Consider the following 474,043-nt stretch of genomic DNA (forward strand, 5'->3'; position numbering starts at 1 on the left):
GGAGCCAGTGAGTGTCACAGACTGCACAGGTCTGAGCAAACGATTATATGGATCGCTCAGCAGCAGCCCAAAGGATTGAAAGCAGTGCAGCTCACCATACAGCAGCTTCCAGGCACACTGTCGAAGCAAAAGCACAACGTTCAAGGTCAGGGCAACCAGATCACACTGCAAAAACGTGATCCCTGAAGACGACAACGAAAATTTAAAAGGGGCTGTTATTTACCGTTGAAGGTATCGCAAGATTCATCACCACAAAGCGGCTGCCATTGATAGTGATGGGCATATCTCCTTGTGATAAGCCTGGGAGTTGAAATGGGATCCAGCCCCGTTGATCCAGGCTGCGGGACAGCGTATTCCATCGTTGTCTGAACTATAATATTCTGTTCAGATCTACTAGCATTTGGACGTCAAAGAGATCGCTTTCCATCTCTTGCTGCGCTTCACATAACCTTTGTGGTCAGGTCCAAGAAAGAGGATAAGGATTGGTAATAGGGGATGTGCATTGTGCTGAAGCCTGCTTCCATTCCTTGATATCGTTTACGTGTTTAGCTTCAATATCTTTTCTTGGTCAGATCGCCGCACTGCATTTGCCTGCATTGGTGAGCGCAGCTTCAGGCCAGTCCATGCAATTTGCAGCACTTTCATGTTGTGCTGTTTGCATGCATTTGCTAGTGGATGTCCATGGAAAAGTGTGTGGGCCCACATTGACTGGTACTGGTATCAGTAAAAAAATAGAAGAGATTTAGACGCGCTGGAGCTCTCAAGGGATCTGATTTATTCCTGGACCTGTCGGGGACCTATCCTGGGGGAGCTCTGCTGTACTTGGGCGCCCTGCAGCGCAACTTGCGCGCCTTGACTCCTATGGCCTTTAGGTGCCTATATTGTAGGGTTGTGCTGAATGACAGATATTTAAACCTCACTGAATGCCAAGGTGTGAAATGGTGTTCTTAGTTGTGCATGTCACATGTAAGGCAGGCAGTAGCCTATAATGGCAACCGTGCATTTTCGATTACGCACGGCTCTAGTACACCTTATGCAGATAATAACCTTCACTTCGACCAAGTTTCATGACGCAAAACCCAGTAAAAAGGTGAAATCTAGCTACATGGTGAGTTTGTCCCAAAGACAGAGATATGCAAAAAGGTCTCTGGGAAGTTTATCAGTGCCACTGCGTCCCCCTACTCTCAACAACGATGATTGCTGCATTTCAGTACACCAAAGGAACAATGCGGTACTTCACAATTGCACAATATCTGTCCCAATCCTTGCCGTACTTCAGAGCGCAGGCATGCCCATCCCTCAAATCTCGGTGCACTGCGCAGCCACAAACACACATCAAACCGGTAACCCAAAGCTATTGCCTGCATGGCTTGACGAAAGGTTGAGACTCTCTCCAAAGCAAAGAGCAAGGATGCCAGCAAATCCAGGATCAGATATCTACATGACATGACAAGCACGCAATTTGGCAGTTTGATCTTCCGGCTAAATCTTCCAGCTTGCACAGAGCAGTCGAACGATTGAATGCAGCAGCTCACCTAGCAAAGCCCCAAAGTAGATGACATAAAAGTATGGCACGATGTGGTCAAAGCCGCACGGCAGACACCAAGCCCACCTGCGCAGGAGAATGACTCAACTCTCAATCCCTGCAAGATGTTTAATCGAGATTATCTCGCCCGGTGCTCTGCAGCCTGCCGAGGGTTGTCAAGACACTTGAGGCAGCACATATATCTGGTGAGCTTATGAGAGGACCAGCTGCCAATGATACATACGTGCACTTCACTTTTGCCGCTACTCTGCTGGAAAATGCAAGTACAGGAGATCTCCCGCTGCAAGAGCGATCCCCAGCAGAGAGATTGTTTGCCGGAAAATAAAGGACAGGCAGGAGCTGCATGCAGCGGCAGGAGTTGAAGTACAATTTGCCACATCCTGAAATACACATCCTACAACAGAGACTGCATGGGGGATGCTGTGAGGAGAATGAATGCGTGCCATGAGCCAGTCTTATACCCTAGAATGAAATAGCAGTTCCCTAGGATTAAAGAGTGCAGGGGAAACGATAAAAGAGAGGCCACGCACGCCATGAGCCAGTCGCCAAAGTAGTTGATGTGGCGCGCGATGCCCCACCAGCCGCTCACGATCAGCCGCCGCCCGGACGCAGTCGTTATCGTCTTCAGCCGCCGCACGCTCGGCTGCTCCGGGTTCTGCCGGAACGCGTTCTTCTGTAAAATCACCATTGAAAGTGCTTCAGACAACAATTTGCTATCATCCTTTTAGATGGTGAGGTGTGCACTTTCAATGCACATAGGTATGTGGCTGGAAGCTGCATCCTTCAGGCCACTTCTTTTGTATAAAGTGAGGCAAGAAGCGTCTGCAGAGGAGGTGCAATCAAGGGCTGCTGCCAGGAAGTACTCCATGTTGGGCTGGGTAAATTCAAGTACAGCTTGATGAGCAGGGGCCATGGTGCTGAGTGGTTGTACCTGCGAGTTGGAGCCTCTGAAGATGAGGTAGCCCAGCGCCTTGAGCGCCAGAATACCCGCCACCGCCCAGCTTGACAAAGTCTGTCACATAGCAAAGGAACACAGTCACGACAGCAGTGGTCTTCTGGAAGGTGCAACTCAAAGGATGTTGCTCAGCTGTTCAACACTTGAAACGGCTGCTCCTCCACTCCCCCACTGGCAGGGATAAGGGTAGAAAGCATGTAGTTTGCTTGTTCTGCAAACCTCTAGCTGCATTTAGGGGCCGATGTTTCAGGCCCCCACAACTGGCATGCATGGGGATCACAAGAAGCACCACTTCAAGTGAATCTGGGCAGGCAATCATAATTGGCAGGGGGTGTACCCTGGGGTGATCCACCAGGTAGCGCGCTTGGAGGCTGTAGGTAAAAGGCACCCAGGCCAGGTCACCAAAGGCCAGCATGAAGCCAAAGCCATCCGTGGTGATGTCCATGGTGGTCAGAATTGCCTTTTCAAGCCACAGAGCGTCCAACACATACAGCCCCTGGAACGCGCACACCAGCAGCAGCGGCGTGCTGATATAACCCAAATCCTGCGCGTGTGACAAATGCATTAGTAACCGCCACCCCTGGTCAGTGAGGCACGAATGCATGGCCGCTGCACACATTCAAAAGATGCCTCGTTCATGCATGCCCTTCGGAATACATGCTGGCATGTCCTTTTAGTAACATGAACATTCTGCATGCCATGTAGCACTCAGATGCAGGGTCATAAGTTTGCCGTATGCTGCTACTGCAGCAATACAGTGCTGGAACAAGAGGTGTCAGGGAGGCATGTCTGCCAACAGCTCATGCTCGCACAAAGTAAGGAAATATGCTGCCACCATGTGAGATCCCCTTACCTGCCACTGCTTCTGCAGCATGCCCAGGTCAACCACCAGCCAGCCGATGAGGCCGGGGTACAGCTCGCAGAACTCCTTCAAGTCGAAAGAGCCGATGCGGGGATTCAATTCTCGCCCAATGAAGAAGTCATATAAGTGGTTCCCTGCAGAGCATGATGCGTCATGCTCGCGCCTTGCTGGTGCAATTATCACTTGAATGACACCTGATGCTTTTGGCAGTGTGCTGCAGAGTCTCAGCATTGCATGCATCAAGAATTCGTATGAATTTGCTGGCAAGAAGCAGGGTATTACCTGTGTTTCCACCCTTTGCAAGGAGGGCTCCTTTCCGGAAGGAGGTCACATAGAGACAGGCCGACAGGGCAAAGCTGAACAGCACAGCGGCTGACAGCAGCGGAAGAAAGTTAATGTATACCCACGCCAAATTCAGCTGCTGTGTGTAGAACCCAAAGTATCCGACCACTGCTAGTGTCACCCCAAGATTCCTCACCCCTGCATGAGGCACAACATCTGGGTTCATTTCTCAGCTGAAGGTGGAACTTTACTGGGCGCACACCCAAATAGACAGCTGTAAAGAGCCTTGTCATGCACTTGGTGCAGTAAATGCTGCAGAGTGCTGCAGCAATGTCCAGAGAGATAAACCTGTGAGCTTGTATCGCAGTCGTCTATTGTTGGCCAGCAGTACCCCTTGCTCCGATGGTCCTGGCAAAAGCAGATGCAGTAGCACCTGCACCAGGAGAAGGTCTGTCCTGCTTCGTTCTACGAGCAAGTGAGGACGATCTGCTTAGGCGAACAAATTGCTTGGAAGCCTACCTGCAAGCAGAACCAACCTACAAAGACTGCCAGCGCTTCTGCCGTGAAGAGCTTGGTGCCTTCTGGGAAAACAGGCCATGCGGCTGGGCCTAGAAGGGCTGAGCATCCCTTTGCATTGCAAGTGTACACCAGCGCATAGCACACCGCTGGTAAACCTGCACAGGTTGTTTAATATGTCAGCAGAACGTGTGGACGTGCTCACGGACCTGCTAGGCTTGCCCTATACACTGCAAAGCTGCAGCAGCCGGTGACACCGAAAAGGTACGATGAAGAGATTGCATGCCTGCCATGATGCCCAGGGGACCAATCCATGGTCCCATGAACTCGTACTCTAGTTCATCTTTGCTTCCTGCAGGCTTCTTGCCCTCTGACTTGCCTGCCTGTGGCCTGCAATGGTACCCCAAAACAAGCGAATATCAGACAGATTCAGAGACCTGAAAGAAAGTAAGTTACTTGCAGGAGTTACACATAGATTCGACGAATGTCAGAATGCGCATGTTTGTGCTGAGGGAGAAAGACGCCTAAACACAACTTCAGGATCAACGTCTTCAGGATCCCCATATCAAGTCACCCGACAGTCGAGCCCAGTATTCCGTGAACACTGATTTTGTAAAAATTGTGTTTCATACCTGCACATACTTAGCTATTTCAAGATCGGTGATTGACAGTTCAAGACTCCATGGGTGCTGTGCCCATGGGTCTGTGGCCGGGGAAGAGTCTCAGATACTTCAACTTTGAATGTCGAAACGCTCTTCCTGGCACGTTGAGTCGATCAGTGTTCTTGTGAAAGATTCATCTGCCGTGAAGGAAGCAAATTTATTTCCTTCATGCAAATCAGTAGCGGGCAGACAACAATAACATGCACCGGACCACGAGATTTCCTGCACCCTGCTGTGAGTTTTCTGCATGTTATTCGTATTCACAAGGATTCAAAAATTCCAAGAACCATCAACAATCCCACTAATCAGTACCCGCATCTTGATCGTTGATTCTGGAAGGAACGTGCGCATGCCGTCCAATTGATTCAGCGACGATACAGAAGATAGGCCAGAGGATTCGTAACACGACAGACGATGCTCGAAAACATGTCTATCCTTACTCAGCGTGGACACTTGAAGCGCATCTCCCTTATAGGTAAAGACTTATTCGGCTGTCTTTGTTCTTGAGATTGTCGAGGGCGCTCAAGACATTACCTCTCTTGTGTGTACATTGTTCACCGTCAACTTAATAAATTCAGTTTACCGTATTCAGGGGTTTGCGCTTGATTATTTAATCTGCTCACTCGACGAGAAAGTTTTCCGACAACCCCTGTGGTGGGGCATTGGCACCCCACACCGCCTCACCTGTTTCACCATCTTTTTAAAGCACAGTGTGTTCGATTTGCAGTCTACGAGCCGGCAATGGGCGAGACCTGAGCTGAGTACACCCGACCTCACCGCTTTCAAAGAGCCATCAAAGCATGGCGAGCTCGAGGGTCCAGGAGCCCACCATGGAAATCACTAAGGAGGTCTCGATGTCGGACTCGGACTCCGACCTTGCCGAGGAACTGCGCTTCGAGAAGCTAGGAACGCTTAATTCCGGCAGTCTCGACGCTGATATCGCTGAAGAGGGATTGTCAGGCGTTCTGGCCGCCTGCCACGCAACCAAGCTTGCTCCTGGCAATTCCATCCTCGCCTTTGCCAAGCAGATAATCCAGCAGCATGTGCGCTTTCTCTCCCACGGACCCCTCAATCTGCTTCAGAAAGTGCGTGCAACAGAGCACCTGATGAATCTTGTGCAAAGCTGTGTTTCTTCTGACCTGCTTGAAAACTGCCCAGCAGGGTGCCACAACACGTTTGTTTCTTCAATTAGCCTCAACAGTATAAGCATTCTCAGAGACAGCTGCCGGACCTTTGCAGGAGTTGCTCCTGCCAAGAGCTGCCCAAACTTTGCAGATGGCCTCTAAAAGAAACTCTTGTGCAGGCGTTGGACGACACATTCTATGTGATAGATCTGGGCTTGCTGGCGCGGCTGCACGCGCACTTTGTGGCTGCGATGCCGCGCGTGACGCCCTTCTACGCCGTCAAGTGCATGCCCGACCGCGCCATGATGTCCACCCTCGCCGCGCTTGGTGATTGCCTTTGCCCACTTTGCCATTGCTGTGTCCCATTTTGAGCCTCGAGGGAGTGTGCCAGATGCGCCATCTACCAGAAACCGCCATTTGGAATTGTCCTGAGGTGTTCCCCAAATCACATGCAAGGGCTGCCCATCTTGTCAGACGGCCAGACCCAAGGCGTTTCAGGCCACTTTCCTGGAAGAGCAAATATCTTAGCAGCCCTGGGAAACAAGGCCACATGTCTGCATTGGGTTGTTAAACGGCACTTGCGTGTGCAGGGACGGGCTTTGATTGCGCGTCACCGGCAGAGATAGACGCGGTGCTGTCGCTGGGAGTGCCGCCCGAGCGCATCATCTATGCGCACCCCGTCAAGAGCCCCGCCCAGGTTTGCAGACACACGCCCCTCTGCACACATCCACCCTCAGTGGATATAGCCAAGACTGATGACATTTTCCAGATGCTGAAGGCCTTTTGAGAGTCACAGGGAATCTCTTGACAAAGAACGAGATAATTGCAGCACAGCGCAGCACAGCAATGCCTGAGTAAAGTGACAATAATGAACTTGAGCTCTTGCAATCCCCTGCACCACCCTCGGTCAGTATCATCCTGCTAATGCAGCCAACTAGAATTCCCAAGCCCTGACAGCCATTGGCCAAGCTTACTGGTGCCACCTCTTCCAATTGAGATTAGCTAGAGAGAGAAAATCAATCAGCGCTTTGTCATCCATGGCATGGTTACCGCAGATCCGGCACGCGGCCGCGAGGCGCGTGGCGATGACTACGGCTGACTCATCAGGAGAGATGGAGAAGCTGGCGCACTGGCACCCGACAGCTAAGGTGCTGCTGCGCATCCGCGCTGACGATGCCAGCGCCCTCTGCTGCCTTGGTACCAAGTACGGCGCCGAAGTGGCCGATGCTCCCGGCATCCTAGCGGCTGCGGCGGCTCTGGGCGTGGACATTGTCGGCGTTTCTTTCCATGTGGGCAGCGCTAGCCGTGACCCCAAGGTGAGATGGCAGCATTTCTCCCCTGCAAATTTGCCGGTAAAAGTGAGAATACGGTGCACAGATTAGGGCCAGAGTAGCAGTGCATGCAGGAAGCAGTGCTGTCCAGCATGCTGCGCATGCTGAGTGAACAGTGCTGCTCTCTGTGCAAGTCTGCAGGACCTATTCCCTCCATGCATATGACTGCTTGGCTACCTCTGGAAGAACAAACTTCGTCTTGCAGAAATAGATTTGATGCTTGCCAATCTGGCGCAGGCGTTTGAGGTGGCGATTCGGCTGGCGCGGGGTGTGTTCGACGTGGGTGCATCGCTGGGCCTGCACAACATGCGTATCCTTGACATCGGCGGCGGCCTCACAGCACAGGTGCTCAAAAGTGCACATCACTTTTGTCAGTATACTGCCATCTTGCTTGTGCTCATTTCTGTTGTGTACTTGGAGGAAACATACCTTGCCTCTGGCAGGAACAGCGTGTACCAAGAACAACCTGTTAGGCACTGTGAAAAATACCGCGAGGGGGAGTCGTGTACTGTCAGAAACAAAGCATGTAAACATGCTAATATTTTAAGTTCTAATTAGAAATGTATTTGTTCATGCAGGTGGACGTGGCATGCAGGGAGGTCACGGGCATCTGGGACGTTCCTGGCGTTGTCAACGCTGCGTTAGACGCGCACTTTCCCCCCGGCTGCGGCTATGACATCATCGCCGAGCCTGGCAGGTGACAAGAAGCTCCATTGCTGCGGATGCCGTGCCAATGATACAGCTATTCATCCCTGCGGCCGGCAGAGCCAGAAGGAATTTTATGTAGGGTGCACCTTGAAAGAGGCTATCTGCTGAGGCATGAACGTGAGCAGAGAGAGATGGAGAGGACTGTCCTTGTCTAAAATCAATTGAGTCGGCGTCTACACTATTTATAACATCAGCAAACTGGCAGTATTTCCCCTTGACCATTAGGCGCATCAACATTTCAATGCAGGTACCGATGCATGTGTTAGTTTCACAGCGGAACGTGCGTGGGGTCATTATAGGAAATAAGGGCCTCAATGGCAATTCTTGAAGGACACAAAGGCCTCCATGCGCATTAAGCATGACACTTTGACAGAGCAGGTTCTCCCGTGCATGCAGGTACTTTGCCGAGGCGGTGGGCACACTTCTGTGCGCAGTCAACGGCAAGCGCGAGCGGCAGACACCCACCGGCCGCAGCGCCGACTACTGGCTCAGTGACGGTGCGATCTTAGTCATGCCCCCTTACAAATCATCTGACATGATGCTACTGTCAGCACACACACTGCAGTGCAGGATATCCTAGCATGCGTCTTTTCTGCTATTGCAGTGTCTTCCTGCCGCTGTGGCTTGTCTCGGATAATATGTCTTAATACTATCTTTCTCCTCTCATTGGGGCTCATTCTGTCTTCCTGTCTGCATGCTAGCTTGTCTTAAATACCAGTACTGCACAGCATCCTTGGCAGCAGCCCATTTCAAGCTTTAATTTTTGTGCCAGAAGCATCTCAGCAATTTGCAAGTGTTGAGATCCACTTACTGGAATGTGCTGGTTACAGTTTTGCACATGTGCTTCTGTGCTGACGGCTGTGTGACGCCTCTCCTGATGCAGGACTGTACGGATCGTTCAATGGCATTCTGTACGATCACATGGTGCCCACTCCAGTCGCGTTGCCAATCAACAACATTCCCCATCACAACGAAATTCCAAAGGGCGCCACTACTGCAAGCCTGTTCGGGCCGACATGTGACGGCGCTGATGTCATCTGCCGTGATGTCAGCCTGCCTAATTTGGACGTGGGAGACTTTGTGGCGTTTCCCAAATTGGGTGCCTACAGCTGGGCAGGCGCCTGCAACTTCAATGGCTTCGAGGCCATTGGTGTGCATTTCTTCTATGTCACAACCTGATGACGCACAATTTGTCAGCTGCTGAACACGCAGCAGTGGATCAATCTGTCTGTGTGGGATCATGCGCAAGGAGCCATGTGCATACATGAGACATGGTGACTCATCACTGATGAGGGCTGAGCATTGATGCTGCAAAGTTGACTTCTTACTCGAGAGATCTGAGGTGCTGCCGGGAGGGCAAGCATGCCATTCACCATAGTTGCACCATACAGGAGAAAATTATTTTGAGACCGTACATACGGCATTCGGGATACGGCCGTGTATGTATGGTGCAACTATGCCAATCACCCAATATCATACAGCAGTTGCCAAAGGCTTTGGCCTGAAGCAGAGAATCTCTTGTGTATGTACAGAGGTCACACAGGCTGCTTGGAAGAACAGTATTGCACAACTTCGGAAGAATGACATGGATGATTGTGCGTGAGAAAGAAGCCTCTCAGTGATGTTGAAGTGGACATTGATGCATACTTCAAGGATGCTGAGAGACCGTCTCTGAGCGTGACGTTGTATCAACAACTGTGACATAACGGGTTCCTTACGAGCTCTTTTCTTTAACAGCAAATTTGATTGTTTTAGGCCACACTTTTGAAAGTGGGACTTCCACATTGAAAGGCATTTTTGGACACTTTATGGTATGATGACCTAGGCTTGCAAAGGGAAGCACTTTTTTCTTGTGTCGCCATAAGGACACGTTCATTTAAGGTACCGGGGGTGTGATATGCATGATAATAAGAATATAATAAGAATTAATTTTAATAATAAGGAGTGGCGAACCCAGAGCCCATAGGGCCATAGGGCATACACAGGTCCGTCTGCAGCCGGAACCCGGGACCGATATGCACAGGCTTGCAGCCTTGTCAACTCGCAAATGCACCCGTGCAGCCTACAGGTCTACACGTGTGGTGCACCCCCTTCTTACACAAATGCTGGGAGCCATCCCTAGCAAAACGCTCGAACTTCGGGACGGATTTCGACAGCGACGATGCGGGTGTCTCAGGAGCGGTGCATTACAATTTACTTACGGATTCCGCATAGTAATCGTCTGAAAGAGAGCAGAGCACATCTGGCCCTCACACATTTATCAACACCTGGACAGGTGTGAAAGAATTTTCTTCGACAATAAGAGATTCTCCACGGACTCGCACATTCCATATCTGTAACCAACCATTTGCCATCACTGAACTCAGTGGACAAGTCCTGATGTGCCTGTGGGGTCACCACCAGGTAAGGGTTGTCAGTCCTAGCTTCAACTGCAGAGCCAATGACATTGCATCGCTCATGCATTCATCATCACTAAAGCATCCTTGACATTTCACTACAATCGAAACAACTCAAGCCACCTTCAAAGGAGGGCTGCGGTGTGTCCCGTTCATGTGGTGTTGCCAGCATCCCTGAAACAATCCATCTCGAGAGAACTGAGCTGGCCTGATGGCATCTGCCCATGAGTCCCTGGACATGATGAATTGGGCTGCTTTGTTGCTATCCTATAACCCCTTGGACCCCCACAGCAGTGCCAGGTGGCAGTCTACCTACACACCCTGCCACGCCCTGAACCTGCAGACTCTCTGCACTGCTCGCTTATATCAGCAAACCCAAAGTCCTGCAAGATGCTCTGCATGGTCACTGCGTGGTCGCCTCTTTTGGCTACGGCGGCTGGGGGCGCCTGTTCAGGCGGTGCGCCTGGTTTGGCCGATGACTTAGCCACACAGGGTTACTCAACCTGGCGCCAGATCAGGCCGCGCAGGCAGCCATGCCTAATCAGGGCGGGATAGCGCTCAGAGCTGGGCCTTGGCGGCTTCCACGGCGGCTGCCTTTGTAATGCCATACTTCTCGTACAGGATGGGGGCCGGGGCGGAGGCGCCAAATGAATCCACTCCGATGGCCTTGCCCTTCTGGCCCACGTACCGCTCCCAGCCGAAGGTCGAGCCGGCCTCGACCGACACCTGGAGGCAAAGGAATATTAAAACTTTTCACCGGTATAAAAAAAGTTCTTTAGCTTTTGACAACAGGCTGCCTCTATGTCTAGAGTTTCACAGAGCTAGCACCGGGCTCATAAGCAGGTACTGGCAAGACAAACCAAGCTTGAAGAGCAGTTCTACTTGCTGCAGCAATGCTCTGACATCTGTCACTTATGCTGTTAGCAAGCGGAGGTCCACAGTGAGAAGCATGTCTGACCGAGAGACGCTGGCATGCACTTCAAGATCGAGGCAGAGGACGACAGTGAGGCGATTGTCACTGCCTCGTGTGTCTTGCCCTTTCTTTGTTCCAAGAAGCCCACCCAGAGGTCATCTGGTTACTAAAGGCCAGAGAGTCACAAAATGAGGTCATCTGGTTACTAATGGCCAGAGAGTCACAAAATGGCGCGTACCCTGGCGGTGACGTCGGGGGGCAGGATGGAGTTCTTGTAGGACTCGTCCTGGTCCTCGAACAGCTCCCAGCACACCATGGACACCACGCGCGCCACCTTGCCGCTTGCCTCAATCTCCTTGGCCGCGTCAATCGCCAAGCTCAGCTCAGAGCCTGCGCGCAGGACATCATTTCCACGTCAACTGCAGCCCTCTTGTGTGTGCTATAAATATACCCCATCACACCTACCACCACGAGCGGAACACACAGAAATTGTTGGCTTGCAAAACCTCTACAGCAGTCGCTGGAATTTGGCAGTGGGCCAGTGGGAGCTTTGGCCCACTTCTTGCTTGCGCCATGCTTGCGGCCTACAATGCAGTTGCCAAGGAGACACTGGCATGCAGTTCCCAGTGCCTACTTGCAATCATTTTCTTAATTAGTGCTGTCTGCATCTTCTCATGCGGCCGTACATCCCGGCCGGCCCTCTCTACTCACTGCGCCGGGTTTGCAGGAGTCTCGCAAGTGAGCCACTCTGGGACGCCGACTCCAAACAGTGCTGGATCAGTCAAAAATGCTGTACTACCGAGATGGTCAGGGCTCGCACCGGTGGCGATGAAAATGACATCGGGCTTGGCGTCGCCGCCGTGCACGATGTAGCCTCCCTTGAGCACAGCCTCCTTGGAGGTGGTGGGCAGGTTGGGCATCCCCTGCCTTGACAGCGCCAGAATGCTCGGCCGTACCTTGCCGGAGGGGGTCTTGCCCTTGGCGTTCAGCACGGCCGCCTGTACGCACACATGGCAGATACACTCTTCAGCACGCGCCGCATACGCTGACAGTGGGGGCGACTGATGGCATTGATGCCGCCATGAGGCACACACATGACCATCTCACTGAGGCTCACACAACCATATGACAGTGAATTGTTGGTTGGACCATCCCCAGTCTAGCAAGTGTAGAGACAAAGCAGCCAATTGAGATCACTCGTCTTGATGTCCCAGAAAAGTTTGATGCAAGTGGTCCTCAGGCTGCTGATCACTTGGTGTGGTTGAACTCCGCCAGGATGATGGATTGCCTCACAGAATGAAGCAAAGCTGCTTTGCTCGGTCATAGGGGCGCATCGTGCAGGCATCCATTTTGGAAGAAAATTGCAGAAGAGAACAAATTCGATTGGAAGGGCGGCGCACCAGGTAGGCACCGGCGGTCTCGTTGCCGTCACCGGGGCGCAACATGAGGATGTTGGGCATGGCGCGGAAGGAGGCCAGGTGCTCGATGGGCTGGTGGGTGGGGCCGTCCTCTCCCAGGCCGATGGAGTCGTGAGTCATCACGAAAATGGTGCCTGCCTGGCTCAGCGCCGCCATGCGGATGGCCGACCGCATGTAGTCTGCGCATGCATGCACGGGGATCAGTCACAAGCTATACAAATTCTTGCAAAACGCAGCTTCACGGCCACCCTGAACTGCAGTATGCGCACACGTACACACCGTCACATGGCAACAACAGGACACTAGTCCAGCAGACGGCAGGAGGACAAGCCATTTCTGAGTCACAACAGAGACAAGAGGCAAATTCAACACCTGTCCAACCCATGGTGGACTTCCTGTGAGCAGCGCAGACTTACAGGAAATTGTATCGGCTAGGAGCAGATACTGAAGAACTAACGTCATGCTTCAGTTATGCACTTTACAGAGAGCGGGCATGAATGATGCCTAAACGCATGCATGCATCGCACTAAATGCCGAGGTGAATTATTTTTCAGATGCCAGAGTCCTAGTCCCTCACTGAGGAGGGCAATGCAGCGGTGCAGCCAGAGCAGTTGTGAGGTGTCCACGCAGCGATCAAGCACAAAATGATTGCACAGTTCCCCGAGGACTTTAATGCAAGTCTGCGCGCACCGGTGAAAATGAAGAATGTGGCGCAGTAGGGGATGAAGCCGGGGGAGTGGAGCGCGATGCCGTTGCAGATGGCGCCCATCGCGTGCTCGCGCACTCCAAAGCGCAGGTTGCGCTCCTCGGGAGTGTCCTTCTGGAAGTCCCCGAACTGCTTCATCAGCGTCATGTTCGATGGCGCCAGGTCGGCCGAGCCGCCCCAGAACCCTGTGCATGCGCAGTGAATGCGTGAGTATTCTGCACTCACCCCGAAAATCCCTGCGTCACGTAGACAGATTATGGTGAGGCACTGTTCATGAAATCCTTGCCTGCACGGCAAGTGCGACACGACACACTTCAATATCTATTCCCAGGACTGTCCAGGACTTCGGGTAACGTTCGTGCTTCTAGCAGCAGTCCTAGTGCTAGGGCAAGGACAGATACCTTATGACATGCTCGACACTTCCAGCAAATGTCACAGGACCCGGTGTCATGTGCAGAAGGACCCACTGTGTCCAGAATTGACACTGCTGGTGGACGACGGCACTGGGGGAGTTGCGTGGTGGAACGCAAAGAAGCAAAAACAAGAAACACCCACCTGGAAGCACGTTGGCGAGGGCGTTGAGCATGGTCTGGGAGTGCAGGCGGGTGGCCAGGGCCTTGTCCTCGGGGGTGAATGTGGGCAGCGCATCCTCCCAGCCAGCCGGCAGCGCTGAGCTGTAGATGGAGTTCAGCTCGGCGTACTCCTGCGATTATTCCAAGGTATAAATCCTCAGTCACCATTTGCATGCCAGAAAGACCCCGCACAGCTGTACAGCAGGAAGAGAAGATTGCGCAGCGTTGGCCCCCAGAAAGTGCAGGGAAAGCTACCGCACTATTTCTATCAATCGACAGCTCATCGGCAGCTCTTTACAGCAGCAGAAAAGCTTGCCCAGTTCCGTCAGGGCGCAGCGCTCTCAGCCGAGCTGTGCTGCCCCAGTGCAGTGATGAAGCAGAGCGCGTTGTCAACAACCGGCAAGAGGTCGCATCACACATTCAGTGCATGTGTGGCATGCGAAAGAATACAGAAAGTGCACCTCGGGGTACTTGTCCTTGTAGGCGGCGTAGGCACTCTTCCACTCCTCCTCGGCGGCGGCGCCCTTCTTCTGGGCGTTGCTGAAGAGCTCGTAAACCTCAGGGGGCACCTCAAACTCGCCGTAGTTCCACCTGGCGAGCATGCATGCACGTCAGCACCTGGCTCCAGGCAAGTGACCTCGCAGAAGGTATTAGAAGACGCCCTGCATGTATGCCCTAGGCCCTGGCCTTCAATCGTCCCAACTAATGGCTGGTATAGTCACGCAAGCTGAACCTACCAGAGCATGAGCCCCATTCTTGCCAATATAAAGCACAATCTCATTCATGGTAGATAGGGCAAATTGCCCAGGCTAAATCACTCACGGGCTTGCCAAGTCAGTGCCACGACTTGCACATACTAGAATTCCCCTGAGCATGCCCGATATCTTTCGGCTCCTCACTGAAAGAATGGTACATCCTGGTGGACTGCTGGTTCATTTTCCGCAACATAGATCATTTGTAGTGAGCGCTCACTTTAGGTTGGCACGGGTGGCTGCGGTCTCGTCCTTGCCGAGAGGCGCTCCGTGCACATCGTGGGTGTCGGCCTTGTTGGGCGATCCGTAGCCAATCAGGGTGGACACCTGCATTATGTCACAGGGCCAACTCAGCACATGCCGTTCCGGCATTGCATGTGACAGGGCCAACTCAGCACATGACGAGCCGGCACTGTGTAATGACGCCCCATGGGGTGCTTCAGCCAGAGCACAATAATGTCCACAAAGGGCTCAAAGTTGAGTAACTTTCTCTTGCGACACGGAAGCTTGTAAGCATGCCCATGCAGCCCAGAAAACACATGCCGGCATGCACATAGCCCCAAACGCACTGCTTCATGGAACAGCACCTGCTCCACTGGCTTTGTGCATGACAAGCGTTTTCTACCCTTCTCCAATCCAGTTGCAATTTGCGTCGAGGTTTCAGTTGCAAGGCCACCCTTCCAGTGCTCAAGACGCTGCATGTCTCGTTCTTCCAAACAGAGCAGGGGTTCTGTTGTTCAGAGAGAGAGCAGGGGACTCGAGATTTATTCAGAGTCCTCTGAAGGGAGCCGGGGGCCGCGCCTTGATGAAGGATGGGCGGGGGTCCTTCTTGGCGGCGTCGATGGCCGCGCGGAGGCCGTCAAGGTCGGTGTTGCCGTCCTTGACGTGCTGCACGTGCCAGCCCAGGGCCACGAACCGCGCCGCCACATCCTCAGTGAAGGAGATCTCCGTGTGGCCGTCGATGGAGATCCTGCATGACCAATCATTTACCAACTAGCACAGCAATCCAAATGGTTCTATGTACACTTGGTCCCCCTTCTCATCCTCTTCTCTGCCTCTTGCTTGGCAGACAGTATAATGGTATTTTCACTGAAAGCTTACAGACATGTAGAAATGCGCGTTTGGGAGCCATTTGAGGCTTATTGGCCTTGTGGGCAGTCTTCCACTGCCCATCTTATATCTTATCTATAGAGTAGATGATCGCTGAGGACCCGCGCTTGGGTGCTTGGTGCGGGTTTGAACATGCAGCCCAGCCCTTACATGGCCTCCCAGACTGATTCACAAATGATTGCACGTGATACGCGGCTTCAAGCAAGGAGACAGGACTGGTCAACCCAGGCTTCTGGGACGTTCTTGGCCAGTGGCACGACTCAAACTTTGTGAAGCGCTTGGAAGACATGCATGTATGAAACACCTCTTGAGATCGCCTGAATGATACTTGATGTCTGTTCCTCTGAAGGGTATCTGTTGCCCCGTGGGGAACGTGGCATGCATGTCTGGTGGCAAAGGAACCTTTGACGGCAGAGTGCAGCACCTGTTGTCATCGTACAAGGCGATGAGCTTTCCGAGGCCCCAGTGGCCTGCCATGGAGGCGGCCTCGTTGGAGATGCCCTCCATGTTGCAGCCATCTCCCAGGATGCAGTATCTGCGCACACACAAAACCAACGTAAGTTACGAAACAGAATCTCTGCTCTTCTCAATGCAGGGTGCAGAAATGTGAGATGGCAGTATTCACAGGGCGATATGATCTGCGCAGCGATGGCTCCTGATATCAGACAGCAAGTGTCTCGCCTAGCTACAAGTAGCTCCCCAAAGAATTCATCGCCATAAGACAAGTCAACAGACTGCAGAGACTGTACTGTACTGGTTCCACAGCCACAAGGTCAGGCAGAATGATGATGTGAAGCAGTACAGCACTGGTGATCAGTGACTCACGTGTAGTGGTCGACCACAGTCGCGTCAGGCTTGTTGAAGCGCGCAGCCAGGTGCTTTTCAGCAGCTGCCAGGCCGACTGCGTTGGCAATACCCTGACCCAAGGGGCCTGCACCGACAAACAACGTTTCGGGTCAACCAGAGAAGAGATTGTCCATTGCCAGGTTGGCGGTGCACCCCTGACTTGGGTTCTATTGGATATACTCAAATGCTGCACAGAGTCAGTGCAGGGTGTTTCTGCTTGGGTTTTTCTTGCTTTTAGTTTCAATGTGCGGGCCAAGTCGGTCACAAAGGCAATGTTGCAGCAGTTGACTGCTGCTAGCACCAGCGCAGCAACCCTAGAAAGCAGGGATGGAGAAAGCACCTGTTGTGACCTCAACTCCCAGGGTCTCGAAGTTCTCGGGGTGACCAGGCGTCTTGCTTCCCCACTGCCTGAACTGCTTGAGGTCCTCCAGCTGCAACCAAGAGAGGGCAGTCAAGATCTCTAAAGATCCAAACTTCCTTGAAAAGTAGATAGGGTAGATAGAAAAAGCCAGCACGGCTGATTAAGGGCGTAACAGATCCATGCGACAAACTCAAATGGTCCATAAGCCTCACCTGCACGCTTTCATAGCCTGCCAGGTGCATCAGGGAGTACTGCAGCATGGATCCGTGCCCAGCGGACAGCACGAAGCGATCCCTGTTGGGCCAGAGGGGGTCCTTGGGGTTGTACGTCATGTACTCATTGTAGAGCAGGTATGCCATAGGGGCGCAGCCCATGGGCAGCCCAGGGTGGCCAGAGTTGGCCTTGTTCACGCCATCGATTGACAGGAAGCGGATGGTGTTGATGGCCTTGAACAACTCCTCCTCGCCAGCCTTCGGAGGGGCAATTTCAATAGTGGCCGCGGGTGCAGATGCCCTGATCACGACATCACGGGCAGCGCGCAGAGCAGCCCGCCGTCCTTGAACTAGCCTGGCGCCCTTGAAAGAGGAGCGTGCTGAAGGGATGCTGGCAGCCTGCCTGCTACACGTGGGGCTGGCAAGTAGTGCCTTGCTCATGGTTGCGGGCATTTTCGCAGATTCTCGGAACAAGAATCTGCTAGAGAAAATTGTGCTTCAGGCGAATGCAGCTCTCACACCTTGTGGTGAAGGATAAAGATCAAGAGGCGGGGCTTTTTGTGTGTGAATCTACAAAGCGAATCCTGACGAGGCAGGACCAAGGTTGCTTCTTCTTCGGTTTCGAGAGAACGCTTTGACAGCTTGTGAGCGGGTATTTTGGAGAGCATGTGTGTATCTTTTTTTGTCATTTAAAACGCTGGCGCTCAAAATGGACTATGCGAGAAGGCCTGTGTAGTTGACTTGAAAGGTACGAACGATGTTTAATAAGAGTATTTTTTGAACAGTAATGGGGAGCATATACTCTCTGACCAGAGGCCTCGTTAAATTGCTGATGAATTGCACGTACATTTCCAAGATTGTGATCGTGCTGTGCTGCTGTCCCTGACCATATTGCGACATCGAGAACCACTTGAAGCTCATCCTGTCTTGGCATCCTCCTCTTGCAGGCCATCAAGAGCCTGCCCATTCAACAGAAATCCGGCAAGAAACGTCTACAGTCTGTCCTCTCTCAGCGAGGGGCCGGCCTCGCTAGGCGTGCACGCCGAGAGCGTAATGCTCGCTCTGACTGAGGCGCCCCGAGCGCCATCCCAAACCGATACACCTGCAGGCTACGAATATTCCGGTGAGGAAACTCCTGAGCTCATCTGTTTTCGCCATAGATCTGCCTATTCTCAGCTGAGACACTCATGTGCCTGCTGCCCCCTGGCTGCATACATTGTGCCTGCACTTTAGAGCAGCTACCGTATCTTTAGAATTTGCCTTAATGCAACTATTGAGACAGCCTTTCAAGTCGCTAGTGCTCAAACCTCTCTTGTGCTGCAGTGACTGGCTGTCACATTGTGCTTGGTGCGGAAATGTCTCAATGTCATATTTTCTGGAACAGAGAGCACTACAACCATTCTGTTGTATTAAATCAAGCATGACCGAATCTGAAATGGATTGACAACGAGCTCAAACACGTCAGTATGCTACACTCGTCACAGCAAAGGTGAGCTTCGCTGTGCCTGGTTTCGTGCTCCAACACTTCAGAGATTCTGTGAAGTGCAATATAACAGGATCTTGCCCTGTAGTTTGGGGCAGGCTGGCTTCGCCGCTGCATATATCCGCTGCATATGCACCCTCCTCCGCCCTTCCCAAGCTGCCCAGATCTGCCCCGGCCCTTCGGCCCCGCCAGCACATGCAGCAGGATACACTCACATCTCCCTAACAGCAGGGGAGGCACGCGGGAGTCCCCCCGCGTGCCTCCCCTGCTACAACCATCCTCGCCACTGCGCCCACCACCGCAACTGCCGGCTCCTTCGCAGCATACTCCCATGCGCTGGTCTGCCTGGCATTGCTTGCGCAGTAAATGGGAATCCCCCGCCCGCGGCGGCCACCGCCGCGGCTGCGCGGGGCCCCCTCTGCTGCGGCAGCCGCCCTTACGGAGAGTACAGGAGGCCGCGCTGAGAAGTATGGCTGCTTGAAAGCGCGACAGCTTCCGTGCCGCGGCCGCGGCTGCCGGCATTGGGCGTCGCAGTGTCTTGGCTGGGCCACGTTTGCTGAAATGAGCGCTGAGAGAGAAGGGTGTGAGTTTGTGACGATACACAACACCGCTTCAAATTTGCTGTTGTGGCAATTGGGAAAAAAAGGCAAAGCCTGCTGCCTGCCGCGGCTGCTCTGCTGGCTACTTGGCCTCACAACTGTCACACACCCATCACAAATTAATCTTCACAGCTGCCATGGCAGATCGCAAGCAAAGCAATGACATGCACAAAAAGATGGAACACAACTGTACAGAAGTTGCCACAGACCTCAATCCAAACACCGCCATCCAAAGTAAACATATTGATCTTGTTCTTGTGCATGTGTATGCCACCTTTCAGGGAAAATTACCGCATATTTCATAAAGCCGCGAGTGGCCTGACTCTGCATGGCGTCAGGGGGACCGCAAGGTCCAGGATCTCCCTGAAGATGTGGGGGTCCAGCAATTTAAAATGGCAAGATTTGCCCTTGACCCTGCACCATTTATACTGGCATACTGAGTGCTGTGCCAGCATTGCAGCTTGTAACTTTGATCCTACCTATGGCACATGACCTCCAATTTTCTACCACCTCCTTGCGATGTCTGCTGTCCAAGACTGATAATAACATATTGGCATTTATGTATCGGTAGACACCCTTTCATTCAAGCTCAACCATCACATCATGCCCTCTGTCCATGCGGAGTCCTCTTTCAAAGGGTGTTCCGCAGAACAAGGCAGAAGGTGCGCGCATCAAGACATGTCTGCAGTCACTGGCAGTGCAAAAGACACATGCAGCACATCCTGAACCCATCCAAACAAGATTGCATGATAGCATGTCCTTCTCATTAGGACATGCTTCTGGTAAGGACATGCTAATATAAGCGTTGCCATCAAGTAGCTAGCACACCAATCCACATGTAGAAGCATCACACTACGATGGGAATGTGCGCAAAGAGGGTCACAGGATCTCTGCAACAAAATCTTGCATTTTTGAATGGTGGTGAACACGTGTTATATGATTGTGAAAATGAACCACTGGTAAGGAACTCTAAGCCTCTTTCACAGAGTCTGTGGCATGCTTGGTGCTTGCTTGCATCAATTGATTTCTTGCGGCCTGTGTTTGGACTACAGTACACTGCTCTATCTTTGCAAAGAACTGAAAATCGTACAGTGATGGACTTGACTACTAAAGCGAGGACCCCTGGGGGGTGCAAACAGAACGCCTGAGACACACACCAAAGATAACTCCTCAGAGCTGTGCGCTTTCAAGATTGCTTGGAGTACGGTCGGCACAGTTTTATTGCAGCGGCAGCCTTCCGAGCACCACAGAGCACTCTGAAAGCACTGTCGCGGGACCTGGTGCCGCGACTGGAAGCACGGGTTGCAATGCTTGGCGAGCCCGCAGCGGTGGAGCATTGCAACTTTTGATGGTTTTTCTGCGCCTCAAGCGGTCCACCTCCTAGCTGTTTCTGGATCTTCACACATAGCAGACTCTCAGTCACTCGTGTAGCCCATCATGCAATCTTGAGCCTTGCTGGTGCCAATTCAACTATTATCAACATCTGCAGCGCAGATCCTTAAAATGGACATCTACTATGAGGGCAGATGCATGTGGCCCACCCGTCGGCTTGCAGCTGCTTGTCTTTGGAAGTTTGCTCCCCACCATGCTCTCCCCGCTCTCTGCACAATCGCTTGAATCGGAGAGTCCATATGGCGGGGGCTTCTGGAATGTCTCTGCATACAGAGCTTATTGTGAGCACACAGAGTGAAGCAGGATCCTTGGCAATCCAGCTGCACCCATCAATTGTTGGATGCACAATTTCTGCCATTGCCTGACGATCCTGCTTCACTTTGTGTGCTCACAATGGGCTCTGTATGCAGAGATATTCCAGAAGCCCCCGCCATGTGAACTCTCCGATTCAAGCGATTGTGCAGAGAGCGGGGAGAGCATGGTGGGGAGCACAACATCCAAAGACAAGCAGCTGCAAGCCGACGGGTGGGCCACATGCACATGTATAGACCTGCGAATACTTAAGGTTGCAAGAGTCAGTTCATTGGAGGTCTTATAAATTATATTGACACATCTTTATTTTCTGAAAAGTCAAGTATCTTCTAAGGTCCTCCAGGGCCTCCTTCTCATCGCCATTACCCAAAATTTCGCAAAAAACCCAGCTTGACTTAACATGGTACAGAGAAGGACACGCGAGTGCTTCGCAGATACAGAATTCGCTCAACAACACATGATTGTAGTGCAGAAGGTGTTCTGGAGCATTGCAAGCCGAGCGACACTTTCTTTCGAGGCGGGGCTTCGCGCGAAGCTGCGGGAAGCTGGAGCGGATACTTTGCAAGTTTGAGGCGTGAAGGTGATATCTCATCTGTACATTCTGAATCGAGATACTTCAATTATTGTAGCGTTACAGGTATCATCTCATAATTACTGAAGGGATGGCCCTCGTGAATTTTCTGATATCAATAATTCTGGCCGCCCTGCAACTTGATGCTTGCTGAGCGAATCCAGTCAGGTCCTTTCCCCTTGATGTAAATCTGCTCTTCCTCATAGGCTGAATGGATACACTGTAAATGTCAATGCAGCTATTAGGGCCTCGCTCAACCTTTCGCTTTGGAATTGGTGCACTGCAGAGGTAAATCCCTTTGTTTCATATGGATGCTGCGACGTACTAGTAGTGTACCCGATTATCATTGGAAGAAAGCGATCTTCACAAGAAATGCTTTTAAACTTCCCTGCCCTCTGAAATGTAAGTACGTCTGCCAGGTTGTTACACAGGAGTTCTGATGAGAAAGCGGCTGTCCTCCTTAGAAATGCTTCTCATGGAATTACGAAGGCTAGCCAGAGACCCTTCCAAAGGGCTGTGCGCCCCGTTCCTGTAAAAATCGTCACAATCAGCAAGAACAACAGCGCAGGGGCAGAACTCTTGGCAGGTAGGTCAGCCAGAACATGCAAAACACAATTCCACAGTACCAAGGAAAAGAGAGATCATTAGAGAAGTGATGCTGGATCATTGCACCAGGTCTTGTGGAACAAATCACACGGTTTCATCAGGGCATGTTGATTCTAATTGATGCGCCCTGAACTGGCAGGCGAATGGATGCAAAAGCTGCAAAGATATACAGAGGCATCGGAAATGGTCATCCGGCCAAATCCAAAGAAGTCGTCAGAACCTACAGTGGCCATGCAGGCGGAAGGGGAGAAGGTCCTGAAAGCAATCAGACCACAGGTCAGCTTCTGCCATTCTGTTCTCCTAGCCATTTGATCTCCACTCTCTTTTCTTGTCATCTGAAGAATCACCAGCCAAGGATGGCCAGCCGCATGGGCTTCCTTTTCTTGCTTGTCTGGTGTTTTAAAGCAGCTGTGGCGCAGGACAGAGTGATTGTGTTGGATGAGAGGGGGAAGGAAGCGACCTCAGAGCAGTTTGCAAGCATACTTGCAGAGGTGAACATAAGCAATATTTGAATGGCAGCGATGCAGCATGGGATGATAGAATGTGCATGGCTGTGCTTCCTCAGACTCCATGCAGTGGTGCATTGATTCCAGGCACATCACCATAATGTGGCAAAGAAGTTTTGGACAGTGCTGTCAGGGTTCACAGAACGGAGATGTCTGCATATTGCGTCAGATATGGCAAAGGCAATGCTATAATGGGGGCTGGGGGTGTCTGCCAGGACAGGCCGGAGATGAGGGAGTGGGGGCAGTAGTGTTCTGCATAGGCGGACCATATGGCCACAGCGATGCAGTGCGCAAACGAGCATACTCCATGCTGAGTCTCTCAAAGTGTGTGCTGAATCATCAGGTGCGCTGCGATCGCCATGCCTCCTCTGCTTGTGGACGTGCCAGAACCTTGGAGTTACGTGCACTCGCTAGATTTGCGTTTCATTGCACAGGCCATGAGGCTCCTGTGTCGAGTCCTCCCACGCCTAAGAACTGATCTTTGGCTGCAGATCGCTCGGCTGGTATTGCTGGAGCAGCTGTACAGGGGTTGGACTATCATTAAGGGCGAGCCTTATCACCACTGAATCCATTCAATTAAGGTCTGCAGTAAGCGCTGAAGCAGAGGGCCTCATCACAAGCAGAACAATGCTGCCAAATGCCAGTGGCCATCGAAAGATGAGCTACAATGTGCTCAGGGAGATATGGGCAGGCTCCAAAACCTTGGGGATATGGACATGGAGATCGATACATGTCAACTAACGATAGTATCATGCAACCGTTTGATGTCGGTCATTCTGGTGTGCATCTAAAGATAGAATCCTCCTCAAGATAGGATTCTCCGGAGAGGTCACTTGGACCAATATTTATTTATTTAATATTCAATATTCTTTTGGGAGCACTGGCCACACCATCATATATATCTTGGATACTGCTGACACTCGATCGTGACAAAAGAAAGCTTTGAAACGCACGAGCCGGTTGGAACAAAAAACAAGATGATCCTATTGGACGACCGTTCTCTTGAACACAGCGCGCTCAACTGATGCCGGCAGGCTTGACATGGTGTAACCCATGCTGCGCAGCAGCACAGTGTACAGCACATGCATGAGGAAGATGTACAGCACTGCATTCACTATCAGCAGGGATGCCAGCACCACAATCACCACTGTTGGCGGAGGCGCCCCTGATGCCCCGATGAAGGCATTCATCTGATCCTGCATTTTCCAGTACCAAGACACATCAGATGCAAACATGGTGGAAAATCTACGCATGGTCAGTACAGTATGTTTCCTTTGCAAGTGTGCCGAGATCGTCATTCAAGCACTGCTGATGACAACTCTGCGTGTGCAAACCTTTCTAAATGCACAGCAGGCACAATGCCAGCGAATTCTGTCCTTCAAGACTCCTCAAAAGTGCAGCTGCCACCAAGGCTTCAAAGACACCGACTGGTTCACACGGTTTGGAAGATTAGCTCACCAGTAGGGAGTAGATGTTGGTCATGAGGATGGAGAAAAGGTTCTCGTTCATGATCCAGGACGACACAAGCACATACGCCATCATTCCACCCACTCGCACGAGCGCCCCAGCAGCCACGCTAAGAGCCCAGTGCATGCCCAGGGACCAAGATGCGCCTAATGTGGCCGCTAGGAGCCCCTGGTTGAGCAGGAATGTGAGGCTCTGCAGCGGTCCCTGCAAGACTGCACAGCAACATCCTCCATGAAAGGCCACAAGCAGACAATCAGGGGGTGGCTTTTTTGTTGCACACAAGGAGTTTACATGGCAAGGCAGTCGTTTGTCCTTACTTTTGGTGCTCGCTCTGCATTGATGTCTGCATTCCTCTTTCTAATGTGTAGAAAGCACAAAATGGCGAGCTGGTCACTAATTTCATCGAAGCAGTCACACAACAGGTTGTCAAAAGCTCTGCAGCCGTGCGAAGCACAACATGCATCCTGGCGGGTGCTTGTGTTCCCAAGAGCTCTGCATGCTTCTGCATCTGAAGGGATAGCTCTTGGCAGAAGCCTGCATTCCAAGAGCTTTACATGTCCTCAGTGCTGAGGGGGAAGTTCTCACCAAGGAGCAGGAAGCAGGTGGCTGTCATAGTCTTCCGTCCAGCAGCAGGACCCCAGCGCATGGCAGAGACAACTATGGGCATCGGCTGAAAGTACCCCAGGTAGGACTGCAGCTTCAGGATGGTTGCTACCACGTACACAACGCCGCCCACTGCTGCCAGCATCGCTGTCTCCACCAGCCTCTACGTTGCATGCATTGATCAATTCCTGCGATCTGGATCATGCGAGTCCAACCAATATGTGCACGCCCTTCTCTTCAAGCACGTATCAAAACAAATGAGACTGCAAGGCACCATGTCAGAGCGAGATGGCACCCTCCTACCTGCGTCCGTTCAAGATCGTACGTGACGCCTCGTTCCTCTGCCTGATGCTTCCTGAGGGCGACAGAAAATTTTTCTGCAGCATTGCTTGCATCAGGTTCGGTCGCCTGGGTTCCTGATGTGCAGGCTGTCTGCAAGCCCGAGCTCCTCAGATCAATATTTTCACCGACTCGAAAGCAGCGTCGCTGGCCATCCAAGCCAATGCCTGCATAATGCACCTTGGAGTTTCTCACCAGCGATTCTAGTTGCTTCAAATGTGTCCCAAGGTCTCCAATATTGCTCATGCTACAACAGAGTTGACAAGCTGCATCCCACCTGTCCTGCACCAATTCTTGGCCTTTGCGCTATGTCTGATCACTTTTGATCGAATATTTCGACCAAATCCACCGCATTTCACAAGATGACGGCCATACAGATGATTGACAGACATTTAAAGGTTGTCATCTGATCTGCAAGGTGTCTGAGGGAGCGTCGCCGCTCAACGATGTTGACATGGGATCGATGTGGATTCTGCGCATCTATCCAATATTGTCTAAATAATGTTGTCGCACTTGTTGCTGAAGTCTGATCTATTTGGCGCACGTGCCACCTGCTGCTCGCACATGTTTCCATGCCGGCCCTAGCACTGCAACTGCAGGCATCTGAGCGCCTCTTGTGTCGACTTCATTGATTTAAAAAGAAAACTGAGTGGCAGCCCTCAGCATGAGGTATGTATACACGTCCTCATGCATTGCCGGTGTATGGGCCACCGGCATGCTTCTATTGCCCGTTGCTTTGCTGATCATGGCTACTTGTTAGCTATCAAAGACGTCAATCATAAGACTAGTAGATCACATAACATCCTGCAGGCTCCTCTGACCATGCATCATCGCCATAGCTGAGGACCATCCATGTCCTTTGCAGCTATTTCATGCATGCATTCCGTGCCATATGGTGCCACCGTCCAAAATGGAACCAGAGGATCCCACAACGCAGTACATCCTTGCCACATTTCCAACCACCGACAGCATACAATAATATATGTCACGCTTATAAATCCGTAGTCATGTTCGCCAGGCAACTGGCTTGAGGGAGGCAGCGGCTCGCTCCCCCTTGACCTCAAGGGAGCCGGTTGTCAGACCCTCGACCGCACCAAATCTGGTGGGCAGAGTGCCCAGCCACTTCCATGCTCTGCCTGGGGAGCTCTCTCCAAGCAGCACATCCCTGTAGGCCTCCAGAATAGGCTCCACCTGATCTGCTGGCTCATCCACGAGCTCCACCCTGAAGCAGCCAATACCCGCCGAGGCCAGGTCTCGGGCATGCCACAGCCCTGCGCAGCGCACTGCCTTCGCTGAAAAACAGGGCATTTATGCACCCCTCTTGCATGCGCCCACCCCATTATCATTGCACACTTCCTTTGTACAGTTTGCAGCCAGCAGAGGTGCCTTAATGCCAGCTCTCCATATTTCAGAAAGTCCTTTTCTCTCCTCAACGTTCAAGAAGCAGAACACCCGTAATACAGCTGGCTGCTTTATCGCGCACAGCCAAGTCAGCCGTAAGGGCTCACAAAACGGGTAATCACATGTGGATCTGCACATGTGACATTTCTGTATGCCATAAAATTATTTGGGAAGCATGCCACGAAGAATTGCGCGCACCGGACTGCGCCTGCGCGTTGAAGACGGTGTTGCGGCAGCCCTCGTCGGCCAGCACGAGGTGGTCATGTCCTTGGCCGTCGCGCAGATGCAGCGCATTTGACTCGCACGGATGCCCGCAGTCCAAATGCGAGTTGCCGCTGCACGCAGTCACCATCAGAGATCAGGACTGTGTGGACTGTCATAGGAATAGCAAAGGCAACAGTCACAAACTCTGCTCAAGGGGAATGTCACTGGAGACAGAAGATATCAAATACAGCGCAAAGGGCATTGTAAACATGATCTCCGTTTGCCGCCGTCCAGGCATTTGTTGAGGCAGTTTGAGGAAAAGATCGGATCAGGATACATGTGCTCTGCAAGATTGTGGTAGCACACACCTGGAGAGGAAGCGGCAGAAGACACAGTGCTCCGTGTGGAAGATGGGCAGGTGCTGATGCACTATGGCCTCCAGCTGGCCAGCCCTGCATAGAACAAAAACTACACATTGAACTTTTGGGAAGACAATGAATTCAAGCAGTCAACCAGCTATAAAGCAGCTGGAACAATCCGATTCTTTGACTGGGCAAACAAATAAGACAGCCTGCAAGACGCAACACAAAGGCACTTTGACCCCCATTCGAGAGGTGCATGCAGCTCGCTCACATGCAAGAGGCCCCAAGAGGCATGCTGCGCTTTGCAGTGGCCCACATCCTAACCCCAGCTCATATCCCCCAAATACCAGGGAATAAATCCAAGGACCCACCTCTCAGGCCCCAGGTTCCTGGCCAAAGCGGCCATCTGCGCAGCGTTGAGGTCGTGGGTGGGTGTGAGCCGCGCGAGGCCCTGGCCCAGCAGCAGATCCGCGCTCAGCACGTTGGCCGCATTGAGGGAGAAGTCTCCCTCCAGCACCGGCATGTGCGCTTCCAGGGACGGCAAGTAGTCACCTATTTCAGCACAGATCATATCAATTCCCTGCTAGGCACTTGAATTACTGGCAAGAGGGCCGTGTGCTCTGTGAGCTAAAAATCTCAGGTACAGATCACTTTTGGATCCCCTTGGATCCCATCCCCTGGCAGGGGGTTCGAACACTTTGTAAGCAACTTGCACTAAGTTCTGAATGTCTTCAACTTCTTCTGGCGGACCTCTGGGCCCTCGATTTGGTTATTCCATTTGAGGCCTTCATGGTTATTTCATGAAGGCCTCAAAGCCCAGAAGATGATATGATTTGCAGAGTGAGCAGAAGAAATATCCATAAGCCATGATGCCGTAGTGACTATACTGCTCACCTGGCTGGCCGAGCTCCCTGAGCTGATGCAGCAGCCCCGAGCTGCGCAGCAGCAGGGCGTCCGGCTGCAGTTTCAGATAAAATCGCGCAAGCCGCTCCTCTCCAGGCTTCAAAATTCGAGGTGTTGCCACGACACAGCGCTTGGCCGCTGCCCTGACCAGCGCCACTGCCTGTCGCAGGCCGTGGACTTCCAGAAAGTCCAGAATGACCTCCTGCAGCCACTGCACGCTGCAGGCCACCTCTACCTGCACCCCAAAGCAACAATATACTCAGAATTCTTCTGAAACATTGTTCGGTGCGCAGATAGGCCTTCTGTGCCGAACTGAAGGGGTCTGTTGGTTGCTTGTAGCCTCGCAGGGCATGGCATAGGGATTATATCGTTTATTAGACCAGCTCAGGCCTGAGGAGATCTGGGAAATGAAAGTTCGGTGAATGTGTGAAAGAGGCAGGGTGCTGCCTCACATGAGCCATTCGAGTCTGCCAAAGCCACAAAAGCTTCTTGAAATATTGCGGGGAAACAACTGTTACTGCGTCCTCACAAGCTATCTATATGGATTGATTCCTCACCTGCGCCATGGATCTGCAGAGCACGCGAAGCTGCGGCTCCGGCTTCAAAGCAGCCGCCTCTCCGCTGGCATGTCCGCCGGCGGCGGCGAGGAGGTCAGGCAGCACTGTGCCGGATGCCATGCTGTCTGCCTTGTTATGCACTGATAGCGCTCTGACACACTGCTCTGCCGCGGCTCTCCGCACGGCCTTCAGCTCGCTCAGCGGCAGAAACAGGCCTGCGCAGCGCATTAAATACCCTCAGAGGGTTCACACCAAGGGGGAGAAAAAGACAACATCTCTCAGCATGAGCGGGGGCGGGTATTTTGTAGCTCTTGACCAAACATCAAAGCAATACCTTCATTAACGCCTGATCCATACCAAGTTGTGATGTAGCTTAAAAGGCATTTGTGGCAGATATTTACGCTTGTTTCTTGCCCAGTCGTTGTCCATGTGATTGTTAGCACATGTGTTACAGCTTCCAGGAATCCTGGCTGCTAGCTCAAACTAAATGTTACTCTCCAGCGCCGTTCTGCCGGATCACATGTTTACTCCTTTACATTTGTCCCCCAATCTTTCCAGAGATCAGCTTCTTCAGCTGGCATGGTCAATCAGGTCAAATATAGCTCTTCAGAGAGTGTGGCATGCGGCGGCTGCGCACCAGCACCGAGGTCCAATGCAGACGTGTCCAGGTCACCGAGGCAGAGAGTGTTCTCGCCAAGTTGGCCCAGGGCGTCGCGCAGCGAAGACTCATCCATCGGCCGCTTGGCCGCCGGCTGCAGGGGTACCTGTGAGAGGGCGTGCCCCACGCGGCGGCCGCCCATGAATAGCTCTAGCTCCAGCGCCTGAGATAAGCATGAGCAAACATTTAGCAATCTAACCAGGAGCACTTATCCGAAAGTTTGTTCCAGGCGAGCGAGTATGCCATCGTCACCTGTTTCTTAGTTGCAGTTTCCACAAATGTAATAATGAGCTTCGCAGCGCCCTGTGAGGATTTTCTTCCTAAGTTCAACCAAGCATGAAAGAATGTGTGCATGGCAGTGGGAGCGCCAAGTCAGGAGAAGGGCTGTTTCCCTCCAATGGGCTCCCCTTGCCTGAGGTAACCCCCCTGTGCCTTGGCGCGTGCCCCCGAACGAGAGTCTAGTGCCGCGCTCCCTCCAGAAACCATGTTCAAGCTTGAAAGTGACAAATGCGAGCGCCGCACCTGGCCGAGGGAGCCGGACGCGCGCGCATCCACGGCCACCTTGCGCATCTGCGCGCTGGGCAGTGAGTCATAGGACGCTCGCGCCTGCGCCTCCACTGCCGCGTCCTTGTTGCGCCACAACAGATCTCCCACCTGGTCATGTCAGCATACAGAGTAAAATTACTACCTGGAAGGTAAAGAATAATAGATCATCCTGTTGCATGCCACCACACAAGCGTGCAGGACCTCAGTCCTCACACAAGCCTTCAGCTGGCTGCACGCTACATTTGGTAGCGTGCAGCCAAGAGAGTCATGGCTTCTAACTTAAAGAACCCAGGCTTCCGGCAGAGGAGACACGGAGTGTTTTAGGGAAAAGCTTGTTCCAGCTACCGCTCACATGACAATCCATGCAATGAAATCAGACCCACCTTGATGTTTCTGAGGTCTATCTGTCCCGGTCCGAATGTCAGCTTTGCCACTGCGCCGTCGCCCTTACTGCGCCCCTTGGCAGACTTTATGTCATATATTGTGCCGCCCTCCTCATCTTTGTCGGGTGCCCCCGCATCAAAGACCACGCCGTCTCCCCTTTTTAAATCCCCTTCCTGCGCTCCAGAAACCCCATATCCACGTAAGAAACATGCTTTGACTCCTCCGCCGTGCACGCCATGCATGCATGTTCTTTGGTACGGTTCCCAAGAAGCAAAGCAAATCATGCATGGTTTGCAGCTGCGTGCAAACACGAGGTATATCACATGCAGCGATGTCACATGCACCCCTGCGCATGCAGAAATGAGACGTACAACAAGAAAGAGGCGCGCACCAGAACTTGGATGCTGACGGTGCCTGATTTGGCGTCCACAAAGGCCACCTTGCCCACTAATACACCCCTGTGCCTCGGTGCACGCCCGCGGACGAGTGTCTGATGCTGCGGCCCCTCCAAGAATCCTGGCGTAAGACCCCTGTGCTCCTCGTCCTGCCCCCTGGCAAACACCTGACACACCAACCACAGCTCGGACTTGTCTCCTCAAAGCTAGTTTTTAGTCACTCCTCATTTTGATACCTCAGGACTGTGGCATGCAAGTGAGCTCTGCATATGTGCCATGTCATCAAGACAGGGGTGCAATGGCACGCATGGCTCAAGATAATGCTCGGTATCATGTATCAAAGTTGCAAGAGACCCAGCAGAGGCTAGTTGCCTCCCTGAAGCAACACAAACGACTGCAAATGAGCTGGCACGGTCAGGAAGGGCCAAGCATGCTTCAGCCACTTCAACACACCTGGTGGAGTGCCTTCCGCTGCTGCTCTGTGACGAGCTGTGTAGCCTTTGATGATGCGCTGCCATCTCCTGCGTTCTCCAGCTCAAGCTGGTCCCAGGCAGCATCGACAGCTTGCCTGTAGGCCAGCGTGGTGACTGCCACGTACTCCGGCCCCTTGAGGCGTCCCTCTATCTTGAGGCAGGACACACCTGCCTTGATGAGGCTCGGGATGGAGTCCAGCGCCATCAAATCCTGTATAGGGAACCACAAGCGCACTGTCAGCATAGCTGCATCTAGATCTCGCCCGCTAGCGCTTATGGCATTTATGCATGAAGGTCCAGTGCAGGCCCATGGAGGTAGCGCACTTCTGTAGCAGATATTAGAGGAAATAATGCAGGGACGACTCAAGAGGCCGGCTTGTATCCTGCAGTACTGCCGGGCAGGCTGACACTTCCAATATCAGCACACATGACCAGAAGGATGTACTATGTGATGTAAGCAAGCTTTGGAGAGCCTGCGTACATGCAAGTCCCAGGAAATCAGGAGTACCTGTGATTTTCAGGGAAGCTTTATCTAAAACTGGAAGGTCTCATTCCAACTCTTACCTGGGGGCTGAGCAGATATTTGATATCGCCCAGGTCTCGAAGGGCGCCGTTGACCACGAGGCCATATGGCATGCGGCAGGCTTGCGCACATTGACCCCTGTTGGCAGACCGGCCGCCCCAGGCCTCTGATGAAAAACATTGTCCGCTGCACCACAGAAATTACAAGCAAAGCTTCAGAGCTGTTTTCATCCTGTGAGCGAAGGGCAAATTACTGCTGTTGTACGCTATCGCGCTGCTAGAGGGCTGGCAGCGAGCATGGGGAATGAGTCAGCTGCTTTGAATGACTGCTATGGCTTGTGCATATATCAATGCCGTCCACCATTCTCAGGGTCCCTGTCAGGGACCTAGATCAAGGGATGCCATCATGTGCATGAGGGGTGCAAGCCGATTCAACAGCAGAGGGCGGGCAGCACCTGTAAGAGACGCAGAGTGCGCCGTGTACGAATGCCTCCACCTCAGCGGGTGACTCAGCGCCGACGCGCGCGATGTCGCCCACGCTCAGCTCACGGCCCACCACGACGCGGTCAACGCCCAATGCACGAGCAAACTCCGCGCCCTGTGATTGCACCTTCCGTTGGCTGGAAATCTACAGCATGTCCTTAGTCCGCCAGATCTAGAAGATCACCTCAGTGTAATTGGGGCCATCATGGATATGGCCTGCCCACATCTGAATTGAGCTGCAAGATCAGGGGTCGGGAAGCTCAAAATAGCAGCGAATTTACACATAGCTGCAGAGCAGAAACTTGAAATTTCTCAAGCAAGTGCCACGTGCGGACCACTCTAGTTACAACTGTGGGGATATGCTGATCTGTGCCAAGACATCATAAGCATACAACTGGCCCTGCTGGCTGGGAAGACTGACCTCTGATGACGTAATGGACATCTGTGTTGAGCCATGTATCGGCAGCGATGGCGCCACGCGCCTGATCAGGCGAACAACTCCCACATCCTGCAGACCATGCAAAGCCTCACAGAATATCATTATTCACCAAGAAAATTTCTACGCACTGATGTAGGGGCCAAAATCGGAATATTATTCCCACCGATAATGAGGCACCAGGACCTGCTTGTGTAGCGAGCTTTTGATGTGATTGTGAGCTTATGGAGAAAAGAGACTCCCTCTGCAGAATGCAGAGGCATGCAAGACTACATCAAGTGGATAGTAACTAGCTGGCTGGTCGCAGCAAATGTGCTCATTTGAAATGCCATACTGAGCTCTATATTGTGAGGATCCGAAAAAGGGGTAGGCTGTGGAGAGAGGGAGACTGCCTGCACAATGACGGCATCCACGCCGCATGCTGCAATGTGATGGATGTGCTTCTCCACCGAGGCGAGCTCCTCGTCAAACACCAGGACGTTGACTGTGACGAAGCCTTTCACTCCACGCTCATGGAGGTACATCATCACCTGAGCACAGTGATATCGAAGTCAATACGGTATGCGATCCAAATAAAGGTTTGTATTTTCAGAGTGGCAGTAATGTTGTCTCCTGATGTCTGGTTACAGGATGTAATACGGCACCAGAGGCACCGAAGGGCAGTTGGAGGCAGTGAGTCTAGCATGCATGCAAATTAACAACTAGAGTTGAGCACCTCTTCCAGTTCCTCTGGGGTGAAGTTGGCGGCTCGAGCGCGGGCGTTGAAGGTGGAGAGGCCGAAATACACAGCGTCTGCTCCATTCTCCACTGCTGCGCGCAGCTGGGGCCAGCCGCCAGCAGGTGCTAGCACCTCTGGTTTCCTGAGGGGCTGAGGGGCTGTGCCGCCCGCCAAACATTGGGATCGCCCTTCGAGATGATCTGTGTCTTTTTGGACATTTAATGAGCTCGCCACAACTTCGTCCCTTGTGTCTTCAGTGGCTGGCTGTGCCACTAGCTGGGGAGCAGATCTGCTCACAAGGGATCTCTGGGAGGCTGCAGTATTGCAGAATAGTGGGTTGCTGCTTCTGTATTTTTTCGATTCGTAAAGACAATGACAGGCTAGGCCAGCTGGCCAAAGCTTGCCGCTAGGACACGGCGTGGATGTAAAGGCTAGATTCTGCATTCGCTATTTTCGTTCTTATCCCCGCAATAGCGGACGCTCAGTATAAATATTACTCGTGAAGTAATGTTCTTCCCATTAGTATAAGCATCCTCCAAGGTAGTTTAACACACACATCACGGTGGCAAGCAGGTGTTGCAGGAGCTGCGAGCGAAACAGTTCCCAAGAGCCCAACTCTTTTCTATAGGGCCTGCAGTTTGCCACCAATGGGAAGTATTGTGGAGCTTCTACTGGTTGTTGTGGTGCTTCAGGCAGAAACTTTCGGGTTTACGGCACGTGATCCCACGTGCGCCAAAACACCAAGTTCTTGACCTATAGCTTCCTTTCATGCACATCTTTCGATCGCAAATCATTTTCAAGGAACATATAGAAGATCTCAAATGCAGACGCACTCAAATATAGATCTTTGACTTAAAAACCACCATGTTCGGGTGTTATCTGCCCTTACCGGAAGCAAGATGTTCGCTTTACTCGTCTACTAGCCCGCTGATAAGCACATCAGATCAGCGCTTGGCTCATAGTTTGCGCTTTAATCTGACACAGAAATTATTCCAGGAGCTTCCAGCCCACCCGCGTCTCTTCCGGCGGCACAATGCAGTGTCGGAAGACTACTGGCTCCCTCCTGGAGAGCTATCAGAAATAGATAGAAACGCTGGCCTTGATGCTCCAGAGAACATCTTCAGATGTTTTGGCTGCACAGAAGCAGAATGCCAGGTCTGTGTGCTGTGCTACCGTGAACCCCATGCCACAGAGCATCCCACGAAGGAATTCTTGCCACTCAGGCCTCATGTTCAGATATTCCAGGCGCTCAAAGCCACCTGATGGTCATTATATCGTGGGTTGCACCAATACTGAGAGCGTGCGGATTTTCTGTTGTGCTGCAGGGCCCAAAGGGCTGCGCCAAAATTCCTTGGAGGCTGGAACCGGGTGGCTACTTGAAAAATATCCTTAACGCTCGTGTATATGATATAGCGGTGGGTGGCATGACACCTACTTTCTTGAATTGCAGAGTTTGCAGTATTCCAAACTCATCTGCGAACATTCAGGGGTCTGTGGGTTGATTCAAGATGCAGGATCCCACATCCATGCTGGCTGCATTACTGACTTTGTTCACTGGCTTACAAAGTGAGTAGAAGCTGGCTGGCTGCAGATTGAGACTCCTCTTGAGGAAGCAAAGCAGCTCAGCGATGAGCTGGGGAATACCCTGCTGCTTAAGCGGGAAGACCTGCAAGCGGTATGCACATGTCCAATGCCTCTGTCATATCAACAGCACCTCACTTTCTGCGTTAGGATGACAAGCGTTTCTGACCAAATTGGGGGAGCGCTATCAAATGAAGATACCGCATGTGGAGCATTCCATGCGGCACCACTTCTGTCGTTGTCAGAGAGCCTCTTATTTGTGGTGTTGCTAGTATCCTGTAACAAGGATGGCGTCCCGTGCCAGGTGTTTTCCTTCAAAGTCCGGGGCGCGTTCAATAAACTGGCGCAGCTGAGTCAGGAGGAGCTGGACCGAGGTGTTATCTGCGCCTCTGCTGGCAACCATGCTCAGGGAGTGGCGCTGGCAGCCCGGACTCTGGTGAGAGTCTCCTTTTGCACTGACACTTGGATTCTCCTGACATTTCTCTGGCAATACAGGCTAACATAATCAAGCCATTCTCAGCACATGTGCACACGTGCTGCTGTTGTGGAAAGCCGATGAGACCTCCAATGACACCTGGCATATTGCTAATGGCCCTCTGACGCACAACTTGCATGCGTCACTTTCTCAATGTTGATGCCATGTTCCTGTTTCGATACAGGGCTGCCACGCAACCATCTGCATGCCCCCCACGACGACAGCCATAAAGATAGAGGCGGTCAGGCGCTTGGGCGGTGAAATTGAACTTGTTGGGCAAACGTACGCAGAAGCCCAAACGCATGCCAGAGTAGGTCATTACATCTTGCAAAAAGCGTTTGCTGCTCCCAGAAAGATCTGTCATTCTCAAAGCCTCACACGTAGGTGGCTTGTTGCAACACACCGGTCCTTGGACCCAGATATTACAAGGCGACAAAAGTGGACTGACACTCGTGTCCGGTGTGTTTTCCTTTGTAGGAAAGGGCATTGAAGGAGGATAAGATCTTTGTGTCGGCGTTTGACGACCCGTACATTATTGCAGGGCAGGTGATCCCCAAAATACCTTCTCCACTTTGCACATCGAAGCACGGGAAGTATGAGAGGATGTAGCAAGACATCTTCACCGCCTTTGATGCAGCATTGAACTTTCTGAAATATTACACTGGTGTGCAGAGGTGTCAGCGCAAAGGGCACCCCTTCTTAATTGTCTATTTGAGGTTGCATGAATGACATCTCAAGCTCTGAGCTCTTACATATTGCTGCAGGGCACGATGGGCTTAGAAATCCTCCGCCACTGCCCTGCGCATTTGAGGCGAGACTTGCACGCTATCTTTGTACCAATCGGCGGGGGAGGTACAGTTGCCTGCCACATAAAACTTTAGAGCCACAGTCCATGCTGTACTGTCTGCACCGCTGTTCTGGCACGCTTGGGCGCCTCAGATAAATTAGTAGCACAACTGGCCCCAGCTGTTCTGGCATGCTTCGGCGCCTCAAATAAATCAGTACCACAATTCGGCACAGCTGTTCTGGCATGCTTCGGCGCCTCTAATAAGTTCGTAGCACAACTTGGCACAGCTGTTCTGGCATGCTTCGGCGCCTCAAATAAGTTAGTGGCACAACACTCAGCACGGCTGAAATCGCCATTCAGGGATCAGATCGAACAACATGGGTGCAGGTATGGCGGCGGGTATTGCAGCTCTGGTGAAAGAGATCGACCCCGGCATTTTGGTCATCGGCGTTGAGCCCACAGGGGCCAACAAGATGGCCATAAGCCTGAAGACTGGAAAGCGGGTCTCCCTCGACAATGTTCGCCTCTTTAAGCACCCTGTTCATGAGTTGCATTTGCGAATGTGTTAATTGTTTTAGTGCCGGTATGCTGAGACAGTGGCAAGGTGTCCTGCACGGCAATAGTTGCAGCCTCAGTACTGCTAATTACAATGCAGAACATTTGCCTGTTTTTGTCAGTTTATTTTGATTTGCATGCGCAGATTGATGTTTTTGCTGATGGGGTGGCCATCAAGGAGCCCGGGGCGGAGTGCTTCAGACTACTGCGCAAATTTCTTGATGGCGTCCTGCTGGTGACACCCCTTATTTCAGCCTTGTGCACCAGTTACAAGCAAGCATGTCTAGTGCTGTGCGATTGTTCCACCTTCCCTTAATCGTTAAGGAGAGCTGACAGCTGGAATGGGCACGATTGTCTGGCTTGTTCATAACTGTCTAGGTCTTGTCAGCCCATGTTCAAAGGAGCACCTTGTGTCCAATGTGTCTGAAGTGGTCATGAATGTCAGAAGATGTCTGATATATATCTGATACTTGTCTAGTGCGTCTGGTGAGGTCCTGAAAGTCTCAATATGTCTGATCAATGTCTGATACTTCTTTGCCTGTGCCTAATTTGTCCAATGGGGTCCAGAGCATGTCCAAAACATGGCCAGCTGGTTCTAGCTAGGGGTGTAAAAAAATCTCTTGTGTGATTGTGTTGCAGGTAGACAATGCCTCAATTTGCGCAGCCATCAAGGATGTCTTCAATGAGACCCGCACAATCCTTGAGCCGGCCGGGGCAGTTGCCGTCGCCGGCGTGAAGGCATACTTGAAGGCCCGGCCCGAGATTAAGGTGCAGCTCATTTGCAGCCCAAATCTTTATGCTCCTCAGGGTTGGAGAGCTCCAATCCCCCTGCTTTAGAGTTCTCTGTGCTCTCGGGTCCGGGAGAAGATTGCATTTTCAATGCATGCATGTTTACTCAACGAGGCATGCGCTTCTTCCCTACTTGGCGCTCGCACTGTCTTGTTTTTTACCTGGTTTCATCCACCGTCATGCGTGTGCATGACTTGCAGATTCTTGTGCTGCTGTGGCTCATGCCTGGCTGTGTGCTGTGCAGGGCAAGACGATGGTTGCTGTCACGAGCGGCGCAAACATGAACTTTGACCGCCTGCGGCTTGTCACGGAGCTGGCAGACCTGGGCGCCAATGTAGGCATCCAATTTCCACTCCCATGCTGTTATAACAGGCATCACTTGTCCTTTGACAGCTTTGTTGTCACAGCCCTGATTGTTGCCAGAACAGACCCATCCGTCAATTGGATGTTTTCCTCTGCTTCCTCCCCTTGTCCAAAGAGAGCTTGCTGAATGTGAAAGTCAATGTGTCTGTTCTGCAGAGAGAAGCAATGTTGATGAGTACAATCTCTGGGCGGCCGGGGACACTGCGCGAGTTTGTCAATATGGCCGTTCCAGAAGGCACTCACCTCAACATCACAGAGCTGCGCCACAGGTAGGGCCTTGAAGTGTCTGATCCTCACCAAACTTTGTTCAATGCTGCTTTTCTTGAGAAGGTCTACGCCAGATGCCAAGGCACAGGAGGCATCTGCAAGTGCTTGGCAATTTTTCGAGATCCAGGCACTTTCTTTTGATCCTTTATCTAGTTTCCCAGTGTTTACCACCCTCCCACGGTGGGGCTGGCTTGCCAGATTCCTCAATGCCACCCCCATCAACTGCAAAGTGATGAACGCATATTCGGAAACTGAAGTTTTGAATTTTGAATTTGAAATTTTCATCTAATGAGAGAATGTGATGAATAAAATTCGAGAATGAGCTCAAATAATATAACAAAGAAACTTGAATATCATTTCAAATGTCTAATTTTAAATGTTCGAGATTTTTAATTTGGGGCTCATTGGGGCAGGTACACGGAGGACCGGGACTGCCAAGTGCTGTGGTCGGTGGGACTGCGCACAGAGTCAGACCTGACATCAGTGCTTGAGCGAGTGACTGCTGCTGGGACGCCCACACAGGACATCTCTGGCATCGAAGAGGCACAGGTGTCCATCCCTGTCACTCTCTTACCGTGCACATGCGCCTAAATGATATTTTCTGCCTGCTTAAGCTTGGAATGACTTCTTTGGCAGCATGGCAGGGATGGCAATCCCACCAATCACCATTAAGACCTGCAAACACACCTGCCTTGACAGTAGTTGGCGCAACAACAGAAAATCCAAAAGCTTCAAGGATGTGTTGCTCAGCTGTCATAAGTGTAGGTGCATGTGCGCCATCTGGTCGGGGGAAGAGCCAGAGGGGACCAGCAGCTGAGCAATGAGCAGCTGTTCACCGTGGCGGGCCCTGAGCGCGTTGGAGCGGTGAGTAAAGCGTCTTCATAATAGCGCAGAGCTCAGAAATGATCTGCTTTCAGGATTGTGGTGCTACATGATGATGGGTGCTGGATGGCTTTTGATCACCTCAATCAAGCAAACCTTGGATCATTGATGTGTCACTGAGTGCACGCTGGGCCAGAGTTTTAGCGACCAGGCTGCAGCTGATATATAGTAACTTTTGCTTGGCTGCTGCAGGTGCGGCAACTCCTGAACGCACTGGGCACTACCTGGAATGTGCGCTCCTAATCAGACCCATTGCTATTGAACCTGATAAGAATTGTCCTGAGAAATAGATTACTGGGAATCCTTGCATTGCCAGGATCTCGCGCTCTCTTTCGTGCTGAGACACACGCGGGAGATATGAATTTTACCTAATAAAAGTGAGATTATGTGTTGTGCAGGTGACACTGTTCCATTACAGGAAGACGGGCAACAGGAGCTCGCCAATCCTCCTTGGTTTAGAGGTCCCACCCGGCTCTGCAGAGAAGCTTACTGCCACAACAAAGGCAAGCATTGATTTCATCCTGCTATGAATTTGCGAAGTGTGATGCACTGACGTCTCTCCACTCTTGGAGCCTGAAACCATGAAAATGTGTAGTGTAGTGCAGTGTAGTGCAGTCTAGTGTAGAATTGTAGCCAAATTTTGGCTGCACTGATGGCAATAGCCTCATCTGCCGCAATTTTGGTGGCTGGCCATTTTGAGGATTGGCGCTGCAAGTGAAAATCATAGAGATCTGCTATCTTGTCAAAGACATGATTCTTGCATGATGTGGTTTCTTGGCATCTTTGAAAAGGTGAATTCAAAATGGTCCATGCGCAGGCACTCGCGCCACAAGGCTTCACTTTCGCTGAGGTCAAGCCGGAGGCCAGAGCTGTCTTTGACCAGTTCCTCTGATTGCCTCGCTTGCTGAAGCACGGCGTGACCTGCATCTGTTGTGGTGCTGTGTGGCACGGAGGGCTGTGAAGGAAATGTCAACCTAGTTTGTCCTTGCAGCTACCACTGTTTCGGTGTGACAGACACGAGATGCATTTGATTTAGCATCTGCTACAATAGGTACTGACCATAGTTGGGACATTTGAAAGGGATTTGTTTTTGTCAGAACTGATGCAGGCCTTTATGCTTACACTGTACACTACTATTATCGCGGATGTTACGGCATTGAAGTTGGGCTGCTCAATTTACGTGTGCAGCATTAATTGAGAGAGAATTTCTTCTTCCTCTGTGCTGGTGGACTGGGTAATTTATCGTCCTAGAGAGCTGCCTTCTGCCTTTTATATTGCGCGATGTCACCAGGACAGCATTGAAAATTTGGGTTTAGAGCGGCCCGCGGTGTTTTCGAATACACTTTTTAAATTCGATTGCACAACTTGCATGCAGGCACTGCACGGCCCTGCATGCTCTGCCATGTGGTTTGTCCCTCGGCCATCAAGTAAGTGAAGCTGTTGCAGATCTGTAATTGCAGTCTCTGGGGCCCTGGGAAGGCCTGAAATGACATCAGGTGGACCTCAAGTTCTCAAACAACGCCACGTTGGACACCCCATCAAATTCGAAATTGAGTTCAACATTTAACATCATGGACTTTCAAGAAAAGCTGCATCCAAAAGACATTCTGATTGTACAGCCTGCTCACCAAATAAGTCGATTCCGAAACACTCACACCTGTTCAACGTAGTTACCTTGATACCTGACTGGCTGTGATGGCCATCAAAGTCATCGTGCAGCACGGAAAGAATGCGTATGAAGTGCTGGCAGGTTTGTACACCAACTTTCAAAGTATCAATACTGCAGCTTATTTGGAAGGCACATTTGGTGTGCAGTCGAAGCATGTCTACAGCCATCTTGGGAAACAATCTTGAATCAATGGGATCTAGAGGACAACATGTAATCAATAAATTCGTTTCATTCGTAGAATTGAATATATTTTTGCAGGCTTTTGAGCACAGTGTGCACTGTCTTTATATTGTCCATTTTTTAAGGTTTCCTGTGGATGGTACAGAAACCGTGGATGACTTGATTCAGAAGGTGGAGGATGCTTCTGGGGTCTTTGCTCGGCACCAGAGACTCATTTTCAGAGGAAAAATGCTCGAAAGAGGATCAAATATGGATGAATCGAAGCTGAAAGATGGGTCCAAGGTCATGCTCATGGCCTCTTCAACAACTGCCACTCAGGTGGGGTTTCAATGGGTGTTGAATTGCTGCAATCATGACGTTGTAGATTCCCACATAATAAACTATTATATCAGAGTAAGTCTCACGTCAGAGTGAGCTTGCAGGGGCAGGTAGCTGCACAAGACCTCGCGAAAGCCAAAGCTGCTGAGGCACGACGGCGAGCGCAGCAGCAACTCCAAGAAAAAGACAAGAAAGCTGCTCTGTTGCGCGCGCCAGCGGGTCTCCTGCAGAGCTGGCAGGTGCAGCATTCCAAGGCCTTGCCCCCACACATCTATATACACAAGTTGCTGCTAGGTCTTGAATGCTCACCTCTCCTCCATGTTTCGGAGCCTTGCGAAACAAAAGGTGTGTTTGTGCTTGCAGGAGCGGGCAGCAGTCTGGGGGAAGACCGGCGTGGCCACAATTCGAGATGCAGGGGTGGCAGAGGTTCCCAGTCAACTCTGGGACTTGGGTGAGTCATTGCGCGCGGCGGACTTGGGCGGCAACCGGCTGACATGCCTGCCATCAAACATCGCATCGCTAAAATCCCTCACCCGGCTGCGGCTGAGCGGCAACCGGCTTGTCTCAGAGGGTGTTCCCTGGGCGCAGCTTGCGGCGCTGACCCAGCTTACTGTGCTTGCCTTGGACCACAACAAGTGAGTACCAGTTCACTCAATGTGAAAGTACCAATGTTGACACCTTCCATACCCCTACTACGCCACCATGGCAGTAAGCACGTGATGCAACAAGCAAGACAGACCATCCATGTTCCTGAAGAGTTGCTACCGCTGTCCAATGCATTCACAAATAGCCCCGGGACTCTCAACTGAGGAGTGCTGTTTGCTTGCAGGTTGACGGACATCTCCGATGGCGTAAGAGCTCTACAAAGCCTGCAGAGCCTCAATCTGGCTCACAATTCTCTGACTCAGCTGCCAGCAGCGGTGGGGCAGCTAACTGCACTGAGAAGACTGGACTTGAGGAACAACCAGCTACAGAGCCTGCCAGATCAGCTAGGCAGCTGCAGCGCGTTGAAAGAGCTAGATGCAGCGGAGAATACCTTGACGGCGTTGCCGGAATCAGTGGGACGCCTGCAAAAGCTTCGCTCCCTTCTGCTGGACAAGAACAGGTCCGGCCTCCTCCAGAATGACCCTCTTTCCTGGCTGAATGCCCATATGATCCCAAGGAATAGAACACCCTTCTGGTGATCCAAGTTTGTTGAAGTGTCATCGTACATCGGGCCAAAATTGTGTCTGTCTATGAGGGGGTGTCTGACATGTGATGGTGTTATTGACCAGGCTGAAGGGCGTGCCAGCAGCAGTGCTGAGGAATTGTGGCGCGCTTGCCACTCTGACGCTGCACGGCAATCCCATGACTGTGGAGCAGCTGCGAGAGTCGGACGGCTTCGCGGAATTCAACGCCCGGCGCTGCGCAAAGCATGACAAGCAGGTACCTGGCCCCTGGCAATTCTGACTATCTGTGTTCATCATTTGTATTTGCGGATAGGAGCACTCTGTAGCTCTCCTCTGCTCACTTCTATGGAATAAACCATGATGCTCAGCTTGACAGGTTCAGTGTGTCTGAGAAAGGGTGGTGTTAACGTCTGCATGTGGTGCGTTGCAGCTGGAGATGCAGGTCTTTGCGCTGTCAGGGGGGTTTGATGAGGGGGCAGACCAAGTACAGTGGCAGAGCTGGGGAGCAGCGCCCAAGAAGTGATCAGCTTGGAGCGCCAAAATGCCAGAGTGCTGCCACAAGGGTCCAGGCTTATTATTGTGTGAGCTATGTTTATGGTCCCATGTCATGAGGAGATGTGTTCCAGTGAGTGGTAGCCAAGGCCCTGAACGTTGAGATTAATTGCAGATCGGTTGAGGAAACATGAGGTGGTAAAGGTTACAGCGACAGCTGAGTGCACTAGGAATTCATGGCTCAATTGAATGCATGCTGACTCAGAGACAAAGCCGTCATACTCATTAACGAGACATGCACATGCATCACATGTGCGAGCGGCCAGCAGTCATAGATCTATAGAGAACAACAGACATTCGAAATTATAGAATGGGACCATGAAACTGTGTGAATTCGAATCGAAATTTGAATTTGAATACTAGACGATTAAACAAGTCTGCCACTCTCCGATGACCATATGATCCAGCAGCAGGACATTCCTTGAAGCAGATTCAGCCTCCTCTTCTAGACTACCACTCCATGCATTAAAGATCCACATGTCTTGCTGCAGCCCTACATGGGTTTTATTCAACTGATCTGATTCTACTAATTAGATTATAACGATGTCTCCTGGCAAAATCTTGGACAGGGTTGAACAGAAGAGCACAAAGCACAGAACAAACAGAAGAAGGTAAAGGATTAATTAGTAATAGCTGCGAGGCCGGCCTTAAGAAGTTCCACTACCCATGCGAAAAGGGCAGCTTAAGGGTCGCTCGTGGGTTTGACATCTTCTTCAATATGCCGTCTGACTCTTACCATGGGCTTGTTGAATTTCAATACACCTCTGGTCCACCCAAAATACGCATTGCCAGCCAAGAGTGGAAGGCAGGTGACAAACTAACTGGAGTGGATCAAAAACGCCCACAAGGGGTCTGGCAGGACGCCCTTGGGCCTTTCACACAGCCCTGTCAAAGCACTATTACACTGCAGCACTCATGCAGAAGCGCCTCAGCTTGCCCTCAGGTAGAGGTCAGTGATGGTGATCGCCCTGCAAGGCACTGAAAACGATGGGCACAATACTGCCCAGCAGCACTGCTGCCAGCTCCCCACGACTCAGCTTGCCCTTATTGCCCATAATCTCAGGGAGGATATGGATGCACGCCGCGTACAGGAATGTGCCTCCCGAGAAGAGCACGCAGAGCGCTATGTTCTCCTGTGCATGCATACATGAATTTTGTTAGTCATCTGCACACTGTCATTCTGCCATCCGGCCACCGTGGCCAGCCGTGAAGTCCCGATCAAAGTTCTAGGCTGATGACGCTTCTGTCAACAGTGCGATACTGAGTCTGCAGTATCTTTGATGCTCCCAAACGGATCAGCTCTGGCCCCATGACCGTTTTCAGAGACCCCAATTTTTAAATGCCGTGGGAATCAGGCAGCTGAAAGGTCAGATCACCATGCATCTAACAGATCGTCCCTGGACACGGGTTCATACCTGGGAGGAGAGCACGGGAGCGATGTTGATCAGGATGAAAGTGGCTACTGCGACTATAGGGGAGGCTCCGGCAAAGAGTAGCAGGGCGCCACGCGTGCGCAGCCAGCTCCAGCGCGCGCTCAGCAGGTAGGTGGACAGACCAAACGCCACCGGTGCCTGCACATTACACAAACACATAGTTGCATTTCTCAGACGGGCAAACCATACTCCATGCAGAGAAGATGACGAGTTCCATTTAAAAGACAACGTTTCGTAGGACAGCAGGCCTCTTAGTCCTTCCTACCGTAAACTTGATTTGCAAGACTTGAGCAGGTAACTTGTGTATATGATATGTCAGAAGATGATCAGTCATGAAAAGATGAGACAACTTCTGGCATGCATTGGAGCAGGGAGCAGCGAGGATTGTGCAGGGTAAGCACCTTGTGAAGAACCATGGCCACCGCCACCAGGAAGGACAGGGATGCGGACGTGCTGACGCTGGAGGCACCCACTGCGAAGCCGTCCGCCGCTGAATGCACCAGCAGGCCCACAAACGCCCTGCTCGCTGCCTCGCTCTGCCCCTAAATGCGACAGAAGTGAGCCTCAGTCGCAGACATAATCCCGGCGAGGATTGGTGATTCTAGGAAAACAGGCGAGACAGAACCACAATGATTGTTGGTGGTGCCCTGTGATGTGTGCATTGTGTCATCATGGCCCCTTGTTGTTCATGCATGTCATTGGCAAGCTCATGTGAGCAATGATCCTGCTTGCCCATCATGAGGTGTCTGTGACTCACTGCTTGACTGCAGGCCAGGGTCACATTCATTTCAGAAAGGTGATGCAACGGAATGCTAGCAATAGTGGTGAATTTTGGTTTGCGGACTCTCTCACCCTCTGGGCATGGGTAGTTTCATCCTCAGGATCCCCATCGCTGAGGTGGTCATGCTCGCGACGCAGCGCGTGGATGTTGCCGCTGCTGCTTACAGGAGTGTGCGCATGTGCATGTGCATGACCCCCTCCTACCATTGCCTGCTGCACATGGTCCAGCAGGAGCATAGTCAAGAAGCCAGCCACTAGAATGGCTCCCACGGACCAGTCGGGCAGATCAACACCTGCAAACAGGCACACCAGATGTCCTGCCATAATTTCCAGAACTCACAGCAATAATGCATGCATGTCTCTGGTGCGGACCGTCATGCAACTACAAAATGTGTCCTTGAAAATGTGCACAAGCATGGCAAAATGCATGAAGATGTCATGCATGATGGCTTCCAAATTATTGGGCTGTTCCATGGCAGCTGTATGCCAGCCTTGTGAATATGAAGAAGCGAGCAGTTCACTGTGACATACCTGGTTCGTGCTGTGCGGACTGGAAAGCATGGAAGCCTTCGGGTATGATCACAGACAGAGCTGTGCCCACCAGCAGCCCAGCACCAAGCGCTCCCATCACAGCCAATTTCCCTTCAGACACCTGCACCAATGCAGCATTATAGTATCAAGCTGGGTTTTCTGCGTCAGACACAGCAAAAAGGTGCATGGTTCAAGGCAAATTTTGCATGCAGGGCATGAAATCAGTGGCATGGATGTCCACCAACAGGGTCAGAGTGGCTTGCCTCCATTAGTAAGGGCACCATGCCAGATCCTAGGGCAGCCAGAAACATGACCACGCATGTGACCCCAAGGTGCCACACTGTGCTGAGCGCCATTTTGCTGCTGGTGGCTGGCGCAGATGAGTTGCAGATGCTGTTGGCAGCAGCTTCGGGGCCGGGGACAGGAGGGGTCCTGGGAAGGTTTGAGCCCGTAGCAATGTGATCCTTTCAGCTTGGAGTGAAATCACGCCCAGAGCAGTCCATTGTTGGTTGCATGGCAATCGAATTGCAGATATCAGTAGATCTAGGAATAGGTGGCTTAAGATAGAATTTTCCTCTGTCTATCCTGCGAGGGCAACAAGCAGAAACTTTCACTGCACTGAATTGCTCTAGGGACCCTCCACGTCCTGCAAGAACGATTTCATGCTCCAAACACATAACTGGAGGAAATTTAGCAATGAAAGATAGAGCGTGCCAGATATAGGAGGGCCAAGACGTGTTGATCTGGCCTTGCTTGGAGCGGGTCCTTTGGTTACGATGGAGTTTAGACAATAAGATCTGCAAGGCACAAGACAACACAGTTTTGCACCGATGACGGTTGTAATCATACTAGATTAAATACTTGTACTGAGGAAAAAGCGTAAGAAAAGATCCAAGTAGGCATCCTCACAGACGTGTGCTTGGGCCATTGACCATGCCAAACACAAAAGTCAGTATAGACAGATAAAACTGTGTGAGTATGATGGAGGGGGGCCTACAAATAATTCGTTAGATTATAGTCTCGTTGACGAAGACTGCGCTGGTCTCAAGAGCGTGATTTTCAGAGGGCATGCTCCGGGGAGGATCTCAAAATGTCAGTAGATGAACCAGCGCCGTTCGTCAGGATTCACTTGAAAGATTACATGCAGGTTTCATTTTGTCTTTATGCCTGTAAATGTGCACAGAACGGTTTGATCTGGGTCATCAGGCGAGGTGATGAACGACATGGGACCTGGCACGCCCCTGCAGCCGCAATCTGACTAGATCGCATGCATGCACAATCCCACCTTCCATCTCTCTTTCAATCCATATTGCGCTTTGGATCTCTCCCAGTGAGATCCGGTCTGAGTTGATATTTGTAAGATGAATCAGATGTTTCGTTTCCATGTCGCCCCAGGCGAATTCACACAAGCATCTACACTAACTCCTCATGGCCTCTCTTTGCTTCCATCACTCACCTCTTGGGGCGCAATTACCCCATATTATGCTTCATGTCACAACAAGAGAATGATCGAACAAAATGAAACCAGCCTTTCGAAAGAAACTAGCCAACGACGAGTTCACGGCATCGGATTGTTCAAGTCCATTGCAAAACATTTAGCGGCCGCTGCGCTGACCGCGTCCCTCTGCAGTACTGCGTTTGAATCGGGAGCAGCAACGATTGGGCAGCAATCGATCAGAAGCGATGTACCCGTGGTGTGGGGCTCTTCCTGCCCAACTCCCTTCCTTGTCTCTTAAGGCCCAACTTGGGCTACAAGAATCGCGGCTTCCTATCCTACTGAACCCCACGTGTACATGCAGTTAGATCTTGCAAGAGTCGTACCTTCCGGACGGGAGCAAGAGCTGGAAGACAAGCTCAGAAATCTGGAGGAGTGAGCAACACCCACCGCTTCCAGTGGCTTTAAAGATTCATTTATATGATCATGTATGGGTTCTTGCAATGGGGCTGATGCATCATGCCTGGGGACAATGGATCCTGATAAGGTGCTGCATATACGCAGGCGTTCAGGATGGAGAGTTCGACTCCTCACTCGGCCAGGACCCAAAGCTGGGCCCTCCGAAGACGAAGTGGGGATCCTGTTCTGCAATGACCACTGACACAGCACACTTATTCTGCACGCTGCCATGCAAGAGGGTGAAATAGGGCAGATACCTGCCATTCATTGAAATTGTATGCTGGTGCAGATTAGAGCAGGCTGGCAGCTTGACTCAAGGTCTTCGCTGATTGTCGTAGACCCCACCAGCCCCAACATCTTGCAATTTCGGAGCGGCGCAGAGGTGAACAGATTGCTGTCCCGGACATTCTTTGTGGAGCTCCAGTCGCGCTACGGCAACCTCTTTTATGTTAGGGAAGAGGTGCGCTGATTTCCAGAGAAAATTCCATTTGTGTATCGTAAGTTGCCGGCACTAATTGTACCTAAGTTGCCCTGAGCTCTGCTCGAAAGTGCCTGGAGCTCATGTGATGAGCTGGTCCTACGAAGAGTGCCCCCCAATGAAATTTCGTCTTTATTCCACGCTGGCGACCAGGTGGCCCATATTCACATCAAAGGGTCTGGTGAGAGAGGGAAGATTTGGGGGTGCAGGGGGAGGCTGCAGCAGTAATGAGCACAGTGGATGCTCTGGTGGAGTGTCTGGAGAGGCCGGGTGGGTGTGCAGTAGTGCCCGGGCTGCCCCCAAACCAGTACCAGCTCACGCTCATCACGTCAGTCATCGGCGGCTTCATTGCGGGCTATGCTTCTAGACTGCAGCCTGAAGGTTTGTGTGCCATGCCAGTCTGTCCTTGGATACTTCATCCAACCTAAACTTTGGTGCCCACACTATTTTCAGCGACATGCGACATGCGACAGCGTGTCATGTCTGTACTCTAATGCACCTTGTGTGCGCACGCTAGCACAGTGCTGCATTGCGTCTGCTCTGCAGTCTTCAGACCTGGGGTGAAGTTTGATTGCTGCATGTGAAAACTGCACGAGATGTAGAGTTTGATGACGGTGCAGGGATTGTGCAAAGGAAATGGATTTGGATTTTGCTGTTCTCGCCATTGTGGGGGACGCTGTTCGTTAGCTTTGGCATCGGTCCAATTGTGACCAGGACTTCAGACCGGATACCAGTGCTCATGAATACGGCTGCCTTCCTTGCGGCTGCGCTGGTCTTCCGGCTGTCACCGCTGTTCAAGCAATCTGCCATTGACACGTCCATCCTCAAACGCAGCTCCCAGGAGCGCGATGACGACGGCTGACTATACCGTTTATATTTACCACATGGGAATGTCGCATGCAGCATGCATTGGTAGGATTGTACTGCACGCTGTCAGTGGTAGTTTCTGATCCCTAGCTGGACTGTGCGTCTGAATGTAATTCAGACTTCTGAAGGCCTGAGTCAATACTGCGCATGCGGTGTGTTGCTAGATCAATTTGTAACGCTGATTAGTTGTATCAATTACAACAAGGTATTACATTTTGTAGATCGAGATGCACCTGCTGGATACCATCCTTGTTATATGATCTGAGACTGGTTTGAGTAGCAGACACTCGTGAGGGCCAGGCTCATGTGCCTCCACCTTCCTTTTTGCTTCTCCAGTTATTGTGGCCTCCCCATTCTATTTTTTGGCAGCTTCCTGTGATGCTGGAAGTCGGCGCATTCTTGTCGAGTTCCACAGAAGGCGAAAAGAACATTACAACTCAATTCTGTACAAAGAGAGAAGAAACCGCAAATATAATAAGTGCTATTTGATCGTCGTGCTATTTTTATCGTCGCCCACAATCAACGAGCAACATGGTGGCTTTGTCAATGACTTCCAGCGCGTTGCGCCTTCCTGGCAGCACCAAGGCAGCGTTCCTCCCCGCCCGCACAACAGCAGCTCGCCGAGTCGCATTCACAGTTCGGGCCGAGCAGGGTCTTGGAGAGAAGATCGAGGAGAAGACGAAGGTGCGTTTCTTTTTTTCTTTGTGCACCGAGTCGGCATGTGCGTTATGCAGAACTGTCATTCGATGCGACTGACTTCTTTGCATATTTTCAAAAAAGGATATTGTCTTATTATAATCCGGAGTGTTGTGTATGCTTCTACTGGAAATTGCCGTTGCCTCTTGGAAGGGATCCTTTAATTGTCGGCCCCATCGGGTTACGAGACGAAGCTGGACCTTGTTGTTCTTTAGAGGCGACATCATTGAAGTCTCCTTATCCACTGAATTCTGATTACGGTCAATAATTGCTGAAATACTTTCCAAGGCTCAAGCCACAATGGTGCGTCGCTATTTTGCAGGAGTTCGTCGAGGCAACAAAGGAGAACTCCGGACTGGACCTCGGGAACCTGAACGAGCAGCCCGGGAACAGGTCGAAGCAGGCACTTGGAGAGATCAAGACTCCGAAGGGGGACGTTTCAGGTGAGATTTTGCATGACTCTCAGTACCTTCTTGCACTTTCACATCTTGGACACAGCAACGTTGTTGCTCCAGTACAGGTTCCCTTGATATTTGACGAATTTTCCGATTTGTGCAGAGGTCCTTTCCTTCTCTGGCCTGCTCCCAGAGTTGATCAACTCTCGTGCAGCCATGCTCGGCATGCTCGCTGCCTTTGGAGCTGAGCTCTCCACCAGGGATCCAGTCTTCATCCAGGTGACAATTGCTGCACTGTCAATCCTCCATCTAATCCTTTCCAACACTGCTCCTCATGATATAGATGGGTGCTGATTGCCTTGCGGCCTGCAATGTCTGGCACACCAGCGGTTGACAAGCCTTTGCAATGCTGTGTCCACCCCACCCCACAAAACTTGGCACTTCGTCTGTCCCGTGGCAAGCAATGAATTGTCATAATATCTCTCTAAGGTTTGCGGTGCTGCCTGCAGATCCAGAAGGCTCCAGTGCTGATCCTGGGCACCTTTGCCACCATCGTCATTGCTTCCCTGGCACCCGTGCTGAGGAATGCTGACTTGAACATTGACGGAGCTGGTCCCTTCACACAGGTGTGATACGTGTCACTCTTTGTCCTCGGTAACACCAGTACCAAACAGTACCAGCTTTGCGCAATGCTCTGCCGCTTTGCAGTCAGTAGACAAGTGAAAGGTGTTGCTGTGAAAGCATTTATCAGTGCAATTGGTGCTATGCCGATGGAATGCTGATGCTAGCGGCTCGTGTATTGAGTGTATGTTGTCTTCTGCTGCGCAGAAAGCAGAGGTTGTGAACGGCCGGATTGCCATGGTGGCATTTGCGCTGCTGATTGCTGTGGAGACATGGAAGGCAGGCCCAGGCCTGGTGCCCTGAATGGTCTGGAGCGAGTCTTGAAACTTACAGATGAATGTTTGGGAACAGAACTGGTGTCTGAGAAGATAAATTGAGTGGAGATCAATGCTGGTTTTGATGCAATATCTGATGATAGAGTGTGAGAGAAGACTGATAAACCATTTACGCTTGATTTTCTGAAATGTTTTGATGGCTGGAAGATTTATTATGATGAATGGTTTGCCAATCTGATCAGCAAAGACAATTTGTGCCAACAACAATGGAATGGGTGTATGTGCAATGTATTGTAATTGTTGGTGATGACTCTGGGGTTTCAGAGTGTCACCCTATGTTTTCCATTTTATCACACATTTACATCTCTTTTGGACCTGCTCCAATGTGCAGCAAGGTCTGGCACAGAAATCATCATCAATGGATTTCCAAGCTATTTCAAGACCCTAGTGTGGTAAAGCTGCTTCAATCAGTTCATAAGTAATCACCACTCTGGCTCTTCATCGCTGCTTGACACACCCTCTCGCTTGCCTGCCACATCATCATCCTCCTCACTCTCCATGGCCTTGTCCCAGTCTTTCAGCTTTGTCCCAGTGCCTGCCACTCCCACCAACTCATCCTGCAACACTGCCCATCCACTCCCTGTGTTTGCAGCTTCCACTGGCTCCCTCGCTGCAGGCCCTGACTGTGAGGCCTTCACTGGAACCAGCTTCTCTGATACCTGCACCGTATCATACAAACAGCTGTCTAACACTCTTGATATCTCTTCTTCTCGTACGCATTATGCATATAAATCAGGGAAAGTCCAAGCAGTATGAGGCAGGGCATAGCGCCCAGTAGGGCCACATGGATGCCTCGGGGTAATCAAGTCACAGCAAAACAGCAAAAGGCATGAGCAAGCTTGAACGTAGAGCAATCATGTTTATACAGCACAGAGCACAAGCATCATGAATATACCGGGATGGCAATAGGTCTAAACTGCGCACCTGTGACTTTGTGGCCTGGCCTTGCAGCTCTGCCAAGAAGCTGGCCTTGCTGACAGATGCTGCCTTCCTCTTTGTTCCCTCCGCCGCCGCCTTCTGCTGCTTCTGGGCTTTTGCCACAGCGTTGAACAGGCGCACCACTCCCCTGCAACCATGAATTTCAAGTTGCCATGCTGAATACTGTAGTATTATCCATCAACTACCAGCAGATTACCCTGGATGGAGGGCGAATCATGCTGCACCATGTTAGAAACATCCCTTCGTCCTCACAAGTTGCTTCCAGTCTTTGTCGGTTTATATGGGGTATACCTGGTCCCTATTCGGGCAAGAGCTTTTTCCTTAATGTCGTGCTGCGGATCCTGGCCCTTCTTTGGAATGACCTGCATAGACAAACCCCCACCACATCAGCATGCCTCACAACTCCATTGCTCTGCACTCCTGCAAATCGGAACAGGGTATGTGCAAACATCGCACTGGTGTTAAAGCTGATGTTGAGGACAAGCATCTCACCGCATGCCCTTTCTTTCGCATCTCCCTTTTCAGCACCTTGGCCTCCCTGTCAGCCTTTGCCGCCTCCACCTCTTCGGCTTTGCGCTTCTTCAAAGTCTTACTCGCCTGCGGAAATGCAGCACACACGATAAGAAAATACAACTCAAAGGGAAACACATCACTGATCGCCTGAACCACCTGATATGCAACACACTTGGATATCACCAGTGGGTGAGATATTTTGTGGGCACATTTGCAGCAGTACGCCCACCGAGAGAATGCCCTTCTGGGTGCCCCCAGTCGCCATGATTTTGGCAAAAGCACGCGCAAAGGAGGCGGCTTTGTTATCCCCTGCCGCTGCGCCCTCGGCTCCCTTGTCTCCCTCGCCCTCGCTGTCACTGGCGGAGGCATCGCTGTGTGACCTGCGCCGTTCCTCCGCAGCAGTTTCCTCCTCAAATTCATCGCCCATCTCTTCGTCGGCCTCGCTGTCGCTCCCATCATCATCCCCAATGTCCAGGCTGCCATCTTCCACACCTGCTGCTTCTGCCCCGTCATCTTCTTCGCTGTCCTCTCCGCCTTCACCTGTAGAGCAACAGAATTCTCTTGTCTTGACCGTGCCACCTGCATCTATCAACAGTCCCGTGCATGGCTCTTCCGAACTCCAAGCTGCTGCCCCAGCTGAGTTGGCGATTGCGCTGCAGAAATTCAGATGTCCCATAATTTTGAGGTGCATGTCTAGCCAGGAGGGTCCTGACAGAGGGGACAACCTTCACTGGCGTCATCATGGGGGGCTTGTTGGCGCCCGCTGCTCAAGACACCAGCATGTTGTACGCCCGTTTCTTGTGCCAGATCGTCCCTCTCATCACCTGCAACATGTTAGTTGCGCTCAAATGCACTACTAGATACGAGAGGCCACCCAGACATTTACACGGTGTGTCAGCACTATCTCCACGTCAAGACCTGTCAATTAAAGGAGTGCATTGACAGGAATATTTTCTCGAAGTTTTGACTTTTACTGTCCTCTTTTATAGCATCCTGCGATACTCTTCAGCAGCAAAATTTGCAGCGCACAAATGTACCAAGCCGAACGTACTAATCTGGCTACATTTCGGATTTTTGTGCTCACCAGATGTGTCCCAGCTCTCTGGATCGCTTAGATCAGGGTCGATCCTTGGCATTCTCGCTGCAGCAGCCTTCATAGTTCCGAAATAAGAATCACCGCGAATACGCAATGGCTGAGCTAGGATCGTGTTATGTGAATACTGAGATGAACGCTGCTATGCACTGGCAGGCTCAGGAAGTTTCTGAACAGCCCATTAAAGCAGAAATTGCTTGCCTTCTTCCTGCTGAGAGTTGAGGAGGAGACGTCTGGGGGGCGGCGTTCCTTATAAGCTCTCCGAAAGCCTGATCAGGTGTAGTGTGGAGTGTCTTGGCTCCAGCCTTGTGAGCTTTGAGGGAAAAACGGAGATTGAAAAGTTGTAGAGCTCTGAAGTATTGGTGTTTGTGAATTGCGAAAAGGCGTTCGCATTCCGACAAGTTTTGTCTGGTTCTTTGACTGAACAATCCGTAGTCAAAACACAGGTCAAGCTTGGTATCTGCTTCTGGTCGGATTTGCGATCTATACATTGAGATCTGTTGCGGCAAAGGGGCACCGAACTTTATCATAGATTTTGAAGGCTCCCTTCAACTCGCTTGTATCAGCAAGACAGTTCTTAGGGTTGCCAGCAAAGGTATCAGCTTTGGAGCTGCAAGAAAGCACGCGAGGTGCTGATCTGATACACAGCCACGCAAGATGTGTGGACCAGCAGGTTCGTGGCAAACAGCTCTGTGTGCTTCTTCGCTCTGCGCCCTACAGATGTACATCAGTGACATGCAACGCATATCCCTCAATTCTTCGATGATCTGTCCCAATCCCCGCAGGAGTCAATCCAAAATTTACATCGGCACATTTTCGTTACTCTGAGTAAATGCCATTCTGACGATGGGTGTAACTGCTGCAGGCACTATGTTCTGCCTGGGCATGTCCATATTCGGTTCCCTCTTCATGGGAGCCATGGCCCTTATGCTGAAGAATGAATACCAGTGAGTCTCCTCTACTCAATTTCATGCCTGCTACATTGGACATGCTTGGTGTTCTGTTGTGGGCGCTCGATCAAAGATCTCTCCTTGAGCACAAGCTGTGACTGCAGGTACCTGGGTGAATGGTATGACACCTCGGAGCCTGATCACCCTTCATACCAGGAACAGAGAGCAGCAGCCATGCACAACTGCTGGACTGTCGCTGCCATTTATGGTGCCATTGCTGTCCTGTGCGCCGTGGGTACCTGCTATCACAGCTTCAAGGCCAAGCGATCCTGAAGCCAGCGCCACCAAGAAAGTGGAGAAGTTATGAGAAATCTGAGCATAATTTCGGCAGGCATGATTGCACACATGCTCAGCAGCTGCACATTGATTCCCAAGCAGTACAGCGAGAGAACATGGTGTTTTGGGACCTTGAAATTTCTTGGGATTTTTAAAGGGTGCCTGCTTCCATAATTCAAGAACAGAGGAAGTTGCCAGTCGAAATTGTAGGGCTCTGCCTGTATTGCTTGTACGCAATTGAATGATAAGGTCAAAACATCTTTGAGCTCTAGAGCTGCCGGCCGGCGCCGTGCACAGCAATGACAGGATGTGTTTGTGTCCTTCAGCTTTCCACACTTTTACTGTAACAAAGTAATTGCCCACCATAAGCAATCTGTAGAATATCAGTCGCTTGTATAGATTGCATGTGTCATCCTGCAATCAATCACCTCTGATATCCAATGATACTGCGTGCAACTCGGAGCCGTGTGTGTCATTCTCAGACTGTTGATCAACACGTCTCTGCAGATGAATGGACTTAAAAGTTTACAGCCGCTTTGTGACGGCATGCAGTATGCCTCTCCAACTCAGCAGTGCGTGCTAAAGCTCAAGCGTCCGCATTGCAGCTGCAAAAAGTAATCATGGAGCCCGTCACACGCGCGGTGCTCCTCCCATTGTGGCTTCTGGGAGGCGCTCAATTGTGTAGCGATGCGACTGGAGGTACATGATCGGGACTCCAGGAATCTGCACCATGCCAGAGAAGCAAATCAGCTGTCTACCACCGTCTATCACACTTGCCCAATTTGCACTGCTCAAAATCCGTCGGAAAGTCAGTAACAGCATGGCTTTGGTGACATGCTGTGGCACCCAGTGCTGCTGCTCACTTCCATACACCCTTGGACAAGATATCCTGTCATCACACACGATGACCGACACATGCTGCCACCCATTGACTCACCTTCCTTATGCGCCTGCGAAGGTCTCGATCACAGGTAGCCACGATGTAACATCTGTGCTGCTTCACCTTCTCACAGATGCAGTCATCTGCATATGTGCCGCTGTGTGTGCAAGGTATCCGCTCTATCCTGGGATCCTGATAAAGCAGACAAAGCTTGTAAATTAAATTGCCAGCGACACAAAAGTCACCCAGCCTGGTCAAAGTGGCATGCCCCCCTTTCTGGACAGGGCCTGCATGATTGAGACCAGGATCAATTCCCTCACCTTGGCCACTTTCAGAGCCACTCGGTATTTCTGGCCCAGTTTTTCCAGCTCAGCAATGACGCAGTCTGTGATGCACGGTGTGCATTCTGCATATAGGCAATCCATCATGCCAGCCACCAAATCGATCTGCGAGCAAAATATGATAATTCAGCACACATCACCTAACTCCCTCATTCCTGGCCCTGCATGTAAATACTACAAGCTCTACTTGATGCATCATTGCAATTGGCATCAAAGCATGAAGGACAAAACATTACCTTATTTTTGATGGTGAAGTTGATGAAATTGGTATCCAGGAGGACCTGGTAGGGGGGCCCGAGCTGGGTGTTGTACTTGAAGAACAGGGCCGTTGGTGTCTTGTCCCTGTGATGCAGAAAGGATTCCTCAAATTCAAAATTCAACGCCTGCAAGTGAAAAAATTAGGCACAAAAGCACCTGAGGGAGCACTGCCAACATTCTCAGCGTGCAAGTTGGGAGTCCTCAGGCAGGGCACTCACACATGGCGCACTGCCTTCTCTGAGTCCTTCGTAATCTTCTTCTCCGGCCTGCGATAAATATAACTGCTCAACAACGGTAAGAATAATCTCGACCTCAAAGAACATACCTTATCATGGCGTCAGTGAAGAATTTCTAGTACAACAACATCGTACAAGTACGGCAATACTAAAGATTTCTACAAAGGCGCCATCGAGTAAGATATATACTCACGGTTTAATGTCCTTTGGGTTGAGTAGCCGCTTCATCTCTGCAAATTTCCTAGTCTTTTTCTGCTTTCCCATCCTGAGAGTCTGGGAGGGATCTGCCTCACAAACTGTCGCTACTGTATTCTATGCAAAACCAGTACAAGATGATACAGTAATAAAATGTGAGTTCAACACTTCCTTTATCGAGGCTACAAAATGGGTGCTCCTCAAACGACAACAAAGACTGCGTTCTGTGCTCACTCCTAAGTCAAAACTGAATAAGGCTGCGATCACAGCTTAGAGACTCGATTGCCTATTATCCGAAGATCACCAATTGTAATTCCACCGATCTGTGCTGAAGGATCTTTCTCTTCTAATGTCAAGCGCGAGCCATGTCGGAGTTCCAGGCCATAAACACGCAAGCCCGAAAGTGGCTGGAAATGTCGAATGTAAGAAACACCACTGGTGTCACACCAGAGGTACTAAGTAATACATACACTCGCTTGATCTACTGTATTGTTGTTAGATCTGGTGTGTCAGTTTATAGAAGGTGCACTCAAAACTTGCGCGGCGCTATGAAGGAATTCTCTGTCTGGTGACATAGCTGTGTACGGCGCATCGCCCTCTTCCAGATAGCTTCATAACTCGGTACATGCTGTAAATCTGATCGAGATCACGGTTGAAAGTGAGACCCGCATCGACGAGCTACCCAGCTGATCAAGCATGGAAGAAGAGGGCCCTCAGCCTTGGATGACTTCGCGCATCTGCGTTAAGGGCCTCCCGAAGCAGTGCTCAGACCAGCAATTACGCGAGCATTTTTCCGAAAAGGGAGACATAACAGATGCCAAGATCATGCGCACAGAGTGAGCCTCCCTCCTTGGACTCTGAGATGTCCTGGCCCAACTGTCATACAAGACCATTGGTTTCGGCAATAATATTGGCTCTGGCAAGCCTTTGCACGCTCAGCTTGCCATGCTGCTCTGCAGGGATGGGCATTCCAGGCAGTTTGGCTTTGTGGGCTTCCGCTCAGTGGCTGAAGCGCAGGCGGCAGTCAAGTATTTCAATCGCTCCTTCATGGGGGCACAGCGCCTGACTGTGGAATTCGCTGAAAAGTTCAGAGGCAGCCATCTGCCCCGTGCCTGGAGCAAGTACACGGAAGGAAGCAGCCGCTACCAGAAGCTGCATCAGGTGCATGTTTGACTCTTTGCGTGCCCATCACTAATGCGCGATCTAATATCAAGTCCACCCTTGCACCAACGCAGTGCAGAGAGCTGTTGTGTGTGTCAGGTATAATGCGCAATACTTTAGTGGCAAGCAAGGCTGATGTTCATTTTCAGAGACCAGGATCTACCAGGAACCACACAGGCAGCCTGGCAGTTGAAGGTGTATGCGCACGCTTTAATGTAAAGTTATGTTGACAGGATGAGGAGAATGAGGAGAAGCCAAAGGGCGTCCGGGAGCTGAAGAAGCTGAAGAAGCAGCAGCGCATGGGGGGCACAGCACCCGAAGAAGGTGCGAAATCAATGCCTCATTCCAGGAACAGCTAGCTATCAAAACAGCAGTACTTGCGGATGCAGTGAATGCCTGTGCAGTGGCTCTCGCACCCTTAGGCAAGATTTAGATTGGCGCCATGCAACTCAAGATCCTTAAGATGAGACAGCGTCATTAACTTCCTCACCATTCGAGCTAACCTCTGCCTTGCCTGGGGTTGGAGCCCAGGCTTGAGAACACGCAGATGACTTGCATAATGTAGCAAGACCGGCTTGTATCAGGTGTCTTCTGGCTGAGGCGTGTACTTTGACGCGTTTCTTTCTGTCTGCAGAGGATCCAAAGCTGGCGGAGTTCCTGCAGCTGATGCAGCCGCGGCGCGCCGGCGCAATCTGGTCAAACGAAGATACTGAGCTGGCGGCGGCGGCGGCGCAGACGCGCACCGCCGCCGGCAAGGCTGGCAGCACTGCCCCTGAGGCATCCAACGGCGGCGAGGCTCTGGCAGGGGATAGGCGGCAAGCAAGCAAAGGCGGAAAGATGCGTCCGGGGAAGGATGCGACCGAGGAGGAGGCAGGTGAGCAATGCTGAAACAAAGCACCGCATGCTTCAGGTCAAGAAAACAGCACCTATCAAGGCCCTCAGCTCATGCAGAAACAGCGAGACTTTTTTGAAATATGAATTTTGGCAATGCAGATTTGCACAGTGCTGCATGTGGGTATCAAACGAGGGTTGATTGTGTTCGCAGAGGAAGGCAGCAGCTCAGAAGAGGAGGAAGAGGAAGAGGCTGTCCCTGCCCAGAAGGATGCAGCGGTGGTGGATACTGGTGTTTCAGACATGGACTACCTGCGCTCGAGGGTGACCGGCAATTTTGACGAGTCGGCCTCAGATGAGGACAATCTGGAGGATGAAGACGCAGGAATTGAAGGTGCAGTGTCTATCACCTATGCTATTGTTGATTGAATTGTTTAGTGAGAGGATCAGAGTGTTCTTGCCTCACCAGTAAGTAAGCATCAGCGTAGTTAACATCAAGCCGCAGCGGGCCCACACAAGGACGGTATCAAGGCGACTGAGTCCTTCTGTGCATTGACTTCTGCTTGCTTGGAAGACCTTACCAAGGGAGCAAACTGCTCACATGCTCTTTGATCTGTTTTACTCATGTGTCAAAGGGAAGGAAAGGAAAGAAAAGCGGTGCATGCAGGGGATGTTGCCGCTCAGCAGGCTGGCGCTGAGGCGTCCGATGACAGTGACGGGGACGAATTGGACCTTGATCGCATGGGCAGCCATGGCAAGGCCGGCACCAGTGCTGCGCATGGGCCACAAGGTGTGTCTCACTTCATCTACACGCTCCTGAGCCGCTCTTTCTGAGCTAGACAATTGTTAGGAGTAGGGGCAGGCGTTGGGGATGCCAGCAAATAGCTGCCCCGGCCCTTCAAAGCAGCTGTCATGTGCACTGCTCTGAGTGATGATGCTTCTCAAGCATGTGCACCCAAGTCTTCGGTTCATTGCAGCGAGATGCCTGATGGGTGTCGAGTGTTGCATAATTGTATAAGCATGCACCAGCAGAGGCAGCAGGTATCTGTCAGGTCATAGTACAAAGAAGTCCCGTTGACACGCAGATATTGGCGGAGAAGGGAGCGCAGCGGAGGAGGTCAGGGCGCAGACGAAGGAGGCAAGAATCGAGGAGACCGGACGGCTGTTTGTGCGGAACCTGCCGTACTCAGCGACCGAGGCTGACCTGGCGGAGGCCTTTGGGCAGCACGGGCAGCTCTCCGAGGTGCACATCGTTGTGGACAAGTAAGGACTCTGCCCTCCATTCCAATCCCTCAGTGCTGGTTCTCCTTGCAGTCAGTATATTAAACACAGGGTCTGCATGCCTGGTGCAGCGTGCCTCAAATGTGTGCACTGTTTGCAGAATATAAGAGTGCAAACATCAAAGCTTCCTTCTACATGACTGCGCTCATCGCTTCGTTCCTTTTCTTAATGGAATAGTCTGATTGCCGGGTATTAGGACAGCAAGGTAGTAATGATCAGTCACACTGACAATCAATTTCTGGATGCGCACAGGGCGACGAGGAAGTCCAAGGGCTTTGCCCTGATACAATATGAGGAGGTGGCTGATGCTATCACAGCGAAGGAGGAGCTGGATGAGTCCATTTTCCAGGGCCGCCTGCTGCATGTGCTCCCCGCGCACCGGCCCCCGCCGCAGCGCAGCGCAGCGCAGGCCGAGGCACGCCCCCGCACGGACTCTTTGCTGCGAAAGCAGCTGGCCTGCCTTACTTCCATTTGCGTGCTTCCTCGGTTAATGCAAGACTTTTGTGCTCTCCAAAGGGCACGGACAAAAAGAATGTCAAACCAGCAATATGCAGGCCTGTACAGGTCGGGGAGAAATTGCAGAATTTGTGCCTATTCCAGCCAATAGAGGATATCAACAGACATATAGAGGATATCAAGAGCGTTATGCACAATCATTGGCGCAGATGGAATGCCCCCTAAGGCCATTGAGACAATTCTGAATGCACCATTTGTGTCCGTGATGCCACACATTTGCCACTCATGACTTGTCCACTCAGAGGCTGCCCAATGGTTTCTGGCGCTTCTCACCAGAGCCAGCGAATGTGTGGTGCGGCTTGTTTCACTCCAAATGAAAGGGCTGGCCCATTTGCAAGCTGGACATGCACCTTACATTGGAGCCATGACATGACAGTCAATTGGCTTTTCAAGTGAGTGCCAGTCACAATGCACAGGGCGAGGAGGATGCAGCAGGAGGGAAGGGCGCCAGCGGCGGCTTCAAGGCGCAGAAGGAGGCAGAGAAGAGGGAGGGCGCCGGAAACCGCGCGGCGTGGAATACTCTCTTCATGCGGCCGGATACGGTGGCGGCAGCAGTCGCGGAACACTACGGCGTCTCGCGGGCCGAGCTGCTCGACCGCGATGCCTCCGGTGCGTGCCTCTGTTTTCCGCTTCACCTCGCAACAGGGTTACTTTAGGATCCACTCAGTCCATCTGGGCGCAGCTGCAGCCGCATGCACTGAAATAGGCATTCTTATGTTGGGCACCAGAGAACATGCTGGATGTGATGAACATGGTATTGCAAGTGCTCTCATGACATGGCAAGCACACCTTTCAATTCTGAGAGGACAAACGAGAGCTGGAGTACAGTGATGCCCACAATGAGCAGCAGCCGCCCAGTCCAGATGTGGGCAACACTCCAAGTCCTGCGGTAGGGGGAGGCCTTGCCTGGCTGCTTCACCATAGCCGACAACACCTGCAGCAGCAAATGTGAATTGAAAGTTGAGCCATCTAGGGTAGCGATCTGGCAGCCTTTGATGGACATATACAGTAGTATTCATGTTGTGCGTATAGTATCGTGTGAACAAGGGCTTGCCCGCAGACCAAATGCAGCCAACTGCTTGCTTGTGCAAATCCAGGGACGCTGTCAGCTGCATGTATATTGTGGGCTGTTTCGCTAGAGGAATGCCTTTACAATAATCAGACCAAAGGGGTGACCTCGAAGACCGAATAAATCCTAATAATATCCCTTTACTCCAATCTAAAGGGTGTGTGGGTTCTGGCTGCAGATCTGCCGGTGCGCATGGCGTTAGGCGAGACGCACGTAATAGCAATGACTAAGCGCGCGCTTGGCGAGGCCGGCGTTGACGTGGCGGCGCTTGAGGCGGCGGCTGCGGCCGGTGGCAGGGCGGCCGCAAAGACAGCTGTCGCTCGCAGCCCAACCACACTACTCGTCAAGAACTTGCCGTATACTGCCAGCGAGGCCGAGCTGGAGGTGTGCACTCTCCTAGGAGATCTAGCTCTGTGGCTTTCATGAGTCCTACAAGAAGGAAAAAGTGTCCTGCTGAGCTCCTGGTTTTGTGCCTCATGTCAGAAGGTTTTTGGTATTTGTGCCTGGCCATCTTGATGTGAATGTAGTCAGGAATAGTGGGTACTATGGGGGATGCCAATGTGCGATCTGGGCACCGATTAGCTCCTGCTTTTTGCAATATATGCGCGCATAGAAATGCATGTGCATTGGCCATCTGAGCTGATGCATGCTGACAATCTTGGCCCTGCCCTGTGGCGAGCAGGAGACCTTTGGCAAGCTTGGGGCAATAGCACGGCTGGTGCTGCCCCCAACGCGCACACTGGCGCTTGTGCAGTTCGCAGAGGCGGCCGACGCGCGCCGGGCATTCAAGGCGCTGGCCTACAAACGTTTCCAGTCTGTGCCGCTCTATTTGGAGTGGGCACCCGCCGATGTCTTCAGCCCTGACGCGCCCCTGCAGCCTCGACTCCAGGTGAGCTCGCGGTAATTCATCTTTGTAAACAATTGAGCCATGGTAATCAGAGCCATGGACAAGGACCTGGCTTCCAAGGAACTGGAATGTAATTACCAGGCTGTGCCCTGATGGGACACCATCTTGATGTGTCTAGACTTCCTTGCTGTCCAGCCCTGGACTTAGCTGTTTATGTTCCATCGTTATACAGCCATTGTGGTGTGTCTTTCTTGGTGTGTGATCGAAGCCAAGCTGAGCTGAGCCTTGTCTTGAACGATGCTTTCATCTTTTGTAGCCTATTGGGTTCTTATGCCGATTCTTCCGGTAGCCCACTGCGCACTTTTCAACAACGGAGCTACAGAGGATCTGATAGAAATTCCCGCTCTCTGTGTGAACAGGCGCAGGCCGTCGTTGCCAAGAAGGCCAAGAAGGTTGACACAGATGAGCCGGTGGAAGTGGCTGACCTGCCAGCTGGCGATGACGAGGCAGAGTCCACCACCATCTATGTGAAGAACTTGGCCTTTGCCACCACCGACGCCACACTCAGGGTGAGTCACCTCAGCACAGCGGGGCAAAATAAGATGCTCATCCTGGACTTTGACACCATTCAACCCAGCCATGCTGAGGGTGAGTTGCCTCAGGTCAGCGGGCCATGTTACCATGCTATCATTCTTTGACCTGTGATTTAACACAACTCATCCCAGCCGTGCCCCTTGTGGTCAATCTGACCTATCTTTTTAGCAGTGTCCATGACTACCAAGATGTATGCTGGACACCTAAGGGATTGCAGCTGCCAGTGCTTTAACCACTACATGGAAAGGAAAGGAGTGTTAGGAACCATCTGGTAGCATTCTTTCCTGGGGTTGTACTGTCTAGTATAGGTGCAGTCCAGTCAGCAGTCCACTATGACCACAAAAGCTGCACTGCAGTACTGATCTTCATCCCTGTGTCTGGGCAGGCGCATTTCGACGCGGTTGTGAGCGCGGCGGGAGGCAGCATCCGCGCAGCCAGCGTGGCAAAGAGGAAGGGCCCGGACGGCAAGCCGCTGTCGTCGGGCTTCGGCTTCATCGAATGCTCCTCTGAGGACGTCGCCAAGATTGCCATCAAGAAGCAGCAGGTGATCCCCTGGCTGGCGTAGCAGACTAGGAAAAGTGCAGCCGCAGGATGAACAGGGAAACGTGAACGTCGGCATTTGCATTCTTGACTGTTGGTAACCCTATCCTTAGGAGGGGTGGGCTCCTCTAATATGTTATTTCCCCGACGTGTCTGACTAAGGTCCGAGTAAGGTTCCGTCACATGAAGAATATCTCTTGAAATAGTGCGGAGCCATCTAATCCTTTGTGGCCCCCAGGGGTCCTTGACAAGCCGTGATTGTGGCACATGGTGGCATTGTCAGTACAGCGATAGTATCTGCTCCAACTGTCCTCTGCCTCATCCTTTGAACTGCTCCTGGTACTTGCTGCCTCTGCACAGAATGTTGCATGGACTCATCCTTTCATTCTCCATGAAAGGCTGCTTCTGCAGATGAATGCACAGGAAAGAATGTTGTTTCCTTGTGCCACGACAGGGGTCCATACTGGACGGGCACAAGTTGGCGCTGCAGCTCAGTTTGCGCAAGGTGGGCGGCAAGGCTGCAAAGCCTTCTGCCAAAGAGACGGCGGCCGCTGCCGACACCGGCAAGGCCAAGGGGACGAAGCTCGTTGTGCGGAATGTGGCGTTTGAAGCCACGCGCAAGGACGTGGCCGCCCTGTTTGCGCCCTTTGGGCAGATTAAAAGCTGCCGGCTGCCCAAGAAGTTTGACGGCAGCCACAGGTGCGCTCTAGTAACCCTCTGCTCTCTGCAGTCAATGGGTGCTGCATTCACTCTTCCAGTGTCCTGCTTCATGAGTTCAGTTTTCCCTGTTTAGAAATTGCAAAAAAAAAATTGAACACTTTGCATGCAGCATGTTTGAATGACTTGGAGTCCCTCTCTTTCTGTCGCATGTGCTCCACTTCAAGCAGAGCTGCAGACACCAGTCTGAAGCACGCTCTGCAAGCAGGATGCAAGCCAAATGACATGCATGTGTGCCCACCTGCAGGGGCTTTGCGTTCGTGGACTTCCTGACAAAGCAGGAGGCCAAATCCGCGGCTGAGGCGGTGGCTGGCACGCATCTGTACGGGCGCCGGCTGGTGGTGGAATGGGCGGAGGCTGACGAGGCCGGCCTGGATGAGCTGCGCGCAAAGACGGCCGCACGCTTCCGGCCGGACGAGGACGCCGCGGGAGACCAGCACCCGGCCAAGAAGCAGCGCAAGAATCTGGACTTTGTCTAGGGGCTTGGCATTGGCAGAACAGCGCAGTGACCTGGAGTTTGTGTAGGGCACGACAGTGGCAGAGCACAGCTCGGACAGCAGCCGGTCAAGAAGCGGCGCAGGAAAGTTGACTTTGTATGGCAGAGCAGTGGCATGGCAGTACCGTAGCAGTGGACGAGCAGCGCAGGACCCTTGACTTTGCGAAGAGCATGCGAGGGGCAGAGCAGCCTTGAAGTTTCTCTGGGGCAGAGCAGGGGCAGGAGTCAGGCAGCCTCGACGCTGTTAGGCCATGGCAGAGCTTTGGAATTGAAGAGTCTGGCGGTGACAGAGCAGCAGAGGAGCCTTGACATATTGCGTAGAGTCAGGCAGAGCAGCACAGGAACATCAGCTCTCTAAGCCCAGAGCAGTGGCAGGACTCCCAGTGGCAGGACTAACTTGGAGTCAGGCGGCCAGCCGAGCGCGTGCTCTTGCATGAGACCAGGGCAGTGTTTGAGTCAAATGGTCTGTGCCATGCTCGATGTTCCAGTGAAGGGCTTCGGCAGAGCCAGGAAGGGAGCAGAGCACATTTGAAGATTGGGGGATAGGCCAGCAACATTGGGAGCAAGGTGTGCTCTTGGGATTGAGGGATGTTTCATGCATATGCAGCAGTGCTAGCTGGCTCCAGTATGATGTCAAAACCATGCTGATATAGATGATTATAAGCACTGTGATGTAATGGATTGATTGAGTGGAATAGTTGATAAGTGATCTAATCATGGTGACTCAGTGGCTCTCCGAGACTGCGCCTGTTAACGGCATGCTGTCTCCCAGGAAACCTTTGATATCTCGAGCTCAGCTATAGCTCCCCTACAGGGGTGCTCGCTCAACCTTGTCAAACCTTGAGAAGATAAATGGCCACTTGAATCAACTGACACCAAGCTTAGGTCTCAATAAATCACAAATGTCAAAATAACCCCTGCGCAAATTAGGTCTGGGGTCTGTGAAACCCAACCTTGGACCTCGGGCGTTACTCTTGGTTATTCGTGTCCGACAAGGATGCATTTCTTGCATATTCGCCGTCCATATCAGAAATTACAATCGGCCGCAATTGCATCCCTGCTTTCGCGGGAACGAACATGTATGTCTGTGTCCTCGCAATGAGGTACTGGATTGACACTTCTTATGCACAGAAGAGCTCTTCAGATGTTCCTAACATATCCTTACCACATGTTTCTCAAACCTTCAAGGTCTGTGAACTCCGTAAGCTGTTCCCTACCTGCAATCGTTTTGGTACAAATTTACGGAAGCCTGCTTCCGTGACCTAAAGCCTGCTCTGTGGGTGCAGGCCTTACAATATATTCCCCTTTATGTCTAATCTTGGACAAATTTGTAGTTTCAGGTGGGTCCTTACAAAGTCCAGATCAATCTCAAATGTAGTGAGCGCGAGGGTCTTTGCCCATCACCATACATGCCAGATCAGAACCTGGCAGCAGTATGATGGAGAGCTTATTGCCAGACCTCAAACGTTAAGGGAATTTTGAAATGATGGCGCATCCTTGCACGGTGGGTTTCACATAGTTGAGAGTCTTCAGGTAAGCTCTGCAGGGCAAAACTACAGGGCACCTCCCACCAAACCAGTGAATGTCTGTACACCCTCTCCAGAGGCCACCGGCTCTCAACCTTGCCAGCACCACAAAAGGGGATGGCACTGGTGCTCGGCACTGCTAGCTGGCACTGCTGCTGCCGGCCTTTGCAAGCAGAACTTCTGACACCGGCTGGCCTAGGAAGGTGGGCGCGTATGCCCTGCTAAACACCTAACATCTGGTCAAAATGCAGGAGATTAATATGTACATCCGTTGCGTTGCTAACGCCTTTCAACACAGTACAGGCTGGGGTATCAAAACATCACATCAATTTTTTTTCGGAAAGCTCCGCAATGTAATCTAGTTTAAAGAGTACAAAGAAAGTCTCTCAAAAACATTCAAAGAATTGCTTGGTATACACGCTGTTCAAGCCGGCGTGCAAGGGGTGTCAATTAGGGCGCAGCACAGCTTGGCACAATGCCTGCGCCCCGCTGGACAAGCCAGATGTAGGACTCAGTCTCTGTCCTGCAGCAGTGTTGCCCAGGGAGGACAGCTTGCTCATGAGCTGGCTCCACATCTCGGGAGAGTAGGCCTGCGCCCGTGTTAATCAATATTCAGGCTGGCATAAGGCAACAGCCTCGCTGCGTCATTGAGAGGAAGTGTGCGTGCAAAAGGTAAACCTCTGCATCACCTCGCCCACGGTCAGCGCCCAGGCAGTCCTGCACAGCCCCTGCCGGCTGTACAGGTTTGTAGCCAGCAGCCGTTGGATCTCAGTGATGAGCACTGCAGCCCTGTCAGGCGTCAGCTGCCGCAAGCATGCGTGCATGTACACGATGTTGCTGACCTGCTCGAGGTCTAGATCCTGCACACAGCACGCATGGTATATGCCGGGCTTGTTTTGGTTGAAGGGGGGTTCCCCCGGAATTTAAAGCGCTGTGGGAGTCACCAGCATCCAACGCTGGCATGCACTTCTTTATTAGTGACTTGGCGGTCAGGTCTGCTGTGTGCATGGGCAGGTGACAAGGGGCGAGCAGCGGACAGCAGAACACCCGAGATATTGGAACCTGGACCATCTCCGACCTCGGACAGGTCAGCCTGTGGCACTGCGGCTGTCCATAGGAGGCAACATCCGCCACGAGACAGGTGACGGTCAAGAGATCGCAATGAAATGTGTAGCGCACCTGCATCGTTGCACCAGCACAGCATGTTTGTGAGGTGTTGAGAGCGCCCGTGCACTGACTGAGAACACAAGAGCAGCAAGCGAACATGCCAGCAGCAGATCAAAAGTTTTGACATACCAGGCTCTGCTACTGGAATTCCACAATCCGGATTGCCCCCACAGCAGCAAAGCTGTGGGCCACCTCCTCCTTGCAGACGCCTACACAGCATGATACAAAGAGTTCAGGCGACGGCAGCAGAACCTTACAGGCAACACATGTATGCATGGGACCGGGGAGGGGCGTATACTATATACATGTTTGGCTGTATGGGTGTTTACCCAGGTGCACAAGCGCTCTGAAGGTCGTGGCGAAGTCTTGTGGGCTGTAGTCCATGAGCATGCCGAGGGAGCGCTGTGCCACACGCGCCAGCTGTCGTGCAAGACTGCGAGTTTCAGCAGCAGCTTTGCCAGCGAAGGCACAGTCAGCGCCCGCAGCGGGCCATGAGAGCGTCATCAGCAAAGGGTAATTCCCCTTGCAAAGTTCCTTAGACTATCAAGCACTGAAAAATCAGAGTCGCCAGACAAGGGATTACCAGGGGATGCGGGCGAAATGTGTCGAGGATCTCCAGCATGCGCGTGATGGCAGCGCTCTTAACTTCCATCTTCCGCCTTTTCAGCTTTGCCAGGCTCCACAGGACTACAGAGAGCATTCACTTTGGGTGTTCTCTGCAAGCGAGCCTTGTGAAACTTCAGCTGATTGCAGACTGATTGCAAGTTGTGGAAAGACCCGTTACCATCGCCGATTTCGTTATCGTGAAAAGTATCCATAATGCCCATGCTTCTTTGATCGACAGCGTCCCAGAAGTGCTCGCCAGGGTTGTCTGAAGCCATTGCAAAGCCACATGCCTGCACACACACTTTGAAGTTGGTATCGTGCAGAGCACAGGATCATCAGGTGTTGCAATGTTTATGTGCATGTCTGCAGATCATGAACCAAATCTTGTTGAGGGCGTACCGTCTGAGCAATGTTTCTCGGCCCAAGATTGCTGATCTGGCTGAGTGTGCGGCGCGAGAAGGCAGTGGAGAGGGCGCCACGGAGGGCGGCAAGCTTGCCGAGAGCGTTAACGCTCATCGCGATGTCCTGCACCACGTACAAGGTAAGTGGCTCTGCACAGAAAGGCAGACTCTGTCGAGGGAAATGAACTGTGAGCATGTCCGCGCCAGGCAACCATTGCAGGGCAGCAACAAAAGGGACAGGCTGTTCTCACCCTCGGTGCAAAGGTGAACACGCTGCTCTCTGCCCTGGCCGTCAGCTGCTGCACAAAGCTCTCGGGGCAATACGATGCTTTTGAGCATCCAGTGAGGAAGGCGCTGGTGTTGTAGGGAATTATTCTTCCACTGCCATGGCCCAACACCAGCGCCTTCTTGACTGGATGCTTAAAAGAATTTCATTGCCCCGACAGCTTTGTGCAGCAGCTCACAGCCACGGCCAAGAGCAACATCTCTACCTTTGCACCTAGGGTGTGAACAGCCGACACAAAATGTGATTTTGCTTTCAGGGGGGTGGCCGAGGGAACTGAACCTGCGGGGGCTTGACCGCAGGACATGGCAAGCAGGCCTTAATTATCAAACCGATGCAAATACCAGAAACGCGAGATGGCAGAAGCCTTGGGACACTAATCTGAATGTCATGGCTTTTGGATGCAGACCTGCCGGTGCGCATGGCGCTTGGTGAGACGCATGTTATAGCGATGGCTAAACGCGCGCTTGGCAAGGCCGGTGTTCCGACGTGGCGGCGCTCGAGGCAGCGGCCGCGGCCGGTGGCAGGGCGGCCGTAAAGAGGGCGCTTGCGCGAAGCCCAACATCGCTGCTTGTCAAGAACTTGCCATATACTGCCAGCATGGCCAAGCTGGAGGTTTGCACTTTTCTGCCCGCACTTTTCTGCCTCTTAGATCTATGATTATTAAGTCCCAGCGCACAAAAGAGTGTCCCGCTCAGCTGTTTCTCTTGAGCCTGGCATCAGTCCCTGGCTGTGAATATCATAAGGCATGGTGGTTGGGAAATTGGGGAACACTTGTGTGCGATCAGGGTAATCATCAGCCTCTACTTTTGCACATCATGCGCGCATGGAAAGCATGTCCATCACCCGTCTGACCCGGCTGCATGCTGACAAGCCCGGTCCTGCTTTCTGCCGAGCAGGAGACCTTTGGCAAGCTTGGGGCAATAGCACGGCGGGTGCTGCCCCCAACGCGCACACTGGCGCTCGTGCAATTCGCAGAGGCGGCCGACGTGCGCCGTGTCTTGAAGGCACTCGCGTACAAGCGTTTCTAGTCCGTGCCGCTCTCTTTGGAGTGGGCACCCGCCGATGACTTCAGCCCTGACGCGCCTTTGCAGCCTCAGCCCCAGGTGAGCATGGGGTTATCCAATTTTCAAGCAATTGAGCCATGGTCATCAGAGCCATGGTAGAAGATCCTGCTTCCAAGGAACGAGATTGTATGAGGGACATCATCTTGATGTGTCTAATCTTTCCAGGGGGTACTAAAGACTACTCTTTAGTACCCCCTGATCTTTCTTTGCTTCACAGCCCTGGAATTGTCTGTCTTGTCTATGATTATTCATCCCTCATCTAGCTTTTGTGTTGTGTCTTTCCTGGTATGTAATCGAAGCCCGGCTGTTCTGAGCCTTGTCTTCAATGCTGCTGTTAGCCTTAGCACCCCTAGCAGCCAGATGTTGTCCTATGCTGGTTTATCCAGCTGTGCAATACGTCACTATCAAACAGTAGAGCTGCAGAGAACTGATAGAAATTCCTGCTATTTGTGTGAACAGGCGCAGGCCGCCGTTGCCAAGAAGGCGAAGAAGGTTGACACAGATGAGCCGGTGGAAGTGGCTGACCTGCCAGCTGGCAATGACGAGGCAGAGCACACCATCATCTACGTCAAAGATCTCGCCTTTGCCACCACTCACGCCACACTGAGCGGTGAATCACCTCAGCTCAGTAGGGCAAAATAACATGCTCGTCCTTGACTATGACACCATTCAACCCAGCCATGCTCAGGGAGAGTCACTTCAGCTCAGCGGGGCATGTTACCGTGCTATTATTCTTGGTCCTTGAATTGACACCACGCCGTGCCCCTTGTGGTCAATTTGACGCATAATTTTTGCTAGTGTCCATGACTAGGAAGATGATGATGGACACCTTATCACAGCTGCCAGAGCTTTATCCACTACATGGAGGAAAGGGAGTGTTAGAAACCTTTAGGATTCTTTGTTGGGGCCAAGTCAAAGACTGGGGACAGATACTGGAGCATGCTTTGCTCAATCGGTTGATGTGGAAACCCTTTCACCTGCGTAATTGCGGCAGATCCCCACCATTGCAGTGAATTCTTCTGATATGCAGCAATGCCGAGCCTGTCATTTCAATCTCAGTGACATAAAGGTAGCGCACTAGGCTATGCACAAGAAGACTGTGAAGCGCTCATGTGACCGGGTACAGAGCAGACATGTTTTGTGTGTGGTCATGGGCTGCATGCTGAACCTTTTGCATGTGCTAACATTTCTCTGCTAATCGATCCCGTCGATGCTCACAGTAGTTGCTTGCAAGTCTTCAGCTGGGCTTGGACACCTCAGCCAATGGACTGGGCGCTGAGCTTTTGCATGTGCTGACATCTTCTCATGACTGACTCACCGTAATTCTATTGCATTTCGTCTCAGCTGAGGTGACATGCTTCTATATAGAACTGTGGGGTTTCATTGGGGTGCACCTGCCCTGTACTGTCGACTATAGGTGCAGTCCAATCAGCAGTCCCTTATGAGGCAGACATCTCAATTCTATGAACTACAGTAATACTGTCCATTGACTCACAGTCAAATCCTGTCCCAATGCGACTGAATCGAAGCATCATGGATGATCCCTTCAAGGGCCTTGGTGGATTGTAAAGGATGCAGGTCTCATCATCCCATGATCCATCCTTGCCATCATGTTTTGCTGATGCTCACCTCTGCAAGTGTGTTTGCAACCTTCTCTGAGGTTGCTCCCATCCCCCTCTCATCCAACACAACCACTCTGTCCTGCCACAGCTGCTTGTGAACCCCAGACAAGCATGAAAAGCAATCCCTTGCGGGTGGCCATCCTTGGCCGGTTGTTGCTCAACTGACAATTTAAGGTGGTGGAGATGAAACGGCTAGCAGGGCGAGGTAGCAGAAGCTGACCCGTGATCTGAGTGCTTTCAAAACCATCTCCACTTCAGCCTGCATGGTCACTGCATAAACCGCTTCTGATGCATCTGCATATCTTTGCAGCTTTCCAACCACTCCCCTGTCAATTCCAAAGGCACACAGATATCGATTGGTTGAAAAATGCATTCCCAACTCCTCAAACAGGTTCAACCAATGTGTTCACTGCACTTTCGTGCCTCACAACATTGCAACAGCTGCTCATGAGCTGCACTTGCGATACTCAGGGCTCACCTGCCAGCAACTTCGCCCCAGGACTATTGCCTTTGCTAATAACGAGCATTTTTAGTGGCACAGGGCACAATGCCCTTGTGTGAGGCCTATGGGCAGCCAGGAGGAGAGCTCCATGAGACTTCCTAGTCAGCGGTTCTATAATCAGGGGCTTCCTGCGACGGCCTGCCAGCCAACAGCATTGTGACAGCGGAATGACTGCATGAGAGTTCTAATACAAAGGAGTGCCTTGAGCATAGGACGCATTGGACTATGGTGCACAACCTTGAGAGAAGAGGATGCACCTCAGCAGCGCAGCAAACCTACAGGGACCCGCAGTGCAAGACATCCAACGGGTCATTGCTCCTAGAGGATGGCTTGATAGAGCACAGGCATCTATAAAAAGCCGGAAAAGTCTGCCCTTTTGCCCTTTGTAAAGCTGCAATCTGCATTGGTGTACTTCAGGAGCACGACAACGAGAACATATCGGCATTCTGCGGGTAATTCGCTCTAAAGATATAAATAAATAGGAGCCCAGAGGTTTAGAAGTGTAAGCCCCAGCAACCGGCATCTCAGGCAGGGATGCAAATCAAACCCACAACGGTCTACATGGTTCGCACATGAAGCGCTCTGCCTGACGTTCTCACGAGATGCATAAGTATGATTCCCAGACTGAGTCTGACGTTCAGTGGCCCTAGTAGGCCACCCTAGTCTCTTCCAAAACAAAAAAAGACACAAAAGGGTGATTTTGCTTCATGGGGGTGGCCGAGGGAAGCGAACCTGCGGGGCCCGGGGGCTTGACCGCAGGATTCCAACCCTCGGCGTTGGTAGATGTAGTTCGACGCCTTGCTTGCAATTTGATGGCGTACCTGAACATTGGCCATTTTCTCGATCGTATATTCCATTCGGTGCATGACCGCAAGCCCGACTTAGATCATTCCTTCGCATCATCCGAACCCTTCAAGATGACAAATTTCGGTCTGCAAAGTCTTTGAGTATCAGATGATCGCTTTATCGGACGAAAGCTCTGGCAGGTCAGCCATCACCAATGGGATCACCTTGGGATCTGAGCTTATTTTTGGAGGCGTGAGTGGATGACGATTACGTTTCTTAGGTAAGAGCAACGTGAATGAATTAAAGCAGGAAGTTGAGGGTCGCCCCCTCAGATTCGAGCAATGCATGATACTTGCACCCTTCTGTCCTTCTCAACTCCATCTAGGCTGCGTGTACCTGGCAGGGTTGGTGGAGGGTAGAACACAACCAAAAGGAAACAGCAACCTGTAGCATGACCAGTGGCCTTCCCTAGATCTGCTGCTGCTTCCCAGTTGGTGCCAGCACCGCATGAACATGATCTGAGAGCTGCTGTTGTGACATGGCAAGCAGGCCTTAACTATCAAACCGACGTGAATACCTGAAAGCCAGGATGGCAAAAGCCTTGGGACTCTAATCTGAACGTCATGGGTTTTCAGTAATTCTCTGCTCTCTGCAGTGAATGGGTGCTGCAATCACTCTTCCAGTGTCCTGCTCCATGAGTTTCACTTTTCCCATTTTGAAAATTGCAAACAATTTTTTGAACACTTTGCATGCAGCATGTTCGAATGGCTTGGACTCCTTCTCTTTCTGGCGCATGTGCTTCACTTCAAGCAAAGAAATAGACACCAGTCTGAAGCACCCTCTGCAAGCAGGATGCAAGCCAAATGACATGCATGTGTGCCCGGCTGCAGGGGCTTTGCGTTACTGCGTCTACCCGCAGCATGCTGGAAAAAGTTAGAGACTGGAATTTGTCAATGTTTTTACGGGGTGTCATATTGGCACTGATGTGTCTCGTCAGATGGGTGACATTTCCCTTGCTGACAGTGCTGTTGACATCAGCATTTCTGTGTGAGGGCTCCTGTCCTAATTAGAAATTTGTCAATTATGCAGGTGTCGCCAAAGGCAGAAGATATATTTCACATGCGGCCAGGACAGCGGCCATGATGTATTGCATGTGTTTCCTGCCAGCTGTGCACTGGATGTCATGGAGTGGGCATTGCTATGGAGATGGTTTGGAGTCGCAGGCTGAGCAGACCGCCTGCGGTGATTGCAATTGATCCTGAGGTTGATTGGGTCCTGCCAATACGTATAGGTGCTTGCAAAATTGCGCACCAATCCCGGCCTTGAGGGAGCTGGGTTGCTACAGTTCGTGATTGTGAGACATCATCTCAGGTCACTAACGGGTCCGCTCACCGTATCTGCAATTTGCACTCTAATGGGCCGTGTGCATATGGCACACCGGTGTAAATGCTCGTAGACATGGGGGGGAGTTGGCAATGCTAACTTCATGCTCAGGGACAAATTCGTTTCTGCAAACGACATAACGATGTGTGCCCTCAGAGGCTCCAATTGTTGAATGCATGTGATTTGTAAGGCCCAGTCTCTCTCATTTGTCTCAGAAATTATCAGGCAGGCCTTCCTCTTGTGAAATGCAACAAATTGAAAAAAGGGCAAGAAAAATTATCCCGATGTATCTTCGATCGGGGAGGCATTGAACTCCCGAGGCTTGATTGATAATGCACTTGCAATCAACACGGTCGGGTGTCGGCCTTATTCGCTGCTCACCTTGCTGACGTCATTGGCCATTTTTCACATATTGTCATGAATGCCCAATAATAAAAGTTTTCTGGCTGCTTCATTTTATTTCAATATATACAGAGTGCATCCCCATCGATGTTTCCGACATGCCTTAAAAGTATTTTTTTAAAAATTCTTGGGGATGCGGAAGCTGATGACTACCTCGATTGAAAGTGTCAGGACACTATGCTGACATGCAACAAAATGCAATCAGTATCAGCTCGTCTGGGGAGAATTACTTGGCTGCGCTTGAGGCATTTTTCGATCGCAAAGGGCCAGAGATTATGTCAGGTGCTGCAATTTCCACCATCGGTGTCTTGATGGTGTCCCCGCTGTGTGCCACGGATATTCTAGCATCTCAAATTTTGAAAAACCATGCGGTACCGTTGAGCTCCTCTGTCCCACATCATGATTTTCCTGGGAAGGTTTGCCTTTGGTTTGAGGCGCGCCATGTGTCCATAAGGACGTAGTTGTTCCACATGAATTTGATAAGCGCTATTTTGCGATGTGAAGGAATGCAGTGATGAAGTATATTGTGCTGAATGTAATTGCAGGCTCCCTGACTCTGAATCTGCACCCACGTGGCCTGGAGTACATTGCTGCCAGGCTCAGCAGTCTGGGCGAGTTGGAGAGCGCCAAGCAGCACTCCCCAGTGGATTTCTTCAGGGGCTGTGTGAGCGATGTCCAGGATTTCAAGCGGCTGGAAAAGATCCAGCATGTGCTGCACAGAGTGCGCACACTGCGGGTGCAGTCATCCGCCTGCAAACTCAGGTGCCCGCCCCCCTCTGCCATGGCCTCCCTCTTTGTCAGTCAAGCTCCGGGGATATTTGAAAGTCCTGCCGGGCCCTGTGCATACCACAGTGCGGACAAGAGAGGCACCAGCCTGTAAGCACCACCCAGATTGCCCTCTTCTCAGATATTTCCCTTCTCGCTGTGTCTTGGGTGCTGCCATGTGCGGCAGGAGTCTGATGCGGTGTCCAAGGCCATTCTGTCAGCACGACAGCCAAGACTCGTCAGAGCCAGATGTGATCATCTCGAACATTTGCGCGCTGTTACGTACTGCTGGCCTAAAAGAGGCAATTGTTCCGATGCCAGGGATCCAACGCGTGTCAACTTGAGCCCGCTGCACTCACTCACTCACTTGGAGCTGAATGGGTGCGACCTGTCGACATCTGCATGGCTGGGCCTGGAGGCTGTACGCGGCAGGCTACGTTCCCTCGCCTGCCACAACTCCCTTGAGGAGCTGTGGCACCTGCTGGCACCTGCCTCCGGCCGTGCCAGAACCCCCGGTAAGCGCACCTTTCTTTATTGTTGCCTGCCTTTGGGATGATGGTGGGCATCTGAGACTATGAAAGTCTCTTGCATCCATGATTGCATTGAGTAAAATTGACACCACCCTGCACTGCAATTGACAAGTACTATAATTCGAGATGCTACATGCCTTAGCTAGGAAGGATCGTACCACAGCCTGCAGCTCAGCGCTAGTGCGGCCTACTCATCTGTGCCGGATCATATGGGGATATACCAGAAGGAAGCAGCTGCCCACTGTCGATGATAAAAAGAGTCTCGCATGGATGGGCATGAGAGTGTAGCTTTGCCGGGGCGCAGGCGCGGCCGAGGCGGCGGCGGCGTGGCCGAGCCTGACATCCCTGACATGCTCCGCAAACTCCTTCCAGACAATGGACTCCTCCCTGGCGCTCCTGCCGGCAGTGGGCCGGCTGAATTTGTCAGGGAACAATATCGGGACGGTGCAGAATCTGACGGCATGCGCCGCCTTGACACAGCTTGATTTGAGCAACAATTGTATCACATCGCTCGCACAGGTCGGCCTCTGCGCAGGGCCTCTGCGCCGCCTCGTTCTGCAGGTGAACTTCCCCTTTATGGGCCCCGCTGCTTGACTCAAAGTGAAGAGCGATCTTGCTAGTAAAAGAGAGGATGTGGACTCCATTTGAACAGTGCAGATTGTCTCGCGTGGCTGCAGACTGCAATGCCAAGCCTGCCTGGTTGTGATCCGCTAATATTGTATTCCCGGCCTTGCTTTTAAAAGCAGAGTTCAGTCTAATAACACTGCATGGCTGAGGCTAATGTGAGCAAGCCTTCCACTGATGGGGGGATTGCTGCTACCTTTCAGGGGAATGTGATAAAGAGCACCAAGGGCTTGCAGCTGCTGAGGGGCCTGGAGGAGTTAGATCTTCGGTGCAATCTCATCGCCAGCATCCACGAGGTCGTGCGGCTGTCAGGTAATCACCGCAGACAGAAACCCACCATGCATTCCCTTGCTGCAACACGACTTTTACTGATGACAGCACTAATCAAGCCGTTGGGACCAGCCTTCCAGATCCTATCATAAATGCTAGACGTGCCCAGGTAGAGCACACAGGTATTCAGACCGCTGTACAGCGCAGAGCTATCAATGTTTTTGAGATGAAGGAGAGTTCTGGAGGCTGTGGCAGCAACTCTTCTAGACAGCAAAGAGCTCCAATCAACAAGCATGCAAGGAAAGATGCGGCGCTAGAAAAATTGAGGAGCCTCATGCATCTAAAAATGCAGCGCTGGGGATCTTGAGGAGCCTCTGCAATGGCAGTTGCAGTACTTGGAATGTTGGTGAGGTTTAGATCATATTAAGCAAGTGATCTAGATCTAGCCTCTGAATAAGTGATGGTGTCCTGTGTGGTGGCAGGGCTGAGCACGCTGCGCGCGCTGTGGCTGGAGGATAATCCAATTGCATTCGCGCGGCTGTACAGAATAGATGTACTGGGGTGCTTCCCGGAGTCCCAGCAGCTACTCCTGGACGGCCGCGCCAGCCAGCGCTCCGAAACGGAGATAGCAGCCCTTCGTGCGCAGGTGGGCCATAAGCTCGTATACTGCTCATGATCCTTCCACAATATTCCTCAATTTCCTATTCTAGCAGCCAGGAACGCCGCACTTAAGTAAATAAATCATTGCTCCCCTTTAAGAACATGTGGACCAGTATTAGTCTGCTCTGTGTCTGTTGTTTTCTTCTTGAAGCAAGTGCTTCAGGGTCTATGGAAGCAGAATGAAGGCAGACTGTCCTTTGGAGTTCTGAGATGCAGTCCCGGCAGTTGCATCTGCGCACATGTGAGCGCATGTGCCGGCATGTGCAGGGGAATGCGCCGCCGGACAGCTGGCGGGTGATGGAGCGCTTTGTCGCCCAGGCCAATCACTTCCTCCCCTGGGGCCCTCCTGTGTACGGCGAGCACCCCCTCTCTGAGGAACTGTGGGCGCCCGAGTCCCCCACAGGCTCCTCCATTGAGCCCTCACACTCGTCTGCTGCCTCACACAGTGGCTCCAGGTACTTGAGTGCTGCTCATATAAAAGTCATCAGCCTCGCTGTTGATCTGTTGTGAGTATACCTGCCATTTGCCATTGCCTTGAAGACAGACATGGAGAAATATGATCTCAAGACGTTCACCCTGCAGCTGTGCAAGTCTGTGAGAATATGACCTATGGCAAGCTATATCAATGGAAGCTTAGTAATGTGAAGCATTAGTGAAGCATTAGTAAGCTTCTGTGCTGCACCACTGAGCGCGCCTGATTCTGCTGCAGAGGCCGAAGCGGCAAAAGAGCGCCGTCGAGGAGAATTGTGGAGTTCTCTCTGGGGGGTATCCGCACTGGGCAGTCAACCACATCGCAGGATGAGCCGGGAAGCCCTGCAATTTTTCCTTTATTGCAGACCCCTGGGAACAGGGGCAGCGAGGCATCAGGCAGCGGCCGTCAGGGGATGCGATCCGTCAGGCTCGCGAGCCATCAGTCGTCGGTGAGTCACAACCCATATGCAACAGCTGACTCAGCGTCTTGATTTGCAAGGAGCCTGATGGTCTGCTGTGGGGTTTCAGTGAAGAGCCTGCATCACGCTGCAATCCTGTGGCTGTATTTGGAAAGCCTTGTCGAAGGAGCCTTGAATATCGAGCCTTGACTGAGGTTCCTACTGAAGGCCATCAGGCTCCCTGCTGTAGGATTGAGGCTTGAACGGCTATCTTCTGTATGGTGCAGAGCTCCCAGGGCGATGACACAAAATACTACGATGTGAGAGAGCGGCAGAAATCGCCGCCGCGCTACGAGCGCGCTGTTTTGGAGCGGCTTCACGAGGTAATTCCCCTGTGCCAACCTGACTCGGGGGACTCTACATTCACTTAATTGAATTAGAGTCCCCTGCCTGACTTTCACCTTAACACTGAACATGGCAGATGGGCAGGCCTACCCATTCTGCTTCAGTAGTCGCTGCATCATTTGCCCTTGCGAGAATTGCAGAAGCTTTGAAATGTCATCGTGGAGGTTGGCACAGTGCATGCGCACCCGAGGTTGTGCTGCACATCCAGTGCAGATCAATGCAGGCGTGACAGTCTGCTGAAGGTCGTGCAACCTGGGCATACGCCAATTCTAACAAGCAAAGCGTCACACTGAAGTGAGCGTGTCTGCACAGGTACTGCCCATGCCAGGCAGGGAGGTGGTTCCGCCGGACACAGGGTGGGAGTCGGGCTCAGAAACGCCCTCGAACGCATCCTCAGCAAACTCGGATGACTCAGTATCCCCAGAGCTGCAGCGGTCCACTTCACGGCTGCTCAGTGGGAGCCTCCAGCTGGGCCTGGTCAGCGCCAGAGGCAGCCTGGCAACCAAGCAGTGACGTCCAGAGGTTTGGATACAGTCAGCTTGTACTTGATCTATGCTGACGGCCCTGTGGCGCTGCGTATCTGTGGAGTGAATTCTCTGCCCTGTATTTGTTGTGGAGCAAGGTTGAATGTGTGAATTGCTTCAACGTATGAGTGTTACTAAGATGGCATGAGCGCCACGTGGCATGCCACCACTGGAGCAGTGTGAAGTGTGAGCCAGAAATCTTCAAAATGCACCTGCTCAGTATTGGTAGGTGCAATCAGACTTCACGCTGTTTGTGACTGATCATGGTGTTCAGCTTGAGCTAAGCTTGGCATGCACACGGTACTACTGGGTAGTATCCGGTACCGGGTGGCCACCCCGGGCCACCCATGGGGCCAAGGGAATGAATCACATCTGGGCTATTGCCACAAGTGCACAGTCTCTGCATCCACTGCAACAGCACTGCCCAGTGAGTCACTTTCTGTGGAAATGGAATTGACTCAACTTAGCCGGGCTGACTTGCAAGTGCAATTGCAATTGGAGCCTCCCCATGCGCGTGAGCGCGCTTGCAAGCCGCAGACTGGGCTTTGCAACTGCAAGCACCCTCACAGCCCCGCCCCGTCGCAGCCTTGCAATCAAGGAATCTTACAAAACTGCACACATGCGTTCGCAGCTGGCTACTTGAGGGGTGACTCATCCTGGGTGACACCAGGCTGCTCCTTGGCAGTTGCCAGATTTGGCAGCACATCTCAAAAGCACTTGTCGATGTATTTGGGGCCCAAGAGCAGCAAAAATTGCATGCCCAGATCAGACGAGGCACGCTAATACATTGCTGTGCTATTTGTGTTATTTTCGTGCGAGTGCCGTGCGCTCAGGTGCCTTGATTGTCCATTCCACTGTACAGCCAGCTTCAAGGGCAGCTTCTTTGTGAAAACGGTCCAGTGACACGCGGGTCAGCCTTAAGAGCGCTTGTAGGGCATAATTTTGTTCACTGACTCCTCCCGAGGCCGTGCTGAAGGGATCTTTTGACCCGCCAACCCAACCTTGAGGTGGCTTCATATAACGATGCACACCGCTTGGTAGGGACTCTTTGTCACTCTGCCAATCCCTTGACAACATCGTACTCAAAGGGTGATGTTGAGTAGCTGTTCTACTCCAAGTGGCGAATTGACAGGCATTCAGACGAGCTATGGGGGAAGATCGCGAAAAGCACAAGAGCAAGGACAAACACAGGGACCGCGACCGCACTGTCGAGAAAGCGAGACGTGACGATAGGAGCGGCCGCGATGACAAGGATCGCAGCCGACGAGATAGAGACAAGGTGCGCGTCCAAACTATGGTGAGGGCTTCCTGATGAGGGCGTTGGGGTTCATGGCAATCCCTTATGGAATATGCGAATTCTCTGAAGTGGTGATATGCGTTCTTGCTCATCAATATCTCTATGGTGCAAATGTGGTTTGCCTCAATACAAAGATATTGCATTGCAGCGGTTTAGTGGACAGTGGCGTCTGTTGGGTGTCATGCTGGCTCTTCGCTTTTGTTGTATTGACCACCTGACATTTCTTGGGCTATCCTTGTCATGCAGGATGCCGACCTTAAGGATAGAGACAGGGCTGGAAGCGAAAGGAGGGAGCAAGAGGAAAGGTGAAGCCCCTTACACCCCGCACTTTTATGGAGCTTTGCTTAAAGTTCATTGTTAAATCTTCAATGATTATTCTGCTCTCAGCCGCCATTCATGCCTTGGAAGTCTGCACTCCCAGCTGTGGGACCACTTACGCATGTTTGCGAGACTTGACAAGACCATCAGAGTTTGTGCTGGCCCATCTGCAGGGAGCGGGCCATGGCTGAGAGGGCCAGATCAGAGAGGGATGCGGGGACATCAAACGACCGGCACAGGGACAAGGAGAGGCGACGCGAGTCGCGGAGGGAGTACGCCGACAGCCGCGGTGTAGACTATGGTGCGCTCCCCTTTTCACAGGACCAGTCTTACTCCTCTTGCTTCACGGTGACGCAATGCAATGCGGACTAGACTTGCATCTAGACATGTCTGTTGTGGAGGCGAACAGGAACCATGCGCATGTGCCAACGACGATGTAAGCTGCTCATGCATTATGCTCATGGGGTGAATCAAGCAACCTCTGTGCCTGCAGATGGAAAGAGGGAGGGCAAGGAGCGCAGAGACAAGCGGCACAGGGATGAGGATGAGCGCGGAGATCGAGATCACAGAGGAGACCGTGACAGGGACAGGTACCCCCCCCTGCTGTCCCTTCCAGATCACTTTCTAGTCGGCATGTCTTGCTGTCTTGCGCCCCTTTGACAGGCATGTATGCTTTGGCCGACCCCACTTAGTGTGACAGCATGCTGCGACAGTCGAGCAGTATTGAGCGGTGTCTGTCTGGCTTCAGGGAGAAGGACAGTGACGGGCATAGGGAGAAGAAGAGGCGCTCGGAAATCCCAGAGACCCGGGATGCAGCCGACGAGCGGCAAAAGGCCAAGCAGGTTTGTGCCCATCTCATCCTCTTTGTTGCAGTCGCTGCCTGCTCTTGCGCACATGCAGGTACATGAGTAGGATTCTTTGAAGACGCCCAACATTGCATTAAATCCTTTAAGACAGGGTGGGAGCAGTGTGATGCGTACTCCGGGAAATCTCACCGTCTTCATGTGTGCTGAGCTGAAATTGTCATGATCAGGCGGCAGGAAATCAAACTTTCCTTCACTCCTGTCAACTCAGAATTGCGGGCTGATGTTTTGTGCTGCACTGTGGGCACAGGAGGAGGAGCAGGCAGCACTAGACGATGAAGCAGAGCGGCGGCGCAAGCGCGTGCAGGCGTGGCAGGAGCAGAAAGCCAAGCAGATGGCTGAAGAGGAACAGGCCGTCAAGGACGCCGCTGAAGAGGCTGTCCAGTGGACCTTTGAGGACGACTCCGATGAGGTGCGCTCCTGTGACTTGCTGATGCCATGTCTAACTTGCCTGCCACCTCATCATATTGTGGCTTCTTGAGACACCTCAAATTTTTGCCTGTGTTCATCTTGTAATTTAGCTTTATGTAAAGATATTTCGATGCCTGGAGGCTTGAACATGCCATTGCTTCTACCACTTTGCTGTCTGCCAGCTGCTGTGTGACAAATCGTGTGCACCTGAATGGTACTGCAAAATCATACCCAGTTCAACATGCATCAGTTCCTGGCGCTCATACTGATGCAAAGAGGGGTTCGCACATGCCCAGGAGGACACTGCGGCCGGAGGCGTGCGCGCGGCAGACGGCGCGGCAGACGAGGCGGCGGCCGCACCGATGGAGTTGGACGACGAGGTCGATCCGCTGGACGCGTTCATGAGCCAGAACGATACGCACGTGACGGCGCTGATCAAGCAGGCGCAGGAGAAGGTCGAGGAAGTGGAGGAGGAGATTGACCCTCTGGACGCCTTCATGGCAGCTGAGGTGCTGCCAGCCGTGACCCAGAACGGCCTCAGCAGAATGCCCCAGGCCCAGGTGCGCTGCCTGCCCCTTCACTCCCTCATGCTGCCCACGCCTCTTACTCTACATGTTTGCATGGATCCACACGCCTTGTGGGTGAAGCAACAGTGTTCAGCACTTGCGCATGTGGCTTGCAGTGACCACAGCCTGCCAATACATGCCTAGTGCGCACATGCTGGGTGCTGTTAGTCTTCGAGTCTGGAACCTCAGAAATGGTCTCTTCATGTGCATGCACATGTTTGCTTCACCGCGCATTCAGCATGCAAAGGCCCCAAAAGGATTTTGACGGCATGATAGTCCACATCTTTCTTGACAGGAATTGGTGCTGGTGCGCAGAGCACGGGGGCGCTCGTGCAGTCCAGCGAGATGGTGCAAGCCGAGGGAGCGGGCGAGAGCGAGGCAGCGCTGCCGCCGCCGGCCGCAAAGCGCCGGGGCCCGGCCGCGCGGCGGCGGTCGCGGTACGATTCCGAGTCGGACTCTGACGACGAAGAGGACTGGGACGTCGAGGAAGACGACGCGGTGCGCTGCTTTCTATGCCCTCTTACTGCCTGTGACAAGCACACCAGATTTTCTCTAGCAGGCCCCCTGTAGCTCAGGATCAGCTATGCTTGCTTTATGGTTGCAAAGCAGCTGCCTCCTTTCATACTTCACTAGTGCCATCCTGACTCCTGTATGCATACAGAATTGGCAACTCTTTGTCTTTGCAGCGTGCTTGGCATATAGCATACATGCACATGGCATATTGGTAGAAGCTGTAGCTTTCATGATGAACAGCGCCGAAGAATGGTTGTTAAAGTGGCGATCCTCTGTGTGCGCAGGACTGGGCGAAGAACACGCTGGCGGGCAAGCTGAGCAAGAGCGACAAGCTGGGCGTGGTGGACCACAGCACCGTCAGCTACCCGCCCTTCCGCCGCAGCTTCTACACCGAGACCGGCGCCCTGGCCAGGATGACCGAGGAGGAGGTGGCAGCCTACCGCAAGGAGCTCGAAGACATCAAGGTGACCCTCTTGCCTCCCTCTTTCACCACGGTCTTTGCAGGGGCTCTCATCTTGGGAGATTTGCGTCCTGGCCAGCCCTGTGTGATAGAAAGGCCCTTGCACTAGGACGTGACTGGAGGAAATCTCTTAAAGATGCGCTACCTTTGTTTTAGCATCGAGGCGCTGGTGCATGCATGCTGTGGGCTGCCATCTCCACGAGAGACATGTGCGGTGCTGTTGGAAAGGGACTTACTCATCCAACACAGGTTCTGAATGTAGTGTCATGTATTTGCTGCGCAGGTCCGCGGCAAAGACATACCCACGCCGGTGAAGAACTGGAACCAGTGTGGCCTGAGCAGCCGCGTGCTTGACGTCCTACAGAAGGGCGGCTTTGCGCGGCCAATGCCTATTCAGGCGCAGGCGCTGCCGGCCATCATGAGCGGTCGCGACTGCATCGGCATCGCCAAGACCGGCTCTGGCAAGACGCTCGCCTTCGTGCTGCCCATGCTGCGCCACATCAAGGACCAGGTCAGCCTTTTTTCTCTTTTCTATGTCTGCACGAAAGGGGTGCTCAGTGCTGGTTTACTACACCAATATCCTTCTCTGTGGAACAGTAGCGTCCATGAAAGTGTCGGTCTGCTCCATCCTGTCCTGAATGTTCTGCATGATGTGAGCTACATGGGTCTCTAGCTCAAGCTGTAAAGCCTATTGGAATGTCTGGTGATGATGTGTTGAAAGGCATATTGTCAAATTCGGATCATTGCAAAGCCAGGGATTGATGCGAGTGTCTGTTGCTGCTGCAGCCGCCGCTGGCGCAGGGAGACGGGCCGATATCGCTGGTAATGGCGCCCACGCGCGAGCTGGTGGTGCAGATCGGCAAGGACATCCGCCGCTTCTCCAAGGCCCTCGCCCTCTCCGTCGTCTGCGCCTATGGGGGCTCCGCCGTCGCCGGCCAGATTGCCGACCTCAAGCGCGGCGCCGAGGTGCGCTGCTCTCTCCATCTCTCCTTTGCTTTGCACCTGTTCATACCGTCGCGATACGCGTGCCTTATCTTACTGCAAATGCCAGACTTGATGCGCCAGACTTGCCCTCCTATTGCTGGTCCACGTCCTGCAGATGCATCAGCATTCAAATTTACCTGGCTGCAGCGCCATGTGAAGCGGGGCATGGATTTGTGTGCCGCAGCAATCTTCTTGGTCAATTAAATTACATCAGCTAGACAAGGCGATGTAGGGAGGAGGGGAGCCAGTGATAACACTTTGTCCTTCAGAACAAGGGGAAAAAGTAATTTTGATTTCCAAGATTGTTGTCATGACTGGGTGTGTCCGCCTGTGGTTCAGGTGGTGGTGTGCACACCCGGGCGCATGATTGATCTGCTGGCAACCAGCGGCGGCAAGATCACAAATTTGCGCCGCGTGACGTACCTGGTCATGGACGAGGCGGACCGCATGTTTGACATGGGCTTTGAGCCGCAGATCATGCGCATCGTCCACAACATCCGCCCCGACCGCCAGACCGTCATGTTCTCCGCCACCTTCCCCCGCGCGGTGCGCTTTCCCTTTCATCGTCTCTCCCAGGGGGCACGAAAGACCACTCTTAGTAGTACCGGTGTTGGTAGTAATTTTGGTAATCTTTACTACCTTCTGACTCTCCCTTGCTGCATTGTGCTGCAAGTGTGAGATAGTTGCGCGGCCTTGCCTGCAATGGACTTTATCAGACATGCACTCCGCCAGGGATCAATAGCTTGCATCACTCGTGCTAGCCGGTGCCAGCGTGTGTCATACCATTGGGTTGCAAGTGAGATCCGCTGCAGCAGCAACCATGTTTCAATGCGCTGCTACAACTGGCGGGCGTTGGGCGTTCAATGGCATGACAATGCACGAAGTTGGCTGGCTTGGGTTCAATGTGCGCAGCACCCTCTATCTTGAGCAGCACCGTGCAATTTGCTTGCAAGGGGTATATGGCCAATCGACTTCAAGTCAATTTGCCTTTGTGATCACTTGGCTTGATGAAATATAGATCACAGCCCGTGAGACATGGGGCGATGAATGAAACCAAGGGTTTTTGGCAAAAAACCCATCAGGGTCCATTCGCCTCGCGGCCGCTGCGGGCGCCACTTTTTTATTACAGTGGATATTTTTGTCTCACATTGCACATGCTGCCTGCAGGTGGAGGTGCTGGCGAAGCAGGTGCTGGAGAGCCCGATAGAGATCCAGGTGGGCGGCCGCAGCGTGGTCAACTCGGACATCAGCCAATCGGTGGAGATCCGGCCCGAGGAGGACCGCTTCCTGCGCCTGCTGGAGATCCTGGGGGAGTGGTACGAGCGCGGCAAGATCCTCATCTTCGTCTCCAGCCAGGACCAGTGCGACAACCTCTTCCGAGACCTCATCAAGGTGCGCTCGCTGCATGGCCTCCCGTCACTGCCATTGCGGCAGTCTCCTATGTTTCACCTGTAGAGGGTGTCCCCTTGCACTTTCCCCCCTCGTACGAGTGATAGCAACGGAGGTGTCTTGTGTATTGTGCACCCTCGATGTAGATTGTGAGGCTGCCCTTTCTAGTGCCTGCTTGGCACTCGCAATGCCTTGCATGTCTTGATTTCTATCTCAAATCGGCGCTCCTGCTCATTAGCATTTCTTGTGATTGTGCTCTGGCTGGCCCCTCGCTGGTCCGGCAATGATGCAGGAAGTTTGTGAAATCAGCCATGCTCAGTCGGTGTGGCTTGATGAGTTTTGACATGTCAGATATTTTCAGCAGGCATGTTTGTGGCTACGTTTCCTATCCTATTGTGATTTCCTATCTGTTGAAGCCGCTTCTTGAGAGGCTCCTTGAGAGGCTGCACACACTATTTACAACAGCAGCTATGAGTGTTCTGAGCCCATGTGCAGGTAATGCACAGCAATCTTCCCCTTGCACATCTCTGGAAGCCGAGGCGAGAGTGATTGCAAAGTCGTGGGCTGAATTCTTGCAATCCTGCGTCCAGGTGGGCTACCCGTGCCTGTCGCTGCACGGCGGCAAGGACCAGAGCGACCGTGAATCCACCATCAATGACTTCAAGTCGGACGTGTGCAACCTGCTGGTGGCCACCGGCGTGGCCGCGCGCGGATTGGACGTCAAGGAACTAGTGCTGGTGGTCAACTATGACACCCCCAACCACCATGAGGAATACGTGCACCGCGTCGGCCGCACCGGTGCGCAGTTTTCTCCTGTGTACAAGTCTTCAAGCGGTGGTTGTTTTTCCTGTAGACTTGCGTGGTTTTTCTAGCATTTTTCTAGCTATTAAAGTGGGGTGCAGAATTCTTTCACGGCCGCATGCCCATGTGTATATGGCCCTTCGGGTGGTGTTTTTCTGCTCGACGCCCAGCGAGCAAGATCAAGCCATCTAATATGACCTGGCTTACATGGGCATGCATGTGACCCTGCCAACACAACAGCACTCGGGACATGTGCCTGGTGATTCAGCAGTATCAAACCTGCTTGGGGTGGATGCATGCTCATGTGGCACCTGGGAGATATTTGGATGGCCTCTTGCTGCTCGTCGCCCTGCGAGCACCATCTAGCCATCGGGTTGACAAGGCTTTTATGCATATGCATGCATGTGTGACATGCTGACAGGACCGAAAGCTCATGGCACGGGATGAAACAATTTGCCTGGAACTGTATCAGCCTGAATTAGTGCTGCACATGAGCTGTCATGCTGTCAGTCGTGCTGAACGCAGACATTGAAATGGTCTGATCTGTCCTGTGCAGGCCGCGCGGGCAACAAGGGCACGGCGATAACGTTTATAGCGCCCGACGATGAGAAGTACGCGCCCGACCTGGTCAAGGCGCTGCGCGAGTCGGGCGCGCCGGTGCCCAAGGACCTGCAGGCGCTCGCCGACTCCTTCGCGCTCAAGCGCAAGGCCGGCACGGTGCAGGCGCACGGCAGCGGCTACGGCGGCTCGGGCTTCAAGTTCGACAACGAGGAAGAAGAAGAGCGCAAGGCCCTGCGCAAGGTGCATTCTTTTCTCCCTGCACTGGCCCTTTTCACTCAGTGTTGCTTCCATCCATTTAAGTTCTGTTTTACAGTACCTGTCGTTCCAATTTTTTTGTGCTTGATTGGTAGAGGGTGAGATTTGGGCTGGTAAGTGCATGTAGGGCAGTGTTGAGAAGCGTCACCAGGAGGGGTCTTTTGAGGGGTAGAGGGGGCAGAGACTGGGCGAAAAGAGCATGGATTCTGGGACATTAACTTGGAACTACCCCCTTGGATTTACACTCTTCAGAAGTCTCTGACATGGATCTGTTGTGTGCTGTGCAGCAAACGGCCAACCAGGTGGCCAAGGAGGCGGGCATGTCGAGCGATGAGGAGGAAGCGGACGAGAGCGAGGTGCGCAAGGTCATGCCCGGGGAGGCCGCCGCGGCCGCCCTCGCCGCCGCCAACGCAACCGCCAATGCACTCAACACTGCGGTGCGCACAGTCCCTGCTCGATGTGCACCGTGGAGTCCTGGACCTTTAGGGCACCTGCTAGCAGACAACATATTGTACGACAGGCCATTCTCAGGCAATATCGTTGGGCATGGGATGTCTTGCATCCTTTGTGCCCAGCTTTCTGACTCGAGACTTGTGCAGTCGTAATCTTTATTACCTGGGCGGTGTGTCATGCGCCCTAGCATGCATCAGATCCAATCTGAATTCAGCTCGTGGGCGCTACGACTCACCAGCCAACTTGAGGGAGAGACGCATAATTTGTGTGATTGTGAAAGTCAAACCGCGCTGATGTGTTTGCTGGTGCTGTGCAGGATCTGCCCCCGGAGGCGCAGGCGCGAGTGCGGCATGCGCAGGAGATGGCGGCCAAGCTCATGGCGCAGGCCGCAGCGCAGCCGCAGCAGCCAGTTGCGCAGCCGACCGCCGCAGCGCCCGCCGAGCTCAACCCCATGCTCAGGGCCGCGCAGGAGATTTCGCGCAAGCTCGCCGAAAAGGTGGACCCCCATGCTGCTCCTGCTCTTTTGTGTTGCTACCTCTTGTCAATTGCATACCCACTCTCGGAGTGGTCTCGGTGTTGATGCGCGCTGCTGGGAGCGCTGGTTACTGTCGTGGGAGATGTGCACCTCTGAGTGGGGTGCATGGCAGCGGCAATGCACTTCCAAGACCACTTTGTAGCCTACTTTCTTCGGAGACTTCCCTGTCAAGTTGAAACGCACACTGCTTCCTGGGAACATTGGATACTCTGACTAGGTCACATGGACGAAGCTCCTCCTGTCCTTGAAGAAGCGGCACAGTTCTCTCTTCGTTTAGTACTCTCTGCAGGCAAAATGGCTAGTACAAGGAAGGTTGCTGAATGTATTCGTGTGTGTGTGCAGCATGGCATGCCGGTCACGCCGATGCAGCAGATGCCGGCGTACCCTCAGGCGCCCAGCATGTGGGCCGCACCGGGCAGCCAGCTGCCGGCCGGGCCCCACTTCGAGGCAGAGCTGGAGATCAACGAGTTCCCCCAGCACGCTCGCTGGAAGGTGCGCGACCCTTCCCCCCACCCCCTTTCTACTCTTCTTTTGCAGCTCCTGCATTCTCCTACTTCTTGCCTTTTGTCCTGGTCATGGACTAATCTCTGCCTAGCTGTGTCCCGGCAGGCTTCCATGCTCTATTGCCTGTTGAGTGTGTGGTTCATTGAGTTGCATGGTGATACTGAGGAGATGCCACACGTGTTCTGCTGTGCCGAGCCGTCATGTTCGGGCCTGTACCGAAGAGGATGGTGACATTAGATTTGAATGAGTCCAATTTTGGCTGTGCAGTCTCCAACATGTGCTGGCATGTGCGCGCAGGTGACGCACCGCGACACGATAGCGCAGCTGAACGAGTTGACGGGCGCGGCGGTGACGACCAAGGGCTTCTACGTGGCGCCCAACCAGCAGCCGCCGGAGGGCGAGCGCAAGCTCTACCTGCTCATCGAGGGCCCCACCGAGGCCAAGGTCCGCGAGGCAAAGGCCGAGATCAAACGCATCCTCGAGGAGTTCACCGAGAAGGCCATGCGCCGCGACGCCGCCCCCCAGCCGGGGAGATACACCGTCACCTGACCGGGGAAATGATGCGATTCCCGACCCCATCCCACGGCGTCTGCTCTTTCGCATGGAGGAGCTATACGTACCTTTGCGGAGCTTCCTGGAGCTTCTCTTGGATGGCACGCGGCGGAGCATTGTGCGGCAGCAGCTGCGAAGCTTCAGAGGAGGCCAGATGCGACGGAGGGCGGAGATTTGGAGGGGATATGTCCTCCGGAAACCATGCATGCAGTTTTGCCCTGTCGCGCCCTGCAGTCGTTGCCCCCCTGCTAGATTGGGAGCAGGGCTGACTGGGTGGAGGTGTGTGCCTCACAGGAGGGCTGCCCCTGGCACCTGCCGTCCGCGAACTGCAGGGGACTTGACCACACCCCCTCCGGGCGAATGCCCGGCCACCCAAGCGCCCATGCAGTATGTGGCTTGCTTTTGGTATGCCTTTGCATGTCCACAGCCTCTGCAAATCTGGCAGCCTGACCGTCCCACTATTGTGCTCATGTTCTCATCAAGAGCAGCAGGCTCTGGGATGGTAAAGGTCGCTTTTGGGGCTCTGTGATTGCACATGCGGCAGGGAAATAACTGCCCGGGGAGCAGAACCTGCAGCAACTGCACCGCTGCCGCGCAAGCTCGGCATCGCTCATTTCACAAAGTGAGTTCCAACATCCTGCCCAAGATGACATTGAAGGCTATGTAATGTTTGTGTTGTGAGACGACTCTGCCTCCCGCAAAGAGGTCTGAAGTTGTCAGGCTGCAGCGCAGAGGAGAGGCCGGCCCTTACCCATGCTGCCTGTCCCAACAGCATGAAGGGAGGCTTTACCACCGGCCGTCCCAAGGTGTGGCGAGCAGACTCTACCCAGCAACTGGCACTAATCAAGGCACCAGTGAGGATGCTTGCCTGACCACTTGGCCTGTACCTTGTATCTGCCTTGGAGCTTGTAGTGAAGAAAGCTGGCTCTTCAAGCAGCATCCTCACATTGTGTTAGCTGTGATGGATGGCAGCGCAGGTCCTTGCAGCCTCCATTCTTGCGAGGCTGGACAGCTTGATGAAGGGGCCTTTGCACCGGATCACAGCCGGCTGAAACGCAGTTTTTGAAGGGACGTCCAAAATTGTGAGCATGGGAAACGATTGCGATGTAGATAAGGACCCGGATCTATTGTGGCGGTTGATGCCAACTTATTTGTGGACATTCAGAATGCTTGCTTTCTTGCTTGCTGCTTGCGCAAGTGTGCGCCAGGCTATAATGGGTGAACTCATTATGTTTGTGCCCGGTAATATATATTTCTGCAGTTCACTTTACATTCTGAGCAGGACATAGTTCACCATGCACACCTTGGCCCAGCAAAATTCATTAAGCAGCTCATACCAACAAGCAAGAAACTGCATGCACGTGCACAGTGTAGTCTGCTTGACAAAGGGACCGATTGACTCTCAGAGTAGTCTTAAGAGCTTGAGTCCCACTGGGAACTTGTGACTACATTGCATGCATATGCCAATTGTGCAGGCTTGCAAGCACTGCGCATGACGTTCATGGTAATGCCAAGTTATGCTCATCAAGAAGAGAAACAAAACATCTGAGCATGGCAAACACCTGTGCATGTTAAATGGCACCAAACTCATGTGCATGCAAAAGCCAAAATGGCAAAAGTTAAGAAAGGATCCATGGAGCATCCATCACATTGCAGGGTGCCCATCAGGATGGTTTCTCTTCCTCCCTCACGGGATCAAGGCTCAGGCCTGACACGTCAGCTGACACATCAGCGGGTCCCTCGCCCTCAAGGGTGAATGTCTCGTCCTGCCACTCTGCACCCAGCTCAGACAGCTTGATGTGCGCCGCAGTGTAGTCCTTGAAGAAGGCGTCCTGATCCTGCTCGTACTTCTCTGCAAACGGCCTGCAGCACACAGCAACCCCTCGCCTCTGTCGTCCATTAGATGCTTGCAATCGGCAGATTTCAGCATGCTGAGAGCATGCACAGAACTGCTCAGCTCTCTTGTTGACTGCCAGATCCGATGGCATGGGTCATTAATCACTGCAGAGAAATGATCACTTGGCTATGCGTTGCTGTGGGTTCGCACTCAGGAAATTCGATCATGTAGAGTATAGCACAGCACAGCATGGCCCAGCCCAATGACAGCGCATCACAGCAAACCACAGCACAGGTGATCAGGTGTATGAAAAGAACACACCTGAAGCCAGGGTCTTTGAAGAGGACGTCGTCTGTCTCGAGGACCACCAGATCTGGATCATCCTGCGCCTTCACCTTCTGCACAGCACAGGAAAGCACATGCTAAGATCTCCTCCACAGCCAGATGAACCAGTTAGCAGGCTGCAGTGCTGCCGGCTCCCTGGCGCGGAAAATGGTGCACAGGGTTGAAAGTAGAGGCAACAGAGGTCAGTGGCATGTGATAGCACGTCGGGGCATACAAGACACAACAAGTCAAATGGCGTAACAGCTCCCCTTAAGCCCAATAGCGCCATATGGGGGGTGCTCTTGGTGGCTCCTACAAGGGTTTGACAGGAGACCTAGAAAATCTCAGGCCAGCCCCCAAGTAGGGCAAGGGCGGGTGGAAGCTTCGCCCCCGCCCGCCATGGTGTTAGTAATTGAAACTTCGGGGCTTCCCTGAGGTTCCAAATATTCCTCAACAGGTACATGCATGCTTTCCCTTGAATTTGGCCTCCAAGTGGTTCAAGTTGCCTGAAATGTCTAGGGTGCCCCTGTGTCACAGCCATATGGCTTTGGGGCGTTGCCCTGACGCCAATTTGCCACATTTGAATCTATTCCCTAGCCCTGGCCCAGGTCGGCCAATCCCTTGGGGGCTGTTAATTTGGCCAGGGTTTGACAGTGTCAAAAACCCTGGCCCCTACCCCGTGCGACTTGTGTGCCCTGACCCGTCACAACCTTATGCAACAACATGCCATCTGAGTATTTTTGCTTTGGGACTCAAAACCTAGAAGGTGGCATGGAGTTGGCAGCAGCTGCCGGGCGGCCACCTGGAAGTAAGTGTTGTCGAAGGTGAGCCAGTCGGGGGTCCAGGGGGATCCGCCGGGGGCGCCGGGGCCGTCGCGCGTGTACTTGGTCACCGGCTTACCGAAGCCGCTGCGCTCCGGGTGGCAGCGGCCCAGCGTCTGGCCGCCTGTTCTGGCGCGCAGGGCAGCCCACAATCACTCAGTCTCACTGTCACCAGTTTAAGGCACAAAATTCTGGCATTGCTTTTTAAGTGGAGTCTGTCCACATGGGCTCTCGCCATGCGGAATGCTTGTGGGAAAGACGGGGATGCTGGTCACTCCGTCAGGATCAAAGGAGTCCAACAAGAGTCTGAGGAGTGTAAGCACTGAAGTGCTTGGTGCAACAAAATATCATGTCCTTACTTTTGGCTAGATTACTGCACAATGACACTCAAAGGCGAGCTGCGTCCAAAAACACCATAAACCTCCATGATGCAGCCCTACTACATGTCCACCCCAAATTCACCATATTCTGGGCAGATATGTCATGAGTGCTGGCTCCCAGGAATTGTGTGCTGCCCCAAAGCTTGCTTGCAGGCAACCTCAACAAGCTGGCATCCAGCTCCAGTACCAAGCTAAGTCACATGGAGCGCCAATTTTGCTGCGGCATGACACCCCGTGTGACCTCTTCTAGGCAGGAGCTGTACACCAGCTGCATTGTGGAAGGTCCCTCTCTACTACTCCTGTTCTTGTTATTATCAGATGCACTTTGTGCCAGAAGGCAAAGTGCATCTGAAGACAGGCTGCAGTGGAACGCTGCCAAAATTCCCGCCCCGGGCAAGCAGGACCCTCATAAGGGTAAACAATTTATGACAAACACCTCTCTTTATAGGGTAAGTGAGGTACGATAAATACCTGACAGCACCACAATCTCCTGGTCGTTGAGGCCCATGCGGTGGAAGATGTTGCGCAGATGCTCCGCAGGCCCGGGGGCCCCGTCATGCCAGGGCGGTCCCCCCGCTGCAGTGCACCAATACAAGCAGCCTTAGCATGCATGCAGATACTGTCCCCTTTAGGTTCAAGCATGGCACGTTCAAGCCGGCTTAGGTTGTGTATGCGAGGTGGCTGGTTGCAAGGCAAATAACTAAATGCCCTGATGGTGTACTTGCCCTGATGTTGCACTTGACAAAGTCAATCTGCATGCCTGCTGATCGAGCCCACTAGCTTGGTTGACATTTCAGCAGTTGCCAAATGTGCAGGGCAGTGTGCTGCAGGGCAAGCAGTACTGTCCCCTGCGGGCTTTAGTTCAAGCGTGACTAAGACTGATCATATCAGATAGCTGGGTGCAAGGCAAGGCAAAGCTCATAATGATGTACTGATGATGTATGGAGATGTCCTGATGATGGACCGAGAGAGACAAATTGTGATGAGCAGATGGGAACTAGAGTGGTACGCACATGAACCTTATATCCCGTGGGAAATGTCTTAATATTCCAGCCTACATTGCTATGTGAAGTTGCTCGTGCTCCGAATTGCCCAGCATCAATTCAATATTTTGATTTGGATTTGGGCCGGCTACAAATCACTGACACACTTTGGCGAGCACCTCTGTAGTAGTGGGCGTACTAATGACTGCCATGGTATTTGTGTCACCTGCAACTGGCGCTTGTTCACTGTTTAGACGCCTGTCAAGGTTGCAGGATGGAGACAGGGATGCATGGCCCTGAGAAAGGCCGGAGGTTCTCAGGAAAATCACTCCAATCCCAATTTTTGCAAGCTTCAGCCATCATTGATCCTCGGTGCACTGACTGGCAATACAGCAGTCTGAATAGGCTGGAAAGTTTCACAGCTGGGAAGGGAAGGTGAAAGAGTCATCTTACAAGGCAGACGGCCGATTGGGATTGGGCTTTCTGGCCCTGGGGCATCCTTGCGGCCGTAGCGCAGTGAGATGTGGGGCCCTCCTGACATCTGTTGCCACAAGAGCAATTTTATTTTCAACGAATGATTAGAAGGAAGACCTGATATCACCCGTGACCAGGTGCCTCGGAAGGGCATGCCCAACGAAGGTCACCTGCACAAAGCATGCTAACACCATTTTGACTCTTCTGGCCGTAGCACACCTCAAGGAGGTGCTGCATGACTTGGATAAGGATTCAATGTGTTGAACACATTGCAGAGGAGCAGCAGCAGCAGGGAATGCAGGAGGAAATGAGCAGGGGACTATGGCACACTGACGTGTCTTCTAGTGTAAAGCTCACCTCGATGGCAGTGACAGAGGCCATCTGGTACAGATCAGCATAGGAGACGCCCTCATACTTGTCTGCGATCGGCTGAAGCAGGTTCACAGCAATGTCCAGGCCTACACAGAACATGCACTTACTCAAATAGGAGATCACCTTAGTGCGCTGCATGGAGATGTGGTGCAAGTGAAGCCGCCCATGTGCCCACAGACACTGCAGGCTTGCGCATTCCTTAGGGCATTGCAGGATAGCAGGCCACCCATATGATGGCAAAGCGCAGAGAATTGGCCTTAAGAGGACAGAGCCTGACCCTTGTTGACCTTGTGATGGAGTTCTGGTTCTAGGCGAATGGAAGCATTTGCCCCGCCGCGCTCTGGAAAACCTGAAATGTCCTGCGAGCAAACGTCAGTATATGCGATCGATCATGTGGTCATGCACTCTTTGACGCACTCATTCTCATTCTCATTCTCATTCTCTGCCAGGCATGCTTGCAACGGCATGCTGAGCAGCTTGCGGGGCTGCAGATGCCGTTGCACAGTCATACCTTGTCATGCGTGCCGCTATCGTGCCACGCGAGCCGCACAATGATTGGATTGCAAAACTTCTCAGAAATCAGCTTTCTAACGTCTTGCCTTGCAAGCTCCAGCTGGTCTTTCCTAGTGGTTCTACAGTGCGCAGCGGCATTGGCCGATGGTGACTCATCAAGCTGGCTCCCGGTAGACGTAGAATCCGCCATTGAACATCTGACGGTCCCCAAAGTGCTCTGAAAACGTTTCCAACAGTAAGTTCTCACCAATCAATCGTTGAGTGAACCGGACAGCTCTGAGCATGCCACGACCGGACTGTGCCCTGTTGTACAGCCGCCCTGTAAACCCTGGGAAAGCGAGCTGTTGCGACAAGTTGCTGCTTGGGCACTATGTTCGGAGCATCTCATCGGATGCCAAGATCAGATGTATTCATGCAGGAAGGAGTTCGCTTCCAAGAAACAAGCCTTGTTGGATTTGATGACGTCATCCCCACAGATGTCTCTCATCCAAAGCAAAAGGAAGTGGAAGAGAGAATGCAGAATTGAGGCGACTTGCATTGAGGCATGCTAGCAACACAGGTATGTATTTGGCAGTGCATAAAATACCACATCCCAGATAGTCCCAGGCATTTGATTCTTTACAGAGACCATGTTCAAACCAAATTTGGTGCCAAGCCACAGCAGATCCTAGCAAGTCCAGCACGTTACACGCGCATTGCAGAAAATATTGGAAGTGATCAACTTTGGCATGGTCAATGGTAAGCTCAATTTTCCAAGACGCGCTGACACCCAAAATGGTGGTGCAGGTTCTCAAGAAATGGCGATCCAAATATTGGGCACATGCATAATCCGACATCAGAGACCAGATGCAAATTGCGCACATTATGCTTGTGGACAACGCAAAATAGAAACTATAAGAATCCATGTCTGTACATCCTAATTCTGATGCTGCAAGACAACATCCTAGATTGACAGATGTGGCAGAAAGGTGGCAGAACCCGCCAATGCCTGAGGCAATGCCCTGTATTCAGTATACTTTCTATGCCCACATCGATGCTGCTCTGTTGACTATGCACACACTCCCTAAATACTGCCTCCTGTAATATGGCGACATTCTCATGAGCAGCCAAGAAGGATGCTGCTCACGCAATATCGGTAGTTGCACCACAGGACTAGCCGATGAGTGCACATCACGCTGCCAATGTGACACCGTTCAAACGTGCATCCAGGCATGTCCCTCTAGAAGGTGCTGCTTCAGAGCGCGAACTCAATCGGTGAAGGATCCCACTCGACTCCCAGCTCTGACAGCTTGGCATGCGCCTTGGCATAGTCAGCAAAGAAAGCATCCTGGTCGGCTGCGTACTTCTCTGCGAACGGCCTGCGCATAAGAAAGATGCCCTGTCAGCACGATACAGCACACCTGATTGGCACAGTACAGCACAGAATGACCCAGGCCTTTGCCAGGTCACAGCGCCAGACAATCAGCAGTTCTGCTCATGGCAGACGCCTGCTCCAGCAGCCATCTTTGCACACAGTGCATCACTATATAACAATGTGAGAGAGCGCACTTCCTCACGCATGCAGCAAGGAGCACGCTCAGATTCAAGCATGCGTGCAGTGAACGCTCGTGTGCATCAATGTGTGTAGGCTCATAATGTGCGGCTCAAGAACTTTAGGGCCTGGTGTTCTCACCTGAAGCCCTCGTCCTTGAAGAGGACATCGTCAGTCTCCAGAACCAGCAGCTCCGAGTCAAACTGATCCTTGATGTACTTGTAGTACGAGTTGTCAAACACCAGCCTGCACCCGATCACATAATCACAGGTCAACTAACAGCAAAACAGATTGCAACTATCGGACATTCTACCACCATCCTGCCGCCACAACTAGTGTGCCAAAGCTGTCATTCATGCATGAAATGCATCAATGCCAATTTAATCACCCGAGAGCCAAACGCAAGGTCCTCGACATGTGTACAATGCGAGATGCTTTCCAGGGCATCAACATCTCGATGTCATGTTGAGAAGCTGAGAAACCTGCATATGACAAGACTAAAGAACTTTGCTGCTCAGAAGTGCATGCTTGAACATATTCGTCCCTTGTCATTGAACGCTTTCCAAGGCTACAGTTCTTATCAGAGCGGGTGCGCACCACTCAGGCGTCCAGCTGGAGCCTCCCTTGGTGCCGGGGCCGTCCTTGGTGTACTTTGTGGACTCCTTGCCAAAGCCACTGCGGTTGGGGTACGCACGGCCGACCGTGTGGGCACCTACACACCACATGCACCCCTGAGCATGCATGTTGCACATCTGCTCCACTGCTGCAATATTCTGATCAGCTCACACGCACCATATCAGGCAATGCTGCTACAGGCGTGTAGCAACAGAGATACAAAATCGCCACGAGCTGCAGCAAGAAGCACTGAATATTCCCATAACCCTACCCTACATCAGGCAATGCAGTTACAAAGGCTGCAGTAAACAGGCACTGAGGTTCCCCATGGCCCCAGCTGACAGCAGGATAGAAAATATGTGAAGAATAAGGAACTCCCGTCCCTGCCACATGCATCAGTGCAACAGCTATCGAGATAATTATTGCTTATGGGCATCAGCCGGATTGTGGGTCCCATCCTGCAACATGCATCACTACTGCAGCTCTCGAGAGGTTGCAGATGGGTGTCAGCTGAAGCTGTGGGTCTCATCTCCACTGTACGCATCACTCCATCTCTGCCACGTGCATGGCTGCAACAGCTCTTTAGAGATTGTACATTGCACGGTAAAGTTGTGGGCTCACCGCTCAGCGCGACAATCTCCTGGTCGTTGAGGCCCATGCGGTAAAACACCTTGCGCAAGTGGTCGCCAGGGCCGGGCTCGTTGTTGGGCCAGGGAGCGCCTCCAGCTGCACGCAGCCACACGATTACCCATCACTCTCTATTACCCCTTGCACAATGCGGTATACAGACACCACTCCAACGCCGTGCTGCTTTAGTTCAGTGTAACTGAACCAGCACAGGACAGCCATACAATACCAGTGAAGTCGCGTCGAGCGAAAGCTTGTACATGCATAGTCTTAACGCAGGGGAGAATGCATACATGAAAGTCAGCGGCGAAGCAGGGATGGGTTGCCTGGTTGTGTAGCAGGAGTGCATCGGCAGTGCAATATTCTTCGGGCCAGAAGCACTACCGTAATGATCACAGAACATACATCATGTGCTTGTCCCGCCCCTAAGGATGATGTTGTTTGACATCTAATTTGGCCCAAGCAGCCAGCGCTTTTAGCATTTTTGGAGGAGAGATCAGAAGCTGCACACCTGGCAGGTTGCCCTCGGGCTGCACGCTCTCGGGGCCCTGGGCATCCTTGCGGCCAAAGCGCATGGGGATGGTCGGGCCGCCAGCATCCTGTGGGGGGAAAATAACAGCTGTCAGAATAATACCCAGTGGCACGCGCTGCACGCACTTAACTTGCCATGCCTGCACTACTAACAGGAGCTACTGAAGCCCAGGGACTACACTGATGACAGCTGATGTATTCAAGGTGCCACATATACAGTAGTGAAGTGGCTGGTTATGGGTGGGACAAGCATGCAGGAGAAGGCGGAGATGCACCTTCACGGCCATTGCTGATGCCATTTGGAAGAGATCGGCGTAAGACACTCCCTCGTACTTGTCTGCAATCTCCTGGAGGAGGTTGCAAGCGTTGACCAGACCTAGACAGACACATCAGGCAACCTTCAGGATCAGTTTGCATGATCAGAATAGATGTAACAAATCGTTCTTCTATGCTACCTCAAGAAGTCGTTTCAAGGGAAGATTACCGAGAACCACGCACCTGCGTTTGCTCCGTGGTTGATCTCAGGGTAGAAACGAATGGAGCCGTTTGCTCCTCCACGGTTGGGGAACTCCTTGACATCCTGCACCAATGAAGAACGTGTTAAGCGAGAAATACATATCAGCAAGCTCTGCAGCGAGCCACCCGCTCTCGCCCCCAACTCACGCGCTTTCATCTTCACACGATCGCAAATATCATCGATCTCCGGGTCGTCCCTCAACAAGACATTCATACACAAATCAATTGGCAAAAGTAGTAATCGAATTCCAACATTCAACAAAAGGAACTTGTGAAGTCAGGCGCAAATACTAGCCTATGACAACTGGAGACCAAAGTGCCTCAGCAGGCTCACAGGGCACGGCTGAAAACGTTCCAGTGCCTCGAACAAGGCTAAAGGCAGCACTCTTGCCACTGCAGGAGGCATGCGAAAGATTGTTTCTCTCTGATGACCTCTTACGTCATTCCACTATCTAATAAGGTGCTGAAGGCGGCACGAGCTGACAGAGATGAGTTGTTCTCACCTTGTTGTAGGTGCCAGCATCATGCCATGCCAACCTGTGCACATACATGCAACTGTCAGTAAACCACAGAGATGAGGGGTGACATCCACGACTTTACAACAGAACTCCAAAAACGTGCTCCTAGTTTACGACAGCATGGAACCTGAAGAAAATTCGGCATGAAAATGCAAACAATACCTGATCAAGATTGGGTGGCATCTCTTCTCGCTAATGAGCTTCTCCAAATCCCCCTTGGCCTGCTCCAAGCCCTCCTTCTTTGTGCGCCTCACTGCCTCTGCCATCACGGATGGTCTCCGAGAAATAGAAAGTCGAAGCTTTCGCTGTTTTTCTCCCCGGAACAGTACCGATGAACCCAGTACTCGCGAGCTGTGCAGGTGTGTGCTGTAGATCATGATTGATGTCTCTCTTTTGGGGACGTGCCTCTTTCTAGCCTCTTCTATACCGTATTACGGTCTCCACCCTCGAGGGTTTCAGATGAAAGGGTGGTTGGACCCCAGCTGCAGCCCTCTCCAGTCTCGGATCGGGAGAAGATTCTATAAAACCTTGGCTCTCGATGCAAAATCGCACGAAAACACTCAAGCGGCATTTGCTCTGTACTGATATTCCGATCTTTCTTTGTTTACGTTGTATGCACGCGCAGGGCGAGGTTTCCTAAGCACTGAAAGTTCGTCATGCGCGCGATTGTGTCCAAAGGGATGGACTTAAGAAATTCACCGAAGAGTGCGTCGTCCGGGACATCTCCCAGGGATGTTCTGGTGAGCATGCAAGCCAGATGTGAAACGCTCTGAAACTTGGAGCGTTCCGATGCTAACGTTTTGGAAATTCGCAGCTCGCAAAGGTGTTGACCATTCGAAAGCTTCTAGATTGGGCCCCCTTGATCATAACGACGGCGCTGGGAAGCGATTACCTTCATCTGGCCCTCATTCTGGCAACAGCCATCAGCGCGGGCAACATAGTCCTGGACGGCCTCTTCCGTTGGTGGAAAATAATCAAGGTTAGCTTTTTCTCACCCTAATGCCAGGTTGAGCTGCGAAAATAAACTCAAGCTTGCGCTCTGTCCTCCAGCTGCTAATATGAGCGTCACGGTACCTGTACCAGGTCTGGCCTAAGTACCTGGACGTATGCTTCTTCATCACGTTTGGCGTGACACTGATCCTCGCCTATACCATCCCAGATTCCTTTGTGAGACGATGGCTCCAAGTGATCACCATGGGTGGCATCACAGTGCTGATCACGGTGAGCACATGGGCAATTGCAGCCAGGGATGTATTGTGCCGCTCTCGAGGAAGTTTCTGCACTTGATCTACAGGACATCTGATGAAGCTCTGTTGCAGCATGTTCGATGTCCATCATGCACTCTCTGAGCGGTTGATGAGATGTGCAGCTGGGCTTCCTTATTGGTCATCCTTTCACGAGGGATATTGCCAAGGAGAATGTGCCGGAGGAATTCTGGGGTCAGCCTGTGTTCAAAAGGACCAATGTCCTCATGACCAGCCTTTGGATCGTCATTTTCCTCATCATGACTGTTTCCTACGTGGTGAGACCCCCTTGAAGAATGCTGCATATTCTTGAGCATGCCTTCCGCATCTTTACAGCTGTCTTGCTGATTTTCGAAACAGCATCACATAAGTTTGCAGCCATGAGGTCATGTTGCTGTTGGTCTGCGCAGATTGTGGCCGCCACGAATGCTAATGGGAAACATGACAATGGATTGTTCATTGCCTTCAACTACGTGGTTCCACTCAGCTTCCTCTTTGCCGGCCTGATCTTCTCAAAATGGTGCGCTATACTCCTTTTCTGCTATCTCTCAACGACGATGCCAGATCACCTACTGCATCCTGCTGTAGCAACCTTGTCTTTCAATGCGTGGTCTCACTACACATGCTCTTCTCAAGAACTCAGCCTGCATGCCAGCGGCGGAGCATGCACTAGGCCTGCACACTGACCAATCAAATTTCAGACGAGGTCCTAAGAATGACGCTCATTGAGTTGAATGACCTGACATGGGGTTATGTCGAATTCAAACTCAGTTAATTTCCTGCTCCTCTTCAGGTACCCTGGGCACGTCAGGCAGAAGCAGAGAGCAATGGCCAGCCCGCAGGTTGCACAGCAGCAGACCACACCATCAAGCAACACCGCCTTCAAATCTGATCTCTACAGTACCACTCGCATCTGATGTCACCACAGAGATGGGAGCTGCGATGTATTATCAATGGATGGGAAGACGTGGCAAGGAAGTGGATGCCAATCAGAATTGGAGGTGAATGCTCCGGAGCTTCAGAATACAAGGTCCAACTGCAACTGGGCTGTGTAAGTCGAGCCCTATCCTGAGATCCCTAATAACATTTCAAGGCACCCTGTGTGGTGGAAGGGGAGATTGTCTGCATTACAATTCAGCACTGGAATATACTGTTGAAGGGAGTCCTCATTTTGGATTCTGAAATTGACACTGAAGTGGCCGTTCGTTGCAGAAAGCTCCGCACTGTTTCAATTTTGGCTGTGTTTTTGCGAACCTGGAAATTTATTTGATGCTTTGATGTTGTCATGTGCGCAAGAGTGTTGTTCCTGCCATCAGCTGGAGGCTAGTGGTGAGCATTGCAATGTACTGAGACAGGACAGTATACAAAGTCCTCTGTCGTCATTTTCTGGTGAGCAATTGGACATGTACAACACACCCTTCTGTGGGCAGGAGTGGGTATACCTGACAGTGCAAATCAGTCTTATTTAGAAATTTTGCACCCCTCCGAACTCGAGAATTGGAAGATATCTGACACTACAATGGTTGCTTGAGCTCTTGTGACAATAATGTTTAATTTTGCGATTCGGCTAGAAGGCCTTCTGTACATTGCGCACATGCACAGGGTGTGTCTTCCTTGGCTTTGCAGCAGGTCTATCAGAAGCAGTATTTTTGGAAGTGGTAGCAAAATAAGTGTGCCTGTTGAAAATCATGGATTTGGAAAATTGTACTGTCACTGCACTTCAGCTGCTGAAGATAAGGTGGTGAATTTTACATTTTGGCGGAGTTCTGACTTCCCGACCAACACAATTTCAGAGTCAGTTTGTCTGGGGCATGCTTTGCCCAGATCTCTAGAGGCATCCGGTGAATAGTCAAGCAGGGAGCCATCCAAGGGCTGGGTAGTCTATGGACTTTTGTAATTGGAATTTTGTGAGGCAAATGCCATTCAAGCGCGCATTATACAGAATTTGCTGCCAAGCTCGTCATGTTTTCTCAGTGCAGGCTCATGCATACGCAGGCTGACAAGATAGTCACCTTTTCACGTTGATGGGATCCATATGTCTGTTATACAGCCTCTGTATGGCATCTACGTCCCAGGCCAATACAAGCAGCAGCTGCAGCTATTCAGAATCAAGATCTGGGGATGTAGACTTGCATGTAACATGCTGAGCCACTGTCTTGGACAGCCCTTGTTCTGCTGACAAATCCATCAGACGAGCATTAATCCAATCGTGCCAATCTATAGGGCAGCAAGCATTAAGAGCTGCTTCCCTGCGCGTCACATAAACCACAACTGAGACAATTGCGCGTGTGCCGGGCCAGTACACAGGGCCTTTCCAGCAGTTCAGATACAGACTCAATCAAGGAAAAGATCTCCTTCTGGGCATGCATGTGGCTCTCTAAAATGAGAACAGGGAAGAAAGGATACTTCCCCTGCAGATGAGAAACATGACTCACCAAGGAGGGACCCGCCAACAGCAGACTCAGACTCATTGAGGACACCCTCTTCATTTACCTCCTCAAAGCCGCACATTCTGTACAATGCAAGGGCTGCCTGCGCACATACAGTGCAGTGAGCTTCTGGTGAGCAGATCATGCGCATGCAGCTTCCCAAGTGCTTTACGGCATCTTCTTGCACATGCGAAGTGTAGTGCACGAAGCCATATCCAGTGGTGCAATCTCTGTGTGCCCATTGCAGATTGAACAATCCTGTGTTTGTGTCGTGCCTCATTTTGAGCGGACACATGGGTGCACATGCTGCCGGAGCCCCACTGCTCCTTGGCCAGCTTCCCGGCAGCTGCCATCAGCGCCCGGCCAATCCCTCGCTTCCGGTGCTTCTGGGACACCACCACGTTCAGCAGGTACGTGGCCCCCTGCCAAATAAAATAAGCACTTCATGGACAATCCGCATCTTGCATGAAGCAACGAGCTCTCATGTCTATCCAGGACACCTTTCCTGCCGTCTGCTTATGGTATAGGAACTTACCTAGCAGGGGCAACAGGGGCAACTTGTCCTGAGATCTTTTTGACCATCACAAGGTGCCATGGTGATGTGGGGTGTTTACAGAGACTAGACACTAGACACTAGGCACTGGCTGTCTGCAGTTCAATGCTTGGAGCAACAGCGATCCTCACACCTCCAGGGTTTTACACCCCAGGGGGGTGCCCACGGGATTGGCATATGCTCCAAGATTTTGTGGTCTAGGACAGGACTCTGATCCGATTGGAATCTTTGGCCACACTGACTGCCACAATTGCTGGGCAGATCGTGATACCTGGGATGCCCTGGTATCACGATCTTGCCCTGAGGCATAAAGAAGGTAGTCCGCTGAGGCACTGTCAAAGCTTGCACACCTCTGGTATATGCCGGTGCTTGGGCGTGGGTGGTCCTGGGGGCTCTGCATCCAGGGTGCCCATGACAGTCCCACTGTCCCCCTCCTCCTCCACAGCAACCAAGCAGACACACTCTGGCGTGTCACTGCCAGGCCGGCAGCGTATCCTTTCCTTCAGGGACCGGGCTTCCTGCTCTTTGAACTGCCTCTTGAATGACCCCACATACCTAAGGTGGGGTTGGTCCTGCAGTAGGCACAAGATAGCCTTCGTTATAGGCGGGTCACATTGGCTGTAACTGCGCAATAGGGACGAACAGATATCTACCTCATAGTACGCCTCTGCTCGGAGCCAGGCAACCTCATCCAGTTCTGAAGGCTCCACAGGCCTTATAAGGACCCCACTGCTAGCCACTGATCGATCAGGGCTGAGCCTTTCCGATGTGTCACTCTGTGTTGCAACATCGTTCTGTGTCAAATGTGCGACGCTCTGGCATCGGATGGCTGACCGCCTTGAGCAGGCATTGCAGATCAGGTCAACTTCGGGTTTCTTCTCGATTTGCCACCCTCTTTCGGACGGAATCAAATTTCTCCTGAAGCTGCATAGTTTATTGTCGCTGAACGTGCGAAATTGATTCGTCAGTGTACTCCCACATGGCATAAGAAGCCCCATAGCTTGTTCTACTGCTGTCTAGTCGATCTGGATCTGTGTGGAAAGGTATGCTTTTAAACGTGCAAGATGCTGCTTTAATCCAATATTATGCGATACAGAGATCAAATTTAAAAGTTCTGCTCTAAGCGAGGGTTCAAACACGAGATTTGTCCTGGCATGCGAATTTGAATGAGATCAAGATCTGCATGTCCTAAATAGGATATAGCACAAGTTTCAATCCCCCAGGTTTAGCAGTGTGTACAGAAACTGTCAAAGGCTGACTCACAGCGCGGGCAGTGCTGGCACCAGCTGCTGAAGTCAACAGCCACCGCCTCAGAGACACTGTGTCTTTACCCGCAGCAATCGACAAAGTGCCTTGCATGCATTGTACTACTCTGCAACAATTTACTTTATGCATGCACTACTCATAGACTCCGTGCACCAATACCGCTGTTAACTTCCTTAGAAGCTGAGGAGCTTGCTCAGTGAGGCTTGATAAAAAATTTTAACTTGACCGCCAGTCGACTGCACAGTGCAGCTTCCTGGAATCCATGAGTGACCATGGCAATGCATAGGCGTCATGAACTGGTCAATGAATGCAGATGCAACTGCTGCACGCATTGTGCACAATGCTGCGCTGTTTAGCGCGCATGAGTCACATTATCGGATACCATTCATGTACTACATTCAGCAACTGCCTCGGATGAGACTCACATGTACAGCTTCATGCGAGGATGATTCCAATTTGGTTGCACCTGTACGCCCCAGTACGCGGAGCACAGAAGTACCACAAGGCCCTGAGCACCCAATGTTGCTAGCGCCAGTACATCACTGCGCCCTCCCAGTACGAGTACTTAAGTACTAACTTCATGAAAATAGGAGCACTGGTGATACCCAGCCTCCGAGGGACCAGGTGTCATCGCCCCTGCAGTGTAGTTGGGGGGCCATCGAGGCTGCGGTCAAAGTGCACACTGTGGCGCCTTGAAGTTCCCGACCCCTGCTCAGGCTGATCCCTGGAGCCATGCTTGAGCGCTGACGGCACAGCTGGGTGCTGCACAACCTCCCTCGCCAGCATGCTCACCTTTGGCTTCGAGGCAAAGCTCGAGGCAAAGCTCCTGCCCACGGCCCTGATGCTGCCTGCGCAGAGAATCTCTTTCTATCACTTCCACTAATAAAAGTAGCATGCTCATCCACACTTCTACCTTCAGCCAGTCACCATGCACCTTCATCAACAGTCACTGGACCAACTCCCACAGGTACCCAAAATTGTTTGCCCTGCTACTCCTTCAGTCACGTGTGCATGTGGTGGGCAACCAGATCACATGACGGTGGTGTGATATAACCAATCTTTCGGTGCTAGGGAGCATGAAATAGGTGAAATACAGTACGTAGGAACAGGAGGTAGTCACATGCACATGATGTCCGTGGGGGTTTTGCAAAACTAAGCGGAGCATCTAGGGGGGAAGGAAAGAATGCACACCTGAGACCTGCTGGATGCTCTGTCGCCGAATGATGGCTGAGAAAGTGGCCCTCCTCGCCTCCTGCTTCCGCGGGCCGCCGCTGCCTCCGTAGTGACCAGGGTCAGCCATGCTCATGCGCCGGTGAGTAAGGGTGACACTATCGACCCTCTGCAACAACACTCTGTCAGTTATTATACATTGCTCCCAGCCATAATAGGATGGCCAATGCCTGCCTCTGATTTTTGGAGTCAGCGCCAGCAAAGCCGCCCGGTGTTGTTGCAGCAACAGGCTTGCACGGCAGCTACTGCTCAGGAAGGCGCTCTCTGCATGCACTGCAAGAGCAGACATCTGCAGCTTGTCTTCAGGGCCCGGGTGTGCCGGGCTGAGGTGGCTTGCAATGAGAGGAACGCGTGCTGTTTAATGGCTGCAGGGGAGAGGGGGCATGCCTGAGGCAGCGATGATGGTACTGCCTCCTCCTCATGATCTTCTCTGGCTGCTCCATTAAAGAGGCCCAGAGCAAATCTATCTCGCACTTTGCGACTTGCCTGCACAACGCAGCACACAAGTCTGCTGACAAGCCTATCGTGGAAGCAGGATTTTGAGGCGTTGTGATTGATCTCAATACCACCCTCTCTTATTACAGGCATGCAATGCGCTTCCTTGATCATGATATCCTTCCTCGTCCTCAAGTTGAAACCAGAATTTTTAGGCTGCCCTTTCTTCCTAGCAAACAGTATCCCCAAGATTGTGTAAGGACACAGCAACTCACCAGGGTCTTTGTCTCGATGCCACTGGCAGGCTCCGCAGCATCCACTCTGATAAATCTTACGCGCGCATCAGAACTTTTTCGCGAGTGGCTCGGTAAGGCTCCATTGCTGCCCGGGCTTTCTGTGTGGTCACTCGGCAGTGGCTCCTGGTAAACCACAAGTAGATTCGTCAGCCTCGTCAGATGTCTGACCAGAAGTTCCACACCTTAAAAACCAGTCTTCATGCAATGTTACAGAATTGAGAGGTTGAAGGGACTTACAGTGTGGATGACGCCACCGGACCCTTCATTCTCAGGATCTACGCTGCCCATCTGGCCGACTCCAATTTCATCTGGGAGGCCCTTCCTGGCGTGGATAATTGCGGCATAGTCTAGATCGCTTTGGTCGCTGTCATCGGACGAGTCTGACACCCTGTGGTGCTCCTGATCCACATCAGGTAGTAAGTATTCAGTGCTTCTTGAGACCAAACAGCGGCATGGATGAGAGGACATTTACTGGGTGCTCTGCACTTTGACAGTAGCCTGCTCACCTCGTTCCTGCTTCTTTCAATTCTTGCATGATGTACAGCCACACTGTCCATGCTTCTAAGCACCTGTATGTCAAATCACAGCTAGTCACTTAGTCTGATGACCTTCGGAGGTGTGGGTTTGTTTTCTTGCAACTCTTCCCACATGCATAAATACCTGTCTCGTGGTGATAGTGCGGTCAGTGACTTCATCATCAACATCATCAGCTTCGTCATCGTTCCTATTCTCCTTTCTGCGGGCTATCCGTGATCCAACACTTACTGCAGAATCCAAGGTTCGCTGAAGCACTGCAGGCACCTTCATCGGAGATTTCTTTTAGACTGTTCAATGAAAGAAAAGTACGCTAATTATTATTCCTATTCAAATCTGTTAAAAATAAACAAAGGCTCTTCTTCAGAAAGCTACTGCAACACGACATGCCGGTTGAAACGCCCGAGGGGCTCAGGTCACAGGTGCTGTCGATGGCCAGCAGCGTGCGCTTAAGTCATGGAATTCATATCTTCAAGGTCTCTACAGTCCAGGGAGACCGTGCATTGAAGAGTTTTCTTTTATATTTTAGCTCGAAGAGAAGCCCCGCGTGCAGGATACGCGCGACTGCCTCGGGCTCAAATAAAAAAAAAGAGGAAGGGGAAGGAAATACTGATCGGTGGGCAAATATCCTTAATTTGGAAGAAGTACTCGAAGGAGAAGAAGACCAAGTATAGTTGGTGCGAATTGGCTGCATTTTGGGGCCAGTCAGATCTGCTTGAGAAGGGCTTCTGGCTAGTATGGCGAGTGCAGACCAACTGGAAGCATTCAGGTGCTCAATTTATGCACACCAGATTCTTTCACAGCTGCTTGTGATGTGGCAGATTAGAGTTTGGTCAAGTTGCCTATGCTGCAGAGCAACAGATGGAAACTTCCAGCACCGATTTGCCACTTTCCTGTGGTCAAATCGGTGCTACGAATATCTAGTCGCATTATTCATTGCCCCGTCATGTTGCTATACCCTACTATACCAGGGTGCTGATCGCGTCCTTCCTTGTCTGAGCAGGGCTTTTTACTTTGAGGGAGATGAGCTATGGAGGAAGTACGAGATGAACCTGGAGATTCCTCCTGGAAGAGACAGAACCGCAGTCATTGGCCGATTCAAGGCTAAATGGTACAAAAGAGAGATTGTGAGTGCCCTCCTCCTACCGCACCTCGAGCTGTGTTACTGCAGAATTCCCTAGTCAATCATGCATTAGGTCTCTGCCCGTGAGTCACAGTTCTAGGCATGTTCTCCAAGCTCCTTTTGACCATTATATACTCGAAAGGAGAAGCCATTTGGGCATGGTCTTGATTTGCCAGGCAGCCGATGTCCAGACTTTTGCTGTCAGTTTGAGGTCACTTGACTTCCTGCAGGATCCTTCATTCGATCCAAGCTTGGTTACACCCAGCACAGCCTTTTCTGCTTCCCCAAGCACACAAGCGCCTGCAGACGAAGCTGGCGAGAAGCAGCACACAGCATCACCGTCCAGGCCTGCAGCTGATGAACCTGCCAGCACCGCCGGGAGTGGGAGCTCTAGCAGCAGGCCAGCAAAGAGCGGCTCCACTGCAAAGGTGTGTGCGGCTTAGGCTGCAAAGCAACAGACCATCTATGTGGCAGTTTCCCTAACATGACATGCCAAGTGCCCACCACACTGGAGCAAGAACCATGGTCATAGGTAGAATTGGCACAGCAATGCTCCTGTCATTCTTGAGCACCGGCTGTCTCCAGAATGCTCAAGAGGCGGTGCAATGCTGCTACATGTTGCGCTGACAGTGTACTCAGAGCAGGACTCTGCACAGGCTGAACGCAATTCATGTTCTTCACAGGGGGATGGAGGCTTGAAGGGCTTCGGCTTGCAACTGCTGGGCTCGTCTCAGACGAGGCTTTTCATACTGCACAGTGCCCTGCTGTTGCTAGGCCTGGGCGTGGTGCAGCCTCTGAGCGGGCTGCTGTCATACCGCGCGTGGCGTTGGTTCCTGGCAATATCAGTGCTGTCCCACGGATACAAAGTGCGCCCCTTTCAGCTCTGCATACACTTGCTTGCATTGTACATCTTGCCTGAGGGCGCATGCAAGCACGGCCTATACCATGCACCTGGTAAGCACATGTACACCTTCCCGTTCGTGCAATGGAACGGCACTGTGCAGCTGTGCTGACATTGAAGCTGGAAGTTGTATGGGTGAACCCACCAGTGTCCTGTTCCATCAGGGAGATGCTAAATACTGATCATCTCATATACCCCTGGATATACCAATGTCAGTAGGGAAACACGGATATAGTAGTGGGGAGAGCCTCTTCCGCAACGATCTGTTAATTTTGATAGGCCAGGATTGTCTGATCGTGGGAACATGTGGGGAACATGTTCAATGTGACACAGTTATTCTGAGTCCACCTGACATTCTGGGTGTGCTCTGTTGATGCAGTTGTCCCTGAAGCATGGGCGGCCGACGCTGCGGCCATTTCCGGCGGCTCTGAAGGCCTGGTTTGTACCGGTGGCCACCAGCACCGATTTCCAGTACCTTCTTCTCAGCTTCATGTTCCTGCAGACGCGCCCCATGACCCTGGTGAGACAGACCCCCCATACCCCTTCTTCTACCCTGGGCCCACGCTGCATTATACCCTTTCCAACTTGTTCTCTCAGTAGCACTACAGTGAAGAGGCAATCTAGTGAACTGACAATCCTAAGGACAGGCATCCAAGGGTCCGGGAGCGTGTAATGGACCGTGGGCTCTCCCACAGTAGACGAATGAATATATTGTTTCTGGCTTTGAGCAGGAGCCTTGCTCAAGGGAGTTAATTGCACGATTAATGCGGTCTACTGCCACTGCGGAATTAGTCAGTCTAGTGACAGACTTGTGCCGCTGCAGGTTGTGGTGCCCATTTGGGTGCTGGCCCTGTACCACTTCTTCGCCTACGCATCCCAGCACTTCAGCAGCAACCCACTGTGGGTCAAGTACGGTGCTGATGCGCACAGATTCCTGTCTGCCAACCAGGTGCTGCTCCCACACCCGCTAGCACCCATGGATCCCTCCAATATGCTCCCTTTTTGCTGGTCTCTGAGAGTCCCTTCAGTGCTGCCGAACACAAATACAAAATCCAGCAAAATGGTCGAATGAGTGAATGAAGGAAGAACATCGGAGGGGATGCAAGGAAGGGGTACTGAGCAAGTCCAAGTTGTGGTAGCCACCTGTGATGCTGGTGATCAGGCACGGACAGCTAGTACGTGGAGAGCACAAGAATACTTTTGACAATTTCATGCAATTCATTGTGAGTTCCCGCCAAGTCAAGGGCCTCCAGTTCAGGCCACACGGTGTCCATGGTCGGCTGTCTCTTGAGCGAATCAGAATTGGTGCTCCCACCGCATCTCTTTTCCAGCTGTCATCTGACTAATTCGAATCTGGGTGCAGGGCCAGGCGCTGGTGTTCAATGCCGGGGCGGAGATTGGCGCGGGCCTGCTGCTGCTGCTGGGCCTGCTCACACCGGCGCGCTCCATAATGCTCACCTTCATCTACTGGCGCAACTTCCTGCCTGCCCGCTACAACACCCCCGACTCCTCTGCCTACCACCGCCAGGTGGGGCACCCTCTTTACGGGTCATTTCTCTTGCTTCTGGCCCCTGGGCGGGAGCGGTTCATCAACGCTGAACCCCTGTGAGGCCTGCTCCTGTGAGCCTGCAGCTGGTGATGCAAATTTACCTTTATACTTTGGCGCCTGCCTTGTCAAGGGACTCTTGGAAGGTTCTCATGCATCAGGGCGATGGATGACAGAACAGAGGGACAAGATGTCACTAATGGATAAGACCTCATGAGCAAATAAAGCTTTGAGGCGGCAGCAGTCGCTGGTCTCAGCATCGGCGTATCTGTAATTTTGCAAATGGACAGGGGTGTTTTACTGTAGGCCCTGCTTGGCTGTTGGGGCTGTATGTGTGCTGATCGACAGCTGTTTTAATGCCTAGGTGGTTTCTATGAGAAGGGGCAAGAAAAGCGTCTGAGGCTGAATTTTTGCATGTCCTGCTGTGCAGGCTTGGGGCATGCTGGCAGAGAGAGCTGCACCGGTGCTGCGAGCGGTGCCCATGCTGCAAGTACCCATCAGCTACATCAAGAGGGGCTTTGCTGCGCGATGAGATGGATATGGAGGTACAGAGCTGTGAAGGAATTCATGGGCAAGGGAACTTAAATTTCCATATCAGCGACGTCTGTTGCGTGCGCAGTTTTGCAGCTTCAATGAAAGGTGTTTGTCTGGCATGCATGCTCTGACAGCTTGTCGTTTGTGCTTGATTTGGGTTTTATGTTGAGGCGCTGCCCTTGGCGTGACTTGATGCGCCACGTGGCATGACATGCATGCAAATGCAAACCAGTACGATAGCGAGATATAATGACATGCATGTGGATAATTTACCTGCAGCTGTAACAACCAATTTGAGTGAAGCTGAACCAGTTGGTCTGGTGACATCCCAGGCCCATGCCAGCCGACCACGCATGCCAGTGCCTGAATGCACGTGCACATTCTAGTATCCAGGCCAATAATCAAGTCTGCAATGAGCACGGACCAAAGTCTGCCTTTTATAATCAGAGGAAGAGGTATCTTGATTATCATTGGAATGAATATTGGCGGTGCAAGTGACGCAGGGCAGCGAGTGACTATGCCCCAAATAAGCCCCATCATTTGTCCTGCAGACTTCTGGAGATTGTCGCCTGCCCTCTCGGGGGATGCTGCACTCAGGGCAATTCTGCGAGACGGAAGCCCACTTGATAAGCGATCTCTGCCCCACAGGACTTGGGAGCAGGATTCCTTGCAGTAGTGCAGCAGATGTGCTTATAGCAAGGCATCGTAGGGAAGGCCGGGGTTTTTGCCCAGCTCCAGGGGACCATCGGGCGGCCTGTGCTCGCAAGACGACAGGGTCATGCAGCAGAAACAGGCCAGGACTCAGTCAGGCGCGCTGCGTGAGCGCGATCCAGACAGGTTCTACTGCCCGTATCCCAACTGCACGCGATCTTTCGCGGAGCTATGGAGGCTCAAGGTGCACTATCGGGCTCCGCCTGATGCGAGAGGGAGCGGCAAGGAGAGAGGGCACGGCTGCGAGCTGCAATTCTGTCCAAAGTGTGCCAAGGAGTTGAAGGCAGGCAAGCATCATGTCGGATGCTTCGCAGGCAGGGCTGGCGCGAAGCAGGCAGCGAAGCGTTCCAAGGTGGGGCTTGCCCAACTCCGAAAGCTGTCGGAAATTGCCTAGCGAGTTTGTCAGGCTTCTCAATACTGGCGTCTTTCTGTGCGATGGTAATTGCGATGACGATGATACCGTCTAAGATAGCTATTGTAAGCATTGAATTGATAAAAGGACTCCGTTTCAAGTCTGTGACGTGCTGGACTCTGGTGATGAACGTGCCGTAAGTCCAAGTTGTCAACAAACAACGTGCACTTTTCCAAACCACTGCGTTGCAGCGTAGTATCACCTAATTAGAAATACATCGATCATAAGAAATAGTCGCAGGTGCGTTTTGTGAAGGATTTGCGACCTCCTTCCCCTACCCCACAGGACTTGTTCGCATCCTTTAGAGTGTCTGCTGGCACGCAGGCACAGGAAGATTTCGGGAAAACCCAAACAGTGGAGATAGACATGAAACGGCGATGCAGCGCACCTGTCGGGGGCGACTGGAGATTACCACCGGCACTGCCAGAGGACTTCTCCGCAGCGCTGGACGCATGCCGCCCCAGCTATCCGCACCCCATTCAGTCGCAGAGCAGAGGCGCCTCCTCGCAAGACAGCGAGGCGTCGCAACCCCTGCAGCCCAGCCAAAAGTGCGTACTAGCATTGTTCTTTTCAGGGACAGATAGACATGACAGCCACTTGCACTCGGCAGGTCATGCGTAGCAGCTGAAAGCTCGTCTGGCCTACCTGTGGCCCAGCCTGGGAGTGGCAGTGCTCATTTAATACACAAAATTTATGCTTTGCCATTGCATTCGAAGCTCAGTAGCTAGAAACTGCTCGCAATGCCGCACCCAATTCAAAACCTACTACCTAGCAGCAGGCGAGCTAGGTGTCTTGTCGGGCTGCGCTGGTCCCAGACAGGATTCAGACTTGTCCGGGAAGCCTGTCACAGCACAAGATCCTTTCTAGTGTGAGCAGACTGCTTTCCATAGGCATCTTGCCCACATCCTGTATCAGCACAGGCGCCACCAAATCTTGGGTCAGGTCATCTCAGCGGGCAGGATGGAAACCTCCAGCCTCTGCAGTTGTTGCATGCCTTGGAGTCCAGGAAAGCAAGAATAAACAGTGATGCGGTGAGCAGGGCAGAGGACGCCGGCATGGCTGCTGTCAGAAGCAGCAACCTGCACAAAATGTGACCGAGCTCGATGCTTCATGTAGGGCTGCATTTGACACGGCAGAGGTTAATTGCATTTCTGAATGTGTACACGGCGTGCTGCTGCAGGAAGCGGCGGACGGTGGACGGGAGGATACAGATTGGGGAGGAGGAGGGGGGCCTGGTGCGCTGCCAGAGCACGAGTCTGGCGGACCTGCACCTGAGCGGCTGCGGCCATTTCTCTATGGACTCCTGCGCCGATGTTCTCCTGCCTGAGCCCCACCCCTGCACCTCCGGCTCTGAAGGCACCCCGGTGCGGCCTTCACCCCTCAGAAGAAGTTCCTGAACTGCTGTAAAATCTGTAGATGTCTCAAGGTGGAGGCACATCACTTGCTTGGAAAGGCATTAGGGGCATCGCATGGGAAAAGTATTCATTTGAAGCAGGCTGGAAGAAGGGAATATGTACATCGAAGGCACTTGTTGCTCCCAGATTGGGTTGTGAGAAACCGAGAGAAACCTGGCAAAGCCAGGCACTGGCAAGTGCATGCCAGCAGACCTTTGCAGGTCAAGGGAACGCTGCCCAAGCAGGATTGCCTTGGGCCTGACAGGGCGCACGAGACACCTTTTTTGGAACACACTGCGCTCTTGGAAGACGAGCCCTCAGATGAGGGAGGAGTGTGTGCATGCACCTATTGATCAAATGGGCGCAGTGCAGCATTGCACACCGAACCACATCCATATACAGGATATTCACAAACATGGGGTGTAACGGCGTTGAGGCTTTGGGTGTGTTCACAGGGCGGGCCGCTACACCGCACAATATCGGCGCCACCGCTGGCGAGTGCCCTGCCGCAGCAGCGGAGCATGAAGGAGTCCCTCTTCGACTTCACCAGCATCTTTGACGGGGACGTGCTTGCCGACTCGCCGCCGCCGCAGCACAAGCGGCCGCCCGCCGTCTGCAACATCCACGCCACCTCAGCCTCCGACGTGAGCTTTTATCTCATCACTGAAATGCACACTTTGTGAAGAGAAAGTTGACAGTGAAAACTCACAAACGCCCTGGAACAACCCATCTTGGAATGTATCATACGGGGACCCTTGCATGTGGCCTACCATACCATAATCTTCATCCTGTGATGCGTACAAGGAAGTGCTCTGCGTCTTGCCGCTTGAGCACTTGCAGATGGCTTCTGTTTTGGCAGGCTTCTTGTGAGTGATCCTCTGCTTGAGGTTATTCGCAGGTGCTGTGGGTCAGCTGCCTAGCAATGCCACCCTGGCTTGTAGTTGTGTCCTTAGATCTGCACCCTTTTCAGCTTTTGTCCAGGGATGTCAGCCCTGAAAGATCTGATGATGAAACAGGTGTTGCTGGAGCTGCCGGGCTTCTGCGGGCTGTACGACGACGACCACATAATGCGCGCCATGATCGTCGAGCTGGCCGGCACCGCGCCGCAGCCGCCGCAGCAGCCGCACCACCGCCGCTACGGCAGCGCGCACCCCACCTGCTGGGATCATGACATGCACGCCATGGACTCGCAGGTGCGTGCACCTGCTGCCTGGCTGATGTATCCCTTTACTTGCCTTGACAGGAGGGCCTTGGCATACAATTCATTCATTGCGCAGCACCGGCCTTTCCACGCCAGCTAAAACTTGTTATCAATAAATCCTATCCTATCTGCACCCTTTGTTCTCGTTGAGAATTTTGAAACCTGTTGGATTGACACGAAGGCTGCAAACAAATGCGCTTCCCTCAGCAAATCCCGTGCTTGGTGGTGACAGTGTATCTCTAAAGCATTGCACTTTGAGATTGTTGCAGACATTGTGGCTCTGACACAGCGCAGATGTAACGCTGATGTGGCATGTGCACAGGTGGCACGCGATTCGCACACGCTGACATCAGCGCACAGCGCGCCGCACCGTCACACGCCGCCGCTATCGCCGGCCGGGCCGCTGCCGCTCGACGCGCTGCTAGGATTTTCTGGGACGTCCGGTGAGTATCATCTCAACTTTCCAGAAAGCGCGCTTGAGTTGCCACGCATGAAGGTTGTAACCACACTAAGACAGGAAGAAAGGGTCTAAGACATGCAAACTGCTGCAAGCGCCAGGAAGGGAGAAAGAGCTGCATGGCCTGTGTATCTGTAGTGGTTTGGCAAGACAACCATCACCCAGTCCAGAGGAAGCTGCATCCATCTGCTGCCCAGGTCTGCTTTTCTCATAGACCTGGAGCTGGTCTGAGGTCCGCAATGATGGGTGTGATGAACCTTGCTCAACGCAAGATGTGCTGGCTGCAGGTGAGTCATCGCCGCAGCACAGCGGGCCCAGCATGGCGGCATGCGGCAGTTCGGCGTCCGGCCGCGGAAGTGCGAGTCTTCACACGCAGCCGCACTCGCCGCCGCTGCCGCAATTCCCCAGCTTTGGGGATGACCTCAACTACCTGCAGGTGCACACTGAGAATTTTCTAAATTTGAATTTCAAATTCAATCTGAATTCCAAATTTGCTGCACTCTTTGAATTGTCGTCCATATGGGCGACGACCTCAATCATCTGCAGGTGCACCCTGGGGAAACACCCAACATTTGAATTCAAATCTTGCTCTATTCAAAATGTCATTGAATCTCGTATTCGAATCCTCGTCCGTATGGCCGATGAGGTCATTAGCTGCAGGTGCGCATGAGCAGTATCACCGATCGGATTCAACGTCTCCATGACTCAAACCCACTTTCACGCCATTCCGGTGGTTTTCTGGGTCCTAAAACTCGACAGCTGAGGAGATTGGATGTGATTCCTGCAGGATGGGCGGTTTGGCTGGCACGACAAGCACATCCTGTCGCCGCCGGAGCACCCCTACTTCTCCCTGGAAGCCTACTCCACCCACAAGCACCGCAGCATGGTGACTAAACCTTCCCTGCCTGCGGAAATACCCAACCCTGCCCTGCAGATTACACAAAACATGCCTTCCTGACAGCCGTGCCAACTAGGCAGCAAAGCTCTTGTAGCAAACTGTCAAATGGGAAGTAATGACCGCAATAGATCCAGCGTTCAACTTGTTGCTCTGTTCAACGGCCACACAGGGATTCAAATGCATGACATGTTCTGCAGCTCTGAGCAGCCAGGGAAAGGGGGCCAGCTGATTGGGGGCAGTACATCTCGGTAGGAACTACTTGGGGAGAGTGCTGAGTGGTGTGCTGTTACTGGGGCTGCAGGATGGGAGGGGAAAGCAGCAGCACCAGTCAGGGGGCTACATGGGAAATCTGGAGCCAGCCCCTCTGTCCCCAGACACCCTCATGCACCCCGCTGACAGCGACTCCAGGTCAGCACCCTTTCATCACCCTTTTGAACACCCTGCCTCAGGTGTGATACTGAAATAGTAGATTACATTGCTACATTTTAGAGACCTGATGGGAGCCACCTGACCTGAGGCTCGTTGATGCCCACTAAAAATAACGTGGGGAGTTGATGAAATACAAGAGTTGCATGCATTTGTATCCCCATGGCTACATTACAGACCTGAGTAAGTTGTCATGTGGTAAATGTTTGTGAAGGCTGCCAGTTTTTAGCCTCTCCTCTAGACCAAAGGGGAATTGGTAGAATGCTGTTCCACATGAATTTGGCTCCTATTCACAGATCTACAGCAGAAAGCAGAGCTCAAAGTCATGCTGCTGCTGTTATTCCTGTCTGACAGTACAGCTGTCTGTCATTACAGGAGGTGGAGTCCCTTGTCGGAGCAGACTCAAACCTTCCGCCACTGCTGAGGCCGGAAGCCATACAGTACCGCCAGCTCTCTGCAGCAGAGCTGAAAACCTGCAGCAAACAGCCGAGCACCGCATGCAACCCATCACATCACAGCAGCTGGTGAAGGAAGGCAATAAAAATGTCCGGCCAGCCGCGCTAGTGCATTGGCTGTGTCTGACAGGCGGTTGAGACTGCAGTTTAGACACCCAGCTGGAGATGTGAATTCTATCTATGTGTCATAAGCAGTTCTCCGTGGATGTCCGATGAAACAGCCTCTTTCTGGGCAATCAAGAGAATGCCTCTTTCAGCTGCATTGCAGCAGAGAACGCATGCACAAAGGGTAGCTAACAGGCGGGGCCAAGCCTCAAGAGCTCTGCAGCTTGGCACTGACTGTGTTACCAAGTTCAAGACGGCAAGTGTCATGCTCAAGAGTTTCACTGCTTGATTTTCGCTTGATTTTGCTCTATATATACAGTGTAGATGGGTTGTACTCAAGATAAATAGGGAGGTAAAGCATTCTGTAGATTAGGACATTCCAGGGCAGCTTATGCAATAGGTGGCATCCTGGCCAGCATGACACCTTTGGCTGTCGCAAACGGATATAGGCAATAGAACGAGGAATCTAGGTTGAACTCAAGATGAAAGAAACTGAGAACTGGGGAAGATACTCAAGACGGGGGAACACTGTTCAAGATTATTCTGAACTGCATTTGAACTCAGAACTGAGTCACTCAATGTTCGATGAATGTGAGATTCAAGAATGAGAAATCTGTGCCTGAGTACATATTGTGGATAAATACAAGACTTGACTTTTGACCGGCACATGCGAGAAATGTAACTAGGAAAAATTCAGCAGGCGATTTGAGCAGGTGTGATCTTACTGTGATTGCCATTGTGATCTTGATTTTGGCGGAGATCTTTCTGGAGGTCTATGTTTACAAAATCTCCATGTCTACAAAATCACAGACCAGTCTGAGGTCTTCAAGAGAATACTTGTAAGTGCTTAAGTACCCCACCTGGTGATTTTCAGTATAGAATATCCTGCACACATCAATTCTAGGAAATTTGCATACTGCAAATCAAAGGTGTGGCATAATTTGTGGCCCACTCTCTTTGTAATCATGGCATCCGTACCACCAGAGAGAGACTTGCATGACATCCCAATAGTGCCTCCATATTTCTATATAGCTAGCCGGGGTGATTCAAAACCTTTACAGATCTCACAGCTGCAGAGCAATTGTGCCACACTGAAAGAGCGACAGCTGCGACAGCTTTGGGCATCCCTGGCAGGCAAGACACTGCTCTGCTGACTGAGATTTCACCCTGAAAGGCTGGACTAAGTCCCTTTAAAACACTGGCCTCAAGGTGTAGGTCTGCAGGTCAACACTGGCCTCAAGGTACATGTGTACTTTGAAGCTCCACTTAAGACTGGTTTGGGCCTATCTTGGTAGTTCCAAACAGCCCCCAAGCCAGCCTCCAGCCCAGTCTACTAGAGGCCAGTACATGTCTGTTGGGGCCAGTTTGGGCAATCATTCATCATACAGATCTTGGTTCCAAGAGGCTGCGGTGGCAATTTGGGTCAGGCATGCAACTGGTGTTCTGCCTCTTCTTTTACTTCCTCCTCGATCTCTTCCACAATGTGCAGGTTCTTGATGTAGGCCGGAATGTTGTGCCTGCGGCAAGGTGCACCAATTTCTCATGAACTAGCAGTCTCAGGCATTGGCCATGGCCTACAAGTTGTAGAGAGCCATTACGAGAGAATTCCCTCACTTCAGTCCCTTAACATGAACTGTACTAACTCTGTATAATTGGCAATTGATTGAACAATAACTTGCATCATAATTCCTTAATGCATTGCCAAAAACTGATGAGTCACGAAGGAAGCACCTCATCGGGTTGAGGACGACAGGATCGTCTGGCGCCGCTTCTCGGGGCCACTCCCACCACTTGCGGAATGTTGCCAGCTTCCAGCAAGGCGACAGGGTGTGCGGCTTATACTTGCCGTACGTCTTCTCGCCCCACAAGTAGATGGCGCCGGCAAGAGCCGATGCTGCAATCGCCGAGGGTACTATGTAGTACCATTGACGTGTGTGATACACCATATTGGCTCACAGCACGTTGCACGAGAGTATATGGAATCCCATCTTGGGCCTGGCTGCTCCAGGGAGCTTATGCTTTGTTGTTGCCCAAAATAGAACCCTGATATAAATGGATAGGGTTTTTGAACTTCAAAACAAACACTCTGCTTCCAGCACAAAAGTTTTTCTCTCGAAAAATTCTTTCTTGAGATCAGGATCTCAGCACCTGTGTTGTGGCGTATATCTCAGAGTATCATCGCTTGGGCCAGCCGGGGACAGCTCAACGTTGGATCTTCCATCTGAAGTGCATGTCTTTCGGCAGGATCCTGCAAAGGAACAGATCGGTGCACATCGCCATTACAATAGCGTGAGTGATACGCCTTTTTCGGTGTAAACACAGAAAATACGCATTTCGCGTGGCAGCCTTGAGACTAGTGATCTCATTCGTGCAGGGTGGGCATCACCAGTGGAGTGTACCTGTTTCAACCACCACTTCGACTTTACTGGCAAGAACAAGCAGCAACACAGGAGGAAGCTGCCAGAAAAGCGTGCACAAGTGACCTTTCTACAGGGAGCACTCCCAACCCTCTGTCTGGAGCCCAGCCACAGCCCAAGGAACAGAGGCAGGAGTAGTTTTATCTATCAGTGGACTACGAATATCTGCATGTGATCTTCAGGAAGAGCAGCCATATGGAAAGGAAGTGCTGAGCTGGAATAGCAGGGCAAGAAGCAACCTGGGAACCTACATGGAAATTAAACACTCAATTGTGGATCGCACTACCTTGGCATTTGCTTATTAATATGGAGCAGTATGCTTGGTAGACTGTCAGACAAGGCAGTAATGTGCGGACAAATCAGCAGCACTCCTCAAGATCCAGTTTGGCAAATCCGCTTCTAGACCGGCTGGTTGATCATGACCTGAAGGGCATGCAATACCTTTCAAGACTTGGCAGACTTTGACTATTTTTTTGAATTGGCACCAGCCATGGGCTTGTGAACGCGTACCATCAAAGGGGTCTGGCAATGGCCTGTGTGGTGCACTCTAGCGCTGCTAGCATGCTCTAGCGCTGCGCAGTGATTACTGCTTCAAGCGGAATTTCCAGTGGTAATTTTGTATTCGATGCATTATGGGGTTTGCAGACCGCATCTTGCCTGCACAAAAGTGTCCATCCGTGTCTTCAGTATCTCCAGAGTGTAATGAACTCGAGGGCTGTGTTGAAAGCTAAACAGAAGGGTGTTGCTTGCGATGCAACTGGCAACTTCCTCAAGATGAGAAGCTAGACATTCCTGCTGCCACGTTCACGTCCAGAAAGCTGGTAGAAAGAAAGTGCCATATGTTACGTGCAAATTCTCTGAATGCTGCTAATCACTTGAGCAAACTGAAAGTATCTAGCATCGGTATAGAAAGTTAGTCCCGATGTTGACGCGTAATAATTTTCTGGCTTCAGATGCTATCTCCCACTCACTCAGAACTCCCTCAAAGCTACACGTATGCCCATCTCGTTCAGTGAGACAGACAATTTCAGCAACTGTAGATGCTTTTGCCCCCCCAAAGGCATCTCAGGACACAAGAGAGCTAGGAAAATCCGGTGAGTTCATCCTCCGGCATGTCTTTGCATGCGCTCGGCAGGACTCCGTGTTCTGTTATAGATCGTGCCATGGAAGCCTTGTAATTAATTGAAGGTGGTGGGCAGGACTAGAAGTGACATCAATCGGCGTTGGGGCTTGGAGCTGGGGCGATAGAACAGGTACAATCCTCCTGCATCCTATGTTTATGACGTGTCCGCTGTTGATGAAATATGTATATTTGTATACACCTTCATGAGATTGGTTGGATTTCACATGATCTCAATCTCAGCTTTGCAGGCTACTGGGGATACAACAGCTATGGTAATTATGGGTCTGATGAGAACAGGTAACTGCTCCTCCTTTTGCAAGTATGGTGATCGTCCATCAATCTTTTAAGTATCCAGCCTCTAGCAGATATGTTTCTGCATGACTTTCTTGTGGAGTAAAGACAATTGTTGCGCTGCACTAGGGCTGCGTTTGATGCGCTCATCGACAGCGGCATTGGGTTCATCGACACTGCAGAAGGTGGGAAATGTCTCCAGACAATTCCCCCCTTTGAAACAGCTCATCCACCTATGAAGCTGCTTCCAAGCCTGAGTTCAAGGCTTGGAAGCAGCTTAAGTGCTGTTATCAGGAGCATATTCAGGAGCATATGGAGTCATTCGCTGCATGCCTGCCTTTGCATGGAGGCGTGGAGAGCAGTGTCAGACAATGTGGCAAAATGAACATCCATGTGGCTGGGTGCAGTGTACGGATTTGGGAAATCCGAGGAGCTGACTGGGGATTTCATGCGGAGGAAGGGTGCCTCCCCAGTCATTGCCACCAAGTTTGCACCCCTCCCCTGGAGATTCACATCAGGCTCAGTTGTCAGCGCTTGCGAGGTGAGCACTCCTCATGCAAAAATGTCTTGCAGCCTGCTATTGAGCCGTATTCTTTCAGTCTGTGAGCGCTTCAGTTGCTGCCATAAAACAAGCTCTTCTGTCTGGCAACATTTGAGTCTCTGCTTACAGAGAACCTGCCATGATATTGCCCTTGCTCGTGCCCTCAGCTGACAAGCTCCACTGCAGCACGCCCCAGCAAATTTTTGAAAGCTGCATCATGAGTTTCTGGCTTTTGTGCAGGCGAGCCTGAAGAGGCTGCAGGTGCCCTCGGTGGGTTTATACATGATCCACTGGCCGGGCTTTGCGCTGCAGTCCCTGGCGAACGATGCCTTTGTGGAGGGACTGGCGAGGGTGAAACAAGCCGGTTTGGCACAGGCCGTGGGAGTGTCAAACTTTAGAGAGGATCGGCTGCGGCGAGCGCATCAACTCCTGCAGGTGCGGATGAAAATTTCGTGTGTAACAGCATGGTGATCTCAGCATTAGTAAGTCGCAGCCATGCGTCACTAATTCACATGAAAATTTGGATCTTTCATGGCTGTGCAGAGCATGGGATTTGGTGTTGGCAAAGTGTTGATGTTGCCAGCCCCTTACAAAAGTGTCACAGGAAGTTCTTCAGGTCTTCATTGAGTATCAGTCAGATTTTGATGCTTCTGGACACCTGGAGACCTTGTTGTGACACTTGCTTGTGGGGAGAGAATACTCGAGAGGTGAGCTTCACTAAATTTGGATTGATTTGCGTGCAGGACAAGGGAGTGGTGCTAGCAAGCAACCAGGTGCAGTACAGTTTGTTGTACCGAGCCCCAGAGAAGAACGGCGTGCTTCGCGCATGCAACGAGTTGGGCATCACATTGATCGCTTACTCACCCCTGGCCCAGGGCCTGCTCACAGGTATGCCTTTGTGCCATGCAGCTCACAGTAGATAGCATCTCATTACACCCCTCTCCGGCGAGCGTTCCTGGTTTTTTCTGTGCTTGCCATGAGGCCGTATGCACTATCTAACCTCAATATCTAGTTAGGAAGCGGCTGCATTGACTGGGGATGGTCCTTTGAGAATGTCCTGTGCTTGCCGTGAGTGCATGCCGTAAGGGCATGGCGTTTTGACATTCAAGTAATCCCTTTATCCTTGGAGAGAGTTCATGCTTGAAAGTCAGTGCGAGCACCGAGGTAGGAAGGACGGGGTGCCTCGGTGTGTGAAGAGAAATGCATCGCCAATACAATAGGTTCCTGGCGAAGGAGCACTCTCTTTATACTACACCAAGTAGAAAGCGGCCGCAAAAATTGGGAGGGGTTCTTGAGAAAATTCCTGCTTGTCATGCAGGCAAGTACAGCCCAGAGAACAAGCCTGGCGGTCCCAGGTCCGGCATCTTCACAGAGGAGAGGCTGCGGGGAGTGCAGCCTCTGATTGGGCTGATGCGCGACATCGGCAGCAGCCACGGCGGCAAGTCACCGGCGCAGGTGGCCATCAATTGGACCATCTGCAAAGGGGTGCTGCCCATTCCAGGTGGGTGCATTTACTCTTTCTCATATTCCCTCGACAAATTTTTGATTGTATTATATAGATATTGTACTGAGGTGCTTGGCAGTCTCCCAAGATTACAGCATGCACAGTGTAGCCTATACCACAGCGGGAGATCCCGGCGCTTGGAAGGTACAGATTGTGGGTCCAATACCATCCTGGGATGTCCTATAATTTCTGAAGCCTGACTGGCGGGAGGCGGTATCATTCCTGCGGACTGGGCCCACGGTTGATTGATCCTTGCTTGGATCTGGCGTGTGAATCAAGGGGTGTGCATGAGGCAGCGAGCTCCTGCAGCTTGTCTGGACATGCACTCTGCTTCTGGCAGGAACAGAGTGCGATAATAATATTTGCAGCATAGAGAAAGCAGGAGCTGCAGCAGCGACACAGAACATTCCCAATTGACGATTGAGAGGGACATTGTGGGGAAGATGGAATGCAAGGGGACATAGGAGGCTAACCATTTCTTGTTGTGCAGGCGCAAAGAATGCGCGGCAGGCGGCAGAGGTTGCTGGAGCCATGGGCTGGTGAGCACTCCGCCTGCTTTGGCGCCAGTCATATCACTTGGCAGAACGTCTTCGTCTCCTCTTTGCCCCGTACTTAATCTACTTTGTTGCCGTTGGATCACAAGGAAAACAACTTGCAGCTGCTCTTTATTGGGTGCGCTGACCTGTTAAGCCACCAACTGAGCCACCAACGGCCGCTGAGATTATGGTTCTAAATTAGAATGAAGAGCAAGTGCTTGCAAGGACAATGTGTGACATTAGCAGCACTTCTATTTTCTTTGTATGCAACGCAGGCGGCTAACTACAGATGAAATGGCAGCGTTGGACAGCGCCAGCAGCCGGTCAGCTGCTGAGTTGTTTGGAGCTCCGTTCGAGACATGGTGAACGAAGCTGTGTACTTTGTGTCGCTTGAGTCACTTCAAAAGTACATGTATGATTATTGTAACAACTTTTGAAGATCCTCAGTATTCAATTCTGGTGCGGTTGTACAGCAAATGCTGCCTGCCAGGCAGTGTTTGGAAGAAACACATGGCAGAGTAACGATTAGTTGGTAGCAATTTCCAGTATATTGTCCAAGGCTGCTGGCAGCTCACTTGCCAAAGTATAATTTTCTTGGAGGGTTCAGAACGTTCTGTAAGAGTATGATTCATGCGGCAAGTCAATATTATAGCACAATGTCATCGGGCATCCTGTTTCCTCTTCTGTCCTTGCTTCTCCTTCTTCTTCTCCCGTTTCACTTCTTTCTCAGGAGCCTTCGCTTGCACTGTGCCAACAGCGACTGGTATCCCCTTGTCAACCTGCATACAAAGGAAGTCTCACCACTTCACTCTGATTTGCAATAAAATGTTGTAATACATCTTCTTGCTTGCGTCCAGTTGCATTTCCTGGCAAAGCCAGGATGAGCAATTGTGAAAGAGTGCAATCCAGCCTGCTCTCACCTCTGACAAAGCAAATTTTCCTGGTTGTAGCTGAAATGTACTCTCCAGAACATGCGCAGTGAAGGGCTCCAGGGAAGGCCTCTGTGCTGATGGGTAGCTGTCAGCTAGTTGAGCTATGTCTGTTCCCTGACTCCTGCGATATGCCCAAAGGTCAGACACAGTGACAGGGCACGGGATCTGCTTGCAACTAACATCCTTACAATGGAGCAACCGACAGTTTCCCGTACATAATATTTATTCTTCGTTGTGGAGAATATAGAATACAGATCACTGTATCTGGCCAGCTTCCATGGACAGAGTTTCATGCTTGCCTCCAAAGCGTGGTGTCGCCAGGAACTCCTTTTAAATAATTTGTCGGCACAAGAGCTGTTTGCGAGAACTTGTAAAGTCTCATGAGCTGAAAATACTCCATGAGATCGCTTCCCGCCCAGGCCTCATCCCGATTTCCTGCAACCATGTGATTGTTGTCAACATCACTAACAAGTCTTCTTCGGCACGATGTTGACAGGAATGACAGATCGATTTAGGATTGAGTACTGAGAGTAAAGCTTGGGTTCTCACTCTCGCCTGGTTGCAATAGTACAAAAGGCGAGGACATCGCTATCGCAGATGCAAATAACGGTGAACAATCATTTGCAGCGAGTGTCACTCCGCATGCGGTGCTTCGATTGCCCAGTGTTGTAAAAATTCCAGATTCAACGTCTTAATGCTGCTAGGATCCATCATTGCGAGTAATTCATTGGCCATTTTGCCAACCAAGCTTTTGATAACCTAAGGGTTGGTGACAGAATAAGCAAACCCTTGTAGGGGCCAAAAAACTTATAGACGCAGTGTCCTGCCGAGTGTCCAGGATGGCGCTGTAAATATTTTGGTCACACCGCACTTAAAAAAGCCATTCAGTCTGTTCACGCTATAATATGTTCGTTGAAATTGTGAGGATCCCCTAATTTGGTGTTTGGCGGCCTCACCGTGGCCGGTCCTCTTCAATTGTTTCCTGGCGATCTCTGCAGCCGATATCGATTGATCAAGGGGTGGATCAGATATCCTCCATATTTGGGTGAAGCAGATAACATTCACTGCTATGTCCGCCGATAACGGGGCCGCCCTGCCTCTCATCGAGGAAGAAGAAGGGATCCGTCAGTATGGGGATATCGAGGCCAGCGATCGGCGAAGAAGGAAGGACATCGACAGGCAGAGCGCCAGAGCGGTAAAGGGCGGAGCCACGAGAGGTAGGACATTGCCCCTTTCGCCCTGCTGGTCGAGCCATAAACATCGCAGGAAATATAGGCAGGCAGTATCTGCAATGCCCACTCTGCAATGGCCTTCCTATGTCTCTTCACTGCCCAGAAAAGCGATTGCTGCATATGAATATAAATCATTGACAGCAAGATGCTCTTGATCGTCAACTTGCAATCCAGATCTGCAGATCTTGCAAGTGTACTGCTTCCCACTGCTTGGCCTAGCCAGCACGTTCTCTGCCCCCACATCGATTCCAAATATCAAGAAAACTGCGCTTCAGTCGTCGACAGATTCTACGGAATTGCAATGATCCCTGCTTGTATTGTCAGGCTCCTACAGGAAGCTCGCGCTGGCAGCTACAATGCTGGCCACGGTAGGCGTTGCCTTTGCGCTGCTGATCACTGCAGTTGAGCTCTCCAAGGAGGATGACACCCCCACCTATGACCTGGGCCTGGACCGCAGCAGCCCCCAATATCTGCTCTTCCTTGCGGTGAGTCCCTGATTGCCTTTTATTTCTCATGCTGCTACCTCGCCATTGCATCTGCTCTGCAGCAATGGGGGATGCCTGCACCATTCTTGCCGGCGTGGTAAGCATGCACAGGAATTAAAGTAAAGACGAGGCAAATCCGAATAATGGTTGTCAGGGGCTGAACCTGCTAGCTGCGTCACCCTTGAAGCTTGCACCTGCACCCTGACGTGGTCCTGACATTCTGGCCGGGCTGCTCCACAAAGCGCCGGCACATTACCATCGCAGACTCTTCTTTTAACCATGTGTTGTGACCAAGAGTGGGGTGTGCGAAAGAGTTCCGGCTTACAAACAGTGCAGACTCTTCTCTTCATTAGTCACTGTGTGTCAATGCTGACATACTGGGTGTGTGACTGTGTGACACAGAGCGCCGGCAAGCTGCTGCCCGGGGAGGTGCATGCGACACTGCCGGAGGACGCCATAGGCCCCGGGCGGCTGATAATAATCGGGGATGTGCACGGTTGCGTCAAGGAGCTGAAGGAGCTGCTGGAGGAGGCTGAGTATGTGGAGGGGGAGGACACTGTCGTGCTTGTGGGAGACCTGGTGGACAAGGGCCCCTACCCGCTGGAGGTGAGTCACCGTGCTGCGCCAAGAATGCGCTGCAATTGCAAAAATTACAAAAATGTTCTGAGGATTGCCCCATCGTATAGTTTGGGACGGCGCAGCTCCTGGCCTCCAGGGTGCCATTTTTAGGTTTAGGATTAGGTGAATGTTTAATGGAGTGCAGTACAAATGCAAAATGAACTGCTCTTTATACCAGATAGTCTGGGGGAAATTACTGGTGAAGGCAAATTGCATTGGATAGTCAGCATTGATCAGCAGGTGAACTTTGACGACCTCCATTTGACAGATAAGGAGGAATCATTTGCACTGCTGAATTAGATCCTCAACATACTGCTGATTTGCGCTCAGTCTAAACATTTTTCTCGGGCATCTTCATCTATCTCTGAAATATAAACTTTTTTTTCAAATCACCAAGCCTACGATTCTGCAGCCCGATTCACATATGGGCAGGCCCTAACACACTCCTCTGCCGGCTGCACGCAGGTTCTGGCAGAGGCGCGGCGGCTCAAATTCCACTCGGTGCGCGGCAACCACGACGACGAGGTGCTGGCGGCCTACGAGGCGTTGGCGCGCGGCAAGCACGTGCCGGGCGGGAAGAAATGGGTGAAAGACTTGCCGGCGGCTGCCGCGCAGTGGCTGCACGCGCTGCCCTTCAGCCTCCGCATCCCCTCCTACGGCGTCACCGTCGTGCACGCCGGCATCGTGCCTGACGTGCGCCTCTGGGCTCATTTTTTATAAAATTGCATCTTTGTTTTCTCTGCCTTACAAGGGATGGGTTCTCTGCATGAAACGCTGCAGCCAGGCGCCGAGATGTGTGATTCCAGGATGCACTTGCATGTGCAACCCCTCCTCCCGCCTCACCATTGTTCACGCCGGCAATGTGCCTGACGTGCGGCCCCCACCCATCAAGACTCCCAAATGACTGATTGTGGAACACGATCTTTGTACCTTCTGCACTATCATTGTGCCTTCTTGTGGGGGAAACAGTGACGATGGCGCGGTAACTAATGACGCCCCATACGAGGCCCCCGAGCACGTTCTTTCTCTTGCACTTGTAGTAGCACATGGTATGCGTTGATGAGTGCATTGCCTGGGATGGAATCGCATTGCGGCCTTCGCGGTTTTCTTCAGGTGGGCAGCGACATAGGCCCACATCAATGCTCCCATGAAAAGAAACAACAAGCCTCAATGCACATGACGTCGAGCATCTGCTGCCCTGTCAACTCCCGTTTTCCCTCACACACCATCAGCGCGCATACCGACACAGCATGTCTTGCAACGCTCTGCCGCCTGTTGTGGGGCATCTCAAATGAAGGTGCCCCGCACACAGGAACAGCGCAGGTGAACATGCACAATATCTTGCAGCGCAGTGACGGCTACTGTAGGGCATTTCGGTGCAGTTGTTCCGCACAAGAGCACAACATGTAGAATGTCTTGCAGTGCAGTAACGGCTGCTGTGGGGTTACTAACACAGGTGCCCCTGGAGCGGCAGTCGCTGGGGGACATGTACCTGATGCGCGAGGTGGTGAACGGGACGAACGGGCGGTGGCGCGCCGAGGAGGCCAAGTGCGACAGGGGCCATTTGGGACCCCCCTGGGCCGCAGTCTGGGACGGGCCCGAACACATCTACTTTGGGCACGACCACCAGCGCGGCCTCCAGGTATGGCAATTCAAGTCTGGCGTATGAAAGTTGCAAGTTGAGAATTGAAAGATTTTCATTTTGATATTATTAGCACAAGCTGTTCCTGCTGGAGACGAGGTGGCGCCTGCAGACAAGCCGTGGGGGCAAGCTCCAGGCGCGTGCCGCCACATTTTCCAGCGCTTTATGCCTCTTTGTAGCACTGTTGTTTTCAGACTCAGAGGGTGCACACATCCAGCAATTGCGACAAGCTGCAGTCCGTGTAGGATAACAGGAATTTCAAGGCTTTTCTGGTCGGCTATTTGGGGGACAAGTTGGGCTTTATTATGGTGCTTGGTTGGTGGCCATGCCACCAAAGTGAAAGTTGCTACAAAGACCTCAAGGATGCCCGTTTCCAGTCAGCAGCCTTGAGGTTACCTGATATAAACTATTGAATGCACCAGCAGCTTTTGTGTGCCCAGCCACGTGGACCTGCGCAAGCCCCTTCCGAGGCAAGCTTGTGCTTCTGAAGGACCTTGCGAGGGTCCACTTGAGGGGGCATGCATCTGTGGGATCATGCATCCATTTGAGGGGAAACAGTTTGTGCTCCACCTTTCATGCAGGCCATTGCAGCTCTGCATATCCAAGCTATTCCGAGTCCAAATTGATGTTTGATTCTTTGCAGGAGCGGCCATACGCGACTGGGTTGGACACTGGATGCTGCTATGGAGACAGGCTGACGGCTGCAGTGCTGCCAGCCCTCAAAGACTTGAAGGCCCTGGGCGATGCTTCCGGCGGGCGCCACCTGGACAAGCTTGGCGCCAAGATAATCTCTGTACCGGCTCATGAGAAGTATTATGATGTGGATCCCTGCGATTAGGGCTCTAAGTCAGCAGGAGACGTGTGTATTTTATATCTGAATTGGAAGCAGTTCAAGCTCCCCTCAGGCAGCGGTGGGGCGTACATCTATCTATAGCTGGAAGGAAGTGAAGCTCAGATAGATAATTTATGCACCTCTTGAGCTGGTAAAAGTCCAGCCGGTTGGAAACTGGTCAGGCATTAGATGCCTTTTTTCTCTTTCAGGTCTCCTTCGTGCCTCTGAACTGAAGAGCGTCCCCGTGGCTTGGAAATATTCAGGGTTGATTTATCAGCAGGAGTATCAGAAGGCGAGAAAGTGGCACACAGCAACTGATGAAGCAATGCCTTAATGGTTAAGGAGGCCTTGCAGATGAATGTCAAGAAAGCCAAATGCTCTTCAAGTTCCAGGAAGATGAGTACAAGCAGTCAGTGCACAATGCAGGCTGCTTTCAAGATGCAATACTTACCTCTTCTAGCCATACCTCGTGTAGGTCTGTCACCCGCGAAGTGAGGAGTATTTTGTCAGGGAGTGTGCATAGAAGCGAATTGCTTGTATGAGGCGGTGACAGGCACGCACCTGACAGGCGCCTTGGTTGTGGAGTGGGGTCACTAGTATTGTCCTGATTCGGGAAGCTCCAAGATGCGAGTCTATTTGCTGGATCTCCATCTTCCCAATGCTCGGTACAGATCTAGTATTGTGCATGTGAGCAGATGCAAAATCACCTGACTGTGCCTCTGCAATATATTATTATTATTACACGCTTTTCCTGCTAGAAGCAAGGTGCGTCTGCAGACAAGCTGCAGTAAAGGCTGCCAAAATCCTACCCCTGATGAACTCGCCAGATCCAAGCAAGACCCAATCAACCGTGGGCACGGTGCTCAGTATTTATACCGCCCCCTGCCAGCCGGGGCCTCTGCAAGGCAATTGTCGTATTTTCTACCTTTCTCAATCTTTAAAAAAAATGCTATGAAGCCTCCTATGCTTTCAAACCATCAGACCGTTTTCACACTATGTCAATCTGTTGTTGACAGCACCAGTACAAATCCCATGTCCCTATGACTTAACCACACGCCCACATCTCAGATCTGACAATTGCCTAGAAATGACGAGGTAAGTCAAAACACCCCGCTGTGGGCATGTTCATGTCAAGCAGTACAGCTCGCGTTCCTACCAATCGTGGGCTTCAGGGTAATCGGCCAATCTGTTGCAGCGCCTCTGAAAAGGGTGTCAGTCTGAGGCCCAGCTCTGTTTCAAGCTTCCGGCTAGTCATGGATATGTCAGCGGGGGAGGCAACGCCCCGGTTGACACTGCTGGAGGGCGCAGAGACTATGGCATCGGGTGAGTAACCCCACACTTCTGCTACTTTTGCGGCCATGTCGACCCTGCTCAGCCTCTCTGGACCCCCCATATTATACACCCTGCACCCACATGCATGAGCACTCTCAGAATACTGATATTGACAGTGAAACAGCTTGTAACCACTGCAGCACAGCAGATATACAAGGGACTTGCAGCATGACAAGGTGGAAGTCTTGCCTACTTTCTCAGTTAAACTCATGTCCAGGCAACCTTGAGCAATCTTCATCAAGGGCGGGCAAATGCAGAGGTCACATCTGAGGAATCCATTGGGCATGCCATCTTGCCAATAACAAGCCCTGGTCAACAGGATGCATGCCCACCTGCCAGACAGTACAGTGCCAGGCTGCAGCAACCGCAGAACAACCGACACAATGTCATCCACAAAGACCGGGTTCCTGAACTCGTCGTTGAAGAAGCTGGTGGGGGTCCCCTCCTTTAGCTGTCGCGCGACAAACTGCAGGAACAGCGCCCGCGATACGGGCGTCGGACTCTGCGGCCCGTAGATTATGCTGCTCCTGAGAATGACGCAATTCGGCCATCGCTCCTGCAGAACAAAATAGCGCCGTCTCTTCATTGGGCATTTAAGGTGTCATTTCCTTCTCACAGCTAGGAAGGGGACTGGTGAGAAGTCCTGCTGGGTCCAGTAGTGCATGCCATTGTGCACGGCAGGTGAGACCTAGTTGACCAATAGATGAAGTCCTGCACAGATGTGGATTGCACTTCGCACCTGTATCAGCTTCTCTGCTTCCAGCTTTGTTTTGCCGTAAGCGTTCACAGGATTGCCGGCTTCCTCTTCTCTCCAATTACTTCTGCTACCATCGTACACCTGCGGTAGATAAGAGAACAGATGTCATTTGGTGGCAGACTTAGCGCTGTGCTGTGCTGTGCTTGCCTCCAACTAAAAGCTCACAGCATGAGAATAGGAGTATGTTGCATATTTACAGGCAAGTCTGGGGTTGAAAATTCGACCATATCTCTGCACCTGATCCGTCGATAGATGGATGAAGAGAGGATGGCTTCCATGCTCTCCGGCATGCACAGAGAGCGCGTCAAGAAGCTTGCTTGGGACATTGACAGCCCTGCGAGCACTGGAAGTTACATCTTTCGTTCCCCAACCAAGTACAGCCCAACACATGCACAGCATAATGCGCATACCTTGCTGTGTCAGGGTCTTTTTCACAAGCTCCTGGAGATGAGATGGCTGCAGTGTTGATAATTGCGGACAGTGATGGAAGACTGGAGATGCATTGCTCCAAACCTTCCCCACTCACTAGGTCCACCTGCGCCAAATACAGAAGTCCGCTAGACTAGCGCCATGCAAGCCATATGAGAATTGTGTCAGAGCATCAAGAGTCAGTGCTGCAAAAACCAACCAATGCAAGGCAGACCTCCAACAGCTTTGAGGTGTCTCACCCAATATGCTGTGACGTCTCCTCTGAGAATTGGTGCTGCAGTACTGTGATGCGTGAATGCTACCTGCCAAGCAGAGAGGTGTTGAGTTGTCTACCATCGATCAATGGGGACATGGATGTCAAGGAGGGGCTCTTTGCAAAAGTTGAATACCTGAAAGTTTGCTTTTGCCAACGCCTGCACAAGAAACTGTCCGAGGTAACCAGATCCCCCGGTTACCAATACAACAGGCTTCCCTGATGAAGCCATCTTTATCGTGCTCACAACATCCACCAGTTCAATCGTGCCCACGTGTGAAGACTCCCAGCAAATTCTATACAAGCTACCTTACACTGATCCTTCGACTACTGCTTTACGCACTTAAAATCTTGCGAGAGCCATTTCTAAGAGTTGCTACTGATCTCAGTAGATTTCTGTGAAGCTGAGGTGATAAGGTATTGCAACAAAAAGTGAAGAAGAAAGCCCTTAGCGTCTGAGAGCCTGTGAGTATCGCTTGCAATTGTTTGTCACATTAATTCACCTAATGATCGTCGTTTGAAAAAAATGTTTACCTATATAGCTGTTGTGACAAGGTTTTGTAGCTGTGTCTGTATGAGTGATTCCCCTCGAGTCAGTAGGGTTCAAGGGCTTCAAACCTGCAAGTTTTCAATGTTTAAGAATTTCTTGCTCAGGCCCCACATTTTTAGCTCTGAGCTCCTCAGTACACTGAGAATCTTTTTTCTCAAAGGATTACAAGTGATGTAACATTGCCAGCGTGTGCATGCAAGGGGCGCACGGTTATTTATTTTATCCCACGATCGCGAGCTCAAAATTTGAGGTGCCACTAGAAATCAGTGATCCCAAGTACTCAATAGGCTGCCGTCATCACGTGGTCATGCCAAGTGGCACATGTCATGTACAGAGCTCCCGCGCATGATCTCATGTCCCACCCATAAGTCATGAATAGGGTCATTATCAACCTTATGCAACACATGCAATAACCCCAGCAACAATTTGAACCATCCAGAAGCCCTTCCATTTCATGGCCAGCAAAGTTCTGGGCCACCTGATGCTTGACTATGCTAGATCGACCCTTCTGCATTTATTCATACAAGTACAGGTGCAGCTTTCTCTAGGGACTGCACCAACGGGATTCACAGTGTCACTTAGTGTAACACACATTTCTGTGGCATAATTGCTGTTCTGGAGTGCTGTCTGGTAAGTGCCTTATTGTGGTACATGCTGTTCCAAGGGCGCCAGATATCACAGCAGTGTCAGCAGCCCCCCAGACATGCAAGTCCCCTGCCAGCTCCTCACCCGTAGGGATTGTCAAACTGCAAAACAGACGAAAGTCCCGTCAGTAACCTATCGCTTATCAACAAATTCATGAACTACCGCAGCAATGAAAAGTCTTATCAGCACTGAAACCCTGTGCTGATTGCCTGGACGCATTTGTTCTCCAATCCAAGCGCTAGCATTAGAAAAGATTACAGGGCTTGCCACTGGCACCAATGTAAATGAAGTGCATCGCAGACAGCCAATAATACAGAACACTTGTGCTTCCTCGCAGGAGATGACGGCCGCAGATCTCGACAGAGGGCCACAGCAACCCAACAACACATGAAAGCTTATGGTGCTTTCCCTACAACAAGAGTGGAAGGGGAAAGGAGGGGAAAGGGACGCCAGTGGCACCTGCTTGACGAGTGAGGGGATATCCAGGGAGAGTGCATCCTCCAGCGCCTTCACATCCTTCTCCTTGAGCTTGGGGAAGGTGGACAGGTCATAGCCGCCCAGGATATCCCGGTACCTGTTCACGTCCGGAAAGTCCCCTGCAACACGCATGACCACATGTTAGACACAGCTTCCTCCACTCTCGAGGCATCGCCAATCGCCCCTTTTCATTGCCATCCTGCAGGTGATTTGCCAATGCCAATCAGATTTCTCAAAAGCATGACAGCTCTGAAGAACTCGGAGGATTGGAGACACAGCAGACAACCCCCAAAAAAATTACATTACAAGCTTCATGATTGCATGCTTCTGGATTATTCTCATCAAGATAAGCAGGTGGCAAGGAGGTATAAAAAGAAATTTATCGCAGGTGAGCACCTGCCGGCAGGTGGTGCTCGCGTTGCACATGGGCGAAGTGGGTGGGCAGGTCGCGCAGAAGCTTCTCCTGCGCCTTCTGCTTGCCCATCATGGCCGGCATCTGCTTGCGCAGGTGGCCGATGATGAGCGTGTGGATCTTTGCCGCACGCACCCGCTTCACAAACTCGTTCACCTGCCGTCACCAAGCTCTACTCACGAACGGCAGGCATGCCCACACAGCAATATTACATTAATCACCATTCAACCCTCGATGGATTCCTCTCTTGCTAGGCAGCGGGTGTGACTAAATTGGTGCAGAGGACTCGTGGCAAGTTTGCTTTCAAGTTTGATTCTGATCCCAGATCCCAGTAAGAGGTCACCAGAGCTGAATCCACAGAAGTGGCTGCAACAAAGATGAAGCGTTCAAGGCCCCTTCACAACCCAAGATCTGCATCAGAAGAGCTGCACGCACATTGTTGCGAGAATCTGCACACACAGGTATCATATATGCACCTTGCGGTCGCATGCGCGCTGGGGGATGTCAAAGAGGTCCTGCAGCAGGTCGGCCTGCTCCTTCTCAAACAGCTCCAGGCCGGCCGGGTTGAGGTCCGTACGGATGGGCTTGTCAGCGTTGAAGGAGCCAATGTACACCTTGCACACCTGCAAGCCAAGCCTTCATTCTGTCAGAAAGTGACTTTTAGAGAGCCCTTGGTGTGGCTTACAATACAAAAATATGCAGACGGCAACTGATTAGATCTCGGTGTCCCTCTCTCAAGCAGGGCAGACACTAGGACCGGCCGGCGGACAATGCAAGGCCTCTCCCAAATAGGGGGAACAAGCAAACAGCAGTTACGAGTCTCAAGATTGTCCTCAAGAAAAACCAAACAGAGTGAGGCCATGCCCTCCAAGTTGAAAAACTACCCAAAAAGCTTCCTTGCTATTACGTTGTAGTTTTCAAGACATTGGAAAAGCCTCAGCAAGGGAGAAAACGGCCCAACCAGCAGATCAGAGCAAGGGCAAATATACATATAAAGTGATTGGTCTGTCAGAAGAATGCTGGCTCTACCTCTGGGGATTTGAAGACTTTGCCGAGGGACCACATGAGGGCGCCGTAGACGCGCATGAGCTGCTGCATGTCCACCTGATCGGCCTTGTTCAGCACCACTCTCACCTTGTCATCGTGGCCCTTCAGCGACTGGATCACCTGCGCTCACATCCATGCACACGTGCCTCCTCAGCATTGATAATAACAATAAGACTTATTATTGGTGACCTGTTACTGGGATCTGGGATCAAGAATCAAAGTCGAAAGCAAACTTGCCGCGAGTCCTCTGCACCAAAGGAATTTCTGCCAGAGGTAAGGTGCGTCTGCAGACAAAGTGCAGTAAAGGCTGCCACATATCCTACCCCTTGATGGACTCGCCAGATCCAAAACAGACCCAATCAACCGTGGGCACAGTGCTCAGTATCTATACATTCAAAATCTCTGCAACCCTCTCCTGCCGGTCTGTCAAACGATGAGTGATTTGACAGACGTGATCTAGAAGATCTGAATTGCATATAGCATGCAGCCTTCCTGCAATGTTTTTTTGCTCAAACTGCCAAACTGGGCACTTCAAGTCTTCAATAACCATGCAGGTTATCAACCATGCAGTAACCATGCAGTCTCCTTAAGCACCTATCTCGTTAATGTGCTAACGGGTTGTCAGTTGACAGGCATGATGCACAACATCCTCATGCATTACGACTGCATTACGACTGCTTTGGGGTCATTGAGGGCTCATGATTCTGCGTCATGCCTGCCAAAGAAATAGCCCTTTGGCAGACTGGGAGGGTGAGTGAGGAGGGCCCCACCTCCTTCATCTCGTCGCTGATGTCCAGCTTGGCAGGGTCGAAGAGCAGCAGGATGAGGTCACAGCGCGCAGCAAACCAGCCGCACACCTCTATGAAATTGTACGTGCGCTGCAGTGCAGACAAATCACATCAGCAGCCAATCTGATGAGGGAAAAACGTGGCCATCCCACTCTGGAAATTAAATTCACGGCAATTTCCCTGATCAGTGAGAGGTACATTTAAAAGAGAAAGACTGTTGCCATCATACATTCAGTTCCAGCCCAGTTCATGCCAGCAATTGACGAACATTCCTTCCTTCATCATTCACAATTTAAGGCACTCTACATGCGTTTTGCATGGCAAAGGGACCCTATATCAGTTATTTTACAGCCCCTGCATGGCACAGAGAAACGGAGAAACGAAGGAAATAAGGCAACTGTGGCGCCAGGCTGACCTCGATGCGCTGCTTCTCGCCGGAGAGCACACCAGGCGTGTCTACCAGCGTGACCTCCTCCAGCAGCTGGTTGGGACAGGCCGCGGCCTCAAACTTGGCCAGGAAGCCGTTGCCGTACTGCGACAGGCCCTGCACGCATGCATACACACATCGCATTATCATTATCATTATCATTATTATTATTATTATTATTATTATTATTATTATTATTATTATTATTATTATTATTATTATTATTATTATTATTATTATTATTATTATTATTATTATTATTATTATTATTATTATTATTATTATTACACACTTTCCTGCCAAGAGGCAAGGTGCGTCCTGCAGACAAGCTGCAGTTAAAGGCTGCCACAATCCTACCCCTTGTTGGACTCGCCAGATCCAAGCAAGACCCAATCAACCGTGGGCACGGTGCTCAGTGTTTGTACCGCCCCCCGCCAGCCGGGGCCAATCGCATTAGGCCAGACAAATCTTAGCCCAAATGCGCGCGTTAAGAACAAGCTTGGGGCACCCCAGTGCGACGGAGTGATGCTTCAGAAGGCCGGGCTTACCAAGAGAGCAAGAGAGAAGCTGCAAGTTCTGCGGGTGTGTACACACACTCACACAGTCTGAAATGCACACAAGACATTTGCAGATGTCAATGTGTGTGTTCTACCCAGAACAGTGGGGAAGCCAGAATTGGATGCCACCAAATTTGGGAAATGGTACAGCTGTCAAGTCCCCATCACTGCTTGCACCAAAGGACTTCTATTCCCTGTGCACAGTCTCCTGCAGGTAAGTTTCTGTTCCCCGTGTAGAGTCTCCTGCAGGTCACTTACTAGTCCCTCTGTAGGATTTACTGGGAGCACCATAATATAGATGCAATCCAAAGGGTGAATTTGATGCAGCACCTGGTAGGGCTTGTCTGGCTGCACGATGAGAGTGTTGCCAGGCGTGCGCCGCTCTTCCAGGCCATGCATGACCACCACAAATCGGTCCGTAGTGGGCTCCGGCCCGATGTGGATGCCCGGGTACTCCCGCCCCAGCAGGTGCTTGATGAACGTCGTCTTGCCTGCACACAATCACAACCGCCCACATCTCAGCAATGCTTAATCTTAAGGTACACACTGCGATTAGACTGTGAGGAGGCTGATCAGTCCTCAGCCATCCCACAGCTAGGTGGAGATATCACGACAGTGATTCTTCCATTGATAATCCCTGGAATCTGCATGAGGCTTTGTTTCTGCACTGTGCGCCTGCCACAAAAGTGTGTCTCTTCTCTCACTCAGAGCCCAGATTTCTTTTCTAATCTCTGTGTGATTAATGTGCAAACTGCAATTTTGTGATTGTTGGAGGCAGGTTTGCGTTGTGAAGGGGCAGGACCTGTCGAGTACTGGCCGAGGAGTAGAACGGATGGCTTGGCGTAGAAGTCGCTCTCGTTCAGATAGGAGGAGAAGAAAGCTCCAAACTTGTACATCTCTTCCAAAGGCCGGATCTGCAGGCAGACACGTACTTCAATTGCAGTGACATCCGCCAAATTTTGAGGAATAATCCATGTTTGATGTCTGACAAAAGAGCTGGTAAGCTGGAAAACGAGTGCTTGTCAGCCTGCACCATGTACCACGAACGAGCACTTCCCAAAAATCATGACACTGAGCACTGTGCCTAGGGTCTCGCATGGATGCGGCCATTTGAAGAAAGGGTGGGATAATTAAAGCCTTCACCTGCAGCCTGTCTGCAGACGCACCATGCCCAGGAGCCTCTATTGAATCCGGGGACAGGGACATTAGAAGCACCTGTCAAAATGGGGCAATTGACGCGCACCTTGGTGAAGTAGATGAGTTTGAGGCCGTCCACGATGGAGGTGCACTCCGCGGTGGACAGCCGAGACTTCTTTGTGGTCCTGGAACGGCCCCAGCCAGACTTCCTCGCAGACCCAGGGGTCATCGAGGACGGCGTGGACGCCTGCAGACGTTCAAAATCTCAGCCAAGCAAGTAGACAGTGCCCTTCTGAGCAAGAATATACCTTCCAGACGAAAAAGTTGAGCCCATATTATGAGAATCATTGCTTGCTACCCTCCCAGACGGGCTTCAACCTTTGTAAGCCAAGCACAGGCGCAGCGCCTGCAAGAAATGTGAAGCGCAGCAATGCATGCAGCCCATGAAGGACAGGCACTGCATTCCTAGGATTGTCTTGGCTTTGGCTTTGGCATTGGCACAGGTGCGCTTGCAGGGCAAGATTAGGCCCAGAAGTCAAGAATGGTGGGGAGTGCCTATTCCGACCACGATCAGGCAATCCTGTTACAGGTCAGGACACTACAAACAAATTGCATCACTGGCAAGAGTGAAGTTGTGAAGTGCATGCGGTCACCAAGTGCAAAGGGAAGGGCTCACCATGGAGCGCGCAGGGGAGGGGGCCGGGGGAATGATGGCTGGCGGCCGGAAGGGGGCCGCGCCGGGGGAGGGAGCGCCGCTGTATGTGTCCGCGTCAGCGCCCGGGCGCGTCGGGGGGGCCCCGTTAGCCGCAAAGGGATTTGACTCGGCCTCTGATATGCGCAGCTGCTCCACCTGAAGATGACTAATCATGTTAATTGATGACTAGTGGACTCTCTGATTGGCTGATTCTCTTGTTTTTCCCTGCCTTTCTGCCCCCGGGGCAGGCCTCAATGGCCCCACATTCTGATCATTGACTGGGTGACTAAGCCAAAACTTTTCCTTTGACGTGCATCTCTGGCTGCATGTCTGACTGGTAGCATCCACGTGCCCTGAGTATTGTTGTAGTCTGCTGCAGGTGAATATCAATGAGTTTCGTTTGTGGTTACCTGATCCTCAATGCCCACCATCTGGGGCGGTGGCAAGATGCCCCCGACCTCGTTCCACGCCTGTGTGTATGCCTCGGCAGAGACCTCGCCCGTCTCCTGCGCGACCGATATCAGGTCCATTGCCTGCAGCCACAGCCACAGCCGCTCAGGGGTCAATAGCAGGTACATTGCCTAAGCTTCATAAAGCCGCTCAGGAGTGGCTGCAGGGCAAGCAGCAAAAACTATACACCGCATGGCAGAAGCTAATAGTGCTCCCATGTTTGGTAAGAATTGGTTGCATGGCAAGACAGCTATGTGCAGACCTTGCTGAAGCCCTTCACATCGAGGTAGCCCCTCCTGCTGCTGTCAGCGAGGCTCCACACCTGCAGGCATGCCCAACGCACTGATGATGTTGCAATACCCCTCATGGCAAGAGAAGACCACAACTTCACTGATACTACAGTGCATCTTCATTAGTCATAGGGAAGGATGTGCAGCACCTTTGCCAACAAATCTCGAGGGAGCCCAGACCGCTCAAAAAATCTGACTGCATCGGCGCCTGTCAATTTTCCATCAGCATCTGCAGGACATGCATTGCTTAGTATCTCTGTCTTTTGCAATGAGCATCAGGCTAATTGCACTTGACAGTTGTATCAAGGGTGAAGAACCCACTACCATATCCACAAAGCACTCGAGAGAAGACAAAAATCTGTGTAGTCAGGGGAGCGAAATTTCAGGACATTTATATATTGGTCCTACGCTGTCTATATGAATTCTGGAAGGGCATTCGAGAGAATGATATGACTTCAATATGTACCTTGATAACAGATCCTGTACTATGCTTTCTGCATAAGAAAGAGATGGGAGACCACCGAACTCAGTGAGAACACACACCTTTATCGGCAACACGAAACCATTCGGCGAACTTGTGCTCGTTGTCGAGGTTTCTAGGGAGGGTCTCGTGCGAGCCAAAGGGATTTCTCGCCATGGCTTGGTTTGTACTGTTCTGTGGAACGCTTCACCCCGTATGAACTGGCACCCCTGGCAAATTAGAGTTCATTTGCACAGTCCAAAGTATGCCTTTCTTTTCAGCGTGGAATTAGCTGCTTCCTATAAGGGTAGCAGCTGCTTGATCACCCCTGCGTTCCAGATCTGAACAAGTTGCCTCTGCCTGTGCTGTGAAAGCCGTTGTTAGCCTTCGGTGCAGTCGAGTCCCTATCTAAAGGTCAAATGCAAGTATTGCGTGCGACTGTTGGTGATACAGGAAGGTGCTTTGCTTGCTTGATCTAATCGGGGTTGTCCAAGAGAAGATTACGTAGACATGAGTAACGGCCAGGTGGCAAATGGCTTTCTTGGAAGCTGGAATCAGCTCCTCGATGAAAAGGCGTCAAATACGCCGAAATTTTTTATCCTTTGCCACGGCAGTCATCAACACTTTGACAAGTGGCACTCTACTTTCCAGGACAATTGGCTGACCTGCCTCTGAGTTGTGGTGAAAGGCCGTTTTCAAGGGTTCAGGTCGACCAATAGCCTATGATGAAACCGTGTGCTGGCCTGGCTCGAGGGGTCCATAAGCAGCAGGAATGACCACCACAGCGCAGGATGTGCCCGGGCAAGCACCGCATGCCAGAGCTGCAGCCGGCCATACACGGCTGGAGACGACAGTGGACGTCGTGAAGGGGGAGTCTTTCAAGACCGACTGGCAGCCCCCACCTACCCTCACGTGGCCTGTGCCTGAAGGTGTGCACCTCGAGTTGCCTCAGATCCTCGAATCAAGCGCATGCAAATAACCGAGTGCAAGCCTTTCGTGATCCTAAAAGTTCCCCCTTGGGTTCACAGGAGATTACAGGGACCAGCTCCCTCCCCTCATTCGTGAGGTGGCTGAGCAGTATGCGCCAGTCGTGCGCAATGGCAGGTGGACACACGGCCTCTTCGAGGTGTCACAGCTCTGCACTTCTCAAACACCATACAGCATGCATGCCTTTTGCATGTGTGTGCCTTTGGCATGCCTTTTGCGTGTGCGGCATTTTTGCAAGAACAGCTGGGGATATGTTGTTCCCTTCTGGAGTCTGCTTCGCTCTGATGTCTCCGCACAGATTGGTGATGGCCATCTGGTGAAATGAGTGGCTGATTGGTTGATGTACAGTCTTTGTTTGTGCAGTGCTGGGCGCCAAAGATGAGGGTGCTCAAGGCCGGTGTCCACATCCCCTGCTGGTGAGAGCTTCACATCTATGTCAAGATATGCTCCTTATGTCATGCAAATGCTCTGGACTGGGGTTGGTGACATCCCCTTTTTATGCTGTCTGCCCTTTGTGCGCACGATTATGTGTTTCACTGTCTATTGTCCTGCTGGATTGCCTTGGAGTGCCTTGGCATGCCTGGGGTGAGGGAAGTCAAATTTTTATTATTATTATTATTACACGCCCATCCAAGCCACAGTAGGCTTAGGTGCGTCGCAGCAGCGTTTCTATGACAGCCTTCCAACTCGGCCTATCTTGGCACCTTTTCCACCATGTCAAGCTCAGCCCAAGACTGTCCAAGTCTTTCCTGACACAATCATTCCAAGACTTTATAGGCCTACCAGTCAAATAGTGTCTTGAATTTGCAATGATGGCAGGGAGGCATACAGCCTGAACCCCTTCAGGTGGCGCGGCGCATGCTTTGGGCGCACAGTGGGCGAGTGCTTCTGGGTGGGCATACACCCCACGCGCTGGGCGCGCTCTGCATATGGAGGCGACCTCGGAGCCCGCTTCAGGGGCAAGCCACAAAGCCGTAGGTGTGCAATCTTGACTTCTCAGCTGCTGTGGCTCGCAAATTGTGCAGATATTGGGGCCGTCCACACTAGTGAATGCGGGGCCAATTTGGCATCTGGTCGGCTGAATCTAGCGGGGGGCCCGTGGTTGGACCCAACGAAGAGCCCTGCTCGTGGTTGGGGCCAACGACGAGGATTTCTTAGGAACGCGGGGCAAATTTGGCGTAAATGTGGACTCAAAGCCCTCCGTTCGGGAGATAATGAGGAACCAACCACGAGCTTGACTCTGTTAAGTGTGGACGACCCCATTGTTCAAAGCCGTGCTCAGTGTCCAACATTTGCAGAAATCCGCTGTCAGTTTGATCTTCATGTATGCATCTGTTTTACTGTTTCGTGCAGTGATGCCTGCGAGATTTAGGATCGCATCAGTGAAATAAATTTCTGTCCATCAGGATGAACCTATCATAGGCTACCACAGGCATGTGCTATCTTGTGGCAGCTTGTGCGGTTCACGTCCGGATGGACATGAATTCACTGTGCAAACATGTAAAAGTAATCACTTAGAACAATTCACTAACAATATTGCGCGCAGAACGTGGAAGGAGGCGATAGCGAGTTTGTCAGCGCTCTACTGTGGGGCGTCGGTGGCGATCGGCTGCGGTCTGGGCCACATATGGAACGCCTGCGGCAGCTACGGCCTCAACACCATGTCATGGTATGCACAAGGGAACTCAGCAATTTTGAATTTATTTGGTAAATAGGGCCAAAATATCCTCCTGCTGGTGGTGTAGGCAATGCAGCATGCACATAGTGGACTTTCACATGCATTCTGCAGAGGCTGATCTGCAGCAAAAGAAAACATTGAATTCGTTTTTTTTTTCTTTTCTTTTTTTTTGTTTTTCGAGCACGTTTCAGTCATGACCGCCAAAAATACTCCGCTCACTCTGATCTCCATGAGAACCCTTTCCCTCAAACTGGAGTCTTCAAAGGTCCAGTTTGAGGACCTTTGAAGACTCCGATTGGGCACTTTGCTGGGCCCCCCTCTGCTCACAGCAGGCCGCTTGTGCAGAACCAAGCGCTGTGCTCGCATTCAACCTGCGCGCATTTTTATTGAAATTTCAAGGATTCTGTTGTGATGCCGCACAATGCAGGTTCTCATGCGTGTCGCGGCAACACCTGCGGCAGCGGTTTGCGCTGCCGTCGACGTTTGGACTGCCGGCCGGCTGCGATGACTGCGCGGTGCACACCTGCTGCATGTACTGCGCCAGCCACCAGGAACTGCGCGAACTAGCCGTCCGCGGCATCGGGGGGCCCGGTGCGCACATTTTTTTTCCTTCGTAAAGTCTTAACAGATACTCAGCTACTCTTCACTCTCCAGCGTTCTGTCCCATTTGGGGGATTTGGATAGCTAGATTTCTTGGGTGGCGCCCTTGTTGGAGGGCACCAAGCTCTTGTTGAAATTGCGCGCGGCATCGCCAGGCCAGATGAGCCCCTGCTTTCCGTTTTTTTCTCTTTCTAACGTAATAATCTAAGAAGTTGAGCAGATTGGCTCTCCAGCATTCTGTCCCCTTTGTGGGAAATATGTGCTCGGCATCAGCGGGCCTGCTGCGTTCCATGGGCCGCTGGCTCTTAATTTTGGGGTTCTCATGTTCTTTCCATGTTGCTGTCCTGGTGGAGACAATGCACAGACCGTGAAGACTCGACAATCGTTGTTAGACTGGATGTGTCTAGATCGGTGACCTACACCTCCAGGAGTCGGAATCAGTGTGGTGGTAAAATCAAATCAAACAAGCATATACCCTCTTTGGCCCCGGCTGGCGGGGGGCAGTACAAATACTGTGCACCGTGCCCACGATTGATTGGGTCTTGCTTGGATCTGGCGGGTCCAACAAGGGATAGGATTGTGGCAGCCTTTAAGTGCAGCTTGTCTGCAGGACGCACCTTGCCTCTTGGCAGGAAAAGCGTGTAATAATAATAATAATAATACCCTCTTCTTGGCTCTCCAGCATTTTGCCCTGGAAGATTTGATGGAAGATGGTCTCAGGTTTGTTGTGCGGCGGTCCTGTTCAAGGCAGCTAGCTCATCCTAGGATTGTCAGATACTCAAAACTTGTTGCCTTAGACAGTGATGCCAGATGGCCCTGGGGTGGAGAGAGGGCCCTGCTTCCTTTGCTTGCATCATAGTTGTGCGCACTTCTTGCGCAGTCAGTCAAAAGGAAACACGGGGAGTTGCCATGGCGCCTCCCCGTGTTTCCTTTTGACTTTCCGTGCAAGAAGTGCACATGGAAGTGCAGGTCCAAGGTCATAACTGTATGTTCTCCTCAAACTTAGTCCTCACGTGATTGCCTGCCTCTTGAGCACCTGCGTGCACATATTAACAAGTCCTTGTCTTCCGAGCACATGCCCGCGCATGCATGCAGGCATCCACGTGCTGGACGTGACTCCGCGTTCGTTCAGCCACGTGCCGGGGATTGACGTGCGGCTGCAGGAGAGCACGGCTGAGCTGGCAGCCATGGAGGAGGCCCCTGTGGCGTTCCCTCCCGCCGCTGCAATTCCCCCCGCCGCTGCAATACCCCCGGCCACTGCCATTCCAGAGGAAGTGGAAATGCAGCGCGTGCCCTGAAGAATGTTGCCCTACACCATCAGAGGAGATCTACTATACTGTGGCATATCCCCTTGCAACAGTGAGCTGTTTAGAAATCCCCCTGATTACCAATACGGGGTGTTTTGACTGGCAGAAGTGTGTTCAAAGGCCAAGACAAGCTTTCCGTGTGCGCATCATGCTGGCAGACTGCGGATCTGGGGATTGATTGAGATTGCTGTGAAGACACTTTGCAGATGACTTGCAACTTGTCATGCAGATTTATGCTGCGGCTTAGGGTCCAGTGGAATACAAAATGATACGTTGTGAAATGACTGACGGTTGCTTGGCAAGTGGTGTGGCGTGCTTCGTTGCGCATGCAGACCTTGAAAAAAAGTGCACATGTATGGTTTGTGCAGACTTTAGAAGTGGATCATTGGTTGACCTTTGATGTCAAGAGATGTGCTGAAGAGATTTGACTTCATTCTAATATTTAGTACAGTGGCTGCACAATGTCACCAATGACATTGTGGGCCATGGATTTGGTTGAAGAAACATTCCGGTAAGCTCATACCTGCCACAAGAGTTCAACTCTGAACGCGAAGAATTCTTTGCATATCACCTGCACCAAAGCATTCAACAAAAGTAAAGCAACAAAAGTAAACATAGTCTACATCCTGTTCCCAAACCTCACTCCACACAACGAAAGAAGCCCACAATCAGTGCACTGCCCCTGCTATGGGCAAGCTGCAATTGTAACCTCCACTGAAGACTCAGATGCTGATTGCATGGATCTGCCGCAGCAGCGCTTGCGTCTCAGCGCTAAACTCAGCTAGCTCGTCCTCCTGCAATGCATTCTGGACTCTGCTACCTTGCTGCTGCAAACGCTCTGACTCCCCTCTTTCCAGAACATCCCTACTCATCTCTGCTGCTGCCAATGCGCTGTCTGCTTCTGCAACGGGCCCCTGCTGTGCATGCTGAGCTGCCACAGTCTCTGGCAGTCCTTCTGGTAGCCTGCTCTGGCTTGATAGGAGGGTGGGAGGAGGGGCTTCTGCATCCAGCCACCCTCTGTTGGGCCCTGCAGCCGCCATGAGCTGCTGAGGGGAGAGGAAGGTATGCTCGAGAAGCTGCGCACTGTCAGAGGCGGCTGCACGCTTCATCTGCTTCTTCAGCTGCTCTGTTGCCTTCTGGAAGTCCCCCAGCTGCTGAGTGATGTCCTCAAACCTGCGCATGGGCATACATTTAGATGCAACCTGTGACTTGGACAATGTATGCTAGTCCTCACAGGTTCCACAAGATACGATACAGTAGATTGGCACACACAAACAATGAGGAAATCATGGGCATGACTTTGCTACTATTTTCTTCGCATGCCGAAGCCCTGTTGATTGCCCCTGTTTCAGTAGTCTAGGGTCTACTGAAAGCACCTCTGTTGAAAAATAACGATGAGCGGTAGGGGGATACTTGAATCGATAGTGACTTATACTAGCATGCAACCCATGACTATTGCAAAGTCTGTCGCTCATCACAACCACCACGCTCAAGATGTTTGATACTTTGTGCACACAAAGTGAAAGTAGATCGTGCATGCATGGCAATGCAGAGAAAGTGGTTGAGGCATGGTGCACTATTGTTGCTCGACAGTACTTGCAGGAGGTATTGGCAGGAGGCTCACTCTCTTCTCTGGGGCGAGCTCCATCTGCCTCGCTGGCGCTCAAACTTGTCGATGACCTTGTCCACCTCCCTCTTCGCAATCCTCTTCTCCTGCTGTTGCTTTTCCAGCGCCTGTGCAGGCCCACATCAAATCTCTCTCAGCACTGATTACTGCCCGTCCAGTGCATCTCTGCGAGTGGAAGCTTGCTCACATCACTGTTTTCAATGGTACTTCAATCCTTAACCATGCGGTCCTTCAGATATCACTCCCCAAACAATCGAGCAGATATCAGGATGATGTGGAAGCTTGTGCAGACCTGAAAGCTTGAGCTTCAAACCAGAAATTCCTGAATGAGGAAAATCTGGAGACGGCTTGTAGAGACATAGACATCCACTGTGTTGAATAGGGGAAAATCGTAGGTCAGCTGCAGAGGCAATACAGCATCAAAGCGGCACATGCCGGCATGCCGCGTTCACCTGCTCCCGAATGCGCTGCTCGGCGGCGCGCAGCCGCAGCTCCAGTTCCAGCGCCTTCTCTCGGCAGGCGCCAAGCGCAGCCTCCAAAGCCACAGTGCTGTGGGCCCCCCGCTCCCTACCGCCGGCCCCCCAGTCCCCACTGTCAGCCCCCCCGGTTCTCCCCACTATGGCCGGATCCGCACGCGCAGCCGCGCCGGCGCTCGCGAAGCGCATGTGCGTGCCCGCCAGCACAGCGCCTGCAGCATGGCAGCAGCCGTCCTTTATTTCCAGACTTTGTGTTGGTTTGCCTGATTGTCAATAAACCTGTGATGCTGAGTGGGAGCTCATCACTGGAATTACTGAATCTGACCTCCTGTTGTTATAATAAGTGTGGTGTTTGGACGCGTAGAAATCCCTTCCGGGGCCAATCCCTTGACATTGTGACAAGACAAGAACGGGCTGCCGTCCTCAAAGAGCGCAATCAATGGACTGTCAGAACATCAGCATCCTGCTGTGTGCCTGAGCCGTCTCTGAAGTACATAATGCTCTCTGGCATTATTAAAATCTGCTTCCAAGTGCAACACTCCTGCAGAATATCTGTATGGGCTTGCATGCACCAAGAGGTGCTCACCTCCGCTGTGCTGGTGCCCGCTGGTGGGCTGGCCTCTGCAAGAGGATCCGGCCCTGGGGGCTGCCCTGGGGCTAGCAGATCTGCGCCAGGGCTCCTCCAGCCTTGGCAAATTTCTAATCGTCTCCTGCAGAGCCGCCCTCTGCGCGTGCCTGCCACAGTATGCCTCCAACGCCAAGCCACCCCTGCCTGCATCGCCAGGCACAGCCTGAACTTACTTTTTATTTAGCTGCGCTGTCCTCAACAACCTGCCCTTTGCAGACTAACCTGTTGCGGTGACTTTTGTACTGGCTTCGCAGCTGCGAAGGCAAAGGCAGGGGGGTGTAACAAGCGTATGGGCTAGCATCAAGAGAGCCTGCCCCTCCACACCCCAATGAATGCACCAGGTGTTGAGGACCAGAAAGTGGTTGGCACCTGATGTGCTTGCGAGTGGGCTGCATCTCTCCAGCGCTGCCTGCAACTTGGCGGGGCAGCTTGCTGCGAGGGCCATGTCTGCAGCAGTACGCTCCCTGCACAGCATTGCAGATCCCCTCGAGACTGAGGTTCTGGGTCAAGACTGCACGCATAGGTGCACTTCTGTAGAGCAAGAAGAAACACAATTCATGCTGTGACAGGGTGCTCCACCCGGAGGATGGGTCATCTGTTACTAATGCGCAGACCCATATGAAGATAATAAAGTGGCTGATGTCAAGTGCGAGAGGTAGTGACCTGGGGGCGGCTGGCTTTTTCTGGGGAGTCAGGAAGGGAGCGAGCGTCCAGCGGCCCAGGGTTGGCAAGCAGCCTGGGCCGGGCAATGAGGTGAAGGGGTGAGTCAGCCTGCCAGCTCGCAACTGCTCCAGCAGCAGGCGAGCATGGGTGTTGCGATTGCGCTTCCACACTGCATTGGCTGTCTCCTGCCTGAATTTCTGCAGCCACTGCTTCACGCGCACGCGCGCATCCCTCCTCAACAATTCCAAATGCTGCATTATTTCGAACTCCACCTGTGCACGACAAAGTGAGGATGTGGTGTCTCAGTATGTCTGACTGCACTTGGTGATAATGGTTCATGAGCTGTGGTATGAAATAAGACTGGCTCTTGATGAAACATCGTAGTGTTAGCAGACCTTTTCGTAAGTCGCATCAAGGGAGTTCGCTGTCTTTATCTCATTGTAGGCAGCGTTCCAACTCTCCAAAGATCCCATCCAGGGATTTGTCCTAGTCCGTGGGCACCAAATGATGCAAGCTAACCCCAACTACATATACTGTTCTTGACAAGAATTCACAAGCACAGTCGTATTGCTGATGTTCAACGCCTGTTGTAGTGAAAGATGTGTGAAGGGGTAAGTTCAGCGCACTGAAACAGCTGTGGGTTGTAAAACTAACGCATTACATTGTGCTCATCGAGGTTGAAGACAATAAGTGGCATGCATTGACCAACTCGTGGGCATGTGACGTTTCAGAGCTGTCAACGCTATTTTAAACCCGTTGAATGTGGGAACGGGGTAACACATGCAATGTCTATTTTTAGACGACAGGTCATGCCAAGTGAGCTCAGATGTGAATCCATGTGCCCTTGTAAAGATCTGGATTTCAATAGACACATGTGTCTGCAACCAACAAAAGCTCACTGCCGGTGGACACAGTAGCTTCAAGTCAGAATTTTATCAATATTGATTAATGCAAACTTTAAAGATTTTGACTGGCCGAGAAAGGCCTTTCTGAGTACTTCGAAGAAGGACTTCCTTCAAGCTTGAGCGCTTTCTTAGCTGGGATACCCCAATTGAGCAACCGGTTACAACCGGTTGAGTCTTACATTAACAGGACTCGCAAAAAACTCGAGCTCGCAAATACTTTTAATCATGATGTGAACAGATCACATGCATGATGTGAACAGATCACATCATATGAAGCACTGCTGGCAGCGGCATGATTTTGACACCACAGCAGCTAGCACCGTAGCTTGCACTTGGATTCTTTCTCTCTGCTGCTTCTTTTACCAACACCAGCTCCCAAGCGTGCTCTCCTGGCTGCCTGACACTTCCACTGCCATTCTCCCACACACTGTGGCTGAATTTGCCCCTGCCCTAGTCCCCCACACAAGCTTGGCCTCGGCTGGCCGCATGTATTCGTGACTGCCAGACTCTACACAACATCTACCCTCCTGCACTGCTCTGCAGCTGCCAGATTCTAGTCGACATCAAGCCTCCTACACTGCTCTGCCACTGCCAGACTCTGCAAAATACCAGATTTCCCGCAATGCTCTGCCACTGCCGTGGCCTAGGCAAGACCGAGGCTTCCTGACTCCGCCACTGCCCCGGTCTCATTCTGTCTGCTGCTCAGCGCGTGCGCATTCTGCACACCTGCTCCTCTCCTCCTATACCTCCATAATCTCACGCTGCCATCATCCCCTGCCGATGCCAGCAGCGTGGGATCTGCCGGGTTCCATCTCACGCAATTCACATCCGCTGGGTGCGCCTCCCTCTGCCTGGCCGCCAATGTGAATGAGGGCTTCTGCAGTGGGTCGATGTCTGCGCTGCTGCTCGCCTCTTCCTCGTGCACGCAGATTGTGTTGTCCCCCGAGCCTGCACGAACACGCCAAACAGCTGACTCATCTGCCCCAATGACTCAGCCTTGCCTACAATGACTTTGACAGCTTGATTGCCCCAATGACAGACACTGCCCACTGACAAAAGCAGGCGCACTCTAGACTAATGTTCATCACCCCCTAGACATACCCGTTAAATGGGTCCTTGAAGCATGCTGTTTCCCAACATTCCAAATATAGAAAGGCTCCAGCAGAGATGTAGCAGGTGCGAATGAATTGACCTGAGGCGATGGCGCCTGAACTGGACCAGTCAACGCTGAAGATGGTGCGTTCGTGGGAGCCGGAGACGGTGGTAAGCAGCCGCCACCAGGCCTCGCCATCTTTTGATGTACAGCTCCACACGCGAAGAGTGCAGTCATCGCTGCACGACACCATGCGCTCCCCGCTCTCCTCGAAAGCCAGCCCCCACACTGTTGAGGTGTGCCCTATTCCCGGCCCTGCAGAGGCATGCGATGAGTCAGGATTCCCCCCTTCTCTTGGCCACCAACTGGGGTGTGATGGCCTCAACGAGGAATCAACACGCTCTGAAATAGAAAACAACACCATAGGTGTCGTGGGGAGAGGATTGGGTAAGAATGCAGCACCTGACAGAGTCTGCTCGCAGATCCATTCGTCATCTGACTCCCGCCACAGCTTGATGGTGTCATCATAGCTGCACGAGACAAGGATCTCCCCCTTTGGGTGCCATGCCACCGCCTTCACATCCTGCAAGCCATGCACACAGCCATTGATCGCTTGTTTCCACCATGCTGCAATCAGGCAGGGCCTTACGCATGTGCCAAAGCATGTGCTGCAGGACTGGTGGCAGGATATATCAAATATTGTTGATGAGTTGCCTCGTTGCCCCAGATACAAGCAGCATGCCTGAAGGAGACATGTTGCAGTGCAGGGCAGCTGCACCTGGGTGTGTCCCTGTTTGACGTCCACACACTCATACTCGTTGCCAGGCAGGGCCTCCCATATCCACACGCTCTTGTCACGGCTGCAGGTGGCTATGAGTGATCCTGATGGGCTCCATGCAACCCCCTTTACCTCATTCTCATGCCCTTCTAAAAGCGCCACTTGCTCCCATACACCCCCCTGCATATGTCACTCTCCGTGAGCAGATGTTCGAAACCTTACAGGAATTGATGCAGGCAAGAAAAATATGCCCCTTTCTGCATTCCTGGGTAAAAGCTTATTGGTGATGATGAAGTAAGTACGGCACATAGCATAAGGAGGAGTGAGCAGGGAGCTTGGGAGATGGGCCTGAGCCTGCGCCATACCTGCACCTCCCAGATTGCTGTGGTAGCATCAAAGCTGGCGGTGGCAAGGGATCGGCCATCAGGTGACCAGCTGCAACACCTGATTGTCCGTGTCTGAGCCTCCTCCAGGGTCGCGCTGCACACCCATTCTTCGCTGCCGGGCTGTGTCCTAGTCCACAGCCGCACTGTCTTGTCCCCACTACAGCTCGCCAGGGTCTCACCTGCGATATTGACATTTGCCAGGCTCTCAAAAGACTTGTCGCGAATCCTAAATTATTGCAGACGTATTACTGCAGACGAGGAGACAATCTACACTATTGTCTGATCTGATCTGCTGCAAGGCTAGTCAAGTTGCAAGGACGCCTGACAACATCAAGCAAGAAATACTGATGAATACTGTGATGCCTCGATAGCAACATTGAAACGCTGTAATTTATTATGGATCGTATTCACGAAGAGGTTGCCTTTGTAAAAAAGGTGCACAGTACAGAAGCCATCTGCAGGCATGCCTGCAGAGAATTTTGATATTTTGGCGTCGATGGGATTCTCGATTCATGCTTTGAGCTATCGGTATATTTTCCACACCTGTAGGTGACCACGCGACATGCCACGCTCGATCTGTGTGCCCTTCAAGTACCTGGATCTGAGTGAGCTCACCCATCAAGTGCGTTCACAGGACGTCGACGATTTCACAAAGTTTCCTCCTAGGAATTGTTTCACGACCTTCGTTTATTGTACAGTTCCAAACCGTTTTAAGACCTTCGTTTATTGGACAGTTCCAAATTGAAGGTTTCTTCCAAAACATGCACAGCTTCAAACAGCTTCAAGTAGGTCCAGAGCCAAAGTAGGTATGCATGCCACTAGTCCATCCAATGTAGCTGCATCTGTTCCTCCACTTCTATTGTGCAAGTTCATCCAAAACAATCCGGGACAGCTCATGCTTTTCACATTTCGTGGGCGCTTGTTGAGAAAAGTCTTGACCGCCGCCGGCGTGGCCGCTGCATGCGCAACCAGCTCAGCTGCAGCCAACTTGGTTGAACCCTTGTCAGGCACCGAGCCTGTGTCTTGCCAGAATTCACAAAGCCAAGGCGCTCCCTCTCAGGCCACTAAAAAACTATTGGTCAATATGCAGCGGCCACACGGACGCTGGCAAGTCTTGATTGGGCCATAACACTGCCACGCATGAGGTTGACACTGCTCATGGAGCTGCCCAGGCGGCTGCCCATGCGGCTGATGCCGGTCATCTCCGCCAGGGGATCCTTGCCCTCTAGGATCCTTCGCAGCCGCTGCAGCTCCACAATGCTGCTGTCGCTGATCATGCCAGACCTGCAGTATGCAATCTGCCCTCAACACAGCTGTCAGCAAATGAAGGCAACCAGTACTTCTTTCGACAAAGCATGGCACATACACCGCAGGAATAATCGGCATCTTGCATTAGCTCACTGGCATGAAAGGATAATGCCATTGTTGTGTTGTGAAGGGAGGTTGCAACTGGAAGCCTATGTTGCAGGAATACGCGTGACATATACTCCACAGGAGACTTACTACTCAGCAGACATGCTCACCTTTCCACGCTGACTGGCAACAGGTCTTCAGGCTCCAGGGGATCCAGCATCAATGGGGGCAGAGTGAAGCCCTCCAGGCCCGAGGTGGAGGCCTTTTGAGACTGACTGCCGGCCGCATGACCCACTTGCGGCCGCTGTGCATGTGGCAGGAACCTTGACAGGAGCTCTGTCGTGCTCTGGCTTGCAGCCTGCACAATCAGAAGAACTGCATGACTTTTCTAATTCAGACATTGGTTCTGCTCGACTGGTGCCTTTTCATTTAAACACCAAGAATTGTCCGCGAGCAAAACAACGTTCCTAGTACTGTAAGGTCAGCAGGGAGTGTGATTGATGTTCGCACCTGCACAGGGATGGAGTGGGGCTTGTCATTTAGAGAAGCCAGAAGCTTTGCTGCGACGGGCCCAGAAATGCTCTGGGACGTGCCATTTTTAAGGCCTGTCAGGTCCAGAAGGGTAAGCGTGTCCACCTCTCTTATTGCTTGGTTCCTGCAGCCCACAATGTCGAGAGTAAGTCTCCGTCACGCGCCTGCTTACAGAACTTGGACCTGCTGGACCTCCAATGTGATCTCTTTTATTTGAGATATGCCTCATCCATCCATCGTGCATGCTTCCCCACATGCAGCAATCCGGCAATCAGGATGCAGGCAAGAAAATTCTTATTTTCAGGTGCCCTTGACAGAAAAGCTGGAATCAGTGCCCACATTTGACCAGGCACGTTGGAGAATGCGGTCCTGAAGAGCTCTCCTGAATGGGTCTCAATGTCTGAACGCGGGCGCTGAGGAAAAGCTTCCATAATCAAATCCACCAAGACCTGGAGCAGCACTGAGGGTCTTCAGAGCTGTTGCCTGTGTTTCATCCAGTAGGGACCTCATGATGTTGTGCGATAGTGTAAGTCTCAGCAGCCCACAAAATGAAATGTACACAGAGGGGTATGCTTCATACTTTATAGAGGGCCTCAAAGAACAAAGTATCCTGATGAGGCTGCCTGAAGGTGGCATTGTGTAGCAAGGTCATTGCATAAGAGGGGCACATGGCCTCCAGGTGAGTCTGCCCTTCTTGTTCGAGCTTTGATAGCTTTGACTGGATCATAACAGTATCCACTCCATCCAAGCGCTGTCTCCTTGCCCTGTAAGCTGCCTGGCATGCACTGAAGTCTTCTCACGACATATCCAAACAATGCTTGCCTGTATGGGATCGTGCAGGTGTAGTCAGCTCGATTGGGGGGCTGCTCACCTTGGACAAGGCGTCATGCTCAAAGCGATCAAGGAAGTGGTAAATACAGGCCTTGGCAAGCTTGTCAAACAATGCTGACTTGTAGTACCGCCTGAAGTGTCCAGTGATTGTCCCATCAAATGCCTTCTGGACCTTCGATTTTGCAGCCTGTGGGCCCAGGAAAAACACAAATCATCGATGAACACAACACCATTGCGCAGCTTACAGTCAATCCACCTGGTCATAGATGCAATGGCGCCCTGGAGGTGCATTCAATCACGGCGTGAAGAGCGCATTTGGCAGTCTGTCTTGCCTCGAAATTGAATGGAGTGTATGGCAAGGAGAGGATGGCAGCTGTTCCCCTTTTCTGCATGGAACTGCTTGAGCTATGCGTGCTGGCTGCAGCTGAAACAATGGATGTGCTGCCAGACGATTTTCTGTATCTCGTAGAAGTCTTGCCAGCTGACCTCTGTGTGGGGAAGTCCATTGCGCTGCCCTGCACGTTGTCCTCTTCCTCTCTTGTCCCTCTGCAAGGATCCGGGAACCTGAACAATCAATCAAAAGGGATATACACAAAGGATATAAATGGCGGATGCAGGCAAAGTGGACAGGGTGTATCTGCGACGCGCTCACTCCTAGGTTTCATAATATATTGAATACAGCAGTCAGGCAATTTTGCACCCCTCCTAGGTAGCGCATTGCCTTGGAATATGTAGTTAATACCTTATCACACCGTGATACACGCTCCGACTGCGTTCAGTTTCTTGGATACGACCTCCATGCCGTACTATGCCAGTCCGTTTCTCTATTACTATTGTCAAGCTTCCCGACCTCAGTCCTTCTTTGATTTTGCACCAACTTCTGATGCAACCTTGTGCGCTACAACAGCTATTTTATGAGCTGCGCTGGAGGAGAAGGCCTTGATATTCGACCTCGAAAAAGCGACCCGAAACGCCCTAGTCCCCTTGGCCTTCTTACCGGCCTGATCTGCCACAGCAAGTGGCATCCCTAGGTCTTTGACATTCTAGCAAGCCTCCTGCTGCAGCAGAACACTTGGTAGACGAGGTTGCATCCCAATCGGTCAGCGATGGGATCAGTCACTCAGATCAGTAACCCTTATGCGACTGATTGGCCCTCAATACGAACTGAGCTGTGCTCCTAGGATCAAAACCTCTATTTTCCATCAGGAATAAGATCCGGAGATGTCCTAGGTAGCAAACTCCATATACTCCATTTGTGCCACCGTTTGACCTGGTGCCATAGTCCCGATCGGCCAACTGTGTGGTGCCAGTGTTGAGGCTCTTTCCTGGATGGCAAGCTTCTCTACTTTCTGAAGTCCAAAATACGTTATGGAGGAGTTGAGGAACCGGATCACTCATCTGATGGAGAATGAGCTTTACAGCTCAGCTGAAATCCTGGTGAGTTGTGAAAACACGAGGATGCTTGGATGATCATGTTAGATTGAACTACGACTATTTAGACTGGATGGTTGGCAAGTGTAATTATCGCGGTTGGCAGCAAATTGTCAAGGATCTTGCGTTACTCACCAGTGCTGGCAGCTGTGATCCCCTCTTTTCGATTGTTGAGTCTGTTCTGTGGCAGGGAGGCATCCTACTTTCGCCATCAATGCAGGCATTGCATTCGGAAAGTCTACATGATCGAGCGGAAAACATGGTGAGCCACCGATCCATGCAGAACTTTGCAAGCTACAATGACTTGTTGGCGCTCTGTTACTCAGACATGTTGGTACTGCAGGTGCTTCTTGCAGATGCCCTGTCTGGCATGAAGGAGTACAAACGGGCACTGGTAAGCAACTCGACATCCACGTGCTATATTAACTCCTCATTGTTGTCTCTCTATGATTGACAGCGCGTCAGCTGGCTAAGACTCCTGCGTGTGGCAACAGAGGTATTACCGACAAGCGCAACAACTCTTCCAAATCTCGTCTCTTGGTCAGGTACCTTGCCCCTTCACTCTCTTCTCTAGCATCTGCGCATGACACCTGCTGTGCCCTGGGAGTGCTGAACACCAGAACAAAAGCTTGCGAGGTAGTCTCATGAGTGTGGAATAATTGCAGGGGAGAGGGCGCGGTAGTCAGCCAGAGCTGCGCGTGAAGGTAGCGCAGTGTTGTACAGATCTGCTGATGTACAGTGATGCCCTGGCTGAGCTCGAAGCCATTGAGAAGCCAGCCCGCACTCTGAAGGTGCACAGCTCAATGGCCTGCCTCTACAAGAGGCTGGGCAAGAAAGCAGCAGCGGTGGCTGCCTACCAGGTAAATACCATGATCCAAATCTCAATTGTGCATGCATCAATCGTCATCTGCAAAGAGAAATTCAGCATCCAGGGACTCCAAAAATTGTTATAATGCAGCAAGTCTGGAAGGGCCACTTTGATTGATTGGCTGCTGGTGTCATGCAGGAGTGCTTGCGTCTGTGTCCTTACGCAGTGGAGGCATTGAAAGCTCTGACAGAGATGGACTGCTCCCCACCAGATCTTGTGGCGCTGATGCCAAAGAGCCAGGTCTGCCATGCCCACATTCATGCAAGCTCATCGCACAACGCAACAACATCTGCCCAGCGATGCACCACAATTTTGGTGCTCCTCACATGACTAATGCCTTGTATAGTGTTCTGTGGGAGGTCAATTGGGTAATGATCCAATTGTTATGCTCGCATGGCACCCCTTTCGCTACTGTCCTCGCATGCGGCAGCCACTTGATAATTTCCCAGTTGAGGGATTCAATGAGTCTGGATGCAATGTACATGCTTTATCAAAGATTTCTCACGGCTTTGCTGCAGGCCGAAGGGGCAGCTGATAGCAGTGAGCGGCAGGCGGACCTGGAGGGATGCATACACATCATGGTGTGCGGCTACGCGGCGCTCGCAGCGTCGGATTATGCGGCAGCAGCGGTGCACTTCACTTCGCTGACCGGACTGCTCCCGGACAACCTGCATGCGCTGCTGTCTGCCGCGCAAGCGCTGGCCGGCAAGGGCGACACCTCGGCTGCCTTGAGTAAGTGACCTGTGCCAAAATGCCCCAAATTCCCAGGAAAGAATTCTTACTCTGCACTGATCTGCGTGAGTGAACTTTGCACCACGCGCTTTTGGGGTCAGAATATGCGTGAGACGCATGCTGGTTGCTGCGTATTGCAGCCGATTGGATCTGACCCCCTTCAGCCAGAATGGATGCGCTTGTGACATCTATTTTTAATTGTGACATCAGCTCTACTGCCAGCGGAGTCTTTTTAGAATCTCTTGACAGGCACGATTGATTGCAGCCTCACAATGCTGTCACTTGTGCATGTGCAGGTCTGTATCTGCGGAGCCGAGCGTTGGACCCGTCAAACGCAGAGGGCATGGACCGGTACGCGCTGCTGCTGAGGGACCGGGGGGACCGGAGTGAGCTGTCGCGCCTGTGGCAGGATCTGCGCGGCTGCGCCGGCGGCCGCCCAGAGACGTTTGTCGCCGGGTCCGCCTACTGGGAAGCCAACGGCGACTCCGCACAGGTATTGCACCCATAATCTTGGCCAATCGACTTCAGGTGGATTTGCCTTAGTAATCATTTGGCTTGGTGGAATATATGTGATAGCGCCCCTGAGAGATGGGACGATTAATGAATCCAGGGGTGATAAGCAACAAAACCACCAGGGTCTATTGGCCTCGCGGTCGCTGCGGGCGCCACTTCTTCCAGATACTTGCCCAGGAGATTGCTGTGCAACAATAAACGCATGCTGAAATGCAACATTATCTTTGGACATGCATACTTGAGAGCCTTACTAGGGTGAAGGTGTACAGCTGCACTGCCTTCCCACCAAAATTGTAATGTGGTGGGAAATCTAACATTTCTGAAGCAGCATGCTCCAGAAATATAGAATCGCACACTCCTGTATCTCCATTGCCCATGCATTTCACCGTTCACAAGACAAGCAGGCAAGATGGCATCTTCCCTCCTAGGACAGACCCAAAGCACAAGATGCGTCATTCGCTGCAGAGACGAGCATGCACCCACGCGATCTGTGCTGCGATGCAGGCCATGCAGAGCGTGCAGGAGGGCCTGGAGCAGTTCCCCAGCGATCAGCTGCTGAACATTCAGAGGGGTCATCTGCTTATGAGGGGGAATGACGCGCTGGCGGCCACCAAGTGCTTCAACCTGGCTTTGGGACCCCCCATCGAGATGGCGGCCTTCAACGGCCTCGTCGCAGCGTATCTCCAGCTCAAATGGCACAAGGAGGTACGCAGTGCATTCCTCTTTTGCCCACATCCGATGCCATACCATTGCAAGCCCCCGTACCATTGCAGTCCTGTGTTTGGATCGCCCAAACGCCTTTGTCCAAACCAAGCAATGACTGTTGCACCCTCAAGTGCATGCTTCAATTGCATTCTTTGACAAAAGGGGAGCCAATGGAAGTCCCGAGGACTGCTCCACCTCTGTTGCATGGTTGAAGGGTGTCTCAGACTGTCTCAGGCGTCATCTATGTGACATCTTTGTGACATCTGCAGGCGCTGAGGGTGGCAGAGTCAGCGACCAAGGTGGCGCCGCACAGCGCGCAGGGGCTGGTGCTCATGGGCAGGGTTCAGGCTGCCAAGGGCTGCCCGCAGGATGCCCGGCAGTGCTTTGAGAAGGCCGTGCGCTCCGACCCCAAATGCGCGCAAGCCTCCATCGCCCTAGCGGACATTCACCGCAGGGTGCGTTGCTCTCTCAGTTACTGGCTGTCCTGTTGTGCAGAGGTGCTCACCTGCGTGCCACAGCCTGCAAAGTGCCCGCTTACGCCCAATCCTTTTCAGTGCACCAATCAGCTACCAGATCAAATCCTTTCATGAGTTTGTTCTTGTACATGACTTGGGCCCTAAAGAGAGTTGGGGGTTTGTTTGAACCTTGGGGACATTTCATGGCTGCTGTGCGCAAGCATGTCTGTTGTAGTGCACATTGCCTTCACATTGGGATATCACCTTTCAGTTGATAATGAGCTATGTGCTTGTGGAGCAGGCGGGGCAGCCACAGCAGGCGATCGAGGTGCTGAAGCAGCAGATGCTGACAGTGAGCTCAGAGGAGCTGCAGCTGCACCTGGCGCACGCCTACAGGGACTATGGCAGCGCGGCAGCATACCCCCAATACGCTCCCAGCCTGCAGATGGCCATGATGATGTACCAGGCAGTCCTGTCTCAGAACCCAGGTTGCTCTGACGCCAAGCAGGTCTGCTCCACCTGCCTCCTTGTACCGACAAGCTTGCTGGTTGCGTTACGACACCTTCACCAAGCCTCTTGTCCCTTGTCTCACCATCTCAATTTGGACTTCATCTCCCGTGCACATTGCTGCCTGTCAGAGCCATGCCTCCTCTTCACTGACAGAATTGTTTGCTCCACACCTTGGGCAATTTACAGCCAAGCAACAACGTTCCGTGGTTACATGATTGATGCTTGTTTGGTCGTCTGGCTGTGACTGATGGCTGTTTGGCATCTCACTGTAGATGCAATCATCAGAAGTGAAGTATGTGCATACTTATTGGCCTCGACGAAATTCATTCATTTTATGACGTGGCTGTTTGGGTGGGGCCGCAGGGCATCCAGACTTTGGAGCAGGTGCTGTCAGCCGCTCAACGCAGCTCTGTCTACCCACCGCCACCGCCGCCAGGTCCCATTCCTGAGCACCTCCGCGTCCCTCAACATGTGCCCAAGCCCGGCACAGCCACCGACGCGACACTGCTCGCACAAGACCCCCCTGCAGCCCCCCTGACAATCGCAGAGGCGCCTGCAGCTGGGGTGCCTGCAGTGTCACGCTACACCACGCCGGCCGAGGCGGCTGCACCGGCCAGAGCAGCCGTGCCAACGAGCCTGGGTGCTGCCGCGCCGTGGTATCCAACCCCGGGTCCTGGGATTTCCGTCTGGAGCCCCCCGGCGGCTGACAGGCTGGCAGCTACGCCACCGCCGCCGGTGCGCAGGAAGGTGACTCCCCAAGGGAGATTATGGCGAGATCTGCCGCCGCCCACGCCAGTGTAGCGGACCTGAGCCACCATAGGTACTTTCTTGCAGATGGCACTCCAGGTTTGAGCCATTTTATTGGGCTGGGAAGGCGCGGAGGTACAGAGGCTTTTGAGTTTGTCAAACGCACGAAAACAAATTGGCTCTTCAAGCTTGTAGAGCTTAAGTAACAAGAGGGCTTTGCCAACCACAGTCTTGTGTTTATATTGTTTATAGCTATAGGGAGCCCAGGGTTCACAGGGTTTGAACCCTGGGTGGAAGTTCACGGCTCAAGAGGGATGAAGATCGTGCTCAAACATCTGTGGTTGGTCATTTTGCAAAGTGCTTGCAAGTCCTTCCCATGGTGTGCCTGAAGCAAAGCGTAGAACCCTGCTAGAACATGCTGAAGAGTGGCTGTAATTCAGCCGCTGTGTACATTGTCTTGAGCCGCAAGTAAGAGCTGAGTATGTACATTACGGTAAATGGCGTCTTTGCTTCTCAGTGCTGTGACTCTGTGAGGTTCTAGAAGATCTTCCAAATTACAATTTTGGAATGTTGATGAGACGTAGACGTCTAGACTATCCCCACTGAGGGGTCCAATAAAGGATTCCTTAAAAAGATGGACCCAGATGGTTTGGACTTGCAATCATTTCACACTGTACACTGCATTGGCAATCCATTGTAAATTGAAGTCGTCTGGAAGCACAATGTACTTTCACAGTACGCTTTGCATACTCACTCTACCAACTACTAGTACTCCGAGTCCAACCCTGCCATACGTGACATACATAAATCATCAACAAGCATCCGTAGTCTTACTGCAACGAACAAAGTCTCCCTGGATCTGGAAATAATGGCACATGGTTCATAATTCTACAGTTGTTGGAAGTGATTAAGGCCATCCCAGCACTGGCACACGAGCAGACCAGAGAGCAGTCTAGTCATGTCTTGCAGTGAGACGTCTCACAGACTAACTTGCAGCTATGCAACGTTGCAGGCATCATCCAAAAAAGCACATCCTCTGTGCACACAAATGGCTATTCCGACCAGGCTTGCGGGCCAGGAATGTGGTGAATATCTGCCAGATGTGCAGTCGGGATCAATCTCTCAACATTCATTTGCCTGCTTTCACTGGGCCACCATTCTGAGCGCGTGCTGGCGCCTAGGAGTTGCGCAAGAGCTCGCAGAACTCGGCATAGTCGATCTGCATGCCACAACACTTTTCAAGAAACCTTCACAATTGCCAGGCCATTTGGCAAAAACCGGCCAGGTCCATTACGCATCTCTCAATCTTAGGAATGACCCAGAAGAGGAAGCAAGCAAAGGAGGAAACGAAAATTTCCAAGAATTTGCAGAAGCAAAGGGAAGGTTCATCCACCTTGCCGTCCCCATTCTTGTCAGCAGCAGCAATCATCTGCTTGACATCCGCTGTGTTGCCAAAGCTCTGCTGCAGGTCATGTGCGTCAAGGAACCCATCATCTGCAGCATCCCAAACGCGCTCAATCAAATAAAAATTCAGACCTGCCTTTGCATGGCAAATTCACTTTTCACCAAAGCTGCAAGGATCCACGATGAAGGCTGAAGCCTCACTGTCTTTGTCAAAGTTGTGGAAAATCTTCATCCTCTCCCCCTTCACCACATGATCCCAAACCTGCAAAGACACCTTCATGTTCAATACAAGCAGGGCATGGAGTGCTGCACACAAACACCCCAGAGACATGCCATGCCAGGTTTGCAGTACTGCAGAGTGCGTCTGACAGCTAAGCAGAGCGACAAGTCCAGACACGTCCATCCCTTACCGAGTACTCGCCCGTCTTGTCGGGGACGTGATCGTAGTACTGGTTCCCCATATTCTTGTAGTTGGCTGACGTGTTCATCCTGCACATCGGGTGAAAGCATCGTTTTCGAGTGATTCAGAAGCAACTGCCGCGTGAAGAAGCAGGATCATAACTTTCCTTCAGCTCAATGTACTTTCAATCCAAATGTCGCCATGCATGAAAAAGGAAGAAGAATGAACACGTCGTTTCCCAAACGGAAAGCCCTAGTTCTGCATTATCTGCAGATCTCACCGTGGGTTGAATGTCCCCTGCCAGATGTTGGTGCGAGTCGGAGATGAGCCCATGACTGTTTCCTTGGGTGTCTTGGGTGTTTCAGGGTGCTCCTTGCCGAACTCCTCTTCGGCTGCATGGTGACACAAAATAACCTTCTCTTCTTGCTTGCAGGCATGGGTGTGTCCGCATGGACGCAATCATAGCAGAGCAATTTCGAATTATAAATGAGCTCGAAAACATTCAGGTTTTCTTGTCCTCTCAAAGCATCGATCTTGACACCGCTAGGTGCCCGGCAACGTAAGAAGCTGTTGGGTGCCAACATCAACATCGACATCAACTTTCGACACGTACAAACATCGACAATACTTCAAGAATTTCCTTGCCCCGGAAACGCAAACGCACCGTCACTGGAAGCTCCCATGCTCAAGTCCGAGAAGCTAGGACTCTTGTGCACCCCACCGCTGTTGTGGCTCAGAATGGACTTGAGGAGCGACGTCATCTCGGCGTCCGCTCTGTGCTCGATTCACGTAGATAAGTGGTCAAAGATGCGCAGAAAGCCTTGATGTGATCTGGGCCAGCTCAGCTGGGTCGAAAGTATCTTGGTCGCTTAGATCTTTCTTGCTGGGCTGACTGTACTGCAGGGCTTATAACCTTAAGGGGAGCTGCTGCTCTATACTGTGGGGTTGGGTAACCTTGGGTTGGCTTCAGGGCTGCTGTGAGGGTTGCAGGACCTTTTAAATTTAGGACTAGCACATGCCCCATGTTGCCTTATCTGAGAAATCTTTTGAGCATCCAACGCCCATGTCCCCCATCCTGATGTTACTGCTAACTGCCAGTGGCCATGGTGGCAGGCACGGCCCAAGCAAACCGAGCATGCATAGGATGCCCGGCATGGTATGCCGACGGGCCGTTAGTGGTTCACATTCAGTCACAGTGCTGTGACATATGTGCACAGCACAAAAACTCGATGTATTTCAGGCGCACAAGCAGGTTGATCAGGGTAAATGTGACCATGACTGACAGCGCATGTGCAGTCGTCCTCTGTGTCCCGCATCAAAAACCAGTTCATATTTCACTGAATGCCACTGGCATTGACAGTCCAATAACAATCAGATCCGTGTGCCTCCAAGGCTCCTCTCTAGATCTACCCATGGGAGCGCTGCATGCCACCAAATGCCTGCTGATCTGGTTGTTGTCCCATGCATGAGATCGTCACAATACCGGGGCTGCTCATGTTGTACAGGATTGAAGACAGCTCCTCACATATTGGTCGGTGCGTCCTCATCGTCAGACAAGTCCTGGAGCGATGAAAAGCTGGCAAAGAGGTCACATGGACTGCAGCTATCCTTGATACCATTGGTCTCGCCTGTTCAAGCACAAACATGATCACCTTTCAACGCAACTGGGATTCCTCAAGATTGGAACGCAGTCACTCGAGCAGCACAGACGCACACACTGCCATCACGATGCTCACAGATCTGGTCTAAACTGGACTAAAAATATCTATATGACGCTGCAATCAAGTCATTGATTTAGTTAGGAACATACCCTTAAGAGAGGGTGTGTCGCGCTGCATTTCTGTCTCAGACATGCGAGGCTTCTTGGCTCTGGGTCCACTTGGAGCGCTGGATTGCTCCTCCCCCGTCTGATGTGCTGTTGCTGTGCCCATGGCACTCTGCTCTCCTGCTGCTGCGCTCACATGTACCTTGCTGTCTTCAGTACATTTCAGGCCAGCTGAAGGGGCATCTGCTGCCAAAGAGGATACCCCAGCCCTATTGGGGAGATCCTCGGCATCCAATGACAAAGAGCCTTCCTTCTTGCTGCTGCTGACACTGCGCTTTGCCGGCAGGCCTGCTGAAGGCGTCTCTGCTGCGGCCAGAGGGGATGGCTCAGCCCTTTTGGGACCCTCCGATGGCACAGAGCTGCCTCCCTTGTCCTTGTCGCTGCTGACACTGGGCATTGCTAGCTGATCCCTGCTGAAGCCCATCCCCCACAGCCCACCATGCATCGATGGCTGCGCAAGCTGCGGCAGCTGCAGCCGCTGAGGCATCTCTTCGTCGCCATCTATCTCCAGCTCGTCAGGGGTGTCCGCAGTGGACACTGGAACCTCCCGCCTCGAAGGACAGTCCGGCTCCTTGGGCACGCTCTGTGCTGCTTGCTGAAGCACAGACAGGCACACCGTCTGCGAGATGCTAGCTGGGCCGCTGGAGTAAATGGTGTCCTTGTTGGCATGGTCAGGCTTGGCTGCTGGTGCATTTGGAGCTGAGGCTGCAGCTGCGTTGGCACTGCGCAGTTCAGACTGAGCTGCGCTGTTACGGCATGATTCCTCTCTGTGGTCCTCGTCCATATCGATTGCTCTGCGCCCTGTCAGCTGCGAGGGCTGGAGCAACTCGTGCATCTGCGCTTCTGACACTTGTCTGCATTCCTCGCCCTTGCTATGTAGAGCAGGCTGAGCTGCTGCTGGCTGGGCGGCCGGGTTGCTGTCAAAATCTGCAACACCATTACAAGGTATCAAATGACAGAGCATTATATGTGCCGAGACAAGACTCACAAAAGAGCGATTGGCTGCTGTATGCAGGGTTTTTCTGCATCTCTGCTGGCCATCCATGGAGGCATTGGCTTGCCTGCTTCGTTCTGGGCTGCAAGTGTGGTCATTAACTTTGGGGCCTCCCGTATGATGGGCACCTCGCCTTCAGGTGTAAGAGCAACAGTGAGTTGCCCCCGCAGTTTCTCCACCTCAAATTGCAGTGCTGCAATCTCCTGCCCCTGTTCACACAACGCAAAGATAATGCCACCGGGGTCCGGTTGCTGCCTTGTTTAGCAAAGACAAAATGGACTACACGAGTGACAGCATACTCAATGCCAATGTCAGTCCCCTTGCACACTTATAAGAGTGGGGCCTGAAACCTGCTGTTTGACTGTGGCAGCATCGCTGGCGGCCCGTCCCAGAGCCTCGGCATCCAGGGCTCGCAGCTTCTGGCGTAGTGAGTCCAGTGTGGCCCTATGCTGCTCTGATGCACTGTGCGCCTCTGCCAGCAGTGCAATGCTCCTCTGCACCCACCCATCAGACCATCAAAATCACCAAAAGCTGACGCATGCATTGCTTGGAAGATGCAAAGAGCCTCAAGCGGTCCCATGCTGGCAAGACACATGAGCAATGGGGATTTGGTGCATGTGTGAGTGATTGACCTGCAGGCTGCGGTGGAGGGTGTTCTTTGCTGCAATCTGCTCCTTTTCACTTGCACCGAGCAATTCCACAGTCCTCCTCAAATCTGCAGCCTCATTCTTGCTGCGCCACAGAAATCCAGTCAGGCATAGGCTCGTCACACTCGAATCGATGTGCTGCACATCACAGAAGATGCACTGCACCTGGATGCAAGCTGCCTTGCTGCTGTGTCATGCGCAGCTGCGAGCTCCTTGAGGGCTTGTTCCTTCTCTTGAAGCCTTGCTCTCAGCGTTTTGAATCCAGCAGCCTGCCTGTTGATCTTGCCTGTACACAGAGCCTTATACTTGCACAGAATATGAAGTACAGACGTTCAAAGTACTGTTGAACTCAGCCAATGATGGTGCATAGCACATTGTCTTTCCCGTACCCAAGAAGCGATCCTCTGCTACAATGACTTTCTGGAGCTTCTCCTCTTGCCTGGACACTGCATGCATAAAGCTTCTATTGTCAATTGAGGCAAAAGACAATACTTTTGGTTTCAAGTAAAGGGACTCAAAACATGCCTCACCAAGCCTGCAGTTCTCTGAGACCAAGGCCTTTGCATCTGCAAAGGCTTGGCGTGTCTTCACGAGCTCTGTCTCCAGCGCACTCAGAAGTCCTGCGTATGACTTCAGCTGCTTCTGCATCCTGTCGCACTCGTCCCTTTTCAGCTCCATCTCCAAGTCCGCCTTGGAGTGCTTCTCCTGTGTGTGTGTGTGTGTAAATGAAGAACTTTGTGTCCAATGTTTCCGTGCTTGACCGAAATGCTGCTTAGAAAAAGTGCATTTGACGTATGTGATTACTGGGTGCCCACCTTCAGTGCTTGATAATTCTTGTCACGGGTGGATCTCAGGCTTTCCAGCTGCAAAGCAAGCGCAGCAGCCCGCTTGCTGCTCTCCACTTTCTCACTTTCATCTGCCTTGGCCTTCTTGTCACAAATAATTGATCAATATCTTGATAGTTCGTTCAGATCGCCAGTCGTTTAACTCATAGGGTGCTCGGCTAAACTTTTGCACGTAAGCGCGGTGGATTGGACTGACGCTGGCCTTGACAGACCTGACGCGGCCTCAAGCTCACACACATGACTGATGATCTAAGAAATTCATGCGTGTACAAATGACTCTTTTGCCATCGATTATAGAGGACATGGCTACTACCTGAGCAGTCCAATGTTGCATGTGATTCTGCAGGTCCGAGACCGCCTTTTGCATCTCGGATCTGCAGCCTGCAAGCTCACTCTCAAGCCTTTTGGCTTTATTTTGGGATGCATCTCGCTCTGAAATGGCTCTCTTGGCGCTCTCCTTGGTGCCAGCCAGCTCTTCTTCTAACGTTTGGACTGTGAGCAGGACTTTTGTAAAGGAGCCTTCCAGCCCATCGGAGGCTTCGATCGCGTCTGTAGAAGTCATTGAATGAGCACAAAATTATCTCTCATATGTCAAATTCGTTCTCAGAGGCAGAGTCTTCCTGCAATCGTGTCAAGGAATCACGTGCTTTCACGTGCCGTCGAGGACACTTGTGAAGCCCTGAAGCCCCAGAGCTCACAAAGGCCGTGGGGTGCGTGTATCGTCATTGTTTTTCCACTTTTGTAATGTTTACAGGGAGTTCCATGCGTTGCGAAGTATAACACTTGTTGCTCGGGCGTCGTGTGACCGGATCTAGGACATCTAAAAGACAGATCCAGACTCATTTCACAGCATACCGAAAGGTGATCACGCCACTTTGCATCATGTTGAGCTATTGCTGTGGTGTGGCGTTTCACAGATACCTTGGAGAACGCAATATTGCACGTAACCGCTGATCTGCAGTGTTTTTGTATTTTTTACTAGAGTGAAATTGTTAAGAAGAAATGACGGTGAGCACCTGAACTTGCACTCATCTCAAGTTTTACCAGACAAGTTCTTGGTTGGCAGGGAAAGGGCCCATGTATATTTAGCCCAGTCGAATTGCGTATCTTGGGGGAGGATGGACTTCCTAGTTGCAGCGGTATCCCCTGCCCTCTTTCCAGCATTGGAAAGAGCATTGGAAGTAGCTTTCCTGACTGGATTTGCTCAGTCATGGAAGTTACAAGCCACACAGAGGGGTCAGCCCCCCAAAGGTCTCCCAAATCTTACTCGGCGCCGGCAACCTGTGCGAAAGCTCACAGTACGTCTCCCCTCTCTGCTAAACAACCCCTGAAATGGGAAGGTGGCTGCTGTACATGCACTGGCACGAGGGGCCGAACTTGGATTGGCTGCTGGACATGGCAATGCATGCCCATGCCGTTTGCGCTCTGTGCTGGATATGACGTTCTTGACGTGCCTTGGAATTGACTGAGACACTGCAGTAGCAGCATGTGCCTCGAATCTGCAGATGGCAGTCCCTGTGTGCACTTTTACAGAGGATCGGAGTGGGAGGTGTGAAGAGTGCTGTTGTCATGCAGAATGGGGAGACCCTCCCGAAGGCGCCACCCAACGATCCCCAACGCCAGGGGAACATCTGGCACCGCTACGAGCAGCTCGAAAATATGACCAAGTCCCTGGCAGGCGTTAACCAGCAGATGGTCATGGAGAAAGCCAAACACCAGAGGGTGCGCCCTTACATCGCTGTGTCTGACCCAATTTCAGAATCCCATCCGATCCTCTCAGCATTTGGCGCACTGCAACCCCCCAATAAGGGGCTCGGCAAGCATGCCGGTGGAGGATCCAGGATAGCATAAGCCAAGCCTGGTGCAGTCCATTCACATCAGAGGAAATGATGTGGCTTTCTCAGGCATCGACTGACAAGCTGTGCAAGGGGTTAGATTGCAAGAGGGAGGCTTCAAGCGGTACAGGGCATAAGCCTGAAAGCAAAGGGTATGGATTTGATTTGACAGAGGAGCCATGCACATTGCTGCAGGAGAAAAAGCGGTTGGAGGAGGCCCTGCTGGAGCTGGAGAGGGTGAATGGGGCGCTTTTGAACGCAGCGCAGGACAGCGAGAGTGGCAAGGGGGAAGCTGCCGTATATTCGATCTCAGCAGACTCCGCGCAGCTGCTGGGGGAGCTTCGCAGCCGCCCTCGCTCCTCCTACTGCCCTGTCAGCGGCCTTGAGCGCTCGGCTGTGCCCCTGCTGCCAAACCCGGCGCCAGAGACCTGCACCCTGCAGGTGCGCACACCTGCTGCCATGCTGCCCGCGCTGTTAGCTGTTCAAATGACTCATCACTGCCCACGAGGGAATGGGGACAGCTGCAGGAGTTCAATTCTTGCAGGGCTTGGAAGAGTAGTTGCATGCACGGATGGAAGAGAAAGCAGTGCTGCGAATGACATGTTATTTGCGAGCATTGTTGGTCTAGCGTGGCCAGTGGTTGTGGAGAAGGAATGTAAGTGATGCTTCTGTGGGGGTATGATCAGAGCAAGGATCAGGGGAAGGATGCGGTGGAGCATGCAGAGGCAGTGGCTCGGCTGCAGGGGCAGCTGGCGTCCACCCAGGAGAAGGCCAAGAAGGCCGACGAAGAGGCTGCCCACCTCAGGGCAGCCATCAAGCAGATGCAGGACGACCTGTACTCGGCGACTGCCCAGCTGCAGACCAAGGTGAACCCCAGACTGCTCTTGCTGCCAATTGTTTCCTGCCAGAACACATCTGATGCGCCTTGCAACTGTTTCGTGCTATATCAAATCAAAGGGATTAGGAGAGTATCTGATGCCCATGTCGCTCACACAGGTGGATGCACTCCAGGAGGAGAACACTCAGCTAGAAGACAAGGTGAAGGAGCTACAGCCTGCAGACATGGTGATCTCTCTGGAGCGGCAGGTGCGCTGCAAAGTTGCCTGCATGCATGCACAAGTGCCGTTTACCACAACATTTGCATAATGCCTCCTTGGCGGGGTGCGTGTCTGAGCAATGGCCTATAAGGAAATGGTGGGTGTGGCAGGTGCACGCACTGTCAGCAGAGAATGAGGAGCTGCGAGAGGGGAAGCTGCGAGGCAAGAGCCAGGCACAGGCGGACGACATGGAGGCAGCTAAGAAGCAGCTCCAGGACAAGGTAAGCATCATCTGCATACCTTCACCTGAAATCCCTCTATCTCCATGTATTGCTTGCGAGGCAGCACGCACTTCTCGCCTCCTCTGCTCAATACCCAAGCCCTCCATGTGAAAATGTGGGCCTCATGCTGTCCATGTCTGCTGCCCAGCTGCACGATTCTCCTCTGTCAAACGTTGGGAAGAAGCAGTCAGGGACCCGAGGCAGGGAATGATCAGGATGGCCCTGCATGCGCAGATCGTGGAGCTTGACGCACAGCTGCAGGACATGAAGGAGAACAGCGCAGAGCAGGCGACGGCGCTCGCGCGTGCCCGGTCGGCCGCGGCTGCCGCAGCACCGGAGGCGGCGTTGGTGCGCAGCCTGGGAGAGCAGAACCGGGAACTGACCGCGCGCGTCGCTGAGCTGGACGCTGCCCAGGGGGCTGCCCGGCCGGGCAGCGCCGGGCGCCGGGCCGCTGATGAGCGCGGGAGGGAACTCGAGGAGGCGCACGCAGCCGCCGTTGCCGAGAACGCCCGGCTGCAGGTGACTAATGCGCATATAATCTTTTGAAGTACCTTGTGAGGATGACGGAATAGCGTGTGGTTTCTTGCAGAGTGTGCGCCGTTGGGCAAGCACGCAGGGGCTTGTCATTGCACCCAAGCTGCATCAGGCTTCTGCGCCTTGGTAGATGCATGAAGCTGAACAGCAAACACAAGACGCTGCAGAGCATTATCCAGGATGTCTGCAGAGTGGAAAGACACCACTAATGCATTCTCAAGAAAGGAGTGTGTAGAAGGGAGGAGAGCAGACGGTTCACATTGTACATGTTGACCATGCAGGCGAAGATCATGCGACTGAGCGGTACGGCTCCGGCAGTGGCGGCTGCCGGCGAATTGCTGGAGCAGTTGAAGGCGGAAAATGCCACTCTACAAAGCGACAATGACCGCCTGCTGTCCTACGTGGACACCCTTACCTCCACTGCAAGTGGCGGCCTCAATTCTGGTGTGCGCATGCCTGAGAGAATCTGTGCTCTCTCAGCTTGTACGTACCCATGATTGCTTCAACAGAATTTGTTGTTCTAATTCGAGATCTTTAATTGGCAGAAGTCATGGGACTTTTGTGATCCTGCAATGCGCCAGCATCATCTCTTGTTGTTGGTTCTGGAAGGGAGGTGCACGGTGTTGAAGGAATACTGTTGCCAGCAGGGACTCCCCGGGGCCACCGCAAGCTGCTAGAAAATTTCGTGCAGCTGAAGAGTGACAACAAGCTACTGGCAGAGGAAAATGCGCGGCTGGAGGCTGAGCTGGTCATCGTGCAGCATGCGCGCGGCGGCATCACTACAGTGCCCGTGCCAGGTCAGCAACCCTGCATGCTTCCCTGGTAAATGCACCATGCAAGACTCACTGCACAACTTGCCTGCCGCTTCCGCTCAGGATGCAGTTGCTATCAGGTATGTACTATATTGTGTGAGAGTGGTGCTGCGCTGTGTGAGGCCAACCTGTGCCTGTTCACTTGATTTCTGATGTGGCAATAAGACGAAAATTTGAAAAAGGTGAAGCGTGGTGTCAGCTGCATGTTCTAGCCGGGTGGACACCCATGCAAGCTGGCGCTGCCTGGACAGCACCTGACAAGTAAAACAAGGTGGAAAATTCAAATGCGCTGGTGGGGTGTGCAGTGCGCGTGGAGAATGGAGAGGCGGTGGACCGGGAGCTTTGGGTGTTGTTGGAGGAGTTGCAAGAGCGCAATCAGGCGCTGGCAACCGAGAACACTGCTCTGCGCGCGCGGCCGCCCACCGGCTCCTGGGCGTGCGTGGCCGTTCCCTCTCGCTGCACCTTTGCTCTTTGGCCATCCGTCCAAAAGCCGATTGGCCTTACTAGGTCTCATCAAGTTGGATCAATTTCATACATCCCGGAAGTGTTCAGGGTCTCTTAAGTAGATGTGCAGTGTGTTGGATCAGTAGCACTTCCTGATCGAATGGCCTCGCGGCCGCTATGAGCGCCTACATTCCCAACCCTACGTGTGCAGGCCATTGACTGAGGGAAGCCGCTTGCGTGATGCATTAGTCAGCATGCGTGCAAGTTGCTGCCTCTGAACATACGCTGCTTTGATGGGGGGGTGTCATGAAGCTGAACACATCATAAAGGGGTTGCAGTAAGATTATCAGGTTGGTATGGCTCACTTGTGCGCACTTGATTGGGCCTGGTCCAGGTGTCAAGAGTCGTGCTAGAATGTCTTTTGCCTGAAGATAGAGTGAAAGAGGCATCTACAACCGCTGCAGTGGAAAGGCATTATGATATACAGGTGCCCGCTGCCTGATGAGGATTCAGATTTGAATTGCGATTCAAATTCCAATATTAAGGGAGTGTCCACTTCCTGTGCAGGCCGTCAGAAGTTGACCTGGCGTCGGAGAACGAGCGGCTGCATCGGCAGCTCAGCGCGGTGATGGAGATGCGAGCCGCTGAGATCAATGATGACAATCTGCGGCTCGTCAGCCATCTCACAGAGGTGAACTGCCCGCTGAAGCCATGCTCCTCAAAATCTTGTGGAGTTGCTGAGCATGTATTAGCCAGATCACCCAGAACGTCTTGTTTTCTGTCCAGTGTGGATTGATTTTCCACTTGATGATGATCCACTTGATGATCGTCCCCTTTTGGGCGGGTAGCGTCTCTGTTAAAGGGATTTTGTAGGCTCTGATAGTGACAGGATCAGCCAGACGGGACAGCAGTCAGATTTTGTATTTTGACAAAGATGCACTAGTCTGTGCCTGCGCTTCTATGGTATAGTTGTGACAGCGAGCTGTTCACCTCTTGTTTCCAATGAGATTGCTATCCTCTATGCAGGAGAGTAACAAGTGACATGTGGGTGCCTTTGCAGGACAGTGGGAAATTGGAGCAGGAGAACGCGCGGCTGTCGGCCTGCCTCGCGGCTGCAGCCAAGGGCGCAGACCAGAGCGCTCTGCAGGATCTACTTACCAACATGGATCGCCTACGCAGTGGGAAGTCACAGGTATGCCACACCCTCAACAACGGTCCCTGCCCTGTCCTGCACATCGACTTTCTATGAGTGCCAGATGTTTCCAGTAGCCAAGATGTCCCATCACTTGCATCAATATGACTGATCATCTTCCCTCACTTGTTGGCTCGTGTGTTTGTCGTGCCCCCATTCCATTTCATTTTTATGTATTGCAGTGCATGCATGCACGCCTGATGGATTCTAGCATTCTAGCATCACATAAACCTCTAAGGTCTATCTGGATCAATACATGTGAAAATGCAGTGCTTGCATGTCCACAGATGGCAGCCGAGAACGCTGAGTTGGCGAAGAAGAACACTCGTCTCATCGAGGAGAGTGAGGGCATGATTGCGCGCATGAGCGGCAATGGGACAGAGGCTGTGCAGGAAGCCTCCAGGAAGACTCGCAGAGCCCTGTTCAGCTTCCGAAGGTGCTTGCATCAGCTTTGATCGCCAATACCAATGGTTGCTGCATGTCATGCGATGCGTCTTTGCTGCAGACATTTTTTCTTCTGCTCATTTCCACTACACAATGCGCCTGTGTCTTTACCAGATGGTTGTGGTCACCATCGTGGCAGGACTCATCCTGCCTGGAGCTTCTTCGCAGGCACATGCATGGGATTCACCAGTCCTTGTCCGCATGCCCACCGGCCAGCGCATGCTGTTGAGAGGTCCCAGTTGGGCAAGAGGCTATACAAGTACTGGTCTGCAATGTGCAGGACTCCCAGCAGGACCGTGCTGCCGGTGCCGCTATCTGAAGGCGAGGAGTGGCAGGCCGGTGACTCACCACACTCCCAGACGTCCTCCCGCAGCAATACAGGTCTTCTAGGGACGCCCAAGGGGGGCAGCTTGGGCAGCGAGGCGGATCTCTTGGCCTCCGAAAATGGCCGCCTCGCCTCGGAGAATGCGCGCCTCGTGGCAGATAACAAGCGCCTCGCCGAGCAGTGAGTCGCTCTAGCCATTTTCCTTTTCCCTTGTCCCCTTTGTCAGAACGGCTGCAAAGATGGGGTCATGTCATGGGAGTAGCAGCGTCAAAGAATGGAATTTAGATCTGCCAAGTTGTCTTGATGTTGGCTTGTTTGCATCCTGGACATCAGTGGTATCCCAAGGCACAGCATCGTAGTGCATTCAAGTTTACTGGTTTGCAAGGATCCAAATGGCAGTGGTATGTGTGACTTGAGATGCTCAAAGCAGCGGTGAATCTGATGCATGTGGGGACTGCTCCCATGCAGGGCAAGCACTGTGGCGGACTTGACCAACACGAATGCCCACCTGACCGCTGAGAACGCGCGTCTGAATGACCGGATGGCGAAGCTGGTCAAGGACTTGACCGTGGAGAACAAGCAATTGTTGGAGGAGAACCAGCGACTGAACCAGACGGTCAAGAAGGTGCGCCATCAGCAATCTTTTCCGGCTCATGGAAGAGCTTTGCGTTCCCAGTTCCAAGAGGTGTTGCAGGGATGCCACTCTGTAACATTCTGCACAGCGAGCAAATACTTCTGTGCCTGTCATTTTGAATGCAACAAGCGCGCAGCAAAATGGAATTTTACTCATGGACGCTTTGGTCGTGATAGAGGTGCTCTGTTGTGCAGGTGTTGGAAGGAAATGCCGAGCTTACTAGCCGGCTCATTGACGTGGCGCTTACGTCATCCCACAACGACGTTTTTGATGCTGCGTTCGGGGCAGAGGGCACTCCCCACGCCGGCCCCCTGGCGCGCCTGCCACTGGGCCACTGGAGCCAGGAGGAGGTGCAGCGGCGGCATAGGGAGGCCACCGAAGAGGTAAGCTCACTCTTCTGAACTCCTGACTGTCAACCTGAATTTCTCCAGGCCAAAGAACCTTTTGAGACTGCAGACGTTTCCCACGGTGACACAACACACCTTGTCAAACTCAGCCGGAATGCTCCAGATCAATCATGCCTCGGTTTGTTCTTGATGAAGCTTGATTGGGTATCCTGTATCAGATGTGATGTGGATGAGACATAAAAGCCGAGGGCTACTTGATTAATCCACTCGTTTCCAAGTTGCTCTGCATCGAATGTGATGTGCTTGAGGCCTTACATGATGTACCGTGGCATTGTGCAGCTGCTGGCGGTGGGCAGGCGGCAAGCCATGCGCGCACAGCAGCGGGTGGAGCTCAGCCGCCGCGCCAGCACAGAGGTCAGTCATTTGCTCTGCCTCCTCTGTCCTACCCTTATGAGTGGACATTCCGAAACCCTGTGCTTAGGGAGCCAGCGCCTGTCAATCCCAGGCAGCATGCATGGCATTGCCACATGTGCCAGACTGGATGCCGGCCTGCCTGTGCTGTTCAAATTGTACTTAGCTGGTGTATCTCATTGTCGCTCATTGAAGCCATTTGATAATTTAGGATGCTTGGGAGGAAGTGTATATTACCGAGGACTGAAAGAGTGTGATGTGCACATCTTTCCCTGGTCATGCATGCATCATGCATGATGTATCGTCTGGCATGGCATGACATGTAGAGTTCTTGCTGCTGCGCAGCTGGAGGCTTATGAGAGCGCGAAGAAGAGCGCAGAGAATGCGTACAGCAAGAGCAAAGCGCTCGCGCTGCAGCGGCTGCACTCGCGCAACAGCCAGGCTGCACAGAGCGCGGGGGGCGCGCCCCCCGCTGCCCGGCCTGCCCAAGCCGGGCAGCCTGCGCCGCCGACCACCCCCGAGCCCGCTGACCGTAGCGCTGCCGTCGAGGACGGTGCGCTGCCGTGGATGCTGTCGAGTGCTCTCCTATTTTATGCTTTGATCACAGGATATCTGCAGCGCTGCAGTGCTGGTGCTAGCTGTCTGTAGCAGCATTGCTATGGACGTTGAGGCCTTCCTTGTGAGGTGGTCAATTTGGGAGGCCAGCCTCATTTCTTAGCGGTTGGCGCACCAGCTTAGCATGGTGTGGCACTCTTGCAGGGCCGTTTGACGAGGCAATCCGGCGGCGGCGCGAGGCGGAGCTGAGCCGAGCTCAGCTGCAACAAAAAATTGAAGCTTTCAAGCGGCGCCGCAGCCGTGAGGGGGATGTTGAGGTGCAGCACTCTGTGGCCCTGGGGAGTAACGCTGCTAGCGAGGCAGCCACCGCCCGGGCGCGCGCCGAGGCCGCGCACCGCCGAGAGATACAGCGCAAGGACGCTGAGGACCGGGTGAGACATTCTATGCTGAGCATGCTTTCTAGGATCTGCATGACATGATCAAGCGTCATGGAGGCCATGGAGTTGCAAGCACTGCTGTCACAAGGTCCAATCAATGCTGACCCCCATGCAACCTGCATGTCTTGCTGTCTTGAACCCTGATGGATGTTCCTCAAATCATGTGCAACCTGCATGGTGGCGAACAAGAGCCTTGTAGCTGATGGAGCATTTGCGTGTTGCTTGCAGGTGAGGGCGGCCTACTTCCGCTACGCAGGCAATCACGACGTCGCGGCCTTCATGAGAGCCTTGGGCTTTGAGATGCCGGCACAGTTTTTCTTGAAGAAGGACCTGAGCCCCTCTGAGGTGGCACGCATCGCCATGCAAGTGAGTTGTCATCATTGATGCAATACTGTTGCTTTCATGAAGCACCCAAGAATGCTTCGAATCCCGCCCAAGGGCAATGAGTTCGTGATGTTGCATCTGCCCTTCTCAGCTTGGTATATTTTCGACAGCATGAACAACATTGCGTTATACTCAGAAATAATCGTGCCACGCAGGTGCTGTCTTCCAAGAAACAGAGGAATGGGACACCCGAGCAGCAACTGCTACTAGAGGCTACTCTGCTCAAGTTGCAGCAGTGGACTTTAGATGTGCCGCACACATGAGCTGAGACTCTTAGGTCTGCTCTTTCTCCATGTGCGGCTTTCCGCTTATGGCTTTTGAAAGCTCCATGATTCACAATGGTTGGCATATGCATGGCATGCGTTGGCAGGGTAGAGGCAATCGATGCTACTGGCAGACCGTGTGTAAGATTCAGTCGGGATGCTCTACACTGCTATAATGCATACTGCGCAGTCTGAGACTGGCAGTGCCACTGTGCCCTCCTAGGTAGCAATAGCCTGGTCAGTGTGCGGGAGTCTTTTGCAAGGACTCTAGGACGTAATGTCACCTTTTCCCTGCAAAGTAACCTTTGTCTGCATGCACCTTTGTTTCTTACAGTAATTTCCCTCCCCCTTCCCATGCATTTGGGGGAAGTATAAAATGTTTTACACGTAAATGAGATAGAGGAGAGCCTACACAGACGCAATCCTGTTACAGATCAGACACATGCAGACAGATTGGACACAAAAGGCAAACAACATCACAGTGACAAATGGATAATGATGCCTGGCTCGGTATGAAGAGGAACACACAGTGAGTCAAGGCAAGGCAAAGAACAGGAGAGCAGGCAGACACCAAACACTACCTGCAAGGAGTGGAAAGGCGATCAGCCATGTAGGAAGGCAATCCCCATGAGCAAATGCAGAACTCCGAGCCACGAGCAGATGCTGGTGATGGGAGAGATGTAGAGGGCAGAGGTGCTGGTGATGCCTGGTGATGGTGATGGAGGAGGCCAGGGGATAATATGCAGCAACTTACAGGGAACCCACAGAACAGTCCTAAAAGAGTTGTGGCGGGACCGCCTAAGAGCAGCTCTTATAAGCAGCATATGGCTCGACCCGGACCTGGAGATCAAGATAGGTATCAGAGAACCACTTTGTTTCATCTCTGAAGATATCTTTGAGAGGTTTAATTCGCTCGCATAGCTGCTTATAAGTATCTTCACTTTGCATGTTACGTAAAACTTTTTGATGTACCTCTAATATTGTGACACAGAGCGCTTTCAAACTTCTGTTTATCCAATCACTTGGCTACGTGTTCACTCCCACACGCCCTGCCGTGGAAGGAGCACACGACTGCCGCTGATTCCAATAAATTATTCGACTCGCTACCACACCATCACATTTGCCAACGCACAATTGCGAAAATTTTTGCCCCACTGGGCCAGAGGTAGGGATAATCATAACGTCATTCTTGACTACATCGTCACATGGGTCCTGGAGTGTGTCAATGTTTCCACACTGGATCACATCGACACTCGTCTTCATCTTGTTGTTGGTACGTCATTGAAAACATTCAGCGGTGGCGAGCGAGTGATTTGGATCAGGTCCGAGGAGACGGGGGCGTCGTGCGCCTCGTGGAAGGTCAGTCGTAATGTGCGTGCACGGCTTGCTCCGGGCGTGTCGGTCCATCGATGTTGCTAGACATTGACGCAAATGTCAGTTATAGGTTGCTTTTGCTTAATCATATGCGTTGCGATGCAGTGCCTGATCCGTACTATTAAAGGAATTGGCCTCTTCACTGGCCGACATTCCACCCGTCTTGAGGTTGAAGTGTCTCTTGTGCCCACCGGCGCTGTAAAATGCTTTTAGATATGTGAGGTTTTCTGTTTGTTGTCTGGAGGATCTACCCTTTGAGCTCTGAGGGGCGTGTTCACTCGATGATGATCTAACCCCAGGACAGCTGCAACAGAGAAGCTGACCGGTTTTTTGTCGGATCAACATTGTTCAGAGAGAGAGTCTTACAAGCTTTTGATGTAGAGTGGATTTAATTCTTGGGATGACGTGAATCACGAGCTTAATATGGGTGCCGTAATATTAGAGAGGGTGAAGCTGCAGGTAGTATACCAAAGCTGTGCAGTGTTAAGAGTCATGGGCTCGAAGCAAAGTGGCCATCGCAAGGAGTTTGGGTGTGGAAGTGTGGATTGCAGAGACATCTCAGGTCCTCAATTGAGCTGGGCAGTACTGTTGCAGGTACTCTTGCTCCAATGTGAGCCTGCATAGCTTTGGAGACAGGATGGCCACTTTCACCTAGAGGAGCTGGAGGCAGTCAGCAATGTCAGGCTTTCGAAATAGCTCCATCAATGCAGGCACCCTGCACCTGCAAGCTGCCAACAGGATTAGGCGCAACTCCATCACTGCCCTCAGTGAACGAGGTGAGCCTGCTTCCCAGAGGCTAGACAGGTAAAGGAGACAAACTGAAGGTATGGAGTATCCCCTTTCTCAGATGACACAATCAGGACGTTGTAAGTGCCTCCCTGCACAGCCAGAGGATGGGGAACGTAAAGCCGGGTGTTCTATGTGATTGCAGAGTCAGATTATGGGCGCTCCCCAAGCGAGAACCACTATGGGAGCGGGGATGTCAGGAAGAAGATTGATGAGGAGAACCCTGAGTGTGGGTTGGCCGGGCAGCCAGACCAGCCCTGCAAGTATGACTGCGTGTCCAACCCCGCTCCCTGGTGGCACCAGATCACGGTGCGTGCCTGAGTTGCCACATTATCGCATGGCTACGGCAGCTGAGAAGGACAGCCCACAGGCTCTCACAGTGCAGCGCTTCTTCATTGTCCTGTTCCCCAGAGTGCCTTTGCGAATGGGGTGCTCACATTGCAAGACCCTGTTGCACGGATCTCCTCGTTCTAAAGTCATTTACACTAGGCAGGCGTTCAAATTGAACCTCAGAAGCAGAACATCCTGCAGGAGCATCAAATTGAGCTCTGGAATGAGGGACGGGTCCCTTCCTTGCACTCGCAACTGACTGAGCCTGACACTATGTGCAATCTGTGTCTGCGCAGCTTCGGGCGCTGTTTGTGGGGGCCATTCTGGGCACGCTGTTCAGCATTATCATTCACAAGCTGAGCCTGACGACGGGAATCATCCCTTCGCTTAACATCGCAGCGGGTCTGATTGGCTTTGTAGCCATCAAGGGATGGGTCTCCCTACTCAAGTTCTTCCGCTTTGACCCCCATGACTTTACACCCCAGGTGCTGTCCAGCTCACCCTTGATCAAGCACCAGTGCCAGAAATTGGCCAGTGCTTTCCCTGAAGTCACCTGCAATGTGCGCTGTCAAAATGATGGATATGCTTTGCCCAACGTATTATGCTGGAGAATGATTCCCCACTTGAGGGGAATCAGGGGCGCAAATCTAATGAGCAAGATGCAGTTGCCGCCCTCGCATGCATAGAGTAGCTCTGTGCAGGGGGGAGGCTCTGTGAAATTTTTTATTTCCAAGGATGCTGTCTGCATGAGTTGCAAACTGACCGTGATATCTCCTGTAGGAGAACACCGTTGTGCAGACATGCATTGTGGCGTGCTCCAGCCTGGCGTTCGCCGGTGGCTTCGGCTGTTACCTGCTGTCGATGGACCATCAGACGTTTGAGAACCTGGGCGACATAGCTGGCAACCGCGCAGAGGTGACACCCTCTGTGTCTTCCTCTTTTACTATGTGCTCCTTTCTGTGATTTTGCCGATGCTATATTTTATGCTGAGCTCATCCGTTTTTTCCTGCTGATTCAAGCAAGTTTTGAGGTTGCCACGCAGTGAGCTGCAGGCAAATGTCTTTCTGTTACATGCCTGATCATCATTCTGTCCTTCCCCCCGGCACAAGCCCAAATGTCATGCTGACCCCAACGCATGTTGCGGGGGCCATGCTCAAATTGAAAGTCCCTTCAACATCAAATGCAGGATGTTTACGAGCCGAGCCTGGAGCGCAGCATCCCCTACCTGCTCTGCGTGGGCATCATCGGGATATTCACCCTGGTCATTCTGCGCAAGCGCTTTATCATTGACTATCGCTTGCAGTATCCCTCTGGCACAGCCACCGGAATTCTCATCGCCTCTTTCCACACCCCCAAGGGTGAAGCCGCTGCTCGAGAGCAGGTGCAACCCACGCTCTCCTGGCCAGACATGTGTCCCTTCTCAACAGTACTGCCAAGCATTGCAGCTTCTGCAAACACAGGAGCAGATGGCGACGCTGTTGAGGCGTGCATGTCGCAGCACAGCATGCAAAGAATCTGCAAGAGTGCAGTCGGATGGTCATTATAGAGCGGCAGGCAGACAAGTAGTGTTTAGCAATTGTGCATTTTTGAGTTCCTTGAAGGTGGTATGTGGGGGTCCTGTGGGTGTCCTTTGGGGTTTTACGAGTGTTATTCACGGGAAATAATATGCTTTGTGCAGGTGAAGACGCTGGGTTACTGGGGCACGACGTCCTTCCTGTTCAGCTTCTTCAAGTGGTTCTTTGGGGGCAGCAGCACCAGTGGCGCCTCGTGTGGCTTCTCCTCATGGCCCACTTTCGGCATGGCGGCCCTGAACTACCGATGGAGCTTTGACTTTTCGCTGACTTACATTGGTGTAGGTGTGTCGTCGCTGCCCTCTCAATGCAAAACTTTTCTCCTGCACATCTTTCAGGGATTGAGCATTTTACAGCAGAGCTTTACTTGAATTTGCAGACTGTCTCCCACTATGACTGCCAAACCCAAAGGCCTTGGCGCTAAGACATGGCTCCTGGCAAGGAAATGTCTTTAACAATCTGGGCAGATGATGCCTTAATCTCTAGTCCCGCTGCACATCTACCGGGACATGCGTTGGCATCCTGGCAATGCAGCATGAGTGTTTGAGAGTGGCTGCCAATGTGAGTGCAGGCATGATCGTGCCTTATGTGGTGGCATACTCGATGATGTGGGGAGCTATAGTGTCTTGGGGCATCATGTGGCCCTTGCTGGCCAAGAAGGAGGGGGATTGGTTCCCTGCCGGTCTCACAGATGGTGACTTCAGGGGGCTATTCGGCTACAAGGTATCGCATCTTCTCCTTGTGTTGTTCAACCCTCACAAAAGTAAGTGCTACTCCTGCCGCAGTGGGATAAGCAAGACATTTGACTGGGAGTGGTCTCTGCATATCTTTGCGAGTTGTATGTGGTGGGAACTGAACAAGTTGCTCTGCCTGTGCAGAATTTCCTGGCCATTGCAATTTTTGTGGCGGATGGCGCCTACAACTTTGCAAAGATTGGCATCCTGTCGCTACAGGTAAGACCTTGGATTGCCCTCAACCCCAATAGTTGGTCAGTTTCTCTACCCAGTCCTAAATGATTTGCTCAAAATCTGGTCTTGGCAGCTGCACTGGCCTTGGTCAGATCCAACATGCAGAAGAGGTTTTGCCAAGAGCTCTTTCTATGAGGCTCAGTGCTCCTGCTGATGGAATCCTGGCCGGTTCACAATTGCTTATGTTCTGGCTTGAACACGGGAGATCGGCATGTGCAGGTTTACCTTGACACCAAGAAGGCGGAGAAACGGGTGCGCGAGGCGAGGCATCCTGTGGGGGGACCGTGCTCAGAGATTCCTGCGACGAGCAATGGCCACAACATCCAGCGCAATTCTTCAGGTCTTTTACTTCTGCTCCTTTTTTTTCAAGCCGAGGAGATTGTAAAGCACACCATTGTCATGTCAGCTGGTTCAACTGTCAGTGCTGCCATGTAGCCCAGGACCTCGAAATTCCAGCATGCGGCCTGCAGCAGTTTGTGCGCCTTCATCATCACAGAAATGAAGGCTGCGGCCTCTGAGGCGGTTGCTGCTTTTCTTGTGGAGTGCTCAAAGGACATTTCAGCAAAAAATCAGTTTAGAGTCTTGGTTTCTGGCCCTTCTCTGCCACATGCACCCGCCTGGACGACAAATCGTGACAAGGTTGTGACAAACGCTGACAGGGAGTTTGCCTTCGCATGTGCAGGTCAACAGGTAATGACCCTGGCTCAGGTCTGCGATTTGGACCGAGAGGCTCTAAGGCTTGAAGCGTTGAGAGATGAAGTCTTCCTCAAGGGCTGCATTCCCTGGTGGATTGCCGCTGTGGGCTATGGTTTCTTCTCCATCCTTAGCATTGTAGTCATCCCCATCTTGTACCCTCCAGCAAAATGGTGAGTAGTTGAGCGCTTTGTAATTCACTTGTACCCATTCCTTGCGGCAGGCATCTTTCAAGAAGGATCCATTGCAATCATTTAGTAGCCCTGTATTCTAGGTGCACCACTGAATTTACAGGCAGGTGACCCATTTTGCAAGCCTTTGTGACTGCCATGACAAATTTGCCTTCTAATTTATCTGAATCCGGACTTTTTCTTGATTTTTTGGTTGCCCTGCAGGTATTACCTGCTCGTGTTGGTGATAGTGTCCCCGCTCTTCGCTGTGGCCAATGCGTATGGCGCAGGTCTCACTGACTTCGACATGAGCTCCATTTACGGCACGGTGCGTTTGCTGGCTCAGTTTACTCTTCTTTATACACACATATATATATATATGTGTTTGTTGTCCCTATGGGGCGTGCCACACACTGCTGAAACTGCAGGCCCACTGTTCTGTTTTAGATCTGCATGCACATTGTCTAGGGGAGCCTGCCAATGCGCCGTGGAGCCTGCACCAGCTCTTGGGCACTCTTGAAGCCAGAACTTGGTTGCCCTGCAGGTGGCAATCTTTGCATTTGCAGCCTGGACTGGCTCTCAAAACGGTGGTGTGATCGCTGCCCTGGCTGTGTGTGGCCTGGTGATGGCGTCCACGTCATCTGCTGCACTCCTCATGCAGGCACACCCTCACTCCTCCCACGCAGCGCCGATCTGTATTTCCTGGCGCCAATTCATGCATGATGATTTTGATGGTGTTAGGAGGACACACTTCCCAGATGCAGGTGCCTGTGGGAAGCTCGAGCTGCTGGAGGGTGACTTTGGTAGTTGAAGAGCCTTGCAATCCAAGTGCAGTTCCGTGTGACAGAGGGACTGAAGCTCCAGCTGCTGGCGTGCAGGATTTCAAAACGGGCCACATAACTATGAGCAGCCCGCGCTCCATGTTCCTGTCGCAGATCGCAGGCGCACTGATGGGTATGTCATCAAACTGCTCCCTGCAGGGTCATCTCTCCCCCAGAAAACCTCATGGGCTTCCTTTCTGACACCTCCAAACCCACACCCCATTATGCTTTGAACATGAGGGTCAGTCATGATGAAGCATCCATTCATTTCAAGCTTCACATTTGAAATGACTCGATTGGTGGTCTGCTTGCGTGCAGGCTGCTTCATAGCGCCGCTCACGTTCCAAATGTATTGGAAGTCCTTCCCCATCGGAGTTCCCTCCTCCGAGTACATCGCCCCTTACGCCAACATCTACCGCGGCATGGCCATCATTGGCACGCAGGTGAAGCCCGCACCTCGCTCTGTTGGCAAAACCAATAGTCTCCTCCAAATGTCTTGCTATCACATACAGACACGATGTGATGGATAACTCTCTGCTGTAAAGGGGGACGGTATTACTTGCACTGCTATTAGAGGTTTCTTGTCATGAGCAGCATGCATTCTGAGATATGCACGCGTGCTACACCATTGCAGAAGCCTGAGTGGTCGGTGAAATCTGTGCAGGGGTTCGGCATGCTGCCGCAGCATTGCGGCATGATGATGGCGTGCTTCTTCGCGGCGGCGATAGTGGTCAACCTCATCCGTGACGCGCTGCCGCAGCGGTACGCGGTGTTTGTGCCGGTGCCCATGGCCATGGCAATCCCATTCTACATTGGCGCAAACGTGGCCATCGACATCTGTATCGGGGCCGTCGTCAAGGCCTACTGGCACTGGACCTCTCCCGGCACAGCCGAGCTCAAGGTGAACCGCAGCAGAAGAGAATTCTTATTGCAAAGAAGTTTCTTAGTGCTGTGGTGCCCATTTGTGAGTTGTAAGGAGCTGAACTCCTCAGTGAGGTGCCCTGTTGCACATGAAGTATGTGGAGGCCTGACTTCATACCGCCCAACAGGAAAAATCCTCTCAAAAGGGACCTTTGTATGATTGAGCCCACCCAAGGAGGGTGCTACAGGACTGGGGTGCACAGCATCATGCGCCTGCAAGGCTTAGCTTGAGGGCACAATGTTGCGCCATTGCAAATGTGTGCTAGGCCTCTTGTATGCACTGGAGCAACCTTTGCAGATCCAGTGACAAATGCTGGACTTCTTTTTTTGGGTAAAGAAATCAAGGGTGAGCGCAAGGGTGTTTGTATCGCGCAGGTGCCGGCAGCTGCATCGGGGCTGATAGCAGGAGATGGCATATGGACCGTGCCTTCGGCGATCCTGTCTATATGCAAGGTCAACCCGCCGATCTGCATGTCTTTCACAAGCTCCTGAGATGCCAGCCACTGATCGGAACAGCGTGTGAGCACGCAATGTCACAAGTCAGCAGTACTAGCTACTTTGTGGTCCATTGCAGATGTCTTGTTACAGCTCCACTAGGCATTGTTCATACAGCAGGTCTGAGGAAGTCTGAGATTCAGTGCTGCACCGAATCAGAGGGCCAGGTGCCACTTTGGCTCAGCAGTGCTCAGCAGTGCAGGCGCGTGTACCAATTTATATTGATACCTCCAGAAAAGGGCAAAGACAGGAGGTCGTCTTGGACTTATTGACAGTCTCTTGCTGATTCTGGGTCTGGCTGTCTTGCCGAATGTTGATATTGCAGTATTGCTCAGGGTGGCCGCACCCGGGGCCAAACTGTCAGATGCATTGGCAATTGTGTCAGGCATGGTTACTGTCTGTCTGGACCAAAGATCAGGAAGCAGAGGGTACTCTCTTGAGCCATTTCTGCTCAACAGACACAGTTCGGCCCGAGGGGAAGGCTCTGTGGGCTGTTAAGCCTGGCAGTGTCTCTGGGGTGCTCCAAGCCCTTGTCAATGTGTCCTCCGCCATATTGTTGTGGGGGTTGCAGCTGCAATAATTTTCTGGTGTGGATTGCACGCAGCATGATCTCATCCAAGCAGCCTATTTACATGCTGCCCTCTTTACAGCGACTTGGAATATGATAGCTGGATGTGTTGGCCTCACCAAACTATGCAGAGGCTCTTATGTTGAAGAGAATCGAGGGCGTTTTCAGAGGGATATATTATGAATGTTACGGGGTATCCCTCAATGTATCAGTTCTAGATGCCAATATCTTATTGGATTAGGTCATTTCATTTCACACCAGTTATTTGGTGGATTGCAGCGCTTTTCAGAGGGGCTCATGTCTTCTCTGGTGCTTTAAATTTATGTGTTGTTGATAGAAATATGAAATGTTCAATTGACGGGAAGCTCACAGGATTTGTTTTTGGGTTTGGGGTTGGCTCTGAGCTGTTCATGTCAGAAACATGCATGTATTAATGCATGTCAAGAAAGCTTGCCTGACAAGTGCCCTAGTGTGACAGCGTTGGATACCAAGATATCCTGCAGACGATGCCTAAAGTGCTTTTAATGGAGAACTCATTGAATGTTTTTGACTTTTCTTGTTACTTCTGCGCATGTGCATGTAAGCAAGCTTTGCTTTGCGCACTCATCATCAATAGGCCCATAAGCCAGTCAGCTACAGCTGATCTACAATACATGAGCCCGTCTAAGAGAATTTTTTGCACAGAATCACCAACATCAGTACCCAGAATACGAGACAGAAACAGTGTGGAAGGGATAACTGCGCCGGACAAGGGCAGCTGTGATATCATGGGGCGCTTGGTCATACGCAGAGGAGAACCCGTAGATATCAATTGTCCTCTTCTCTTCGTCAAAAGCAATACGCCCGCCACCTAAGGGGACCACCTGCACACACCACAGTGCAAGCGCTTATGGATCCTAAACATCACTCCTTTTCACTTTCCTCTGCAGAATTCAGGGATGGCTGTGCAGGTCTCTTGCCTCCTTGCAGGAGCCTTCATGTGCCGCAACACAGGACACACTGCCGAAATGAGGAGGCCTGCTCAATGCATCTTGCAGGGTGCCGATGAAACACAGCCATACAGTGCCCGAGGACAGCACTTCTTGCTCTGGCTCATCCTTGTTCTTCATCCCTTTCACAGCATCACATGTAATGCTGGGTGCGTACTTGGGAGTCGTCATCTGCATCCACTTCTTGAGCGAGCTCCAAGATGTCCTGATGGTAGCCAGCTCGCTTGTTGCCCCTCACTAACAGTCTGCTCATGCTGTTGCTCTTGCTTTGAAGCCGCAACAGAACGTACTTGTAAGTTCCGCTCTCATCAATATCCACTTCCTTCACATCCTGCAGTTGCATTTTTATCAATCACTTCGAGTGAATAGTATGCACATCATTCTCAGTAGAAGATGTCTGCGCCAGCCTGCAAAGCTTTCAGCATGCAGGGTTCGGAGCCAGCGTTGCACTTGCACTACTAACTCTGGAGAGTCGTGGTGTGCGCACAAATCTCCTGCAGGCAAGACCGCTCTCGAATGACAGGAACAGCATCAAAGGCCATGACGCAATGACAGGTCTGGATGCGTGCCTGTCTCCAATGGCGAGCATCTCCTTTGGCAGGCTGCTCCAGCGCCATGAAGGTATGTATGAGGCGGTGCGCCAGAGCATAGCTGCCGGGGATTGAGAAGCTGACGCTGGCTGCTGTGCTGCTACTCGACTCTGCCTCGCTCGTGTCCCACCCGCTCCCATCAGCTGCGCGCAAAGAGATAACACCTCAGCCTGACTTCTTTAGAAAGCAAAGCTTGTGAGAATGCACTCTGATAAAAGATTTTCATGCCATAGCAAGTCCCCACAGATACAAGGGGGAAGTAGAAGACAAAAGGATTCAGGACACAGAAGCATGCCTGTCATCTGAGGAAGCTTGACTTGACTTAAAGATAATATTGACTTAAGAGCGGTGGGCTCCAGCAGGGCCACGAGGCAGCATCATGCCACCCAGTACACTACACAATCATGGCGCCGGCGGCAGACACCGCAATTTCATGTCTGGGCTTGAGAGCCACTATGGTTCACATTAAGGATGGGAGATAGTGTCGAGGCATGGCCGGAAGCCATGCGCACCTGCGTGGTGCAGGTGCCTGCGCAACCAGGAGCGGTGAAACCAGCGCGCATCCTCAAGCTCTGTTATGTCCACCAGCGGCTGCTGCAGGCACAGCTCCTCCACCAGCGTGAACCCCACCTCCTCCTCTGTGCACCCGTGGTGCAATCCCTACCACCCCACACACACACAGAGACCGCCATGAGACAGCGCACATCAGATGTCTTTCTTCCCCACGCAGCACGCTGTGCTGGCTGTACACACTGCAGTGTGCCCCAAGGTTGGCATGCTGCTGAGTAGTAGGAACCACTCCCTGCAAGCTTCAAAGCACGGCTTGAGGAAACAGGGGGCAGTACTTATTGAGCAGCTCAGGTCACATTGCTGATTCCCTTGCATCGCATTGCTGCATATGCCTCAAGGTGTGCCGGGTTGTACTGCTGCCAAGGGCCTGGAACTCTCCATGGCATGCAACCTCCCTGACATAGGCAGCAGGAAGCAGGTGAACAACTCATTGTGAACTCGAGCACACCTGTAGCCGCTGGCGTGCCAGGCTCCAGGCATGGGACCGGTCAGGCGCTGCAGCGGTGGCCATGAAGCCGATCATGAGCGACTGGGGGAAGGGCCACGGCTGACTGGCCACGTACTGGATGCTGTGGGGGTCCACCGCCACCCCAGACTCCTCCTTCACCTCCCTCCCCACTGCCAGCTCCAGCGTCTCCCCGACCTCAGCAAAGCCTGAACATCGGCATATATAATAAGCCTTAGTAATCACTAATACAGGTGGATCGATGTGCTTTTGGTGATTTGTCCAGGATTTGCAATCCAAGTGACAACAGCATTCTCTTCTCCGGCGAAGATCTACTTTGGGTGCGTTTTGCCTGGACTGCCATCTTTGTCGAGGACAACATAGCTTGCTGATTGCTTGGACCGGCCCCTGTCACTCCACGGTTGCTTTATTGAGACATCACAGATCAGGGAAGATCTTGACAAGAGAACCAGGGTACAGCTGGGAGCATATTGATTGTATTGCTGTCTGCACCCACCTGCCAGGCAGGAGTAGCGGCCGGGCGCCCACCGGGACTGGCGCCCGAGCAGTGCATAATCGCCGCAGTACACAAGTGCGATGACCGCTGGGTCGATCCTGGGGTACACTACCCTAGCCCGCGGCGAGGCTGCAACCCTGACAACACACCCCTCAGAAAGCAGACCCTTCCACATCAGAAAGTCCCTTTACAACCACCCACTTGCAGCCTAAAATGGCCATGTAAGAGAGGGTACACAAGCACAAGAGGATCATAATCCAGCATGGGGTGACTGACCGTGCATGGCCCCCTTGCATGGCCGCAGTGGGCGCGCCCGTCCTGCCGCAGAAGGCATTGTTCTCATTCCAGCGCAACAAGGCCTGGGCCAATGCCAAAAGCGCAGCCTGGTCCCCCGCCAACTTTGGCCCCTCCTTGCGCAGATCCACCCACCTGGCCTGCAGCAATCCACCCTGTGTCTGTTCATATTTCACCATTAATCATCTGTGGGCAAAGATCCACGACGCTCGACCACATGTTTCAGATCCCACTGAGATCCACGCCGCAATCAGATGATCTGCTCTTCAATTGAGATCTCTTGTGAGCAGTTTAACAGTGTGAGGCAGGTGGCTGGCCTTGCAGGTACTGATCTTGAACACTCAGCAGTCTGCTGCATGGATGAGATTAGAAAAGCTGGTTCAAGGGCGCACCCCTGCGCCAGCTTCTGCCACGAGGGGGCTAAGCCATTCCTCGCACTCCGGTCTGCAGGCAGCGCCAAAGACAGGCACCCCTCCGGGCTCCAGGCCCAGGAAGACTAAGCTGTCTGGTATGAGGTACTGCTCTGCATTCTGCAAGGGCAGGACGGCAGAGGATAGCCCTTGGCTGTGTGTCACGAGGTTCTTGCCCTCGAAAACAGGAACTAACTTCGCGTCTGAGCGACCGGCAAGCTCCTTGAGCTTCGCTTCATCATTCCTGGTGCCACAACAAGTGTTGCCAAGGGCTGCAACAATGAAAAGTGGCTTGCACAGTGCCAAGAAACTGAGACTTGAGGACAGAGTACCTGATGTGCGTTGCACGGTCCAATCCAAGACCAGCATAATGTAGAGCCGCAGCATCCCCATCATTGATCCTTTCTAGACGAGCTGAAGTGGCAATCCTGCACCCCACGTGTGTGCCGCGAAGGGATCCTGAGCCGATATAAAGACGAGTGGACCTGGCGAATTGACCGAAACGCAACAGCATATCTGACATTTCGAGATTATGTCAAGCCTTCGATCGTCATCGGCAAGAACAACAGGCATCGGCTTGAATGACGAACGCTTTCTCTGCATGCCTTTGCGAAGAATCACAGTGCCTCCTACACACACATCTAATTTTACTTCTAATTTGGATGTCCGAATTTTGATGTCTCTCAAATGACTCTGGAAATGGAAAATGCTGGGCATTGGTGCCAACTTGGTGGTCCTGCGTCCTGATATCTCAGAGACCCTGGTCAGATAATTCAAGTCCCTGAACCTCAGGCAAAGGAGTGCAACAGCACAGGCCTCTTCACACGCGCCTCTAGACCCTGTACTATCACCTAGTATTTAGCTCTGCCCTGTTTACACCTAACTTCAGGCCTTGCTGCTGCCAGCTCGGGGCCGCCAGGTGCAGCCCGCTCCTGAGGTGAGCTTCCTTCCTGGGGTTTGGCCACCGCTTTCAGCTTCTTGCCCTCATCCTTGAGCAATTCTTGTGGCCACAAAGCCTCTCGGTTGCCCTGAGTGCACCATCAATGCAGTCTGCGGGGTGATCAGTGCCAATAGATTGTTGCAAGTGTCACTCTGGAAGTTGAGTCTGTGATCTGCCTGTCCTCCTCGTTTGTGTGGTGAAGCATCAGCTCAAGTAGGTCTGCATGTGGAATCATGGATGATTTTTCAGGATCAATCTATAAATGTTCAGTTATACCAATACTGATGGCGGGACGCTGAGAAGTCGGATTGTGGTGTCTTGTAGCCACCGCAGGTCAGACGTCTTTTCTGGATAGAAGTTGGCAAGGAAGGCCACATCGATAGTTACATAGAAGGATCGAACAAAATGCAAGGAACTACTGGAGCACGGTACGTGATCGATAGCTGCAGCCTTAAGTCTTACTGATTGGTGCATCAAGTGCTGAGCTTATTTCTCTTCTGGTGTGCACCTAATCGATTTAAGTAAGTAATCTACGTCTGGGAAGAATTGTAGATCATCAGGCAGATGATGCATGTTTTCTTTTCTGTTTTGGTCCTTCCTGCCTGCATATCGGGAACACCAGGCTTGGAGTGAATTCTCTTGCACTGTTTCCCGCAGCCATTGTTGAGGCTTCACGTCGTTATTTTACAATGTTGCGTGCAGGCCTGGGCGCCGCATGGTTTCTTTGGGAAGAGTGACTGCTCCTAAGCCTGTGAATTTGCCAAGCCAAAAGTGAGTCGGGTTCCTGTATCCTTCCTTCCTCACGGGTTTGCGCTCATGTTGCGAGCCAGAAGTTTCCACACAAAATTAACCTTTCTGATTAATGCTGCATGTGCTGGCCAACAGGCGCGAGAACAATGGATTGGACCCGAATGTGACGCTAGTCCCAAAGTACGCCAGTTTGCTTGATCTCCCTCCTACTCACCGCACGAAACAGCTTGTCCACATCCGTGCAACATTTGTTTCTTAAGGCTGGCCTACGCAAAGCAGTCCCAGAGGCTGCACACCTACTGATAGTGTCGAGGCTCCTGTGCAGGTCGAGCTCTGTGTGGGGAGACCCGAACACTGGACAAGGTGAATCAGCGCCGCTGCCAGCTCCCCAGGCGCCAGTTCAGGCTCCTCAGCCCGCTCCTCAGCAACAATTTGGATCTGCTTGGGGTGGTGCTGCCATCTCAGACAAACGCCAGGCAAGCAGCTGGACATCAGACTGCTCACGCTAGTCAATCTAAATTCCAAGATGTGCTCTCTGAAATGATGCAGAAACATCTGACATGTGGCGGATCTATGTTGCAGGTGAGTGCGCTTTTGAAGCAGGATGAGTTTCCGACGCTGGGTGCAAACCCGCCTGATGGCCTGCCCAACGGAGGCCCCTACAATGGTGGGCATGGCTATGAATATCCCCAACCACAGGGCCCCCCACTGGGTCCCCCGCAGGGACCACCCCAGGGCCCGCCAACCGAGCGCAGCCCCTGGGATGCGCCTCCGCCCGCCCCCTATGGCAAACCCGGTAGGCATCTTGCTCTGCCTGCCTGACAGCTCTCCTTTTTTCCTCTTGCTATTCCTTGCTCAACAGGCTCAGGAGGCTTCTCAGAATCACCAAATTGGCGTTTTGCAGGGCCGGCATGACTTAACATTACCATTTTGGTGTCCGCATGCTTGGTACAGTCCTCAATATTTACAGGGAGTTTCAAGCTGGTTTTGAGAATTGCAGGATTGCGCGCAGGTCCGCCTCCCGGCAGTTTCCAGTCGTGGGGAGGTCCTGCAGATCGTTGGGGCGGCGGCCCTCGTCCGGCCGGCCCTGGCGGCTATGGCCCACCCCCTTCGGGCCAGTTCCACATGGAGGGCCACCCTGGACCGCGCTTCATGCCGCACCCAGGCCCTGGGTGAGAATATTTGCCTACTCCGATTGCCTACAAATTTCCAGGACACAGAACATTGGAATTGGAGACAGTTGTGCAATGAAAATGCTTTGGTCAGGGTCCATGCATATCTTTTGGGGTGCAAGATGGTACAATATTGACTCTGATTGAAGCATGCAATAGTACAAGAGCCCATATTTTGCAAATCATGTGGTGGGAGCTGCGGCGTTATAGATCCTGTGGTTGTTGCTAATGCAGGTTCATGGACTACCCGCCTCCGCCGCCCCCGCCGCCGCCGCGCAGCCGGCCTCAGCCTCAGCCTCAACAAGAGCCGGTCAGAGGCCCGCCGCCAAACGCCCCTGCGCAGGCTTTCACGCAGCCGCCAGCGTATGCCGCAGACCGCAATGTTGCTGGCGGAGGTTACCTGCCGCCGCACCTGCGCAACCGCGACAGGGTGAGGCATTGTTTTTTCTAGCGTGCATGGCACAAGATACAATACGAGACGGAGCTTGCATACTTGCATGTCAGTGCTCAAGCTGCTGCAGATCAGCTTTCTAGCAAGTCGATCTTTCACCTCCTTCGACATTAATGGACTACAGCTGAGGAAAGGCCCAGGTTTGGAAGTATCCTTTAGGCATGTCAGACATGTCACTGGATGCCTGAGACGTGAGTATTTGGCCTGGGCAGAGGGACGCCGATGGTCAGATGGAGCCGCATGCAGACTCGAGCACTCCGCGCCAGATCTCTGAGGCGCAGTCGCAGCAGGCCGGTGGCTGGGGAGGCATGCTGGCCCCCACACAGCCCAGCGAGGCTGCCCTGCCGCAGCCGTCCCCTCCTAAGATCCTGCGCCGCGATCCTGTCGCTCCCATCGCTGCTCCGGAGCCCTCGGTGCAGCCGCAAGTGCCCCCGCCACAGCCACCACGCCAGCCGCCACCTGCGCATCAGCCCATTGCCCAGCAGCCGCCACAGCACCATCAGCGGCCACAGCAGCCGGAGGCGTACGCGCCCCGTCCGCTGCACGCAAACATCAGCCAGCACTCGCCGCCGGAGCAGTCGCGGGTGCTGCCACAGGGGCCGCTGCAGTTTGGGCAGCTGGAGTCGCCGTCCGGGCAGGCCAAGCAGATCCTCGGGCAGCACCTGCAGGGCAGCTACCAGCAGCTTCACCCGCAGCTGCCCAACGGCCAGCACCCGCTGCACAACCACCCCATCCAGCAGCAGGTACATATTTCAGTTCAGGTGCATCTCAGCGTCATGGAGTTGAGAGTTGAAAATTATGACACCGCCAGGTCGTTTGTGAGCAAAGGCAGATGACAATTTTCGGCCGGGCCAGTTTCGGTGTAGATAGAGTTGTAGGGGATGCCTTATTGCTCAAAACTACTGAGGTTTGCCTCCTCGTTCCTGTGCAGCGGTCCCACAGCGGCCAAGGCTTCTCGCCAAAGGTGCAGCAGCAGCTGGGCTTCAGCCCTGTCCCGTCGGAGCACGCCGGCCATGAGCCGATCATGACCTTTGGGCAGGCCGGGCAGGGTGGACCCACTGGGCGGGCGCACGAGCTGGTGCCGAGCGAGCACCGGGATGCTGCGCGCGAGCTGGAGGCACAGCAGGCGTTCATGCGCCAGAAGGCCCTGCAGCGGCACCAGGAGGCCATGGCGCACCAGCAGCAGCAGCAGCAGCAGCAGGTGAGCTGGTGGAAGTGTTCCTTCCTTGGGAGGATTCTTTCCGCTACTGTCTTCAGATGTTTGTTTGGATCTTTAGGTATCGCCATGGTGGACACAGGCTTGTCATTTGGGTCCTTTACTCAGGCCATCTGAGGTGCTTGACAACAAATAAAGGAAGGCATCATCTGTTGCTGAGGGCTACCTGGTGCTGAGGGTCAGACGTGTCCGCTGTATGTAGGAGCAGCCTCGGCGCGACAGCGAGGCGTCAAGGAGAAGCCTGCCGCAGAGCACCCACTCGCACCAGTCGCAGCAGCAGGAGAGCGACAGGGAACCCGTATCTGACCTGCGAGCCGCCGGGGGACGGGGCCGCAGCGCTGGCGCTGTCCGCGGCCGGGGCCGAGAGGGCGGGCGAGGCAGAGGCGTGAGGGACGATAGGATGGGCGCTGAGGGGCACTTTGGAGTACTTCATGCTCCACCGCAGACGGCTGCCATTCCCCCTTCCGAGCAGCTCATCATGCAGGTGGGGACCTATGATCAGTCCTGTGGTCCCCTTCGAGTTTTGAATATCAGACTGTTGCCTTGGGGCAGGCAAGGCTAGTGCTTGACCTATGCAGATGCCTGAATACTGTTAATTTGCTTTGCAGGCCAAGATGCGGGCATTGAACTTGGGGGCAAACCAGTCAAGCAGCCAAGGTCCTCCGCCGCCGCCTCCTACACAGCAGCCACCAATACAGCAGCCGCCATTGCTGCAGCAGCAGCAGCAGCAGCAGCAGCAGCAGCAGCAGCAGCAGCGTCGAGCACCGCACCCAGAGCGCTCTGCCGCTCCGCAGAGGGAGGCCCCACGTGCGGAGCCCATCCAGCCCAAGGCCCTGCCGGTGCAGCGGCTGCCGCGGGAAGATGCGCCGCAGCGGCGCGCGGGCGGCCCGGCGGCGGTGCCGGTGACAGCGCATGAGCGGCCGGAGCGCGCGCACGCCGTGCCGGCCGAGTCACTGCCGCAGAGGGAACGCCCTCCGCGCAGAGAGAAGCCGCGGCGAGGGCCGGCCGGCGAGGGCCACGGCGACGCCGTTGCCGTTGCGGTGCCTGCCGAGCCTGCCAGGCACGCCGTCGCAGCCCGGCCAGCCAGCGATGTGCGCGGCGGCAGGGGCGCGGCAGGCCACAACGAGCAAGGAGAGCACGCCCGCGGGCCGCGGCAAGAGCGCCGGCCGCCGCGCCAACCACGGCCGGAGCGGTCCGGGGAGCAGCACCCGCAGCAGCAAGGAGAGGGCACAGACGAGCAGCAGCAGCAGCAGAGGGAGAGGAGGGTGGCGGCACCGCATGGAGGCCACCGGCTGGAGAACGGTGACGTGCGCGAGCGACCGCCCCGAGCGCCCCGGGCAGAGCATGGCCCCCGCGCACCCAGGCGTGAGCCAGGTGAATGTACCCTCTGCAAGCTTTCTCATTATTGAGCACTGTGACATTCCTCCCAGTATGCAGTGCATCACTGCTGTCTTTATTGTCCTCCCTTACTGCAACATTGCCTTTGCAACCTAACAAGTGATACGAACTGGATGCCTTGAGAAGGATTGCTGACATTGCGGCTGCCTGGTGTGCGCAGGTGAGACAGGGGACGTGAAGGGCGTTGACGGCATGCATGAGGAGGGAATGCAGGGGGCGGGCGGTGACCTAAAGAGGCGCGGCAGGGGCGAGCGAGCACCCAAGAAGCCCCGTAATGTGGGCGGTGATAACGGGTCCGGCATCAGTGCCCCTCCTGGGCTGGATGCAGTTCCCAGTGGCAGCAACGCGTCAGCAAAGAAGCCGGAGAGGGCCGAGCGCGAACTGTACCACCCGCCTGTCAAGGAGCCTACAGCATCGGAGGCCGTGGTGCGATTCCCACTTCAATCTCCGTTTTGCTTGGTTCTAGTATTTCTCAGAAGAGCCTGAGACCACCTCAGAACCACCTGGGAGTGCGATTTCAGATGAGAAGAACCATGTCAAGTTGTGCAAAGACAACTGCAGGCGTTGATTTTGCGTGCTGCTGATGCAGGAGGCCGGTGGTGAAGAGATGGAACAGATGACTAACGACAAGCCGCCGGGGCTGCGGCCGAGGCGCGCCCGTGGCGGCCGTGACCGCCGGTCAGGCCGTGACAAAGGCGCGGAGGAATTCACAGACGGCACCGGAGATGGCCCGGAGGCAGCAGGTGTGCAAATGTTATCTTTTGAGTTCATGCGAACTCTTCACAGCCGATGCAATTCGCATGGCAGTTGATGTCCTTGCTTTTGCAGGGACAGCGCTGTACTGAAGCCCATGCATGCATTAATGTTGGCTTTGTAGGAAATACAGTGCTTTGCTAGGTCTCATGTATCCGTGGTTGCATTGAAGCTTTGGCATGTTTTGAAGCTTCTTGTTTGTCAATGTTCAGGAGAGGGCGGAGGCGAGGCTGGCCAGGAGCCCAGGTCAAGGCCCCTAAGGGCAAGGGGCCGGGGCCGGGGTGGCAAGGGCGGCAAGGCCGAAGGGGACGACGCCACTCCTGAGGCCGTCTCAGAGACAGCCAGCACCAAGGCAGAAGAAGGTGCGTTTCTTGTTAGGCATTTTTGCTTTTGTAGTGCGCCACCGCCTGTTGTGGGTCACAGCGTCCGTGTGCCCTGCCTGGCCTGTGGGCGCCGGTTTTCACGCCCCTTTCAATTCTGGATCCTGCAAGCTAGCTGACAGGCACAGGACATACAGACGGTGTACTGATTGCTCAATGACCATCCAGCTCTTAAGAACGCTGGCTTATCTGTCAGACCTATTTCTGTCTCTGGGAGCTGTCAATACCGAATCTAAGAGGCATTGCATGCGCAACAGGGGAGGCAGCCGGCGAGGGAGAGACCGGGCAGGGCAAAGGGCCGCGCGGCAACCGCAGCGGCCGGGGCCGGGGCTCGCGCGGCGGCAGCGGCCGCGGCCGCCGCGCCAAGGAAGGCGAAGCCGCAGGTCCCACCGCCATTCCCATAACCACTTCGGTGAATGGCAATGGTCCAGTAAGCACGGAACGTCCGGCATCGGCCGCCGCGAGCGGGGAAGACGGCAAGCCCAAGACGCTGGAGGTGGCGAGGGCGGCTGTGGACGCCAAGGGCAAGCGCGTGTGGACAGTGAAGGACGGCAGCGCTGACTCCGCGGGAGGCCAGACTAGCGGCAAGGCTCGTGAAGGGGTGGCAAGCGTGCAGGCCGCCTCTGACTGAAGAAACAGCAAGGCTGAAGGGGCAGCGAGCGCGCAGGTGGCTACTGAGGGAAGGAACAAAGCATCTGTTGCATGCGCGCTTCAGATGCAGGAGGACAAAGGAAGATGGTGGCCTACAAGGACAGTGTATGAGCGCTACACCCCTGAACAATATTTCCAAAGAATGGCCATGTGCTGGAGTTTGGGGATGGATTATTGCTTCCGTCGGACCCTTTTGATTGCTTGCAGTCTGGGGAAGGTCACAGTTGCCAAGGAGCAGTGGACAAACAAGGTCTCAGATCAATTAGGCTTTTCCATGCAGGCTGCAGAAGTCATGCAGTGCAATGCTGCCCTGGTCTGTGGCAAAGGTGGACTTGTGTGTAGCAATAGGATGAGGATGGAGGAGGAGACAGGTGTCTCAGGTTGAAGCAGGAAATCTGCAGAAGAAGTGTAGGGCCTTTAAGAAAGGGACAAGCATGTGACAGGGAACTCATCAGGAACGCAAGATACATAATGTTTCTTGCAATGATGCTCATGTGACTGAGGCACACATCCCTTTTGTTATGCAATTTTGAGTTCAGCCATCGGTCTCCTGTAAATACAATGCAGCATCTTCTCACTGGTGGCTCACTTCATTTTTACCAAGCCTCAACTTTGATGTGGGATGTACCATTTGCAGAACTTTGGATGGCCTCTGAACACAGCAACTCGTTGAAGCATGATCTCTTCCATCAGAAGGGCCACACCTGAGCACACATACAAGTCAATCAGCGTGCATGACCTCCATGTTTTGCAGTGAGATACAGCAGGCAGGGACTGTCTCCGGTCATGAGAGTAAGCTTCATGTGCTACACGAGGATGCATCATGCAGAGCATTACCAAATCTCTTTGTGTCCCAGGAGAAGGTCCCATAGCCACAGCAATCGGAGTTGCCGTCGGTCTAGGACTCATTGAACAGAGCCATGGCCGCTGTCAGGAATGTGCCATCCTGTGTGGCCTTAAACAGCCAGACAGCTGCCCAGGCAAGCTCATCATGGAATCCAGTGGAAGGGTACAGCTTGGCATGTGTTTTCAGACCTGCAAGATTGAAAGCCTGACTGACACTGGCTCATGCATGAAGTTGTACATGCATGCATCAGGGACTTGACTGGCACAGTTTATCTTGACAAGGCAGAATCTGCATGCATGGCATAAGCTCAAAATGACAGAGAGCAAGAAGATCTCACCAGGGTCCTTGGACGTCATAAAGGAGCCAGGATACAGAGATGCCAGGTCAAACAGCTGAGAGGCATGCTGCACCAGGTTGGCTGCATACACAGGGTCCGTGGCATTGAATGCGAGCGATGCAGCTGCGAGAGCTGCTGCTGCTTCTGCACTGACCTCACTGGTCGGCGCTGTTGGTCCTGTGTAGCTGACTGGCCTGACAGAGCCTGTGCAGACAGATCATCTCTGCTCCCATGACAAGCTCAGTATTGCAGTAATATATTCATGCATTCAGAGCTGTTTGGAGGGCACAGCATGACACCAGTGCACATGAAGATAGCTCAAGAAAGCATTGCGATTGGCCTTGGGCAAAGGCATGCATTAACAGCATAGCAGGAGATGGCAGCACCCACCTACATAGCGCTCATAGAGCTCTGGAGGCCCATAATACTTGAAGTCTGCCTCGCTGTCGCCCATGAGTGCAACAAATGTGTTGGCAGAGGCATTATGGCATTTCAGCTGCAGGCCACACAAAAATTACATCAGAGTAGCAAAGATGTTTCACCTCGTGCTCGTCACTGTCCTGCACATTGGTGCAGCAACATCTTGCATGCATGCATGCATGCAGTTGAAGGGAAGTCCCTTTTGGATTTCATGTGAGGAATGCATGTCCTCACCAGGTAGTCTGACCCCCATTTCAGAGCGCTGAGGGCCTCATCAAGCAGTCCCACTCTGTACAGGGCAGTCCTGTGGCGCACAATGGTCCAGGCCAGCTGGGTCACAGGAAATGCTTCTGGCAGTCCCACTTTGAGAAAGCTGCCACCAGCCTCATAGTAGCCTCCGCTCAAGTCCTCTCCCATAGGGCCCTGCATGCACAGCATGTCGGAGACTCTTGGATGTTTGCCTGCTGCACTTCTATTGTTCGCATCCCATGCAAGTCCATTGCAGCTTGTGAGTCATCTGCCGGGGTGATAATCAGTGTGAGAATGTACCAATACATGCAACGCTGCTCTCATCTCTTGCAGAGTAGGTACAGTCATTGCACACCTCGCATGCAAAGCGGGAGTCCGAACGCCAGGCAATGTGGTGGTCAGGGGCAGTGATGTTGCCAGAACGCTGAATGCGCAGGTAGATGAACGCCTTGTGCAGGGCTTCAGCATGTCAATTGCCGGCGAGGCCTTGGAAGGAGGAGGCCTTGGGCCATGCAGGTGTCCAATTGCGGCCAGGGACTTGCAGCAGGAAGGTTGCTGGATCTATGCTGATGTCTTCAGAATCCTGTGAGGCAGCCAGGCACAGCAGAGTAATGCTGCACTGAGCACAATGCACAGTCTTCCGCAGTTATTGGGAGGCTGGAAATTCGCACAGGAGTGTTTCATGTACATCACTGACCAAGGGTGCCAGTTTGCAAGACGACAGAAAGGAGACTGATCGCTGTTGGAAACCACACCTCTGTCGAAGCCAGGAACTCTATCTTTGTGTCTGGTTTGACAGTTCAGGTGGAACTTCCATCAAGCTTAAGCTTGTACTTTCGAATTCGAACGCTGGAATTTTTGCCTTGCTTGGCAAACAGTCCAGGATGATCGCCTGCCACTTACGTCCACGCAAATAAAGTCACAATGGTAGTTCGAAACCATCCTCACTATTGTCGCTTGCAGCTTGCGTATCCCTGTGTCTGACGCTGACGATGACGGGATACTCCCCAGCGATCAGAATACCCGTGAAAAGCTGGTATCAGATGTCCTAAAATGTACAGATGAGCCCAAGTCATCTGAAGCACACCTCATAATCAAGCGCAAAATGGACAATGAGAAACACTTCGGCTTCGCAATTCCGCAATTGCATGGATCCATGCAACTTAGGGGTCGAGATGAAATATTCAGCAGCCGTCCATGGAAGCCTTCACAGAGCGTTCATTTCAGAAAATATCTGATGTAGATCCGATACTCGTTCGGAGTTCGAGAGATTTGCACCTCGCTTTCTGTATTATCGTATCAGGAGCACGGAATGCAGACCAGACAGGAGCGTTCCATCAAACTTCCGGTGCGTTAAAGGACACTTTTCTGTATGTGCCAAAGATGAACCTATTCTTGTGTATTGACCTGGGCGATCCTTCCTGTCTTCTTAAGGGTGCGGGCTTGTGGCAGGCAACCAAGAATGCTCTGCCAGTGGGGCACTTGCGCACTTTGTGCCAGAAGCACCCATTCGAGCCGAAGATGGGACCACAAAACAGCACAGCCTGCGAATTGGTGACCACTTTTGACCATCATAGCTGATGAAAGCTGTTTTGTCAAACAGTCAAATTGAATGCTCACCAGTGACGCAAAAAAAACACAGATCACTTTGCCAGCAGGAGCTAAAGTTGGTTGTGCTTTAACAGTGCTGTTGCACTGTGTGCGACTTTGAGGCAAGCATCTGCACGAAATGGGGACAGGTTTGTGCCCGCTGATGCTTCTCTAGCAGTATCTATATCCTCAATATGCTCCAGAACGGCAAGTGCGTTGCACGGATATTTTTTCAACGCTGATTCTGCAGCCCGATGCACAGGGGTGTCTGAATTGGACCACTGTAATGCCCACCCACACTGGAGGGAACATTACGCAACGGAGCACGGTGAGCCTCTTTGAACTACTTGCAATATTTTGCTGCCCCCGGTGGCTTTTACTATGCTTGCCTTTCCGAACTTGCCAGCTGGAAGTGCCAAGCCCACACCAGCAACCCTCTCTCTTTGCGGTTTACTTGAAATTAGGTCTCCTTGCTGTGTACGGAAAATGACTTAAATGCAGGGTTTACTAATTCCTGTATTGCACTCGGCATTCATCTCTGATGTTTCCGGAATGCACATCATGCTCGTGGCACATCTCTGGACTGGTGTAAGGAGTGTTTGACATTGCTGCAGAGCCCGCAAAGCCTGCGACTGAGGCTGCAGGCACATTGCAAGGACGGCCAGAGCGCGCCAATGCCGGCTGCCCACTTCCCGGCAATTAATAGGCCCCAAGCAGGTGAGCTGCGCACTTTTCACCTGTTGTCAAAGGGGCTCGACAGTATTATTCACTCTGCTATCATCCAACAGAAGCTGGGATCGATGCATGTGATCCATGTGTCATCACACAATGTCTGAGGCCCATGATCTGTGACTGTCCCTGCTAAATCCCACCAGACCTGCCTTGTGAAATCCAGGCCAAAACCACAGCATTTTGGACGGCTGCTCAATGCAGGGCTGAATAATATTTGATGGCATGTCCTAAATAGCCAAGCACATGCACCCTTAACAGATCTGAAAATCATCATTGTTGCTTCAAGGTGCAACACTAGGATGTCTGCTGCTGTCAGAGAAGGGCCCCAACGTTTGAAAACTGTTGCATGGATGTTGCAGGCACGCCACAACAGCCAGCTGGAGCTGCCCTTGAGCCCAGGGCTGCGCCAGGAGGGAAGGAGCCGGCCGCCTTGGGCGGCACTAAGGACGGCGCTAGGCAGAAGCCGGCGCCCACTCAGTAGCCACCCAAGCCCTCCCAGTAAGCCCCGAGATTTGTGATATCAATTTGCCTTGCATGCACTGGTCTTTGCAAGCTGCATGCATGCTGCAGTGTGTCACAAGTCCAAGTCGGATTAATTAATAAGATTGGACACCTGCTATGCATCATCGCTTACCATACTAGAAGCTGATGCGCGCACTGCGGCGCAGGTTGGCTACACCATCGGTCACCCAAGGGGCCTCAAAAAAATTTGCCTCGAAGATCAGCCTCAACCCTTGAGGAGCGGGAAGAAATTGTTGTTTGCCAATCCACCTCTGGAGAAAATGAGCGCCCGGAAAATCTATTGCAAGACTGCAACAAGGCAGGTAAGGATACATTGGCCAAAGTTGTGCACATAGACAAGGTGTTCTTATGAAGATCCGGGACGAGTGCTGAAAAATACTAGAGGGCCATGATGGAGAAACCTTACAGTCAATGCCAGAAGGCATCAAGCCTCTCGTAGGTGACACATGACATGTCCTCTCTTGCCTTACGCACCTTTGGTCACACTGGGATTTGAAGGAAATGGTATGACAGGCGCGACAAGCAGCAATGATGGACGTGTCAGCCCTGTATTAAGCACACGAGCTGGGTCTCCTCTTGCCCACGCTGATGCTCCCAAGAAGAAACCTGAGGTGGGCAAAATGATGACTTTTTAGGACCAAGCTTTGCAAGGAGGCTGAATCCTTTGTCTGGCACCTGACCTAGGTTACTATTATTGTCATCTTGAATGTGCGGTTTCGTGTGCTACTCTCCGCTTGCTCACTTGATGCCTTTTCAAACTTGTAGGATCCCGTGCGTGGGCGAGAGGTTGACCATTCTGTGGTGGTCCCCGAGGACGAGCCTGCCCATGGGCCACTACGCGCATGTAAGTTGCTTGCACAACGCTTTAGTGTTGAACTTTGGTTGACTGGAGTGTTGTGTGCGAAGGACAAGACTTGCAGTTGAGACTAAATGTGAGTACTTTCCGTTGTCCCTGCAGGGTCTTGAATTCTCTGGTAGAATCCTCCTAGGACACCGAAAGTAATATTGCCAGCTGCCACGGCATATGGCATAATTTTGGGCTTGAACAAGCATTTTAAGGGCCGGACGATTAATCAAGACAACATACTCAATGGCGCGCAATTGGCGACGCCCACAACAGGTGCACTCCATTTGCTCTTATATTGAGTCCCTTGTTCTTTCAATCACCCATTATTCATCAAGACCAATGCATTTGAAAGGTTTGTAAGCATGAGTAATCTACTCGTGTCAAAAATAGGATATCTCGCCTCCCGGTCTCTTGACTCTGCTTCCAATTGAATCCCTTCCAAATTGTGGGGTTCCATGCATCTGCAAGATCCGTCACCTTACAAATATTGGTACTTCTGTCTACATAGGGGTCAGCTTCAACCAGCAAGGTGGTTAGCGCACTGCAGCCAATAGAGACACAGTGACTGGACATCTGAATTCCCACCAGAGGCACTAGAAGCTCTCACGTGCCTCAAGGACCTGCACCGGCGGAGCCGTTGGCGGCGGGCCTAGCACTTGTGGCACGCACATCGCCTGCCAATCAAAGCTCTGCAACAATGGCCTTGCCAGGCGCAGGGGAACGACCAGGCACTTTTGGCTGGCCATGGCCAAGCATACGTAAGCCCCCACTGTCATCCAAAGACATGCATGCATACTTTAGAACATTAAAAGGCTCAAGGTGCATAAGGACAATACTTCTCTGAAATATTTATCTGGGAACTCCTGTTGTTCCATGCAGATTTCACAAAACCTGAAGGCCTATACACCTTAGACACGTTTCTAGGGACGTGCCAATTGGTGTACACCTCCTGTCAAGCAATCTACATGTACTTTGGTGCCGCGTCCGGCTATGGCAAACAATTTAATGAAACGGACGGTGTGGTGTGCCGATGGATCCCCATATCAAAGGTGAAGTTCTTTGCATTGGTCCATGTGGGGGTGGTGCACGACCTCGTGGCCGCCTTTTACTAGAGAACCCATTTGGGGTCTTACCTTTGACCGTGCGCATCTGCTGCCTTGACTGATATTTGTCCATCATTGATGACAGGATGTTGCATAAGATGCATTAGTAAAATGCATGCAATTTAGAGCTCCAGAGAGAATGACTGGTTGCCATGTATTGCAGAGTGTAAATTTGTGGTTAAGGCCTTCTCTACAGCAATCTTGAAGCCAATGGAAGGGTTTCTAGCACTAAAGATCAACAAAATTGTGAACGGGATTGTTCAAGTGAGTGGGTGAAGAATGTGAATAACAATTTTCTGGACATATATTGGTTTCAATGCTTGGCCTCTTGACTGTTGGAACAATTCTGATTTTGGATTAGAACTTGGGCTGCTCTTCTTATGCAGGCCTTGACAGTTGCTGCCTTCCTAGCATTCGCTTTTGGTGGCTACACAACTTGGGGAAAGGCAATTTTTTATGTGCTTGGCAGCATTGCATGTATCAATGCTGCTATGGGCAAGAACGGGGCTTACTAGCAATTTTCATCAAAAGCCCCTTGGCGCGGAACTCACTGAGCAGCTTCTGCCTTGCCGCCTCCTGCTTTTGGCGTTCCTCTCTGAGCGCCAAGGGGCTTTTGATGACATCTGCCAGTAAGCCCCCGGGCCCGTTCTTGCCCATAGCAGCATAGATTAACGCAAAGCTGCCTAGCACATAAAACAGCGCCTTTCCCCATGTCGTGTAGCCACCAAAAGCGAATGCCAGCAAGGCCGCAGCTGTCAAAGCCTGCAAAATAAAATCAGCCCAAATTCAAATCCAAGATTAAAATTGTCCCAACGTTGTTAACAGTCAAGAGGCCCAGCCTTGAAACCGATCTTTGTGTAGAAAATTGTTTTTTACACTTTTTACCCACTCACCTGAACAATCCCATTCACAATTCCGTTGATCCTTAGTGCTAGGAACCCTTTCCATTGACCTCAAGATCGATGTAGAGAAGGCCGCTACCACAAAGTTACACTCTGCAATACAAGGCAAGCAGTCATTGAGCTCTAGATGCATACATTTTACTAATGCATCATGCAACATTCTGTCACCAGTGAAGGACAAATATCAGTCAAGGTAGCGGATGCGCACCGTCATAGGTGAGACCCCGATGGGTTCCCCAGTAAAGGGGGGCCACGAAGCCGTGCACCAACCCCACATGCAGTGCCCAGCAGCCCAGCGCACCCGAAGGAGGCAGCAGCTTGGATGTGCCGTCCTTCCCCGGCAGACACACTACTACCGCACCCTCGGTGCGTGGCCTTGTGGGTGTCTTCAAATGTCTTCTTCCGATTGCAGTCCCATACAAACCAGCTGCAAACAGATTATTGCCTTCCTTGCACTCGGACCATGCACGCCATGCGTGAAGTATTAAACATGGCTGAATTCCAAGACTAACAACTTGAGGCTGGAAACATAGTACAATGTTGCTCGCAGGAGAAGCTCTATCCTAGGCTTATGAGACCCTGTTGTCCCGACAGGAAGCACAGGATCCCACCATGAAACGACGGATCGTCCCAGAGGCTGTCTCGGCGCCAGAGCGGCTCACATGCCAGTCTGTAAATGATTTGCGCCCGCTGCAGATTCAAGGGACTCGCTCAGAGGGCGGAGCGGTGCCGGCAGGCAGCAAATGTGCAGGCTTAGAGCGGAGGGAGGATGGAAACAGTGAAGGGGACAGCGGGGAAGAGAAGGAGGCTTCACCTGTACTGCAGAGAGATCTAAGGCAGTTTATCAACATTGCTGTTGATGCGCTGTGCATGCATGCAACGGCAGAGTGCATGCAGGAACTGCTGTTGTGCGCTTTGCTTCGCACTGTGTGCAGGAAATGACAACATGACTGCTCAACCCTTGCATGAATGCTGGCTGATCAAGAGCCGGAGGCATGGGTCGGAGCACTACATCGCAGTGACAGTAGCTCGAGACCGTATTTAATTTCGAGACGAAGGTTGGCATGTCTTATCAGCATGCAAACCGTCAGACCCCACATTCTCACTTTCCACATGTATTGCTCAGTTTTCTCTGATGGTGCCCCAGGAGACAGCCTTGAAGAGCGATTAGATGCTCTTGAGTGCTTCTATGATGAGGAACACTTTTGGCTTGAAAGCCATATGGACACCCTGGCGGCCAAAGTTGAGCCATTCGGCCTGGTGATGATCTGGCGCCTTTCAAACTTAGTGTGTTACTGCAGTTGATTCCCTGTGCACATTTGTTTGGGTGTTTGAGCACTGATGGTTCTCCTGTGGTTCTCCTGTGTACAGTCCCGGATGCATTGAGCATAAATGCTATCTTTGATACACCTGACATGTCGGACTATCTTCAAATTTGTCTTTAAAAAGATCTGCTGCGGGCGTGGAGGGTATCTTTGCTTGCCTATGAGATCTTTCAGCTGAAGGGCAAGATTAAGGAGAAACAGAAAGGTATGTCACTCTGGCGGCCTAAGTATGGTCACAAGAAACATTGAATCCTCACTTGGTTTCGCTATCAAATACCTTTCTTCCAGGACTTGCCAATGCTTCTCATGGGAAGTTGCTCTGCCGTCACTGACTGAATCCTGGTGCAGGCCGCTGTGGGGCTGCACAGCAAAGATAGTGTGGTGGCCGTGGTCAGGTTTTGATCATTCTGCGTCGGGACACTCTGTTGTTCCCCCACCAGCTGGAGTAGATGACCTCAAGACTGCCATAGCACACCTAGGAGGTCCCAAGTTTCCGGACTACGAGCTGTTCCCATCCCTACATGATGACTAGGCCGAGGGATGTCCAGGGGAGTACAGTGCTTTTCAGGTTAATAGAAAGATCCTTCAAAGGGTCATGGTCTGTAAGCTGCAGAGAGGCAAAACAAAACTACAGAAGCATAAGATGATGGCATCGCGAGTGCAGGAATAAGATTCGGGCAAATGGTACAGCATGGTTGAGAAGTATCTTCTCATTGCGCCAATCCCTTGCTCAGGTGCACTCTTGTAGGCTATGTTGTTCTTAATGGGGGTTCCCACTACAGTTATTGCCCAGAACTATTGCTCAGCGGTCCGTCAGCAGTTGACAATGCTTTTGGAAGACATATAAATGGGTGGAGACGGCTTTGCAAGTGCGTATGCATGGGCCTCAATTCAGCCTAAATACATACGCAACACAAGTAGCTACAGCCTGCAGCCTCATGATTTAATATCCAGCACACCGGACCCGGCCGCTTTCTTGTTCCAAAATTTTCTTGTACTTCCAATTTTAGACTTGTAATTTGCAAGACATTGAAGAGCTGGGTAGGCAGCATGCATCTGCACCACCACAATGCATGAACTTCCAATCTTGGTCTTTCTTCCAAAATGTTAATACAGGATGCCCAAGGCCATTCATCCCCTATAAAACACATACAACGTACAGGCCCTTTGACTCGTACATCAGTCTAAGCTCAAGTGCATTGTACAGGTAGCCCCATCCTGCGATGACTGTCACCCAGCTGAGTCTGCGTTTTGAATTGAGGAAATATCATTTACTACCGGTCGGTGCCTTGGACAGATGTGTCAAAGCTCCTGCCGTTATCACCAGTGCATCAGGTGCTCCTCAGCCCCCCACAGGCAACACAGCTGACACATTGAGGACAGTGCGGTGGCCGGCAGCGATAGAGTTGAGTCCGCAGGCGGCCACGAGGGCGTTTGGCGGTGCAGGCGCGCCCGGGAAGGCGTAGCCAAAATCCAGGCCGCATTCGTTGTAAGGCCCCAGGCCGGTGTGGTAGTTCACAAGTGCTGACAGGGCCAAAATGAGGCCGCTGCTGTAGTCGATCGCGGGCTCTGTGTACCTATTTGATGCACACCACACCACACACTTACACCCCAGACACCACAGGACAGTGCATGCAAAATATTACGCCCAGCAAAACATGAAAATGCATGCCTGGGACAGTAGCAGTACCGCGGTAATTTTTTTATGTGGGCAAGTCTGCGTGTAGAAGAATTCAGGGCAGAACATGCCTGAAGGTTTGGTCCCTGGAGTCCTGATAGGCTGTCCCTTTGATGTCCATGGGGCCACCCACCATCGCCCCATATGCTACAAACCTGCACCCAAGCGCTTTCCAGGGTCATTGGATGCCGGAAATGAGCAACAATCTGACAGGGATGTGACAGTGCCTTTCATGAAAAAAACACTTTTCAAAAGAACATACCCACCTGTTGGGCTGTGGTGAGGCAAGAAAGTCATTCCTGATCTGACCTTCTGTTGCGGTGCCTGGCTTGTAGTTGAGCCAGGAGTTCCAAGCATTCTGCAATAGAATGACATGTGTGATTTTAACGCTCCAACCTTGGAGGGGGGCAGTTTGGCAATGTGCACGTAACAGTCAATTGGAGAACATAGACACCTTCTGGAAGGGGCTCTTGGGAGAGTTCTTGCCAAAGCCAACCAGGTAGCTTTGCCCCGTGCTGCCCAATGCAAAGTCTATCTGCGACTTCCCCTGCACATGCACGCATTGGCCTCGGGATGCATGACAGCTGCTGGCATGTTCTCGCACCAAGGGCTGCAACGAAGTCCATTCAAATGCTTAAATCAAACCATACAATCCCTAAATCATTGCTGTTGCGAGATTATTGAGCCAGCTCACGTAGTTGAAGAGCTGGGCAGCGTATGCAGTCACATTCTTTGAAGGGGAGGGCTGGGCCATCAGCATTTCTGCATAAAACAATGTCATCGCAGCGGCGTTGCTTGCATAGCGCAGCGCTCCCCACCCCTGCATGCAACCCCGGGTAATCTGCCTTTCAACCAACTCCAAGGAGTCGCCTGATCCAGGTGCACAATAGCCTCGTGTCATGAGCTGCAGCTTACAAGAGCATTTTTGAGCGCCGCTGCAGTGTCACACCTAGCAATGTCTGGTTGCCATGGATACATGCAGCAATGATTTCATTTCAGGGGGCCGGTGCATGTCACCTTGTAAGGAAACGCGAGGCCGTTGGCTGTGTGAGGCACAGAGCGCAGAGGCGGGATGTACCAGTTGCAGAACTTTTGGATGGCCTCCGAATACAGCAACTCATTGGGCATGATCTCTGCCATCAGAAGGGCCACACCTGAGCACACACACAAGTCAATCAGCGTGCATGAGCTCCATGTTTTGCAGTGAGATACAGCAGGCAGAGATTGTCTCCGGTCATGAGAGTAAGCTTCAGGTGCTACACGCGGATGCATCATGCAGAGCATTACCAGGGCTCTTTGTGTCCCAGGAGAAGGTCCCATAGCCACAGCACTCGGAGTTGCCGTCGGTCTGGGACTCATTGAACAGAGCCATGGCCGCTGTCAGGAATGTGCCATCCTGTGTGGCCTTAAACAGCCAGACAGCTGCCCAGGCAAGCTCATCATGGAATCCAGTGGAAGGGTACAGCTTGGCATGTGTTTTCAGACCTGTAAAGTTGAGAGCTTACTGACAATGGCTCATGCATGAACTTGTACATGCATGCATCAGGGACTTGACTGGCGCAATACATTTCAACAAGGCAGAATTTGCATGCATGGCATAAGCTCAAAATGATAGAGCAAGAAGATCTCACCAGGGTCCTTGGACGTCATGAAGGAGCCAGGATACAGAGATGCCAGGTCAAACAGCTGAGAGGCATGCTGCACCAGGTTGGCTGCATACATAGGGTCTGTGGCATTGAATGCGAGCGATGCAGCTGCGAGCGCTGCTGCTGCTTCTGCACTGACCTCACTGGCCGGCGCTGTTGGTCCTGTGTAGCTGACTGGCCTGACAGAGCCTGTGCAGACAAATCATCTCTGCTCCCATGACAAGCTCAGTATTGCAGTAATAGATTCATGCATTCGGAGCTGTTTGGAGGGCACAGCATGACACCAGTGCACATGAAGATAGCTCTTGAAAGCATTGCCAATGGCCTTGGGCAAAGGCATGCGTTAACAGCATAGCAGGAGATGGCACCACCCACCTACATAGCGCTCATAGAGCTCTGGAGGCCCATAATACTTGAAGTCTGCCTTACTATCGCCCATGAGCGCAACAAATGTGTTGGCAGACGCATTGTGGCAGTTCAGCTGCAGGCCACACAAAAATTACATCAGAGTAGCAAAGATGTTTCACCTCGTGCTCGTCACTGTCCTGCACATTGGTGCAGCAACATCTTGCATGCATGCATGCATGCAGTTGAAGGGAACTTCCTTTTGAATTTCATGTGAGGAATGCATGTCCTCACCAGGTAGTCTGACCCCCATTTCAGAGCGCTGAGGGCCTCATCAAGCAATCCCACTCTGTACAGGGCAGTCCTGTGTCGCACAATGGTCCAGGCCAGCTGGGTCACAGGAAATGCTTCTGGCAGTCCCACTTTGAGGAAGCTGCCACCAGCCTCATAGTAGCCTCCGCTCAAGTCCTCTCCCATAGGGCCCTGCATGCACAGCATGTTGGACACTCTTGGATGTTTGCCTGCAGCACTTCTATTGTTCACATCCCATGCAAGTCCATGGCAGCTTGTGAGTCATCTGCCGGGGTATAATCAGTGTGAGGATGTACCAATACATGCAACGCTGCTCTCATCTCTTGCAGAGTGGGTACAGTCATTGCACACCTTGCATGCTAAGCAGGAGTCCGAACGCCAGGCAATGTGGTGGTCAGGGGCAGTGATGTTGCCAGAACGCTGAATGCGCAGGTAGATGAACGCCTTGTGCAGGGCTTCAGCAAAGTCAAATGTCGGCGAGGCCTTGGGAGGAAGCTTGGCCCATGCAGGTATCCAATTGCGGCCAGGGACTTGCAGCAGGAAGGTTGCTGGATCTATGCTGATGTCTTCAGAATCCTGTGAGGCAGCCAGGCACAGCAGAGCTGCTGCTACAAGTGCTGATGAGAAGGCATAAGGCAGGTTCCTGCAATAGAGCAAGTGACAGTATCGGTTAGCTTATTATACCGAACTGCATTGGAGGATCTTTGGTTAGATGAAGTCACAGGGTGCCAATCTCAACAAGAACAGATCAAGATGGACCGTAGTTGCAGTACACTTCAATGCCTGCAATGCCTCGGACTGTCTGAAATTCCCAAAAAGTAATACAGCAGACTCAATCACACTGTCTTGAAAATTATGTATATATACAGCAGTGGTGAGCAGTGAGTGGTCCTGATGGTTTCGCATCCCGGCAGATGGTGGTTCTCACCGCTTTCGGCTGCTGCACGTCTTAGAACACGCTGTCATGAGGATGAGTTCAAGTCACAATCGCTCCAAAGATGCATCACTTTATTAAGTCTGCGTGTCCAAGAAGCACACCGTTCTGTCTGGCAGAAGCAGTCACTTGGGAAGCAGACACAAAGATTCCGGACGTGCACGACGGCGCCTACAACAACAAATACCAGCTTCGCTACAAGGAACCAGATGATACCTCTTCGATCAAGCCCTGGCATTTTCAATTCTGTTGCCTTTGCAGATGCTTTGCCTGCGTGTCAGCTGTGGCAGCTAGGGTTGTCTGTGAATAAGCAACGTAATCGACACTCACCTCAGAGATCAATTGCTGCTCGGTCCTAAATGAAATCAATGTGACTCTGGTTGTTAACACGAAGATTCCAAAAGTGCGATGTGGGCTTGAGGCCGACATCGGTGAGCAAGACAGATCTGGATGGAATGCGCACATCACAGGCAAAGAGAAACATTCTGGCTCGAGTTCTCTACCTTCTGGCAGTATTATTAAGTCCTTTCCTGGTTTTAAGTGTCCATCCGAGGCACATCGCTTCCTTACATATCAGGCAAGGCTCTCCAGTCAAGAAGCAGACTCATTTGCAAGACGCACTTGCTGGCTCCAGCAGATCTTGAACACCCTGTCTGGAAGGCAGGTTCAGGACACACAATGCAACTGATCTGCAGCTGCCAGTCTTCCTGATATCATTGCCTCAGTCTTCTGACCGGCGAGAACGAATCATGCCAGCGCTGCTGAGGCATGCATCAGGTGTCACACAGGTCCAGGCCCTTGATGGCAGGAAGGTCAGTTCAATTGCTGCAGTACATGGACTTCTGATTACAGCTGCATGCACTGCAATTAAAGCAGAATGATGAAAATACTTTAATCTTGGCATGCATGGTGAACAGGGAGAGCTGCAGAAGTTCAGCATGACATTGCCGCAGTCTTGTGGCACCACAACGGAGGCGCAGCTGGCTGTTACCGCATCCCATCTGAAGGTTGCACATGTCCATGATTTTCTTATGCAGTCATTGTGTCATGCCCAGCATTGCTGTCAGATGCCAGCACTGCTACATGGGATCAGGGATGGCTTGGCATGCATGCTCAGAAATATGTCCACATGCACGCATGGAGTGCGCATGCCAGCAAATCTTGGACATGTCTGGCAGTTCACCGCCTGTGGTTGTCAGCTGTGCTGCAGGTCTGCCACAACCTGATGCATGCAGACTGAATTGATGCCAGCTGGTTTCCAGGCCATTCATGAGGCGTACAGAGCAAATGTGGACATGGCTCTCATTGTTGAGGATGACATGAAGGTGCTTCGGTGGCCTTCACATGGTCTGCTGTACACTGCGCCGCCCGACTGGGACATCCTGCTCCTCTACATGATGGGTGCTCAGGCAGACAGCATTTACAGGTTTGCATAGAGGACGCATGCGGGAAGAAAATTCCCACTCACGACCCGTGTAGTCTTTACTTGGTGGATCACCACACTCAGATGAAGGTGCTGTGCTTTGCAAATGCAGCATTGATCTGCGGCAGCATGCATTGCCCTGCTGGACATTGACTGGAAAATGCTGTGCTCCAGGTCGCCACCAAGCCTCTGGGTTGAATGGGGACCTTCAATTTTCTCAGCCGGTGCATACATCATTCACCGAAAAGCCATGCAGAGGATCCTCGACGCTTATTTGCCTGGTGCGTCCTTCAGACTCTGTTTGGGTGTCAATGCAAGCAGAATCTCTACTGAACAGTGTCATGCAGCTTCAAGAGGTATGTTGCAGGAGCCTCTCAATCAGAGCACTTCAGTGTTGTGGATCTGACAGCAGTCAGCACAAACTGGGAGCATCCATTGGCCTGCCAGTCTGAGCGGGTTGTCTTCTCACTGGTATGCTTCTCAGGATGCATTTCCTAGATTTACTTGCAAATTTCCCTTGAGGAGCTGTTCTGCCAAATGGCGCCACATTCGTTTGACGTACTTGTGGTGCAGGGGAAGACCTTTGTGTGCACAGACTTTACAATTGTGGAAATATCGGGTGAGAGCACTCTTGAGAAGAGTCACCGGCCCCAGCACGATGCCACAGCAAGGCTGGTTGAGCAGCTCATCGAGCAGCACGGGTACACACTGTACTCCTGAATTACCCAACAGGAGGGCAAGATACTGTGAGGCCAGCAGTGTGCTCTCACACTGTGCTCGAGGGGGTGTGCCAAGCATCTGCCTCTGCTGTGTACCACTGATGCCGGTGTCCTGAACGTTGTAAACATCAGAAAGAGCTAGCTGGTTCTGCAAAGACCCTTGGCAACTCACACGTACAGTCAAATTTTGTCGGCCGTGAATGGACACTCTTGGTCTTGTTAAGTACTTAAGTACTTAAGTCTTGTTGTACAAGATGGCCCACAGCAACGAATGAACCTGACTCAGTATCTGAACAGGACATGCTGCAGTCCTATAGTTTCTCATGCTGATCACATCTGGACCGTCCCTGGTGGTCCCCTTTGCTGAATCCCCTTTGTTGATTACTATGCATGCAACGGCTGACAAGCCCACAAGGTCCAAATTATCTTCTCAATTTCAAGTAGTTCCATAGCTATCTGATAGTACAAGCAGGAGGCGCCCCAGAATATACAGACGAAAAACCTAATACAAAGTTGTGATCTTGGGTACCAACATCAGCAAAGTCTGCCGCTCTCATCCTGTGGCCAGTGTACAGCTCCAGCAAATCATCATAATTGTTCAGATCCATCAGTAATCCAATGAATTTCACGCTCGGATCCTACTGAGGCATCCTACTGAAAGTATGCCACCCGGCCCTGCTGGTCGCTGTTTTCAGCGACAAAGCCGGGCCAGCCCTGCTCACGGATGTGATGCGGCAGAGCCAGCCATGCACGCGCCATTGCAGCTGCTGTCTCCTCCGTCTGCACATGTCATGTAGCTTGATCAGTGACACCAGACTCTCTGTGTGAAACCCTGAATGATACATCGGACATCAGACATAACTTATGATAAAGCTAAGCTAAGAATATTGCAAGACATGTAAGAAAAATTGCAAGACATACAAGGAGTGCGAGCGCCATGTAGGGAGAAAGGGCTACTCGCTGCTTATATGCAATGTGTGCAACATACAAGACATCATACTGCATGCATGGGCCGATGAACATCAAGTCCTGCAGAGGCTTGCAGCAAAGCCATGGTGATGCGGCTGGCAGAAGTAAAGCATGGCCTCATGCGCACAGGGACAGCGCCTGGGATGTTTTGCATGGCAGGAAAGAAAGGGCAAGGTGGGAAGATTATCACCAGAAGGGATCTGGCTGAGGAGTCATGCGCGTCGATCTTGGCATCCTTGCGCTGCCTCAGCCACACCTCCGCCCTGCTGAAGGGGTCCTGCTTGGACGGCTTGGATCCCATGTTCCCGCTGCGCCTGTACTCGCCCCTCATGCATCTCAGGTCAATCGAGGTGCATGCACGCATTCAATTTGACGTGCCCAAGCCTTGGACCCAAGAATCGTGTGGACTGAGCTTCCGCCCTGCTAAATGAGAATAGCCAAGGCACGATTGCCCCCTCTCTGAGAACATGGCCCGGCAACTCATTTAGGACAAATTTAACAGTAATCGGGAGAGATATTTGAGCATGCATTGGGTGGGAAGCACCTGCGAGCCATGATGGCGGTGTCTTCGCGGGGGCAGGCCTTCAAGACAAACTCCAGCAGCACCAGTTGCTTCCTGTTGACCTGCAAAACGCTTGCAAGTCAGATGCCTGACTCCCTATTTGCAGCGTTGTGCACTTCATGTTCTGCCATATCCCACATGCGGCCCTAACAAAGGTCACACCTCAGATTCCACATGCAGACACCTCAGATTCCACATGCAGCCCGAAAAAAGTTCACATCTCAACAGAGGAAGGGGGTGTCTGTGTGTGGTGCGCTTACAAAGCTGATGCAATCAACGGGGCACATGTCCACAGCCTCTTTGACAGCATCCTCATCATCGCCCCACTGCGTGTGCACTCGCGCCCGCCCATAGTGCTCCTCCTGTGCAGTGCAACAATTTCCAAGCATCAGTGCTCTGTCAGCCCTACAGAACACTGTATATAAAAGCACAATTGCTGTTCTTCCAATATATACTTGGTGTCCAGTGTAGCCCGTCGGGCGCCAGGGTGAAATGACCATCCGTCTGTCCAAACAAGCTGACACTGGCTTCTCCATGCAGTTGACATTCACGGTAAGTTTGGATCCAGAAATCAGGAAGCAGTGGGTGGACCATAAGAAGCCAGCAAGGCTTTTAATGCAACAAAACAATGAAAATTTTCCACACCAACTTTGCAGTGCAAAGTGCAGAGAGCCGATGCGCGCCATGCCAAAGGTGTTGGGTGCGCAGTAGGTGCAGTGGCGGCATCCCACGCAGGTGGTCTCATCCACAAACACAGCGCGGTGCTCGTGCTCCTGCCCCATCCACTTGCTCACGGGCCGCCCATCGTACGCATGGCCTTCCTTCCTGAACCGCTCAGCCTGCCGCACACCAGAAGTGCCCCATAGCATTACTGAATAAACTGCTACAGAGAATTGTACTACAGGGGCCCCACTGTGTGAGGGACATAGCTTGAGGGTGGTTCAAATTAGGACATTGTGCGGTGAGGAGTAAACTAGAATGGTGAGTGTAAGGGAGGGTGGGAGGGTGGACGCACGTCTTGGAGGTAGATGTCTCGGGCGTTGTCGTCCATGAGGGTGGAGTAGGCAATGTTCAAGATGACAGCCAGCTCATTAGCAGCATCACCTGCAAGGCATGCGACTCTGTCTTCGCCACCCCTAGCTGGAAACATATTCCATGGTCTGAGGTGTGCTGACAGAAAAGAGGAACAAGCTGCAGAATAGAGGTGTCATGCTGCTGGCACTCACCAATGAGATCTGGATGTACAAGGCGCTGCAGTGCACGATAAGAGGCCTTGACGTCCAATGGTGTTGCACCCAAGTCGAGATTCAGGAGCTGGAAGAAATCACTAGGGGCTGCCACGTCCAGATACTCCGCAAGGTCCTTTCTCACCTGGGACAGTTGGCACCAAAGCAGGAAGACATATTACCTACTTGGTGTTGTCATCTGCCAGTCAATCGGTACACATCAGGGCTAGAAGCAGGAGACTTTCGTAACCAGCACCGTCAAGAAGGAGTACCTCTCGGTAATACTCTCGCTCAATGTCGCTCAGCATGAGTGAAAGCTCCTCCGAGCTCTGGGCCAGAGTTACATGATTGCCAGACCTTGGCAATGGACGTCGATGGTTCTCGCGCAAAGCACTTCGGCACCTGAATTGCCACTCTAAGGGCGGTCGATGAGAGGAGCACCGCACGCTAAAACGTGATATCATTGCCTCGACAATGAAACCGCGTGACACACAATCTTCTGCTGGTACCAGAAAGTGAGGATTCCCAGCCAGCCAGCCCTTGCACGTTACAGGGAAACCTTCAGCAATGTTTTGCTTGACTGGAGGTGAAGGACAAAATGCGCTTTTTGGCTCTTTTGCTTTTTTTTCTGTAGATCTTTAGAGCGAGCTTGCCACGGTGTGCAAGTACGACACGGTGGCAACCTGCTGAAGTCAGCTGCAGAGCGTCTCGATGACATCCCATAAATACCGCAGGTGTGTTTAACGCCACGATTTCATTTTGACATTCGATCTTTGCGTTTTCTCGTGCGGGTGTATGTCGAGTACGTGGTCCGAGGTTGTGAGGCCGTGACAATAGATCACGGCCTTGGTGAATGCACAGTTTGGTCAATGACCGGTCCAGATCATTGAATGAATCCATTCCGTTGCAACTTATCATTGCCAGAATACTTTTCTTTCAAATTAGCGGCATCACAGGCGAGCGACTTGCTACGACTATCCGCCTAGCTATCATGTGGGATAAAGGGATCATAGAAGGAACGAGGTCCTGTTCGAGCCAACTCTCTGTATCTACTTCTACGGTGAACGTCAATTATAACATGCAGCGGCAGTAGAAACCAGTAAACAAATCACAAGATGAACACCTTCACGATCCCTCACACCAAGACACCTTAGTGTTTTCCTCCACAAGATAGTCTAGTGTGTCAAACAACACAGGCATTCTCGACCAAAAACGAAAGCAAAGCCCCAGATCACCCTTCTCTTCTTGTTTTCCTCAAGGTGACGAAGATGACGTCACCATCCACGTGCACACTCCATGCGCGGTCCGCCTCAGGAAGGTAGGCCCCAAAGTTCTCCCCCAAGAACAACAATGCTACTGTCTATGGAGTTGATCTGGCTCACTGTCAAGAAGCAAAGAGGTATGGGCGAATTCATCGTGGTCACATCATAGCCAGTGGCTCTGGAAAGTGTAATGGGATAGCAGGGGAAGTCTCCTGCCATTTACTGCAGCGGAGAAACGCCACTGATGCCGATTTGTGGCCCTGGTGCGTGTTTTTTGGACTTTTGTGTTGTTTTCTTGTGAGGTGACCGCAAACCTGCAAGTTTTTGTTTTCTTGGGGTCGCCCCGGCGAATATTAACGCTTGACATCTTCCCAGGTTTCGTATCTCTTTTAGTTGGCATGCACCACTCCTTTGCAAACCAAAGTGATGTCTGCGCCGGGAAGGATAACGTTGAGGTTCTTCCCAAAGGTCTCCTTCGTCCTTCGAAGAGCTTAACTTCTTTATTTGCACTATCGCAGGATGCACCAGTTAATTACTCGTCTAAACCGATACAAGAGCCACGCCCACAATGACTTATCGACAGCTATTGTTGCTGCTGATATTTTTGGGATCATTCTGTTCTTGCTGGCTCAGCAGTGAGGCAAATAACAGGATGGTCACCAGTGCCAAAGAACTTGGGGAAGCATTATTGGACGAGTCCGTTGAAATCATCACGATCAGAGGCAAGGTTTCTGTTGGGTCCTATATACTGTTTTGATCTTACCAGCAGCCTGGCAATGGCTGTCATAAAAGAGATTTAGCAGTCCCCAGCTTCCTCTCACATCTGGGTAAATTTCTCAACGCAGGGAGAGTGCACTTGACAAATAAAAATTGGATTGCCCACACCGGAGGAACTGCCGTCATCAGGCCTGGAAGGCATGTCATCCTGCAGTCAGGTATGGTGTGCCAGCTCGTCAGCACTTTCTCCCCCGCGCCTGGGACACAGATAGCACCAACGGAGCTTGACTAGCAGCTGGTGAGTTGCAATGCTGCTGTGCTGCAGACAAGGACACACCTGCGTCAGCGGTGCTGGATCTTGGGACACTGGTAGATGCGATCCATGTGGCATCTGGCGCACATCTGGAGCTGTTGCGGCTGCACATCCCCAACAGCGGCAACCGCCAAGTCAAGCGGCCCTCCGAGCGCGTGCGCCTGAACGTTGCCGGCGCTTTCGCGCTGTGGCCCTCCGTCACTGTGGCCCGGGACTCCAAGGTGATTGGTCATTCGCGCTTCATACCCCCTGTGCTCCTGCAAAATGTGCCCCCCACTGCTGAGAGCTTATTAAAAGAGGCAATCAGCGGGCGGCCCATGCAGAAGGTGGGTAGTGTGCAAATATCAAGAATCTTTTGCTAGCATCCCGTGCAGCCATCTGTCCGTCTGCCATCCAAAGATCTCCCTCTGCTTCGTTTTCTTGGGCCATTGCATGCTGGGGAGCATGACAGTGCAAAACCTGAGGAGCACCCCGGAGAAAAAGCTAAAGCTCAGCCGGGGCGGGGTGCGCGCGCAGATGAGCTTTCAGGACTGCTTGTATACCTTTTACAGGACTTCCAACTGAGGTTTTGAGTTTAGAGGTGTCCATACATATACTTCTTGTCAGCGGGCTATTCTTTGACATGCAAGAGTTCTGCACATTTTGCGCTGTCTATTCTATCTTGCACTTTTTTAGTCTGAGCCGGGGCTCTTGCCAGCAGCTGCAGTTATCAGTGGTAGAATCAGCTTCGGCAGATCACCCTTCGAGGTGCTGTAGAAGTTGCTTGATCTCTGCAGACCTCAAATGCTCAGCCGGGGTGTGGTGTGCGCGCAGATGAGCTTCCAGTACTGCGTGTTCTACTACTGGTCGGATGAGGAGTGGGACAGCTGCGACAAGTTTCGCGAGGTGGCCACGCCAATCCTGAACCCGGAGGAGGTCCCCGACAAGCTGGAGTGGCGCGCATCCGACACCCAAGTCTTCATGAAGGGCCGCCAGCAAACAACGCACCGCCTCATTAACATATTGAACCGAGCAGCCTTCGGTGACAACCTCCTCACAGAGCTGCCCTTGTCAGCTCCTGCATACTCAAAGCTTGGTCATAGCTTCGAAGGCTCATAAAAAATTGACTGTCCACATCGGCTTGTAGTGACAACGAGGGAACCACTGGTCTGGTTTCCACGGATTCCTTGGGATCGGATTGAGATTGGTCGCATGCATGCTGCCATGCTCGCCCCGCATGCAAGACGCTGTCTTTGTTGTGGCGCGTTAGAATTCAATGGGACTCACTGGCATCTGCTCCTTTGCAACGACGAGTCAAGTTACCATTGCACTCGTGACAGCAATCACGAGCGAGGGGAGTGCATGCTTTCCTCATATGCACAGGAATATTGCATTTGGGGGCAATGTATTGAGCGGAACCTGGGGCTTGCCTGACGTAATTGACTCTATGTGGGATGCTTGCAGAGGGCACCATGCGCACGGAGCGAATCAATCACACCTTGGTGTGCGTGCCCAACATCTTCCGCCAAGAGGAGAAAGGTGCGCTGCTGCCTGCACTAGCAACCCACACAAGCCTCCAAATGGCTCTGAAAAGCCGCAGCGGTTGCTGTGGGGCCTGCTTTCCACCCTCATGTCGAAGCGTCTGTTCCCTGGCAAACCTGATGGGTTTTTATTGTGTCATCTTGTCATCCCCTGGACCCTCGGCTGCCAGCTTGACCTGCTTAACATGAATGGACCTTCAGGGGTGTGCGGAGGGTAGCAGTGCCTCTTCTTCTACATCTTCTTTGAGAGCGTTCTTATACCAATGGTCCTGATAGTTGGGGTGTGGGGCTCACGAGAAAGGAAGACATAGCAAAGCCAGGGTGCAAATTCCTGATCATGCCATGCAGGGCATGTGTTGCTGGTCTTGATGTCCACGCTGACGGGCAGCCTGCTGGGCGCCGTTGCCATAGCGCAGTACTTTGGGACACTCCCCATTCTGGGGTCAGCTCGTGGGAGGCGCCTTGGGGACAGCAGCGACACAAGCGACGGCTCCAACCGCCGCTCCCTCGGCTTTGGTGAGATGACTGTCACCTTCTTAAATGGGCCCCACCCTGCACCCTGATATTGATGATGCTGCAGACAAGATAGACAGTTACTAATTATTCAGCAGCACGTGAAGCTGCATGTGATCTCATCTGGAATTTATGACCCATCTGTGACTTGAGCCGCAAGTTAGGCTCAAGAAAGACATTTTTGACAGAACCCTCACCTGCACCGCCAGCTGCCATGCAAATCTGTTAGTCATGCATCTGAGCGCCTGTGGCCTCTTCCTCGCGCAAGCACGTGAGCTTGCCATGTGTTTGTCCCACCGCATGCACTGAGCCTCCGAGCTTGCCATGTGCGTGTCCTATCCGTATGCACTGATGCGCATGGAATGCAACAGCGGAGACTCGCTGGCGGATGGTGCTTCCTAATAAATGCAACTTTGCTATCACAGGGCCACAGACGTCTGTGGACCACATCACCATGTTGGTGAGGGAGAGGCAACGCGCCACGATTGATGGCCTGGAGCTCGGGGAGATGCTGGGCCGAGGCTCCTTTGGCAGGGTGTACAAAGGTGCGCTCTGCTGTATGTACTTCGCTTTAAGCCCTGCCTGGCGGGGAGCGGTATGAATACTGTGCACCGTGCCCACGATTGGTTGGTTCTTGCTTGGATCTGGCGAGTCCATCAAGGGATAGGTTTATGGCAGCCTTTGACTGCAGCTTGTCTGCAGGACGCACCTTGCCTCTTGGCAGGAAAATCGTGATGTTGTACATCAGTAAGTTGCAAGGCATCAGCTTGATGACCTCTAGGTGGGGCCAGCGTCTTTGCATGCCAGTGAGAGCAGGGCTGCAAAAGACATGACACGCTCGGTGCTACGGAAATGTCACCTTCATTGCACCCTTTGAGGAGAGACTTCCGAATAGCAGGAGGGGAATAGACATTGCTGCTGTCCGACTTCTTGGGAGGATATTACGGGTGCAACAGCTGAAAGCATGCCATGCGCATTGTTCATGGCCATCCCTGGATCGACACTCCCTGGGCTGACGGCTTCTGCATGCCCCAGAGCTCGCATCATGAGGATTAATCCCCTTTGGATTGCAGGGAGATGGAGGGGCGCGCTGGTGGCAGTGAAGGTGGTGGCGCATGACTGCAGCATTGCCAGCCTGGCAGAGACTCTGCGCGAATCGGCGCTGTCAACCTCCATCCAGCACCCCAATGTGGTACGCCCCTCGCCTGCATCCTCCTGCAGGCACATTGCAGGAAGCATCTACAGGGACCGCCTGCAAGGGTCAAAATTGTGCTGTCCTCTTACAAATCAGGGCAGCTGCTTTTCATATAGCACGCAACAGGCATCAGTGGATTGTAAGATGAGTGACCGTTTAGCACTGACAAGCTCGTAACACATTGACGTTTTGATTTCACACACTGGCATGTCGGACTGTGGCCTCCTTGCACCTGCGCTTAAGTTCCTCAAATGGTTCAGTTGCTTGATCATGGGTCAAGTTGAGCGTGGGTGGCAGGCCTTGTAAGTCAGGCACGTTCTCGAGGTGTGGCACCCTTGCAATTGCCCGCAGCTTGTTTGTTAGGGCCAGCAGAGAACACGGAAGGATCAGAGCAAGCACTGCACGTACGCGCAGGTGGCCACGTTCAAGGTGAGGACGGTGCGCGCCAAGCGGGAGATTGAGTGCCTGGCCAGCCGCTGGGCCCAGGGGTCCGACAACAACCTGGATGAAGCTGCCGGCGGCTGCCGCGCCCTCCTCGCGCGCGCTCTCTCCATCTCCGCTGCCAGTGCGCATCCCTGCTCCCAACTGTCGCTCACGCTCCCCTTCCCTCACCTGAGCCAGCATCGTCTCTGTCTTGCATTGCTCTGTGGTTCTTGTGGGTTCATGCGTAATGGTTCAGGATGTTATACCAGAAGCCAATCGAGCTTGCAGGGAGCGCAGGCTGAGGGGTTTGAGCGCGAAGAAGGATGTGATAAGGGAATGCCGGTCCCTCACACCCTGTACTCTTTGTGAATGCTAACAATCTGCACAACAGGCTTGAGGGGCCTACGGAAATCAAGTTCTTTCCTAAATCAACAGTCGGGGTTAGACACACAAGGCTGAGCGAGGGTTAGGTTGGGACAATAGGCTGTCTCGCTGTGCACATGTCGTGCCTGTGACATCCAGAACACTTCCCGGTCAGGGGCACAACAGACCACGTTTGGAGCAGACTGAGCGGGGGTTTGCATGCATGCAGGGCACGCGAACGGAGCCAGTGCACACCAGCTGAAGCAGCGGTGCGACTCGGCTATCGTGCCGAAGGGGCACCTGCGGTCGTTCAGCCTGGACATGGCTCGCTGGCCGGGATTCTCGCGGCGCATGTTCTGGAACCGCTCCTCCGCGCCTGAGGGGTTGAGAGAGGACGTGGCGGCTGCGACAGCGCCCCTGCCTACAAACTACGGCTCAGGTGCTCGCCGTTTCCCTTATCCCGGTGTGATGTGTGATTTTCATGAAGCCTCCCTGTTTTGCTGGTCATTGAGGGACTGTGCCCCGGTCCTAGCATGTGCTGGTCTTGTCAGGGAGATACCTAGTTTCAACGGATATTAGTTGACAGCACCTTATCGAAGAGTTTTAGACTTGAGGATTAGTTGGGGTTGTAAAGCACCTAGCGACTGCATCAAGGCAGGGCAAATCAAAGGGATGATCTGATACGTGTCACGGTTTTCACGAGGCAAATCTGAGGCCTGTGTTGTTGCAGGGGGCACGCCTGTTGTGGTGTTGGACTCCGAGGCAGAAGCGGCCACGGCGCTGGCGCACGCCAAGAGCCCCGAGCAATCTCCTGCCAAGGGCGCTGATCCAGAGGTTGGCGACCGGTTCGATTTCATGCCCCCGGACGATGACGGGGCGGCTCCGGTTGATCAAAGTGCCGAGCTTCTGCAGGAGGGGGCCTGGATGGAGGGGCCAGATGAGCAGCCCATGCAGGTCAGTGCCTCGATCAAGCATTTGCTGAAAGACTGACCATGTGGATGATTCAATGGCCTCGCAGGGAGGTAAATGCCACATGTACGAGTTGTACCTTGCGAATTGCCAGTATCCCTCAGCCAACAATACTTCCCCTAAGAGTTGTGGCTGAGTGGCAAGCGGCCTTTGGTCTGTTACAGCCACATGAATCTCAGAACAGCTGTAAGGTGCCCCAATCAGTTGGAAGATGCAAGATTGGCATTGCTGCAACGCACGTAGACTGAGGGCTGGAACAAGCGTGTGTTGTTACCGTACTACAATATAATCAAAGATTATTGTCAATATTAATTTGAAATGATTCGCAGGTCGCATCGCTCGTGCATCGGCCGCGGCGCGGCGGCGGGGCGGCGGCCGCCACGGATGCGCGCATCGCAGCGGCCGATGTCTGCTCCTGGGATCCGCCGGCGCAGATTGCGGCTGCGCTGCAGGCATGGCACGAGGCCGCCGGCACTCGCAGCCCTCCCCCTGAGCGCACCTCCCAAACCCATGACTCTGCATTCGAGCGCGAGCGGCAGAGGTATGCCTTTCCTGCTCCACAATCATGAATAAGGCTCTTCCCTTGCGATCTTTCTGAAGCATTCTTGCTGCGGGAAGGCCACTGTGTGATTGTGAAACTGCTGAGCAATCAGTTACGAGCATGGCGCTTACTGCTCTGAGGACATCAAACCTCAAGTGCATTCATTTAATTGTCAGACGTTATGCGTAAATTCTCTGTTGTGGTGGAGAGTCTTTGGCTTCTGTTTCTGACTGGGACAGCGCATGCAGGGGTGAGTTCCGCGGAGCCATCACCCGGTCGCATATGGAAATGCTGGAAACGTGGCTCATACTCGAGTATTGCGACCATGGCAGCTTTGACAATGCCATCCGCTCAGGGACATTCTTGAACGACCTGGTGAGACATCTGTCATGTTTTCTACAGTGCTTTCAAGCTTCTTTTTATTGCTGTTGTATCTTCCCTGATCTAGCACTCATCAAACAGATTATGGCTGAATGTTCAGTGGCAGGAAATTTCAACTGCTCCTGTAAAAGTCAAAGCTGTGCTAAGTTCAGCTGTAGTAACTCATAAGATTCCATTGAGGTTGGGACTGATACTTTGGCTCACATATAAGTCTTGACTGTGCTGCGCAGACATCCGGAATCCTCTGTCTGATGGACATTGCAGCTGGAATGGAGCACCTGCACTCCCTTGGAATCCTCCATGTGAGTCTCAACCTTATTCCATGAGCACAGTAATTTTAAAGTTGCTCAGACTCTACAAAAAAGCATCAGACTCTACAGAAATGCATCAAGCATCTCGCTGCATGCTTTGCAATTAGAGCCTTGAGTCACCATGTGACACTGTGCAAATAGAGGTCATTTGCTACTAGTTTAATTGCTGTTGACTTGAACAGGCGGACCTGAAAGGAGCAAACGTGCTGCTCAAGTCCGGAGCAATATCAAATTATGATCAGAGGGGCTACATGTGCAAGCTGGCCGACTTTGGGCTCAGCCGAGTGATGGAGAACAACTCAACTCATGTCTCCACAACCACATTCGGTACAGCAGCGTGAGTTTTTTCGTTCCATCTTTGCATCACTTGCCCTCCCATGCCAGACTAATCTCATGGCAATGAAGACACTGCAGACAGTATTCATACGGTAAGTTCACAGGATATCTAGGTGCCAGCTTTACGTGCAACCATGAAGGCACCTGATACGTCAAAGTGCAGGTCTAGGATCAAGACCATGCAATTGCTGCTGAGACAATTTTGCACAGCATGATGTCCTTATGCTACAATAGGGGTTGGGATAGTAGTGAAGGGTCGCTGCTATGAATGTGGAAGGCATGCTGCAAAGATGGGGCTGAATGAATGCTCTGCTCTTTCTTGTGGTGCAGGTACATGCCAGCAGAGATGCTGATGGAGGGCAGGATGACCAAGGCTGCAGATGTGTACAGCTTTGGAATGCTCATGTGGGAGCTGCTCACCGGCAGGAAGCTGTTCGAGGGGCTGCGACAGTCACAGGTGCTGTATCAACCCTTGCCTCATGCATGCATGCCATATTTACGGCTGTTTGGGATGTTGTGCTCAAGCAGGTCTGGTCTTAAATGCCTCCCATGCCTACCAGTCACAGGGGGACGGGGACAATGCGTATGGTACATCATTTGTTGCACGAGAGAGTGCCGTAGGATGAGGACACTAGGTTGCGTGTCATCTGCATTTGTGCGAGCATGCATGATCTCTCGACAGCCTGAGAAATTGTCGAATCTGAAGTGTGGTATGCTGTGCGCAGATCATATGCAAGGTGATGACAGGCTGGCGGCCGCCTGTACCAGAGGACTGCCATGCTGGCTACCGGAGCATCATGGTGTCATGCTGGTAAGTCATCCAATGTGTCATGTCCAGATTCTCAGTAAATGCTACGCCTCTGTGGGCAAATTGGACTTCAATAAATACACCTTTATTGACGCTTGTAAGGGCATCTTATATTAAAGGAGCGCTCCCTGTGGTTTTTATGCATTAATGCGGTGGTGGGTATACTGTTCCTGTGCAGTGGCCGTGTCCTGTGAGGGCCTCCTTCAAAGAACCACCTCCAGTGCTTCTACACAAACCAAGCTGCTGCTCCTTGACATGGCTGTGTGCGGCATGTCAATGAGCCGCTCTTAAAAATCTGTGCATGGCATGTTGAGTTGCCTGCTGAGATTGTGCACTTCCTCTGCTGTGCAGGCACGCGGACCCTGCCCAACGGCTGGCCTTTGAGGACATACTGCTGCGGCTGAGGGGCCTCTGCAGGGATCTGCGCATGGCTGCCCTTTGACTTTGCGGCACCTCTGGGGCCGCGACTCAGGCTTCCAGTCTTGGTCTCTCAAAGGATGCAGAGCAGAGCGCATCCTGGCAGCACATTGAACACCCCAAGAATCCTTAGAGCTAGTCGGGAGGATTTCTTCTGCCCCTGTCTGCAGGCAGGTGCAGCATCCATTGACTACTATTTCTCCAGAAGAGGCAGATCACAATTTTGTTAAAGCTTGCATAAATCCTCACCAGATGGCGGCAAGGAGTGGGGGTATGTGAAATTCGATTCCATCCTGGAGTCTCCTCGTTGCGGTCTGGTTAATGCGTTGCACATCAGCACACTTTGGCCTATTAGCATCATCAGGCCCCTGCAGTGGCAATACTTTTGCAGCCGCATATGTGCTATACTGGAATCTAGACTGCGGCCAGGTGTATGCAAGCATTTTTCTGCGCAATATCACCTCCAGGCAATTGCAGTGGTTCCAGTGTTTTCGCAAAGTACTGCCAATCTTCTTTCTTTTGTCAGCAAGGCGGCTATCAAACCCTGAGGTTTGTCAGTCACAGTACCCAATTGGCACTTCTTCGTGTCCTCATTTTCTTACATATAAGAGGCGCACCTCATCTGTCATTGGATCAGGTGCAGCGCGTTTTGGCAGCTGCAGACAGAGCTTTCAGTTCAATTTGCACCTGCCTCACTGGTCAAGGAAGGTTCATGTCGGCTTCGGTGATCTGTGTCCATTGCTGCTGCTGCTGCGACACATTGATCAAGGGTCTGCGTAGAGCCATGAAAATAAGAGGGGGAAAGCAGCTCGAGTTGCCACATTTTTGGCCGGAAGTGACACTGACCTTTGGTTGGCTGTCCCTCCGTGTCGGCTCCTTCTGCTTATCCCACCGGTTCTGATTGGGTTGCATGCTGGGTTCTTTTTTTGGAGGGTTGCGGTGGTTTCACAGTCTTTGCATGTTCAGAGGCCAGTGCACAGCGTCAACTTGCAAGCCTTTGTGCATGTGTCTCAGATGGCCAGTGTGTTGACTCTGTGCGTGCCTGGGATCGGGTGCATCGCCTTTTTAAAGGCACAGCGCTGTTTATCCCAATGAGCTGCCGCAAGAAAAGCAGCTCCTGCTGCGAAATTCTTAGTCAGACCAGTCCTCCATTGCATATAGCCAGTGCCATTCAGCATGGTAAGCCGCACGTTCGCAGCTGCACCTCCATATCAAGGCAGGGTGATAAGAGGAGAACAGGGCATGTGGCGCCACATCAATTTGATGCGGCCTACAACGTTAGCTCTAATGAATGTTCAGGGTGTAACATGGCAGCTAAATAGTAGAATCCTATAAATACAATACCACTAGTGTACGTAGTAATAGTGGGCGGAAATCGAGATCTACTAAGTAGGTGGGAGGTAATTTAGTAGTTTGGGTTGTAGATGGGTTGCACGTGCGGGAATGACGTGCCACGTGACTCGGTCGGGTTACTCGATATGGGCAGCGGAAGTCGAGGCAGATCCGTGACTTGCAGATGTATGTGAAGTGAAGAAGGTGCGGAACAAGAAACCATGGCGTTCGCAAGGTCGGTCATGCCAAAGCCAGTGAGGCTGGGAACTGTCACGCGGATATAAGGAAATACTGAACGCGGTGGTCTGATGATGGTTCAAGATTTTGTGCAAATAGGCAATGTATTGATGCAAAGTCAAGTGGGTGCTGATGCCTGCAAGTTGCCATAAAATTCTATGTCAGCTGTCTGACCAACCCAGAGCATGCCCCAAACGGCAATGATTGACGATGACTTATTCTTTGTGGATCAAACAATGTCACTCATGTTGGTGAGCCCCTCAGGAGTGCGGCGCAAGCTTCGAGGGCCTCCCTGTTACTCATATACATACCACCGATGTAAAATCACCATGCTTGAAGAGTATGCGTTAAAGAGGGGTCAGGCCCAGCAAAGCTCAAGCTGCACCCAACAAAGATACAATGAGTCCCATGTCCACTTTCACTTCAAAGCTTTCGAGAGCTCTCATGTGCCAAAGGGAACGCCATATTTCGCTGATCCACGTGCCACCTCCCATGTGATCGGTTAAGCGCAACGATGCAGGACGCAGCCCAGAAACGAGGAGCACCTTCTGTCTCGTCGGAGGACACCATGATAGTCTTCTCATAGGTACCTCTCTGTCTGAGGAGATGACTGTCGACAGGTTTGGTCAGGGAAAACAGGGCCGGTTAGAAAAACACAAACCGTACGCACGTCCGACAGAGGGGAGGATGATCAAGATGAAGTTGTTGCTTTGCATTTTCCTTTTGTACGGCCGTCTTGCAACCAGTGACTCCATTGCAGAAGACACAAGGCTGGTGTCTAGTGCCAAAGAGCTCGGTGGTGCTCTGCGAAACGAGAGCGTCACGAACGTCATTGTTAAAGGTTTGTCCTACGCAAAGCTAGATACGTGGAGATGGCAAATCACTGCTCTGCGCGTTGCCAGCTTCCTGCCCTGGCAAAGATTGTTGCAGAGCTCAAAACCCTTTTGACTTCCGTGATGGTCGGGTTGCTGGTTCGCGATTTTGCAATATATGCTGTCATGAAGACTAAAAAGCTTGCTATTTGAAATGGTGAGAGTAAAGGTGATGTTCGGTGCTCCCTCGACCTTTTTTGTGCTCGTTCAGGCAAAATCCGCTTAACGAAGGAGACATGGGTGCCTGGAGGGACGGCCTTCATCAAGAACAACAGGCATGTCGTCCTACAGTCAGGTGAGTGGTGCACGCCATCTCCCATCCATCTTGACTCAGCGGCCTTTCAAGCTGGGAAGAATGTCATATTTTATTTAGCCTACTATCAGTCAGACTGAGCCCAAAGAATACAGTCTCGCCGCTTGCCTCTGAACAATATGTAGCTTTGGGATAGAGAGATTCTGGCAACAAGTGACAAATAGCATCTGCACTTTGCATTTCACCTTGACTCTGCACCTCCTCAGTCTCTGGGCACCAGCGCGCAAAGACTATTGTTACACACGTTTCCTGCCAAAAGGCAAGGTACGTCCTGCAGACAAGCTGCAATTCAGCGCACAATGCAGTTCCATATTCGCACCTTCACCCAGCCATGTCTCTGCAAATCTGCCTTCACCTCTTCCCCGGCTGCCTGCAGACCAGGAGGCTCCTGCTTCAGCGGTGCTGGATGTTGGGACACTGGTGGATGCAATCCACGTGGCTGCTGGGTCGCACTTGGAGCTGCGACGGCTGCGAATCCCAAACAGCGGCAATCGGCGCCTCTCGCGGCCGTCCGAGCGCGTGCGCCTGCGCGTTGCGGGGATCTTTGCCCTGTGGCCCTCCGTCACCCTCGCCAAGGATTCCCAGGTGCGACATGGCCCCCTGTAATTCTCTGGCCTCTGGTCTCTGGTTCCCAGATGACCTCTGATTTGGGGGATCCTGTCACAGCACCTGCCCATCAGATCCATCAGCCTAGCCAGACATCCTTGATGATGATCTTCTCTTGGTTCTTTGTGTTGCTTTCCCACAGCATCACTCGGGCTGCTGGCATCTCTTCTCGGGCCTGTGGCTGTCTCCTCCTGCACCGGGCGGGAAGGAGACATGTTTGTGAACGTTGTGATGACAAAACTTACACAGTATTTTCATAGCAGCAAAGCTGATCCAAATGAAGAGCTCCACCGATCCCAAGGATCCACGTGGTGCTGAAAGCTGTCCCCTTCTGGGAATGCATTTCCAAGCCTGACCATTCCAATCACAACATTGTACACCATGCAAGTGAGCGCAGTTGAGGACCTGACGAATTATAGGCCTGGCGCGCAGATGAGCTTCTCTGACTGCGTGTTCTATTACTGGTCCGACAAGGAGTGGGACAGCTGCGACAAGTTCAGGGACGTCGCCACAAATATCCTGAACCCACGTGGCATCCCAGACATGCTTGAGTGGAGCGCATCCGACACCCAGGTGCCAAAAGATGTTGATATCTTTTATTTGTCTTAATTCAAACGATGCCTGGGTGTTTCATGAGGCTCATCTTGCAAAATCAGGAGTCTTCATAGGCTCCCATTAGTGTCTGTCACATGGGCGCCTTTGATTTGCCAGGGATATCGATAACAAATGCCATCCAGAGGCAAAACTGATTTGTGCGCCTGATCCTCAAAAATATGGCCTCTGCTGTGCGCAAGCTTGCATTCTCCGGATCCTGCGTTGGGTCTTTTGGCTCTGCAGTCACAAAATGTCTTGGACAGCTATTCAGGGGACATGGGAGCTGCCGAATTCCAAGAGTGGGACGAAAAGTTACCACTTGCACGTGAAGAGGCTGGTGATCTTGTGCAGGTGTTCATCCGAGGCAGTCAGAACACGAGCCAGGCGCTGGTCAACATCGTCAACAAGAAGGTCCACGGTGCGTCGCCTCAACCTGCTTACTCTGCACCAAACGCATATAAAGCCTAAGGATGCACTGACCTGGCCGAGGGGCTGTGCATGTAACGGCTTGTACATGCCCTTTCCACATGTTTGATTGGCAACAGGTTGTTTGCTTATTTGATTCCATTTTGCAGCTGACAAGTTTAAGTTTTTCCTCCGCAGTGGGTGGCTTTAACACTACCAGGACAAACCACACGCTGGTGTGCTTGCCAGACCCTTTCCAGGAGGACTCAGTTGGTGAGCAATCTTGACCCCCCGTTCCTACCGCATAATCCCAGCCATGTTTATGTTGCATGGGTTGCTGCCGATATTGCTGTGAAGAGACCTGGCTGTGAAGAGACCTGAACACATGTCATACATGCTAAGTATGAGGATCACACCCTCCTTTCTAGGAACTCACTTACTTCCCTTGGCTACCTACCTTCCTCTCATATACTTTATCCTCTTGGGAAAGGGAAGTGTCTAATGACGATGGCAATGTTGATATGCAGGTTCTGTGTCGCTACTGGCAGTGTGCGGAGGACTGGCCACTTTGATGGCGGCTGCGGTCATAGCGCAGTATTTCGGCGTGATCAATATTCTTTCAGGCAAGGGTGCAGCAACGAATGACTACACCTCCTTAGCAGGGCATGTGCAGAGCTCCATGGACGGCAGCCACTATCACAGCAGCGGTGGGCACCCCTTTTCACCATGCAGTGGCCAGTCATGCTCAGTGGTGTTTGCATAAATTCTGCATCTCTGCTCTGCAGGGCAATTGAAACACTATGGCGACAGGTCATCACAACAGCTGCCTTTTCTGGTCCTTGTAAAAGCTTGGTTTACATGTTTGCAGAAGAGCGGCTTGATGTGTTCAGTTTGTTGCAGAGCTGTGTAGTTCTCTGAGGCGCAGCTCCGTGATCTGGGCGGAATAGTGAAACAAAATTAAGCTTCGGCTCCCATTGAAGTGTGTAATCAAGATTTTGTCCTGTTGCTGCAGCGGGGTCGCATCCCAGCCGCTCTGGTTTTGCGGAGGAGCACATATCAGGGCTGGTGCGTGATCGGCAGCGTGCCAGCATCGGCGGCCTGGAGCTCGGGGAGATGCTGGGCCGCGGTTCCTTCGGCAAGGTCTACAAGGGTGCGCCCTCCTGCTTTTGGCATGCCAACCTGAGCTCAATCGTATGTACTCTAGTGCGTGCTGGGGCCTGCTGCAAATCTGTCTTTGATAAGTTACACTCTGTCGTGTGCTGGTGCCTGCCTCAAAGTTGAGCTTGACCGTATATACTCTGTTGGAAGCCGTCTGTATACTAACATACCTTTGCATGCCTAATCATGCGCGTGGCGCCGTGGTAAAAACACCGAAGCATGGCACAACCAAAATTCAGAAGCAAGACTTGCCAGCAGCACTCCCCTTTTAATTGGCTTGTGGGTCAGGGGTGTCTTTTACTGCCATATTGCTTCTGCAATCCCTGAGTTTGAATTTGGAGTGTCTGCCAGGGAGGTGGCGTGGAGCCATCGTGGCGGTGAAGATTGTGGCGCATGACTGCAGCCTGGCCAGCCTGGCAGAGACACTGCGCGAATCAGCGCTGTCAACCTCCATCCAGCACCCCAACGTGGTGCGCACTCTTTGAAGATGCAGGACCACTTATTCACCCTGCAAGAAATGACAGCATTGCATGTTATTGATGTGTCGTCGAGAGGCAGTACAGCTCTGCAGACCTCAGGCCACTATTGACGTATGACATGCAAGGCGTCTTGTGGATGTTGAGGGCTGTGAGTGTACACTTCTGATTCCCAGACACATGCATTCTTTGCTTGCTATTCACAAGCACATCCGCGGTGCGCATTGGAGGTATGGCTGCACTCTAGGTGTATTCCATGGTCAGTACGGCGCTCAGTAGGGCGCTCGCCGTGGTGTGCTGAGCCACCGCTAACGAGGCGATGCTGGATGTCCGCCGAGATGGCCGATGCAGATTCACCGCTGATGTGGCTGTAGCTGAGTCACCGCTGATTTCACCGCTGCTGAATCACCGCTGATGGCTGATGCTGGCTCTCCGCCGACAAGGCCAGTGCTGAGTCACCGCTGACATGACCGCGCGCAGGTGACGACGTTCAAGGTGCGCACAGTGCGGTCGAGGCACGGCTCGGACAATCCCAGCAGCGCTGCTGCCACGTGGGCCGAAGGGGAGGAGAACGGCTTGGACGAGGCCTCCGGTGACTCCGGCCGTCTGCTCATGCGCGCGATGTCCGTCGGCGGCCCAGGTGTGAAAACATACCGGAGACATGCACAAGACTGGCAAAATGCACAAGCCAGACACTGAAAGGCAGGTGCAGAGCGTGTGCTGCCGCATTTGCGGGCCTGCAATGGTCTGCAGCCTAGCACTGATGCGCCTGCAACATACATTGAGTATATTAAAGTATATTCTTGCAATCATTGAGTGCCACTTGGTGTGCGATGCCTTTGGCCTGCCAGCAATGCAGCGCCATGCGGAGAAGTGCATCTCGGGGGTTGTTCTGCTGGCTCTCTGCTGGCAAGATTGTTGTGACTGGGCATGACGCAGGCCAGAGGCAATCAGGCAGCCGTGTGCATGCCTCTGTGTAAATCAATCAAGCGATTGCTCTTTCGGGCTGCGTTAAGAATTTTGCAAGTTGTGTGATGCGTTCTGGCATGTGCTTGCAGGCCGCGGCAACGGCCGGAATCAGGCAATCAACCGCAGCAGCCTCGTGAAGTTTCCCTCCCCTCTGCGCCCCAGCGCCGTCAACATTCCGGAGGGCCTGCAATTCCGCGCTGACTCAGGTGTCCAGTCAACCCTCGCCCTGCCGCACAAGCTGCCCCTAATATCCCATAACGTTGTCCTCAATTGTGGCCCCTTCTCCCATTGCTCCGGTTCCCACTTCTTGCCAAACTAGAGAATTGCTAAGTCGACCAGACCTACGTGGAGATGCCGCCTGCACTCGGCCCTGAATTGTCATGGTGGCGGTGACAAGCGCACAAGTTTGCATGGGCGCTTCTTTCTCTATGAAGGAATGCCAGAGCTTGCGAGCAGTGGCAGGCCAATCCACTACTGTGCGTGATTTCCCTTCATGCATGCAGCATCTCATTGGAGCACATCAGTGAATATAAGTTTTTGAATGCGCAGGTGTTGCTCTGGAGGGCGTGGTAGAAGAAGATGAGGAGCCAGAACCCCTGTCAATGGCGATCAAGGCGGGTCACGGCCAGCTGTCTCACTTCACGCTAGAGAGCGGCCCTGCTGCCAGAGAGCCTGAGCCGCTGTCCAGGGCAGTCAAGGCAGGCGCCTTGTTCCCTGACAGCACAACAGAGACAGACATTGCTGAAGATAATGAGCCGGAGCCTCTCACCATGGCGATCAAGGCTGGCAGGAAGCCCCTGCAAGTGCAGCTGCAGCCCAAATATGACTCAGACGACGAGCCTGAGCCGCTGTCAATGTCCAAGAAGGCCGGCAGATCCATCCCAGCGCAGGCAGTTATTGGGGCACCACACAACCTCCCTTCACCTTTCTCTGCCGGGAAGCACGTCGGCGCACAGCACGACTCCGCGATCGAAATGCATGACAAGGCTGCTCTACAGTCTGCTGGCTTCAATGGCAGCGTGTCCGTGCCGGCCTCAGAGGCTGAAGCGCCACAGGAGCTGATCTCCCGTGCCAAATCTGGCGTGCATGTCCACGTTACCGCGGACGCTGATGTGGCGGGGGAGGGAGGGAACGTTGCCGGAGAGGAGGACGGCTGGGAGGACGAGCCCGAGCCGCTGACGCGGGCCGTCAAGGCCGGCGCCGGCCGGCCAGCCGTGGTGCCGTATACGGAGCCGCCGGAACGGATTGCGGAGCCTGTACCCGGCGGATCGCCTGTAACGCCGCCCGGACGCGGTAAGCACGGCAAGCTAATCAGCTGAACAAATCTAGCGACTGTGATTTCCTGTAAGTGCACTTATAGATTGGCATGGGACCACTCTCAAGGTTTGGTTAAAGACAGTGACTGCGTGCTGCAACGAGATCAATGCTTTATAGTCTAGGTATTCAAGATGTACGCCCACATTCAAACTTTGAAATTAGGGCGTTGCATAATGTCACAGGCACCACGGAGGGCGGCGGCGCTGCACTGCCAGGCAGGATGGCGTCAGTGGCAGGGCAGGCCATGAACAGGCTGCTGAGCTTTGGGAGGGCCTCGATCTTCGAGGGGAAGAAGGCGGACGAGTCAGGAGAGGGAACGCCCCGTCCCGTCGTGCCATCAGCCCTGCTAACCCCAAACGACAGCAGGTACCTTCAATCCTACAGACCTGAGCATGTTTTGGGCCTTGATAAGATTGCGCGCGTATATGTATTAAAGAAAGCAAGTGCTAGCTGTTCTTTGTGGGGAAATTCCCATTCACGGGCGCTGGCTTAAAGACATGACTGAGCACGAGGGGCAACAATGTGACCTTCTGTTCATCTGCTACATGGATGGTCATCAGGCTTGCGGGGATTCTATTGAATTCCACGCACCTACAGGTTTTGATCACAAGCTTGCCATCAGAATGATAAAACAATACCTCAATGTTCCCAATGTAAACCAAGTGTCGTGTTAAGTCCAGGGATCCTTGAGGACACACTCAGCTGTCAGGTTTTTTAATAGATCCTAGATTCTAGATTTTATATAGATCCTAGGGTTATTGAGGGAAATTTCGTGCGCAGGGGGTCAGGCGGCAATTTTGCAGCGCAGATGCAGCAGGCGGCTGACAAGGGAGCGGAGCTGTTGGAGACATGGCTCATCCTGGAGTTCTGCGACCAGGGCAGCTTTGACCACGCCATCCGCGCCGGCAGATACGCGAATGACTTGGTGCGAAAGTCACCCAATCAGTGTTTCTGCCGATGTAATTCTTGACAATCCAAATGTGACTGAGTGCCCCGGTAAGCAAGCCAGGACCGTCCTGACTTAGGTTGAGTCAAGACTGTCTTGAATTCCTGCTTTGCCTGTCATGTCATGTGGTATGGTGCCAACTTGAGGCGTCATCTGAGGCCTCAGGTTCCGGAGGAACACACACCAGCGCTGAGCATGCGTGTGCACTTGGCCGCTTAATGGGTGCGCCGTGGGTTGCTTGCAAGCTTCAAGAAGGAGCAAAGATGGCTTCTTGGGGCACATGCTAGTGATTTGACCATTGCTGAGAGGACACGAAGCACAAGGTGTGAGAGGAGTGGCTGTGTGTGCAGCCGAGCGGCGTGCTGTGCCTCATGGACGTGGCTGCGGGCATGGAGCACTTGCATTCTCTGGGCGTTCTGCATGTGAGCATCCCCTTATCTCTTTGCGGCAAGTGCGTGTGGATATAAACGGCACAACAGCCTTCCCCCACTTGACGCTTGCACTGCCTGGTTTGTCTTGCGTTCTGCCCTGATTGATGCCTCACAAATGGAAAAGTACCTTCTGAACATGTAAATCATGCATGTTCAGGGCTGAGAAGTGCGCGGTGTGTTCGGCGCAGGCGGACCTGAAGGGGGCCAATGTGCTGCTGAAGTCAGCGGCGGTGTCAAACTATGACCACAGGGGCTACTCCTGCAAGCTAGCCGACTTTGGGCTCAGCCGAGTGATGGAGAACAACTCGACCCATGTCTCAACTAGCACCTTCGGCACTGCTGCGTGAGTATCTTACTCCTATTTGCATTCCCATGGCTTCATATTTGCTTGCTGCTTGCAGACTGTCAGGCCTCACAGCTGTGCAGCATGCAAGACTTCTGACATGTGCTGTTCACAATATATCGGACATTTTTAGCATGCAGCATGCACGAATGCGATCCAAACATAGCAGTCCAAATGGATGATATCCTTTTCAGAGGCATGCATGGGCTCAGGAATATGATGTTTGAGGCAACGCAAGTCGTGTGTATTAAAAAATTATGTTAACACTATGGAGTGTTTTGGTGCAGGTACATGCCGGCAGAGCTGCTGATGGAGGGGAAGATGACACGCGCGGCTGATGTGTACAGCTTTGCCATGCTCATGTTTGAGCTGCTGAGCGGACAGCAGCTGTTCGAAGGCATGCGCCAGTCGCAGGTCCTGCCGCTCCTGAGTCCCCCGCTGCTGTCACTAACCTTTATTTTTAACAATCCGTTTGCTTATTTATTCGATATTATTCGATAGACCCATCGGGAGAACCTATTACCTTCATTTCTAATTTGATAAATTTAACTAGACTCCATGTTCGTCTCTGTTGTCCACCAGTCCTTTCATTTTGGCGCTTTGCAGGACCATGTTTGTCTCGTGGTGCCACTCTCAAAACTGCCTCTGTATGACTGTGGGGTCGCAATGTGAGAAAAGGTCCAAGGTACTTACTGTTTAGTAACGCTCAAAGCAGTGTGATGGTTGCCGTGAGGTGGGATCTTAAGTGCACAGCAGCCATGGGTTTTGCAGCTGCAGTTGTCACTGCAAGCATGCGTTGACATGTGGGGATTGTGTTGATTGCAGATCATTTGCAAGGTGATCACAGGCTGGAGGCCCAGCGTGCCAGAGGGCAGAAATCCATCCTACCTGGCGCTCATGACTGATTGCTGGTGCGCAGCCAACTTATCTGATGCATACTGTAGCCTTTGCAGCTGCAATTCGTTTGCTCTGTGTCAGCATCCAGGCACCATTGCAGGAGCATATCAGCTGTCAAGTGCCGACAGAGTGGCCAAGATTTCCCTCAGTCTGATATGACTGCTGTAGTCTGTTGCAATCGTGCCTTTACTGAGGTCCAGTAAGTTGCTGTCCTTGGATTTCAGCAACAGAAAAGCCCATGAAGCACAGTTGAGCAGTTTGTTATGCTGCGTGCCTGCCAGTGCCTTACGAAGCTGCGTTTCCTGTTGCAAATGAAGTTGACTCAGTCTGCACAGATTATTCAAATACATGTGCGTGAGGTGTGTTTGAGGCTTCGCATTATCTGTTGCAGGAATGTTGACATGACGAAGCGACCGGTCTTCTCTGACATCCTACCTCGACTGCGCGCACTGTACAAAGAACTCCGCATGGCCGCTGCCTGACTGGCGATAGTGGACCTCCAGGTGTCTAATTGGGTATTTATCAAGGCATTGGGGTATTACAGTATTGGGGAAGCCAGATATTCTTTGAAGGCGGCACTGCTTGCCTGAGCCAGGCTCCGCTTCAGCTAGATTCTGGCCCAGCAAAGCCCTGCCACAGCCGATCAAAATCTCCATTTAAGAAATGTGTACGGCATTTGCACTTCTTTCTTCTGCAATCAGAATAACAGGCACAAGAGGATGGTGCGATGATTTGCCCGGTCTTTTGCTGCTCAAAACTGACTGTCTCCTGCTTCGGGGTAAGCGCCGACCATAGGTGGCTGCTGGTGCAATTTGCACTGTCTCAAGGATAGAGGGAATGAGGGACCCCCTGCAGTGCACATAGCTGCAGGCCGTTCCGCCAAATGGCTGAGAATAAGCACTCCTGTCAAGAGCGTGCATCTTTACAAATGACTTCACCTCTTCGAAGCCGGGACAGATTAGGAGGCAAGACCTTACATGCGCGTGTGCATGCTATAGAGTCTTGCTGAGTCACACTGGCCTCTGCGACCCAATCAGATATGGTTCTGTGCTGACTGGCAGCTGTGCCGTGTGATCCTGGACTGGTATAGGATGGTGAATGAGAATAAAATCTTGCTTTGAAGTTGGTCACAGTATCTTGCGTTAATGTTGATGAGTGTAGTCTCAGTTGTGATGATTTATATGCAGATGTACCTGAGAAGCTGAGGATTGGGTTCGGGCTGTACAGACATATGTCTCAAGACATATGTCTCACATACATGTTGAGAGTGTTCAAGCATTGGGCTTTCTTGCAATTGTGGTCATTCGGGGTTCTTGCATCAGTATGTGCATGTCTTTTTTTTGTACCTGAGTCAGTTTATTTTGGCATTCGTGCTCCTCTGGACTTGTATGGGTTGTTCTGTATGCATCGCTCTTGCATTTTGATGCAGTACATGAGGAGAAAATTCTTTACCTACAATTCAAGGTAAAGGAGTTTGTTTCACATTGTAATTGTGGCCTTCTGTAGACTCCTTCATGTATACGGTTCCATTTCACAATGGCCTGCTTTCAACATGTGTCACATTCTTAGCGGACAGCAATGGCGTCAAATGTTTCATTGCTGCCTTTGACCAATTCAATCAGAAACACTTGCCTGCAACTGTGTTTGTTGCATGCAGAGTGAAGCTCGACCCCTCAACGCCATGTTCAGATCACTGTTTCGTTTCCAAGCATACTTCTTGCACCGGGTTCCAAGCAGAGTTTGCCATCCCAGGGAATCCCCATCTAAGATCACGCTCATGCTTCTTGTTTCTGGGATGGGTTCTGGTCCGCCCAGAGCCTCTTGCACATCAACTTACTAGGCAGATCAAAAATTCCTTGGGATTGCCCAGAGATGGATGAAAGTGCTGTTTGGGCAGTTTTGGTATTTTGGAAGATCTGATTTCAAGAAGTGGTGACACCCTCATCGCTTCTGGTGCTTGACAAGGCATAGAGCCAGCCATGCAAGTATGAAGAAGACCACAATGAAGATGGCTTCGTAGCCCACAAACGCCCACTTGTTCTTGCCACGCAAATCATAGAAGGTGAGGATCTGCACCCAGTACACGTTCCTCTTAGAACAGCTTATATGGCCTCTACACATGCATGCTGCTTCCATCGAGAATAGCTGGGCATCATTGCAGTGATGCATTTCGAAATGCATGCCATCTGCCGAGTGCAAGCACGTTGCCAATTTCAGTGAAATGCTTTGCATGCAAACAATCATCACACTGAAATTGACAACACTCTTTCAAATGGCAAAGAGCTGTACGAGCAAACTGAAATTGGCAGGTGAGCACCTCGAGGTTGAGGAAGATGAAGATCTGGGTGTTTTCAAACTGGTTGACCATCTGGGCGACCCAGGCATAGTGCAGAAAATCAATGTACTGGAACCTGCGCACACAAAGACGGCTGCGTCAGTAAATTTCACACAGAGAACATGCGCCAATGCAGCCGGAAGATGCAACAGTAACGCCGCTGCAGCCCCCTCTGATCGTGCAGATTTAATCCTAATAACAAAAGTTTAAAATGAAAAAAGAAGAAGTGGGTACCAGTGCCAGTAGGAAGGCTGATCCTGCGGCCTGATGAGGAGCCCCACGAAGAACAGCAGGATGACCACGTAGGCAGGCAACGCCCCATTAGCCACGTCCATGTTGGGTGACAGCGCTGCGATTATGTATGCCAGCACTGCACAGCACATGCCAGCTCAGCCCTCAAAACATCATTTTGGACAACATGCACAATGCCATCAAATGCTTAGAGAACGGCTTGTTCCTGAACTCCGATGAAATTCAGCACTTGCGTAGCACAGCATTCGCATGTCACAGCGCCTGGAGCCTTTGGACTGCTATCCTACCTCAAAACAGGTCCAGCCAACATCCAACAAGCAATGAGATTCTATGAATTCGAATTCACCCTCTGTATCAATACCCGTGCAGAGGTGTTCAATTCTCTGCTCTTTGGCCGGGAGACTGGCATCATCCAGCCAGCAGATTCAAGAGACCCAGAGTGAGCTTCTGCATCGATAAACTTGCAGATTAGTATTCTTGCTGGGTTGCTGTGAAGGTGAAGAGGAGGGAACAGGGACGTACGGATACCGATGACGGTGGTCTGGAAGTAGGTGTACCAGAAAAGCGACCAGCTGCCGGCCAGGGCCAGGGGGAAGAACACGATGCAGCTCATTATCAGGCTCTGCACCAGGGCCACTATGACCTCCTCCAATAACTTGGCCACTAAGTACGTCACTGACTTGTACAGCCCATCACTGCGCTCCCTGCACAGGAGCAATGCACAGATGCAGACCTTGCCAGTTTTTTTTTGTTTTTTAACACATCGAGAGAGATACACGGACAGGAGAATCACTCTCTTGCCCCGTGGCAATGCCAGCAGGAACTGCTGGGTGCATGCTTGTCTTGGGTGACAAGTTTGTACACTCTCAGCGGGCTTTCCCTGGGCAGAAGTCCCTGGGCTTCCTGACTCCATATTTCTCAGGTGAGAATATTGTTTATCCATGCAGTCACCTTGGAAGGCCCCCGGGCAGAAGCTTCTCTTCTTGACAATTCCACTCCATCTACTGCATTGGGAGAGGGCAATCATATGCAAGCGAAGCAGCATGTGGAATTTCTGGCAGGACAATAATTGCATTTGCCAAAATTCAATGGCTAATATCTAAAATTTAGTAGAATAGCCACGTAGAATAATATCTAAATTTAAGACAAAGTTTGTGGATCTCATGCTTGGTGTTGAGTCTGCACATCAGCCGGGCATCAAATCAGCCCCAAAGTTTGCTGGAACCTACGTAACATGATTAACTGACCGATTCAAGGGGAGAGGGCACCTGTAGAAGAGGGGGCGCTCCTGCACAAGCGTGGGTGTGTAAGCGGCCGCGGCAAAGCCCGGCAGAATGGTCCACATGAACAGCGCTGCGCCGATGTTGACCGCGTTGGGGCCGAAATTCCTCTTGCCGATGTGCCAGTACAGGCTGCACATGCACAAGTTGCCCACATTTCAAATGTCACATTGATAATTTTGACAGAAAAAAAGCACCCCCAAGATGATGGTGGTGTATAAATCCCTCCGGGATCCAAGACCTCCTCCAAATACTGCTGTATGAGGGCAGCCTTGATGGGCTTTGTGAGGCTGAGAGTCTACAATCTGACAAAGCCGACAAGGCATTTTCGCACAACAGTTTGTCGACATTGAAGTCCCTGGCAGGCTTGGAAGGTTTGCGAATGGCTGCAGGGCGCACCTCATGAGTAGGAGGGCCACTGCGAGCTTGTCCATCACACGAGGACCCAGGTAGGCCGGATCCCTAAAGTCCCGCCCCATCCGGTACTGCTTGCACCAGACATGTTATTATTATCAATTTTCACACGCCTATCCAAGCCACAGTTGGCTTAGGTGAGCCACACATGTGGTGTCAACTAATCTCAGCAAGCACGCACTCTTTGCAACACTCTGACGCTGTTGTAGGCCCAGCTCAATCAATCACAAATTGCACCCTGCTGCATTCTGCAGGTGCCCTAAACATCTCTGCAACTTTCATAATAGGTGAACAATAATTCCGGTAAACTCATGGGTCAATTGAGACATTCAGTGCCACTTCCTCATAGCCACGGTGCATATCTGACAAGCCGACTGCCTGCAGGGGGCGGGCCTGCACCTTGAGGATGGTTTTGACGCCCCAGTAGAACGGCGTGACAGTCGCGCGGCGCGTTTTCAGCTCCTTCAGAATCTGCGGTGACACCTGCGCAACAGCGGAGGCTACTCCTCAGAAATGGTGGTACAAAAAAATGTAATTGTAAATATTGCTGCTGCTATAGGACACGCTACTCCTGAAAATGGAGGGCAAGGTGCGTCTGCAGACATGCAAACGCTGGCACAAAGCCTACCCCCGACAGGAAATAATACAACACTTGGTCTCTCCAGTCTTGCTTCAAGGAGCCTGCCATGCAGACACGTGGCCTACAGGTTTGCAGGGTGGATTTTGCGGGGTATGTTGTCAACCTATACTCACGCATCAGTCACGATGACTCATGCATGAGATAGGAAATTAGTTATGAACTTGTCACTGACCTGCCGCTCGGCCATGTCGCGCGCCAGCACCGCCTCGTTTGCGGCGCGCAGATCGCTCTGCGCATAGCGCGTCGCAAACTCGTCGGCCAGGCCTGCCCGCTCCGCCTGGGGGTGCAGATCAAAGAATTTTCTTGCCTTCTTATGATCATTGCAGAACATGCAGGAAAGTGACCCAGTGCAGGTTTGCTGTAGGCCAATCTTGCAGGAAAACTGAGGAGGTGATTTTGCTACATGCATGCAATGACAGGCTGGCTCTGCTGCACAGCCACAAAGAGTTCTCCACATGGGGTTCTAAATGGGTACAGCATGAGGAAAGTGCAGTCAAGATTGGGAGTTTTAGATGTGCAGGGTTGCTTGCATGGCAGCAGGGCATTGCCGGTGGCTGCACCTTTGTGGTGAGGTCCACGATCCACTCTGCCTGGTTGTCTGCCACGCCCTGGTGCCCAAAGTGGGGCACGCCAGGGTTGGTCGCCTCAAAGAACTGGATCGCGCTCAACCCTGCTCACACCAACACATAGACTTACATTATGTATATGTAGCGCAGGGTGGTGTGCTTGTGCATGGAGCCAATACAGGTCCTCTCTGCAGCCCTTTTAGATTGGGCGAAATCGGGAAAGACAGACTGCAGGCCAGCAAATTTTCAGATAAGGATCTTGTTGGCTATCCGGCACAATCTTGCCCCAAAGGCTCAGCGCGCTCTAAGAAGGAGGTAGTGCTCCGAAAAATATGGACAGCGTGATGGCCACATATACAGTATTCAAGTTCTGAAGAAAGGGCTCTGATTGTACTTCAAGGAAAGTAGTTGGGTCACTCTCTTCAGCTCAGCCGCAGTGCATGAAATGACAGGGTAATTCACTCGAGGTCAATTGCAAGGCACTTTTGTGCCGTGAAAAAGGCAGAACACCGCATGTGAGGGGCTGCATGCTCACCATTGGGCCCGGCATAGACGACCTTGCCACGCAGCAGGATCATCATGCAGTCGAAGAGCTTGAAGCAGGAGGGCGTGGGCGAGTGGATGGTCGCGCAGATGGTCATCCCAGTCTTCAGCAGAGCCTTTATCACCACCATCACCTGCAAAGAAATGCTGACATCAACAAGGAACTTCACAGTATTATGGAGCATGCGCTCCAGCTCAATTGGGACAGAGTCCTCCATTCTGCGTGCTACGCCAGTTGAGAAGCTGTGGCACACCCAGTCAGCCCTAGATGTTGGAATGATGCAATCTCTGTCTCTCCTCTCGACAAGCACATGCTGCCAATAAGCGGCACCTACAGTGCATGCTCATGATGTTGCACGTCTCAGGCAGGTATGACCATATCATGTATAGCATTTCGCTTGAACTCCCTTCCCTTGGCACGATTCGTGTGGGAGCAACGGCAACAGTTCAACGGCTGATGCATGTGATACAACACCAGGCTGCAGAACTTTGTAGGCCCCGCAGACGTGGCTGCAGACACCCTGCGTGTATGCCAGCCGACCTGTAATAATGATAATGGGATGAGTAAGGGGTGACCTCATTGGCTGTGAAGGAGTCGAGGCCGGAGGTGGGCTCGTCCAGGAACAGCACACGCGGATTCGTCACCAGCGCAATGCCTATGTTCACACGCTTGCACTGCCCGCCTGCAACATTGTTTCAGTGCCCATCAGTACACAGCATGAGACACACACATTGTGTTCAGGCAAATTGCAAGGGGAAATTCTTGGTACGCCGAGTCTCACGCCGAGCAAAGAGCGACTCAGTCTCATGGGGCCAGACCAGGCACAACACGTGCCGATGTCCGTGCATTTGTAACAAGCGTGTCACTCGTCCTGATAATGCAATGATGATGAGGTCGCCTACAAAGGTTCTGTGATACTTCTACACAGTAGAACCATGCATAGGCGTCCACATCAATCGATATAAAACCCATGCATACTAACATGCTTTGACACAGCCTCAAGGTGTTCATACCAACATTCAAAGCCGCGCATGCAACCCAGATGCCACAGTACAGATCAGGCACCACACAATCTCACGTGCGCGCATGCAGCTGTTTGCACTCAAACTCAAAACTGCACGTGCACTACAGATGCAGCGCTTCAGACCATAGAGCCGACACCAAACATTCTGCGCGCATGCGGGCGTTCAAAGAGACGTTTGAATTTGAGCATGCATCGGAGATGCGGCGTTTTAGACCAGCCACGACACGTCCTCAAGCAGCTCTTTGAGTTGGAGTTCAAAACCGCATCGCGCAAAAGAGACGGCGTGACCTTTTTGGGGTCTAGGGTATGTCTTGTGCAGGCGTCTGAACTTGAATTCAAATCCACATGCGCGCACCGGAGATGCCGCGGTTGAGGCCGTTTCCGATGCGGACGCCGCGGCAGCCGCCGAGCGCAAGCTGGTCGATGATGGAGTCTACTTTGGCGCGCTTGGCCGCCAGCTTCTCGCTGAGCGCGCACTTGAGCTCCGCCGTGTACATCAGCATCTCATCCACGGTGAGATTGTCCAGCAGCGTGTCTGCGCGCGCATTCCCACCAAGTCACAAAAGTTATTACAATCATTTGTACTATTACACATTGTTCCTGCCGGAGGCAAGGTACGTCCTGCAGACAAGAAGGTATCCCTTGTCGGACTTGCCAAATCCAAGCAAGACCCAATCAGACGTGGGCACGGTGCTCAGTATTTGTACCGCCCCCCGCCAACCGGGGCCACCATTGTTTACTATATCATTAATGGTCTGGGTTCATGCATGCCAAGGCATCAGCACTCCTCTTCAGCTGAGGAAACTCGCAGCGTCCTCAGCAACCGCTACAAGTGCTATAATTGTGCCCTTGTGATGTTCTCCCTCCCGCTCAGAAGGATGGCTCAGCCTGTTTCTGTGAGCCTGTGAGGGGCTGCTGAAGCATCATCAGAAGCTAACACCATATATCTTTTGCACAGCACATGCCCAGAGCTGCCCTGCTTCACAGATGTTCACATCACGAGAATCCAATGAGACCGGGAAGGTGCCAGGCGCAGGGTCATCACCAAATTGCTCCACGTAGCCGGTGTAGCGCCTGAGGAAGGCTTGGGATGGCTTGTGGCCGGCAAACAGAATGTCTCCATGGATCTGCCCCACCGTCTTCCTGCCCGCCAAAACATCTGCGCTACACACGCCCTTTTATACAAGGCTGGCATATTTTAAGACTCAAGAAAATAGAACAAAGAAGTCTAGCACTTGGAACCGTCAGCTGTTCTTACCTAGCAGAGTTGTTTTGCCGCTGCCCGAAGGGCCCATCTGCGCAAACACCAGTGATACAATGCATCAGGTAGTTGCTATGCATCTTTATGGCCTGTTCCCATCAATTGCAGAGTTGATTTCAGCAACAGGTCCTGCACAAAACGAGTTTGCTCACCAGGGCTGTCAGCTCGCCGGGATATAAGGACCCGGAGACTTTGGAGAGAAGGCTTATTTTCTGCCGTCGGTTAGCGCTGTTCTTGACGATGTATTCCAAGTCCTGCAGCATGGAAGCAAAACCTTAGTAAAGGCATCCATCCCATCCCTTGAAACATGCATGTCCCGCCGTATGCTTTCCAAGTCCATGAGGCGTTTTGTGTCTTCGCAGAGATCATGGATCTGAATTCCGATGAATAACATGCAACAATGAAGGCTGGTCAACGCCCAAAATATTTTGTATCCTCGTCCAAGGATTGTCGACGTCTACGAAGACAGAGACCCAAACCTGGCGAAGCACACGATCGAACGCACCTTGAAAGCGACAGTCATTCCCCTGACTCCCATTGCAGACGCATTTTCTGGATCTTCTGAGAAGTCCACGCCTTCTATAGCTGAGTTAGACGAGCTGGGAGCCCGGCTGATGTCTACCTTTACTTCCGTGGCTCCATCTGCTTCGTGAGAGTGGTGCCTTGGGGCCACCAATGCCATCTCTTGACTGGCAACATACTCCATAGCAGCAAATTCGTTGACAATCTTCTGTGAAAATCTCTGCATTTCATCGGGCGTCCGAGGTCACGGCAAAGGGCTCAATATCCCTAAAACCTACTGTAATTCAGGGGCATGATCAAATTGGAGTCTCGAAAAGGAGACAGCCAAGCGGAGTGATCCCGTACATTTTTCCAATTGAGGTGTTGAGACTGTTTCCAGCGGAATCTATTGTATTTTAGAAGTGTTACCATGAGCGGCAAGGACGGCAAGGTGCAGGAGTTGGTAGTGACTGGCAGGCAGGCAGCACAGGTAAGTGATGCTCCAAAATCACGACTATACTCATGCAATCAATTGTATTGCATTGTTGATATCACAGTTAATCTGTTTTTTTGTGTGCAGGAAATTGCGGATGAGGAAGCCTCAATCAGCGGATTATATGAGCAAGAGAACGCGTCACAACTTCCTTGCATATTGAATGGGGCCATGGCTGGCTTGAGCGGCGGTGCTTTGGGTTATGTATTTGGATTTGGTGCGGAGACACGCCCCGACATCATTATAATCCCGCCATATATCTTATTGCTTGCCATCTCTATTCTACTTAGTGCCGATGCCTTGTGATTTTGCATATAGCCTGCAAACAGGGTCTGCTAATGTCCTTGTCCTGCTGTTCTTTGCCAAATGAAACAGCCATATATGTGAAGCTGGGCCTTTTCTGTTGTTTCAGGAGGGAAGCTGATCAGGCATCGTGGAAAGGGACGCTTTCAGGCGTGCAAAGCAGAGGGCTGGACTTCTGCAAAGGTGCTGCTTTCAGATTCCAATTTCCATGTACCGTGCCTTTCAATATCGAGATCCAAATGGTGCCCTTTCAAATACCCAACATGCTGTGTGTTTTGCTGCAGAGCTTCGCTATTTTTGGAGGCGTCTATGCATTTGCAAGCTGCATTGCACAACGATTGCGCCAGAAGCAGGATGGTGGGGTGCCCTTCAATCTCTCCTTGGCAAGAAACTTTCCTGGGTTGCTGGATGCAGAACATCTGCTTCTTCTTTGCCACCAAACGCTGAATTTGAGGAACCTACTGGGAAGCGTTGTGCATGCAGCCATCAATGGAGGCATCGCTGGATGTGCTACAGGGCTTGCCCTGGGCTGGAGTGGTGTGCTTACAAACTCCCACTAAATTTTCTTGCCTTCATTCATTGGCAGGCCCCACAGATGTCACTGCTGCTTAGTGGGCAATGCTTGCAGTGACTGATGCACTGTGTAATGTTGCCAGGTGGCCCTGCGGCAGCACTGCAGAACGCTGTCATGCTTGGGCTGTTCTCCTATGTGGTGGACTACTTGCAGATGCAGTCAGCAGAGGCTGCCAGCAGGACAAAGCCATCCACTCTCATTGCAAGAAAGGTGCTGTCGTTCCCAAGCTGTCCCAGATGAAGGCTATGAAGATGATGTCAACAGCAGGCAGACAAAATTCAGTAGTGCCTGCTCATATGTGTGTTTCTTCTGATTGTTGCACTTGCAGTTTAGCCTGGCTACTGTGTACTGTTATAATTTAGCGATCTATGATCTCTGCAGTGTTGCGCTGAGGCTCTGATGATGTGCAGGCTGTACGGAGGAGTCAGCCAAAGCAGATGGATGCTGTCAGCATGCTGCTGTCTCCCTCGCTGCCCTGGCTGAGGCCTCCATGTGACGCCTGCATGGCATGCCCGCTCATCCTCCCTTCCGCCTTGCAGCAAGCGCTGCCCGCACTAAGGAGGCGGCTGCAGCAGTGACAAATGCATGCGTGTAGTAGTACGCCTCAGGCATGAAACTAAGGGCCCCTTTCACTCAATGTCATCCGTGATCCTTTGCTCTGTAGCAAGTCCATTGTCTTAAAAAGTATCCTGTGAGAGCCTATCCTGAGCTGGCTCACTATCCTCGAGGACACTGAATTGTTGTCAACAGTGTGTACAATAGATCATTGTCTCAGGCAGAAGCTTGGGCTTGTCCAATTTTCTGTATCATGCATGATGCTCTCCTGGATGTAGGATGGATTACTCATCAAGAAGTTTTTTGGCTGCTTTACGTTAATTAAGCAAGCAGGCCCCACAGATGTGGCTGCAGACACTCTGTGTGTATGCCCTATGGCCTTCGGGCTTTCAGTTTGCCGACACTGTAATAATAATGATAAATACAATGGCATTCATGTAATGGCATTTAAGTTAAGCGAGCCCTGCGGGCCGCGCCGGCATGACTCACTCAGTGGCAGGCTGCCAGTGGCATGCATGGGGCATGCTAGGCTGGGAGGCCTCCTTGCATTGCATGCATTGTGATGATAAGAGTGACGAGTGAGCAACCCAACACATTCGAGGCACGCTCAGCTCAAAAACGTGTGCTCGCGGTTGGCTTCTTAGTCAAGGCGGGATAATCCCCGTTGAAGCAGTCACGGTCTGGTCCCCTTGCCAGATGTCACCGCCGTGAGGCCGCTGCCCGACTGCCCAATCTCCCGCCAATTATCGGTGTCCTCCGACTAGCTACTTGAGCCGTCACCTGCATCAACTACACCACATTCTCTCACGATTTCAACTTCACCTTTCGTCGCCAACAGCCTCCCACCAAGTTTCGTCAAGCACCAAGCCAGTTTCCAAGGTACACACTCACGTGATCGACTGATTTCAGGCGCATCTCGGGCAGAGTCTGGCGCCTGCGCATTCTGTATCCTGTGCAACTAGACTGAATTGAAGTGAATCGCGTTGTAGAAGGCTACAGGGCATCCAGAGAGGTTTGAGGCAATCTTAAACAATCTTAAACGGGCCGTCTTGAGAGCCCGTCCGTCAAAGCGATTGCCCCTCCTTTTTCCTTTCGTGGTGGCGTCTGGGAAAGTATGTTTAGTACTGAGATGGCTAGTAACTTTGTTTTGATTGGTGTGCACTGATCGCTTCGCGCGACGTAAGTTGCAAGTCGCGACTAAACAGGTGGCATTGTATTTTCAGATTGATCAAACGAAGTTTAATTGCCTCAGTTCAAGCTAAACATGTCCTCAACGATATCATGCATCTTAGATGACATATGTGGTTGTCTTGCTCCTGTTGGAAATCGTGATTGAACTTGCCGGATCAGGGTGACAGGATCCGCTCTTTCGGGACTGTTTGTCGATGCCCGAGGAAAGAAGGGGCACGTTTCTGGAGCTGCTACACTTTGTACGTATTAGCGTGTGGAGCCATCGTCGCCCAAGTGACTGCTTGGGGTGAAATGAGCAAGTTGGGCTGGTCCCTTGACATCAGGTCTGATCCTTGTTTGCAGGTCACTGAACAACATGAACGCCATGGCAAGGACGTCCATTGCACTTGCACTGCTGCTCTGCGCAGCTACCATCATCTCAGCACAGCCAGGTGGCGGCAATGGCCCCTTTGGCAACCGCAACAATGGAGGCGGCAGCAGCAGTGGATCTAGCAGCAGTGGCAGCAGCAGCAGCAGTGGCAGCAGCAGCAGCAGTGGCAGCAGCAGCAGCAGCAGCAGCAGCAGCGGCCAGCAGCGTGAGTGCCATGCATCTGTTTACCAGTCATCTGTGCACAACACTTTGAATATCATGTATCTTGTGGTGTTCAAGTAACACTGGATATATGTATAGCATGGAAGGGAGATCATTGAGATGTGTGTTTGGTGCGCAGAGTGCAACACCGGCTGCTGCAACCTGGGCAACACCGTGTTCAAGGGCGCCTGCGCTGACTTTGTGAGTGCCTCCTGCCCCGAGATATTTCCCGCTCACCAGCGCCTTGTTCTCTCAACTCTCCACCTTGACTACTCCCTGTAGATGGTGCACATGAAATTGATCTTTGACTTCGTTGATTGGGGCATCGGGTCTATATGGCCTCTGGCTTGTAGAGGGTGGTATAAGTACCATGAGCACCAGGCAGTGTTCTTTGCGCGTGCACTTGATTGGGTCATGCGTGGGTGTGGCGAGTCCTGCAAGGGGTAGGACTTTGGCAGCTTCACTACAGATGCAGTGTCACCACAGACGCAGCTCGCCCCCTTGGCAGGAAAAGTGAGAATAACATTGATGATCTGTTCTGTGCAGGCCAACTTCTTCAAGAGCGATGCTGACACCGCCATCAAGGAGGATGACACCACCTTCCAGGCTCGCGTCGACCGCGCACCCAGGCCCAGCGACAGGTCAGCTCCCGTTTGCTACATTCGTACTCCCATTCAAAGCTGAACACAGTTGTTTGCAAGCCATTTCAAACCCTCCCAATTGTTATGGGTGATGATTTTGGCGGAGAGTACTGAGTTGTGGCAAAAAGATGTGCAAGAGGCCCCTAGAGGGGTGCTGACCACCATCACAAAATCTTGACCTTGTGCATAATGTTTACTGGGATTCTGTTGCGCAAATTGGCCATTTGGAATTATTGATGTAAATTCAACTGTGCAGGTGCTGCATCGATGGCCGCTCCTTCACCCAGTATGTGAGTGCCCCCTCATTAACTTCCTGTCCACTATTATTTGCCTGCATGCCCCGCTACACACCTATGCAACATCTTACAGCAGCGGATCAAATGCTTGGTTCAGCAGTGTCTGGCTCTTTGCATCTCTGGCATGCCTCTTCCTGTGCTGTCTGATGATGGTGTTCCCTTTCAGCTTTAGGAGTGGCCTGAGTGCCTTCCTCTTGAATGCACAGGGCTGCTCTTGCAACCAGTCCCTCAAGGACGCCTCTGCCCCCCAGGGCTTCTCTGCCAACGCAATCTCAGTCAGTGAGTCTCCTTCCTCCATGTAGGCCATGATGTGGCAGCCACACCCGATGCATGCTTGGGGAACCCTTCGAAACACACAGTGTGGTTTTGGTTTAAATCAGAGTCCTCGCTGCATGTATCATGCTCATGCTGCAAGAGGCTCTTCAAGGACCATTCTAATCAGGGGCCCCAGAGTCCTACAAAGTCCAGCCCTAGCCAGTGGTCTGTGCCCTGCAATTATTTCGCCTCAAATGATGGCCCCGTAGCAGCATTGAAGGCCCCGCATCAGCATTGAGTAGAGGATCAAATGCGGGTGAGCTCTTTTATGCATTGTCCTCTGACATACGTTTTGTCTGTGCATCTGCAGTCGGCCGTGCTGTCCAGAAGTCCATCTGCGCTGATAGCTCGCGCGGAGGCTCCATCGGCTCTGGAGGTTGCTAAGCGCTGGGCGCAATATTTTCCCGCCATCACATCTTGCAATGAAGCGGCTTCTAGAGTGCACAGTGAGGCGGCGTGTGTTGAACTTCTTGTTTGTTAAGGGCTGGATCATCAACCGAAAGGAATGAATGATCGAATAGAGATCAGGCAAATGGCAACGAACCTAATGATGCTTTCCCCTTGTGGGCCTGAGTCAGTTGGATGCCCCAACGTTGGCTGATTTCATTCTTACTTACAATAAACGCCCCCACGGCGTGGGCAGGCCGCGAAGTAAAGTTTGGAATGTCCTCTGGGAGTCAAGCTTCTTGAGCTGACATGCATCAGTTCTTGCTTGCTTGCTGTCATGCCAGAAATTGTATTTATCAGTCTCCCTCGTGTAAGTGTTTTCTGAAAGTGCACCTCCTACCTGTGCGCAATAGTGACGTATGGATCGTGGCTTGCAAGAAACCCATTGGCACGAAAAGGATCCTTAGAGTGCAGGCATCTCTGGTGGTCATTAGAAAATCTGGGGCCATCAAAATTTGCAAAGCACAGAGCCAGAAGCAAAGGGATGTTCTGCCTTGGACCTGACCTTGCTCGAGACCAGTTGTATTCATCTCAGCGCTTCACTCATCTATGTATTCCCGAAAATCTCTGGGTTGCATGTACTGGGCACATGCATGTGATCAGATCAGCAATGCCAGCTGGCAGAGCTAGTCTAACCACTCGTGCTGGCACCAGGAATCACGGCGTGGTTTAGAGACAATTATCTGGGAAGCGTGTCAAAAATTTCCAAAAGAACATTCTGTACGCTAGCAATCTGATCAACAAAGTTTCCATCTTTTCGCTCAGCCCGCACGCACGCATCGCTTCTCGCCACTTCGATCTGTCAAGTCCGGTTTTTGCAGGCACGTTCGTACAGACTCTACTGCTTGACAGTCGACTCATAACCAGCATCTTGTAGTCCCCTGAACATGCATCCTCGGTTTAGTACACGACGAAAAGATATAGGGACAGCCATTCTTGTCGTAGCTTGTTAGCAAGCTGTCTTTCAAGAGTCCGCGTTCATAGCCTCGGATGCTACAATTTTGTATGTATTAATGTTTCCTGGTTATGTATAATCTTTCAGGGGTGTAGAGATGCTGTCACACCGTCGTGCACACCTGATGTGGCTCGATGGACAGGTGCAGGACGAGTCAGGGGCGTCTTGGTGTGTGTATGATGTCACATCTGGCTGCATGCCGGCAGATCAGGAGATCTCACTGTTCTCTGCTCGATGTGCAGGTTCAAAATGCAGCAGACAAGCTTCTCAGTGTTGGCAGCCCTCCTACTGTCTCTAGCGCTGATTGGACCCATGTGCGTGAGGGGACAGCCAAGGCTGCCTGGACCTCCAGGGGGAGAATGCCAAACGGGCTGCTGCAACCTGGGCCGCACAGTCTTTGAAGGGTCCTGCTCCAGCTTTGTGAGTGCTTCGCTCGCAGCTCCCATCTATGCACCCTTTTGTTTTGTCGATGCCGCTTATTTACACCGCCAGGCAGCCATCCCTCCCTTGTCGAAGCTTGCTTTGCCTTGTGTCTCTTGCCTTTCCACCTTGGTGTCACGAAAAACCATGCATGCAAGCTGCCTTGACCTTGCTTTCAGGACGTGCTTTTCGAATCCCTGCCAAGCAAGCAGTGACCAACATTTCCAAGTCTATGCAGCAGCTCCTACCTGAGCCTGTTGCCTGAGTTAAGAGAGAGCCTTTGAGTTCAGCCATTGCAGCTAGCAGGCCCTGCATGGACCATCCGTTGTGTAGCACGCTTCTGAGGGCTGTGCTTATTTGTAAATTCTGCAGGCGAATTTCTTCAAGGCAGATGCTGACACAGCCGTCAGCGAGAGTGACAGTGATTTCCAGGCGCGCGTGAATAGGGCACCCACCCCAAGCAGCAGGTATTTGATTTGCCCATTGGTCAATTGTTAGCGCATGCCTGCATGTGCTGTCACATGCTACATCGAGACACCCACACACTGCCGTAGATTGCATGCAGATTGCAGCTTTGCAGAACTGTTGAGTTCAAGCTGGTTTATTAGCACCGCATTTATGGGGACTGCTGTTCGACAGGTGCTGCGTTGATGCCCGAGCTTACACCCAATACGTGAGTGAACCCCACTCTGATCCCCCTGAAATCCCGAGTGGCTACATTAGGACTGGTAGATCTGCTGTGGATGGTGTTTCATGCGCCACGTATTGCAGTTTTCTTGAAATTGCACAAACATTGCAAGACCCCACTCGAGCCATTCAGTGATGTCCTTGACCTTTTGCTTGTGCAGAGCTGCTCTTGCAACTCTGACCTCGTCAATGCAGCATCAGGACGCGGCATCTCTTCCAACGCCGTCAAAGTTGGTGCGCGTAACACACCACATTCCCCTTCACATTCTGGCTTCTGACTTGCAACAGTCGCATTGATTCCAGTTCAGGGAAAAATGTCTGCGGACATCAGGCAGTGCTTCCGCCAGACATGAAAAGGAAGGGCCGCCTAGTGAGTGAACATCATGCAGCAACTTCAATGATTCTGTTGTCCTTCTGGTAATACACGCATTTGCAACAAAGCCACTTGTCCCCTTGCCATGCGCAGATTTTGTATGGCGCTACATTACAGAACAATGGTGTCATCAATGTAATGGACTTCTGGGGAAACATGCATGTCATACAAAGGTATTCGTCCCCAATCCTTGCGCAGATCTTCAATGCAGCTGCATGACTCAACGCTGATGTTTGTGTGTGCAGTGGGGAGGGCGACTCGCTTCTCCATCTGCAGCAACAGCCAGAACGGGGGGTCTCTTCAGGGCGGCTGCTGAACAGAACAGAGTCCCCCCGATGGCAGCCCAAAAAATGGGCAGCTGTGGCCAGAAGCCACCTTCAGACACCTGGCAGACACTGTCTGATTAAACACCAAATATTGGGTCAATTGCGGGGAGTAGGGAATAGGATTTCCTGCTTACCTGACTGACACACCGACTGGTCAAACAGTACCGCGCATGCCATGCAGGCCATGTGCTGGCCTGCAGTGGAGCATGCCAGTCAGCTAGAAATAACCATCATTCTTTCAGACATTTTTGGGGTGGGATGCGCGCTGGATTGGAGCCTGCCCCTCCCTTGAAAATTCCGCTGGTGGCCATGCATGCACTACCTCGAATCTCCTCAGTTTTTGCCGTCCGGACTGACAAGCATTTGATGAATACCTGGTCCTGCATTCATTAATAGGATGTTCCCCTTTTGAAAAGGTGTGTGTGTGGGGCAGAGGGCTTCTGTTATCTGGCAATTGCTTGATGCGATGTCATGGTGAATGTCATTTTCTGCAAGACATGGGGCATTCCCGGTTGCAGTGACCAACAGTTGCACTGCAGATGCAGAGTATGAAGCTCTTCACACTAGTGACCTTTGCAGAAGGAGCTTGTTTTAGCTGTGTGCAGAACATTTACAGTTGAGTTGGTGCTTGTTGCAGAGACTTGGGAAGCTCAGTGGGAAAAGTGTACAGCGCGTTTTGTTGGGTCTATTCTGTTTGAGTGTGCCATGATTGGTGCATCCAGTGTGACGATGCTTGGGTTCAATTTTGCACAGAAAGGTGGTCTACTCTGACCTATATTCATAGTTGCACGACACGGCTGGTCAAAATTTGGACACGCGTTTGCGAACGTTCGCGACACCGCGACACCGCGACACGCGTGTCCAGACCTGAGGACGTTAGTAACCATGCAATCGGGTGATGACTACAGGTTACTAAGGCTGACGGAACCTCAAAAAGCTGTTTCCGGACCCGACAACGCATCAAAACACATCGGAATTGTCGCTAAACACATTTACAAGCATGTTATATGTGTTTGGGGTGTTGTTGGGTCATTTTCCGGCGTCCAAGCGGCCAAAAACGGTCAGAAACGGTCAAACGTAACCCTTACATAACCCGGTGTCGGAGCGGTGTCGGAAATAGCCAAAATCTCGACACGCGTTTGCGAACGTTCGCGACACTGCGACACCTGACACGCGTGTCAGGTGTCGTGCAACTATGCCTATATTTCTGTAATCACATGGTGGATAGAGAGCCACTATAGGTGGGGTATACAGAGGAGCCCAGCTATCATGCATGACAAGCGCCGCTTATGAGACTTCATGCCAGAGCACACCTCCATATCCCAAATGCAACAGCATCAGTGTCACAAAGCAATCGTGCTCCATATTCCAAAAGAGGGGTAAATCTGAAACTGGATTGCATGCACTGATGTGCAATCGTTGCACAGATGCCATGCACTGGTGCCAGCACTTTAAGAGGCTGCAGCAATCATGACACCCACAAAGACATGCCCAGTGGGGACATGGTAGGCATGCGCATGATGACTCCTGTAGAGGACAAGGAATCCTTTGCAAGTAGACGATTGGATTGCATTGGCAGTTGCAATTCACCAGATCGAGCACCCTTTACAAATGTGTAGAAGAGCGGGCCCATTAAGGAAAAAATCGGCACCAAAAACAAAAAGGCCTTGACTCTTATTGGGCTGTCGGGGGATCGAACCCCCGAACGGTTGTTCATGTTAGCAAATCCAAACCACTATCCTAACCCGCGCCGTCTGTCGCTCCACAGTCGTACCTTGGACATGGTTGCATTGATGCATACATGCACCTAATACCACTGGCAGTGACTTGGTGGACCAAAATTAATATTGGCTTTGTTGACACTGTGTCGAACAAGCCAACGCGAGTGGAGGCCGAGTACAGAGCTTCTGTATGAGAGGTCTGGCACAAGCAGCTACATGCAGGCTGTGCAGAGGCCTTGAGAACCACTGATGGGAGCACAGCTTGATGGTGTGATGAGCAAACCCTGCTCATTCACCCTTCCCAATATTGTATTAACAGGCGCAAATCCCTTGCGTTCAAAATTCTCGGTGCAGCAACAATTGGTTTCTCGGTCCGCAAATTCCTCGCCGACAACAATTACAGAGTGTAAATTCAGTCAAATTATAAGGACTCTCTCTTCTGCGTCCACTTTGAGGGCTTGCATCGACACAAAGTGCGGGGGTGAGTGTTCTCTGTCAAGTTGTTCCGATATACTAAGATTCATGCTCTTTCTCTTTCGGAGACGACACACAGACAATATCGTGATTAACGTACCCCTTGAATGTTTAGCAGCAATCCTTCCGCTGCAGCAATTCGTCGAGGGTCCATTTGTTGCATAGTAGGAACGGCCAATACTATCTCAAGTACATCTGCAGAGGCAATATGCTTGCTGCACAGCTTCATCAGAGAAATGTTTTTGTTAATGTGTTTATGTACTGTAATTGCAGGACTTCAACTTTGGGATATTCACCAAACTCTGGGAAGGAGCTTGTCAGAGATCGTGAGACTTTGGTAAACCCAGATCCCACATCTCGTAGTAACGAAACAGCAATCATTCCCATTGCAGACCTTTTCTGCAACCATCAACTGCATCCAATGTCCTTAGTGATCTCCTCCACTTGGCAAGCAGAGCGAACCCTCAATATCGTCTTGATGCCCCACAGGCGATGAAGTCCAGTCTCCCAATTGCTCTGCCCCTTCTGTACTTATGCTGGGCCACCTTGGCTAGTGCTGCAGCTACCAGCGGATATGGAACAAGTGAGTCCTCGTCACTGTGACAACGCCTCACCTTGACATCAGGCAGGATCTGCTTGCCCAGCCCACGTCTTTCACAAGTGGCAAGCCTTTCAAGTCCTCAGCATGTACATTGTGCTGCAGGCACCCCCGGCAGCGGATCACAGTGCCAGTCAGGCTGCTGCAATCTTGGCCGGACTGTTTTTGAGGGCGCCTGCTCAAGCTTTGTGAGCGATCCTTTTGGCACTGCTCTTATTCAAATTATTTGTACAAGTTGTCAGCGATGGAGGCTGCTCTAGGCACTTGATCAGATGTGGTATTCGTTGCACTCCAGCTGTGCTGCTTGTTTGAAGGCGCATGCATGCCAGCTGCGGTGGTTGCTTACAGGCGCCTGGCTCAAGCTTGCATTGCACGCTGGCGATTGTGATTGTGTGGAGGCAGATACAGAGCTGAGCAAGCTTTGATGCCTGTACAGGCAAACTACTTCAAGAACGATGCAGATTCAGCATTGGCCGAGGATGACTCAGCGTTCGCTGCAAGGGTCGCTAATGCGCCGGTGCCCAGCAGCAGATGCTGCATCGACGCCCGCTCGTACACCCAATATGTACGCCCAGATCTCTGCATGCAAAGCCTTGCACGGGAATAGATATTTTAATTTTGACTCTGCTGGCATGGGAAGAGCAACACATCTCCTGACTTCACAGCGACCTGCAAGTTTACCTGTTGATTTCTAGGTTGAGGTCACTCTACCGGGGAGAAAAGTTGTGTCCTTGCAAGGCAGCAGGAACAGGATCCTGGAGAAACAGGAGGCAGGCACTGCGCAGCACTAGCGTGTCAGGAGCAAAGCAGATAAAGCCCAAGCCTGATATAGTATTGCTGACATTTCTCACAGGGCTGCGCATGCAACTCTGACCTGATGAATGCTGCGAGTGGGAGAGGCGTGTCCAACAATGCAGTCCGAGTGGGTGAGTACACGCACCCCTCTCATGCATGTTGCGAGCTGCATTTGCAGATGCTTGCCGACTCGTGTATATAATATATAATATAATAAGCCCCTCAGCACCGCATTCTCAGCACCGCAATATGCTGCACAGCCCCTTGCGCAGTGATTGCAGTACAGCAGAGCAGAGAGCAGAGCAGTACAGTAAAAAGGGCATGTTGTATGTTATGCTGCAGTCTTGCAAGCTCAAGAAGGGTTTTCAGACCAGGTGCATGCGCTCACGTGAAGGTCCTTTTGCTCAAAATTGGTGTGATTAACAGAATTCAAAAGAGATCTCTGTGCTCTGTGCAGTTGGGCGTGCCACAAGGTTCTCAATCTGCACAAGCAGCAACAATGGAGGCGCCATTCAGGGTGGATGCTAAAAGACCTTGAAAGGCAAGCAAATTTTGGCAGCTTTGGCGAGAACTGCAATTCTGGACTGTGTTCCAGAGGTTTCACTGGGTGGTTCTATCCAGATTCTTTAAAAGACTTCTTCTGCACTGCATTTAGCGTAGTATGAAGTATTGGAGGCGTCATGCATGAAGTCACAGTAAGGTTCAAGTACATATGTTGACCCTGGCAGTCATTCAGAGGGATCATTTTTGTGCGAAGGTGTTCTGTACTGCTGATGCATTATGGCACTGATTTGAAAGGGTATCTAGATATTATTTATGGTGTGAGACGGCTGAAGTTGCATGCATGAGGCGCTCGAAATGGGCATGTACCCTTCAGGGCTAGCAATGGTGCCAGCACTTGCTCAGGAATGCTATTCCCGAACCAAGCTTACAAGCTTTTTAGAAGGTCAGTAGTGCAAGCGAAATGCGGATGTAAGCAGAGTTTACTTTCCAATTCAGGCCGCGCCAGCCGGTCCACCTCATTTTGTTGAGATCATGATCAATATCTCGCATCAAGCCACCTATGGTTGATGCTATGGGTATGCCAGGGTACACAGCTGCTTCATAACGGCCAGAAATCCACTCACGAACAAGTTCATGCGACCAACAACCGTACTTACAGCTCTCAGAGAAGGTTCCATGATGTTGCCAAATCAGGAACGGCATGTGCCCCGTTCGAATTGACAGCCTTGCAAATCTGGATGATGCCGACCTCGCGCATCAATGAATGGAACCGGTCGTAGTAAAAGATACAAAGGACGACTTCCATAGTGGCGAGTTTCTGCAGTCCTAGGTGCGCACCACAAAGAACTCGTCTCCGATCGGTCGTAGGTATCTTTCGGAACATACTTTATGGGAATAGACAAGGCGAGCATTAGAAAGCGTTCAATCTAATCTTTGTTATTGTGACAATGTTCCTATTGGTGTGACTTCCAGCGTCTGCGCCCCAAGTTGTGTAGTGTGCCAACATCCCGCAGCCAATGTCAAGATGCTTGATACGCTGCTTTGCTCCCAGCTTGAGATGACTGCCTGGTGTGATGCAAAGGGTCAAAGGTAATTCCTTTATAGTATAATTGAATATCGCCCATGACCAGTTGTCCTTTCTGCACCAACAAGATTCCTTCTCTGTTTGTTGTGCAGGTCTCAAATCGGTGCCATGGCTTCAATCAGGGCCACGTACTATCTTCTTGGCATTATTATAGTACTTCTCATCAGCGCAGCGACAGCGCAAGACACTGATATCTATGGCAACCCAGTCTCTTCAGATCAGGGATCATACGGTAAGACACCTCTTTATGGGGCCGCTGTGAAGAATCTTTCGATTTGAACTCCAAAGTCACATTCTCATAGGTGAACACCCTGAACTCCAAAGAAGCATATGAGCTATTGCCTCAGATGCAGAATGATATTGAAACCTGTAGCTCTGAGGCATGTTTTTTCAAACAAGACAAGTGATGTGCCCCAAAGCAGCACAAGATCCAATTCCTGAGATGCAGATGGATATTATTTTCCGCACTAATCCTGTGGAGCACAGATTTGCAAATGTGACTAGTGATGTGCCCCATGCAGTTGGTGGATGCAGCAGCCAAGGAGACAGGCTGTTCAATGGCAACTGCGGCAGTTTCGTGAGTCCGTCCAACCTCCTCATTATCTCCTGCCTATTTGATTACTAACTCCACCAGCTTCTATGCCCTGGCAGCAGCTTTTACTTCTTTCGATTGGGCAAGGGAGTCTTTTGAAAAGGTCTCATATTTGATTCACATATGCCTATGCAGGTTGAGTACTTTCGGGCCAGGGCTGACTACGCCATTAGTCAGAGCGACGCTGACTTCAGAACAACAGTGAACTCTTCACCCTACCCATCTGACGGGTGAGCCTCGCTCTGGCAAAAGACGAGGAAGTATTTGGCATCACAAGAGGAAGGGACCCATACATTCAAATGATGTCAGTCTGCTGTCCCAATTGGCCCAGTTGTGCAGAAAAGAGCATGGTGTTGACTCGTTGTTGCTGTGCTTCAGGTGCTGCTATGATGCGCGCAGCTTTGTCCAAGGGGTGGGCTCTAATTTCAAACATTCCAAGCTTTTGCTATGCAGAGCAGTCACAAGCCACACATATGCAGCATATCAACGCATGCCCATTTTGTTTCAGTGTCTGCAACTTGCAACTTTGAAAGCCTGTGCAGTGAAGATTCAAGGAGAGTATCATGTGCTTCGAGGATTTGTTTTGTTCACTCTGAACGGGAAGGGGTGGCTCTGAATATAGATCCAATCAAGGAAGTTCACTGCGCAATCCGTGCAGGGTTGCAGCTGTGACCGAAATCTGCTCTCCCAGGCCGCACAGCGCGGTGTGTCAAACAACGGCATCAGAATCAGTGCGCTTCTCCACCCTGTACTGAAGAATGAGCTCACTTCCAGCTTGCACGCCTGCTTGCTCCAGATATAAACGCTGGTTGACCAGCAGCTGATGAGATGCAGAAGAGGGATGTGCTGTTGCGTGATACCGGTTTCATAGCAATGACTGTTTGTCTACATGGTGTGTACTTGGGCCTATGGGGGACGCTGGTATGGGCTGACAGACTTCTGTAAGTGCAATTGTGCAGTTGCCAGGGCCACCCAATTTTCCAGGTGCACCTCGAGTCAGTTTGGGGGCGGCATTGGGACTGGCGGTTGCTAGGGCGGCTGACAAGGAGGCGCCAGCTGGCGCGTGCATGGGGGTGACTAAGCATTAGTGTCAGCAGTGGTCAGCAGTGTGCTGCTGCATTGATGTGGCGGGCAGTTTTCTGACTGCCACCGTTGAAGTCTAGAGGGGTTCCTCGCAAATATTTTTTTCAGAGCAGACAGAAGTTAAGGCCAAGCCTCCAATGGCCAATATGAGGGGTTTCGCAGTAATTTAAAGTACTATGATCAGTTTGCTGTGCACTCTTTCTGCCATGATTCAGGTGTGAAGTATGCAAGATTTTTTTCTCTGTTGATTTAGCAGCTACTGTCGTTCATGTCTATATTTAGAGTAGTGTCCTCCATTGTGTTGCTCTTGACAATGATAGGAAATTACGGTGATTTCCTTGTAAATGCTTATGAGATTGCAAGAAAGCATTACAGAGTCAGCATTTTGAAATACTCGACACCGGTCCTTGAAATAGTACTTTGCTGTGCAACTTATTCTGCTAGCGCTATGGCTTATGCTTAAAGTATGCAAGAATATTTTTGTCCTGTTGTTGATCACCATCATGAGGAGCTACTGCGGTCCATCAAGAGTCTGTATATACGCTGCTATATACAATACTAGTATAGTGCAGCGATTTCCTTGTGAACACTTTGACAACGCAAGGATTGATTACAACAGCTTGCAATTTTAACACACTCACAAAGTCTGGCACTCACTTTTCACAACTCAATGCCGACCTTCCCATGAATTGACAAGACAGACAGCAACAGCCAACTCACACAATTGGCAAAGACAATGTTGGGTAGCGAGGCAACAAGCTTTGCTCTGCGAACAATACGCACAGCGGTCTGCGCGTGTAGATTCACTTGCATCCTGTTTGAGGTGCGGTCCAAAACCATCTAGAGTTTGTCAGACCTATACTGCGGCAACAGTGCAGACAAGTTCAAAATGAGCAATGTCACATGCAATTTTTCAATATGACACACAGGCCTGACAGGATATAATTGTTGGGGACAGCAATTTCTGTCCCATATAGAATGCAAAGAGGAAGCAGAGAGGGGCCGCAGGGGCTCCATGCCCCTGCTGCCTCTCTGCTGCCACAAACAAAGAGCCGACCTTCACGCATCCATTTATGGACATCAGGAGAGAAGAAATAAAAACGCTGCCTACCGCCAAGCGTCCAAAGAAAACAGTGATGAGCAACCCAGCAGCAACCTCACATTCGGCAGCGCATCTGCAGCTGCATCTTGGGAGCGTGACATATTGCTGCTGCTCTGTGTGACGAGGTATCTGGCACACGATAGTATCCTGCCCTCTAGAAAGTGTAGCTGGCTTGCAGTGTTGTCATGGCTGACACCGTGGTCCAGGATGGCATCTGGCTGGTAAAGTCATGGAGCTGGGTTGTGTTCGCATGGTTGATGGCTGACAGCTCCACCCGAACCTTCCCCTGCCAGTCACCCTGCAGCAGGGAACACAGATCAGAATATCTCCATGCAGAGGCGCTGCTTGCTGCTCATGCCATGCCTGCATTTCAATTTTCCTTAGGACAACAAGAGGAGCTTCAAATCTCCAGGGATTCATGCATGCAGGAGGCCCATTCTTCTGGCTGCCAGGACCAAGACAAAAGAGAAGCTGCAGATCATGCAAAAAGGCATGCATGCAAGGGGAAAGGGGACGGTACCTCTGCGTCAAGCCAGAATGGCCAGGAGTCACTGCCCTCGTTGCCAGAGAAGCGGGTCACGCGCTCCTTGGTCTGCACAGGGATGCGCTAAATCAAGATCTGCATACGTGTGAGATGGTTTTTACACCAATACAGCTAAGACCTAGCAGTGACTCGGTTCTTGTAGCCGCAGCCTCTGCCGAACTCAGTCCAGCATGCTCTTATCATTGGTTGTCATGAGATCCAGATACCAGACAAACAGGGGTGCATCTGCATAGACATGTATCATGTCTTGTAAGAGGCAAGACCTGCGTCTACATCTCAGCTTCAGTGATGTCCATGCTCAGAACATACCTCTGGGTTTTCCTCTGCGAAGGACCAGCCCACGACAGGGCCGGTCACATTGAGCAGCCCCCAGCCAGGCCAGGGCAGCTGCATGAGGAGTGAGAGGCGGCTGACATCGCTGCCGCTGGGAGAAGGCTCGGTGCCGGTCAGAGAGATGCGCATCTGGCCTGGCCTGTACATGCTGCTGTCCAATGGTGGTGCCGGCAAGGCAACGCCGCGCAACAGATTGCCCACCGGGTACATTGCCTGGGCAGACAACAATACTGCTGACATCAGCAGATTTGACCCCTTCTTTGAGTCCACATGTCAAATTGTAAATTTTTTACTTCAATTCTTGCCCTGCCCTGGAGACAACTCGATTGCACAGGAGCAAAGGAGGTGACTGAGTGCAGATGGATAGCAGGTGATGAGGGCTGCACAAGGCGCCAAACAGTGATGTCAGGAACTGTGAAGACGGGGACTTGCAGGGATAGGCGGAGTGGAGATTAGTCACCTGCCAGTCACGGTCATAATTGTCCAGATATGTGCTCTTTTCTGGCAGAGCCATTTCCACAGGCACAACATCCAGCGTTGCCACTGCCCACCTGCTCTCCTGCAGATCGTATTACCACCATCATGCATGCATTATACAGATTACTCGCCTCAGCAAATGCACAACGCGTGTGGCACGCTCCAATGAAGAGCAGGCCTTTAAAATACGGTGTGCAGCCCCATTCTGGACCGTGCCTTTCTGTGTGTCACTTTTATCAGCAGACCCAAAAGCCTAGGCGCAACCAGGACACTACACGTGGGCAACGCACTCTGTAGTGCTATGGCTGACAGTGGGCTTTTAGATTTGCTGGCCACTCAGGAAACACATGCTTCGAATTGCTTCAACCCATGCATCTGCAGGGGGGTGTATACAGTCTGCAAGAACTCAAATTCAAATCAGATTGAATACAAAATAAAACACAGGGAGAGCATGTGGGGCTTACGTGCACGCTCCCATCAGGTGCAAGCAGGTGCAGGTGCTGCAGCATGATGCGCTTGGGGAATGCATCGCTGTAAGGATGATCCGCGCTCGACGCATACACGGCCGCCGCCGCCGACGCCAGCAGCAAGCCCAGGATCACCCTCTGCGCGCACACGCATATCACACTCCTAACTTTGTGACCAATTTGCTGGCCAGTTCCTGCCCAATGCAGAGCAGGCTGGAAGGCTGCCATAGAAGTTCTGCTGCGTCACACCTGTTCTTTAAAGTTGAATGCTTACTGACCATTAATGCCAGTCATGCACGCGCTCTTGACTGGACACGCATGGGTTAAAAGGAGCTGTTTCAGCAACAGAAATCTGGCCACTTGATCGACTTCAGGGCGATCTGCACTTCTGCTGGGCAGCGCATTAAACCTTGAAGACGACCATGTAGCCAAGCTCATTGCATGCCAAATGTGATTAGGACGCGCTCTAGGTTGTATGTCCTGGCGTCAAAAGCTTGTTCACTTGGAGAAGTCACCGGAGCTCTTGCTCTTGAGCAGGACAATCTGAGCAGTGCAGAGAGTCTGGCGATTCATGCAAATGGCCAAGCTTGTTCAAGGCTGTCTACGTTCTTTGCCAAGTATATTGTGCAAGTATCAGGTGCTGTGGGCAAGTGCACATGATTTTCTGATGAACAAAGATATCCTTCAACGCTGCATCATGAGTGAATGGTCTCAGTGCTCACCCAGATGAAGGGGCGGACGCTGTGGGCCAGCCAGGCAGCAAGGTGGCCCATGACAAGGGCAGCCACCAGCCCAAAGAGAATCCCCACCACCACATCAGCCGCCAGGGTGCCCAGAGGGGGCTTGCCAGCCCCGCCGATGGACAGGTGCTCGATGACAAATAGGGGCATCGTCAGCATGGAGGGCGCCACTCCCAACAGCGCTGGCAGCGCTGTGATCACCGCCCATATCAGCTTCTTTGTGGTTGATACCTGCAATTTGGCACACACAAACTTGCTCAGCGCTTTGGATATGCCGTGCCTCGACGCATGTGATCACAAGCATGGAGATCTGCAAGCAAGGTTTTATTTCTAGACAGCGCGTTTGCATCAGTGTGGGCATGTTTTATCGCAGGGCCATGCTGGAGCAGGCAGGGCATTGCATGCCCTCTGTGGGACCTCAAAAGCAACCTTCTTGAATGAGCAATCATCCCATGCCAACAGGCACTTCACTGCAGTGTGGTCCAATGTAAGTCTGTGGTACAAGATATTATTCTTATTCCACGCTTTTCCTGCGAAGAGGCAAGGTGATCCTGCAGACAAGCTGCACTTAAAGGCTGCCACAATCCTCCCCTTTGGACCCGCCAGATCCAAGCAAGACCCAATCAACCGTGAGCACGGTGCTCATTATCAAACAGGCCCCCGCCAGCCGGGGCCAAAGTATATGGCTGCAGAAAAACCTTGCGGGGGATCATCAGGCTGGCAACGCCGGCAAAGGCCCACACGGCGAAAGCAAAGCCGCTCCTCATTCCGGAGAACGTCAGAGCAGCCGCCAGCGCCGCATGCACAAGTGAAGCTCCCATCACGGCTGTGTCCACATTGGACGCTGCTCCTTGGAAAAGCGCAAATGGCAGCAGCAGACCCGCCAGTGCCGCCGGGCCGTACACGGCGTGCGCCAGCGCATTCCTCCCAAAAAATATCATGGGCTTGCCTGTGACATGATTGCTGTCATCAACACGCGCCCAAACAGCTCACAAAGGAATATGCGGTGCTGGCAATAAGTCAATGCGACATTTGTAGCCCTTCATGTGCAAACAAATGTAGAAGTGCATGCCACACTTCCCTCGCGTTTGCATGCCAGGCAAGGTGTGACTCCTCTTGAAGCACCACCTTCCCAAATAAGCAAAGCAAGGGGAAGTACACACTGCATTCTACACCAGACATGGCTAGCCACTCTGCGTGTGCCCTTCCAAGGGGAAATCAACAAGGCTCAAGCCGGACGGCAGGCTATATCACACCCCACATCATGATCAATTCCTTCATCAGGGAGAGATGCGCGCCTGTCAGGAGCACCCTAGCAGCGCCCAGCGCAGCGGGCACAGCAGCGGCTGAGATGGCGGCTGCAGCCCGGAGTGCTGCACCGCGCAGCGCTGGCAGAACTTGAGGTGGCTGGCCCTTGAATGCGCGGGGCAGAATTAGAATTGCCAGCACGACAGCTGGCAATGCCTGGGCGTGCACGAGGCTCCCAAAGTGGAATGGGTACCGGATCTGCATATTCATGACCCCTAGTGAGTAAAATGCCCCCCATCAAGAATTTGCATTATCTTATCCAATCGTCTCCAAAAGGGGTATGTCAGGTCCAGAGCAGAGGAAGGAGAGCCAAAGTGATCCTTTTCATGGACACAGTTCAATACCATGGTTGCCCAGTACATGACAGCAAAATGCTTGCGGCAGACCTGGCCTGGACCTGCGCCTTCATGTACAGCTGGTATCACATGCATAGCGACTTCGTTGGAGTATAAGCATAAAGGGTGCGGGACGCGCACCATTTTGATGCCGAAGAAGTCGAAAAAGACCGAGCCGCCGGCGTCCCACTCAGGCAGGCCCTTTGTCTCCTGCTCCTTGAGCTCCTTGGCAAACTCAACGACGGCGCCCAAAACATTCTCCCCCAGCATCTGAACGCATGATTAGTCCCACGTCAGAAGTCAACACCGGTAAACAAAGCGTCTGTGCATGAGCACTTGAATGAAACGATGCAATCTTTGAATCTGCTGGATTCCAAGGGACATGTAACGAGCTTTGGCAGTGATGTTCTGTATAGTTATGTATAATTCATGCCAAGTCAAGCTGGCCGCCTTGTGCCTGACCTGTTGAACTTGCTTATCTGCAGGCCTGGCCTGCAGAACCACAAGTTCAACCAGGACATGGCACAAGAGAGGAACCCCAAAAGGTGGAAGAAGTGCAGATTCACATGTACGTGAGCGCTCAATCTAGACCACGCAAGGCACCATGGCTGTGTCCCGAAACACCCCAGAAAGCTCTGCTTCTCTAATGCCCTCATGTGCCTATCCTGTGAGCTTCCTGTCCTGCAGCCCTACAGAGAGTCCTGGCCCGAAGAGCAGGATTACACATGCAAGATTAGCACAAGAGGAGAGCCCCTATAATGTGGAGTGGGTGCATGGTGACCTGCATGGCATGGTGGCAGGGTTCTAAGCAATGCAAAGAGCTATCGCAGAGCTGCTCTGCATATCTAAGCTCTCGTCTCGTGCCTGACCTGAGGAGCTTCCTGTTCTGCAGGCTACAGATTCTCATGGTCTGGAGAGCTGGAAATTCAATGGGAAGGCACAAGAGAGGAGCCGCCAGAGCAGAAAATTCAATGGGAAGGCACAAGAGAGGAGCCGCTAGCAGGTGAAAAGAATAAATAAATACCTGGATGGTGCCCTTACGGAGGCGCTCAATGGTGTCGTGGTGGCTGTGGTAGGCGGCTCCATCCAGCACCTGCGCGATGTCGATGCCCGGCAGGGAGCCGTGGTAGTCGGAGGAGAACATGCGGAAGTCCGTGTCCATGGACAGCACCCGCGATTCGAACAAGTCCTGCGCACATGCGAATTGCGATCTCTCAACCAAACGCACGTGTACGCTTTAGCCACTGATTATTCTCGAGTGAACTGGGAATTATTGAAGGGCACACATGTTCATTCAGTAAGGTCAGAATGCACCCATGATAGCCATGCAGGCAATCCCTACTGCATCACAGATGGAGCCTCACCAAAAAATAAGACCTTGGCAATGCTCAACGGCAAGGCGCGCATTCGGCAACCTCGGGGCATATTAGTCAAGGACAGCTGCGGACAGTAAGTGCATGTGGCTAAGAATTGCGTGTTGTCAGCTGGTCTACTGAGCTACTTGAGAGACCATCCGTTGGGTGCTGAACACTCTTCTTTGCGCGCAATTACAGAGGCACGGTCTCACAAATTGCTCAGCCCGATTGATGTCACACTGAAACAGTCTCAGACTATGAAGAGGAGCACACCTGACCAAAGGCCGATCCATGTGGGTACTTTGCCCCACGAGCATACGCCTCCAACGTCCAACTACCTGCCCGCAATAAAGAAGTCACAGGGGCGCAAAGACATCCCATACACAGTGAACATGTGGCATCGCTATTCTTGCAGCTTGGATGACAGGAATCTTGAAAATTCAAGCTTGCAGATGTGTTCGTTTTTGTGCATGGATGATTGGCAAAATACCTGTGTGCTGGAATAGCACGTCGGGGCCAGCAGGGCCAGTGGACTCCAGATTGATGAAGGCTCCGACGCTGGGCGCCCACTTGCTGGTCTTCATGAAGCCATGCGCAGCAGTCAGGATTGTCTCCTCTCCACCATTCAGCAGCAGCAGGAGAGGCACCGCCAGCTGGATGTCTGGGTCTGCCACAATCACACGCGCTACCTCCAGCGCCGTCCCCACGCATGCAGCGCAGTCAGATGCGCCTGAAGAGGAGAAAGTTCATTTGTAGCCTGAAGGTTGAGCGCTGTGACTAATCTATTAGCAGCACAGCATGAGGCAGAGCAGAGCAGAGCAGTAGGCCCTCATGCATGTGCAGATGGCATGCCATGTCAGCATCAGAATAATTCCCAAATTGGCCGGAAATTTTGAATTGTGACTGACTGACTGCCTGAGTGACCATTTTCTCAGGAGAGAGCAAAAACAAATGGCAAAGAGGCACACCTGGGCTCTCGAAGACCGAGTCAAAGTGCGCATTGATCATGACGGCCTTGCTGTGGAGGGCGGCCTTGGGAGCAATGCGCACGATGATGTTGGTCAGGTTGTTGTAGGAATTTGTGATGTGCGTGCCCGCAAACACCATGTTGACGCCGCCTGTTGTATGCTCTCGGTCCACCTGGGGAACAAATACCAATATCATTGCAGCATGGGATATTTGTTGGCTATGCAAGTTCAATCACCCTGTTTTGCTTAATTCTGACATGTGAGATATCTCTGTACAGGCTCTGCAGGAATCAAAGCAGACGCAGTGCATCATCTGTCTTTGGCTCCTGCAGAGGCTTGTAGAGGGGCAGTTAGACATAACCAGAAAATTCTAGGTAAGAATGTCAATTTACGTCTTGCTGGCATGCACAATCAGGCCTGGCATGCAGGGTCTGGATCATCTGAATGCCAGAAGGTAGATGGGCACAACGATGGAGGAGATCTGAGGGCATACCTCAACAGCCAGATCTGGACGAGTCTGCTGTGCCAATTTCTGCAGCAGCTTGGCCTGTTGCTCCACATACAGAGCTGACTCCTCAATCTGAGGAGTGCTGACCTGCAAGGACCAAGTACCCATTTCATGGCATGCATTTAAGTCTTGAACACACTGGACAAGAAGGTGTATTGATATGGTGATATCAAGGGCAATGCAGCTCACAATGCGACGGCCGATGGTGTCACTGAGATAAGCAACTGTCTCCAGTGCTCTGCCCTCTGAGAACCTCTGTGGAGCTGCATCTGAGCCCAGCGGTGTTGGGACCCAGAACAAAGCTCGATACACGCCCACACACTGCGTACAAATAATTGACAAGGGCATCAGATTCTCCTGCAACTCTTCTGCGTCCAGCACATGCACCGAAATGAATATGCAAAACTTGATTTCCACGCACAGTATTGGTTTTATTTTTGTCGTTATGGCTGGATTGTTGAGATTGCAAACAATTTAAGCTTTAAGGTGTGCCTCGAGAATAACAATGGGAGTGCACATGATCGAGGAAAAAGTCTCTCACCAGAATTGCATAGGTCAATCCAATGATGCATAGTTGCTTCAGAGAACCGGTGGCTTGGTGTTTTGGTGCATGCGTTTCTTTCCACTTTGGATTTTTATTGTCCTTTGCAACCCAAGCCTGTGTCCGAAAGTCGCCATCGGTCACCTTGTCCACCCCGAACAAAGCCCTCTTCCGGATTTCCGTCATACTTAGTTAAGCAATCCTTGAATCTAACTTCATGTGGGACAAAAGACGTCTTCACCAATTGCCGGACATTTTCATGGCCGGACATCAGATCCAAGGTTGCTTATGTAAACTTTGCTCATGCACATGATGAGTAAGGCCTTGGACCTGATAGCAATTCCTGACACACAGTGCCACATCTCTGCTTATCTTGAACTTATTGAAAGGTGCAACTTGCCTTTTGCTATCTGGTATCCAGAGGATCTCACCAGCTTCTTTGGATCCTTCCGATGGAAGCATGAAGCACTTTCGCTCAAAAGTTTACAGATAAACTCGGCAACTCTTGTTCGGGCACGTCAGATTGGATTGTTCTATCTTGTTTCATAGTCTCCTTTTGGGGTATGAATCGGAGGTTTCGTAGCGCTCTGCTACTGTGGTGATCTGGAGAGTAGACCTTCCCTTTCGTCTGAATCACACGTTGTCAAAGGCAATCGACATGGACAAGTACGAGAAGGGGGAGAAGCTGGGCCAGGGTCAATTTGGTGTGGTGTACAAGGCTCGGCACAAGGAGGTGAGCCACTTCTGCATGCAGAACAGAGGTGATCTTGTGCAACTTATGTCCCCAATCGATCTCGCAGAACAGAAACTGACCTCGGCATTTTGTGGGTTCAGACGGGTCAGATAGTGGCCATAAAGAAGATCCATCTCGGCAATGCCAAAGAGGTGACATTTCTTCAATGCTCATTCCTGCCTCAGCACGTCATAGATGACATGCCTGTGAAGTCTTGATCCTCTTTTGCATGCAGGGCATCAACATGACGGCTCTACGAGAGATCAAGCTCTTGAGGGAGCTCGAGAGCCCCTACATAGTCCAGCTGCTGGATGTGTTCCCTCACAAGCGGAACCTCAGTCTGGTAATCCCCTGCTCAACCCCCATACTATGCTTACCTCTGTTGTAGGCTTGTGTGAGATCTGCCTAGCATTGCAAGCCTTCTTGGTGCTGTCCCTCCCCACCAGACACTCGCGCAGGAACAGGAACCACAATGCCTCAACTGCCCCTGCAATGCAGGTGTATGAGTTTTTGGACAGCGATCTGGAGTGCTTGATAAGGGACAGGGCAACTATTATAAGTGCTGCCGATGTCAAGAGCTACATGCAGATGCTGCTCAAGGGGCTTGTCTCCTGCCACAAGCACTGGATCCTCCACCGAGACATCAAGCCCAACAACTTCCTTATCTCCATGTCAGGTGCACTCCTGCTGCCCCCTCCTAGCTCATCCCTGACATCATTAATCGGCACCCATCTAATATGTCACTCCTCAAGCTTTGCATGGCAGAAAGCCCCATCCATACAACACATGTCTTCCCTGGTGCATGCAGGCATGTTGCAAGTGTATGCTGTGAGTCCATCAACCCTCAGAAGCAGCTCTGCAGGTGGAACACATCCTCATCCATGGCAAGATGACTGCCTTTCCGGAAACCCTTGCAACGACCCTGAAAATCCCTGGTCCAGGGGAGATGAAGCTGGCGGATTTTGGGCTGGCGCGCATGTTTGGGCACCCCGAGGACGGCCGATTCACGAGCCAAGTGTTCACGCGTTGGTACCGCCCTCCAGAGCTGCTCTTCGGATCCACCTGCTACGGACCTGCCGTCGACATGTGGGCCGCCGGCTGCGTCTTTGCAGGTGGGATTCAAATGCAGATTCATGGCAATGGATCTGACGATGGATTGGATATATTTGGCACTTCACAGCCTTGGAGGATGGCCGGGTAACTTTGCTCTGTGCATGATGTGCATGCTCTGCTGGCTTGCATCTTGCCTTTAGAGCATGCTTGCACAGTTGCAGTCGTGGTCTGGATCTCCACACCAATCTCAAACATGTCGGGAGAATACGACAGACATACGCTTAGCAGATCTTGCCAAGCAGCGCTGATGAGGAGATGCTGATACTGTCAATGTGGCACTGCAGCTCTTGGCCTCCAAAGCATTGTCTAAGACAGCGGCATTCTTTTGTGTGCAGAGCTGCTGCTGCGGCGGGCATGGTTCCCGGGCGACAGCGATCTGGATCAGCTGGGGAAGATGTTCCAGGCGCTGGGCACTCCCACAGAGGCCAGTTGGCCCGGCTGCACTTCCCTGCCCCAGTACGTGGACTTCCAGCCCACACCCTCAGCCCCACTTCGCAACACCTTCCGCCAGGTACAAGCACAGCTCTTGTTCTTTATCTCTGAAGAGTTTGCATAGAAATTCATGCTGCGCAGGAGGAAAGTTGCATGATGGCTGCAGGCAAAGCACGAGATGCAGGCACTTCTTGCCACTCACGCTGCAAAGAATCTGATGTAAGACCAGACACACAGGCAATGTTCACCGGTGTGGCCCACCTTTTCAAGACTACTCTTTGTATAGTGCATCATGCAAGAAATGGCCAACTAAGGCGACATTTTAGCTGCCAGCCAATCGGCACGGCTGCCTCAAGGCTTTTAAAGACTCAACGCTGGCCCCAAGGCTGGTCATTCGGCATGGCTGCTTCAAAAGCTTGAAAGAAAGGCGCCAAGGAGGGAATATTCTCTTTTGCAGGCGAGCGAGGATGCACTGGCGCTACTGGCGCAAATGGTGACGCTGGACCCCTCCAGGAGGATCAGTGCAGAGGACGCACTGAGCCACGCGTACTTCAGGAACGCGCCGCAGCCGACGCCGCCGGCGCAGCTGCCCAAGCCGCCGGTCCGCGCACACAACCCCCTCAAGCTCGGGCCCAAGGTGCGCACTTGATTTCTTCATGGCTGCTTCCCCATGCTTCTTGGCATGTCGCCACGCGTAAATCGCACTCCCAACCAAGAACGGCTTGTGGGACAGATTTATGTACTGCCAGCTGTAATTTTTACCTTCTGGACATATTTTTCATACTTGGTCAGCAATCCCACCAAGCACGCAATGTCTATGCACTGCCAGCTGTTTCTACTGCCTCACATTTCGCAGAGCCTAGTGCTGTCAGTGTGCAGCTTGGGGTGACGTCCCTGCATGTTGATCTGTCAATATTCTCATTGTGGTCAAATGCAACGATTGAGGTGTTTCGGATGTTGCACAAACACAGCGCTTCTTGCGCTCCCTCCTGGTTGCGCTGCCCTCTTCACATTGCGTTGATAACATCATGGCATTTGTTGCTATGCTGTCCCCCAAGCGCAATGAAGGGCAGCGCAATGAGCGGGTTGCGCATGACGTGCTGCGTCGGCAACTTTGCCTGTCAAAAAGGACTCACAGTAGTCCTACTATTGTTGTGCGCTGATGCATGTGGGTGGTGGCTGCAGGGCAGCTCCATTCTGCAGGCTGCTCCAGCGGTGCACAGAGGGCCGGCCATGCTCAATGGCAGCAGCAGTGCAGGGGCAGCAGCACTGGATCTAGGGACTAACAGCACCGCTGCTCAGAACGGCAGCACGCCCGCTGACTCGAGCGCCGCAGGGGCATCGACCGAGGGGCCTGCTGCCAAGAGGTGGGCAGAATATGCCTTGCACCCCGTGTCCTGACCACGGCATCAGTGGCATTTGTTATAACACCAAGCTTTCCAGTCCCGAGGGCTTGGTATGTCACGCTGAAGCTGTACGATTGCTTCCCATCTTCATGTTTTTTGCAGTTCCATGTGTATGAACAGGCATGTGATGAGCAGAAAGCATTGCAAAATGTAAGAGTAGAGAATGACTTGAGTTTTGCATGAAAGGCAGCGTGGCGCTGATGGCAACGGTATGACAACTGGGGAATCAGCTGAGAGAGCCCCCAGCACTGCTGCAGAGGGAAATCCAGATCCTGAGCATGGGAGTCCTCCTTCCAACCATGATGCACGAGAGGATGAGCGCAGGGCGCTCAGCGCCATGGGCTTTGAGGCCGGGCCCCGGCCGGTGTTGGATAGCGCAGACCTGGGGTGAGCAGCCCTCTTTCTTACTGGGCAGGTTTCCTGTTGCCCATTTGTAATGTAACGTGCATCGCAGGAACCTCAAATCCTGCAGAGCTCCACAGCATGACAGGCAGGTAGTCGGGGAGATACCTCTTGTTTGCTATTAATACTTCTTGCCGTTGAATAACAGCTGTCCTGGGGTGCCCATCACAGGAATTTGCGCAAGCGGAAGCTGGACTGGGATGCGCCTCTCAATGGAGGGTGATATTGTGTGATCATGGAGCGCCCGGCAGTGCCCAACTGCCATTTTGTGGAGAGTTTTCAAGTTTTGGGCAGCGCGTGGGCTTCTTAGACGGCATTTGGCCAAAAATAATTTCTGTGTGGAGGCACTGGGGTATACCACTGGGGCATACTGCGTAGTCATAAGCTCAACCACACAGAGTGAGCAGATGAAAAACGTGTGGCTGCATGTGCCTGATGAAACTCAACTTGATTGGGGTTATTTGAGCAAGGTATTATCACGAGGGAAACATGACAATTTGGCTTCTTTACAGGCACGCCCGACTCATCACTATTGATATTCTGGCAAGGGCACTTGTAAGACTAACGACACAGCATCAGAGGCCCATGTGACCCCTCATGCATGACAGTGGGCATAACTCATACTTGGCATGCATGGTCAACTGACCTTTGCAGGCCCGTTGACATGGCATGTTTGGAAAGAAACTAGTAAATCGGATCCATTCACCGCGCAGACAACTTGATGCGCTTCCAGACTTCTGCAAGAGAGACGCTGAGCAGGAAAAGACGAGTCCAGGGTCATCACATGCATGCATGCACAGAACAGTATAGTCAGAGTACCTCCCCACTTCACCTCTTGAGTCTAGCACAATGGACCCTCTCTTACTTCAGAGTCCATTTGGTGACCTGGGTCGTTGCCTGAATTCTGCGCACACAGCCATTACTCTATGGCTATGCTCTATGCATATGGAAGTACAGTTGACAGTTGCCTGTCAATTGTAAGCCAATGCAAGCTTCCGCCCTTGTTTAAATGCTCTTATCTACCGTAGTACCCTTATTGTGGTTGCCATGTGATCAGGCCGATCTACAACCTTCACAACACAAAATCCTGCTTTGGCAGATGTGTCCATGCACCTGAACTGAGCACCAGTAGTACTATTAGATACTTGAGATCTAGGAACTCAACCTGCGAGCCAGCAAGGCCTGCAAAGTGCTGGCTGACTCATAACTAGTCATGCCCGACCAATGCAAAGCAATGTTGGGACAAAAGCATGCCCCTGCCAATAGCAAACGCGAACATTCCTGACGTCCTGAGCACTATATGCATCATGGCAACGATATTGACCAATGATGTTTGACGTACAAATCTACTCGAGGTGGTGCAGCGGTCAATACACACTCATGACATTGACCAGGCAAATGTGGCTGCAGTAAATATGAGACCATCAAATGTGATGTCACCATGGAACTCCTTTATTTTGTGTGAGCATCGAATGGCTGCTCCAAAGTCTGCAAACTGCAGCGCATCATCGTCTCTCATTTTCAGATCCAAACGGGCACAAAATCAGCTGCGTGGCAATTCAAATCAGGCCGCACAAGACCTGCACAAAAGCAGCCAGCAGAGCCCACAACACACCGTTGGAGGAACGGAAGGTCCTTCAAAGGTTGCCTGCTGGGAAAAATACTTTGGCACGGCTCAGCCCGGGCGCAATTGCACCCCATGATCTGAATCTCACATCCGGCCGCCGTGCACAATAATACTTCTATTTTCTTTTGCCCAATTTGTCTTTGTAGTGTGTGCTAATATAAATGAAGCTGAGAGGCAGTCATGGCTGGCCGCCTTCGCCCAGGAAGTGGCCAAAGGACAGCGCCAGAGCATGCCTCTCTTTGCAGCACATCCAGAGCCGAAGGTACTGCCGGCCCCGGGCTTTATTATCATTCTTTCTCTCCTATTTGGCATCTCTCTTCCTGTAGTAGGCTTATCTGGGGCTGATGGCCGCTTTTAGCCTAATCAGCAACGGTATCTCTGGCAGCCCGTGGAAACGTTCATATTGATATTGAATCCTCCTTGTCGAGGGGCTGTCTTGAAGTGTTGTGTCTGCTTTAATTCAGACGGCGGCCTGACTGGCTATGTCAGTAGACCCTCTCTCTCCTCACTCCTCGCGTTTCTCAGGGGTTGCCGGCGGCACAGGCGCAGATTCCCTCTTGACTTTGGCAATAAGATCGCTGATGGGCAGCGCCTTGCCGCCAGTCGCCATGCCTTCCAGGACCACCTGCAGGGCAAAACACCAAGAGTCCTCAGCTAGAGAAGTTCTATTAGTCTTGACTTCCTCCTGGTGCAGCAAGCACCTGTGCTGGCCGAGTCACTATAAACTGCAATTTGCAGCACACGATGTGCTTCACGACCGGGCAAGTGCAGATTGAAAGTGCATGAGGAGAACTGAACCCTACAAACCCTGAAATCCGGGGGAAAGAGCCCTTTTATTTAGAAAGCCGGACGTGCCACAACCAGGGGTGGAAGCTGCGCCGCACCTGCCAATCGGCAGCAAACCGAGCGGCGGTGGCCGCCGTGAAGAGCTCGGCGTTGTACTCTAGCCGGCCGGCGATCGCACGGCCGGCGTGGCCCAGAACGAGGTAGAAGTCGTCCATTGCAGTACCCGGGGACAGCTCAAACGCCTCCACGCTGAGACCGTCCATGCCGATGCCAAACTGCGCCTCGGCCTCCAGAAGGTTCAGCTCAACCTGCGCAAGAACAGAAGGTTATGTCAGCGCTAGTCGCCGTGCACCTCCAACATGTCATGCATTACTGGCCCACGTGAAAAGGTTTTATAATGCATGCTATCGCCTTCCCTGACAGTGAAGCTGTGACAGCTTTGTGAAAGGGCTGCAGCGCTCTCAAAATCCAGAATGTTCTATTAACAATCTTAATCGGGGTGTGATTGGTTCAAGCTCAACAGCAAGCCCGTGCCAGGTGACCAGACTTCTAAGCTCATGTAAACTTCATCTCTCCAGATTAACTAATCAACAGATAAGGGATCAACAGATGGAGAGCTGCTGACCTGGAAGAGGGGTTGGTTGTGGGTGCGGCCGAGCGCGGTCATGACAGTGTGCAGCCCTGCATCAGCATTCTGGTAGGCAGACAACGCTGTCGCGCGGATCTGCGCGATCAGATCCCCCACGGTCTCGGCCGCGCCCAGCCGCGCGCGCAGCGGCAGCGTGCTGACGCAGCAGCCCACCATCGCGCGCGTTGCCGGGTGCACGCGGCCGGCAAAGGGCGAGCCCACCTGTGAGCAGATAACAAATTCAGTGTCTCTCCTGGGTATTCACAGACGAGCCAACAAGGGAGTGCACATTCTCTTGGATGTATGGCATCTTTCTCCACTAGACGTAGACACTTCCTCGGATAGGCTGCACACTCTGCAGGGAACAGAGACAGGCTGACAAGAATTCTCAAGAATAGCGAAGTCGCTGCTGCATGATAATCCAGGGATCTCAGGCAGCTTGCTATCCAACCTCTGCAGAGCTGTGCAGCCCAACAGGCACTCCTCGTGACTAGCAGACAACTGCGTGGTAGAGGTTCGCACGACCCACACGCGGCAGGGCCAGATGCAGATTCAAAATTGAAATTCAAATTGGTGACTCACCACGACGTCGTCCTGTCCGCAGCGGGCACCCAGCAGAAGCTGCAGCGCAGACAGCAGCACCATGAACATCGTGGCACCGCTGCGAGCCGCGAACAACTCCAGTGCAACCACAACCCGCTCATCGACGTTCAGCTCCAGCCAGCCGCCGCGGCTGCAGGCCTTGTCATTCCGCGGCGCGTCCGTCGGCAGCCGCAGCTCCTGCACTCCCTCCAGCTCGCCGCGCCAGTATTCCACCTGAAGGAATTCCACACATCTCAGAAATCACCTGTGGCACTTGTACTAAATTCGCTTTGTTGTCTGGAAGTATCAGGTAGAGGTCAGCTCCTCCTAAGGCTGCTGCCATCCAGGGACAGTTGCAGCAAGCTCAAATGCCATTGCTCTGAGAGATGGTAGGCAGCGCTCTTGGCGACAAGAATTGTCCCCAGTGCATCGTGTGTTTGTTGGACGCATGAGCAAGCTCCCAACAGAGGAAGGGGGGTCTTTCTGGAGATAAGGGGCCTAGGAAAAATTAAAGAGTGTATTTTAGGTGCAGGCAAAGGATTGCTGTTTCACCTGGCGCAAAATGGCGGGTGACTGTGCACGCCGTTCCTGCCAGGCAGCAAAGTCCGGGTACTGCAGCCGCACCAGAGGCAGAGACGGCGCGTTGCCCAGCCGCAGCGCATTGTAAGCCTCACTCAGCTCGTCCAGCATTACCTGTTACAGCACAGTATAACTTGAATTCTTAAAATTTGCAATTTTGAACTTTGAGATTTGAAAGTTGAAAATTGGAGGTTGAAGCGTGCTGGACGCCCCTGCAGGCTTCTTGCGCACAGGTTTGAGGCAGTATTTTGTAGTCAAGTAAGGAATGGTCCTGTTGACAAGCACAGATTGCCATCCTGATGCAGCCAACCTGCTTCAAAGTGATAGAACAGGTTTACCAGCAGTCAGAGTGTGATTGCATTGACCCGCTTGCCTCGATAGCCTCCAATTGCCAGCGCAATACTTCCACCGCATCACAGCAACTCTGCAAAATTGTCCCTTGGGAGTACAATAGGCTACATTCAACACACCATTACCCACCCGGCACCACACCTTAGATTAACCCCAGATATTACACAAACAAAATTCAAGGCCCACCTTGAAGGACCAGCCGTCCGCGACGGTGTGGTGCATGACCAGCAGCAGCAGGTGGTCGTCTTGCGCCAGGCGGATTAGTAACGCGCGCACCAGCGGCCCGGCCGCCAAGTCAAAGGGCGTTCCCGCCTCGGCCTGCACCCGCGCCAAAACAGGCTCCGGCAATCCCCCTGCCACCTCCTCCGGGCTGCGCGCAGGATACACTCGCCCCGTCAGCACCATGTCAGCATCGTCAATCTTCAGGTCACCTGATGTGCAATCTTTGGTGCACTTAGCAAGCTCTTCGAACGGACAATCACTGAATCTGCATTGGACATGCTTTAAGCCCACGAACAGCATTACTGAAGCCCAGCACCACTGAGCTGGCTACCATGCTTTACTGCACAATCTGGCATGCAAAGCACTGCAGCCGCGCATGCATGCGCAGCCTTGTTCCAATCTGACAGCTTGACAGAACAGCTCTCATTTAAGGTGCATCCTCAAAGATATGGCCGCAGAGCAGGTGCAAAAGGGTGGCTCACATGCTGCAGTTGGGGATGTAGCGGCCCTTTGGAAGAGAGGCACCGTCCTCAAAGGCAAACGAGACCATGGCATTGCTGGCAGGAGTCACAACCTGTACACACAAAGCCATCAGCTAAATCGAACACCATTGACAGCATTGCTGCTGAAAGATCGGAGTAAGTCCACACACATGTGAGCAACATTGTAAGTGCTAGTGTTCCAGCGTTGCTCCGGTGAATGGAAAGCTATTTGAGGGGCGCAAATTTAACTTGGATTGTTCTAAAGAGTAGCCACCATTCCTGCAATTTTTGGGCGCCACAGTTGATGTCAGCAGTTTTTGATTGCCTTCAATTCAGATCTGTTGAGATGGGACGACTTCCTCTGTTGCAAAAGGCGCATGCAAGCATTGACATGCTGCTGTTGTGTGACAGATCAGGCCAAGATCACCAACAACGCCGCTGTGAGAGTCCTGGTCGTCATCTGCATCTTTGTGTTGGGGTGAGCAGTGCATCAAGTGTGTTTTTGCTCTTACACTTGGCTAAGAACTATGACATTCTTGAAATGTTGTTTGAGCCTTTTCCCTGTGTACATCCGCAGGTTTGCATGGTCATGGGGTCCTCTTGGATGGCATACATGATGTGGCGGGCTATTCAGCTCTGCGTGTATAAATAATCACAAAAATAATCTCTTAAAACCCAGAAACATGAACCAATTTTACTTAATAAAGAGACGCGATATTTGTAAGAAATATCATTGGCTCGAGGCTTGCCTGCAGGACGGAGCCGTCTGGGCGGGTGAGGAAGCGGGTTCGCAGCGCGTCATGCCGGCACATGACGGCTTGCAGCGCGTTCTGCAGCGCGGCTCGGTCCACTCCGCCGCGCAGCCGCAGACCGCCCGGCACATTCGCATCCGCGCCGCTTGGCGCCAACTGAGCAACAACACATACCCCCCTCAGCACCGCATCAAGACACCTCGAGGTCGGCGTCTGATCAATGTCATGTGTGTCATCACCATGAGATTGAAGGTCGCTGTCTTGACGGCCAGACATAGCAACAGATATTGTCTTAACAAGCATCCCTCTCACCAACGATGATACAGGCTGGATTGTGAGGGTCGGTATGGGACAGCGAGGCAGGTGCCACACCTCAAGAATCACATTTTGGGGGTGCATTGCAAAGCTTTTCCAGTGCTTCACTTCTTAAAGGTCAAGGGAAAGAGCAGCACACACCTGTTGGAGCGTGACAAAGTACATCTGGGCGGGCGAGCAGGCGACGCCGGCGGCCTTGTCAGCCGCGGACAGCAGGGGGCTCGGCAGGACGGTGTCCCCTCCGGCCGCCGCTGACTGTGCAGCTTCCGCCAGGGAGGCCAGGCTGGCGCCCGTGTCCAGATCAGGCGATTCGCCGATGGCGTGCATCGCGGGTGTATTCAGCAGGTATAGGATGTGCGCGGCCAGCTCGCGGATGGTCGGGTATTCAAAGACGACGGTCAGCGGCACTGACAGGCTCAGGTGCTCCTCGATCTGCGGCAAAGCATGGACCACTTCAGTCAACATGGGTGTCTCCCAGTTATACAACATCAACTACTTGGAGATGTACATACTGAATTGTTTCTGCAAAGAGCTTAAATGGCAAAAGGCAGATGCCATTCAGCCTCTGTCGACTTCATCAAGATGATGCGCTGTGAGCGCAACATCTGTCACAGTGAATTACACATTAGGGAACATTGAAAGAAAATTTCCCGGTGGGGTGCATGGAAATCTGCCCCGACTCTCTTGAGAACCCACACACACACAAATCAGAAATAAAAAAAGTGTCCGCGATGAGGGGGGATCGAACCTGCACGGCAAACTCGGCGGCGCGCAGTGAGTCTAGGCCGAGCTCCAGCAGGGGCTGGTCGGGGTCGAGCTCGTCGATCCCTGCCGCCTCAGCCGCGGCCGCCAGCATGTACGCCTGCAGCGTCTCCAGCTGCTGATCCTCTGGCAGCGCCAGCAACTGCAGCGCACAAAACATTGCACTCCTCATTATGATAACCTTCGTATGGTGTGTGCTAGCCATCATCCAGCCACACTTGTTTGCTAGAATGCAATGTGATCATTTATTGCTCCTGGGCAGGGGGGGGTCCAATGTAGCATTGTTGCATGACGTGCAAATGCGAGGCAGCCCTTTCCCCTATCTTCTGGCGCTCGCTCCGCCTTGATGTTTGCATTCCTCTTTCTCTAATTTTCGTGCGCTTTTCCTGCCAGGAAGCAAGGAGCATCTGCAGACATGCAGCAGGTGAAGGCTAAAGATTCTACACCTACTTGGACTCGCCAGGTCCAAGCAAGACCCCTGCAACTCTGGGCTCAATAAGTATGCCTGTCAGGGCCATTGCACTCGCAGAGGGGTTGTAACTCTCTTGGCTAAACAAAGCACAGGTGGATTCTCACCTGCTCAGCGAGGAGGTGAGCTGAAGAGGATGGACCCTCGGCGCCCTGATCCGAAGTGGCTGGACTATTTGCCGACGCGAGGAAGGAGTCTTGTCCGCCGTCAGATGCACTGCACAAAAGGCATTTCATCACCACTGTCAGATCTGATCGACACGTGCAACAACCGCTGCTTCAACAGGCTGACTCCGAACGATGCATGCATGCATGGCCCGCAGCGGCAGAGCCTCTGGAGAGGCCAGTTGTAGCTAGGCCTCGATCATGAGCCTTTCCTGGCGACATATCCTGGGAGTTCAATAATATACTTGTAGCTCGAGTTCCCAGTTGCAGGGCTGGCCAGTGAGGCAGGGTCGCGCATGGAAAGCAAAACCAGACATCACGCCAGATCAGGCACGGAGCCAGACCAGGCATGGAGCCAGATCAGGCAAGGAGAGAGGGAACCCCACCTGTCGGAGGCCGACTCAGACATGGAGACGACAGAGGCGGTGGAGTGGTCGCTGTCGCAGCTGCGCATGGGCGATGACAACGCCGCCTTACGGCCACCCTCCCCGGCCGCCGGCCCCGCGCCGAAGGAGCAAGTCAGCACCAGCGAGTTTCCCTGCGCACGCCATGGAACGCCTTCTCACAGGTGCCGCTGGTAGTGATTGCCTTGAACACATTCTGTGTAGCATGCGCGAGTTCTAATCGTATAGGCTTGCATGTGGTGCTCGTTGTTGTCGCAATGCTCAGTCACCATGTACAGACCTGAGATGCTCAGGTGCAGGACAGTGAAGTGGGTGGTAAGGTATTCTGGAGGGGGGAAATGAAGTGAGAATGGTGTACAGATACAGATGTGAAGGCCTAATACGGTATGTAGCGTGCTTTTCATCTTCACATATATGGAAGATTAAAATTGGAGGTCTGGCACTTGACAAAGGAAATGAAGTCAATCAGGCAGATGTGCTTTGGCGTGCCCACAAGATTTACGCATTCCCTTTTCAAGAAAAAAAAAACGACAAAGGAACCAAGAATTGACAAAAAGGACGTATCCTCTTCCAGGGGTGGTCGGGGACTTGAACCTGTGAGGACTCAAGCCCTCAACACATATTTGCAAATTGAAGCCCTACCTTGCCATCCACCCATTTCATGATGTCATATATGCAGATTTAAAGCGTGAAAATCTCAATTCTACACAGCATGATATGATGTGCCCTGCATGCAAGAAAAGCTGGATTGTAGCTTTTTGGCAGCCTCTCGGGAAACTTTGCGCCGACTTGCACAAGTCCCCATGCAGGATGGATACAAACGTGCAGTATAAATATCAGAAGGGGCTTGATTAAGGTGATTACCTGGCTGTATTCCCCAGCAAGGAAGGCTGCTCGGCAGGCCCTGCGTTGCACCTTGCCGCTGGTTGTCTTCTTGATGGCCCCCGGCCGCGCAACCACCACAGCATGGCAGCCCACCGCATGGTTCGCCATCACCTGCAGCAGACTCATCATTCTCAAATGAACACCTTCCTAATAACGAGGGTTGGGATAACCATGTGCCATCAGCAGGATGGCACATGGAAATGTGCCTCGGATTGGATTGCTCCTCTGTTCTTAGCGCATGATGTGCTGGCTGGAGGCTGTCCCAAACAGATAGGATTGTGATTTGCCTAAACACACCCTGCCACAGGGCGAATGGCTCAAGCGGGCAGCTAGAACATTCTGCAAGGCAGACCTCACCCGTGGCAACTTCCCGCTCTATCGATGCAGCTCTCTGGTCAGTTTCTTGCCCTCACTCAGACACAAAGCACTTCAAGTTTGAGAAACGCACCGTGGCGCGAATGAATGCTGCTAGCTCGTCGACTTGTTGCGCGGTCGGTTTGGCACCGCGGGCGATTTCGGCGATGATGGTGAGGGCTTCCTCCTCCACCGCCATTCCCCCTGATGTCACCGTCACATCCACAGGGAACGCCGCCAGACCACCCGGCCGGATCTGCGCAGATGTTCAAACACTGTCAGCAGGGGCCGTTCCTGTGCTAGCCCCGAATGTCCTAGACAACAAAACACAGCCCTTCATCACAAGATTGCAGTGGACCTGTCACCCTCTAACACCCCAACAACAATATTCAGACTTTCGATCAAATTTCACAGCCATGAAAATCCTCCATTGCTCTACATATTTTACTTGTCAGCGTGATTGCTCTCTCAAAGACGCAGCGTCAAGTCAAGCGGGTGAGTACAACGTATAATCCAGAAGGCACTACTCAGCTTGGTTTTAGCAGCACTGGTGTGCATAACAACGCTCATCAAAATTGCCCCAACACAGCATCTTTGCGAGCTGGAAATTCTCATGAGCATCAATCAGGGAGGATAGAAGAGGAAGGGAGGCAACGCCGCGCACCAGGGGATGGTGAGTTGTGCGAAGGCAGTCCTCAATGTCGTTGGGGTAAATGTTGCGCCCGCGCACAATCATCATGTCCTTCAGCCGCCCTGTCACATACAGCTCCCCCCGCCACACGAAGCCCATGTCCCCCGTCCGCAGATACACTCTGCCGCCATTCACCCCCTCTTCTCCCGCCATCCGCGCCTGCGCAGCCGGCCTCCTTCTCATAATCACCAGGCGAAGTGAATTTTCTACAAATAAAAGTAAGGGTATGACCAAGCATGCTGCCATCCGCCTCAGTGCATTGCTGCACTGATGCATGCACACCGTCTTTTGCAGGCGGGTGGCAACACCGCAGGCAAAGTTGTAGGTGTTATACCCAGCACATCTGCAGTGCAAAAATCTCACTAAGCTTCATACAAGCACCTGAGCACTGCCAATTTGACAGCTTACGACTTGGGAAAATTGAACCCGAATATTCGGATTGTGAAGTGGCAGAGGGCGCAGCAGCAAGCAGTGCCGCACTTTGGGCACTCTCTGCATGTGGCTGCAGACCACCTGAAAACTTTCACAATACGTATGCTTGCGCAATGTGCCGGGGACTACGCAGCTAGAGAACATATTTTAAGCAAAAAAGAAAACAGTCCGTGCATGCATCACTTGCCGCGAAAAAAGAGAACTGAACGCGCACCTGGAAGACCTGCGCGTTGAGGTCAGGCTTGTTGAAGTAGCCGGCGGTGACGCACGGCGACGAAAGCCAGACCTCGCCGACGCAGCCGTCATCGCAAGGGGCGCGAGTGTCGGGGTGGATGACGCGTAAGTCCACGCCGGACATGGGAACTCCACAGGAGAACAGCACACGCGCATCGGCCGCGGCCTGCGCCGGCCGCACGCGCCCGGCCGCCTCCAGGCTGCGGCGATCCACCGTGAGCTGATTTGTGCCCCACGTGGTCGCGCCTGCAGACGCAAATCACTTTAGTACCGGGTTTCTTGCATCGAGCAAGCATTGCATGCGAATCGCGAGGCAGCCCTCTCTGCTTCCATGGCGCTGCATCCCCATTTTCATCTATTTAGGGGGGCATCTCCTCAATGTATGCAGGGGCACCATCTCCCGTGACCAGTGAGGATAGCTTTTGGTGAGCAAACACAAAACAAGTAAGCATGCTCTTCGATAGTATGATCCCCTTGAAGCGGAGGTGGCACTTTAGCAAAGCAGGCTGCTGCAACACAAGCGTTGAAGGAGACAGAGTCTTGAAGGACACACGCACAGGAGGTCAAAGAAGGCAGTCGAGGATAATGCGAGTGCACTGCATTCAAAACATTCCGCTCCAGTTGACAAAGCGATGGGTGAGAGCATTTGGATATGCTGGGCCCGGCAGTAGAGAAACAGGGAGGGCACGCACCGCAGACGTGCTCGGCGAGGCCGTAGGCGGAGCAGAAGACAGAAGGCTTCAGGCCGCAGGGGGCAAAGGCGGTGAAGAATGCCGCCATGGTCTCAGCGCGGATCGGCTCCGCGCCGCTCATCACAAACTGGAGATTGCTCAGATCCCACTGCCGCCGCTGCTGCGGCGTCGACTTCCTGCGATGGAATAACAATTGTCAGCGCTCATGCAAGCACTCAAATCTTATGCTCAGGAATCTACATCCTCCGGAGCAGCGCTGACAAGTTCTGTAGCTACAGCTGAGGCATGGAGCTCCCTACGACTGAACTGCCAGGGCGCTTGTCAGCATTCGAGCGAGCACAGGCGAATTGCACGCGCAAAATCAGTAAATGGAGAGCTCCCGGGCAATTCACCGGATCAACGAGGCGCAGACCTTGTCACAGAACATGACAACGCCAGCGAATGCAGCCAGGTGCAAAAGTAGCGCTTCAAGACAGTGCACTTGATGCTGGCCAGGTCAGCTTCAGACAACGACAAAAAATGCAACACTGACGCACACAACGCATGTGGAGCAATGATGGCACCTGGAAAGCAGGCCGAAAGCAAAGTCCGGCCCGACGGTGTGGCTGGTCTTGTGGCGGGCCATGAAGTCCAGCCAGCGCGTGGGCTTGGCGATGAAGTGCAGCGGGGACATGAGCACGAGCGGGTAGCCCTTCATGCCGCAGCCGAGAACGCCGACCGTGAGGCAGAAGTCGTGGAAGTGCGGCAGCCACAGCAGCATGTGCGTTCCGCTCACCCCGTTGCGCGCAGCCACCTCGCCCTCCTCGGCCTTGAAGAACACCTGGGCAGTTGGCAGCAGCGCACATTAAATACACATCGCATGCATAGCATGACCTTCAGAAAACATGATTCATCATGAACTTTCCTGTTTGACACATGGGCAGGTTCTCCATTGGGCACAACATCCATCACACAGTCCGAGTTGAAAGACAGTTGTCTAGTATTTCTCTTGGGCGCAGCCCAACATGGGGCGACACTGACTGGGCACAAATTTGCGAGCGTGCCATGGCACAAAGGGCCATAGCATTTGGTGTTGGATAGCGATCCTTGAACCTCAAGATTCTGGACATGGTGGGCTCGATTTAGTCATGGCAATCAACCCCAAACTGGCTGCACTGGCTGCACTCTACACGACGCAGTCATAAGTCTGTGCAAGCGCGCGCACCCCCCAGCCAGCCTCGTTGTGCTGAAAGAGGTTGCCGTGGGTGATCATGACCCCCTTGGGCTCCCCAGTCGATCCTGATGTGTACTGCAGGTATGCCACGTTGTCAGGGTCCTCCGGCGGCTCTGTCGGCATGAAGCTCTCTGTCCGCCGCACGTCCAGCCTGCACCCAACACAACTGTCTGTGTCAGCGGGCCCTCAGCCACAGCCAGTCAAGAACATATTGCTGATGCACTCAAATCAGCTGGTGTGCTATAAGGAGGAAGGTGTGCATCAGACGCCGCCTTGGTAGAAATGCTTGAAAAAGGAAAAGGGTTGCAGCGGTTGCATACCCATGACAATTACTGTAGGAGCCTGGCAGGAGCATTTGTAAAAGAGTGCAGAGGCTGCAGGCAAGCCAGGCAGAGGAGCAAGACAGATGAAGGGTGTGCAAGCAGCACAGCTGTCTTGCCATGATGGGCACAGGGGTGAGCTGGCAGACAGGTGTCACGCAGCCCAGGCACGCACACCCCGGCACATGCCGGCACACGCCGGCACATGGCCGCGCAGTGTCATGCCATGCAACAATCCCCAGGTGCTACCTGACTCCTACTTGACATGCGAAAAGACCCCCTTGCTCACCTGGTGTGCTCCCCCTGGGCATACTTGCCGTGGTCTGCAGGCAGCATTGCAGCTGCATCGGTCACGTGCCAGGGGAGGCTGGGCCACTGCGGCTGCTTGCCCATCATCGACTTGAGCATCCCCGTCATCTTCGTGGCCTGCTTCACCTGTGTGCATGCATGCACACAAGCACTCACGTCCGAGCCCAAGTCGCAGCTCTTCTCTCTGCACAACCCGGCAGCCACGAGACAAGCACCCACATGCAGCAGCTGGACCACAGCAAATGAATGAGACCTGTCTGTTGCAGAGCATGCATCAACGTGCATGCCATGCATGCAGAGGCATGGGATGGACTGCAAAAATCTGCCGTGCAGAACAGCAGCCTGTGGCCAGCCGTGGACGTCATTGTGCGAGCTATTAAATCGCAGCTGAGGCTATCTGCAAAAAGTACAACAGCGGGAAAGAATGCTCCGCACCATGGGGAACATGCAGGCATCAGATCAGCAGCCCATGGCAAGACTCACACACGCATTATGCTGGCTTCCAAAACCACAGCTAGGGCTACTATAAAGAGGGCTATAGGCATAGGAAATAAGGGGGATTGAAGGGAAGTTGTAGGGCTGCCCCGCACCATTGAGCTGCCGAACCGCAGCTGAGGCTATCCCACAAAAGGCAAATAAGAAAAGATGAGAAATTCAAATCGCACCATGTGGAAGGTGCGGTCTGTGAGGATGGCGACAGCGCCGCAGTCGTCGACGATGCGGCAGAAGTGTGGCAGCGTGTGCTGCAGCCGCGTCGGGTCGGGCGGGCACACCGGCACCGCCACGATGCGCGCAAACAGGCAGCCCCACATCGCCTTCACAAACTCGAGCCCTGCGTGCACATTAATCACACTCATGAGCGCTGCTGCACATCCTCAAGCCCTGCGCACACATTGTTCACACTCGTGAGCACTGCTGCACATCCTCAAGCCCTGCGCAATCAGTGGTCATGCTTAGAGCACTAGTGAAAAAACATATCCCACGCACTTTTGCCCAAAGAGCCTTGCTTAAGGATGTCCCATGCCAGTCCCTTGACTCACTAACCGCCCATGTATGTCCTGCTCCTAAAAGAGCATTCGCGTGCCTCTCCAAGATTTAACAAGCCAAAGATTGCTCTGTAATTAGACATGATCATCACAATCCTGCAGCACCCTCACAAGGGCAACAGTGAGAGTAAGGAGGAGGCACGTGTGTAAATTGTGCTATTTTGTGCTACTTTCCCCCTTCGTGTGTTGTGTTGAGTGCGCGTGCATAGATTAAGCAGCTCAGAAGCTTCAAATAAGCAATGGGTACACATATCTGAAAGGCACACACCGGGTGGGTACACCAGCACGACTCGGTCGCCGGGGCGCAGGCCGCAGGGGCCGAGCAGGTACGCCGCGACAGACTGGGCCGTGTGATATGCCCCGTAGCAGGTGATCATGTCGGCCACATTGCCCTGCGCGTCCAAATAGCGGTACACCGGCCAGTGCGGGTGCGTCTCAACATTCCTCCGCAGAGCGTCCACTATCCAGTTGCGGCCCTCCGCCGCCGGCGCGCGGCCGGACGTTGACGCCGCCTCTGCGCGGGGCACAAATTTGAATCCAAATTGGAACTGAAGAATGTCCCTAAGCAGGGCTCTGTACATTTAATACTGCCGTGCAGATTGCTTGCTTGACCACCCATTGAATTGTTCACAAAGCGATGTTGCCTGAGCCCTAGGTTAGGGCGAACTGCGAAGTGTGCACAGCGGTCAAAGTCAGCATGGACCAATGAAGCATGAGCCCGGGGATGGCATGGACTGTGCAATGTGCATACTGGTCTTCTGTGCAACCGCAAATTCGATGTTGAAATTGAAAACGGCATTGGCCGAAGATGCACGAGCCCTGGGAAAGCGTGGAGGACTGCAGCAGTCCTCACAATAAACACTTGGTGGGAAATCCCGGCCCCCTTTGGGCAGCTTGACAATACAAGCAACATTGCACATGCGGTGGAAGCTGTGCATAGTGAAGTGATGCAGGCAGCGTAGGGTGGGTGGGCAGAAGACTGAGGGCATGGCGCTCACCTTGAGAGCATGGCGAGTGAGCAGAGACCTTCGCTGCGCCCCTCCGGAAGAGCCTCAAGGCCTGCACAGGAATACCCATCAGCTCACTCCCTGCTCGCTACACACTCCACAGCTAATGCAAAACGGGGAAAGCATGTAGACGCATGGCCAGCACCCCAGGAAGGTGCCACAAAATCCATGGAGGATCGGCTGACCTTGCGTAGTTTTCTCGGCCCCTTGCCAGTGTCTGATGACCCATTGGCCAGGCAGCTGCTGCTGGCTGGAAGCTCTGGCGCTGGACTCATGAAGGGCTCAGCCCAATTGATTCACTAGCGCTGCCCAGTCAAGAATGCTTCTCCGGCCGCTGCATCTGCCTCGTTTTAAGCCTGCATGCAAAGCTGCTTCTCTCCTCTGCCTGCAGTCACAACGTCTCATGCTCAGCGCCTGGTGTACCTTCTCATGGTGCCATACTTTGCATGTGGTGCTCACAACTAGGGCTTCCCTGTTCATGAGAGAATGGACCCATGCATGGCCAGGCCTCTAACCAGAGAAGAACCCTGTCGAAAGTTGACACAATTATCCCTTACATGTTGTCTTAGAAGTGCAACATATAGGTCGATGTCCCTGCGGGGCCCCAGGGAGTGAAGTACAAAAACAGCCTGCTTTTTAAGTGTCCTCAACAAAAGCCCACAACGTCAAAGAAGCCTAGACACAGACGCAATGCACGCGTACTGTTTGCTGATCGGCAACAACAAGCGAATTGGGCAGAAAGGGCATCATCTTCTCCAGGCTGAGCACACAAGCTGCTGCATCAAGGAGGGGATCATCCCGTTTCTTATTTTAGGGCGAGTGCGCAGTGACTGCCTCTGGCCTATGTGAAGTGTGGAAGGCAACCACGACTGAATTCTTATAGCAACTCAACCCGAGAGTCGCCTCGAAAATGAGGTCGCTCGAGATACGACCACCAGCACCAGCTGCCCGGCTTCCAGCTTGCACTTTGTGGGAGGGGGGGGGTGGAAGCCAGGTCATAAACAGCACCGAGATCGTGGTAGAATTGCCTAACGATCAAATCGAAAAGATACACGATGACAGACAGAAATCGGCGGCTGACACTGCCGCGGACATAGGGCTCGTTCCGGCACGAACCAACTGATCCAAGTGGTTATCTCGTCATCAAGTCCCCAGCTTGTAGATGGGCCGATGTGACACTGAAGCGCTTTGGTTGTGGGAAAAAGTGACAGCTTAGGTCGTCCTTCTGGAAAAGCGTCCTCACCTCCGGGAACGGACACCGCCCTAAAGTCCAAAGTCCAGTCCCTCTCAAACGCGAGAAACTGAGCGCTCACAGTACTGCGAGACTGAGGAATCAATCGATCAATTTCTGAGCACAACGATCTCCCTACACGATGCTGACGCTGATCAGAGTGCACTAGCATTTCCGAGACGTCCTCAAGATTCCCTTCCAGTCCACAACGTGGCAAGGGTTCTTATATTGACTGGTTGATATTGCTCCAATGGTCTCAAATCCCCACTCGAATGAGGCAAACCCTGATTCTTTCGAGCTCAAGGCTGGCAAAGCTGCTCGTGCACTTTAGAGCCGTCTGTCGACGACCTTCGAGACTAACATCAATCATTGAACAGCATCCCAGAGCTGATCAGGTACCAAGAAACGCCACCTGCAGGGCTTCCCTTTTCGAGCATAGCTGTCTCAGGCCTCAGGCTGTAGCTATGACCGCGGAAAAGCCTTCCGAGAAGGCGCAAGTCCGCCTTCAAGGCGAATTTGCAACCCAATATGACATCGAGTTTAGAGACTTGCGGTTCTCTGTTCCCTCAAAGAAGGTCGGCAAGCCCCACACATTGATCCTGAAGGGGGTATCAGGCTATTGCCGAAGCTCTCGCTTGACGGCGATCATGGGTGCCAGTGGAGCAGGTGTGCCTGGGCTTTGTTTGGCATTGTTTCAGCCAGTTTCTCATGTTAACTTGCTCCTAATTGAGTGTCGTGCTGGGCATATTTCGGACTAACGCGCTAGGCACATGTCAACTTGAACTGACACGTTTTGTATTCTTTTGCGCAGGAAAGACAACTCTGGTGCGATGTCATTCTGATTTACATCATACTACCTCGCCGGGATTTGCATCTCTGCCCTCTTGTTCATATTGTCTTGCACTAGTATTACTCACTGATCTGGACCCATCTGCTCGACACTTCCCGCCCCAAGATTCCGTTTCTCTGCCTGTCGCAGCTGAACGCTTTGGCTGGCAAAGCACGAGGCAAGGGGACCGTCACGGGGCAGGTCCTGCTCAACGGCACGCCCTTCACAGAACGCGAGTTCAGGCACTGGGGAGTGTATGTCATGCAAGCTGAGCCCCTGTTGGCAACAGCAACGGTGTGTTTCTCCTTCACTTAATATCTGACGCCATCCCTCTGCCTGAATGTATTGCTGTCTCCCAGAATACACTTCTTCAGACCTGTAGCGTCCCCATGCAACAACTTGAGTCTGTTGAAGACCTTCTGGCATGGGCGAAGCAACATCATGTTTGGACTTGAACCTGTAAAGATGGAAGGTGGTTGGCGCAGGTCAAGGAGACCATTATGACCAGTGCTCTCCTGCGGCTGCCGCTGTCAATTCCCAGGAAGGAGAAGGTGCAGAGGGTTAATGACATCATCGCACAGCTGGTGAGGCAGACCATTTTAAACACCCCCGTTTTCTCTGATCCGCCCGCTTCTCCTTGATGAGCCCAGGCCTAAGTCTGTTACACATGAGATCACACTATGTCCAAAAAGCACTATCTAAGGAAGAGACAATAGTGCCCGAGCAGACAATGATGGGAAACGTGTTCAGTTAATAAACACCACCATGCATGCGCACACAGGTGCACTGATCAGAGCGTCCGGGGCTTAGATTTGTCCCAAGTTGTTCACATGTGATCCTTGCAAGATTGGGGGATATTTCAAGGGGATTACAGGGGGAATAATTCTCTCACTGCCCACCGTGCAAGTGCAGGGGCTCCAGCACTGCGCGGGGACGATGGTTGGGGACGAGGGAACCGGCACGGGCGTCCGGGGCATCAGGCAAGCAACTCTGCATCTTTTCTGGCACTACCTGTTTGCATGCGGGCATGCGATCGAGCATGCTTGCGAGCACATTCCTCACAGACACCAGAATTTTTGCGTTATCTTCTGCCTGCTTGCAAGGGATGCTGTCATTGTCACACTTCAGTCTCTTGGCTTTTTGTAGTCTGCATGGTCGAGAAGCTGTGGGACATCTAAACAGCCCTGAGCGTGCTAGCAGGGTGTTGGTTCAACTCCGTCTTAGGGAGTGAGCTCTTGTGTCGAGAAAGGTGCCCTCAAAGAGTCTAATCAAGTTTTTGAGTTGGCCCAGAATGGCTGTGTGATCATCAGCATGATGCCTGATGTAATCTCTCTTTGTGTATCACAGTGGTGGCGAGCGCAAGAGGGTGACTGTTGGAGTGGGCCTCGTGACTCAGCCCCATGTTCTGCTGCTAGATGAGCCCACCTCCGGCCTCGACTCAGAGACTGCTGTGTCCATCGTGGAGCTCATGCGTGAGCTGGCACGCCAGGTCAGCACATTACTCATCCCTTACTGATCAACAACCTGGTCAGCGCATGACACATCGCCTCACAAGAATTTGCATTGGGCCCACTGCTTCCAATCCGGATGTCCCTGTGATCCGCTTCACGGAAGGATAAGCCACTTCAATACACAATCCCGAAAATGAGACTTAGAGCTGCATGCATGTAAAGCCATCTGCAAGCAGTCTCCCGTCTGTCATGGGTCATCATTCCTGAATGATGCTCCAGCAGAATGCACCTCTAGGACCCTGCTGGTGGCTCCGTGTGCGTTGAATGCCGCCTGGTCGGTGCTTTCAAGCAAAGAGATATTATGCTGGACTGGCATGCCATCTTAGGTGGTGAATTAATAAATATTGTTTCCTGTGCGCAGGGCCGAACGGTTGTGACAACCATCCATCAGCCAAACTCCACAATCACAGACTGCTTCGATGATCTGCTGCTGCTGTCATACGGCCAGCTCATCTACATGGGCAAGTGGGCCAAGTCTGTCGATTACTTCAGCTCCCTAGGCTACAAGTGAGCCCCTGTCACAGCAGCTGGTTTTCCCCCTTGCTGTTGCCTCGCACTCATTTTACATGTCACACACCCTGCTGCTCTGGTCCCAGATGTAGTCAATTACATTGGCGCAGAGCAGATGCAAGATGTTGTTGATGATTGGGATCGATTGGTTTCGTTATGTCTGCTTCAATTTCATTCAGATGCCATAATGTTTGCTCACGTCTGTGTGGCTCTCTTTCCCAAATGCATCTTTTTAATAGCACATGGCCAGGCGCTAGCTCAGAGCTGCTTACATGCAGCAACCGCCTTCAATGTGCCACGCATCTCATTAGTAATGCTGACTGCTCTGCCGCAGGTGTCCGATGTATACCAACCCCTCAGATTACTACATGGGCCTCATGAAGGACGAGGAAGCTTCCCCCAAGCTGGTGGAGGTCTGGGAGAAGGCTGGAGATGAGTGGGTCACCACCCCACGCCTCACAGCGCCCCAGCAGCAAAGCTCCTTTACCAACAGTGCTCAGGTGTGAATTTCACTGGACCCCAAAGCCTGTGTGACCTCTAGGTGGGGCGTCATATCACATGCTATACATCAGGTATGCAAAGACAGGCCTGGCTCCGTCTGAGGGGCACTCAGTCATTTTGACTGTTGAAACACAAGAGATGGGCGGAAAGTCAACCTGCATTAGAGTGAGGTATACCTTTGCCACACTGGCACGCACGCCGCAGCTTCTCTCCATGCTTTGGCCTACAGCAAACCCAGCTGCATGTTTTTCGCCACTGGTGCAGACGATGCATATGTAGAGTATCTGGCAGAGAGCCAAGAAACGGGGCAGGATTAAATGAAAGGCATGCTTTCAGCCGGGTGACTGGGTGCATTGGCAGAGGTATGCCAGGATTTCATGATCACACTGGGTGAGCCATGAGCAATTAATACAATTGTGCTTGGTAGTCATGTCCTGGTGATGGGCATTGCGGACTGGGTAATGATGTTTATTCAGGGGGAGGAGCCTGTGAGCTCAAGTGGGCACGGTGCCCTGGAGAATGGTCACACCAACGGAGTCACCCCTGCAGCGGACATTGAGATGGGGTCGGTCCCTGGGGTGCACGAGAGGGTGAATGGGGAGCCTGCCTCGATTAGCGCAGATAAAAGCTCGGACGAGACATCGAAAACATCCTCAAAATCACCAGGTGATGCCCATTGGATTCCAGTAGCACCTTTTGCGTGTCACCAGGAGATAGCCTCTCAGGCTTCTGAACCAGTGCTTGCGGCTTTAGTCAGCTGCTCCCTCGTTGCACGCTCCACATCATACTTCCCTAGGGAAGAAGAAGATCAGCTTACATTATAGCTGCTCAGCCAGGAGAAAGTCAGCACATCCAGCGTTGTCACCATGATTGAGGTGGCATGCTGGGTGCACATGGGATATCCCTCTAATCTGGTTCTGACCTGAAACAACCAGGTACCCGCGGATGGCAACCAGGTACCCGCGGATGGCATCCTCCAGTAGTTTTGGTATTGACAGGCACGGTCATGCATGCAGGCGGGGAGGGTAAGGGGGTTGCGAAGGGGTCAAAGAGGGGCGTGGTGCGATCGAGGAGCCTGCAGCCGCCGGCGTGGTACCAGGTGTGGGTGCTGGCGATTCGCAATTGCCAGTTCTATGCGCGCAACCCCGAGCTCATGCTCGCCAAGCTCTTCACCTACATCTTCATGGGCGGCTTCATGGGTGCGCGGCCTGTGCTTGCTTAGCAGTATTAGTCAGTAACATCACATGCCATTCCTGCCACGAGACAAGGTGCATGAGCATTCTTGGGCGGTTTCATTGGTGCGCCATAACCCTGATAACATTCCCTCAATAAAAACCTAGAAGCCCCACGTTCGCAAGATGCTTCACTGCTAGAGCTCCCTTTTCAAGGGCAATTTCTGCTGTTTCTCTGCAGCTGCCTGTCCCCTGCTCTGACGCGTGCTGCTCATTTGCGCAATGAAGCCTGCCAAAACATCTTTTCAATTGGTCATTGGGACTTAAGCTTGTGCTTGAATGCGCATGATGCACTTGAACTTGTCTGTCTAATTTGGCTTTGGTCCCCAGCCTGCATGGGCTCTCTGATCTGTCATGAAATTTTTGATCAGAAAGCCCTACGGATCAATCTTAACTCTAAGTTCAATTTCAGATTTGAAATCAAATTTCAAAATATGAAGTCAAATGCTTGAATAATATGCAGGGCTGATGTACCTGCGGCTGCCGCTGGACACTGCAACGGCAGGCTACAACCGGTCGGCAGCGCTGTGGATATCCATGTTTGCATTCACGCTCATGCCCTCCGAGACCGCCTGCTCCGTCTGGAACCAGGAACGCGCCGTGGTGAGGCGTCCCCTCCCCCTTGAATTTTGACTGTGATGCACCTTTGTATGCAAGGCAATGACGCTTCCCAAGCATGGATGTCGGTTTAAAGTAGACAAACAGTAGCTGTGGAAATAGTTACGCGGTTTCTGTCTTTCATGCCTCTGCAATGGACAGGAGAAGGATGCATGTATGGAGGCTCTGGCTGTGCTTGTGCCCTGTCCGTTTGGCACAGCCAAGCGCTGAATTGCCTCTGCTACATCAGCAAGTCTGCCTCCGCCAGTGGTTATGTCGTGGTGACATCAGCGCTTGTGCATGCATGCAGATCACGAAGGAGGTGAAGTCGGGGCAGTACCGGCTGTCTTCTTTCTTCCTGGCCAAGACCGTGGTCAGCGTTCCCTTTGAGACAGTCATCGCCATCATCTTCACTGTCATCATCTACCATATGATCGGCTTCCAGGTGCGCCAGCCAGCGTTCTCAAGACATTTCGGAAAAGTAAAAAAATGTCTAATATTTGAAGGGGAAAAAAGGTACTCTCCCAAGGAACTTAAGGGATTGCTCCACGCTGGCAAGCATGTGAAGGCGTGGCTCCTGGGTCCTGTTATATGCAACTGAAATAAGTGAAACCTCGCTATGCTTTGGAATGAATTTCCATGGTCTGCCCAGTCACTCAAATTCTGGCTCCTGGGGCCTGAGTTTTCAGAGCTGATGAGCTCTGTAATTTGTTTTCTGTGGCCCTGGCTCAATGACATGACATCTTATTTTGAGTGCACCCGCCCGCAGCAGAAGCATGCAATTTTCTGGCAGGATGACCTTGAATATTGGCTGGAAGTGATGGGACTGACTTGTTTGACTGGTCAGGCCAAGCTGGACAAATACCTCATCTTCATGGTCACCCTCATCTTAGTCAACCTCATCTCTGAAATGGTCGGCTTCATCGGCGGTGTCGTCACCAAGGTCAGCAGCCAACCTGCCCTTACCTAATCAACATCAGGAAATTTGGGTGAAACCAAGATCCTTTCTCTGGTAATAAAGCAGCGACCGAGCCTTTTCACAGACTGCTGTGCTGTGTCTTCACCATGCCATTGTGCTTGACTGATGCAAATCTGCATCATTGGAGCCCAAGCAGTTGCTGTGGGGAGCCACCAATTGCATGCAATCCGGCATCTTTACTTGTCTGCAGTGGATCTCCCTGTCTTGTGACATGCACTGGTGGAGCTTTTTGGGTGGCAGCTTGTCCTGTGCATGGGGCAGGGGGTACTATGTCTGACAGCAGAAATAATAAAATATATCAAGATGTAGTACTCCCTGCATGGGCCGTGCCAATAAATGACTTGCATCTGTTCCATGCGTGCAGGAGGTCACCATCGGGCTGATCCTGATATCTGTGGTGACCTATTTCTGCTTTGCCTTCTCTGGCTTCATTGTGCAGCCCATCCCCAAGTACTTTGTCTGGCTGCACAAGATCTCCTACTACTCCCTCGCCTACACCATCCTGGTCAAAAACGAGTTCACCGGCCTCAACATCCTGTGCGCCCCTTTTCTCTATTCCCTCTCAACCTTCATTCTTGCAGATAGTGCTTGTTGAAATTACCTAACGTAATCTCTTAATGTCCTGTCCTGCAAGCAGCTCTGGAACTTCCTGCTGAATGCCATGCATGGGTCCTGTGATAGTGATTCTGGTGTCTGAATGCTTTTCAGATCGTGCTCAAGTGCCAGCTTTAGAGATCCTAGCAGTTTTAAACAGGCACTTCTTTTTATAGCGCACACCAAAATGCCCCTGTACTCTTGAAGCACCATAGAGTTATGGTTCTCTCCAGGGTCAATGCTTGAAACAGATGAGATTTTGCTGAAGGCACCTGTGTGGGGTGTCCTGCAGGAGCCCCCTAGACGCGGTGTGCTCAGCAGAGCTCAACTTCATCCCGCCGCCGCCGGCCAACACTTACACAATCGCCCAGAACATTGGTTTCCTGGCGCTTGTGGCTGTGGGCATCCGAGTGGTGGCTTTCGCGTTTCTCTGGTTCTCTTTTGCCACATTCCGTCTGCCTAAGTTCCTGCAGAAGCCCTGCGCCTCAATCAAGAAAGCCTTTGCTTTCCTGTTCTGCTGAGCATTGAAGGGGAGGATTCTGCCAGAGTGATGGGCTTGATTGCCTTGCTGGGGAAGCACGCCTTCGCGATCTTCTTCGGCTGAGAGTGAGCGGGATATCAAAGCCGACACTGGCAGCAACAAGGCAGGAGTTTGCAAGCAAAGCTGCAAGAATGGGCTTGGTGGCTTTGGAGTGCGAGGAGGCCTTTGCCTTCTTGTTCTGCTGAGCAGAACATTGAAGCTCACAACTGCAGTATCAAGGCAATAGTGCGCGCCAATTGCGTCCCCACAGCTGTGAAAATGGGACAGATTACCCGTCTAGGAATAAATGACGGCGCTACAAGAAATGCTCAATGTCGTCAAGCTATGGCAAGATGGACACCTTTTTTTGTGAAAGCTGAGAACCCTTGACGCTGCCAGGCATGCAGATGTCTCTGGGTCTCTGGAAGTAATACTGAAATTGAAGTGTGTGCTGGTATTTCATCGAAGTGTTGCGTGTGCTGCGAGCAGCCCATTACAGCTGTGCAGCAGCATCAAATCTTGTCTTTGAAGTGTCATGCTGGCTACATAATGTTCCAGACAGTCAATAAGAACAGGCAAATTTTTGCGCAGATCCAGGTTGATGATTTCTAGAAATCAGAAGAATTGTTGAGGTTCTCTTCAAGACATGTCCAATCAGTCTAGAGTATCTCTCTGAGAGTAATACTGGTAGTGGGAGAAAGTCTGTCAGATACAACACCCGTGAAAATTTAGCAAAGAGTGTGCTGCATGCATGCAAGAATTGTGCAGAGCTGTGCCATTATTTACGGCTTGCATTTAAGTTGCTTCAAGACACATTCTCAAAATGCACCTGACCTCAAGGATACTGCTTTTCCATTCAGTGGTATACAGCACATTTTGATGACTTCAGGTTGGGCGTGATAGCTTAGATCTATAGATTACGTCTTTCAATTTGTTGAAAAGTAAAAGACCTGGGAGCATGCAGTTGGTCAACTCTTCCATTATGCGTTCTGCACTGCATCACCTAACCAGTCATGCTCATGTGTTGATAAATCAGCCGAACTGAATCTACAAGGTACTTGACTGTGTCTCGACTACTTTGCATCTGATACTTCAAGAGAGTGTTCTGCTCAGCTTCCGCAGGGGTTCCCCTGGTTGCCAGAAGGGTTGCACACACTTGAAACCAGCGTCGCACGCGCCACTGCAGCCAGCAACATAATAGGGGTCTCAGATCCCACACATCTACTTTCTTGCGCAGGCATTATTATTATTATTATTATTATTATTATTATTATTATTATTACATGGTCGGCAAACCCAAAGCCAGAGGCCATACGGCAACGCAGGGCGTCTGCAGCCACATCTGCGGGGCCTACAGTAGTCTGCAGCCTATCATAAAGCATAAAGCATTATAGGGGCAACAAGAGCCCCGGCATCGTGGATGGCTCTAAGATCATTTACATCATGGAAAAGAGCGGCATAGAATTAAGCAGGAAGAGCAGTGAATGGGTGGTGAAGAAAGGGTGGCGCACCGCAATTTATGGACCCTTGGTCCCAATCAATGATGTCTGCACTGTTGATCACTGCCGAATTGCAGGGGCAGCTCTGCAGCAAGACACGACAGAGCATCAGAGGCTTGCCTGAATCAGTAAGACATGGATCATAATATGACACCACGGTGTTGCAAGGAGCCCATGGGACTCGACCACTCACATTGTTGATAAAGTCCAAAGCATCTGAACAGCACCTGCGCATTCACTCCAATTGTCAACATCTATTCAATTTCAGGGCAAGCAGAAAACAATACAGTTTAAACGCTCCAGTGGCAATGCGAAAGTCAGTTCTCCCTCTCTTCGACCTTTGCTGAAAGTAGAGAAAGTGTTTAATGGATTGAGCGACAGGGATCACGCTCACTGTGAGGAAGGCTGCGGTGACTGCTTGACTACATCCTTGAATCCTTGCCCTTGCAAGCTGCATTGCGAGTTGCCCACAAAGTAGTCCACAAAGGCCGCACATGCCCCTCTCCGCAGCTGCTGTCCTTTAGTGACACAGCTGGCTGCACACCATGCAAGTGGGTTAGCGCCAGGGTTAGTTCTTCTGATGCCATCTGGTTGGGCACGAGAGACCTAGGCTGGTGGCTGGGAGCTTCTTTGGTCTCACACTGGGCCACCCGGATGCAAATGGGAAGAAAACGGGGCTGGAAAGCTGTGCAAATGCAGCTTAATGCTTCCAGTGCATCTCCGTTCTTCTCAGGCAAAAGTGGTGTGTAGAAAATGGTTTGAAGAGGGGCACACGTGGAGGAAGGACTCCGCTAAGTCTGCTGTTGCCGCCCCCAATCAGCTGTCCCTCTGCTGCTAAGCCCCAAAGAAGCCCAAGGAGGAGGAAGCACCTCGTGGCCATGATCTATCTGGTCACGATCAGCTCCACAGGTTGTGTTAATGCTTTTCTCACAAGCTGCTCCTCATCTCCTTCAGCCACAGCCCTCTGCAAAGGTGCAGAAGCTTAGCAAACAACACTTAACATTCAATCTCTCGAAGCAGGTTGCAAGAAGCTGCTCTTCGCACATCCCAAATACAATTATTCAATGCCTCAACTTGCACAGCAAGATAAGTGGAAGTCGAAACTCTACAGAGTGATGCCTGGCGATCCCAGCCTAGACATCTCTTAAGGCAACGTATTTCATTGCCTAGTATATGCTTGAAAGAGAGCATGTGAAGGTGCATTCCAACAGAGTACGCTTGAAATGACAAGTGTAGCAAAAGCGTACCTGATCGTCAGATGTTAGGGACGTGTAACGGAACTCTCCTAGCGAAAGGTCGCAATCGCGGTGATCACACGTTCAGATCTTTATCACTTCGTCCAGCTAAGTTTTGTATCTTTGCGCTTTACCCCTGACCTGTACCGGATGTTGCCAGATTCTTGATCTCAAGAGACGTTACCTGGCAACCCCTCGCGGAACCCAATTAGAACATTGGAATTCTATATCGGGACACCTGCCCTTTGGCCCTTTGATCTGCCGCCACCTGGTCCGGGATCCTGGACTTGATCTGTAATCCACCTTGCTAGGTCTCGGATCCAGAATTCTCAATACAGCGTAGGTCACTTTGATGAGAAGGTAGGTCCCCCATGCAGGGCCAATACATGCACATGCATCACCAGACCAGGCCTGCTTACCTATCTGTGAGACCTCAGTGAGACCTCAGTGAGACCTGTATGCTTTCATGCAGGTACTGTGAGGGATCATGCTCATGCCGCAATGGCGGCCAGCTTGCAACCATCCCATGGTTATGATGATCGCCCATAGGACAGTTGTCTATTCACACTGCCATCAGCTGTTACAGGACCGCATTTGATATTGCACCTAGTGCAGCCTGTGGGACAGAGATTTGAACCAATGTTTTCTTAAGCAGGCACATGCCAAGCACTCTGGAAGACTGGGTCAAAAGTGCTCTCCAAACCAGTCAGAAGGGCCTCTGCGGTGGCATTGCAAGCCGCATTGCCACAAGCATCAGGCAGCCCAACCTGTTGACCGTCTACAGATTGACTCAAGATTGGCTCGGAGCCATTAGCTGAGCATAAGAGTATCACAGCGGCCGCCACAGCAGATTTGACGACCTGAGATCAAATCAATTTTGACACAAGCTTCAAGCGTAAGTGAGGTCCCATTCGATTTACCGCACTGGAATCTTGCCCTATGTGCCCTCCCTCCAAAACTGGAATTTATACGGCATCTGTCCTTCTGCAGGATAGATTACACCCCCTCCTTCTAAGATCACTGCCTCCTACACAGTACATTGTACAAGTCCTTCAGCACCCTCAATAAAATATTTCAACCATCCTCTGCTGCTGTTTCAGCATTGCATCTGTCAACCTATGGGCGCAGCTTGAGCGAACGATGCAGCACCAGGAACTGCAGTAGATGTACAGTCTTGAATCCCACCGACTGCACTGGAGCTCACATGTTTGCTGTGCAAGTTAGTGTCCCCTTATCTAGGGGCTCTGCTGGTCTTTATTGCCTTAAAGGAGGTATATATTCGGTTCTTATCTAGGGGCACTGCTTGCGTCCTTCGGGAGCAATCAACCGTCAACAGTGATGAGACGCGGCGTCTGTGCAGCAGGCACCCCAGAGTCACAGGGGTTGTTGATGGGGGAGTTAGCTGCGCAGGATGACAGCTGCACCGCCCGCGCCACTGCACAGCCAAGAGCACAGTCAAACTTGCCCGTAGCACAGGGTCTTAATGATGCCTGGACACACGCCCCAGGCAAAGCTGACTCACTATTGTATTGAGGAAAATGACGGGAAATCGAGGAGAAGAGAAGGCTCTGACAGGGTATTCTGAAGCCAACTGGGCCGCCACACTACAATTCCCATTACATGATCAGATGCTTTCTGGCACCGAATTAAGAGGTGAAGGCATGTAGCAACTTTACGAAGCAGAGCGGCACAGAGATTGACATACCCACGGCAAGGGTCTTTGCTGTGAAGCCTCGCTGTGCCGCCACGTATGACACAAACATGCTGTTGCAGGAGCAACCCTGCGCCACCAAACCCGTCAGCGCTCACCCTGGATGCTGCAAAGTGAAGCCACATAAACCTTGCCAGGTGTCGCCTTTGTGACTGTTTGACCACCTCATCTGGCATGCACTGCCCAATAGAGGGCAGTACAAGACAAGCATGAGAGATTGATGTCAGCTTCTGCTACAAGAAGAGCTAGGTGCGCAATGTTTTGCCTATGTCGGAGTGCCCACCTTGTTCACAAATGCTGTGGCATCTGAACAGCACCTGCAGTGCAGCACCAACCATGTCAGCTTCCCAAACTCTAGCATTGACCAGTGCACAATTAAACCAGTCAGCATCCTCTAGGGATGAGCCTGGGTACAGGAAAAATTTGGTCCTGAGAATCAAGAAATGTGTGGAAGGATGACTCACTGTGCACTTGGTGAGGGCGTCTGTCTGATGTATTGCTGGAGGGCGGAGTTTGGCTTGTCATAGTAGTACTCGTTGCTGTCTTTTACATACTGCACAAAGCCGGAGCAGGCCTCGTTTATGAGAGCATCTCCCAGATCAGCACAGCCTGCACCACCACGTTCATCTGTTAGCTCGCTGACTCCTTTGGCAAGTAACTGCACGACGATAGATACAGACAACAATGAAAGTTAGCCGTGCCGTTCTTTGACTGGCTTGAAGAGCAGTAAAAAGGAGTTCAAAGACGCTCACCTCTGCCGAATTGTGCATGGGCGTGATGCAGCACCAGCAGAGTGGAGAGTGCGAAGAAGGCTAATTTCATGATCTACCACTGCTGGTGCGATTTGGCCAACAACCTGCAGGGAAGAAGCAATTGCTAAGGTTTTCACATTGTGGTGTAATCTATCGTTTTGGAGGCCTATTTGGCTACCATGCTGACGCCACTGCACTAAGTGTACCAATGGCTGGTACTGCAGGACGATGGCCAGACCCACATCATTGCCGAGCCTCCCGCAGACATTCTGAACCTTCACTTGATTAAACAACCAAATGATCATTTGATAGATAGCTGATCGCAAGCGTCAGTGATTTAACGCAAAGTTCGCGTGAGACTTCGTCATCCGAGTAGTTGTCAGGATGTCCCGACGGCACACCCTCTTGTCTTCTACAGCCCATCACAGGAGCAATCGTAAATGCGTGTACTGCTGTATGTTGTCGTTGGGTACGAGTTACACTACATCTAGGTTCCGGAGTAACGTCAGGCGAAAGGTTGGACTTCACACCTGGTGTTTCGCCACAAGACGATGATCAGCCCACACAACGCGCACTAATGGCAATGCACTGAATTTTCCTCGCGGAAGGCAAGTCTGGCATACAACGGAGATGTGTTGGAGGTCATCTGTCAAGATGTGACGAGGGGTCCGTCGCTAACAGGCTGTCGGAAAGTTCGATGTCCACCTGTCAGTCGAGGGTTCTCATATCTAGGGGTGGTGAAGGAGGGTGTGCAGCAGTAGGCTGGCGGCTTCTATGATTTCTCAGTCTGGTGTGAGAGTACCCCTTGTTGCTAAAGCCAGTCGTCTGCCGTACAGGCTGTCTATACAGCATGGCGGATCAGGTGAGCTCGCACGCTTCCTTTTAGCCTGAAGGAGCTTCGTTCATCCGAATTGGAGATGGTTATAGAATATTTACTTTTGCAATTATGATTCCTAGACTGAATAATATGTTTTGATTACACAGACGGAGAGGGCGTTCCAGAAGCAACTGGGAGTGAACATCGGGTGAGCAGCAGCGCTTTGCATCTCCTTACTTTCAGCCTTCTGAAGGAGTTTCGGGGGGCACAGCGCATGATCCTGCGATGTCTTGAGTAGACAATGCCAAAACAGCACCGAGCCGCAAAGCCTTGGCACATTCTCATCAGGATCAAGCAGCAACTGAGCAGTCAGAACTGTTCAGCTGCTCTGATTCGTCTTGAGCTCTGCCCAAGCTTTGCAAATCTGGTTGGGATGTCACTCAAAGAATATTCTCTGCGCGTGCAGGTTCAAGAAGGCAGCTAAGAAGATTCCAGGAAAGTTTGGCCAGAGGTACTGGAAGAACGTTGGCCTGGGTTTCAAGACCCCCAAGGAGGCCATTGAGGGTAAGTCCCACCACTTACCTCTGCACGGGGCGCAGCAGCTTTTTTATCAAAGCAGTTGTTAAGGATCTAATTCTTGCTATGGAAGAGCATTATCAGGCTAAGCACTGCTGAAGTCCTGAGGCAATTTTTTATGGCTGTGCAGGCACCTACATTGACAAGAAGTGCCCATTCACTGGCAATGTGTCCATCCGTGGCCGCATCCTTTCAGGTGAGCTGTGCCTCGCTTGGTGTACTGGGAGCTTCGTTTCGTGAAGCCAGAATGCCGATCACCTTTTCTTTGGTTGTAAGCCCAGCAGTCGTAACCCATTGGCTGCTGCCGATGTGCAATAAATCTGTAAGAACTGCTCTCTTCGCTGTAACCCATCGCTCACTTTGATGCCTTTGTTACAGGCATTGTCAGGTCTACAAAGATGAACAGGACGATCATCGTGAGGAGGAACTATGCCCACTACATCAAGAAGTATGCTCGGTGCGTGGGAGAAGTATGCTCACTGCGGCCTTTCTTGAGTATCCATGCGGGGCTGGAACCTTACTTCAGCCTCCTCCTTGATAGCTTGAAACCAACACGTCAAAAATTCGATGGACATATTCTGCATGGAAGGACTGAGACAGACTGTGGGTCAGATTGGCTGCCAAATTGACGTTATCTGCCATGCATGTGCAGGTATGAGAAGAGGCACACCAACATCGCAGTGCACCTCTCGCCCTGCTTCAGAGTGCACGACGGCGACACAGTCATCTTTGGACAGTGCAGGTGCTTACCGCTCTCCACATGAGATTTTCGAAAAAGTTCTTGATTCTGTGAAAAGAGACTGGCACATGATGTTTTGCACCTGCTTGAGAGGCCACCACTGTTGGCCCTAGTGCACTCCTGGCAGCCTCTGCAGGGCAGGATGCACCACCAATGTAATGTATGTGGATTCCTCTGAACTGTAGGGGTGTTCTATCAGGTTGATCTGCCCGATTTGGGCTCACACTCATGGCCACAGCTTAGATGACTCCTTAGTGTTGAATGGTATAATGTGATGTGGCGACAAGGGGACTGCTGTGCTGATGTTTGTTGTGGTGTTTGCAGGCCGCTGTCAAAGACTGTGCGCTTCAATGTGCTGCGTGTCATCCCCGCCGGATCTTCCTCCAAGAAGGGATTCACCGGTTTCTGAGCGGCTGGCTCCGCGCTAACGCAGAAGGTTCACAGCAGCACTTTGATATCTCCCAGCCAAGGGCTGCTTCTGCTTGTGTTGGATCCCTGGAGGGACTGAGGCGACCAGCATGCTTGCAGGCAGAATTGTAGCAAAAAGTGCATGTGTGTGTTAGTGCTATGTGGGACAGAAGGGCCTGCTGTGCACAGATTTACTTTGAACTGTGTACCCTCGTCATATTGCCGGAGTTCAGTGCTTTGTAAAGCTGCAACGGGAACGGTCGGACAGGGCGTCGCCAATGCTTACATGCCTGCGATTTTGCATGGCTTGATCATTGCATGAAGTTCATGCATATGCCATGAATAGTACTTAGCAACCTCTCAGGCTGTCATACCTGGCACGATACCAAAAGCCCTTTGTCACATCTGGTGTTGGCACAACCATGCTCGGAGCCCTACCACTTATGAAATAGCCCTTTTTTGACATCTTAGTACAAACACAAGTTTGCGCAAAATACATTGACGGCTCGCTGAGAGCTCTGGCAGTCCAAGTCTGCTGGCATTCACACTCTCCCAATCCGCGAGCATGAGCAACTCTTGGTCAACCACTGCATATATGCTGAAGTCGGCCGCGTCCAGTAGAATTTTCACACCACGTATACTGGCAATATTAGTCAAAAGAAGGAAAAGGTCCACAAGCTTCAGGAACTACTCCTCACATAGTGATTCAAAGCGTGCCGTCATGCATGCAACACAGAGAAGTGCTCTAGCTGTCGCTGCTGCCAAGCTTGTGGCCGGGTCCCTTGCCAATCCAGTTGTCCCGGTGTGCTGCCGCAGTGACGTGGCCGCCAACTGCGCCTGCGTCAGTCACTAAAAGTAGTATCAATACACGCTCGATTCTCACGCCTAAATGCGTTGCAGCAATAAGTACTCTCCATTATTCCCTTCCAGCCTTCCCTGTCTTCGCATTTTCTCCTTCCTTTTGGCACTCGCTCTGCTTTAATGTCAGCGTATACCATTTTCTCTAATTTTCTCGACCAATGGCATTTCAATCCCATGGAAGCAAGGTCATCCCTAACGCAATTACTAGCCCAGGTATTGACAGGCCTGCCTTTTCTCCCAGATCCGCGTCAGTCGTTCAGTCACAATACTCCGGTTCCGGCCAGCTCTGGGCTGATCCAATGTCTGACTCCTGTTCGTAGAGTCCGCACCCAATATATAACATGAATTCTTGAAGAACTTTGGCGACACCAAGATGATCATCCTACCACAAAAGGTGTATGACAGAAGGACACTAGAACAGTCTCAATCTCTATCTCAACACTATTCCAGTCAAAGTCTCGCAACATGGGGAGCGTACTTGAAGCTCTCTGTCCCCACACCATCCCCATGCCGTCCTGCTGCCCCTCCCCGCGAAGCTGCCCAAAATTGGGCCGTGTGCCCGGTTGGGCCCTGCTGCTGCCTGACTGGGCAGCCGGCCTGCCCGCTGGCGGCGCTGCCTGCCCAGAGCCGCCCTGCTGCAGGAACGCTGGCAGCTGGAAGCTTCCTCCCTGCTGGCCCCCCGCTGCCGCCGGGGGATGCCCGTCACCTGCAGACACCAGGAAAGGGACTGATGAGCATGTGTGGCCCCATTCTCTCCCCATCAGCTGGCAGGCTGCATATGCTTACACATACACATGCATCGCTGCCATATGGGCTGATTCATGCGTGGAAATAGGGATAAGGGGTGAGGTCCTGCCCCTCAATCTACTGCAGCCAGCGGCACTCCTGCGCTGTGGCACTTGTCAATGAATGGTCAAGACTACTATAGCCCTTTCACATAACAGCGAGCCTGGGGAGGAAGAGGATGCTCACCCTGCGATTGGTAGAGCTTGTAGGCAACCCAAACAGCATTGCCGATGAGGAATCCCTTCAGCCCCAGGAACAAGGTTGCTGCCAAGAGAACGGCCAGGTGCTTGGACCGGTAGTGAGTACCAAAGATGCTCAGCCCTGGCAGGCCAAACAAGGACTGCTCTGGAGGCTCGGGCGCCAGCGCCACAGGCGACGCACTGAAATCGAAAGCTCCAGCACCTGCAGTGTTAGATCTCCCATCAAAACCTTGAGCCTGCCAGCAACAGGAATAACAAAGCTCTGCACGCACCCACCTGCATGCAGGCCTTTTCAATGCATTGCACGCTGCCCCATCCTGGCTCTAAGAAGCCAAGCGCACCCTGTTGATGTCTCTGTGGCCTTTGGCCATGTGAAGGAATGGGAGCGACGTTGGTGTGTGCTGGCTGCCTTTGGCTCGCCTGACTTGGACTGGCATCGTCTACTCTCACGATCTCTCCATCTACGATCCTAGTTCTTGCAGGGCCCTGCGCAACCGAGGCACATTCAGGTGTATGGCAGTGACAGCAAGATCGTTGCCAATCCTTTTCCTTGTTCTGGCATTTTAATCTGACTTCCTTCGTCTTGGTGCCGCATAAAAAACATAGAATAAAGACATGTACATACCATGATCCTGCACGTTTGTCAAGTCCAAAGTCCACTTTTTACTGCCAGAAACCTTGTCTCAAGATGTCGTGTTGTGAGGTGGTTCCACGATCCAGGCTCTTCTCCGATCTGATCTCTGATTAGTGCACGAGTCCGCGCAGAAGCTAGTGTCAGGAATTGGTCCTCGAGGATCCAAGACTGGACTCGGATCTGGCAAAGAGTCCAGTCAACCCTCCATCCCATGCAAAAGGCTTGGCTTCAACTCAGATGCTATCCAGAAAAGGTCCTGTGCAATCAATTTTGCGCCTTCCACTTTCTTTGTAAGAAACGGTAGGTGTCCTGAAAGTCCCTTGAAGATGTGGCATTGAAACGGCATTGTACCAACATTGCTGGCAGCCCAATTGGAAGTGGATGTACATGCGTGCATTGAGAACCACATGATGGGCACAATCTTTGCTGACATACGGAATGGATATCCCAGCAGAAACAAAACATATGTTACATCAGGAATTCAGCAACTTAAGGGTGGGACACAGCGACTTCCTTATACCAAGCAGGGTTGCTGTGTCATGCCTGTGTAATGCGTTCCAGCAGCAAGCAGGTCTGCATCACTCATCCTTCTGGCACATTTCAGATGCGATTCAAACTATCGGTGCGCTACGACCTACTGCCTAACATAAGATGACTGCGAAAACGTGGTGCAATCCTCGCCATAATTTGACAAGATCCCAGCACTTGTATGTACCGCAGCAAGCTTGGAAGTCTCTGTTAGCGCGACAGCATCAATGCAGCTGCACACTCTCTAGACAAGTCTGCGCGCTTACTTCTTGCCCTATCTGTAAAAAAGTGGTGTGCTCAGGTTGCGGCCTCCCTGGCAGCAGTCAAGCTCCCCCAATACGGCACTTTCTGGGCTGCCTCTAAACTGGGCTGCAAAACTCCTTAGACACAGGCGGTGTACTTCAAAAGAACAAATCGTACTTCCTCCTTGATGACGTCATACAGTCAAGCAAGGCCCAGGCCCGCAGCACCCACAAGACTGCAGCAGCTGCGGCGCCGCTCTCAAGTGGTGTTTGTTATAAGGATTCTGCCTTGCATGGCTGGCACCCCTTCATATAGAACTCCTGTCAGCTGGCCATCAGGCTAGCTGGTGGGCAGACTTCCCAGCATTCCAGGCAAATAAGAGCAAACAAAGGAGCTTGCGAGTCGAGACGCCTCTCTCACTGGAAGACCGGGGCCCGCCACCTCCAAAAGATGAAGTTTCTCAACAGATTGAACAGCTTCTCAGTCTTCCCTGCCCATCTTCTGCCCATACTTTTCTGATAGCAGCCATAATGGCAGAGGGCAGCAAGTCTCCATCAGCCAGTGTTGCGCAAACAAAAACCCTTTGCCAGCTTCAATCGGCTGCTGGGCGACTTGTGCCAATGGACAAAAAAAGGAGCACTGCCTTACCCCACATGGGGAGATGGCAAATGGTGCTCCACATACCCTTCCAAGATCACTTATTCCTCTTGCATTGCGGTTGTGCACAAGATAATCTTGCCTGCTTGCCATTCTTTCTTCACACTTAATTTCTGCCTTGTAGGACTGGGGGGGCAGGCACGCCCCTTGCCAGGGGTTCAAGTTCTGCAGCCGTGTGCCTGCATGCCCCGGCAGGTGACGGGGCAGCCTCCCTGTAACCTCGCTTGAATGGTACTCATTGATGATAAATCTTGCCGGCTGCCGCTCTGATGCTAACGAGCCTGCCAGTTTCCGCCTTCCAAGGGCGCAACACGTCTCATCTGCTGTCTCAGCCGCCCAGCCACTGCTGCCTATTGGATGCCCTTGGATGTCTTGCTGTGGAGGTTGCGCGTTTCTGGGCACAGGCTAGCAATGTTGGTGGGCTCCAGTGCAGCGCCAACCTCCTCAGGTTGGTGGCATCTGCAAGCCAAACGTTATTAAAAACACTTGCACATGCATGTCACTTAGGCACTGTCTTTGGTCATGCCTCGAGCATCACAAGCTGGTGCTTGGTGGCTGCGCACAGACTAACACCAGCATGCGCGTATCGACCGAGTCACATGTGCAGCCACCTGTGCCCGAGCCATCTTGACCCTGCTAATGCAGGCCAACTAGCCACCCAGCAAGCACCCTCAACATCTCACGAGTGATGCTCACTCAATCCACAGGAAATAACACCACAGCATACCTCCTCCTCCATCCTTGGTGCCCCACATGCCACATCCAGCAACAAGAACTGATCCACAAAATCCCTGATGGGTGTCAGCCTGAGCTGCTAAAAGTGAAGGCACCTAATCAGTCGGCCCCATTCCAGCGAAGAAATTGCACGCCCAGGCCCTGATCTCTACGCATCATTTTGTGTCTCCCAAAGGAGGATGTATGGAGAACATATAACGGCTGAGCAGGAGACCAATGGTATCTAATCTATAATTATTAAAGCGTCCGAGGCGGCACCTGGAGGGGGATGTCGAGTTGGGCCGGGTGGGAGACGGCGGAGGCGAGCAGGCGCCAGACGTAAGCCTGCTGCTGCTCCAGGCTGTCCAGCGCGCACCACTCGTAGTAGGGGATGCTGCGCACCACGTGGCCGCGCGCTTCCACCATCAGCTTGCGCGCCACCGTGCGGCCCAGCGGCCGCCGCGAGTTCACGCTGAAGTGCGTCGGCCCGTCCACCTCTATCACCACCTGCGTGCCATTTGTCATGCTTTCAACGGGCAGCTTCTTGGACAATATGTTACAAACCCTACAGCGCCGTGTGATGCCATCTCATCCCTGAGATGGGTTGCACGATAACAGGGCTTGGGCAGAAACACCAGCGAGCCGCATAGTGATACATAAAGGAGTCCAAGATGCATGTTTCAATTAACTCTGTGCCATATCCAAGCATCACCGTTGCAAAGAGACCTTGCGTTCCACTGCACTGTGAGCATCAGCTTCCACAACACAGGGGGGGCGATTTGACACAGCATATACGCAGGGATGCGCAGGTAGGCCTGGTGCATGTCTGCAATCACTTCAAGATTTGTAAAAGGTCCCCACCTTGCCGCCTTCGAGGGCAATGTCGACGCAGAAGAGGCCGTCCGCGGTGACCTCGTTCGTCTTGTGCGCGACGCCGAGCGACCAGAGCACGGCCGACACGTCCTCCTGCAGCTTGCTCGTGCGCGCCAGCGGGTGCACGCCTGCGCGCCACACGCGCTCTGCCCGCCGTGCCAGCCCCTCGGGGAACTTCTCCGACAGCGAGCTGCTCGGCAGCCGCAGCCCTGCGCATGCAGAATAGTGAGGTCATCTCCCTGATGATGTCCTGTAATACTTGTACTCCACTGGACCCCAAGGCACCAGCGTGACCTGCTCAAAATGGAAACACCTAGTAGAAATAAGTAAATTGGTCGTGGCAATCAGGTGTCTGGCCCGCGCAGGAAGATCCCAAGTGATGTGGGTAGTCAAGGAGACGCAGTAGCACCAGGCTGAACAGATGCTGCATCATGTTTTTCTGTGCCTCATAGAATTACCAATGTATGTCCCAGGGGCTGTCTGCGAACCCCCTGATCTTGACAGATGCACCAGCAATATGAAGCAAGAAAATGCAAAACTCACTGCAGTGTTTATGCAGGATAGGGAGTGTGGGTTGCGCACCGGGTGGGTCGAGCAGGACGTAGGCTTGATAGAGCTGGTGGAGGTCGGCGTCGTCAAAGGTGGCCTCCGCCACTGTGTTCAGCTTCTCCAGCAGCGCCACCCTGGCGCCATGTCACCGCCACGTCAGCACATGGCACCAGCATAAGGGCCATCATCTGACTACCTCCTCTTTCCAAGGAGCATCAGGGTGAAGGTAACGGGGGTTCCACACCCGCAGCCGGCCAAGAGCGTGTTTCAGCCAGATAAACAGTGCTCTTGGACCAACCGCACGATTTGAATACCCGTTGCCTGAGCACTGATGAAGGGAGCATGACACTTAGCGAGAAGGCTGCCTGAAGAGCCATGATTTAGGAAACCAATGAGATCTGAGGAACGGTCGACAAAGCAACCGAGACAAGAAGTTTAATTGCTTTTGGTAGGCGCACCAGGTGTCGTGAGAGCAGGCGCGGAGGAGGGCAAGGGACCAGATCATGTTGGCCAACTCCTGGGCCTTGAAGCGGTGCCAGTGGCGCAGGCAGTACAGGCTGATCGCCTGCAGCAACTCAGCGCCCGGGTAGTGGAACAGCCGCGCAAAACACCACACGCTGTTCGTCGTGTCCTGCACACATCCACGGGCATCGGCCTATCTATCCTTTTCAAACAAACTGTGACCTAAATTCCTCAAGACTCCTAATGCATCTCCACGTACCAAGTCAGCACCAATCTCCCCGGGCTCTAGATGCAAAGATTGGCCCAAATTCCTCTAAATGCACATCTTCAGGCACCCAAGTCAGAGCCCATCAATGGCTGAAGCGACGAGAGAGTACGACTGAGCAGGGTTGGATGCCGCAGGCCATGGACTGGGAGCTGAAGGGTTCAACGTCCGTGAAGGTTTGCGCACTCTTGCTGGAGATTGCCGGGAGTAAAAGGAAGTGTGCATTTGGAGTGGGAGGGCACCTGTGGGGAGAACTGCTCAATGCGGCGCGCGATCTGCACTGCGGCCGCGTCCAGCATGCCGCTGCCCGGGTTGTGCTCCAGCGTCGCAAACGCCCACAGCGTGTTGGCGATCTCCTGTTGTGGGTGAACAGCACACCACCGTCAGGAAAATCCCTCAGAGTGGCCCCTCTGTTCCAAAGCAACTACATGATGTCCATATCCCAAAATCCTGCTGAGACTCAGTAGCGCCTATGCCTGGAAGATTCTTCATCGAGTGTTTACCTTGTGGAATCGTAGTACCAGCGGCACTGTCAGGAGCTCAACAAGGGATCACCGAGCACGAAGCATCATCTAGACTTACACGCTGGATGAATTGCTACATCAACCCATGGGATGCCAAGATGCAAGCAGGTGTGCGCACCTGCGAGGTGTACTGGTGCAGCATGCCGGCGGCACGGCGGGCGGCCACGTCGAGCACGCGGTGGCCCGGGTTGTAGGCCAGCTTGGAGTAGGACCACAGGCTGTTGCTGATGGCCTGCACCCACACCCCATGCACCGCATTCAACCATGCTCACTGCCCCTCTTACAACTGCTATGCTTCATCTTCGGCCCCGGCTGGCGGTATATTACTGAACACCTTGCCCACGGTTGAATGGGTGTTGCTTGAATCTGGCGAGTCCAACAAGGGGTAGGATCGGGCGGCGGATTTCTTTTCTCTGATTGTTCGCAGGACGTACCTCGCCTTTTGGCAGGAAGAGCATGTAATAATGATATAATACTTCACCTTCATTGACGTACATGCAGCCTCACGGCCCTTGGCATGTGCAGCTAGGCACTCTAGGCAGCAGTGTGGTGCTCCACAGGTAATGGTCTTTATTGGTTATGTAACAAAGGGCAGGTTGGTCATGTAAGTAAGGGCAGAATGGACTTTAATTATGAGCAAAAGCAGGGGTCACCTGTGGCCTGAAGTGGGCGATGTTGTCCACCATCTGGCCTGCAGCTGCGTCCAGCAGGATGGCGCCCGGATCGTGGCCTAGAGTCGCAAATGCCCTGCCCACACAAATACATCTACTCAGCTATCATACTCCCCCATCAGGACATCTGACATGCTCAGGCCAATTATGTTCATTATCAGAATATACCTAGGCTCCCAGCTGCATGGTCTGCGCACTGGCTCAGGAGCGACTGCACCTTTCCATTCAAACTCACCGTCCCTGCCAGGTGTGTTAATAGTGGACACAGCTTGTATGGTGGATGGGCAAGAGCTGAGCGCATACCAGAGGGTGTTGGCGATCTCCTGCGGCTTGAAGTGGGGCATCGTGCGCGCGGCGGTGGCGGCCGCAGCGTCCATGAGAGTGTTGCCGGGGTGGTGCCGCAGCGTCGCAAACGCCCACGTGGCATTGCTGATGTCTTGCGGCACGCACCGCGGCAGGTCCGTCAGCAGCTGCAGGGCGGCTGCCGCCAGGAAGGGCTCGCATGGGACGTAGGCCAGCTTTGCGTATGCCCTGCGCGCCGCACAAGACAGCTTTTGAGGGGCTTGCACTGGTGAAACAGTGGTGCTTGCAATAGTCCATATTTGCAAGATGGGCGGTCCACCACAATATCACCGAAACAATTGCACTGACATCTACTCAAGAGGGGGTCACTTCCAGAAGTGGCAGGGCGTCATGATCTCCTGGAAATGAACTGAGGGGGTTGGCATGAGAAAAATGACAGTGAGGTATGGCATGTGGTGGGGAGGCTCACCAGAGGGCATTGCTGGTGGCCTGTGGTCGGAAGGTGCGCACAATGCCGGCTGCATGGTGCCCCAGGCGGTCCAGCAAGTCCCCGCTCGGATGGTAGCCCAGCGTCGCAAACGCTGCACGTCACAGCTACGCAAGTCAGTCCCTGGACCAAGAAGTCTCTTGCATGGGAAGGGCCTTGAACTCTGCGCTACGAGAAGCACGCGACCAGCCTTGGGTGCCTGGACATTCAATGTGCACGAGACGTCCGTGACCGCAGATGACTTGTGGGAGCAGGTAAGGACATTGTCCCACCTGTTCCAGGCCAGGGTCATCATCATGGTCCCAGCCTACAGGATCCAGGCCAACACCATGACAATGCCGGACCTGAAACAGAGATGGGACGGTCTTTTTGGGGTGAAAGGGGGTTGGCAGCGCACCCCAGAGGGTGTTGGAGACGGCCTGGGCTTCGAAGCGGGGCACGAGGCGCTGCGAGGCCTCGACCAGGAGCTGGAAGGATGCGCTGCGAAGCACGGGGCTCTGCGGCCCAGCCGTGCCGGGCGGCTGCAGCTTGGCCAGCCGGTGCAGCGCCGTCGCCACGTTCACCTCGTCAAATACCTTGACCCACTCCGCCACCTCGTCCAAGATCTGCACACCACCACACTGCAAGTTACACGCATTGAGAAGATTGTTATCAACCGGGGAATATAGGGGCTTGTTTGGGTGTCCACTTGGGGGCCAGATGGGGCCGGTTCAAGCCGCAAAAAGCATATTCACAGCAGAAACGTGATCAGAACAAGCCTGAAATGCCCCTCGTAGTGTTAGTGCCAGCCTGTCAATCACTGCTGCCACAGATGCATGGCATGCAGATCCAGACAGGCAACATGAAGCCCACTTGAACATGATTTGGACTCGTCACTCTTTTGGTAAATTATGCCAGCTCCAAGACAACAATTGCCAAGCCATGCAGCTTTTTGAGGCTCTGCAGATGATTGACAATTACAAGTGCCATTGTATGCCATGGCTCTCATCTCATCACTCTCATGTACCCTTCCATAGGTACAAAACGTGTGCACTTGTTCTAATTTTGATTAGCAACATCAGAAGTGACATGAGGTTGTGTCAGAATCAAGCACAGCACCTGCTGGTAGTGGCCGGCGGAGGCGAGGCGCTTGGTAATGGCCTTGTTCTGGTTGGAGCCAACAGCCGTCATGCGGCGGTGTCCCGGCTTGGTGTCTATGTAGTGCCCGCGCATGCCCAGAGGCGGCGTGGCCCCGTCCAGGAGGCTCATGCCCCGCACGCTCTTCAGCAGCGGCAGAATGTCCGCAGCCGTCCCCGTGGATGTACTGCTGCTGTGAACACACCCAGAAAATGACATTCAATGTGCGTTGCATCCACATGCATGCTGTAGTGGACAGTAAAACAGTCTCAGCCTCGTGCTCGAGCGTTGGGATAATGCATGAGCATGAAGTGAACAAAGAGATGTATTGAGAAATGACAGCGGCGGTGATGGGCATGGGGTCTGCACCTTGCGGAGGCGGAGTAAGGCAGAGACAGGGCCTCCGTGTTGAAGGGGAGTGGTGCACTGTAGGGCATGGGCGCAGACAGCTGCAGGTTGGTGGCCCACAGGTCGTTGTAGTCCCATCCTCCGAGTTCCCGTGCCATAATGTTCGTAGTGAAGGTGTCCAGGGGGAATGCAGCAAGCCCCAAGTCCACAGACATCGATGGGCTCTGCTGGTGTCCAGCTTTTGGCGGTTCGCTTACCACGGTTGCAACGCCTCAACGCGGAGTCAACGAATGACAGCCGCGTGCGTCTGTGGTGGGGTTAGCCTGGGGCAGCACAGCCAAAACCATTGGGTGAAGGTTCATATGATCAGGGGCACTCGTGCAGGACACGCAACGCTAACAGCCAGCTCCATACCAGCATACAAAATTGTTCTTAGATCCTCCTCAAGGAGTTTTAGGGATATGACTCTTCGTCGAGACAATTCAGGTTTGAATGGGCTTCTGTCAGCCGGCCTAAACACTGTAACCACTGTATTGAGGACAGCATGAGCAATGGATCCACGCCATACTTGACAAGCAATGCAAGACTGCTATATCAGGTACGCATACGCAGTCCTGGCACGTCATGTCCATCCTTAGTAGAGCACTAGCCCAAACCAACGTAGCTTCCACTGCAACCGCTGTAGCTTCGCTCGGCACTTTGAGCGAACTCTGCTCCTCCATCCATCCCTGATTTGCGCATCTCCGCAGTCTACAATGCAAGATACTGCTCTACATCAATATAGAAATACCTTTCTGGATCGAGCGGGATGCAACAGCGCGATGTGGAGGTGCCGAACACGCAGCTCGGGAACGAATCCTGGATAACAAGTCACAGGCCGCTCGAGGGGGTTGTGCAGCAGCTCCAGGAAGTGCCAGAATGTTGTCGTGTCGAATTCAGGACCGAAACTCCCGGAGTGCAGGCAGTTTGAAGAGGTCGAGAAGCCTTCACTCTGAGACTCTCCCAGTGCAGGACGAAATGCTAGACCATGCATACGCTGCAGAAAAGGGCTTGCCTGATACGAACAATAACCAAGCAGGTTTCCAAAGCTGCGTCAAGTCCTGACTTCGAAGATGACTTCGACGATGATTTTGATGGAGCAGAGTCCGGACGAGCCAAGACTCCTCCACCCTGTGGGTCAAAGCCCCTTTACAATACCCCACGAAGGGTGTGTAGAAGATTGTAGCCCAGGAAGTTATAGGCAACGCCGTCGAATTAAAGTGCAGTCGTCCCCCTAGACTAGGGGAGAAGTGGACCATTCTTCCCATGCAGGCTTGGGATAGCCTGAACCCGCACATGCAACATTTCCAAATCATGCGCTTTTGAGCTGTTGGGTGCAGTGCTCTGCAGCTAGTGCGCGTGAATATAGGAGGATGGACTCATCCTTGTCCATGGCTCCTTTGATCTCTTCGCTGTGAAAACAAGGTGCCTGCTGAACACGATTGTACTTTTTGTTTTTGCTCGATGATTGCAGCATGGCGTATAGATAACACTGGGACTAATGCCTTTGCGCAAAACCTCGTCCTGTCTGCTCGATACAGACCTAAGGGATTCACTGACTTACTCGCTTGCAAATTGTGAATAATCGAATTTATTGGTTAAGGGCTTTCGTGCTTTGAAGATCCCGGCTGCAAGGGTGCCAGTGCTGATCGTGTTGACTGGATGGGCATGCTGTCACAGGCGTATATAGAGCCGCTCCATGCCGCCTGTGCTAGGCCTTAGACAGGCCCTCGAAGCTTATGGTAACGGATCTTGCAACTGTGGGAGGCCCTGCAAGCTGGTGCAGTCTAAAAAGGAGAATGGGAACAGGGGCAGGTAGTGCACGCTCAGTGTTTGCATGTTTTCTTTCGTTCGCTTGTATTTTTCAAGGTTGAATCGATTTCTCTCACCCTCTCGGGCCCATTCTCGCTGTATTTATCGTCATGGTACCCACGCCTGCTGTGCAGGCACCATGACTAGGCCTGTTGCTCCCCCCATGCGCGCCCTGGCTGCACATGTGTCCCATGTGTCCCGCCGCATCACCGCAGCATCCCTTTCCCATCCCCCCAGGTTCCCCTGCCTAGCAAGCCCTCCTGTTCAGGCATCCACTTGGACAAGAGCGCACTGCTATTTTGGCGGTGACCACTCCTGCATGCAAACCACAAGCAGGAACTGATGCCTTCAGTGTCCTCGCAGGTGGTTCTGGGCGTGCGCTCAAAGCCCCCCTTGCAAGGGCTTTGTGGGCTGGGCAGATGGCCAGCCAAATATGTCTACCTTTGACCCTCCACCGCCAGGCCAAGTGAATGGCACACCCACTCCTGCCCGCGCAAGCCCTCCTGGAGGCCGACAGGTGCCTGACACAGTACTTTCAGCGCCACTTATGCATTCCTCTGCCGCTCAATGCGCTCGCGAACAGATCACGTTCTTGCAGGCAAGCTAGACGGAATCTTGTCTATTTTGGCAGGGTTGCGTTGATATACCTTGCGAGGTAGTGCCCAGGCTTGTCAAGATAGGTGAGTCTCTGTTGGTTGCACAAACACAGGTTGGTTCTCCCCAGCGGGCGGCGGCAGGGCGGCAGTATCCAACAGCAGCCCATGGCAGTGTGGGGAGTCGGCATCTGCCGGCGTCCATGGGAAGGGGCCAGTACACCGGCTCGCCACCTGGCATGGGCCCCCCATCCGCAGGGAGGGGCGCCATGCAGCAGTACACCTCCAGCCCCCAGACCCCCCAGTACACCAGGGGTTCCCAGCCCGCAGCCAGGACGCCCCAGGTTGGCCCTCTGCAAGCCCCTTGTGTCGCCTGGGTTGCCCTGTCTCAGACTCGCAACCTGTTCCGTGTCTGCGAAGCACTCTCCATGTGCATCACAGGTGAGTTTATTGCGTGTCGTAGCGTGAGTATATGCATCACAGGTAGGCGACAGTTGCCAATTTGGGATTGGCATCAACAGCCACATTGTTTCATGATAGCAGTGCACAATGGCTGATCTGTTCAATTGAATGCAGCTATAATCGATGCAGATGTTGAGAGGCTGGTGCCATGCAGGGTGGTGCAGCAGGACTGTGCTTCCAGCGATTGGACTCTCAGCACTTTGCGGTCAGCTTCCCGTTTGACAGGGACGTGATTGAAAATCTGAAGGACGTGTTCAATTTCCGAGACCGCGAGTGGCACCCAGAAAGCAGGACCTGGCGCTTCCACATGGACAAGTACCAGGACGTGCAGAGCTGGGCCCTGGAACACTACGCCGCAGATGAGATCACCCTTCTTGAGCAGGTGAGTCTTCTGATCAAGCTTTTTGTGTAGGTGATAATGCGTGAGATCTGCATGGGATGGCAGGACCGGGTGCCACAAACATTCCCCAGAGGGTGGTCTGAATCTTCCAAAATGGACATGTACTTGGTGTTGTGGGGAGATCGACTTTGTTCACTAATTGAAGGATGCAAGCGGCCTACATGTACTAAGCAGCCTGTGGGCGCATAAGATCAGGATGGCATTGGGCGCAAAATTTAACCACCTCTTCTGTGTGGTGCGCAGATTTCCCCGGACAGGGAGATTCCACAGCCGCATCTGGAGACAGACTACTTTGTGCAGTCGCACACCAGTCAGTACATCCCAAGAGAGACATGGGAGCGGCTCTATGAGTGCGCACTCATGACAATGCCACTAATCACTGTAGGCACTGTATCTTCACGAGCTTTCTTGCTCTTGGCATGAAGGTGCTGCATCCCATTTTCCTCTGACGCCGCATCTATTGTAGGACTCATCACTACAATTGTGACTGGCAGGTTCCAGAGGGAGGGCGTCAGGTTTGCATTGAAGCACGGCGGCCGAGCGCTCATTGCCGATGACATGGGCCTGGGAAAGACTGTGCAGGTGTGCTCATCTTTAAGATTCTAGATGTCACTCTTTTGGCTGCTATGTGTGCAAGACGACCATCCTGTTGCTGCCTGATACGATGTAGGAATAACAAATTACCCATCTGCCTCTCTATTTCTTCAAGCAAAATGCGTAATGTCACAAAGTTGACTGCTATCTATTCAAGACAACGTGATGCCGAGTACAATGTGGTGATAGCGACTTGCGGAAGAGAGCCGCTGACTGACGCTGCGGTCTCTGCGCAGGCCATCTGCGTGGCGGCGTGTTTCCATGCAGATTGGCCTCTGTTGGTGGTCTGCCCCTCCTCCATGATGCTGACCTGGCTAGAGCTGCTCAGCGACTGGCTCCCGCCCGACCTGCTGCCTGACCCTGCCAACCTGGTAGTCATCACCTCCAGCAAGGTGAGCCCTTTATTTTCTCTGCCTCCTTGGCCACATCCTAGTTGGTGATGGGTCTTACTTTGCGCCGACAGGGTAGTCCTTCTTGCATGAAATCCACCTCGTGCTTTGCCAGCTTGGCCAGACCCATTGTTTGATTGGGGTTGACCTGTCCCACTTTGCCACAATCAAGACCGCTTCTTGCACGAGCTGCAAGGTGCCTAATGAAGCATCCTGCAAGTCCTAGCTGCTTCGAGTGGCGCTGAGCTTGCGCACAGTCAAGCATGCGTAGAAGCCAACAATGGCGCACTAAGGAGGCCTGAAAAACAGTATGCTTGCATCCGAAGCACTCGCCGCTAAGGGCACCTGTAATTCACTGCTGCAGGACGTGGATAAGAAGCTCGACCTGGCGCATGGCCCGCCGACGACGCGCCACATCGTGATAGCATCATACGACTGCGCCCAGAAGCTGCGCGGCTACGAGCGCCACTTTGGCATGGTCATCTGCGACGAGAGCCATGCGCTCAAGAGCCCAGGGTCCAAGCGCACGCAGTTCTTTGAACACTTGACGGCCGCCGGCGGCCCCGTGCGGCGGCTGATCTTCCTCACCGGGACGCCGCTGCTCTCGCGCCCAATTGAGGCCTTCACCCAGGCGCGCGCTCTCCTCATGCTCTGAAGAGCAATGCTGCTGCTACCTGTCATGTGAAGAAGTTGCTCAACGCCCACACCCGAATGTAGGAGATTTGTGATATGAGAAGGGCTGGAATGGCTTTGGGAGAAGTTTTCAGTATGCGTTGTCTTCCATTTGTGTTGTCAGCTGAGCACTCTGGCTAGCATGTTCTGCTTTACCTACGGCGACTTGTATGCCAGGATGCTCGACTGCAGCATCAGATGGATGGCCGCTTGTCTGCGTGTGTAGTGTATCACATGCAATCTGTACTCCTGTTGGGATTTTTGGACCTCTCAAGACAGCACTTTGATGGGGATCTGCACGACTGCGCAGATTGACATGCTGCGGCCGGGGCTGATGGGCAGCTACGACGAGTTTGGCGAGCGCTACTGCGGCGCCAAGGTCCAGGTGGCGCCAGGGAAAATGGACTGGCGGTGCGCGCCATGGCCTCCACACTGAAGCCTTATGTTCCTCTTGACATTTGATACTCCCCCGAATTTGCATTTCCACAATCATGTCATCGAGAAGGAGGGGCTCAAAATTGGCAGTCCTGTGTTGTCTGATATGCAAGCTTCAAGTGCCATAACATTCCTTACAGTGTGCACTGTCCGCCCTTTGCGCATCAGACTGGCAGCACAGATGCACAAAGGTGGCCCATCTTGGGATTTCTTGGCACAGATGCATGCCTGCAAACATCAAAAGACCCTCTTGTTGTAAACTTTACCGTGGGTAAAAACCCATTGGGGGGGCATTTGTCTCAGGGGCGCCCAGAATCTGGAGGAGCTGAATGGGATCCTGCGCGAGCACGTGCTCATCCGGCGCCTGAAGAAGGACGTTCTGCACGAGCTGCCGCAGATGACCCGCTCCCGCCGCACCATCCCGCCCGACCCCGACCTGCTCCCGGTGATGCCTCTTCCTGTTCAGGCTACTCCAACCTTGCACTGACCTGCATACTTGGCAGGCATGGTGCTGCGTGAAGGCCGAGCAGACATGCAGTCGTCAGAAGGGCATCCTGACATATACCAGACACTAGCCCTTGCAGCAGTGCTTGCTTTTGTGCCATGGTCCCTGTATATTTAGAGTCGCTCAAACGGCATTATTCCCCAAGCTTGTGCGGCCTGTGATGAAAACACCCTTCTTCTCAAACTTTCGGCTGACTCTGTGATGAAAGCCGTGGTCATGCTAATCTGAGGCCCCATGCGCTCACTAATCTTCCGCCCCATGTACTCTTCACGATCCCTCCTTGCCTCCTATACACCGCACGTATGCTTCGGATATACCTGATCCTGCCTGCTGTGTGTGTTGGCCTGCAGATGATAGAGGCAGTGAAGAAGGAGATGGCGCAGCTGGATTTGATGGCCGGGCGGCTGAGCGAGCAGGAGTACGACAGCCAGAAGCGGGTGCTGCTGATGCAGTTGTACCGCGCCACCGGGCCCGCCAAGGTCAAGGCCGCCTGCGAGCTCATCGAAAGCGCGCTCAACCAAGGTACATTTGGTCCGAAACCGCGCACTCGGCATGCGTGCTGTCATCTTAAGGGGGTTTTGCCAACAATCTTTATGCTATCTTCGGCGCCCTCTGCATTTTGCTTGCCTTTCAAAGCAGTTTTGCTGCTGTTCTGCGACCCTCCAGATACCAGGTGTTCAAGGTTCTTTCTTCCATGGTGCCCAAGTGAACAGACCGCATGTGGTAAGATCTGCATGTGCTGTTATCTGTCAGGAATATCTCTTGCCTGAGAGAAACTTGGCGGTTCATGCAGAACGAGTGATTATCAGAAAGATGTGCTGTGCGGCGCGCAGGGCGCAAGCTGCTGGTGTTTGCGCACCACAAGGGGGTCCTGGATGCTCTGGAGGCCGCAGTGCTGCGCATGCGAATCGGCGAGGACGGCCGCTCCCACCAGGTGAGTCCATATTCATGAATCGCCTTCTGCAAATTTGTCCTGTCAAGACACCACCGGCATCATGATATCTGCAGTGGGCCACAATGGTCAATCTGTCGAGTTTCTTGAATTGGCCTGTGCTGGATCTACAGATGCAAATAGATCTGGCACAGCCCAGTTCCACGGATTCAGCATGTTGGGCGGATAGGGGGCCCATGCAAAGGCTAGTTTGTTGATTGCTGAGGGTCTGGGCTTTTGAGGAGCATCACTACTCTTCTTCAGTGCAGCTGTGCATGCACTGAAAGGGGTTACCATGTCCTCAGATACTCCACATCTCTGGAGGCCCACAAAGCTTGCCTTCTGGTGGTCAGCCCTTGTGGGCGGCAGGCTCTGCTGCATGCTGTTTGCTGAGCAATGTGTTTGACACGTGGCAGGTGGGCCACATGCGCATAGACGGCCGCAGCACTGCGCAGGCGCGCGGAGACGCCGTGAACGCGTTCCAAAACGACCCCCACTGCCGCGTCGCGCTGCTCAGCATCAGAGCTGCCGGGGTGAGTCCCTCCTCATGGATTGCCTACTGGACCCAGGTCTTGATTTGAGCACATGGCACAATCCTCGGGGTTGCGGCGGGGCCCTTCTGCATGCGCGTAGGCAAGGGGATCATATTCCATGTTGAATCGAGATCCTCCTGGGGCAAAAATGCGACCTTGTGCAATGTGGTGCCACAAGACTGTGCGCCTGGCGGAGAGTGACAACCCGGCTGCCTGGCGAGCTGGCTTCATGTGCTTGTGCGCAACTGTGGGTTATGTGGCTGTGGTTTTGACTACAGGCGGGGATAACCCTGCATGCGGCCAGCACCGTGCTGTTCGTGGAGCTCGCCTGGACACCATCAGAGCTCACGCAGGCCGAGGCACGCGCGCATCGCCTGGGCCAGGTAATTTTGTCTCTTCCACCCATAATCAGATTTGAGTGTGACGCCTCCCACGCCGGCTGAATCTGTCATCTTGGTATTAGACAGTAGATGAGGCGCTGGGCTCTTGAGCGCGCAAGAGTGGCGGGGCAGCACGGCAGAGGAGTAGTGCTCAGCAAGTGCTTCCTCCGGAGAGATCAATACCTCTGAACCTTGGCATCCAGATGAACCTAACTCTGTAGTGTGTCATCAAAGGCTTAGGAGGTGTGATGCCATAATTGATCTCTCAGCTATCTGGCTGTGCAGGAGAAGGAGGTGGATGTCCTTTACCTGCTGGCGCCCGGGTCGGTGGACGACATCATCTGGAGCATGGTCAACAGCAAGCTGCGCGTCGTGGGCAACGCCCTGGACGGCCACCTGGCTGGCACCGCCACAGGCACGCTCCTCCTCATTACCTACACCATTCTATGCTTTGCCTATCATGGGCATGCCCTTAGGAAGTTTCGCCTGGCTAGCATTGTCCAGTGTCATATTTGAAAGAGGTGTTGCTTCTGCGGCTCAGATTTTGCCCCCGAGCATGCGCAAAGAGGATTGCCATCGCTGGTGCACATATATAATTTCTCTCTTTGTAATGTTACCTGCAGACGGCCTGTGTGGCTGCATATTTGACCCCGCACCGATCAATCCCTGTGCAGGCCTGCGCATAACGGACGCGCGGCGTTTTGTCGGCTGGGCGGCCGGGGCCGAGGTGGCGGCTGCACCGTCGGATGACGAGGATGACGCCAAGGCAGGGCTGAGCCAGCCGAGCCAGCCGCAGCTGACGACGCCCCCTGCGCTGCGCGACACCCGCCCAGAGCCCAGCGGCTCCGGCACGCGCAGGTTTTGCCCTTGTCTTTTTTCGGATTTTTCATTGCCTGAGCCAAGGGCTGTTTTTGCATTGCTGCTGGCGCGCATCCAGAGCCCAATGTCTCTGGCACGCCCTTACCTTTCTTTTCTTCTGCGTTCACCTTGTAAGTATTCATGCTTGAACATTTCCGGCGCGGATCCTGAAGCCGATAAGGCTGGTGAAGCTTTGCCAGTGATTGATTCGTGCAGACAGAGGTTGTTCGGGAGGAATGCGTGGGTAATCCAATTTCAAGTTCAAAATTTAAAATGACAGGTCTGGCGCTCGCAGGCAACGGTCGGCGAGCCCCGGCGCAGACGGCGGCGGCCGCGCAGGGCCCAGGCGGCGCAGATTGGACTTTGGCCAGGGCAGCACCTCCCTCCAGGTCCTTCCTCAAATCATTGTTTTTATTGTTAATGCACGCTTTCTCTGCCAGAGGCAAGGTGCGTCTGCAGACAAGCTGCATGCAAAGGCTGCCACAATCCTAAACCTTGGTGGACTCGCCAGATCAATCCCCTCCGAACCCTCAAATTCGCCCACTTCAACTGAGCCTTCTGAACATTACAACATGTTGCTGCCTGCGCGTAAATAATCACAAGCTTGAGTCAGGTATTGTTGGGGCTGCGCAGGCTGACGGGCAGGAGCCGCTGCTGTCGCAAGCCTCAAACAGCATTGCGGGCAGCGTTGCGGGGGGCGGCACCATTGCCACTCAGCAGACCTCCAGAGGTGCACTGAACCTTGCCCAACCACTGTCATCTACTCCTCTGCAATTCATTTTATAATTGAGTTCTATGGGCGAGCTCATCTTCAGGCCGCCTTGTATCATATTGCATGATGCCACTGGGCTGTCAAAGTCTTTCTATGATCTTGGAAGACCTCTCTGAGCAAGAATGGGAGGCTTACCATTCCACTGCACAAGGCAAGTGGTCTCCTTAAAGAGCATGCCCGCATGTCATCATGGTGTGACCTGTGCTGTGCTGCCATGCGCGCAGACCCCTTCTTCAGCGACTCAGACAGCGTGTGGATCCCCTCGGCGCGCGTCGCGAGTTCCCAGGGAGTCGTGCCGGCCGCGGCAACGCAGAGGACACGCTCTCAGCCCAGCCAGCCAGGTCTGCCCTATGCCTGCAACCTCTCCAATCTCTGCACATTCCCATGCTTGTTGTCTGAGCCAAGTTGCCGTGCTCGATTAATCGTCGAACTGACGGAGCAACACCAGCATGGCTTGGCGCTTTGCTCTCATGGGGTCAATCGCAGCGGCATGGCAGTGGCCTGACAAGTATTTTGGTGGGCGCAACAGGTGTGGGGCCGAGCAGCCAGCGGAGCGGTGGCGGCGGCGGCGGCTTGGGAGTGTTTGCCGATGACCACGACGACGAACTCGATGCAGTGCTTGCATCGCCGGAGATGGACGCGCTCCTGTCTCAGCGCTTGTCGCAGCAGCAGCCGTCGCAGCCGGCGCGGTCCGGCCAGGACACCAGAACACCCGGCGCCGGCCGCCGCCGCGGCGGCTGTGTGGAGGCTGCCGAGCAGCCGCCGACTCAGCCGTACGCCTCGGTGCAGCCCCAGTACTCTCCGTACGGGCAGCCGCCGCAGCGGAACGGTCCCCCCGCTTCTGCGGCGGTGGCCACGGGTGGCGACGGGGGAACCATGAGGCAGCGGGGGCAGGCCAGCGCGTGGGATTATCCTACGCAGCCAGCAGCGGAGATCGTGGACTTATGCGGCGAGGACTGCATTGAGATCGAGTGAGCTGGATGCGCATGTGTACGATCATTATAAGTGTCAAGTCTCAGACAGGCTGTGGTGTGGGTCTCGATTTGCGAGGCTTGGGCAGACCGTCACTGCAAGTCAAGATGATAAGCGGAATTCAATTTTTATACAGGTTGAAGTTGGCATTACTTTCCAACTTTGTTGTCTGTTGAGATGCAGAGAGAGGGGCGTTGCCGTTGTGTCAGGTTGTTGAATTGTGGTTGATGCTCAGGATTGATACTCTGTGTTTTTGCTAGAGTGCATGTTCGCGTCAATGGTTGTGCAAGCAACAGTTGCAATGACTATTTGCTCTGTAGGATAGGTCAAAGAAATAGTCGGGTTCTCAGATGCACAGCAATGCAGATTGTATGATAATCGGTGCATTATGTTGCTAAATTCAGTAGTACCCATTTTGAAAACTGCCTGCTAGTAGCCAGTAGCAGGCTGCTACTGTATTCAGCAAAGCATGCTTACGGCACAGTCAAGCCAACTTTATTTTGCCCGGTAAATCTATTGCAGAATTGGGTGTGTGCCACTGAGTAGGCATAGGTGCAAAGTTTGTGCACTGCAAACCGAGAGAACCTGTCCATCATTTTCTCTACCGTTGTAAAGATTATTTGCGCAGTCCGATCTGAATCCATGTCTTGTCAAATAGCTGCGCACAATCTCCCACCGCCTTGCGCCCTATCTGTGCTGGCTGGCCCCCTTCCGCGGCAGGCCTGTCGCAACAACACGACTTCCAATTCAAGGATGCAGCATTGTTGCATGCGCGGATGACCCTCACAAGCAGTTGTGCCTTCTAGTTCTTTTTGTTAGCCTACGCACTTACTGTGCAGACATCCCACAGGCCAGCAGCTCGGGTATGAGCTTAGAAACATTGCCGGCCGAGCAGGTGAAGCTGCAATGGTGTGCACTCTAGTTGCGACTGCCAGTGGCGTGTCGTCCAGACGTCCATGCCAGAATCTGCATGCATCAAGCATCATGCGCGTATGGGTCCGGATGCCCAAGGTTGACAGGGGAGCCTGACTGCTTCTCAACCAATCTTCCCTATTGGGAGTCCCCATATTATGGCCTGATCACAACGGTAGGGCCCTGTCAAGACCGCCCGCACCTGCACCCCTGCCGCTTGCAGGCCGCCCCGGCGCCGCCCATCGCGGCGGCGTCGGCGGCAAGTCTGGATGAGGTGAGCCAGGGGCTGTTAGCGACGTCGTGCTCCCACGCCTGCCTCTTGGCGCGCACCAGATCGCAGCGCCCCTCGGCCGCCGGCATGCGCAGCTCATTCTCCTTGTGCCCCGTCCACAGCAGCTTCTGCACCTGCGGGTGCTGCGCGCTGGGCGCCCCTACAATCAAAGTGCTGTCAAATCTTAGCGATGCTGCACCAAGATGTGAGGGATCATCACATGTGACATCAGATGTGAGGGATCCTACGCCCAGGATGCTAGCAGTTGTGGGAGATCCCACACCCTGCATGCTGTCATGTGTGACCTGTCAGTCCAGCAAGCAAGCAGAAATACCAGCCACAAGCAAGCTAGCACAAGCACAGCGCTGGTCACCTTGGAGGTGACAGAGGACGTGTAAGTAAAAACGAACTTATGTGAGGGTAAATTCTGATATCTAATCTGTATTGCAAAGGACAATGACTGTCACACTGCATGCCGGTCTCATGGACGGTCCTCTTTCAAGTCCGCAGCCCTAGCATAGCCAGAGGGAATTTCTCTATCGGTGTTTTTGCTTTTCCTGCCAGGGGCGAGGTGCGCATGCAGACAAGCTGCAGGTGGATGCTGCCACATAACCTACCGCTTGTTGAACCTGCCGGATCCAAGCATGACCAGATCAATTGTGGGCACGGTGCTTGTTATGTGTACAGCCCCCCGCCAGGTGCGACCAGTAAATTTAGCCACACGCTGCTCAGCTTGAGGAGCAAAGTGTTAAGGAGCCAGGGTGCGTCCTCTCACCATAGGCGAGTTGATTGAGGGTGGTGTAGGCGGGTGGGACGCTCTGGTTTGGCTCAGCATGCCGGAGGATGGTGTCTCGCCCTGAGCAGGCGTGCGTTCTGTCCCAGTCCTTGCGCTCGTACTGCAGCGTCTGCCACTCCTTGCCCTGCGTTCCGACTCGCAATGTTCTTGGCTCATTCTAGGATGCAAACATTAAAGTCCTACTAGCTGTAACGGGTTGTCAAAGGGTCTCTGTATGTTCCACCCGTCACAGTTGCACATGCCGACCATGTGCACGGCCGACATGGGGGAGGACAGCTGCACTCTCACCTGTCTGCTGTAGGTTGATTGAGAAACAGACTCCCCTTCGAATCGAGCCGGAGCGTTTGCTGCTGGCTGCCGCTCTTCCTCCCAGTTCCCGTTTAGGACGCCTTTGCTGCGCAATGGACAGGTTGACTACTTCACGAGACCGCTATACACAGATCTGAACTGCTTCTTTCCACATAGATACCTTACAATTTCTTCTACAGCTTTTCAATACTCCCACACGTCGAGACGGGATTTCTCAGGGAGGTCGGCGAGAGGTGTTGACCACTCTGCACTATTCGAAGGCCTCTTTCAATCAATCTTGGAACCAGCGTTTGGGCTTCAGATAACCTGTATGAATTTATGTGAGGATTATAGGAGCTTTTATCGTGACGCCTCATCTTTGACGTCATGCGAGGGTTCCTTCTTGAAATATAGTTGTTCGATTTTGCAACTGCAAATTCAGGACAAACTGGCACTTCTCTTGCAGCCACTGCTCCAGATGCCACGATACAAGCTTGTCGCAAATTCCCTCCTGATCGACACTGCAGCGTATGATGAGCAATGCACGGCTGTGAGGGTGACTGAGATCAGAGTTCTGCGCTGAGCGTCTACTTGGAAGGGATTACTATCCGGCCTAAACAGGCAACAGTTGTGACGCTGCCGGCTACACACTGATCGAAGCATCCTCGCGAAGTCTGTGTTGCGGGGAGAGCGATGCAGGGATTCCAGCAGGCCGTGAGCCAGAACCCGGCCAGGCTGGGTTCTGGCGACGCTGCGAAGGCCCTCTATGTCGGGAACTTGCATCCCTTCGTTACAGATGCTATGCTGCAGGTGCGCGCAAGTAGTCATTCTTTGCGCAAAGCAACTTTGCACCCCATCTTTGCTCAGTTGCATTGTTGTTGATCGCCAATTTGGGATCTTGTGGGCTGTGTTCTGGGCAGCACTGAGAGCATCTATTTGACTGCAACAGGAAATCTTCTCAACCCTGGGCCAGGTCGGCGAAATCAAGATCATCAAGGACAAGCTGACAGGCCTGAGCGCGGGATATGGTTTCGTGCAATTCCTAGATCATCGGGCCGCTGACATGGCCCTGCAGTCTTTGAACGGGAGGGTGCTCCACGGGCAGGTGCGCCGAGTTCCCCGCCAACCCCTAACTTGTGGCGAGCCTCAAAGAGTAATTCTCAAGTGTAAAAAGGTCTTTGCAACCGTTCTTGGCCTACTGTCAGCGTCCCATGTGCATCCTTGGTTTGAACACAAGGTGTCCTTCACGTGGGCCACTTGAGTGATTGTTCAAGATGGTGACCCGTCGCGTCCATCTTTGGGCCTGGATGACCCACAGCAGTCCTTGGGCATGGAATGGGAATGGTCGAAAAGTGGTCTCGTAGGCGTCGTACACAGACGCCACCTATTGCAACGTAATCGCCTGAGCTTATGGATTGTTTGGGGAGTTTAGTTCCCTAAACATGCTGCAGGCATGGCAGTGTTTGCCCATGAATTTCCTAAACAAGGCATCCCCAGGCCTCCCTGTGGCTGCAGGAGCTCCGAGTAAACTGGGCTTTCCAGAAGGATCAGCGGGAAGACTCAGCTTCCCAGTTCCAGATCTTCGTGGGGGACCTGGCTAGCGACATCAACGATAAGCTGCTGTGTGAGGCCTTTCAGAGCTGCGGCTGCGCAGATGCCCGCGTGATGTGGGACCACAATACAGGGCGCTCAAAGGGCTATGGTTTCGTGTCGTTCAAGTGAGCATCTGCGGCTCACACATTTCTTGTTGCATGGCTCGCAGCCTGACAGAGTTATCAACTTACTCCCACTGTCGCTTTTAGATCACAACCTATCCATCAACATGCTTCACACACATGCTCGCACATGCCCACAGCATGCCTGATCTGCGGCAGGCTGGCATCCAACTACCCTTGCAGCGGCTGTGGAGAATGTCAGAATGCGCATGCGCACAGCTGTTGGAGCGCTTGACTGAGAGAATTTGTGCTTGTGTGACTTCAGGACACGAGCCGACGCAGAGCAGGCGCTGTCACAGATGAGCGGCACGATGCTGGGGTCGAGGAGGATACGATGCGGCTGGGCGCAGCACAAGCAGGAGAACTCGCAGGCCAGCTTCGCCGCTGTCGACCGGGTGTGTGCCCAGCCCCTCCTGTTTCTCTGGCCCTGTCCTCCTGACCAAATTCCCATTTGTTCGGTGAAGATGTAGAAAGACTTGTGGAGGGCGCTCAGTTGAGTGAAGCCCATTGGTGGTGCCACAGCAAATCTAAGAAGCCGATAGCACTGCTGTGCCCAGTGCTCCAGCGGCATTTTTGAAAGTATGCAGATATGGGAAGAAAGCTGATGTAGCTCTGGTGCAGAGAAGTGAATAATCAGTCCTTGAGCCACTCTTTCACGCGCACAGGCGGACCCCGAGAACGCGAACGTGTACGTGGGCAACCTGGCGCCGGACGTGTCAGACGCGGAGCTGCAGACGGCGGTCAGCCAGTTTGGGGCGGTGCTGGACGTCAAGATCTACCGAAAGGGCGGCTACGCGTTCGCGCAGTTTGCCAGCCACGCGGACGCCGTGCGCGCGATCGTGGGGCTGTCGGGGCAGAATCTGGGCGGCAAGGCGCTCAAGTGCAGCTGGGGCCGGCACCAGGCGCGCAAGGGCGGCCCCGGCGGCGCGCAGCTGCCGGTGGACCCGGCCTCCTTCGACTACCTGGCGCTGCAGCAGCAGCAGCTGCAGCAGCAGCTCGCCATGCAGCAGCTCGGCTACGCCCCCGCCGGCTACGCTGCGCAGGTGTGCCCTCTCCCCATGCACCACCCTCATGCAAAACTGGCTGTCTGAACTGCAGCTGGCAGCGTGCGATTGCGCCAGCAGTGTTGAAGGTGTGCGATGGCATTTCAAGATCAATCAGCAGCAGAGCCAGGATTGAAGGCTCCTCAGTGCTGCCCCTCTCCATGCTTCCCAGATGCATGCTCATGACGAGAGACTTTGATACTAGTGATCAGTTACCTCTCTTGCTCTTTATGTTCTCCCTGCTTGTTGGGAAGACAGTGTTGCAGTTGTTAATCGCACACGCAGTCTCTGGGTGTCAGCAAGAGTATTACTCCTTGCCTTTTGTATTTCTCTGGTCATCTGTAAGTAGACATACTGAAGGGAGTATTTTCATGGTCACGCAGGGGATGAACCAGCTGGGCATGCCGGGCGCGCCACCGCCGCCGCACATGGCGGGCCCGCTGACGCCGCAGCAGCAGCTGGCGCAGCAGCAACTGGCGGCCCAGCAGCTGGGAGCGCAGCAATTCATGGCCCCAGGGCAGCAGCAGCAGCTGGACTTCTCAAATATCTACTATGGCGGCGGCATGTACTACCAGTGACAGCGGCCGTGGGCACCCCTGGCTGCGCGGGAGGGCGGCAGATTATGTCTCCCTCCTTTTTGCTCCCTCCCTCCCGCCACGTGCAGCGGGTGCCCTGGCATGCGCCCCTGTGCCGGCCGAGCCCGCGCCAGCGCCGCTAGCCGACCTCTTTTAAACAGCGCCAGGCAGCACCGCAGCAGCCCCCAATGAACCCCCCGGCCCAACGCCAGTCGCGAGACCGGCTGTGGGAGGGGCTCTACAGTACTCCGGGTCCATGCGAGAGGCTGGGTTTGCCTGCAGCTCAACGCCGTTGGAACAACAACAACATATGTGTGTCTTCGTACGCGGGTCTGTTAATGAGTGGGGGGCCGCCACCGATTTTGGCCCCCTTCCGATCTGGCCGGGGTGCAGCTGGAGAGGGGGGTCTTTCCCTTGCATGCCGGGGAACAGGCTCAGTTGATACTGAGCCTGGCAGGACCCAGCAGGCAGACACCAGGAGGGGGCTTGGTTCCCCAGGGCTGGCTCTGCACCCCCCAGAGTCAGCGCTGGAGTGGTGCGGGGCTGCGCAGACAAGTTTGCTGCCGCGAGAGCGGCAGGCCGTCCCTCCCGACAACCCCCACCCAACAGGGAGGCTTCCTGCGCCCTTCATGGGCTCAGTTCTTGCGTGTTTGTGAGCTCCCCGCTTGGCACGGCGGGGTCCGTCAGTTTCTTGTGGGGCGCATGGCTTCTGTGTGTGATGGTGACACCGGTGTTTCCTGGCGGCGGGGCGCGTGTGCGAAAGAGAGCATCGCCCCGCCAGCCAAGTGAAGGCCGGGGAAGGAGTCTGTGCGACTGTGCTTTTCTTATGCGCGATCGTCGCAAAAACAATGCTGCTGCCTTTTCCGAGTCTCTCTGTTTTACCTGCCAAGATCCGCTGTTGCATGGGCCCTCAGAAGCCACAACATGTGGGTGGCCGCTGGGATTGCAGGGCCCTGCGCCGCCCTTGCTTTTGCTGGCGGCACAGAGTGCTCGCCTGGCTGTTTGGAGGCCAGGGGTGGGCCCATGGCAGTGACATACACACGGCCTGGATGTCGCGCATCAAACCCTTGCTTGAACTGATATTGATTGGCAGCCTGGGGGACACCTTTTGCCCCCGCCCAGCCGGGCCTCACAATGGATGTTGCTGCTTTGCGACGTCGCTCTTGGACACGTTAGTCAGCGCCCAGGGGCAACACCCTTTGCGATTTGATGATCTCGACACCGCACAGATTCTTTGGCTTGCAACCTCCTGCATGCCTTCGTAAGATGTGTTGCCAGGGGCTGCTTGCTCTCCCCACCCCCCAGGCGCTTTGGCAGCATGCCTGGGGGGGTTCCCTCCTGTGGGACTCTCTTAGGATTGATGCTTGGTTCTTTGGATAATTTACAAGGAGCCCGGTGCGCGGCCAGACAATGCGCAGGGCAGCTCATCCGCACATTTATCTTGATACAATTTGCTAATTCTCTAGATTGCCGACTGCTCGCTGCCTTTGTGCAGGAAGACTTGATAATCATGATCTAATTGCTTGTACTTTTGCAAGTACCCCCCGGCCCCTAGATTGTGTCCCGGTGACAGAGGCTGGCGCGGGACATCCCTTCCTAGAAGTGCTCTCTTACAAAAATTGCTTCCAGGCTAACCAGCAAGTGTGGGCTGTGGCCCTGGATGGATTTTGTTGCCGTGCAAGGCTATACATGACGGGGTAGAGTGATTTGGACCGGTTATTCCTATCCTGATGAGGCATCGTTGAAGTGGGAGCACTGAACATGTTACTGCAATGGCAACCCGGCTTTTCCATTTTTTTGTGTTGACAAGGCGTGCCGGCCGGTAGCTTTGGGGATTGTTTCTGTACAGTGTGTTTTATGTTGGGCATAGTAGACTTGGGCACACATGCGCATGATCTCCTCAATTGAGGTATTTGAACCTAGTGCCTCTTGCACGACAACTTGACCTTTTTTTACCATTTTGGGGGGTTTGATGGGCAAGGAAGTTAGCAAGGCCATGCCACGTGTCTGTTGTGGGGTGACTTTAATGTGACCTGGGACCGGGATGACTTGTGATCCTTCACCGTGGTTTGTAATACGCTGGTTTCTGGGTGAGGGATCATTGATACTGTCCACTTAATGTGTTACGGGCATACCTGGTGGGCCCTAAGCAGGCTGTGGCAAGTGCTGTCACAGCAGCCCAGTGTATCGTCACATCATATGATCATACATTCTCACTATGGATCAGTGGCACTCAAGAGCTGATCAGGTGGCACAGTGCACACAGAAGCTGCATTGCGCAATCATGCAGTGCATGCACATGTACAGCAGCTGCAAACCATCAAGTCCTTGGCCATGCATGGCAACTCGGAGCTGCGCGAATGCTGCAGTCACTGGTGGCCACGGTGGCAGTAACGGCGTCGCGGTGACTCACCTCGCGGCACAGTCACAGTCCAAGTGCCACTCAGTGAGTCACGGTGACTGGCGTTGTGTTCAGCTACCAGCCATGCATGCTTACTATGATTGTGATAGTGTCCCATGTGGGCCAGATGTCAGGTCGACCTGATCATTGATCATCATGATATCACAGCAGTCTGAGGTCCCATATAGACTCTTAAACCTTCCCCCATGGGAGGAAGCCTTCTGACCTCACAAGTGACCCAGGGGAACAGATGTGGGAATTTTGACGTGGCGCATTTCTTGCGAGAGATTTGCTGCCCAGCGATGAGTCACTGACGGGTTGGGATGACTGAGTTACGGTCCACTTCCAAAATTTTGATTTGGGCGACAGTGTCAGTGCCAAAAGGGGAGCCAGATTGCGAGAGCAGTATTCGTCAGCGTCAGGGTAGAATCTGCTTCCGAAATCAGACTGCAACGGCTCATCCCAAAGTCGAGCGATTCCAAGGCCTATTGCGTATTGGAAGTGCTGGCCATCACTGATGTGAAATAGGCAAGACAGCCACGTGCTGTGTGAAAGGTTGCTGCAAATAAGTCACCAAGCGCCTCTGTGTAAAAGGAAACACCGCGGGGTGAATTCCTGGATCCGATGGCTTCTGACTCAGCTGGTCCATCAACAGTGGCAACAGCAGAGGAGCTTCAAAAGGTGTCTGAAACATATGAGCAGGGTATCCACCATCTACGGGTGAGTAGTGCGGATCCATTTGCAAAGCAGGCACATCGCTCAAGCCCATCCTTGAGCTTTCTTATGAACAGATCCGTTGATGGAGTTGCGACGCATTCCACTTTTGTATTATCTCTGATTTCCGTACATCGCCTCATACTCTGCAGGATGGCAAGATGGACCTCGCCGTGGAACTTCTGGGAGAAGCCTTACAGAATGCTATCAATGCACACGGAGGTCAGTGTTCCTCTGGTAACACCTGAGGTTGCACAGCAATGCTTGTGGATGGAGACCATTCTTGATGAGTCACAGCGGCCATTGCCGCAATCAGGACTGAAAATCTCGTCTTGCGCAGATCTGGCGCCCGAGTGTGCAAGGTTTTATCAGCGCTATGGTGAGGCGCTTTTCCAAAAAGCCCAAGCCGAGACCGACGTATTTGGAGCCTCCCTGCAGAAGACCTCACGAGAAAGGGATCAGGATGAAGATGAGGCCGCAGAGGAGGCTGGAGAAGAGGGCCGTGGCAAAGGTCAAGGTGCGACACCTCCCATGCCTGCCCCTTGACATCAGCATCTGAAGTGTTTATGAACAGCGACAACTATGGGGACCTGCACGATCTGCATTAGGGCAGTTCCTGAAGCACCGGTGACTTGCACAAACAACAAAAGGAGCATGTTTGTCACCATCAATGCAAAAGGCAGTGTGCCTTGTCTGCACGCTGTGCAACGGGACAGCGCGTGATGCACTTGAGGCTGTTGCACAGACAACGAGAAGGAGAATGTGGATGCCAAGGGCAAGGCGCCGATGGCAGAGGAGGACATTGCAGCAGAGGAGGAGGAAGGAGATGCGCAGGAGGATGCTGACGAGGACGAAGATGCAGAGGGGAGCGAGGAAGACGACAGCGATGACATGAAGCTGGCCTGGGAGATGCTAGAGGTCGCGCGCACCATCTGCCCACCAGACCAGCCCCTGCAGCTGGCAGGTGACGGTGTTTACTGCCCTTTCATTCTTCAGCTTTCCCCGCCATGTGCTTTTGTTTGGGGTTGCACAGCTGCCGTGCTCACATGCCACTGTGCAGCCTCGAAAAAACATTTACATGGCTGGAAAAGAGAAGATTCGTTGCCAACAATGCCAGAGACCTGCATGTGGCCAAATTTAAATGAAGCAAGCACAGCAACATCCGCTAATGGGGAAAATTTATGAGGCTGATGGAGGGTTGTGAACGGGGGAGCAGATGTGCTGATGCTACTGGGAGACCTAGGCATGGAGACAGAACGCTTTGAATCGGCCATGACTGACTACGAGCAGGCGCTGGGTCTTCTCAAACGCCACCTACAAGTGCGTACGCAAACAGATCAACTCTGCCACTGTGTCACGTCTGCCAGTGGCCCTTTTATCCAATGTCCCAAATTCTGTGGGCTCACTTCTCGATTGGTTCGGAGCCTGCCTGAGTCACCACTGCTGGGTGTGACGGGGCACGAAAGCACACTTTGCAGTACGCTCTGCGGCACATAGGTCTGACAAATGGCAATGCATGCCCACTGTGAGCAGTTCGACGACCGGCGCATCGCGGAGGCGCATTACAAGCTGTCGCTGACGCTGCACTTCCTGGACAACCCCGAGGACGCGCTCAAGCATGCGCGAGCGGCTGTTGATGTCTGCAACGCCCGCATCGCCAGCCTCACCCCGGCAGCCGCCGCTGCCACCGCGCCGGCCCCTGCCGGGTCAAGTGACGCGCCGGCTGCGCAGGATGCAGCTCTGGCGGTGAGCCGCTCCTCAAAGAAATTGAGTTGTAAGGCGTGTGGGCGGCAGCACACACCAGTTCTTCGCATGTGCTGCTGTATTTAGCTTCAAGCAGTCTAGGCAGCTCCTGGGGCAGAAAAGTACTGGGCTGATTGAAGCCGGAGAGAATGGTTGGGGTCCTGGAGCTTTACATCGATGATGGGGATCCTTTCAGACAGTTGCAGGTAGCTGAGATGGGGTCACCATTGTCTTTTGAGCTGTTGTGGGTGCCCGCAGGCGCAGAGGGAGACAGCTGATCTGAAGGGCGTTTTGGGAGACCTGGCTGCCAAGGTTGAAGAGCTGGAGGGGGCGGTGCGCGAGAATGAGTCCACCAGAAATGCGCTCAAGGCCGCCTTCTCCCGCCTGGCTTCCGCGCAGGTGGGTTGGCTTTTTATTTCCAGAGTGGCGTTCAGTCTCTTTAACCTGGCATGCCAGAGATCATGCGAATGGTAGAGCGGTATATATGCGTAGCAGTCTGTGCTAGAGTGCTTTTTTCAGAGTTGCGAGCTCTATGGATGTGTCTGTCTCCGACTATGAGCAGATCAGAGAATCCCATCGTCATACAAGATTGGACACCAATGAAGGAGCCTCTGCCTTGCACCTTTGTCCAGGCTTTGACAAAGCCTGGGCAAAGGTCTCTGAGGCAGGAATGGCAGTGACAGGTTAAAGCTCTGCGCAGGGCAGCAGCGCCAGGGACAGCGGCGGGTCCAGCTCAGCGGCGGCCGGCGCGCAGCCGTCAGGGGGCGTCATCAACCTGGGGGTTGTTGGCCGCGGCAGCAAGCGCATCAACCTGCAACCCATCTCCGCCACAGCCGCCCCCTCCACTGGTGCGCATCCCCACGTCAATATGCTTTCCAGCAGCCACATTTGAAGTGCCGTGTGCGACTTCATGGGATGCATGTATCTTTGCAACCAATCTATCGCATAGCGGCGCCCCAGATGTGGTGTCAGAATGAGAGCACTGGGACAGTGGCTGCGACATGGCTGCTCAGGCAGCATTCACTGAGGTGTACACAAAGATAGACTGCAGACATTTGACATTGTGGTCGCAAGAGATGAGGGACAGAGCTACCTCGCAACTGAAGATCGTGCAACAACAACACAACAATACTTCGGCTCAGGAATATTCTGCGGCGCAGATGAAGCGGCGCCGAAGCAGAAGCGCTCGCTGGAGGACATGATGGGCTCAAGCGCTGCAACCACCATCGGCTTTGGCGCGCCCATCAGCATACCGGCCGGCTTTGGGGCTGCCGGCCCCTCCGCACCATCGACAGCCGCTCCCTCACTTGCCGGTGAGATTCATTTTCTGCTGTTGTGCTTGCCTGAAGTTTTGGTTTCTCTATCATTTTCGTCGTATGCAACATCAATACTTTGGTGAGACTCTCTTGGTATAGTACTCCACGAGTTGCAATGAAAGAGAACAAGCACAAGCAGCATGCTCCTCTGTGAGTGAGGCATTCAAAGGCAAGCAGGGCCGCTCATGTGTAAGCTGCGTGGAGGGGAACGACCACGTCTGCGATTTCCTGCGGGCTGAGAGGAGGCTGTGGATCGCAGGGAATGTGGCCAAGAAGGCAAAGGCTGAGCTGGAGGAGTGTGTGCAGAACGCACAGAAGGAGCCCAGTGCTGGGGCGGCTGCCGCCGCAAAGCCGGCGGCACTGCCGGCTTTCTTGCAGACTTCATCTTTGGCTGCTTTGTATGGCAGTGGCCAGGAAACCAGCGTAGATGGGAAGGGACAGGCAGACATGCCTGCAAAGAGTGAGGCCAGCTAGGCCTTGAAAGTCAGAGAGAATTAAAAGCTGATTTCGGCTGTAGGCATGCAGTCCACCGCGGCAATAATCTACCGTTTGACTAAGGGTGTCAGCCGCAGAAGGAATGAAAACTTGAAGATGGGAACACTGAAGACTCTTTCGATCTTGCCATGTGTTCAAAACACAGCCGCTGCCGCAGTGGCAGGAATGGTGTCGAATTTAATTGACCTGCCTTTATGTTCCATTTCAAAGTGGTGGTTTGAGAATAGGGTGATACTAGCAAACAATTATAGCCTCTTGAGTATATATCTCCTAAGATCAGATGATATGGATACAATATGTTTTGATCAATCTTGAGGCCTGTACGCAGGGCTTCGAGTTTTAAAATGTCCGATAGCTGAGTCATGACCGATTATGATCAGCGATTGCTTGCAAGCCGGATGTCAAGCTGAGGTCACCTTTGGCAAAGGCATTGTAATTCAGGATTCCACATCATTGTGCGATACACTGGCAACCTGTGAGATCAGGGGGAGTAACTCTAGGAGAACAAGAGTCATCTAGGTCTCTAGTTCTACTAGAGTTACTTCCCCTGGTGGGATTGAATGACAATTGGCTTCCCTAGCTTCCCCTTCAATGGAAGCTGGCCGCAGCAGCTGCGCTGCAGCGCCCCATCCGACTCATAGCAGAAGAAGCTGCAGATTCCCTTTCTTGAGCCTGAATCACGCTGTGGTCCATACGCATATTGAGTCAGTGCGTAATTAACAGTCTGATCTTGAGGGTGCGCACTGACGTTAGTTCGTTGGGTCAACACCACGTCACCATGGCTTCACAGAATACCGCTAAGAAAGAAATTGAGTACTTCACAGTGCCGCCAGAACGCTATATTTCAACTCCCACAGAGGTTCTGACAGATGATTTGCTGGGTACGGCACCCACTTAGTCTCCCACACTGGCAAGGATTGCAACGAAAGGGAGGCACAAATGAAGGGTTGCCATGATGCCTAACAGTGCTTACAGCAGGGTTGGCCCCAAATAACATAGTTGTTAAGAGAATACGAACTGTACCTGTTGAACCTGTAGGGAGCATCACGAAATCCAAAGGAAGCCAAGAAAAAGAGAGCGTGCTCAAGCTGGCCCGCCTTGTAGACAGCATCTCGCAATTCGAGTTTGCAACCATCCGGAGGTGAGCAGGGCAAAGCTTGAAGCGTTTGGTGCTGTGCATCCCCCTCCATTGCTGTTTGTCCCATGCGTCTTGAACATGCTGAGCATCGCCAAGACACACTGCAAAGACAAGTGCCACTGGCGCAGGCGCATCAACCAGAACTTCCTGAAACTGGCAGCTGCTGACAGCGGGAGGCAAGTGCCTGCACGCGTGGGCTCTGGTGAGGCCCTGCGCAATTTGCACCCCAACCACATTGCTCAGCTCACCATGCTCACCACGCTCAGCTCGTTCCTCTTGTTCTCCTCATTCAGCAGGCAAAAGCTTTGCTGTCCAACCAGCACCCGGTCATACAGCATGCTTGGTCATGCATCATGTTACTATAAGATACGCTGAGAGATCTCATCATGCTTTGGTTGTGCAGCGGGCCCAACAGAGGAGGAATTGGACGAGATGGAGATGACGTTCATGGAGGACGTGTGGCAGCTGATGCAGGCTTCCCACTTCCGCCTGCTCAGCAAGGAGGACTGGGAGACCGCACAGGAGGAGCAGTTCACCGTGGGCCCCCACCATCTTTCCAGCACTGCTTATAGGCCCCATCAATGTCCCTTGTGTGTGCATGCAAAGCTAGTGCAATGCTGTGAAGGGGGGCAGCAGTATGCTGTGAGCCTCATCATCTCTCCACCACTACTGATGGGCCCCAATGGTCCAACGAACACGCCTGCCCTGCAGATTACCCTGTCATGCATGCCATGCAAGCGTGACATACGTGATCATTTTCCGGCATGTCACGCGGTTGTGCTGGGGCGATGCTCAAGGGTTGGGTAGGCCCAGCATGTGTGCTGAGACACAGTTTAGAGCAGCAGCTCATAAAGATTGCTCATGCGCACAGTTCAATAGCCCCGTGGAGGTCAACTGGAACTACATGGACGGAGAGTTGCTGCACCGCTTCTGGGCCAGCCATGAGGAGGAGCGCGCCGGCGCGGCATCCATCGCTGACCGCGTCCTTGTCTTCCACCGCGGCATCTCCACCGTGCGCGCCCTTTTCCTGCTCAGTACTGCATTCCCTTTCTGGCTGCTGTGAAAGCTCTGTGCTCATGTTATAGGGAGTTCCTTGCCAGTTTTGATGCCATTGTGTGACCCGCTCCGATGCATGCATGGACTCCTTGCCTGCTCTATTCTCTGCGCTGCCTTTGTAGCTCATAGAAGAGGCCAAGAAAGGGGTGCTTAGCAGCGCACACGTCTGGGTTGCACCTCGAGTGACCAGTCCTGGTCATGCCCATCAAGCCTTCTTCTGATACTATACAAAGGAAACGCTGGTGTGCTGCTGGGTCTTGAGGGTCTGCTGTGTTGCATTGCAGGTGAGGGCTGAGGGGCAGTACATAAACGACAAGATAGACCTGCTGGTGCAGTACCTGTTGGTGGACCCCTTCCAGGCGCTCTACACGCGCATCTTCAAGCGCAAGGCGCGGACCACCTCCTTCCCTGACTCCTGCGACGCGCTCATTTCCTGAAATCTCATGATCCCAGCATGTGACGGACTCGCCCTGCTGAGGAAATACAGATCAAAGGCATAGCATGCAATGTGTCCAGATCGGTGGGATCAAAGTGGTCACATGAGTGCCGAAAGATGTCACCCTGCTGAAGTCTGAAGCCACAGGTATAACAAAACGAAGCAAGGCAGTGTGCAATTAAAAATGTGGTCACTTAAAACCTGGCACTTTGAAAACATGAAGGTACAAGCAACAAACAGGTTCTAGTCTCCAAACAGTCTCGCACAAACAATTGGCCTGGCTGGATTCGCAGGCAAAGCTGCATGTGGCTCTGGAGATGGGGGACTCTACTGGGGACAAAGGCTACAGCCTGGGCAAAGGACCCCCCGCTACAGGCGTCAAGCCCGACAATAGCATTGAGCTGTCGCGCAGCGTTGCCGATGCGCACAAGCCCCACGCGGCGAACAAGGGCGCCAACGGTACAAATGAGGAGGATGCCCGCTTGCAGCACTCCGCCGCACAGGTGTGTGACTCCTTGCCTTTGTTCAATTTGTGCCTGTTGGGATGCACGCCCAACGTCACAGGTCTCCTTGGTCTTTTGCATGTGCATGGCTCAGGGACAACACCATGGTGAGAGCACAATCTGGAATTTGAAATGTGACGTACCCCTGTCATCTTTCAAAGTGTTCCCTGGTCGCCCGCCACATGGCAGCCAGCATTTCAGCTTGATCATATTATTCAATTTGAATTTGAAAGACAATGTGTTTGGCCCCTGCTGAGGTGCGGTGCGCGGCGCAGACGGTGCAGCGGCAGTCGCTGCGGCGGCTGATGCCGGACGCGGCGTCGGTGCTGCGTTGCATGTTTGCGACGCTGCACATCCAGGAGCCGGCCTTCAAGGATGTGGTCGTGCTGTATCGGCGCAAGGTGGCCTCCACTCCCCAGCGCAAGTCCGAGTACGAGCCAATTCGCAGCCACAACCTGGTGCGCCCCCCGCCCCCCTATGACCCTATGCGCTGTCGACCAGGCGCTGCTGACTAGGTGGTGCTTATCAAATTGCCATGCGGTGGGGTTGGCAATAGACCTGTCATTGAGGAGCACCCAATATGCGCATGTTGAAGGACACTGTGAAGTATACTGTGGGTCTGTTGTTTCTGATCTGTATATTTGCTGCAGGTCTGCCTGGCAGGTTTCCAGTAAACAAGCTGATATAATTTCTGCTGATTATAATTTCCTGTATGCATTCTTGGCGGGTAATCTTTCCTTTGTACACTGTGCCTCTGCCGGTGTGCCCCATGATCCCCTGCCTTGCTGACTGCCACGCAACGGGGGCAGAGTCAGGAATCATGTTCCAAGCACCCAGTGCCCCCTGTGAGAAACTTGTATGGACGGGAGGTTCATGAAGGCGGTTTTGACAAGGCATCACATGAATGTAGGTGGCAAGTGAGTGGGGCTGCATGTATGAGCAATTCGGTTGACTTTTTCAATGTACTTCTTATGCAGTAAATTAGTACTGAGTTGTGCCCCCTTTTGCATGCAGGCGCTGGAGCGGCGCAACGTGCACATAAAGCGGTTTGCGGAGATCCCGATGGCTGACGTGGAGATGGTGTTCCCGGACAAGAAGATCTACCTCAAGCCCCTGCTGCTCATCCAGCTCGCCATTGCCATCATCGGCGGCATCATAGCAGCCTTCACCGCCCTCCTCTCGGTGCGTTTGCTCCCAGCCGCATGACTGTTCTTTATGGAACATCAAACAAATGTAGGCATCAGCGTCCTTCCTATCAACACAAAGATGGGTTTTCTGACCTGGTGCATGACTATGGAACACCTGGGCAGCCCTAAGCTGGACAGCTTCCGATCATTGGTGGTGGAGCACGCTGGGGGATGCTTGCGGGCGGGGAAGAGCCGGCAGGGCCGCTAGCAATGGGTAGAAGTTTTGATGCGCATAGGGATAGGTTGCAGTTTGGGCAATCCCAGGAAGGGTGTATTGAAGGGCGCTTTGTGCTGTGGGCGCAGGGCAAGATGAGCGCGCAGGTGCTGCTGACAACACTCAGCGTGGCGGGCGGCCGCGCAATGCAGGTCTACACAAGCGCCAACTTCACTCGCGCCCGGGTGAGGCCTCATTCCTTGGCTCACACATCCCTGCGCCTTGTCAACCATGCATTGCTTGCATGGTTGATTATGCCCTTGCGTTGGTACTCCATCAGCGGATGCTTCAGACTGACATGGTTCAGACCCATGAATGCCACCCGAAGCCCAGCACTATCCAGGCCGCAGCTCGGGTCTCCAAGTGGACGCACACTTGCAGACACACCCGCTGCAGCTGCAATTCTTGAGGTAGACTGCTAGAGAGGAAGAGTTTGAGGTATGATGTGGGTGCTGGTGTGTGTGCAGGTGGTGGACCAGGTGACTCAGCAGCTGTACGAGCAGATGATGGACACGCAGGAGGGCGTTGTGCATCTGTTGCTGGAGCAAATGGCGCAGCAGCGCATCAAGGAGTACCTGCTAGCCTATGCCCTCCTCCTCACCAAAGGTACATGCGCGCACTGTAGCACATGGCAATAGGAGGGAATTAGTCATGTGGCTGTTCTGCCTGTCTTGATGGCTCTTCTTTGGCCAAGGAGGGTAAGAAGGTTGCGGCTGTTAGTTAAAGATTTCTTTGAGACAGAGTCATGCTTTTCATCAACGAGATCTCTCTCGAGGATAAGACTCTGGACATGCATGCAGGCCTTGCATTGCAAGGCCTGCATGCATGTGGTGCCATCGACGCCTTCACCCCATTGAGGGTAGCCTTCATGTTGTAAGGCCGTGCTCGTGCTGCTGTGGACAGCCGTGATGATGGCTGCGCAGCGGATGCGCCGGCGTGCGTGGCTTTGACCATCCTTTTATTTAGGCCTGATACTTCTCTGAGAGAATTCTGCTGGTGGCTAACCAGTGGCTGGCCCTAGCGCTGCAATCACCATGCTGACATCTTGTGTCTTGACTGAAGCCAGTGCGCACTGGCCTGGCTACAGCAATTGCAAAGATGTCAATGTGGCCAAGGGCGACCTGGGCCAAACTGACAGGCCCAGCACCTGAGCATTGTTTGGGATGTTGCCTGCCCTCAGATCAGCCGCCATCCATAAATTTGGTGCATTTGCGAATCATACAAGCTGATTCTTTTCGGCGTGCGCTGGGAAGCTTGAGGGTTCAGCTTTGACTAGTGAGGGTACTACTAGTCTTTGGTAGCACTTGCATGCAAAGGTCACCGCAGAGACTGAAGCATGGTTCTTGTCACCAAGTATTAAATTCTCTTTGTTAGTCATTACAAGCCATGTTCTCACTTTCATGCAGGGCGAGCGCTGAGTCAGCAGGAGTTGGACGAGGAGTGTGAGGCGTTCCTGCAGCAGCGCTACGGCGAGTCGCTGGACTTTGCAATTGAGAACTCGCTGCCCTTCCTGCTGCGCGACGGCCTCATCTCCCGCAACGCCCAGGCGCGTCTGCTCCTGCACATGCTTCACACGACCGGACAGTTCTGCTGCGCGCATGCATGCAACCTTGCCTGCATGCGTGGCTGAAAATGTGGTAGAGGCTGGTTGAGGTGCAGCCTGATGTCAAAGACGACAACACGCATGCATCCGATATTTCCACCGCAATTTGGCTGGCCCAGCAGTCCCGACGAGGCCACATAACGGACTGTCAGCTCACAATTAAGCACTGCTGGGGCGATAAGGGAATGATGACCTTTTCATATATGAGGCGGCAGCTTGTGACATTGGGTTGAGATTGCCTGAGTATGGCGACTAAATTGTGGTGTGTTGGAGAGGTCCTTCCGGCACGGCTGCCCTTTGAATAAAGTAAATTCTTTAGAGTTCTAACTTTGTGGTCTTGTTGCACAGGGGCTGTTGGAGGCGGCGCCCCTGGATGTGGCGTGCAGCCGGCTGGGCAAGAAATGGGACGACTGCTTCGTTGAGGAGGACGATGCAGAGGAGGAAGAGAGTGAAGCCGGCGGTGGCCAGGAGGCTCCCAGCGGCCGCAAGAAGCGGCGCTCTCTCTTCAGCAAACTGCGGCCCAGCCACCGCTCCCTGGTACGGGCACTGCACCCCTATTTGGTGCATCATATCATCATTGGAATATGGTGAAAATGCTTCACATGTGCATGTTTCCCTGTAATTGCAACATGCCAGCAGGGCCTCTATGTGGTCTGCAAAGGTAGCAAAGCCAATGGATGCAGTGAATGGTGCAGCAGCAGAGTCTGTCTTCAGTACCAATTGTACAAATGCCTGCTTGTGGATTGATCAGGAGTTCATCGGCATGGTACCCTTTGCATCACAATCTTTACTCCAAACTCGTCACTTAGCTTGCTTCGTTTTCCTGTTCTCATGCTACACTAGCAGGGCTTTGGTGAGATGCAGACAAGCAGTGGTGTCCAAAAATGGTATGAATGCTGCAGGCTCAGGAGCATGCGCCAGTAAACACAGCACCGGCAGCAGTCCCGAGCGATCCAGTGTCGACAGCAGTGGACAAGAGGGCTGGCGTCATCACAGTGGAAACGCCGCCCCCGGTCGATCCATCCTCTCTCACCCACCGCGCAATTACCCCTGTGAGCCCCTTACTCTCTGCTTCACAGTCTTGCATTTCTGCATGCATCCATGCTCACCAATAGCAGAGGTGCAACACGGGAGAACACAGGCTTATTCTGGGTCAGTCCCGGTGGTGGCATAAGCAGATCATTTGATCCAATGCCACAGTGGCAATCTGGAGCACCTTGGGGAAGCACCCGCTTGAAGGTTCTGCAAGGTGTCAGAGTGACAGCGAGGCTCTTCTATGAAGCTCATTGTCAGATTGAGGAGTGCTGTTGCAGGATGGTGGAAACGCGGCGACTGCAGGGGAGGAAGAGGGCGGAGAAGATTCTAAGCGCAAGAAGATGAAGGAGGGGCTGGCATCGCTCTTTGGCAAGGCTCCCAAGAAGGACCAGTGAGGCTTGCTGCATTCTGAGAGACGTGCACAGGAAACCAGAATCAGCTCAGAAGTTACGGAAAGGGATCATGTCTGAATTTAGAGATTCCTTCATTTGTACGGTCATTGTGATCTGCATGGCAACAGCTGCAGCCGGGCTCTTACTTCGCCTTGAAGAAGACTCTATCGGACACTGCCAGAAATCAATCAATTAACTGGGGCGCCGGCGCAACCAGTCTTGGCATGCTCTAGCAAGCGCCAGCACGTGGTCAGCTGGCATAGTATGCAGCGTCAGATCAAGGTACCGATTGTAGCATATGTGTTCTGGTACTACGTTTAGTACAGGTATGAAAAATTTATTACAGTCACGACTCGATCCAGGTATTTAGAGTTTAACAGTATTTTCAGATCTGTGTATGTCTTGGGATCTCTAGACATCTGCCAATGTGTTGTAGCGTCTGTAACATATCGGGGTGTTCAGCATGCATCCCACAGGATTGAATAGCCAGGGCAATGCATTGCCCAAAGGCTTGCCCAAACGTTGCCCTCTGCCTGCCCAGTTGCCCCTAGGAAGGGCAAGTCCATCTGCTCCGTCTGTCAGTTGAAGTCAGAATCACGTTGAAGATCAAATAGCCAGATATTTTGTCTTGGCTACTCACGAAAGCGAAGCCACTTCCTGTAGAGATCATCCTCGGTGTGGCCCGAAGATCTTCAAGCTGAGTGATCAGGTACGCTCTTGGTTCCTAATTTCCCCGTCATGCTGGGTCCTTAAATTCACCGTTTTGCAGAAGGCTTGATGACACAGAGCTCCATCTGAGATTCCAGTGAAATACATCACAAGACACAAAGACCAGGTTGGAAAAGTGTTTTGCTGGAATAGGTGAACACGTCCGGCAGTCTCAGAGCGAAGAGGAAACTCCGTCACGTTCAACGAGCAGCAAGTCAGGTTGATCCCGCGCCGAAAAATTCCCAGCACGAGAACACCATATCCCCGATGAAGCCACCTCATGGTTCTTCTATGCGAGGGCGTCCTGGTGCGTTTTCCTGGCAACTGATATGCTTCCTGTACAAAAAGGATCAGCTTTGCGTTTATAGCCTATTGAGCTTGGAAGCATCAGTAACAGCCTATTGAGCTGATTATTCAACCTATGAAACCTTCCTTTTGTGCTGGAGACCTGTCTGGTATTGGTCCTGCAGCATGACAGGACCTTGCATCACCTCTTCGTATTGATATTCTCTTGCACTGTCTTCTGTGGCACTTTCCAGTCTGGCCCCTCACCAGCGCTGGCTTGCTGTTTCAGGCCCATCAGAAGAAGACAACGGGGACTACATGTCCCTGCTGGAGCTGGGCCAAGAGCAGGACTTGATGGACATCCCAGACCTGGGACAGTCCCCACAGCCTGACAAGAAAGTGGACGCGGACTTCTTCAACAGCTTCCAGGATGACTTTGATGAGGACGACATGCGACCCACCACTTAGCAAAACTGGAGGAAGAAATTTGCCATTTTGTACCAAGGCCTGCATGGCTCTGATGCAGGTAACATTCTACAGCTTCGTAGGTCTTGCACAGGTTTTTGCATGAAGTGAGGTGAAATGGTCAGAGAAATTGCATAGGATCCTCCAAAGGACAAAGTCATGCTGTGGTGTTGAGGCCGCACTAGATCAGAAGGCCGACAGGGCCAGCAACACGGCATTGCGCAACACACCCACACGCATGCAAGCTGTTTTCACATATTAGCGAGGTGTCAATTGTCTTTAATGTACACTAGTGTACACAAGAACATCTAGATCGGGGCAGCCATGCTATTAAAGGCCGCCTTGATTCAGTCTAAGACTTCAATCATTGAATTCAATGCCCAGTCATATGTGAGGCATGTGCTGGATTACAATCAGTCTTGATTAAGGCCAAGTGCTAGAATGTCTGCTATTTCATGCAGGCATGTCTTTAGACACCAGAGCAGCATCTAGCATCAAGATAGACTCTGGAGCTGCTTGAGGTGTCTACCGCAGGACTGTAATCTTCATCGCCATACATGTTCAGTTGAAGAGATTCATGCAAATGCCAGTAGATCATTTCCAGGTGCTGACAACTGATTGCACGCACATGCCTGGTACCACAAGCAGTGCTTACTGGTCATTTTCATACTGTGCTCCTAGGCTGGAATTTTGTTTTATTGTGGTTGTACGATACTCACCTTGCAAGGCAGCCCTTCCCATAGTCTCTGGAGCTTGCTCTGTCTTGCTGTCTGCATTCCTTCTGCACTATATTCTCTGCTTCATGACTTGAGGTCTTCATCAGGCACCTCAATGCCCAAGATACATTTGCGCATTCAAGAGAGCTGAGGAAAGTACAGAATACAACTTACACAAGAATAAACACACCGGCACGGAAGCATCATGAAAGCAGTCTCATCATACGCTTTCTGCACGATTTTGCACGCTCACTCAAATGAATTAGCAGACTGAAGAGCTTCTTGCAGAAACGTTTCTGTCTCTCTTGTCATGCCACGCCGCGTGATAGCACTCAATCTCCTACTCGAATGTTCCAGGCAATCGCAATATAAGAATCACCCTGTTCGGAGTAGCAGCTATCACTGCTGCCGCTCCTTTGAGCGCCGCCACTTGAGGGAGGAATTTCCCTTCCCATGGGCTAAAAAGGCTGCGAATGCCCAATCGCCCCAGAGGTTTTGAGGGGGATGCACCCCTCACCATGGGCCCGCGCATTACGCATGCTCCTGATAGCCAATCGCCCAAACATCTCCACTGCCGCCGGTTCTTTGCATGCCACTGTTCTGGGGCGATGCTTTTGTCTGCACAAGGCACATGCAGGCCACAGGCCCCAGGTAGCACATCGCCCAAAAAATGCCCCACACTGCCGCCGCTTCTTTGTGTGCCACTAGGTAAGGATGATGCTTCTCTCCCCATGGGCCCGTGCATAGCGGATGCAGGCCAACGCCTTCGCCTGAAAGCGCCCTTTACTGGCGCCGCTTCTTGGCGTGCCACTGGTCGAGCGGGAGCGCCTCGAGCCGGGGCATGATACGGCGGAACCACAGGAAAAGCACCGCGCCGACAATGACAGCGCCATAGGAGAGCGCGTAATAACCATCGCGACTAACCGCGCACTCGCCGCCCGCGCGCGTGCAGGCGTTGCCGGCGCGGCCGGCCGTGCGCGAGTGCGGGCATGCATGCGCGGATAGCGAGGGGTCCGCCCCCACACAGGTGCGCGCCGTCAGCAGATCCACCAGCGCAAACAGCATCAGCTTTGGCAGCACCACACCTGCATTGAGAAAGCCATAATATTGGTATGGGAGCGCAGTCCGATGGCCGCGCGTGTTGCGTGGAGGCATAACATACAAAGAGCACCACCTTTGGCAGCACGACTACTGCCAAAACCCCATCTTACCCCAGTCAGCACTGAGAAGAAGTAGGGCGTTTCAAATGCAGAAATGCAATCACAGCCAGGCACAGATGAGTCAAGATTGGCGAGCCCCTTGCAGAGCGTATGGCCAAGCGTCAATTGCATCGCCAGACATTGAGGCGCTTGATGAACACAACAAGCAACTGAGGTTGCACAGGCTTCCAATAGCGTGTCACTGTGGCACGACTGCCAAGCATGGGAAGACATAAGGAATGCCAAGGACTCAGTTGAGAAGCAGTAGACACTAGTACCAAAACAGCGGCGCACCCATGTTGGCGATGGTGTTGAGGAGGGTGAGGTAGGCGCCGCCCATGTCGGGGTCGCTGATGCGGTTGTAGAAGCTGCCCAGCGCCGTGAACATGAGCGTCGACGTGAACGAGGTAACTAACCCCGCCGCCGCCAGCGCGCCAAACCACCACGGGTGGTCCCCCAGAGAATTCGCCCCCGAGGGGAACTGGTACACCTGCACACATGCGCGCAAAATTAGCCAATCTTACAGTATACGCGAAATTTGTGCTCGCCTCCCGTCTTGTGATACTCGATTTGCTAGCCCCCGCCCAGTCCGCCCAGTACCATGTGATGCCGACGATGAGCGAGCGGCAGGACGTGGCCTGCCCAAATCCAAATTGAGCCCAGGAACAGGGGCTGGGGAGAGCGAAACACCAGCAAAGTTACAGATAGATGAAGATCAGAGAAATGCATACAATCAAGCAAGTGCCCATGCTGCCACATCCGTGAGGTCACCTGGTCCCCGGCGTCCAGGGGAGGCATGCCTGGCAGCAGGGGAAGGTATAAATGACAATGCGAATCAAAAACGGAGGCAAGTGGACGGTGGGGAGGGGCGCACGATGGCAGTGACGACGGCTGCCATGACGAGGCGGGCCTGGTAGCCGAAGAGCCAGGGCTTGAGGGGGCTGCTGCTGGCCGCCCACCGGCCCGCCACCACCGCCGAGACCAGCTCGCACGGAAACTCTATCAGCACCTGCATGCATGCAGCGATGTCAGAACAGGGGAACCGCTGAACAGATTGCGTTGGCCATTTCCCTCGCTATGAGACATGCCTGCCTCCTCACTCCCACTTTCAAGATCCAAAGAAAAGGCGAAAACGCTCTCTTGCCGTGACAGCAACACTTTTGCGTGAGCAAGCAAGTCCTGCACAGAGGGCTCCTGGTTCTCTTGCATGCAAAGACCATGGTGTCTGAATGGAAGATCCTGGAAGAACAACGAGATTGTGGAGATGAGGGCAACTCATTTCATATCTACGCAGGAGACGTTAGAACCCTTGATTCCTTGCAGGAACGCCCAAACATTTACATACATATTTTGAGAGCGCAAAAGCAAACAGAAGAAGGATGCAGAAAAACTGCGGGGCGGCGCACCAGGCCGGCGAGGGCTTCTTTGGAGACCCCCTTCTCCAGCAGCTTGAGCGGCGCGGCCAGCTCGGCGGGCAGCATGCCCAGCCTGAAGGCCAGCAGCACCAGCGCCAGCTTGCGCACCGCCGGCAGCCGCACCACGCTCCACAGCTGCCCGTATGCCTCCCGGATCCCCACCTCACGCTCCTCTCCCTCCCCCTTGCCATGCGCCTCCCCGTCCTCTGCGCGCAGCCAATTAGAAACCCTTTAGCATGGCCGCAGACTGCCCAGGAAGCAATTTCCTCGCATGCTGGGGTATTCAGCAGCATCAGCAGTTCAAACAGATATTGGAGTCTGCCCACAGCCGGTCTGAATTCCGCTTAACCCAGCCACAGACCGTCCAGGAAACAAATCCCTTGCGCGCTTGCATTCCGGGCAAAATCAACAGCAACAGTGGGTCACACAGTGATTGACGTCGATATGTGGCTGAAGAAGGCTGCAGCCTTGCTCTGTCCAGGCCCGTGGCGCACCACACAAATGCGCATCAAAATTGGCGGAGAACCAGGCCTTGTGGTTATTAGGGAGATTAGTCATGCCAAGGAGGCTGTGGCGCACCCATGGCGGGGAAGTTGAACTCCCGCTTGAGCGCGGCGATGAGCAGCGTGGCGGCCGTGTAGGCCCAGCCCCAGGCGCGCAGGTAAATGGCGAGCGTCAGGTGGCCCTCCGGCGCGGGGCTGGCGCGCAGGTACTTGTTGCAGAAGTCGGCGTCGTTCAGCGCCAGGAACACCGTGAAGGAGGAGAAGTAGCCGATATTCATGCCCACCGTCTGGCACGTCGACGCATACCTGCGGTGCATTGGTGCAATGGCTTACAATTGGCTTTCAGAATCCCCTTCCCAACCAATCTCTTGTCGGGAGGTGTCTCTTCCGCAGTCAATGCGTGGAGACCATTGCACTCTGATGAAAGACTCTTGATGATTTATTTATGCTATTCTGTTGCTGAAACTAGCCAACCAATTGTGCTTGATAGCCCCAAATATCTAAGAATCTGAAGGGTGATGCATGGGAGATCAGGCTTGCATGCAAGCATCCGCAATTCGTAAAAGCACAATGAGCCCGGCAAGATGCCTAAGAAAATGGAATTTTCGGAGTGGCAAGAAGCCCCACCCAATGTGGTGCCTGGAAAGCAGCGTAAGCGCCCAGCCGTCCACAGCAATGTCCTGTGTGGCGGCGAGCAGCACCAGCACAAAGAACAGAGACGTGATAGACACAATATCCGCCTCCTTCAACCGCTGCTCCGCCCAGTCAGCGCTCATCAGCATCAGCGCCGCACTCGCTAGCTGTATCGGCACCTGCATGGCACCATTTCCGAGTTTTGAAGGTTTGCCTGATTGCAAATGACTGCTTGATCGCCAGCCCTCTGACGTCTAACACACCATCTCCTCTGCCCACCCAGCCATCAGTACATCATGGAGGCAGTCAGATATTAAGGGTCAGGGCGAGTCCAAGCAGTCCTGTTGCAGGAAAAGTTCGCACCACCCAGGACTTCCGTCGCCCAAATGTTCTGGAGTACACCGAGTCAACGATGGGGCTCCACAGCAGTTTGAAGGAGTATGGATAGCTGGCCAGGCTGAAGATGCCAATTGCAGTGTAGGATGCATTGGCTTGCAAGAGGAACGGCCTGCGATGCACACAAGCAAATGAAAGCTAGAACCTCAGCTTGAATAGACGCATGCGCTGATGGTGACTGGTGCTATTCATAAACTGACTATGAACTGCAGGGAAGGAGACTGCTTACATGCTGCCCAGTGTAAGACCCAGCGGCACTCCTTGCATAGCATACAGCATCACAAGCAGCGCCATGTTTGGCATCTCTCCTCTCAAGGACACCTGTATGTAGCAGAAAGACACGCTTGACGAGTAGCATGTGAGTGCAGATGCTCCGAGCCCATCGGCTCGGATCTTTGAACATTGCAATTACCATGTGGGGAATGCACATGAACACTGAGACTGTCCTCCCCTCAAGAGGTGTCCTAGCTTCACTCCAATTGCTGAGGCGCACCTTCGGCGTAGGAGTTCGGAGATTGCATTGTCGCCTGCTTAAACCCTCCTCTGCTGCTTCCACCGAAAGATGTGAGAGATCTGCTGTTCTTGTCCTCTTGGCCATTCTATTACGTGCCATCAACCACACTGAGCAGGCAGGTGGGGAGACAGTTGTGAGCTCCCCAGAGCGCCAGGATGCTAGACTTTCCGCGTCCTGACGAAGCCTAAGAGGATCTCTTGCTGTTCACTATAATCCTTTTGTGAATTCTTTTATAATCTCCACGAGACAGGAGTTTAGATGAATGATCAGCCGGCTCCGCTGACGGTAATTCCAAAGACTGCTCGCTAGGCTTGGTTTATCAAGTTGATCTCTTTAAGCTTAATGCATCGAATGCATATTTCCTTAAAGGGACCATTTTTGTGAGGTTCAAGAGTACACCCAAGGTGCAGGCACCGATCTATTAAAACAGTCGAAATTTCGAAAGCAGTTGCTTTAAAGACAAAACTTTACCAGGTTTAACTTGAGGGTATTAAGTTGGATGTATCACTATTGATTATAATATTTCAGCAAGAAGGAAAGGATGACGCCCCATCTGGCATTAACCCCGTTGATGTTTCGGGTGGATGACTCGGACGTCGACGGAGCAGTGAACCTCGGAAAACAAAGCTCGTCAAGCAAAACTGCGATCATTTCGCAGCATTCGGTCATGCAACCGCATGAAGCTGATTGGAAAAATAAGCGACATCGTGGAAGGCTGTTTTTAACATAGGTTCTCAATAAAAGTCTATCTGTTGCAGCTGTACCTAGTACCAATGCTGCAGATAGTCCCAGCGCTGATTCACAGCCACTTCGCACGTTAAAAACGTTTCTGGAGAGTCTCCAGCTAAAATAGGAATGGAGAGCCAGAATAAAACGGATCCTTCCGGAAACGTCTTTAATGGATACCTGACAGAGCAGGTGTTCCTCCAGCACTAATTTGTAATCCATTATCAGCCTCGAACATCTCAAAGAGGACTGAAGGTAACAATTCGCTATAAAAATTTCATTGCCGCATGATCAGGTATCGGAACCAAGCGGTACTAGGAATAAGCAGGAGCTCGACTCACCTCCTTTGAACCTTCTAGACCTACCTCATGTCGTGCTGGTGAGACTCACAATCCTTTACTTTCATCTATGGCATACCATCACGTGCTGATCTGCTCAGCATTGGTGAAGATCATGCACCTGCATGAACTAATTGGCTCCCTACCCACATCGCAGGAGCAGATATTGTCGCACTTGAATGGTGTGCGGGACATGGTTTCCGTTGCAAGCACTTGCACAACAATGGACAGCCTGATATGGAACAAGGACTGGCCCAGTATACAGACCCTGCGGCTTCGGCAGGCTGTCCCCATCGAAACACCTTTATGCTGGATACTGAAGCGCTGCAAATACTTGAATGAGGTTGACGCCAGTGGCTGCGGCCAAGTTTCTGACAACTTGCTGTTTGCGCTCTCAGTGCTGCCCATCAAGGTGCGGTTGCCTAAAAGTAAGTCACATTGTAAATTGATCCTGATGCCTTGGCTAGCTTGGCCTTGCATCCGCATCAGCGGATGCAAGTGTCACGACTGCTAAGAGCTAAAGCCAATTTGTACATTGGCATACAGATGGTGCAGCTGCTTGAGCAAATATAGAAGCGCATTTAGTCAAGGATACGGAGTCTCATCTCTCAAGGAAGTGCCTGCTCTACCTAAGTCGTGGCTTCGTTGTGTTCCCAGATTCTGAGGCTGAACGGATGTTGGCGACTCAGTGGCAGCTTCACAGCGCAAGATGCAATATGGAGGCTGGCCAGACACGGTAGTCTTGAGGTCCTGGACATTCGCAATACTGGCATAATCGTAAACGACCGAATGATGAGCGCTTTGAGCTCTTGCAAGAATCTGCGCGAGCTTCGCGTCCCTGAGATGACGTGCGTTCTCCACCCCTGCACTGCTGACATGCCAGAAATGTATGTCATTGACTTTTAGGATCAGTGTCTTAGGGCACAAAGGTAATTGCATGTACGTGATGGCCTGTCTGCGTGCCTGTAAACGGCGGCGTGATGGCTGCAGAGGCTTCTGGAGCAATGAGGAGAAATCCGGGCCTCGAGGGAATGAGTCGCTGTGGCCGTCCCTCACATGCATGGAGTTTGGCAGATGTTTGCGGCACCTGAGCCCTGTCAATGGAGGGGATACTCATTTTAAGACGCTGAGGAGCGTCAAGATCAGTGATTGTAGGCGTTGCGATTTGTTGCCACTGATAACACCAGCTCTCAGCGAACTATACATCAGCAATCTGCACATCAACAAAACGGATTTTGGCCTTCTGCTGGGCATTGTGGTGAGTCCAGTTGACGGTAGTATTGTTACTTTTTATGTCCCCGCCTAAAACGTGTTGGTTGTGCTTCACATGGAATCCACTCGCAGGCGATGGAGTGCTGCGATCTAGAGAGTCTGGTCTTGTCTGACTGTGCAAACATCTCGGACGCTGGCCTGGAACAATTGGCTGGGAGCTATGCGGTTCAATCTGGCAGGTATATTATTGCTTTCGATTTTAGGTGCTTGAGGTTGTGGACCCCTGCTAAAAATGCTGCATCATTACATGAATTGTAGTAAAGATGGGCTCATTGCCTCCTCCACTGCTTTTCTGCAGGCTGAAGCATATCACACTCTCAAACCTGCAGCAACCCACTAGCAAGGGCTTTGTAAGTCTGCTTCGTCAGCTGGCAGCCTGTAGCCTTCCTGTGCAGGCCTCGAAATTGTAAGATCCTCCCATCTCGCCTGGAGATTCTCATCTGTTCTAATGATGGCTTTCAATGTATGGGTGCCAAACGCTTTCACTGTGCTTGATGCAGGGAACAGGGTGATGGCTCTACTCAGGATGTGAGTCTGGACTTCTCAGGCTGTCCAAACATCGATGACAGCTCATTTGCTACCCTGACGAGGCAGTCTCTTCCTGGCGAAGCTCTTTTGGGCATCCAAGAGCTGCGGCTGTCTGATTGCTGGAGAGTGTCAGATGCGCTGCTCGCCAACCTGGCAGCCAATGGAACTCTTTGCCGACTGCAGGTGCGATGAGCTCTTTTCACATCATTCATGTGCCCCATCACTTCCACATCCTTAGCAAAGTTCTTCTCCACATGGCAGGCCTCACAATTGTGTTGGTTTAGCCTGGATCCCCTTTTTGATTACCTTCCCCACTGTTCTAGCTAAGTAGAATTGGTCAATTGAGAGGTCACAGGCGCTGACTGACACTGCAAATTCAGGTCCTGGACTTGTCCCACATGACTCTGCTAAATCCCGGACGCGGCCGGTCAGACGCAGCCGCGGGCATTGCTCAGGCCCTCTGTGCGGCAGTGTCGGCCGCCGGCAAGCACCTTAGGGACTTGAATCTGGACGATGCGCAAGTCAGCGAGGACGTACTCATGGCCATTGGCCAGAAGTGCAGCCAGCTCGAGTCATTGTCGCTGATTGGGTGCCGGCCCCTGTCAAATGCTGGCTTGGAGTCTGTCGCTGGGGGCTGTCCAGAGCTCACGAAGCTGTCGGTGGGCGGGCCGTCGTTCCACTGGAGGGAGGACAAGGGCCTGGCGGCTTTCAGGGGCCTCAAGCACCTTACCATATCGCGGAGAACCACCCTGTGCACAGACTCCAGCCTCATCAAGGTGCTTCAAGCTCTCACTCTGCTCATGGAGTTTCTGCATGCATCCGGCACCCTGGATGAACCATGATCATGACTGATGCACGCATGCTCATGCATGCATGTATGCTCACTGCACCTTCCAGCAACCAGGACCACTATGAAGCGATGGCTCATGATGTGTAAATATTTTACTGGTAACAGCTTAGCTTCAGTGATTGCTAATCACTGATCAAATTCATTCCTTACGGAGTGATGGGGAACCCAAAGGGCTGGAGCTGGAGGGTTTCAGGCCTTTTGTCGCGTGTGGCAGAACAGTAACAAATGATTGGTTGTTGCATGCTGCTGTGAAGGTGCTGCAGCAGCATCCGGAGCTGGAGAGCTTCCGGCTGTGCATGAGCAGCGCAGTGACAGATCGCGCGCTGGAGGCGCTGCCGGCAAGCAGCCTGCGCAGCCTGTGCCTGGTGGCCTGCGACGCTGTACAGGGCCACAGCATCTCGCGGCTGAGAACCTTAGAGGAACTGCGGCTCAGCAGCTGCACCTGCTTCTCCCAGGACGCCGTCCAGGTCAGCCATTAATCTTGTCCCTGTGATACATGCAGCCCATCTTTGGACATCTGTCATTGCAAGTTGGAATGCATGTGTGGATGCATGCTCTTCTTGATGTCGTCAATGAGATGCCATTGATGGGATGTATGCTGTGTAGATGCACTGCTAAATTTGCTGCACAGTTCAATCAGCGGGACCTGTAGCTCAGGCTGTATGTGATGATTTCTGCATGACATGAGGACTCCTGAGTCAGGGTGTGCTTCAATGTAATGCAGGTGATTGCCTTGTCATGCAAGCGGCTGCAGGTGCTAGAGCTGCCCGCAAGCATGCCAGCTTCATGTGTGCCGGTGCACGCCCATAGCAAAGGGCACCTTTTTGGGCTGCGGATTGAGGGAGGTTGTCCTGTGAATCGGAAAGGTCTGCGAGACCGTGTACGTATGTAGGAAAGCAGCCATGCCAAATTGAATCAAGGAACCTTGGGTGCACGAGTGTCAAACCCTTAATGGAGACTCCTAGCAGGACGGAACTTTCCTTTCCAGATAGTAGCCCTCTTATTACATCTCAAATCGCTACATTATGTTGAAAAGGTGAGTTGTCCATGAATGGCCTTCCTGCTTCTAATCACGCAATCAGAGGATGTATAATGGATTCTTGATGCCAGATGTCCTATTTTGTGTTGCAATTGCTCTGCCTGTCCAAGTGGAGGCACTGTCCAAGTGGAGGCCTTCAAGCACTATGGATGATTCTGTGCCCTCCACTGAGCAATTGTTGCCTCAAGGTTGTTTTGGTGGTCCTGCAGCCTGTAAATCCAGAGGACTCAATGAAGTTGCGCACACGAGTGCTTTGTCAAGCTGCACAGGACATGTCCCATTGGCCAATTGCCATGACAGTGTCATCATGCTGTAAGCAGTCTCACCTCTTGAAAGCGATGGCTATTTCTGTCTTGATCGCTGCAGAATTGGTCACCATTCTCTCCTCCCACGCCGTAGCACGTTTGCCTTGCTCATTCTGTAAGCACACAGGGTTCTGTTGCATGTCACTGACATATATATGTAGCTTGCAGCACTTTAAGTTGAGATGCTCGATTTGTCTTCTGCAAATACCTTCACGTACCAGGCCAGTGTTGAGTAGGTCCTGAGATTTGCTAAGCATCTCCCCGACCTCTGCCTGGGCTTCCTGCAAGAGGCAGGCGGCAAAATCATGTGCAAATTCCAGGCAGGCAAACTTCTCGACTAGAAGTGCTGTGCAATTGAAACATACCTTCTGCTTATTCTTCAAGTCCTTTGCAATCGCATCTTGGTTCATCTTACTATGAGCGTGGAATTCCTCGCAGCTCTGTATGACACCCTGCAACTGTAGGTAACAAGATGGTCAGTGATCTGGTCAACCCCTTCTTGGTGATTGCGGCGATGGATATGGTGCCGGTGACCGACCTTGACGTGCACATGGTTTTTCAAATCATCCATACTGTCTTCTAATCCCCACGCAACCCTTCCTTTTTCAAGTATTCATCTGTCCAAGGTTCTTTTTTTCAGCCGGATCTGTGAACTTTGAGCACTCTACGGTTAGCTCCAGCTCTGCGTCAGATCTCACAATTCATTATATCAATGTTTTTTAAACAAGAGAGAGGCTAAGATGATTCCCTTCAGAAATCCAAGCTTCTTCGAATTCGTGAGCAATGCCTAAATTGGAGCTGGATGCTTGGCATGTGCGCACATGCATGCTCTTTGATGCGCTGCTGGAACTGCAGAGACGAGCAGAATCCACCAAATTTCAGCCGATGCAGTATGACTCTTCTAAAGGAGGAGTGATCGTGCTGTGGGTGGAATGCTCCTGTCTTGGTCTTATACATAACCCTGATGCCGCACGACTCTGACGACATCCAAAGCATTTTTAACAATCTAGATATAAACAGGGACGGGAAACTAGACCGACATGAGCTCAAGGTATTTCTCACCTCTTTCCTGAATGTTTGGGTGTTTTTTGGTCATGGCACTGTCGCGATGTGTCGCCCTAGCCATCTCTTGTGTGCCTCACAGGAAGCTCTGCAAAAGCTGGGATTACCCCCTACAGATCACTATATAAATGATATCTTTCGCCAGTACGATATTGACGGCGATGGAGTCGTCCATGAACGGGAGTTCAGATCTTATGTGCAACGGAAAGAGGCAGCGATGCGCAGGGCATTCAGGTGACACATGTATGCATTAGCATCCTGCCACTGGATTTAGCATGAAAATATCGCCTGAGTGGTCCAAGCCATGCACAGGTCCCTGGACAGAGACCAGAACGGAGCCATCACAAGTGAAGAATTGCAGAAAGCACTGGCACGCTTGGGTGTGCCTGTCACTGAGGCAACAGCTGCCCAGATGGTAGAGCTTGTAGACACTGACCAGAGCTCTGATATCAGCTTTGAGGAATTTAGGCGCTTCGCTCTTCTGCTGCCCTCCTCACAGGTGCCCTCCTAGCAGTCTCCATTGTTGCTCAGAGGCACTCCCAGCCACAGCCAGTGATCACTTCCGGTACCTCATGCTCAGGAGGCCGGACTGTGCAGGTCAGCGGCGCTGGCATTGTGCTTGACTGGATGGATTGTGCATCGTGGGTTGACGGGGTGGAGTACCGCCTAGGGGCAAGGATACCTCCAAGGGAGCCCTTCCAAAGGCTGCTCGCTGGAGGCATCGCTGGTGCCTTCTCTCGTACAGGTGCCTGCCCATACCACAGGGCTGTCAAACTCTTTCCATTGGGTGGTCCCGCATCTCATGCAAGTAGAAGAATGTGCGATTGCTCACATACATTGCAGAGCAAAAAGTGCGAAAGAACAGCGTTCTTGTGGTCTCAACATCATGTGCTCACAGCCAAGGCAGTGACAAAGTGGTTTGTCATGCATGCAGTCACTGCACCATTTGAGAGGCTGAGGACAATGATGATGGCGGATGCGAGCAACTCCAGTATTACGGGTACTGCTCGGCGCATGTGGGCGAGTGGAGGTCTCACGGGCCTGTGGCGCGGCAACCTGATTTCAGTTGTGAAAGTCATGCCACAGAGCGCCATCCAATTTGCGGTATTTGCCACCCGCTTCATGGATTGGCGTTGTGAAGCATGCATATCTGAGATAATGAAACATATTCCTGCTGAGGTCACGCAAGCACTGCCACTCATCAGGAGGAGCTAGGCGCCTCTTACACCTCTTTACGGTGTCCCTTACCGTGGTTTGCTGTTGCAGGTGTACGACACGTTGACAAAGAATGTGCTCAAGCCGTCCCACAGGGATGGGGAGCTGATGGTGCTCAGCAACGCTCAGAGGCTGGCTGCCGGGTGCGTCTCTGGCGCGTCCGCCTGTGTCGTGGTGTTCCCTCTGGAGACACTGCGCACTCAGGCGGCCATGGGACAGCGGCACATGAAAGGCGCCAGAGCTTACTTCAGCCTTGCCGCAGACGTTGTGAGGTGCAACTTCACTTCTCCACAAGGGCACCACGCCACACGGCAATACAGTCAAACGCCTCTGTCACCGCATGCCAGAAATATGTGACATTAGTGAGAGGTGACAATAGAGCATTGGCTGAATGTCCAGCAGCTCTGACGATGCTGCTTGCCGAAGGCCACCACTCATGCTTCTGCTTCCACAGTGCGCTGTACATATAGGCAAATAAGCCAAAATAGTCATTGTAAACGCGAAGTGCTGCCAATTTCGTTCGAGTAGAAAGGCTCTAGCGAGTGGGGGTTTGATACCTTCTTTTTTGCATACAGGGATATTTTCGAAATCCCACATTAGCTCAGGCTCGAGTTCGTTCTGTGTGCTGTGGATAGAGAGGAGCCGATATGCTATGCGCATGGCTGGTTGGTACCAAAGGTGACTCAGCCTGACAAATGTGCATGGTCCTGTAGGTCGCGCGGCTTCACAGGTCTGTATCAGGGGTTTCCCATGGGCTTGGCCAGCAGCATTACCGGTGCCGGCTTTGGGTTCGCCACCTATGAGGCACTGACTGTGGCCTACAGGAAACGAGTCGGGCACTCTCCCTCAGCTGGCGAGCGAGGCGCCCTAGCAGGCATGCTGTTCACGTGTTACTAACTTAATTATGTGATTATCTTCCTTGTCTGCAGCATCACTATGCTGACAGGCCCTTAGTTCTAGATCAGGGTTGCTGCGCTTTCTATGCTCTGCTTTGTCATGGCGAATGTCTAGATGACAGGATGCATCCAGAGCAGCCTTGATACTGTCTTGCATGTGGGTTGCTGCACTTTTCAAGACAGTAAAAGCGGATTTGCAGTGAAAGCAGTGTTTGCACAAGTAAGGTACCTGTGCAATGCAGGGGGCAGTGCATTTGTCACCATGACTTTAGGTATGCCGCTCGAAGTGGTCATGCGGCGGATGCAGGTGTGTGTTAAATAGCATAGCCGGTCCTCTCTGTATCGCTGCAGCAGCCACTTGTCTCACGTTTACTTGGGGCTTTAAGAGGGGTCTGAAGAATCCATGCGTTCGAGATGATGCCGCCCCTCTACTATCTGGGGTTTGTACCTTCATTCAACTCTAGCAAATGCCATTACCGCTTGCGCAGGTGCAAGGCAGTCCTGGATATCCTGTCCAGTATACCAGCACTTTGGACTGTGTCAGGAAGCTGTACGTACAAGAAGGCCTCAGGACCTTTTGGAGGTGATCAACTATTGCCCTACTTGATTTCACTTGCTGCTCATCCCGTACTGTGTCCCAGATCTTGTGGAAGGAAGCATTTCCTGTAATAATTTGTGGTTTTGCAGGGGATCGCTGTCCAGCTACATGAAGGTTGTGCCATCCATTGCAGCTGTGCGCTTCTGTTATGAGACAATCATTCAAGTGATGGGAGTGGGGGGTGTGAGGCGATACAGAACACAAGAACAAGGCTAGTTCTTATGCACCATGTCTGATAGGCATCAAGTCCACTTGAGGTACAATGGTGCGCATATAAACTTTTCTATCTTCATTCATTTCCTTCATTCAGTGTGATTACAGAATATATGCATGTTGGGTGCCAGGCCCTGCCTGGCGCTCTGGGGCACCGTGCCCGTGACGATGCCACCGGCACCCCGGCTGGCATCAGATCCGTTCAGACTTCAGTTGATCTTGTGGTTGCTGAGTGGTTCATGCCATGACTGTCAGTGTTGATATTTAGGTAGCAGGTGGTCTGAGGAGCCAGTTCTTGTGCAGTTGCTGGTGCTCCCATGACAGACCATGGCTAAATTTAGTAACAGTGACGTGAGTGAGGCCAGGGACTTGATCTAGCATGTGTTGACATATTTCTTACAAAGTAAAACATTGAAAGTGATGACATGCTGCCCTTGAGAAAGATAGTTGTACCCTCCTTTGCATCCTTAATTGCCAGAAGACCGTTGATGGTGAGAAGTTCTGCGAGTTCAGAAGTCAAGAGGAAAATGGTGAAGATTGGTACCCACAATGGAAGTTTTCATTGCGATGAAGCACTGGGATGCTTTTTGTTGAAGCGAACAGATCATTTTAAGGACGCCGATATCGTTCGGACTCGTGACGAAGACATCTTGAAGCAACTCGACATTGTGATCGACGTTGGCGGCAAGTACGATCCAGGTGAGCATCTGTCTGGATATCTCCTCAAAGATCTCAATTCACTCTTTGGTTTGTTTACTGCATGCATGTATGGTAAGGTGATGGCAACTGAGCCTTGTGCATTGGTTTGTCAATGCAACCAGTGCTTTCTTGTGACAAGAGTGTTTGTCCTTAGATGCTTGCAGGTTCGATCATCATCAGCGAGGATTTGCTGAGGTGTTTGGCCATGGTGAGGTTCCTTCGTTTGCAAAAATGCCAAGACATGTGCAAGAAGTTCACCTGGGCACACTGACAACATACAAGAATTTCTGTCCTGCAGGATTCCAGACAAAATTATCCAGCGCAGGACTTGTGTATAAGCACTTTGGCCGGGATATCATTGCAAAATTGCTGGAGTCCAGGAAAGATCATGAGCAGGTGCCTCCCTTTCCTCCTGAGCCGTGTCAGCATGAAGCTTGCTGTGTCTGCCCTCCTCTTGAAGGTCTCTTGAAGATCTTTACAAGCCCCTCGGCAAGCTCCACTGCTCTACAGGTGGAGAAGGTATACCTTGCAGTGTACAAGCACTTCATGGAGGCTATCGATGCCATTGACAATGGTAAGTCCTTCCTCCATTCCAACTGCTGTGCTCATCCGCTTCACTGGAAGGCCTTCAGCTGCCAATGCCCTCTTTCAATGGAATGCATGCCGCGCAGGTATCAACCAGTGGGATGTGGATACTCCGCCAAAGTACATGAGCACCACAAACCTGAGCTCGCGCGTGGGAGCTCTGAACCCGCGCTGGAACGAGGACCAGTCATCTGAGAGGACAGATGAGCAGTTCTTGAAGGCCGTGCAGCTCACTGGGTCAGACTTCCTTGATTCTGTGGACTACATCAGCAAGGTGCACACACCTTCCCCACCCTGCAACAGTTCCCTGCACTAGACCCTCCAGAGCGCTACAAGCTATCACAAAGCCGCTGTTACCTTTTTACTTTGCTACTTAGCGTTGAAGCACAGATGCGTGGCAATTCCTCCCCTTACAGCAGTTTCATGACTAGAGTATCAGTAAGGTGGGATCTCATTAGTGTTGTGCATGGCACAGGCGTGGCTGCCGGCGAGGACGTACGTCCAGGAAGCGATAGAGAAGCGGTCAGAGGTAGACAGCAGCGGGGAGATAATCAGGCTGCCGCGTGTGTGCCCTTGGAAGGAGCACCTGTACGACCTGGAGCAGGAGCTCGCCCTGGACAAGCCCCTCAAGTTCTGCATCTACGAGGTGGGGCCCTGCAGCACCTGACACTGCCTGTGCTGCTCACAAATACTGCCCCTCATGGCCTAGCTAGCCCACACTACTGCCACACGCTTAGGCCTTGCACATCAAGTGAACATGAAAACACATAGACAGACGCTTCCGGGCTGCCATCGAGGTCAGGCACCAGCTGAGCATGAGACATGGGGGTGGTGCTGTGCGCACTAAGCCATAGGATTGTAGAAAGCAGCGGGGTAGGGCGGTCTGCAGCACACATAGCAGCAATATAGCAAAAATTGTCACGCAGACCTCGAATCACAGCGCTGTGTCCTTTGATTCTGCACCTGCAGAACCGAGTCTTGAGGGAGCGTGTCAGGCACTGATCACGCGGTGTGAGCGCAGGACGATCGGGCGAAGTCGTGGCGAGTGCAGGCGGTGTCGGTGGCGGCAGGGAGCTTTGAGAACCGCAAGTCGCTGCCGGCAGCATGGATGGGGCTGCGGGACGCTGAGCTGTCGGAGGCTGCAGGCATCCCCGACTGCGTCTTTGTGCACGCCAGCGGTGAGGTTCACCGCGCATGTTGCTCGCCTTATAGGCGGTCATTTGGACAGGGGTGAATCCGGTTCGAGTATGATCGGTGGGGCCATGCATGTGTTATCCTTGGGAAAGTGCAAAATGCTCGGGGGGAGAGGTAAAGTGCTCGCACAGGAATCTGCAGGTGGGGAAGGTCAGCAGCCTCCTGAGGGCGTGAGAAAGGCAACCTGTGGGCAAGTGTCGTGCAGTTGGGGCTTCCATTAGATCTTATATTGATTTTATGCATGCAGGATTCATCGGGGGGACAAAGACTCTGGAAGGTGCCATTAGGATGGCGCAAGCGGGGCTCAAGTTGCCTTGACTGCAGCTGCTATTGAGCGCTGGCAGATGCAGCCTGCCTGTCTGACTCAGAGACTCGAAGACTCTTGACTTAGCTTATTGCAAGTGTCACGGTGACTCACTGTCGGACACTGGCAGTGAATGACCGTGCTGACTGTGGCCCTTAAGCTTCAAGGGCTTCAGTGACCGTATGAAATCTCATATGAAGTTCAACAATGGTGCTGCTGTAGTACCGTACTACATGTGACATCATGTTGATCATGGAAAGAGCATTCGAGTTGGTTAGTCACGTGTTTTGCAGCCTCTGATCAGTGAGCGCACCGGAGCGGATACCCATTTGAATGGAGTGCGCTAGCCTAGGCTAGTGCCATGCGCATGCCCAACGAATATTACTGCAGGTCGCAGCAGTTATGCATGCGCTCGCCGTACGGCACCACCGCTTCCAAAGGAATTCTTTGCCTTGCCTTGCATCTTCCTCTAAAAGCGTCACGGAAGCGACGTCACGGCATCAGCCCCTCGCATGAATCAGTCACCCCGGATGTGGATTCCTAAACAGGCTTCACCCCCGCAATCGGAAAATTCTTTGGTCCAGGGCAGACGCGCTGGGCTCTGAGAGACCCCAAGAACGCCCCACATCCAGAAGATATCCGTTCATCGCACCATTCGCCTCTTCCCTGCTAGCAAGCATTTCAGACCGCTATCACACGATTTCAGCATAGCAGGGGTCTGGCGTCTGGAAATATTCGCCCAGTATCGTCGATGCGTGCGTAGCACAACAGGGAGGAAGAGCATACAGCGCAGCGAGATCTGCATCACAGGGTAAGGCTAAGTGTTAGCAAGTAGCATATCTACCGTTGGGATTCCAGGCTCGATCAGACGAGAAGTGGTGGGACCTCGTGCGTACGAGCAGCACGTCCCAGCACGTCAGGTCAGAACAGAGCGGCAAGAGCAGATTAAAACGATCGCCGGCTGAAGTCGGGCGCTGTCGTACGTGACGGATCTCTTCGTTTAGGATCGCCCAAGGAGATCCAGTGTCTCCATCAATGTTAGCAGCAGAGAAAGCGTTTATCCCATCATCCATCATAGTGCAGCGCTCTTTTATATATTGAGGATTAAAGCTGCTGGGGTGCATGCATGTGTAAGTCTCGTCTTACTATGAGATAGTTCCATCGGGACCAGAACAGCTTTGTTATGGCTCTTTGGGTAACGGTCTCAGGGTGAGGCAAGCACCACCAGTACTGTCTTGTGCAGGCCTTCAGGTGTGGGGACCCTGCTGAGATTTGTTTGGTGGTGTTGGTTGTTTTGTATCAGTATCAGTCTGCGAGCGACATGCTGCCCACGACGTCTAATTTCTTACGGCATTTCCGTGCGCCTCTCGTGTTGGGCTCAATTGTTGACGGCGGCTTTGTTGCGTGCCGCAGATCTTGGTAGGGCAGTGACACTTAGGCACGCGCCTTTTGGCCTGAAGCATCGCATGTTATGGGGAGCAGAATGTCAGTAGTGTATGTGTGCAATGAGATTGCTGTCCCGTTTGACGGGGCGCCTGAAGTAGGCGCATTAGGGTTGAGCATCGGTGAGGGCAACTATGCGTACGACTTATAGTCACGCAACTGTCTTGTTTGTGACCGATCGGGATCGACTTCCGGACAGTGGTTTAGTCAAGGTTGTACTCCGCTGCAGTATCGTTGGAGATTTCTACTTAAGTGTCATCGAGATGCGATGTTTGACAATGGGTGTCTCAGGCATTATTTGATGTTATCTACCGATCGTGACATGGCAGTCATTGCAGATGCACTACTTTTTCTCAAGGATTCTTACTGCTTAGCTTGCAGCGCGTGCCTGATCTTAATGATACATGTGGCTATGCAGGAAATATCTTGTGGGCGGCAGGCCTGGGAGCTCACCCTTGATTTGTTGATCAGCTGCGGGAGCAGAGAAGTGTGCAGTCCAGCATCTACCTGGACAGACCCCCAGCTTGACAGCATCCGCCATGAGTGACAGAGCAGCATGACAGTGAGGCAAGTGTAGGCCACGAAACAGAAGACCGACCCAGGAGCAAAAGCTTGGATATGGAGATGGAGCTCATTCTTCAGTAGCGCCAGCAGTTGACTGACATTCCCATCAGCTCCACTTCATCTGGCAGATACCTCTGCCAGGAAACTTCCCACAGCCATCGCCTGCTGATACATTGCAGCCCAGCACACCATGGCGCTACAGAGACAGTGTCCATCCTCCCCTTCGACAGGGCTCCAATTAGCCGCCATCGCAGTGGCTGTGCTCTGCCCTTGGCTAGCTGTCAGCGTGCCGCTCAGTGATTGGCACAGCGGCATTGCTACAAATTACGGAGGGGCTCAGGACGGCATGAACCCGTATGATCCCAGCTTCGGAACCAAAGAGGTGAGAGCTCACTTTGCACATATGCTACTTTCAGTATGCAGTATGCAGCCTGTTCCCTGACTTTGCAGGCTGTCCTATCTGTCTTGAGCAGGGCTGTTTGAAGTAATTGGCAAGTATTTATTTGCAAGAATTGCTCATGTCCGCGCAATGCGTTACATTGGATCTATTTTGCAGGGAGCTTGTGGGTACGGGATGTTGGACAAGAACAGTTATCCGTTCTGGAGTGTGGCAGCGTTCTCACTGACAAATTCCTTCTCGGTGGCCGGCCCAGCCAAGGCGTGTGGCCAGTGCTATGAAATAAAGTGCGTGGACATCGGAGGGCCGTTTGGGGTGCGAGCACGCCTCAGCTGCTCTGTCTTTTCTGAGAGAACGGCGGTGATGCATTGGGATGTTTGCAAAAGAAGCACGGTTGGCCTATCAGGCACTCATATGCGCTTGTTGTAGTATTTGGCAGCGGTGATGCTTTGTCTGTTTCGCAATATAGCACACACCTCTGTCCCTTTCTGCACTCAAGGGCTTTCCTTTCTGCACTCAAAGACTTGCAGCCTTACCAGGGATTCCACGTGCTCATTTGGGGTGTCTGGGCTGCAGGGGCGCTGCAGTAAGGACTCGAATCAGAGGTCGGTCATCATAACTATCACGGACGTGTGCCCTGAGTGCGCGACGGACCACATAGACATGCAAGCCCTCACCTTCAATAAGGTCCGCCCCTTGCCTCATTTACAGCCATCTGCAGCGTTTTCTTGGACTTCCAAGCTGTGCTTTGTGGCCTTCTGTCAAGGCTTCTTACAGGGTACCATGTGGGCTTCAGAATTTAGTCGAACATTGCCTTTATGGTGTGTGTAGTGCGTTGTGTGTAGATGTATTCAGTTGAATCGTGCCTTCATAAGTGGTATAGGTAGTGCCTTTTTTGTGTAGTTGTCGGTTCCTGGCACAAGGCCGTAGCAGGTGTGCTGAGCTGGTTGCCTGGTGCACAGATTGCTCCGATGGAGGTTGGAAGGATTGACATCATGTACCGGAGAGTGGAGTGCACACCGCCAGAGCCGCTGCTGGTGGACATCAACCACAACAATGGCCCAGGCGCCTGGCTGCGCATCGTGGTGTCGGTGAGTTTCCCTTTCCATGCACCCCGATCGGTCTCTCGAGGAGATAATGCTTGGGTCCAGAACTAGCAACAGGTGGCTCCATGGCCGATGAGAAAAGTTGCCAGATTAAAAATTATGCAGTGTGGGCTCAGGCAAGGTGCTGCGCTGTACTGCTGAGCATAGTCCTGCATAGGACTCCAGCTTGAAATCGGCACATTGAGAAAAAAATGGTCGAAAAAATGATCCAGTGAAGCAGAAAAGGGTGTGTTTTTAGAAAGGAGTGCCAGAGCTGAGGTGTGGTGTGTTGGGGCTGCGCAGAAAGCTGCGGGCTATGGAGGCATCAAGCTGGTGCAGATGAAGGGGTCTGACAGCGATTGGATGGGCATGAATAACAAGTATGGGCAGGCCTGGGAAGTGCCCGTCACCCCGCGCCTGCCCTGGGACTTCCGCATGGTCAGCGATGACTCGCAGGAGGTCCGCCCCTACTCACTCCCTCCAGGGTGCTCTGTCCGTGCTGACATCCTCAAACTGATACCCCAGCAACCTGACCTAGCTCGTGTGTTACAGGCTGTGCATGCGCAGTATGATCCATGCCGTGGCTCGGGCAGCAGGGCAGCAAGGGAAATTTGCTCGGTGTGTTTTTGAATTGTGTGGGGGTTTGCTGTGCAGGTGACTGCTTTGGGATTGATTGACAGCCAGGGAAAGACCGGGGATGTGCCGACGAATGTGCAATTCGCGCTCAAGGGGGGTGCTGTGTCGGTGAGCTTTCTGCCTCTGCTGCTGCATGTGATCTTTCGTACTTGGGGGTCTTGCAGGAATTTTGAAGATGTGGTGCTGCTGGTTTGTGAAAACAGCATGATCAATCCCACCAAGACCTATCATATGAGCGCGCCATCTCATTTGGGCTTGTCTGCTGTGTGCGCAGACGACAAGCACTTACACATCCTCTTCGGCGTCCTCCCCCTTGTCCTCATCAGCGCCCAACGGGTCCTCCTTGGGGTCTCCCGGGTCCGCCCCCTCGCCACCAGGCTCCAGCGGCGGCCAGTGCCCCTGCGTGGACCAGACGCCGGACACTACGTACTCATGCGAACAGCAGAAGAAGTACGGCAAGTGCGACAGCTCCTGGATGATCGTTTCCACCAAGGATTACCCCAACGCCTTCTGCGCGAAGACCTGCGGCCGCTGCCCCTCCACCTGCTGATCTGCCCCCGCTGCAGCGGTGGCGCGGCTGTGACCGGGGCGGGGGGGCCGCCCTTCTAAGCCCCCCGCTGCTGCGGCGGTGGCGCCAAGGGGTGGCAAGGGCGGGGGGACCTCTCTTGTGAGATCAGCCCACCAGCTCTGCCCCAAATATCCGGGGACTCTGCTGGCAGCCTGAGGCAAGAGAGCAGAAGAGGCCGTCAGTGCTGTCTGCTGGGGATTCATGTGTGGGGAGCAGCCTTCAGCCCAGTCAGCAAGTTTACAGCTGCTGAGAAGGAATTGCTTCCTCGCTATGCTGCGCCGCGCGTATGGATGCGCGCACTGTCAGACAATGTGGGCTGTGGTGAGAGCTGCGGATGCAGTTTATTGCAAGCACAGGCTCGGCACATGCGCAGGGCTGTGCTGGTACATGCTTATTAGATTCCTGCAGGCCATGGGCATTTGGCTGCAGGCATCGTTTTGAGGCAAATTTGAGTTTCAATGTTTGGCAGCATGCAGGCTCTGAAGTGCAACGCTGCCCTTCTGTATGCAGTCAGAGACTGCCGCTGTTCAGGAACTGTTACAAGAGAGAAGTATGAGGTTTAATACTGCACTGACACATTGCTCCGCACTGCCACTTCATCTACTGTGCTCTCGTTCACCCTCCTACATCCCTCTCAACCTTATTGTTTGCGCTATTGAGGGCCCAAATAAGTGCAATGGGTCCATGCTTGAGGGTCGAGTGACCGAGCTTGCGTTGGAGTCTGTTTGTTTGCTTGTGACGCAAGAAATCTTTGGCCGCGGGGCTAGAATTATTTAATGGAGGGCTGGGTCGCTGCCTGGCTGCTGTAGAGGATGGATTGGGAGATGCCCAAATCGGCATGTGTGTGGGGAGATCTCAAGCAGATCTTCCCATGGGATGTGTGCATGGCTCCAGCAGACCGGGGCAAGGCAGCGGCTCATTCTAGCATTCAAGGGAGAGATGGACTTGCAAGCACCCTTTTTGCGCTTTTCAGTGGAGTTCTGGCGGCACGTAAGTGCCAGAATGTTGTGAGGCTGTTGAGGATGTGAAACGAGGGCAGCTCAGGGTCAGCAGAAGCTGCCTCTGTTTTTTGCGACGCCTGCTGCAACGATGACAGTTGAGAGCAGGTTTTTTCACTTTTGACAAGATGCAATAGGATGTCAGCACGTACTCTTTCACTTGAAATCATACAGGTTATATACTCTTTGACAGCGGGGAGCAGGACAAGCAGCTGTAGGGTAATTGTCATTGCAAAGTGACAATTACGTATTTTTGAGTTGGTATCACTCAAGGACGTCCGACGTGTAGGATTATGTGCATTTATTATGCATACTGCAATGCCATCGGCTTGCAAGCATTGTAGTCTCAAGAATAGTCTTGTGTCTATGGGGTTATAGCCTGCAGCAGTGTATCAAGGTCCTTGATTCAAGGAGGAAGAAAATTGTGTGTCGAGGATTTCAGTGTGCCTTGTTGCGGATTGCCTAGCCTGCAAGTGTGTTTTCGGATTCAGAGGTGTTGTTTTCCTGGGGTATTTTGAGTAAAATTACAATGAGCTGTAATCAGATCACTGATCTGGCAATCTCTGAACACAGCAGTCAAAGCACATGCATAAGCATGTTAAGCACAGCATACATTATGTGTTCCTCAGAATAGAATTGCTATCAACAAAAGCAGTTGATATCACTAGTTTTGGGCACTCGTTCCAAAATGCCCCCGCCGGCAAAATCTTCAAGGAGTCTGGCATTTCACCAGCTTGTTAAGCTAGCCACAATGGCACTCAAGATCTGCGGAAGTATTTTGCTCTGCACACCAGCACATGCTCACAAGCATGCCAGATCTTTAATGGCACATCTCGCTGTACAAGCTTTCAAACCCAGCCAGAACCCCACCGGTGGCCAGCGACCCTTAGTGTCTATCGAATGATCTTTCCACAGTCATGCTGTGCATTACATGGAGTTGAGGACATGAGTATGCACCTACCTTGAAGGTAATATCTTCTGGCAGCGTCTACTTGCCGAATGAGAACGCACTGCGTTGATCCTAATAAACACAGACATGCCAGCACTGCATTATCAGCGCCGCTAACGAAAGCCAGCATTACGATACAAATCAAGAAGATGCAAGACATATGAGGCAAATGCAACTTGCCTCCTGATTGAATCCTGGCACTGCTGGAGAAGAGGCTGGGTCTCGCACGAGTCTCATGGGATAGGCATGCGGGGGAACCATTTTCAATATAGTGGTGGTGTTACAATAAGACCGGTTTATTTTTGCGCTGCTGAGGCGCGGGCAACTTACGGCGGAGGTGGACTCGGTCACAGCCTTGCTGCCTTCAGACACCGTGTGCTTGGCCAGCTTGCCGGGCAGGATGAGGCGCAGAGCGGTCTGTATCTTGCCAGAGGCCACAGTGGGCTTCTTGTTGTAGCGGGCCAGCTGGGCTGTCTCAGTGGCCATCTTCCCAAAGGTGTCAGTGACGAAGGCATTGAGGATGGAGATGGCCCAGGAGGAGATACCGGTGTAGGGGTGGGCCTGCAGCACAGCAGATAGGGTGCCAGCTGCCAAGGACTGCTTGCACTGACACCTGTGATGCTGTCAATCTGCCCTTCTTCTGGGCCGGCTTGTGTGGGGCACAGGCACAAACACACCATGCAAGTAAGTAGCAGTGTCACAGCGTGGTTTCGCAGGAGGCACTGTGGAAGCACCAGCTGGCAGTTGGGATGTTGTGGCCCACCTGCTTCAGGACCTCGCACATGTAGATCTTGAAGGACTCGACCTTGGCCTTGGTCTTCTTCTTGCACCAGTCTTGGCGGTCTTGGTGACCTTTTTGACGGGCTTCTTCTCTGCCTTGGGAGCCCTTGGGAGCCATGCCTGCATCGCCGGATCGCTGAGAGAGGATGGAATAGCTTTGAGGGATACTTCACTGGGAGCTGAAGGCGCTTTAATTTTTTTTCTCTATCTTGTTTGGCCCACCTTCAACCACTCACACGGGCAGCTTTAAAAGATTACAGAAAATTCGTGTTCTCTTCCTGATGGCCGTGTACCCTAGGAATGATCTACCTTTCCCAAAAGTAATGTGGCCTCAGAACATGCTGTCGTTCGTCATCTCAGACGTCAAGGAGTCCCTCTTCCACGAGGTGCTTGGTCCTCTCACTCCAGCAACTGAGACAATGGAAACGTGAAGAGGGGGCAAAGAAGCAATCCAATTGTGAGTCTCCGAGTGGATTACAGACAGCTGCAGCCTCTCAAGGCTGTCTCTGTAAAGGCTGCATTACCTCCTTGTGCGAGCCGTTTCACACTGAAGCCCTCTTCTCCGCCTCCGATTGCGGGAAACCCGCATTATTGCGTTCGACAGAGTGTCTCAAATGAAGCCATAAGTCCCTGGTACCAGGTACATATATGCATCAATGCAACCATGAGCAAGGTACGATCGTGGAGCGACAGACAGCGCGGGTTAGGATTTGCTAGTATGAATATAACGTTCGGGGGTTCGATCCCCGACAGCCCAATGAAAGTCAAAGCCCTTTTTGTTTTTGGTGCCTTTTTTCCCCTTAATGGACCAGCTCTTTTACAAAATTGTGATGGCTGCTCGATCTAGTAAATTGCAGGAGCCTGGCAATGCATTCCAATCGTATAGCTGCAAAGTACTCCTCTTTGCCATCATGACTGCCTTGCACCGTTAAGCAGTCTTTAGAGACATCACACGTTATCACATGCATGCACATGCCGTAAATTTACAAATTTCTGCTCGCCGCCTCTGCCAAGATTGGTGCCTGGGGCGGCAGGAGGGCGCGCCTGATCTGGCCGGGGCTGTGCCAGCTGGCACCAGGCTGGAGCTGCTGCTCACTCAGCTTAAATGACTCTACAATTACCTGTGTCCCTCTTGCACTCCAAATATCTCACACCCCACATGCTGATCCACCCACTTGAAGGTTGTCAACCAACATTCGAGTGCACATGCTGAGACAATGAGATAACCAGTCCATGGCGGAAAATGGCTTGTAATGCATGTGCAGGGAGAGTGGCAGAGCATGGTGAGAGCGCACGATGCAGATGCATGGCATGGCACGTGCTTTGGGCCACGTGTGTGTATTCATTAGGCCACGTGACAAGGAACCCGCCTAGGAGCTAGGGCACCTGGGAATCTGCGCAAACAGCATAAGTGTGCACGTTCGTGAGCAGTCTGTGATCAGTTGAAGTAGTGAAGTGCCTCTGCCTGTGTTGTTCGAAATGTGCACCTCTGAAGAATTTCCGACAGCGTGCAATCACAAAGGCTGTCGTGCAAGCCTTGTAACTGTTATACAATGCAGACATCCCATCCATCTGGGTGCACTGATTCAGCACCCATGGCACACTGGCAGCTCAGCTGGCAACGCAGCAGGTCAGTAAAGCTGCTGGCAACAGCCTGGGCTTCAACTAGAATATCTGATAATACCGTACATGGCTCAAATGCATGAGCAGCCCAGCAAGCAACCTTGGCAGATGTCAGTCGACTGTGGCACTTTGGATCGCAGCGGCGGCTCTGGCAGCAGCGAGCGGCTCTGGCCCGAAGAGTGCTGCAAGGAACTTGGCAGAGGCCTTGAGGTGACGCAGCAGGCCGTGCTTGTAGTCAACATACACGATGCCAAACCGCTTCGTGTACCCATCTGTTACAGGCACCAATAGGAACTTGATGAGCACAAGATATAATGTGCAGCAATGCCAGCAGCAATTGCCACATTAAGCACAAAAGAGACAGATTGCTGAAGAGACATAGAAATTTTTTGCAGGTGACGTTCACCTATGGCAGAGCAAAGGGCATGGGGAGTTTTAAATTTCCACTGACGCTCAGCTGTGCACAAAACAAGCGCATGGTAGGCTGTAAGCATCTGCATGTTGCTTGGCATTCTTGTCTGCATGCGGTGGGTGTGAAGAGGGCTGACAATTTACCCGCCCATTCAAAATTATCAAGAATCGACCAGGCGAAATAGCCGCGGATGTTGACCCCATCCTCTGTCACTGCCTTCATGGCTTCCGCCAGGTACTCCTGCAGGCAAAGCAGCACAGCCCAAGTCCTTCAGGCGGTCCTTCACACCGCCTTCATTTTCCTCACAGCAACACCACACTCTGCACACGAGTGAATGCGATGCCCTGAGGAGCACGTTTGCAAGAGCCTCGTCCTGTTGCAACCCCTGATCTCTGCGGTGGCCCCGAGCCAACACACACATACGCCGCAGGCAGTGAAACTTGCATTCATAGACCAAGGTCTTTACTTGCATTGAGTTCCGCACCAGACCACTTGCTGGAGCGGCCTCACGCATGAGGCGGAGCATGTTGAAGGCAGGTAGCCTTCCCTGACAGCCAAGCAAAACCTCTGGGAGCTAATATTGGGCACCTACCCAACACCAGCACTATGTTGGTCCCTATAGGAAGTGAGGTGCAATGTTGGCACCCATCCTCCCCAAGATGGCCCACAAAGGAAACATCAGCTAAGAGCACAGGAAGCACTGTACCTGGTAGTACTGCAGCCGGAAGGTGTCCTCCAGCACAGCAGGGAACGCCGCGTCGTCCTCGCCGGGGGCATCGCAGCCGTTCTCCGTAACCCAGATTTCTGGCGCCCCGTAACGGCGGTGCACATACGCCAGCAGCCGCCGGAAGCCCCACGGCACTGCCAGCAGCCAGTCTGAGTCGGCCTGCTTCCCGATAGCCTGATCAGGCACGCACAGCCATGCATCCAGTCAGCCACACCCCCGCCTGATCAGGCTCGCTTGCATGGCCACTAAAGCTGTGGCACTTCATGCACAGAAACTCTTCTTCACTGTGCTGCGCAGCTGCTCTTCAAGGCACACAGGACTGATTAACACCAGCCTGTCCACAGGACCAGCAAAGTCATCACACTGCCTTGCCACGATGATATGCCTAAGAATGATTGTCCAAGACTCCAGTACAATGAGAAGCAAAAGCTACAATGACTTCTCAGTTGGTGCAGAGCATCAACAGCTGGAGAAGAAGGCCTCACAGCCGCACCTTGCCATTGCGCTCGGTGTGTGCGGAGAGGCCGGTGGGGACAGCTTCCTCGTCGTGGGAGATGTATCTGGAAGTGTAGTGGTTCAGCGCAAAGTAATCTGCGCTGCCCTTGAGTGAGGCGCGCTGCTCGGGCGTGAACTCTGGCAGGTCAGTGATGCGGGATCGGACGGAGGCAGGATAGTCTCCCAGAAAGATGGGGTCCGCGTAGATGCCCAATATGAAGTCCAGATTGCGCTGCGCTGCCTCCTGCAACAGATTAATGGGGCATGTGAGGAGTATGTCAAATGGATAAAAATGATCTTGTTGCAATGGCGTGTGGGCCTGACCCAGGCAAGGCAAATCAAAAGTAGGCATGTTGCTGCATGGCCCAATGGCAACTGAGCAGCTGGTATTGTCATCAGGAAGACTGCCCTTCCTGAAGACATCAGTGGCAGAGCACAGTAGATGTTTACACGATTTTGAGGTCATGGGAAGGAGGCCTTAAAGAGAGAAGCAGCAGCTTGAACATGAAGGAAGATGCAGCTTGGGAGGGGCACCTTGTCGGCCACGGAGCTGGTCATGGGTTCCGACCACTCGGCATTGAGGTTGATGCTGATGTTGCCCTGGGGTACCAGCGCGCGAAATCGCTCGACAGCCGCCGCATGTGCCAGCAGCACGTTGTGCGTCACCACCCAGGGCTCCCTGGCCGAGTCCCCCTCCGCGCACATGCTCCTGTCAGAGCACCGCCCTGCATTCCCACCAAGTCTTCGAGTTTTCCCCTTGAGAGTATTAGTGTTCATCCTGGGCCTTGAACCAACATGATAGAGTCCCTGCCCAAGCAATCCAATGACAAGGTGGTCTCCTGCGTGGTGCAAGAGATGGCCGTCCGACATGTCACTTGGCCCATGCAGGTTAGTCATTGAATCCCTTGGGATTTCAGTGGTTGGTCTCATCACAAGGTAGCCTTTTTGCCATTGCAGGTTGGATTCAGGTTTGATTAACATGCGCAGAACATGGCAGAGAGCTGCAAGGCACCTGGCGCATGAATGCCCATTCCGTATCCAATCCAGATGAAGCTCCAGGGCTCATTGAAGGTAGTCCAGAAGCTGACCCTGTCCCCAAATGCCTTGAAACACACCTCTGCATAAGCGGCAAAGTCCTTTATGCTCTTGTCGCTCAGCCACCCACCATACTTGTCCTGCACATCCACACATCCTCACATGTTGACGGTCCGCTCAAGTGTTCTTTGGGTACCAGGGAGATTGAAAAGAGCATTGTTATGTGAAGCTGTGTGGCGTGCCTGCAGGGCTTGCGGCAAGTCCCAATGATAGAGCGTAACATGAGGCTCAATGCCGGCAGCCAGCAGAGCGTCAATCAGCTTGCTGTAGAACTGCACCCCTAGCTTGTTCACCTGCGAGGACCAAAATTCTCAATCTCTCACTCTCCCCCCTGCTCATCATATCGTGGCAGTTCTTGCCATCAATCGTAAATCTGCAGGGAACTCAGGGCCCACGGCATCTTCACGACTGCGTATTTTGTCAGACTGCCCAGCATGCCATTGTCCTGGCTTTGCAGCTCCTAGTATAGTATACTGTTGGTAAGTCATATGCGCGCACCCGGCCGGTGCCCTGGGGCAGGATGCGCGGCCAAGAGATGGAGAAGCGAAACACTTTGACGCCCAGGGACTTCATTATGGCGATGTCGGCCTCATAGCGGTGATAAAAATCTACGGCGACGTCCCCAGTGTGCCCTTGCGCTGTCTTGCCTGGTGTGTGCGAGAAGGTGTCCCAGATTGACATGCCCCGGCCGTCCTCCTTGTAAGCTCCCTCCACCTGTTGGCCGAGGGGCCACATGCATGCTTTCCTTGAAGCTTACTTCAGGGAATGATAGAACGCTCATTGGATTGTTCAAAGGCGCCATGTAATAAGGTGGACTGGGAGCTGGCATTCAGACACCTGATATGCTGCTGAGGCCACTCCCCATGGAAATTTGGGTTTCTGTGCACTCATCTTTGTCCTCGAAACCTACATAGAATGCAGCGGATCCAAGAGCGCTTAAATAGCTCACCATGCTCATTATACAACCAAGTGAGACTTGTCCAAGTGTATAGTACAAGCAAGCAAGATCAAGCCACATACCTTTCGCAACACTATGTAAGTGGCCACCAGGACAGCGCAGAGAGTGATTAATTTACATATCAGTGGTACTTTCCGCTGCCTGGAGTTGAAGTTGACCATGCCTGTCATTTCAGGCCGTGGTCAAGGGAGAATTTACATATATTCGCTGATAGGATAACAGCTTAACAGGCGGACCAATCCTCAAACACTTGGGAGCGCAATGTCCATTTTACTGCGGTAGTGTTAGCAAGACATTGTGGCCGTGTACAGAATATGCTCACCCAGTCAGAAAAGGAAATCAAGGCACTCGGGATGTGTGAGCGACTAATCACACTCTGACAGGTTTTCCATGCCATGCAACAGCACGAGCATAACACTAAGTGCCATCGGTCCAAATCAATGCATGGCTCGCTCAATGTTGGCGTACGCCTTCTTAGCGTTGGACACTCAACTCGAGTGCTTCAAAGTTTAAGTGGATGAAGAGAATTAATGACGCCTCTGCGGGAGAAGTGTTATTTCAGCGCCTCAACGTCACTGGTGAGTAAACGTTCAGACAACAATCTTCCATTGTCGCATTGTTTGCCACAAAGTCCAAGGAAAGGCACGTGCCAAAAGGATCACATAACCAGTTTACGGGACATTTACGGTGAGTCTGGAGTTTGGCCGAGATGGAACCAAGGAAGGCAAAAGGGTGCGATCTTGAGGGGCATGGATGCAGCATCGTTGGCAATTGGGCCCTGAAGATATTTTCGTATATTGAGCTCTTGATCGCAGACCATCTTTGCCTGATTTTATCCAGAATACCCTCTGGAGTTCGATGGAAAAGGTTGGGCAATACTGCAAACTTGCACGGAGACATGTGGGCTTTTGGCTGTGTGACACACATTGATAGAGGTGAAAACTCCCTGCAATGTATTTCTGGCAGAAAGAGCTTGCATCCATTAATTTTCAGAACATCAGCAGGATTACCCGTGCCGAAAGAAATTGTCTAAAACTTCCGGTAAACATGGCTTATGCTGGACGATGTGGATATTTAGGATTTCTGATGTCTAACATGCAATACCCTTTTGTCGTATCTGGTCCTGACAACAACCCTTGAAGCGTCTCTCAATGCTGGGAGTACACCGGGTGGATGGAGAATAACCAGTCCTGCGTGGAGTTAGGCTGCAGTTATCTGCGCAAACTGCTGAATTGTTCTGTATAAGCGTTCAAATGTTGGAATTCGACGCCTGAAGGCTTCTCAGCAGCTGATTTGGCTCCCACTTGAAGCAGGGCATGCCAGGATCACCTTCGGAGCACGCAACGGCTGGCAGATCCGTGCCACCACGCACACGCAGCAGCAGAGATCTAGCCAGCCGCAAATTGCGATCAGGCACCACGATTCCTGACTCTGGAGACACTCTTCAAACCTTGGTGGCTGCCCCTGCCACATCAGGGCCGCGGAGGGACCGCGAAGACGGTGCGTGGTTCCCTCCATTTACAGGAATGGGACTTGCCTTGTGGGATCGTGTACTGCTCGACCGCGTCACATTCACCTACAATGCAGTCCTGGCGTGCATGCTCTGCATGCATCAATCAGGACAAGAAAATTGTGAGTGACAGGAGCGCGTTGCGGAGGTTGCCTGGGAAAACTGCCTGTAAGGTACTGCACACAAGTGTCGCGGCTTCTGAGAGTTGATGTATATCTGTGTCCAGGCAAGTGGCCCCATGAGGCGTCAGGAGCTTTGCAGCATGGAAGCGAACATCTGGATGACCGGCATTGGAGGAGCGTGGCGGCATCCACCGAAGACACAGACATGATTGACAAAACAGGTGGGTACATTTGCTTCTTCTCACTGTCCAAACGTGCCGCGTAAGTGCTCCATGCACGCCCAGCACAAGTGCAGCTGGTGATTGATCAGCTCAGCTGCGCCTGATGACAGGCCCAGACGACGAGGCAGCCGCAAATCGGCGGGCGCGGTCCCTGTCAAATCTGGCGTCAACCTCATCTGAGGCGCGGGGGAGGCGCGCCAGCAGCGCGCATGCCAATCCTACATTGGGCCTCTCCAGGCCTGCGATATCATTTGTGAATGGGCTTGCAGCGCCAGGGCAGCCAGCAGCCGAGCAGCAGGGTCACTCGGAAGGGCCCCATCCCACGGACATCGACGCGCCTGCACTGCCAAAGCTGAGGGTGCACCCGGCCTCCGCACCGCCGGTACGAGTGGCCACCACGAGCAATACAGACATCGGCCCTGCAGAGGCTGGGAGCCCCACAGACAGCACAGCAGCGGGAGCAGCGGTTGGGGCCAAGCCGCGGCTCACGCGCTCGGCCGCACATGTCGATCCGGCCCAGAAGGGGGCGAAAGCGGGCGATGCGGCAGCTCCGGATTCCGGTCAGCCCGGCTCGCCCCCAGCGGGGCCTGTGCGGGTGCTGCCTCAGCGCCAGGGCCTGCACACGCCCAGGGGCTCAACTGCAGTAAGCCCGCTGGGGCAGAAGCCGACCGGCGCCAGTCAGGCTCCCGGGGAGGACGGCCTCCCTCCGGGACCGGGGGGACCGTCTTCGCCGCGCGCGCGCAGCTCCAGCGGCCCGCACTCGCCCCGCTCGCCCCGCGTCGTCACCTCTGCCACCGACCGCAAAACCCGCGCAGGTGCGGCTTTCCCCTGCGCCTCTTGCAATCTGGACTCAGCAGACCCTGTCGCTAAATGCTGTTTGTTCATGCAAGGCAATGTATTTGTTCCTGATGCCCAGTGGAGGCTGGGTAGTTTTGGTTGGACGGTAGGGAGGCAGTGCGTGTTGTTTTGGTTGCAGAGCTGACGCTGCTGTCCTGATGCGGTGAGTGCAGATGCAGAGGCGGCCAAGGCGGCAGCTGACCTGGAGGCGCAGGCGAGGGAGCAGGAGCACAAGGAGGAGATCCTGCAGCGGGCGGCGGACATCCGCGCGGCGAGGGACGCGGCGGCGCGGCCGCTGCCGGCTGCGGCCGAGCCCAAACGCACCAAAACACACAGGGACTTCCTCCTCGAAGAGATGGCCTGGCTCGCCAAGGAGTTCCAGAAGTGCGCCAACCCCTCAACCCCTGATTTCCTTGTGTCTACTCACAACAGCAGTCAATGCCTTGTTGTCTGACAAGTGTCCATATTTCAAGTGCGTCCTTTGTCCCTACCGTGAGGTAAATTGAGTATGAGATTGGAGGGTTGGGTTGCACAGAGAGCGGAGCTGGAAGATGAAGCAGGCAAAGAAGTACGTGCGCGCTGTGGTGCGCTCCAATATGGACGTGGAGTCGCGCGCGGTCGTGCGCCAGAGGGAGGCCGAGCTCGCAATCCGCCGCCGGGCTGCATGGATCGGCAAAGAAGTCCGCCTCTTTGTCTCCCGTCACATCTCATTTCCAATGCCACCAATCGCAAATTACACTCATGCAACACCTGCCAATTTATTGACTTGTGCTGTGCTGCTGACATGGATGGCGCATGATGCTTGGGTGGATGCGGTGTGCGCAGGTCATGCAGTTCTGGAAGAAGGCGGAGCGGGTGGTGGCGTACAAACAGCAGAGCGTGGTTGACGCGCGCAAGAAGGAGGCCATGGACAAGCACCTCTCCTTCCTGGTCGGCCAGACCCAGAAGTACTCCAGCCTCCTCGCCCAGCGCCTGGCAGCCAACGACCAAGACCTCCCCGCCCTGCTCTCGCCGCCACCGTCCCGCCCCATACCTGCCAGCAATGCCGCCGCGCCACCGGCGCCTGCCCCGGCTCTGCTCGAGGGCCCCAGCGCGTCTGACCGAAAGCCAGATGCAGCCGCGGCAAAGCTGGCCGCGGCGGCTGGCAACGGTGCGCGGCCGGCAGCGCCGGGATTGCAGGGGCAGTTGGGCGCGCCGGAGAGGAGCAAGGCGGCTGAGACCAGCAGTGCAGCGCTTGCCGAGCCACTGGCTGACGGCAGCGGCGCAGGCGAGGAGGATGAAGAGGAGTTTCAGGTGGAGACAGGGATGGAAGATGATGACGATGACGAAGCCACCCTGGAAGAAGAGGAGGCATGCTTCTTACTACCGTAAAGGATTTCAGTGTTTTGGTCCTCACAGTGGTTATTGATTGTCCTGGGGCTTTCTTATTTTGTGGTGGCATTTGCAGTAGAATGGTTGCTGGCACTTGCCTGGATCTCTACTGTAGTTCCTGTAGTTGGGCAAGGTTGATAAGTCATGGGTAATCTTCAACTTCTGCTGCAAGGAAGTGTGACTGGGCGTGCCTACGTCCCTTCATTGCTGTTCCTCAACATATGGTGGTGTTCTACAGGCTCTGGCGCGCGAGGCAGGCGAGGGTGAGGACGAGGAAGGGGAGCTATCAATGCTGAATGACGAGGCAGACATGCCCCTGGAGCAGCTGCTGGCCCGCTACGGCTTTGTCACAGGCAACGATGCAGCAGAGGCGGCCGAGGACACCCCACCAGCCGCAGGGGTAGGCAGTGCAGGTGTGGCCCCTTCCTTCCCTTTCCATTTCTTTGGCACCACTGCACTATTTCTCTCCTCTAGCACACAGCGCCTGCAATTCTGGCAAAGCATCAATGAACATGCAAGGCCTGAGCTCTTCCGGCGATGAATCTGGTGCAGGAGGTGGGGATGTGAAAATGGCAGAGAGTTCGAGAGGCATGGGAATTGCTGCGCCGTCTGTAAAGTCAGAGGAGCACACCAGTGAGGCAGAGAGCGGCAGTGAGCATGACCATTCCAGTGCAGACGAGGGGCCGCCAAGCAAACGGCGGCGGACTGATGAGGGCGTAAGAGACTTGGCAAAAATCATGACAGGTGCAATATCCAGCCACCTGAAAGAGCTTAATCCAGCTGTGATCCATTGCTGGTGCAATGCGCAGAGCAGAGATGGCATGTGCAACTGGAAAAGTTCGGCGCCCTTTGTCGCAGCTGTACAGATTGACTTGTGAGGCCTTCATGCAATTCAGGCCATGAGAACGATCCTGCTGATCTCATAGAGTGGTGGTTGATGGGTTCTGTGGTGGTTTCCATTATGCGCTAATTGTCTCAGGGATGGGCGGTCATGTTTCTGCAGGCCAGGAGAGCGAGGCAGCCGGGGATGGAGACTATGCATCTGAGGGCAGCGGGGACGACGATGAGGCCACGTTGGAGGAGGAAGATGCCATGGCTGCCCAGGACGGAGCTGATCGCGCGGTGCGCTATCCTCCTACACACTACAATTGCATGCTGCTGATCCTGAATGCCTTGCATGCCTGGCGGTGACTGCAGCTGAAGACACCCTGTTGTCCTGCCCCATCAGTTATCCGCTTGTCAAAGGGAAATGCTTTCATGGGCTTGGCAGGTGTTAAGTGTTGTGCACACCTGGTCGATTGCAGCTCGAGGCTGCTTGTCAGTCCTGCCTCGGTTGCCAACATGATAATCAAATTGTTTGGGGGTGGATGCTCTGTGGTGGGGCTCTGGACAGAAGCTGAGGTGTTGTGGGCTGCTGGATATACCAGGCGGAGGAGGCGGCAGAGGCGGCAGCACTGGCGGACGAGGCAGACATGCCGCTGGAGCAGCTCCTGGCGCGCTATGGTTATGTCATGGGCAACGATGCAGATGAAGACAGCAATGGCCCCAGTGACATGGACGTCGATGGGGGAAAGGCAGACCAGCCCGCTCAGGCAAGCTCAAAGGAGCCTTCAGACACCGCAGGTGCCAAGGCTACGGCGCCGCCAGGTGCCACGGCCGTCACAGACGCAGGTGAGGCATCACCAGGCACCTTGGAAAGCTATGCATATTGCTGCACCTTTCGCAGTCGAAAGAGGCCTCAGCGCATCAATCGGGATTGCTACCCAGTGGGGTAAACTGAAGAGGCCAGAAAATTTTGAGGGATGGTCACCGCACTCTGGTGGACGCCCTGTCTAGCTTTTTGAACAGTTGTTGACGTGTTGCGCGCGAATGCAGATGAGCCAATGCCGTCGGCCTTCCCGTCAACACTAGCAGTGCCGCCTGAAAGTCAGACCACCGCCGCAGCGCCGTCAGAGGGCATCCCTGTGTCTGCAGCGCCTGAAGAGGCCGCCGGCCCTTCCGCGCCAAGCCTGGCAGCAAAGGAGGACGCCAGTGAGTCGGCCGCCGCCGGCCCCTCCGCGCCAAATCTGGCGGCAAGGGAGCAGGCTAGAGGGAACGCTGCTGAGGACGCGACAGGTGACGAGGCACTGACTGAGCTGGAGAGGGAGGCCCAGGGGGCGGAGCGGCTGGAGGGCGTCGCTCGGCTGGCATCCCAGGTGCAGCCCAAGGGCCACACCCTCGACAGTGCCGGCGTGCACATCCAGGCAAGCCACGCTCTGCCTGGTCTTAAGTCTGCACAGAGTGTTGCATCACGGAAGCAGTCTTTATCTCATCCATGCCTGACGCTCCACTGCTACTCTGGAACGGGTGGAAATGAAAGCGCGCTTGGGACGCAGCATTCTGTTCCAACATGGACTGCCGCAGACAGTGCAAACCTTTTCGAGAACATCTTTCAGCACTATGTGACAATCTAACTATCATTCTCTTGCGCTGACTCTGAGGCAGAGTGTTTCCTTGCACATTTGTTCATGTGTCCTTCTGGAGCCATTAAAGCATTGCTACTACTCATCTCAGAGCTGAGGGGACTGTCGTGACTGACCTGTGCCAGGCAGGAGTGCTCAGCGCGGTGTGTTTGCGTTTGTCGCGCAGGTACCGTTCCTGCTGAAGGGATCACTGAGGGAGTACCAGCACGTGGGGCTGGAGTGGCTGATCACCATCTACACGCGTCGCCTGAACGGCATCCTGGCCGACGAGATGGGCCTCGGCAAAACCATCATGACCATCTCCCTGCTCGCCCACCTTGCCTGCGAAAAGTGCGCTGCCACATTCTCAAAGCACCTGACACTGCACCAGCCAAGGTTCTGCCAGTTATTGTGTCACGAAGAATGTAATCCATGTCCCAGTCTCCTCTCTGCCATTACCCATGCATGAAGCCGTTCGTGTGCATGTGGAATGGGCATCTGCTTAAGAGGGAAATCCTGGAATTCTTAGATTTCCTTCTTGGGAGAACCAGTCAATCGTCAGGGATTGTCCCTTTTGCAAGTTCCCCTGTGATGGCGGATGCCTCTGTTGTCGTCAGAACACTATGCGGGGAGGTGAATTACAGTATGTCTGGAAGTTCAAATCCAGATAAGCCGTCTGTCTTGTAGCATGTCATTCAGACAGGAAGGTAGTCGATATGCCTGGAAGGATATGAGCAGTGAGTGCGCATGCAGGGGCGTGTGGGGCCCGCACCTGATAGTGGTGCCGACGAGCGTGATGCTGAACTGGGAAGTGGAGTGCAAGAAGTGGTGCCCCGCCTTCAAGCTGCTCACCTACTACGGCAGCGCCAAGGAGCGCAAGGCCAAGCGCCAGGGCTGGTCCAAGCCCAATGCCTTCCACATCTGCATCACCTCCTACACCCTCGTTCTCCAGGTCACACCCTGCGCTGTCACCTTGCCAGGCTCATTTTTGCCCGATTTTGAAGGTTGCCTGCCAAATCAGTCCTGAGACAACTGCACATAGATTACTCTCTTCCTGCAGGTCACACGCTGCTTCTACACTGCCAGGCTGATCCTGTTCCATCTTTTCAGAACATGACTCTGGTACCAGATTCTTAGAACTAGCTTATTTTAAACAGCAGGCTTTCAAGCGCCTCTTGATGAAAGTGGTCTTGAGGAGATTCTATCTTTCAATGACTGACTGTGGAGTTTGGCATGCGCATGCACGGTGTAGCTACACATTTCCAAAGGCATGGAAAGCAATTATACCTTGTGAGTTGAGATCTGATGTGTGTCTGGGGTTGACTGGTGCAGGACGCAAAGATGTTCCGGCGGAAGAAGTGGAAGTACCTGATCCTGGACGAGGCACACATGATAAAGAACTGGAAGAGCCAGCGGTGGCAGACGCTGCTCAACTTCAACTCGCAGCGCCGCCTGCTCATCACTGGGACGCCCCTGCAGAACGACCTCATGGAGCTCTGGTCCCTCATGCACTTCCTCATGCCACAGGTGGCCCCCCTTCCTCCCCCTGTCATATTGTAACCCAGCTGGACCTTCAGGCATCAGCTCACCTCTGTGAGACAATCTGTCATGTTCCATGCAATGCATGCACACAGGCAGGCATGCAAAGAGATGCCTGGCTCGGGACATGCCTCAAGTGGCTTGATTTTCATTGATGACCCTCCCAGTGTCGAGGTGCGGGCCTGAACAGTTTGTGCTGACATCGTCATGCTGTGACTCTCGTGCAGGTGTTTGCCAGCCATGCGCAGTTCAAGGACTGGTTCTCCAACCCGCTGACCGGCATGGTGGAGGGGCAAGAGGCAGTCAATAAGGTGTGCTCCCCTTGCATACCCTCACCTTTTGCACATCACACACCTCGCATATCGGATCCTGCAGGCCGTCCGATGACTTCTCACCATGTACTGGTTCCTGCCAGTTATTAGGGCGTCAAGAGCTTTGCCAACCTTACGGAGACGCGATATTCAAATGGGATAGCTTTTCTTGCACAATTGAAAGTGGCAAACAGCTTGATATTGATTGCTCCTAGTTTGCTTGTGATCATACTACTTGCAGACCCTAGGCTGGTGGAGGAAAGTGTTTATACTGAGCACCTTGTCCACGGCTGACTGGGTCTAGGTTGGTTTTAGGAAGTCATACAAGGGGTAGTGTCTGTAGCAGCCTTGATCAGCAACTTCTCTGCAGACGCACCTTGCCTTCTGAGCAGGAACAATATTTAATACAACAATACTGTGCATGCTTGAAACAGGCGCTGGTGGAGCGGCTGCACGGCGTGCTGCGGCCATTCCTGCTGCGGCGGCTGAAGAGCGAGGTGGAGAAGCAGCTGCCGGGCAAGCACGAGCACGTGGTGCGCTGCCGCCTCTCCAAGCGCCAACGCACGCTGTACGAGGACTACATGGCCTCCTCCGACACCGCCTCCACCCTCACCTCCGGCAACTTCCTGGGCATCATCAACGTCCTCATGCAGCTGCGCAAGGTCCGCTGTTCCCTCCGTCCGAGCCCACGCCCACCACTCCTCCCTAAATTGAGACAGTACTTCATGCATGTACCGGCAGCGTACACTAGCACGGTCTTGCCGAGGCACCTACACATGCATGAGGAGCAGGGCTACTTTCACGATGTCTCAAGCAGCACAAAAAGGAGCATGTCAGTTCAATGCTCTGCTTTCAACCCTGTTAGAGCAGCACAAGGGCAGCGCATGCTCACAAAGCACGTGTCCCTCGTTTCACCAAAGCCTCTAACAACTGACATCAACCCACAACTCCGAGTACATTACGTGCTGTTCTGCAGGTGTGCAACCACCCGGACCTGTTCGAGGGGCGGCCCATCGTCTCGGCATTTGACATGGTGGGGGGCCTCAGCGCGCAGCTGCCCTCAGCGGTCGTGCGCGCCAGCGAGGGCTCTGTCTGGGACCATATCGATCTTGGAGAGCTCAACCTGCTGCCCATCCAGCATGAGGCCATGAGCCAGTGGGAGGCCCAGGAGGTTCAGGTGGGCGCTCATGCCCGCCTCTCCCTTTCCCTGGAACTTCCTCTCCCATTTCTTGCACTGATTTGCATGGGATTAGAAGCCATTGCTTGTCAGCAATTGCATGACTAAGGTTGTCCACAGAGCGACGGTGCTGACTTGCCTCCTGTTTGGGCGAGGCACTGACAGACAAGGTGTGGAAAGACCGGGTTGCTGAAGGTGCCGGCAATATGTGTGCAGGTGCTGCAGACGCCAAAGCAGCTGATAGAGGAGCTGAACGCCTCTAAGGCTGAGCAGCGTGGCGACCAGAGCGGCCTCAGCATATCTTTTGTGGTGAGTAATGGCTTTCTGCATGCAAAAGATCTCATTTTTATGTCCTTTTGAGTCATTACCTCCCGCACACACCACATGCTACTCTTCCTAGGCCTTGAGTTGCTGCCACAATTTGCAATATATCCTTCAATACGGAGAATGGGAAAGCTTTGCTGAAGGGACACTCCTATTCCTTCAAGTGCGCAAAGTGACACTGTGCCCCTCTGCTGTCACAGGCCACTTTGGAGGGCGCGCCATCACAGGGCCTGGTGCACGCGGTGGCGGCATCACTGCGCGACCTGCGCCGGCGGCGGGCCGAGGCCGCGGCGCAGCGCCGAGCGCTAATGGCGGCCGTGAACGAGCGCCGCAGCCGCCAAGCGCCGCTTTTTGGGCGTGACCTTGTGGAGGCTGTGCGCGTGGAGCTGCCTGTTCACCAGGTCCATGTCATCAAACAGCAGGTGCGCTGTCGCTCTTATGCAGAATTTTGTGTTCTCCTTTGGGCATGTGACTCTAAACATATTTCCAGATGTATGGGGAGATTCTGGCGGTCATGAGGGCATTTGCAGAAAGTGATGACCGGATTCTGCGGGAGTTGTGACCCACAGAAGCTGGCCATCCATTTGTCAGCTCTTAGAAGTGGGATTGCAACCTGCCATCTGACTAAGTGGCGTCTTTTGAGCAACAGCCAGCTGGTGGTGAAGATCTAATGACTTGATGTCTGGCTTTGCAGAGGGGGCGCCACCTGGACTTTGCGGATGCTGTAGCCGATGCAGTCCAGACGTGCCAGATGCGCGCAGAGCAGCTGGATGACGAGTTGAAGACCTTCATGTTCGTCATCCCCAGGGTGCAGCTCGACCTTATTTTCACATGTTGAGACAAGCTGGCTGCAGCTAAGGAAACTATCATCACACAAAAATTCCAACATGTACCCTGCATTAGCAGACCGTGTCACTTGGCCAAGCACAAAGATTGCGTCCTTGCCTCGCAAACTTTGCAGTGCATGGCAGACTGCAGGGCATGCAGAGCACCATGCCAGTGATCTTCTCACGGGAACAGGCATCAGAAGCTTCAACAGCTTGTGGGAAGTTGCGGATCCTTGTTACTATTGCAAGATTGTGATTGTCCCCTGCCATGCTACAGGCGCGGGCCCCCCCGCCAGAGATATGGTGCAGCCGTCCGGACCCGAGCGCAGTCGCAGAGGCGGCCGCGCGCGCGGCGGCGCTGCAGGCGGAAGTCTTTGCGCGATCAGCGCCCCTGCGCACGGCCATCGTGCGGCAGCAGCTCTTCTTCCCCGACCGGCGGCTGATCCAGTTTGATTGCGGCAAACTGCAGGCACGGCCTCCCATGCCTGAGTACGGCTGTATCCATGCCCCGTGACCTTTCCGCACAGGAAACTGCACACTAATTTTGCGATCGGCCCTTTGCCAGTTGTCCCTTCAAACGACAGTCACCCAATTGTACTCTTTGCAGGCCTGCCCTTCGCAACAACTCTTTTTAGGGAAACGTGGGAAACGCTCCTGGCTAGCACTGTGTCACGTCTGAAAGGTTTCTGACACTTTAATGCAGGAGTTGGCGGAGCTGCTGCGGCGGCTGAAATCTGGCGACCACAGAGCCCTCATCTTCACCCAGATGGCGCGCATGCTTGACATCCTGGAGGTGGGTTACCCTTCCCCGTCACCTCTCACACCGCATTAGCCTTGAGCATCCCACGCTTGCTGATGAGTTTGATCCCTTGCAGTGTGCACTGGTGGTGCACAGCGGAGCAGACACTGAAACGCTTCCCGACACACATTCAAGATGGAAGAGCTTTTGATTAGTGGCTGAACAGAATTCAATCAATGGGACATGCCGAATTGCATCTGTTTGCATCAGCACAATGATGGGCTGACGATGGTGCCTGGCATTGCACATTAGGTGTTTCTGAACCTGCACGGCTACAGCTACCTGCGCCTGGACGGCACAACCAAGCCCGAGCAGCGCCAGATCCTCATGCAGCGCTTCAACACCAACCCCAAGCTCTTCGTCTTCATCCTTTCCACGCGCTCCGGCGGCGTCGGCATGAACCTCACGGGCGCCGACACCGTCATCTTCTACGACTCTGACTGGAACCCAGCCATGGACGCCCAGGCACAGCCCCCTCATCCCCTTACTTGGAAACACTGTCTCGTTGGTGTCTGGATGCTTGAATCCGGTCCTACTGAAACTCTGGATTCCTGAACTATCATCAAACTCTTCAGTTGAGGTCCTTTCATCATAGCATTGCCACAGCAAGCCACTCTTACTGGCAACCTGCATTCAGTTTGGGTTGTGGACAGTGGTGTGTGTCTGAGCATCCGCCTGCATCTTTTGCATGTTTTCATCAAGCAGTGCCCCCAACTGGCTTACAAGAAGGCCTGGATTCCCTCAACATGTTCCTGACACAACTCCTGAATCGACTTACGTTGGCTGGATCTCCAACAGATTGCAGCGGCTGATGTATGTGACAATCTGGTAAAGAGACTGCAGCCTGAATGTGCTCGGCCGGCTGCGCAGGCACAGGACAGGTGCCACCGCATCGGGCAGACGCGTGAGGTGCACATCTACCGACTGGTGAGCGAGCGCACCATCGAGGAGAACATTCTGACCAAGAGCGACCAGAAGCGCCAGCTGGACCATTTAGCCATCCAGTCCGGCGGCTTCAACACCGACTTCCTCCAAAAATTCAACCCCCGCGAAATCCTCGGCCTGCAAGGTGTGCTTCACCCCTCCCAGGCTTTGCAAATGAGCTTCACGAATGAACTGGATGGTTCCCCCGCCCTTGCTTCTTTGCTGGTCTGGGCTGGTTTCATCCATGGTCTAATATGGTATTGAACCACTTCTTATCATGGTCATGCCATTCAAAATTCAAAGTACAATTCCGTCTGAGACGGACCAGATGTAGAGGCCATCTGGGTGTGCTAAATAGCGTAGCCAAGTCTTACAATCAGTGATTGAATGAGTTGTTGTGCACTCTCAGGGGCTCCCACAGCTGCGGCCGGGCCAACGAGCGGGGGCATGTCGGAGGAGGAGGTGCAGGCGGCGCTGCGCAGCGTGGAGGACGAGGGCGATCGAGCCGCCGCGGCCGCGCTCGAGCGCGAGACGGCCGACGAGCTCGCTGAGTTCTCCGCCGAGCCCGCGCCGGCTTTGGCCCCCGATGCGGATGCCGAAGCCGATGAGGACGCCGAGGACGGCGATGACACCAGGTTGCGCTTCTGCATGCATGTTTGGGTGTATCTCCTGGGTGCAATGGTGGTGCCGCCCGATTGAGGGGTGCTTGGAAGAGAAGATATTTATAGCCTCACCTAGGATTCCCACCTTTTGATACAACAATCTTCCTTTGTCACTAAATTCACGTAGAACAGTATACATTTCATCTAAGTATATGTTTGTCATGCTCTCCCCTTTGGACTAGTGGGCTGAAGGAGACTGTTCATGAATGAAATAGGCAGAAGAGAATGGGTGTGAGCACAAGTGCTGTGCCTCATCGTGGTTGCTGTGCGAGTGGCAGGGGGGCGGCGGCCTCCGGCGCGGAGGACGGCGCGGTGGCGGCGGCGTCGGGCGCGGCGAGCCAACCGAGCAGCGAGCTGCCGCTGGTCAAGGCGGAAGAGGTGGATGCAGACGACGACGCGATCATGTCGGATGTGGCGGCGCTCGCGCACGGCGGACAGAGCGCGGACCCCGTCGCCAACCTGGAGAGCGCGCTGCGGCCCATCGAGCGCTACGCAGTCCGCTTCCTAGAGGAGGTGTGCATTGTCCTCCGTGCAAAGGAGCACTTGTCTGGCTTCTTGCCACGGGCAGAAGGTCACGTGCTCTTCACGCAGTTTTTCATACTCCTAGATGCGTGTATCTGAGTGGACTCACCTTTCTCATGTTCGGATCGAAGAAGCCGCTGATTTGATATTGAAGTTTCAAAGGGCATGAGGCTCGTCAGCTTGTTGCTTCGGAATTAAAGGAGCTCCAGTGAAATGGTTAGGATGGTGAGGGAGAGCGAGTTGGGCTGCGCAGGTCGCCCCATCACGGCTGGATGTGGAGGCTGCGGCTGCCGCGGTGGAAGCAGAGCTGGATGCGCAGGAGTGGAACATGCAGGAGATTGAGCGCATCCAGGAAGAGCAGGTTTGATGACGCCCAGCCAACATCCTTATGTCCAATTATGTCCAATAACATAACCACAGTACGCTAAAATGGCCGCACCGCAGCCACTGAAACCTGAAAATCGTAGAGCCTGTCGACCTCAGCAAGATGTGTCAGAATCACAGTCTGTTCCCCGCGAATTAGATGTATTCTAACATCTGTGAGGTGGTGTGTGCAGGAAGCCGAGATAGAGGAGGATGCAGAGGCGACGCGCGCGGTTGACTGGGACAAGGCGGCGGCGGACGCGGCCTACAGGGCGCAGGTTGAGCGCGCCCAGGAACGCCAGCGAATCCTGCAGGAACAACTGGCGCGCGAGGTGAGACCCCATTGTGCTCTCTCTGCTATCAACACTGACTACCGTGCCTACGATGGTCTGGGTGTTACTTAAGTTCTGTTAGTCCAACAATGGCCGGAAATGGGGCAGCCTTTATGTCTGCAGATTTCCTTTGGGCATCAACACCGTGCCCCTTTCTGATGATCTTTGGGCAGGGTGCTGATGGGTGATAGTTCTTTACATTACTTTTTGGCAAAGTTGGACACCTAGCTCTCTTCAGTTTGCCCGGGAACACATGAGGAGTCTGGGAGACAGTTATGGATGCCCATGTCTTCCTTTAGTGCTACATGCTAAGGGCTGTGTGGTGGCTTTAGGAGGCGGCAGCGGCGGCTGCAGCCGAGGCGGCGGCATTGGCGTACGAGGCGCGCGTGGCGGAGACGGGGGCCGCCAGCAGATCGGGCGGGGCCGTTGGTAAGAAGGGCTACAAGAAGGCTCGCATCACTGCCACGCGGTCGATGGATCCTGAGGAGGCCGAGTCTGCCCTGCCCAGCCCCCGACCCACCTTCAGCAGGTTCGGCTCAACTTCAGATCACCTCGCGGTCTTGATGTTCCACATTGATGCCTGATTTTTGAAGTGGGCACCGCATCAAAACTCATGAGGAAGGCAAATTCAGGCACCTCTTGTCGCCCCAAACCTTGAGAGAAGTGAAATCAGTGTCAGTCTTCTTGAGACGTCGCACCAGGGGCTTTTATGCAGCTGAAAGTGCCATTTGTCTGCTGCAGACAGTAGAATTTGCAACTTTTTTTGCCCCCTATCCATTCAAAGGGACCTTCATATTGCTCCTCTTGTTCCCGTACTCGTGCATGCTTGGCATGCGTTCTGACAGCATGCGGAAGAACTGACGGGATGCTCTGCTCGCGCGCCGCACAGGAAGCGTGCGCGGACGGCGCGCGGTCGCGTGGTGGTGCGGCCCAAGTGGCCGGGCGAGGACGACACGGGCGGCAGCAGCCCCGACCCAAGCGAAGCCTACAGCTCCGCAGACGAGGCCAGCCACGCCGGCTGGGGCGGTGCGTGCAGTGTCACATTCCTGCAATTGTTGTTTGCCCTTTGCCAGTCCCTCCTGCTGCCATTCCTTGCAGCTATGTCTATGCGATCAAATTTCTGCACTCACAATTATCAGTGGGAGCCACAGCATCTCGCTCATACAGCCGCATTCCCATTCCCATTGCAAGTCTAGGGCCTTCATTGTATTGGGTGCTGCCACATCAAACTGATACAATGCAAAGCCAAGAGTTGCTGTCAAGCACCTTTATCTTGATGAGCTTCGCCCGTTGAGCGCGACACTGCGAATGTGACTTCAGGGAAGTGTTGTGAAGGTACAGGGTATGGAGAGGGGCAGAAGCGCGTGCGGTACGAGCAGCAGCAGCCGAGCCCTGCTCCGTTGCCGGGGATCAAGGTGGAGGGCGGCGGCAATGGCCGGCCTCGCAGCCGCTTCAGCGAGGCGCCCCCCGCGCGCCTCGGATTCCCACAGCACTTCCAGCGGCCTCCCACCGGTGCGCGCATCCTGGACCTGCTCTCTCCACCATGTGAATATCCTAGGCTCATAAGACCCCTGTCGCCATCCTCACTTCCTCCACATGAGACTCTACAACGCATTTGGCGGCCACAAAAGACACTGCAAATTTCTCCAATGCATTCTGCTCTACATTGTAGAGATGCTGCATTCTCCACCTGGTTGACTGAGCTTTGCATATGAGTTTAGTACACGTTATGTCCATGATGTTTCCTCATAAATTTTGCAAAGAATAAAAAGGTTCTGAAATGCAATACTGTGCCATTTCACAGGGGCAGCCATGCCTCAGCCGGGCCCCTACCGCGGTACACCAGTTGCGGCCCCTGTGTCGCCGCAGCCACACACGCCACGGCCATACAACACTGCGCGCAAGTATGCCACGGTGGGGCAGCTGCGGCCTCCCCAGCACACCTGGATCCCCTGGGACGTGTCAGAGGACGTGGTAAGCTTCTGATCTTCTTCCTTCTGCCCTAGAATGACGCATATGAAGTACATTCAAGGCGCCCCTTTCCTCACGCAGCCCTATGCATGCCCCGTTACTATGAGCTTTATATACTTGGATAGTCCTGTACATACACTGTGACGCAGTCCAACAGGAGTCCGCCCCAAAGACATTGTTGGTGCGCGGTGGGACTGACGTGGATGGCGTTTGGCAGGTGCTGGCAGCGATGGTGGAGGAGGCGGTGCAGGAGGGGGTCAGCAGAGGGAATGGCAACGGAGCGCAGAGCCAGCAGCTGGGGCGAGCCGTCTGGGAGCTCATCAGCACCACCCTGGCAGCCGGCGCTGCCGCCCTCACCGTCAACGCAGCCGCCGCCGCCCGCCAGGCGGTGATCACCCTGTACCCAATCCCATGCATGTCACCACTTTTACCTGAGCATTCAGCAGATCTCCAGACTCAAGAGGTGCCTCTAGAGCCGCCAATCTTGTGTCATCAGCTGGCCTTTCACCAGTTTGGAGCGTGAATTTTGCTCCTGCGTGGTGCATGCTCTGTCAAAGGGGGTGCTGACAATATTAAAGGTTCTACACCATTGTTGGCAAGGCTGGATTGCTGAATCTGGCTCTCCTTGTGCTGCAGTCCAAGTTCCGCTCACCGGAGCAGTGCTGGGAGCGGTACCAGATGCTGCTGGCAGCCCTGCAGGGCAGCCGCGCTGCCGGCATGTTTGTGCCGGCACCTGCCGCCGTGCCGCAAATCCGGCCGACCCCGGTGTCGCCGCTTGTGCCTCAGCCTGCGCCCGCCTATTCCACACCTCTCATCCCTGCATCAGCACCCCAACAGCTGGCACCCCTTGCCGGCCCGATCCCGCAGTCCAGCGCCCCAAGCAGTGCTCTGGCAAATGGGCTGTCCATAAGCAGCCCGGCAATGAGTCTTGGGCAGCCCCAAATGCAGGCGCAGCCCGCGGCTCAGCTGCCTGTGGCTTCAGCAGCGTCTCCAGTTATGGCCAGCAGCAGCCCAGCTGTGCCAGGGGGACAGCAGGGAGCACAGGCATCTGATTCCGCAGCAGGTTCTGCAACTCCACCACCGCGAGATGTGGGCAGTGCGCAGCCTCTGGCCAATGCAGAGACAGGCCCTCGCCCGAGTGCCCCAGCGAGGGAGCAGCCAGCAACAGCAGGTCCAGTGCAGACAGGCAGTTCTGCCGCATGCTTGGAATCCCTCACACAGCAGCTGGTGTGGCTGTCCCGCAGAAATCCAGCCTGCAGCACGGCGGTGAGGTTTTCACTCCCATCTGTACTTGCTGCTCATGTTCAATTTGTTAGTCAATGCTCGAACAGAGTCTCTCTGTAAATGTCGGGTGTGAGTAAATTTTGTGCTTGAAAAATTCAAATTTAAGAACAAATGGCACTAAAGTGCTGGTTTTGGGGCTTGGCTGCAGGGGTTGCAGTCGGTGCTTGCAGCCGCATATATAGAGTCCCCGCCCACGAATGGCACAGCAGCGGCCGCGCAAGAGCTGACGCGCGATCTGCAGGGCCTCCTGGCCGCCGCAGACGCTCCAGTCAATGGAGCAGCGAAGCCAGCGGTGCCGTTTACGGCGGCACGAGGGGCGCCGCGGCAGCAGCCAATGCTGCTCAGCGTTGGCGCGGCGGAGGCGGCGACCGTGAAAGAGGCGGTGCGGCGTGCGGCCGGCCCCTGCTCGCGCGGCATCCTGCGCCACCTGGCTTCGGTTGTGACAGCCGTCAGGACTGGAGGCATCAAGGTGTGGGGCCGTCTTCCTCTTCTCAATGATCATACTCTCTGAGTTCAGCGGGGATTCTCCTGTCTATGGTTTTATTTCTGATCTTGACATGTTCTTTTGTAGTCTTATCATGTCATATTGCTGCGTGTCGGCTTTGGTCTTGGCGTCGCCAATTATTGGCGTGCAGGAGTCATGCCTGCACCGCCAAAGTCTGTATATGCGTGGGTACTTGAGTGACGCGTGGGCCCAACCTGTCGCAGGCTGGCAATGCAGCCCTGACGCAGCTTCTGCAGCTGCCCAAGGCGCCGCAGCCACAGCAGCCGCTGCCTGCATCGCAGCAGCCGCCCACGCAATCGCCTAGACCAGTGGCTTCACCGCAGCTCCAGCCGTTCGCTGGGGCACCCCGCATGCAGCCACCGCAGCAGATGCGCCCCCCGGGTCCCAAGGGGGGCCCATTCCTGCACGGTGCGCCGCCCCCGGCCACTCAGGGAATGTACCCTGGCCACCCTCGCCCGCTGCATCCGTCCATGGGCCACACCGGCCGCCCCCTGCAGCGGCCTGTGATGGGTCATGTCCGGCTGCAACAGCCGGTGCCATCTGCGCAGCTTCGGCCGCCAGGTGTTCAGCGGCCTTTCCAGCAGCAGGCAGCCCCGCGAGGGCCTCCCATGCGGCCGGCGCCATCTGCCGCGGCGGGCGCGCAGCCGGGGCAGGCGCCGCAGTTTGCGGGGGGCCAGATGCCTTCGGCGCTCGTCGCGCAGCTGCAGCAGATTGCTGCCGTTCAGCTGCCGCCTCAGGCTGGGGTGCAGCAGGCTGCCCCGGGGATGCAGCCGCTTGGAGTGAATATGGACGCGCTGCAGCGAATGGCCGCCATGCAACCTGCTGTCCCTGGTAGGCTTTCCTTTCTCAATCCAGCCTCCGCAAACTTTTGAGCACATGTGGTGACTGCCAATGTGAACGCAAGTGTGATCTTCCAATTGACACATCCGTGTTGTTTGGTGCCCATGAGCAATGCAACGGCTGTGGGGACAAAGAGCTAAAAGGCACAGTGTCGTGCGTGCAGGGCAAGTGCCACCAGCACTGGCGCTGCTGCACAGCTTGCTCGCTGCAAGGGCGGGGGCCGGCTTTCACCCTGGCGCACAGGGCGTTCCCTTCCTGCCTGCACAGCCCGGCCTGTCACAGCCACCAGCGCTGGCAGTGGCAATGCGCGCAGGCATGTCAAGCCAGCCCCTGCCGGCCCCTGTAGGTCCTATTGGAGCCCCTTTTGCAGCACCACGACCGCAACACGCGCCTGTGTCGCAGCTTGCCAGCGCAGCTGAGCAGCCGCCTCAGATGCAGCAGCAGCAGCAGTCACAACCGGGAGCTGCTGCTGATGCACAGCGGCAGAATCCTCCTGGCCCACAGAAGCCATCACAGTGAAAGCCACTTCTGTGCAGATCCACTGTTTTGCCCTGGCATCTGATGGGTGTGGCTTCGCATGCATGTGCTGGTATAGTAAAGGATGGATGTGGAATAAATATGCTCAAACACAACTTTGAACGCAACTGTGCAAGCTAGATTGGAATGGAGTCTTATGTCCGAGTTGCCTTTTTGAATCGATGACTCGTGTTGTGGTGATCTTGTGCTCTCTGTTGTCATGCTTATTTCTGCGGAATCTTGGTGGAGCTGCTGCTTCTTTTCTTGAAATAAGAGCGCGCATGTTTGATGAGTCTTGGGAGACTATTGTGATAGCAGATTTGCACCGCACATGTTGATAACAGTGCCAAAGCTCATTTATGTGATGTAACCTGTGAGTGACAATTTCATCAACCACATCCAGAAAAGTTCTCGACACTCTAAAATTGCAAGACACCATGCAGTGCATATAGATGCACTGTACGCACACGCATAAACATTCTCTAATAATTGACATGATGGGCAGGTGCACTGTAAGCTCCTCTGTCCTCCCCTCAGACTGTAATACCTTACACGCTTGCATGTTACTGCTTTTTTAATTACAGCTGTGAAGTTTTGGAAGGTTCCAGAACAATTCCCTTGTTGAGGTTTTCCAGTGCCTGTGTGGGGGGATCTCCCTTCGTGCATTGCCATAGTCAATTCTCTATGGCATGTTCTGCATCATTGAGACAAGAGGGTAGCACCATGCTGAAGTCTCCTGCCCAGTCCTGAGTTCAAGGCAGTTTGGAACTCCCCCAAAAAATTGTTGGGCCTAGCGGTCTGACTGCATGACACCATTGTGTGCCTTGCGAGAATCCATCAGCTTGTTCGCCACAGATGCTTGCTTGCCCGAATCCTTGCCAATCGGATTCCTGTCCTGCACCAGCATGAGCATATCGATCAGAGAAAGAGCAACAGATGCCACTGTGGCTGCAATCTGTGGGCTAAAGCAAACTTTGAGGAATGGTGTAGGCGTCTGCATGAGCAGAGTGTGCTGCACAGATCTTGAGCGTACCGTTGTTTTGAAGCCGGGTTCATTGCGAGCATGCTCCATCTCTTTGACGTGCGCTTTGCGGTCCTCCCTCTCCTGCACGGAGCGGACCTCATTCCAAGAAGCTAACGAGAAGAGCTTCCAATTGACTCAGGGGCATTTTGACATTTCAATCATATCATAATGCAGCTCTTCAGCTCGCTCCTACCTGAGCTTGTGTTCGCTCCCCGGCCTCGGTGATAGCAGCGCCGTGGTTAGCTGGCACTATGTTGGGGTGATGCCTGCAACAGCCCAAGCATTGTTCAAACCAGCACCAGATGCTGAAAGCATCCTATCAATGTACGTGAAACCCACAACTTAATTATATTAATTTAATTCTATGTAGTGATAGCGTAAGTACACTCTATTAGCACACTAAGTACGAGCTAACCGTAAATCGACAGGAATGGCTCTCACTTTGGTCCGGCATCCAGCTTCTTCCCGTCCGGAACTGGATCCGAAGTCGCTGATGTGCGGGCTCTAATCGTACGTGGGAGGTTGTTATTGCTGCAGGAGCCGCACAATGTGTCACGCTCCTAATCAACTTGCACGTGATGGATGCCGCACTGGGTCAGCAAGAGCAATGCACCCCAATTTGTGAGACACAATTCAGATTGACCCGCTTTGGTCAAACAATTCTACCTGTGAACCAGGTTTGGACCCTTGTGAGACTGAGGCTCAGCCGAATCGCTCCTGTTGCTCTCATCGGATCCTGCCATAGCGACTTGTGACGGGCCTGTACTGGGAGCGGCGTGATGGTCAGTTGTTTGGTTGTGCGTATATCGAACTATGTTGCAATATGACTGAATTCGTGTTGGAGAAGAGAAGATATCGTATCCAGCGACGACGTCAAAAGGACAGCTTCCTGTCGTGCCGAAGCTACGATTCAACTCCAGGGCTTTGGGTCATGTCATTCGTCATTGTGTCGTGAGCTTTGTTCTCTGGAAGAGAAATGGTCGTGACGTGCATGCAAGCGCACAAGTACTTGCTGCGCTCAGGTACCTCCGTCTTGAGGGTTGCAAGGCTTTCGACATATCAGCAGCACCGAGGTATGGATTGATTGATGCCCGATGCGTGGATGTAGAGATCGGGAGCAGGAGACTTCAAGGCGCAGGACATACATCAAACTTGGCGTCGTATTAGTTTTGCTTCTGGTCGCCCTCGCAGGGTTTAGACACAGCACAAGAATGAGCGCATCACTGGAGAAGACAAGCTTCGAGGGCATCCCTGGGTTCGTGGGTGGGCCGAAGAACCGGCCTGGAGTAATCGTGTTGCAGGAATGGTGAGTTGTATATTAGTAGATCGAATGGAAGAGATGAGAAGGATTAAGAATTCTCAGCAGGGAGAGGCAACTCGATGGATCTGAAATGGAGGGTTGATGTCCACCTGCGACAGGTGGGGCGTCACTGACGAGATTAAGGAGCAAGCAGAGCACCTGAGCAAGCTTGGGAATTACCGTGTTTTGATTCCTGATCTCTACAAGGGTTCAATCGGCGTTGATGCTGAGGAAGCATCCCATGTAAATGCCCTCTCTTGCACCACATGCTGACCCTAGTGACTATGAATGCACCTGCTCTTATACTTAATCTGCGAGGATGTCTGCTGGGATGTTAATGCTCCTGCTCCTTGAGCAGCTAATGAACAATTTGGACTTTAAAGCTGCGGTGGAGGAGATCAAAACAGCAGATAAGTGGCTGCGCGAAACAGGATCATCAAAGGTCAGTCTGCACCTGGCCAGACTTCCAATATGCGTGTCAACAAGCCACCAAATGAGCAAATGATCCCCTTGCAGCTTCAAGGAAATTGGGTGTCTTCATGGTGCACAGGTTGGGGCTACTGGCTTCTGCATGGGCGGTGCTTTGACATTCCTGGCTGGCGAGTATGCTGACATTGATGCGGCAGCACCTTTCTATGGCACCCCACCTGCAGAATTGGGACATGTATGCTGCTGCAGTCCCCCGCCATGCACAACCTCTGTCTGACCTTGCAGCTAGCTTCAGTGCCATGAGATCATATTCTCACTGAGGAACCTCTTGTGTGGACGCAGCCAGAGAAAATCAAAGTACCTGTTCAAGCCCATGTTGGAGAGAATGATGCCTTTGAGGTGAATGCAACCTTCCAGTGTGCAGAGCAGACAGTACGGATTGGTTTAAACCTTTTGACCGAATTCAACAACTTGCAGTAATGTGCCCTAATGTACTTGACATATGGGTGTCTCGTAATTGCAGGGCTTTGCTGATGCGAAGACTGTTTCCCGCTTTGTGGAGAAGATCAATACGGCTGGTGGCAGCGCCAAGGTGTTTGTGTACCCAGGGGAAGGCCATGCCTTCATGAATGCCGGCAAGAGCATCAAGGAGAAGATGAAGAGTAAGCACCTGCTGCCTGATCACCAGTTCTGTTCTTCGTTGCACTGAATCACAAGAGCTACCCAGTGCAGCTCAGATTATACGCTTCTGCGTCATGAGAGTGGGCATGCCACTTGCAGCTGGCGGCCTTCCATTCGGGAAGGAGGAGTCCCAGGACGCCGCCTGGGAGAGGGTCCTCAGTTTCTTCAAGGAGCATTTGGGGTGAAGGCACTCCCAAGCGGATATAAGTCCGCTGGTGCATGTCCCTTGTGTATGGTACAAGACAAACATGACTTCACAGGCTTTTAAGATGACAATTCTGGGTCAGCACTGACAGCACTGACTTGAAAGAGTCACCTGCAATGCCACAGAAGCATTGTCGGGAGGTATAACAAGAGTTCGGTATTTGATTTGGACTAAAACAATATTGCAGATATCCCACTAATAAGCAGCCGCTGCGCTACTCGCAAGCCTGAAGGTATCGCATTGTACCTGAAGTTCAGCGTAGTGCTTCCTGACCTCACACTGAAGTCCCACTAGAGTTCATCTGGGGTCATTTGCTGGACTGTTCTCAATTTGTTGTCAGGCTGGCACCACAGTAGCGCTGATGGGTTGGACAGATGTCTGGGTTGATCAATGACTGAATTTCTAAAAAGAGTCCCAGTGCACCGTGTATCAGGAGGCAAAGGTGTTGAGGGTAGTCATGCCACTGCCAGTGGCATGCCAGCCTGAGTCACCCATGCCACGCATGCCATTGAGACACGCCACTCCGGATCGAGAACTCCTTGAAGGACCTCAGAGGCTCTGACATGCATGCCTTGATTGACCAGCAGTCTACAAACATGCTCTCCATCCCACATATCTGGTGATGGGAAATGTATCCTCCCTTCCACTTTGTTTTCGTCTCTGCCTTGCTAGACAAAGAGAGGACAGAATTTCCTGGACCCAATCAGGGTGACTTCCATGTGGCTTCACATCATGCAGCATCAAGCATCCCAGTCCTGAGGCGCTTCTCCAACAGCTCGCAAAGATCCAGAACTTCTCCTGTCGTGTATCCCGAGATCAATCTTTGCCATCGAAGCTAAGAATATAATGCTATAGACTCGATTTGGAACACAAGGTCACATCAATTGTCAGCATTCTTGTTGTGATGAGATAGTAAGAAGTTGAATACAGTTCGTGGTGCCTGCTATTCTATACATCATGAGCTCCTCTAGTGGCAGGATAATTACCAAGCGGCTCGCAGAAGCCTTGAGCGCTCGGCATTTTTCTGTCAGTCGCGTTAGCAGCAAGGTAAGATCCACATGGGTCAACAATTGCCAGTAGAATTTTTCTCAGGTTCCCATCTTTCCACAGGGCACCTCAAGTAACGCTGTCTTCATGTTTGAACTTATTATCCGCTGCTCTCACACATGTAACTTTCCTCAGAGACACTTTGGCATGCTGGACAGGGAAAGCACATTCCACCACCTCCTGCACCAGCATATGGGCCTGGATCTAATCCTGCGACTGGAACGACACCAGTAAAGCCATCGGGGTCGCAAGCAACTCTCGCGCCAGCCAAATCGGCACCAAATCCACCTGCAGGATCCGGAGGTGTACCCTCAACTGCTCCCAAGCAAGGAGGTCCACCACCACCATCATCCACCACTGAACCTGCAGCTTTGCAGCAAGGCAAGGGGCCAAGTGTGCCCAGTCAGCCAGCACCATCTGTATTACAGCCTCGGAGCTCAGGCCCAGCAGGGAAGGACCCTGCAAATGTGCCCGCAAGCGCCAAACCAACTCAGCCAGCCCCAGTCACGCCAGCACCATTATCGCCAAAACCTGCGCCGGCTGCGGTGAAGGAACAGCCAAGGCAGCCCACAGCATCGCCAGCTCCTGCTGCTCCCCCACAGCAGCCAATCCCGGCAGCAGAGATCCAGGCCACGCAGCCGCCGGGGGCCCAGGCAGTGAAGATCACCGGCCCTGCACCGCCGCCGGCAGCCTCTGCGGGCGGCGTGGGGCAGGACAGGGCAAAGCAGGCCTACTTCACCGGCGGCACGGCAGCGCGCAGCAGCGGAGACCACCGCAAGCCGCCGCAGGGCAATGCATGGCTCATCAGCAAGTCGCTACCCGTGGACGTGAGGCTGCTCGCAGCGGGAGCAGCTTCCATCGGCGCGCTGTACTTTTATACCAGCCGAGAGAAGCAGCCCGATCAGGACACAGCACCCTCACAGGGAGGGGGTGATGATGGCGGTGCCCCTTCAGCCACCTTCTCTGGTGAGGCTGAAGGCTCTGGAACAGAGGAGGAGACCCTTGAGGCAGGAGGTGCGCCTGCAGATGAGTTCCAGGAAGTCAGCAATGGAGGGGAAGAGCTTCCAAGCGCTACCGGAGGAACAACTCCAGATTTCGGTGCAGGTGGGCTTATTTTTGCAAGGCTGGATCAAGCTTTCATGGCAATGGAGCAGAGCATGCCAATTGTGACAATCATTATTTCCCGCCTTGCAGGAGACTTCTACACGGATGAGCTGGCCATGCAGAGCAAAGATGCAACCCACGAGGGGCACAAAGAGGAGCCAGCATTGGCGGCACAAGCTGAAGAGCCAAAGCCTGTGGCTTTGCCTCCTCCAGAGCCCTCTATTCTAAAGAAGGTGCTGCTGACACCTCTTCCAGTTCTCATTGCAATTCTCACTGCACATCAATATGGTAATTGACTGTTGACTGGACTGGGCATGTACTGAGGCATAAATTCTGCACAAGAAAATGCAGGAAGAGATCATCAGCGCAGCTAAGACCGTGGAGAACTCCATCCAGAATGGCCAGCCGCTTGAGATGGTGGACACAAAGCCTGTGACAGACCTGCTCGATGAAGTCGGCACTGGCAGCTGGCAGCTTGTGGAGGCGCCAGGTGAGCAGCCATCTGCCTCGTAGTATATCATCTAGCTGGTTCTGCACAAGGTCTTGGTGAATTTTATGTGCTTAGCCTTGGCTCGATCAAGAGAGGCCGCAAGCACAAGGTGGCATGGTATCAAAACAGGAGGAAGTGATGTGACAGGTGCTGGGGGCCAAGTGAGTGCTGCTTATGCTGATGTGGAAGAGCTGAAGGGAGCCACCGCAGAGCCCGGCAAAATATCTGTCGAGAAATCCATTGACGGAACGGATAACATCTCCGCAGATGCTCTGCTGAAAAGGGTGCGCCACGACAAGCTACAGCCTGTGTGCAGTGCAGTCTGAGCGGTGACCTGAAACAACCTCGGAGCCGTGTTGCATGCCTTCCAGACTGCTTGCTCTCTTGTGCAGGCTGTGGAGAGGGCTGAGAGCGAAGGGAGAGACTGGGCCATGAAGCACGAGAACCTGGTGCAGGCCCGTGCAGATGAGCAGACATTCAGGGAGGTCTTGGAAAAGGCCCGCGCAACCCAGCAGGTGAGCACTGTAGGGACTCGGGGATTGTGGCTCTGCGAAATTTTGATAGATTGCATTGTGTCTATGCTGAACCTTTGACAGGATTTTTATTGTGAACTGAGCAGGCAAAGTTAGCGGCTGCAATGGAAGTGGCAGAGGCAAATGCCCAGCGAGCTGAGGAGATCCAGGCCGCTGCGGATGCAGCCCAGGAACGGTTTGCGCAGGTGTGCTACAGTCATTCCGCCTTCTTGTCTTCTGCTTATACATTGATGCAAAGGATACCCTCTGGATGTGGGAAGTAATACGGTAGTCAGATCTTCACTGTGGCACCGATCTGTGTTGTGGCGGGCAGATTCTGGAGGACACGGTGCGACTGAGCAACGTGCAGCGCGACCAGGAGCTGCTGAGGCAGGCCGACTTCCTGACCACCGCTGCTGCTGAGGCGGCCGTGCGCGAACGCAGCGAGCGCGCCGGAACCCTCGACGAGGTAATTACCACCACCAATCAGGCGCTCACTGCTCTGTCAAATCATGCATGGCCGTCTCCACTTGACGCTGCTGTTCTTGTGGCACTTGGTCTATACATTCATGTTGTAAAGGTATAGTTCTTCCCTGGATGTTTCTGGTGGTGTCAAGGTGCTTGGGTTGCGCATTGCTGAGGGGCAGTGCTGTGGGGCGGTGCAGCTGCGGGGTAAGGTGAATGCGCTGGGGCAGGCCTTCAGCCAGCGCTCGGACGAGCAGAGGGACTCGACGCGAGCGCACCAGGTCTCGCTGGGAGCCTTCGCGCTGGAGGATGCGCTGGCGCACGGGCGGCCCTATGCGGCCGCCGCCTCGCTGCTGTCCCAGAGCTGCTCTGAGGACGACCTTGTCGCCGCCGCCCTGCAGGCCCTCCCCACAGACTCTGCTGAAAAGGCACGCGCAGCTCGCATGCTTGTCTGTAAGATGGATTCTGTCTGTACCTTGGAGGCAGCACAGCATGGGGCGGTCTGCATCTGCATGCTGTGTGTAAACTAGTGGTTGTGTGAATTTGCACAGCTTGGTTGCAATGTGCCGTATATTATTATCTGCTACAGGAAGGCAGCTTCAGATGGTCTGGTGAATGATCGGTTGCCTGGTGTGTCCAGGGCATCCCCACTCGAGTGGAGCTGCTGCAGCGTGCCCCAGGAGTGGCACAGAACGCACGCCAGATGGCATACATCCAGCCTGGCAGCGGCGGCATTATCTCCGTCGGCCTTGCCCGCCTGGCTGCCAGCATGAAGGTGGGCCTCCCTCTCCGCCACAGAATGGCTGCTGTGTTCTTTCGGCACAGTCAATATCCAATATAGGGAGTGCATGAGGGTGTGGTCCTAGGAAGCCTCGAGATGCAATGAGATGCGAAACAATACTAGGCTGCAGACTCTTGTGGGCCCCACAGATGTGGCTGCAGACCCCCTACGTGTATGCCCTATGGCCTTTGGTTTTGGATTTGCCGACCTGCCGACCTCAAATGATAATGATACTGATAGTCGGGTCACATGGGGGAGTCACAGAACAAGCATAAACAGTGATAAAACTCATGCTGACAGGTGCCAGAAGGGTCAGCAAGGCCTGGAGAGGGGACGGACGGGGCACTGGCCAGCATGCAGGCCCATTTGGCTGCTGGCCGGCTGGCAGAGGCAGCCGATGCCCTGGAAGCCGGCACCAAGGACACCGCTGCAGAGAAGGCTGCCTCGGAGTGGGCGCGTGATGCGCGGGCCAGGGCCCTTGCGGATCAGACCACTGCGCTGCTGCAGGCGCATGCCTGCTCGCTTGCAGTCAGCCAGTCCTGAGGCCGTTCTGCTTGTCTTCCTTGTAGCTTTGGATAGTCGGTGTAGGAAGGATGCCGCAGGTTTGTGATGCGTCCATGGATCCTATTCCTTGTGTAGCTGCAGCTCCAATCAACATGCTCCTGCTTTCTACTTCTTCCAGAACTGCTGCTAGCTTACAGTGGTAATATCATCATGATTGGAGGCATTTGGTAGCTTACATGGCTTCTGATGCTCTGTCAGCAGACTCAGTCAGAATCTCAGCTTCTCACACTGGACTGCCAGTCCAGTGGAGGATGCATCCAGTAGGTAAATCCTGCAATCTAAACCACGTATGCAATACATGGCTGCCAGCTCCCAGTGGGCACAGTTGCTGACTGACAGCCTTGACCGATCAGTCGCAGTACAGCGCTTCAAGGCTTGAAGCTCAAGCCAACTTAGGGCTTATCAGATGCCGGACTCTGAATTGCAGTGTCACCGCCCAGCATGATATCCTGGATATCATATCCAAACACTTCTGAAGTGAATTTTCTTTAAACTCGGATATTACAGCAACTCTTTTCTCCCTAGCCTAGTAGGATTTTCATGGCAAGTTTTAGCAGGAACGCCATCGGATCGAATTCAGTTGAAAAATCCCTTCAGTGATGAAGAGGACGCCCAAAATTTGAAGTCAGAAACAGGGCGTCATAGCTTCTCGCTTAGTGCATAACGACTCAAGAGTCCTTAAAGCGCCTGACGGCATACCACCTGGCCACAAAAACCGCTACTCCAGAAAGGCTTAGTACGTGCCCAAACGCCACTTTTGAGCACGTTCAAGACCCCAGCTTCTAGCAAGAATTTTGTCTTCAGGTGTTGTATTTTGGAAGGCTGTGATCTGCATGTTCTAGAAACCGCAAAATCGTCGACTGTATCTTGAGACTTGCTGGCACCAAAGAGTTGACAATGGCGCTTTCTTGTCCGCCAGCAAGCACTGAAGAGTAGCTAATGGGAATTCCATATCAATGTCATTCATCATTCTTGTTGGCATTGACACGAGTGTGAGGATGGGACCGCCTGTTATGTACAGGTTGTTTGCTTTGGGAACCTTTCCTACTCGCCCACGCCAAACCCTCTCTGGGTACTCACATTGTAGCTTCGGGCTGCAGGGGGTGATTAGAAAAGGCTTTGTGGAAGGAAATGGAGAACCCACCTCCGCCACCAGGACCTTCAGGGCTGCCTCCCGGAAAGGGAGAAGGAGAAGGCAGCAGCTCCTCCAGCAATCAGAGGCAGCCAGTGCTGGATCTATTTGGCGGAGATATGATGCCTGCAGCAATCGTTCTCGTCCTGTTGCTCCTCAATCTCATGAGCGGTGCGCCATCTTTGGAGGGTCAGACCTTGGTCCTTGTTCAACGGAGCAATAGAGCTAAATACAGCTGAAGGCTCCTTTGTGGCAGAATGCAAACAGACAGCTGAGTGTTTCTGTGTGTGTGCAGCATCAATGCAGCGGTGCACCTGCTGACTGGTGGTTGTCCAAGCATCCCCCGCAGCTTGCAACTGGAACATGTATAGATTGAACAATTCACAGAACGGCAAGTGCCAGAATGAAACGAACCGTGGGAGCTACAGATATGCAAATGTACATAAGTTAAGAACACTTCTGTGCCTTGACAAATTTATCGCCCCACCAATTGACAAGCTCATGTGGCCTGCTGTGAATTCACCCATGGTAGGAGGGTAGTACGTCAGAAGGCAGAATGCTTTGGTCTAATTTTGGACGCATGCGGGGTCAATCGGGGACCTGTCTCCTGAACAACGAATGATAAGCATTGCATCCATTTGATGCTGTCCAAGGAGCTTATTTTGAATTGGGCTTCCAATGTCTGCAGCTGCCAGCACCGTGGAGCGCAGTGGGTAAAAATAAGGCAGAGATTTCCGAGAGTCTCTAGAAACGTCCGAGGGTTGCTAGATCAGCAATAGATTGCGTCGGTCTGCGAAAGAATGACCAGGATACTGTAGAGTAAAATATGCACGCAATCCTGCGTACTCTAGTGCGCTGTGCGCAGGTCATGTGCAGGTGCACCTGCCGGAGGTTCCAGCAACTTGCCATTGCAAATTGCAAGCTTGACTTTGAAATTTCATCCATGAAACTTAGTTACTCACGTTCATTGCAGGTGCTGCCGTGTTTGCTTGCAACTGCATCCAACGAGTCATGCTTTTACTTCCATGCATATAGTGGATCCCGGTATAGCGATTTATGCATCGAGGTGATGATAATTAGCTGCGCACAGGGCGGGCCCGGCTGCTTATATATATGGGTGCCATAATGTTCAGCAAGCCTTTCTGTACATTAAAATGCACCTGCTTTACTAATGTGCCATGAAGCAGAAGTAACAGGGTGTTTTGAAAACCATGCTTGAGCCATAAGAGAGAGAGAGAGAGAGATTACACATAAAGACACCTCTGGTGCTGCTCTCTCCAGAAGGGTCTCCGGAACGTCAGGAACGCCGCCGGACAGCAGCGGATTCCCAACACTGGCAGCGACAGCAAGATTCTGGAGTCATATTTCCGTTCCTCAATGGCCAGCCGGATTGCCAAGATGGCAGCCACTTTTGCTGCCTCAGCTGCACGTTGCTCTCTGGCCAAGCAGTGCGCTCAGAGCAACAATGTTGTGCAGCGCACAAAGCTTATGAATGTGCTGGCTGCTCCCCACCGCCTCTTCGCTGCTCCCCTGACATGCACATGCAGCACCCCTAATCTCCGTGCCTTTTCGGTTTCAGCTGCCGCATCTACCTCAACGGACAGGGTCTCGAACGTGGTGGCCGAAGAGCTGAAATACGAACAGGAGAACTACACCAAGCCAGAGGTGCATGCTCTACACCTCCACCCGTCGTGGCGATCAGTGTTTGTTATGTTTTGATTCCAAAAGTTTTGAAAGCTAAAAACCCCTGTCTTATGAGGACATCCAAAGTTGAGATTCCACCAGTAGATCCCAACTTGAGGTGATGCAGTAGTACAGCCTGGTGATCTACTTGCACATCGGGAAGCAGTGCCATGACTGGTTTGTAATTAATTTTGCAGCTTAAACGAAAGAATGCGTTTTGCCTAATTACAGCAGCTGATAATGCGTTCTGTGCTGTGGCACAGCTGCCCGACCTGCCAGAGGGATGGACGCTGACTGAGAGGGAAGGCAACAGCAAAGTATCTCTCACGCGAGAGGTTGGAGACGAAGCGATCCAAGTGGACTTTGTCGCCAGAGAATATGTGAGCCCTTACACAGCATAACTGTGGTGGCCCTTGGTGTTTGCTTCTACATCATCTACAAGACTGCATGCAGAGCACAAGACCTATAATTTTGGCCTGAAGCGTGTTACAAAGAGAAGTTAATGCTGTCAGCAGTCAGTCTCCGTGAAACGGGGATGCTGTGCACAGGGCAACTTGAGCTTTGATGAGGATGAGGACGCAGATGGTGAGGATGACGAGGATGCTGAAGATGACGACTACTCAGACAACAGCATGACTCTGGAGGTGGCCGTCATGAAGGAGAAGGCTGACAAGGCCCTCATGTGAGCACCTCCCTCCCTCACAAACAATGTGCACAACACACAGTCGGCTGTTTGCCTCACAGCACCTTAGCTGCTCTGAGACCGTTTCATGGGGTGCAGATTCGAGGTGGAAACGGACGGGGAGTATGTGCGCATCCTGGACGTTTCACTGGAGAAAGTCACAGAGGACGATGAGCCGGAAGATGAGGACGAAGAGACCGTCTATGGCGGCCCGGTAGGCACACCTGGCCCCACTTTGCTACTCTCCAGAGTGCACCTTGCAGTGCACTTTGGGAGAAGCAGGCCTGAACTGAGGCTCCACGCAGAGTCGCAGATTTGCATGCACCAAGGCTGCAGTCCAGTCTTAATGGCGTGTTCTATGGGCATTCATTTAGCATGGGAGATCATGATACTTATGCAACGTGATGTGGGTTCATCAACAAGCAGCCTTGATAAATTGTCTGATCTACTGGGGCCTTATTATGTGCAAAGCCTTGATGGACACTCCTCGCAGAGCTGCAGGGTTACATCCCAACATGGCAGTCCATTGGGATGCGCTGCAGTCGCAGCCGTGATGGGTGGCTGAAGCAGGCTGGGCTGAGCGCAGGTGTTCACGGAGCTGGACGACAAGCTGCAGACGGCATTTATTGACTACCTGGAGGAGCGCGGTGTGAATGCCGAGCTGGGGCGCTACATCGTGGATTATGCCGAGGACAAGGAGCAGCGCGAGTACATGAAGTGGCTGGAGGGCGTCAAGAACTTTGTCAAGACATAAGCGGCCAGTAATTCGTAACATCAATGCATGCATGCTTCAGATTGGCAAATGATCATTTCCAGTGTGCATATTAGGTGCTGAAAGGGCACTGTGAACTCGAAGGGAGGTTTGATAGGAAAGACACGGTGAAGCAGATCCTCCCATGCAATCAGGGTGGAGGCTCTGACTGTGCAGTGTGACATTTAAGTCTAGGAATCCTGTGAATTCCCGGCTTTTTGGTGATGAAAGCACTGCACAGTGCAATTTGACAGCCGCTCTAAATACTTGTAACTTGTAATGACGACATGCGAGAGGAATGTTCCAAACAGATATTACTACAATGGGTGTGAACTGCAAGAACTCAATATGATAAGCCCAGGGCCGTAGCTACATATTACATCAATCAGGCAAGCAGAAGCACTCCTGCATGTGCCAATCATGTACAACGCAAAGCACTCCTCTTACTTCCCAGTTGCGAAAGGGCAGTCAAGCTTTTTTGGCCTCAGGCACGGTGTAGATGACACCTTCACTCCACAAGGCAAACGCCAGGCCGAGCTTGTCTTCCTTTGCCGGCAGCTTGATTTCAGACACAGGGATGGCCTTCCCCTCGGGCTCAGCAGTGGCCAGCAGCTGGGCAATGGCAAATGAGTAGCTGGCTGGGAACACCAGGTCTGCAGCGCCATCATCAGACTCCCCATCGCTTTCCTCGTCCTCTCCAGACCCAATCTCTTCTGCTGCTGCATCTCCTTTGCCATCTTCTCCTGAAGCAACAAGACAAGTAATATCACCCGCCCACTTTCTGATACTTGATGCATGTTTGTGCCAAACATGGCAATGCCCTTGTTCAAAAGCCTGATGAGCATGGGAATGGCAAGACCCAATTGAAAGACAGTCTGAGCAGCGCAAACATGCTGAGTAGCCTTGCCTGAGGCATCGCTGTGGCTGCCATGTCCATGACCGCATTCGTCCTCATCACAGCTGTCGTGCCCACAGCCATCACTAGCGCCAACGCCCATCATGTGCGACTCCACCTCGTTGTGCAGGCAGCTCATCACCTGCACAAGATTGCCCGCATCAGAACACCTTCCCATGTCCCGTCATACTGGCGCGTAGTCTGCTAGGCCACCTATGACTGCGAGCAGCATAGGCCCTCATCAGAGCCGGGGAGTTATCTTGCTTAGATTGACAGTTGACTGGAGGGAATTCACCTTCACCCAGCCCTCTTCACTGTCCTCTGGGGCGTCTTGGGCCGGCAGTGGCATCATCCTGAACAGCCCAGATCCTCGGCAGCGCACCACACTCGACTCCGTGGGGGCCTCACCAGCCTCAGGCAGGCTGCCTTCAGCAGGCGGCAGCCGGGACTGCACAGCAAGGGAGGCTTCAGTGTCTGACATCCTTACACTCAGCCTGCTAATGTGGTGGCATAAAACTTGATTTCCTCTATTCTCCAAGAGTAAGAGTTTACAGCGCATGATTAGACAGCTGAGAGTGTGCATGCGGCAGGCAGGCTCACCGCCATGAAGTCGACTGCCATGCTGTCTGCTGCGAGTGACAGCAGCGCCGGCTCCTGCACCACGGCGTCCGCCAGCTTGCGCAGGCCCTCTGCAAGGAATGCTGCTGCGCTGGAGACCCCACCTGGGCTGGACTGCCTCCCAGTGGCTTCTGAAAACACAAATCACAGTCAAAATCATCATATCACACGGCCCAAAGCTGTTCCTTTGCAAGCCGATTACAGCACAAGTGCACCACTAAGGGAATTCAGCGTCGCACAACTGTGGTACATGCCCGTTTGGGGTTTGGGCAAGTCACCGTCTTGAGGGATGTCCTCGGCATCATGCTGCAAGCCATGTTGATAGAGGAAGCCCATTGGCACGCCCTGCCGCAGCTCAATGGGCAAGCAGGCCTCGGGCGTCTGCCCGGCAGTCAGCGTCTGCAGCATGTGCTGCGCCAGCGTTGCAAATGACCACTGCTGGTAGGTGGATATGGTGACGTGGCATGACGCTGAGTCATCATATGTGGTGGCTGCATGGATCGTGCCCCGCGGCAGGTACAGCACATCACCCGCCTGAGAACAAAGGTCCAAAGTCCTTGTCATTGACACCGATGGATAGCATAGAGGGATATTTGCAGCATGCCAGGAAACTTAATCCTGATGTTGGTCTTCCAGGTGTCGGGCAAGTGTGAAAGACCTCCAGGGTGCATTCCATGGTGGGCTCTCCAATGGCGTCCTCGCTGAGATCATTGCTGTGGGTGCTGGGCAGCGCAAACCCATCCAGAGGCGCGTACAGCCACCAGCGCTTGCGGCCCTCCGTCTGCACCACGAATATCTCCACGTCGTCGTGGTGCGGCGCCAGACCCTGTGCCCCTGCAGCACGGACTCTAGCTGAGCACTAAGAACAGCCTGATTGGCATCCCCACGAGCTGTCTGCAAGAGGCAATGCAATGCTTAGAGAAGAGGGCTGAATGTGGAATGACGAAGATTAATATGAATGGAGCATCAGTAGTGCAGACCTGCAGGGGTCAGGTATGCATTGCTTCCCACGAGGCATCCCAACTGGTTCTCTAGGGAGGAACACAGGCGGGTGAGGGCGTCACAGAAGCGCTGCGGTTGGTGTACTTGCAGACTCCACCCCTCCTTGTAAAGCTGCTGCCACCTCTCAATGGAGCCCTCCTGCCCCATGGCATGCCTCAGTTGTGATCTAGCCTCAACTGGAGAGATGAAATCCCAGTGTAACATCCCAGGTCATGCGGCAGGCGCGTGTAGAAGATCCATCACCTCTTCATTTTGCAGTGTCTGCCGCTGTCCGTCTTTGAACCTGACAAAGTTGATGTCCAACCCCTGTTTAAGGGGACGGTCTGCCACCCCACAACAGCATTTACGAGACAACTACATTTGGCAGTGTCTCGTTAGGCAACGTCAACACTGATGCAATAACAGTGCGCACCAGACTGCTGCGCAGTTTTGACGCATTCCCACAGTGTGCCAAGGTCAAAGAGAGCTGCCAACTGTCTCATCCTGGTAGCGCTTGTAGGCTTGAAGACCACAGGTTTGTTCTCCCATTGCAAGTTCAGGAATTTATCCATATGCCCGGTCTGCACGACAATTTATTTGTGTGACGCCAGAACCCAACGAGGAATAAAATGAGCTGACATGAGCACAGTGCCAATCATGCTCACCCCCCCAAGAAGGTTGTGCAGCGCAGTGTTGCTTTGCGATGCTCGCTTTGTTGGCTTTTCAGCCCTTGTTTTTTCGCGCTTGCGCTTGCCCATCGCCGCAATACTATAAACTCTCTATACACGTCTCTGTCAAGGCACGCGTTGCATGATCCTAATGTAGGAGCAATTTGCTTTTTCCTGCGTTCATTACAGATGCATTCTGATCGAGAGTATTGCAATTTATGTGAGATTTAATCTTGCCTATGTTGCCTCTCAAGGCATCTCAGCTGCCAGAGTGGAGGAAGCTGTTAGTCAGCACTGGTCCGTGGCAATGTGAAAGAGGAAGAGAAAGAATTCTACGATCACAGTCTCCCAATATGTGTACTTTGGTTCAGTGCATCCCTTCTTCGCTAGCAAACTGCAGCAGGAAAGCCGTTGTTCGGCATCCTCATCTTGTGTTACCTCCAAGGATCCAGCAGAATAGGCAAGTCATCGTTGCACAGGAATAACTCTGCCTTGTTTTCAGCTCGTTCTAGATCATTGGACAACACTGTGTTGTTGATCGAGGCCGGGGCATGAGCAGCAATTCTCTGAACTCTCAAGCCACCATCAAGCCATTGGGTGAGGCGTTCATATCTAATTTAAATACAGTCTTTATAATAGTTTCATCATTTTACGAGCAGGCCTGTTGGAAGGATGAGCCAAATGTTCACTTCACGCGCCAGTGCTGGGACAGCATCCCAGACAGCTGCTGCTGGATCAAGCCAGGAGAAGGAGCATAGCCTGAATGAGAATGGCGCAAATCCATCGGGAGAAGAGCTCTCCGGGCCCATGTTGGAGCCATCTGCGTTCAACAAGAACTGGGTGAGTATGGTTGATCTCCACAGAATTTGGCCTGCAAATCCTTGCAGTACTGTTCATGTCAATCGAGTCCTGTTCTAGGCACAGAGGTCTACGCCACATACTGTCGTTATTTTGGGTTGACTGCGTTTTTGCCAGAGGTTGCGCGTTTGTGTTGGAGGTCATATTGCTCCTGTAACGTACAGGATGACCTCAAGTAATTGGCTGGCGTTACTTCTTTTCAGGTGAGGCTGGCTTGGGTGTCTGCGGCGCTGGTCGTTGCAGCACGCAGCACGGAGTTCCTCCCTGTCAATGTGGCGGTGTTCATTCACCTCATGGCATGGGGGCTGTGGCTGGGCTCAAACATTTGGACTACCTTCATTGCAGGTGGGACAGTCTGTGTGACTTTGCTATCCGTGCTTCACGCTGCATATCAGCAGAGCTCACCACGATCAAGCTGACACTTGTTCTCGCGCACTTGCAGGCATCACGATGTTCAAAAATCTACCCCGGCAGACTTTTGGAAAGCTACAGGTGTGCTGACTGGAGCAATGTGCATGTGATGGTCACTATGAAGGGACTTTGTTGCTCATAGACAAGAACCCGACTGTCACCGCCAGGCAAAAATTACAGTCTTGCTGAGGCTCAATTGCTGGCGCAGGCGAAACTGTTTCCACAGTACTTTGCAGTGGCCATAGCGGCAGGGGTCCTGCAGATTGGGACCCTGGCATTTGGAGTCCCTGGTGGAATTGCGAGGACACAGAGCATCACTCTCGGTGAGCTTCTCACTGCACAATCTATCGCATCAGACTGCAGTGAATGTTGTGTTCTTCTCTTTTGTAAATGTGTTTTGCAGCATTGGTTTAGCACCAAATCCACCAATCTTGCAAGCTCACTGGCGCAGGTGTTGCTTTTGTTACTTCGCTGGCGAATTGGCTGTACGTTGAGCCCGTGGCCACTAATCTGATGTTTGAGAGGTACAACCTGGAGAATGCGCCAGGCGAGAAAGACTCCGCCAAAATCAAGCAGTTGTACAAGCAATTTGGCAAATTCCATGGCATCAGCTCCCTACTGAATCTTGTGGCATTGGGGGCTGTTATATCGCACGGCTGGTGGCTTGCCTCAAAGCTTAGTTTGGGGATAGCATGAGCGGCCCAAACTGGACATCAATGGTTCAGCATTGATTGAGGCACTCATGTTGCGTTATTGTGTCACACTGATTGACTCTGGTCTTAAGAGCAATACAAACAAAATATGGTAATTGTAATTGGTGACAGCACCGTACTCGTCATACTATCACTGGTGCTCAAAACATCTGGAATGCTAGGGCATTTAACCAGGCACTCATTTGCAAGCAGTCACTCTGCGCAGCCTGGCATCTAGATCTGTAAAAAGGCTCTAACACTTTAGCAGAGCACTGTTAGGACACTGACAGTTGTGGTATGTGGATCTCCACCGTGTGTCTGGCACTTTCCCAATTGTTGCAACTCCTAAAATACTCATTTGCATGACAACAGCAATCAGGCAAACCCCAGGTTGCGTCTTTGTCATTCTAATCAAATACAACCACTTTGATATGCTGCATAATGAACCTAAGTCCCAACGTGTCTGCAAACAAATGCATGCACGAGGGGCTCGACTATCTGCCTAGAACTGCTTTGCTGAAATGGGTCAGTCTAATGATTGTGGGCCACAATAAGTATACAAGCTGCTGTGAGGTAGCACCTCCCTTTCGGTACTCGACAGAGACATTGTTTGTTGCACTCTGCCCTCTGTGCCATGCCCCTGGAGCCCACTTGACTGGGCCCTGTTCAGGCCTCAGGCTGACCGGCGTGAGCATGCATGAGGGCCATCTCGTGCGGCGGGGGCAGCTGCTGCTGCTGTTGCAGGGCATGCAAATGCTCGGCCACCATGTGCTCGGGTGCCTGCACATCCCAGGTGATTTTACCATGATGCATGACGTGCAACTTACTGTCCAGCAGCATAAACCATTGCACATCTGCATCTCCAGGAGGGATGCATTAGAAGGCTTCATCTTGAACACAACTCTTAAATTTTGAAGCCAGGAGCAGGATGAGCTTGGCGGGGTGTCGCACCTGCGTGGCGTACTGGGGCTGCTCCATGTGCTCGGGCTGGCCCATCTGCTGCATGTCGTGGCCCATGTGGTGCGCGTGGCCGGCCAGCGCCGCCTGCTGCTGCGCCAGGTGGTGCGCGTGCGCGTGCTCCGCCGCCAGCTGGTGCTCCAGGTCCGCCGGGTGCGCCAGGCCCTGCATCTGCATCTGCACTCCACACCGTCCCACGCTCACAGACCGGCCAATACTCCCAGTAGGCAGTCACACTCGAGAGAGGAGTGAAGGCGGCAACTAGTCACCAAGGAGGTGCATGGGCACCAGCACCTGCTGCATGTCGTGAAAGACGGGGCCGCTGGCGTCCATGTGGAGCGCGTGCTCGTCCGGCTGCTGCTGGCCGCTGTCAGCCGCGCGCGACCGCCTCTGCGCAGACGCCAGCGAGTAGCATGCCTGCGCACGTCACATCGCGTCTCTCAGACACAGCAAATGGAAGTGTTACACACCAGTTGATGGGGTGCAGCACAGAAAGCAGCAACACGGAGGCCAAGCAGAAAAGATGTGGATAGAATAGATGTGCTGGGGAGAGAGGTGAGGTGACGGGTTCACACCTTGCAGTAGGACTGCAGGCCGTCGGCCGTCATCTTGGAGTGGTAGAAATCGGCCTTGCCCTTGGTCTCGTGGCAGCGCCTGCACTCCTTGCTCTCTGCCGGCACACGCCCCGCACTGCGCTCCTCTGCTGCTGCGCTGTAGCAGGCCTGCACCCAACGGACTCACTTTAATGAAATTGTGCTATATTCCCTCAATTTATGCACAGAAAAAAATGCACATTGGTTGACAGCCTTTAAAGGTGTCCATAATGATGAACATTGCAAGTTCGTTTGAACGCAACATGCACAAGTTCAAGCAGGGGTGTCTGGAAGAGTTTGTGCGCACCTTGCAGTGGGAGTAGAGGCCGTCGGACATGAGTTTGTTGCGGTAGAACTCGGAGGAGGACTTGGTGAGCTGGCAGCGCTTGCAGACCTTGGCGGGCACGGTGCGCTGCTCCAGGGGCGCCATGCGCTGCCGCCTGTTCACCGCATCCGCCGCAAAGCAGGCCTTGCAGTTGTTGTACAGGCCGTCCGGGTTGGTCTTGTTGCGGTAGAACTCAGTGGCCTGCTTGTACGTGTTGCAGCGGCGGCACTCCTTGCCAGGGACCGTGGGCTCCTGCACAGGCAATAACAGAGCAGCTCAAGCCAAATTGCACCCTCGATGCAGACAGTCCAAACTCCTTCAGGCACCCAGTCCAGACAGCATCCTACATGGTCAGACAGTCGATGCGGACTTGATGTCATCCTGCAGTTCAGTTGGAGGTGTCAGAGGTGCGATATTGAGAGGTATTCGCACCTCTACGCGAGGCTTCTTCCTGCGGCGCTCGGCACACTGAATGGCATCGCACGCCTTGCAGCGGCCATCGTACCCGTCAGCGTTGGCCTTGCTGCGGTAGAATTCCGTCAGAGGCTTGTGCTGGTTGCACCGCCGGCACAGCTTGATGGCACCACTCGCTGGCGCCTGTGACACCAAATTTCGCTCATACTCACCCTTGTAAAGAAACCATCAATGATAGTGTGAATTGTGACAGGCAGTTATCCAGTCTGAGAACACCAGCATAGCACAATCATGGTTGCGCACATCTGCAGGCAAGGCAGCAAAAGCCAACTAGATGGAAGACTGGGGTCATACCTGTTGCAGTTGAGTGTTAGGTTGGCCCTGGTTGTTATGGTACTGGACACCACCGTTGGCAATGGCAGCTGCTGAAGACCCATCTGCCTTATTAGGATCTTGTCCTGCCTGCTGCTGCTGCATCTGAGCTGAAGCATCCCAGCTTCCCGGTGCGATGTGTGGGATGGCAAAGTCCCAGGCTCCAGGTGCTGCAACAGCACAGTTAAATCAGGGCAGTGTGAGAGAGATAGACAAACTACAGCTCCAGGCGTATGATGGGTGCACGCTGCGCATCTGTAACTCACAAACGATGGAACAGTTTTCACGGCACAACCTATGCCTGCACTTTGCTAAGAACAGTGGGAGATGTAGAGATCACGATGAGAGCTCAGAGGGGGAGTTGCTGCTCTGCGGCGACAAATACGCCACAGGATGGCAGGATCATGAAAGCCCCACGCTTCCTTTCTTTCTGAACAGCCACATATAAGTGCAGGCGGGTGTACGGGACAAAGATACGAAGCAAAGATGCTCACCAGATGTCTGGCCGGTGGTCGCAGGGGTAGGGGTGTTCTGTGGCGCCTGGTGGAGGAGAGCGCTCGCGTTCTGCAAAATCTCGGCTCGCAGGCTCTTCATGCTCTCAACCTCCAGGTGCTTCTGCCAAGCCTTCTCCAGTCCGGGGACGGAGAGGAGAGTTGTCTCCAGTGACAGCTTTATCTCCGCCTCAGCCTCCAGCTTCTGCTTCTCCCAGGCCCAGTTGTCTGCCTGTCCGGACGGTATGGGCCCCAGCTGGGCGAACCGTTTTCCGCGGAGCTCCAGGGACGCCAGGCGGTGCTGCCGCACGAGGTCCGCCTCCTCGGGGGTCAGCTCGAGCTCCGCCAACCGCTGGTCCACGTACCTGAGCTGCTCCATCGCCATAGTGGGCAAGCGCCCAGCAAGACAGCTGAGGAAAGGAAACAATTCGAAATAGGGTGAATGTTGAGATAGGGGAGTAGAAGGCTTTTGTGCTCTCCCCCTTGTTGCTTCCCTTTTTCTCTCTCCTTACCTCTCGATACTTCTGTTCCCCGTGATTGCAGGGTCGCCGTCAGGAAGGGCTGAAACCCTACTCCTGGAGTCGTACATCCAGTCTGCAGATCAGGAGTTTGCCTCCCGGTCCCATTGTTGCAACTTCTTGACTTGTAAGCACTGCCGCATGCCGCCACACGTGCACATCAAGTGGCTGATAATGATCATGATCGATCATTATACTTTAGTATCATACTGGGATGATCCCTGCATGGGGGAAGTGACTCAAGTGGCACCATGCCTGGCCAGGGAGCAATGCCGAGTGAAACCACAGGTTGCAAATTGCACAGTGCAGCAGCCAGTAATGTGCTAGCATGTGACGGTAAGGAAACCCCCGCTGAAGCAACTTTTTATCCGGGTTACATGTAGCAATTGCGCTCCAGTGGGCGCACTATCAGACAAAACAAATGCATGCTGCAATGAAACCTACGCCTGTGCGTTCTGTGGGGCTGTCAAAGCGCCGACAGGTGACCTCTTGCAAACCACAATACAGTTGCAGAGGCTTTCTCCCCTGACTGGTACCCCGCCATCTACTCTTCCTCCTGTTCATCGCTCTCTTTCAGCTCATCCAACCACGTCGACACATCCTTGACAGCCTCAGTGTCATTTGTGTTGTACCTCCAGGCTTGCAGGGCCGCTCCAGAGACAACCTCAGCCGCGTGCAAATCAGTGAGCAGCCGCCGCAACAGCCTGCACAGCAGCCAGCCGAGTCTCGATACGGACACATGCCTCAGCCGAGCATCGCAAATGCCTTTAAAGTAGAAAGAGAAAGGGGCAAAACGTGCAGGGAAAGGGGTACAGAAGCAGGCTCACCCTTTCCTGCCTGCGCTCTGAGCGAAGAACTCGACTGTGGCAGCAATGACTGCCTGCTGCAAATCCTTTGGACCCTCCGCCCCGGACGCTTTCCGCACGACCTTCACTTCAGTTGAAGTTTCCGCCAGCGCTGGACCGTCCAAATTGACCTCCTGATTGAGCAAAGACCAAGACTCACATCATTGTCACTCTCCTGGATAATGTGACATTTGCTGGGAGGGCCTCAGGCATGCATGACGTGGGGGCTCAATGAAAAAGAGGCACGAGAGAAGCAGAGCGCCCACCTTGCCATCCCCCAGTGATGACTGAAGGACTTGCAGAGTGACAAAGCGGGAGAACTCTGGCAAGCTACATGCATCGCTAGCGTCCTGATCCATCCATGCAATTATCTCATCCGCAGACTTCCCCTATTGCAGCATCCAAGAAGGGGTTAATACACTGCAATGCTACTGCTACTGCTATTGTCCTTGCAACAGTGAATAAAAGGCTGGCTGCGCAGAAATGCAGGATCTCACCTCTTTGAGGGCGCCTGGCAGGTACTGCTCTACGCCAGCAAGGGGGTAAAGGAATTGCAGGCCCTGCTTGACCAGGAGCTTTGGCAGAGCACCAGCGTCCTCACGTTCGTACTGCAGAAAGAAGGATTTGAGTCAGGTCGATCCTGCGTCTTTTTCTTATTATTACACGTTTTCCTGTCCTTATGGACTAGGTACGTCAAGGATCCTGTATTAAACAAGTAATATTCCAGGGCTGCAGCGTAGGGCCAGGAATCTGTGCATTGACACACTACACTTTGCACCAAGGAGCAGGTGACTCACGGAGGGCATGAAGGAGGTGAGGTCGAGGCCGGTTTCTCGCCACGCCTTGACGGTCTCCTGCACACTACTGTCCTGCCGGAATTGCGAGAGGGCAGCCGCAATCAGCTTCACTGCTCCATCCATATCCACCAAGACTGCACCAAACAAATAATCAGCATGAGTTGCCGAGCGACAAACTTGTCACAAACAGTCTAGTCTACCATAGGAAGTACTCTTTTCACATGCTGCAAAGTGGCAGTTGCAACTAGACAGGAAAGGTGACGGAGGGGAGGTGCACCCGTGTCTTCCCCTTCCTCCCTGGGCTCGGCATCTGGAGACTCTGCAGTCAGCACATGCTCTGCCAGGCTCTTTAGGCTCACCACTCCCTTCGCGGCCAGCGTTCCGATGGCTTGGCCTACCTGCGCAATGATTTCGCTGCGTCAGCACGCCAATGGCTCACACACTGCTTTTTGCAGCATGGTCATGCGCGCGCACCACTACCACAGCATGCTCTGGCTGCTTCCTGTACCAGCAGAGTACAAAAGAAACTCACCAGAGTGGAGGCGAATGGCACATCTATGATGGTCTGGTCAAGGCTGTCTAGCACGACTTTCAAGGCGCGCTCCACTACATCACCCTCCACCACACTCTCAGGTGGAGTGGTGATCCTGATGAGCAGATCCTGCGTACATATGAACATATGATAAGCACCAGCTGTTACAGGTTGACAGCTAGGTGGTGAAAGCGCCTCAAAGAAAGACGACAGCTGAAATCCCCACCAGGAGTTCATTCCTGTCCACGTTCTTGGCCTCAAACGTTCCATTGAAGAAGCCCTCTATGACCACCACAAAGTCAGCCCTGTGCTGCTGAAGCTCCTGCACAGTACAACATGATATGTCAGAAGCACACACGCAGGAGATTACCACATAATTGAAAGCATTCCAAAAAAGATTGCCAGGGCCAGACTGTGTGCAAAAACTGAGACAGTGAGCGGACCCGCAGGCTGAGGACCAGCTCCTTGATGTCAGCGTTGCTGAGGAACTCCTTAGCCAGCAGCTTGGCGCGGCCCTCGACCACCTCCCTCGGCAGCTCCTTCATTTCCTCCGCCTTGGGCTCTGGCTCCTGCGCTGGCGCCGCAGCGGGTGCCGGAGACACGTCCCTCGCAGGAGAGGGCGTCCTGCAGCGGCAACTCCAGTGTCAGGCCTCCATTGTACTCATGTTCAGGTCAGACACCTCACCCATCCTGTCTCATCCTCACAGCAATCATGCAAGCGATTGGCTACAGCTTTTCGCAGTGCATCGATGTCACAGATGTCTGCGCCGCACCTGAGGCTGGATCCGCTGGCACTGCGGGCGCCGGCGCCGGCGCCTGCGGCCCCGGGGCCGCCGGGCCGCAACGAGACGGTGGGCTCGGCAGGGGATGTGCGCGGGGCGCCGCCGCCCGGGCGCAGGCTGGACTGCGTCAGCCACTCCTGGCTGGGCGCCCGATTCATTGGGCGGATTGGAGCGTCCACCCTGTCGGACCGCTCAACAGGTCGCCTGCGAAAGCGCCAGACCAGAACGTCACGTTCCGCACTCTGAAAAGTGATCAAACAGCATTGCATGCGACAGAACTTCTTCGGTGCAGGGGCACTTTTTGGTTGTGTGGCGGCATGGGAGTTGTGGTGGAAAGGGGCGCACTGCGGCAGGGGGGCGCGGTCCATGGGGGGCCCTCCCCGGCGGCGGTCGCCGCGGTCGGGCATTGGAGCCATGCGCTGGCGCTGCAGCTCCATGCGCGCGTCCTTGTGGATGTCCTCGATCTTCTTGGGGCCCTCCACCTTCCTCCGCGCCACCCAGTTGTGCGCCCTCAGCTCAATTACATCCTGCAGTGCATAGCATCCCTCAGGCACTACAGTCTGTGCTCCCTGAGTGCACCAATCCCTGTGGATACAGGCTGTTAAAACAGCAGCCGGTTGAATGTTCCCAGAGTTGAAGGTCGGGCAACGTCCAAGAACAATCTCACACACCTGCACCATGAACTTGTGGCGCGACTCCAGCTTGGGGTGCGCCGAGAGTCTGCCGAGGCGGCTGAAGTAGGCTTCCATGCGGTCCTTGTTCTTCGGATTGGCATCCAACGGCGCTCCAATTGTGACTAGCAGCTTGACAAGGCACTCAACGTCCTCTGCTTTAATGTTCTCCACCTGCACCAGCACACCACCCAGCATGTGAACACTTGTCTCCCTCAGAAAGCCACATCCTCTCCTCAGAAGGGTTCTAGAATGGACCCGTACCGTCACGCTCCTTTCTGCACACCATGACGTTCAAGGCGGTCATTGCGTTTTCAAGCTACAAGCAGCGGCAAGCAGACAGCGCTTCTTACCTCTCCGAGAAGCGTGAAAATACAGCTGTGCATGATCTTCTCGGTGAGCATTTTCTGTTTGTACAACTGCCCAATGAACTGGATGTTGCCAAGGGCACGACGGCGGGCCTGCAATAAAGGCAATCCAGCATGATCCTCACATTCATGGATTGAAGGTCCTCTATTGATATGCAGCTGATGGAACATGCAAGAACAGAGACCCCCATTGTAGCAGAACATGCAGGACTGGCAGGCAGCAACGCACCTTCAGCTCTAGCTGGGCGGCTAGGCGGTCATCCCGCTGCTTCTGCTGCTTCTCTTCAGGAGTGATCTCCCCATCCTCCTTCTCCTCCTCGTCCTTACCCTCAGCCTGCAACCCAGATATGCAGGGGCATCAAGAAAACAGCAGCAACCAGGCAGGACAAGAAAACTCCAACATCAGCATGACTATCCCTAGAGTGCTCTTATGCATTTAATCTATCACCAATCTCACCTTTGCGTCTGCCTTCTCCTGCTCGGCCTTCTCACGGGCCTCCACAGCCTTCATGGCGGCATCTCCCTCCTCAAACTCTTCCTGGCACTTGTTCAGCAGGATACGGCGGAAGGTGATCTCCTGTGCGCCCTCCTCGCCCGACTCATCCTTGAAGCTCGGCAGCTCCTTGTTGAGGTCGAAGCACAGAGTCGCGTAGATCTCCGAGAAACTAGGTTCGCTCAGGGCCTTGTCAAACACCTGGAGCACACATGCACAATAATTTTAATGAGACACAAACAAGCAAGAGGTCCAATGACATAAAACAACCGCCAAAATCCAGGAAATAGCAAGAAGGTGCAAATGAAGCCCCACAAAGGAGGGGAAGGAGCAAGCAGCACCTGGTCTATGAGGCCCTGCAGCGTCCCAGGACTGGTGATGCCCACAGCAATTATCTTGTCCCTGATGGTCTCATAGTTGTCCGGCGTGATCTTGTTGAGCATGGACTTGAACTCCTTCTGCCTCTTCTCCTCGTCAGGATCTTCACTGACAAGGAGTCCAAGCTGCACAACGCACACATTATTCAGTGGTGTGCCTGCGAACACCAGGTGTACAAAGTACCATGTGCAACACAGGCATATGGGGTTGGTAGATGACATGAGGCAGGCAGGCAGACCTTGTATCGGTTCTCAGTCTTATGCAGCATTGCAGCCGCGCCGCCATAGCCCCGTGGAGGCCCGCCAAAGCCACCGCCCTGCATCCCTGGGGGCGGCGGGGGAAGCTGCAAGCCGCGCTGCCACTTGGCACCGTCGATGCCCACCATGCCGCGGCCACCGCGGCCGCCCATGGGCGGACCCGGGCCCATCATGCCTCTGCCACCCATTCCTGTACACACACCACACCACATGGTCACGGATGGCCTTGATCTGTTTTAATTATTTTCTATCACACACCCAAGTCGGCTAGTCCTCCAACACGATGAGACTGGCTTGTTCATTTGATGCAGCTTGTTAAGTGAATGCAGCAAAACAGGAGGGCGGAGCAGTGCTGACCTGGTGGGCCGGGAGGTGGGCCCATGCCGTCAGGGGGGCGCATGGAGCCGCGGTCCCAGCGCTTGCTGTCCAGGCCAGGGGCTCCGCTGGGGACCATACCGATGCCCGGAGGTCCCAGGGCCGGCGGGGGGTGCCCCCCGCTGCCGCGCGGACCGCCCCTGTCAAAGCCGCCTCCCGGGCCAAGACGACCGCCGCCGGCGCCGCCGCCGTCGCCGCGCTGCACATCACTGTCGTCCAGGCCCGCTGGCACGTCTGAGCACTGGTGCTGGTAGGTCAGCAGCCAGTCCCGGGTATACTTCCTGAAGGCCAGAGAGAGTAGACTTCAGGCGCAAAACAAAAGTAGCTCTGAAGTATCCGAGGTTGCTGTTCACATTCCGCTATGTTGACAGCCTTTATGGCGAGGATGCAGTTCTGCACTTGCGGAAAATGCCTTACTTGCGGCCGGACGAGTCATCCACAGAAGCCCGCGCAGCTGCACTCCGTTCAGCAGCAAGCGCAGCGCTGGGGGTCGCCATGCCTTCAGCCGCTGCTTCCCAGTCCTCAAAGCCATCCGCTTCCTCCTGCACAAGGCAATCAATCTGTTCAAACCCCATGCAGTAAGCTTGAAGCACACATGCCGAAGAGTGATGCAAGCAAAGTCGATCTGTGCCAGTCATGCATCAGACCAAAAGAGCCAGTGCACAGACCTTGGTAGCCTCTGCCTTTGCTGGTGCCTGGGCAGCTTTGTCGGAGGTGGCTATCTTGAGCACCGCGTCCTGGTCACTGTCAGGCTTGGGGGGCGGTGGCGTCACAAAGGCGTCCAGCATGCTCCCCTTGGTGCCCTCTGTGTCAGCCTTTGCCAGGAACGCCTTGCGCTTGGCCTTGGCGTTGACTGCGTGTGCTCCACCCTTCTCCCCAGCTGCCTCGGGGCTGCCCTTAGGCTCATCATCTGCACAAAGCAGCAATCAGTAACATGATCACGTAAGGCCCTGAGACAACGATCACATGCGCACATGCATATAGGTAAAATTCACATGCATGGGGCAGAAGGTATATCTGTGAAGGCACGCACCCTTTGCGGCTGATAGTTCTGCGTCCTTTGCAGGCTCGGGGGTCTCAGAGGGCAGCTGAGGAGCTGGTGGCTGCTGCTCAGCAGCTTCCTTGACCGCCTCAGCTGCACTTGCAAGATCGGCACCGGCCTCAACAGACACCTCGCCATTGCTTACAGCAGCTGCATCGTCAGGTCTCGCGGCTGGCGCTTCCTTCAGCGGGGCCTTCTTCTCGGCCTCTGTCGGGGCCGCCTCCTCTGCCACAGGTGTCACCACAGGAGCTGGGGCCTTCGGCTCAGCAGATTGCGGCGTTGCAGGCGGCAGGGGTGACGGTTTCTCTGAAGGGACCGCAGCCTTTGGCACTGGCTCTTCCACAGCCTCTGTCACAGCAGGCCCCTTCTCTGCAACAACTTGCTTCGGGATGACTGCTGCAGCAGTACCGCTCCCAGCGGTCACTGGCTTGGGTGCAGGGACCTCGGGTGCAGCCACAGTCTCCTCCTTTGCAGGGACCTGCAGCAAGCAGGCACGAAATCAGTTGCCAGCAACACATGCATGTGTGTCTTGAGCCGTTGTGTTGCAAGCATGTGGTGCAATGCAGCACATTGGGTGTGGGGTGTGCCCACACACCTGGGGTTCTGGGACAGGCATCGGAGGCAGTTTTGGCGCTGCAGCCTGTTTCACGCGTGCTGCAACCGACAGCATGGGCGCAACAGGATGTGCAGGGGCTTTTTGCGCATCCTTGGCAGGGGCGCTTGCCTGCGCCTGCTCAGCCTTGGCAGCAGCGGCAGGCCGTGTGATGGCAGGCAGCGTGGCTGCCGGCTGCATGGCTGCGGGCTGCGTGGCAGCGGGTGCAGGCTTGTCCTCTGGAACAAGGAGTTTCTCGGGGGCCTTAGCGGGAGCGGCTGGCGTCGGCGCAGGAACAAGCTTGTCCTCAGGAACCTTCATGGCAGGCCTGGCGACGCTGACCGAAGCAGGCCCATTCTGCGCCGGTGCGGCTGTGGGTGCGTCAGCGGGTTTCTCGCCACGGAGTGATGCCGCGGCCATGGCCAGGACAATTTCTGTCTTGCCGGCTGCTCCTGCACCAGCTGCATCAGGAGGCTTGATGATGGGAATTCCCCGCTTCTCTGAAGGCGCAATGAGCGACGCCTGTTTGGATTTTGCGTCACCTGGAGGCTGCCTCCGGCTGGCCTCTGACAGCGACCTGACCGCCGCACGCTTCGCATCCTGTGCATTGGCCGTGCGAGGACGGGAGGCAGTCCCGTTTGCACTGGCAGCAGAAGAAGCTGCAACACGTCACAAAACAGCCCTCAGCACAGGCGCATCTCTCACGTCTGACGAGTCCGCTGGTGCTCACAATCAAAGAACACAACTTTGAGGAGAAGCTACCACTGGCAGGAAAAGTGAGAAGTGCGCACATATGTCCACTGGCTTCTGAGTTGTCGGGTCCATGATGACCAGTGGGCGCTTGACAGCAGGCCGGGGTGTTGGTGGTACGTACGGTAGCTGCTGTGGCTGTTGCGGCAGCTGCTGCGGTGACGGCTGGAACTGACCCCCCATCATCACCCCGGGAGGGACAATCCTGCAGATTCAACTGCTTTCAACCTTGGATTGTCACGAGCGGGCAAATTTCGGAACAGCATGCTTTTTGCGATCACCAATGTGGGATCCATCGATTCAGAACGCACCCATGGGGCCCAGCATGATAGTGCTGTGGCATGAAAGGGGGCTGATTTGGCTGCCCCTGGTGCCCTTGCATCATGATTTGCTGGTAGGCGTGCATGCCTTGAGGACCCTGCGTGTGCATGCCCGGCTGCATTGCAAGGCCAGCTTGTGACACCTTCGCGGCATGTTGCTGATGCTGCATTTTGGGCTGCTGCTGTTGTTGCTGCTGCGGCTGTGGGGGAATCCCATGCTGGGCCCGACTCTGCATCGCACGAGCACCAACAAAGTGAGCATCATGATTGCAAGGTTGCAACGCATAGTATTTGTTGAGCTACTGGCATCAGGGAAACATGGCCTATGTGGTCTTACCATGAAAGGTGCCTGGGGAGCATTTGCTTGCTGCCCTGTGCCGAACAAGGGTACCTCGTTGAGCTGGATGCTGCCAAACTGAATGGGAATTGGCGCGCCTCCCACACCTGATTGGCAGCAAAAAATGACTTGGTAAAATTACATGTTGTGGTTGACGTAAAAAAGCATGCTATGCAACAGGTTGAGACAACTTCCTTCGGCATCCAAGACCCACAAGACTGCTACCTGGTGGGAGAGACGACCCTGTTGTTCCATACTGCTGGCCCTGTGCTCGCTGCCCACCAGCGTTCAAGTACTGGGAGTACTGGGGCGCATGCACATCTGCAGGAAGCAATAGCATTTACATCTACACTCTGCATTTTGGCAGAGATTAAGCTGATCTAGCCTCCACAATCGGCAGATCTAAAGCCCGCAGTGAGGCTCCAGAAGGAAACGTATCCACACAACTCGTTGTCCAGAGTCACCTCTAAGTAGCCCCTCTTTGCAATGTACATGCATATTGAAGATCCTGGGTCCGACTCAAAGCAACTAAAACAAAGCGTAATTGTTGATTGATGCTACGAAATACGGCTTGACATCATCATGGCGGACAGCAGATTTTCAGGATCCATCAGCTGCTGGGAGCATACCAGGTCTGCGTGGCTGTTGCCCCGGCATGATCCTGTCATAAGATTGGCCTGTACGACCTCCACCTCTGCCTCCACTGCAAGGATCCACAAGCATGTCAATTCTGCGACTCAGGGCTAGTAGGAGAAGCTGATTGCTGGCACACTTGGCTGCTAAAACAAACAAGGCGGTAAGTAATTCCAATTAGCACTTACTTGCGGCCTCCAGGGCCATCGGTGCCTCTTTGAGCTGGACCAACACCACCGCCTCGACCTCGAGAGTATGCGTTCTGTCCCCGCCCGCCACGAGAGTGGCCTAAGTTTGCGTTGTTTGAAGGACCGCCTTCCTGCCCACTCATGCCCTTGGTTAGGGCGTCCTCTTGATAGTCTACCAGTGAATTCTCTGATATATTGGCAACGCTCTATAGATCAGGGCAAATTTCGATTTTATGGCACCATTGATGTGCTTCTGCAGGGAAGTGGGGCTGTGGGTGACTGGATGTCCAGTCGATGGGGTGACTGACTGGACCCTCAAAGTCCAATCCTTCAAATTGGATTTATGCAGCCTTTTCCGAGCTGGATTTTGCCCCATGATGCCCGTAGGTGCAATCCTGAGCAACGTCATCACATCTACATAGCCCCCTGCAGTACCATGCATGCGCATACTCTGCCGCAGCTGGCGGCTATACCTGAGTGCCACTGTGGACGTCCACTGTCGACAGTGTACACATGTGCCTGCCAGTGCATACTATGTATAAATATTAGTATTCACATGGGTGGGTGAAAAGCTAAACCAGACGTACCTGATACAGAGCTCGGTAGCACCAATTGGTTGCAACTAGTGCACCGGTACTACATACTGCCTGCCTGCCATAGCACAGTACTGTCACAGTACTGCACACGGTGTGCTACATCATGTAGCGGCTATGATACTATCATAGCTAGTAGCGGCGCTACTAAGTGTGCTACATAGCAGCGCTACTTAGTCCTACTGCTATGACTCATACCAGCTTCCTAACATGGGAATTTATAACGCTCTGTGTAGGAGTTTGGCAGCCTTTGCATACAGGTTGTCTGCAGACGCACCTTTGCCTCTTCGCAAAAAAAGCGTGAAATACCGTAGTACTGATAATAGCTAATGCCAGCGGGTTCACATGCACCCGCAATATGTTGATCAATGCTGACTGCCAGTGTGAAGTAACACTCAGTATGTACTAGTTAAATCCATATTTACACAGAGAGGATTGGATCAGCAACATTAAGGTGGCGGCTACAGACATCCACTACACATCAGGAATAACATCATATGTCAACATAACCTGAGAAGTCTGAGATCATTTTCATCCGGACGACACCATCAATCCTGTAAGAGCTTCTTGTACTTGTGTTTGTAATGCAGCGCATGACACAAAAGCCCTTTCCCTCAGATAAATCTATCCGGAATGCACATCCGCACCCTTGGACAAAGGTCGCTCATGTTATGCTCACGTCCAGGAAGTCTCCTGTCTGCATCATCAAAGGGAAGATCTCAGCTAGTCGCCATCACAGAGATGTAAGCCGCAATGATTGCAAAAGGAGAATACCGGTAAGGGAATTGAGGAACATACCTGGAAGTTGAGTTGTTTGAGCGTCTTGTTGTCATCTTGGCCACCCCGAGTGGAATGCGTCGCGCCCACCTAATAAGCAGCAGCATCTTCAAGTCCCTTCCGAGCATCTCTTGGTGGCGGACTGCCAGCAGAGCATGATGCTGAGCATAAAAACAAGCACGGGCAGTGACATCATGGCGCACCACTCGCATTACATTGCGGCCCCTCTTGTCTGGATATACCAAGGCGAATTCAAGGCGGGCGGTGCTTCTACGCGCTGCAGGCTGGACTTCCTTCACCAGATCCGTGAGCTCCCTCAGCGTTGCATCAGGCCATGTGTACATCTGGACCTCATCTTTGGGCTCCTGCCCTCTTCTCGCATAGTCCTCCAGCCTGTGGTGACCTCCAAACTGCAAACAGCAAACCCTTGTCAACTTACTGCATTACAGTCTGAAACCATATTCAGCGATATTTCTCTGCCCAATGAGTCCAAATAGCGCGCTGCGCTTTTCATACCTGAGGAAACACTCTGATCAGCATAGGACAGACCTGCAAATCATACCGAGATGTCAGCCAAAGATCTGAGGGTGACACAGTAATCTAAACAGAATCCAATAAATGAAGTCCAAACTGGTTAGGCAGCACCTTCTCTCTATCTATCTCAGGTAATGCAGGAGCACTGGGGGGCGGTGGCAAAGCCGAAGAGGCTTGACTTGGACGCTGCATTGGTGCTGCATGCTGTGCATACGACATCATACAGAAAAGCTTCTGATTTCTGATCACGCTTCAGTTGCTTAGGACCCTCCTTACTGTGATGACCAAGTCGAAGATCACTTCTGTGACTGAAAGACACCGCTTTAAACCAGCATCATCTTCATGGCTCAGCCGATCAATGGGTATTTGAAGGCGACTTCTGAATTTGTAGGAGAATATATTTCTATAGGAACGAAGAAAGAATGCATGTTGCCAGGCAGTCCACAATCGCTGGCCATACTAACACCAATTTTGGGACGGCTGATCTATCAAACACACCCTGCATCGTTGTTTCTGTAAGAATCTCCGTAAAAGTTTGCCAATCTCAAATACATCGCCAAGATGAGTTGGGAAGAGAACGAGGATTTCCTGCCTTCGGAAAACCAGGCCCCTGCATCACGCAATGCTGCTCCTGCACTGAATCCCAACGCATTCAGCTTCAATCCTGGCGCGTCAACATTCAGTCCCACCTTTGCTGCAGCTTTAGCAGCGCCGTCCCCAGTCCTTCAGGCTCCCGCTCCAGCCTCAGTGCGTCCTGCAGCTGCCTCCTTTCAGCATCAGCCTGCTGACGCCCCACAGACGGCGCCTCCTGCAGCTTCGCACGCCATAACAAATGGTGTGGCGCCCATGGACGAGGACGTTCCGGCAGATGGAGCAGGCAGGAGTACAAGGGAAGAGATGGGTAAGCTGACAGGATTCCTTTGGGGAACACTTTGTGATACAGGCAGAGTGAGGTGGAAGGAGAGGATCGAAACGTTATTTGGATATCGGCTATTGTGGCTCGAGGCCCGAGGTCTTGATGGCCAGGCCGAGTGACAGGCGTGGTTGAACTCCTTTGATGTCTTATCAAACCAGCCCAAGCGTCAACCTAGTTCAATGCTTGCATCAATATGCACATGCGAATCACCAGGAATGGAATTGATGCCAGCTTATGCCTATGCAGCAGAGGTGGAGAGTGCTGCAGAGGTTGACAGCGCGGCTGAAGCTGTGAAGAATTTGGCAGTATCTCCATCACGGCCAGCGCCTGCTAGCTCAGAGGCCTCTCCCAACAAAGGGAGAGCCGTGGATCATGACGAGGACGATGAACAGGAAGAGGATCAGGAGGCGCGCAACAAAGAGCTGCAGCGGATACACGAGGAGCTGCAGAAGGCCGACAACAGGTGCAATTGCACTTTCTGATGACATGTGGATCTTCAGCAGAATGCACTTGATCAAATGCACGCAGCGGTCGGATGACGCCGTTGCTTTTACTTGCAGGGAACACATGAACATCGTGTTCATTGGGCATGTAGACGCGGGAAAATCCACAACTGGAGGGCAGATTCTCTATCTCACGGTATGCCAGATAACTTGATGCTCGAATCCTGTTCTATGTTTGTCCCTGGCTTGATGATGACTGCGGCAGATGTGTGGTGTATGATGCGGCATGTCATGCTGTGTCAGGGAGGAGTGGATGAGCGGACGATCCAGAAGTATGAGAAGTGAGTTGTCATCTCTCAATTATCATCTATACTCCCTGTTGCTGCATTATAGAAACTCACATGTTTCTTGCATCAAAGCATGAGTGGAAGTCAGCCCTTGCTGATCTGTGATCATGGTCACCACGCAGGGAGGCAAAGGACAAGAACAGGGAGAGTTGGTACATGGCATATATCATGGACACCAACGAGGAGGAGAGGGCAAAGGGAAAGACAGTGGAGGTCGGCCGTGCACTCTTCATGACGAAGAAGAAGCGCTACACCATCCTCGATGCGCCTGGACACAAGAACTACGTGCCCAACATGATATCTGGCGCATCCCAGGCGGATGTGGGTGTGCTCGTGGTCTCTGCAAGGAAGGTGAGGGGTGCTCTTTTTCCCAGCAAAATATTAGCTTGCATGGGTTGGGTTGTACCCACCCCGGGAAACAAATGAAATTTATTTGGGAGGTTTGTTCTTTTATGAAGCAGTATTGTGTGGGTTACAGGCAGAGTTTGAGGCAGGCTTTGAGCGTGGTGGGCAGACCAGGGAGCATGCGCAGCTTGCAAAGACGCTCGGAGTTGCAAAGCTGATTGTCACGGTACAGTCTTCTTGCTGCTCAGACATTATGACTCCCTGAGCTTATGAGGCAAAAATTTATGAGGCGCAGTGTTTTCCATGGGATGTTGCCTTCCACAGCCCCAGGTGTGCTACTCTGCAGATCAACAAGATGGATGACCCTTCCATCATCACCCCTGATGGCAAGTGGTCTGAGGAGCGATACAAGGAGATTGTGACAAAACTTGGGGGCTTTCTCAAGACTTGCGGGTACAGGGAGAAGGATGTAATATACCTCCCCATGTCTGGCCTGCTGGGGCTCAACATCAAGGACCCAGTGCCAGAGAAGACGTGTCCATGGTACAAGGTATGCTTCAGACACCCTCTTCAGGGTTTGTGAAAGTTCACCTGTGTGGCTGTACTGGTACAGGATGGTTGCGGTCATCTGACCGCTGAAGTGGTTTGTGAAGGGCCGCACCCTGTTCCAAGTCCTGGATGATGTGGAGCCGCTGCCGCGCGACCCCCTGGCGCCTTTCAGGATGTCGGTGATCGACAGGTACAAGGACATGGGCACCATCGCCATGGGCAAGAGCGAGGCCGGCCTCGTGCGCAAAGGAGACCGCCTCTATGTCATGCCGAACAAGTAAGTCGTGACGCGAGCGCAAATTGCCCTAGCCATGGCACTTGATTGTTGATTGTGTTTGCCAGCAAATTGCTGAAATCCATAAGATCGGCGGCAGGCTGGTATCTGTTCCCTTCCTGTAGCTCGCTCTCACTTTTGGCAGGAGATGCTTGCCTTCTGCCCATCTGAAATATGTCTTAGCTCTTCATGCCACTGATCCGCTGCCTGCCTGCAGGGCGCCAGTGACGGTGACCACCATCTACCGCGATGACGATGAGGTGCAGGCAGCGCTGGGGGGCGAGAACCTGCGCCTGCGCCTGAGCGGTGTTGACGAAGATGACATCGCTCCCGGCTTTGTGATCTGCTCTCGCAATGCCCCCGTCCCCTGCGTCACCTACTTTGACGCGCAGCTGCAGGTAAGGGGGAAGCTGCTGCAATTTGCAAGGTGACATTTGATCAGAAGCAGTTGGGTGCTGAACCTCTGAACGTGTGCCTTGCCAGATCCTGGATTTGCTAGAGCACAAGGCGGTCTTCACATCAGGCTACAAGGCCATCCTCCATCTGCACTCTCTGGTGGAGGAGTGTGAGATCACCACTCTTTTCCACCAGATTGACATGAAGATCAAGGACCCCAAGTTGAACAAGAAAAAGGTGTGTCCGCACTCCTACATGCTTGGGTGGTGAAGGCGATTCCGGATTTAAGCTGTCTGCGACACCCACACCCCAGCGGCCTTCGCCTTCCTGGAAAGCTCACTCATGAAATACTGTGCTGCGCTGCAGGTCAAGTTTGCCAAGAGCGGCAGCGCAGTGGTGGTGCGGATCGAGGTGGAGAAGCCTATTTCCGCGGAGCTGTTCAAGAATGTGCCGCAGCTGGGCCGCTTCACTTTGCGAGACGAGGGCCGCACAATTGCCATCGGCAAGATCATCAAATTGCCGAAATCCTTGAAGGAGACTGCTGCAGAGGCAAAGTGAGCCTCCGTGCATTAAGAAGCAGCACCAAGGTGCAAGGGGCATTTTCACCTGTGCAATTCCTGCCATCGGTGGGCTGTGTGTACATTAGTCATTCATGTCAAACCTTTGCATTGCCATCTGGCCCAGGGTCTGATTAAGGGGCACTGCTTGCTTCAACCTAGCGTCGAGTTCAAAATTTTGAGCGCGCCGTCATCATTCATGTGATAAAACTCACAGTGTTTGGTGTGTCATGACAATAAGGACCATACAGCGATGTTATGCATCTTTATGTAACGTACAGATCCAGGTGAGGGGCGTCTGTACTGGGCACATGTGTCTCGGAGACAGTCACTGCCAGTGGAAATATGTCCGAAGCGTTGGGCCTGTACAGTGTGAGTCACATTCCTGTGATGCTTGCTGATCTCAGAGGGCATCGTATGTCAGTGGTATTAGCCGGCAGAGAGGTGTTCGACTATAAATTAGAAGTCATACTGTACTCTAAAATTAAATTTGACCACAACACTCCTCTGGCCTGTTGTGCTGACTCACCATCAGTAAAACTGGCAGATGAGGTCCAGCAATCTTGACAGCTTTCATCAGCTTTAAAAACAAGAAACCATTCATAATCACGAGGCAAAATGTTGAGATCCTTGCGCTACCAGTGTTGCCACGTGTTACAACAAGGCGGTCTAACTACGACACGACGATCGCGGCAAAGAAGCATGGCAGTCAGATCTCAGGGTGGCGAACAGGTGCAATTCACTTTGCATCAAAATGAATGTGATGAGGGGTTGGAATTTTTGCAGTTTTGATCGCATAGTACATCTAACATCTCCTAGAAATACACCTGCGTGAAATCTTCCATGGTTGGCATTACAGGTGTTCACTATAGTGGGTCGCGGGCGTGTCGGTGCTGCGCTTGCAGAAATGGGGAAAGACGATGTCAGTTATCTCTTTCTATACAGACAGTCTTCTAAAGGCGAGGCATGTGCCTTATCACCCTTTCTGAAGGGCACTGGATTGTTTCCTCGCAGGTATTGGTAGGTAGGGGGGGAAGAATCCCAGAAGGTCCGCAAGGGCCTGTCATTGTTTGTACCAGAAATGATGCTCTTGACGATGTGGTGTCCATGACACCGCCTGACAGAAAAAAGGGTGAGTCAAATCTAGTATGGGCAGGGGAATGTTTTGCTGATTTGCGGTCTATGCAGAGCCTCACAATGGCCTTGCATGCGCAGACCTTGTCTTCATTCAGAATGGCATGCTACAGCCATGGCTAGATGGGCAAGGGCTTGGAGACAACACACAGGCGCGGCACGCATGTTGATCGTTCTTACAGCTGTAGCACTCAATGGCTGCCAGTGGCTTGGTACCTCACCAAGCATGACAGTGATCGCTGATGCTCTTCATGGAACAGGTCCTAGTGTACTTTGCGGTTGCAAAGAAGGGAGAGGCCCCTCTTGATGGCAAGACTGACCTCAATCCAGAGGGCTTGACTGCTGCATGGGGTATTCATGCTGAGGCAGTGGCTGAGCGGCTGAAGGCAAATGGCTTGAGCTGCAGCACGCCGGACAGACCGGAGTTTGACAAAGCAATGCTGGAAAAGCTGATTTGGATCAGGTAATATGCTGCTGTATCGGCTGCATCGATGTCTTACAGATATCTCAGATGCGGTTTTGCTTGCCTCATTAATACATACACTGGCAGTGAACAAGGTCCTCACCACAGCCCACAATGTTGTTGATTGCAAATGGGTTCACTTCTGATGCATGCTGTGCAGCGCTTACATGCTTGTTGGAGCTCGCCACAGTGCCAACATTGGTGATGTTGAGAGACAGCATCGGAGCGAGGTGGGGTCTCTTATTGAGGAGCTGGGTGCTGGAGGAGCAGCTGAGCTGGGTGTAACGCTGGACAGCAATTTTGCAGAGCGCTTGCATGCGTACTCTCGCTCTGTTGCGCACTTCCCCACAGCAGTAAAAGAGTTTCAATGGAGGAATGGGTGGTTCCATGATATATCTAAGAAGGCTCTGGCAGAGGGCAGGGCAGACCCCTTCCCCACTCATACTGCATGGCTGAAGGACCTTGGAGTGGCGTGATAAAGCATTCCATGATAGATTTTACATCTGGTATGATTGCCTTTCTGTCCTTGAGAGGGCCTTAATGGAGAACTTCTTGCAATTTTCCAAAAATTCATTATGAGATCATCACAGGATTTGTCTCATGTCTTGTGTAAAAACAGTGTGTATCGTCCAAAGTAATCCTTACCCAAAGCCCCTCTTCTCTCGCTTGGGTTTCTGATCTCTCCTTTCTGCTGCACCCTTCTGGATCTGTGATCGCTTTGGAAGGACTGGCCTCAACTCTTGCACTTGCTGCTGTGCATTTCTTTCCTGCTGCTCTTGGTCGATTCTGCTGCTCCTGATTTTCGCTTCAGGAGGACCATCCATGGTCATCTGTTGGACATGCACTGCAGGCTGGGAACCCTCAGTCTCAGTGAAGGATTGGGCATCTCTACTAATTAGCCGTCGCCCAGCCTGTGCCTGCCTCTGATCAAGCTTCTTTTTTATCATCTCCCTCAGCCCGCTTGTATCTGCCATGTTCTTGCTCCTACTTTTGCTGCAAGTCAAAGAACAGAGACCTCAGCCAACCAAGGAGAACCCCTCCTGACTTCAAATTCTTGATCAAACCTGGGATTCACATGCAAATTCCTATGATGGCGATGTATTCTGCATGCATCCCACCTGATGGAGAAAGACTTGACAATGTCGAGTATGGCATCCTGCAGAGATCTCTGCAACAACTTATCCACCAGAGTCGCTATAATCGGCGGTGATGTGCCTGCAGACACACACATGTCCCCACTCCTCACCTCCAAGCCAAACAGTCTGTTTGGAGGATGAATGCCCCACTAGGCAGCTTCTCATCAAATGTCTCCGACTAGGCTCGGGAATGTGAGCTGTTGCGCACCTGTGAACATCTCCCAGTGCTCAGCAATGGCAATGGTTTCTTCGCCAGACATGCCAGATAGGATCACGAGCCTGGGCAGAGGCTCTTCAACCACCGTGTGACCCTCCACCCTCAACCTGTCCAAGTCCCCTTGGCAGACGGCCTCCTGTACTGTGCCTTTTAACATGTCCCGGGTGCAGTGGGACACCGAAAATTCGGGCTCCATCTGCTGCATCCATGCCGCCACTGTGTCCCCATCTGCTTTACTGAAGCCAACCAGGAGCATACCCTGCGCACCACTGCTGAGTTCTTATAGCTAAAGAGGAGTTCCCTGATGAACAAGCTCAAATATACAGCGTGGTCTTGCGTCCTGGCGTGTACGCACCCTGGGTCCAACACCCACCGATGACTGCTTCAGATCTGTGATCTGCGCAGATCGAATGCCACTAGCATTGCGAATTCTCAGCTCGGGCATGTGCAGAACTCTTGATTGCGCCTGCAGAACGAATTAGTATATCAGCAGATGACTTCTCCTTGTCTTCAAGTGAAGCCCTGCTTTATTTTTATTGGTTGTGACGTTGATTTGACAGCATGATACAACATTGGTTCACCTGCTTTTTGGAAAAGCGGTTGCCAAGGTAAGATCTCGATGGAAGCTTAAGAAAGCTGGGATTAGGAAGAGCAATTCCGGTGTTCAGTGCAGAAGGGAAGCCAAGTATCCCAATTTCTGAAAGTGCGGCAGCCATGACGGCCCCCCTTCCCACCTACCTGTTTATACCTTCAATAATGGTAAGTACCCCCAGGATCCATCTGCCTGGAGGCAAGTCTGACGAAAGTTTTGGGGTGGGAGTCACGTGGGTCTTGCATGAATGCCATGTGGCCACGTGGGGAGTGACTAAGGCAACAAAATGGATCCAAATTAGGAACATATCGTAAGGGAGCGCAGGATTTTGGTTGAGGCGTCCTCACAATGAGAAGGCCAAACGACCTGCTGCGATGGTGACGATGGGGACCAAGATGCCCTTCCCTGAGGAGCTGGAGCTCCACTCCTTCCTCGATCTCAACCTGCCCGTCACGGACCTGGACCCGTTCACGGCGCACACTGACTGGCTCAATACCCTTCCGAGCCCAAATCATTCTGCAGACGTCAGCGAGAACAGTCTGAACGGAAGTGGTTCTTCGCACTATCCGTTCGACGACCTCTTCGTGACGACGGACACCTTCCCCGTGGGCTCCAAGCACGAAATACCGGCTGCCGAGTCCCCCGCTAGGATCGTGGACTTCCCCTTGATCCCTGCGCAGGCGAGCAACCCGCCAAATAATTGTAACATCAAGCTCATCGGATCGGATGGAACGATCTCTCGCTATCACCTACTTTAGACACGTCGTGCGTTCGGTGGGGTTTTCATCGTGCAAGGTTTTGCTATGCCGAAGCTCAGTATGGATCGATGGGACCGCTGCCATGTTGAAAAGACATTACTTCCTGCGTTTAGGTGAAAGGGTCACGCAAATTTTAGAATCCTTGCGCAAAAGATGTCCTATTCAAATTCTTAAAAGTTAGTGTAGTGGAGTAGTGTGTCCTGTTGTGCTTTGGATAATTTGTTCAAGCATTGGGGGGGCCTGAGTGAGATCTTGATGACTGTGAGAATGACTGTGGTGCAGGGCCTGAAGAAGGAGGCCAAATCCAACTCGAATGCCAGCAGGGGCAGTGCAGACGGGAGCGCAGGGACAACACCCAAGCCCAAGGGCCATCGCACAGCCGCTGCCATGGAAAGAAACAGGCGGGGCGCCCGCAAATTTAGGGAGCGCCAGAGTGAGTGGCTCATACCTGTTTTCACATCCTCTCTGAAGTTTGTGGAAGAAAATAGTTTACGACAATGGCAGTGTCTGCGCTGCAGAGCAAAAGTTTATGGACCTGACGAATCGCGTGGAGATGCTGGAGACAGAGCTGATCGCGATGAAGCTCTGTAAGCTCAAGATGGAGGCCGACAAGACGCAGGTGGAGCTGCACGCAAAGCAGATGGAGAAGACGCTGAGTGCCTTGCAGGCCGCGCACAGCTCTGAGGAACACCAGGTGAGCGCAGCGTCAGCAGCCTGTGCTCCTCACCAACATTCATTACATTGTTACTCCGGGTCCACCTCATTTAGACTGTGCGGTGCTATGGGTGGTGAAGGCAATGTATCTGGGCCAATGAGTCCCCTACAGCAGTCTGCGCTGTGGCTCAGGGGGATGACGCGGCGGAGGAGTTGGGATCACATGCGGTGACGAACGGCAGCGACAGTGTCTACATCTCAGTGCCTGACAGCAGCCCGATGCCGGCCGACATGCACACCATCAAGGGCCTATCCTACACACAGGCGTTTGGGATCTACAAGGTGATATCTGTTGTTTGCGTGAAATTGCTCCTTGCATTCGAGGGTGATTGCAAGCATGAACGATGTAGAGCATGCGCTGTGAGTCTGACCACTCGGCATGCCTATGCAGAGTTACGTGGCTGCACTGCGGCAGTGTCTGTCTGAGTTGGAGCAGGACAGTGCCAGTCAGGCTTCCCTGCAGAGAGTTGGAACCCTCGTCCATGACCTGGTAAGCCCTTTCTAAGGGGCAAGCACACAGTTGCTTTCTGGTGCAAACACACATCTGCTTTCTGGTGAAAACATTGTTGCTCTGAGTATGGGCAATTGTGGGTGCTGAGGTGTGGCTGATCATTGCAGACGGTGTTCGCATCGAGGATGCAGGCGACCAGCACAGTCCCCCTGTGGCAACTCTACCACAAGCAGGAGTGCTGTCTGGACCCCACAACCTCCTTTGAGTTTGAGCGTGACCTACTGGTGCGAAGGCACCCCTCCTGCCTGATTCCCCTGCACATTGCTTTGATGCAGGGCTTTTAGGTGTGCGCCAGATGTCGGCTAGGTCACTGCAGCAGGGTGTGACGTGCAAGAGGGTGCCTGCAGAGCACGCTGGACTTGGGCGACGACCAGAGGGCGGCGCTGGTGGCTGCGCAGAGGCGCTACCGCGGCGCGCTGCGAGCCCTGGCCAAGGAGCGCGCCACCATCAACGCTGCCATGGCCGCTGCAGCCGCGCCCGGCAAGGACGGCCTGAAGAAGGTATCCCTTTAACTCTGCCCTCAGATCTCAGTGCAGAGCAGCAGCTCCTTTCTGCTGCAACTTGTGGAGCATGAAGGGCCATAGCACCTGGGGCCAGTGTCTGCTACTTGCAGAGAATGGCGCAGAGGAAAGCATGTCCATGGGATCCTGATGGGTGTGCATGGCTTGGCAGGCGCACGAGGCCATGTGGGCGCTGAAGGGCAGCCTTGCCAAGGAGCCCAGGTACACGGAGGCGTTCCTGAGCGCCTGCATGCGCGCGCTGATGCCGCTGCAGACTGCCAAGCTCATCGTGGCCTTCTTCCCGCGCACTGTGTGGCCCGATTTCAGCACCATCTGCGCTAGCATAGCGCTGGACGCCGGTGACAACAGCGTTCTGGACGGCCCCGTCTGACCACTTGACATTCTTTACCATACATCTCAAGAAGTCTCAGCTTTGAGCTGGCAGTCGCAGAACCAGTGTGCTTCTTGGCAAGAACAGCCCTCAATTCATTGGATATGACAGGCCAGCAGCAGGGAATGGTGGAGCACATAGCAAGAGTTTGGGACTGCAAGCAAGAATGCAATTCTGTGCTTCGATCCTCGCAATGTGATGCAAACTGTTTGCTTGCATCCTGCTGGATCCATCCTGCATCTTGCAGACATACTTTGTTTGTGCCTCTTCTGGTTGCTACGCGCCTCTGTTGGGTTCTGTCCCTCATCCCTCTGCCCTGATGGGTGTAGGGTGTAGGAAGGTGCACTTCCTATGGTACAGGTCAATGGTATTTTGACAGTGGTGCACTACAGGAGCATGTCATCTTGGTTATCATGCCGTGTTCTGGGCTGCTTTTTGCAAACAAAGGACCTGGGTGTTGCAATCGTCAGCGAGTTGGCTGACCTGCTTATCCAAGGGATGACAAAGGAGGACATGTACATATTGCTAAAGCATTTCAGGGAACAGTAACTGCTAGTTGGAAGAGAGTGTATCATATGCAGAACCTGGCGACCTGTCAACCTGCACGAAACCTGCAGGCTGGGTTTGTTGGCGATTGAAGCTTGATAATCTTTTTGAGAGGGGCAGTATGTGCTATCAAAAGCTTTGTCAAGGCGTGTGCTCGTAAAAGCAGCATTTCATGGTGCACATTTGGTGTTTGCCAACTTGCAATGTGCACATTTCTTCGGCAACTATTTCCTCAAGATATGATTGAAGGTTGCAACCAATTGGGAGCCATGCATCTACCGCTGGAGGGTCATTTCCAGGTTGTTATACACTATGGTCCAGAGGGTGGGCATGTATGTTGACCTTTCTTGTAACATGTAAATATGCAACACTTTTCAACCAAAACTTTCCATTGTCCAGAATACCCCTTACAGAATATCAGTCAATTAGAACCGCACTATCTTCTCAAGAAACTCTTACAATAGATCCCCCAAGCAATCCATGACGTCAGCTTTTGCTGGTGCCCCTGTCAGACTAACACAATGTCCCAAAAGAACGTGATCATTGTGAGTAATTCCTAGGTGTACAAATTTCTACTGATGATGCATCTTCCTGTCGTGGCAGTTTAGTACAGGTGCTACATGCTTGCAAACAAGCTACACTGCTACAACCACTGGACCCCCAAACTAATACATTTCTTGAACATGTTTGACGTCACCACCGGTCATGCGTGTTATCATGTCAATGCATCTAAAACAGACAAAAGAAGCAGGATCTAACACACTGTACTTTAACAAGAATCCACCATCTCAAGTAAAGTTGGTCCTAAGATGATTGACTCTTTGTTGCCCAACCCCGGCATGCCCCGCATCAACAGAATGTGGGTCTCAGGCTCTCAACACATGAACAGCAGCAATCAAGCACTGGGTTTGTCGAGCTGCAAGGGGTACTGGCACGGCCGTATGCTGCTAAGCTGTAAACTGGTTCCCTTGGCATGCATTCTCCTCATGCAAATGCATCTAAATTCAGGTACAGATCAGGGTAAAAACGGCTCCGGTTTGCTCTCCTGCAAGAACGACATCCCGATCAGATTCTCACACCACGTCACAGCATAATTTATTGGACACAACTTTATTGGGGTGCGGCACTACAGGGGCTGGAAAAAAAAGCTTCGAACTGGAGTTTGCACCCTGGGACCTGTACCTTAGTTGACATTGAGATCTTGTCGAGGTAGGCCAGGGCCTGGTCCTTGAATGCAGCAATTGTCTTGTACTTGACCAGTTCGTGAGGCAGGTTGCGCAGAGCACGGGCCAGCTCCCATGCCTGTATGCAGCATCACCCTGAAGCTTTAAATACTGCAGATAACTCCATTAATGCCCAGGGACGACCTGCAGGCCACCTTGCCAGACAGTGAGGAATACAGAAGTGAGATCACCTTGTGGGGTTTGTCCTCGAAGGTGTCAAGCTTGTGCATGTGTGTGCGGATGGTGAACAGGATGGCCCGCGTCTTGGGGAAGCGTGACAGCGTCTCGCGCTCACATCTGGTCTGCAGCCGCTCCCCAGCATTCTGGATTGTGATGGGCTCCTGCACCAGCACATAGGTTTTTTAAATTCGCCTGAACGTGATTCGAGGGACACAAAAAGCACCAAATTTTATGTATTTTGGCAAGTAACACACTTTGACTCACATTCAACAAATTTGACGCAGCACTCACCGTCTCGCCCCACACTTTGTTGTTGATGATCTCCCCAGCATTAGCTGCCAGGATGTTTTCCTCAACAAGCGGTTGGAAGAGCTCTGGGTTGTCGGAGATCTGCACATGCGCCGAGGCATACTGTCAGAATAAGGGGTAAGCACATGGTAGGTCAAGGTATGAATATATAGAGGACCCTCTTGGACAAACAATTTCATTATTGACTCTGCAGCAAATTCTCACCGTCCAGTTAGCCCGGTAGAAGGGCTTGTTGGGAGCGATGCGGCTCATGAAGTTGCTAACGGGCTTCAAGATCTCGCCATTGAAGATTGGTACAGGCTCATGGATCCGCCTGCGCAGGATGCATAGCAGCTCAATGCGTGGAACAGCAGAGTCCATGATGATATCCAAGCTCAAACTTTGAGGAGTCACGAGTCTGCCTGTTGCAGAGTACCAACTCACCTCAAGTCCATGCCGATCTTCTCCAAAAGGCTCCATCTCTGCGGAAAGAGCACTGCGCCACTTACAAATCGCAGCGTTCCCTGGTCGTCCGTGGTCATCAGGCACAGGTCCTCCTGCAGCAGCAACACACTTGATCAATTGCATGCACAGCAGCTGGGCTTAAGCTCTTGTGAACAACATGGCAGCCTGCCCAATGATGGGCCTGAGCTTCTGCAGCCAATGAAGTTACACCATAAATGAAATCAATCCTCGACATCATGTCTGCTCCAACTTATGTCCTCAAGCGGATTCCCACTGACCTGCACAAGCAGAGCTGACGCTTCCAAGGGGTCCAGCGTTGGGTCGGCAAGGTTCCAGACATCGCCGGTGGAATGATTGATCAGCACATCGCCATCCCTTGTGAAACGGTCTGGGAATCGCTTGGGCAGGAAGTCTGCCAGGAGCTCCAGCATCTCAGCATTTGCAGCCTCAGCCTGTATGAACAGGACAAAAATCAGCCAACCTGCTGGCCATACTGCAGTGGGTACAGTGCGCCGGGCTGTTCACGAATTCGTGCCCCCTTTGCAGGGTTTTGCAGGCAAGCATCGGCAATAATTGGCCCCACCCCCGGTAAGCTGACCAGGACAATGTCCCTCTTCTCCTTCATGAGCGTGCGGCGCAGGGCCATCTCCTCCTCATAGTGCTCGTCAATCTCGATCCAGTCCATGGGATGCATCGGTTCGAGGCCCATGGTCATTTTATACTTCCCCTGCTCCAGACAACACTGGAATTTGTCAGAAGGTGTTGCATGGCACAAAGTGACAGGGACCTGACAAGAAGAGCCCCACCTAGGCGACTTGGACGTTTGAAGGAAGGATTGCTAATCACCTGATAGTTTGGGGCACTGAAGGGCGTGTACTCAAAGACATCGTGGGAGAAATGGCGTGTGGGGGCCTCCATGGTAGGGGCAGCAGAGCGCAGGAGTCCTTTCGTGCCATTCACCAGCCTCATGATGGGGCACTTGCTGTTGGCATTGCTCTTGCCTTGCTGCGATGTGGAGACGGCACCCAAGTGGCATCTGACAGAAGCACCGCAATATGACCGCGCTCTAGGAGGGGCAGCCTGCACAAGCACCCTCTGGAAGTTGAAACTGGTCATCTCCACCCGACATTGTCAGAGTCAATCCCAGCCTTCAAGGCAGACTGCAACAAGTGTTTTGGCACTCTCACACCATCTCCATAAGATTTTCCTCCAGTTTTTTAAATTTCTGCGTAGCATATGCATAGACCAAGCTTCGAGAAAGGTCGACCGCCTCGTCTGAGTGTGCTCCTCCAACGGGATCGCAACCGGCTCAAACTTCATATTTGCACTACAGTCGAACTTGGTAAGCATCAATTGGTAAAGATACGTGTCAAAGCTGTTTCAAGACAACTGATAACAAGGCCCGCCTTCTCAAACCACAATCCCGTAGTCCTCCGTCACTTCGTCAGCTGTCTTCAGATAAGGATTACCGTGGGGCCAATTTGTGCCTTCACGGTTTTATCAAATATATTCAAACAAAGACTGTGGACAGGTCCACTCACCTGACTTCCAGTAGGCAGTGTGACCTGCGACATCATCACCATCCCCGACAGCTCCCAGGGCGTTCCTTGGTCACCACCACAGGCTCGGTGATCGATATGGCACCTGGAAGCAGGACTGTACCAGTAAGTCGTGCTAGGGGTGTCTCTTTGAGTAGGATTGACGATGGCGTTTGCGTTGCTTCCAAAGCAATTAGCTAAACGCACATGGTTGATTTTTCACCCTGGAAATCCACGTGGGCTCCCCGTGATGTCCACAGCTTGCCAGCGGGGCGCCTGCTGAAATCGGTGCCGTAGAAACAGTACACCCTGCACTGCCAGAGTATGTGCCAGCAGGCCACATGCCAGTGCACTGCCATGACAGTGTGCATGCCACTGGCGGGGGGGCCTGCATGCCTGCACCCGCGGGTGACTCGATGGAAGTTCTAAAAAGCGCCTTGAAGGCGCACTGCGATGGCATGTGGGGGCCACATATGTGGAGCATAGGCATGTCGCATGTGGCGATCATCATGATCATGGTTGATATATACATCAACCTCTGCATATACTATAGTACAGTGGATGCACTACTGCATGGCATGCCATACATTGCATGTCACGATCACTGCTGCCACCGTGGCCAGCTGGCATACCACGGCAACAATGTCGTACTGTGCCTGCAGGGGTCTAATTACCATTGATGGCGTGAGATTCCTTGTCTTCTGGCATCTCGTCGTATAAGAGCTTAATGGCTTCCCAAACACAAAAGTTCCGCTCCAGACCAATCACCTCCGGTGTCTGCTTGGTGTCGTACATCAGCAGCTGATATAGCACAAATGCAGCATCATTAATTGCAAGGATTGCAGCTGCTGGATCAGTCTGTGACTGTGAACCATTAGTGCTGTTCGACCAATGGAAAAGAGTGGGCTATGCATACATGCTCAAGCTTGTCCATTTGGTAGATGAGATTTCAATAGCAGTTTTAGCCTGCTTGAGTCTATGTTGCTGCTCTTTCGACATATGGGTTTCGCAACTGCCACATTCCAGCTAGCCCAGCTGGTGCAGGAACTCATCATTGAGACCCCCTGGTTCAGCATGCTCATCATGACGCACACGACCCCTCCAATACTGGGCCCCATGAGCAGCTGCACCATGTGAGTCGCCCACGTGCGCCATCACCATGTACCAACAGCAAGTGCTCCAGGGTTGACAAAAGCCTGCAGAACAAATCACACAGCACAAATCACTTGCATGATTTCAAAACAGGAACACGGCTCCCTCCAGCAAGTGCTGAGCTGTCCAGCAACAAGACTGCCAATGCATCCTTAAAGAGCTGGAGCATAAATGGAAGTTTGCAGACAAAATCACGACAAGGCGCAGGCCATGCATACCTTGTAGTCCCACTTCGTCTCCAGCGCAAATGGCTCGGATATGCTTGTGCCTTCAGCAGTGACCTTTGCAATCTGGAACTTGTTGGTGGTCTGCTTGTCCCTGTAGTAGCAAACCTGCAAAGCACCACAGAGACAATGCCTTTAGGACTTACCGACACAGCAATGGCCTTGGGATGCCTGAAATGTTTTGGGTGTGAAAGGCGGACCGTGGCCATACCCTCAGTCCCTCGTGAAGGAGCTGTGTGGCCTCCTCCTCACTCATGTCTGGACGGTGCCTCTCACGGAATAGGGGGCGTGCCAGCATCTGTCCAAAGCCTGCCAACAACACCGGGCCTGTTCAGCAAGTGATGGCCTTTGCCAGGAACCACAATTTCTCTGTCAAGAGCATATGATGGGAAAAAGCTCTGACATCGCCGGGATGAACCTGTTGCGATGTGGTCATCTGAGTAGTGCACGCCAAGCATGGTGATGGTACCAAGAAATGGCTTCCCATCTTGCAAGCCTCCCACCACCAAGGAATTCCACAGTGGGTCCATCCTGTTCCAGCCAACGCTTGCTTCAACATCTTTTAACCTAAGTCTGCATACCGTAGGCACGAGATTGTCTAAGCACTGCACAGGGATATCATGTGTGTTGATCAGCGAAGCAGCACACTTGGATCGGCGGTTGTAGAGGACACGCGACAGGTAGGCATAGATCTCCTTGGGCGACAGCTTTGCGCCATCATCGGCGCAGAAGTCCTCGTTCGAGAGCTCGTCCAACAGCGTCAGGATGTACTGGAAATCCGATAGCTCGCCACCAGCCCCAATGATGGTCTGCTCATTCACCTTGCGAAGTCTCTCAAAAGACTTGTAGCGCTTTGTGGACCCGTATGAACCTGCGATGCAGCCAAGCGCATATTGAATCAAGCAGAGCTTTTCAACTGCTGAGTCTCCTGAACAAACTTCTTAAATCCGGAGGCTCACCACTGTCAGCATACAAGGGTATGACACAAACAAAAGTATGACAGGAAAACGCCTTACCCAGCGTGTCAGCCGCCAGCAGCACTCCATCCCTGTACGTCACGCCTAGAACAGACGTCCCTGTGACATATGGTGACCTGCATCACCCAATTTCACTACTGAGAGCCCTCCGAGGATGAACAAGGACGGGCCCACAAGCCCCAGAAAGTAATGGCTAATCAGAATCTGTGAGATCTGCAAAGCGCAATATGAAGCAAATTTCATGAAATTTGGCTGATGAGAGGCCTTCAAACAAAGCACTTCAGGTTGGGGCCATCAAACAGGTGGAGGACCGCACGTGGTATGTTTCGTGGGATCGTGCCCTCCTATCGAAGCCGCTACAGCTTTAGGATCCACCATGAATGGCGCTGCGCCGCTCAAAGGCTGTTGCACAGATGGCCTGCTGGATACATCTGCATAATCAGGCACGTACTGGGCAAGCGAAGGGCCAGTGCAGCCTGGTCCCAACGCGGGATTGTGACTGGTGGGACGTGGATACATTTTATCGCGATTTCTTCCCTCAAACACGAGAGGACGCAAGGAAACGCGAGAGGAAGCAAGGATTTTGCCATGTAATAGGGTTCACCCTCTCTCGCTGTGGCTAGCTAGGTCTTTCTATAGGTCTTTCCTCAGCTTCTCGCAGGTCTGCTTCTCGTGTCAGGCTGAAAGATTTCTTACTTAGAACTTGTTTATGCCGGGTGCAACTGGAATTGCAAAACTTTGATGTATCCGCTCCCTTTTCGGGCTTCTATGTAGTGACGCTCATAAATTGGTGTTCTGTTTTTCTGTTGGCCCATCTGATGGGGAAGAAACGATACGTGAAGCGAACCCCTAAGGCGAATACTGAGGCAGATGGAATTGGCCCCATAAAGCTATCTCTTGCAGCTTCGAGCTCATTTTACGAGAGAGCTCCATTGGCAGGTATTTATACATCATATGTTGCTGCAACCACTTGTAGTCCCACTTCCACAATGTTCTGACCGACAGTGTCATGTTCTGCAGACTGTCCGGCATCACCAGAAGATCCTGAGGATTATAGCACTGACGGGGCCACAACCACCCTCTTGTTGGTGAGACACTGAAAAGTCTATTCTCACGCTGCTTAAACACTGAGAGCTCTGGGCGTGAGACTGATGAGAGGTGCCGTGCCAACCAGGATGATGGCGCAGTCTTGGATCGCTTGGTTGCCTGGTTTAGGGAAGGCAGCGACGGTGACACCAAGGCCACCCTGGGCTTTCCACCAAGCCTTTCCAAGAGTCAACGGGCGATTGTGCATAGCCGGGTGCAGTCCATTGGCCTCGGCTCGCTGCAGTCCGTGAGCGCGGGAATAGGAGATGATCGCTTCATCTCAATACATCGCAGTGGGGATGAGGGGCAGGGCCGCCTAGTCCAGCTGACGGCCGCCCAGCAGCACAAATCCTTCTGGATATATAGATGGGCCAAAGGGGCCGGGATTCTGGTCAGCCGGGACGAGGTGTCAGAAATGCTACTGAGCAATGCGCTCACTCCACAGCTGGAGCAGCTGTGGAAGGAGGGCAGTTCACAGCAGAAGCTCATCATCAAGCTGTGCGAAGCAATTGTGGAGGGCGATGCTGCAGCCATGAAGGTACTTTGATGAGCCCTTAGCACGTGTCTGGCAAACTGGCCTCCTGCCTGATTTGCGGGGCCATGCAACTAGAGCTGAGTGAGGCTGACTTGCACACGAGATCCAACATTGCTTGAAAAATCTCGCACTTCCATCAATCGAGGAAAATGACATCCAATGCTGCAGGAATTGCTTGCATCGGATGAAGTTCTGGCGACTGTGCGGTCTAGCAATTTTGACCTGCTGTCGGGCAAGGGCATACTGCACTGCGCAGCAAGGGAGGGGCACTTGAACATCATAGAGATGCTGCTCGAGGCTGGAGCCCCAATCAATGCCCAGGACGGCCATGGCTTGACTACTCTGCAGGTATTTGAAATTGAATTCTGATGTGTTGCCGGCAGCTCATTTGATTGACTCTGGGACAATTGTCTGCCACTCCTGCCTAGTTTTGCTGTCTCATGTTTCCCAGGTGACGCGTCAACATCCAGAACAATGTGAGGCAGAGAGCTTACTGCTGCGTTCTGGGGCCTTAGATACTTTCCCGAATGACGTTCCAGTGCTCTTATGCTCAATAAGCAAAGATGAGATGTGAAGATCTGATGACGTCCCTTATGTCAAAACACGATGGAAGTATTATCACAAAGGAAAGGTGAGGCTCTTTCTTCTTTGCAGTTCTGCTATAGATGCCTTGACACATGTGCACAACACCAGTCTCTTGCTAACAAGAGGTGGTGCTTCACAGGGTTGTGGAGTAGGTGAACAGAATGCAATCATAGCACGCCTCGGAATTACGGTCATTGTATTACCCTTTTCCTCTTCGGTTTTGATGTAAATACATACACGGGTCTGTATTGTGAAATCTGGAACCCTCAATTTGCAACATTGTCATGATGTTGGTTGCTTTTTAAACATTCTGACCCAATGATCTCAGGAGCAATGGGTATCCTATAAGTGTTCCAGCAACTTCGTTCGTCCTATGATTATAACATGCCCATTTAAGAGAAAACAGCAGGAAGATCATCGAAACTGCAACTACAGATACTCAGACTTTCCGAACGGCTAAAACCGCCATGACACTTTCTGACACTCTGTTTCGATCGCTCTTTTAGTGTCATCAGTCGCAAGTTGCCTCGCTGGTAGAGAGCATCAACTGTGTGCGATGGAAGGCAAGTAAAGATCAAGCATGTCAGGGAGCGAGACTCACCCGTGAACATCCTTCTTATCAGATCTTGAGCATACGGCAGATTCCTGCATGCCAACAATGGCCCTTAATTTTGAATATTCCTGAATTTTGCCATCCTGATAGATGTGGTGAGCCCCCGCCTGCTTCAGATAAGACTGCCGATGTCAGCATTATTGGCAGCTAAACTAATTGTCAGTAATGTCCTGTGCTGGTGCACAGGTTGTTCTACGCTGTAAGTCTGCCGCTGACGGTGGTGGGAGTGGTGTACACTCTTCGCTATGTGCCTTCAAGGGGCACCAGTTGGCTTGTTAAGGTGATGTTTTTATGTGAAACTTAAAGTACTTATCTTCGTAGTACAATACACCAGCGTAGCACGAATAGTTCCTGAAAATCTCGAGCGCTCGAGCCTTGAGCTTTGTGAAGCGGATGTTGCAGGTCAACGTTGGATTTGCCTGGATCTGCGCCCTTGCAACGCTCATTTTGGTGCCGTCCGATGTTTATCATGCAATGCAGGTGATGTGCCCATATTTTGGAACAGGTTCTCTGGAATTGCACCAATTTGGTGCAGCTTTCTTACTTTATATTTCTGGTGTCTGTCTAACATGTCTGGTCCCGTACAGGGTCAACATCTGGATCTACTGAGGCAATGGTACGGTCTTTCCCTCATGGTCATTCATAACCCAGTACAGGCCAGATCTTGGCGGGAAGCAAAGGACTGTTGGGGTATGCCGTGCAGGTGGCGGATATCGTACTGGTATGGGTTCATCGCCCAGTTCACATTTTTGCCCTTCCACCAGGAGTATGTGGACTCAGGTGAGATCTTGGGATCAGACGGAAGCATGCAGCACAGGCCAGACTGAGTAAAGCGCAGGCAGAGATCGCAATCTGAGGCACGACATGCCATTCAGGAGCTTTCACCGTGTGCGGGCGACTAGGAACTGCATTGAAGAACAACTTGATATTCTATGCAGTCCTGATGGTAAGCAAATGCACATGTACAGTGTCACCACCTTTTGGCTGCTGGATCATTCTCGCTGGAGTACTTCATGTAGAGTTTGTTGACAGGCCGTTGGGGCTTTTGGGCTCGTGCTGCTCCTTATCACCGGCGAACTGGCGCCTGCAAATGTCCTTGGCTTCTGCATCGCAGCTTCAAATGCGTTCGGTCTCATAGCAGGCATTTTCTTGATGGGCTATGGCTTGGTGGCTGTACCAAGGTCAGTGCATTCCACTGGTTGCGGAAGCTCAACAACCTTGGGACACCAGAGTAGTTGCAATGGAGTCCAAGCTGGCCAGCTTCCACAACACTCTCTTTCTGTTCATGCCGTTATAGTGTTTGATACAGGCAACTGTGGAGGACAGCAAATATTCAGGATGCCCACAGTGCTTTGTGCCACAAGGCTGGGCTGCAGGCCGACAAAGCTTTGGCTGCACGCAAGTATGCAAGCAACCAACTGCCTTACCTAAATTTTGCACAGCCGAAATCTGATGGCTACCTTTCCAGTACCAGAGCAATCAGAAGAACATACGCCAGCCCTGCCTGACAGCCTTGCATAGTGATTGTGAGCTGCTCCTTGCAGGGATCTGGAGAAGACTGCAGCGCTGGTGCAAAAGGTGTCTGCCACTTTTGGTCGGCGGGATTCTCTTCGGCAATATATGGACCGCATCGAAGCCATGATCTCAAAGTCTGGTGGGTGCTGGGGATTGACTTGCCAGTATCAGCATTTACCTGTCTCCTGGCAGGAGGGCTTTTGCGTGGCAGTTGAGCTCGTGTGTGCTGGCATGTATCCCCGCCAGGCGAGGCGTCAGCTCTGGGTGCTGGTGATGTGGAGGATGGTGCTGACCTGGACTACTTTGACTTGGAGGACCTGGCGAAGCTGCGCAGGCATGTGCGCAGGGCCATCGAGGACACGCAGCGTGAGCGCGAAATTTACCATGACATCGTGCTGCAGTACTTTGAGGTGACAGTCAATTCATTTCTGGCTTGCAGCAGTTCTTCGTGAGTATGTGTGTCTTGAGAGGGGGGCGCTGATCCCCTGCATTTGTGTGAACGCATTGTGTCCCTGTGCAGGTGTCTGATGTGCTGAGCAACAGGCTGAAGAGAGGACAACCGTTTGTGTCCACCACACGGCAGCATCAATTACCCAAGGTGCTCGGGCACATAGAGTGGTGGTGGCGTTGTGTGCTGCGTGGCTGGTTGTACAGGTACGGTTGAGCGGGAGCTCTTGCCTCTATGCCTGAGATAGACTTAATATCAGTCATGCTCCGCCCAGGGTGTCACTGTGAGTTGCCCACTTCCTACAAGCCCTCAACAAGGTATCCCCAATATGGATTCTTCAAGTCGATTTGATGTTGTTTCAGGTTGCTGGCGCTTGTATTTGCTGCCCTGTCGGTTGCCATTGTGATCGCGGAGGCGACCATATCTCCATATGTGCCGAACCTATCAGTGTTCTCGCGTGCCCTGCACGCAACTTCTGGGAATGAGCTTGCAACGGAGCTGCTGACTTTCGTGTCCCTGGTCAGTTCCCAATCCTTCACCCACATGTATGGAAATCTGATGTTGCAGGATCAAAGGTGGCTAGGTTCTGCTCTGCGTGCTTCTGAGCATCTGAGTGGAGCCTCTTTCGCTGTGTGGTTCACAGGCATACCCCTGCTTGTGCGCATACTATGCCATCTTTAAGCTCGGACGCTTCTCCTTTTATCTGCTGGTGCCTGGCCATACGTCCGCATATTCCCTGCTGGCCAATGCCATGCTGATGTCCCGGTTTGCTCCTCCGTTGGCGTTCAACTTCATGGCGGGCATAGCCCTGCCACCCTCCAAGAGCTCCGGGAGAGATGTGACAGAGACGGTGCTGCTCTCCATGCTTGCCTTTGCATTAGTGTGCTGCTCCTGCAATACTGAATAAAGGGGAACCTCCATGCCTGAATTAACACTGTGGAAAGCTGATCAGAGCGCATGTCTGACAGGTGTTCTATGAGGAGTTTGGGGTTCTGATGATGCGTCAACCACTCATCGGTTGGGACTTTACCACGTACTTGCCGGCGGCCCTTGTGCCGTACATGCTCATGCTTGTCTTTAATGTGTTCAACCGCGTGGCGTCCATGTTCACTCGCTCGGACAGCATTGAGTTTGACGATGACTTTGAGACAAAGAGCGGAGCTGCTGCAAAAGGGCTGAGGCTTTTGCAAATGGAATTAGACAATCACAATGCTGGACGTCCGCTGGGCTTGACGATCACCGTCTCAGGTCAGTGTCCATTTACTTGAAGTAAATGAAGTAAAGCCATGGTTGCTAATCTGATTGCTGCAAGTACATGTCATATCACATTGTACCATCAACGACGCAGTGGCTTCAAGGCACTGCTTGTTCACTTCAGGAAGAAGCGATGGCATGCGGAGTTCTGAACCACCACAAACAGGTTCAGGATCAAAACGCTGGTGGTCTTGGGGATCAAAAGCTGGAAGCAGCTTGCTGGCAGATGAGCATTCTTCAGGGCACTCCAGTGCCCCAGCTCGAGTTTCCGCAAGCAGGTCAGTTTTAGATTTCCATGTTCTTTCCATGATTGTCACCACCTGGCTTCATGGATTATCTGCTCCACCTGGACAGGCTTATGACTGGGATTTTATCCATAGGTCAAGCGCACAGCCAGCAGGGTCATCTGGGAATGAAGACCAGGCCCTCGAGGACTTCAGGTCACCTGTCGAGTCTTCAAACAGCGACCGTCAAACTGGTGGACTGGACTCAATTTTTGCACGGATGTCCTCTGACAAGGTAGTGTAACTGAGACTCACAATCTGTTTGGTGATGATGCTTGTTGCGGGATGAAAGACAGAGACTCTGCTGTTTATTTATCCGTGTGCTTTTGGTCATGGCAGGATACCCGAGGTCCAAGACTGGGACCTTTAAATGTGGAGCCCGATGGAAAGCAGGAAGATGATCATGGCAGCACAAGCCGGTGGCAGTGGCACAGGAAGTGAAGCATACACCTGTGAAGTAAGCTGCTTTAGACTGAGAGTGAGCCGCCGGGAATTCTTTCCTTTGTACACACTGATTGCAGCAAGCTTTGGCAAGCATTTGTATTTGGTTTCAAATCAGACTACCGTAAGCTAAATTGACTCACGCAGAATGTCTTCAACGGGTTTGCTGATGTTGGACAATCTCGCAGCAGTTGTTCCCCTCAAGACCTGCCCATCCTGGAATGTGCGTACAGACTGAAACTTCGTGTTTAGTGTACTTGATATGACTGGTCCCATTGCAGTGTATGATCATGTGAATGAGTCACAATTATGACAAGGGTGACTAGTGGAGAAACATTATGAGGCTCAATTGACAAATGGCTCTTCATCTAAAACTGTGGATGGTGCACACGTGTGCTGCATGTCCTTCCTACCTTTCCTCGCAGACTGTACGAAGCATCGGCGTAACAATATGAAGCCGAATGCGAAGGCTTTCTTTGGTCATATACATAGAGAGCCACCTAATCCAAGTAGTAGCACTTTTTTTTTTTTTAAAAGGGGAAGCCCCCGCTATTACACAGGTGCCAGTCGCACGCTTCCCAGCACGCATGCAATAGGATATTTGGGGAAACCTGTCAGAGTTGGGGCACGCAGAGCACTCCCGCAGGAGGATAATGCGATACTGAAGAGAAGCGCAAGCATGAAGGCATACCACAGAAAGGCAACAGAAAGGCTCCTAGCGATGGACATGTCCCAAGCACCAGAGGGTAACCTCATCCCCAGAGGCGCACTCCAGCCCGCCGGCAACGCAACACCGCTGAGGTGACGTTGGAGGACCCACGGGGCAAGCCTAGGGCTTGCAGCTGGAGGCAGGGGTCACAACAAAGCAGGCAATCATCAATCACTGGCAGGCAATTATGGATGTGCGGGCAACCAGTGGTGGAACAGACATGAAAGGCACGTTTATACGGTTGGCCGACAGGGATGGAACAGGATCGCGTTCGGACCCATTACCACTAGGTGCCGCTCGGGGCTGGCAATGTGACCCTAAACTATGCCTCAATCTGCCAGCAAGGTGGGGCACAAGCAAACGGTGGCATATGGGAGATATGAAGCCGCAAATGAGGCGAAAAACAGGTAGGCTGGCGAGAACTCGACCAGATACACACACCCACCACATTGGAGGCGGGGATAGGCAGGAGGCATCATGTCCAAGGTCCTAGACACCCGCTCAGGTTCAAGGGTGGATACTGGGGTTGGAAACCCTAAACCCTTCAGATAGCCTTCAATGAACTACTGTGAATGGTGAGGAGGACAGACACTAAGGCAGAAGGCCACGGATGACAGGCCAAGGGGATTGTTGGGGCTGCTGGTGAGACAGAAACATCGGAGGATCACTGGAAAACTATTGATAGCCTAAAGCCCTGGGCAGGGTGGTCTTCTGTAAGCTTGCGCCAACGCTCTGGCTCTCCGGCACGGTACACGCACTTTGACTAATGGGACAGTCGCTCTAGTGAACACATACGCATTCTAGTTAACCCTGGGAGGACTTCTCTGACTTGTCGTCTTGTAGCAGACCCTGTACCTGCAGCGCAAGGAATTGGAACCTTCTCAACGTTTCCATAACATCGCGGTACAATCGCAGCGCTCCCCGCTGGGGCCCAGCAGCCCATTCAGCCAGTTGCCACAGGGACTAGCTTCCTAGACGGACGACGCTGCTGCTGTTGCTGCAGGGCCACCAGCATCCAGGGCATATGTTTGGAGGCCGGCTTGCACTTGTCCATGCGGCCGTTGGCCCGACATGGTCTCGGGCGCCAGCTGAGTAGATGCGTCCTGGGCTCGTCAGGCTGAGTGCTGTATCATGCAGAGGAGATGCCACGGTGTCGACGCAACTGGTAGCTGGCCCGCCTTCACTGCCAGCACAATGCCAGCCCATGTATGGTGGTGCAGTGTAGGGCTGCCAAAAAATTACTGCACAAGGGGACTCCCATAGACTATCGTCCTGATTTGCGCCGGCTGCCTCAGGGACACGTACGTAGCTCCACCTCTAGAGCTCTTCGGCGTTCGTCACATGCGCATCGAGGGTTGCCTGGAATGGCTGCCAGGGCACACTTGCTGCCCTCCCAGCGACAGCCTATATCACCATGCCAAGGGCTCTCGGATGTCAGTTCTTGTTGTTCCACCTTCGCATGCCTCACCTTGACTTGAGCCTCACCAGGCCTTTCCGATTGTTCCACCATAGCTTTCAGCCATTTTCTCGACCATGGCCGTTGCATCATCGTCATCCGTGGCCCTTTGCCTTAGGAAATTTCAGTTGCCTCCTCGGCAGTTGTCTCATGTGCACCACCTTGAGCGGGTGTCTAGGACTTGAACAGGCCCATCACGCTGCTGACCACCGACTACAAGCTGGCAGCGCGGGCGATCGCCAGCCGCATCGGCCCGCTACCAGGTTCTGAACGCCACCCAGACAGGCTTCCTCCCCAAGCGCTGGATTGGGGACAACGTGCTAGCCCACCTTGAAAGGATCAGCTACTTGGCGGCCACCCAGCAGCCAGGCATCCTGGTGTTTCTCGACTTCGAGAAGGCCTTCGACCGTCTCGACATGGCCTGGATCGAGCGGTGCATCGCGGCAGTCGGCTTTGGGCCCGGAGCGCAGCGCTGGGTGCATCTCTTGCACTCCGGCACGACAGCACGCGTCGCCTTCCATACCGACGCCTTCTCAGTGGACTCGGGCGTCTACCCACTTGACCGGGCCAGATCCGGTCACAGGGGTCACCTTCGCGGCGCCAGGCGGGAGCGTCATGCACCTGGGCATTTCTCTGTCCAACCAGCCAGCAGCTGCGGCCACAGCCCTCCACAGCCATCGTCACGAAGGTGGAGGCCCGCATCGCGCGCTGGTCCGGGTTCCGCCTCAGCATGCTGGGCCGGGCGTACGTCGCCAAGCAGGTGCTGGCGTCCATGGTCACCTACCATGCCACCTTCGTGCCAGTGCCGCGGGAGCTGCTGGAGCGGCTTTGCAGAGCCATCCACACCTTCTTCGCGGCGAACAGGCCAGTGACAGGCAGCGCAGCAGCACTCTTCCCGGGCAAGGCGACCTGCTTCCCACGCGGAAAAGGACGGGCGGCATTGCGCTGGTGGACCTCAGCGCCCAGATCTTGGCACTCCAGGCCAAGGTGCTTGGCAGGCTGCTGGAACCAGAGCAGCTGGACTGGAAAGCCTTCTTCGACTTCTGGCTGCACAGGAGCGCCGCTTGGCTGGCAGCCCAGGAGCCCGCCTCGCTCTCAGCGCGCCACCAGCATATCTGGCACCTAAGCAGATTCCTAATCTTCTCCAGTTTTCCAGCAGAGCGGCTGCAGGCCGCGGCGCGCGTGCGGCAGTACGTGCACGCTTACCAGGAGCTGCAGCCTCATCGCCGCATGCAGCCACACGAGCTCAGCCACGACGCGGTCCTCAGCGAGCCGCTCTTCTTCAACAGGCAGCTCACAGACGCCGGCGGGCAGCCTCTTGCCTGGGAGGACTGGGCCAGGCTAAGCCTCGTCAGGGTCAGTCACCTTCGCGACCTGTTGAGCGGCCCGGAGCACCAGCACAGCGCCATCCGCCATCGCCTGCCGACTCTTCTCGCCGCTCGGCCCGCGTTTTCGCCCCGCTGGAGACACGCAGCCGCTTACTCCGATGGACTGCACCCCTCCGCGAAGTGCACAGGTCTTCCCTGCTGCTAGACAGGCACTGACAGACATGGAGGAAGACACGCCGCCGCCGCCACCGCCGCCGGTACCGATGGAGTGGGAGACACAGGCATACTCGGTGCCGCAGCGAGAGTTGCGACGCAGGATATCGCGCGTGCGCGATAAAGGTGCAGCCACCCCCATGGATTGGGATCTGCCTCACACCGAGGATCCACCCCAGACGGCTCACCGTCGCCCTCCGCACCTGGACCTCAGCGGCGTCCCGGATGAGCGTATCGAGGAGTGCCTGGAGTGGCTGGCAGGGCATACACACTTCTCCCCCGCAGACAGCGCGGCAGCGATTCGCCGGCTGCACAGCGATGCACCACTCGCGCTCGTGTCGGGAGGGGATGCACCAGCAGATAGGGAGCTGCGGCACCAGCTCCTCTGCGATGCTCTGCGTCGCATCCATGGAGCAGACAGCTTGCCGGACGACTCGTACGGCTTGCCGGCTCTGACACCGGAGGACCTAGCGCAGCCGGCAGAGGTCCCAGCAGCACCCATTGCACGTCAGCAGGGGAGACCCACTGTCCCGCCGGGCTTTGAGTCGCGAGCAGCCGCAGCGCGCGCAGCGCAGCGTGCGGCGCAGGTCGCACTAGCGGGGCTGCCGGCTCCGTGGCGCTCAGCACGTACGCGGCATCAGCCTACAGAGTGGTGGCTACAGCAGCAGGGGCAAAAGCAGGAGCGGCAGCGGGTAGAGCACAGGATTTCCAGGAGCATTCGCAGTGGGGGCCCGCCGGCACGGCGGCCCTCGCAGCCATGACTCGCTCCCGATCGCCCTCCCTGCGCCTTCTCAGCCTCAACGTCAACGGCCTCAGGGACAGAGACAAGAGGCGCTGCCTCTTCAACCTTCTGGAGCGCGACAGGTGGGACATCATCCTCCTTCAGGAGACCCACCACAGCTCTACAGAGGAGGGGACAGCATGGGCGCAGGAGGGGCCTGCCGGGCTTCGCTGCAATTGGAGCGGGCCCGCGTTTTGGTGCCACTTCACCTCCCAGTCACGCGGCGTAGCGGTCTTACTAAGACCCACAGCCTCCACAGCAGCCATCACGGTGCGTCACTGCAGCACCACCGGACGCACCCTACTAGTGGACTTCACTTATTGTGGCCAGCCCTACACGGTAGCTTCCGTGTACGCGCCTGCGGCCGCAGCGGAGCGACAGCAATATTACACACAGGAGCTGCTGCCCAGCCTGCCAGCAGCACGTTGCCTTCTGGTGGGAGGGGACTTCAACTGCATTGCAGGCCAGCAGGACATGGCCGCCGGGCAGCCCGGTCAGAGGACGCATGGATATTGGACCGGCCTGCGGCTCGTGGAGACTGAGCATCAGCTCTACGATGTCTGGCGTGACCTCAACCCCAGCAGTCGTGCCTTCACCCACGTTGCCACCACAGGTCAGTCAGCTGCCCGGCTCGACCGCTGGCTGGTCTCGGAGACGCTGCGGGCGCGGGTCAGCCGGGAGCCGCGAGCGATCGGGCAGGTTCTTGGTTATCCAGGAGACCACCTGGGGGTCAGCCTGAGCCTTACAGCTCCAGCCAGCACACTGTATGGCTCTGCAGCCTGGAGGCTGCCCCTTCATCTTCTGGACGATCAGCCGTTCTGCGATCGCGTTACGGCAGCGATTCCGGAGTATCTTGCCGCACACCCGCTCGGAGAGGGCGTCACGCAGGGCAGCAGGTGGGTGGAGTTGAAGTGGCAGGTCAAAGATATGGCCATGCAGCGTTCCTGGGCTCTCGCAGCGGAGCGCCGGGCCTCTCAGCGGGCTCTGGAGTCTGACAGCCGCGCAGCGCTCGCGGCGTTCACCCGGCGGCCCGCACCAGACACCCTTCTGGCATGGCAGAATGCCCACCAGCTTCTGCAGGGCCTCAATGTGGAGGCAGCTAAGGGGGCAGCACTCCAGGCTGGGATCGTATGGCAGTTCTACGGTGAGCAGTCCACCTTCTGGTTCCACCACCTGGCCCGGGAGCGGCAGGGCCGCACAGAGTTGATGGCCCTCAGGACAGGTCCAGCCCCTGACAGCCCACGGGTTGTCCTGGATCACCCAGCCGGCAGAGATCGGGGCGGCGCGGTGCTGCGGGAGTACTACAGTGGCGACGAAGCGGCAGGCCTCTTCGCGGCGCAGCCGGTGTCGCTGGCAGCCCAGGATGAGCTGCTGCAGGCAGTGGACAAGCGTTTGTCCCCTCAGGCAGCTGCAGCGGCAGAAGGAGAGCGCGGTGATGGCAGCGTGTCGGTCGCAGAGCTGGAGACTGCCCTCCGGAGCCTGCCGCGCGGCAAGGCACCGGGCTTGGATGGCCTGCCATATGAGTTCTACCTGCGCTTCTGGCCTGTGGTAGGGCTGGAGCTGGCAGGGATGCTGCAGGAAGCTTTCGGCGGCGGCCCGGCGCTGCCGCCACCGCTGACGCAGGGGCGTATCACTCTCTTGTACAAGGGGAAGGGGGCAGACAGGGAGTCTCTAGCCAGCTACAGGCCCATCACGTTGCTCAACACCGACTACAAGCTCGCGGCGCGGGCGATCGCCAGCCGGATCGGGCCGCTGCTGAATCAGGTGGTGGATGCCACACAGACAGGCTTCCTGCCTAAGCGCTGGGCGGGGGACAACGTGCTGGCACACCTGGAGGAGATCAGCTACCTGGAGGCCACACACCAGCCAGGCGTGCAGGTCTTCCTGGACTTCGAGAAGGCCTTCGATCGCCTTGACAGGGCCTGGATTGAGCGGTGCATGGCTGCGGTGGGCTTCGGGCCCGGTGTGCAGCGGTGGGTGCACATTCTGCACTCCGGCACGACCGCGCGAGTGGCCTTCAACGGCTGGCACACCGATGCCTTCCCGGTGGCCTCCGGCGTCTTCCAGGGAAGCCCCCTCTCGCCGCTGCTGTTTGTGCTTGCCGCGCAGCCGATGGCCGCGCATGCCAGGATGCTTGCAGGCCAGCTAGCTTTCCAGCCCATCAGACTGCCTTCAGGGGAGCCAGCACCAGTCATGCACCAGCATGCGGACGACACCAGCGTGCACGCGCGGACTCCCCGGGATGCTCAGATCGTGCTGGGGGCCAGCGTGGGCCTCCACTGCGCAGCCACAGGAGCCAGGCTGCAGCGCAGCAAGAGCCAGGCCCTAGGGCTTGGCAGCCTCAGCCATCTCGCCGGGCCCGATCCAGTCACGGGGGTCACCTTCGCGGCTTCGAGCGACGGCGTCAAGCACCTGGGCATTCCCTTGTCCACCCAGCCAGCTGCAGCTGCCACAGCCCTATACACAGCCATCATTGAGAAGGTGGAGGCCCGCATCGCCCGCTGGTCCGGCTTCAGACTCAGCCTGCTGGGCCGAGCGTACGTCGCAAAACAGGTGCTGGCCTCCATGGTCACCTACCATGCCACCTTCATACCGGTGCCACAAGACTTGCTACAGAGGCTCTGCAGAGCCATCCACACTTTCGTTGCGGCGAACCGGCCGGTGACCCCTGGCGCAGCGGCGGCGCTGTTCCCAAGCAAGGACGTCTGCTTCCGCGCGGCCGCACACGGCGGCATCGCGCTGGTGGACATCAAGGCCCAGATCCTGGCTCTCCAGGCCAAGGTGGTGGGCAGGCTGTTGGAGCCGGAACAGCTGGCCTGGAAGGCCTACTTCGACCACTGGCTGTACAGGAGCACAGCCTGGCTGGCAGCGCAGGAACCCGGCACGGTGTCAGCGCGGCGGCAGCACATCTGGCAGCTGGGAAGATTCCTGCTCTTCTCCACCTTTGCAGCGAAGCATGTGGAGGCCCCGCAGCGCGTACGGCAGTACCTGCATGCCTACCAGCAGCTGCGGCCCCATCACCTGCGGAAGCCGGAAGCGATCGGCTACGACGCAGTCATGGGTGAGCCACTGTTCTTCAACAGGCAGCTCACGGATGCAGTCAGGCAGCCCTTTGCCTGGGAGGACTGGGCCAGGCTTGGCCTGGTCAGGATCAGCCACCTGCGCGATGTCGTGCGCGGCCCGGAGCATCCGGTTCGGATGGTGCGAGAGCGCGTGCCCATCCTTCTGGCTGCCTTGCCAGCAGCCTGGAGAGCGCTAATCCAGGTGCAGCCACCGGCCGCTATGTGGTGCGCATCTCCGGACCCGTCGGATCGCCGCGTCTGGTCTCGCACAGCCGAAGGTAGCACCTACCTTCTCAGCCACACAGTAAGCAGCACAGGAGCCCTTGTGCCAGTGGACGGAGGCGTTGCAGCCATGCACGCCTTCCTTCCTCCGGCCGCGCAGCCTGCATTGGTTCAGCACTGGGACATCACCAGGCCCTGGCATCCACGCAGCGGCACACGTCAGCAGCGCCAGCACGCGGAGCAGCTGCACCCAGAGCAGCACCTGCAGGTGGAGCAGCAGCCAGGGGAGCAGTTGGAGTGGGAGCAGCAGCTGCCGGAGCCACCGCCACCACCGCCGCCCACACTATACTTCTTTGGCCTCTGGGGATCCCAGGTACAGGACCCTCAGGCTTGGGGGCTCGGCACGCGGCCGGCACATGAGTTTGTGGTGAGGGAGGCCACCGCGCGGCGACAGGTGCTTCACAGGATCAGCAAGGGGGAGGCCAGCCCGGCGGGCCCGCTGCGACCAGCCATCTGGGCTGATACCACAGATGACCAGCGCAGCGGCCTTCGGGCGCTCGAGGCGCGATGGGAGGCCAGGGCTGCAGCTGCTGGTACCGCGTCGCAGGTCTTAGGCAAGAGGCCTCGAGGGCAGCCTGATCCCTCCTCCTGGGCGATCTGGATGGCTGCGCCGCAACCCCGTCCGGTTCCGCTGCGGGACCGCGGCGGGCCTGCGGGCGCGCCAGCGGGCCCTTCACCAGTGCCACAGGGAGCAGATGTCACTGTTGATCCTGCTGCTGCTGTCACAGCAGACCCATCAGCACCTTGGGCTCATGTGTGGCAAGTGGTGCACGCTTCCCATCTGGACCGGCGGCAGCGCGTGACAGCGTGGAGGCTGCTGCATGGCCAGCTCTTCGTCGGCGGCTTCGCGCGTCACGTCCACCGCGCCGATCCCGCCGGTCACGTTTGCCCGCATCCGAGCTGTGCAGGTCAGCTGGCCACACTCACCCATGTCTTCATCATCTGCCCTCTCGCCGCCGGGGTGTTTTTTTTTTTTTTTTTTAAAAGGGGAAGCCCCCGCTATTACACAGGTGCCAGTCGCACGCTTCCCAGCACGCATGCAATAGGATATTTGGGGAAACCTGTCAGAGTTGGGGCACGCAGAGCACTCCCGCAGGAGGATAATGCGATACTGAAGAGAAGCGCAAGCATGAAGGCATACCACAGAAAGGCAACAGAAAGGCTCCTAGCGATGGGCATGTCCCAAGCACCAGAGGGTAACCTCATCCCCAGAGGCGCACTCCAGCCCGCCGGCAACGCAACACCGCTGAGGTGACGTTGGAGGACCCACGGGGCAAGCCTAGGGCTTGCAGCTGGAGGCAGGGGTCACAGCAAAGCAGGCAATCATCAATCACTGGCAGGCAATTATGGATGTGCGGGCAACCAGTGGTGGAACAGACATGAAAGGCACGTTTATACGGTTGGCCGACAGGGATGGAACAGGATCGCGTTCGGACCCATTACCACTAGGTGCCGCTCGGGGCTGGCAATGTGACCCTAAACTATGCCTCAATCTGCCAGCAAGGTGGGGCACAAGCAAACGGTGGCATATGGGAGATATGAAGCCGCAAATGAGGCGAAAAACAGGTAGGCTGGTGAGAACTCGACCAGATACACACACCCACCACATTGGAGGCGGGGATAGGCAGGAGGCATCATGTCCAAGGTCCTAGACACCCGCTCAGGTTCAAGGGTGGATACTGGGGTTGGAAACCCTAAACCCTTCAGATAGCCTTCAATGAACTACTGTGAATGGTGAGGAGGACAGACACTAAGGCAGAAGGCCACGGATGACAGGCCAAGGGGATTGTTGGGGCTGCCGGTGAGACAGAAACATCGGAGGATCACTGGAAAACTATTGATAGCCTAAAGCCCTGGGCAGGGTGGTCTTCTGTAAGCTTGCGCCAACGCTCTGGCTCTCCGGCACGGTACTCCACAGGTAGCGGGGCGCACGATGGATCCGTCTGGCCGAGGGATACCCAAGGGGTGAGCCGCGCAAACACGTCCGGTGGTGGGCGAGGCCACCGGCACTGGGTGGCGAGGCCAGTGCCCCAGGGGTGAAGGAGGCACCCCCGGGGCCGTGTTGGGCCGAGCTCGACAGGTCCCTCGACCAGTGGAAGCACGTGACTCGGAGCCCCATTCCGCGCTGGCAAAGGTTAGCCGGGGTGTGGGACTGGTTCGCAGCGACATGGGCCGCGGTGACCGGAGACGACGCGCCACCGCGCAGCGCCGACCTTCTTCTCGCCGATGACACCAGGATCTGGGGACCGCCGCGGCAGCTCAGGCAGCTCTGGGATCGCCTGCGGCTCGCTACAATCTGTCAGCTGTGGGCAGCATATCAGCGCGGCCGCCACCAGCCAGATGCGGCGGCGATCACCCCCGGAGCGGTTGCGGCTCGCATCCTGTCTTCCTGCAAGAAGGCCCTGCTTGCCGATTGGCGGCTCGCGACCGTCAACGTCCGGCAGACAGCAGGTGTGCTCAGCGACTGGCTTCGCGGACGCGACCCGATGATCACCAGGGAGCAGTTTGCGGCGCGATGGTGCCACCGCGCGGTCCTCTGCGCGCTGGAGGAGCTGCCGGGCGCGCAACCAGTCATCCACTGGAGTGCCCAGCATCCCGTGCCGCTTCCAGCGTGACGCTTCCGATCCACCATTCACTGTACCCAGCCGGCCACGGCTCTAACTTGGCTATCTGTATGACCATGCTCTCATTTGGCCTTCTGCCATGACACCCGCTCGTGTCGATTCTTGTGTTGAACTCACACCCTCTCTTAGGGGGGCCTTTTTTTTTTTTTTTTTTTTAAAGGGGGAGCCCCCGCTATTACATGGGTGCCAATCGCACGCTTCCCAGCACGCATGCAATAGGATATTTGGGGAAACCTGTCAGAGTTGGGGCACGCAGAGCACTCCCGCAGGAGGATAATGCGATACTGAAGAGAAGCGCAAGCATGAAGGCATACCACAGAAAGGCAACAGAAAGGCTCCTAGCGATGGGCATGTCCCAAGCACCAGAGGGTAACCTCATCCCCAGAGGCGCACTCCAGCCCGCCGGCAACGCAACACCGCTGAGGTGACGTTGGAGGACCCACGGGGCAAGCCTAGGGCTTGCAGCTGGAGGCAGGGGTCACAGCAAAGCAGGCAATCATCAATCACTGGCAGGCAATTATGGATGTGCGGGCAACCAGTGGTGGAACAGACATGAAAGGCACGTTTATACGGTTGGCCGACAGGGATGGAACAGGATCGCGTTCGGACCCATTACCACTAGGTGCCGCTCGGGGCTGGCAATGTGACCCTAAACTATGCCTCAATCTGCCAGCAAGGTGGGGCACAAGCAAACGGTGGCATATGGGAGATATGAAGCCGCAAATGAGGCGAAAAACAGGTAGGCTGGTGAGAACTCGACCAGATACACACACCCACCACATTGGAGGCGGGGATAGGCAGGAGGCATCATGTCCAAGGTCCTAGACACCCGCTCAGGTTCAAGGGTGGATACTGGGGTTGGAAACCCTAAACCCTTCAGATAGCCTTCAATGAACTACTGTGAATGGTGAGGAGGACAGACACTAAGGCAGAAGGCCACGGATGACAGGCCAAGGGGATTGTTGGGGCTGCCGGTGAGACAGAAACATCGGAGGATCACTGGAAAACTATTGATAGCCTAAAGCCCTGGGCAGGGTGGTCTTCTGTAAGCTTGCGCCAACGCTCTGGCTCTCCGGCACGGTACTCCACAGGTAGCGGGGCGCACGATGGATCCGTCTGGCCGAGGGATACCCAAGGGGTGAGCCGCGCAAACACGTCCGGTGGTGGGCGAGGCCACCGGCACTGGGTGGCGAGGCCAGTGCCCCAGGGGTGAAGGAGGCACCCCCGGGGCCGTGTTGGGCCGAGCTCGACAGGTCCCTCGACCAGTGGAAGCACGTGACTCGGAGCCCCATTCCGCGCTGGCAAAGGTTAGCCGGGGTGTGGGACTGGTTCGCAGCGACATGGGCCGCGGTGACCGGAGACGACGCGCCACCGCGCAGCGCCGACCTTCTTCTCGCCGATGACACCAGGATCTGGGGACCGCCGCGGCAGCTCAGGCAGCTCTGGGATCGCCTGCGGCTCGCTACAATCTGTCAGCTGTGGGCAGCATATCAGCGCGGCCGCCACCAGCCAGATGCGGCGGCGATCACCCCCGGAGCGGTTGCGGCTCGCATCCTGTCTTCCTGCAAGAAGGCCCTGCTTGCCGATTGGCGGCTCGCGACCGTCAACGTCCGGCAGACAGCAGGTGTGCTCAGCGACTGGCTTCGCGGACGCGACCCGATGATCACCAGGGAGCAGTTTGCGGCGCGATGGTGCCACCGCGCGGTCCTCTGCGCGCTGGAGGAGCTGCCGGGCGCGCAACCAGTCATCCACTGGAGTGCCCAGCATCCCGTGCCGCTTCCAGCGTGACGCTTCCGATCCACCATTCACTGTACCCAGCCGGCCACGGCTCTAACTTGGCTATCTGTATGACCATGCTCTCATTTGGCCTTCTGCCATGACACCCGCTCGTGTCGATTCTTGTGTTGAACTCACACCCTCTCTTAGGGGGGCCTTTTTTTTTTTTTTTTTTTTAAAGGGGGAGCCCCCGCTATTACATGGGTGCCAATCGCACGCTTCCCAGCACGCATGCAATAGGATATTTGGGGAAACCTGTCAGAGTTGGGGCACGCAGAGCACTCCCGCAGGAGGATAATGCGATACTGAAGAGAAGCGCAGTGGGCCTCCACTGCGCAGCCACAGGAGCCAGGCTGCAGCGCAGCAAGAGCCAGGCCCTAGGGCTTGGCAGCCTCAGCCATCTCGCCGGGCCCGATCCAGTCACGGGGGTCACCTTCGCGGCTTCGAGCGACGGCGTCAAGCACCTGGGCATTCCCTTGTCCACCCAGCCAGCTGCAGCTGCCACAGCCCTATACACAGCCATCATTGAGAAGGTGGAGGCCCGCATCGCCCGCTGGTCCGGCTTCAGACTCAGCCTGCTGGGCCGAGCGTACGTCGCAAAACAGGTGCTGGCCTCCATGGTCACCTACCATGCCACCTTCATACCGGTGCCACAAGACTTGCTACAGAGGCTCTGCAGAGCCATCCACACTTTCGTTGCGGCGAACCGGCCGGTGACCCCTGGCGCAGCGGCGGCGCTGTTCCCAAGCAAGGACGTCTGCTTCCGCGCGGCCGCACACGGCGGCATCGCGCTGGTGGACATCAAGGCCCAGATCCTGGCTCTCCAGGCCAAGGTGGTGGGCAGGCTGTTGGAGCCGGAACAGCTGGCCTGGAAGGCCTACTTCGACCACTGGCTGTACAGGAGCACAGCCTGGCTGGCAGCGCAGGAACCCGGCACGGTGTCAGCGCGGCGGCAGCACATCTGGCAGCTGGGAAGATTCCTGCTCTTCTCCACCTTTGCAGCGAAGCATGTGGAGGCCCCGCAGCGCGTACGGCAGTACCTGCATGCCTACCAGCAGCTGCGGCCCCATCACCTGCGGAAGCCGGAAGCGATCGGCTACGACGCAGTCATGGGTGAGCCACTGTTCTTCAACAGGCAGCTCACGGATGCAGTCAGGCAGCCCTTTGCCTGGGAGGACTGGGCCAGGCTTGGCCTGGTCAGGATCAGCCACCTGCGCGATGTCGTGCGCGGCCCGGAGCATCCGGTTCGGATGGTGCGAGAGCGCGTGCCCATCCTTCTGGCTGCCTTGCCAGCAGCCTGGAGAGCGCTAATCCAGGTGCAGCCACCGGCCGCTATGTGGTGCGCATCTCCGGACCCGTCGGATCGCCGCGTCTGGTCTCGCACAGCCGAAGGTAGCACCTACCTTCTCAGCCACACAGTAAGCAGCACAGGAGCCCTTGTGCCAGTGGACGGAGGCGTTGCAGCCATGCACGCCTTCCTTCCTCCGGCCGCGCAGCCTGCATTGGTTCAGCACTGGGACATCACCAGGCCCTGGCATCCACGCAGCGGCACACGTCAGCAGCGCCAGCACGCGGAGCAGCTGCACCCAGAGCAGCACCTGCAGGTGGAGCAGCAGCCAGGGGAGCAGTTGGAGTGGGAGCAGCAGCTGCCGGAGCCACCGCCACCACCGCCGCCCACACTATACTTCTTTGGCCTCTGGGGATCCCAGGTACAGGACCCTCAGGCTTGGGGGCTCGGCACGCGGCCGGCACATGAGTTTGTGGTGAGGGAGGCCACCGCGCGGCGACAGGTGCTTCACAGGATCAGCAAGGGGGAGGCCAGCCCGGCGGGCCCGCTGCGACCAGCCATCTGGGCTGATACCACAGATGACCAGCGCAGCGGCCTTCGGGCGCTCGAGGCGCGATGGGAGGCCAGGGCTGCAGCTGCTGGTACCGCGTCGCAGGTCTTAGGCAAGAGGCCTCGAGGGCAGCCTGATCCCTCCTCCTGGGCGATCTGGATGGCTGCGCCGCAACCCCGTCCGGTTCCGCTGCGGGACCGCGGCGGGCCTGCGGGCGCGCCAGCGGGCCCTTCACCAGTGCCACAGGGAGCAGATGTCACTGTTGATCCTGCTGCTGCTGTCACAGCAGACCCATCAGCACCTTGGGCTCATGTGTGGCAAGTGGTGCACGCTTCCCATCTGGACCGGCGGCAGCGCGTGACAGCGTGGAGGCTGCTGCATGGCCAGCTCTTCGTCGGCGGCTTCGCGCGTCACGTCCACCGCGCCGATCCCGCCGGTCACGTTTGCCCGCATCCGAGCTGTGCAGGTCAGCTGGCCACACTCACCCATGTCTTCATCATCTGCCCTCTCGCCGCCGGGGTGTGGGACTGGTTCGCAGCGACATGGGCCGCGGTGACCGGAGACGACGCGCCACCGCGCAGCGCCGACCTTCTTCTCGCCGATGACACCAGGATCTGGGGACCGCCGCGGCAGCTCAGGCAGCTCTGGGATCGCCTGCGGCTCGCTACAATCTGTCAGCTGTGGGCAGCATATCAGCGCGGCCGCCACCAGCCAGATGCGGCGGCGATCACCCCCGGAGCGGTTGCGGCTCGCATCCTGTCTTCCTGCAAGAAGGCCCTGCTTGCCGATTGGCGGCTCGCGACCGTCAACGTCCGGCAGACAGCAGGTGTGCTCAGCGACTGGCTTCGCGGACGCGACCCGATGATCACCAGGGAGCAGTTTGCGGCGCGATGGTGCCACCGCGCGGTCCTCTGCGCGCTGGAGGAGCTGCCGGGCGCGCAACCAGTCATCCACTGGAGTGCCCAGCATCCCGTGCCGCTTCCAGCGTGACGCTTCCGATCCACCATTCACTGTACCCAGCCGGCCACGGCTCTAACTTGGCTATCTGTATGACCATGCTCTCATTTGGCCTTCTGCCATGACACCCGCTCGTGTCGATTCTTGTGTTGAACTCACACCCTCTCTTAGGGGGGCCTTTTTTTTTTTTTTTTTTTTAAAGGGGGAGCCCCCGCTATTACATGGGTGCCAATCGCACGCTTCCCAGCACGCATGCAATAGGATATTTGGGGAAACCTGTCAGAGTTGGGGCACGCAGAGCACTCCCGCAGGAGGATAATGCGATACCTAAGAGAAGCGCAAGCATGAAGGCATACCACAGAAAGGCAACAGAAAGGCTCCTAGCGATGGACATGTCCCAAGCACCAGAGGGTAACCTCATCCCCAGAGGCGCACTCCAGCCCGCTGGCAACGCAACACCGCTGAGGTGACGTTGGAGGACCCACGGGGCAGGTCTAGGGCTCTTGCAGCTGGAGGCAGGGGTCACAGCAAAGCAGGCAATCATCAATCACTGGCAGGCAATTATGGATGTGCGGGCAACCAGTGGTGGAACAGACATGAAAGGCACGTTAACACGGTCGGCCGACAGGGATAGAACAGGATCGCGTTCGGACCCATTACCACTAGGGGCCGCTCGGGGCTAGCAAGGGGACCCTAAACTATGCCTCAATCTGCCAGCAAGGTGGGGCACAAGCAAACGGTGGCATATGGGAGATTTGAAGCCGGAAATGAGGCGAAAAACAGGTAGGCTGGCGAGAACTCGACCAGATACACACACCCAACCACATCGGAGGCGGGGATAGGCAGGAGGCATCATGGGCCTTTGCGATAGGTGCTCTGGGCACATGGGCGCTAAGAGCCTTCGTCATACCATAGTCAGGCACGGATGACTAACCTTTCACCAGTCCCGATCCCACCCCGGCAAAGCCCGGCCTGTCGTTCCTTTTTTTTTTTTTTTTTTTTTTTTAAAAGGGGAAGCCCCCGCTATTACACAGGTGCCAGTCGCACGCTTCCCAGCACGCATGCAATAGGATATTTGGGGAAACCTGTCAGAGTTGGGGCACGCAGAGCACTCCCGCAGGAGGATAATGCGATACTTAAGAGAAGCGCAAGCATGAAGGCATACCACAGAAAGGCAACAGAAAGGCTCCTTTTTTTTTTTTTTTTTTAAAAGGGGAAGCCCCCGCTATTACACAGGTGCCAGTCGCACGCTTCCCAGCACGCATGCAATAGGATATTTGGGGAAACCTGTCAGAGTTGGGGCACGCAGAGCACTCCCGCAGGAGGATAATGCGATACTTAAGAGAAGCGCAAGCATGAAGGCATACCACAGAAAGGCAACAGAAAGGCTCCTAGCGATGGACATGTCCCAAGCACCAGAGGGTTACCTCATCCCCAGAGGCGCACTCCAGCCCGCCGGCAACGCAACACCGCTGAGGTGACGTTGGAGGACCCACGGGGCAAGCCTAGGGCTTGCAGCTGGAGGCAGGGGTCACAGCAAAGCAGGCAATCATCAATCACTGGCAGGCAATTATGGATGTGCGGGCAACCAGTGGTGGAACAGACATGAAAGGCACGTTTATACGGTTGGCCGACAGGGATGGAACAGGATCGCGTTCGGACCCATTACCACTAGGTGCCGCTCGGGGCTGGCAATGTGACCCTAAACTATGCCTCAATCTGCCAGCAAGGTGGGGCACAAGCAAACGGTGGCATATGGGAGATATGAAGCCGCAAATGAGGCGAAAAACAGGTAGGCTGGCGAGAACTCGACCAGATACACACACCCACCACATTGGAGGCGGGGATAGGCAGGAGGCATCGTTCCTTGTCTGAGACCCCTTTTGCCTTAGAGCCCTGGGACCACAGATTGCCTACCAGAAGCTTTGCGCCTCTCCTACCTCTAACCTTTGCCAGCGCGGAATGGGGCTCCGAGTCACGTGCTTCCACTGGTCGAGGGACCTGTCGAGCTCGGCCCAACACGGCCCCGGGGGTGCCTCCTTCACCCCTGGGGCACTGGCCTTCCCACCCAGTGCCGGTGGCCTCGCCCACCACCGGACGTGTTTGCGCGGCTCACCCCTTGGGTATCCCTCGGCCAGACGGATCCATCGTGCGCCCCGCTACCTGTGGAGTACCGTTTTTTTTTTTAGGGTTTAGGGTTTAGGGTTAGGGTTAGGGCTCTACCGTGCCGGAGAGCCAGAGCGTTGGCGCAAGCTTACAGAAGACCACCCTGCCCAGGGCTTTAGGCTATCAATAGTTTTCCAGTGATCCTCCGATGTTTCTGTCTCACCGGCAGCCCCAACAATCCCCTTGGCCTGTCATCCGTGGCCTTCTGCCTTAGTGTCTGTCCTCCTCACCATTCACAGTAGTTCATTGAAGGCTATCTGAAGGGTTTAGGGTTTCCAACCCCAGTATCCACCCTTGAACCTGAGCGGGTGTCTAGGACCTTGGACATGATGCCTCCTGCCTATCCCCGCCTCCAATGTGGTGGGTGTGTGTATCTGGTCGAGTTCTCGCCAGCCTACCTGTTTTTCGCCTCATTTGCGGCTTCATATCTCCCATATGCCACCGTTTGCTTGTGCCCCACCTTGCTGGCAGATTGAGGCATAGTTTAGGGTCACATTGCCAGCCCCGAGCGGCACCTAGTGGTAATGGGTCCGAACGCGATCCTGTTCCATCCCTGTCGGCCAACCGTATAAACGTGCCTTTCATGTCTGTTCCACCACTGGTTGCCCGCACATCCATAATTAAATAAAGGACATCAGGGCCCAGATCCTGGCTCTCCAGGCCAAGGTGGTGGGCAGGCTGTTGGAGCCGGAGCAGCTGGCCTGGAAGGCCTACTTCGACCACTGGCTGTACAGGAGCACAGCCTGGCTGGCAGCGCAGGAACCCGGCACGGTGTCAGCGCGGCGGCAGCACATCTGGCAGCTGGGAAGATTCCTGCTCTTCTCCACCTTTGCAGCGAAGCATGTGGAGGCACCGCAGCGCGTCCGGCAGTACCTGCATGCCTACCAGCAGCTGCGGCCCCATCACCTGCGGAAGCCGGAAGCGATCGGCTACGACGCAGTCATGGGTGAGCCCCTGTTCTTCAACAGGCAGCTCACAGATGCAGTCAGGCAGCCCTTTGCCTGGGAGGACTGGGCCAGGCTTGGCCTGGTCAGGATCAGCCACCTGCGCGATGTCGTGCGCGGCCCGGAGCATCCGGATCGGGTGGTGCGAGAGCGCGTGCCCATCCTCCTGGCTGCCTTGCCAGCAGCCTGGAGAGCGCTCATTCAGGTGCAGCCACCGGCCGCTATGTGGTGCGCATTGCCGGACCCGTCGGATCGCCGAGTCTGGTCTCGCACAGCCGAAGGTAGCACCTACCTTCTCAGCCACACAGTAAGCAGCACAGGAGCCCTTGTGCCAGTGGAAGGAGGCGTTGCAGCCATGCACGCATTCCTTCCTCCGGCCGCGCAGCCTGCATTGGTTCAGCACTGGGACATCACCAGGCCCTGGCATCCACGCAGCGGCACACGTCAGCAGCGCCAGCACGCAGAGCAGCTGCACCCAGAGCAGCACCTGCAGGTGGAGCAGCAGACAGGGGAGCAGCAGCCAAGGGAGCAGCTGGAGTGGGAGCAGCAGCTGCCAGAGCCACCGCCACCACCGCCGCCCACACTATACTTCTTTGGCCTCTGGGGATCCCAGGTACAGGACCCTCAGGCTTGGGGGCTCGGCACGCGGCCGGCACATGAGTTTGTAGTGAGGGAGGCCACCGCGCGGCGACAGGTGCTTCACAGGATCAGCAAGGGGGAGGCCAGCCCGGCGGGCCCGCTGCGACCAGCCATCTGGGCTGATACCACAGATGATCAGCGCAGCGGCCTTCGGGCGCTCGAGGCGCGATGGGAGGCCAGGGCTGCAGCTGCTGGTACCGCGTCGCAGGTCTTAGGCAAGAGGCCTCGAGGGCAGCCTGATCCCTCCTCCTGGGCGATCTGGATGGCTGCGCCGCAGCCACGTCCGGTTCCGCTGCGGGACCGCGGCGGGCCTGCGGGCGCGCCAGCGGGCCCTTCACCAGTGCCACAGGGAGCAGCTGTCACTGTTGATCCTGCTGCTGCTGCCACAGCAGACCCATCAGCACCTTGGGCTCATGTGTGGCAAGTGGTGCACGCTTCCCATCTGGACCGGCGGCAGCGCGTGACAGCGTGGAGGCTGCTGCATGGCCAGCTCTTCGTCGGCGGCTTCGCGCGTCACGTCCACCGCGCCGATCCCGCCGGTCACGTTTGCCCGCATCCGAGCTGTGCAGGTCAGCTGGCCACACTCACCCATGTCTTCATCATCTGCCCTCTCGCCGCCGGGGTGTGGGACTGGTTCGCAGCGACATGGGCCGCGGTGACCGGAGACGACGCGCCACCGCGCAGCGCCGACCTTCTTCTCGCCGATGACACCAGGATCTGGGGACCGCCGCGGCAGCTCAGGCAGCTCTGGGATCGCCTGCGGCTCGCTACAATCTGTCAGCTGTGGGCAGCATATCAGCGCGGCCGCCACCAGCCAGATGCGGCGGCGATCACCCCCGGAGCGGTTGCGGCTCGCATCCTGTCTTCCTGCAAGAAGGCCCTGCTTGCCGATTGGCGGCTCGCGACCGTCAGCGTCCGGCAGACAGCAGGTGTGCTCAGCGACTGGCTTCGCGGACGCGACCCGATGATCACCAGGGAGCAGTTCGCGGCGCGATGGTGCCACCGCGCGGTCCTCTGCGCGCTGGAGGAGCTGCCGGGCGCGCAACCTGTCATCCACTGGAGTGCCCAGCATCCCGTGCCGCTTCCAGCGTGACGCTTCCGATCCACCATTCACTGTACCCAGCCGGCCACGGCTCTAACTTGGCTATCTGTATGACCATGCTCTCATTTGGCCTTCTGCCATGACACCCGCTCGTGTCGATTCTTGTGTTGAACTCACACCCTCTCTTAGGGGGGCCTTTGCGATAGGTGCTCTGGGCACCTGGGCGCTAAGAGCCTTCGTCATACCATAGTCAGGCACGGATGACTCACCTTTCACCAGTCCCGATCCCACCCCGGCAAAGCCCGGCCTGTCGTTCCTTGTCTGAGACCCCTTTTTGCCTTAGAGCCCTGGGACCACAGATTGCCTACCAGACGCTTTGCGCCTCTCCTACTTTTAACCTTTGCCAGCGCGGAATGGGGCTCCGAGTCACGTGCTTCCACTGGTCGAGGGACCTGTCGAGCTCGGCCCAACACGGCCCCGGGGGTGCCTCCTTCACCCCTGGGGCACTGGCCTCGCCATCCAGTGCCGGTGGCCTTGCCCACCACCGGACGTGTTTGCGCGGCTCACCCCTTGGGTATCCCTCGGCCAGACGGATCCATCGTGCGCCCCGCTACCTGTGGAGTACCGTGCCGGAGAGCTGGAGCGTTGGCGCGAGCTTACAGAAGACCACCCTGCCCAGGGCTTTAGGCTATCAATAGTTTTCCAGTGATCCTCCGATGTTTCTGTCTCACCAGCAGCCCCAACAATCCCCGTGGCTAACCCGAACTGCGCCAGCATGCCCGCCCTACCTTCCAACCTTCATGTCATCCGTGGCCTTTTGCCTTAGTGTCTGTCCTCCTCACCATTCACAGTAGTTCATTGAAGGCTATCTGAAGGGTTTAGGGTTTCCAACCCCAGTATCCACCCTTGAACCTGAGCGGGTGTCTAGGACCTTGGACATGATGCCTCCTGCCTATCCCCGCCTCCGATGTGGTGGGTGTGTGTATCTGGTCGAGTTCTCGCCAGCCTACCTGTTTTTCGCCTCATTTGCGGCTTCATATCTCCCATATGCCACCGTTTGCTTGTGCCCCACCTTGCTGACAGATTGAGGCATAGTTTAGGGTCACATTGCCAGCCCCGAGCGGCCCCTAGTGGTAATGGGTCCGAACGCGATCCTGTTCTATCCCTGTCGGCCAACCGTATCAACGTGCCTTTCATGTCTGTTCCACCACTGGTTGCCCGCACATCCATAATTGCCTGCCAGTGATTGATGATTGCCTTCTTTGCTGTGACCCCTGCCTCCAGCTGCAAGCCCTAGGCTTGCCCCGTGGGTCCTCCAACGTCACCTCAGCGGTGTTGCGTTGCCGGCGGGCTGGAGCGCGCCTCTGGGGATGAGGTTGCCCTCTGGTGCTTGGGACATGTCCATCGCTAGGAGCCTTTCTGTTGCCTTTCTGTGGTATGCCTTCATGCTTGCGCTTTTCTTAGGTATCGCATTATCCTCCTGCGGGAGTGCTCTGCGTGCCCCAACTCTGACAGGTTTCCCCAAATATCCTATTGCATGCGTGCTGGGAAGCGTGCGATTGGCACCTATGTAATAGCGGGGGCTCCCCCTTTAAAAAAAAAAAAAAAAAAATAATTGCCTGCCAGTGATTGATGATTGCCTGCTTTGCTGTGACCCCTGCCTCCAGCTGCAAGCCCTAGGCTTGCCCCGTGGGTCCTCCAACGTCACCTCAGCGGTGTTGCGTTGCCGGCGGGCTGGAGCGCGCCTCTGGGGATGAGGTTGCCCTCTGGTGCTTGGGACATGTCCATCGCTAGGAGCCTTTCTGTTGCCTTTCTGTGGTATGCCTTCATGCTTGCGCTTTTCTTAGGTATCGCATTATCCTCCTGCGGGAGTGCTCTGCGTGCCCCAACTCTGACAGGTTTCCCCAAATATCCTATTGCATGCGTGCTGGGAAGCGTGCGATTGGCACCTATGTAATAGCGGGGGCTCCCCCTTTAAAAAAAAAAAAAAAAAAAAAAACGTCACCTCAGCGGTGTTGCGTTGCCGGCGGGCTGGAGTGCGCCTCTGGGGATGAGGTTACCCTCTGGTGCTTGGGACATGTCCATCGCTAGGAGCCTTTCTGTTGCCTTTCTGTGGTATGCCTTCATGCTTGCGCTTCTCTTCAGTATCGCATTATCCTCCTGCGGGAGTGCTCTGCGTGCCCCAACTCTGACAGGTTTCCCCAAATATCCTATTGCATGCGTGCTGGGAAGC

The 474,043-nt window shown here is 53.2% G+C and overlaps 91 protein-coding genes across 91 annotated transcripts; 48 read left to right on the forward strand and 43 right to left on the reverse strand.

The window, feature by feature from the left end:
* Nucleotides 1–1,050: 1,050 nt before the first annotated feature.
* On the reverse strand, nucleotides 1,051–4,804 carry COCSUDRAFT_26214 (sterol reductase; the record flags this gene model as incomplete). The annotated part of the gene is made up of 11 exons (XM_005643198.1): nucleotides 1,051–1,314; nucleotides 1,536–1,612; nucleotides 2,077–2,219; nucleotides 2,478–2,558; nucleotides 2,839–3,045; nucleotides 3,355–3,497; nucleotides 3,646–3,843; nucleotides 3,994–4,078; nucleotides 4,165–4,319; nucleotides 4,448–4,551; nucleotides 4,794–4,804. 11 exons carry the CDS (start codon nucleotides 4,799–4,801, stop codon nucleotides 1,208–1,210), a joined length of 1,308 nt encoding a protein of 435 aa, XP_005643255.1. The 3' UTR covers nucleotides 1,051–1,207.
* Nucleotides 4,805–6,141: 1,337 nt separating this feature from the next.
* Nucleotides 6,142–9,165, forward strand: COCSUDRAFT_20423 (hypothetical protein; the record flags this gene model as incomplete). The annotated part of the gene is made up of 7 exons (XM_005643199.1): nucleotides 6,142–6,274; nucleotides 6,538–6,644; nucleotides 7,003–7,263; nucleotides 7,516–7,623; nucleotides 7,878–7,975; nucleotides 8,383–8,483; nucleotides 8,870–9,165. Coding segments are annotated over 7 exons (1,104 nt in total), but the record flags the coding sequence as incomplete, so codon positions are not given.
* A 990-nt stretch (nucleotides 9,166–10,155) lies between these two features.
* On the reverse strand, nucleotides 10,156–19,277 carry COCSUDRAFT_54865 (transketolase 7; the record flags this gene model as incomplete). The annotated part of the gene is made up of 14 exons (XM_005643200.1): nucleotides 10,156–11,108; nucleotides 11,534–11,685; nucleotides 12,116–12,293; nucleotides 12,696–12,892; nucleotides 13,404–13,604; nucleotides 13,975–14,122; nucleotides 14,453–14,582; nucleotides 14,964–15,070; nucleotides 15,545–15,713; nucleotides 16,278–16,388; nucleotides 16,679–16,784; nucleotides 17,040–17,130; nucleotides 17,273–17,530; nucleotides 19,083–19,277. 14 exons carry the CDS (start codon nucleotides 19,275–19,277, stop codon nucleotides 10,941–10,943), a joined length of 2,211 nt encoding a protein of 736 aa, XP_005643257.1. The 3' UTR covers nucleotides 10,156–10,940.
* Nucleotides 19,278–22,094: 2,817 nt separating this feature from the next.
* COCSUDRAFT_20430 (DUF163-domain-containing protein) lies at nucleotides 22,095–23,307 on the forward strand (the record flags this gene model as incomplete). Its single annotated transcript, XM_005643201.1, has 5 exons — nucleotides 22,095–22,215; nucleotides 22,375–22,511; nucleotides 22,655–22,726; nucleotides 22,962–23,084; nucleotides 23,233–23,307. Coding segments are annotated over 5 exons (528 nt in total), but the record flags the coding sequence as incomplete, so codon positions are not given.
* Nucleotides 23,308–23,724: 417 nt separating this feature from the next.
* Nucleotides 23,725–24,971, reverse strand: COCSUDRAFT_20460 (hypothetical protein; the record flags this gene model as incomplete). The annotated part of the gene is made up of 3 exons (XM_005643202.1): nucleotides 23,725–23,937; nucleotides 24,200–24,398; nucleotides 24,763–24,971. Coding segments are annotated over 3 exons (621 nt in total), but the record flags the coding sequence as incomplete, so codon positions are not given.
* An 807-nt stretch (nucleotides 24,972–25,778) lies between these two features.
* Nucleotides 25,779–33,636, reverse strand: COCSUDRAFT_68172 (hypothetical protein; the record flags this gene model as incomplete). The annotated part of the gene is made up of 17 exons (XM_005643203.1): nucleotides 25,779–26,421; nucleotides 26,750–26,886; nucleotides 27,124–27,207; nucleotides 27,489–27,669; nucleotides 28,012–28,255; nucleotides 28,578–28,792; nucleotides 29,215–29,398; nucleotides 29,758–29,889; nucleotides 30,165–30,338; nucleotides 30,557–30,727; nucleotides 31,014–31,244; nucleotides 31,598–31,742; nucleotides 32,011–32,153; nucleotides 32,460–32,546; nucleotides 32,873–33,004; nucleotides 33,190–33,350; nucleotides 33,606–33,636. The coding sequence occupies 17 exons, from the start codon at nucleotides 33,634–33,636 to the stop codon at nucleotides 26,156–26,158; spliced, it is 2,718 nt and encodes a 905-aa protein (XP_005643260.1). The 3' UTR covers nucleotides 25,779–26,155.
* A 420-nt stretch (nucleotides 33,637–34,056) lies between these two features.
* On the forward strand, nucleotides 34,057–39,421 carry COCSUDRAFT_20334 (threonine deaminase; the record flags this gene model as incomplete). The annotated part of the gene is made up of 16 exons (XM_005643204.1): nucleotides 34,057–34,347; nucleotides 34,518–34,611; nucleotides 34,770–34,867; nucleotides 35,078–35,209; nucleotides 35,433–35,558; nucleotides 35,726–35,794; nucleotides 36,013–36,100; nucleotides 36,423–36,553; nucleotides 36,736–36,825; nucleotides 37,230–37,358; nucleotides 37,624–37,713; nucleotides 37,899–38,011; nucleotides 38,423–38,558; nucleotides 38,775–38,873; nucleotides 39,084–39,122; nucleotides 39,290–39,421. 16 exons carry the CDS (start codon nucleotides 34,057–34,059, stop codon nucleotides 39,419–39,421), a joined length of 1,857 nt encoding a protein of 618 aa, XP_005643261.1.
* A 1,328-nt stretch (nucleotides 39,422–40,749) lies between these two features.
* COCSUDRAFT_20432 (L domain-like protein) lies at nucleotides 40,750–42,750 on the forward strand (the record flags this gene model as incomplete). Its single annotated transcript, XM_005643205.1, has 5 exons — nucleotides 40,750–41,058; nucleotides 41,353–41,693; nucleotides 41,888–42,163; nucleotides 42,333–42,483; nucleotides 42,658–42,750. The coding sequence occupies 5 exons, from the start codon at nucleotides 40,750–40,752 to the stop codon at nucleotides 42,748–42,750; spliced, it is 1,170 nt and encodes a 389-aa protein (XP_005643262.1).
* Nucleotides 42,751–43,729: 979 nt separating this feature from the next.
* On the reverse strand, nucleotides 43,730–45,879 carry COCSUDRAFT_45190 (Zinc/iron permease; the record flags this gene model as incomplete). The annotated part of the gene is made up of 6 exons (XM_005643206.1): nucleotides 43,730–43,912; nucleotides 44,195–44,350; nucleotides 44,614–44,754; nucleotides 45,065–45,285; nucleotides 45,524–45,644; nucleotides 45,805–45,879. 6 exons carry the CDS (start codon nucleotides 45,877–45,879, stop codon nucleotides 43,730–43,732), a joined length of 897 nt encoding a protein of 298 aa, XP_005643263.1.
* A 1,437-nt stretch (nucleotides 45,880–47,316) lies between these two features.
* On the forward strand, nucleotides 47,317–48,948 carry COCSUDRAFT_38534 (hypothetical protein; the record flags this gene model as incomplete). The annotated part of the gene is made up of 6 exons (XM_005643207.1): nucleotides 47,317–47,393; nucleotides 47,523–47,589; nucleotides 47,707–47,877; nucleotides 48,105–48,276; nucleotides 48,516–48,693; nucleotides 48,927–48,948. 6 exons carry the CDS (start codon nucleotides 47,317–47,319, stop codon nucleotides 48,946–48,948), a joined length of 687 nt encoding a protein of 228 aa, XP_005643264.1.
* A 360-nt stretch (nucleotides 48,949–49,308) lies between these two features.
* On the forward strand, nucleotides 49,309–50,777 carry COCSUDRAFT_60029 (hypothetical protein; the record flags this gene model as incomplete). The annotated part of the gene is made up of 5 exons (XM_005643208.1): nucleotides 49,309–49,446; nucleotides 49,781–49,901; nucleotides 50,017–50,132; nucleotides 50,363–50,479; nucleotides 50,682–50,777. 5 exons carry the CDS (start codon nucleotides 49,309–49,311, stop codon nucleotides 50,775–50,777), a joined length of 588 nt encoding a protein of 195 aa, XP_005643265.1.
* Nucleotides 50,778–51,231: 454 nt separating this feature from the next.
* COCSUDRAFT_60030 (hypothetical protein) lies at nucleotides 51,232–53,397 on the reverse strand (the record flags this gene model as incomplete). Its single annotated transcript, XM_005643209.1, has 6 exons — nucleotides 51,232–51,468; nucleotides 51,734–51,875; nucleotides 52,040–52,110; nucleotides 52,241–52,345; nucleotides 52,491–52,801; nucleotides 53,346–53,397. 6 exons carry the CDS (start codon nucleotides 53,395–53,397, stop codon nucleotides 51,232–51,234), a joined length of 918 nt encoding a protein of 305 aa, XP_005643266.1.
* Nucleotides 53,398–53,689: 292 nt separating this feature from the next.
* COCSUDRAFT_54867 (hypothetical protein) lies at nucleotides 53,690–54,944 on the forward strand. Its single transcript, XM_005643210.1, has 3 exons — nucleotides 53,690–54,027; nucleotides 54,220–54,301; nucleotides 54,409–54,944. The coding sequence occupies exons 1-3, from the start codon at nucleotides 54,012–54,014 to the stop codon at nucleotides 54,575–54,577; spliced, it is 267 nt and encodes an 88-aa protein (XP_005643267.1). The 5' UTR covers nucleotides 53,690–54,011; the 3' UTR covers nucleotides 54,578–54,944.
* A 266-nt stretch (nucleotides 54,945–55,210) lies between these two features.
* On the reverse strand, nucleotides 55,211–56,785 carry COCSUDRAFT_31601 (Fcf1-domain-containing protein; the record flags this gene model as incomplete). Its single annotated transcript, XM_005643211.1, has 6 exons — nucleotides 56,489–56,785; nucleotides 56,278–56,325; nucleotides 56,038–56,143; nucleotides 55,781–55,906; nucleotides 55,518–55,652; nucleotides 55,211–55,303 (listed from the first exon to the last, which is right to left on the reverse strand). The coding sequence occupies exons 1-6, from the start codon at nucleotides 56,557–56,559 to the stop codon at nucleotides 55,211–55,213; spliced, it is 579 nt and encodes a 192-aa protein (XP_005643268.1). The 5' UTR covers nucleotides 56,560–56,785.
* Nucleotides 56,786–57,213: 428 nt separating this feature from the next.
* On the forward strand, nucleotides 57,214–64,525 carry COCSUDRAFT_20380 (hypothetical protein; the record flags this gene model as incomplete). Its single annotated transcript, XM_005643212.1, has 15 exons — nucleotides 57,214–57,326; nucleotides 57,450–57,651; nucleotides 57,885–57,975; nucleotides 58,286–58,492; nucleotides 58,733–58,902; nucleotides 59,128–59,251; nucleotides 59,568–59,745; nucleotides 60,016–60,238; nucleotides 60,765–60,888; nucleotides 61,527–61,732; nucleotides 62,031–62,237; nucleotides 62,615–62,764; nucleotides 63,175–63,333; nucleotides 63,784–64,028; nucleotides 64,294–64,525. 15 exons carry the CDS (start codon nucleotides 57,214–57,216, stop codon nucleotides 64,523–64,525), a joined length of 2,631 nt encoding a protein of 876 aa, XP_005643269.1.
* A 1,682-nt stretch (nucleotides 64,526–66,207) lies between these two features.
* On the reverse strand, nucleotides 66,208–67,253 carry COCSUDRAFT_60033 (hypothetical protein; the record flags this gene model as incomplete). Its single annotated transcript, XM_005643213.1, has 4 exons — nucleotides 66,208–66,286; nucleotides 66,543–66,658; nucleotides 66,758–66,928; nucleotides 67,248–67,253. The coding sequence occupies 4 exons, from the start codon at nucleotides 67,251–67,253 to the stop codon at nucleotides 66,208–66,210; spliced, it is 372 nt and encodes a 123-aa protein (XP_005643270.1).
* A 120-nt stretch (nucleotides 67,254–67,373) lies between these two features.
* COCSUDRAFT_60034 (hypothetical protein) lies at nucleotides 67,374–69,090 on the reverse strand (the record flags this gene model as incomplete). Its single annotated transcript, XM_005643214.1, has 5 exons — nucleotides 67,374–67,444; nucleotides 67,565–67,637; nucleotides 68,241–68,366; nucleotides 68,494–68,553; nucleotides 68,935–69,090. The coding sequence occupies 5 exons, from the start codon at nucleotides 69,088–69,090 to the stop codon at nucleotides 67,374–67,376; spliced, it is 486 nt and encodes a 161-aa protein (XP_005643271.1).
* A 35-nt stretch (nucleotides 69,091–69,125) lies between these two features.
* On the forward strand, nucleotides 69,126–78,923 carry COCSUDRAFT_60035 (hypothetical protein; the record flags this gene model as incomplete). The annotated part of the gene is made up of 12 exons (XM_005643215.1): nucleotides 69,126–69,140; nucleotides 69,425–69,514; nucleotides 70,052–70,202; nucleotides 74,833–75,049; nucleotides 75,374–75,567; nucleotides 75,887–76,143; nucleotides 76,410–76,518; nucleotides 76,959–77,122; nucleotides 77,404–77,591; nucleotides 77,846–78,056; nucleotides 78,293–78,388; nucleotides 78,723–78,923. The coding sequence occupies 12 exons, from the start codon at nucleotides 69,126–69,128 to the stop codon at nucleotides 78,921–78,923; spliced, it is 1,893 nt and encodes a 630-aa protein (XP_005643272.1).
* Nucleotides 78,924–83,213: 4,290 nt separating this feature from the next.
* Nucleotides 83,214–90,660, forward strand: COCSUDRAFT_26225 (DEAD-domain-containing protein). The gene is made up of 12 exons (XM_005643216.1): nucleotides 83,214–83,366; nucleotides 83,646–83,873; nucleotides 84,149–84,328; nucleotides 84,686–84,892; nucleotides 85,514–85,738; nucleotides 86,326–86,533; nucleotides 87,093–87,337; nucleotides 87,655–87,818; nucleotides 88,649–88,832; nucleotides 89,142–90,018; nucleotides 90,129–90,202; nucleotides 90,374–90,660. Exons 1-10 carry the CDS (start codon nucleotides 83,316–83,318, stop codon nucleotides 89,391–89,393), a joined length of 1,944 nt encoding a protein of 647 aa, XP_005643273.1. The 5' UTR covers nucleotides 83,214–83,315; the 3' UTR covers nucleotides 89,394–90,018; nucleotides 90,129–90,202; nucleotides 90,374–90,660.
* Nucleotides 90,661–91,060: 400 nt separating this feature from the next.
* On the reverse strand, nucleotides 91,061–95,290 carry COCSUDRAFT_20424 (hypothetical protein; the record flags this gene model as incomplete). Its single annotated transcript, XM_005643217.1, has 8 exons — nucleotides 91,061–91,259; nucleotides 91,555–91,631; nucleotides 92,360–92,502; nucleotides 93,230–93,334; nucleotides 94,195–94,282; nucleotides 94,573–94,673; nucleotides 94,865–94,946; nucleotides 95,099–95,290. The coding sequence occupies 8 exons, from the start codon at nucleotides 95,288–95,290 to the stop codon at nucleotides 91,061–91,063; spliced, it is 987 nt and encodes a 328-aa protein (XP_005643274.1).
* Nucleotides 95,291–95,698: 408 nt separating this feature from the next.
* COCSUDRAFT_26227 (stromal ascorbate peroxidase) lies at nucleotides 95,699–99,826 on the reverse strand. Its single transcript, XM_005643218.1, has 9 exons — nucleotides 99,601–99,826; nucleotides 99,424–99,457; nucleotides 98,903–98,984; nucleotides 98,680–98,780; nucleotides 98,385–98,472; nucleotides 97,868–97,972; nucleotides 97,229–97,343; nucleotides 96,773–96,877; nucleotides 95,699–96,458 (listed from the first exon to the last, which is right to left on the reverse strand). Exons 1-9 carry the CDS (start codon nucleotides 99,813–99,815, stop codon nucleotides 96,335–96,337), a joined length of 969 nt encoding a protein of 322 aa, XP_005643275.1. The 5' UTR covers nucleotides 99,816–99,826; the 3' UTR covers nucleotides 95,699–96,334.
* Nucleotides 99,827–100,094: 268 nt separating this feature from the next.
* Nucleotides 100,095–101,599, forward strand: COCSUDRAFT_83601 (hypothetical protein; the record flags this gene model as incomplete). The annotated part of the gene is made up of 6 exons (XM_005643289.1): nucleotides 100,095–100,178; nucleotides 100,253–100,417; nucleotides 100,522–100,659; nucleotides 100,808–100,960; nucleotides 101,093–101,202; nucleotides 101,476–101,599. The coding sequence occupies 6 exons, from the start codon at nucleotides 100,095–100,097 to the stop codon at nucleotides 101,597–101,599; spliced, it is 774 nt and encodes a 257-aa protein (XP_005643346.1).
* Nucleotides 101,600–102,899: 1,300 nt separating this feature from the next.
* On the reverse strand, nucleotides 102,900–107,698 carry COCSUDRAFT_60039 (hypothetical protein; the record flags this gene model as incomplete). The annotated part of the gene is made up of 10 exons (XM_005643219.1): nucleotides 102,900–102,931; nucleotides 103,118–103,214; nucleotides 103,405–103,533; nucleotides 104,015–104,236; nucleotides 105,612–105,778; nucleotides 106,122–106,269; nucleotides 106,569–106,646; nucleotides 106,871–107,014; nucleotides 107,129–107,290; nucleotides 107,693–107,698. 10 exons carry the CDS (start codon nucleotides 107,696–107,698, stop codon nucleotides 102,900–102,902), a joined length of 1,185 nt encoding a protein of 394 aa, XP_005643276.1.
* A 113-nt stretch (nucleotides 107,699–107,811) lies between these two features.
* COCSUDRAFT_68176 (hypothetical protein) lies at nucleotides 107,812–111,823 on the forward strand (the record flags this gene model as incomplete). Its single annotated transcript, XM_005643220.1, has 7 exons — nucleotides 107,812–107,868; nucleotides 108,779–108,976; nucleotides 109,232–109,414; nucleotides 109,829–109,969; nucleotides 110,273–110,398; nucleotides 110,813–110,977; nucleotides 111,426–111,823. 7 exons carry the CDS (start codon nucleotides 107,812–107,814, stop codon nucleotides 111,525–111,527), a joined length of 972 nt encoding a protein of 323 aa, XP_005643277.1. The 3' UTR covers nucleotides 111,528–111,823.
* Nucleotides 111,824–112,142: 319 nt separating this feature from the next.
* COCSUDRAFT_68177 (hypothetical protein) lies at nucleotides 112,143–117,489 on the forward strand. The gene is made up of 10 exons (XM_005643221.1): nucleotides 112,143–112,592; nucleotides 112,977–113,200; nucleotides 113,833–114,016; nucleotides 114,502–114,690; nucleotides 115,063–115,239; nucleotides 115,570–115,690; nucleotides 115,992–116,140; nucleotides 116,492–116,590; nucleotides 116,904–117,010; nucleotides 117,404–117,489. The coding sequence occupies exons 1-10, from the start codon at nucleotides 112,308–112,310 to the stop codon at nucleotides 117,450–117,452; spliced, it is 1,584 nt and encodes a 527-aa protein (XP_005643278.1). The 5' UTR covers nucleotides 112,143–112,307; the 3' UTR covers nucleotides 117,453–117,489.
* Nucleotides 117,490–119,011: 1,522 nt separating this feature from the next.
* Nucleotides 119,012–119,534, reverse strand: COCSUDRAFT_60042 (hypothetical protein; the record flags this gene model as incomplete). Its single annotated transcript, XM_005643222.1, has 2 exons — nucleotides 119,012–119,105; nucleotides 119,320–119,534. 2 exons carry the CDS (start codon nucleotides 119,532–119,534, stop codon nucleotides 119,012–119,014), a joined length of 309 nt encoding a protein of 102 aa, XP_005643279.1.
* A 999-nt stretch (nucleotides 119,535–120,533) lies between these two features.
* On the forward strand, nucleotides 120,534–124,007 carry COCSUDRAFT_38540 (Aldo/keto reductase; the record flags this gene model as incomplete). Its single annotated transcript, XM_005643223.1, has 9 exons — nucleotides 120,534–120,540; nucleotides 121,214–121,258; nucleotides 121,377–121,425; nucleotides 121,549–121,604; nucleotides 121,827–121,960; nucleotides 122,201–122,395; nucleotides 122,704–122,848; nucleotides 123,279–123,461; nucleotides 123,955–124,007. The coding sequence occupies 9 exons, from the start codon at nucleotides 120,534–120,536 to the stop codon at nucleotides 124,005–124,007; spliced, it is 867 nt and encodes a 288-aa protein (XP_005643280.1).
* A 399-nt stretch (nucleotides 124,008–124,406) lies between these two features.
* COCSUDRAFT_54871 (hypothetical protein) lies at nucleotides 124,407–125,639 on the reverse strand. The gene is made up of 4 exons (XM_005643224.1): nucleotides 125,482–125,639; nucleotides 125,232–125,367; nucleotides 124,921–125,053; nucleotides 124,407–124,779 (listed from the first exon to the last, which is right to left on the reverse strand). The coding sequence occupies exons 1-4, from the start codon at nucleotides 125,516–125,518 to the stop codon at nucleotides 124,660–124,662; spliced, it is 426 nt and encodes a 141-aa protein (XP_005643281.1). The 5' UTR covers nucleotides 125,519–125,639; the 3' UTR covers nucleotides 124,407–124,659.
* A 168-nt stretch (nucleotides 125,640–125,807) lies between these two features.
* COCSUDRAFT_68178 (Metallo-dependent phosphatase) lies at nucleotides 125,808–129,747 on the forward strand (the record flags this gene model as incomplete). Its single annotated transcript, XM_005643225.1, has 6 exons — nucleotides 125,808–126,149; nucleotides 126,489–126,649; nucleotides 127,052–127,255; nucleotides 127,733–127,960; nucleotides 128,724–128,909; nucleotides 129,553–129,747. The coding sequence occupies exons 1-6, from the start codon at nucleotides 126,002–126,004 to the stop codon at nucleotides 129,745–129,747; spliced, it is 1,122 nt and encodes a 373-aa protein (XP_005643282.1). The 5' UTR covers nucleotides 125,808–126,001.
* Nucleotides 129,748–130,909: 1,162 nt separating this feature from the next.
* COCSUDRAFT_20470 (methionine adenosyltransferase regulatory beta subunit-related) lies at nucleotides 130,910–132,744 on the reverse strand (the record flags this gene model as incomplete). The annotated part of the gene is made up of 7 exons (XM_005643226.1): nucleotides 130,910–131,144; nucleotides 131,391–131,629; nucleotides 131,813–131,911; nucleotides 132,068–132,164; nucleotides 132,241–132,365; nucleotides 132,499–132,561; nucleotides 132,649–132,744. 7 exons carry the CDS (start codon nucleotides 132,742–132,744, stop codon nucleotides 130,910–130,912), a joined length of 954 nt encoding a protein of 317 aa, XP_005643283.1.
* A 1,043-nt stretch (nucleotides 132,745–133,787) lies between these two features.
* Nucleotides 133,788–140,623, reverse strand: COCSUDRAFT_38543 (hypothetical protein; the record flags this gene model as incomplete). The annotated part of the gene is made up of 14 exons (XM_005643227.1): nucleotides 133,788–133,808; nucleotides 134,167–134,303; nucleotides 134,581–134,752; nucleotides 135,073–135,219; nucleotides 135,626–135,763; nucleotides 136,414–136,521; nucleotides 136,847–136,975; nucleotides 137,746–137,906; nucleotides 138,218–138,329; nucleotides 138,659–138,799; nucleotides 139,657–139,779; nucleotides 139,959–140,018; nucleotides 140,136–140,215; nucleotides 140,530–140,623. The coding sequence occupies 14 exons, from the start codon at nucleotides 140,621–140,623 to the stop codon at nucleotides 133,788–133,790; spliced, it is 1,623 nt and encodes a 540-aa protein (XP_005643284.1).
* A 595-nt stretch (nucleotides 140,624–141,218) lies between these two features.
* On the forward strand, nucleotides 141,219–145,009 carry COCSUDRAFT_45205 (hypothetical protein; the record flags this gene model as incomplete). Its single annotated transcript, XM_005643228.1, has 7 exons — nucleotides 141,219–141,375; nucleotides 141,475–141,572; nucleotides 141,797–141,849; nucleotides 142,253–142,411; nucleotides 142,980–143,102; nucleotides 143,539–143,702; nucleotides 144,807–145,009. 7 exons carry the CDS (start codon nucleotides 141,219–141,221, stop codon nucleotides 145,007–145,009), a joined length of 957 nt encoding a protein of 318 aa, XP_005643285.1.
* A 731-nt stretch (nucleotides 145,010–145,740) lies between these two features.
* COCSUDRAFT_60047 (hypothetical protein) lies at nucleotides 145,741–148,885 on the reverse strand (the record flags this gene model as incomplete). Its single annotated transcript, XM_005643229.1, has 7 exons — nucleotides 145,741–146,191; nucleotides 146,643–146,752; nucleotides 147,098–147,333; nucleotides 147,708–147,893; nucleotides 148,119–148,213; nucleotides 148,413–148,684; nucleotides 148,808–148,885. The coding sequence occupies 7 exons, from the start codon at nucleotides 148,883–148,885 to the stop codon at nucleotides 145,741–145,743; spliced, it is 1,428 nt and encodes a 475-aa protein (XP_005643286.1).
* A 1,004-nt stretch (nucleotides 148,886–149,889) lies between these two features.
* Nucleotides 149,890–152,193, reverse strand: COCSUDRAFT_38544 (WD40 repeat-like protein; the record flags this gene model as incomplete). The annotated part of the gene is made up of 7 exons (XM_005643230.1): nucleotides 149,890–149,915; nucleotides 150,044–150,265; nucleotides 150,510–150,725; nucleotides 150,873–150,993; nucleotides 151,189–151,368; nucleotides 151,554–151,753; nucleotides 152,118–152,193. 7 exons carry the CDS (start codon nucleotides 152,191–152,193, stop codon nucleotides 149,890–149,892), a joined length of 1,041 nt encoding a protein of 346 aa, XP_005643287.1.
* Nucleotides 152,194–155,657: 3,464 nt separating this feature from the next.
* COCSUDRAFT_45207 (TPR-like protein) lies at nucleotides 155,658–160,304 on the forward strand (the record flags this gene model as incomplete). Its single annotated transcript, XM_005643231.1, has 10 exons — nucleotides 155,658–155,726; nucleotides 156,064–156,114; nucleotides 156,386–156,580; nucleotides 156,727–156,828; nucleotides 157,107–157,320; nucleotides 157,617–157,813; nucleotides 158,338–158,538; nucleotides 158,808–158,993; nucleotides 159,295–159,501; nucleotides 159,867–160,304. 10 exons carry the CDS (start codon nucleotides 155,658–155,660, stop codon nucleotides 160,302–160,304), a joined length of 1,860 nt encoding a protein of 619 aa, XP_005643288.1.
* Nucleotides 160,305–160,789: 485 nt separating this feature from the next.
* Nucleotides 160,790–162,921, reverse strand: COCSUDRAFT_68180 (hypothetical protein). The gene is made up of 6 exons (XM_005643232.1): nucleotides 162,719–162,921; nucleotides 162,335–162,446; nucleotides 162,065–162,143; nucleotides 161,856–161,916; nucleotides 161,644–161,744; nucleotides 160,790–161,469 (listed from the first exon to the last, which is right to left on the reverse strand). Exons 1-6 carry the CDS (start codon nucleotides 162,813–162,815, stop codon nucleotides 161,428–161,430), a joined length of 492 nt encoding a protein of 163 aa, XP_005643289.1. The 5' UTR covers nucleotides 162,816–162,921; the 3' UTR covers nucleotides 160,790–161,427.
* A 451-nt stretch (nucleotides 162,922–163,372) lies between these two features.
* On the reverse strand, nucleotides 163,373–166,604 carry COCSUDRAFT_68181 (hypothetical protein; the record flags this gene model as incomplete). Its single annotated transcript, XM_005643233.1, has 9 exons — nucleotides 163,373–163,682; nucleotides 163,865–164,601; nucleotides 164,730–164,806; nucleotides 165,002–165,082; nucleotides 165,224–165,367; nucleotides 165,506–165,605; nucleotides 165,686–165,806; nucleotides 166,051–166,225; nucleotides 166,578–166,604. The coding sequence occupies 9 exons, from the start codon at nucleotides 166,602–166,604 to the stop codon at nucleotides 163,576–163,578; spliced, it is 1,569 nt and encodes a 522-aa protein (XP_005643290.1). The 3' UTR covers nucleotides 163,373–163,575.
* A 470-nt stretch (nucleotides 166,605–167,074) lies between these two features.
* Nucleotides 167,075–176,593, forward strand: COCSUDRAFT_49186 (hypothetical protein). The gene is made up of 22 exons (XM_005643234.1): nucleotides 167,075–167,226; nucleotides 167,432–167,663; nucleotides 167,941–168,087; nucleotides 168,396–168,641; nucleotides 168,887–169,066; nucleotides 169,197–169,286; nucleotides 169,408–169,518; nucleotides 169,753–170,037; nucleotides 170,334–170,496; nucleotides 170,700–170,849; nucleotides 171,170–171,299; nucleotides 171,876–171,999; nucleotides 172,369–172,500; nucleotides 172,788–172,936; nucleotides 173,225–173,449; nucleotides 173,738–173,894; nucleotides 174,098–174,286; nucleotides 174,590–174,664; nucleotides 175,007–175,214; nucleotides 175,421–175,647; nucleotides 175,882–176,019; nucleotides 176,193–176,593. The coding sequence occupies exons 2-22, from the start codon at nucleotides 167,484–167,486 to the stop codon at nucleotides 176,298–176,300; spliced, it is 3,414 nt and encodes a 1,137-aa protein (XP_005643291.1). The 5' UTR covers nucleotides 167,075–167,226; nucleotides 167,432–167,483; the 3' UTR covers nucleotides 176,301–176,593.
* Nucleotides 176,594–177,583: 990 nt separating this feature from the next.
* On the forward strand, nucleotides 177,584–185,598 carry COCSUDRAFT_54874 (OPT superfamily oligopeptide transporter). The gene is made up of 16 exons (XM_005643235.1): nucleotides 177,584–177,671; nucleotides 178,269–178,450; nucleotides 178,606–178,769; nucleotides 179,087–179,275; nucleotides 179,571–179,705; nucleotides 179,977–180,171; nucleotides 180,469–180,646; nucleotides 180,933–181,084; nucleotides 181,240–181,314; nucleotides 182,059–182,195; nucleotides 182,418–182,520; nucleotides 182,737–182,853; nucleotides 183,071–183,146; nucleotides 183,332–183,456; nucleotides 183,678–183,914; nucleotides 184,310–185,598. The coding sequence occupies exons 2-16, from the start codon at nucleotides 178,351–178,353 to the stop codon at nucleotides 184,424–184,426; spliced, it is 2,100 nt and encodes a 699-aa protein (XP_005643292.1). The 5' UTR covers nucleotides 177,584–177,671; nucleotides 178,269–178,350; the 3' UTR covers nucleotides 184,427–185,598.
* A 94-nt stretch (nucleotides 185,599–185,692) lies between these two features.
* Nucleotides 185,693–189,513, reverse strand: COCSUDRAFT_49188 (hypothetical protein; the record flags this gene model as incomplete). Its single annotated transcript, XM_005643236.1, has 9 exons — nucleotides 189,145–189,513; nucleotides 188,795–189,056; nucleotides 188,385–188,542; nucleotides 188,109–188,245; nucleotides 187,595–187,800; nucleotides 187,089–187,236; nucleotides 186,508–186,719; nucleotides 186,144–186,317; nucleotides 185,693–185,860 (listed from the first exon to the last, which is right to left on the reverse strand). The coding sequence occupies exons 1-9, from the start codon at nucleotides 189,333–189,335 to the stop codon at nucleotides 185,693–185,695; spliced, it is 1,656 nt and encodes a 551-aa protein (XP_005643293.1). The 5' UTR covers nucleotides 189,336–189,513.
* Nucleotides 189,514–190,157: 644 nt separating this feature from the next.
* Nucleotides 190,158–196,945, forward strand: COCSUDRAFT_49189 (hypothetical protein; the record flags this gene model as incomplete). The annotated part of the gene is made up of 14 exons (XM_005643237.1): nucleotides 190,158–190,180; nucleotides 190,638–190,690; nucleotides 190,828–190,865; nucleotides 191,085–191,169; nucleotides 191,515–191,674; nucleotides 191,909–192,104; nucleotides 192,338–192,868; nucleotides 193,057–193,326; nucleotides 193,544–193,825; nucleotides 193,950–194,715; nucleotides 194,900–195,165; nucleotides 195,329–195,482; nucleotides 195,705–195,854; nucleotides 196,130–196,945. The coding sequence occupies 14 exons, from the start codon at nucleotides 190,158–190,160 to the stop codon at nucleotides 196,501–196,503; spliced, it is 3,348 nt and encodes a 1,115-aa protein (XP_005643294.1). The 3' UTR covers nucleotides 196,504–196,945.
* Nucleotides 196,946–197,421: 476 nt separating this feature from the next.
* COCSUDRAFT_60056 (Six-hairpin glycosidase) lies at nucleotides 197,422–198,544 on the reverse strand (the record flags this gene model as incomplete). Its single annotated transcript, XM_005643238.1, has 4 exons — nucleotides 197,422–197,558; nucleotides 197,708–197,911; nucleotides 198,098–198,203; nucleotides 198,362–198,544. The coding sequence occupies 4 exons, from the start codon at nucleotides 198,542–198,544 to the stop codon at nucleotides 197,422–197,424; spliced, it is 630 nt and encodes a 209-aa protein (XP_005643295.1).
* A 1,708-nt stretch (nucleotides 198,545–200,252) lies between these two features.
* Nucleotides 200,253–201,179, forward strand: COCSUDRAFT_60057 (hypothetical protein; the record flags this gene model as incomplete). Its single annotated transcript, XM_005643239.1, has 3 exons — nucleotides 200,253–200,294; nucleotides 200,581–200,683; nucleotides 201,058–201,179. The coding sequence occupies 3 exons, from the start codon at nucleotides 200,253–200,255 to the stop codon at nucleotides 201,177–201,179; spliced, it is 267 nt and encodes an 88-aa protein (XP_005643296.1).
* A 5,560-nt stretch (nucleotides 201,180–206,739) lies between these two features.
* On the reverse strand, nucleotides 206,740–215,830 carry COCSUDRAFT_68186 (Six-hairpin glycosidase; the record flags this gene model as incomplete). The annotated part of the gene is made up of 18 exons (XM_005643240.1): nucleotides 215,484–215,830; nucleotides 215,212–215,356; nucleotides 215,001–215,089; nucleotides 214,669–214,824; nucleotides 214,246–214,347; nucleotides 213,968–214,047; nucleotides 213,614–213,737; nucleotides 213,124–213,234; nucleotides 209,730–209,954; nucleotides 209,361–209,549; nucleotides 209,097–209,202; nucleotides 208,707–208,910; nucleotides 208,363–208,497; nucleotides 208,093–208,229; nucleotides 207,770–207,895; nucleotides 207,530–207,622; nucleotides 207,342–207,433; nucleotides 206,740–206,974 (listed from the first exon to the last, which is right to left on the reverse strand). The coding sequence occupies exons 1-18, from the start codon at nucleotides 215,673–215,675 to the stop codon at nucleotides 206,740–206,742; spliced, it is 2,541 nt and encodes an 846-aa protein (XP_005643297.1). The 5' UTR covers nucleotides 215,676–215,830.
* A 1,211-nt stretch (nucleotides 215,831–217,041) lies between these two features.
* On the forward strand, nucleotides 217,042–225,305 carry COCSUDRAFT_45215 (kinase-like protein; the record flags this gene model as incomplete). Its single annotated transcript, XM_005643241.1, has 17 exons — nucleotides 217,042–217,108; nucleotides 217,516–217,724; nucleotides 218,317–218,524; nucleotides 218,947–219,021; nucleotides 219,372–219,539; nucleotides 219,962–220,081; nucleotides 220,610–220,728; nucleotides 221,146–221,296; nucleotides 221,747–221,956; nucleotides 222,248–222,471; nucleotides 222,816–223,027; nucleotides 223,276–223,402; nucleotides 223,639–223,710; nucleotides 223,902–224,056; nucleotides 224,386–224,512; nucleotides 224,781–224,866; nucleotides 225,215–225,305. 17 exons carry the CDS (start codon nucleotides 217,042–217,044, stop codon nucleotides 225,303–225,305), a joined length of 2,421 nt encoding a protein of 806 aa, XP_005643298.1.
* Nucleotides 225,306–227,455: 2,150 nt separating this feature from the next.
* Nucleotides 227,456–236,658, forward strand: COCSUDRAFT_45216 (kinase-like protein; the record flags this gene model as incomplete). Its single annotated transcript, XM_005643242.1, has 19 exons — nucleotides 227,456–227,519; nucleotides 227,933–228,016; nucleotides 228,411–228,619; nucleotides 229,073–229,213; nucleotides 229,478–229,652; nucleotides 229,838–229,912; nucleotides 230,167–230,346; nucleotides 230,652–230,789; nucleotides 231,149–231,267; nucleotides 231,754–231,913; nucleotides 232,332–232,448; nucleotides 232,792–233,535; nucleotides 233,742–233,925; nucleotides 234,340–234,484; nucleotides 234,856–234,927; nucleotides 235,125–235,279; nucleotides 235,567–235,693; nucleotides 236,105–236,190; nucleotides 236,568–236,658. The coding sequence occupies 19 exons, from the start codon at nucleotides 227,456–227,458 to the stop codon at nucleotides 236,656–236,658; spliced, it is 3,066 nt and encodes a 1,021-aa protein (XP_005643299.1).
* Nucleotides 236,659–238,328: 1,670 nt separating this feature from the next.
* Nucleotides 238,329–244,538, reverse strand: COCSUDRAFT_20365 (ABC family transporter: multidrug; the record flags this gene model as incomplete). Its single annotated transcript, XM_005643243.1, has 13 exons — nucleotides 238,329–238,587; nucleotides 238,746–238,881; nucleotides 239,286–239,467; nucleotides 240,032–240,175; nucleotides 240,443–240,528; nucleotides 240,619–240,651; nucleotides 240,825–241,010; nucleotides 242,016–242,056; nucleotides 242,199–242,340; nucleotides 242,783–242,889; nucleotides 243,587–243,766; nucleotides 244,277–244,390; nucleotides 244,490–244,538. Coding segments are annotated over 13 exons (1,659 nt in total), but the record flags the coding sequence as incomplete, so codon positions are not given.
* Nucleotides 244,539–245,423: 885 nt separating this feature from the next.
* COCSUDRAFT_60062 (hypothetical protein) lies at nucleotides 245,424–246,941 on the forward strand (the record flags this gene model as incomplete). The annotated part of the gene is made up of 4 exons (XM_005643244.1): nucleotides 245,424–245,483; nucleotides 245,574–245,703; nucleotides 246,446–246,573; nucleotides 246,774–246,941. The coding sequence occupies 4 exons, from the start codon at nucleotides 245,424–245,426 to the stop codon at nucleotides 246,939–246,941; spliced, it is 486 nt and encodes a 161-aa protein (XP_005643301.1).
* A 763-nt stretch (nucleotides 246,942–247,704) lies between these two features.
* On the forward strand, nucleotides 247,705–254,366 carry COCSUDRAFT_68187 (hypothetical protein). The gene is made up of 11 exons (XM_005643245.1): nucleotides 247,705–247,797; nucleotides 248,452–248,684; nucleotides 248,820–248,881; nucleotides 249,227–249,321; nucleotides 249,578–249,611; nucleotides 249,824–249,896; nucleotides 250,243–250,308; nucleotides 252,127–252,221; nucleotides 252,394–252,427; nucleotides 252,603–252,675; nucleotides 253,060–254,366. The coding sequence occupies exons 2-11, from the start codon at nucleotides 248,550–248,552 to the stop codon at nucleotides 253,128–253,130; spliced, it is 738 nt and encodes a 245-aa protein (XP_005643302.1). The 5' UTR covers nucleotides 247,705–247,797; nucleotides 248,452–248,549; the 3' UTR covers nucleotides 253,131–254,366.
* Nucleotides 254,367–258,025: 3,659 nt separating this feature from the next.
* On the forward strand, nucleotides 258,026–260,351 carry COCSUDRAFT_54877 (hypothetical protein). The gene is made up of 7 exons (XM_005643246.1): nucleotides 258,026–258,061; nucleotides 258,409–258,548; nucleotides 258,838–258,893; nucleotides 259,044–259,138; nucleotides 259,287–259,320; nucleotides 259,567–259,639; nucleotides 259,868–260,351. Exons 2-7 carry the CDS (start codon nucleotides 258,425–258,427, stop codon nucleotides 259,939–259,941), a joined length of 456 nt encoding a protein of 151 aa, XP_005643303.1. The 5' UTR covers nucleotides 258,026–258,061; nucleotides 258,409–258,424; the 3' UTR covers nucleotides 259,942–260,351.
* An 896-nt stretch (nucleotides 260,352–261,247) lies between these two features.
* COCSUDRAFT_60064 (hypothetical protein) lies at nucleotides 261,248–268,855 on the reverse strand (the record flags this gene model as incomplete). The annotated part of the gene is made up of 16 exons (XM_005643247.1): nucleotides 261,248–261,391; nucleotides 261,614–261,685; nucleotides 261,947–262,183; nucleotides 262,431–262,529; nucleotides 262,912–263,052; nucleotides 263,637–263,885; nucleotides 264,353–264,603; nucleotides 264,911–265,160; nucleotides 265,439–265,567; nucleotides 266,322–266,486; nucleotides 266,926–266,990; nucleotides 267,143–267,382; nucleotides 267,621–267,792; nucleotides 268,114–268,215; nucleotides 268,318–268,449; nucleotides 268,814–268,855. 16 exons carry the CDS (start codon nucleotides 268,853–268,855, stop codon nucleotides 261,248–261,250), a joined length of 2,490 nt encoding a protein of 829 aa, XP_005643304.1.
* Nucleotides 268,856–269,327: 472 nt separating this feature from the next.
* Nucleotides 269,328–271,596, forward strand: COCSUDRAFT_20466 (Pkinase-domain-containing protein; the record flags this gene model as incomplete). Its single annotated transcript, XM_005643248.1, has 7 exons — nucleotides 269,328–269,402; nucleotides 269,504–269,554; nucleotides 269,638–269,745; nucleotides 269,901–270,078; nucleotides 270,344–270,514; nucleotides 270,851–271,026; nucleotides 271,405–271,596. 7 exons carry the CDS (start codon nucleotides 269,328–269,330, stop codon nucleotides 271,594–271,596), a joined length of 951 nt encoding a protein of 316 aa, XP_005643305.1.
* A 3,291-nt stretch (nucleotides 271,597–274,887) lies between these two features.
* On the reverse strand, nucleotides 274,888–288,336 carry COCSUDRAFT_68188 (acetyl-CoA synthetase-like protein; the record flags this gene model as incomplete). The annotated part of the gene is made up of 24 exons (XM_005643249.1): nucleotides 274,888–275,007; nucleotides 275,267–275,476; nucleotides 275,794–276,018; nucleotides 276,379–276,612; nucleotides 276,931–277,071; nucleotides 277,495–277,678; nucleotides 278,013–278,104; nucleotides 278,771–278,920; nucleotides 279,221–279,511; nucleotides 279,828–279,983; nucleotides 280,418–280,526; nucleotides 280,861–281,012; nucleotides 281,743–281,874; nucleotides 282,212–282,373; nucleotides 282,782–282,967; nucleotides 283,455–283,720; nucleotides 284,167–284,342; nucleotides 284,730–284,986; nucleotides 285,371–285,530; nucleotides 285,989–286,134; nucleotides 286,674–286,840; nucleotides 287,323–287,568; nucleotides 288,053–288,113; nucleotides 288,247–288,336. 24 exons carry the CDS (start codon nucleotides 288,334–288,336, stop codon nucleotides 274,888–274,890), a joined length of 4,113 nt encoding a protein of 1,370 aa, XP_005643306.1.
* Nucleotides 288,337–289,756: 1,420 nt separating this feature from the next.
* On the forward strand, nucleotides 289,757–296,566 carry COCSUDRAFT_45222 (hypothetical protein; the record flags this gene model as incomplete). Its single annotated transcript, XM_005643250.1, has 14 exons — nucleotides 289,757–289,958; nucleotides 290,104–290,117; nucleotides 290,607–290,705; nucleotides 291,034–291,134; nucleotides 291,469–291,610; nucleotides 291,994–292,139; nucleotides 292,477–292,642; nucleotides 293,120–293,309; nucleotides 293,660–293,842; nucleotides 294,339–294,478; nucleotides 294,783–294,917; nucleotides 295,320–295,415; nucleotides 295,816–295,988; nucleotides 296,338–296,566. 14 exons carry the CDS (start codon nucleotides 289,757–289,759, stop codon nucleotides 296,564–296,566), a joined length of 2,016 nt encoding a protein of 671 aa, XP_005643307.1.
* Nucleotides 296,567–297,418: 852 nt separating this feature from the next.
* On the reverse strand, nucleotides 297,419–299,402 carry COCSUDRAFT_54878 (hypothetical protein). The gene is made up of 6 exons (XM_005643251.1): nucleotides 299,312–299,402; nucleotides 298,839–299,028; nucleotides 298,459–298,600; nucleotides 298,258–298,291; nucleotides 298,077–298,149; nucleotides 297,419–297,745 (listed from the first exon to the last, which is right to left on the reverse strand). The coding sequence occupies exons 2-6, from the start codon at nucleotides 298,942–298,944 to the stop codon at nucleotides 297,675–297,677; spliced, it is 426 nt and encodes a 141-aa protein (XP_005643308.1). The 5' UTR covers nucleotides 298,945–299,028; nucleotides 299,312–299,402; the 3' UTR covers nucleotides 297,419–297,674.
* Nucleotides 299,403–300,142: 740 nt separating this feature from the next.
* COCSUDRAFT_49193 (hypothetical protein) lies at nucleotides 300,143–302,403 on the reverse strand. The gene is made up of 6 exons (XM_005643252.1): nucleotides 302,293–302,403; nucleotides 301,763–301,866; nucleotides 301,475–301,619; nucleotides 301,294–301,327; nucleotides 301,005–301,080; nucleotides 300,143–300,734 (listed from the first exon to the last, which is right to left on the reverse strand). Exons 2-6 carry the CDS (start codon nucleotides 301,830–301,832, stop codon nucleotides 300,622–300,624), a joined length of 438 nt encoding a protein of 145 aa, XP_005643309.1. The 5' UTR covers nucleotides 301,833–301,866; nucleotides 302,293–302,403; the 3' UTR covers nucleotides 300,143–300,621.
* Nucleotides 302,404–302,554: 151 nt separating this feature from the next.
* COCSUDRAFT_54880 (ribosomal protein S11 component of cytosolic 80S ribosome and 40S small subunit) lies at nucleotides 302,555–304,557 on the forward strand. The gene is made up of 7 exons (XM_005643253.1): nucleotides 302,555–302,624; nucleotides 302,747–302,787; nucleotides 303,046–303,143; nucleotides 303,286–303,351; nucleotides 303,534–303,612; nucleotides 303,808–303,897; nucleotides 304,219–304,557. The coding sequence occupies exons 1-7, from the start codon at nucleotides 302,613–302,615 to the stop codon at nucleotides 304,301–304,303; spliced, it is 471 nt and encodes a 156-aa protein (XP_005643310.1). The 5' UTR covers nucleotides 302,555–302,612; the 3' UTR covers nucleotides 304,304–304,557.
* A 490-nt stretch (nucleotides 304,558–305,047) lies between these two features.
* Nucleotides 305,048–314,822, reverse strand: COCSUDRAFT_49195 (hypothetical protein; the record flags this gene model as incomplete). The annotated part of the gene is made up of 16 exons (XM_005643254.1): nucleotides 314,545–314,822; nucleotides 314,158–314,368; nucleotides 313,457–313,664; nucleotides 313,042–313,153; nucleotides 312,573–312,800; nucleotides 312,252–312,345; nucleotides 311,717–311,830; nucleotides 311,317–311,430; nucleotides 310,806–310,978; nucleotides 310,381–310,481; nucleotides 309,787–310,007; nucleotides 309,205–309,432; nucleotides 306,422–306,425; nucleotides 306,136–306,351; nucleotides 305,642–305,869; nucleotides 305,048–305,139 (listed from the first exon to the last, which is right to left on the reverse strand). Exons 1-16 carry the CDS (start codon nucleotides 314,736–314,738, stop codon nucleotides 305,048–305,050), a joined length of 2,538 nt encoding a protein of 845 aa, XP_005643311.1. The 5' UTR covers nucleotides 314,739–314,822.
* Nucleotides 314,823–317,170: 2,348 nt separating this feature from the next.
* COCSUDRAFT_49196 (hypothetical protein) lies at nucleotides 317,171–325,496 on the forward strand (the record flags this gene model as incomplete). Its single annotated transcript, XM_005643255.1, has 18 exons — nucleotides 317,171–317,408; nucleotides 317,597–317,811; nucleotides 318,073–318,179; nucleotides 318,324–318,411; nucleotides 318,660–318,815; nucleotides 319,177–319,377; nucleotides 319,795–319,895; nucleotides 320,223–320,364; nucleotides 320,775–320,946; nucleotides 321,258–321,358; nucleotides 321,772–321,888; nucleotides 322,167–322,271; nucleotides 322,554–322,773; nucleotides 322,943–323,126; nucleotides 323,422–323,515; nucleotides 323,760–323,856; nucleotides 324,123–324,239; nucleotides 324,428–325,496. The coding sequence occupies 18 exons, from the start codon at nucleotides 317,171–317,173 to the stop codon at nucleotides 324,871–324,873; spliced, it is 2,901 nt and encodes a 966-aa protein (XP_005643312.1). The 3' UTR covers nucleotides 324,874–325,496.
* Nucleotides 325,487–327,113, reverse strand: COCSUDRAFT_60072 (hypothetical protein; the record flags this gene model as incomplete). Its single annotated transcript, XM_005643256.1, has 4 exons — nucleotides 325,487–325,592; nucleotides 325,985–326,213; nucleotides 326,829–326,973; nucleotides 327,096–327,113. 4 exons carry the CDS (start codon nucleotides 327,111–327,113, stop codon nucleotides 325,487–325,489), a joined length of 498 nt encoding a protein of 165 aa, XP_005643313.1.
* Nucleotides 327,114–327,830: 717 nt separating this feature from the next.
* Nucleotides 327,831–329,943, forward strand: COCSUDRAFT_20324 (RNA-binding domain-containing protein; the record flags this gene model as incomplete). Its single annotated transcript, XM_005643257.1, has 5 exons — nucleotides 327,831–327,947; nucleotides 328,087–328,242; nucleotides 328,653–328,855; nucleotides 329,118–329,251; nucleotides 329,498–329,943. The coding sequence occupies 5 exons, from the start codon at nucleotides 327,831–327,833 to the stop codon at nucleotides 329,941–329,943; spliced, it is 1,056 nt and encodes a 351-aa protein (XP_005643314.1).
* Nucleotides 329,944–333,746: 3,803 nt separating this feature from the next.
* Nucleotides 333,747–337,118, forward strand: COCSUDRAFT_68194 (hypothetical protein; the record flags this gene model as incomplete). The annotated part of the gene is made up of 9 exons (XM_005643258.1): nucleotides 333,747–333,807; nucleotides 333,926–334,102; nucleotides 334,331–334,549; nucleotides 334,802–334,905; nucleotides 335,119–335,331; nucleotides 335,587–335,727; nucleotides 336,029–336,176; nucleotides 336,489–336,641; nucleotides 336,904–337,118. The coding sequence occupies 9 exons, from the start codon at nucleotides 333,747–333,749 to the stop codon at nucleotides 337,116–337,118; spliced, it is 1,431 nt and encodes a 476-aa protein (XP_005643315.1).
* Nucleotides 337,119–337,917: 799 nt separating this feature from the next.
* On the forward strand, nucleotides 337,918–339,770 carry COCSUDRAFT_60075 (hypothetical protein; the record flags this gene model as incomplete). The annotated part of the gene is made up of 6 exons (XM_005643259.1): nucleotides 337,918–338,020; nucleotides 338,178–338,280; nucleotides 338,406–338,479; nucleotides 338,681–338,814; nucleotides 339,149–339,289; nucleotides 339,618–339,770. The coding sequence occupies 6 exons, from the start codon at nucleotides 337,918–337,920 to the stop codon at nucleotides 339,768–339,770; spliced, it is 708 nt and encodes a 235-aa protein (XP_005643316.1).
* Nucleotides 339,771–340,086: 316 nt separating this feature from the next.
* Nucleotides 340,087–345,158, forward strand: COCSUDRAFT_68195 (hypothetical protein; the record flags this gene model as incomplete). The annotated part of the gene is made up of 9 exons (XM_005643260.1): nucleotides 340,087–340,272; nucleotides 340,548–340,730; nucleotides 341,287–341,454; nucleotides 341,763–341,858; nucleotides 342,141–342,279; nucleotides 343,080–343,257; nucleotides 343,663–343,813; nucleotides 344,179–344,328; nucleotides 344,590–345,158. The coding sequence occupies 9 exons, from the start codon at nucleotides 340,087–340,089 to the stop codon at nucleotides 344,704–344,706; spliced, it is 1,368 nt and encodes a 455-aa protein (XP_005643317.1). The 3' UTR covers nucleotides 344,707–345,158.
* Nucleotides 345,159–345,702: 544 nt separating this feature from the next.
* COCSUDRAFT_60077 (hypothetical protein) lies at nucleotides 345,703–346,164 on the forward strand (the record flags this gene model as incomplete). Its single annotated transcript, XM_005643261.1, has 2 exons — nucleotides 345,703–345,718; nucleotides 345,986–346,164. The coding sequence occupies 2 exons, from the start codon at nucleotides 345,703–345,705 to the stop codon at nucleotides 346,162–346,164; spliced, it is 195 nt and encodes a 64-aa protein (XP_005643318.1).
* Nucleotides 346,165–347,660: 1,496 nt separating this feature from the next.
* COCSUDRAFT_45231 (hypothetical protein) lies at nucleotides 347,661–351,317 on the reverse strand (the record flags this gene model as incomplete). Its single annotated transcript, XM_005643262.1, has 8 exons — nucleotides 347,661–347,962; nucleotides 348,371–348,566; nucleotides 348,951–349,085; nucleotides 349,483–349,697; nucleotides 350,071–350,300; nucleotides 350,622–350,806; nucleotides 350,991–351,135; nucleotides 351,253–351,317. The coding sequence occupies 8 exons, from the start codon at nucleotides 351,315–351,317 to the stop codon at nucleotides 347,661–347,663; spliced, it is 1,473 nt and encodes a 490-aa protein (XP_005643319.1).
* A 2,631-nt stretch (nucleotides 351,318–353,948) lies between these two features.
* COCSUDRAFT_60079 (RNI-like protein) lies at nucleotides 353,949–355,903 on the forward strand (the record flags this gene model as incomplete). Its single annotated transcript, XM_005643263.1, has 5 exons — nucleotides 353,949–354,052; nucleotides 354,374–354,584; nucleotides 354,782–355,177; nucleotides 355,506–355,718; nucleotides 355,883–355,903. 5 exons carry the CDS (start codon nucleotides 353,949–353,951, stop codon nucleotides 355,901–355,903), a joined length of 945 nt encoding a protein of 314 aa, XP_005643320.1.
* A 1,656-nt stretch (nucleotides 355,904–357,559) lies between these two features.
* On the forward strand, nucleotides 357,560–358,168 carry COCSUDRAFT_20371 (EF-hand; the record flags this gene model as incomplete). Its single annotated transcript, XM_005643264.1, has 3 exons — nucleotides 357,560–357,646; nucleotides 357,740–357,891; nucleotides 357,970–358,168. 3 exons carry the CDS (start codon nucleotides 357,560–357,562, stop codon nucleotides 358,166–358,168), a joined length of 438 nt encoding a protein of 145 aa, XP_005643321.1.
* A 2,837-nt stretch (nucleotides 358,169–361,005) lies between these two features.
* Nucleotides 361,006–363,567, forward strand: COCSUDRAFT_31623 (metal-dependent protein hydrolase). The gene is made up of 8 exons (XM_005643265.1): nucleotides 361,006–361,278; nucleotides 361,433–361,486; nucleotides 361,577–361,674; nucleotides 361,789–361,852; nucleotides 361,950–362,137; nucleotides 362,339–362,509; nucleotides 362,885–363,041; nucleotides 363,305–363,567. Exons 1-8 carry the CDS (start codon nucleotides 361,068–361,070, stop codon nucleotides 363,373–363,375), a joined length of 1,014 nt encoding a protein of 337 aa, XP_005643322.1. The 5' UTR covers nucleotides 361,006–361,067; the 3' UTR covers nucleotides 363,376–363,567.
* A 437-nt stretch (nucleotides 363,568–364,004) lies between these two features.
* COCSUDRAFT_38557 (hypothetical protein) lies at nucleotides 364,005–365,345 on the reverse strand (the record flags this gene model as incomplete). Its single annotated transcript, XM_005643266.1, has 3 exons — nucleotides 364,005–364,160; nucleotide 364,623; nucleotides 365,209–365,345. 3 exons carry the CDS (start codon nucleotides 365,343–365,345, stop codon nucleotides 364,005–364,007), a joined length of 294 nt encoding a protein of 97 aa, XP_005643323.1.
* Nucleotides 365,346–365,558: 213 nt separating this feature from the next.
* Nucleotides 365,559–367,659, forward strand: COCSUDRAFT_60082 (barwin-like endoglucanase; the record flags this gene model as incomplete). The annotated part of the gene is made up of 7 exons (XM_005643267.1): nucleotides 365,559–365,750; nucleotides 365,925–366,080; nucleotides 366,342–366,452; nucleotides 366,728–366,856; nucleotides 367,154–367,309; nucleotides 367,505–367,594; nucleotides 367,651–367,659. The coding sequence occupies 7 exons, from the start codon at nucleotides 365,559–365,561 to the stop codon at nucleotides 367,657–367,659; spliced, it is 843 nt and encodes a 280-aa protein (XP_005643324.1).
* Nucleotides 367,660–368,866: 1,207 nt separating this feature from the next.
* Nucleotides 368,867–369,082, forward strand: COCSUDRAFT_38558 (hypothetical protein; the record flags this gene model as incomplete). Its single annotated transcript, XM_005643268.1, has 1 exon — nucleotides 368,867–369,082. One exon carries the CDS (start codon nucleotides 368,867–368,869, stop codon nucleotides 369,080–369,082), a length of 216 nt encoding a protein of 71 aa, XP_005643325.1.
* Nucleotides 369,083–369,416: 334 nt separating this feature from the next.
* Nucleotides 369,417–370,899, reverse strand: COCSUDRAFT_38559 (putative histone H2B; the record flags this gene model as incomplete). The annotated part of the gene is made up of 3 exons (XM_005643269.1): nucleotides 369,417–369,431; nucleotides 370,332–370,562; nucleotides 370,765–370,899. The coding sequence occupies 3 exons, from the start codon at nucleotides 370,897–370,899 to the stop codon at nucleotides 369,417–369,419; spliced, it is 381 nt and encodes a 126-aa protein (XP_005643326.1).
* A 1,616-nt stretch (nucleotides 370,900–372,515) lies between these two features.
* COCSUDRAFT_38560 lies at nucleotides 372,516–376,024 on the reverse strand (the record flags this gene model as incomplete). Its single annotated transcript, XM_005643270.1, has 9 exons — nucleotides 372,516–372,676; nucleotides 372,960–373,056; nucleotides 373,523–373,717; nucleotides 374,037–374,282; nucleotides 374,573–374,763; nucleotides 375,051–375,213; nucleotides 375,316–375,426; nucleotides 375,632–375,847; nucleotides 375,971–376,024. The coding sequence occupies 9 exons, from the start codon at nucleotides 376,022–376,024 to the stop codon at nucleotides 372,516–372,518; spliced, it is 1,434 nt and encodes a 477-aa protein (XP_005643327.1).
* A 3,040-nt stretch (nucleotides 376,025–379,064) lies between these two features.
* On the forward strand, nucleotides 379,065–388,593 carry COCSUDRAFT_221 (hypothetical protein; the record flags this gene model as incomplete). The annotated part of the gene is made up of 18 exons (XM_005643271.1): nucleotides 379,065–379,165; nucleotides 379,317–379,461; nucleotides 379,607–379,800; nucleotides 382,528–382,593; nucleotides 382,747–382,944; nucleotides 383,347–383,545; nucleotides 383,926–384,120; nucleotides 384,360–384,443; nucleotides 384,878–385,105; nucleotides 385,420–385,509; nucleotides 385,786–385,970; nucleotides 386,346–386,436; nucleotides 386,639–386,752; nucleotides 387,049–387,260; nucleotides 387,434–387,437; nucleotides 387,487–387,564; nucleotides 387,823–388,074; nucleotides 388,447–388,593. Coding segments are annotated over 18 exons (2,583 nt in total), but the record flags the coding sequence as incomplete, so codon positions are not given.
* A 7,686-nt stretch (nucleotides 388,594–396,279) lies between these two features.
* COCSUDRAFT_45236 (hypothetical protein) lies at nucleotides 396,280–397,256 on the reverse strand (the record flags this gene model as incomplete). Its single annotated transcript, XM_005643272.1, has 4 exons — nucleotides 396,280–396,384; nucleotides 396,523–396,594; nucleotides 396,707–396,779; nucleotides 397,180–397,256. 4 exons carry the CDS (start codon nucleotides 397,254–397,256, stop codon nucleotides 396,280–396,282), a joined length of 327 nt encoding a protein of 108 aa, XP_005643329.1.
* A 477-nt stretch (nucleotides 397,257–397,733) lies between these two features.
* COCSUDRAFT_9476 (dienelactone hydrolase) lies at nucleotides 397,734–398,399 on the forward strand (the record flags this gene model as incomplete). The annotated part of the gene is made up of 4 exons (XM_005643273.1): nucleotides 397,734–397,819; nucleotides 397,933–398,056; nucleotides 398,172–398,255; nucleotides 398,364–398,399. Coding segments are annotated over 4 exons (330 nt in total), but the record flags the coding sequence as incomplete, so codon positions are not given.
* Nucleotides 398,400–399,945: 1,546 nt separating this feature from the next.
* Nucleotides 399,946–400,796, reverse strand: COCSUDRAFT_34484 (hypothetical protein). The gene is made up of 2 exons (XM_005643274.1): nucleotides 400,332–400,796; nucleotides 399,946–400,173 (listed from the first exon to the last, which is right to left on the reverse strand). The coding sequence occupies exon 1, from the start codon at nucleotides 400,590–400,592 to the stop codon at nucleotides 400,380–400,382; it is 213 nt and encodes a 70-aa protein (XP_005643331.1). The 5' UTR covers nucleotides 400,593–400,796; the 3' UTR covers nucleotides 399,946–400,173; nucleotides 400,332–400,379.
* Nucleotides 400,797–406,598: 5,802 nt separating this feature from the next.
* On the forward strand, nucleotides 406,599–408,644 carry COCSUDRAFT_54886 (mitochondrial glyco protein; the record flags this gene model as incomplete). The annotated part of the gene is made up of 5 exons (XM_005643275.1): nucleotides 406,599–406,888; nucleotides 407,170–407,286; nucleotides 407,455–407,588; nucleotides 407,688–407,802; nucleotides 408,175–408,644. Coding segments are annotated over 5 exons (824 nt in total), but the record flags the coding sequence as incomplete, so codon positions are not given.
* An 831-nt stretch (nucleotides 408,645–409,475) lies between these two features.
* COCSUDRAFT_20456 (hypothetical protein) lies at nucleotides 409,476–411,172 on the reverse strand (the record flags this gene model as incomplete). The annotated part of the gene is made up of 4 exons (XM_005643276.1): nucleotides 409,476–409,716; nucleotides 410,608–410,686; nucleotides 410,833–410,989; nucleotides 411,098–411,172. Coding segments are annotated over 4 exons (552 nt in total), but the record flags the coding sequence as incomplete, so codon positions are not given.
* A 1,001-nt stretch (nucleotides 411,173–412,173) lies between these two features.
* On the forward strand, nucleotides 412,174–413,466 carry COCSUDRAFT_60092 (hypothetical protein; the record flags this gene model as incomplete). The annotated part of the gene is made up of 5 exons (XM_005643277.1): nucleotides 412,174–412,341; nucleotides 412,563–412,704; nucleotides 412,802–412,851; nucleotides 412,979–413,093; nucleotides 413,222–413,466. 5 exons carry the CDS (start codon nucleotides 412,174–412,176, stop codon nucleotides 413,464–413,466), a joined length of 720 nt encoding a protein of 239 aa, XP_005643334.1.
* Nucleotides 413,467–414,128: 662 nt separating this feature from the next.
* COCSUDRAFT_60093 (hypothetical protein) lies at nucleotides 414,129–416,999 on the reverse strand (the record flags this gene model as incomplete). The annotated part of the gene is made up of 8 exons (XM_005643278.1): nucleotides 414,129–414,242; nucleotides 414,414–414,596; nucleotides 414,714–414,836; nucleotides 414,995–415,141; nucleotides 415,320–415,589; nucleotides 415,770–415,934; nucleotides 416,106–416,293; nucleotides 416,618–416,999. 8 exons carry the CDS (start codon nucleotides 416,997–416,999, stop codon nucleotides 414,129–414,131), a joined length of 1,572 nt encoding a protein of 523 aa, XP_005643335.1.
* Nucleotides 417,000–417,490: 491 nt separating this feature from the next.
* COCSUDRAFT_31629 (ARM repeat-containing protein) lies at nucleotides 417,491–422,219 on the reverse strand (the record flags this gene model as incomplete). The annotated part of the gene is made up of 15 exons (XM_005643279.1): nucleotides 417,491–417,836; nucleotides 417,960–418,111; nucleotides 418,244–418,366; nucleotides 418,475–418,585; nucleotides 418,775–418,908; nucleotides 419,052–419,172; nucleotides 419,307–419,435; nucleotides 419,533–419,628; nucleotides 419,750–419,930; nucleotides 420,080–420,292; nucleotides 420,434–420,615; nucleotides 420,760–420,933; nucleotides 421,113–421,247; nucleotides 421,576–421,821; nucleotides 421,962–422,219. 15 exons carry the CDS (start codon nucleotides 422,217–422,219, stop codon nucleotides 417,677–417,679), a joined length of 2,415 nt encoding a protein of 804 aa, XP_005643336.1. The 3' UTR covers nucleotides 417,491–417,676.
* A 5,530-nt stretch (nucleotides 422,220–427,749) lies between these two features.
* Nucleotides 427,750–428,588, reverse strand: COCSUDRAFT_20404 (Sin3 complex component; the record flags this gene model as incomplete). The annotated part of the gene is made up of 5 exons (XM_005643280.1): nucleotides 427,750–427,782; nucleotides 427,884–427,952; nucleotides 428,066–428,272; nucleotides 428,379–428,411; nucleotides 428,508–428,588. The coding sequence occupies 5 exons, from the start codon at nucleotides 428,586–428,588 to the stop codon at nucleotides 427,750–427,752; spliced, it is 423 nt and encodes a 140-aa protein (XP_005643337.1).
* Nucleotides 428,589–428,895: 307 nt separating this feature from the next.
* Nucleotides 428,896–432,224, forward strand: COCSUDRAFT_68202 (hypothetical protein; the record flags this gene model as incomplete). The annotated part of the gene is made up of 11 exons (XM_005643281.1): nucleotides 428,896–429,297; nucleotides 429,562–429,775; nucleotides 429,873–429,951; nucleotides 430,059–430,096; nucleotides 430,225–430,453; nucleotides 430,581–430,673; nucleotides 430,794–430,997; nucleotides 431,101–431,273; nucleotides 431,488–431,668; nucleotides 431,754–431,903; nucleotides 432,033–432,224. Exons 1-11 carry the CDS (start codon nucleotides 428,958–428,960, stop codon nucleotides 432,222–432,224), a joined length of 1,893 nt encoding a protein of 630 aa, XP_005643338.1. The 5' UTR covers nucleotides 428,896–428,957.
* A 628-nt stretch (nucleotides 432,225–432,852) lies between these two features.
* COCSUDRAFT_26256 (hypothetical protein) lies at nucleotides 432,853–435,932 on the forward strand. The gene is made up of 10 exons (XM_005643282.1): nucleotides 432,853–432,955; nucleotides 433,083–433,145; nucleotides 433,238–433,355; nucleotides 433,439–433,509; nucleotides 433,618–433,820; nucleotides 433,981–434,813; nucleotides 434,939–435,035; nucleotides 435,165–435,432; nucleotides 435,529–435,639; nucleotides 435,755–435,932. The coding sequence occupies exons 1-6, from the start codon at nucleotides 432,926–432,928 to the stop codon at nucleotides 434,294–434,296; spliced, it is 801 nt and encodes a 266-aa protein (XP_005643339.1). The 5' UTR covers nucleotides 432,853–432,925; the 3' UTR covers nucleotides 434,297–434,813; nucleotides 434,939–435,035; nucleotides 435,165–435,432; nucleotides 435,529–435,639; nucleotides 435,755–435,932.
* Nucleotides 435,933–436,139: 207 nt separating this feature from the next.
* On the forward strand, nucleotides 436,140–438,639 carry COCSUDRAFT_60096 (hypothetical protein; the record flags this gene model as incomplete). Its single annotated transcript, XM_005643283.1, has 8 exons — nucleotides 436,140–436,418; nucleotides 436,806–436,956; nucleotides 437,042–437,217; nucleotides 437,370–437,519; nucleotides 437,629–437,727; nucleotides 437,856–437,972; nucleotides 438,096–438,248; nucleotides 438,421–438,639. 8 exons carry the CDS (start codon nucleotides 436,140–436,142, stop codon nucleotides 438,637–438,639), a joined length of 1,344 nt encoding a protein of 447 aa, XP_005643340.1.
* Nucleotides 438,640–440,295: 1,656 nt separating this feature from the next.
* Nucleotides 440,296–442,056, reverse strand: COCSUDRAFT_20416 (hypothetical protein; the record flags this gene model as incomplete). Its single annotated transcript, XM_005643284.1, has 7 exons — nucleotides 440,296–440,487; nucleotides 440,600–440,746; nucleotides 440,895–440,978; nucleotides 441,102–441,210; nucleotides 441,321–441,433; nucleotides 441,620–441,793; nucleotides 441,925–442,056. The coding sequence occupies 7 exons, from the start codon at nucleotides 442,054–442,056 to the stop codon at nucleotides 440,296–440,298; spliced, it is 951 nt and encodes a 316-aa protein (XP_005643341.1).
* Nucleotides 442,057–443,537: 1,481 nt separating this feature from the next.
* Nucleotides 443,538–445,789, reverse strand: COCSUDRAFT_26259 (20S proteasome beta subunit, type 4). Its single transcript, XM_005643285.1, has 7 exons — nucleotides 445,549–445,789; nucleotides 445,272–445,348; nucleotides 444,904–445,126; nucleotides 444,674–444,786; nucleotides 444,467–444,564; nucleotides 444,250–444,363; nucleotides 443,538–444,075 (listed from the first exon to the last, which is right to left on the reverse strand). The coding sequence occupies exons 1-7, from the start codon at nucleotides 445,749–445,751 to the stop codon at nucleotides 444,034–444,036; spliced, it is 870 nt and encodes a 289-aa protein (XP_005643342.1). The 5' UTR covers nucleotides 445,752–445,789; the 3' UTR covers nucleotides 443,538–444,033.
* A 944-nt stretch (nucleotides 445,790–446,733) lies between these two features.
* COCSUDRAFT_45246 (hypothetical protein) lies at nucleotides 446,734–451,282 on the forward strand (the record flags this gene model as incomplete). Its single annotated transcript, XM_005643286.1, has 14 exons — nucleotides 446,734–446,856; nucleotides 447,022–447,201; nucleotides 448,142–448,146; nucleotides 448,238–448,331; nucleotides 448,639–448,667; nucleotides 448,755–448,831; nucleotides 448,927–448,997; nucleotides 449,084–449,232; nucleotides 449,596–449,705; nucleotides 449,813–449,976; nucleotides 450,087–450,220; nucleotides 450,377–450,533; nucleotides 450,658–450,864; nucleotides 450,983–451,282. 14 exons carry the CDS (start codon nucleotides 446,734–446,736, stop codon nucleotides 451,280–451,282), a joined length of 1,800 nt encoding a protein of 599 aa, XP_005643343.1.
* Nucleotides 451,283–472,174: 20,892 nt separating this feature from the next.
* COCSUDRAFT_60101 (hypothetical protein) lies at nucleotides 472,175–473,640 on the reverse strand (the record flags this gene model as incomplete). Its single annotated transcript, XM_005643287.1, has 3 exons — nucleotides 472,175–472,343; nucleotides 473,136–473,303; nucleotides 473,519–473,640. The coding sequence occupies 3 exons, from the start codon at nucleotides 473,638–473,640 to the stop codon at nucleotides 472,175–472,177; spliced, it is 459 nt and encodes a 152-aa protein (XP_005643344.1).
* Between the last annotated feature and the right edge of the window lie 403 nt (nucleotides 473,641–474,043).

The sequence above is a fragment of the Coccomyxa subellipsoidea genome, assembly GCF_000258705.1.
Source record: "Coccomyxa subellipsoidea C-169, whole genome shotgun sequence".
Lineage (NCBI taxonomy): Eukaryota > Viridiplantae > Chlorophyta > Trebouxiophyceae > Coccomyxaceae > Coccomyxa > Coccomyxa subellipsoidea.

Bases quoted from the DNA above. Each gene is read 5' to 3' on its own strand.
- COCSUDRAFT_26227 (XM_005643218.1), bottom strand. From the start codon at position 99,815: ATGATCTACAGCACACACCTGCACAGCTCGCGAGTACTGGGTTCATCG. The intron at 98,985-99,423 runs GTGAGAACAACT...TCATTGGTGCAG, and splicing joins ATGCTGGCACCTACAACAAG to GATGTCAAGGAGTTCCCCAA. The intron at 98,473-98,679 runs GTGCATCTCCGC...TTCCCCCCACAG, and splicing joins CATCAGCAATGGCCGTGAAG to GATGCTGGCGGCCCGACCAT.
- COCSUDRAFT_31623 (XM_005643265.1), top strand. From the start codon at position 361,068: ATGGTGAGAAGTTCTGCGAGTTCAGAAGTCAAGAGGAAAATGGTGAAG. The intron at 361,675-361,788 runs GTGCCTCCCTTT...ACTGCTCTACAG, and splicing joins CCAGGAAAGATCATGAGCAG to GTGGAGAAGGTATACCTTGC. The intron at 362,138-362,338 runs GTGCACACACCT...TGCATGGCACAG, and splicing joins CTGTGGACTACATCAGCAAG to GCGTGGCTGCCGGCGAGGAC.
- COCSUDRAFT_68180 (XM_005643232.1), bottom strand. From the start codon at position 162,815: ATGACGTCGCTCCTCAAGTCCATTCTGAGCCACAACAGCGGTGGGGTG. The intron at 162,144-162,334 runs GTGAGATCTGCA...CCCGATGTGCAG, and splicing joins CAGGGGACATTCAACCCACG to GATGAACACGTCAGCCAACT. The intron at 161,470-161,643 runs GTGGATGAACCT...TGTGGCATGCAG, and splicing joins ACAAGAATGGGGACGGCAAG to ATCGACTATGCCGAGTTCTG.
- COCSUDRAFT_54867 (XM_005643210.1), top strand. The intron at 54,302-54,408 runs GTGAGTCTCCTC...CTGTGACTGCAG, and splicing joins ATGCTGAAGAATGAATACCA to GTACCTGGGTGAATGGTATG.
- COCSUDRAFT_54874 (XM_005643235.1), top strand. From the start codon at position 178,351: ATGTCAGGCTTTCGAAATAGCTCCATCAATGCAGGCACCCTGCACCTG. The intron at 179,276-179,570 runs GTGCTGTCCAGC...TATCTCCTGTAG, and splicing joins CCCATGACTTTACACCCCAG to GAGAACACCGTTGTGCAGAC. The intron at 181,315-182,058 runs GTAAGACCTTGG...TTGGACCGAGAG, and splicing joins TTGGCATCCTGTCGCTACAG to GCTCTAAGGCTTGAAGCGTT.
- COCSUDRAFT_34484 (XM_005643274.1), bottom strand. From the start codon at position 400,592: ATGGTGCTGGCTGACTGGGCACACTTGGCCCCTTGCCTTGCTGCAAAG.
- COCSUDRAFT_54878 (XM_005643251.1), bottom strand. From the start codon at position 298,944: ATGGCCACGAGGTGCTTCCTCCTCCTTGGGCTTCTTTGGGGCTTAGCA. The intron at 298,292-298,458 runs GTGAGCGTGATC...GTGAATGCGCAG, and splicing joins TCACCGCAGCCTTCCTCACA to GTGCTGTTCAGATGCTTTGG. The intron at 297,746-298,076 runs GTGCGCCACCCT...TGCTGGCTGCAG, and splicing joins CCAAGGGTCCATAAATTGCG to TGGCGCGTGCGACGCTGGTT.
- COCSUDRAFT_54871 (XM_005643224.1), bottom strand. From the start codon at position 125,518: ATGTCCTCGCCTTTTGTACTATTGCAACCAGGCGAGA. The intron at 125,054-125,231 runs GCAAGCATGAAA...GGCATATCGCAG, and splicing joins GGCGACACCACGCTTTGGAG to GAGTCAGGGAACAGACATAG. The intron at 124,780-124,920 runs GTGAGAGCAGGC...CTTTGTATGCAG, and splicing joins GAAAATTTGCTTTGTCAGAG to GTTGACAAGGGGATACCAGT.
- COCSUDRAFT_54877 (XM_005643246.1), top strand. From the start codon at position 258,425: ATGGCTTCAATCAGGGCCACGTACTATCTTCTTGGCATTATTATAGTA. The intron at 258,894-259,043 runs GTGAGTCCGTCC...ATGCCTATGCAG, and splicing joins ATGGCAACTGCGGCAGTTTC to GTTGAGTACTTTCGGGCCAG. The intron at 259,640-259,867 runs GTGCGCTTCTCC...GCAATTGTGCAG, and splicing joins AAACAACGGCATCAGAATCA to TTGCCAGGGCCACCCAATTT.
- COCSUDRAFT_68177 (XM_005643221.1), top strand. From the start codon at position 112,308: ATGCAGCAGAAACAGGCCAGGACTCAGTCAGGCGCGCTGCGTGAGCGC. The intron at 112,593-112,976 runs GTGGGGCTTGCC...GCTGGCACGCAG, and splicing joins AGGCAGCGAAGCGTTCCAAG to GCACAGGAAGATTTCGGGAA. The intron at 114,691-115,062 runs GTGAGCTTTTAT...ATGATGAAACAG, and splicing joins ACGCCACCTCAGCCTCCGAC to GTGTTGCTGGAGCTGCCGGG.
- COCSUDRAFT_49193 (XM_005643252.1), bottom strand. From the start codon at position 301,832: ATGAAATTAGCCTTCTTCGCACTCTCCACTCTGCTGGTGCTGCATCAC. The intron at 301,328-301,474 runs GTGAGTCATCCT...GCTGCACTGCAG, and splicing joins ACGCCCTCACCAAGTGCACA to GTGCTGTTCAGATGCCACAG. The intron at 301,081-301,293 runs GTGGGCACTCCG...TTGGTGGCGCAG, and splicing joins CCACAGCATTTGTGAACAAG to GGTTGCTCCTGCAACAGCAT.
- COCSUDRAFT_26256 (XM_005643282.1), top strand. From the start codon at position 432,926: ATGGCAGTCAGATCTCAGGGTGGCGAACAG. The intron at 433,510-433,617 runs GCGCGGCACGCA...TTCATGGAACAG, and splicing joins GGCTTGGAGACAACACACAG to GTCCTAGTGTACTTTGCGGT. The intron at 433,821-433,980 runs GTAATATGCTGC...CATGCTGTGCAG, and splicing joins GAAAAGCTGATTTGGATCAG to CGCTTACATGCTTGTTGGAG.
- COCSUDRAFT_26259 (XM_005643285.1), bottom strand. From the start codon at position 445,751: ATGTATCCACGTCCCACCAGTCACAATCCCGCGTTGGGACCAGGCTGC. The intron at 445,127-445,271 runs GTAAGGCGTTTT...GCTGCATCGCAG, and splicing joins GCTGGCGGCTGACACGCTGG to GTTCATACGGGTCCACAAAG. The intron at 444,565-444,673 runs GTTCATCCCGGC...TGTTGTTGGCAG, and splicing joins AGATGACCACATCGCAACAG to GCTTTGGACAGATGCTGGCA.
- COCSUDRAFT_68187 (XM_005643245.1), top strand. From the start codon at position 248,550: ATGGCCCCTTTGGCAACCGCAACAATGGAGGCGGCAGCAGCAGTGGAT. The intron at 248,685-248,819 runs GTGAGTGCCATG...TTTGGTGCGCAG, and splicing joins CAGCAGCAGCGGCCAGCAGC to AGTGCAACACCGGCTGCTGC. The intron at 252,222-252,393 runs GTATTTGATTTG...GCTGTTCGACAG, and splicing joins GCACCCACCCCAAGCAGCAG to GTGCTGCGTTGATGCCCGAG.
- COCSUDRAFT_26225 (XM_005643216.1), top strand. From the start codon at position 83,316: ATGACCGAGGAGGAGGTGGCAGCCTACCGCAAGGAGCTCGAAGACATC. The intron at 84,329-84,685 runs GTGCGCTGCTCT...CCTGTGGTTCAG, and splicing joins ACCTCAAGCGCGGCGCCGAG to GTGGTGGTGTGCACACCCGG. The intron at 84,893-85,513 runs GTGCGCTTTCCC...TGCTGCCTGCAG, and splicing joins CCGCCACCTTCCCCCGCGCG to GTGGAGGTGCTGGCGAAGCA.
- COCSUDRAFT_49186 (XM_005643234.1), top strand. From the start codon at position 167,484: ATGGACTTCCTAGTTGCAGCGGTATCCCCTGCCCTCTTTCCAGCATTG. The intron at 171,300-171,875 runs GTGCGTGGCCGT...CTTCCTGTGCAG, and splicing joins CCGCCCACCGGCTCCTGGGC to GCCGTCAGAAGTTGACCTGG. The intron at 173,895-174,097 runs GTGCGCCATCAG...TCTGTTGTGCAG, and splicing joins TGAACCAGACGGTCAAGAAG to GTGTTGGAAGGAAATGCCGA.
- COCSUDRAFT_54880 (XM_005643253.1), top strand. The intron at 303,144-303,285 runs GTAAGTCCCACC...ATGGCTGTGCAG, and splicing joins CCCCAAGGAGGCCATTGAGG to GCACCTACATTGACAAGAAG. The intron at 303,613-303,807 runs GTGCGTGGGAGA...ATGCATGTGCAG, and splicing joins TACATCAAGAAGTATGCTCG to GTATGAGAAGAGGCACACCA.